Source organism: Sorex araneus, chromosome 8 (assembly GCF_027595985.1).
Source record: "Sorex araneus isolate mSorAra2 chromosome 8, mSorAra2.pri, whole genome shotgun sequence".
Classification (NCBI taxonomy): Eukaryota; Metazoa; Chordata; class Mammalia; order Eulipotyphla; family Soricidae; genus Sorex; species Sorex araneus.
Genome location: NC_073309.1, coordinates 46135815 through 46687615, shown reverse-complemented (window position 1 = coordinate 46687615; position 551801 = coordinate 46135815). Strand labels below are relative to the sequence as shown.

The 551801-nt window shown below is 50.8% G+C and overlaps 16 protein-coding genes, 2 long non-coding RNA genes and 2 pseudogenes across 35 annotated transcripts; 11 read left to right on the top strand and 9 right to left on the bottom strand.

Annotated features, from left to right (window-relative positions):
* Positions 1 to 5217: 5217 nt before the first annotated feature.
* LYPD3 (LY6/PLAUR domain containing 3) lies at positions 5218 to 10054 on the top strand. Its single transcript, XM_004621411.2, has 5 exons — positions 5218 to 5345; positions 5877 to 6008; positions 7422 to 7592; positions 7823 to 7984; positions 9052 to 10054. Exons 1-5 carry the CDS (start codon positions 5258 to 5260, stop codon positions 9558 to 9560), a joined length of 1062 nt encoding a protein of 353 aa, XP_004621468.2. The 5' UTR covers positions 5218 to 5257; the 3' UTR covers positions 9561 to 10054.
* Positions 10055 to 38354: 28300 nt separating this feature from the next.
* Positions 38355 to 57815, bottom strand: LOC101553836 (CD177 antigen). Its single transcript, XM_055146443.1, has 10 exons — positions 57698 to 57815; positions 52321 to 52464; positions 52055 to 52237; positions 50540 to 50659; positions 50192 to 50308; positions 45300 to 45428; positions 44024 to 44212; positions 43796 to 43930; positions 43423 to 43568; positions 38355 to 38456 (listed from the first exon to the last, which is right to left on the bottom strand). The coding sequence occupies exons 1-10, from the start codon at positions 57813 to 57815 to the stop codon at positions 38355 to 38357; spliced, it is 1383 nt and encodes a 460-aa protein (XP_055002418.1).
* A 6389-nt stretch (positions 57816 to 64204) lies between these two features.
* LOC101553571 (carcinoembryonic antigen-related cell adhesion molecule 8-like) lies at positions 64205 to 77136 on the top strand. Its single transcript, XM_055146442.1, has 10 exons — positions 64205 to 64268; positions 65386 to 65739; positions 67253 to 67531; positions 67918 to 68172; positions 69842 to 70120; positions 71401 to 71524; positions 71653 to 71720; positions 72393 to 72445; positions 73106 to 73147; positions 76927 to 77136. Exons 1-10 carry the CDS (start codon positions 64205 to 64207, stop codon positions 77134 to 77136), a joined length of 1728 nt encoding a protein of 575 aa, XP_055002417.1.
* A 32808-nt stretch (positions 77137 to 109944) lies between these two features.
* LOC101539735 (carcinoembryonic antigen-related cell adhesion molecule 8-like) lies at positions 109945 to 118415 on the top strand. Its single transcript, XM_055146441.1, has 9 exons — positions 109945 to 110008; positions 111122 to 111475; positions 112988 to 113266; positions 113653 to 113907; positions 115716 to 115994; positions 116138 to 116248; positions 117278 to 117401; positions 118261 to 118313; positions 118390 to 118415. Exons 1-9 carry the CDS (start codon positions 109945 to 109947, stop codon positions 118413 to 118415), a joined length of 1545 nt encoding a protein of 514 aa, XP_055002416.1.
* An 18929-nt stretch (positions 118416 to 137344) lies between these two features.
* Positions 137345 to 140555, top strand: LOC101540975 (serine/threonine-protein kinase Sgk1-like; annotated as a pseudogene).
* A 57965-nt stretch (positions 140556 to 198520) lies between these two features.
* Positions 198521 to 199247, bottom strand: LOC129406770 (peptidyl-prolyl cis-trans isomerase FKBP14-like; annotated as a pseudogene).
* A 28071-nt stretch (positions 199248 to 227318) lies between these two features.
* Positions 227319 to 359249, bottom strand: LOC129406772 (uncharacterized). Of its 2 annotated transcripts, XR_008631245.1 has the most exons (5): positions 359215 to 359249; positions 284397 to 284525; positions 282140 to 282208; positions 280944 to 281069; positions 279147 to 279415 (listed from the first exon to the last, which is right to left on the bottom strand). It is a non-coding gene; the product is annotated as an uncharacterized LOC129406772 (long non-coding RNA). The 2 variants fall into 2 exon arrangements; XR_008631244.1 differs by lacking the exons at positions 279147 to 279415; positions 280944 to 281069; positions 282140 to 282208 and adding exons at positions 227319 to 229047; positions 256410 to 256627.
* Positions 242584 to 259838, top strand: CEACAM1 (CEA cell adhesion molecule 1). The gene is made up of 9 exons (XM_055145459.1): positions 242584 to 242711; positions 243769 to 244122; positions 247728 to 248006; positions 248419 to 248673; positions 250328 to 250606; positions 256536 to 256650; positions 257539 to 257591; positions 258148 to 258179; positions 259485 to 259838. The coding sequence occupies exons 1-9, from the start codon at positions 242648 to 242650 to the stop codon at positions 259602 to 259604; spliced, it is 1551 nt and encodes a 516-aa protein (XP_055001434.1). The 5' UTR covers positions 242584 to 242647; the 3' UTR covers positions 259605 to 259838.
* LIPE (lipase E, hormone sensitive type) lies at positions 338562 to 356859 on the top strand. Of its 4 annotated transcripts, none has more exons than XM_055145458.1 (10): positions 338562 to 339452; positions 348324 to 348859; positions 350978 to 351068; positions 351154 to 351299; positions 351490 to 351675; positions 351872 to 352166; positions 352503 to 352730; positions 352905 to 353078; positions 355143 to 355558; positions 355664 to 356859. In XM_055145458.1, exons 1-10 carry the CDS (start codon positions 338576 to 338578, stop codon positions 355898 to 355900), a joined length of 3186 nt encoding a protein of 1061 aa, XP_055001433.1. In that variant the 5' UTR covers positions 338562 to 338575; the 3' UTR covers positions 355901 to 356859. The 4 variants fall into 4 exon arrangements, with proteins under 4 accessions (XP_055001433.1, XP_055001430.1, XP_055001429.1 ...); XM_055145455.1 differs by lacking the exon at positions 338562 to 339452 and adding an exon at positions 340464 to 340775 and having other exon boundaries at positions 355664 to 356854; XM_055145454.1 differs by lacking the exon at positions 338562 to 339452 and adding an exon at positions 341095 to 341263 and having other exon boundaries at positions 355664 to 356853.
* On the bottom strand, positions 351156 to 358721 carry LOC129406771 (uncharacterized). The gene is made up of 4 exons (XR_008631243.1): positions 358405 to 358721; positions 353471 to 353513; positions 352875 to 353060; positions 351156 to 351206 (listed from the first exon to the last, which is right to left on the bottom strand). It is a non-coding gene; the product is annotated as an uncharacterized LOC129406771 (long non-coding RNA).
* Positions 359250 to 366488: 7239 nt separating the features above from the next.
* CNFN (cornifelin) lies at positions 366489 to 368202 on the top strand. Of its 3 annotated transcripts, none has more exons than XM_004620693.2 (5): positions 366489 to 366539; positions 366981 to 367082; positions 367372 to 367482; positions 367773 to 367909; positions 368003 to 368202. In XM_004620693.2, the coding sequence occupies exons 2-5, from the start codon at positions 367043 to 367045 to the stop codon at positions 368090 to 368092; spliced, it is 378 nt and encodes a 125-aa protein (XP_004620750.1). In that variant the 5' UTR covers positions 366489 to 366539; positions 366981 to 367042; the 3' UTR covers positions 368093 to 368202. The 3 variants fall into 3 exon arrangements, with proteins under 3 accessions (XP_004620750.1, XP_055002275.1, XP_055002276.1); XM_055146300.1 differs by having other exon boundaries at positions 366490 to 366539; positions 366927 to 367082; XM_055146301.1 differs by lacking the exon at positions 366981 to 367082 and having other exon boundaries at positions 366491 to 366539.
* A 2471-nt stretch (positions 368203 to 370673) lies between these two features.
* MEGF8 (multiple EGF like domains 8) lies at positions 370674 to 408125 on the bottom strand. 2 transcript variants are annotated; one of them, XM_055146523.1, is made up of 41 exons: positions 407177 to 408125; positions 402752 to 402915; positions 402172 to 402378; positions 401219 to 401399; positions 401064 to 401152; positions 399507 to 399922; positions 398807 to 398952; positions 398600 to 398722; positions 396318 to 396472; positions 395974 to 396093; positions 395512 to 395656; positions 395270 to 395433; positions 393793 to 393993; positions 393282 to 393482; positions 392278 to 392517; positions 391090 to 391208; positions 390879 to 391010; positions 390675 to 390788; positions 390013 to 390261; positions 389457 to 389656; positions 389017 to 389227; positions 388689 to 388938; positions 388090 to 388222; positions 385460 to 385707; positions 385272 to 385382; positions 385048 to 385193; positions 384238 to 384445; positions 383646 to 383826; positions 383140 to 383303; positions 382416 to 382560; positions 380376 to 380607; positions 379365 to 379488; positions 379062 to 379275; positions 378765 to 378979; positions 376424 to 376631; positions 376156 to 376315; positions 375641 to 375833; positions 375230 to 375400; positions 374675 to 374805; positions 374249 to 374381; positions 370674 to 373078 (listed from the first exon to the last, which is right to left on the bottom strand). In XM_055146523.1, exons 1-41 carry the CDS (start codon positions 407361 to 407363, stop codon positions 371810 to 371812), a joined length of 8400 nt encoding a protein of 2799 aa, XP_055002498.1. In that variant the 5' UTR covers positions 407364 to 408125; the 3' UTR covers positions 370674 to 371809. The 2 variants fall into 2 exon arrangements, with proteins under 2 accessions (XP_055002498.1, XP_055002499.1); XM_055146524.1 differs by having other exon boundaries at positions 385048 to 385166.
* Positions 408126 to 408511: 386 nt separating this feature from the next.
* On the bottom strand, positions 408512 to 417006 carry TMEM145 (transmembrane protein 145). 3 transcript variants are annotated; one of them, XM_055146522.1, is made up of 15 exons: positions 416783 to 417000; positions 416106 to 416180; positions 415943 to 416020; positions 415778 to 415864; positions 415543 to 415644; positions 415366 to 415450; positions 415193 to 415264; positions 415010 to 415078; positions 414602 to 414682; positions 414435 to 414513; positions 414242 to 414335; positions 413025 to 413197; positions 412051 to 412171; positions 409869 to 410072; positions 408512 to 408864 (listed from the first exon to the last, which is right to left on the bottom strand). In XM_055146522.1, the coding sequence occupies exons 1-15, from the start codon at positions 416900 to 416902 to the stop codon at positions 408784 to 408786; spliced, it is 1521 nt and encodes a 506-aa protein (XP_055002497.1). In that variant the 5' UTR covers positions 416903 to 417000; the 3' UTR covers positions 408512 to 408783. The 3 variants fall into 3 exon arrangements, with proteins under 3 accessions (XP_055002497.1, XP_055002496.1, XP_055002495.1); XM_055146521.1 differs by having other exon boundaries at positions 408512 to 409338; positions 416783 to 416995; XM_055146520.1 differs by lacking the exon at positions 408512 to 408864 and having other exon boundaries at positions 409345 to 410072; positions 416783 to 417006.
* Positions 417007 to 419326: 2320 nt separating this feature from the next.
* On the bottom strand, positions 419327 to 421125 carry PRR19 (proline rich 19). The gene is made up of 3 exons (XM_004620694.2): positions 421011 to 421125; positions 419878 to 420502; positions 419327 to 419796 (listed from the first exon to the last, which is right to left on the bottom strand). The coding sequence occupies exons 2-3, from the start codon at positions 420494 to 420496 to the stop codon at positions 419327 to 419329; spliced, it is 1089 nt and encodes a 362-aa protein (XP_004620751.2). The 5' UTR covers positions 420497 to 420502; positions 421011 to 421125.
* A 3571-nt stretch (positions 421126 to 424696) lies between these two features.
* Positions 424697 to 427972, top strand: PAFAH1B3 (platelet activating factor acetylhydrolase 1b catalytic subunit 3). 4 transcript variants are annotated; one of them, XM_055145726.1, is made up of 6 exons: positions 424697 to 424811; positions 425066 to 425167; positions 425362 to 425451; positions 426201 to 426317; positions 426392 to 426514; positions 427656 to 427972. In XM_055145726.1, exons 2-6 carry the CDS (start codon positions 425090 to 425092, stop codon positions 427935 to 427937), a joined length of 690 nt encoding a protein of 229 aa, XP_055001701.1. In that variant the 5' UTR covers positions 424697 to 424811; positions 425066 to 425089; the 3' UTR covers positions 427938 to 427972. The 4 variants fall into 4 exon arrangements, with proteins under 4 accessions (XP_055001701.1, XP_055001699.1, XP_055001702.1 ...); XM_055145724.1 differs by having other exon boundaries at positions 424717 to 424875; XM_055145727.1 differs by having other exon boundaries at positions 424727 to 424875; positions 425074 to 425167.
* A 777-nt stretch (positions 427973 to 428749) lies between these two features.
* CIC (capicua transcriptional repressor) lies at positions 428750 to 454706 on the bottom strand. Of its 5 annotated transcripts, none has more exons than XM_012935526.2 (21): positions 454606 to 454706; positions 449410 to 452217; positions 436644 to 436793; positions 436333 to 436561; positions 436114 to 436243; positions 435827 to 436009; positions 435581 to 435746; positions 434749 to 434951; positions 434427 to 434652; positions 434045 to 434148; positions 432613 to 433831; positions 432370 to 432533; positions 432023 to 432144; positions 431759 to 431925; positions 431367 to 431657; positions 430959 to 431284; positions 430544 to 430806; positions 430291 to 430445; positions 430082 to 430213; positions 429826 to 429957; positions 428750 to 429742 (listed from the first exon to the last, which is right to left on the bottom strand). In XM_012935526.2, the coding sequence occupies exons 2-21, from the start codon at positions 452204 to 452206 to the stop codon at positions 429375 to 429377; spliced, it is 7527 nt and encodes a 2508-aa protein (XP_012790980.2). In that variant the 5' UTR covers positions 452207 to 452217; positions 454606 to 454706; the 3' UTR covers positions 428750 to 429374. The 5 variants fall into 5 exon arrangements, with proteins under 5 accessions (XP_012790980.2, XP_055001217.1, XP_055001218.1 ...); XM_055145242.1 differs by having other exon boundaries at positions 430291 to 430442; XM_055145243.1 differs by having other exon boundaries at positions 430959 to 431281.
* Positions 454707 to 473989: 19283 nt separating this feature from the next.
* ERF (ETS2 repressor factor) lies at positions 473990 to 480946 on the top strand. The gene is made up of 4 exons (XM_004620697.3): positions 473990 to 474156; positions 478412 to 478646; positions 479005 to 479120; positions 479223 to 480946. The coding sequence occupies exons 1-4, from the start codon at positions 474135 to 474137 to the stop codon at positions 480497 to 480499; spliced, it is 1650 nt and encodes a 549-aa protein (XP_004620754.1). The 5' UTR covers positions 473990 to 474134; the 3' UTR covers positions 480500 to 480946.
* Positions 480947 to 485364: 4418 nt separating this feature from the next.
* Positions 485365 to 494094, top strand: GSK3A (glycogen synthase kinase 3 alpha). Its single transcript, XM_055146152.1, has 11 exons — positions 485365 to 485822; positions 487185 to 487372; positions 488559 to 488642; positions 488764 to 488874; positions 490384 to 490514; positions 490600 to 490706; positions 491382 to 491479; positions 491549 to 491644; positions 491896 to 492082; positions 492409 to 492501; positions 493409 to 494094. Exons 1-11 carry the CDS (start codon positions 485516 to 485518, stop codon positions 493480 to 493482), a joined length of 1476 nt encoding a protein of 491 aa, XP_055002127.1. The 5' UTR covers positions 485365 to 485515; the 3' UTR covers positions 493483 to 494094.
* Positions 494095 to 495882: 1788 nt separating this feature from the next.
* ZNF526 (zinc finger protein 526) lies at positions 495883 to 499800 on the bottom strand. 2 transcript variants are annotated; one of them, XM_055145617.1, is made up of 2 exons: positions 499718 to 499800; positions 495883 to 497941 (listed from the first exon to the last, which is right to left on the bottom strand). In XM_055145617.1, exon 2 carries the CDS (start codon positions 497919 to 497921, stop codon positions 495924 to 495926), a length of 1998 nt encoding a protein of 665 aa, XP_055001592.1. In that variant the 5' UTR covers positions 497922 to 497941; positions 499718 to 499800; the 3' UTR covers positions 495883 to 495923. The 2 variants fall into 2 exon arrangements, with proteins under 2 accessions (XP_055001592.1, XP_004620819.1); XM_004620762.2 differs by having other exon boundaries at positions 499394 to 499781.
* A 2111-nt stretch (positions 499801 to 501911) lies between these two features.
* Positions 501912 to 518125, top strand: DEDD2 (death effector domain containing 2). The gene is made up of 5 exons (XM_004620698.2): positions 501912 to 502048; positions 502665 to 503030; positions 504451 to 504573; positions 508525 to 508665; positions 516689 to 518125. Exons 2-5 carry the CDS (start codon positions 502703 to 502705, stop codon positions 517078 to 517080), a joined length of 984 nt encoding a protein of 327 aa, XP_004620755.2. The 5' UTR covers positions 501912 to 502048; positions 502665 to 502702; the 3' UTR covers positions 517081 to 518125.
* Positions 518126 to 551801: the final 33676 nt, after the last annotated feature.

The following is a 551801-nucleotide window of genomic DNA, read 5'->3' as shown; positions in this document are numbered from 1 at the left end:
GGGTGTGGCTTTGGCCTATGATGCTTTTGCCCGCCTTTGGTCTGTGGGCTAACAGGACCCTTTTTGACGCGGCTGAGCTCCTGGCACAAGGCTTGGTCCTCCAGGCCTTGGTGGCCGATGTTTCCTCTGCCCTGCCTTCACCAGCTGCTCCCCGCACCAACCCCCCCTCCACACTGCACCTCCAGTCTTCAGATCTGGGTTGGGATGGCGCCTCTTGCAGGAAGTCCTGACTCCCTGCTGCTGTTGAACATGTCCCCATGTACATGTCCCCATGTACGGTACCTAACCTGAATTAGCCTTATGCAAGGCAAGCCTTTTTGCCCCTGTACTCTCTCTGGCCCTGAGCACCCTTTGTGGAGCATCTCTTTTCAATCTCTGCAACTTCCTGTGTCACTGCTGGCGACGGCTGTGCCATGATGAACTGGGAGCTTCATGTGGGCAGAGCCAGAACTGGACAGGCCACCAAAGGCTGCTTTTCACTCCAAGAAAGTTAGAGTGGAGAGAGAAGTCTTTCCTTCTCTTCATCTTTGTACATACTGTTCCCTTTGCTAAGGCACCTTTCCCCATTCCACCTAACTCCTACTCAGCATTTAGGTCATAGCGCAGACACTTCCTTCTCCAAGAAGCCCTCACTGATTTCTAGCAGAGGCTGATTTTTCTGCAGTGCCTCCCAACCACTCTGCTCCTTCCTGCTGCAGGCTTGTAGATCGGTAGCCCCTGGGTCACCTGCATTTCCACCTTGATGCTTTGGGTCAGTCTCACTGCTGACTGTTATCTCCAGTGCTGGATGTAAACTCCAGGGGGTGGGGACCTTGCCATCTCTGCTGAGTCCTTGGTATATAGCAAAACCCTGGGGACTCGGTGTATAAGGACTGTCAGTTACAGAGAAGGTGGTGCTGCAGGGTAGCGACGATGGTGATGGAGGAAGAGGGGACTCAGGGATTGTTCTGTGGGGCACAGCCAGAGCATCCCCTCTGAGCAACAAACTGTGGCCCCTGGGTGGCCCCCAGGGCCCGGCCCACTTGGCAGTCACTATCTACAGACAGATGCCACCTGCCTTCCCTCAACTCTGGAGCTAGGTGTTTAGTTCCTCTGGGTCCCAGAGTGTCCGAGAGTTCCTTTATCTTAGGGTTCAGCTAGGGTGCTGGGAATACAACCTCCAGGGTCATGGGAACCCCAGGGGTCCCCTTGACTTTACCTCCAGGTGCAAGACCTCAGGATTCTTTTGTTTTGGGGCTACAGTCCACGGTGCTCAGGATTTACTCCTGGCTCAAAGCTCTAAATTGCTCCTGGCGGTGCTAGGGGATCATCTGTGATGCTGGGGGCTCAAACCATGGTCCGGGGGCGCCACATGCAAGGCAAGGGCGTTAATCCCCAGCTACCTCTCTGGTTCCTAGACCCCTGGAGTCTTAGATCAGTTCATTTCCAGACCTTCTGCAAACTGGACCCTTTGGCCTGGCCAGCTTCCAGTCACATGACCAGTGTAATTGATGAGTGTAATTGACACGCCTCATCCGCATTGGTGTGGTGCCTCTGGGAACCACATGAAATGCTTCATTTTGTCCTTGAGTCTATTTTGAAGGGAAGAGACAGGGAGCATGTGCTGGCGGGAGCATAGCAGGCTTGCACTTCCGCCACCCACCAGGTCAAAATCAGTCTGTCTGCCCCTCCCTGACCTGGTCTGGTCCCCTCCAGCTTGGGAGGACAGGGGGTCACACAGAAGATCTCAGTCAGGGACCGTGCCTCTTGGCATCCTGGGCAGGGGTGTGAATTGGGCTTGTGGAGGGGAGCCCCGCAATTAGGTTGCTTTAGTTGACTGGGGTAGGGATGTCAGCGAAGTCTGGGCTCCACCTGGCAGTGCTCAGGAATCACTCCTGGCAGGGATGGGTGGGCGGGGGGTGGTGTGGCAGTGGATGGGGAGACACACCCAGCAATGCTCAGGGACTACTCCTGGCTCTGCACTCAGGAATCACTTCTGGCGATGCTCAGGGGACCATGCGGGATGTTGGGGATCAAACCTGGATAGGCTGCGCGCAAGGCAAGTGCCCTCCCTGCTGTATCATCTCTCACGCTAGGGATTTGAACCTGGATCATCTGCATGCGAGGCAAGTGCCTTGACGCTCCCCATATTTTAATTTTGCACTGATCCCTGCACATCCCATCACTGCCCCTGCTCCCACCTCACCCTCTGACACGTCTCCGTGAGAACTTTTGGGAGGCAGTGGGCCTGAGACAGGCAGGGGACCTTCCTGGCCTCAGAGCCTGCCCTGAGTGAAGACGGCCCCGGCGTGACCTCTGGCTAAAGCTCCACACTGACCGCTCTGTTTCTCTCTCTGGGGGAACTGGCTTCACGATCCACACAGGGAGGAGGCGGGAAGAACCGTGAGAGGGTGGAAGCAGAAGCCTGCATCAGACCTTCCTCTGGTCCCGGGCCAGGCAGGGGTCAGCCCCCAGAATCCGGGCAGGCCCCAGCAGGTGGAGGCGCCCCACCTGGTCCTACTCCCTCCCAAGACGCTAGTTCTTCCTGTTGAGCCAGTTGGGGTGCCTCCCTGAAACTCTCCCACGCGGCTGGGGCCAGAGGGGCCTCCTGCTCCCGAACACACAATAATAATAGTATCATCCCTGGGCCTGTGCACCCAAGGCCCTCCCTGCACCCCTCGGGAGATGGGCGGTTTCAGATCCTTTCAGCCCAGGAAGCTGCAGCCCATCCAGAGGGAGACCATGAGGCCAGAGATGGCGTCCTTGTGAGAGGATAGTGGAAACAGGATCACGGTTTCAGTCCTGTGCCACGACCTCCCTCTGCCCTGAGACAGACAGATACACCTGTCATAAAACAGATGCTTCACCAGAGAGGCGAAGACACATGCCCAGGGTCACACAGCAAGTGGGGCTGCGATTCTGAAGCTGGGAGGGAGGAGGGAGGCAGAGCCAGGGCTGAGTGATCTCAGAAGTAGTCACTCACTTTCTCTCCCTGAACATCAGCACGATGATGATGAGTGACCCCACCTAGGTGACGGGCATGCCCGTCATTGTTGTTGGCTATGGGGGTGTCCAACGGGGTCCGGGGAAGAGATATGATCTGATGAACTCAAGCCGTTATTTTCCTGCCAGAGATGAACCTTATCTCTGAGCCAGGAGAAATAAAGGCAGATGAAAGCTGTCAATTAATATCCTCTCCTCTCTTAGGCATAACAGTGTAATATAATTAATCTAGCATATATTAAAGAATATGAAAGCAGGCATTTATATGAGCTGGGATATAGGGGAGCTTAGTCATTTTGTGGTTTTTCTGGGGCTCCTGTTTCTGCGAGAGACATGGGCATGCAGGGGTCTTAATTAGGCCCCGTCACCATTGCTGTGGTTCTGATTGTATGTGGCAGCGTCTGCCTCTCTGTGACAGTCCAGCCAGCTCTCCCCTGGTAGTCAAGGACCCACACTCAGCAACTGTCCAGTGTCGTGTTTTTTTCTTCTTCTTTTTAAAATCTAAAACAAAATAACTGGGGCCAGAGAGACAGCACATCAGGGAGGGCAGTTGCCTTGAATGCAGCCACCAGCCTGAGTTCAATCCTTGGCACCACAGAGGAGCACCCAGTCCCTGCCAGGAGTGATCCCTGAGTGTAGAGCCAGGAGGAAGCCCTGAGCACCACCAGGTGTGTGGCCCCAAACAAAGAAACAAACAAGCAAGATAATTTTATTTTGAAAATACAGAGAGAGAGAGAGAGAGAGAGAGAGAGAGGTTCCTGTAAACTGAAAGGTTTCATACTGCACACTCTAAGTTGGGATACAGACAATCCTTGCATATAATGCACCTAAAGAATAGAGAAGAGGGGCCGGAGCGATAGTACAGCAGACAGGGTACTAGGGTGTTTGCCTTGTATGCCGCCGACCCAGGTTCAATCCCCAGCATCCTATATGGTTCCCCCCAGCACCACCAAGAGTAATTCCTGAGTGCAGATCCAGGAGTAACCCCTACATATCTCTGGGTGTGACCCCAAAAGCAAAATAAAATAAAATAAAAGAATAGAGAAGATGCATCGTGGTAGAGAGGTATGGGGGACTCCAAAGATATGGAGTGCTGAAACATGCTTATTTATTTTATTATGTCTAGCTATCAGTACCATCAGGCCACACCTGATGGTACTGAAGGCTTACTCCTCGTTCTGTGCTCAGGAATCACTCCTGGCAGTCTTGGGGGGCCATATGAAATGCCAGGGATAGAACCCAGGTCAGTCACACGCAAGGTAAATGCTCCACCCGCTGTGCTATCTCTCTGGCCCTGAAGTATGGTTCATTATAGATTTGTACAGACAAGAAGCCACCACCCCAATAAAGAGCACAGGGCACCTCTTTCTTGCCCTTTGGGGCAGCCTCGTGCCTCTGTTCTGATTTCCATCACTTCAGGTGAGTTTTGTGTGTTTCTGGATCACGCCCGAGGACTCCCACTGTACACTGTGTTGCTGAAGCTCATTTAGCCAGACATGGGGTTTTCAAGATTGGTCCCTGTTCCTCGCCTTTTTGTCACAGTTGGTCTAGTATCCCCGAGGGATTGCTGAATCTCTGAAATATTGCTTGTTGCTGTTTTGGGGCCACACCTAGCTGTGCTCAAGGGAGGAGGGGACCGTGCGATGCTGGGGACGGAACCCAGGTCTCCTGCTCGCTGAGCACATGCTTAGCCTGTTGGACCATCTCGCCGGCTCTGAATCACTTGCGTTTTCCTTCCCTTTCCACGGGTAAGTGCTTTCTTTCCCAGATCAATCATGTTACAGAGCCCATCTGAGGTGCCCGCCCCGCAGCTTTCCTAAGTCCCCCTTCTCTCAGAACTGACTCAGCTCTCCCCCATGGCCCATGGCCCGCACCCACCCCTCCTTGGAGCTCCCTACCCGGCTTCCTCCACTGTCCTGCTGGAGACCCGGAGGCTGCGTCTCCTCCATCTCCCCCGACAGACCGAGCTCTGCACGTCGGGGCACAGCTGGCTCTCGGGAGGAACTCAAGAAATCCTCCCCACCCCGTCCCCCAAACACGTAGACTTTCCCCTGGGAACTGTTGGGGATCCTGGCCTCCCGCCCTCTCCCTCCTTGGCAGCTGCGGTGACGCACCCAGGGGCGGGTGGCCCGCCCCGCAGCGGACGCTGATTTGACCCGGTTGGGCAAGGCCAGGGTCGCCTGGGGGGAGGTTACTCATCCTGGGCTAAGTAAGAAGGCCCGGGCCAGTCGGAGGCGGCACTCCCAGGGGGACACCAAGCGAGCAGGTCGGAGCTATGGACTCCGCCAGGACGGCGGGTGCCCCGGAGAGAACGTGGAGGCTGGGCTGGCGGCTGCTCCTGCTGTGTTTGCTGCTTCGAGAAGGTGGGTTTGGGAGCTCTGAGGGACCCTTCAGAGAGTCTGTGGGTAGGGCCCCCAGTCTGGGCAGAAAAATAATGGAGCGGGTCCCCCAGACTAGATAGAAGGGCTGCGGGAAGGGTTTCCCCAGACAGGATAGAGGGGCTGTGGGACAGACCCCCCTAGAATAGACAGAGTGCTGTGAGAAGGGCCCCCTAAGACTAGACAGAGGGGCTGTGTGAAGGGCCCCCTAAAACTAGACAGAGGGCTGTGAGAAGGGACCCCAGTTTGAGAAAAAGAGCTGTGGGAAGAGTCATCACAGTCTGGACAGAGTACTGTGACGTGCCCCCCACTATTTATGGTAGGAACCCCCTACCTGGGCAGAGAAGATCCACAGGAGGGTCCCACACCATAGGGTTCTATGCCCAGGCTCCAAGTTGGGGGCGGGATTCCTGCTCCTGCCGTGGATAAAGCTGTATCCCGGGGAGGCTGGTGGTGCTGGCTGGAGAAGGCTGTCTGGGTGGGGGTGACTCAGTGCCCGCCTTCCTGCGCCCCCAGGAGCACAGGCCCTGGAGTGCTACAGCTGCGTGCAGAAGGCAGATGATGGCTGTGCACGGCACAGGATGAAGGTGGTGAAGTGTGCACCCGGCGTGGATGTCTGCACGGAGGCTGTGGGGGCCGTGGAGACGAGTAAGTGGGGCCCCTGGGGTGGTCCCCTTTCAGGCTCCTGACCCTCTCTCCCTACTCACTTCTACACATCCTTTCCATCTGCACTGGGTCCTTTAAGCTCTCCATTTTGGCTTAGAAGGGTGAGGGGTGAGGATCAGAAAATGGATGGTGTGAAGTGGGTGCGCCCCGATCTGGAACTTGGTCACCCCTTCGTCATTTTTTTTTTCTTGTGTGCCACACCTGGTGATGGCTCTGGGGATATAAAGCATGTGCTTGGCCCCTTGAGATATCTCTCCAACCCCACTGTTTACACTTTTCTTTCTAAAACCACAACCTGAGGTGCTTAGGGGATCATGTGGTGTTTGGGGATTGAACTTGGGTCCCCCACAGGCAAACATGGAATCCAGCCCTTTGAGCTGCTATCCCTGGCCCTCACTGAGACTTCCCTGTCCCTCAGTCCCTGTTGGAAACCTGTCTCCCCCTTACAAAGGGGACCTAGTGAGGAAGTGCCCCCTCTGGGCTTCTCCCAGCCTGGGGTCCGACCCTCCTAATCACTCTCAGTGGGTGCCACCCCTGAGGGCATAGGTCCTAGAAGGAACCATCCTCATGTATTGTGTCCATTTTTTGTTTGTTTGTTTCTGTTTTTTTTTTTTCTTTTTGGGTCACACCCAGCGATGCTCAGGGGTAACTCCTGGCTTTGCACTCAGGAATTACTCCTGGCGGTGCTTGGAGGACCATATGGGATGCCGGGGATCGAACCCGGGTCAGCCGCGTGCAAGGCTAATGCCCTACCCGCTGTGCTATCTTCCGGCCCCTGTTTGTTTCTGTTTTTGAGCCACATCCAGCTGTGCTCGCTGTGCCTTCTGGCTCTGCATTCAGGAATCACTCCTACAGGTGCTTGGGGGACCCTATGGGGTGCCAGGGATCAAACCTGGGTACACATCCTCTCTGCTGGACTATTGCTCCGGTCCTCCAAATTCTTGTTTTCTTTTTCTTGGGTCACATCCCGGCGATGCACAGGGGTTACTCCTGGCTCTTGCACTCAGGAATTACTCCTGGTGGTACTCAGAGGATCATAAGAGATGCTGGGAATTGAACCCGGGTCGGCTGCGTGCAAGGCAAACGCCCTACCCACTGTGCTATTGCTCCAGCCCCTCCCCCCCAATTCTTTTTGATGGGTCTCAGTTCCCAGTGATGATGCTCTCCCGTGTTGCGCCCCTCTGACTCCTAACTGCGTTCAGCCCTTTCCACTCTGTCCATCCTCTGGTCTGTACCTTCCGGCCCATCTACTGGAGGCTCCGCCTCTGTCATGTTTTCTCCTGGAAGGTCCGCGGTGAAGCCCAGGACCCAGGGAGTCTGTCCTCAACCAGTCCAAGTGTGTTGGGGTTCAATTGGAGGCTCCTTCTCTGACGGGGTCCTCTCCCCTGTCCGCAGTCCATGGGCAATTCTCGGTGGCAGTACGGGGCTGCGGCTCAGGACTTGCTGGCAAGAATGACCGCGGGCTGGACCTCCACGGGATTCTGGCCTTCATCCAGCTGCAGCAATGCACCCAGGACCGCTGCAACACCAAGCTCAACCTCACCTCGCGGGCGCTCACACCAGCAGGTCGGTGGGGGCGGGGCCTAGGGCGGGGGGCGGAGTCACGCGGGACCATTAACTGTGCTCATATTACATAGGCAGAGGGGCAGGGCCTCTGTGGGCGGGGCCTCTGTGGGCGGGGCTTCTTGTTGGTTCAGGATGTTAGGTTCTTGAGGGTTTAGAGGCCCACCAGGGTGAAGGTTGGACTTTAAGATCCTGGGGTCCCGAGCCCTCTGACTGCTTTCTTCCCCGTGCAGGCAATGAGAGTGCTCCTCACCCCAACGGTACCGAGTGCTACAGCTGCGTGGGGCTAAGCCGGGAGGCTTGCAAAGGTACTGCGCCTCCTGTCGTGAGTTGCTACAATGCCAGCGACCGTGTCTACAAGGGCTGTTTCGATGGCAACGTCACTCTGACTGCAGGTGAGCGGGCCTGAGCACCCTGGACCTCCTGCGGTTGAGATAGCTTCTTTGAGACCTTGTGATCAGCAGGTGCTTCTTTACCTTCAGGGTTCTCCCACCTTCAGCGGATTCTGGGAACATCAAGAACTAGGTTCTTGGCATCATGATTAAAACATGACTATGCCCAAGTACACCACGAGGATAGAGATGCTTATTTTTGCTAGAGTTCTTCCTTTCTTTCTTCCTTTCCTTTCCTTCCTTCCTTTCCTTTCCTTCCTTCCTTTCCTTTCCTTCCTTCCTTTTCCTTCCTTCCTTCCTTCCTTCCTTCCTTCCTTCCTTCCTTCCTTCCTTCCTTCCTTCCTTCCTTCCTTCCTTCCTTCTTTCCTTCCTTCCTTCCTTCTTTCTTTCTTTCTTTCTTTCTTTCTTTCTTTCTTTCTTTCTTTCTTTCTTTCTTTCTTTCTTTCTTTCTTTCTTTCTTTCTTTCTTTCTTTCTTTCTTCCTATGAGGGGGTGGGCAAACCAGAGATGCTCAGGGTTTATTCCTGGCTCTGAGCAGTAATCAGTCCTGGAGGAGTCGTGGGAAACAATATGTGATGCCAGAGATCCGATACGGTTTGTCACGTGCAACGCAAACTCTTGGATCCAGGCGCAGAATTTTAGTAGAGATGCTCAGGTTCGCAGCCTCCTGCCTCGATGAACCATGGGAGGGAATGTTCTTTAAACCCCGTGGTCCACCGGGCATGTTCTGATTGAGACTAAACATTAGCAGCCAGGTTTGCCCTGTACGTTGTTGGTTCTGTGAGCCACCGGAGTCCTAGCCCTGGCCAAATCTTTATTCAAAGGCATCGTGGGACTTGTAGTTCAGGTGCCACACCTCTCCTCTCAAAGTATTATGGGAAATGTGGTTCACCGTGTGTCCAGTACTGTAACACTCGATTATCGACATGGAGTCTGAACCGAGTTTTGGATTAACGATGCAAAGCCCTTTCTCGGGCTTCTTGTTTTGGGGTTTCTCGCCCCTGAATTTTACTTGATCTGCCCTGCCCTGCTTCCTCCAACCTCACTCTTGTTCGTGTCTCCCTCCTGCAGCTAATGTGACCGTGTCTTTACCTGTCCGGGGCTGCGTCCAGGATGACCTTTGCACTCGGGATGCCGTGACCGGCCCCGGGTTCACGCTCAGCGGCTCCTGCTGCTATGGGTCCCGCTGTAACTCGGACCTGCGCAACAAGACCTACTTCTCCCCCAGAATCCCACCTCTGGTCCTGCTGCCGCCTCCTCAGACCACCACGGAGGCCCCCACCACGCCGGCCCCCACCACCCCGGCCCCCACTTCCACCCCCGCCCCCACCACCCTGCCTCCCACCTCGTCGTCCCAACCCACCCCAGCTCCTACCAGGCAGACGCCTCCGCAGGAAGTGGAGCCCGAGGTCTCCAGGAGAGAGGAATCGAGCTTGGCAGGCGGGGCTGCTGGCCACCAGGAGCGGAGTAACACGGCCCAGCACCCCGCAAGTGGGGGGGCCCCCAATAAGGGCTCGGCAACTCGCTCTGCCCAGCTGGCGGCTCTTGTGTTGGCCGTGGCTGTGGGTGCCCTGTTATGAGAGTGAAATATCCCCCAGGTCCTGCTTCCCTGGCCCTGGGCAGCCTCTCCTTCCTTCCCACCAGTGGACTGGGCTGGCCTGGCCCCTCTTCTCCCGAGCTTTCCCAGGACCCCTGCTCCTGCTGCACTGGTTTGCAGCTTTGGGAAATAAAGTGACTCTTGTATATATCCTGCGGGGGTGTGCTAGGTTTTTGAGGGCAGGGAGAGCTTCTCCCTGGCCTTGTGGCCCTTGGGACAGAAGTCAGGCCACAGGGAAGATGGGACAGGCCCCTGGGAAGCCAGCCTGGAGGGTGGGGCTGTGGCCGAATGAGGTTTCCTGCTGGGAAGGTGACCGGCCCCTGCCCCATCCTGGGTGGCATCTTTCTGCCGCCTCCCACTGCACTGTGAGTGAGCTCCAGCCAGGACGGGGCTCTGACACTCAAACAAGGTTGAATTGCTTTGTCAAGTGCTAGAAAAGACTGTGCAAGCTCATTTCCACACACAGAGAAGCTGAGTGCTGAGCTCAGGCCCCGGGAAGCTCGGAGTGGAACTTCTTTCCTCTCGCTAGGGGTGTAGGGGGCGTGGAGGGGAGCCGGATGAAACTGCTAAGCAGTGTCCTGGGGTGAGTGAGGTTCTAGAGATTCTAGGGAGCAAGGGGATCTTTGCTTGATGATGGTGGGTGCAGGTGTTCAGGCCCCACGCCCCTTGATCACTACCTGGGTTGCTTGAGAGTCATTTCCTGGAGCAGGAGAGGTAGCTCTGCCACTCAGGCCCAGGTTCAAATCTCAAGCTCTGAACACCTCCAGGAGTGATCCCCGAGCACAGGGCCAGGAGGAGGCCCTGAGCTCGTTCCCAAATATGAAAAGTTCATTTATGTAGATTTAGACTCCAGATTGCAAGGACTATTGAAGGAAAAGATTTTGACATTGTTGAAAAGAAGAATATCCTCCCATTTTTCCAGGCAAATGTGATTTTCTTCTCACCCTTCAACCAATAATACAAAATAAATAGATTGAAGGCCGTTGTTTAGAAGTCTTCTAGTAAGCTAGATAGGAAAGAGATTTGCAAAAATGTAAACTATCGCTGCCCTTCTCAAAATGTTTTTTCGGGGAAAATACACTTTTTCGTTTGTAATACACTTGCTATCATGTACACATGTAATGGGTTTCTATTGTTAATAAAAGATACTTCAAGGGACTAAATGGCATGTATTATTGTTAATAAATGGTATTTTAATTGAAAAGCTGTTTTCTATTAGCACTGTAGCACTGTCGTCCTGTTGTTCATCAATTTGCTTGAGCGGGTACCAGTAATGTCTCCATTGTGAGACTTATTACTGTTTTTGGCATATCAAATACGCCACGGGTAGCTTGCCAGGCTCTGCTGTGCGGGCGGGATACTCTCGGTAGCTTGCCGGGCTCTCTGAGAGGGATGGAGGAATAGAACCTGGGTTGGCTGCATGCAAGGCAAATGCCCTACCCACTGTTCGATCGCTCCAGTCCGTTTTCTAATAAAAAAGTCATTTAGTGCATTGATCCCCACATCCTCTCATCCAAAACATTTGAGAGCTGCTACCATTTTCCCTTTGAGTTGAGGATTTGGGGCCCAAAATCCTGCCTCATCTTGTCGTCCAGGTCACAGCCTAGAAGCCTGGACAAGCCTGTCTGGTGAATGATGGGGAGCAGAGGTCGAGATGTGGGCACCTAATTGGGCTGAAAAGATAATATCGGAGGTCAGGTGCTTGCCAGGGGTCAACCCCAGTACAAACTCTGCCCTTCCATGGATCCCCAAGGGCCAGGGATCACTCGAGCACAGAGCCAGGAATGGCATCTGAGCACCAATGGGTGTGGCCCCCAAACATAAAGAAATAAAAGAACATTGCTGACATCACCATTACTAATAGGAAGTAGTTGGAGGTAATAATAAAATAGCAGCAAATGCAATTTTATTTATTTATTTATTTTTATTTTTTTGCTTTTTGGGTCACACCCGGCGATGCACAGGGGTCACTCCTGGCTCATGCACTCAGGAATCACCCCTGGCGGTGCTCAGGGGACCATATGGGATGCTGGGATTCGAACCCGGGTTGGCCGCGTGCAAGGCAAACGCCCTACCCGCTGTGCTATCACTCCAGCCCCAAATGCAATTTTAATAACAAAGGCCACCAGACAAGTGGCGAATCAATAGCGGTAATTCCAAGGTATGGGGAATGATAGTTAATTAATTAATTAATCAATTTTATTTTTGTACCACACCTGGTAATGCTCAGGGGTTACTTCTGGCTCTGCACTCAGGAATCACTGCTGTCAGTGCTCAGGGGATCACATGGGGTGCTGGGGATTGAACCTGAATCTGCTGCATGCAAGATGTGCCTTATGTGCTGTGCTATCACTCAGATCTCTGTTAGTTATTTGTAAAGTGCTTGAGCTGAGGATGTTTGCACCCATCATCTCGTTTAATTTTTTATTTTCTTTTTGGGTCATACCTGGTGATGCTCAGGGGTTATTACTCCTGGCTTTGCACTCAGGAATTACTCCTGGCGGTGCTCGGGGGACCATATGGGATGCTGGGAATTGAACCCAGGTTGGCCGCATGCAAGACAAACGTCTACCCACTGTACTATCATTCCAGCACCTTTCTTTCTTTTATGCTTACTTTTGGCCATACTTGACTGTGCTTAGGGGTTACTCCTGGCTCTGAACTCATAGGTCACTCCCAGAGGGAGTGAAGGAACTTGGGTTAGCTGCGCCCAAAACAAATGCCCTGCCCACTGTACTATCGCTCTGACTCCATCTTGTTTCATATTTTATATAAATTTTCACTTGGGATGACTGGAGAAACTGAGGTTCAGAACCAAAATTACAGTTTAGAATATATTTATGGTGTGCCAAGGGCTATTTTAAGTGCATTGCTTGGATTAGCACATTTCATGCATTAGCAACCATCCTATGAGGCAAGTACGAAGCATCTGCATGTTACAAGAACAGGAAGCCAAGCCCAGAGAGGTTGAGCAACTTGACCCAAGTCATCCAGCAAACAAGTGGCAGAGACAGGCTTCAAACTTTTGATGTTTCCTGTAGCCTTGCTAGACTTTAGACAACATTTCTCTGGCCTTTAGACCCCACGCACCCTCTCATTCTGTCTCTTGCAGGGTCTCAAACAAAGTCTCCTGAGCTGGGCTTGGCAGCTGTTTTTCAGCTGCATCCTGCAGTTCAACTTTTAGGGGGGTGCGGAGCTACTTTGTGGGGGACCGATCCTGCCTCTCCTGCAGACCAAACATGTTCTACAGCCCTTTGAGCCCATTTTCCAGACCCTAAACTGTCTCTTAGGGCTTTTCCTTTTAAAACTGTATTAATTATTCTTTTTTATTTAAGGGGCCTCACTTGGGAGGCAGTGCTAGAAGGCCCAAAGGCCCCCACCCGTGATTTGGCTAACTGGGTTGGTGGTTCGATGCCAGGATCTGGGGCTATGGTGTTGCTCTGGCCCTGTGGTGCCAGGGATACCCAGGATCGCCCTGGTGGTACAGGGGCCCTCCAGGGCTGCATCTTGTGATGCTCCAGACCCAGGAGTTGAACCTGTATCTAACCACTATTCTACCCCCCATCCCAGCCCCAGCACCTTAACTTTATTTTTTTTAAAATTTATTTATTTTTAATTAGAGAATCACCGTGAGGGTACAGTTACAGATTTATACACTTTTGTGCTTATACTTCCCTCATACAAAGTTTGGAACCCATCCCTTCACCAGTGCCCATTCTCCACCACCCGTAAACCCAGTGTCCCTCCCACCCTCCCCAATCCCATCTCCCCCCCACCCCACCCTGCCACTGTGGCAAGGCATTCCCTTCTGTTCTCTCTCTCTAATTAGCTGTTGTGGTTTGCAATAAAGGTGTTGAGTGGCCGCTGTGCTCAGTCTCTAGCCCTCATTCAGCCCGCAACTCCCTTCCCCCACATGGCCTTCGACTACAATGTAGTTGGTGATCGCTTCTCTGAGTTGACCTTTCCCCGGAACGTGAGGCCAGCCTCGAAGCCATGGAGTCAACCTCCTGGTACTTATTTCTACAGTTCTTGGGTGTTAGTCTCCCACTCTGTTATTCTATATACCATAGATGAGTGCAATCTTTCTATGTCTGTCTCTCTCTTTCTGACTCATTTCACTCAGCATGAAACTTTTCATGCCCATCCACTTGACTACAAAATTCTTGACCTCCTTTTTTCTAACAGCTGCATAGTATTCCATTGTATAGATGTACCAAAGTTTCCTCAACCAGTCATCCGTTCTGGGGCAGTCGGGTTTTTTCCAGATTCTGGCTATTGTAAACAGTGCTGCGATGAACATACATGCAGCACCTTAACTTTAGAAGTAACCAGTTTTCTTCCACTTTTTCCCACCTGCAGACTGGAGTAAACAGGAGAAATGGTTCACAGGCTAGCTGGTTCTGGCCAAGACAGAAACAAACACCAATGCCGGCAGTATCTTCCTTATTAAATCCAAAGTCATAAGTGGGCATATTTTAGCAAAGGCAACATCTTGTGTTGTTTAGAGGTTAGAGCTTTTGGGTGATTGCCTGGAAATCCCCACAAACCAGCACCAATCCATGGATCGCCAGTTAGAGAACAGGGCTTTGGATAACTGGCTAGTCTAAATCCACCCTTTGTTTGCTTTTTGCTTTTGGGCCGCACTGGGCGATGCTGAGGGGTTACTCCTGGCTCAGCACTCAGGAATTACTCCTGGCAGAACTCAGGGGGCTGAATGGAACATGGGAATTTGAACCCGGGTTGGCTGCATGCAAGGCAAGTCTCTACTTGCTGACTTGCTGTACTACCTTTCTAGCCCCTTTCCACCCTTTATATATATATGCTTACTTATATATATATCTTATATATATATATATATATCTTACTTATATATATATCTCCAGAGGCTGGAAAGATTGTACACAGACAAGGCGCTGGACTCCAGGAATGATTCCTGAGTACAGACCCAGGAGTCAGCCCTGAGCAGCACTGTCATATATGACCCCAAATCCAAAACCAACCAAACAAAATTTTCAAACTTGAAAAACCCTCTAGCCAGGTCATTCAGGATGATCTTTCTTAAGGACCTGCAAGCAATTCTTTGAAAAATTAAAAAAAAAAAGTGGAACCTGGATCTGCTGATGCATGCAAGGCAAGTGCTTTACCCACTGTGCTTTTTGGCCCTGTGTCTGGGCTTAGCCTTGACAAGCTGCTAACCCCGTCTCAGTCTCAGTCTGAGAGTTTGGTCACTCAGACTGTCTTTGTCATCTTGGTTTCAGAAGACGCCCAGGTTCTTGAGTGTGTTGAGGTCAGAAGCGTTCCTTTCATTCTCTGGACTCTATGAGGTGCCTTTTTGGTTCTTTTTGTTGCTGTTTGTTTGTTTTTTAGCCACACCTGCTCAGGGCTGACTCCTGACTCTGTGCTCAGGGACCACCCCTGATGGGGCTCAGGGAATCGAACCCCAGACTGGTTGCATGCAAGGCAAATACCCTACCCACTGTACGATCACTCTGGCCCCCTTTTCTGTTCTTTGAAGGAAATCCCAGGTGGGGAAGAGACTGAAGAAATCTCCCCCTGGGGTTTCTGAGCTGGAAGTCCCTGATCTCTCCCTCTTCGTGTCCTGACTCGTTCCCCGAGTCCTGCTGGGATCTGCCCTGGGCGGATGCTACTTTCAGCCTCAGAGCCACTGCAGATGGTGAAGGATTATTATTATGAAGTCACGGCTTTCACCCGACAGGCCGTGCTCTCATGGCAAAGCTTCTGTTGAACTCATTCGTGAATGTGGGAACAAGTACAATGACCACGGGCAGTTCAAAGGAGACTGCTGAGAGTATTTGCACCTGGGCAATGCCAAGATACCTTGATAAATGGACAGCAGTGGGTCAGCACCCAGGAGGAAATCATCAACCAGTGTTGCTGTCACAGGTTTATTGCGAGGCGAGGTGGCCATAACCCAGCAGGGTCTACTCCCAGCCCCAGACACTGTCCAGATACTGTGTCATGAGAGATGCGGCAGGGCCAGAAGGAAGCCCTGTGGCTTAGAATATCAGATGCTGCAAGGCAACAAGTTCAAGTCCCAGTGCTGTTCCGTGTGCCGGGAGCCATCCTGGCAGCTTGGCTGTCCATGGCAAGCAGTTTCCAGCCGCAACTCAAGGGGTGTGAATCCCCGCCCCAGCCCAGCTCATTTTCTTTTCTTTCTTTCTTTTTTCTTTTTGAGATACACCTAGTGATGGTCTGGGTTACTCCTGGTGGTGCTCGGCCGACCTTCTGGGATGGTCCCATATGGCCCGAGGATTGAACCTGGCTCAGCCACGTGCAAGGCAAACGCCCTACCTGCTGTTCTATCGCCTTGGCCCCATGAATCATTTCCTAATTAGATTCAATTTATAGGAAATTAGGAAATTACAAGCACCACAAAAAAAGATATGGCCCCTATGAACACAGCCACATCACAAGGAGAGAGAGAGAGAGAGAAAGAGAGAAAGAAAGACAGAGAAGAGAGAGAGAGAGAAAGTGTGTGTGTATGCCACACCATTGCTCAGCATGCCACCCTATGAGCCTGTGTGCAAAGAAGGACAGTGAAAGAGAGTGTGGACATGGCTAGCCCCTACATAAGGGTATGGCACGGCCACCCCACAGGCACCACTAGACAACCGCCAGCCTGGGCCACAACTACTACTGTAACAACCAAGGGCAGGAATTGGAACACCAAATCCTGTGGCTGGAGTGATAGTACAGTGGGTTGGGTTTCTACCTTGCATATGTTCAACCCAGGTTCAATCCCTGACATCCCAGGTTACTCCTGGCACCCAATCTTCCAAGTCTGCCAAGAGTAACCCTTGAGCACAGAACCAGAAGTAAGCCCTGAGCATCTCTGGGTGTGCCCCTCCCCCCCGCCGCCAAAAAAATAAAAACACACAGAAAAGAGAGGAAAAAAGTTGGAGTTAGGCCTTTTGCAAAGACAGGAGGGAGAGAGCAGGGTGCGTTTCTTGTGGCATGATTCCCACATCGATGAGCTGTGGCTGTCACATACACGGCTACAGCTGTTGTCCCAGGGAATGTGACTGTTCCGAACCTCATGTCATGGAGTCGGAGTTGGACTCACACAGGTCCTTCAGCAATCCACTGGCCCTCACATGCCTCACGCTGTAGGAAGGGGTGTGTTTCCCCTTCCTGCAGACCCCTGGGCCGGGAATGAGCCCTGCGAGTCATGCATTGAGTGGATGTGGACCTTGCTCTGTTCAGTGGGGTCTCTTCCAAACTCTGAACTGGACTCACCCGCGTGGTTGTTTTTATTCTTTCTAGGACTTAGTGACTTAGTCTTGCAGTCCGCTGGAACAAAGTGTCACACTGGAGGAGCTCAGAGCAGGAAAAAGCACCCTTTCCCTGGTGCACCCATATGTCTAGGTTTGTGATGCAGGTCATCCCCTGCCAGCTCTCTAGGGGGCGCTGATCCTGCGCTCCCTCCAGGTTCTGGCTGGCCTCAGCATTCCTGGGCTTGTGGACACATCACTCTAATCTCTCTCCCTCCTCATTCACATGGAACTCTTCCTTCCTACGTTCAACTTTCCCTCTTCATATAAGGACACCAGGGACCTCCTTTGTTTTTCTTATTTATTTGTGGCGAGGGGAGATTTGGGCCACAATCAGTGGTGCTCAGGGGCTACTCCTGGCTATGTGCTCAGGAGTGACCCCAGATGAGCTCCAGGGACCTTAGTCAGTGCCAAGGATTGAACTGGGACACTTGTAAGGTCAGTGCTTTCCCCCCACTATTGTCTCTCATCCTCAAGGCCTTATCTTAAGTCACTTTGCTCTGTAATGAATTATTTTCTTTTCTTTATTTTTTCTTTTTGGTTCACACCTAGCGATGCTCAAGGATTACTCCTGGTGGTGCTCAGTGGACCTCATGGGATGATACCTTATGGTTCGAGGATTGAACCTGACTCAGTCATGTGCAAGGCAAACGCCCTACCTGTTGTATTGTTGCCCCAGCCCCATGAATCATTTCCTAATTAGATTCAATTTATAGGTTCCTGGAGGTTTGGAAATCAATTTTTTTTTTTTTTGCTTTTTGGGTCACACCCGGCAATGCACAAGGGTTACTCTTGGCTCTGCACGCAGGAATTACTCCTGACAGTGCTCAGGGGACCATATGGGATGCTGGGAATAGAATCTGGGTCGGCCGCGTGCAAGGCAAACACCCTACCCTCTGTGCTATTGCTCCAGCCCTGGGGGTTTGGACTTAACAAACTTTTGGTCTCTTTTGGGGGGAGGGTTGGGTCACATCCAGCATCATTCAGGCTCTGTGCTCAGGGATCACTTCTGGTGGTGCTTGGGGGACACTGTTGGGTTCTGGGGATTGAAACCAGGTCAGCCACATGCAGACAAGTACCTTAGCTGCTGTACCATCTCTCTAGCCCCTCAACTGTGTTTCTTTCTTTCTTTTTCGGTTTTTGGGTCACACCTGGAAGGTTTCTTCATAGCTCAACACTCAGGAATCACTCCTGGTGGGGCTGGGGGGACCACATGTGGTACCCAGAATAAAACCTGGGTTGGCCACATGCAAGGCCAACGCCCTTCCCACTGTACTATTGCTTCAGCCCTTGACTGTTGTTTTAATATGTTTTGTGTCACTGCAGACTAATGCACTGACCTGCTTTTCACTTGTGTGTGGTCCAAAGGCACTGAGGGAAGAGCACTGGAGAGAGATGAGAAGGCCCGATAGGAGAGTCGCTAGTGATTCTCCTATCCATGCGGGCTAATTTCTGGGCAGAATTGAGCCCCTGAGGTAATGTAGCAGGAACATCAGAGTGGTCTGATTTTTGTAGCTGGTTGCACACCGTTTCCCCTGTCCTTGGTTGCTCCTATGAATCCGGGCAGTGTAGCGGGTGAAGATTTGGGTTTGGAACTGTTGGGAACCACAGGGCAGCTTTATTGAGTGTGGGAAATTTAAATTATTTGGGGGCTGGAGCCATAGAACAGCAGGTAGGACACTTGCCTTGCATATGACTGACCCGGGTTCGATAGCAGGTAGGATACTTGCCATGCACACGACTGACTCAGGGTCAATTCCTGGCATCCCATATGGTCCCCTGAGCACTGCCTTGAGTAATTCCTGACTGCAGAGCCAGAAATAACTCCTGGGCATAGCTGGGTATGATCCAAAAACTAAAAAGGGAAAAAAAAGACACTTAAGTTATTTTTATTATTTATCTCTTATGTGTCTCCCGAGCTCATTTTTTTAATTGACACATATTTTTATTATTGACCTAATAAAAGTTAAGAACTTTTATGTTTTTATTTGCTTGTTAATCCTAGCTGTGCTCAGGATTTAGCCCTGGTTCTATGCTTAGAAATCCCTGGTGGAACTCCCGGGACCCTCTGGGGTGCCAGGGATTGACCCGTGAACAGTGACTCCGGGTGCAAGATCTGACATCACATCTCTGTGACCACGTGCACGAATGTTCTGGTCTCTGCTGGTCAGTCTCAGCCGGCCATTAGTCGGCCACCAAGTGCTGGGGTAGCTGGGTTTCCTGAGTGTCCGATGAGGGCACAGCACATTCTGTGCACAGTTCTTGCAGCCAAGCAAAGCTTCGAGGCCAGCTCCATCTATTCCTTGCATCTCTGGGCAAGTTACTTAACCATTTTTGGCCTCGGTTTCATCTATCAAAGATGGGAAATAATTACCATCCTCAGAAGAGTGTTGTGAAGATTATACAATGCCTGCCAGTACTGCAAAAGGCACCTGGGACTGGACACAACCTACATACTTATTTGCGCTTCTGGTGCTGGCGGGAAGATCGTGGGCGGTGCAATCAGACAAGTCAGCCTCCACGTGTGTTGAGGGTTTTTAAGAATGAGAATTTTAGGGGTTGGAGAGATAGACCAGCAGATAAGGGGGTTTGCCTTACATGTGGTTGACCCAGGTTTGATCCCTGGTATCGCATATGATCCTCTGAGTTCTGACAGGAGTGATTCCTGAGCACAGAGCCAGGAGTGATCCCTGAGCACTGAGCCAAGAGTAATCCCAGAGTATCGCTGAATGTGGCCCAATAGATTTCCCCGCCCTTCCACCCCCACAACCATTAAATTAAAAAAATGTTTGGGTCATAACCTAAAGTGCTCAGGGACTACTTCCAGCTCTGTTTTCAGGGGTCACTCATGCTGGTTCTTGGGGGAAACAAAACCGCCGGGTTCAAACCCAGGCCTCCTGCATGCAACGTCTATTCTCAGCCCTCCTAGTTCCCTCTCCAATCCCTGGGGTTCACTTTTTGACTCTTTCTCTTGGGATTTATTTTTCTATGGCATATTAACAATTTAAAATATTGCAGTTTTTTAAAATGTGGCTCAGTGGTGGAACCACTCAAGGTGTGAGGTCCTGGGCCCAATTCCAGCACTGCAAAACAGAAAACCACAAAACTGTATTTTTGGCTTTTGGGGCTGTACCCAGCAGTGCTCAGAGCTTACTCCCAGCTATGGCTCAGGAGTTATTCCTGGTACTCCTTGGGGACTCTCTGTGATGTTGGTCACATGTGAAACATCTTAGCCCCTGCCCAAGGAAGATGGATTTAAAATAGAACAAAAGAGGGGTGGAGAGATGGCTCGAGGGCTGGACACACTCGCAGAGTCCTGGGCTTGGGCCCAGCCCTGTCTGGTCCCCAGAACACTACTACTTGTTGCCCTAAAAACCTCTGAGCATTACTGGGGAAGCACCTCAATACCAAAATCCACAAATTCTTTTTTTTTTTTTTTTTTGCTTTTTGGGTCACACCTGGCGATGCACAGGGGTTACTCCTGGCTCTGCACTCAGGAATTACCCCTGGCCGTGCTCAGGGGACCATATGGGATGCTGGGATTTGAACCCGGGTCGGCCGCGTGCAAGGCAAACGCCCTACCCGCTGTGCTATCTCTCCAGCCCCAAAATCCACAAATTCTTTTCCCCCTTTTCCAGTTTTGATTTTTTGGGCCACAGCTGGCAGTGTTCAAGGGTTACCCTTGGCTCTGCATTCAGGAATGACTCCTGACTGGGCATGAGAGATCCTGTGGGATGCCAGGGATGGAACCTAGGCTGGCCATATGCAAGGCAAGCCCCTTAGCGCTGTACCATCGCTCCGGCCCTCCCTCTCCCAGTTTCTATTACTAACTCCTAACTCTGCTTTCTTTTCCTTCTGTCCATCAAAAAACACCAGGTTCTGCCAAATTTGTCTTCTTTTCTTGACCTGCACAGAAGTTCTGAAAGGTTTTCAGGGGCAGAGATGGCGCTCAGAGTTGGAGCTCGTGCGTCAGCCCCCTGTGAGGCCTGAAGTTCGATCCCTGGTACCCACAGGTCAAACCTCAAACGGAAGTGGGACGAGGAGAAGGACCAAAAGCCGTCACTGGATATTCTGGCAGCTTCACTGCTGGCGGCGCCTGTTTGTGCTGGAGAAGCAGATTTCCACATCAGCCTGGAGATTCGGGGACCGTGTGGCGAGCCCCGCCTCAGCTGGCCTTGCCGGTTCCTCCTCTTCCTGAGTTTGTGTTTTTCACCAAGGGAGTTATTTAATTTTAATGACATAAGGAAGACACGAGAGCTGCCTCGCCAGAACACGCGCAGCCCCGTGAGCGCAGAAGCCTGGAGGGAAACAGTGGGAGAACCGTCTGGGTTTCAGAATGACATGTGACATCCCTTCCAACTCGGGTGTCTGTCTCTGGGAATTTCTCTCAAAGACCTGCACTATTTATTTTTTTAGTTAATTAATTTTTGGGGGGGAGGGTGGTACACCCTGCAGTACTCAGGACTCACTCCTGGCTCTGAACTCAGGAATCACTCCTCTCAGTGCTCAGGGAACCCTACGGGGATGCCAGAGATTGAACCCAGGTCAGTCACGTGCAAGGCAAGTGCCTTTCCCACTGTACTATTTTGCTCTGGCCCTGGCCTGCGTTTTTTTTTCCTTTTTGGATGCACAGGGGTTACTTCTGGCTCATGTACTCAGGAGTTACTCCTGGCAGTGCTCGGGGGACCATATGGGATGCTGGGAATTGAACCCGGGTCGGCCATGTGCAAGGTAAATGCCCTACCTGCTGTGCTATCGCTCCAGCCCCGGACTGCATTTTTTAAAAAATAATTTGTTTTTGGTTTTGCATCATGCATGGTGGTGCTCAGGGATCACTCCTGGTTGGACGCAGGGAGACTATGGTGCCAAGGATGTTATCTGTTGGCTGCATGCAAGGCAGGTGCCTTTCCCATGGTTCTCTCTGTTTTGTTTTAATTTTGCATTTGGGCCACACCCGGCAGTGCTCAGAGCTTACTCCTGGCTCTGTGATCAGGAATCACTTCTGGCTGTGCTCGTGGAGTTATATGGGAACCCGGATTGGCTCTGTACAAGGCCAGTGCACTCTGTGCTGTACTATTGCTCTGGTGTTGGCCTGTGCTTTTAAAAAACAAATTATTTAGTTTTGGTTCTGAGTCATACCTGGTGGTGCTCAGGGCTTACTCCTGGCTCAGTGCTCAGGGATCACTCCTGGTGGGACTTACGAGGTCCATTTGTGGTGCTGAGGATTATATCTGAGTTGGCTGTGTGCAAGGCCATGGACTTTTTTTTTTTTTTGCTTTTTGGGTCACACCCAGCGGTGCTCAGGGGTCACTCCTGGCTCTGCACTCAGGAAATACCCCTGGCCGTGCTCAGGGGACCATATGGGAATCGAACCCGGGTCGACTGCATGCAAGGCAAATGCCCTACCCGCTGTGCTATCACTCCAGTCCCAAGGCCATGGATCTTGAACCTGTCCAATGGGGCCCGTGGAGAAGCCCAGGACCCTTCTGCTGGCCAGAAGCTCCCCTGATGGCTCCCGGTCATCCTCACTGTCTCCACATTCATGTGCCATGTCCATGTGCTGTACTGAGCTCACGTGTTTTATTCATGTGTTGAGCTCATGTGTCATGCTTACACACTGTGCTCACCTGTCATGCTCACGTGCCGAGCTCATGTGCTGTATTCACATGCTGTGCTCACGTGCTATGTGGGGCGTCCCTCCTGGTCCCCCCCAGTGAGTCCCTCACTGTCTGGACCTGTGAGAGGGTCAGATCTTCCCCCACCTCAGGAAACACAGACTGACAGTGAACGCCCACCTGAGGGCCTGGAGTATGGCCCTGCCATGGGGAGGCCTGAGTTCAATTTCTAGCACCGTTTGGTCCCTGAGCACTGACTGTGGCTATGGTGGCTTGGTGGCTCCTGGCACTTCGAGGCCCCAGCAGCAGTTTTGGTGAGAGGGGTCCCTGGGGTCCTCCAAGCACTTGATTCCCAGAAAACAAACTGTGAAGCGAACAAACCAAAAACACTGGGGGCTGGAGCAATAGGACAGTGAGGAGGGCATTTGTTTTGGCTGCAGTCAGCCTGGGTTCTATCCCCAGTACCCTATATGGTCTGCTGAGCACTACCAGGAGTGATTCCTGAGTGCAGAGCCAGGAGGAGCCCCTGAGCATCCTTGGGTGTAGCCCAATAGTCAAAACAAAGAAACAAGCAAACCCGCACACCCCCAAACTCACACAACTGTCCTTTCAGACAGGAGGAGTGGAGCTTCCGGCCTGGATACTAACCTGTGGGAGTCCCCATCTTCTCTGTCTTGGTGGCCCCAACCTTCCAAAGGGCAGCACTTTGAGATCAGCGTCCTTCAAGATCTGGGACAAAGGTCTCAGGAGCAGGGAGTAAACTTGGCTTGTCCATGCCGTGTGAATGCTTGTCCCTGCAGGAAACCTCCATCTGCCTTTCATGCCCTTCACCTGCCCCCAGCCCAGTCCTCCCTGTGGCTCCAGCCCTCTGGCCATGCCCCAGCACTGTCAGCGGGGGTGCACGGGCTGTGTGGGAGCGTAGGAGGCTGGGATGTCCAGGTGACTGTTCTTCTCTGCAGCCTCTCCTGTTTTCTTCACCCACCTCATCCAGCTGTGCAGAACCTGAAGTGTACCCCACAAAGCTCCCTTCCGGAGAGCTGTGGCATATGGTGCCTGAAATGCTTTTCCCTTCCTTGTCCTTCCCTCTCTCGCCACCTGGCTGACACCCGCTCCTTCAAGGCTCAGTTCAGATGTCCCCTCCACCAGAAAGTCCTCCCTGATTGCCAGCTGGGCCAGGTGCCTCCTGGAGGGTGCCCATAGTCCTTGGATCTTCCACCTCTACCCCTTCCCCACACTTGTATCCTGAATCACTCTGAAATTCCTCTATCTGGGGGGATGAGTTGGGCCAGGCAGTTGAACTTTGAGCCCCCCCCCCCGCCCCACAGGCAGTACAGGGCTGTGTAGGCTACATCACCCTGCTCACGGTCAGGCACACAAGTGGGTTTCAATCAACATCTACTGAATGACTAACAGGTGAGTTCAGTTGTTAAACTGCAGGGTGTTAAGATGTCACGCACTCTAGCTCAGAGCTGGAGTACGTGCCTGGCATGGGTGAGACCCTGGTTTTATCCCTGGTACCCAAAAACAAACAAACAAAAAAACAAAACAAGCCAAGGGCATATGTCCAACAGATCCTTTCCCCCAGATTTCCGAGATGTGGAGGCGTCTCTCTCTGTTCCACCCCACTGACAGGCCTGCTCCGGGCTGGGACCCGGCTGCTGGAATGTTCAACACAGCCCCTTACAGCTGCAGGGAAGAGCCTGTGGTTTCCATGGGAAAGTCCCGGAGAAATTAAAAAAAGTTTTTTTCTTGGCTCCCACAAACAAATCAGATCAGATTTCTTGGCTGACTCAATAGTTTCACCAACTTTTTTTTTTTTTGTGGTGAGAGAGGGAAAGTTGGGAAGGTGGGGCACTGGGGGTCCAACCCAAAAGCTCACAAGGCGAGGCAGGTGTCCTACCTCCCTCCCTGTTTCCAAACACGCTGAAAGAAGAAATTCAGATCTCTTGAAAAAAGTTGAACTCACAACTCGTTTTACAGTGAGCACCATGCAGTCACAGCACAGATTCTCCAATGGGTGTTTACTGATGTAGCCTGCACGTCACCTGCCCACTCCCCCGCCCCCACCCTGTCCCCTGTCCGTTGTTCTCCCCTTCCCAGGCGCATCTTGCATCTCTCATCTCACATCTCCATCTTGGAGGGGGACGTCGCCAGCCCTTTCAAGCTCCTTGTGTGTGCAAAGCGAAGCAGAGTGCCCGAGAGCCTTCTCGTTTTGCTTTTGCCTTTCAGCTGGATCTCACACATCCCAAACAGTAGGGAATCTTAAATGGTTGTCAGAGGTGTCTAGGCAAATGGGTGGGCCACAGCCCTCACCCCAGAACCATTCCAGAAGGTTCTCTCCCAGCTCTTGGCAGTGAGTCTGGGGTTCAGAGGGAAATCTTGCAGGTAGCAGAGATGGGATGGGAACGGGGCGGGGGGTGAGGTGGAGGGTGGGGGGGATTTCTCAGACCTGGCAGGACCAGCCAGCCCGAAGAGACAGCAACAATGTTAATCACGATAGGGAACATCCCTGACCTATTAGTGCCCTGATGGATTTGGCTAGCTCTGGTTTGTTTCCTGGGATCCACTTCTGCCACCATATCCTTGGGCACAGCTCTAGGAGCTGAACACGGTGGGTGACAATGAAATCCCACCCCCACCCCCCACCTCCAATCCCTCTGCTTCTCTCTGTTGATGCGGTTTGGGTGCTGGGGTGGGCCTCCCACGCTTCGGTGCTCACTAGCTGGTATGGTTAGGTGAGGTCACGGTCTGCAGCCAGGGTGCTCACACACCTATCTAAGGTGCGGCCGGGAAGTTACGTGTGTCTCGGGCATCTCAGGGAGCAGCGCTGCCTGGTCCAAACAAGGGGGCTGCCGGAATCGTGCTCAGTGCATGCCGGCAGCAGTGGGGGCCGAACTTGGGATCTCGCATTGGCAAGGAGGGCCTTAGCCACTGAATACCCCTGACCTCTGACTTCCTGTTGGGTTTGGCTGGAGGAGATTACTGAGTTCCCAGCTCCCTTTCTGATGTGGGGGCTGCCTTGGGTAGGCTGGGTGAGTGAGTGGGTCCTCACACCCCCTCCCACCCCATCAGTTTCTTTCCAGATTTGCAGGGATGGGGGTCAAGGCACCCTCTTCCCAGCCATAGGGTGGGCGTGGGGTAGGGGGCTGCTCACATCTGCCCGTTCACTGCCTGTGCTCTTAACTAAATCCTTCCCAATCACTTAAGTTCAACCTGTTCTCTAAAGAGAGTCTGAGTGGTGTAAACATAGCTCACGTGTTTCCAGAACCTTCGAGGTGTCTATTTCAGAAGTGAGCGGGAGAAACAGTATGGCCAGGGAGGTGCTTGCCTTGCATGCAGCTGACCAGGATTCAATCCCACATGCCACATTCGGTTTCCTGAGCCTGGCCAGGAATGATTCCAGAAAGCCCTGAGCAAGCTAAGTGTTACCCCCACCTCAAAAAAAAAAAAAAAAAAAAGAAAGGTAAAGAAGAAATAAAGAAAGGAACAGAGGTCTTAGCCCACACGACTTCACTATTCACCCCAAGAATATTTGAAGGCCAGGAGTCTGTGGGAGGGAGGTTTGTGTCTTGAAAGCGCCTCCTAGTGCCCGGGAGGAGCACTGTCAGCTCCTGGGTCTGCCCAGTGTGTTCAATGAGGTTACTGCAAAGAGTCGGCTAGCAGTTTTTTTTTTTTTTTAATTTTTAAAAAAATTTTTTATTAGTGAATCACCGTGGGGGTACAGTTACAGATTTATAAATTTTTGTGCTCATGTTTCCCCCAAGCATTCTATTTTTATACCACAATTATTACCCATCCTTAAGATATTAGTAGGAAAATATTTGGGGGAGGAATAGAAGAGGGGGAACACTGGGGCATGGTGAAGGGAAGCTGAGTCTTTGGTGGAGGGGGTGGTGTTGGAATGTTTTATTTTATTTTATTTTTTTTAATTTAATAGTTTATTTTTAATTAGTGAGTCAACGTGAGGGTACAGTTACAGATTTATACATTTTTGTGCTCATGTTTCTCCCTTATAAAGTTTGATAACCCATCCCTTCACCAGTGCCCATTCTCTACCAAAAGTAAACCCAACATCCCTCTCCCCCCTCCCCAGTCTTGTCTCCCCCCACCCCACACTGCCACTATGGCAGGGTATTCCCTTTTGTTCTCTCTTTCTGATTAGGTGTTGTGGTTTGCAATAAAGGTGTTGAGTGGCCATTGTGTTCAGTCTCTAGTCTATATTGGGCCCGCATCATCTTTCCCCCACATGACTTCCAATCACATTTTACTTGGTGTTCCCTTCTCTGAGTTGCCCAGAATGAGAGACCAGCCTCCAAGCCATGGAGACAACCTCCTGGTACTTATTTCTACTATTCTTGGGTGTTAGTCTTATAGTCTGTTATTCTATAGTCCACAGATGAGTGCAATCTTCCTATGTCTGTCTCTCTCTTTCTGACTCATTTCACTTAGCATAATACTTTCCATGCTGATCCACTTATATGCAAACGTCATGACCTCATTCTTTCTAACAGCTGCATAGTATTCCATTGTATAGATGTGCCAGAGTTTCTTCAACCAGTCATCTGTTCTAGGGCACTCGGGTTTTTTCCAGATTCTGGCTATTATAAACAGTGCTGCGATGAATGTATAAGTGCAGATGTCATTTCGACTATACTTTTTGGCTTTTCTGGGATATATTCCCAGCAGTGGTATTGCTGGGTCAAATGGGAGCTCAACCTCTAGTCGGCTAGCAGTTTTAGCCAAGGCTGGAGAGAGCCCGCCTGGCTCTGGGAAAAGGCTACCGCCTGGTGTGAAATGTTTGGGAAAGAACCTGGACCTTGAGACTGTCCTGGAACCCGTTTTGAACTCGCAAACCAACCAGGAAATTGCCAAGACAAATGGCAGTGTCAGACTTAGTTTTGACTTTTTACCCTGCTCCTATGGATTTTAGTCACCCTCAGAGCTTGTGCTGTAGACCTACTGTGTTAGGGAATGTTCTTTATGCGGGCCTGAGTGTTTTTTTTTTTTTTGAGGGGGCACATCCAGCAATACTCAGGGGTTACTCCTGGCTCTGCACACAGCAATCATTCCTGGCGGTGCGCAGGATACCATATGGGATGCCGGGGCTCAAACCCTGGTCTGCTGCATGCAAGGAAGCACCCTACCTACTGTACTATTTTTCTGGCCCCTGGGCCTGAGCGTTTTGTCCTCTCTTGCACCCCAAGTCCGGGATTCGTGCAAAGTTCCTGGTAGAAGAACCAAATAAGAGGGCAGCTAATTGCCAGGGAAGCAGCAAGGCAGGAGTTAGCTCCTGGGGCTGGGGTTCTTCTCTTTATCATTAGTACAAACAATGTCTCCTGCCCCTGCACCTGGCCGTCTTCATCGGGACCCCTCGGAGGGGGTGGGTTGAGTTTTCCTCCGCACTCCGAGCAGAGCCCAGGTAGCCGAAGACCTCCAGAGCCCAGCCACAGCCATGCTCAAGGCCCCTCTCCACACACTCGGACGAGCCTTACGCATGAAGGAACCGGCAGAGGAACCCAGGTATGCGGGACCGGGACTGAGATCTCCAAGCCTGCTCAGATTGGGTCTGGGCCTCCTCTGCCCAGACCCCCCATTTTCCAGTACCTAAGCAGTCACACCCACAAACTGCCCCCGGCATCGTGTAATCCCATCAGTGGCCAAAATCCACAGACAAAGCTCCCGCACCTTTTATTGTCTCATTCTCCCTCTCAGAGAACCCAGCAAGCTTCTGAGAGCATCCTGCCCACACAGCAGAGCCTGGCAAGCTCCCTGTGGTGTATTTGATATGCCAAAAACAGTAACAATGATGGGTCTCATTCCCCTGACCCTGAAAGAGCCTCCAGTGTGGCACCATTGGGAAGAACAAGTAAAGAGAGGCTGCTAAAATCTCAGGACTAGGATGAATGGAGACGTTACTGGCGTCCGCTCGAGCAAATCGATGAACAACGGGATGACAGTGATACAGTGATACATGATAAACAACAGTTCTCTGCAGGCTTGAGACAGAGCCCAGTGGACTGGGTGTTTGCCTTGCAGGCAGAGGCTTGGTTTCAGTCCCTGGCACTGCTGGGAACCAGAGCACTGGGAAAAAACCCTGAGCATAGAGCCAGAACTAGATCCTGAGCACTGTCAGATGTAGTCTAAAGCTAGCAAAACTCCAAAACAACAAGAGAAAAATGGTCCTCCAGGGCCAGGCACACAAACCCCACAAGAAATGCAAACTAGTGCTAGTACAGCGGGTAGGGCATTTGCCTTGCACAAAGCTGACCCAGGTTTGATCTCTGGCATTCCATATGGTCCCCCAGGCACTGCCAGGAATATTCCTGAATGCAGAGCTAGGAGTAACCCCTGAGCATCACTAGGTATGACCCAAAAAGTAAAAAAAAAAAAAAAGAAAAAGAAAAAGAAAAAAATTCTCCTTTCTTGTCCCCTCACACTCACCTTCTGCCTCTCTTGTCCCTTCTATCCTCACGATTGTGCACTCTGCTATTTCAGCTTTTCTCCATGTACAGGTCTTCCTGCCCACCCCTGGGCTTTTGCACTGGCTGAGCACCCCTGGCAGGAAGCACCCCCCTTTCTTCCATTTTTTTTTTTAATGCCACACGTGGTGATGATCAGGGGTTACTCCTGGCTCTGCTTTCAGGAATCACTCTGACATTATCCTCCAGGGACCCTATGGGGTGCTGGAGATTGAACATAAGTGGGTCACACGCAAGGCAAATACCCTCCCTGTTGTGAGATCTCTCCAGGCCTGAGCACTCTCTTTCTATCTTTGAGGGTATCTGCAGGATGGCCACCTCCTCCAGGGAGCCTTCCTGACCCCTCTATACAGGAAGGCCGTGGGCCTTACCCTTCCCTGATCTCTTTGGTTCCCTCCAGCCGATGTTCCACCTCTCACTCTCTGCTTTCATGTCTGTGAAAGCCTTCATCTCACTCTAGTTTCTTCCTCATGTGGAGCAGGGAAGCCCCCAAAACACCCGCTCCTTGACCCCAGACAGGAAGTTAGGTCCAGGGAGGTGCAGCCTCTCAGTTAAAGTGAAGATGGAGATCTGATGGGGGCAGTAGGCACCCTGTCTCAGCATTTATTTGCTGGTTTTTGTTGGCTGTGGGGGCCATACTCAGTAGTGCCCCTGGAGGGTGCCCTGTGGTGCCAAGGGCCAAACTTACACTTACCACGTCTCCCACCTGGGCCAACCCCTGGTCTCTGAGCATGTGGCTTTTGCCATAGAACCATCTGTTGTCCCAAAGCAAACTAGGCCAACGCAGTAGCACTGACCTGGTTCACACATTTGTGGGGGCGCAAACTGGCTGGGCTGTGTGATTCTGGGCTCCCCTGGGTTTGCTCGCTCATCTGGGCTCAGCTGTTGTCTGATTTCGCTGGGTCTTGCTTAGGAGACGTGGCTGCTGCGCTGGCCTGGATCTCTCCCTCCCTCTGGGCTAGCCCAGGCTCGCTCCTCTCCCTGAGGTGCGAAGGCGGAAACACACCTCTAGAAGCAGTGACCTCAGCCCTAAGATGCATCTGAGAGCGCCCCCTCCTTCTGTGGGAGAAAGACAGGGAGGTGGTCCTGGCAGGGCCAGAGATGGGTGGGCAGCCAGGGCCAACATGACCATCTGGCAGAGTTCCTTCCCATCAGCGCTGAGTTCGTGGGCTCTGTGGGGTGGAGAGGTCAGAGGTCATTGGAGAGGACTAAAGGGAGCTGCTATAGAACTTCCTCTTTTGTTGGGGGTGCGGATGCAGGGGGGCAGGGGACCTGTAGTTTGTAGTTTGGGTTACCCAGGAGTGACCTCTGGCGGTGCTCAGGCGACAATATTCAATATCAGGGATTCCTTTGGCTAGGGGTGCTCCTAAGCAGTGCTCAGGAAGGCCCTAGGTCCCACTGGTGATGCTCAACTAATTAGGCCGTTAGTTCATCACAAAGGTCTGAGGAATCAGTGCTGCTTGGGCTCTGCAGGGCCGGGAGATCTTCGCCTCCCAGGAATGTTGGGGATCTCCAGGGCTGTAGCTGGTAGGGAGCATGCAAGGTCTGCAGGGTACCCCCATACTTAATCTGTGCCACTCAACCCCTCCTGGGCGTCTTCGAGGGAAACTCTTGGGCTGGAGGTCGGGCGGAGGGAGCAAAGCTGAGAGCGGAAGGGACTGTGTTTCTGGTTTGGGTGTGGCTGTCCAGGGAGTGGCGGCCATGTGTGCAGTGACATTACGTGATGGGAATCACAGCGTTGCCTGTCTGGGCATTGTACACCGAGAGAGATTAACTTACATCTGGTCTTCTGTCCACCATGGATGCACGAAGGCTGTCAAGTTTGCACTGAGTTTTCTTTAAGTGAAGTTTTGAATTGATAGTGACGATTTAGAATGTCATGGACTTTTAGGGTATTAGTGTCACACCTTCCTGTGTCTAATTCTCCCCACAAGAACCAAAAGTTCCAGTCACCCCCCATCCCACTGAAAGAGACCCCTCTATCCATTGTGTTTCTCAATTTGTTCCCTTTTGCCCGATTAGGTAATCAAGGGTGCAGATGTATCCCAAGATCTTTTGAGTTCATTCAGATTCCTTCTCATAGGTTTTGAAATTTATTTTTGCCACACTTGGTGATGCTCCTGGCTCTGTGCTACTGGGGGCAGGGGCAGGGTGGGTCCTTCCTGGTGGAGCTTGGGAGCCTGGGGACTAGGTGGTGTCAGGGGTTGAACCTGAGCCTCCTACACACAAAGTGTGCACCCAGCCCACCACACTCTCCAGCCCCTGCTTCTCATACTTCTACAAGCTTCTCGCAGTTTTGGGACTTCCAAGCCCAGCTGGTTCCATGCCCAAGACGTATAGAGCTTCCCCCCAGCACCCCCTGAACCACAGCTCCATAGAGCCAGAGCTATGATCAGCTCACTGTACAAGGGAGAGGAATTTTGTGGTCTGCACAAACCAACTTCCCAAGACTCATAGCTTGACAAAGGAGTCGGACCCAGATGACTCTAGAACTTTCCTCAATAGAGTAGGATGGGCTGGGCAGTCACCAGCAAGTAAGACACTGACTTGGCTCAGGGGCCTGTGGCAGGGACACAGGGACACTCCCACCCATCTAGCATCAGGACAGAGGGACAAATCTCATGTCAGACTCTTACTGTAACTGCGGGTGTGGCCCTTCCTGTCTGGGCAGTGGCCTCCCTCTCCTGGGGCTCACAGGCTCTGGAGGCACCTGTGTAATGTGACGGAGGCTTTCATGGCTCACCAGGCTAGCCCAAAGTGAGCCCTTCAAAACTCCCTGTGAGCCGTCGCGTGGAGCTGTGACTGCCGCCCCCCCCCCACCGTGTTCCTCGTGGGACATTTCGGGTATTATCCGACTTGCCTGTGTTTTGCCAACCAGAAGCTCCCCTCTGTGAATAGCTATTTTATTTGTATTATTCATTTATTTACTTATTGGTGCATGTACTTATTTAGGGGCCACACCCAGCAGCACTCGGGGTTATTCCTGGCTCTGTTCTCAGCAGGAACCCTGCTGGTGCTCGGGGGAACCATAGGAGGTACTGGATCAAACTCTGGTCAGCCACATGCAATGTCTTACCTCCTGTACTGTCTCTTAGGCCCCCAATAGCTATTTTATTTTTATTTTGGGGGACACACCTGGTGATGCTTAGGGCTTACTCCTGACTTTGTTCTCAAGGGCCACTCCTGGCAGTGTTTGGTGGTCCATGTGTGACGCGAAGATCAAACAGGGGCCTGCTGCGTGCAATGCAAGCAAGTGCCTTAAACCCTGTACTATCCTCCAACCCCTGTTTCATTTTTTTTTCTTTTTGGGTCACACCTGGCGATGCACAGGGGCCACTCCTGGCTCTGCACTCAGGAATTACTCCTGGCGGTGCTCAGGGGACCATATGGGATGCTAGGAATCGAACCCGGGTCGGCCGCGTGCAAGGCAAACGCCCCACCCGCTGAGCTATCACTCCAGCCCCTGTTTCATTTGTTTTTTGGCTTATTTTCTTTTAAGTGAAACAAGAGAGCTAAAATTTTTTGGTTTTGCTTTTGGATTGGTAGCGATATTCAGGGGTTACTCCAGGCTCTGCACTTAGGAATAACTCCTGGTGGGTTCTGGGGACTCTATGGGATGCCAGGGATTGAACCCAGTCAGCTATATGCAAGGTAAGTGCCCTCCCCGCTGTACTAGAACTCTGGCCCCCCCAGCAAGATAGTTGTCTATTTTTCCTTTTTTTCTTTTTGGGTCACACCTTGCAATGCACAGGGGTTAGTCTTGGCTCTGCACTCAGGAATCACCCCTGGCAGTGCTCAGGGGACCATATGGATACTGGAAATCAAACCTGGGTTGGCTGCATGCAAGGCAAATGCCTTACCCTCTGTGCTATTGCTCCAGCCCCAAGATAGTTAGTTTTTATTGAATAAAACTTATAAAGAAGTGAGGGAAGCGAGAGAAAATACATGTTGAAGTTAAACATGTTGAAGAGCAAGTCCCAGTTTTTTTTTTGGGGGGGGGGGCGCCACACCTGGCGGTGCTCAGGGCTTACTCTTGGGTCTGCATTCAGGAATCACTTCTGGTGGGCTCAGGGGACTAATGGGATGCTGGGGATCAAACCCAAGTCGGCCCTGTGCAAGGTAAGCACCCTATCCTCGGAACTATAGTCCCCGCACTGCCCCCAGTTTTATTTTTATCAAAACCTTTCTGCATGGAGGAGATACAAGTTTACGCAGCACAAGACTTTCAGGCATCATCTTTTCAATCAACCAGCCCTGTGTTCACCCCCAGATCTCTGGTTTCTGTTCACTCCCAGATCTCTGGGTTCTGTCCACCCCCACACAGTTGGCCTGTTACCATTTACCCACACTCTCCCCTTCCAGTAACCACTGTTTTGTTCTTAAAAGCTAAACTATTAATTTCGCTCATTCAGTGAACTTTCTCTTTACCCACCATGTATGTGCAAAAAAAAATCCTTTTGCTCTTTTCCCCAGTTTATTCTACTATGCACAATGACTTCTAGTTCGTCCTGTTGTTACAAATGGCAGGAGTTTTCTTTGTAGATATCATTCCATTGTCTTTTTCCCATATATGTATATGATATATACATATACATATTTTTTGGGGGGTGGGGGACCTCGCAAACAGTGCTCAGGAGGCCCAGAGGTCTCTCCCAGTGATTATTGGCCAACTTGGCTGGTGGTTCAGTGCGAGGACTGGAGGAAGTGGTGCTACCTGAGCCTTGAGTGCCGGGGATGCTCCAGGTGCTGGGGGGTCCATGTGGTGGCAGAGATCAAGCGGGGTCAGCTGCTTGCCAGGTGTGCTCTTTCAGCACTACTTTTTTTTTTTTTTTTTTTGCTTTTTGGGGGTCACACCTGGCGATGCACAGGGGTTACTCCTGGCTCTGCACTCAGGAATTACTCCTGGCGGTGCACTGGAGACCATATGGGATGCTGGGAATTGAACCCGGCTCAACCGCGTGCAAGGCAAAGGCCCTACCCACTGTGCTATCGCTCCAGCCCCAGCACTACCTTTTCTTCCTTAACCTTCACCACAACAACTTTATCCAATTATCTGTCCCTTAGGTTGTTTCTGGTGATTGATGAACACCGGCTACATTTGTCTTCTTGGATTAGCATTTTCAGGTTCTCCAGCTGAAGTGAACTCACTGGAGCATATAGTATTTATTATTCAGAACTGAGCTTTGGGGTAGTGGAGCACAATCAGTATGTCCAGTCTAGTCGGAGATACTAGACTGTTCCAGAGCAAAGAACGTGGATCAAGTACTGAACGAGGAACAAGTACTGAATGAGGATCAAATACTAACCCTCCTGGCTCCCCCATGCCGGTTTCCCTGGCCCTGATCACTAGAATAGGAACAGACTTTCTTTCTATCAGTCAACTGGTCTACCCCCTGCTCCCACCCCACCCCCTATCTTCCATCCCCCAAACTTGACTCTCCAACTTCCTGGGGAGGCTGTCCATATGCAGGATGGACAGATCCATGGATCCAAAAGCACTTCTAGGGACTTTCTTGTCAAGGTGTATGGTGAACTTAGATGTAGATTTGAATATACAAGCAGAACCGGAAGTACACGGCCTAGAGTATGTAGGTGTCCAACTATGTACTGACAATTTTCCAAAGTGTCGGGCTCTACTTCCTGAATATTGGGCCATGAGATAGTGTTTCCATTTCAAATCAATAAAGACAATTCAATTGGCAACTCCAGATACCACTGAGTTACCCAGACCTTGCTTGAAGTGGACTGTATTAGTTTCCATTCGATGTTGTGAGAAATTTCCACATACTTTGGGCAAGGGATTCTCTTTCAGGTCTGCTGCTCTTTCAGGTCAAGCTGCTGGGGACAGAACAATAGCACAGCGGCTAGGGCGTCTGCCTTACATGCGGCTGACCTGGGTTCCATGCCCTGCATCTCATATAGTCCCTTGAGCACCGCCAGGAGTAATTCCTGAGTGCAAAGCCAGGAGTGACCCCTGAGCATCACTAGGTGTGACCCCAAACCAAAAAAACAAATCTTCAAGATGCCTCATAGGCATGACACATGTGCCCGATTCCCGGCTCTGCAAAACGGAACTAAAAAACCAACCAACCAAAAAACCCAAAACAAACAGTTCTTTGCTTGAACATTACTTTGCTCACTGTCTTGAGCATGTGCTGGGCCAGCACAAAGTTGACCAGTGCTCAGCCATCTTGAGAGAAATAGGTCATTTCTACATACAAGTCACCAAAAATCCACAAAAGCAATCTTGAAGAGCTCTCAGAGGGCATTGATCCACAGGAGTGTTCATGGGGGAGGAAGGGATGGGCTCTTCCAGAGAGTTCCTTGGGCTTAGCCACGTTATTCCTATCTGCTTATTGACTCATCTGCTTTTTCTGTTTCTCCTTCTCCCTCTCACGCTCTCTCTCTTCTGGTTTCTGGTGCTGGTGGAAGGCACATGCAATGCTGGGGACAGACTTCAGGTCTTACACGTGCAGTCTGGGGCCCCCATCCATGACACCTTGCCTCCTTTTAATTTTGCTTTTTGGGGGCCATACCTGGCAGTGCTCGGGGCTCCTGGTTCTGTACTCAGGGCTCACTCCTGGCAGGGCTTGGGGGACCAACTGGCCTGCTGGGGAACGCAGGTCAGTTGCATGCAATACAGGAGCCCCCTGGCTAGCCCCTGGCTCTCAATGTTAACTGGGGCCGGTGGTGGATCAGCTCTTCTGTGCTCTAAGCGCCGCGTGAGGGCAGTACTTGTTTCAAGTGTTCAGTGGCAGCAACCCCATCCTCAGGGCTGTGCTGCCCTATTTCCACCCGACCAAGGAGAACACTGAACAAGGAAGGGCTGTACCCTACGCACATAGGGAAAGGCAGAACTGGGACCCAAGCCCTTGCTGGGAAAGGGAGACACAATTGGGCAGTGAGCTCGGAGTCATCACACAGCATTTCTCACCCTAGTTCTGTAAATCTTCTGCCTCCAGAGGCTGCTGGGACCAGGGATCTTGGGAGAGGGGAGAGTGCCACCTAGTGGCGAATGGTGCCGTGCATGCATTTCTATATACTGGTGCACCTTGAATGGCTTGGCGTGCTACTGAGGCTATAATTTTTTTTTTTTAATTATGCTTGGCTTTGAGCCACACGAAGCTATGCTCAGGGATTTATCTTGGCTCTGTTCTCAGAAATCATGCCTGGTAGTGCTCTAGGGACCTTATATGGTGCAAGCAGTCAAACCCAGGTTTGCAATGCACAAGGGAAGACAATCTACTTGCTTGACTATCTTTCTGGACCCTCTATAATGCCTTTCTTAGGACTAGAGAGATGGCTCAAAGGGCTGATCACATGTTCTGCCTGAAGAAAGCCTGGGTTTTTACATACATCCCAGGCAAATATTAATAAACCCACAATAGCCAACTTCAGTCTTGATATTGGGCTGGGAAATGTTCTGGAGTAGGAGAATGCTAGTTTCAATAATAGTAGTAGTAATAGTATATTACATAAACATATAATGGAATTACCCTTCCAGGTTTGAGTCAGGCACAAAGCACTACAGAAATATTATTAGAAACATCAAATATTGCCACAAGGAGCTGGAGCAATAGCACAGCAGGTAGGGCATTTGCCTTGCACGCGGCCGACCCGAGTTCAATTCCAGCATCCCATATGGTCCCCTGAGTACTGACAGGAGTAATTTCTGAGTGCAAAGCCAGAAGTAAACCCTGAGCATCGCTGGGTGTGACCCCAAAAAAGCAAGATATATATATATATGTGTGTGTGTGTGTATATATATATATATATATATATATATATATATGGTCTCATTTTCTGATTTCCAATTTCTACCTGCTGCCCAAACCACTGGCAACAAGCAGTGAGAAGGCCTCTGGTCAGAAGAGAACCAGTACTTAGGACCAGTCTTGCCTCATCTCAAACAAGCAACTGTAGGAAAAGCAACAACAGTAGCTCTAAACTCCAAACTGAAATGGGAAGACTGGTGGCCCCGTTTTCAACCTTTCTTTGTTAAAGACTTTGAGCTACAAAGCTCCTTCACCAATATGAATTCCGCTTCAGTATCCCCGCCATGAACCTACAGTCAATAATAACTGAAGAAGAGTCTTTGATCCCAATATGAGTCCACGTCTCCTCTGGGGCAAGAAGGGTGAGGAGACACAAGATGCTTTAGGGCACCAGAGGCAAGCCTCTTGCTTTCCTGGAAGTCCAAGTGTTAAAAGCACTTGGGATCCATTTATCTGCTGACTCCCCAGCCTCTGACACCATCAGAGGTCTTGCTTACCTCCAAGAATCTGAGCATCAACAGAACAGAGAAGAGAGAACGCTGAAGAGCCAATCCATCACCGGCTCCAGTTAACATTGAGAGCCAGGGTCCAGCCAGGGGGGCTCTTGTCTTGCACGCAGCTGATCTGTGCTCCCCAGCAGCCCATTTGGTCCCCCAAGCCCTGCCAGGAACGAGCCCCCAAGAACCAGGGCGAGCCTGAGAACTGCCAGGTATAGCCCCAAGGCCATGCAGGGTGGGCAACGCAAGCCTGATGACTTGTTGGAAACTGGATGGAGAAAGAGGAAGACAATGCCTGCCCTGCTCAGAAATATACACTAATATCTCCTCACTTAATAAGCACAGGACTGGAGAGATAATACAGTGGGGAGGGTGTTGGCATTTGCCTGCACAACATGGTCAACGTAGGTTCATATCCCTGGCATCCCATCTATTACTCTAAGCACTGGCAGGAGTAAATTCCTGAGCACAGAGTCAGGAATGACTCCTGAGAACCACCAGGTGTGAGCCCCAAACAAAACAAAACAAAACAAGCACAAAACCCAGTATCTAGCCCAGTTTTTAATGGTGGTCCCTCTGCTCTGAGTCCTGGTGGGCTCCTAAGGGTGCCATGTATGAAAACAAAAACCAAGGTCTGAGCTATTATACCGATGACCAACGTGGGACTATGCTAAGTGAGTATACAAAGAACAGTGAAAATTTCCAGGCATGACAGACTTCCCCTTGGCTTCCATCTCTCCCTTTCCAAGGTACCTGGCACTGCTGTCTAGATACTTTCATTCTTTATGAGAGTTTTCCTGGCTGTTGCAAAGGAACCCTTTACAGTATTTGCTGTAGGAGACTGTCCTGCCGCCAGGTGCTGGAGAGTGCTGGGTGAACAGCTACCTGCCACTCATCAGACAGAGCCATTAAAACCAAACACTGCAGCCTTGTTCGATATCAGGAGACAGCAGGGAAGGAAAGTGAAGTTGGCCCGAAAGCACAGCCTAAGCCAGAGTGAACAACATGGACACGTTAGCAGGGACCTAACCACCTTCCTCCCACCAAGCCCAGCACCCTGCTCTCAGTTGACCTGCTTGAACAATCAGACTTCCTGGCACACAGTTCCATTGTCACAAGTCACATTGTCACATTGTCAGCTTCTTCTGAGGTCCCATTATCGTTGCTGAGACGGTCTTTCAGGTTCAGATACAGGCTGTCCTGACCACTCCTTTGGTGGCCCTGGAGGGAAAACCAGATAAAGAGAAGCCATGCCCTTCTCTGTGGGACCAAAACCCACCCCAGGCTCTGGGACCAGCCGTCTCTCCATGACAGGCCAAGAAGGCATCTCCCAGGAGATGGGAACAGGGGACCCGCAAAGGTAGGGGATCCCAAAGATTCTTGGAAATCCTCCCTTGCCCCCCGCCCCACCTCCCGGAAGCTGGCAGTTGGGAGAGAGGAAAATTGGAAGCTCACAGCCCTGCACTCCACCCAGGGGGCAGTCAAGGGCTTTAGGGAAGAACTTAAGATTATCTCCATTTGACCTGTGAGTTTGAGCAAGTTAGGGAGCATATGGTGCCTCAGTTTCCACCAAGACCAGTGGCCACCAGAGTCATATACCTACGCTTGTCACAGTCATGGATGGTTCTCCAGCTGCAAGACCCAGACGTGCATCTCCTTCAAGACTCAGGGGTCCTGGTTCAACTTCAGGCACCCCCCGGCCCAACAGAAGTCTGAAATTCTGAGATACCAGAGTTTGGATTCAGTCACCTTTGTCTTCAGGAAGGGGGTCCCAATTGCACCCCTACTCCACCTTGGGATTCAGGAATCCTGCTCTGCTTACCACCACCCCACCCCCACGTGAAACTGGGCCCCCAATCCGTTTGTCTTTAAGGGTCTAATGTCCTAATACTCAGGAAGCCTCACCAAAGTCTCACAGAACCTAAACCCTGGGTGATGGGTCTGTTCTCGCCAGGACCCAACTCTGTGTGAAGAGCCTGCAACTGAAGGGCGGGTTAATCCCGCCTTACAGGTAACTCGAGGCCTCATTGGTCAATGCAGGAACATGAGCTGAGCTCATTGGACTAGCCTGGAGGGATGCCGTTGTCAGGCTAAGCCAATCTGGTGCTGATTTAGAGAGTGAGCCTGCGCAGAATGGTGAGGTGGGGGCGAGGCAGGCAACTCTGGCTACCCTGCGGAAGTTGAACGCGTGATCTTGCAGTGCCAGGTGGATAGTGGATGGAGCATATGTGTTGGTCACCCTTTACCGGCTTTAGGTGATGACTTTTTAATTCTCCTGCCAGACTGGGAAGTCAAGACTTGCAACCAGAACATCTGAGTCGGCTCTGCCCACATTACTGCTTGTGTTCCTACCCAGACCATCAGCTTAGCATCGGCCAGTGGGCTAGCATGGGATCAAACTTGATGTTCTTAGAACTCTCGCACTGTTTTCTACTCAGCCCTGGCTTCATCCCAAGTCTTAAGTCTTCTGGATGGCTGCATAGAGGCATGCTGACTTTGGCATTATTTTTGGCACTTCCGAATGTGCCAAAAATACGGGCAAAAGGTGTCAGTTCACCACTTACTGCCTTTTATAAGTGGATCACATGGCAGGAAAAGACTCTGAGGTCCAGGCCAGAGTCCCGTCATGCTGAGCCTCGGGCTACATTACTCGACAGCCCCAGTGTCACTGAAAGTTTCCGTGCCATCAAGAGTTTACAGAGTAACCGCAGAACAGAGTTACAGGGTTCAGGGGCAAAGGTGTGTCTCCTGCAGTTCTGTCTGTCTCCTTTGTTTGGAATGCAAGTCCTAGAAGACTGCTGGGTTACTGCAGTGCGAGTTCCTGATTCACAGGGGTGTGTGAGCTGAATGGCACATCATACAGGGGTGCTGTCTGAACCACCAAACTTTGACATTGGCGAGTACATCAGCATTCACATTCACGGAAATGGTGTTTATGGGATGAAACTCAAGCAGGACGGTAGAGCGAGGATGAATACTCTAGCTGGTGACTCAGATGTCCCTGGAACTTGTTCTTCCTGCTCCTCCTCCCCTCCCCATGCCAGGGGATTCTCTAGGGTCTGTTGAAAAAGGTGGGAAGCACAGACCAGATTCTGAATCACTCTTTTGAGTGGACAGACAACAGGCTGTTGTGGCGTTGTGGGTGGCCACTAAGATGTGGCCCCAAAGAGTGGTGGAGAGAAATCTCTTAGATGAAATACTCTAAGATTGGGGGTGTTGGGTGGTGGTGTCTTTCTCCTATTTCCTGGTCCATGCCCTATTCATGGAAAATCTCACAGGAACTCAAGACACATGTCTACCAGACATTATTGCTTTCCAATGGAAAGATTTTGGTTTACACAAATTTTCAGAAGTGGTGTAAGAGGCAAGAAAAGAAATGGAGTGGATTATGGGTGAAGGCAGCTCTGAATATTTGGGGGCCGGGTTCCACCAGCTTCTCATTCAGGACCATTTCATCTTTGATCCTGCTGCTTTCTCCTCTCCCCTTCCTCCTATGATGTCTGAAGAATTGTGCCTCATCCATATTACAGTAATTCAGTAATGCACAGGCATTGTTTGTCTTCTTCTTCTTCTTCTTCTTCTTCTTCTTCTTCTTCTTCTTCTTCTTCTTCTTCTTCTTCTTCTTCTTCTTCTTCTTCTTCTTCTTCTTCTTCTTCTTCTTCTTCTTCTCCTCCTCCTCCTCCTCCTCCTCCTCCTCCTCCTCCTCCTCCTCCTCCTCCTCCTCCTCCTCCTCCTCCTCCTCCTCCTCCTCCTCCTCCTCCTCCTCCTTCTTCTTCTTCTCCTCCTCCTCCTCCTCCTCCTTCTCCTTCTCCTCCTCCTCCTCCTCCTCCTCCTCCTCCTCCTCCTCCTCCTTCTTCTTCTTCTTCTTCTTCTTCTTCTTCTTCTTCTTCTTCTTCTTCTTCTTCTTCTTCTTCTTCTTCTTCTTCTTCTTCTTCTTCTTCTTCTTCTTCTTCTTCTTCTCCTTCTTCTTCTTCTCCTTCTCCTTCTCCTCCTCCTCCTCCTCCTCCTCTTCCTCCTATTCCTTCTCCTCCTCCTCCTCTTCATTCTCCTCCTCCACACCCAGTGATGCTTAGGGCTTAATCCTGGCTCTGCACTCAGAAATCACTTCTGGTAGTGTTTGGGAGACCATATGGGATGCCAGGGATCAAACCTGGGGCAGCTGCATGTAAGGCAAACATCCTACCTGTAGTACTATTACTCTGGCCCCTACACTGTCTTCTATATGCTCTGATTTTCATGTGGGCAAAGGAAGAAGTGGATGCTGGGATGGGGAGGATGCACTCTGCCGGTTGCTTCCTTTTCTTCCCCAGACTCACTCTCTCCCCCAGATCTTTGACTCATCTATTAACTTCTGACTACCAGTGGAGCACAGTGAATAGGACACCTCACAGGAGACCAGATGGGAACCCTGGGCGGGGGGGGGAAGTTCAGGAAATAAATCCCTGGCTCTCTTCTTCTATGCCGCTGTAAGTGTGGTGGGATTTTCAGTCTGAGAATAGAAAGTTTAGACAACTGTCTCTAGAGCTCTCCTTATGCAGTGTGTTATAATTAAATGCCTTTTCTCACTCTTTCAAGCCAGGTTTTTGACAGGCACCCAATGACTTAGGAAGTGGTGTGGAATGTCTCTACTCCACACACACCCTCCTGTCAAGTGTCTTGGCTGGGGTAAACCCCTCTCATTTATTAATTTATTTATCGTAATTTTTTATTACTGAATCACCAAGAGGTTCAGCTACAGACTTACAAACTTTCGTGCTTGCATTTCAGTCGTACAATGGTGGAGTATGCATCCCTCCACCAGTGCCCATTTTCCACCACCAATGGTCCCAGCATCCCTCCCACCACCCCCACCCCATCCCCTCCACCCCACCCCGCCTCTGTGACAGGGCATTCCTTTTTGTTCTCTCTCTCATTTTGGGTCTTGTGGTTTGCAATAGAGGTATTAAGTGGCCATCATGTTCAGTCTATAGTCTAGTTTCAGCCGCATCTCCCATCCCGAGCAGGCCCTCCTAGCACCATTTACTTGGTGGTCCCTTCTCTATCTGAGCTGCCTTTTCCCCCAGCATGCAAGACCGGCTTCTAAATTGTGGAATAATCCTCCTGGTACTTATCTCTACTATTCTTGGGTGTAAGTCTCCCATTCTGTTACTTTATATTCCACAGATAAGTGCAATCTTTCTATATCTGTCCCTCTCTTTCTGACTAATTTCACTTAACATGATACTTTCCATGTTGATCCACCTATATGCAAATTTTATGACTTCATCTTTTCTAACAGATACACAGTATTCCATTGTGTAGATCTACCAAAGTTTCTTTAATCAGTCATCTGTTCTGGGGCACTTGGATTTTTCCAGATTCTTGCTATATTAAACAGTGCTGCAATGAACATATAAGTGCAGATGTCATTTCTACTATACTTTTTTACATTTCCTGGATATATTCCCAGAAGTGGTTTTGCTGGGTCAAATAGGAGCTCAATTTCTAATTTTTTGAGAAGCATCCATACTGTTTTTCAACGTCCATACTGTTTTCCAGAAGGGCTGAACCAGTCGGTATTCCCACCAGTAGTGAAGGAGAGTCCCTTTCTCCCCAATTCAAACCAACACCGGTTACTTTTGTTCTTTTGGATGTGGGCCCGTCTCTGTGGTATGAGATGGTATCTCATTGTTGGGTAAAACACTTTTAGTGCTGGCTCCCAGTGACCATGAGAGAAGTCCCTTGGTTCACTCTGCCTCTCAGGTCCTAGAGAAGCCCAAATATCTTTGGCCACAACATCCTTGAGGTCAGCAACCCACACTATAACAGGCAAGTGAAGCAGATGAGGAAGGAGAATAGGACCTTCCCCGTGGATTCCCCCAAGCCCCCGCATCCATGCATCTCTGTGGGTGCCTTCCTTCCCTCCACATAGAACAACCCCAGCATTGGCAGCATTGTTAGCATCTTTATTGCCAGATTGTGGGGAGGGGGGCATTGTTGGGATGCCCTGTCTTTTTTAGGGTGAGCCTGGCTGCTCCAGGGGTGGTGCACCAACTTCTCTAGAGGAAGGAGTGTGAAGAGACAGGGAGGGGAAGTTGCAGAAAGGATGGAAAGCCATTTGGTGTTCCAGTATTGACAAGAATTGAGTGCCCTGGAGGGACAGTCACCAGGGAGAGGAAAGCACTACACAGATCACTAGCCCCATCACCCATGCCAGGGAGAGGATCGGGGCAGTTTTGTTTGGAATTTCATTCTCAATCACAAGTAAGTCCCCTATAAATTGAGATTGATTCAACAAGGTTGTAGAAAGCTTGTCCATGCAGCCCTGGACATAGATTTCGGAATCCAGCTCGCCTAGGGATGGAAGAGTCCGTTTGAGAGGGTTCCAAGTACAGGCCCTGAATTCTGAAGACCCCAGAATTCCTCTTCCTTTAGAGCAGAGTCAGGCCCCTGGCCCCTCCTCCCTCAGACTCAGACCTCTGCATCCCTAGCTGCCTACACATCACGAGCCCTTGCCCCTCAGGATGAGTGAAGGGAGCCCCCAGCCCTTTCATCCCTGACACCTGCTCTTCGCCTCTCACCTCCGATGATCTTGAGGAAGCCTTGGTAACAGTGGGAGAAGCTTTTGGGACAGCTGAGAACTTCCTGTTCCTCTGGGCACTGCCCAGTGAAGTTCACACAGGAAGGACATTTCACATTTCCAGGGGGCTGGGGGGCTAGGGAACAAAGGGAAGGTTGGAGTACACAGTTCAGCTTCTAGTTGCATTCCCCCCTGTGCCCCCAGCCCCTGGTTCCCCCAGGGCCCCCACCTGGTTCAGGAAGGCTGTCCAGGATGATTTCACTACTGTTTGCGTCGTTACAGCCACTGCTGTTGCAGAAATGTGAGTAAGAGGCGAACAGCACTCCGTGGGGCTTTGAATGGACCAAGATTTTCTTCTGGGAGAGCGGGTCCCTCGGTTGGGCACAGCCTTTGCTCCCCAGTATTAACGCGCTGGAGCCTGAAGGTGAGGAAGGCACAGGGTGGCTGGCGGAGGGGCAGGGTTGGAGGTGCCAGGGTGGCTGAGAGGAGGGAGGGGTCCTTGATTACAAGAGTGAGTGCAGGTCAAGGTGGGTGCAGCACCAAGACTGGGGCAGGATATGGGTGCCCCAGACCCAAATGTCTTGCCACCAGTGCTGCCTGTTCCTGCACCAAGGTTAACTCGGTGAGGTCTCCCCTAAGCCCTCCCCCCCCCATTTTCAAATCGCAGGTCTTGGCCAATACCCTCGAGGTCAGGAATCGCTGTCCACGGTACTATGTCCTTTTACATGTCTTGCAACTCAGGCAGCGAGTGGGTGTGTGGTAGCAACGTGCTTGTGGTTTGCGTGTGTCCAGTGTGTGTGCGACGTGCTTGTGGTATGCATGCATACAGCGTGCGTCTGACGTGATTGTAGTATGCAAGCGTGCAGCGTGCATGCGACGTGCCTGTGGTATGTATGCATGTAGCATGCATGTGACACGCTTGTGATATGCATGCGTGCATTGTCTGTGCCTGCGACGTGCTTGTGATATACCTGCTGCAGCATGCGTGCAACGTGCTTGTGTATGCGAGCATGCAGCGTGCATGCGATGTGCTTGTGGTATGCGTGTGTGCATGCGTGTGTGCGTGCAACGTGCTTGTGATATGAGTGCGTGCAGCGTGCGTGCGTGCGACGTGCTTGTGGTATGTGTGCTGAAGCGTGTGTGCAATGTGCTTGTGGTATGCGTGCATGCAGCATGTGTGCGAAGTGCGTGTGGTATGCGTGCCTTCAGGATGCAAGTGTTTATGGGCAATGCTGCTAGCAGGCAGACTATGGGACCCTCAACCTCCAACACCATGTCTAGCATCTGGCAGGTCCCCAGTAAACTTCCAATAAGTCTTTGAGGCTCATGTGTTTTCAGGCCCTCTCGCATGCACATTCCCATTCATGGTCACAACTGCCCAGAGAGGCAGATCCCATCCCCCCTCCCCTCATTCCCAGTTTCTGGAAGGGGGAGGCCAGGCACTGGCAGAAGCAACGTTGGCCTTGGATTTCCAGCGTGAGAGGGTAGGTTGGCTGCACACGCACCCGTGGTTATGAGCAGGAGGGTCTCCTGGCACACTCTCCCCCCATCGCACATCTCAATCTCGTCCGTCTTCCAGGCCACCAGAATTCTGTTGTGCTGTATCAGGACCCCCCGATGACAAGTCAGGAACTCTGCAGAGAAGGGGCCATGGGGGTTTGATTGGCCAGGGGACCTGGGGCACCCAACTGACCAGGTTGTCACAGGGTCTCCTGATGCCAGATTGAGGAGGGTCCTTGGACACCTCAGCCGTACCCCTGGGCCTGGCAGGGATGGACCCAGGGCCCCATGGCAGGACACGTGTGCTCACCATCACCCTAGCCCTGGTCTTGTCCCTGCCCCCATTTCTGCAGGAACCCCGCCAAAGATGTTTCTCTTTCTTTCTATTTTTGGGTCTCACCCTGGGGTGCTCCAGAGCTCCTGGATCTGGATCAGGGGACAGTCTTGGCAATGCTCAGGATATATGTGGGGCCAGGGACTGAACTGGTGCAGGCAACATGAAAAACCACCCCCTCAAGCCCTGTGACATGTCTCCAGCGCCAGGGACCCCTCTCAAGCCCCCGACAGCAGGCTGCTCTTCCTCTGGGCAGCAGATGAACAGCTTGAGTCAATCTCTAAGCCACATGGATGGGCCTTAACTTTCTCCTTGAAGAATGAGCGAGAAGGACTCTGGGTATCAGAGAAAATCTGGTTATCAGATAGACTTGGGTGGGGAGAGGAGGGTGGGCGGCAGGATACACACCCCACTGTTCAGATATACTCTCCCCCATGGGAGCCTAGCTAAGCCTCCCCAGGAACCCACCTCATCAAGACCATTTCACTTCTTCAAAGGGACCCCAGACATAGGTGGGGGTGTGCATCACCCTCCCTAGCTGCAAGATAGGACCTAGGTGTGTGTGTGTGTGTGTGTGTGTGTGTGTGTGTGTGTGTGTGTGTTGGGGGGAGGGAGGGCTCACATCCTCTCCTCGCTGGATGAGCTGGACTCAGATCTCAGGACCCAGTTTGGACAAGAGTGATGGGCTGTATGGGTTTTGAGGTCCATCTCTGGTTACCTGGGTCCCTGTGGCCTCTGAGAGTCCAGTGTAGAAACCAGATACTCCATCCTGTCTAACAGTACCGCGTGATCAGGTGGGACATGCCTCATGGTGCATGAGCACCCACAATCATATGAAATCTCCACATCAGCCCCCCCCACCTGAATGTTTCATTGCTGTGCTTCCCCAAGGACAAAACCACAGCCCTGCCTGCTCCAACCCCCACTGCCCGGCCTGAACTCTGTCCTTGCCATGGGCTTTCCTGTGTTGGCCAACACTGAATCTCGCTTACAGTTGCTCAAGGGAAAACATTGCTGCCTTTTTCGACAGTTTTGTCTTCACCCCAGGAAATGTCACCAGGAAATCCTGTTGGGCTTAAACTGCTCCACACCTGCAGAACCTGCCCATGGCTCCTGTTTCCACTGTGCCCTTCGGTTCCGGGGCCCCTTCCATTCCCTGGTGCCTCCACCTTGGTCTCCATGTGGCCTTTCTATTCCCATCCCCCCATTCTACAGCCTCACCCACAGATACAAGATCCCCACAAGAGGTAAGTTGAGAACCAGAGAGAGAGTCCAGGGGGTTAAGGCACTTGTCTTGCACACAGCCAACCCCAGTTTGATCCCCAGCACTGGAAATAGTCCCCCGAGCACTGCCTGAGCACAAAGTCAGGAGTAAGGACTGAGCACTGCTGGCTGTGGCTCCCCCCAAAACCAAACCATAAAACGTCAGTGGATTCATGTCCCATCTCTGCTCAGAAGACACCAGCAGATCTTATTCCCCTCAGGATAAAGTTCTAAGTTCTCCAATCACCCCAAGACCCTGGGTGACCTGCTCCATCTCGCTGTTCTCCCTCCATGCAAAGTGGACACATGCTCCCTCCAGAGCCTTTGCACTTGCTCCCATTGTCCCTTCCTCCTTACCTGTGGAGAAAGAGGCTAAGAAGGATGGTGGTGGTCCCCAACAGCAAGTTACGAGTCCACAAATGGACCCTCTAACTCTGATCCAGACATCCAACTCCTAACTGCTAGGTCCTCATGGCAGTGAAGATCCCACACTCACTGGACCACTGCCCACAGCAGCAGGGTTCCCAACACTGTGCCATGCTGACCTCTCCTCCCCAGAACCTGTTCCAGTCCCCAGAATCCAGCCCCCCATGCCCTCTTCGCTTCCTCCTGACATCTGTCCTACCCCAGCTCTGGTATCTAGTTGATGCTGGATGAAGATGCACTAACTTGCAAAACTGAACAGAGGACACTAAGGTGTCCTGACAGGCAGGGCTCCATGCTTGTGGCACAAACAGAACCCACATTAGCTGGGTTGGGCAGCATGTGGTGTGTGTGTATGTGTATGTGTGTGTGTGTGTGTGTGTGTGTGTGTGTGTGTTGGATGTGGTGTATATTGTTGTGTCAGTAGAGCCTGAAGAATCTTCTGTGCATGGCCTGTGCTGTGTAGTTGTGTAGTGTATGAGGTGAATGGTGTGTGAGTTATATGAGAGGTGGAAAGGCCATGCTGGGTGTGCAATGTGGTATATGCAGGAAACTGTGTGTGTTCCATGTATTATGTGATCATTGTATTCTGTGTTTGTTGTGGGTTGTTTGTGTGTATTGTGTGTCTGTGTGTGTTATATGTTTGGGGTGGTGTGTGTGGTATGTGGTCTGCTCTGCCACGTTGCCTCTATTTGTCTCTGCAATACCTCCTGGAATTAAAGGGTACCTCGTGCCAGAGAAGAGAGTCAGACTCTGAAACCAGCAGTTATGGAGAGGAAGACTCATCTCCCCTCCACCGTCCCACCTGGAGCGCCAGCATCCCCATTAGCACTTGGGTCTGCATCACGCATCTTTGTTTTATGTTTATATTTCTGCTCATCCTTTCTTTTTGTTGTCTTGTTTTGGTGAGGGCATGCCTGGCGGTGCTCAGGGTTCATTCCTGACTCTGTTCAGGGATCACTCCTGTGGTGCTTGGGGAGCCATGTGTGATGCCGAGAACCAAATCCAGGTCAGCCATGAACAAGACAAACACCTTACCCACTGGACTATATCTCAGGTCCCCATCTTTGCTGTTTAAACCAAATCACATGAATTCTAAGTGCCGATATTTGGGTAGTTATTCAGGCTGATGGCTTCCGCAATCAAAAAAAAATATGGAAAGATCAAAAAAGTGGTATATGACTTAACCCAATCATGGACAAATTTGTTACTGTGTAACTCCCTGATTCAATTAAAACCAAACCAAACCCCCACAAAACCAAAGGGGAAGACAGGCCATGGATTCCCGCCTGACACTCTTTCATTCTGCCCTCAGGAAAAAGAGCACCCCTGGGCTGACTCTTCCCATCTCCCACAGGCCGCGCCCCATCCCCACCCCATCCTGTGCCCACAGCTGCTCCCTTTCTTGTCCTGCTGCTTTGACCTTGTTATCTGTGTTGATCCTGCTTGGCATTGGCTTCACCCATTTTGTCTGCCTTGGAATCTTGTGATCACCCCCAGTGCCAGCTGCACCCCTACCTTCTTGAAAGCAGCAGCCTCCCCCAACCACAGGGTCTTGTCACACACTGTTTCCTCTGTTACTTAATGTTTCCAGTCAAGGCAGTTCATTGTTAAGTCCTGAGGCACACAGGTCACCACATCAGTGAAGGCGCCGAGGACCGCAGGACGGAACTGGGGCTCAGACAGGAAAGGCCCTTCTCTCAGCATCTCCGTTCCACCCCCTGATGGTTCTTCTCATGAGCATAGTCAATGCCCTCTCAATCCATCCAGGGGCCGAGGGTCAGGCTGGGTATGTGAGTGCCTGGGGGCCCGCCCCATGTCTCCGTTTGACCCTTGCTCTCTCAGTCACGCCTGGAGCCTCTTGCCTTTCCTTCTGCTCTTCTGGGTGAGCGTGAGGGTGGGGAAGTTGAGGGGTAGTGGGAGACTGGGGTTACCCCAAGCTGAGGGTGTGGGAAAACAAATCAGGAAGTAGCACAGCCCAGCAGCTGCTCCGTTCCCAATCCTGTACCCAGGCTGCAGAGCACCCCCTTAGCTCCTCTGCCCCACTCCTTGCTCCCAGCTCCCTTTGCACCAGGATCATGGTCAGTGGCCAGGCCCAAAATCAATAAAAAATGTTGACGCCGGGGCGTATCACTGGTGGTACACACTTGATGTGTTTTAATGAACCCAAATTGAAGCGCCAGCATCATGGTGTGGAAAGGCCCACCAGAGCCAGAGAAAGAGCTCCGAGGGCTAGAACGCAGGCATTGCATGCAAGAGTCCCGGGTTCGGCCTTTGTCACTGCATAGTGCCCTTAGCACAGCCAGGAATGCCCCCAAGCACTGATCCAGAAGTCACCCAGGAGCACTGTGGATGCAATCCAAACCCTGACCTCAAAATAACAAAACAGCTGGTCTCTGGTCTGATATCTTGATCTCCTGGACCATGCATGGCCTGTCCTTACTTTGGATGGACACCTCTTTTTTTTGGGGGGGACACACCTGATGATGCTCAGGGGTTATTCCTGGCTCTGCACTCAGGAATTACTCCTGGAAGTGCTTGGGAAACTATATGGGATAACGGGGATTGAACCCAGATTGGCCGCATGTGAGACAAGAGGCCTACCTGCTGTGCTATCTCTCCAGCCCCTGGACATCTCTTTTTACAGTAGGGCCCCGCCCAGCAGTGCTGGGGACAGTGCAGGGCTACACCCGCAGATGTCGGGGGGTAGGTGGAACTTAGGGCCTCGCATATGCTGGATACACTAGACTGAAGCCTTGAGGACACCACTGACAAGTCCCCCCGACTGCAAAGCACCTTCCAGGAGAGGAACAAACCTCCAAAGTGCTGCTGGCCCAAGTACCCAGATGTCACCAGGGACCCCTGAGCAGGACTCACCACTAGGCTGACAGGACTCCTGCAGGGATAGGGAGGTGATCTCCTCAGTGCCGTTGAGCAGGTTGCAGCCGGCTTGGGACTGACACCCCTGGATTCTCAGTTTGTGGGCGATGAATTCTGGGGACAAGGGAGAGAAGAGGGGAGGGGACATATCGGGGAGAGACACATTCCCGCCCACCCCATCCAATCCCAGGGGGAGGCGCAGCCCGGGCACCAGGGCTTGTCATCCGCAGGAGCTCAGGCCTCTGCACCCACCACTTTCCCTAGAGATTCAGAACTTTATTCTCAGGCCCCCTTCTCCCCTGTCCCCCCTACAGTGCCGGGCAAGGACCCTACATCCCGGCTTACCTCCACCCAAATGGAGAACCCCATCATAGCAATGCGAGGTCCCCACTGGGCAGGTCATCATCGGGGGGGACAGACAGCCTCTTGGAGATAAGCAGAATGGACACTGCACAGAGCCGGGAACTGGAGAGGGGGATAATGGGGAGGGTGTGAAGGCTGCTCTGTGCCCTCTCTGTATCCCTACACACCACCTTTTTTTGGGGGGGGGAGAATGGCATACTGGTGGTGCTTAGGGCTGACTCCTGGCTCTGAGCTTAGGCATCACTTCTGGTGGGTTCAGGAGGTCATATGGGGTGCTGGGGACTGAACTCGGGTCAGAACTACCCTACCCACTGTACTCTCTCTCCATACCCCTAAACTCCACCTCTTGTGCGGCCTAAGAATCAACCTCCCCAGGGCTGGAGCCTTAACACAGCGGGTAGGGCGTTTGCCTTGCATTTGGCCGACTTGGATTCGATTCGCAGCATCCCATATGGACCCCTGAATACCACTAGGAGTGATTCCCCAGTACAGAGCCAGGAGTAACCCCTGAGCATCGCTGGGTGTGACCCCCCTCAAAAAAAAAAAGCAAAAAAGAAAAAAAATCAACCTTCTCAATTTCTCATACAGACTAGGGGTGTGGAGACTCTGTGGGAGGGAACGAGGAGGGATCTGGGAGGTCCAGCAGGGCATGCAGGTGAGGGAGAGGTGCCCTGGGGGAAACTGACTTTAAGTTCCACTACATGGTCAAGAAGACAGGACACTTGGTCACCAGTGATTCTCATGGTAGAGAAGCACAAGCATAGCGCGGGAGACTTATGATACAGAATGGGAATGGGGCTGGAGCGATAGCACAGCCGGTAGGGCATTTGCCTTGCACGCAGTCAACGTGGGTTCAATTCCCAGCATCCCATATGGTCCCCTGAGCACCACCAGGCGTAATTCCTGAGTTGCACGAGCCAGGAGTAACCCCTGTGCATCGTCGGGTGTGACCCAAAAAGAAAAAAAAAAGAAAAAAGAAAAGATACGGGATGGGAATGATCTCACTCCAGAAAAGGAAAGGCCCTTCTCTACAACAGCAGCACGCATGGAATCCCATAGGGTAGTCAAAAGGCGCCCAGATCAGCTATAGATAAGAGGACTGGACCCCAGAAACTGCCCAGCCACTGCCCAGTGGCACGTGACGGGGAGCCAGGGAAGAGTGGACAGTGCTTCTAGAGGCACAGTGCTTCCCCAGACTCTCCTCTCTTGGACCCTGAGTCCTCCCTCAGCTCTGGAGCCCACCCACAGCCCTTTTTACCTCAAACTCAGGACCCATTCCTTAGCCTCCTCTGCGTCCCATTTCTCATGGTCAAGAAGACACAGTCCCTCCTCCCCCAGACCCATGGTCCTGCCCTCAACCTCATCCCTCACACCTGGAGCCCATCCCCAACCCTCTTCCCTCTGACCTCAAATCCATCCCTCTTCCTCTTCCCTCAGACCCGGAGCCCATCCAGAACCCTGCTCCCTCAGACCTGGCTCAACCCAGCCCTGGAGCACCTGTGGAGGGCACCCGGTTCCAGAGTGGGAGGGTGCTGGAGAGGTCATTGCAGAGGTCATCTCTGCACACACGACTGTAGGACAGGAAGGAGAGGCTGGGGTCTGCCCGGTGTGTGGTGACTCGAGCCTCCTGAGTTGGTGCCCACGTGCAGCCCTTGATGAGCACCATCTTCACCAGAGGTCCTGGGAATGGACAGGGGCAAGAAGCAAGGCTCAGCACGCGGGGCCAGGGGTGGAGGGCGGGCAGCAGCAGAGGGCCGGCTCACCGTTCTCGATGAACAGCAGCGTGTCCTGGCATGCGCCGCTGGACTCGGAGCAGTACGTCTTGCCCGCGGGCCACTCAATGAACTGGTCTGATCTATTCACCACTGACTCATAAGTCCCACTCTGGCAGACCAGGGCCTGCACCCCTAGAAGGGAAGCACCGGTTGCCTCAGCCCACTTGCAAGGAACCCCCCTCCCAGGCCGGGGTCCTCACTCACAGGGCCAAAGCTGGAGGGTGATGCCCAGGAGGGTCAGCAGCAGGGTGGGGATCATGGTCAGGACTCAGGCTACTTCTCTTCACCCCCAGGAAACAGTGCTTTTATAGGGAACTTCTCGAAAGGCACCGAGAAAGGGGGTGGGGAGGGGAGGGTCTAACTCCACAGAGCCTGTGCTGCCCTCAGAGTCACATTACTAAAGACCTCCTCCTCCTTCAGACCAGTGATCCTTCCCCAAACCCTTCTCCCTCAGACTCAGGAGTCCATCCTCTAGTCTCTTTCCTCAGACCAGTAGACTATCCACACCCCCACCCTTAAACCAGGAGTTCATCCCCCATGCCCTCCTCCCTCAGACTCCATATTCCTGGATGCAGAGCCATTGCTGGGTGTGACCTCAACAAACAAACAAACAAACAAACAAACAAAATTTCCCCTTCCTATTCCTTAGCTGTTAACATGATGACAGGCTCTCACACATGGTTTCAGTGTTCACACACTTCTTTTTGGGGGAATCCACACCCGGCTGTGCTCAAGGTGTACTCGTGATTCAGGGATCACTCCCAGAGGCTCAGGGGACCAGATGGGATGCAAGGATGGAACCTGGTAAACAACCTACCCACTTGACCATCAATCTGGCCTCTCCATTGCTTTTTTTTTTTTTGCCTTTTGGGTCACATTTGGCGATACCCAGGAGTTATTCCTGGCTCATGCACTCAGGAATTACTCCTGGTGGTGCTCGGGGGACCATATGGGATGCTGGGAATCGAACCCAAGTAAGCCGCATGCAAGGTGACCCTACCTGCTGTGCTATTGCTCCAGCCCCTCCATTGCTTCTTTGCACATCTCTATTTCTGCTTTTATTTCTATCTCCGTCTGTCTCTATTCTTATTTCTATCTCTATCTGTTTCTCTTTCTCTATCTCTATCTCTTGCATCTGCTTATGTGCTGAGCTCTGATGAACACAGGTCCAATTTCCATTCCTGACATCACATCCTCATGACACAACTACCTCCCTAAGGCCCACACTCCAAACACCATCTGACAGAGGTTAGTGTCTCAAATGCAATTCAGGGAGAGGGGCAGTGCACTCGAATGAATCTACTGCTCCAGGCATCCAATCTGCAACAGGACCAAACAGGTTTTAGATTTTCTCTAAATCCTGGGAAACTGCTCTATCATTGTCTTATTACCACTCGTAAGATGTTCTAGAAAACTCGGCTGGGTTTCAATCTCGATTAACAAAATGTAAACACAGAAGGCTTAACAACATCTTAACCTGTAACAACATTTTAGTAATCTCATGCAAGGACTAAATGGCTCCATGGTGAGATACAACAATCTTTCTTCTAAGGAATTTTTTTTATTATTCTGTTAACACATTATTGATAATAAGCAATATAAAATAAATTATTGAGGGTCTTCCATGAGGGCAGTCTTAAGGGCTGGTTGGGAAAATTGGAGACAATGGTGGAAAGAAGTTGTAATGGTGCTGGGATGGGATTGAAATATTGAATGCCTGTAACAAATCATCATGAACAACTTTGTAAACCACAGCGTTTATATAAACTCTAAGGAGAAAATAAAAAAACATAAATTAATAAACAAAAATTGAAACTCTGGAAGCATAAACATGCCTGCTGTTCTTAATTGCAAACAAAATATAGACATCCAGCAGTTACTAAGAAAAATATACTATTTTCAACAGAAAAATTTTGGAAAAAGATTTGAGATCTTTGCATTTATCAACATGTGATTTTTGCTTCTTCTGAACCCATGTGGGGATTAGTCCATTTGATTTCTGCTACAGGAACTGAGGTGTTTGCCCAACTGTATTTGTGAAACCAGGTTACAAATTTTTAAAACCTTGATTGCAAGGGACTGAGCCATTGCAAAAAATACCAGCCAGCTGCTACTCCTGAAGTAAAAAGCCTTGCAATTTAGATTTTTTTGATTTATTTTTAAATTTTCAATCTTGAACCAACTTCCATTCATTTGATTTCTACATCATCCACGTGGGGCCTAAATACAATTTCAGTTGGGCCAGAGAGATAGTACAGCAGATAAGGCATTGCTTTGCACCTGATTGACCCAAGTTCAATCCTTGACATCCCATATACTCCCCGAGTACCACCAGGAGTGGTACTCGGGAACTATATATGGTTTTTTCCCCCAAACAAAACAAATCAATATAAATTTTCAGTCAACAAAAACCAAACTCTTCTTTTTAAAAAAAGTTTTGGGGGGGCCGGAGAGATAGCACAGCGGGTAGGGCGTTTGCCTTGCACGCGGCCGACCCGGGTTCGATCCCCGGCATCCCATATGGTCCCCCAAGCACCGCCAGGAGTAATTCCTGAGTGCAAAGCCAGGAGTAACCCCTGAGCATCGCTGGGTGTGACCAAAAAAGCAAAAATAAATAAATAAAGCAATCATCTATATTAAAAAAAAAAAAAGAGTTTGTGCACACACAACTTAAAAAAAAAAAAGTTTTGGGGCCACACCTGGTTATGCTTAGGGTTACCCCGGGCTCTGAACTCAGGGATCACTCCTGGATCACTCCTGGAGGTGCTTGAGGGACCATATGGGGTGCCAGGGATTGAACCCATGTTAATTTTGCGCAAGGCAAATGCCCGACCTGCTGTATTATCACTCTGACTGCAAAGAACAAATGTTTAGAGTCCTTTGAGCTCTACTAGTATGAGTTACAGAGGTGGGGGGGAGGATAGGGAGAGAAAGGGATTAAGAGAGGAAGAAAGAGGATAAGTGGAGAAGAAAGAGAGAAATGGAGAATTTAACCAAAAAACACATAACCACAGAATGGAAAATGAGAAAAGGGGAGGAAAAAAGACTAAAATAGAGTTAGGATTTGAGGTAGCTGAGGCCGGAGCTACAGTATAGCAGGTAGGATATTTGCCTTGCACGCGGCCAACCCGGGTTTGACCCCAGATCCCCAATCCCCAGCATCCCATATGGTTCCCTGAGAACCTCTAGGAGTAATTTCTGAGTACAGAACTAGGAGTAACCGCTGAGCATCACCAGGTGTGACCCAAACAAACAGAAAGATTTGTAGAAGCTTAACATTAGCCTTTTCCTCCAGACATTTACCTCTAAATCGTCCAGATGGAAATCATAATGCAGTATGCTATAATTTCAATGCAAATAGCCCCTTACAATCAGCTCCTGCACAGATCCTAAGCCCTGACTCTGTTTTTTGCACAGCAGACTTGGACTTCAGAGAACTTGAAGTCATTGCTCCTCAAGCGTCCACTCCTCACCATCCACCACGGTGCTTCTCAGGTAGCAGTGCTGGTCAGAAAGGAGTAAGGGACAGCGCTGTGCCCTGTGTCCTTCAAATTCCCACCACACAGGCTTTCTCCTGCATCCCACTCATCCTCTAAAGACACATTCAGAACCTTCCATATGATAACTCGCCTCTTTCTTGTTTGGGCAAACATCTTCAATTCTCTAGATAGCGTTTCCCCCTTCTACTTTTTTTTTTGCCTTTTGGGTCACACCCGTTGATACACAGGGGTTACTCATGGCTCTGCACTCAGGAATTACTCCTGGCGGTGCTCAGGGGACCATATGGGATGCTGGGAATCGAACCCGGGTCGGCCGTGTGCGAGGCAAACACCCTATCCGCTATGCTATCACTCCAGCCCTGCCCCTTCTACTTTTAAAAATAACTTTATTACATCATTAGTTTAGTTACAGACATTCAACATTCCAGCACAATCCCTCCACCACTGCTCCTTCCCACTATCATTATTTCCAAATTTTCCCAACCACCCTTGAGTCTGCCTTTATAACAAGGACCTCAGTAACTTATTTTACATCGCCTGTTATAAATAATTTGCTAAAATGATGATAAAAAATGTTTCCTTACATAATAGTTAGTGAAGATTGTTGTATCTCACCATGAAGTCCTTAAGCCCTGTAGAAAAGATTACTAAAATATTGTCAGAGGTTAAGCCTTCTGTGTTTACATTTTGTTAAGCGAGATTACAAAATTACATTACATCCCACCCACTCTGGTGTACTACTCCTGATTCAGTGTTACAGTGTTACAGAGTTTGAGATGTTGCACGGCCAAAATCCTGGCCACACATTCTACAGTGTAAAAAATTTGTAACAGGGTGATACAGCTGGAGTTAATTTTTTTTTTTAAATTTTTAACTTAACTTGACTAGCAGGTATAGGGTGTGGGTGTTTGTTTTTTTATTTGCTTTTATGGGGAGAGGGGTCACACCCAGAAATGCTCAGGAGTTACTTTTTTTTTTTTTTTTTTTTGCTTTTTGGGTCACACCCAGCGATGCTCAGGGGTTACTCCTGGCTTTGCACTCAGGAATTACTCCTGGCAGTGCTTGGGGGACCATATGGGATGCCGGGGATCGAACCCGGGTCGGCCGCGTGCAAGGCAAACGCCCTACCCGCTGTGCTATCGCTCCGGCCCCTCAGGAGTTACTTTTGGCTCTGCGCTCAGGAATTATTCCTGGCGGTGCTTGGGGGCCATATGGGATGCCGGGGATTGAACTCAGATCGGCCGCGTGCAAGGCAAATGCCCTACCCTCTGTACTATCATCCGGCCAGGGGTGTGTGTGTGTGTGTGTGTGTGTGTGTGTGTGTGTGTGTGTGTGTGTGTGTGACTACTGGGCTTCCAGAAGTACAGGGAGATGTGAGGAGGTAGCCTACCCCTGACCCCATGGAAGCTGAAGATTTCAGTCACAAAACCCTCATACCTGATTTTTTCAACAAATTAATTTCTGGGTGAGGCTCGTCTGGGCAGTGGTGTTCAACCAGGAGAAATTGTGGAGTGTGGAGGTTTTTGGCTTCTGGGGCTCTGTTTGGGCAGGCAAGGGGGGGTCACTGACTCCCATCCAGGTTACCCCAGATGACTTAGCCTTGTGTGGGGATCCAGGAGAAATTCTGCCACTTACAGATTTATTCTGAGATTTATTTCTGAGTCTTGAATCATGGCTGGTGAAGGAGCTTAAACGACACCCAAGATACCCCGTTCATTCTTATGTTAAACACCCATCTTTAGAGGACTCACCAGAATCTTACATTTATTTTCACATTTTGTACTCCTTCATTTGTGTCTGTTTTAAAGACATGACATCATCACTGTATGACATCACTGTCATCCCCTTGCTCATCGTATTTTCACATTTTGAAAGAAAATCCGACTCAATAATTCCTGACAACTCCACGAGAAACAACTGCTCCTCCTCTTCTTCCTCATCCTCCTCATCCTTGCCACAGTCCAGCTCCCTCACTGATACCATCTTTTTCCTGACTCTTCCCCCTTCTATCTTTTCACCTTCTCATTGCTCTCTCTTTCTCTCTCTCTCTCCCTCATGCTTATTTTTCTCCAAATGTACCATCACCCAGGTAACCAACATCTTCTTTTATTGCTAAAGCTTCCAGGAGTATCTCAGGTTCGGTTTGCAGCATCTGAAATAATAGACTACTTCTTTTCAAGAATAAGCACAAACCGTTTTTTGGTTCCTTCTTCTTTGAGTTCCCATCCTCATGGCAGCCCTTTATCAGTGGTCTATCTGCAAGGGCCCTCAAAAGCCTGGGGTGCCAGATATTGACAAATTGGTTTAGACAAAAGGTAATAACTCATTTACATTCTGTCTAAGAGAAAGTTGTGCAGAAATATATGTATATACATGTATATGTATATACATATATATATATATTTGGGCCACACGCAGCAATGCTCAGGGGTTATTCCTGGTTCTGCACTCAGGAATTATTCCTGCTGGTGCTGGGAATGTGACCATATGGGATGTTGAGGATTGAACATGAGTCAGCTGTGTGCAATGCAAATGCTGTACCCACTGTACTATTGCCCCAGCCCCAAAGCAGTAAACATGTTACAACTGTTTTATAGGAAACAGTGAGAGACAGAAATTTACTGTCCCTTCTATTCCTGTTGCCTTTTATCTTTAAAACAATCCAAAGTGCTTAATATCTATGACAAGTTATGTTTTAGGAAGAAATGCACAGAAAATATGTTATCATCCAGGAAGCCAGTGGACCCGCAGACCTCAGGGCGTCTACCCCCCTATTCTGTTAATCCTAAGACTCTCCTTCTGCTTTTCAAGAAATAGACAAAATAGAAGTCCGAATCCCTCCTTCTGCCAGCATACACGTTCTCTGAGCCAAAAGGCCACGGAGGTAGATATGCGCATCACTCCTACTCCCCCTTGCACTCTGGATTGCAATAAAGCTTCTCCCTTTTGGAAAAAGCCAGTGTGAGAGTGCTTGACTTTCCCATGCACGGGACAATGAACCCACACCCAGCTTCACTCTAACACCGTGAATTCTCTGCTATCTTCATCATGCTACATGGGTTTGCACTGCTGCTACTCAATGACCTCTGGGAAAGGGTAGACTGAGTCAAACTGAGATCACACACTAAAGCTCTGCTATATGCCAAGTGTTCAAGAAACAGTTCATGGGACTGGAGAGATAGCACCGCAGGGAGGGTACGTGCCTTGTATCTAGGTCCCAGCTGGATACAGAAACCCCAAGAGGTGAAGTTTCTTGCCCAATATTTTACAGGTCCTGGGACAAACAGGCAGCAGAAGCCTAGGTTCCATCCATAGTCTCAGTTCAGTCCATAAGCCCAGATGCTGGGCTCTCCGTGAATGACAGGTTGCAGCTTGTATTGTGTGTGCCAAGCTGTGCTCTGAGTACACCGAAGAGACAGCCGCACGGTGACCACACGACCACATGTTTGAGTCTTCCGGGCTGCCTTCTTCACTCCCTAAGCCTGGTAGTTTTCCACATTGCTTTCCCATTGTGACACTTTTCAGTTGGAGTTATTTCTTGTGAGTTTTTGTGTGGCTCAGTGACTACTGCTAGGATGCTTTGTATGATCACAGTGAGTCATCATGGGCAGGGATAATCCTGAATATCAAGTGGCAATCCTGAGTACCAAGCTGGCCCCCGACACCAACTACTGCTGCTGGGTCGACCTCAGTCTATGACGCCACACGGGGGAGGTGTTTATCAGCTGTATCGGGTGAAGGAGGAAAAGGAAGCTTCAAGAGGTCAAATAAGTTGCGTCAGGTCCCCTGAAAAGGTTTCCTTTTCAGTCGGGAAAAGGCAGTGCTGGGTGCAAAGTTGGAAAACGTGGTTCCTGGGTCTTCGACACGGGCATTATATGACGTAGACTTGCCCGGGATGATCCCTGCCACCGCCTGGTACTGACCACTCACATGACCGTGTGCCAGGCCATGTCTACACACTTGGCAGATCTGATCCTTTGGTCATCACACGCTTTCTAGAACGGTGATTCTGGGAACACAGTGATGCTGGGGAACGGGGTAGAAGGAAGTGGCATGGGCACTGATAGAGCAGGGCTTCATGATTCTAGAAGGTTCAGTGATGGGGCAGGTTTCGGGGCGGGTCACCCGTGGCTCCCTTCCCTGTGCTGCCCCTTAGTGGACCCAGATATACACCATATCAATGTCGGGGTGACCCCTAGATGTCTTACTAGGCCCCAAAGATGTGCACTACTCTGCGTGCTGGGCAGCGGTGACCAGCTGGTCCAGCCCTGTCCTGTGCCTCAGGCCCAATTGTGCAGAGCTGGGTGAGCATCGGCCACAATCCTGGGGGCCCAGTCCCCATCAGGCCCCAAGGGGGGGGTCCCTCAGGAAGAGCCTCGGTTCCCAATTTGGGTCCTTGGAGACTCTGGGAAAATCTGGAAAACTGGACCCCGGAAGCCCTGTTTCCACTACAGCTCTGGGGTGTGGCAACCAAAAATCTGGCTCCTGAGGGCCGGCTGCTCCAGCTCTCCCCTTGGGGCCCTGGGGGTTCTGGGCTTCCTGTTAGGGGAGGGAAATCCAAAGGACCCTCAGTCCCTCTGAGATGGAAACCAACATGGATGTGGGGTTCCTGGTTCCATCCTGTCCTGGGCAGGCCCTCGCTCCTGGAATCCCCCAGCCCTCCACGCTCTGTCTCTTGATTCTCTCCCTAGATCTCCTTTGCTTGCCTCTCTGGTGTCACCAGCATCACCGTGTCCCTCCCCAGCATCATCACTGTGTCCCTAGCCTCACCATGTCCCCAGCATCGCCGTGTCCCCAACATCACTGGGATCCCCAGCATCACTGGGGTCCCAGCATCACTGTGTTTCCAACATCACCGTGTTCCCACCATCACTGTGTTCCCAACATCACTGTGTTCCCACCAACACTGTGTCCCCAACACCTCTGTGTTCCCAGCATCAGGGGATGCTCAGGGGACAGGCAGCAGCCAAGGGACAGTTAGCCATGGCACAAGCAAGTTTGAGTCCCAGCTCAGCCGCAGACATGAGGTGGGGGATATCCCCTGAACCCTGCAGAGCCAGGATCCAGGGCCCCTACCTCTATCCTCCCTTGTTCCCCCCTTTTACTGAATTACCATGAGATACACAGTTACAAAGGTATTCATACAATGTTCCAGCACCCAACCCTTCACCAGTGTACATTTCCCAGCACCAATGTCTCTAGTTTCCCTCCCGCCACCCCCCACAGCCTGCCTCTAGGGCAGACACTTTTTTCCCCCCCATGCCCCATTCTTTCGTTTGCCTTTTTGGCGTATGATTTGCAGTACAGGTGCTGAAAGGGTATCACGTTTATCCCTTTCCATCCTTTTAGCACCCAGTTCTTGTCCAGAGTGACCATTTCCAACTACCACTGTTATAATGGTTCCTTCTCTGTCCTAACTGGCCCCTCCTCTTCTTGTGGCAGCTTCTAACCATGGGCCAGTCCTCCTGGCCCAGCCCTCACTTCTACTGTCCTTGGATATTCTACTGTCCTGGAACTCATATCTGTTGTTGCCCTATCGGGCTGCCCCTCTGCTGCTGACTGTCCCTTGAATGGGAACGGGGCAGAGGAGAGCGGCATGAGCCTGATAGAGCTACTGTCCTGTACCATACTATGTTTTTATTAATACCCTGCAAATGAGTACGGTCACTCTGTCCCCCTCCCTTGGACTCATGTCACTCAGCATTGTTCTCTCTTCTTGGCACCCAAGGACCCTTTCCTTTCACTGCGGCCCTATGCCAGTCCTGTGTCTGGACCCACACAAGGGCCAGCTGAGACCTTGCAGATTGAGGGGGGCCTCCTCATGCTCACTCAACTTCCCTATGCACCCCAGGGCCAGCTCTGCCTGCTTCCTGTGGGAGGGGATCCACCTCCCAGAGCATGTGGGACCTGGGGAGGGTCTGGGGCCCCCACACTCGTGTTTCTGGGTCACACGGGGAAACCATCCCCTGATCCTGGGGTCCCATGGGTCTCTGTGTGGTGCTGAAGACCCCCAGGCTAAGAACAAACAGAGGCCAAGAAGAGGGTCACTCTTTGGAGACAGGATCCCCTCAGCCCTGTACTGAATATGAGCACTAAGATCAAGCTGACCAGCATCCGTGAGGGCTTGGAAGATGCACACTCTGGGGTCCCCCTGGTCATAAGTGACTTATGGATGGAGAAGAAGAGTGGTATCAGCCTTGAGAGGAGGTTCACTGCCTTTGTCTGTCCCCACCTTGGGTGCCTGGAAGGATAAGTCAGCTCAGAGCAACCCTCCTGCAGACACTTGAATCTCACCAGCTCCATTTGCCCCCTTCCAGCCCCACCTGCATACCTCTGGATTTCCTAGGCCTGGGAATTAATCCCACCACCAGATTTCTCAGAGACCGTGGTCTCAGGTCGAAATGAAGAAGTGGCTCTTTGCAGGAAAATAAAGTCAATCCTGGGAGACTAACACCCAAGAATAGTAGAGATAAGGACCAGGAGCATTGCTCCATGGCTTGGAAGCCAGCCTCACATGCTCGGAGAAAAGGCAGCTCAGATAGGGAAGGGACAACCAAGTAAAGGGTGTTTAGAAGGCCCGCTTGGGATGGGAGATGAGTGCTGAAAGTAGACTGTAGACTGAACATGATGCCTGCTTAATACCTGAATTGCAAACCACAACACCCTAAAGGAGAGAGAGAGAGTAAAAGGGAACGTTCCTGCTCTAGAGGCGAGGGCAGGGGGATGGGGTAGGGGTGGTGGGAGGGATATTGGGAACATTGGTGGTGGAGAATAGGCACTGGTGGAAGGATGGATACGCGATCATTGTATGACTGAAATGTAAGCATGAAAGTTTGTAAGTCTGTACCTCATAGCGATTCATTAAAAATAATAAATAAGTAAAATATATAAATAAGTAAGTAAATAAATAAATAATGTCAATTCTGCTCCTGCCCGGTTTTGGTCTATTTGTGTCCTTGCAGCCAAGAATTTCAGGGAAGAGAGTAATAGCGAAGCGGAAGACGGTCATTTGGGAAATAGGAGGGAAGGGATAGAAAGTGACATGCTCCAGAGAGAACCTGGGTTTCTCCAGAATGGAGGGAGCTACGTCCATGTCCCAAGCAGAGCAGGAGGACCCTCAGGTGGGGAATGAGCGCCATGAAGGAGAGAGCTTGCATCTTGGGCAGGGGTGTGGGCACAGCCCGGAGCAAGGGCACATGGAGAAAAGGGAGCTTTCCTCTGGAAAGTTCATTTTTATATAGTTTTCCCAAACTGTCCCCCAAAGTCTGTCTGTAGGATGGTTGGCAAAGAGAAGAGCTCGAAACAGCTGCTGGTGACCCGTGACTCTCATGGGTGTGGTCTTATTCCCGTAGTGGGGCTGCTCCTCCCGAGGGTCCACCAGGCTCTAGGCCTGCACTTCTGCATCTTGGAGACTTTCTGGCACCTCCTCTGAGTCCTGTGTCTCAAAGGCTTTGTTGTGCCTTTTGACGGGATTGGATTTAGACAGTCTCTTTTCAAATGCATGGGACTGGACACCCCGTTCCCTATCCTGCAACATCCAACATCTGCGGACTCAGAACCTGCATTTTCCCAGGCTCTCAGAGCCCACGACACAGCCCCGACCCCACACCCCTATTCCCTGCAGCTCCTGCAAACCCACTTCTAAGACTCATTCGGGCATGCGCCACTTTATAAAGCCACAGGTGGTTCAGTGTACTGAGGGGGACACCCCAGGGACACCCTGTGATATTAACTCTAAGGGTACGCCAGCTCCTGCTCTGGAGGGAAAAGTCAGAAAGGGGAGAACAGCAGTGAGGGGGGATGGCCCCACCTGGACTCTGCGGAAGCACCTAGGACTGAGCCCCATGAACAATGGCAAGAATGTGCATGTGCAAATCTGGCGTGTGCATATGTGTGTGCCTGAGAGTGCATGAGTGTACATGTATGTGTGTATTTGTACTTATGTGTATGCATGTATACATGTCTGTGTATGTGTGAAAGCACGTATGTACATATGGTACATGTGTATGTGCTCATGTGTCCATGAGTGCATATGCATGCGCATATATGTGTGTGTGTGCGTGCGTGTATGTGTGATCCCAACTGAAGGGGAAGTGGCCACAGTCCTTCCCAGTAAGCAAAGTGCAAATAGGACAGATAAGGATCAGGATGGGGAGGACAGGGAGGGGCAAAGTCCTGCCCCAGTACATGACTGGCCCTGCTTCCCCCCTTGCCCACGTCCAGAGCAGCTCAGCTCAGGAGGAGGAAGCTCAGAGGCTCACACATCTGTCTGCCTGTCTGCCTGACTGTCTGCTCGGCAGCAGTAGGGTCTGTGGGTCTTTCTGGGGTTCCAGCACTTCTCTCAGCCGGTGGGAGCCAGCAGCAGTGGACACATGGAGCCCCCCTCAGCCCCTACCCACAGAGGGCGCGTGCCCTGGAAGGGGCTCCTGCTTGCAGGTGAGGGGGACCTTCCTGGGGTGGGCAGGGGACACAGGCTGGGGTCTTCCGGGGACACAGAGCTCTGAGAGGGGACAGAGCATTCTCTTTGCACAGGGTGGGGGGCAGGGTGAAATTGGGACGGGGCCCTCGGGGGACAGGTCAAAGTGCTGAAGCCCATCTTTGCATGTGCTCAACCCCCAACCCTGCACGGTCCCCAACCCGTGCCAGGAGGCACCACTGGGCACACCGGGTATGGCCAGAACAACAGAGCAAAACTGTATCGGGGTGGGGGCTGGCACGGGAATTCTCATGCTGTGACGGGAGGGGCAGGAAAATTCCAGTTGCTCAGAGGGTGAGATGCGTCTCCGTCAGTCTCCGCAGATAAGATGGAAATCGGCCTTGAATCCTGTCCTCGGGCACCGTGTCAGGACTCAGGGAACCAGGTGGTGGACCTGGGAGCCCCGTCACTCAGCACAGGGCTGGAGCCGGTCCCACGGTCCCCGTCCTCACGGGCTCAAGTCCCGAGGCCAGGAAGACAGACCACAAGGAATCTAGAAGGTGCAGTTAGGGAAGGACAAGGTTCAGGGAGGGACAGCAGGGACGGGTCCACTGTGAAGTGGGGGTTCAGAGCAGGAGGAGGGGGCATCTCCCCAGGGCCATGAGTGAGCGGGGTCTGGGACAGGGAGGGAGGTGCGACATCTGGGGAGAAAGTGACAGAGAACAAAGTCAGGGACGCTGAAGTGAGGGTTTCCTGCCTCTGACCCTGAACCCATAGTGCACATGTGTGTGCGCACACAGACACACACACACACACATTGAAATATACAGGGCTGAAACCTTGCTCCATCCTCAGGACACATCTTTCCTTTCGTTTTAGTTAGTGTTTAAAGGCTGGATGTGGTCAAGGGGGTTGGGCCACAGCACAGGTGCTCAAGGATCACTCCTGGTTCTGTGCTCAGGGATAACTCCTGGCAGGGAGGGGGTCAAGCCCTGTCAGCCACATGCAAAGCAAGGGGCAAGGGGCAAGGCCACATGCAAGGCAATGCCTTGACCCTTGTACTATCTCTCAGCCCTCCAGGACACATTTTCCTCCCCCGTGTAACAGGCCTAATCCTCCGACTCTCTCTGATTCCAGCCGCACTCTTACCTTTCTGGAGCCTGCCCGCCAATGCTGTATCTGTGGAAATAATACCAGCCAATGCTGCGGTAGGGGACAATGTCACCATGTTTGTCCACGAGGTGCCAGAAAATATTGCACTCTTAGACTGGTACAAAGGGGTAATTGAATCAAAGAACATCATTATAACATTGAAAAAAAACCCAGGAAATATTACTAATGGGCCTTTATTCAGCCACCGAGAGACCCTGTTCAACAACGGAACCCTGCACATCCGGAACCTCACCCAGAGGGACAAGGACACCTACCTCATACAAATCTTTACAATGGGAGGTGACCTTTTAAAAGCAAGAGGAGTCCTCGGCGTGTACGGTGAGTGGGCTGGGGTGGGGTTAGAGCCGAACCTACTTACCACATGGAATTTGGTCCCTAATGGAGCTGCCCTCTCCCCTGCATGAAGCATGACAAAAAGTGACGTTCTATCAGTAAAAGGAGAGCTCGGCGTGTATGGTGAGTAATCCCTCTCCAAAATTGGGGACTGAGGGTGAATCCACAACAAACACAAGATTTGGTTCTGGACGGGGCAGCCTCCTCCCTTGCACGAAGCTTCCTTTTGGGATATTTGAGCATTTGCACAGGACAAACACTGAAGAGAAAGATCTGGTTCCTGATCCAAAGTCCTCCAGCCCTGGGGCCCGACTATGCCTCTGTGGAGCTGGACACCAAATGGTCATTAAGGTCCTTTCCTGTGGTGGGGAGAGCTCAGTGGGCTGGAGCACGTGCTTGCCTGAGGGAGCTCTGGGGTCAGGGCACAGACTCATGCCCCCTGAGCACTGTCGGTTACTACCCTTGAGCACTGAATCTGGTGTAACCACTGAACACCGCAGGGTGTGGCTCCACAACAAGCAGGAAAAGATCCTGTCTCCTTTGGGATCTCTCAGAGGGAGAAGTCCTGGCCCTGGCGTGAGTACAGTGGAGGATTAATCTAGAATGTGGTTCTAGAACTGAATGACCCACAACCACACTGATCGTCAGCAGGGCAGAGCCCAGGCCTCTACATAGGGGAGACTCACCTCCCTGCAAGGGGCTGGCAACCACCTACTGGGGTCCTGACGTGTGGGTCACCACCCCTGGAGAATTCAAGAAAGGACTTTTCCCCTCCCCTGCCTCTGCATAGGCCCACAGGGAGCCCTTGAGAGTGAGGGGACAGTGGGTGAAGTTCTGTAAACTGGGTCAGAGTCCTGGGAGGTTCTGACCACCCCAGGCCCCTGCTCCACCCTCTGACCACTGCCCCTAAGGCACCCCAGAAGCCAGGGGGCACGGTGGCTGTGGACTGGGAGCTGTAGGACGGTTTGGGGCACATGACCCCTGCTTCCCGTTCACAGGGGCTGACCTTTGGGTGTCAGAGGTCACTTGAATCAACACTCACAGGGATCCTTGTGCTCTCTGCTCCTTCCACATCCTCCCTCCTACTCCTCCTTCTCCTCGTCCTTCTCTTCTTCATCCCAGCCAGCGCTGCCCCTGCTTCCCACACTTCTTCTTTCCTAAGTTCCCCAGAAACTCCTGCTATTGCCACTGTTCTGCCCCATCTAAACCCGGAGACCAGGCCCAGCTCCTGGGCAGTGGGCAGAACACAGAACCATTGGGGCAGCAGCTGCACAACAAGTTCCCAGGTCCATACCAGAAGGTTCTTCTTCTGGGGCCCTCCAGGTTCTCTCCCTCCTGGTGCCGACAAGGAAAGCCCTTCCAGTCCCCAGCTCCACCCTCACGCCTTCCTCAGAGATGCGCACAGCTGCCTCACTGAGCAGAGAGACGCCAACTCTGACGACACGGCCCTGGAGGAATCCGGGCACTACAAGGGCCATGTTCTCTGTTCCCCATACAGTGCGGCTAACCAAACCCCAAATCAACGCTGACAACGAGCACCCCACTGAGAAAAAGGACACCGTGAAGCTGCAGTGTGATCCTGAGACTCCAGACACGACCTACCGGTGGTTCTTCAACTCTAAACCTGTCGCTCAGGCTGGTGGGCTGGAGCTGTCCAAGCAAAATCGGGTTCTGACTTTAAGCCCTGCCCTGAGGAATAACACTGGAGCCTATGTGTGTGAGAACTGGAACCCTGTGAGCTCCAAAACAAGCGACCAATTCAACCTGGATGTTTTGTGTGAGTAACTCCTGTCCCTACCCGGGGGGATGCTCCCCCAATCCATATCGACAGGTCACATCGAGCCACCTCCTTCATGTCCTTCACCCCCAACACTTAACATGCCCCATCCACACCCAGACGGGCCACAGCTCGGTTCCCCGCAGGCCCAGCAGCCCCAACCCTGGGCGGGATGAGGATGGCCAGGCTCACCGTGTCTGGGTGGCCCGAGTCAGTGACCCACCATCAGAACAGGGTAATGGCTCAGACTCAGACTCAGAGAGCACATGAGGGTCAGGGTTGGAACTTTACAACAAGGTGAGACCCGGCTCAGAGGGACACTGAGGCCTGGTACAGGCAGGGGCTCCCCTTCCCCTCAACATCCCAGATTTGGTTCTGTGTTGCAGATGGCCCAGACCCTCCCATCATCTCCCCCTCAAAAACCTTCTACCGTCGAGGGGCGAGCCTCAGCCTCTCCTGCTACACTGCCTCCCACCCGCCCGCAAAGTTTACCTGGTCTACCAGCAAGCAGGCCACAGTATCCGCACAGAACTTCTTCATACCCAGCCTCTCTCTGGATGACAGTGGTTCCTATACCTGCTTAGTCAGTAACAATGTGACACTACTCAAGGCGACCGTGATGATCAATATCACAGTCTTAGGTAAGTGCCTTCCTGGAATGTTGGTTCAAAACTTGGTTTGGAGGGTTTGGAGGTTTTTTTTTCCAAACGCAAGCCTAGGTCAGAGTTCCCACTTTACAAGCAGGGGTCCTTTTAAAGGTTCACAACCCCGTGCTGTCTGATGCCCGGAGTACCAGCCCCTGAGCACCAAATCTCACCCAAAATACAAAACAAACAAAAATGACTGAAAGAAGCTATTTCCCTGCTGTCCATGGACACAAGTAAATCTTAAATTCTTCCTCTGGCCTCCCTCTTACTAAATGTCCACAGATTTTTTCGCTCCATGTGCTTCAGATTTCTCTTGGCTCATTATAGCCGAGCCTGAGACATGCGGGGGCTTCCTCTGAGACCCAGAGGCCCTGCAGGTAGCAGACTAGAGGGAAGCACTAGGGTTTGGCTGCTTGTTGCCTCAAAAAGTACCTCTGTCCCCGTCTTCTTTTACCTGCTTTCTGTGCTACGCTCCAATGAGAGTAGATGATTTTGATCTGAGTGCCAGTCCTTTTCCCAAGGAGAGAATGAAACCTCTCAGTCACATGGGCAGGACAGAACTGGCTCTTTGCTCTGTCCTAGGCCTGCCCTTAACCTGCTTCGATGCCCTCTGGGGAGGGATGAGCACATGGAAAAGTGGCTCTGGCTACCTGTCTTGAGTCTCCAACGCTACCACCAACTGACCTGGAGCTTCCCCAGGCCAGGCTGCAGGGAGTGGGTGAAGGGAGGCTGGGAGGCTCCTCTGAACTTGCCCTGCTCTCAGCTGTCTGACACTGCAGCACCTGCCCAGGTGACAAACAGAACAGAGCCCACCCCCCAAAAAGGGATGTGTGTGTGTGTGTGTGTGTGTGTGTGTGTGTGTGTGTGGTATCAAAGCAGGTTGAGCACCTGGCTCACATGTAACTGCCCTGGGTTCAAACCCAGGACCACATCTGGTTCCCTGAGCACCTCCAGGAATGGTCCCTGAGCACAAGACCCGGATTAAGGCCTGAGCACTGCTGGGTGTGGCCCCAAAAGCAAGCAAGAAAATGACAAAGAACAGATGTGTGGTGTCCGTTCCTGAGAAGGATGAACAGGGCCACAGATACGGTTTAAGGAGAGGTGGACAGCACCAGCCTTTGATGCACTGTGATCACTTTCTTAAAAATTCCTTGTCTGAGAGATTCCAGATAAGCGTTGAGAATCTTCAGAGTGTGAGAAATCCCTGAGCCTAAGGTCTAAAGGACTGACTCAGCTATTCCACCTTGCTAAATAAAACATTTACCAAGGAAACATCTTTCCTTCTTCATGGGAAGCTACTGTCCATGACAGAAGGTTCAGGCCTTTATCCAGACACAGACTCTAAGAAGGGGCCACCGCAGGGCAGGACAGTGGGAGAAGCGTTCCATTACTGAGTCGTTGGGCTCACGTGCTGAGAAGAGGTTCCTGGAGCTGCTGACACAGAGATGGGGTGGGAGGACAGGCTGGGAGTCATCTTGAGGTAAATGAGGGTCACAGGTAGAGACACTGCCTTTTTCTTAAGGGTTGTGAGGAAACAAACACCTGTGTGGCCCAGCCTCTCTGGTGACCTCTGCACACTGTGGCCGAGGAGACTAAGATGTCTGAGAATAGCGCGAACCCAGGTCCCAACTCATTCTGTCACCCCAACTCCATTTCTCCACAGACCCAGTGACATCAGTCTCCATCCATGCCTCAAACACCACAGTGGCAGAAGGTAATAACAACGTGATCCTGTTCTGCATCACAAATGACACTGATATCTCCACCCAATGGGTCCACAATAATCAGCTTCTGCAGCCCTCAGAGACGAAGCTGCTGTCTCGAGACAACAAGACCCTCATCATCACGTCTATCTCAGTGTCCGATGCCGGCGACTATCACTGTGAGATCTCCAACCCCATCAGTTCCATAAAAAGTCCCCCTGTGAAGCTGCAAGTGACACGTAGGTGGCCTTCAGCACTCCCTCCCATCCTGCTGCATGTCATGGGTGGGGACTTCTGAGGAGTAGGACCCTCCGATGGTCTGGGAGCTATGAGGAGAACAGTGGGCGGGACCCAGCTTGCTGCCCTATCGCTTGGGTTTCAGCTCGTGGCCCTGGAAAGGATTTCCGCTTGGGGAACCAGCTGTTCGGAGGATGTTGTGTGGTTGACGATGCCAACCCCCGGAGTCGAAGCTCCCGGGAGGTTTCGACAATACCACCCTTTCCCTCTCCCCTTGAGGGGATGTTCCCTCAATATTTGGGGCTCACACATAGTTTGGGGCCAGTTGGGGATGACACTTGTGATGGTGCCAGGGATGACAATAGGAGTGGCAGGAGCCCTGTGGCTTTGTTGGTCCCTGAACTCTCCTTGTGGTTCCTGTGCTCATGCTGGGCGCTTAGTTCCCAGGCCCCGCCCAGCCTCTCTTACTATATCAATGATAACGGGGTGTTCTTCGTGGGAGTCAAGCAGAACCTGGTTGATAGCTCAAGTTCCACAATTCTGTGACCTCTGCAGCCTGCTTCTGGGTTTCACGTTCAGACTCACTTTCTGCAAAGTGGGCCACCCCCCTGCCCCACCCCTACCTCATAGGGATGGAAGGATTAGATGAGATGAATGTCAGTTTCCTTCAGAGCACCAGTGGTCCTGTCCCCGTGGTTGTCCTCTCATGCCTTAGCTCCTCTCTCCAGCTGGGGACCTGGTTGGGGGTGGGGGAGTATCTCATTTGTAATGAGCGTGGAGCTGAGCATGTAGGGCTCAGGTCGTCTCAGATCTTCAATAGTGACAGTAAAACGATGGTGGGAGGCAGCAGTGTGAGAAGAGGCGGGACAGGAATGTGGTGGAGGTGGAAGTTAGAGCAAGCCCGAGGTTTCAGTCTGAGAAAAGGAGAACTTTGGGGGATCCCACAGCTGGGTCGCGGGTGAAGAGGCAACTCCACGACATGCAGACTTGTGTCATTTCCTTCCTCCCAAGCAGCCTGACCCCTGCCAGCAACATGAGGCCCGCATAGCCATACCATCGGACTCCGCGCCAGGCAGCTTTACTCGGGGCACCCAGAGTGGGGCGGGTGAGAGTCCTCCACACCCTAAGGGACCCATCCCCAGCAGCAGAAAATCTCTAGGACCCAACCACCACCACACTCAAGGCTGCTCTTCACACTTTTGGGCCAAGTCTCATGGACAAGTGAACTTATTCCTGGGTTTCCCCTGGAATGGATTTTGGATGCCCCCCTGTCTCCCTCCAGCAGGAGGAATCTCCACAAACACCCAGGTGGGGACTATCATCGGTGGCTTCGTCATCGGGGTCCTGATTGGGATGGTCTTCGCAGCTGTCCTGGGCTACTTCCTGTTTCTCAGAAAGTCTGAAAGGTCTGAAGCCATTTTCCACCTGCTGGTCCTGTCTCCACGGCTCTTTTCTCATGACCCAACTCCTCCCCCCAGCTGTTTTTCTGCGTAGGGACACCTCAAAATCTCCCTGACCCATGTGCCTCATTCAGGTTGCCCCTCAGTGCCATCTGGGCCACTGAAGCCACTGTATACCCCAGTTTCAGCAGTGGCACCTCTGGTTCCAGAACCAGACCCGACCCTGCCACGGGCAGGCTAAGTGCAGCCTGGATGCGCGGGCCTGGCTCCCTTCTGCATCCCAGGGACTCTTGAGCATCCACGGTGTGGTCTGGTGAACCTCAGCCCCACTGGGTGCCCCCCCCCGCCCCAATTCTGCACAATCCACAAGGGACATGTGCCATCTCATGATCTGAGCCTACAGAGAGCAGAAAGGGACCAGGCTGGGCCGGGTGGGCTCAGATGCCCCCCACGTGGCAGATGCATGACCCACAGGCCCTGAGGTGTGTGCTGGGAGAAGGGGACCTCATGACAGGGCCTGGAGGGTGCTTAAAGCTTCTTGACAAGTTGTGTGAGTGGGGAGAGGCCCATCGCCATGAGCATGTCCTCTAGGAGGATCTGCATCTGGGATCCCTCAGGCACCGCCCCACAGTCCCCCTGAGCTCCACATCCCTGCTCATCAGAATCCAGGTCTTGGTCCCTGACTCCCAGAGCTTCATTCCCTGCCCCAGGGCTGTGCCTTCTTAAGGCTCTGCAGGGCGCCCCCTTCTGGGCGCTCCCCTCCGGCCAGCACTGGGGATTGGGAGCACAGGGCTGGGAAGTGGGACCCTCTCTGGCCCTTGCTGGGACACAGACAGGGAACCCTTCTGACTCTCACCTTGGATGACCTTCTTAGGAGCCCAAGACAGCGTGACCCCAGAGACCACCAGTTCCCCACAGACTCCCCAGGTAAGTGTCCCCTCCTTCCGGGAGTCGGGGTGGGGTGCCACCCTGACCCACCGTCCTCTTCTGCCACTCACCAGGCTCTGACCTGGTCTTGGAGCCCCGGAGGGCCCTAATGAACCCCTTAGCACAGGGGAACTCAAGTGGCACGTCAGCCCAACCTGTGGGTCTGGGTCAGACTTGTTCTTTCCCCCTCCCTGGCCCTACAGTGGCTAAAGGGTCTCTCCAAAGGAGACCCCATGTCCCCTGATGCTCTGGGACTGAACCCCAGTCTTCTGGGGTGCTCTCTCTGTCTGTGCTAACTCCTGTCTCTGCTTTCAGGCCCCAGTGCCCCAAGCAGCTCTGCCTCCCAGGTAAGCCCAAGGGTCTGCAAGGGGGTGCCCTGCAGCTAACCCCCATCCCCAAGAACAGGGAAGGGTCTCTCAGACCTGAGCCACACTCACTCAGGGGCGCCCACCTACCCCGATCCCCACCCCATCCCGGAACCCGGACACCAGCCAGGGACAGGCATCCTGGGGGTCACAGACAGGGTGGTGCTAGTGGGGGACAGAACTGGCATTCAGTTCAGGGCTTATCCTTGGATGGCTAAGCAGGAGGTATAGGGCCTCCCATGAGAGTGACCTTCACTTCCTGTGTCCTGACACCCACTCTCTGATCTATACCCAGGACACCCGACCCGACCCATCTCCTGCCAGCCCCATCTACCAGGTGAGTGTGTGAACGAGGCTTGCTTCCCCAGCCCAGGGTCCTAGATTATCCCACAGCCTGCCCTGGCAGTGCTTCAAGATTCAGGAACATCAAGGAAAGGGGTTCTGCCTGGGGGGATGGTTGGCAGGGACACCCCAGGATACATCCTGAGACACAGGGACAGGGCTCAGGCCTCCTTTCTCTCTTTTCAGGAGTTACTGACCTCAAATTCAAGTTTGTACGGCCGGATCACCACCAAGGCTGATGTGGCTCCTTAGCATCTCAGGGAACCACCCCGTCAGCTGGGGGGCGCCACTGAACCCCCAGAGTCTGGAGGATCCAGGACATGTAGCGTAAGGCCAAGGGCCAGTTCTGAGTCCTGTGACTATTTGGGGGTTCCACCTGAGAATCAGGATCCCTGGGACTTCTGGAGACCCCTCAGACTTTCCTGAGCCCTGAGTGGACCGGACAACGGCTCTATCCCCCACCCCCAGGATTTCGGGTGATTTCATAGAAATCAGTGGACGCCTACTCTTTTTTTTTCTTTTGTCATTGGCACATCAGACAGTGCTCAGGAGTAACTCCTGGCTCTTCACTCAGAAATCACTTCTTGCAGGCTCAGGGGACGATATGGGCAGCCAGGGATCGAACCTGGGTCAGCCACTCACCAGGCAAGCGCCCTACCCGCTGTGCTATGGCTTGGGCTCCACCCTCCTATGAAGTGATCCAGGCTGGACCAGCTGGGACCAGTCAAGAATAAGGAGGCGGCCACAGCCCTCATCTGGAGGCATCTTGGCTCTGCGGAGTGGATGCCATGAGATCTACTCCCCTTCCCGAGAACGTTCAGACCTGAAGCCTCGTTGACACGAAACAGTGGCCTGCCCTGAATCTGTGGGGTTACGAGCCCTACTGTCTGCTGTGGCTGAAGCTTGGCGGTGGTGGCTGCAGTGGGCGCAGAGCCTGTGGTGCCTGTCAGTGGCCTCACACTGAGGCCATACACAGTTTGGAGAACCCCAGTGCTTCCAGCCGTCCTTCCCTGCATCTTTGATAATTATGGGGTCCTGCTCATTTAGTTTGCGGGGAGCTGTCTGCTTATACAGTGTCCTTAAGTGGACATAGCCCTGGGAGCTGCCTCAAACGAGGGCCAAGAATACTTGGCATAGCTCTCTGTCCCACCACCCCTAGTATGTGGAGTGGCCATTGTGTCACCAAACTAAGCCTGTAGAGAAGTTAATAGTTCACCATTCATAATCTGCAAGAATATTAATGAGAAATAGATGTATTTTGATTCTGCGGAAATTACACCTCTTGCAATTATGGGAAAGTACAGGAATAATTAGATTGTTTTTCTATGTATTATTGATTCTATGTATTATTGACAAGTTGTTTTTCACTATACTATGTTCCTCACCTTTGTTCTGATAAAAAAAACGTGCTTTTTGTAATAATTATGAATAACTATGAATAATGATTTTACCTGTCAAGTTCCTGATAGAGATGTATAAAAGGCTGCCCAAAATAAATATTAGTGCTGCTGATCCATGAAAACTCAGCCCTCTCAACCACTTGTGTTGTCTCTTTAAGATCCAGAAAGAAAGAGACAGACATAGAAAGATTGCACTCATCTGTGGAATATAAAATAACAGAGTCGGAGACTAACACCCAAGAATAGTAGAAATAAGTACCAAGGGGGTTGGCTCCATGGCTTGGAACCTGGCCTCACATCCGGGGAAAAAGGCAGCTCAGATAGAGAAGGGAACACCAAGTAAAATGTGGTTGGAGATCCCGTGCGGGAAGGGAGATGCGTGCTGGAAGTAGACTAGAGACTGAACACGATGGCCACTCAATACCCCTATTGCAAATCACAACACCCAAAAGGAGAGAGAGAACAAAAGGGAGTACCCTGCCACAGAGGCAGAATGGGAGGGGGATGGAATTGGGGGTGGGAGGGATACTGGGTTCATTGGTGGTGGAGAATGGGCACTGGTGGAGGGATGGGTTCTTGAACATTGCATGAGGGAAACACAAGCACGAACATGTGTAAATCTGTAACTGTACCCTCACAGTGATTCACGAATTAAAAAATTTTTAAAAAAAGAAAGAAAAAAATCCTCACCTTTCCTCTCGACTCATTCAACTGTGGGCTGGCCCGGCAGGTGGCACCCGAATGGCTTGAGGTAGAGATGTGTGAGTCGCCTGGAGAAGACAAGGAAGCTGTGGATTAAGGTAAAGAAGTCCAGGGCAGGATGGTATTATTGAGAGTAAGGGGAAACTAAGGAGAAACTATGGGTCAACATTCAAGTAAGCAAATTTTTGTGCAGATGTTGAAAACTATCTTGAGAGATAGAGGGATTAAAATGAGTACTAAACAATTTCATATATTTTTTAAATTTTATTAATGAAACATATCCCGCCTTCTCTGCGGATGGAACTATTGATTATGAAACTCAGAAACAGGTAGGGAACAGGCTCCAGGAATATTTGGATAATCAGGGACCTAGAAAAATGCCTATTTTTGCTGTCTTACTTTGGTCAGTCATAAAGGACAGTCTGGGGCCGCCTCAAGAGGAACGTGGTAAGGAGTCACTGCCACTAAGACCAACTGCTTCAGAGAATCCCTAGCTCTCATTACATATAGAATTAGCAGCCATAAAGGAGGAAAGTGAGGAATCGGATAATGACGTATTAGATTCTTTAGATCAAGAAGAATTAGAACAGGAGGCTACATGATATCATGATCCTAATAACTCTGATGAGTGGAAAGTTCTCATGAATTTGGCAGTGAGAGAAAGTACTCAAAAGTCAGATGTTGATATGCAGGATATAAAAATGTTTGTAAAAGAGGGCTTAGCTAATTTAGAAAAAACATTTTTTTAAATTTATTTTATTTTATTTTTTTATTTTTTAAATTTTTAAAATACTGTTCACAGCCTGTTGCCTTAAAAACTAATTTTCCTCCTCCTTACGTAGAGGAACCTAGCAAAAATCTTTTGCCTCTGCCACTGCTGCCCTCAGTTGTAGCAGACTTAGATCCAATCATTGACCCCCTGGAACCAACACTAATTAATTTATCCCAGCCAGCTTCTGAACAACAATTGAGCCCTATGCAGAGAGGGATGTAAAAAGCAAAAGAACAAGGAGAGAATGTTCGGGAATTTTGCAATTTTCCCATATTCACTCAGCAGGCTACAGGTCAAAGATATCATGACATGATTCCTTTCAAGCAACTCAAAGAATTCAATCAGGCTTGTGCTCAATAGGGGCCCACTGCTCCGTTTACAGTCACAATGCTTGAAGGAATCGTGTCTCAAGGTCTAACACCAAATGACAGTAAGCAACTGGCTAAGGCATGTTTGTTTGGGGGAGATTATTTGTTATGGAAATCAGATTACATTGCGATTTGTCCAGGATATGCTCAGCAAACTACAGTTCAAAATATAGGTGTTTCTTATGATATGTTGACTGGTGAAGGACAATATATTGATCATCAAGCACAGTTAAATTATCCTCAGCTGCTTATTCTCAAATTGCGGAGGCAGCATGCAGAGCGTGGAAGAAATTGCCCTGCTCTAATGGGAAATCAGAAGAATTATCTAAAGTCAGACAGGGTCCTGATGAGCCATTTCAGGATTTTTTAGCATGTCTTCTCGAAGCGGCAAGTAGGGTTATTCCTGATGAGCATGCAGCTACAGTGTTAGTTAAACAATTGGATTATGAGAATGTTAATCGTGCGTGCCAAGCTACGTTGCATCCTTATAGGAAAAATGGAAATTTGGCTGATTATGTCCGCATATGTGCAGACATTGGACCTGCTTATGTCCAGAATCTGGCCATGGCTGCTGCTATGCAAGGAAAAACAGTTCAAGAAGTACTATTTCAACAGCATAGGGGACGTGGAAAGGATATGGGCCGCAGACGAGTGTCAGGTCCACCAGGTTTCTGCTTTGCTTGTGGGAAACCGGGTCACCGTGCTGCCCAATGTCCTCAACGATATCCTGACGACCTCCTGAAGCAAACAGATAAACAAGGGCCAGGACTTTGCCCTCGATGCCGTAATGGCCATCATTGGGCGAGAGACTGTAGGTCTTCTACAGATATCCGTAACAACCCGCTACCGCCTTCGGGAAACAGGAGGAGGGGCCAGACCCAGGCCCTGAAACAGTATTATGGGGCAATCCAGACAGAAATTCTAGACACCCTACCACCTCTGACCTCCAAAGAGCCACCCCAGGCAGTGCAGGCTTGGACCTCAGTGTCCGTTCCTACACAGTTTTAACTCCCGAAATGGGACTCCAAGCTCTGCCCACCGGAGTATATGGACCTTTGCCTCCTGGTACAGTAGGTCTTTTGATCGGACGTAGTGGCTCTGCTTTAAAAGGTCTTTCTATTATTCCTGGAATTATTGATTCAGATTACCAAGGGGAAATAAAAATTTTGACAAATTCTCCCTCATCTATAAATGTAATTAACACAGGCCAGAGAATTGCACAGTTAGTACTGTTACCCAGTTTCACAGGAGGAGGAGTCATATCTACTCAAGAAAGTGGGAGTGCTGGCTTTGGGTCTTCAGACGTATATTGGATTCAAAAAGTTCGAGAAGAGCGCCCCGAGCTCCATTTGAACATTCAAGGCAAAAGTGTTAAGGGACTCTTAGACACGGGTGCCGATATTTCAGTACTAGCCCTCGAGCCTTGGCCTGACTCATGGCCTAAACAAGTTGCCTTTTCAAGCTTACAGGGCATAGGCATGGCATCCTCCCCTGAACAGAGCTCTAGTCTTTTACATTGGGAAAATGATGAGGGATATAATGGCTATTTAAAAAAATTTTTTTTTTAATTGAATCACCATGTGAAAAGTTACAAAGCTTTCAGGTTTAAGTCTCAGTTATACAATGCTCGAACACCCATCCCTTCACCAGTGCACATATTCCACCACCAAGAATCACAGTACACCTCCCTCCCCAACCCCTCACCTCCCCAACCCCCCACCCCACCTGTGTAACTGATAAATTTCACTTTACTTTGATTTCATTCAATATTTCAACAAAAAACTCACTATTATTGTTTGGAGTTTCTCCCCCCAAAGTCAGACCTGCTGAATATTTTCAACCTTATGTTCTTCCCAACCTTCCAGTCAATCTATGGGGCTGAGACATTATGGAAGATATGGACTTGTTCTTATATGTTTCCCAAGCTCCCAGAGCTAAAGAATTGCCTTTTTAGGGGTGGGGGGGCCTTTGATCGTCCTGCAATCCATGATGATGCTATTAAATGGAAGTCTAATGTGCCGGTGTATGTTGCTCAGTGGCCCCTCTCACAAGAAAAGATTATTGCTGCCCAACAGCTGGTGCAGGAACAGCTGCAATTAGGACATGTTGAACCTTCTAAATCGCCTGGGAATTCGCCTATATATGTTATTAAGAAAAAATCAGGAAAATGGAGATTGTTAAAAGATTTGAGAAAAGTTAATGAAACTAGGGACCATATGGGAGCTTTACAGCCTGGTTTACCTCTGCCTTCTGCTATTCCAGCTAACACTTATAAAATTATTACAGATTTAAAAGATTGTTTCTATACTATTCCTTTGTTCCCAGAGGATTATCCCTGCAACAAATTTTAATTTTAAAGAGCCTATGAAAAGATATCATTGGAGGGGCTGGAACAATAGCACAGCGGGTAGGGCATTTGCCTTGCACGCGGCCAACCCGGGTTCGATTCCCAGCATCCCATATGGTCCCCTGAGCACCACCAGGAGTGATTCCTGAGTGCAGAGCCAGGAGTAACCCCTGTGCATCGCCAGGTGTGACCCAAAAAGCAAAAAAAAAAAAAAAGAAAGAAAAGAAAAGATATCATTGGAAAGTTTTGCCTCAAGGTATGACTAATCGCGTCCCACCTTGTGTCAAAAGTTTGTAGCACAAGCTATCCAGTCAGTTAGAAAGCAATATCCGGCTGGCTATATTATTCATTACATGGATTATAGGATGACATTACTTTGTCCTTTCCCTCCTTGCCACAAGTAGCTTGTCCCGGTTTTCCCCGGAGTTTAGGCTTACCCTAGTCACACCCATCAAGGTGTTCCCAAATCTCTCCTATCCCTTTGTTTAGCTATCTTTCTCCATGCTCTCTTCCCCAAAAGAGTTAATCCGCGGCTTTCCCTTAATCTGACTCTGCTAATTTGTAAGGTCAGACCTTCCTAGGATACTGAATTTATATTATATAAGTTAATATTACCTTTCTCCTCTTCTTGTGCCTTTTGAATAATTTACTTTAAAGCTATGTCTGTTTTGTATAGACACAAGAAGACAATATTATGTTTTTATAACTTGGGAATTAATTGGCCTCGAATATTATTCCCTCCTGGGTATCTGCTTTCTCCACTTAAGCCTCAGTTGCCCTCAGTTCCTGGCACCCCAAAAGCAGGGTCCCGACGAGGGACGGGAAGGTGAGTTATGTGCTACCCTGGCATCGAGATGGGCCTGGCCAAAGTGCTTAATTCTTAACTATAAGTTAAGAGCTTGATCATAGACAAATGCTGTCATGATCCAATAGTAATTATGAGACTAGGACCCTGCCAGGGATAGGAAAGACTGATCTGGCCTGAGCACTGTAGTCTGAGATTGAGATGGCCCCAGGAGAGCAATTCCATAAGCTTTAATGCATCTCTTATTGTGTCCATACAAAATGATTAATATTATGAATTCTTATATGTTTGCTGGCTGAGGAGAAGAGAAACACACTCATGGGACTTCGCCCTTGGGTGGGTCCTCCTGCTGAAAGAGAATTAAGTCCTAGGAGAAGCATCCCCTAAGGAAAAGGAACCTCAACCCTATTGATGGTGACCACACCTATGTGTACGCCCCAATCCCCTCATGCTGTGGAGATTTAACTAGGCTGTAAGAGTGGGTTGGGGGGCCAGATCCACGGGCCAGATCCAGAGATCCTGCTGAGAGAGACCGAGAACCGGGAGAGAAGCAGGAAGAGAGAATGAAATAAACTGATCGAGCAACCAGTTTGTCCTTCTTCCTTATGTCGCCTTCCCTTGACCAATGGCACACACAGCGGTTCCGGGGCACCGGACGCGGGCGGTGAGACAGAGCTGCCCAGAGAGCCCGAGAGTGCGCGCGCCCCTCGGCGAGCCTTAGTTTTTTACAATGGATGATATATTAATTGCTCATACTGATGAAGATCAATTATTAGCTATTTTTGGAGAATTAACAGTTGCTTTAACTCAAGCTGGACTTTCTATTGCTCCCAAAAAAGTACAATGCAAGGAGCCTTATTCTTACTTAGGTTACCAGCTCTTTATAGATAGGGTTAAAACGCAAAAATTAAGTCTTAGAAAAGATAATTTACATACTTTGAATGATTTTCAAAAACTTCTCAGAGATATTAACTGGACTAGGGCTTCTTTGCATTTAACTACTGGCATGCTTAAGTCACTGTTTGATATTCTTAAAGGAAATTCGGATCCTAATTCTTCTTGGATATTAACTCCTCAAGGCAGAGAGGCATTGAAATTAGTTGAGCAAGCAATTATGACTCAACCCATTGGGTATTGTGATTACACTCGTCCGTGGACTTTATATGTTCTTCCTACTTCCCATACTCCTACAGCAGTATTATATCAGGATAAGCTTTTTTTTGTGGATTCATTTATAAGCTTCTCCTCGGAAAGTTTCAACTCCTTACTATGAAATGGTGATTGCTTTCATTGCTATGGGTCGAAAACAATCTAATTTATATTTTGGAAAAGACCCAGGAACATTTGGAATTCCCTTTGATAAAGACAAGCAAAACTGGTTGAATTGGTTTTCAGATTCATGGGCCATTGCCTTAGCAAATTATTCAGGTATTATTTCTAATAATTTATCACAGGACAAAATATTGCCAGTTATAGGTACCCTAAGACAAATAAAAACAAATAATGGCCCTGGTTATACAGGAAAAAAAAATTTCAATCTTTTTGTGCACATGTGAGTATTGTGCATAAAAAGTGTATTCTGTACAATCCTCAAGGACAAGGTATTGTTTTTTTTTTTTTTTTTTATTTTTTTTAAATTTATTTATTTTTAATTAGAGAATCACCGTGAGGGTACAGTTACAGATTTATACACTTTTGTGCTTATACTTCCCTCATACAAAGTTTGGAACCCATCCCTTCACCAGTGCCCATTCTCCACCACCCGTAAACCCAGTGTCCCTCCCACCCTCCCCAATCCCATCTCCCCCCCACCCCACCCTGCCACTGTGGCAAGGCATTCCCTTCTGTTTTCTCTCTCTAATTAGCTGTTGTGGTTTGCAATAAAGGTGTTGAGTGGCCGCTGTGCTCAGTCTCTAGCCCTCATTCAGCCCGCAACTCCCTTCCCCCACATGGCCTTCGACTACAATGTAGTTGGTGATCGCTTCTCTGAGTTGACCTTTCCCCGGAACGTGAGGCCAGCCTCGAAGCCATGGAGTCAACCTCCTGGTACTTATTTCTACAGTTCTTGAGTGTTAGTCTCCCACTCTGTTATTCTATATACCATAGATGAGTGCAATCTTTCTATGAAGGACAAGGTATTGTTGAACGTGCACATCAAACTCTTAAAAATCAGTTGTAAAAAATAAAAAAAGGGGAGTTATATCCCAAACAACCTAGGAAGTTACTAAATTATGCACTTTTTATTTTAAATTTTTTGACTTTTGATAAAGATGGATATACCTAAGCACAGAAGCTGTGGGGAAAAAACACAAAAATAAAAAATCTCATCCTCCTGTAAAGTGGAAAGATCCATTGGGTGGAAAATGGCATGGGTCAGACCCGGTACTAATGTGGGGACAAGGGTATGTTTGTGTCCTTCCACAGGATGCTGAAGCACTGCGCTGGTTGCCGGAGAGGTTGGTACCCCAGATGGAAGAAGAACCTGATCAACAGGTTTGCACAGATGGCATTGATGGATCTGGGCATCTCTGCCGAGACTCCAGTGGCCACGGGGCAGATACAACAAGCATACTTCCAAGTTAAGAGAAGTCAATCACATGTGACCATGACTGCCCTCCTTTTACAGCTGATGTTTCTTTGTTCAGCAAGGGCAGACACATTTTGGACTTATATTCCAGATCCTTCAGTGTTGCAGTTAGCTACTTGGGGAAGAGAGAAGATTTAGTTTTATAATAATGCCACTCAATATGCTGGGAGAATGAGAGCTACACATATTGCTTGGTACCAGTCAAATATTTCTTTCTCCAGAATATCTCGAGGAACTCCTATTTGTTTAGAGAGGAATTCTTCCGCTAGTGGGACTTTGGGATGTTTAAGTTTACTGGATCATGTAAAATATTGGAAGAATTTAACTACTATTGTTACTCTCAGTGGAACAGGATTTTCTATATGGTCTCACTCTCAGGATGAACTTCCCTCCTCTTTAGATTTGGAAATCTGTTCCTCAACAGTTATACCATCTTTATCTGCTTTATAGTCCCCTTGCAAAAGTTTAAAGGGCAGTTATTGGACAATGCACAAACTTACATGGGTTTGTTGGCATCCCCGCGCACCAGATAACAATATTTATAGAGAATGGAAGATCACAGACGCGCCGTGGGGTTTGCTGAATGAAGGACATCAAATGGGAATCTGGAGAATGGCTTTAGTCATGTGGAAGAACAATGACGCTTTACCAGATAATGTGGAACAATTCAGGCCATCTGCTAGAGGCCAGGACAAACAAAATGTGGACTTTTCTTTAGGCTATGGTGCCACTCAAACGGAAGGATCCATTAAAGTATGCGTGTTACTTGCCCTGGGCATTTATGTTTGGGTACGCTAATATTAATTTACAGCAAGGAATTTGGAATGTGACTTGTGATAGTTGTATGATTACTAATTGTATTATGGGTCTTAGTGCTGGAAAACAGGTTTTTATTGTTAAACAACCTTCCTTTTTGTTGGTTCCCACTAATATTTACTGGTTATTGGACTGAAGAAGAATCCTTAGTTGTACTACAGGGTGTATATGAATTAATTCGCCTAAAAGGGTAGTGGGATTGCTGATAGCAGGATTATTGACTTTGATTAGTATAATTGTCACTGCAGCTACTGCAGGCATTGCTTTATGGCATTCTATTCTGACCGCTCATGTGGTTAATGCATTATCTCAAAATGTTAGTGTTGCCTTAAATTTGCAAGAATCTATAGATTAGAAAATGGATGAAAAATTAAATGCTTTGTGGGATGTGGTTAAAATCATTGGAAATTAAGTACAAAGCCTCAATCCATGGGGCCTCAATCCAAGTTGTGATGTCATTATAATTTTACCTGAATTTGTGTGACTACTATGAAATTTAATGAGACTAAATACCCATGGGAACGGGTGAAGAAACATGTTACAGGGCTTTGACATGATGTCAATGAAAGTTTTGATCTTTTGAACCTACATAGGAAATTGTTAATATACAACAGGCATCTAAGATTACTGACTTACGCATTGATCCTACTAAATTTTTGAAACGCCTTTCTTCCTATTATTATTATTGTAATATTATTGTTTTTTGTGATTTTACATCTGGAAATTTGTTTAAATTACTTTACGGTGTTATTGGATTTGTAATATTATTGTTTTTTGTGATTTTTCTTCTACTTTTATTATTGCCTTGCTTATTCAAAAAACTAATGAAGAGCATCTTGCAGATGAAGGATCTTTGGCGTCATAATGAGCTGTGTAAATTACCACCGCATTATTAAAATAAAAAAGGGGAGATGCGGGGAGCTGCCTGCTTATGCAAGGTCCTTAAGTGGACATAGCCCTGTGGGAGCTGCCTCAAACAAGGGCCAAAGAATACCTGGCATAGCTCTCTGTCCCACCACCCCTAGTATGTGGAGCGGCCATTGTGTCACCAAACTAAGCCTGTAGAGAAGTTAATAGTTCACCATTCATAGTTTGCAAGAATGTTAATAAAAAATAGATGTATTTTGATTCTGTGGAAATTACACCTCTTGCAATTATGGGAACGTACAGGAATAATTAGATTGTTTTCCTATGTATTATTGATTTAGGGACAAGTTGTTTTTCACTATACTATGTCCTCACCTTTGTTCTGATCAAAAACATGTGCTTTTTGTAATAATCATGAATAACTATCACTTGTATCACTTGTCATCCTATTGGTCTTTGATTTGCTCAAGCGGGTGCCAGTAACATCTCCATTCCTCCCTGTCTCATGCTAGTGTAGCCCAATGATATCTGCTCACACCAGGAACAGGAAGAGCCTCAAACCGTTCACTCAGGGTTTTTTTCTTTCCTTTTTGGTTCACACCCAGCGATGCACAGGGGTTACTCCTGACTCTGCACTCAGGAATTACTCCTGGCGGTGCTCAGAGGACCATATGGAATGCTGGGAATCAAACCCGGGTCAGCCGTGTGCAAGACAAATACCCTACCTGCTGTGCTATTGATCCAGCCCCCATTCAGCGTTTTGACGTAGAAGTCTGACCATCTCGTTGGTGGGCAGCCATGCGGTCTTTGATGTCTCATGGAATCCAGTCGATAACAGCTCTAGTCCAGTGGTGGTCTCTAAATTGCATTACGCGTCCGGCTCATCTGATATTTGACGCCTTGGCAAACGAGACAGCGTCCCTGATTCTTGATCATTGATGGAGGTTGGAGGTCGGAACTCCGAATTCCTTCTCTCACTTGAGTTAAACGTTATTTTATTCCCTTCTTGTATAACAGGACGGACCTGCTGGTTTTCCATTGGGATGGAACCTTGCATTCAGACAGGTAGCATTTGAAGAGCTGAACCTGTATATTGACGAGTACTGGTGGCAGATTCTTCAGGTATTCAGATCTGATCTTGTCTGGATGAGGTGCTGTACGCGTCTTTACTGACGAAATGGCATGTCAGATTTTGGAAGGGAGAACGCTGGGAATGACATATCCATCCTGCGGAATTTGGTATGTGGGCAGGTTGACATGGCTGTCAAAGAGATCTGAGTAGAAGCTGTGGATAACCTTTTCCATTGCCCTTCTGGAAGATGTGATAGATTCATCAGGACATCGGAGGGCAGTCATCTTGGTCTTATAGTTGGTGAAGGATAGGCGGGCATTGTGAATACTTTTCCCGGTTTCTGCCACATCAGCCAACATTGCTTCTCATCTCTCTTTGACGTTTTTATCGCTTCTCTGCACAGCTTTGCGAGCTTGGACATTAGCTTGTGATTGCCTGAGGCTCGCACTAAACCACGTTGGTGAATAAACTCGAGAGTTTCCGAACACAGGCATCTTTCTGTGGCTTTCTCTCTCTCGGCATTCCTCACACAATCATGGAGGTGCTGAACTAGTCAATCATATTCTTTGTCGGTGTCAACGATGGCATCTTCCCATATTGCTGTAATAGTGCCAAAGAGATCCCAGTTGGTGGTCATTTTGGGAGTTCTCTTCTTAAACTGTTCAGCCCTTTCTCCCCACTCCGTGAAATAGAATTTTGCATGTAGGGGATATTGGTCTGATGCTGTTTGGAATTTTGGGACAACAGCGACATCGGCCAGGCAAAACTGTTGATTGAATGTGATGTGATCAATTTTGTTGTGGACCTGTCCACCAGGAGACTCCCATGTCCAACGTTTAGATTCAGCCTTATGGAACTGCGAGTTACCATGGATGGTCTTGGTCAACATGATGAACTCAGACAGTCTCTCATCCTGTTCATTCCATTCTGGGCCGTGGATCCTGATGTGAAGTTCTTCGGGCGACCTTCTCAGTCCTATCTTGGCGTTAAAATCACTGACGATGACCTTGTAAAAGGTGTGGTCTTCTTTATAGAACTTCTCCAGTTCCATGTAGAATTTCTCAATTTCTTCTTCGTTGCAGTTGGATGTTGGTGCGTAGACAACAAAGATAGAAACTGCCGGCAGTGAGCCACATCTATTCAAACTTATGCATCCGATTCAGGTTGTTAGGCATTCAAACAAATCAATGCTCATGGCCAAGTTCGTGTTGACAAGGACACCAACAATACCGACACCTCTACTGTTGCATGTTCCAAGGAAGAGTTATTCTCCAGTGTCAAAAATGACATGATGTGATTGATCCCTTCTTGTCTCGGTCAATCCAATGGCATCGTACTTGGTCTTCTTCACTTGCACCATCGGGTCCTTGATGAATGCTTTCTATGAATGCTTTAATGCTTTCTAGCGTACGTGCGTTAGAAGTGCAGATAGTTATTTTAGTTCTTTGTTTTGACAGCCTAATTCGGCCCTGAGATTTTAGCAGCCTTTCCTTGTTTGTCCTTCTCAACACTGCTGTATTGGAGGCTCTTTCAGGGTCAGGGGAATGGAGGCCCATTTTTAAAAAATTTATTTTATTGAATCACCATGTGGAAAGTTACAAAGTTCTCAGGCTTATGTCTCAGTTATACAATACTCAAACACCAATCCCTTCACCAGTGCCCATATTCTACCACCAAAACCCCCAGTATACCTCCCACCCCCGCCCCCCACCCCTGCCTGTGTAAATGATAAATTTTACTTCATTTTCTCTTTACCTTGATTACATTCCATATTTCAACACAAAACTCACTATTCTTGTTGGAGTTTCTCCCCAAAAGACAGCCGTACTGCCAAGAAAGCAATTGATAATTAGTTTTCCATTGCTGAGAATGAAGAGATACGAAGTCCTTCTGTTCCAAGTAAATAACTCTTTCTTTTTTCCTCCTTCCCATGCCACCAAGTTCGTGCCTGCTTAATAGTTCTCATTATATGGCTGACGCCACGCCGCCTGACAAAGGAAAAAAAAAAACAAAAAAAAGGATATTTCCCGTCCTCGACCGGCATGGGGCTATGGCTTAGTTCACAGTCTAGAGACATGGCTGCAACCAGTTTTTGGAACCAAAAGTAGTCTAGTTGGCTTCCAGATTCTGGTAGATCAGCAGCAAAGCGGCCGCACAAAAGTGTGGCCACCTGGGGGGAATCTCGGCATAGCGTGTACTGGTATCGGCCCCGGCCCGAGACTGCCCAAGTGTCCCGCTCTTCCAATTAAATAATTTTTTTCCTTTTTTCCCCTTCCCGCGCCACCAATTTCATGCCTGCTTAATAGACCTCTTAATATGGCTGACAGCATGCCGCGTTTCTCCCCGAAAAGGGAAAAGAACAGAGAAAGGAGGATATTTTCTCTCCTTGGCCGGCGTGGGGCTATGGCTTAGTTCACAGTCTAGAAAAATGACTACTACTTTGATTACCTTCAATATTTCAACAAAAAACTCACAATTATTATTTGGAGTTTCCCCCCAAAGTCAGACCTGCTAAAAAGGAACCGTTTCACATTGGCGACAATTAAGAGATATTAGGTTTTGGATTTCTGTATAAAGTCTAGAAAAAATTCTGCCAGAAATTGTATCACTGCAAGCTTTTACTTCCTTTTTGTGGTGCTCATAAGATGGAAAAGCCTGGAGAGAGAAACCCTGCCCCACTGGCACCGCATGGGTCAGTGGCTCAGTTCACAGTCTGGAGGCATTTCTGGGAGCTGCTCGTGTCCAAAGTAGTTCAGTTGGCCTCCGGGATCGTGCTCGTGCAGCAGCAGCAGTGGAAAGGCTGCACACCTGTGGCCGCTGGGCTTAAATATAGGCAGAGGGCGGGGCCAGTACCCCCCGCCCCCTGGAATCTCCCGCGTGTCCCTCGGCAGCTGGGCTGGTACCTCCATTTTGTGCTCAAAAAGCAGCGATCGCCATGCTGTGCCCAGGAAGGAAGGGTTGAGAGAGAGAAACCCTGCCCAACTGGCTCCACATGGGGAAGTGGCTCAGTTCACAGCCTGGAGGCATTTCTGGAGGCCCATTTTTATTACTTTTTTAAAAAATATATTTTTATTGAAACACCGCGAGAGCAGTTACAAAGTTTTCAATTTAAGTCTAGGTCATACAGTGATGAAACACCCGACTCTTCTACTCTCTCTACTTTGATTACATTCAACATTTTGACACCAAACCCACCATTATTTTTTTATTTTTATTTTTAAATTAATTTATTCTTTTATTGAATCACCATGTGGAAAGTTACAAAGCTTTCAGGTTTAAGTCTCAGTTATACAATGATCGAACACCCATCCCTTCACCAGTGCACATATTCCACCACCAAGAATCATAGTATACCTCTCCCCTCCCCCCATCTCCCCAGCTCCCCACCCCGCCTGTGTAACTGATAAATTTCACTTTATTTTCACTTTACTTTGATTGCATTCAATATTTCAACAAAAACCTCACTATTATTGTTTGGAGTTTCTACCCCCTAAAGTTGGACCTGCTGAAAAGGAAGCATTTGATAATTTGTTTTCCATTGCTTAGAATGAAGAGATATGAGGTCGAGTGGCTGCACTAGCGGCCCCATGGTTTTGGATTTCTGTATTTTAGTATTTTAGTAACTAAGTCCAGAGAAATATCTGCCAGAAATTGCATCATTGCAAGCTTGTACCTCTCAGCTACTTTATATTCCACATATGAGTGCAATCTTTTTATGTCTGTCTCTTTCTTTCTGACTCATGTCACTCAGTATGATACTTTCCACGTCGATCCACTTATATGCAAATTTCATGACTTCATGTTTTCTGACAGCTACATAGTATTCCATTGTGTAGATGTACCAGAATTTCTTTAGCCAGTCATCTGTTTTTGGGCACTCTGTTTTTTTCCAGATTGTGGCTATTGTAAACAGTGCTGCAATGAACATAGAGATGCAGATGTCTTCTCTACAATATCTTTTTGCCTCTCCAGGATATATTTCCAGGATTGATATTGCTGGGTCAAATGGAAGCTCAATTTCTAATTTTTTGAGAATCGTCCATATTGTTTTCCAAAAGGGCTGAACCAGTCGGCATTCCCACCAGCAGTGAAGGAGAGTCCCTTTCTCCTCACATCCACGCCAACACCGGTTGCTTTTGTTTTTTGGGATGTGGGCCAGTCTCTGTGGTGTCAGATAATATCTCATTGTTGTTTTGATCTGCATCTCCCTGATGATTAGTGATGTTGAACATTTTTCATGTGCCTCTCAGCCATTCGGATTTCTTCTTTGGGAAAGTTTCTGTTCATTTCATCACCCCCTTTTTTGATTGAAACCCACCATTATTACTTGGGATTTTACCCCAACAGTCAGGTACGCCGAAAAGGCAACACTAGACGATTTGTTTTCTATTGCTGATTATGAATTGCATATGATGATGCGTGGCTGCTATCGCGGTCACGTGATTTTGGAATTCTGAAGTTTTAATAATTAAATCTGCAGGGATTTCTGCCAAAAGCCACTGTGTTCTGAGCTTTGTTTCTGAGTCTCTGGAATCATGTCTGATTAGCAGCTCGATCCAAAGCCAGAGGGCTCGTTTATGGGCAGCAACTTGGGGTCTCATAGGGGTGTGGGAGAAAAGGACCTGCTCTGCCCCTGTCCCATAAGGCCCCGTGTTACTCCCCACTGTGGGCCTCTCCCTGACTGTCCCTAGGCCTCTAGAAGATGGTGGTGGTGACCGAACCGCTAGGGGAAACAGGCCAAGGCACAAAACCCATTCCCACCTAAGGTGGTCCGGCGCCGGAAACCTAATGTGTATTCTGGACACATTTCTGCAAAAGCCGCATGTTTGATATTCAACAATACAATGATTGATCACTCATCCCTCCACCAGTGCAAACTTTCCACCACCAATATCCCCTCCTTTTCCATTTCAGTCCTTACCCTGCTTCTATGGCAGACAATTGTTCAGGTACCCTCTCTATAGTTTGGGGCATCATATTTTGCTTGGATATTCCCACCACCATTCAAGCCTGCCTTCTAGGGGCAGATGCTAGATCATCTATTTTCCATTGCTCACTTTGTATATCAGGAAAGGTTGCGCGGCCTGGTCCCCACATACCATGCTTGTAGAAGCTCATTGTAGCCAGGATTCCATCTGGAAAAGGCGGGGAGACTGCACCTGCTCCATCTGGGGCACCCCGGTGATATCGGCTTGATTTGTGGCCTGGAGCATTCTTCAGTGTTGTGGTGCCCACTGGCCAGGATTCTTCACTCTTGTTACTGTTTTTGGCATATCGAATACACCACAGGTACTCTTGTTACTGTTTTTTACATATCAAATACACCACAGGTAGCTTGCCAGGTTCTGCCATGCGGGTGGCATGTTGTAGCGATTTGGTGTTGGTTCACTCTTTTCCGGTTGGCACCATTGCTGCCCTCTTGCCACGATGAGGCAGTGAACCATCGAGGTTGTTGTCTACAGTAGCAGGCTCCTTCCATACTCCTACCTTGTCTATAGTAGCTGGCCCCCATCCTACACCTCCCTTTTCTATGATATACACAGTTACAAAGGCATTCATACTATGTTCCAGCACCTAAGCCTTCACCAGTGCATACTTCCCACCACCAATGTCCCCAGTTTCCCTCCCGCCACCCCCCACAGCCTGCCTCTAGGGTAGACATTTTTCTCTCCCCCGCCCCCCCTTCTTTCTTTTGCATTATGGTTTGCAGTACAGGTGCTAAAAGGGTATCACGTTTATCCCTTTCCCTCCGTTCAGCACCCAGTTCTTATCCAGAGTGATCATTTCCAACTACCACTGTCATAATGGTTCCTTCTCTGTCTTAACTGCCCCCTTCCCTTTTTGTGGCAGCTTCCAACCATGAGCCAGTCCTCCTGGCGCTCGTTTCTACTACCCTTGGATATTCTACTGTCTTGGGACTCAGATCTGTTGGTGCCCTGGCGGGCTGCCCCTCTGCCACTGCCTGTCCCCGGAGTGGGAACAGGGCAGAGGGGAGCGGCATGAGCCAGATGGAGCTACTGTCCTGTCCCATACTATGTTTTTATGTATACCCTGCAAATGAGTATGGTCACTCTGTCCTCCTCCCTCAGACTCATGTCACTCAGCATTGTTCTCTCTTCTTGGCACACAAGGATCCTCTCCTACTGTGGTCATACTTCCTGTGTCTGGACCCGCACAAGGGACAGCTGAGACCCTGCAGATCGAGGGGGGCCTCCTCATGCTTACTCAGCTCCCCTGTGCACCCCAGAGCCAGCTCTGCCTGCTTCCTGTGGGAGAGGATCCACCTCCCAGAGCATGTGGGGCCCCGGGGAGGGCCTGGGGTCCCCACCCCCATGTTTCTGAGTCACACAGTGCTGCGTCCTGCGCAGACAACTTGACCTTCAATCGGAGAGAGGGAATTAGAGCTGAAGACGGGGTAGGGAGGACTGTATGAAACAAACAGCGACTTTATTCCAAAGCTCATTTTCTTTTTATAGTATGTAGTGAATATTCCGTGGGAAAGTCATGAGTTACAATTTGAGTGAGCTACTGTTGTCTGTTATTCTGCTTTGCAGCTGTGCATGCGAGCAGTTCCTTGAACTCTCAGGAATGAGAATGTGGCTCCTGGCCTGGCCAAGGCGGATCAGGTGCATCCTTCCCTTTGGCCCTCCTTATCAGGGTCAGCCACCAGGGTATGGTGCTCCCACATGCCCAGTTTTCCCCTGATCATTCCATTCTCAGGAAAACAAGCAAGGGCTACTAAGGCCAGTCCCCAACATCTCCTTCTTTCTATTTTACCCAAGCTCAATATGCTGCCCAGTACGCACCTGCAAGTCATGCATATTGTAGCATAATTGTTTGATACTACCAGTCACTCTCTCAAGTAAGCAAGACACAATAATGAGAACAACCAAAGAAAAATAACAGCCCTTCCCAAGCCTATAAAAGAATGCACTATCCAGTGGCTGGAGCGATAGCACAGTGGGTAGGGCGTTTGCCTTGCACGTGGCCGACTCGGGTTCGATTCCTAGCATCCCATATGGTTCCCTGAGCACAGCCAGGAGCAATTCCTGAGTGCAGAGCCAGGAGTAACCCCTGTGCATCGCTAGGTGTGACCCAAAAGCAGAAAAAAAATAGAATGTACTATCCAGTTTGGAGAAACAAATTTTGCAAGAGCCTGCCATTAACTCAGTTACCAGATCTGTTTAATTCAACGGTGGAGAATTTTGTAGCACTGTAGCACTGTCGTCTCGTTGTTCATCAATTTGCTTGAGCGGGCACCAGTAACGTCTCCATTGTGAGACTTGTTACTGTTTTTGGCATATTGAATACGCCACTGGGAGCTTGCCAGGCTCTGCTGTGAGGACGGGATACTCTCAGTAGCTTGTTGGGCTCTCCAAGAGAGATGGAGGAATCGAACCCAGTTCGGCTGCATGCAAGGCAAGTGCCCTATCGCTGTGCTATCGCTCCAGATATCAAACTAAAAGGAGACACCAAGAGTGGGAAAATGTGACACACTCTTGGGCTAGAAAAAATAACAATGTGAAGATGCCCAGGGTCCCCACACCCCCTGCAGCCCAGGGGAACAAGCAGCGGAGGCAAAGAGCAGCTCTAAAGCCTTCACACACCATCACACTTCCTGGCAGCGCAATGAATGGGACAGCCAGAAGCAAGTGGGCTGAAGGGTCCTCTGGGGAAGCACGTGACACATGTCCAAGGTTCACTGGGCACCCAGAAAGCAGGGCCCCAGGCAGAACAGCAGATATTCTAGCTCGCACAGCCGGGGTACCCAGGGAAAGGCCTGGTCAGAAGCTCCCTGCGGGATCCCTGGGAGGCGGCATCAGGGACAGGGCTTGGGGCCTGGCCATACGCTCCCCGGCTGCTTCCTGAGGGCACAGAGCAACATGTGCTCAGGACTGGCCAGCCAGCGTGAGTGGCTTGCTAGAGGTGCCCACTGGCATCACTGGGGAAGGACAGCAATGCCGGGTCCTCACACTGCAAAGTCAGAAAGAAGGGGATCAAGACTCTGCAGGCAGCTGCCATCTCCTCTCGGACACCTAGTCACCGGGGACGCATGGAGCCCCCAACAACCACACAAGCAGAAAGCAGGCCAAAGCTTCCAGACAGCGGCAGCGACTACATGGGGGCCCAGAAGCTCTCTCAGGAGACAGGGTCCAAGAGGGCACAAAGGACAGCCAGAGAGTGGACAGCCAGCCCATCTCGGGGGTAACCTGCCTATCTCAGGAGTGGTGCTGCCTCTGGCTCGGGGATCCCCACCCATCTCAGATCCTCCCATCTGTCCTGGGCAGCCCCAGGAGATGGGGTCTCAGGGAACTGAAACGTGCGGATGACAGGACCTGGCATCTAATGTGGCTGACGAGTTTTCTATTTGATTATACAGAAGCACAAAACCCAGGTCCTACATGTGTGAAAATACACGATCCCTGAAAGAGGAGAAAGCAAGTGTCAGCAGTGTCCAGGTGTGAAGTCAGAGACTGGTCCAGGGGGACGGGCTCTACCCACAGCTGGGATGGGAGACAGGCCTCGGGCGCAGTGTGGGACGTGGCCACCAGGTGGCGCTCACATCCCAGACAGGACCGGCACTCAAGGGCACCACCGCATCCCGACTGGAACCCGCGGACACGCGTGTGCTGCTGAGACCACGGCCGCGGGGGAAGGCGTTCGCCAGGGATGCCCAGGGCTTTCCTCTGCGCCCTGCGAGGCTTCACCGGGATTCCCCGACAGTGGTTCGTAGCGACTTTCAATAAATGCCCAAATATCAGAGGCAGTTCCAGCGCTCTGAGCTTTGGGGTTACCACGGAGTGACTTCCAGCTTCTAGAAAATTCACTTGACTGAACAGCTGACCGGAAACGGTTAAGCCATTTAACAACTCGCTTGAAAGTATCTTCTGGGGTGTTCTGGGGTCTTCTCCAGAATGACGGTGTGATCACAGGAGATGGGCCTGCCTCACGGCCATGACACCATCTTCCTTTGCCCACTTGGTGCCAGCAGCCGGGGTAGCCTCCACTTAACCACAGAGGCCCCGCCCACAGGCCCTGCCGCCAGCTCTCCAACGCCCAGGAGTGGGGGCCGGGGGCTCTGTCTGAACCTCCCTCCCCCCTCGGCTCCCTCCCGGAGCACACACAGCCCAGCAGGGAGCCCTCACAAGACCCCAACGGCAACTGAGTGGCAGTCAAGGGGAGCCCGATCTGGCGGGCAGGGACAGGGATAGGGATAATGCAGAGGCAGGGGCAGGGGAAGGGGAGGACGCGCGTCCAGCGCTCCCTCCCACCTCTGCAGGCCAGGGGGCTGCTCACGCCCTGCCCTGTCTGTCTGTCTGTCACTTCTGGGTCTCAGCTCCCAGCTCCAGACGCTCATCTACAGGGGCTGGGCGCGGGAAGCTGCGGCCCGCATCACTGCTGTCTGCTTCCGGGAGCCCCCGTGGAGCAGGGCCCAGCGTCCACTAGCCCAGAAGTTCTGACTAGGCAGACCCTGGCCGTGTCGCTGTCCCACGTCTGGAAGGGGAGGGCCCGTGGTGCCTCTTCCCCACTGACTGGGCAGCCAAGTAGTTCACAGAACTCGCAATGCGCCTGAGGGATTAGAGATGGCTTAGTCAGACAGAACGGGTCTTCCTGGGGCAGCGGACACGGTCAGGGTGGGAGCAAAGGGACAGTGGGGAGGGCATCTGCCTTGGGGACTGACCTGGGTTCGATCCCTGGCAATATGGCTGCCCGAGCCAGCCAGGAGTGATCCCTGAGCACAGAGTCAGGAGTAACGCCTGAACACTGCTGGGTGTGGCAAAAAACAATTCACTCTTTCCCCTTTATTGCACACACCTCGGTCACACCAGCTGAGGCGGCAATTAAAATATTAAAAATATTAAAATAAAAATAAAAATTAAAGATTTAAATTTTAAAATATTAAAATAAAAATGAAACATAAATTAAAAAGCTATCAGCAGGCAATCCAGACTCACAATTCAGGAGAATTTTGTATATCAACAATTTTCTGATGTAATTGCAATAAGTCAAGGCTAGTATTTGCATGATTCCAAATACCCAAGACATGCCCCTTAATTTTTTCCCAAGGGTACTGAGTATCACTATATTTTTTGTGGGTGACACAAATCCATTGAAAACTCTTATGACACTTAAGACTAGTCCTAACTATCAATGCAAGTAACTTCATCTCCTATAACCCGTACAGTATCCCATGACATATTCAATCTTTTTTCAATCTTCCTACCTACGGTTTCTTGTATACCAAAAGCTTTACTAACATTTCTGCTAAGAGAATTGGCAACATGGGCAGTTTTTACTTCTCTGGCCAAAGCAACTCCGGCAGTAGCAGCTGAGGTGATAATTGTAATTAAGGCAAGTGTACCTGCAATTAACAAGCCAACAAATCTCTTCTCCCTACTAAATGCCTTAGTAATGTCCTTCCATAATTGCACTCCACTCTCATCTAATCCAATCCTCAGATGCATTAGTGGGGATAAACAGGAAAGCTGGTTGATGGACAAGCAGAACTTGAGTCTACGGCCCTTTGCCCATAATACAATTAGTCAAGATACAATTTTGACAGGCAACATTCCATCCACGATCTTCTGATATTTACCTTACCAATATTATTCCCCAAGGAAAAGGGACACCAGCCTTTAAAGATCCCCAAATCGATGGTGAATCCCATTTACAGACACCTGAACATTTACATGACCGTCCCCCTCTAGTTCAAAGTTCTCTTCATTGTCAGGCCACAAGTAGTTGTCCTTAGTCATGGCCAAGGCCAAATTCCAAATGTTCTTGTGTAGTCCCTCGTTAAGCACTCCCCAACGGGAGTCAGTCATCCAAAAATGGCCACACTTACAGTCTGTGCTCTGACTGTGCCAGGAAATCCATGTGATGTTCTCGGAGGTGTATAAGGTGGCATTCTGGGCTTGGCAACATAGCCAGGTGGGCATTTGTGCCTCCTGGGTAGGAATTTCACACTGGGGAAGCAAGGGTCTTGGCCAGAGATGGTGGCTGTCATTCTGGATGGAAGAATTCTGGAACATCACATGGGTATATGCATGGTATTGAAGGAAACTGTAGTCCCCAGCCAGGTCTCTTGTCATAGTCTCTAGTACATCAAAGTTCTCAGAGGCAGGTATCCTAAAATGGCATTTTGTGACCTGTTGTTATGCTAACATACAGGGGTCAAATAACTAATGCCAGAAAAAATTATGGATCCCTTTTCCCAAGATAAATAAGAGGCTGAATAGTCTCCTACAATTTTAGTAGCATCAGTATAAATCGGAACCTTGTCCCATCCCAGGTAGCCGCTTGAAGAACAGGAGGATCTGGAATGAAGGTCCAATACAATTCTCCATTTACTTTAACAATCCCCAGAGCCAAGAATGCTAAGAATAAGGAAAGAGGTGTAGGTCTAGTGCCTGTTTTATGAAGCAGCTCCATGGCCCCCTTCACCAGGGTGGCAACGGGCACTTCTGCAGTCAGCTGAGTTGACTTCAGGGCAGGATCATCCTGTTTATGCTCCTTGTCAGCCTTCTCAAGGGCCGTTTCCTCTTTCTTCTCCACCGTCCTGACAAATCTCTCCTGTATCCATCTTGCTTCATGTTGGGATCTGGAAAATCAAATATGTCCCCCGCCCCAGGTTAGCAAGGGATCAGGGCCATGCCATTGATTGGTTATAGGGTCCTTCCAAAGAACTTCAGATGTCTGGCACTGTACAGAAACATGTTTCCAATATTTGTCTAGTGGTGACAGGCCATCTTGATCCAAATTAAGAATATTTAAGGTTAGGAGGGTATGATTTAACAGATTATGTGGTGTGAGTCTATAATTCACTACCATCTCCCCTCCTTTTCTTTTAAAGTTTTGCAACATGACTTTCAGCAAGCGATTGGCTCGCTCTACTATTGCCTGCCCCTGGGGGCTGTAAGGAATGTCTGTAACATGCACAACATTAAAAGTTTCACAGGGGGCTGGAGTGATAGCACAGCGGGTAGGGCGTTTGCCTTGCACACAACCGACCCAGGTTCGATTCCCAGCATCCCATATGGCCCCCTGAGCACCGCCAGGGGTAATTCCTGAGTGCAGAGCCAGGAGTAACCCCTGTGCATCGCCGGGTGTGACCCAAAAAGCAAAATAAATAAATAAATAAAAATAAAAGTTTCACAGAACTTTTTAAATGCTTTGTTAGTGTATCCAGGACCATTATCTGTTTTAAATTGATATGGAATGCCATGTAACGCAAACTGGGCTAGGCAATGTCATGATACATCTTTAAAAGCTTCTCCAGTTTGCAAGGTGACAAATATTAATCCAGAATAAGTAGCAACTGAGACATAAAAGTATTGAAGATTTATTTCCAAAGGATGGTTCATGTGTTACATCCATCTGCCAAAATTCGTTAGGCAACAATCCTCGGGGATTAATCCCCAGGTGAGGGAAAAGAAGGTGAGGTGCACATACAGGATACATTTTAACAATTTATCTAGCTGTTTCACGAGTGATGCCAAATTGACGCTGTAATGTCTTCAAAATTTGATGATGTGGGGCTGGAGCAATTAAAAATGGCAGGGGAGAAAACTGATGGACCGAGAAAAGAAGAGGCAGTCCCCACAGCGGGTAAGGTGTTTGCCTTGCATGCGGCTGACCCGGGTTCGATTCCCAGCATCCCATATGGTCCTCTGAGCACCAGCATGGGTGATGCAGAGCCAGGAGTAACCCCTGTGCATTGCCAGGTGTGACCCCAAAAAAGCAAAAAAAATTTTTTTTGATGATGGATAGCATGAGAAGGCTCAGGGGTCAAAACTAGGTGGCATCTAATGGCTTGATTTGTTTTCTCATTGTCCTCGGTTAATGAGCCAGGCAAGAATGTATAAGACTTTAAATGACCAATAAAAATAGGATGTAAATGAGCCTAAAGATACAATTGCAATTTTTTAAACAGAGAGCAAATTAAAGGGGGGATTTTCAGGCAAAATGGCTATTTCCAAAGAACTTAAAGATTTTGCAACATATTGGCTATCAATATATATGTTCAGCCTCTGGTTAAAAATTTTAATAATAGCTAAAATGGCATGAAGTTCTGCAATCTGAGCTCTCTCTTTTTTTTTTTACTTTAGTTTCAGGTCCTAGTATGGCAGCTCTTTTCTAGATAATACACATTCTGAAGCTCAAAAGAATTTTAACTGTTAACAACCATTAATGTTTTTCCAATAAAAAATTTTAAATTGAAAATTTTAATTTCCCTGTAGGTTCAACATTCTGATGAGAAATCTTTGTTTAAACATGGTCTCACAAGTTCCAAAACACCTAGATCTTTTAAACTGCTGGGTTGCAGATCACTCTGACCTCTTGTGATGATGCTTGCCCAAGTTAAAGGATTTCTACTTCTGATTTTAACTTAACTCTAGCATTTGAGTACTCAACACAGACAGACAGACAATGAACATCACATGTACATGTGCACATATATATATTTGATCAATCGACCTGACCCTTTAAAAATGGCAGGGGAGAAAACTGATGGACCGAGAAAAGAAGAGGCAGTCCCCAGAGCAAAATTTGCTCTGTCAGTCAATTGGGTCCTTGCTCTCCATTTCCCAGCCTGACCAGCCTGTTTTCTGCTTGTTAAAAATAGGTCAAGACACACCACTGGCCAAGCAAGTGAAAACAGAGATAAACAAATGGGACTATCTTAAACTTCTGCACCTCAAAAGAAACAGTGAACAAAGTACAAAGACAGTCTATAGTATGGGAAAGGATATTCACCCAATACACATCTGGTCAGCTGTTGATATCAAGAATATATCAATATTGAACTGGTTGAACTCCACAAGAAGAAAACTGTCAACCCAATCAAAAAATGGGATGATGAAATAAACAGAAACTTTCTCAAAGAAGAAATCCAAATGGCTCAGAGGCATGGAAATCACGCCCTCAACCCGCCCTCGGCGCCATTTTGCCACAGCAGCCAGTGGTGAAGAATCCGGGTTGGTGGGCACTGCAAGCCGGAGAATGCTCCGGATCCCAGACTGGGCCAACAACACCGGGGTGCCAGACGGAGAAGGTGCAGCATCCCGCCTTCTCCAGATGGAGTCCCAGCGACACTGAGCTTCTACTAATATGGCTCTGGTATGTGGGACCGGGATATCTCTCCAAACTGCACAGCCACTTACACAGCCACGTGACCTTTCCTGATATACAAAAATATGCTCAGGAATGGCTCTGCCACCCCTGAGCATCCATTATCCCAGAGACACAAAAACCAATCTTGGAATGCATCGGCTGCTGGCAGATACGCTCCTGGACTGTGAACTAAGCTACGGCCCCATGCAGCCCCGGGAGGGGAAGGGTTTCCATCCCCCTTTCCCCCTTTGCGGCAGCATGGTGACCGCCACCATTCAAAACCAATTGGACAGAGGTTAGCAGCTTGAAGTGATGGGTCACATGGGGAATCTTGCGATGGGGGGAGGCAGAACAGGCCCTGCCTCTTGCCCAAATGAGACCCCAAGCGGTTGCCCATGAACAGCTCCTCCGCTCCTGAACAACCATGAACTCAGAGGCACACAAACAAATTTCGGAATGCAGTGGATGCTGGCAGAAATACCTCTGGACTTAATACCAGAATCCCAAAACTGGGCGGCTGCTATCGCGACCATGCAACATCATATGCTCTTTGTTATCGACAACAGAAAACATACGATCTAATGATGTCATTCTGACAGGTCTGACTGTTGGGGGAAAAACTCCAAATAATGATAGTGAGTTTTCTGTTGAAAATTGATGTGATCAAAGTAAGGAGAGAGTAAAGTGAAAATCATCTGCCACACAGGCAGAGGAGAGTGGGGGGAGGGCATGAGGAGTTCTTGGTGGTGGAACATGTGCACTGGTGAAGGAACGGGTGTTTGATCATAGCATGACTGAGACTTGATCCTAAAAGCCCTGTAACTGTTTTCATGGTGACTCAATTAAAAATAAAATAAACTATTTAAAAAAATTAGAAATTGAGCACCCATTTGACCCAGCAATAACACTCCTGGGAATATATCTCAAAGAGGCAAAAAGGTATAGTAGAAACGACATCTGCATTTGTATGTTCATTGCAGCACTGTTTACAATAGCCAAAATCTGGAAAAAAACGGAGTGCCCCAAAACAGATGGCTGGTTAAAGAAACTTTGGTATATCTACACAATGGAATACTATGCAGCTATTAGAAAAGATGAAGTCATGAAATTTGCATATAAGTGGATCAACATGGAAAGTATCATGTAAAGTGAAATGAGTCAGAAAGAAAGAGACAGACATAGAAGGATTGCACTCATCTGTGGAATATAAAGTAGCAGAATGGGAGATTAACACCCAAGAGTAGTAGAGATAAGAACCAGCAGGTCTGCCCCACAGCTTGGAAACTGGCCTCATATGCTGGGGGAAAGGCAGCTGAGATAGAGAAGGGAACACCTAGTAGAGAATGTCGGGGGGGGGGGACCCACTCGGGTTGAAAGCTGCATGCCGAAAGTAGACTATAGACTGAACATGATGGCCACTTAATACCTCTTTTGCAAACTACAACAACCAACAGGAGAGAGAACAAAAGGGAATTCCCTGCTGCAGAGGCAGGGTGGGGTGGTGGGGGTTGGGGTGGGGGTGGTGGGAAGGATACTGGGAACTTTGGTGGAGGAGAATGGGCACTGGTGGAGGGATGTAAACGAAATGCAAACATGAAAGTACGTAAGTTTGTAACTGTACCACATGGTGATTCACGAATAAAAATTAAAAAAAAACATGGGTTGTTGGATATCATTGGTTTGTCCTTTCCCCCTTGCCACTAGGAGCTTAGGTTTATCAGTCACACTCATCAAAGTGCTCCCGAGTCACTCCCATTCCTTTGTTTATCTGTAACCATTTCTACCAGTTTATCTGCTCTTCCCTTAATCAGACTCTGTTAATTGGTAAGGTCAGAACTTCCTAGGACACTGAATATTATAACATTGCCTTTCTCTCCTCTTTATGCCTTTTGAATAATTTACTTTAAAGCTATGTCTTTTTTGTATAGACACAAGAAGACAATATTATGTTTTTATAACTTGGGAATTAATTGGCCTCGAATATTATTCCCTCCCAGGCATCTGCTTTCTCCACTTAAGCCTCAGTTGCCCTCAGTTCCTAGCACCCCAAAGTAGGGTCCCTGACGTGGGACGGGAAGGATCCAGGGCAAGCGGTGAGTTATGTGCTACCCTGGCATCGAGATGGGCCTGGCCAAAGTGCCTAATTCTTAACTATAAGTTAAGAGCTTGATCATAGACAAATGCTGTCATGATCCAATAGTAATTATGAGACTGGGACCCTGCCAGGGCTAGGAAAGACTGATATGGCCTGAGCACTGTAGTCTGAGATTGAGATGGCCCCAGGAGAGCAATTCCATAAGCTTTAATGCATCTCTTATTGTGTCCATACAAAATAATTAATATTATGAATTCTTATATGTTTGCTGGCTGAGGAGAAGAGAAACACATTCATGGGACTCTGCCCTTGGGTGGATCCTCCTGCTGAAAGAGAATTAAGTCCTAGGAGAAGCATCCCCTGAGGGAAAAGAACCTTACCCTATTGCTGACCACACCTATGTGTATGCCTCAACCCCCTCATGCTGTGGAGATTTAACTTGGCTGTAAGAATGGGTTGGGGGGCCAGATCCATGGGGGCCAGATCCACAGATCGAGAGAGAGACCGAGAGCCGTGAGAGAGGCAGAGAGAGAGAGAATGAAGTAGGATGGGGGAGAAAGAAGCAGGGGGAGAGTTCCAGAGGAGAGTGTATAGAGGGAAGATTGGAATAAAGTGCAAGTGAGACCAACCATCTTGGCTCCGTCCGTTCCTTCACCTGCGTCGCCGCCCACGCACCTTTCTTTTTATTTTTGTGTTTTACACAATGGGTCAAGAAAGTGCTTCTGAAAAAAAAAAAAGAAAGTGCTTCTGATAATATAAAGCTGGCAAAATAAAATCAAAGGAGGGGACCCATCCCTATGGGTTTTGGGCTTCTTATAGAACTTCTCTGGCTTAATTTTAAAAGTTTAGTTATCTCAAATCATAAAATTTTTACACTAGACACTAACAATTTCACAATAAACATGCTGTCACACACACACAAAGCCATTTGTATGCACCAAACTTTTAAATAGTAGCATAAGAAAACACCTGAACTAAATTAATTTTTGCACTGTTTCACAAAGCTCTTGTTTTTAACTAGGCAGGGGCTCTAATTGCTCAACTAACTGGGGATTTAATTCCTTCATGGGAGGTGAAGAACAGCATTAATCTGAGAGCCTTGGCTCCTTTAATCCATCACTCAACAAATCCTTCTTTTGCTTCTTGTTCTCTGGTTTGTCCTGAAAAGCTCTACGTGCAAAGGCCATAGTTCTTTCTGCAGCAGGATCTGGAATCATTCTACCTACTGCTTTAAGCAGCCTATCAACAAATGTAGCAAATGGTTCATCAGGCCCCTGTTTAACACTGGTAAATTCATCGTTCGTGTTAGACTCTGCAGGCAGAGCCTCCCAAGCCTTTGGGCCACTCCCTTAGTTTGATTATAAACAACTGTTGTAAATCCCAATTGATTCTGGGTGTCCGTATAAATTCCTTCTTCTGTTAGTATCTCTTCAGTAACGTGCGCCCGATTCAATCTAGCCATTTCCAAGCATAACTCATAAAAATCAGCTTTCATAACAAATAATTTTCCCCCGGAAAGGACAGTGCGAGCTAATTGCTTCCAATCATTAGGGCACAAATTGTCTTCTGTTAAATTTTCCGTGACAGTTAAGGTATAAGGTGTGGTTGGACCATATTGAGAGAATGCCAATTTTAACTCTTTTATCTCCTTGAAAGGAAGAGGCTCATGTATTCGACCACCTTGCTGATTAAGATGAACAGGAAACAGAGAAATCAGTCACGTCCTCGCCCTGTTCTTCTGCAATGGCCTTTGGATAAGGGGAAATGTTGGCATGTTTGTCAGTAATTAAAGGCTGAGTAGTTTTCTCTTCATAACTTTGTATACGGTGAAGCCTGTAGACCAAGCTTTTTCAATTGTTCCCATAACTGGGGACTAATATCCCCAGAGTTGGCACTGGGATATCTCCTGGGAGCCTCTGATTCATGCAACTGCTCTCCTTCCTCCTCCCGCTGTTCTATCTCTTCTCGATTGTCATCGCACATAGGTTCAGCTTGTACTGACTTATAAGAAATTGCAGAGGGGGACATCACAGAGGTAGATGTTTGCTCAGAAAGAGAAGGAGCAGAAGATACGGAACTAGGGAATGTTATTTCCTGCGTCTTTAGCTCCTGGACAGAAGAAAGGCTAATATTATCCATTATAAATCTCCAAAGTGCAAAAGTATCTATAGCTGGGCCACAATTATTATAATATTGCTGAAGCTCAAGAAAGGCTTCTATTTGCTTCTCTTGCATTTTCAAGCCTTTTGCTCGAAAACGTCATCTGCAAGGTTTGCACAAACAGCTGCTGGTGGCTGTAAGCTTGCCCCATTTTTACTCCCTTTTATCAATGTACACAACACCCCAAAACTCTTTAAATTACTCTGTAAATTACTAACAATGCTTCTCTTTTGTTGGGGTTCTTCATTGACTCCCTCGTGTTCCAGTACCTGTTTGGGCACCACTTGCCGCGCCCCGCGCAGTCAACTTGAACTTCAGCCAGAGAGAGGGAATGAGAGCTGATGACAGGGTAAGGAGTGTTGCATGAACGTTCGTGCAATAGGAGGTGCTGAGATAGGAACGCGGAAGAAATGCATTGATTGGAGGACTAAGGCTCGCTCTGGCTCTTAGCAAAGGCAGAGGGCCTCGTGGACCTCCTTTTATTGATCATGGTACGTCTAAAGGGCGCAATATAGTGACATCACCAAAGGCATCAAAAAAATGTTACAGGGAGAACATTGAGATAATGGAAACATATTGTTTCCTTGGATAGGCCTATAGCCTCGGGAAAAGAATACAGAAGTGAGAAGGGAAAGATACAAAACGGAAACTGAAACCTTCTACAGGCACCTGGATACAAAACCAAAACTGAAACCTTCTTCAGGCACGTGGATTTACATCCCAAAGACAAAGCTGGGCCTGCACCTGAAATCTACAATTTACAATATCAAAGGTCAGGCCTGGCTAACACCATCTGCATGTCAAAGACCAGCCAGGCTTCTGTGAGAGAAGGAAAAACTGCTCTTTTCAGTATTCTGAAATTATTTTTCTGAAGGCAGCTTGAAGGGGGGAAATGTTCAGCTTCATCCAAACCAGTCAGGACACACGAGAAATCTCGCCCATTTTCATGGGTCCCTATGTTCCTGTCCGTAGTACGGTACAGAATACATGAGCTCGCCCTGATAGCTCAGTCCAGCCCCAACAAAGGAGGAAATGAAACTGTATGAAACATACAGCGACTTTATTCCAAAGATCATTTTCTTTTATGGTATGTAGTGAACACTCCGTGGGAAAGCCAAGGGTCACAAGTTGAGCAAGCTACATTATCTGTTATTGTCTTGCAGCTGCGCATGCAGGCAGTTCCTTGACCTATCTCAGGAATGAGAATGTGGCACCCAGCCCGGCCAAGGTGGATCAGGTGCAACCTTCACTTTGCCCCCACTTATCAGGGTCAATTGCCAGGGCATGGCGCTCCCACACGCCCAGTTTTTCTCTTGCTCATTCCCTTCTCAGAGAAAACAAGCAAGGGCTACAAAGGCCAGTTCCCCAAACACGGGGAAACCATCCCCTGGTCCTGGGGTCCCATGGGTCTCTGTGTGGTGCTGATGACCCTCTAGTTGAGAACCAACAGAAGCCAAGAAGAGGGTCACTCTCTGGGGACAGGGTCCCCTCAGCCCTGTACTGAATATGAGCGCCAAGGTCAAGCTGACCAGTATCCATGAGGGCTTAGAAGATGCACACTCTGGGGTCCCCCTGGTCATAAGTGACTTATGGATGGAGAAGAAGAGAGGTATCAGCCTTGAAAGGAGGTTTACTGCCTTTGTCTGTCCCCACCTTGAGTGCCTGGAAGGATAAGTCAGCTCAGAGCACCCCTGCTGCAGACACTTGAATCTCACCAGCTCCATTTGCCCCCTTCCAACCCCACCTGCGTATCCCTGAATTTCCTAGGCCCGGGAATTAATCCCACTACCTGATTTCTAAGAGACCGTGGCCTCAAGTCGAAATGAGGAATTGCTCTTTGCAGGAGAATAAAGTCAATCCTGCTCCTGCCCGCCTTGGTCTGTTCGTGTCCTCGCAGCCAAGAATTTCAGGGAAGAGAGTAATAGCGAAGCAGAAGACGGTCATTTGGGAAAGAGGAGGGGAGGGATAGAGAGTGACATGCTCCAGAGAGAACCTGGGTTTCTCCAGAGCGGAGGGAGCCATGTCCACGTCCCAAGCAGAGCAAGAGGACCCTCAGGTGGGGAATGAGTGCCATGAAGGTGAGATCTCGCATCTTGGGCGGGGGTGTGGGCACAGCCCAGAGCAAGGAAACTTGGAGCAAGGGGAACTATCCTCTGGAAAGTTTGTTTTTATACAGTTTTCTCAAACTGCCCCCCAAAGTCTGTCTCTAGGATGGTTGGCAAAGAGAAGAGCTCGGAGCAGCTGCTGGTGCCCACGGCTCTCATGGGTGTGGTCTTATTCCCGCAGTGGGGCTGCTCCTCCCGAGAGCCCACCAGGCTCTAGGCCTGCACTTCTGCATCTTGGAGACTTTCTGGCACCTCCCCTGGGTCCTGTGTCTCAAAGGCTTTGTTGTGCCTTTTGGCGGGATTGGATTTAGACAGTCTCTTTTCAAATGCATGGGACCGGACTCCCTGTTCCCTAGCCTGCAACACCCAACATCTGCTGACTCAGAACCTGCATTTTCCCAGGCTCTCAGAGCCCACGACACAGCCCCGACCCCAGACCCCTATTCACTGCAGCTCCTGCAAACCCACTTCTAAGACTCATCCAGGCATGCGCCACTTTATAAAGCCACAGGTGGTTCAGTGTACCGAGGGGGACACCCCAGGGACACCCTGTGATATTAACTCTGAAGGGTACGCCAGCTCCTGCTCTGGAGAGAAAAGTCAGAAAGGGGAGAAAAGCAGTGAGGGGGGATGGCCCCACCTGGACTCTGGGGAAGCCCTGGACACAAGCACCTAGAACTGAGCCCCATGAACAATGGCAAGAATGCTCATGTGCAAATATGGTGTGTGCATATGTGTGTGCCTGGGAGTGATGAGTGTACATGTATGTGTGTACTTGTACTTATGTGTATGCATGTGTACATGTCTGTGTATGTGTGAAAGCATGTATGTACATATGGTATGTTGGGGTCTTAGCAGCTAGCCTGAGACCCTGGCCAAATCCCCTGCCCTTAGAGACAGAAACAGCCTCTCTTCAAACAGGACCCTAAGGCCCTGTGCCAGCACTCCACCCAGAAGGGCACCCTGGTCGAGGAGATGGTGGGATGAAACTTGAAAGTCACCACTTGTCTGAGCTAAGCATACCCGGCCTTGAAAGGAGGGAATATAAATCATTAATTAACATCTGTAAAGGGCCTAGCAAAATGTTTACTTCAGAACTGATAACCAGGTGTCCATCCTGCCCACTCCTCCCTAAAATTTCTTGTTTAAATATTGGTATGTGAGCTTAATAAAATTGAGAGTTGTTTGACCTCCAACTCTCCCCTCTCTGCGTGGTTCTTTCTCAGTGTTGGCGGTGCGGGTTACCGCGGTGCACTGAGGGGCAGGGCAGAGGCTTCTCCCTCTCCCACTCCCTCTCTTATAGGGAGTAAGTCCGGTGGCTGGGGGATCTTACCCCAGTTTGTCAGGGTTGACTGGCCAGGACCCTGACATCTGGCACCACGAACAGGGACGGTGTGGACGTGGACAGCAAGAACATCGCTGGAATAAGGTATGATCCCCTGACCACCACGAATCCATGCAGTAAAATAGGCGACTGCATTGGAGATGCCAGGCTGGTAATTCAGGCAGAGGGAATGAACTGGAGCTAAAGCTCTGCCCCCTGATAGTAAGGTAGGCTATTAGAAGAGTCCTCATCGGGTCAGGACTGTTTCGGTCAATTCCTACTTTATTTTCGCTTCTTCCCCCGCCTATGGGGTGCCTAGCAACTGTTTCCTATATCTATATTGCACCACATGACGTTGTCATTCTTATCATCTTTTTTCTTGGCATATTTCCTGATCGCTGCTGTGTGTTTTTTTGAACGTTGCTTTCGTTAGGCCAACAGCAATCGCCTTTTGCCCCGCAGGCACGGGTCGAGCAACTTAAATGCCATCAGGGTGCTCGCTGCCAGAAAATACCCGTGAGAAGATAAGGGGGTCACAACCTCGGGTCCCAGATAAACTCGAGTCCTCGGCAGAAGAAAAACTGCAACGGGCAGGAACTCATTAATAAGCATTCTATCCGTCAACATTTATTGCGGGCGCTGCTGAGTCTCTCCTCTATATTTTTTCCTCTACCTCGGTGGTCTCCTAGTGGGACCATCATCTATCCTGACCTTCTTGACCCTACTAGATTCCCTAGCATCATGGGCAACTCCATCACCCGGCTCTGAAAGCTCTACGTTATCTGCTAAAGAGCTGGGGGCTGGAATTCTCTGAAGATAGGGCAGCTAAAATCTGGGGCGCTATCCTTGAGGTGGCTCCGTGGGTTCCCACTGGAGACCTCTTCTCCTGGGACACATGGGATCAGGTAGAAAAGCTTGCCAGAGAGCATACCGAAAAAACAGGCAAAAGTCCCCCACCAGGCTTGCATACAACAATAGCAGCTTTAAAAGCATGCTTCCAAGAGGAATGAGAATGGGTCTCTCCGGACACTAAACGAGCAGCTGCAGCAGAACTGTCCCTTACTGATAAGGATGTAGAAGATGAGATAGATGAAGAAATTTTGTGGGGAGAAAGACCTGAGCCTGCTCGCCCCACTGCTCCTCCTGCCCCTCCAGTAGGACCCTCTACTACCTTTTTCGATCCAAGTCTGGAGAGGGACTATTGGAGACCCCTCTGGGCCTTCCCCGTTAATCTCAATCCTGGGGGAACCCGGCGGCAGCTTGGTATCCATGGGAACCTGGGGACTCGAAAGAGCTAAAAAAGGCAGTGGCTGAGGATGAGCCCAACTCCCCGTGGGCTGACACCATCCTTCAGGGGCTAGCCCATCAGCTCTGCACTACTGCCTACTGGAGAGCTCTGTGTAGAGCAGTGCTCCCCAGTACCCAGTACATAAGATGGGGGGCTTTCTTTAAGGAAGAATGTTATGCACAGGCAGACGGCAATGCTAATGCCCAACCCCCCATCCCCATAACATATGGGCAGCTGTCAGGGACGGCAGATCAGTGGAGCACAGGCCCCGAGCAGGCAGCCATCCCAGATCCTTATCAAGATCAGGTTCGCACCTTGGCCTTATCAGCCTGGAGGCGGCTTGACAAAGGTCCCTCTGAGGCTCCTCCGGGTGGACTGCGGCAAAAGGTGGAGGAAGACCTCCCGACCTTTGTCGATAGAGTTCAAAAGAGCATTCAGTGCAAGTTTCCCCCTGGGCCACTGAGAGATCAATTTATCAAACTATTGGTATGGGATGGCATGACTGTGGAGCATAAGACTGCTTGTGCGGGTAAGAAAAACGGCTCCATAGATGATTGGATATGTGCTACCCAAGACCTAGGGTCCCTTACACAGCAGACCCAGGTGCTAGCCGCAGCCTTACAAGATCAGAATGAGGGCCTTGCAGAAACTCTGGCAGATGCGCTGCAGGCTCAAACTGACTCTATGACGCAGGCACTCTCAGGTTTTTATGTCACTAAACCAGGGACTCTCCCAAGTAGAGTGTTTTGCCTGTGGAGAAAAAGGGCACTTCCGCAGGGAATGCCCCAATAGAAGAGGATGTGGTCCCACTAGGCAGAGCTAGGCAGAGGTCCTCTAGACAGCAACCTGCCCCTGGAACACCATGCCTAAAATGCAAACGAGGATACCACTGGGCATCACACTGCAGGGCATTTAGAGGGGAACCTTTAAACTACCAAGGGGGCAGCCTCCAGCTCCGTCACAAAAGGGGGAAGATGAGCCCAGTATAAATTGGAGTGTGCCCATTGTCAGGGGGGTAAGACCAAAGAAAACGGTGCTGCTGGATGGTAAGGAGTTCAAAGGGCAGTTTGACACAGCCGCAGACAGGACTATTATTAGAATTGAAGAAACCCTCCCAGAATGGAATTTAAGAACAGGACCAGGGGTGAAAGGGATAGGAGGAGGACAGCTGACCCTCGAGACCACTGAAATGGTCCGGTGGGTAGACCCTGATGGAAACACGGGGTACATCCGCCCAAAAATTGCAAGGGGACTGGAGACTGATCTCATAGGTCTTGACATCTTGCCTGGTGCACGGGTTACCCGATCTCCAGAGCTGATAACCAGGTGTCCATCCTGCCCACTCCTCCCTAAAATTTCTTCTTTAAATATTGGTATGTGAGCTTAATAAAATTGAGAGTTGTTTGACCTCCAACTCTCCCCTCTCTGCGTGGTTCTTTCTCGGTGTTGGCGGTGCGGGTGACCGCGGTGCGCTGAGGGGCAGGGCAGAGGCTTCTCCCTCTCCCACTCCCTCTCCTATAGGGAGTAAGTCCGGTGGCTGGGGGATCTTACCCCAGTTTGTCAGGGTTGACTGGCCAGGACCCTGACAATGGTACATGTGTATGTGCTCATGTGTCCATGAGTGCATATGCATGCTCATACATGTGTTTGTGTGTGCGTGGGTGTATGTGTGATCACAACTGAAGGGGAAGTGGCCACAGTCCTTCCCAGGAAGCAAAGTGCAAATAGGACAGATAAGTTTCAGGATGGGGAGGACAGGGAGGGGCAAAGGCCCGCCCCAGTTCGTGACTGGCCCTGCCTCCCCCCTTGCCCACGTCCAGAGCAGCTCAGCTCAGGAGGAGGAAGCTCAGAGGCTCACACATCTGTCTGCCTGTCTGCCTGCCAGTCTGCCCGGCAGCAGTAGGGCTTGTGGGTCTTTCTGGGGTTCCAGCACTTCTCTCAGCTGGTGGGAGCCAGCAGCAGTGGACACATGGAGCCCCCATCAGCCCCTACCCACAGAGGGCGCGTGCCCTGGAAGGGGCTCCTGCTCACAGGTGAGGGGGACCTTCCTGGGGTGGGCAGGGGACACAGGCTGGGGTCTTCTGGGGTAACAGAGCTTTGAGAGGGGACAGAGCATTCTCTTTGCACGGGGTGGGCGGGGCAGGGTGAGATTGGGACGGGGGCCCCAGGGCGACAGGTCAAAGTGCTGAAGCCCATCTTTGCATGTGCTCGACCCGCAACCCTGCTCGGTCCCCAATCCTGTGTCAGGAGGCACCACTGGGCACACCGGGTATGGCCCGAACAACAGAGCAAAACTGTATCCGGGTGGGGGCTGGCACGGGAATTCTCATGCTGTGATGAGAATCCCAGTTGCACGGAGGATGAGACGCATCTCGTCAGTCTCCGCAGATAAGATGGACTGGGGCCTCGAATCCTGTCCTCAGGCACTGTGTCAGGACTCGGGGAACCAGGCGGTTGACCTGGGAGCCCCGTCACTCATCACAGGGCTGGAGCCGGTCCCACGGGCCTCGTCCTCACGGGCTCAAGTCTTGAGGCCAGGAAGACAGACCACAAGGAATCTAGAAGGTGCAGTTAGGGAAGGACAAGGTTCAGGGAGGGACAGCAGGGACGGGTCCACTGTGAAGTGGGGGTTCAGAGCAGGAGGAGGGTGCATCTCCCCAGGGCCATGAGTGAGCGGGGTCTGGGACAGGGAGGGAGGTGCGACATCTGGGGAGAAAGTGACAGAGAACAAAGTCAGGGACGCTGAAGTGAGGGTTTCCTGCCTCTGACCCTGAACCCATAGTGCACATGTGTGTGCACACAAACACAGACACACACACACACACAATGAAATCTACAGGGCTGAAGCCTTGCTCCATCCTCAGGACACATCTTTCCTTTCGTTTTAGTTAGTGTTTAAAGGCTGGATGTGGTCAAGGGGGTTGGGCCACAGCACAGGTGCTCAAGGATCACTCCTGGTTCTGTGCTCAGGGATAACTCCTGGCAGGGAGGGGGTCAAGCCCTGTCAGCCACATGCAAAGCAAGGGGCAAGGGGCAAGGCCACATGCAAGGCAATGCCTTGACCCTTGTACTATCTCTCAGCCCTCCAGGACACATTTTCCTCCCCCGTGTAACAGGCCTAATCCTCCGACTCTCTCTGATTCCAGCCACACTCTTACCTTTCTGGAGCCTGCCTGCCAATGCTGCATCTGTGGAAATAATACCATCCAATGCTGTGGTAGGGGACGATGTCACCATGTTTGTCCACAAGGTGCCAGAAAATACTGTACGCTTAGACTGGTATAAAGGGGTAATTGAATCAAAGAACATCATTATAACATTGAAAATAAACCCAGAAAATATTACTAATGGGCCTTTATTCAGCCACCGAGAGACCCTGTTCAACAACGGAACCCTGCACATCCAGAACCTCACCCAGAGGGACAAGAGCACCTACCTCATACAAATCTTTACAATGGGAGGTGACTCTATAACAGCAAGAGGAGTCCTCGGCGTGTACGGTGAGTGGGCTGGGGTGGGGTTAGAGCCGAACCTACCTACCACATGGAATTTGGTCCCTAATGGAGCTGCCCTCTCCCCTGCATGAAGCATGATAAAAAGTGACGTTCTATCAGTAAAAGGAGAGCTTGGCGTGTATGGTGAGTAATCCCTCTCCAACCTTGGGGACTGAGGGTGAATCCACAACAAACACAAGATTTGGTTCTGGACGGGGCAGCCTCCTCCCTTGCACGAAGCTTCCTTTTGGGATATTTGAGCATTTGTGCAGGACAAACACTGAAGAGAAAGATCTGGTTCCTGATCCAAAGTCCTCCAGCCCTGGGGCCCGACTATGCCTCTGTGGAGCTGGACACCAAATGGTCATTAAGGTCCTTTCCTGTGGTGGGGAGAGCTCAGTGGGCTGGAGCACGTGCTTGCCTGAGGGAGCTCTGGGGTCAGGGCACAGACTCATGCCCCCCCTGAGGACTGTCGATTACTACCCTTGAGCACTGAATCTGGAGTAACCACTGAACACCGCAGGGTGTGGCCCCACAACAAACAGGAAAAGATCCTGTCTCCTTCGGGATCTCTCAGAGGGAGAAGTCCTGGCCCTGGCATGAGCACAGTGGAGGATTAATCTAGAATGTGGTTCTAGAACTGAATGACCCACAGCCACACTGAGCGTCAGCGGGGCAGAGCCCAGGCCTCTCCACAGGGGAGACTCACCTCCCTGCAAGGGGCTGGCATACACGTATTGGGGTCCTGACATGTGGGTCACCACTGATGGAGAATTCAAGAAAGGACTTTTCCCCTCCCCTGCACCCGCATAGGGCCCATAGGGAGCCCTTGAGAGTGAGGGGACAGTGGGGAGGGTCTGAAACTGGGTCAGAGTCCTGGGAGGTTCTGACAACCCCAGACCCCTGCTCCACCCTCTGACCACTGCCCCTAAGGCACCCCAGAAGCCAGGGGGCACGGTGGCTGTGGACTGGGAGCCGTAGGACGGTTCGGGGCACATGACTCTGCTTCCCGTTCACAGGGGCTGACCTTTGGGTGTCAGAGGTCACTTGAATCAATACTCACAGGGATCCTTGTGCTCTCTGCTCCTTCCACATCCTTCCTCCTACTCCTCCTTCTCCTCGTCCTTCTCTTCTTCATCCCAGCCAGCGCTGCCCCTGCTCCCCACACTTCTTCTTTCCTGAGTTCCCCAGAAACTCCTGCTATTGCCACTGTTCTGCCCCATCTAACTCCGGAGACCAGGCCCAGCTCCTGGGCAGTGGGCAGAACACAGAACCACTGGGGCAGCAGCTGCACAACAAGTTCCCAGGTCCATACGGGAAGGTCTTCCTCTGGGGCCCTCCAGGTTCTCTCCCTCCTGGTGCCGGCAAGGAAAGCCCTTCCAGTCCCCAGCTCCACCTTCACGCCTTCCTCAGAGATGCACACAGCTGCCTCACTGAGGGGAGAGACACCAACTCTGACGACACGCCCCTGGAGGAATCCAGGCACCACAAGGGCCATGTTCTCTGTTCCCCGTACAGTGCGGCTAACCAAACCCCAAATCAACGCCGACAACGAGCACCCCACTGAGAAAAAGGACACCGTGACACTGCAGTGTGATCCTGAGACTCCAGACACGACCTATCGGTGGTTCTTCAACTCTAAACCTGTCGCTCAGGGTGGTGGGCTGGAGCTGTCCAAGCAAAATCGGGTTCTGACTTTAAGCCCTGCCCTGAGGAATAACACTGGAGCCTATGTGTGTGAGAACTGGAACCCTGTGAGCTCCAAAACCAGCGACCAATTCAACCTGGCTGTTTTGTGTGAGTAACTCTTGTCCCTACCCAGGGGGGATGCTCCCCCAGTCCATATTGACAGGTCACATCGAGCCACCTCCTTCATGTCCTTCACCCCCAACACTTAATATGTCCCATCCACACCCAGACAGGCCACAGCTCTCTTCCCCGCAGGCTCAGCAGTCCAACCCTGGGCGGGATGAGGACAGCCAGGCCCACCATATCTGGGAGGCCCGAGTCAATGACCCACCATCAGAACAGAGTAATGGCTCAGACTCAGACTCAGAGAGCACACGAGGGTCAGGGTCAGGACTTTACAGCAAGGTGAGACCCGGCTCAGAGGGACACTGAGGCCCAGGACAGGCAGGGGCTCCCCTTCCCCCCAACATCTCAGATTTGGTTCTGTGTTGCAGATGGCCCAGACCCTCCCATCATCTCCCCCTCAAAAAACTTCTACCGTCGAGGGGCGAGCCTCAGCCTCTCCTGCTACACTGCCTCCCACCCGCCTGCAAAGTTTACCTGGTCTACCAGCAAGCAGGCCACGGTAGTCGCACAGAACTTCTTCATACCCGCCCTCTCTCTGGATGACAGTGGTTCCTATACCTGCTTCGTCAGTAACAATGTGACACTACTCAAGGCGACCAATACGATCAATATCACAGTCTTAGGTAAGTGCCTTCCTGGAATGTTGGTTCAAAACTTGGGTTGGAGGGGCTGGAGCAATAGCACAGCGAGTAGGGCGTTTACCTTGCATGTAGCCGACCCGGTTTGATTCCCAGCATCCCATATGGTCCCCTGAGCACCTCCAGGAGTAATTCCTGAGTGCAGAGCCAGGTGTAGCCCCTCTGCATCGCCCGGTGTGATCCAATAAGCAAAACTTGTGTTGAAGTTTTTTTTTTCCCATTTGCAAGCTTGGGCCAGCGTTCCCACTTTAAAAGCAGGGGTCCTGGGTTCACAACCCCGTGCTGCGTAGTGCCTGGAGCATCAGCCCCTGAGCACCAAACCTCACCCAAAACACAGAACAAACAAAAATGACTGAAAGAAGCTATTTCTCTACTGTCCATGGACACAAGTGAATCTCAAATTATTCCCCTGGCCTCCCTCTTACTAAATGTCCACAGATTTTTCCACTCCGCATGTTTCAGATTTCTCTTGGCTCATATAGCAAAGCCTGAGACATGCTGGGGCTTCCTCTGAGACCCAGAGGCCCTGCAGGGTAGCAGACTAGAGGGAAGCACTAGGGTTTGGCTGCTTGTTGCCTCAATAATTCCCTTTGTCCCTGCTTTCTGTTACCTGCTTTCTGTGCTACGCTACAAGCAGAGTAGATAATTTTGATCTGAGTGCCAGTCCTTTTCCCTGGAGAGAATGAGACCTCTCAGTTGCTGTAGACAGGACAGAACTGGCTCCTTGCTCTGCCCTAGGCCTGCCCTCAACCTGCTCCGATGCCGTCAGGGGAGGGATGAGCACATGGAAAAGGAGCTCTGGCTACCCATTTGGAGTCTCCAATGCTGCCACCAACTGACACTGGAGCTTCCTCAGGCCAGGCTGCAGGGAGTGGAGGGAGGGAGCCTGGGAGGCTCCTCTGAGCTTGCCCTGCTCTCAGCTGTCTGACACTGCAGCACCTGCCCAGGTGACAAACAGAACAGAGCCCACCCCCAAAAAAGGGATGTGTGTGTGTTTGTATGTGCAAAGCAGGTAGAGCACCTGGCTCACATGTAACTGACCTAGGTTCAAACCCAGCACCACATCTGGTTCCCTGAGCACCTCTAGGAATGATCCCTGAGCACAAGACCAGAACTAAGGCCTGAGCACTGCTGGGTGTGGCCCCAAAAGCAAGCGAGCCAATGGTAAACAACAGACATGTGGTGTCTGTTCCTGAGAAGGAAGGAGCAGGGCCACAGACACGGTTTAAGGAGAGGTGGACAGCACCAGCCTTTGATGCACTGTGATCGCTTTCCTAGAGATTCCTTCTCTGAGAGATTCGAGATAAGCTTTGAGAATTTCAGAGTGAGAAATCCCTGAGCCTATGGTCTGAAGGGCTGACTCAGCTATTCCACCTTGCTAAATAAAACATTTACCAAGGAAACATCTTTTCTTCTTCATGGGAAGCTACTGTCCATGACAGAAGGTTCAGGCCTTTATCCAGACACAGACTCTAAGAAGGGGTCACCGCAGGGTGGGACAGTGGGAGAAGCGTTCCATACTGATTTGCTGGACTCACATGCTGAGAAGTTTCCTGGAGCTGCTGACACAGAGATGGAGTGGGGGGACAGGCTGGGAGTCATCTTGAGATAAATGAGGGTCACAGGTTGAGAAGCTGCTTTTTCCTAAGGGTTGTGAGGAAACAAACACCTTCTCTGTGGCCCGGCCTTTCTGGTGACCTCTGCACACTGTGGCCAAGGAGACTAAGATGCCTGAGGATGGCGTGAACCCAGGTCCCAGCTCGTCCTGACACCTCAACTCCATTTCTCTACAGACCCAGTGACATCAGCCTCCATCCATGCCTCCAACACCACAGTGGCAGAAGGTGATAACAACGTGATCCTGGTCTGCATCACGAATGACACTGATATCTCCACCCAATGGGTCCACAATAATCAGCCTCTGCAGCCCTCAGACACGAAGCTGCTGTCTCGAGACAACAAGACCCTCACCATCACGTCTATCTCGGTGTCCGATGCCGGCGACTATCACTGTGAGATCTCCAACCCCATCAGTTCCATAAAAAGTCCCCGCCTGGAGCTGCAAGTGACATGTAGGTGGCCTTCAGCACACCCTCCTTTCCTGCTGCATGTCATGGGTGGAGACTTCTGAGGAGTAGGACCCTCCGATGGTCTGGGAGCTATGAGGAGAACAGTGGGCGGGACCCAGCATGCTGCCCCATCGCTTGGGTTTCAGCTCGTGGCCCTGGAAAGGATTTCCGCTTGGGGAACCAGCTGTTCGGAGGATGTTGTGTGGTTGACGATGCCAACCCCTGCAGTCGAAGCAAGCACCCGGGAGGTTTCGGCAGTACCGCCCATTCCCTCTCCCTTTGAGGGGATGTTCCCTCAATATTTGGGGCTCACACATAGTTTGGAGCCAGCTGGGGGTGACACTTGTGATGGTGCCAGGAATGACAACAGGAGTGGTAGGAGCCCTGTGACTTTGTGGGTCCCTGAACTCTCCTTGTGGTTCCCGTGCTCATGCTGGGCGCTTAGCTCCCAGGCCCCGCCCCGCCCCTCTTACTATATCGATGATAACGGGGTGTTCTTGGTGGGGAGTCAAGCAGAATCTGGTTGATAGCTCAAGTTCCACAATTCTGTGACCTCTGCAGCCTGCTTCTGGGTTTTACCTTCAGACTCGCTTTCTGAAAAGTGGGCCGCCCCCCTCCCCACCCCTACCTCGGAGGGATGGAAGGATTAGATGAAATGAATGTCAGCTTCCTTCAGAGTGCCAGTGGTCCTGTCCCCGTGGTTGTCCTCTCATACCTTAGCTCCTCTCCCCAGCTGGGGACCTGGTTGGGGGTGGGGGGAATATCTCATTTTTAATGAGCGTGGAGCTGAGCATGTAAGGCTCAGGCCCTCTCAGACCTTCAATAGTGACAGAAAAATGATGGTGAGAGGCAGCAGTGTGAGAAGGGGCGGGACAGGGATGTGGTGAAGGTGGAAGTTAGAGCAAGCCCAAGATTTCAGTCGGAGAAAAAGAGAACTTTGGGGGAGCCCACAGCTGGGCCGGGGGTGCAGAGGCAGCTCCACGACATGCAGACTCGTGTCATTTCCTTCCTTCCAAGCAGACTGACCCCTGCCAGCAATATGAAGCCCGCATAGCCAGGCTGCCGGACTCCGCGCCAGGCAGCTTTACTTGGGGCGCCCCAGAGGGGGGCGGCTGAGAGCCCTCCCACCCCAAGGGACCCAGCCCCGGCAGCCGAAAACCTCCGGACCCAACCACCACCACACTCAAAGCTGCTTCCCATATGCTCAGGCCGAGCCTCACGTACAAGTGAACATATTCCTGGGTTTCCCCTGGAATGGACTTGGACGCCCCCCTGTCTCCCTCCAGCAGGAGGAATCTCCACAGACATCCTGGTGGGGATTGTCATCGGTTGCTTCATCATCGGGGTCCTGATTGGGACGGCGTTCGCAGCTGTCCTGGGCTACTTCCTGTTTCTCAGAAAGTCTGAAAGGTCTGAAGCCATTTCCAACCTGCTGGTCCTGTCTCCATGGCTCTCCTCTCATGCCCCAGTTCCTCTCCTCAGCTGTGGATCTAGGTGGGGGCACCTCAAAATCTCCCTGACCCACGTGCCTCATTCAGGCTGCCCCTCAGTGCCATCCAGGCCACTGAAGCCACTGTGCCCCCCAGTTTCAGCATTGGCACCTCTGGTTCCAGAACCAGACACTGCCACGGGCAGGCTAAGTGCAGCCTGGATGCACGGGCCCGGCTCCCTCTTGCATCTCAGGGACCCTTGAGCATCCATGGTATGGTCTGGTGAACCTCAGCCCCACTGGGTACCCCCGCAACTCTGCACAGTCCACAAGGGGCATGTGCATCTCATGATCTGAGCCCACTGAGAGCAGAAAGGGACCAGGCTGGGCCGGGTGGGCTCCGATGCCCCCCACGTGGCAGATGCATGATCCTCGGCCCTGAGGTGTGTGCTGGGAGAAGGGGACCTCGTGACAGAGCCTAGAGGGTGCTTGAAGCTTCTTGACCAAGTCTGTGAGTGGGGAGAGGCCCATCGCCATGAGCATGTCCTCTAGGAGGATCCGCATCTGGGATCCCTCAGGCACCGCCCCACCGTCCTCCTGAGCTCCACATCCCTGCTCATCAGAATCCAGGTCTCGGTCCAGTCCCAGACTCCCAGAGTTTCATTCCCTGCCCCAGGGCTGTGCCTTCTTAAGGCTCTGCAGGGCGCCCCCTGCTGGCGCTCCCCTCCCGCCAGCATTGGGGAAATGGGAGCACAGGGCTGGGAAGTGGGACCCTCTCTGGCCCTTGCTTGGACAGAGACTGGGAACCCTTCTGACTCTCACCTCGGATGACCTTCTTAGGAGCCCAAGACAGCTTGACCCCAGAGAACACCAGCCCCCCGCGGACTCCCCAGGTGAGTGTCCCCTCCTTCGGGATGAATGGGACGGGTTGCCGTCCTGACTCACCATCCTCTCCTGCCACCCTCCCAGGCTCTGACCTGGTCTTGAACCCCTAGAGGGCCCTAAGGAACCACTTAGCACAGGGGACCCCCAAGTGGCATGTCAGCCCAACCTGCGGGTCTGAGTCAGACTTGTCCCCCCCGCTCCCTGACCCTACAGTTGCTAAAGGTCTCCCCAAAGGAGACCCAGTGTCCCCTGATGCTCTGGGACTGAACCCCAGTCCTCTGGGGTGCTCCCTCTATCTGTGCTAACAACCTGTGTCTACTTCCAGGCCCCAGTGCCCCAAGCAGCTCTGCCTCCCAGGTAAGCCCAAAGGTCTGCAAGGCACCAGGGAGGGGGGCCTGCAGCTATCCCCCATCCCCAAGAACATGGAAGGGTCTCTCAGACCTGAGCCACACTCACTCAGGGGTGCCCCCTCTTCCTGCTGAGAACCTACCCGGGTCCCCATCCTCGTCCCAGGAATCTGGAGACCAGCCAGGGGCAGGCATCCTGGGGGTCACAAACAGGGTGGTGCTAGTGGGGGACAGAGCTGGCATTCAGTTCAGGGTTTATCCCTTGTTGGCTAAGCAGGCACAGGGTACCCCATAAGAGTGACCCTCACACCCTGTGTCCTGACACCCACTCTCTTACCTACCCAGGCACTCCGACCCAACCCATCTCGTGCCGTCCCTGTCTATGAAGTGAGTATGGGAACGTGGGTCACCCCCGCCAGCCCAGGGTCCTAGATTATTCCACAGCCCTTCCTGGCAGTGCTTCCAGTTTCAGGAACATCAGAGAAAGGGGTTCTAACTGGGGGGTTGGCAGGGACACCTCAGGACACATCCTGAGACACGGGGACAGGGCTCAGGCCTCTTTTCTCTCTTTTCAGGAGTTACTGACCCCAAACTCAAGTTTCTACTGCCGATCACCACCAAGCTGATGTGGCTCCTTAGCATCTCAGGGAACCACCCCATCAGCTGGGGGGCGCCACTGAGCCCTCAGAGTCTTGAGGATCCAGGACATGCAGCCTAAAGCCAAGGGACAGTTCTGAGTCCTGTGACTATTTGGGGTTTCCACCTGAGAATCAGGATCCCCCGGGACTTCTGGAGACCCCTCAGACTTTCCTGAGCCCTGAGTGGACCGGACAATGGCTCTATCCCCCACCCCAGGATTTCGGGTGCTTTCATAGAAATTGGTGGATGCCTACTCTTTTTTTTTTCCTTTTGTCATTGGCACATCAGGCAGTGCTCAGGAGTGACTCCTGACTCTTCACTCAGGGATCACTTCTTGCAGGCTCAGGAACGATATGGGCAGCCAGGGATCGAACCTGGGTCAGCCACTCACCAGGCAAGCACCCTACCAGCTGTTCTATGGCTTGGGCTCCACCTTCCTATGAAGTGATCCAGACTGGGACCAGCTGGGACCAGTCAAGAATAAGGAGGCGGCCACAGCCCTCATCTGGAGGCATCTTGGCTCTGCGGAGTGGATTCCATGAGCTCTACTCTTCTTCCCGAGAACATTCAGAACTGAAGCCTTGTTGACACGAAACAGTGGCCTGCCCTGACTCTGTGGGGTTATGAGCCCTACTGTCCGCTGTGGCTGAAGCTCGGCGGTGGTGGCTGTAGTGGGCGCAGAGCCTGTGGTGCCTGTCAGTGGCCTCACACTGAGGCCATACACAGTTTGGAGAACCCCAGTGCTTCCACCCGTCCTTCCCTACATCTTTCATAATTATGGGGTCCTGCTCATTTGGTTTTTGGGGAGCTGCCTGTCTATGCAGGGTCCTTAAATGGACATAGCCCTGGGAGCTGCCTCAAACGAGGGTCAAGAATTCTTGGCACAGCTCTCTGTCCCACCACCAGAGTATGTGGAGTGGCCACTGTGTTGTCAAACTAAGCCTGTAGAGAAGTTAATAGTTCACCATTCATAGTCTGCAAGAATGTTAATAAGAAATAGATGCATTTTGATTCTGCAGAAATTGAAAGTACAGAAATAATTAGATTGTTTTTCTATGTATTATTGGTTTAGGGGCAAGTTGTTTTACACTACACTATGTTCCTCACCTTTGTTATGATCAAAAACGTGTGCTTTTTGTAATAATTATGAATAACTATTACTTGTATCATTTGTCATCCCTTTGATCTTCGATTTGCTCGAGGGGGCGCCAGTAACGTCTCCATTCCTCCCTATCTCGTGCTAGTGTAGCCCAATAATATCTGCTCAAACCAAGAACAGGAAGTGCCTCAAACCATTCATTCTTTTTTTCTTTTTTTGCGATAGCACAGCGGTAGGGCGTTCGCCGTTGACGAGGCCGACCCGTGTTCGTATCCTCCACCCCTCTCGGAGAGCCCGGCAAGCTACCGAGAGTATTGCGCTCGCATGGCAGAGCCTGGCAAGCTACCCGTGGCGTATTGGATATGCCAAAAACAGTAACAATAAGTCTCTCAATGAGAGACATTACTGGTTCCCGCTCGAACAAATCGATGAGCAACGGGATGACAGTGACAGTAATTGAATCACCATGTGGAAAGTTACAAAGCATTCAGGATTAAGTCTCAGTTATACAATGATCGAACACCCATCCCTTCACCAGTGCACATATTCCACCCCCAAGAACCCCAGTATACCTCCCCTCCCACCCACCCCCGCCTGTGTAGCTGATAATTTTCACTTTACTTTCTCTTTACTTTGATTACATTCAATATTTCAACCAAAAAAAATCAATATTATTGTTTGGAGTTTTCCCCCCAAAATCAGACCTGCTGAAAAACATTCGATAATTTCTTTTCCATTGCTGAGAATGAAGAGATATGAGGTCTATGGCCGCCGTGTGGTTTTGGATTTCTTTATTTTAGTAACTAAGACCAGGGAAATTTCTGCCAGAAATTGCATCATTGTAACTCTTACCTCTCTTTAGTGGTCCTTATAAGATGGCGGTTGCCATGCCAGGCCTTCCCAACCAGAAAGGAAAAGCCGAGGGAGAAAAACCTTTCCCCTCCTGGGGCGGCATGGGGCCGTGACTTAATTCACAGTCTAGAGACATTTCTGAGAGAAACTGCTGGTAACAAAAGTAGTTTAGCTGGCCTCCGGGATCATGGTCATCCAGCAACGAAGAGGTCACACACGTACGGCCACTTGGGTCATATCTGGGCGGAGAGCGGCGCTGGTAACGCTTCCATCCCAAAATCTCATGCACATCCCCTCATTCGGGGTTTTGACAAAGAAGTCTGACCATCTCGTTGGTGGACAGCCATGCGGTCTTTTGACGTCCTGTGGAATCCAATCGGTAACAGCTCTAGTCCAGCGGTTGTCTCTAAATCACATTACATGTCCGGCCCATCTGAGTTTTGATGTCTTGACAAATGAGACAGCGTCCCTGACTCTTGACCATCAACGGAGGTAAGAACTCCGGATTCCTTCTCTCACTTGAGTGAAACATGATACTCCAAACATAGCTCTTTCGATTCCTCTTTGGGATACCCAAAAAGCGTTCTCATCCTGTTTTCGTAGGGCCCAGGTCGCTGAGGCGTATGTTAGTGCAGGAAGAATGGTGGAGGAAAAGATGTGCCCGGAGCCGGAAGTTCTTTGTCCTCTTAACCACTTCTTGGACACCCTGGAGGGCATTCCATGCTGCTCTCTTCCTCCTGTGCAGTTCTGGCGCCAAGTCGTTCCTCATGTTCAGTTCTAAACCCAGGTACACATGGCTGCTGCATTCGGAGATTTTCATTCCATTGAGAGCAAATGGAACATCAGGGACTAGTTTGTTTTTCATGAACATTGTTTTGCTGAGATTCAGCTGCAGTCGGACCTTTCCACACTCGCGGTTGAAGTCGCCCTGCATGTGTGCCACTTGGGTAATGTTTGGTGTTATGAGAACGATGTCATCAGGGAAGCGGAGGTGGTGTAGTTGCCGGCCATCTATCTTCACTCCCAGTCCTTCCCATTCCAGTCGTCGCATGACGTTCTCCAGGGCAGCACTGAAGAGTTTTGGTGAAATGGTATCACCCTGCCGAACACTTCTCTTTACATCAATGATCACTTCCTTGTAGAATGGTGAGATCCTGGTGGTGAATCATTCATACAGCTCATGGAGAATCTTGATGTACTGAGTTTGAACGCCTTATTTTGCTAGGGCTCCAATGACCGCTTCAGTATCAAAAGAATTCATTAGTTCATTCTGTCTAATGAACGTTAGACAGAATGGCATCTTGAACTCTTGCGAAACTTCGATGAGCTTGATCACTGTGTGGATATAATGATCGTGCTGAAATTTTTGGAAACTCCGCTTGCTCACATGGTTGTCCTTTGTCTATAGTCTGTTCTGCCTATTCTATTCAAGATGACTCGAGTGAACAACTTGTAGACGATGGACAACAGGCAGATTGGGTGATAGTTGTCAATGCCATGGATGTCTTCCTTCTTGTACAACAGAATGGTCCTGCTGGTTTTCCATGGGAGGGAACCTTGCATACGGACAGGTAGTGTGTGAAGAGCTGAGTAAATGTATTGATGAGTACTGATGGCAGATTCTTCAGGTGTTTGGTCTGACCTTGTCTGGACTGGGTGCTGCACACGTCTTTACCAATGAAATGGCATGTCGGATTTTGGAGGGAGGACGTTTGAGAACGACATATCCATCATGCGGAATTTGGTATGTGGACAGGTGGACATGGCTGTCAAAGAAATCTGAGTAGATGTCTTGAATAATCCTCTTCATTGCCCTTCTGGAAGATGTGATAGATCCATCAGTACATTGGAGGGCATTCATTTTGGTCTTGTAGTCGGCCAAGGACAGGCGAGTGTTGCGAATACTTTTCCCGGTGTCTGCCTCATCGGCCAACACTGCTGCTCTTCTCTCTTTGAGGTCTTCCTTTATCGCTTCTCTGCACAGCTTTGAGAGCTCGGATGTTAGATTGTGGTTGCCTGAGGCTCATGCCAAACCACGTTGGCAAATGAGCTCGAGAGTTTCCGAAGACAGGTGTTTGTGGCTTTCCCACTCTTGGCATTCTTCGAGCAGTCATGGAGGTGCTGAACCAGTCTATCATATTCCTCGTCAATGTTATCGACAACTGCATCTTCCCACTTTGCTGTAATAGTGCCAAAGAGCTCCCAGTTGGTGCTCATTCTGGGAGTTCTCTTCTTAAACTTAAACTTTGCAGTCCTTCCTCCCTGCTCTGTGAAGTAGAATTTTGCACGAAGGAGGCGGTGGTCCAATCCTGTTTGAAATTTTGGGGCAACAGCGACATTGGTCAGGCAAAACCTTCAATTGAATATGATGTGGTCAATTTCACTGTGGAACTGTTTACTGGGAGATGCCCATATACAATGTTTAGATTCGGCCTTCTAGAACTATGAGTTACCATGGATGGTCTTGGTCAACATGATGAACTCAGACAGTTTCTCACCCTGTTCATTCCATTCTAGACCATAGGTTCCAATGTGGAGTACTTCGGGCGACTTTCTCAGTCCTATCTTGCATTAAAATCACTGACAATGGTCTTGTAGAAGGTGTGGTCTTCTTTATAGAACTTCTCCAGCTCCATGTAGAACGTCTCAATTTCTTCTTCATCATAGTTGGATGTTGGTGTGTAGATGACGAAAATAGAAACTGCCAGCAGTGAGCCACATCTATTCAAACGTAATCGTTCAATTCGTGTTGTTAGGCATTTGAATGAATCAATGCTCATGGCCAAGTTCATGTTGACAAGGACACTGACGCCACCGATGCCTCTGTTGTCTCATGTTCTGAGGAACAGTTCTTCTCCAGTGTCAAATAACTATAAATAATGATTTTACCTGTCAAGTTCCCGGTAGAGATGTCTAAAAGACTGCCGGAAATAAAGATCAATGCTGCTCTTCCATGAGAACTCAGCTCTCTCAACCACTTGTATTGTCTCTTTAAAATCCTCACCTTCGCTCTCGACCGGTTAAACTGTCAGCTGGCCTGGCATTGGTTCAGTAAGTTTTGAAACTGATATTTTTAAATTTATTTTTAATCACTTATTTGTGCTTTTGGGGTCACACCTGTTCAATTCCTCCATCCCTCTCAGAGAGCCCGGCAAGCTACCGAGAGTATCTCGCCTGCACGGCAGAGCCTGGTAAGCTACCCGTGGTGTATTCGATATGCCAAAAACAGTAACAACAAATCTCACGATGGAGACATTACTTGTGCCCGCTCAAGCAAATCAATGAGCAACGGGATGACAGTGACAGTGACAGTGGGTCACACCTGGTGATGCACAGGGGTTACTCCTGGCTCTGCACTCAGAAAATACTTCTGGTGGTGCTTGGGAGACCCTATGGGATGCTGGGAATCGAACTTGGGTCTGCCGCGTGCAAGGCAAACGCCCTACCTGCTGTGTTATTGCTCCAGCACCTATTTAATTTTTAATTGAATCACTGTGATGCAGTCAGGCAGGCGGGCAAGAGACTCTCTGGTTGTCGTCGTCAGGTAGGAACTAATTTATAAAATTTAAAATTTTTTTAAAAAAGCAGTGTGGAGTTCATGCTCAATTCAATCAGCTTAATCAATGGCTGAATAAATAGCAGTGCTCCTACATTATAATAATAATAATAATAATAAAGAAAATAGTATTATTTTTTATGATTTCCCCCCAACTTTGGCTTTGGTGCCACATCCAACAGTGCTCAGGGATTACTCCTGGTTCTGAATTTAGGAATCACTCCTGGCAAGTTCAGGGTGCCATAGGGGTACTGGAGATCTCACCCTGGTCCACCATGCAAAAGGCAAGCACTATACTCATGTCCCACGTACAAAGTTTCCACCTCTTCACCACCACTGTAGGAAAACATCACTTTGTCCTTTCTCCCTTGCCACAAGGAGCTTAGGTTTTTTGGGTGATACCCATCACAGTGCTCCTGAAGTAGCTCAATTCCTCTGTGTTTATTGGCATGTAGCTCTAAAAATTTTAGGACAACATTGGTATGTCCTGTTTCCCTTGCCATAGAAATCTTAGGTTTATCACAGTTCTCCTGAGGCACTTCCATTCCACTGTGTTTATCTGTAAACTCTTCTCAATGCTCTCTTCCCCAACCGGTCTGTCACCTTTCCCCCCTCATCAGACTCTGTTAATTTGTAAGGTCAGATTCCTCAGAAGTCTATGATTTTTTACGTATGAGTGAAATACTGCCTTACTCCTCTCTATATGTCTTTTGAATAGTTTACTTTAAAGTAATGTCCTTTTTGTATAGACACAGGAAGACAGTTAATATTATGCTTTGTAACTTGGGATTTAGTTGGCTTTAAATATTATTCCCTCCCAAGCACCTGTTTCCTCGAATTGAGCCTTAATTGCCCTTAGTTCCTAACACCCCAAAAGCAGGGTCCTGAGAAGGGACTGAGAGGACCCAGGGCAAGCTGTGAGCTACCCAGGCATCAAAATGGGCCAGGCCAAAGTGCCACTATACTCACTACAAGTTGAGAGCTTGGTCATGGACAAATGCTGTCATGATCCAAAAGTAACAACGAGACTAGGACCCTTCTAGGTATAGGAAGACTAATCTGGCCTGAATACTGTAGTCTGAGGTCAAGATGGCCCCAGGAGAGCAATTCTATAAGCTTAATGTATCTCTTACTGTGTCCATACAAAATGATTCATATTATGAATGTTTATATGTTTGTTGGACTAAGAAGAGGAGAAACATACCCATATTTGCCTTTAGGCCAGTCGTCTTGCTGGATAAGAATCTGTCCTGGAAGTAGCTTCCCCTGAGGGAAGGACCTTACATCCACTGATTGTATGATGACACCTATGTGTAAGCCCCAACCCCTGATGCTTGGGGATTTATCTAGACTGTAAGAGGGGACTGGAGTGGGGGAGAAGCAGGGAGAGATACAGGAGTAAATGGACATGAGACTGGAATAAACTACAATTGAGACCAACCAGCCTGGCTCTCCTTCTTTCCTTCGCTTGCTCATTGCCATCTACCTCCCCGGGTTGGGGGAAGCGGCTGAGACTACTGAATGTGGGCGGCAGGAGAGATAGAGTGCCGCTGCCCTGTTGTGTTTACACAACCACTGAAGTGCCTAAGACTCCCACTCACTGTCCTGAGGTCTCCCCTAGTCCTCCTCTTTTTTCCTCCCTGATGTCATCCCCCACTGCTTTGGAATCTCAGAGTTCACAAAAGTCAAGTGTTTTTCCTCATTTGATATTGTCTCTAGCCTGCTTTGTTTCACCATAAACCCATTCGCGGAGGAGTTCAGTACTTGTTCCTCTTCCTTCTCTTAAAATGTCACCTTTCAGTTCCATCCTAGTCACAAAACATGACAAGACTCGAATGTTTTGTCAAATAAATATTTCAGTAGGAAGAAGGAGGAGAAATGGAAGAAGGAAGGAGAGGGAGAAAGAGAAGGAAGAAGAAGGATGAGAAGGAGAAGAAGGAGGAGGAAGAGGAGGTGAAGGAGGAGAAGAAAAATGAGGAGGAGGAAGAGGAGAGGGAGGAAGAAGAGAAGGAGGAGGAGGAGAAGGAGGAAGAGGAGAAGGAGAAGGAGGAGAAGAAGAAAAAGTGTGGGTGCCTGAGTGCCTGGCATGAGGAAATAGGCCTCCTAATTGATCCTGAAGGTTCCCAGAGCAGAGCTGAAGGCCTGAATTGAAAGGAGATAGGAGAGACAAGGATGGAAAGAATGAAGGTGCAGGAGCCCCAGAATGATGTGGGAGACCTTGTTCCTCAGTATACCCTGGTCCCGCAGAGTCAGCCTTGCTGCAGGGATATACACCAAACTCAGTTGCCTGCCCTGGGGATCAAACCTGGGCTGGTCATGTGCAAGGCAAATGCCCTAGCTGCTGTACTACTACTCCCACTCCCAAGTTTTAGTACCTGTCTTTTATTCCCCATAACTGCTTGTAACTAAAATCTTTTTTTTTTAATTTTATTGAATCACCGTGAGATAGTTACAAGCTTTCATGTTTGGGTTGCAATCTCACAATGATCAAACACCCATCCCTCCAGCAGTGCACACTCTCCACCAACAACATCCCAGGTATGCACCCCCCTTCCCACACTTACCCTGCCTTCATAGCAGACAATATTCCCCATACTCTCTCTCTACTTTTGGGCATTATGGCTTGTAGCACAGACAGTGAGAGGTCATCATGTTTGGCCCATTATCTACTTTTGACATGCATCTCCCATCCTAACTGGTCCCTTCAGTCATCATTTTCTTTCCTTTTTTTTTTTTTTATTGAATCACCATATGGAAAGTTACAAAGCTTTCAGGCTTATGTCTCAGTTATACAATGATCGATCACCCATCCCTTCACCAGTGCACACGTTCCACCAAGAACCCCCAAGAACCCCAGTATACCGCCTATCCCACTGCCCCCCTGCCCCGGCCTGTGTAGCTGATAATTTTTCACTTTACTTTCTCTTTACTTTTATTACATTCAATATTTCAACAAAAAAATCACTAGTATTGTTCTAGTATTGTTTGGAGTCTCCCCCATCTCCAATCAGACCTGCTGAAAAGGAAGCATTTGATAACTTATCTTCTATTGCTGAGAATGAAGAGATATGAGGTCACGTGGCTGCGATAGTGGCTGCGTGGTTTTGGATTTCTGTATTTTAGTATTTTAGTAACTAAGTCCAGGGAAATTTCTGCCAGAAATTGCATCATTGCAAGCTCTTACCTCTCTTTAGTGGTCCTTATAAGATGGTGGTCGCCACGCCGCCCCCTCCCCTGTTGGGGCTGGACTGAGCTACCAGGGCGAGCCCATGTATACTGTATTGTACTACGGACAGGAACATAGGGACCCATGAAAATGGGCGAGATTTCTCCTGTGTCCTGACTGGTTTGGATGAAGCTGAACATTTTTCCCCTTCAAGCTGCCTTCAGAAAAATAATTTCAGTATACTGAAAAGAGCAGTTTTCCTTCTCTCACAGAAGCCTGGCTGGTCTTTGACATGCAGATGGTGTTAGCCAGGCCTAACCTTTGATATTGTAAATTGTAGGCTCTGGCCCAGCCTAGTCTTTGGGATGTAGATTTCAGGTGCAGGGCCCAGTTTTGTCTTTGGGATGTAAATCCAAGTGCTTTTAGCCCAAGGAAGTTTTGGTTTTTGCATCTTCTTTCCAGAGGCCTAGATTACTGGCCTGCAGATACAAGGAAATAATGTTGCCTCAATGTTCTTCCTGTAACATCTTTTGATGACTTTGGTGACTTCACTATATTGCACCTTTTAAAGCTACCATTGTTAGGGGCGGCAGATCTCTGCCCGGGGGAGGCTCGGAGAGACAAAAGAACACAACCAAGACAACTCTTTCTGCAAAATTTTAAGCCAATATATTTATTTAAGCCAATATAGCTATATTGGGACCTTCAATTGTGCCTCAATAGCGTGGCATAATCGAAGGCCCCGAACTCAAAAAGCTAGCTGTTTTTATACCCTTTTGGGGGAGAAATGAAAATCTCACATATCAAAGGGAATTACATAGGTCACTTAATTTGCATATCTAAACATTTGTTGACAAATGAAAATCTCACATATCAAAGGGAATCACATCTATATGTCAAAGGGGATCACACATATTGGGGGAAAATTACATGTATTGGATCAAAGGAGAATCATACATATCAAAGAAAATCACAGGTATTGGATCAAAGGAAAACCATACAAAAGGGAAAACCACACCTATTTCACTTAATATGCTAATTTCAACATTTGTTGACCATTCCTAGCAGATGTTTGTTTACAGTTTTGTTGGCCCATTTGGTGACAGAGTCCTGCCCAGTGGTAGGTCCTGAAAACATCTTTCAAAGCAGTCAAGTAGTTACAAAGGGCAACTTCAGCAGTTAACCCTTAACCTGCCCTTCAGTTCTTGACTCTTAACCTGCCCTCCTCTTCACCATGATCAATAAAAGGAGGTCCCCGAGGCCCTCTGCCTTTGCTAAGAGCCAGAGAGAGCCTTAGTCCTCCAATCAAGACATTTCTTCCGTGTTCCTTATCTCAGGGCCTCCGACCACACGAATGTACACGCAACACTCCCCCCACCTTTGAAAAGGAAAAACCGAGAGAGAAAAACCTTTCCCCTCTGCGGTGGCACGAGGTCGTGGCTTAGTTCACAGTCCAGAGACATTTCTGCAAGAAGCTGCTGGTGCCAAAAGTAGATAGATGGCCTCTGGGATCATGGTCATTCAGCAATGGAGAGGCCACACACGTGCTGCCGCTCAGGTCACCTCTTGGCAGAGAGCTGTGCCAGTAATGCCCCCCCCATCCCGAGATCTCCCACGCATCCCGTTGCTGCAAGCTCATAACTCTCTTTAGTGGTCCTTATAAGATGGCGGTTGCCACGCTGCCTCCTTCCCCTCCCCCAAAAAGGAAAAGCCGAGAGAGAAAAACCTTTCCCCTCCTGGGGCGGCATGGGGCCATGGCGCCCTGTTCACAATAGCCTAGTTCACTGTCTAGAGACATTTCTGCAAGAAGCTGCTGGTGTCAAAAGTAGATAGGTGGCCTCTGGGATCATGGTCATTCAGCAACGAAGAGGCCGTGTGCGACCACTCGGGTCACATCTCAGCAGAGAGCAGCCAGTCAACATTTTCTTAGTGATCCCTTCTCTATTCCATCTGCCTTCTCCCCTCCGCTCATGAATCAGTCTTCCAGCTATTGGGCAATCTTCCTGGCCCTTGTATCTACTGTCCTTGGGTGTCAGCCTCATGTGATGTTATTCTATACTCCACACAAAAAAGTGCAGTCCTTCTATGTCTATCCCTCTCTTTCTGACTCATTTCACTTAGCATGATACTCTCCATGTCTATCCATTTACAAGCAAATTTATCATTTGACGCCACTCATCTTTCCTAACAGCTGCATAGTATTCTGTTGTGTAGATGTATCAAAGTTTCTTTAACCAGTCATCTGTTTTAGGGCACTCAGGTTGTTCCCATATTTTGGCTATTGTGAACAGTGCTGCAATGAATATATAGGTACAGATGTCATTTCTACTGTGCTCTTTTACATCCTCGGGATATATTCCCAGAAGTGGTATTGCGGGGTCATATGGAAGCTCAATTTCTAGTTTTTGAAGGACTGTCCATATTGTTTTCCAGAAAGGCTGGACCAGTCGGCATTTCCACCAACAGTGAAAGAGCGTCCCTTTTTGCCACATCCACGTCAGCACTGGTTGCTTTTGTTCTTTGGAATGTGTGCCAGTCTCTGTGGTGTGAGATGATATCTCATTGTTGTTTTGATTTGCAGGTCCCTGATGACCAGCGATGTGGGGCATTTTTTCATGTGCCTTTTGGCCATTTGTATTTCTTTTATGAGGAAACTTCTGTTCATTTCTTCTCCCAATTTTTTGATGGGGTTGGAGGTTTTTTTCTTATACAATTCTACAAGTGCCTTGTATGTCCTGGATATTAATCCCTTATCAGATGGGTATTGGGTAAATATTCTTTCCCATTCCGTGGGCTCTCTCTGTATTTTGGTCACTGTTTCTTTTGAAGTGCAGAAGCTTCTTAGTTTGACGTAGTCCCATTTGTTTATGTTTGCTTCCTCTTACATGGTCGGTGCTATTTCATCCTTAAAGATGTTTTTAGCTTCAATGTCATGGAGAGTTTTGCCTACATTTTCTTCTATGTACCTATGGATTCATGTCTGATATTGAGGTCTTTAATCCACTTTGATCTGACTTTTGTGCCTGGCATTAGACAGAGTTCAGAGTTCATTTTTTTGCAAGTAGCTACCCAGTTTTCCCAGCACTACTTGTTGAAGGGCTTTCCTTGTTCTACTTTGCATTTCTTGCTCCGTTGTCAAAGATTAAGTGGTCATATATTTGGGGGTCTGAGACAGGATATTCAATTCTGTTCCATTTGTCTGCAGGTCTGTTTTTATCCCAATACCATGCTGTTTTAATTACTACTGCTTTGTAGTAGAGTTTGAAGTTGGGGAAGGTGACGCCACTCATCTTTTTTTTTTTTCTAAGCATTGCTTTAGCTATTCCTGGGGGTTTATTGTTCAATATAAATTTCAAGAGTGTTTTGCCTATTTCTTTGAAAAATGTCACGGGTATCTTGATAGGGACCACATTAAATTTGTATAGTGCTTTGGGCAGTATTGCCATTTTGATAATGTTAATTATCCCTATTCATAAGTAGGGGATGTGTCTCCATTTCTTTGTGTTCTCTTTTATTTCTTGAAGTAGTGTTTTGTAATTTTCCTTGTATAAGTCCTTCACCTATTTGGTTAAGCTGATTCCAAGGTACTTGATTTTCTGAGGTACTACTGTGAACGGGATTTTTTTTAACGTCTCTTTCTTCTCTTTCATTATTTGTATATAAGAAAGCCATGGACTTTTGGGTGTTGATTTTGTAGACTGCCACTTTACTGTATCAACCTATTGTTTCTAGGAGCTTTTCTGTAGAGACTTTAGGGTTTTCCAAGTATAGTATCATATCGTCTGCAAATAGTGATAACTTGACCTCTTCCTTTCCTATCTGTATTCCCTTGATATCTTTTTCTTGTCTAACTGCTATGGCCAGGATTTCCAGTACTATATTGAATAGGAGTGGCGAAAGCGGGCAACCTTGCCTTGTGCCCGATCTTAGAGGAAGGCTTTTAGTTTTTCCCCATTGAGAATGATACTTGTCGTGGGCTTTTGGTGGATGGCTTTGACTATATTGAGGAAAGTTCCTTCAATGCCCATTCTGCTGAGAGTTTTCATCATAAATGGGTGATGAATCTTGTCAAATGCTTTCTCTGCATCTATTGATATGATCATATGGTTTTTATTATTTCTTTTATTGATATGATGAATTATGTTGATTGACTTGCGAATGTTAAGCCATCCTTGCATCCCTGGGATGAATCCTACTTGGTCATGGTATATGATTTTTTTTAATTTTAATTTTAATTTTATTCTTTAATTAGTGAATCACTATGAGGGTACAGATACAGATTCACACATTTAGAACTTGTTTTTCCCTCATACAATGTTCACAAACTCATCTCTCCACCAGTGCCCATTCTCCACCACCAATAAACCCAGTATCCCCCCCACCCCGAATCCCATCTCCATCCCACCTGACCCTACCTCTGTGGCAGGGTATTCCCTTTTGATCTCTCTCTCTCTCTCCAATTGGGTGTTGTGGTTTGCAATAGGGGTATTGAGTGGCCATTGTGTTCAGTCTCTAGTCTACTTTCAGCACGCATCTCCCTTCCCAAGTGGGATCTCCAACCACATTTTATTTGGTGTTCCCTTCTCTATCTGAGCTTCCTTTATCCTCAGCAAGGGGTCCAGCTTCCAAGACATGGAGCCATCCTACTGGTACTTATTTCTACTATTCTTGGATATTAGTCTCCTATTCTGTTATTTTATATTCCACAGATGAGTGCAATCTTTCTATGTTAATCTCTCTCTTTCTGACTCATTTCACTTAGCATGATACCTTTCATGTTGATCCACTTATATGCAAAGTTCATGACTTCATCTTTTCTAACAGCTGCATAGTATTCCATTGTATAGATGGACCAGTTTTTTTAACCAGTCATCTGTTCTCGGGCACTCGGGCTTTTTCCAGATTCTGGCTATTGTAAACAGTGCTTCGATGAACATACAAGTGCAGATGTCATTTCGACTATACTTTTTTGCTTCTTTGGGGTATATTCCCAGTAGTGGTATTGCTGGGTCAAATGGGAGCTCAATTTCTAATTTTTTGAGAAGCGTCCATATTGTTTTCCAGAAGGGCTGGACCAGTCAGCATTCCCACCAGCAGTGTAGGAGGGTCCCTTTATCACCACATCCTCTCCAACAGTGGTTGCTTTTGTTCTTTTGAATGTGTGCCAGTCTCTGCAGTGTGAGGTGGTATCTCATAGTTGTTTTGATCTGCATCTCCCTGATGATTAGTAATGTAGAGCACTTTTTCATGTGCCTTTTGGGCATTCATATCTCTTCCTTGGGAAAGTTTCTTTTCATTTCTTCGCCCCATTTTCTGATGGGGTTGGATGTTTTCTTCTTGTAGAGTTCAACCTCATGGTGTATGATCTTTTTGATGAGTCATTGGATTCTAGTTGCTAATATTTTGTTGAGGATCTTTGCATCTGTGTTCATCAGGGATAGCGGTCTGTAATTCTCTTTCTTTGTGGTATCTTTGTCTGATTTTGGTATCGGGGTGATATTTGCTTCATAGAAACTGTTTGGAAGTATTTTTGATACTTCAATTTCCTGGAAAAGCTTAAAGAGGATTGGGAGTAAGTCCTCTTTAAAGATTTGGAAAAATTCACTAGTAAATCCATCTGGTCCAGGACTTTTGTGCTTGGGGAAACTTTTTATTACCGTTTCTATTTCCTTGATGGTGATAGGTCTGTTCAGGTATTCCAGGTCTTCTTGGTTCAGCCTTAGGAGGCTATAGGAGTCTAGGAATTTACCCATTTCCTTGAGGTTTTTGTGTTTTGTGGCATAAAGATTCTCAAAGTTATCTCTGAGGACCCTTTGAATTTCTCTTGTCATGTCCCCTTTTTATTTATGATTCGGTTTATTAGGGTTTTTTCTCTCCTTTTTTTGGTGAGTCTTGCTAGAGGTTTATTGATCTTGTTTATTTTCTCGAAGAACCAGTTCTTGGTTTCATTGATCTTTCGGATTGTTTTTTGGGTTTCCATCTCGTTAATTTCTGCTCTGAGTTTTATTGTTTCCTTCCTCCTGTTCGGATTGGGCTCATTTTGTTGGTCATTTTCCAAGCTCTTAAGCTGTGAGGTTAGGTTACTTAAGTGGGCTCACTCATCCTTCCTGAGGAATGCTTGTAGGGCTATAAATTTCCTCTTGACACAGCTTTTGCTGTATCCCATAAGTTTTGGCAACTCATGTCCTCATTTTCATTCATTTCTAAGAATCTTTTTATTTCCTCTTTGATTTCCTTTCTAAGCCACTCATTGTCCATTAGTGAGCTATTTAATTTCCAGGTGTTTGATTTCATGTTTTGTTTGTGTGTGTGATTTATTTTTAATTTCAGCGCATTGTGGTCTGAGAAGATCGTTGATACAATCTCTATCTTCTTAATTTCATGGAGGTATGTTTTGTGGCTCAGCATGTGGTCTATCTTGGAGAATGTTCCATGCACACTTGAGAAGAATGTATATTCAGCTTTTTGAGAATGAAGTGTCCTGTATATATCTACTAAATCCCTTTCTTTCATTTCTTCCCTCAGATGCAGTATGTCCTTGCTAAGCTTGAGTTTGGTTGATCTATCAAGAGGTGATAAAGCGGTGTTGAAGTCTCCCACTAATATTGTGTTTCTATCAATGTCTTTCTTCAAGTCTATGAGTAGCTTTTTTTATTAATTTATTTTTTAATTAGTGAATCACCGTGAGGGTACAGTGACAGATTTATACATTTTTGTGCTCGTGTTTCCCTCATACAATGTTCGAGAACCCATCCCTTCACCAGTGCCCATTCTCCACCACCAATAAACCCAGTATCCCTCCCCCCCAATCCCATCTCCTCCCACCCCACCCTGCCTCTGTGGCAGGGTATTCCCTTTTGTTCTCTCTCTCCAATTGGGTCTTGTGGTTTGCAATAGGGGTGTTGAGTGGCCATCGTGTTAAGTCTCTAGTCTACTCTCAGCATGCATCACCCTTCCCCCGCGAGGCTCCAACCACATTTTACTTGGTGTTCCCTTCTCTATCTGAGCTGCCTTTTCCCCAGAATGTGAGGCCAGCTTCCAAGCCATGGAGTCAACCGCCTGGTATTTACTTCTACTATTCTGGGTGTTAGTCTCCTACCTATGCGTAGTTGTTTTCAGTACTTTGCTGGTCCCTCATTAGGTGGGGGATATATATTTTATATATTTTATAGTGTTAGTTCTTCCTGTTGTACAGATCCCTTTATCAATAAGAAATGACCTTCATTGTCTCTTGTGACCTTCTTCAGTCTGAAATCAATGTGATCTGATACTAGGATGGCTATATAGCTTTTTTATAGGAGTTACTTGCCTGTAGGATTGTTTTCCTTGGACTTTGAGCCTGTGTTTGCTCTGACTGTTGAGACGTGTTTCTGGCAGGCAGCTGAATGTTGGGTTCAATTTTCTAATCCGTCCTGCCACTCTGTGTCTTTTAATTGGTGCGTTTAGCCCATTGATGTTGAGAGAGATTATTGTTATGGGGATTTGTCCCATTTTCTGCTGAAATTTGGTGTATTTGAGGGTACTGTCTTGTCTTAAAGTAGCCCATTCAGTTGTTCCTGTAACCATGGTTTTGAGTCTATGAAGTTCCTGAGCTGTTGTTTATCTGTGAAACCGTGTGCTGTTCCTTCTGTTATGAATGAGAGTCTAGCCAGGTAAAGTATTTTTTGTGAGGCATTTATTTCATTGAGTTTTTTTTTTTTTTCACTATATCCCACCACTGTTTTCGGGCCGTGAGGGTTTCATCAGACAAGTCGACTATGGATCTTAAGGATGCTCATTTATAGGCAATTTCCTTCTTTGATCTTGCTGCTTTCAGGATTTTGTCTCTATCTAAAGTTTTGGTCATTTTGATCAGGGTGTGTCTTGGGGTATTTTTATTTGGATTTCTTCTAGCTGATACCCTTCAGGCCTCCTGAATGTAGTCGCATATTTTCTTCAGTTCTGGGAACATTGAAGCTATGATATCTTTGACAGTTTCTTCTTCATCAGGGTTTTCTTTCTGTCCCTCTGGGACTCCAATAATTCTTATATTACTCCTCTTAGCTTCATCATGATCTTCTCTTGCCATCTGTTCCCGGACTGTCAGTCTCTTTTCCATTTTTTGTTCTTTTCTAAAGAGTCTCTGGACTTCATCTTCGAGCTTACTGATTCTGTCCTCAGCAGCTGTTACTCTGCTGCTGAGGCTGTCCAGTGAGTTTTTTAATTTGCCTACCAGGTTTTTCAGGTCTGACATTTCCGTTTGTAATTTTGTTTGCATTTTGCGCATTTCTACTTTCAAATCCTCTTGTATTTTATTGGCATTGCTTTCCATTGTTTCTTTTAGCTCCCTAAACATCCTCAGTAGCTCCCTTCTAAATTCCTTGTCAGGGAGGTTGTATAGCACTTCATTGCTATTGGGGTCTTCTGAGCTAGCCTCTTCAATAAGTTAGCTTGGTGGTGATCTGCATTGCTTTACCATTGTGACCAATGTGGCTCAGCCCTTCACACTCACTGTTACTATTCTGCTTATGATGCAATATTAATTTAGGGGGGCCTAATGAGACATTGTCTAATGTGTTTCTGGTGGTTAAGCTAACCTGGTGAAAGTTCCAGCTAAGAGGGTAACTTATGGTTCTTGTGGGATATGGAGGGGTGAGAATAACTCCACGGAACATTTCAGTTTGGGGTGCCCACACGGTGTACCTCAATTCCCGTCTCTTGCAGACCAAGAGGTCTGCAAGACCAAGGCTGGAAACCAGCTTTCCTGGGGACTGGTTAAAAACGCAGCTCTGGGAAGGAGCCCTGACCCGGGCTGGGACCTGGATGGGATGGCAGAGGATGCACGGAATGTTTCAGCTTGGGGTACGAGCACGGTGTCCCTCAATTCCTGTCCCCCGAAGACCAAGGCTGGAAACTGGCTTTCCTGGGGACTGGTTAAAAACGCAGTTCCGGGAAGGGGCCATGACCCGGGCTGGTACCTGGATGGGATGGCAGAGGATGCGTAGAACATCGCAACTAAAATCTTGACCCTCCTCCTACTTATTATTCTGCACCTTAGGGAGGTCAGGTAACTCCCACCTCGGAGTCTGCAGTTTGATTTCCTTACAGGGAGGTCAGGATGTATCTTGATGGCAAAGAGGGAAAATTATGCAGAGACCTCCCTGTCTCCTGACTGGTCTATCTCCCACTGTGGAAGATCATATAAGGTCAACTGCAACCTTCCCCCGCATTCCTGAGGATCAACCAGAAGGAGTCACAAAAGCAAATCCATGGCGTCCCCTCCACCTGAGGATGTCAGATGCCAGAGAGTTTCCAGCACTATCCAAGTCACATACTGGAAGCTGTCCTGCCAGCAATGCCAAAGCATGGAAAGTTCAGCAGCATGGACCACAAACCGTAGCATGGGGCCTTTCTATATCCTGCAGGGTACTGCCAGTACTCTGGCTGTCACATTAGCCCTGACGCTGGACATAGAACTGGTGGCCAATTGAGACTTCGCTACATTAATCCCAATTGATGTCGACGACATTAACAAAACCATTAGTTCTTTTGCCACTTGGCTTTCTGGTTTGACCCTTTCTGCGTCCCTCAGAGCCAATTTGAACCTTGGCCGGAGAGAGGAAATGGGAGGTGAAATGAGCTAGGGAGGGCTACATGCAATATATGGCATACAGCAAGTTTATTATAATCCAAGCTGGTTTATATAGTCCAATTTTACAAATGATCAGCAGGTTACATAAGCTGCATAAACAATATTAATCAAGCTGTGCAAGCAACTTAATTTTTGCCAACATTACCTATTTTTCAGTTCCTTATCTCAGTTCTGAGAAACAGAGAATGTAGATGTGGCCTTGGGGATGGCCAAGGCAGATATGAGCCAATCCTCCCTTCAGCCTCCTCTCAAGTCCAGCTGCCAGAGTATGGTGGCCCTTCGACCCCCTTTTCCAGGCTGACCGCCTGTCAAGGCCTGCTGTGAGGAGATGGCTCACTCTCACGCCAAGTTTCTCCACACCATCCCTGTTTACAGGGACAGAGGCAGGGGGTGCCTAGGCCTGTCCCCAACAGACCCTATGTCTTCTGTCAAATTAATGTTTATGTGCACTCATTATAGCCCTGTTTTGCTAAAAGACAACCATGAGGCATAAATGATTTGATAGGGCGGTGCACTCCAAGCCCCAGAGTGGGCTGAGTTAAGTCTCTCGAGCCTGTCTGCTCCCCACGTGTGTGCTCTGGCTATGACGGTGAAAACCAAGGCTGTTAGAGGCACCCTCGCTTACTGAAGAATGAGGGGAATGGTAGCAATCCTGATCGCTTTCACGAAACAGAGGAGGATGGGCCCGAAGGACTTTCTTCAGATGATTGTCAAGAACTCCTATGCTTGCAAACACCCTGAAGTTCAGTCCATTTTGAAAATCTCCCCACCGCAGAAGCTTCTGAATGCCAACCCTTCTCCTCCACCATGTCCTCCTCAACAAATCAACCTTGGTCCATCATCCAATCCTCATGCTAAACCATCTGATTTTCACTTTTTGAAAGTAATTGGGAAAGGAATTTTGGAAAGATTCTTCTGGCAAGACACAAATCAGAAGAAGCGTTCTATGCTGTCAAAGTTCAGCAGAAGAAAGCAATCCTAAAAAAGAAAGAGGAAAAGCATCTTATGTCAGAACAGAATGTTCTGCTGAAGAATGTGGGAACACCCTTTCCTGGTGGGTCTTTACTTTTCTTTCTAGACTGCTGACAAACTGTATTTTGTTCTTTTTTTAAAAATTTTTATTGAATCACCATATGAAAAGTTACAAAGCTTTCAGGCTTAAGTCTCAGTCATACGGGGGCTCCCAGGAACTCATGGGAAGGGGGCGTAACCGGCACGCCCTCGGCCCAGATAAATCCGGAGCCGCTGAGCGCGAATCGGACCCTCTGCGCCTAAAGACTTTGAATTCAGAGACTTCTTACAGCAATGCACTGGGACTGTGAGCTGGGCTATGTAATTTCTGGCAGAATTTTCCCTGGACTTTATACAGAAATCCAAATCCAAAATTTCCCTGGAATTTATACAGAAATTCAAAAATTATTTTGAAATTTAATCCAAAAATATTAAATCCAACTTAATATTTATAATTGTCAGCAATGTGAAACGGTTCCTTTTGAACAGGTCTGACTTAGGGGGGAAACTCCAAATAATAACAGTAAGTGTTTGTTGAAATATTGAAGGTTTTTAGTGTAGCAGCCACCTCTCTGGACTGTGAACTAAGCAAAAGCCCCACGCTGGCCGACGCGGCGTGGCGTACACCATACTATGAGGCGCTGGAAGGGGGATGAGGGGGAAAAAGAAAAAAAAAAGGGAAAAGGAAAAAGGAAAAAAAAAAGAGAGAGAGAGAGTTATGTACTTGTAGCAGTGGGGCTACATATCTCTTCATTTCCAGCAATGAAAAACTAATTATCAAATGTAGTAGGTCTGTCTCTCTTGGGTGGAAACTCCAACAACTATAGTGAGTTTTGTGTTGAATTATGGAATGTAATCAAGGTAAAGAAAAAAATGAAGTGAAATTCATTAGTTATACAGTAGGGGGTAGGGGGTGGGGGCGGGGGGTATACTGGGGTTTTTGGTGGTGGAATATGGGCACTGCTGAAGGGATGGGTGTTTGAATATTGTATAACTGACATATAAACCTGAGAACTTTGTAACTTTCCACATGGTGATTTAATAAAAAGTTAAAAAAAAAAGTCTCAGTCATACAATGATCAAACACCCATCCCCTCCCCCTGCCGTGTGGCTGATGATTTTCACTTTACTTTCTCTTTACTTTGATTACATTCTATATTTCAACAGAAAACTCACTATGATTATTTGGAATTTTCCCCCAGTAATGAGACCTGCCGAAAAGGCATCATTTGATAATTTGTTTTCCATTGCTGAGAGTTAAGAGCATATGAGGTCGAAGCTGCACGGTTTTGGATTTCTGGTATTTTAGTAATTAAGTCCAGAGAGATTTGTGCTAGAATTTGCATCATTGCAAGCTCGTGCCTCTGCTTAGTGGGCCTTATAAGATGGCAGTTGCCACGCTGCCGAGGAAAGGAAAGACCGAGAGAGAAAAACCTTTCCCCTCTTGCTGGATTCTCAGGGACACATTGTTCTTACTGACTTTGGACTCTGCAAAGTTCAGTCGAACACAACAGCACAACATCCACCTTCTGCGGCATCCCTGAGTACCTTGATTCCGACGTGCTTCATAAATAGCCTTGTGATAGGACCATGGACTGGTGGTGCCTGGGTGCTATTTTATATGAGATGCTACACAGCCTGCTTCTGCTTTATAGTTGAAATACTGCTGAGAGGTATGACAGCATTTTGAACAGCCTCTCTGATTGAAGCCAAATATTACAAACTCTGCAAGACAGCTCCTGGAGGGCCTCCTGCAGAAGGACAGGATATAGAGATGGGGTGCCAGGATGACTGTATGGAGATTGAGTCACGTCCTCTTTTCCTTAATTAACTGGGATGATCTCATTTATAAGAAGATTACTCTTCCTTTTAACCCAAATGTGGGTGGCCCCAGTGACCTGCATCACTTTGACCCCGAGTTTACCAAGGAACAGTCCCCAACTCATTGACCCACTGTAGTCCCCTGACAGCATCTTCCTCACAGCCAGTGTCAAGGAAGCCACAGAGGCCTTCCTGAGCTTCTCCTGCACCCCAACTATGAACTCTTTCTTCTGAACAGTCTGGGACATGGTTGCAAAAGATTGTGTGTGTGTGTGTGTGTGTGTGTGTGTGTGTTCAGATGTTTGAGTTAGCGTTTATGGCAGAGCTGCTAGCTGACAGGACATCTTATGAGAGAATTTACCCATCTCTCGAAGCTTGCACATTTTGGCAATCTTAATTGCATGCTGTTTGCTGGAAGCTTTTAGAAGAGCACATCTTCCCCTATCTAGTCCCTGTGTAGTTACAGAGCCAATGTGTTCCTTCATGTCTCTGATCTTGCTGGGGCCTCCAAATTTTGTAATGAGTTTGCTTAATCAAAACACCAAAACAAAGTCATGTTCAATGAACTGGGAGGTCTTTCTTTATACTCGGTGGATCTAGGTGAGGCGAAACCCACAACCTGGGCATTACTGCAAACTCATCATGAACATACATCTCATCGCAAAGAGGGGGTACCTTATATCAAAGTGTCTTGTCAGTGTGGCTACTGGGAGTATCCTAAAGTCAGTTTTATTCTTAGGTTGGAACAGGGGACTTCATCCCAAGTGCAGACAGCATGGGCATCTTCAAAATTTTCCACTCATAAGTAAAACCATCAATTCAAAGGGTACGTGTTATAGAGTTAATATAATCCGAATTACAAAGTTTAACTCTGTAACTACCACCAGCAATTCCCAACCTGGATTTGGCCAGCAAGCTCTGTCCACTAAGCTCTACCATCAGGAAGGAAACAAAATAAACTCTGTGGACCCAAACATCAAGCTCTGTCCATCAATGGGAAAGGGGCTCTACGGTGCAATGGGGTCCTAAAGATAGGATAGGGATCTTAGGTCTGGATATGATGTTTGGGATCTCTAAGCAGATCTACTAATCCCCGGGTAAATCAATATGAAATGCAACCTATTTGTTTCATGTAGGAAACTTCAATCCCTGACATCACAAACCACAACCAAAATCTCTCAAAATTCAGCCCCAAGTCTGCTAACTCCTACACTCTCCAACATTGCACAATATACTGTCATAAATCTAATCCAATTTATCATTTTGTTGTAAAGAATGGTGTTTAAAGTTATTAGCAAAGTACGTAATAAATGCGTGGCTTGTCATTCAATAAAAAACCATTTGTATATACTTAAAGAAAATTAAAAGCTTCCCAGAATCAGCAGGGTTACAGGGTTAGAGGAGCTAGAAGTTCTAAGGGGAAAACGGGAATTTCCCGAGGTCACACGGAGGGCAGGCGGGGGTGGGGGTGGGGGCTTATGAAGTTGAAAGCAGAAGTGTATGTCTGAATTTCTTTGCCAGTTTGTTAATTCTTTATCTGCATCCAGTCAGGCACTGAGACAACTCTGGTTGCTCCTGGAACATCTGGACATCTCACAGCTACCTGCTAATTCACATCTTTTTTTTTTTCTTTTTGGGTCACACCTGGCGATGCTCAGGTGTTCCTCCTGGGTCTGCACTCAGGAATTACTCCTGGCGGTGTTTGGGGGACCATATGGGATGCCAGGAATCAAACCCAGGTCGGCCGAGTGCAAATGCCCTCCCCACTGTACTATGGCTCCAGCCCCTACCTGCTAATTCATCTGGACTACGAGGCAACAAAAAGCCCAATATGAAGGCGAATGGGGTAGCTCACGTCCCAGTGTGCTTGGGAGGGGCTTCTCTGAGAAGAAGAAATCCGAGTGTGTGCTTCACAAACATTCTAGAAGACATACTAAAATAAGGGTTGGCTTGGGAACAGGGAGCCGAGAGGGAAGATCTGGAATATGGGGAATCCAGAAAATTTTAGAAAACAGGGAAAGGGCAAGGGAGGGGCTTGATAACAACCAGGGTGAGGGGCTGGAGCGATAGCACAGCGGGTAGGGTGTTTGCCTTGCACACGGCTGACTCAAGTTCTATTCCCAGCATCCCATATGGTCCCCTGAGCACCACCAGGAGGAATTCCTGAGTGCAAAGCCAGGAGTAACCCCTGTGCATCGCCAGGTGTGACCCAAAAAGAAAAAAAGAAAGAAAGAAAGAAAGAAAGAAAGAAAGAAAGAAAGAAAGAAAGAAAGAAAGAAAGAAAGAAAGAAAGAAAGAAAGAAAGAAAGAAAGAAAGAAAGAAAGAAAGAAAGAAAGAAAGAAAGAAAGAAAGAAAGAAAGAAAGAAAGAAAAGAGAACCAGGGTGAAACTTGAGTTTCTGGAGTGGAGTCAGAGAATGTAAAGATGGAGTTGGGGTGGGGTGAGGTGTAAGTGCAGAGGAGGGAAGGGGAGTGGGTTGTATCCTCGAGTAGGACTCGGGGGATCAGGAGAGAGAAATGTGTCCACAGTGGGAGGCTGCCCCACACGCTCCATCCCTCCCACACCCCAGAGAGGGGCCCTAACGGTTTTTGGACTCTGTTTCCACGCTGAGTCTCAGGGTTGACCTCAGAGGCTATTTCCCTCTCTCCTGTGTACATGGCCATGTCTCAGCTGCTTTGGTGCCAGAGAGTCCCGTTCCACCTTATGGTAAGTTTTTCATGATGTTTTTAAGCCACATCTGGCAGTGCTCAGGGCAGACTCCTGACTCTACACAAAGGGATCTCTCTTGGGGCTCAAGGAACCAATGTGGTGCCAAGGAACAAACTCCGGTCAGTTGAGGGCAAAGCTTGTGTGTAACCTGGGCCATACTGTTTCTCTAGTCCTTCTTTCTCCCCACGAGATTTGATGACTGTCCCAGCAAATCTTTCCTGCTCTTCCTTCCTTCCCTATACCTCGTGAATGTCTCGCTCACCCAGTCCCTTCATTTCCTCTAGCCCCACCCTTCCGGCCCCAGCCTTCCCTCCTGATCCTTCCCGCACTTTCCTCAGGCCTTCTCTTCCTTCCCTACCCCCAACAATACCTATTTTCATGCCAGATCCATTTGTTTCCTCCTTTTACCTCGCTTGTCAGGCCACCTCTCTCTGGCTTCATCTTGTCTCCGAGATGGAGTCTTGTCTTCATCTTGTCTCCATCTTGGCCTGACATATGCACCAAGGGGGTGCATCGTGGCCTCCTCATTGTTTCACGGTGGATTTTGGGGGGTCGATTGCCCAAGCAGTGACCAGGAGGTGGTGAGAAGGGGTTGTCCCAGTACGCTTCTTTGTGGGCTCAGCACTAGGGGGGGAGGATGCGAAGCTACTCGGCCTGTTCTGGCTGGGAGCCTCCTAGGCACCCAGAAGTGCCGGGGTCGCCAGGCTGCACCAGGGGGTGGTGGGTGCCGAGTGGTTTCGGAAAGGCACAGCAGGAATGTTCCCGAATGATGCCCTGTCTCTGGGGACTGTCTAATGGATTTTTGCCTTTCTTGTCCTTCTCCACACCCCTGCCCCCCACACCCCCGCCCCTGCACACATAGCCCCCTCTTGGCTGTTTTCCCTCGGGCTTCCTGTCCTGGACACAGCCTCCCCACCATCCCTGGGTTCATCCTGTCTTCAGCCCCCAGACTTGTTATACCCGTTTGGGGATTCACATTCACAGAGAGACCAGTTCCATAAATGAGAATGCAAATGCAAAGCAAAGCAACGTTTATTGCTGGCTCGAGCCAGGGTCCAAATCTCATCCAAGGCAGTGGAATCTTGATAATGAGCCAGCCTCCAAATCACAAGCGGTTTGTATATATTTTGCTTCCACAAGCATTACAACATCTGTTATATTACAGTTATTCCAGTAACTAACAGCATTTTCCAAACTTGGCTGAGTGCCAGGCACAGAGTCATTCTGTCCACCAGTTGAGTTCAGGAACTTTCTGCCTAGATCGCAATTAGGCGGCTTTCCTTCGGCGTCCGGGTTGTCATTTCTGGTAATACCGAGCCCCGCTCTCAGGAAATGGAAACTTTGGTCTAGTCGGTTATTCGGCTTGTCTGAAGCTTGTCATGGCCGCGTCCTTTCCCTCACAGACTTAACTCCCAACAGAAGCTATGGCACATGGGAGTGGTCCGTGCCGCTGCAGTGTGGTAGATTACTCTGTCTCACTTCTGCTGGTCAGGTAGGCATTGTGAGAAGAGGAGCCAGGAGTTTGTCAAAATCGTATCTTAAGGCTCGTACTAAAGGCGAGTGATATTATTTACTAAACCTAACCTCCTTACTTTAGTTAAGTAAGGAGGTTAGTTTAGTGATAATATAGTGATAATACCACTATATTATCTACTAAACCTAACCTCCTTACTTTAGTTAAGTAAGGAGGTTAGTTTAGTGATAATATAGTGATAATACCACTATATTATTTACTAAACCTAACCTCCTTACTTTAGTTAAGTAAGGAGGTTAGTTTAGTAAATAATATCACTGAGGAGGATATAGTGTATCTTAGGTGGTAGGAGAGGCTGTGAGGTTCCTTAGATACCTCCCAGCTTGTTGTATACATAATCCAGCACCTCTTTCACCATAAAGGACAGTCCTTTACAGATTAGATATTTAATTAGTGGACGGTTGGGCAGCCTTGTCCACTGGAAGATGCGTGGCATTACTAGATCGCTTATGAGCCAGGGTATCTGATACTTGAGCCAGGAATAAAGTATCTGAAAAATGATGAGAAAAAATATTCGTATGCCATGAAAATATGTGACGCTGTCGCTATCACTGTCCATGTTGAACAAGAGGAAGGCGGCCAGATCTGAGGGCTGCTGCCTGCGTGTGGTTTGGCTTCTGGGGCATCTCCCTTTTAAAGCAGCAGACTCGTCACTGTTCACGGCCAATCACTTGGCACTAGCCTTTTTCAGTATTTTATGATTGGATCTTCTTGCTGTGAGTCACAGGGTGACATCTAATGAAAGGGTGGGGAGATGACAGAGCGCTCCAGGAAGTTCTCTTTCCCGGGAGCTTTATTTCATAGTCTCTGGGTCACGGGCACTGATGAGATTATATGGCACCAGAGGCAGTTTGTGGGTGTGCTGCCAAGCTACTGGAAAACTGGGGAGCGGAGGCCTAGGTCCGTTCCAAGCAGACTTGGAGATCTTCGTCACGGGTCTCGCTGGTGTGTCTCTGGGCCAGGGCTGTTGGCGCTAAGATGGTGTCCGGAGGCAAGTTGTGGGTATGACAGCCAGTCTGCTGGGTGGGCGGGAACCTGATGAGGGACAGCCTGGGTTTTCTGCGGCCGTGTGGCCTGGAGATCTAGTCCTAGAACCCGCATACCAGGGCCTTGCTTGTGAAAGCTCTTAGTCACCAGGATTCCATCTGGAGCAGGCAGGAAGACTGCACCTCCTCCATCTGGGGTGCCCTGGTGAAATTGGCTCAGCATGGGGCTGGCAAGATCTCTGGGGCTGTAGTGCCTGTTGCAACAATGTTGCAGTTTTACTCAACAGTCCGAGGCATTTCACTGGCAGAAGAAATATACATTTTGGGGGAGGATCACATGACTGTCCCTGGAGGTTTTTGTGTTATGGCCTGCCGGAGAGCAGCCTGTTCAACCCCCTTTTATTTAGTAGGTTGATGTACTAACCAATGATATTCAGCCACATAGGCAGAATATGCAAGTTAACTTAGCCAATGGAAACAGTATCAAAGTCAGTTAAAGTAACAGTAACAGTAACAGAAAAAGAATTTTACATCCAGGCCTAGCTAGTCCTGAGATTATGGGATGTTGTATACCAATAAGTGCCTTCACAGACTTGCTGCTGTGTCTCTTGGCCAGGGCTGTTGGTATGCTAATATGGCAACTGGAGGTGTTGGGTCCAGAGCCACAAGAAGCAGAGACGGGCCAGTCTTGCAAGACAAAAGTTTATTCAAACCAACGTGCTGGGGCTGCACCTCTCGTAGATGCAGCGGTTTGTGCTAGCTAGGGCAGCCTTTTTATAGGGCTTGTGTCCTCCGGGCCAGTCACGTTAGTCACGTAGCCTCGTCCGGAGCCACTATCTTGGAATTCATGTGTCTGGAGACATTCTTTCATTCTTCTTGCCCTTCATCAGGAGTTACTTTCTGTAGAGCCGTGGGACCGGAGTCGCTATCTGGGCTCTGTGTCAGGGGCCGGAGTCACTATCTACTGGGCCGGAGTCACTATCTGCTGGGCCGTGGGACCGGAGTCACTATCTGGGCTCCTTGTTCTCAGCAACTCCTTCTGTGAGCGGGTCCCTATCTTTTAGGCACGTACGTGAATTCCAGCCCAACCGACAGGCAGATGTCAGGATGTATGTGACAGGACTCAGGCACAGTGCATTGTTATATACAGTTCGGGGGTATAAGCATGGTTACAGAAGCAGAACAAGGCGAGGTTACAAGTCAGGAGTGGGCTGCCAACCATTTAACCCAATATAATTTCTTTCAACTTAACATTCCCCCCTTTTCTTTGATACTATCTTTAATCTTAAAGATTGCATCACACTTTCATGGTCACTATTCAAGGGGAGGGGAGTGTACTGCTGACGTATCATCATCAATTTGACTTGCCCGATTCTTTCCTGAAAGAAGGCTATCAGCCTATTGATGACACATGGTCCTATAATCAGAAACAGAAGTAGGAGAGTTTGCGGTCCAGCCAGGGCGGACACAAGGGTGGTGAGCCAAGGGGATTGTGCAAACCAGGTTTCATACCACCCCTCCCCGCTTCCCTCTCTCGCTGTCTGGCTTCTAATCGTTTCCTAAGGGCCCCCATAGACTCTTCTACTAGTCCAGTGCGATCTGCGTAGAGGCAGCATTCCTCTCCCAGGGTCACGCATAGGCCTCCTTCCTTTAAGGAAGAGGAGGTCCAGACCTCTCCTATTTTGGAGAACAACTTCAGCTAAGGAATTAAGGGAGTCCTTGAGGGCAGTGATAGAGGTTTCCAGATCCCTGAGGTCTTGATCAACAGCCGCCTGCAGCTGTTGGTACTGAACAGCACTGTAACGGAGGGCCCCTATACCTGTACCGATCCCTGCCGCTACTCCGAGGCTTAGAATGACAGCCAAGGTTATCGAGACGGGTTCTCGTTTCTGCAAGCGGTGGGTCGTCACAAAGTGGGCCTCAAAATCCTCAGCACTATGGTAGAGAAGATGCGGGAGGATGCGCACGGCAACACAAGAGTGCGCTCCAGGGTTGAAGACAGCCAAAGATACACATGGAGTGAGTCCCGTGCTGCAAGCCCACCAGAGTCCCTCTCCTGGTGATAAATAGAGTCTGGTCCCATCAGTCCTATTTGGCAAGGTCCACGTCTGATTACAGAGCCCTGGATTTGATGCGGCATTTCCGATGCAGGTACCCTTACCCTGCACTGCTGCCAAAGTCAGACTTGGCTGGGCCGTCCAATCGAAGGCTTGGACAGTCCTGGGTTCTGTACTGACGTCTACCCCTTCATAATAGGGTGGCGAGGCTGTCAGACACAGCCAACAGGAGCTGCCAGGTTAGGCTGAGTGACATTCAGGATAGCATAGGCTCCTTTTACAAGAGAAAGCATGACCGGTAAGGAAGAGGGGTTTCTCTGTGAAGCCCAGGTCCGGGGTCCCAGGGTGGTAAAGGCTGAGGAGACAGAGGTGGGAAACGGAGCCGGTGTAGTGGAGGGCTTGCGGGGGTGGGGGGGTCAGACTCAGGATTCTCCTTCCCAGAGACTTTATTAATCTGTTTCATTTGCCAAGGGCCTTTCCCTATCTACCTGCCTACATCATATTCCCCCCTAGAGATTTCACCACCTTAGATCTTTAAGGGGGAAATGGTCGGCGATCCATCTTCTGAAGCTGCTTCATGCTGACAGAGGGGCGCAGACCCTGCCTGCACAAGGGATGAAACCTCATGCTGCCTTAGTTTAGTGGGCCCCAGGCAATGAACTGTTAGGGATCCTGAAGTTATCTGAAAGAAAAGATCAGATCAATTAGACTGAGGGATGGCACTTTGAAATGATCAGACTCTGGAGATGTGGAAAGTCCTTTCTGACCTAGTAAGGACAAAATAGTTTGCTGTCTTAGAACATAAGAGTTAAAGTAACAGAAACCAAAGCAACATGATGCCATACCCATTTCTGTCATAAAAACAATGGAAAAGAATAACTGCTTCACCCATAGTTGATAGAAAATGACTTCCTAAGTCCAGATTTTTCTAGTGACCTAGAAGCACTACGCCACTTCTCAGGTTGGAAAGGCTACCCATCCACTGAAGCTATCAGTTGGAACCACCTTGAATGAGTGTTTGATCATTTGCAAGTCAAGCTGCCAATCCTCTCCTTGGTGAGTTCCTTGATGCTGAACAAGTGTTAGGAAAGGAAGCCCAGAATTTCCACTAGGTTCGTTAATGAAACAGAAAGCACAGTTCTGAGTTCCTTCCCATGAAAGATGGCTTTCACTAGTGTTGGAAGCTTAGTGTAACCCTTTATCAATTTCCTTTTGAAAACCTTGTTCCAATGCCTATTGTTCCTCTTTTGCAGAGTATCTTAGATGAGCATTCTCTGGATGGAGTATTAATCCCATGATGGAACAAGAATTAAGAGCTGTTAAAATTCTAGTTCTCTCCACCTTCATTTTAAAATTTGCCTGATGGCTTAACAAATCTGACTTGTTCTTTTGCATAAATACAGCAAGATTGGAAAACTCTCCATTTGGGGTACCCCAGTTATTTACTGAGAAGTCCTGGGGGTTGGCCAAAGACAGGAAGCATACCGATAACGACATTAATCTTACAGCACGTCAGAATTACCCAGGCCTGGCCAAAAGTGTCCCACGATGAACTGGATGGCCTCACGCCTTCAGGTTGAACTGGAGGTGGCCTTTTCCGTAGATGCATCCTGACAGAAAGGAGTCCATCCCCTCCCTTCTTCAGGGCTGCGAGAGATCCTGGTTTCCAGGGTTTTTCTTGATGCTGAGTAGGCCCAGATTGTGTCAGTCACATAGATTCCCGGATTCCTCACTCTCCATCCATTCTTTCTTAGAGCCAGCTGGCCTCTAGGGTCTCCCTGAGGTTTGTAGGGTACTTGAAACAGTACCTGTTAAATACCTGCTCCTGTCTTTTAGACCAATCCCTTGACTGTTTCCCTGAAAGAGGGCTTTGGGGTCCCATAACTAATTTTCCTGTCTGCATGAGGGGTAGACCCCATTACAGAGAGGAAAGACTTTTATCTGGATTTATGCAGACCAACATAGTGCCATGAAGCATCAAAAACATACTGAAGGTATAAAGAAGAGAAAAACATTTCACTTTACTCACAGTGAGATGCAACACACCCATTTGTTGTGGGTCCTAGTCAAAGAAGCTAAAATCTGTAGAGAAAAAGTGTACAATTTAACATCATATTCAACCCATTCAACCCCATGTTGAAAACCTTGACTTCCCATTAATAAGACTGGGAGTCCAGACAATCCATCCAATATCATCTCCATAGGCCCTACCAAAAAGGTAACAGGATTCCTTTCCTTTTCCCAACTGATGATATCTGCATCCATTATCTTTCTGACTTTAGACATACATCTATATTCTTTATAGTTATCCCACGAGTTTAAACTCTTGTTTTACTTAACTCAGTACAACATAATCTCCCAAATTTGAACACTGGTTACCAATCATCTCGTTTAGGATGACAAAACTACTCTGAAGTACTATTTCAAAAAGCATTACGTCAGTTCTACAGATATTCAAAAGTTTTAAAGATGATTACAACTAAAGTTCTTACAACATATTCACTGGGCAAAAGTTCACTTTACATTAGAAATTAACCAGAGACATCTTTGGAACACTCATAGATCACCATGAAACAGTAAGGATTTCACACTTGTGCACAAAGTTCTCTGGGGATCAGGATTACATCGATACTGTAAGTCCCAGACTAAGTCCTCAGGCCAATTCAGCCTGTCCTTCCCCATAGGAGTCCTGTGTTGCTGACTCTTCCTCAGATTTCCTTATGACTTCCAGCTGAGGTCTGTTTGAGGTTGAAGTTTGGAGGGTTGTGGAGTCTGGATCAGTACCAGGAGGATGAAGTTTACTCCAGATGAAGCCATAGCAGGATCAGTGTACATTAGTAGGTGTTATCTGTTAAAATATAAGCATAGACTTTTCCTCCTACGAGGAGGTTTCCCACTATTTCCTTTTCGTGTGTTCCTCAGATTTTCCCAAGCCCTCTCTCATTTACAAAGTTGCAAGAACCAGATACCTGGAAGAGTTAAGAAACTGAATTAGCAAGTCTTACCTGCTGGGCAAAAGTGTGATTAAAATTCACTGTTGAGGTTAGGGAGGGTCTGGATATCCAGTCTGACTGAGGCAGGATCCAGGGAAAAACTCCCAAGCCGACATCTGAGATTAACCCCTTATAACCCTAAGCTAAGTAGCTTTAAAAAGTTTTGTTACCAGAAGTCTCAGAGATCAAATAAAACACAGGTACAATAAGTTATTCAACCAATTTTGCAACTCTAGAAAATAGTATTTTAAACCGAAGCATTACTCTTTGAACCTGTTTTCATATATCACAGTTATTTCAACTCACAAGATTCTCTAGGTCAAATAATTCTAATCCAGTGCAGATACAAATACATACTTTGGTATAATAGCATAAGACCTCTGGACCATCATTTTTTTGTGAAACAAGGTAAAACCTTCTTTGACTTAAGTTCATTAGTTCTCGTACCTTAGTTAGTTCAAATCATGAGCTTTCTAACTTTAAACAGTTCCACCATACAGACATGCGTTCAAATACAGAAAGAGCCTCCACCCTTGATTTTGTTTGCCCAGGTCTAAGAATTACTGACTTCAAACTAGCTCTAACACTCGAGTGTTCCACAGACAGACAGACAGACAGACAGACAGACAGTTCACTAAAAACACCACTCGTATTTGTGCACAGGTCTGCAGTTGATCGATCGATCTGACCCTTCAAAAACGGCAGGGAGAAAACTGATAGACAGAGAAAGGAAAGAGCAGTCCCCAGGGCAAGTTGAGCCCTGTCGGCCGATTGGAAACACTGCTCCCCCGTTTCTCTGTCTGACCAGCCAGTTTCCTGCTTGTTAAAAACAGGTCAAGAAAACGCTTTTGTTGATATACGCCGGCAAAACAAATTATGACAAAGTTGTTGAAACCTGAGGTTGTCAGATGTTACCATTTTAAGGTCAAGGCTACTTCTGAGGCAGAGAGCTACTCTCTCCCTATCAACCGTAGGGATAGACTGCCTTCCTTTAGAAGGGAGAGAGAAACAGTAATAAGATCAGTAAGGCAGGAAGGATCCTTGACGCACACAGAAAAATAAAATAATGGCCGATGTGTCGGCCGCCTAGGCAAAAGTGTGACTTCCACGGTGGATCAATACCAGAACCGGACACCGGACGCACACCAATAAAATGGGTCCTCCAGATCAGACGGACACCAATAAAATGGGTCCTCCAGAACACCCACGGGATGTTTCCCTGGGCAGTGACCGCGGTGGCCTCAGCCCGTCAGCCTCACCTCTGGTCACGACAGATGATCCACCAAGAGCTCTCAGACAAACCAGATCAGATATGACACGGGTCAAAAGACCCCAAACCGGGTCGCATAACAGAAATCAGAGTGGCCACTAAAAAAGAAAAGATACTAGGCGCGCTTTCACTTACCACCCCAGGGTGTCCGTCTCTGCGACGTCCGGGCCCTTCTAGGCAAATCTCGGTGGAACCTCCAAATGTTGGGTCCGGAGTGAAATTGGCTCGGTATGGGGCCTGGAGAGATCCCTGGCACTGTGGTGTCTTCTGGGTGTCTCTGGGCCAGAGCTGTTTGTGCTCTAGATGGCGCCTGGAGGCAAACTGTGGGCATGGCAGTCAGTGCCCTTACAAATTGAATTCTGGTATAAAAGGACCTATTCCACCAGGCACTGTGGGCCTACTCTTAGGAAGGAGCAGTTTGACTATTAAGGGAATTACTCTTCATACTGGGATCATTGATTCTGATTATACTGAGGAAATAGTGATTGTCTTTATGGTACCAACTGTTTGGATATTTAAAAAAGGAGAAGGCATTGCTCAGCTTCTCTTACTTCCTTTTGTTATGTCCGGTCAGTCCACTTGCCCTAAAACTGGGGGTTTTGGCAGCACTAACCCTTTGGTCGGCTATGTCACGTCTCTTAGGGAGGGCGTCCGCCCACTTACAACTCTTGAGAACCATGGGAAGAGGTTTAAGGGTATGCTTGACTCAGGATCTGATGTCTCTATCATCTCTACCCAATATTGGCCCCGTAACTGGGCTGTTCAAGAAGTACCCTATGACCTGCATGCAGTTGGCATATTGCCCTCTTCCTCTGCCCAGCAGAGTGCCAGGCGGTTAAAATGCATTGGCCCAGAAGGAGTTACAGCCACTTTCCAGTCCTATATAGTACCCATACCTCTGAACATTTGGAGACATTAACAAGAGCACTGGCGAGCGGAGTTTACGATCCCCCCCTTCACTTCCTCCTATAGCCCCTGATTCTGAAGCTACCCCTTCTTAATTGGGGCCACTGCACTTCAACGCCCACCACCCCTCTGCATTCAGTGGAAATCTCATGATCCTGTGTGATCCTTGCTGTGGCCCCTTAGTAATGAAAAGTTAAGGGCGTTAGAATCATTAGTAGAAGAACAACTGATTTGGGGCATATTGAAACTTCATTTTCAGAATGGAATTCCCCCGTCTTTGTTATCCAAAAGAAATCAGGCAAATGGTCTTTGTTACTTGACCTAAGGAATGTTAATTCCACAATGGTTCCCCTGGGGCCTCTTCAGCCTGGCCTTCCTTCCCCTGCTGATATTCCTAAAGATTGGCCTCTGATTGTTATTGACTTGAAAGACTGTTTTTACTATATTTCCATCCACCCAGATGACTATAAGCATTTTGCATTGTCTGTTCCCTCCCTTAATAATTGCACGTCAATGCGCAGGTATCAGTGGACTGTTCTACCCCAGAGGATGACCAACTCCCCTACCATGTGCCAATACTTTGTTGATTTGATTTTGCGCCCTTCTCGAACGATGTTTCCTCAGGCTTATGTTGTTTATTCTATGGACGATATTTTACTTGCATGTCCCAATGATAGAGAACTCCAAAGATTGTATGAGGATGTGATAACCTGTCTACCAGCAGCTGGATTGCAAATAACCACAGAGCAAGTCCAGATGTTGCCCCCACACGAATACTTAGGTGATATCCTTGAGCGAACCACGGTGAGACCGCAAAAGATTTCTATTTGCCATGATAATCTTAAAACTCTCAATGACTTTCAAAAACTGCTAGGGAACATTAACTGGCTCCGCCCTTCCCTCAGCATTCCCAACTCAGACCTCCATAATCTATTCCTGACCCTCGAAGGGGACCCTGTCCTCGACAGTTCGAAGCAGTTTACCCCTGAGGCTAAGAGAGAGTTAGAACTTTTCCTAGATCGGCTCCAGAAATCCCACCTTTCTCGGTTTGCTCCAGAAGAGAAATTGTGGCTTCTGCTTTTTGATACCCCTCAGTCACCCACTGCTTCTCTCCTGCAGCTTTCAGGCCCGATTGATTGAACGGCTCTATCTGAATAATAAGAAACCTCGTACTCTGCCTTATCTCGAATTAATGGCTAAACTTATAATTAAAGGAAGACTGCTAGCCCTTGTTATGCTGGGATTTGATCTTTATATCATTATCCTCCCTCCATCCTGCCCCTCAAGGATGTTTTGCAAAGGGCTTTAGCTGATTTTTCCAGAGAAGTTTCCTCCCGTTACCTAGCAGGAAAAAAATGGGATTTTTTCAAACGAACTCCATTTGTCATTTCCACCATCATTCGCTCTTCCCCTATTTATGATTCTCTGGTATACTACATTTATGGCTCTGCCTCAGGGAGATGCGGAATTTCTGGACCTTTCCTAACTACAACAGTAAACACTGACTATCCCTCTGCCCAGCAAGTGGAACTTGCCACTTTGGTTTACCCACCATGTGCCAGGGCCTGCAAACGTCGTCTCAGACTCAGCTTATGTGGTTGATTTCTTTCCTGATACTGTGACTGCGTCTATAAAAGCCCCAAATACTATAGTTCAACAATTGCTTCAGCAGCTACAAGCTATTTTACAAAAGTGCTCTGAACTTGTTATTATTACTCATATCAGATTTCATTCTGGTCCCTCCTGGACCTATGACTTGGGCGCAGTTAAAAAAAAAAAAAGGAGGTATACCTCTTTTGACTGCTTGACATTGTTTTCTTTAAAACTTTAAAATTTACAGTGCTCTCCGCCGAGATGTGACCCGAGATGTGCACAAACGTGTGGTCACTCTGATGCTGATCCACCACGATCCAGAGACTAGCTAGACTACTTTTGGTACCAGCAGCTGCTCAAAGAAATGTCTCTAGACTGTGAACTAAGCCATAGCCCCATGCTGCCACAGGAAGGGAAATGATGCAATCTCTTCATTCTCAGTAATGGAAAACTAATTATCAAATGCTTCCTTGTTAGCAGGGCTGTTTTTTTGGGGGGAAACTCCAACAATAGTGAGTTTGCTGTTGATGTTGAAATATGGAATGTAATCAAGGTAAAGAGAAAGTGAAGTGAAATTTATCAGCTATGTAAGTGGGGATAGGGGGTGGGGGTGGGAGACGGGAGGTATACTGGGGTTTTTGGTGGTGGAATATGTACACTGGTGAAGGAACGGGTGTTTGAGCATTGTATAAATGAGACATAAGCCTGAAAGTTTTGTAACTTTCCACATGCTGATTCAATAAAATAAATTAATTAAAAGAAAATTTTTAAATTTACCTCAAAGGGAGCCATATACTGCAGCTGAAAAGCATTTTCAGGAAGGTGCACAAGCTCAGGAAATTATTAATTCTCCTGTTTGGATTAAAATTGACAAAGAATGGGTAGCAGGGAGACTCCTCATTTGAGGAAAAAGCTATGTTTTTCTTTCAACAGATAACCCCACTAAGAAACTTTGGGTCCTTTTGCATTTTGTCAGGAGCCAAATTCATCCCTCTGCTTTAATTTTCAGAACTTTACAGTCTTACAACACTCCAAATTCCAGCCCCAAGCCATCACCAAGCTGATTTCAGCTGGAAGGCACAAGGAAATCAGAGAAGGAGCTAGCATCAGTGGGCCTGCAGCAAAAGCCTCTATCTACTTTCACATATCATGAGGTTACATTGGGAGCATTATACCCTTCTTTTACAGGTTGTGGAATGGAAAACGCCAGGACCCCGTATTTTGAATTAACAATTCCTTCCTTTTACCCTCTCCCTGGAATTCACAGATGCCTCAACTCTTAAAGGAGGAAGGAATGACTTTTAATAGAAACACCTCTACAAATATTTCTATTTTTAGAAAGGATTTTTATGGAACAATACCCTAGTTGTCAGTAAAAGTCTGGTGTTTTCATTGTTTAAAATGTCATCTGTAAGAGACAGAGAGAGAGGAAAAGAGAAGTATCTTACATAGAGGTAGACTGATTGGGGTTGGCAGGAGGCAACTGGAGTCATTGTTGTTGGAACTGGACACTGGTGGAGGAATGGAGTGTGATATTTTGTGACTGAAATCCAGTCATTAACCACTTTGTTATGTATAACATTTAATGTCATGTGGCCACAGGATCGTTCTCCTGGAATTCTAAAATTTTAGTCATTAGGGTCTGGAGAGATCTCTACAGTGAGCTGCTCAGTTCCGAGATTCTTCTGTGTGTCTCTGGATCATGGCCGTTTAGGAGCTTAATATGTAGCCAGAGGCAGCTTGTGGGTGTCATCTCAGAGTCCTATTGGGGTGGGGGAAGGAGAGGGACTGAACCAGGCAATCCTTAAGGCTTATTCCTGCCTGTGAATCAGAGTTCATTTCTGATGGGCTCATGCGACCACTTGGGATTCTGGGGATTGAACCTGCATCAGCTGCATGCTGCAGATGCTGATCTGTCCAGCCTCTAAAAAAAATGCGCTGTGTATAGAAATGAGGGTAAGGAGGACTTGTCCATGGAAAGAAGCTTATCACAAATGGGAGCAATTGGTGCAGCTAGGAGAAAGAAGGAACCACTATGACAAGGAGAGTTGGAAATAATCACGGTGGAAAAGAAAAGGGCGTTGAGAGGAGGTAAAGGGATATTCATGTTACCCTTCACAACAATATTGCATATAGTGCCTAAAAGTTAAAAAAAAGTGAGAGAGAAAGGGAAGGGAAGGAGAGACGGAGAGAGAGAGGGAGAGGGAGAGAAAGAGGGACAGGGAGGGAGAGAGAGGGAGAGGGAGAGAGAGAGGGAGGGACAGAAAGGGAGACATAGAGAGAGGGAGAGAGAGAGGGAGAAGAAGAGTGGGAGAGGGAGGGAAGGAGAGGGAGGGAGAGAGAGGAAGAGGGGGAGAGAGAGAGGGGAGAGAGAGGGAGAGAAGTCTCAGTCATAGAGGCAGACTGGGAGTGGGTGGCGGAAAGGAAACTGGGAACATAGTTGGTGGGAAATGTGCAATGGTGAAGGGACGAAAGTTGGAGCAGTGTAGTCTAAAACCCAACCATGAACAACTTTATCATTGTGTATCTTACAGTGATTCAATGAAAAAATTTGAAAAACGAAAAAAAAATGTCATCTGTAAATGGGCATTATTTATGTTTTTTTTGCATTCTTGATAATTATATGTATTATATAAAGGATATCTGTACACTGGATTATAAAACTAGTATATTTAAATTTATAGGCCTAATTTGTAATGTAAACCACCAATTCAATGTAGTGTAATTTTTTTCTTTGTATTTTTTTAATTTTATTGAATCACTGTGAGATAGTTACAAAGCTTTCATGTTTGGGTTACAATCACACAATGATCAAAGATCCATCCCTCCACCAGTGCACATTCCCCACAATCAGTATCCCAGGTATACCTCCCCCCTTTCCCACCTCCCCTGCCTCCATGGCAGACAATATACACCATACTCTCCCTCTACTTCTGGGCATTATGACTTGCAATACAGATATTGAGAGGTTATTATGTTTGGTCTATTATATATTCTCAATACATAATGTACTGTAATTAACATAGATATATTATGTATAACCCCCCTTCCTACCACACAACTTTTTTCTGTGCACGATAAACCAATTTTGGTTTGCAATAAAACCCTGAAAGATAAATAAATAAATAACTTGATATTTGCCTGAAGGGGGGGGAAATGTTAGGATTAAAATTTGTGTTATGTATCTGTATATTTGATTTATATTAAATGCATAATTCCCTTATTGTTGCATATAAGCTTATTGTCAAACCTAGTTTTTTGGGGGGGTGTGTATTTGTGTGTGTGTGAGGCAAAATATGTTTCACTGAAATTTAGATGTGAGAGGAGAAAGAAGTACGTGTTTGAGAACAGGCTCCTCTAGAATGAAAATAAGCAAAGAAGCATTGAGACAAGCAAGTAAGATGTGTGTTCAAGGGAGAACATGGGCTTGAAAAATAAGCCTCAAACCTAGTTCTTATTTATAGATAGGGTGTATATCTCTTACTTTCCTCAGTGTCTGGAAGACTTTAGAATTTGATTATTTTTATCCTCCGTGCCTCTCGGAGAGCCCGGCAAGCTACCGAGAGCTGGCAAGCTCCCTGTGGCATATTCAGTATGCCAAAAATAGTAACCACAAGTCTCACAATGGAGACATTACTGGTGCCCGCTCAAGCAAATCAATGAGCAATGGGATGACAGTGATACAGTGATACAAAGATTAATTCTATAACATGTCATCTTTAAACCAATGATTTTGTGTGTGGGTGGAAATATTGGAAGATTCCTAGCTTGTCTGCATTTGGAATGAACTTTCCTGTCTCAAGACAAGAAAGGAGAGGTCTTATTGCTTTTAAATTGAAAACACTGTGATTTATAAAGCTATTTATTATACAGTGTTTCAAGCAGTTAGTGTTCCAATATCCCCAATAAGACATTCCTTCCCAGGGGTATGGTGCTGCCAGCAGGTCACCTATACCTGTGGGGTGAGTACTTCAGCAGCCTGATGGTGACTTCAGGCTTTCTGATACCCCAGAATTGCTGCTGTGCCTTGGCAAGACCCAACAACTTGGGACCAAGTTTACCAAGAAATTAAACTACCAAAAATTAGGTATGTGGGAATCACACTCACAAATCACCTCTGACTCAGCTATACAAGCTCATTTTTTGGCCTTATTTCAGAGACCCATAAATCTCGAAGAGATCGAAAGCTGCAGTTAATCTCGAACCCGCACATGGCTGAACAGACTGGGGTAAATGAGAGAGGGGTGAGTTGGCCAGGCTACCCCTGTAGCCGCTTGCTTCCACAATCCAAAATTGCTGCCATACCTCCAGCCTGACTCCACTGTCTCAGGACAGATTTCACTAAGATATAATCTGCTGAAAATTCGGGTATACGGGTTTTGTGACTGAAATCTCCAGGTTTTCTCAGAGCTGTGATGGGCTACCTCCCCCCACCTCCCAATACTCCCGGAATCCCCATGAACCAACTCCAGCACCACTATGTAAGCTCTACTACCAGCCTGGCTTCAGAGATCTATAAACAAGTCTCAAAAGAGATCAAAAGCCACAGTTTACCCTGGACTTGCACATGGCTCAAAGTCTGAGGTAGATATAATCTGCTGAAAATTCGAGTATGTGGATTTTGTGAGTGTAATCTCCAGACTTTCTAAGAGGCAGGATGAGCTACCTCCCCCCACCTTCCTGTACTTCTGGAAGACTTGGCAGTTACATCCACATCCCAAATCAGCCCAACTGAAAAGCTACTCCAGCCTTCTCCTCCCGATAAAAATACCAAATGCCCTGAAAAACACCTTGACCTCTGAGCACCTGTATTGCAAACCATAATGCACAAAAGGAAAAGGAGGGAGGGAGAGAGAGAGAGAGAGAGAGAGAGAGAGCAAAAAGGAAAGTGCCTCCCTCTATGAGGTTGGGGGGTGGGGTGTTGGGAGATGGCAGTAGGGAAACAGGATATTGATGTACCCTGGTGGAAGGATGGGTGCTGAAACATTGTATGACTGAAACCCAATTATGAATATCGTTGTAATGGTCTATCTCACGGATATTCAATTAAAATTTTTTTTAAATGTTTACAGTAATGTGGAGTTTATACCCATTCAATCAGCTTAATTCAATCAGCTTAATTAATGGCTGAATAAACAGCAGTGCTCCTATATTAAAAAAAAAACAAAGACATTTCTTCCAATAATGTCTCATTGTATATTTTGGAGTTTGCATCTGTAAAATTTCCCCTACACTTTATACAAACACTGTGGTTTACAAAGTTTTTCATGATGATTTGTTACTTCCCAGGAATTCATTGCCATGGGGGGCCCTTCCCTGTCCACCTGCCTGCCTGCTTCATATTCCCCCCTAGGGATTTCACCACCTTAAATCTTTAAGGGGAAAATGAAGGAACGTTCATCTTCTGTAACTTCTTCATGCTGAGCAAGGACTGTAGACCCTGCTTGCATAAGGGGTGAAACCTCATGTTAACTTAGCTTGAATGGGACCCATGCAATGACTCTTTGGGTTTCAGAGTTGTCAATCTGAAAGTCTGAAAAGAGAGAACATGATTAGGACGGCAGGAGCTTAAAACCATTTTTCTTTTTCTTTTCTCCATCCTTGGGCTGCTAATGGGGACAATGGTGGAAGGACGGTCACGCTGGTGGTAGGATTGGTGTTAGGACATTGAATGCCCGTACTTCCTTTATTTACATAGGTTAAAATCATATAGCGATCACAAATTGGCTCTTACTGATTATTTTCTGATCAATGTCTTTGTCGTTTCTTAAATTTTGTTGAAACAGTAATATAAAGTAGTTTTCTTTTATGTGCCTAAGGAAGTAGATTGGGGTTGGGAGGGAAACTGGAGGGAAACTATATTATAAGCAACCTTGTAAATTATAGTGTTCAGATCAAGAAAAATAAAATATCCAGGAGTGTTTCTCAAGGGTTCCCTTTAGCTAGGAGATTTAGAACATTAACGTCTATGGCATAGTGAGAAAAGGATAGTCATCAAGAGATGGAATGCAAGTCCTGGAAACAAAAAGTTAAGCACAGAACAGACACAGTCCCTTCCTATACTCCTGTCTGAGTGCTCACAACCCATGTCATGCATCCACGTGGTATTTTTGATGGGCATCTGTAAAGAATTCCCCCGCTGAAGGAGGTATGTTCACAGGCTCTCTGGGCAGCCCTCTCTCACCACCTTTGTTCGGTGCTCTCAAGCCGTTGTTTATGGACAGGATCGAGACGGCTATAGGTGATGGGCAGGCGAAGGAAGAACGAGGACCAGGCTGAATAAACTATTTAAAGGACTTACAGAGAAGAGAAAAACAATATTTACAAGTCAAAAGAGCAAAAAGAAAGAAGTTACAAGTAAACAGAGAGGAAAGGAAGTACTGTGATGGGAACAACCTAATAAACCTAAACTACCTGAGGCTATGTTATCTTATAGGCATCATCACATCTGAGAGACTTAGGTTCTAGGAATACCATCTAGGATGGGATCACTAAACAAGTACCATTGGGGACGACTGAGGCAAAACTCCTCCTGAATAGAATACCATCAGGGAAGGAACGAATTGAGGGAAATCACTTCTTGTAATTCAATCTCGTTTTTCTGCCAGTTAGTGGAGCCAGGTTCCCTGCAGGAGAACCTGCTTCCCCTATCTAGTCCCTGTGTAGTTACAGAGCCAATGGGTTCCTCCATGTCTCTGATCTTGCTGGGGCCTCCAAATATTGTAATGAGTTTGCTTAATCAAAACACCAAAACAAAGTCATGTTCACCAAAACTGGGAGGTCTTTCTTTATATCAGGTGGATCTAGGCTAGGTAAAACCCACAACCTGGGTATTACTGCAAACTCATCATGAGCATACACCTCATAGTGAAGAGGGGGTAACTTATATCATGGTGTCTTGTCAGTATGGCTACCAGGAGTATCTTAAAATCAGTTTTATTCTTAGGTTGGAACAGGGAACTTTATCCCAAGTGAAAACAGCGTGGGCATCTTCAAAGTTTTCCACTCATAAGTAAAACCAAAGTGTGTGCCCAAGTTTTAGATCCCAAATTGTGGAGAGACCCAGTTCCACACATGATAATGCAAAAACAAAGGAACTTTATTAGTAGCTCGAGTCAGCGCTAGATCGAGCTAGGGTCCAAGTCTCATCCAACACAGTGTAGTCTTGACAAGGACCTCAACTCAAAATCACAAGCAATTTATGTAAGGTTCAGTCAAGAGGCGGTTTATACACTACTTCAGGAAATAAAAGAGGACACGAGGAAATGGAAAGATATCCCTTGCTCATGACTGGGAAAACTAACATTGTCAAAATGGCAATACTCCCCAAAGCATTGTACAAATTCAATGTGATCCCTATAAGGACATTCTTCAAAGAAATGGAGCAGATACTCCTGAAATTCATATGGAACAATAAGCCCCCACGAATAGCTAAAGCAATTCTTTGGAAAAAGCAAATGGAAGTAATCAACCTCCCCAACTTCAAACAAAGCGGTAATAATTAAAACGCATGGTATTGGAATAAAGGCAGAGTCGCAGAAAAATGGAACAGGGTATTCTGACCCCCCCCCCAAATATATGATCATCTAATCTTTGATAACGGAGCAAGAAATGTGAAGTGGAGCAAGGAAAGCCTTTTTAACAAATTGTGCTGGCAAAACTGGACAGCTACATGCAAAAAAAAAACGGGCCCAGATCTCTACCTATAACCATGTACAAAACTCAGACCAAAATGGATTGAAGACCTCAACATCAGACCAGAATCCCTAAGGTACATTGAAGACAAGGTCAGCAAAACCCTCCACGACGTTGAAGCTAATTTTATCTTCAAAGATGACACACCATTGCCAAGCAAGTGAAAACAGAGATAAACAAATGGGACTATCTTAAATTAAGAAGCTTCTGCATCTTGAAAGAAACAGTGACCAAAATACGAAGACAGTCTACAGAATGGGAAAGGATATTTACCCAATACCCATCCAATAAGGAGTTGATATCATGAATATACAAGGCACTGGTTGAACTCCACAAGAAGAAAACATCCAACCCCATCAAAAAATGGGGTGATGAAATGAACAGAAACTTTCTCAAAGAAGAAATCCGAATGGCTAAGAAGCACATGAGAAAATGCTCTACATCACTAATCATCAGAGAGATGTAGATCAAAACAACAATGAGATATCATTTCACACCACAGAGACTGGCCCACATCCGAAAGAACAAAAGCAACCAGTGTTGGAGCAGATGTGGGGAGATAGGGATTCTCTTTCACTGCTGGTGGGAATGCCGACTGGTTCAACCCTTTTGAAAAACAGTATGGACATTGGAAAACAGTATGGACGATTTTTAAAAAATTAGAAATTGAGCTCCCATTTGACCCAGCAATACCACTCCTAGGAATATATCCCAGAGAGGCAAAAAGGTATAGTAGAAATGACATCTGCACTTGTATGTTCATTGATGCACTGTTTACAATAGGAAAATCTGGGAAAAACCCGAATGCCCGAGAACAGATGACTTATTAAAGAAATTTTGGTACATCTACACAATGGAATACTATGCAGCTGCTAGAAGAGATGAAATTATGAAGTTTGCATATAAGTGGATCAACATGGAAAGTATCATATTAAGTGAAATGAGTCAGAAGAGTGGGACAGGCATAGAAAGATTGCACTCATCTGTGGAATATAAAGTAGCAGAATGGTAGACTAACACACAAGAGTAATAGAGATAAGGACCAGGAGGTCTTCTCCATGGCTTGGAAACCGGCCTCACATGCTGGAGGAAAAGGCAGCTCACATAGAGAAGGGAACACCAAGTAAAGGATGTTGGGAGGCCTCACTCTGGTTGAAAAATGTGTGCCATGGAGAGGAGCGGCGCCAGCCCAGCCTCCAAGTGGTCCCGGCCGCCGGAAGTCATGCCCTCGACCCACCCTTGGCGCCATCTTGCCTCATTCAACAGAGAAGCGGCCAGGCATTCTGGTGAGCAACGTGGCCCAGAAAATGCTCCGGACACGAATTGGGGCCAGCAACACCGGGGAGCCGGACGGAGAATGTGCAGCCAGCACACCTTCTCCAGATGGAGCCCTAGTGACACTGAGCAGCAACTAACACGGCTCCGGGATTCGGGACTGGGACACATCCGAGCCGCGCGGCCGCTAACTCGGCCACTCGACCTTTTCTAAAACCTGAAAACATACAATCTTTTAATGGAAAACTAATTATCAAATGCTTCCTCAGTAGGGCTATCTTATTTGGGGGTATAACTCCCACAACAATAGTGAGTTTTGTGGTGAAATATGGAACATAATCAAGGTAAAGAGAAAATGAAGTGAAATTCATCAGTTATACAGTTGGGGTGGGGGGCGGGGTGGGGGGTATACTGGGGATTTTGGTGGTGGAATATGGGCACTGGTGAAGGGATGGTGTTTGAATACGGTATAACTGAGACATAAACCTGAGAACTTTGTAACTTTCCACATGGTGTTAAAATAAAAAAATAAAAAATAATAATAATAAAAAGAAAAATGTGTGCCAAAAGTAGATTATAAACCAAACATGTTGGACGCTCAACACCTCTACTGCAAACCACAACACCCAAAAGGAGAGAGGGAGCAAAAGGGAATGCCCTGCCACAGAGGTGGGGCGGGGTGGAGGGGGAGGGATTGGGGTGGTGGGAATGATGCTGGGACTATTGGTGCTGGAAAATGGGTATTGGTGGAGGGATGGGAACTCAATCATTGTATGACTGAAATGCAAGCACAAAAGTTTCTAAGCCTGTAACTGTACCTCACGGTGATTCACTGATTTAAAATAATTTTTAAAAACCTTTACAGAAAGTTCATGAGGTCAGATATATATTTCTAATAAAACCAAAAATGTTATATATAAAAAAATAGAAACGGTTTATATACCGATTTTTTTCTTTTTTTTCTTTTTTTTTTTTTTGCTATTTGGGTCACACCGGGCGATGCACGGCAGGAGTTACTTCTGGCTCTGCACTCAGAAATTACTTCTGGAAGTGCCCAGGGGACCATATGGGATGCTAGGAATCGAACCTGGGTTGGCTGCATGCAAGGCAAATGCCCTACCCGCTGTGCTATCGCTCCAGCCCCATACCGATCTATTTTTAGCATTGCTCTATTACAACAGTGGTCAGCAATTAGACAGCAGGTACTAGTAATGGTTTGGGGTTCTTTCCAAGAAGGGTGCGGCGAACCCTCACGATTGGCCAGATCCAGCTGCCCAGTTTCTTATCTAGGTGAATGACTGAATTGGGAGTTTACCAGAAACTGCAAACCCTGCTCTGGGGAAACAGAAACTGAGGCCTAGTTGAGACTTAATGTTAGCGGCAGCTTGTCATGGCTGCCGAGGAGCCTGCTTTTGGGCCTCACAAAATAGTACGTGTTATAGAGTTAATGTCATCCGAATTACAAAGTTTAACTCTGTAATTACCACCAGCAATTCCCAACTAGGACTTGGCTAGCAAGCTCTGTCCACCAAGCTCTATCAGCAGGAAGAGAACAAAGTAAACTCTATGGACCCAAACATCAAGCTCTGTCCATCAATGGGAAAGGGGCTCTACAGTGCAATGGGGTACTAAAGATAAGATAGGGATAGTTCTGGATATCTGTATATGATGTTTGGGATCTCTAAGCAGATCTAGTAATCCCTGGGTAAATCAATATGAAATGCAACCTATTTATTTTGTTAAGGTCTGGGGTCAAAAATTACCCCCCCTCCAAATCTGCACAGAGTTCAGCCAGTAATGCAACACGCAAGCAGAGTTTATTCAAGCCAGCTAGCTGGGGTCAAACTCTCAGGCACGCAGACCGAAGCAAGACCCCGAACAAGGGAAAATCTGCAAGTTTTATAGTCAATGTGTGCATCATAGTCCACACTTACAGGCTCAAAGAGAAACATAAGTAAAAATGCAAATTTCAGCATGATTTCATACAACACAATGAACAGTTACAGATAGTTCATCTTATCCTGTTTCCCAGGCCATTCTGGCGGTTGTTACACCCTCCCCTGCTCCTGTCCGGGTGGTTCCCCAGCAGAAGGTGGTGATGGGGGGGGGGCGGGCATGGGAAGGAGAATTCTGAGAACCAAGGCCGAGTTATCAGTCCAGATGTTCTTCCTTCCCGGATGACCAAGGGGGAAAGGAGCAGGGTTTAAAGAAAAACAAGATGTTCTAAAAAGAAAAACAAGATGTGGAGCAGGAGCAGGCAAGATGGAGTTGCTCCTGCCCCGCTCCGTGTCCAACACTCCCCCCTTTTCTGTTTCAAACTGAAGAATCTTCCTCAGCCACAGGGTCTGTAGGTTATCATTGGTTTGTCCTTTCTCCCTTGCCACAGAGTTTGGGCTTATCTGGTAATAATCTCCAAACAATTCTAGACTTCATTGGTATGTCCTGCTCCCCTTGCCACTAGGAGCTTAGTTATATCAGTCACGCCCATCAAGGTGCTCCCGAGTCACTCCCACTCCTTTGTCTATATGTAATCACTTCTATGTTCCCTTCCCCAATTAGTTAATCAGGTCTTCCCATAATCAGACTCTGTTAATTTGTAAGGTCAGACCTTGCTAGGACAGTGAACTTGTATTGTAAGTTAATATTGCTTTTTCTCCTCTTTTTATGTCTTTTGAATAGTTTACTTTAGAGCAATGTCCTTTTTGTATGGACAAAGAAAGACAGTTGTTAGTATGCTTTGGTTACATGGGATTTAATTGACTTCGAATATTATTCACTCCTGGGCATCTGCTTTCTCGACTTAAGCCTCAGCTGCCCTTACTTCCTAGCACCCCCAAAAGCAGGGTCCTGACGAGGGACGGGACGAACCCAGGGCAAGCGGTGAGTTATATGCTACCCTGGCATCGAGATGGGCCTGGCCAAAGTGCCTAATGCTTAACTATATGTTAAGAGCTTGGTCATGGACATGTCATGTCATGATCCAAAAGCAACGATGAGACTAGGACCCTGCTAGGGATAGGAAAGACTAATCTGACCTGAGCACTGTAGTCTGAGATAGAGATGACCCAAGGAGAGCAATTCTATAAGCTTAATGCATCTCTTGCTGTGTCCATAACAAAATGATTAATATTATGAATGCTTATATGTTAGTTGGACAGTTGGACAAGAAGAGGAGAAACACACCCATGGGATTCCGCCCTTGGGTGGGTGTCCTGCTAAAAGAGAATCTGTCCTAGAAGAAGCATCCCCTGAGGGAAAGAACTTTACCCCTATTAATGGTGACCACACCTATGTGTAAGCCCCAACCCCTTATTCTTAGGGATTTAACTAGGCTGTGAGAGTGGGCTGGGGGCGAGTGCCGGCAAGTTCCAGTGCCTGATGTGGAGAAGCTAGATTCACATCCAGAGGAGAAAGAGAATGAAGTAGGATGGGAGGAAGAAGCAGGAGGAGAATCAGAGGAGAATGGAGATGGGAATGGAATAAACTGCAATTGAGACCAACCAGCTTGGCTCCGTTCCTTCCTTTGCCTGCCTCATCATCGCCATCAACCTCCCTGGGGTGGGGAAAGCGGCTGGAGACTACCGAACGCTGGCAGCGGAAGAGACAGTGCCCTGTGCACGGTGAGATGCTCTCCTCACCCCTTTCCTTTTATTTTTTGTGTTTTTACACAGGGTCATTAGTATTATTGTCTGAAAACCATAAGCTTACTGTATTTATTCCACCCTTAACAAAGACCACTAGCTTGTTCAGGGTGCAAGCGTCCTTGGTCAAGAGCAAACGCAGGAGCACTAGGGGTTCCAGGTGGGATGGTATCAGTTGACTTTACCAGTTCTTTTTCTATTACAAGATACCTGTAGCACAATTTTTACCATTAAACACAGTGCAGGAGTACCGGAATCGGCAATGTAGGAAGGGAAAAAGCAAGGGGTTACGTGCAAGCAAGTCAAGTATTGTTGGGTCCCCGGTATAGGGGCTCTTCCAGAAGACCTGTGGGATAGTTGCTGGGAGGCCACTCTATAGTTTTGGTTACAATAATCTCGGTAGGTGCCTGAACAAACACCTGTTCCAGCGTGGGTCATAACTGGCAAAAATCAAGGTTAATTTTACCTGTTTCGATATCAGAATGTACCCAGTGCCCAACTGGGCAGGTAAGAAGCTCACTCTACAGTTTTCACTACAAGCATACAGAAACAGAGAATAACCCATGCACTCCCCATGGTTCCCTTACACTTCTTTCATCAGTCTTATCTTGAGGGGGTCATCTCCCGTGGTCTGGACATGCCACTGGTCGATGTCGCTCTGTCTCCAAAGAGGGAAAGGCAGCTTTTTTATTCTGTCCTCCTTCAGAGAAGTTGGTATGGTCAGGATCATGATACAAGGACCTCTCCACCAAGGTTCTCAGGTGGCAGTCTTATGTTGTCTGGTTTAGATCAGATCTCTCAACGCATACAGATGAGGAGTTCACTCTAGTAGTGTGCTCCAAACCCCGCATGGAGCTGGGTCTTGATACCTGTAGGGCCAGTAATGCTTGGAGAAGAGAGAGATCATACATTCTGGCCTACACTTCCTCTTTCAAGACTAACTTGGGATAGTGGCTGCCAATCCAAAAGAATTTCAAAGGGAGCGGTGTTTCTCCATAAAGGGAGTTCATTCTCACAACAGGGCAACTGGAAGGGATTCCCCCAGAGATTTCACCACCTTAAATCTTTATTTTTTTAATTTTTTTTATTGAATCACCATGTGGAAAGTTACAAAGCATTCAGGTTTAAGTCTCAGTCATACAATAGTTGAATACCCATCCCTCCACCAGTGCACATATCCCACCACCAAGAACCCCAGTATACCTCCCCTCCTACCTCCACCCCCCAACCTGTGTAGCTGATAACTTTCACTTTACTTTAATTACATTCAATATTTCCACAAAACACTCACTATTATTGTTCGGAGTTTCCACCTCCCCCCAAATCAGACCCGCTGAAAAGGAAGCATTTGATAATTTGTTTTTTATTGCTGAGAATGAAGAGATACGAGGACATCGCGGCCACATGGGTTTGGATTTCTGTATTTTAGTTCTTTAGTAACAAAGTCCAGGGAAATTTCTGCTAGAAATTGAATCATTGCAAGCTCATACCGCTCTTTAGTGGTCCTTATAAGATGGCGGTCGCCACATTTCACCCCCACATCCCCCCGCCCCCGAAAGGAAAAGCTGAGAGAGTAAAACCTTTCCCCTCCTGGGGCGGCATGGGGCCGCGGCTTAGTTCACAGTCTAGAGATATTTTTGCAAGAAGCTGCTGGTACCAAAAGCAGTTTAGCTGGCCTCTGGGATCATGGTCATCCAGCAACGGAAAGGCTGCACAAGTGCGGCCACTTGGGTCACATCTCGGAGGAGAGTGGCGCCCACCACCTTAAATCTTTAAAGGGAAAATTGTCGAAGTTCCATCTTCTAGAGCTTCTTTTTGCTGACACAGGGACGCTGACCCTGCCTGAACCATGGGTGAAGTCTCAATCTACCTTTCTTCCTTCTTATTGCCCTGTTCAATCCTTTCAATATTTTACTGTATTAATCCAGTCTAGGGTTCAGTAATTTTCAACCTCCCTTTGGAAACCTCGCTCCAATGCCTGTTCTTCCTCTTCTGCAGAGTGTTCTGGCTTAGAGGAAATATTCTCTAAATGAGGTATTAACCCCATGATGGAACAAGAATTGAGAGCTGTTATGTATCCATAGGACTAAGAGAGTCAGTTTAGATGTCCGCTCTCAGTACTTTAGTCAGTTGACAGGTTGGGGAAAGCAATTGATCCTGCACTTTAAGCTGAAGTTCCCCCACTTCGGTCAAACTCTGGCTTCTGCTTTTCTTTCCAGACTGGTGACAGGTTGTACAACATTGAGTATTTTTATAGACTAGACCGCTAACTTACTGAATTACCCAATTATTCAATCACCTTTGTATAACTAGATTCTGATTCTCACAAAAGAGGCAAATTACAGAAACATAGTTTTCTCTCCTCCTCCATTTTAAATTGCCAGACAACTTAACAAATCTGATTTGTTCTTTTGCACAAACACAGGAAGATTGGAGAACTCTCCACTTGGGGTACCCTGTTATTTACTGAGAAGTCCTAGGGACTGGTCAAAGAGCAGGAGACACACCAATAACGGCATTTAATGTTTGAACTCACGTCAGGGATACCCCAGGTTCGGCCACAAGATGTGAAGATCAGGTCCCGCGATGAACTAAAGGTAGAGCCTTCAGGTTGAACTGGATGTGGCTTCAGGCCTCTCCTCCTTCACAGGAGTGTCCTGGCAGTCAGGAGTCCATCCCATCCCTTCTTCAGGGCTGGGAGAGATCCTGGCCTCCTATTTTTGACACTGAGGGCAAGGCCCAGGCAAGTCAGTCATTGCAGATTTCCAGTTACCTAATTTTCCATGGCACAGACAATGTCCATTTCTTCCGAGAGCCGGCCTGCCTTTAGGGTCTCCCTGAGGTTTGTAGGGGACTTGAAACAGCAGCTGTTAAATACCCGCTCCTGTCATTTAAACCAATCCTCTGACTCCTTCCCTGGAAGAGGGCTTTTGGGGTCCCATAGCGGGTTTTCCTGTCTGCACCAGCGGTAGACCCTATTGCAGGGAGGAAAGACTTTTGTCTAGGTTTATGCAAATAAACATAGTGCCTTAATGCTTCGTGGCCTGGAGGAGAGAAAAGCAAACATTTACCTTATTCACAGTGAGATCTACCCATTTACTATGGGTCAAAAGAAGCATTATGTTCTGTAGAGAGAGAATATACAGTTTAACAACATCATATCTAACTTATTTAGTTCCAAACTGAAAGTCTTAATTTTCACTTATCTAAGAGCACTGTAACAGGAGTCTGTATACTAGAACAATTCTGCAGATAATTTAGTTTCTTATAACAATATAGTTTGATTACAGTTTCTTTCCTTAAACCTCAAACCTATATATTTCTTTATATACTCAAGCTTTCTACACATTCCTTTACATTCATTTTGTCCTATAACCTTTCTTCAAAACCAGTTTCACTTTAACAGATTCCTTTCCTTTTTCCCACTAATGATATCTCCATTATCCTTTCTACTTAAAATGAACATTTATGTTCCTTTCTTATAGTCATATCTCACAGGTTTTAATCTTATTTTTATTGAACTTAATATAGTTTGATCTAACAAGAAATTTGGAAACAAGTTGCTAATCATTATCTCAATTACCTTGACTAAAGCTGTACTAAAAAAAAAGCAGTACTCTTTTAAAAGCATTACATAAATCCCATAGATATTCAAAAAGGTTCATAATTAAAGATCTTATAACATAGGATTCCGAATTCTAGTTAAAATAATCACAAGATTCATATACTTCATTTACCTACATATTCCCTCGACCTCCACTACCCAGCCAACGCAACGCTCCAGGCTGCTTTTCGGACACTCGGGGCGAACCTCACGCATTAGTGAAGCTCCACAGAACCAAGTAAAGCAGAACCTTGCAACCTTGGACTCCAGGCTCAATGAGACCCGAAACAAGATCCTCTGTCTGCCTCCTCCAATCTCCAGTACCCCGCCCCAGGGATCAAACCCAGACGACCCACCCTACTGGAGTCAAATAAATACCTCACTGGCAGACCTCCATTACCTCCACTACCCAGCCAACGCAACGCTCCAGGTTGCTTTCCGGACACTCGGGGCGAACCTCACGCATGAGTGAAGCCCCACAGAACCAAGTAAAACAGAACCTTGCAACCTTGGACTCCAGGCTCAACGAGACCTGGAAACAAGATCCTCTGTCTGCCTCCTCCAATCTCGGCACCCCACCCCAGGGATCAAACCCAGACGACCCACCCTACTGGAGCCAGATAAATACCTCACTGGCAGACCTCCACTACCTCCACTACTCAGCCAACGCCATACTCCAGGCTGCTTTCTGGACTTTCGGGGCGAACCTCACGCATGAGTGAAGCCCCACAGAACCAAGTAAAGCAGAACCTTGCAACCTTGGACTCCAGGCTCAACAAGACCCAGAAACAAGATCCTTTGTCTGCCTCCTCCATTCTCCAGTACTCCATCCCAGGAATCAAACCCAGACGACCCACCCTACTGGACCCAGATAAATACCTCACTGGCAGACCTCCACTACCTCCACTACCCAGCCAACGCAACACTCCAGGCTGCTTTTCTGACACTCGGGCAGAATCTCCACACATGAGTGAAGCCCCATCGAACCAGGTAAAGCAGAACCTTGCGACCTTGGACTCCAGACTCAACGAGACCTGAAACAAGATCCTCTGTCTGCCTCCTCCAATCTCGGCACCCCACTCCAGGGATCAAACCCAGACGACCCACCCTACAGGAGACAGATAAATACCTCACTGGTAGACCTCCACTACCTCCACTGCTCAGCCACCGCCAAGCTGCAGGCCACTTTCCGGACACAGCATAAACACTTCATACCCATTTTCCATAATTTTGCACCATATTTGATGGGCTTCAAATATGGCGTGAACCATGGAAACACCTGTAAGGGCAATTGGAGGCCGCCCTAAAAGCCTCCATTCCTCTCAGAGAGCCCGGCAAGCTACCGGGAGTACCCCGCCCGCACGGCAGAGCCTGAAAAGCTACCCGTGCCGTATTCCATATGCCAAAAAACAGTAATAACAATGGGCCTCATTTGCCTGACACCAAAAGAGCCCCCAATACAACAGCGTTAAGAAGGATGAGCAAGGAGAGGCTGATAAAAATCTCAGGAACGAACTAGACTGCCAAAACAAAGAAAGACTAAAATGACTATCTGTACTTTTAATGCACATATGCTGGCATTGGAAGCATCCATCGAGGACCTGATGGTGCAAGCACAGAAGATCAAGTACGACATCATTGGTCTGACCAAAACGAGAAGGCATTAATCACATCACGCCATTTTCAACACTGGAGAAGAACTCTTCCTCGGAACATTTGACAACAGAGGCGTCAATGGCGTCAGTGTCCTTGTCAACACAAACTTGACCATGAGCATTGATTCATTTGAATGCCTAACAACCCAAATCAGACGATTACGCTTGAATAGATGTGGCTCACTGCTGACAATTTCTATTTTCGTTGTCCAACATCCAACTACGATGAAGAAGAAATTGAGAAGTTCTACATGGAGCTGGAGAAGCTCTATAAAGAAGACCACACCTTCTACAAAATCATTGTTGGTGATTTTAATGCCAAAATAGGACCAAGAAGGTCGCCTGAAGAACTCCACATTTGGTCCAATGGCCTAGAATGGAACGAACAGGGTGAGAGACTGAGTTCATCATGTCGATGAAGACCATGCATGGTAACTCACAGTTCCAGGAGGATGAATCAAAACGTTGGACATGGGCGTCTTCCGGTGGACAGTTCCACAAAGAAATTGACCACGTCATATTCAATTAAAGGTTTTGCCTGACCGATGTCGCTGTTGTCCCAAAATTCCAAATGGGATTGGACCACCGTCTCCTTCATGCAAAATTCTACTTCACAGAGCAGGAAGAAAGGTCTTCAAAGTTTAAGTTTAAGAAGAGAATTCCCAGAATGACCACCAACTGGGAACTCTTTAGCACTATTGTGGCAACGTGGGAAGATGTCATTGTTGAAAACATCGATGAAATTTACGATGGACTGGTTCAGCACCTCCATGACTGCACTCAGAATGCCAAGAGTGGGAAAGCCACAAATAGACGCCTGTCTTTGGACAAGCTCATTTGCCAACGTGGTTTGGCACGAGCCTCAGGCAACCATAAGTTAATGTCCAAGCTCATAAAGCTGTACAGAGAAGCAATAAAGGAAGACCTCAAAGAGAGAAGAGCAGCAGTGTTAGCTGATGCGGCAGAAGCCAGGAAAAGTATTCGCGACACTTGCCTGTCCTTCGCCAACTACAAGACCAAGATGACTGCCCTCCGGTGTACTGATGGATCTATCACATCTTCCAGAAGGGCAATGGAGAGGATTATTCATGACTTCTACTCGGATCTCTTTGACAGCCATGTCCACCTGCTCACATACCAAATTCCGCAGGATGGATATGTCGTTCCCAACGCCCTCCCTTCCGAAATCCAACATGCCATTTTGTCGGTAAAGATGCATACAGCACCCAGTCCAGACAAGGTCAGATCACCTGAAGAATCTGCCACCAGTACTCGTCAATACACTGGCTCAGCTCTTCACACACTACCTGTCCATATGCAAGGTTCCATTCCAATGGAAAACCAGCAGAAGCATTCTGTTGTTCAAGAAGGGAGACATCCACGACATCGGCAACTATCGCCCAATCTGCCTGTTGTCCATCATGTCTAAGTTGTTCACATGAGTCATCCTGGATAGAATAGGCAGAACACTAAACGAAGGACAACCATGTGAGCAAGCCAGGTTCCGAAAAGGATTCAGCACGATTGACTATATCCACATAGTGACCAAACTCACTGAAGTTTCACTAGAGTTCAAGATGCCACTCTGTCTAACGTTTATCAATTTAAAGAAGGCCTTTGATTCTGCTGAGACTGAAGCAATCATTGAAGCCCTAGCGAAAGAGGGCATTCAAACTCAGTACATCAAGAATTTCCACGAGCTGTATGAATGATTCACCACCAGCATCTCACCATTCTACAAGGAAGTGATCATTGATGTAAAGAGAGGGGTCCGGCAGGGTGATACCATTCCACTGAAACTCTTCAGTGCCACCCTTGAGAACATCATGCGATGACTGGAATGGGAAGGAATGGGAGTGAAGATAGATGGCTGGCAACTACACTACCTCCGCTTCGCTGATGACATCGTTCTCATAACATCAAACATTAGCCAAGTGGCACACATGCTGGCTGACTTTGACCTTGAGTGTAGAAATGTCGGACTGTAGCTGAATCTCAGCAAAAAAATGGAAAACGAACTAGTCCCTGACGTCCCATTTGTTCTCAATGGAACAAACATCTCCGAATGCAGCAGCTATGTGTACCTGGGTTGAGAACTCAACATGAGGAATGACTTGGCGCCAGAACTGTGCAGGAGGAAGAGAGCAGCGTGGAACGCCTTCAAGAGCATCGAAGAAGTGGTTAAGAGGACAAAGAACCTCCGGCTCTGGGCACATCTTTTCGACTCCACCGTTCTTCCTGCACCAACATACGCCTCAGAGACCTGGGCCCTACGAAAATAGGATGAGGACGTTATTCGGTATCCCAAAGAGGAATCGAAAGAGCTATGCTTGGAGTATCACATTTCTCAAGTGAAAGAAGGAATCCAGAGTTCCAACCTCTGTCGACAGCCGAGAATCAGGGACGCTGTCTCCTTTGCAAGGTGTCAAAAATCAGATGGGCCTGCCTGACACGTAATGCGATTCAGAGATGACTGCGGGACTAGAGTTGTTACCGACTGGATTCCACGGGATGTCAAAAGACTGCATGGCTGCCCACCAATGAGATGATCAGACTTCTTCATCAAAACCCTGAATGAACGGTTTGAGGCTCTTCCTGTTCCTGGAGCTAGCAGATATCATTGGGCTACACTAGCTCGAGGCAGAGACAAATGGAGACGTTACTGGTGCCCACTCGAGCAAATTGAAGATCAACGGATAACAAGTGATACAAGTGATACATATTCCTTCAATCTTTCCCCACTTCGTCACTTCCAGTGGACTGCATTTTGTATTTTTTTCTTGACTCTAACCTCAATTTTTATTTTCTTTCCAGTACAAAACTCAAATAGTCACATATCCAATTTAAATTTGCATTTTTAAACAATCCTTGAAGATAAAAATATAGAGAAAGGGAACAAAGTTTTATGGAATCTGTATTTTTTCTTAGTACAAGGTCATAAAATTATAACTCTAGTAAGAAATAACTATTGTTGGCTCTCAGAATTTGAATTTTATATTCTATGTCAAATGCTTATTTTTTTGTCTTATAAACAAACAGACTTAATATCCACCTTTTCCCCTCATGTAACAAACTCAACCCTGCAAATAAATAAACAAACAGACAATGTACATAGACTTAACTGTACATTGACTATAGTTCATTTATATATTTCTTGGATGAACATGATCTGTTAAAATGAAAATGAAATATTCAGTATGCTCAAGTGAAGTTTCATTTGACTATGGGCCTGTTTGGGTGCTTATAAGAGGATTTCTGCTCTATCACATATAGTTGACATTGAATGTCCTCAATAAAATAGGGATGGAAGAAACCTTCCTTAAGATTGTAATGGTCATCTATAACAAGCCCAATGTCAGTATCATCCTGAATGGTGAAAACTGAACACATTTACACTGTAATCAAGGATATGGCAAGGATAACCACTGTCTCCACTTTATTCAATGTAGTATTAGTTGTCCTGGCTATAGTGCAATTGATCAGGCAAGAAAAATCAGAGGGATCCAAATTGGAAAAGAAGACAAATTAGCACTATTTGCAGATGACATAATAATATATCTAGAAGACCTTGAAGAATACATTAAAAAGCTCCTAGAAACAATAAACCAGTGCAGCAAAGTCGTGGCTATAAAGTGAATATACAAAGATGGTCGCATTCTTATATACGATGAATGAATAAGAGGAGAAAGCAATCAAGGAATCTATTCCACTTAATGCAGTATCCCAAAACATCAAGTATCTAGAAATCAGCTTAGCAAAAGATACAGAAGATTATACTATGGTAATTTTAAGTCACTCAAGATATATCACTTGTATCGCTTGTCATCCCGTTGATCTTCGACTTGCTCGAGCAGGCACCAGTAATGTCTCCATTCGTCCCTGCCTCGTGCTAGTGTAGCCCAATGATATCTACTTGCTCTAGGAACAGGAAGAGCCTCAAACCGTTCATTCAGGGTTTTGACGAAGAAGTCTGACCATCTCGTTGGTGGATGACCACGCAGACTTTTGACGCTCTATGGAATCAAGTCAGCTCTAGTCCAGCAGTCGTCTCTGAATTGCATTACGTGTCCAGCCCATCTGATTTCTGACACCTTGGCAAATGAGACAGCATCCCTGATTCTTGATATATCTATATCTCAAGATATATAGAAAATGGTAAGATATTCCATGCTTCATATTGAAGGAATCAATATTGTTAAAATAACTCATCTTACCTAAACCCTCTCCGTCCCAAGGGACCCAGCCCCAGCAGCTGACCTCCATTACCCAACTGCCGCCACACTCCAGGCCACTTCCCACACACTCGGGCTGAGCCTCACACATGAGTGAATGTATTTCTGGACACATCATCATGGAGGAAAATAAATATATATGCCTCTCGGAGAGCCCAGCAAGCTACCAAGAGTATCCCGCCCACACAGCAGAGCCTGGTGAGCTCCCCGCGGCGTATTCAATATGCCAAAAACAGTAACAATAATAGGTCTCATGCCCCTGACCCTGAAAGAGCCTCCAATCATTGGGAAAGACGAGTAAGGAGAGGCTGCTAAAATCTCAGGGCTGGAACGAATGGAGACGTTACGGGTCAAATATTCCTTATAGTTTTTCTGTTTTTTTTTCTTTTTTTGGGGGGGGTCACACCAGGCGATGCACAGGGGTTACTCCTGGCTCTGCACTCAGGAATTACTCCTGGCGGTGCTCATGGGACCATATGGGATGCTGGGACTCAAACCTGGGTCAACCGCATGCAAGGCAAACACCCTACCTGCTGTGCTATTGCTCTAGCCCTTAGTTTTTCTGTTTTATATCCTACTTTTTTTCATAATTCTGAGACAAAATTCTTCTGCCAGAATACTTTAAATTTTAAAATTCCTTTTTACCACAAATACATGTTTTGTTTCCTCGATATTCCCTATTCATAAAACATTCAAAACTTTAGCACTTAGATATTAACTTCCTAACTTCAAGATTCGAATTAGCACAATATTGTAATATGTCACAATTCTAAGCTCTTATTGGGGGGCAGCTGCCTGTCTTCAGCTGCAAGGTCACTAAAGCCAAAAGGGCAGTTTTTAGCCCCTTGGATTCACTTTTTTTTCTTAAATGACTCACATTTTTTCCTTCAACAAGAGACTGGAAGCTGATGGGATAAAAGTTTTGCAACCAGTTTCATAACTTTAGAAACTCGTGTTTTTAACCCATTACTCTTTAAATTTGTTTTCATGTACCACAAAAATTTATACTCACATTCTGATAATCCAGTACAAATACAAACAAATATATACATCAACACACTAGCGTAAGAAAACCCTTAAACCATCATTTTTATGGGGCATAGGAAAACCTCCTTTGGCTTAATTTTAAAAGTTCCTACTTATCTCGAATCATGAGATTTTTACATCAGATACTTTACAATTTCACAATTCAAACATGTTTTTAGACACAGAAGGAGACCATTGGTACTCATCAACCTTTAAATAGAAGCATAAGAGAACACTTGAAAACACGAGAAAACTTTGTTGTGATGGCCTCTATACCTCTGTTATTAAACTAAATATCCTATTTTTATCTCTGTACTGTTTCACAAGACTCTTGTTTTTAACCAGGCAGGGGTCTCTCAGCCAGTTCCTACCACACCAGGATGTAAGGGATCTGGGCCAGGTGTTCTCCCGGTCCTGGAGAGAAAACGTTAACTTTTTTATTTTTTAGAACGGTCCCCAGATCAAAAGCACCTTTTGCTAGCCGGCTAATGTTGAAGGCTGGCCATTCTGCGGAACAAAGAGTTATCAATTTACCTCTCTTCACTTCTACCCAGAGGCTGCTGCCCCTGGACCTGAAATCACTGAAATGGTCAGTCACAAGGGAAAGTGGGGTCCACTGATTCTGACCCATGCCTAGATGGTGAATTAGGGGGCCAGAGACAAAAAGACTCACAGGAAATAGGACTAACAACAAGACAAAAATAGACACTCAGACAACAGACACACAAAGACTTCCTGACAATGCGTGGTCCAGATTCAGATTCTGACACCCCAAACTTGGAGTGTCCCCGGAGTACAGGGGACGTCTCCCACACTACCAACCATCGACCCTCTGGTGCATCCGCCTAGATCCTCCGCCAGTCTTCCAGATTGGGCCCTTCTGTTAGTCCCCGTGACTAGCGTCCTGCCTTTTTTTTCTACGCAAGAAAGAGTCGTCACAGTCCAGTTTTCCGAAACTGGCAAAACTGGTTTTCTGAGACTGCAAAACTTGGGAAGAAACAAAGGATATCAAAACAGAAATCAAGGCAGCCCACAGACACAATCTCAGAGTAGAGACATTCTGGAGGTTGTTCCCCCCCCACACACACACACCCTTTCCTGCTCTTGTCTGGGTGGTTTCTATAGATATTGGCCAAGGTCAAGTTTTCAGCCCAGACTTTCTTCCCAAGCAGAGGGTGGCGGGAAGGGGTCGAGAAGCAGAATTCTGAGAACCAAGGCGAAGTTATCAGCCCAGATGTCCTTCTTTTGCAATGACCAAGGCGGGAAGGAGCAGGGTTTAAAGAAAAACAAGATGTTTTAAAAAGAAAAGCAAGATATGGAGTAGGAGCAGGCAAGAGGGAGTTGTTCCTGCCCCACTCCATGTCCAACAAAATCTAATCTCACTTATCATTTTGTTGTAACAATATAAAATCTATGATTTTGAGCCTACCAAGGGGGCAGACATAGGGAGTTGTGATCCTTCTCCCACTTTTCTCAAGTCCTCCCTCCTTCCCAACCCCCACCAATTCCTGTTCCCCTGCCTCCCCCATTTCCTCCCCTTTCTGTCCCCAGGGAACAGGAAAACTGGAGAGTGGGTGGGTAAATGTGAAAGGAAGGTCACACTGGAGGGGGATTGGTGTTGGAACATTGAATGCCTGAAACCACTATATCATGAACAACTTTGTAAAGATGGTGTTTAAAGTTATTAGAAAAGTACATAATAAATGCATGGTTTGTCATTCGATAAAAAAAAACATTTGTATATACTAAAAGAACATTAAAAGCTTCCCAGAAACACTAGGGTTACAGGATCAGGAAATAGGAGGTCTAGGTGAATAACAGGAAGTTCCTGAAATTATCCTGAGGGAGTGTGCTTGTGACATTAAAAGCAGAAGTGTATGTCTTGGTTTCTTTGCCAGTTTGTCAATTCTTTATTTGCGTCCAGTCAGGCACTGAGACAGCCCTGGTTGCTCCAGTAACATCTGGACAGCTCACAGCTCACAGCTATCTGCTAAGTTCAGCCGACTACCAGGGAACAAAAAGCCCAACTCGAAGGCGAATGGGGTAAGTCAGGCCCTAGTGTGCTTGGGAGTGTGCTTCTCAACCATTCTAGAAGATACTACGGAGCTGGAGTGATAGCACAGCAGGTAGGGCGTTTGCCTTGCATGCGGCTGATTCCCAGCATCCCATATGGTCCCCTGAGCACCTCCAGGAGTAATTCCTGAGTGCAGAGCCAGGATTAACCCCTGTGTATTGCCAGGTGTGACCCAAAAAGCAAAAAAAAAAAAAATACCAAAATAAGGGTTGGGAACAGGGAGCAGAGAGGGAAGAACCTAAAACGTGAGGAGCCCAGAAACTTTTAGAAAACAGTAAAAGGGCAAGGGAATGGATAAGAACCAGGGTGAAACTTGAGTTTGTGGAGCCAGAGAATGTAGAAGTGGAGTTGGGGTGGACTGAAGGAGGGTGTAATGTGCAGAGGAGGGAAGAGGAGTGGGTTGTATCTTCGAGTAGGACTCAGAGGGGATCAGAAGTGAGGAATGTGTTCACAGTGGGAGGCTGCCCCACACGCTCCATCCCTCCCACACCCCAGAGAGGGGCCCTAACGGTTTTCGGACTCTGTTTCCACGCTGAGTCTCAGGGTTGACCTCAGAGGCTGTCTCCCTCTCTCCTGTGTGCATGGCCATGTCTCAGCTGCTTTGGTGCCAGAGAGTCCCGTTCCACCTTCATGGTAAGTTTTTCATGATGTTTTTTAGCCACATCTGGCAGTGCTCAGGGCAGACTCCTGACTCTACACAAAGGGATCTCTCTTGGGGCTCAAGGCACCATCTGTGGTGCCAAGGATCGAACTCGGGTGAGTTGAGGGTAAAGCTTGTGTGTAACCTGGGCTATACTCTTTCTCCAATCCTTCTGCCCACGAGATTTGATGACTGTCCCAGCAAATCTTTCCTGCTCTTCCTTCCTTCCCCATACCTCGTGAATGCCTGTTTCCTCTCACCCAGTCCCCTCATTTCCTCTAGCCCCACCATTCCAGCCCCAACCTTCCCTCCTGATCCTTCTCCCACTTTTCTCAAGTCCTCCTTCCTTCCCAACTCCCACCAATGCCTTTTTTCCCTTTCCCTCATTTTCTCCTTTACCATGCCCTTCCGCCCCCAGCCTTCCCTAGGATCCTTCTTGCACTTTCCTCAGGCCCTTCCTCCTTCCCCATATCGGCCAATGCCTGTTTTACCTGTCCCGTCATTTTCTTCTTTAGCTCTGCCCTTCCAGCCACATCCTTCCCTCTTCAATCTTCTGTCATTTTCCTTTTGCCCTCCCTCCTTACTCATACCGGCCAATGCCTGTTTTACCCGTCCTCTCATTTCCTCCTTTAGGCCCACCCTTCTGGCCCCACCCTTCCCTCCTGATCCTTCCCGCGCTTTCCTCAGGCCCTCCCCCTCATTCCCCACATCTGCCAATGCCTGTTTTTTGTGTGTCCTCATTTCCTCCTCTAGCCCTGCCCTTCTGGTCCCAGCTTTCCCTCCTGATCCTTCCCGGGCTTTCCTCAGGCCTTCCCTCCTTCCTTACCCCCAACAGTACCTATTTCCATGCAGGATCCTTTCGTTTCCTCCTTTCACCTTGCTTGTCAGGCCACCTCTGTCCTCTGGCTTCATCTTGTCTCCTAGATGGAGTCTTGTCTTCATCTTGGCCCCACAGCTGCACCAAGGGGGCACATTGTGACCTTCTCAGAGTTTCACAGTGGATTTGTTTGGGGTTGGGGTTAAATGGCGGGGGGTGGGGGGAGTCGATTGCCCAAGCAGTGATCAGGAGGTGGTGGAAGGGAGTTGTCCCATCGTGCTTCTTTGTGGGCTCAGCACAAGGGTGGAAGAATGCGAAGCTGCTTGGCCTGTGCCGGTGGGGAGCCTCATATGCGCCCAGCAGTGCTGGGGCCTCCAGGCTGCACCAGCGGGTGGTGGGTGCCGAATGGTTTCCGAAAGGCACAGAAGGAATGATCCCAAATGCTGTCTCATCCAAGACAGTGGAGTCTGACAAGGACCCTGACTCCAAATCACAAGCGGTTTATATATTTTTTGGTTCCATAAGCATTAAAAAATCCGTTATACAACAGTTATTCCAGGAACTAACAGCATTTTCCCAAAATGGCTGAGTGCTAGGCACGGAGCCTCTGCTGTTCAGTTCTGGGCACCAGTCGAGTTTGGGGACTTTCCGCCAAGACCGTGATTAGGTGGCTTGACCTGCAGCTTCGGAATTGTCATTTCTGATAATACTGAGCCCCATTCTCAAGGAAATAATAATTTTGGTCTAGCCAGTCATTCAGCTTGTCGGAAGCCTGTTATGGCCACGTCCTTTCCCTCACAGACTTACCTCCCAACAGAAGCTATGGCACATGGGAGTGGTCCATGCCGTTGGGATGTGGTGGATTACTCAGTCTCACTTCGGCTGGTCAGTGAGGCGCTGTGAGGAAGAGGAGCCAGGAGTTCTGTCGAAATCAAATATTATATCACTGAAGGCGAGGCAGTTCTTTAGTTAAACAAGGAGGTGAGACTGAGGAGGTGATATTGTTTCTTAGATGGTAGGAGAGGCGGTGAGGTTCCTTAGATAGATCTCAGCTTGCTGTATGCACAGATCCAGCACCTTCTTCACTGCTGCGGACAATATTTCATTGATTAGAAATCTAATCAGTAGATGGTTGGGAAGCGGAGTCCACTGGAATATGCGTGGCGTTACCCGGCTTCTTATGAATCCGTCTGCCTCATTCTTGAGCCAGGAAACAAATAGCTGAAAAAAAAAGAAAAAATATGACCGTAAGCCATGAAAATATATGGAGCTGTCGCTATCGCTGTCCATGTTGAAGAGAAGGAAGGTGGCCAGGGGCATTAGCCAGTGATCTGAGGGCTCCTGACTGCTTCCGGTTCGACTTTCTTTTTACATGGACTGCCCAGTTTTCCCAGCACCGCTTCTTAAAGGGGCATATCCTTTTAAAAAGCAGTAGAGTCGCGTCACTGTCACGTCTAATTACATGACACTGGAGAGCACAGCGGTTGGGTGTTCTTCTTTCACGTGGCTGACCCGTGTTCGACTCCTCCGCCCCCCCGAGAGTATGGAGCCCACACGGCAGAGCCTGGTAAGCTACCCGTACGTATTGGATGTGCCAAAAACAGTAACAATAAGTCTCTCAATGAGAGACGTTACTGGTGCCCACTCGAACAAATCGATGAGCAACGGGATGACAGTGATGATTGACTCTTCCTTCTGTCGTCACTGGGTAACATCTAATGAAAGGGTGGGGAGGTGACAGAGTCGGTGATAAAGCACTCCGGGATATTCTGTGTTGCTCTCTTCCAGGAGCTTTATTTCATAGTTTCTGGGTCTTGGGTGTTTATGAAATTATATGGCACTAGTGGTAGTTTGTGGGTTTGGCTGCAAGCTAATAAAAAACTGGGGAGCCTGGGGGAGAAGGCCAAGTCCCGTTCCGAGTGGGCTTGGAGATCTCAGTCACGGGTTCTGCATACCTGGGTTTTTCTGCAGGTTCCCCCAAAAGTGATGCTCATCCCAGCTGGTGGAGAGCAGCCTTGAGCATGGCCGCTCAAGGGTTCTGGAGGTTTTTGGCTGCCAGGGTGTTGCTTGGCGGGAAGGACACTCAACCCGCCTCCTCCCAGGTGCCCTGGTGAAGACAGCCTGATGCAGGGTCAGGACGTTCTGTCGGTCATCGTTTCTTTGGAGGTGCAGAAGCTTCTTAGTTTAATGTAGTCCCACTTTGCTTCCCACTTGCTTGGTCGGTGGTGTTTCATCTTTGAAGATACCTTTAGCTTCAATATCATGGAGGGTTTTGCCTACGTTTTCCTCTGTATCTTAGGAATTCAGGTCTGATGCTTTAATCCATTTTGATTTGTCTTCTGTGCATGGCATTAGATAGCTTTCTGAGTTCGTTTGTTTTTTTTTTTACATGGAGCTGCCCAGTTTTCCCAGTACCACTTCTTAAAGAGGCTTTCCCCACTTCATAATTCTTGCTCCCTTATTAAAGATTAAGTGATAATATATTTGTGTTTCTGCATCAGGATACTCAACTCTATTCCATTGGTCTGCGGATCAGTCTTTATTCTGATGTCATGTTATTTTCGTTACTAGTGCTTTGTAGTACTGTTTGAAGTTGAGGAAGTTGACATCTTCCATCTTTTCCCCCAGAATTACTTTAGCTATTTCTTTCATCTGAATTTCAGAAATGTTTGTTCTATTTCTTTGAAAAAATGTTATGAATGGGCTGGAGTGATAGCACAGTAGGAAGGGCGTTTGTCTTGCATGCGGCTGGCCCAGGTTCGATTCCCAGAATTCCACATCGTCCCCTGAGCACCTCCAAAAATGATTCATGAGTGCAGAGCCAGGGGTAAACCCTGTGCATCGCCAGGTGTGACTGAAAAAGCAAAAAAAAAAAAAAATGTTATGGGTATCCTTATAGGGACTGCTTTGAATCTGTATAATGCTTTGGGGAGTATTGCCATTTTGATAATGTTAATTCTCTCAATACATGAGTAGGGGATGTGTCTCCTTATCCTTGTGGTTTGTTTTTTTTCATTTCTTGAAGTAGCCTTTTGTAGTTTCCTTTGTACAGGTCCTTTACCTCCTTAATTAAGCTAATTCCAAAATACTTGATTTTCTGAGGCACAGTTGTGAACGGGGTGTTTTTAAAATATCACTTTCTTTTCTTTCATTATTTGCGTATAGGAAAGCCATGGACTTTTGGGTATTGATTTTGTAACCTGTAACTCTACTATACTATACAAATCTATTGTTTCTAGGAGTTTTTTAGTATAGACTTTGGGGTTCACTAAGTATAGTATCATGTCATCTACAAATAGTGAGAGCCTGACTTTTTCTTTTCCTATCTGGATGTCCTTAACATCTTTTTTTCACGCTTTGGCAAGTTCTTCCAGTACTATTTTGAATGGAAGTGGTGAGTGTGGGTAATCTTGTTAGTGCCTGATCTTAGAGGGAAAGCTTTTAGTTTTCCCCCATTGTGGATAATGCTGTGGGCTTGTGATAGATGGCTCAACTATATTGAGGAAAGTTCCTTCAACTCCCATTTTGTTGAGAGTTTTTATCATGAACGGGTGCTGGATTTTGTCAAATGCCTTCTCTGCATCTGCTGATATGATATATGGTTTTTATTTTATCTCTTATTGATATGATGTATTATGTTGATAGACATGAGAATATTAAACCATCCTTGCATCTCCAGGGTCATGATGTGTGATCTTTTTGATGAGTTATTGGATTCTGTTTGCTAGTATTTTATTGAGGATCTTTGCATCTGTATTCATCAGGGATATCGGCCTGTAATTTTCTTTTTTGTATGTCCCTTGTTGTGTTCCAGCGATAGTACAGCAGGTAGGGAATTTGCCTTGCATGCAGCCAACCTGGGTTGGCCAACCCAGGTTCGATTCCTCTGTCCCTCTCGGAGAGCCCAGCAAGCTACCAAGAGTATCCTGCCTTCACGGCAGTGCCTGGCAAGCTACCTGTGACGTATTCCATATGCCAAAAACAGTGACAACAAGTCTCAAAATGGAGACATTACTGGTGCCACTTGAGCAAATCAATAAACAACAGGACAACAGTGCTACAATGACAGTATCATAACAGACACTAGATAATGTATTTTCTATTGTTCATACAGAAATCATCTGTGTGGCACTAATCCATTTTGGGATTCACTTGGAAGTCTCTGGGGCAGGGCTGTTGGTGGGCTAAGATGACACCCGGAGGCAAACTGTGGGCATGACAGCCAGTCTGTTCCATCTGGGGTGCCCCAGTGAAATTGGCTTGGTACGGGGCCCAGAAATATCTCTGGCATGGTGGTGTCTTTTGGGCCAGGGCTGTTGGTGTGCTAAGATGGCGCCCAGAGGCAAATTGTGGGCGTGACAGCCTGGGTCCTCTGCCGCCATGTGGGCTGGAGATTTAGTCATGTGTTGGAATATTTCCCCTTTTCCAGCTGCCTTCTGGAGTTTTGTCACAGAAACCTTTTGTCACAGAAACCTAGCTGATCTTTGACCCACAGATCTAAGGCTTGACTTGACATTGTAGATTCCAGGCTTTGGCCCAGCCTAGTCTTTGGGATGTAAATTTCAGGTGCTGTCTAGTTTGTAATTGACATGTAGATTTCTTGCTGCAGCCCAGCCTGGTCTTTGGGATGTAAATCCGAGTGCTTTCAGCCCAAAGAAGGCTTCGGTTTTGGTTTTGTATCTTCTTTCCAGGGGCCTAGATTAAGGGCCTGCAGATACAAGAGAATTATGTTGCCTCAATGTTCTGCCTGTAAGAGCTTTTGGTGCTTTTGGTGACGTCAATGTATTGCGCCCTTTGGAAGGGCCATGATTAATAAAAGGGGTTCGGAGAGAAGGTGAAAGGGGGGAAAGGTGTAGAGAGGACGGAGAGTGTATAGAGGGAAGACTGGAATAAACTGCAAGTGAGACCAACCATCATGGCTCCGTTCCTTCCTTCGCCTGCCACATCTTCGCCATCAACCTCCCCGGGGTGGGGGAAGTGGCCGGAGGCTCCCGAACTCTGGTGGCGGGAGAGACAGCTGCTGCCTTAGGCCCTGTGCCTGGCACGGTGCGGTGAGGCGTCCCTTCCCTCGCCCGCGCCATTTCTTTTTATTTTTATACAGTCATGGAACCTGCATACCAGGGGTCTTGCTTGTGGAAGTTCTTGGTCACTGGGATTCCATCTGGAGCAGGCGGGAAGACTGCACATGCTCCATCTGGGGTGCCCCAGTGAAATTGGCTCAGTATGGGGCCTGGAGAGATGGCCAGCGTTGTGGTGTCTTCCGGGACTTGCTGCTGTGTCTCTGGGCCAGGACTGTTGGTGCGCTAAGATGGTAGGCACATTGTGGGAGTGATAGCCAGTCTGCTGGACGGGCGGGAACCTGGGGAGGGACAGTCCTGGTCCTCTGCCACCATACAGCCTGGAGATTCAGTCCTGGAGCCCGCATACCTGGGCCTTGCTTGCAGAAGCTCTTGGTCTCCGGGATTCCATCTGAAGCAGACAGGGAGACTGCACCTGCTTCATCTGGGGTGCACTGGAGAAATTGGCTCTGTATGGGGCTCGGAGAGACTTCCGGTGCTGTGGTGTCTTCTGGGGTTCGCTGCTGTATCTCTGGCTTTTAATCTCTTTCGAAATTTATTTATGGTTCTCTAAAGCAAGGCCAGTAATAGAGTTTACAGGGGGCTCTGGAGTTGGTTTGTGGGGGTGACTGTCAGTGCTTCTATGTATAATTGAAAGTGGGGAAAGGTAGCCCACCCCCAACTTCGTGAAAGCCTGGAGATTTCAGTCAAAAAACCTGCATACCCGGATTCTCAGTAGATTGTATCTTGGTGAGGTCCGGCCTGAGATGGTGGAGTCAGGCCTGGGGTATGGAGGCAATTTTGGATTATGTAAGCAAACAGCAGCCTGGGGCTCTGCTTGGGCAGGCACAAGTCAACCTGCCCTCTTCCGATTTACCCCAGTCTGTTTATCCATGTGCGGGTGTAAGATTTATCTGTGGGTCTCTCAGATAAGGCCAATAAATGAGCTTGTATAGCTGATCCAGAAGTGGTCTATGAGTGTGGCTCCCACATACCTAGATTTTGACTGTTTAATTTCTTGGTAAACTTGGTCCCAAACTATTGGGGTCTGGTCAAAGACACAGAGACAATTTTAGGGTATCAGGAAACCTGAAGGCACCATCAGAATGCTGATGCACTCGCCCCACAGGTACAGGTTGACCTGTTGGTGGCACCATACCCCCAATATCCCTTGATTATTAAGAAATGCCTTCACTGTCCCTTCTGAACGTTTTCAGTCTGAAATCTATATTATTGAATACTAGTATGGCCACCTTGGGCTTTTTGAAGGAGTTGTTTGCTTGAAGAATTGTTTTCTGGCCTTTTATTTGAGTCTGTGCTCTCACTATTCAAATGTGTTTCTTGTAGGCAGCAGAATGTTGGATTTAGCTTTTAAATCCATTTTGCCATTCTGTGTCTCTTATGTGTTTAGACCATTGACATTGAGAGAGATTATTGTTGTGGATTTTCTGCCATATTGCTGTAGAAGATTTTTGTGTTTGTGGGGTTTGTCTTGCCTTACAATAGCCTCTTCAGTTCTTCTTTTAAAGTGATTTTTGAGTCCATGAAGTTCCTGAGCTGTTGTTTATCCATGAAGTTGTGCATTGTTCCTTCAACTCTGAAGGAGAGTCTGGCATTCTTGATGAGGTGTTCATTGCAATGAGATTTTTTACTATATCTAATCACTGCCTTTGGCCTAGAGGATTTCACTTGATAAGTAAATCTAAGGGGCACTCCTTTGTATGTAATTTCCTTCTTTGATCTTGCTGCTTGCAATATTGTGTCGCTATCTATAGTATTCCTTGCTCTGATTAGTGTATGACTTGGAGTCTTTTTATTGGGGTCTCTTTTAGCTGGTACCCTTAGAGTGGTTTGGATCTGGACACCTGCATTCTCCAGCTCTGGAAACTTTTCAGCAGTGATGTCTTTAACTGTTAGTACCTCATTGGGATTGCTTCCCTGTCTCTCTTCGACTCCAGTGATTCTTATGTTGTTCCTCTTGAATTCATCTCATAGTTCTCTTGACTGTCCTTGAGATACTTTTAGGTCTTTTCCCATCTTCTGTGTTGCTTTTTTTGCAGCTTAACTTCAAGCTCACTGATTCTGTCTTCAGCTGTTGTTACTCTACTGTTGAAGGTACCCATTGAGTTTTTCATTTCATCTACCAAATTTTTTAATAATAACACATGTTTGTAGTTTTGTTATTATGCTCCCATTTCCTCCTGTATTTTGTATCCCGTATTCACTGTTTCTTTGAGCTCATTAAACATCCTCACCATTTCCTCTCTGAACTCTTTGTCAGAGATTACATTAGGGGTATCCCTTGTTGAGACTTCAGGACTCTTATCTTCATTTGTACTATTTCCCTATGATGCCCCATTGTAGTCTGGAGGCGAATCCTTCAATACACTATCAGTGTTCCCTCTCACAGCCAGGGAGGACTCTGGAGGAGCTTGGTGGATGGTGGTCTCTTCTTTCCTCTTTGGTACTCCATGTGACTTATGTGAGGCATCTTGCAAGATTCAGAGAAGTGTTCTTTGGCCAGAACTTACTGTTACTTTTAGATGGGGGTTGTATTGATTCTTATGTTCACCATTATTTTTGTGAGTTTTGGGGCTCACCATCTCACCTTAGACAACACACGGCTCAGCACGCCAGGCATGGGACTCTATGTGTGATCCTTGCTGGAACTCTATTCATGATTCCTGATGGACAACGCCGGCTGTTTTGCAAGTTTGAACAAAATGGCGTCGGCAGGGCATGGAGAAACTACGGTGGTGGCTGCAGCATTGCCGCCTGCCCTGGCCAGGCCAAGTTGCAGCGCCAACGGATATAGAACTGTGGCAGCTGTGCGCACAGTGTCTCATCCACTGTGGGGTGTTGTCAGCCAAACACTGGGTGACCTGGGACTTGTGCAGGTGTTTGACCTGACATAGACCCTCTCCGATAGGGTCCAGCTCTTCCAGCTGCTAATCAACCTCCGGGCACACTCTATCAACCTCAAGGAGATCAACCTGAGGCCGCAGATGTCCCAGGTGCTGCCCAGAGAGGCAATCAGGTGCATGTTTGTCAGTGTGCAGATCATTACAACATGCCAGTCGACAAAAAGCTTACATTCAGTAGACTGGGAATACCTGTAAAGGTGATTAGAGGCCGCCACCAAAGCGGAGAGCCCAGCAAGCTACCGAGAGTATCCTGCCCACACGGCAGAGACTGGCATGCTACCCATGGTGTACTCGATATGCCCAAAACAGTAACAATGATGGTCCTCATTACCCTGACCCTGAAAGAGCCCCCAATATGCCATTGGGCTACACAAACATGCGACAGAGACGAATGTAGATGTTACTGGCGCCTGCTCGAGCAAATCGGTGAACAGGATGACAGTGATACAGTGAATATTTCATTACATTTGTCCAGGGGTCAGTAATTTTCAATTTCCCTTTAAACACCTTGTTCCAATGCCCATTCTTCTTCTTCTGCAGAGTGTCCTGGCTTAGAGGAAATATTCTCTAAATGGGGAATGAACCCCATGACAGAACAAGAATTAAAAGCTGTTGTGTATTAACTAAGAATGAATACTTAGAACCAGTTTATATTTTTTTATTGAATCACCATGTGGAAAGTTACAAAGCATTCAGGCTTAAGTCTCAGTTATACAATGATTGAACACCCATCCCTTCACCAGTGCACATATTCCACCACCAAGAACCCCAGTATACCTCCCCTCCCGCCCCCACCCCCTAGCTCATAACTTTCTCTTTACTTTATCTTTACTTTGATTACATTCAATATTTCCACAAAAAAACTCACTATTATTGTTTGGAGTTTTCCCCCCAAAATCAGACCTGCTGAAAAGGAAACATTTGATAATTTGTTTCCATTGCTGAGAATGAAGAGATATGAGGTTTTGGATTTCTGTATTTTAGTATTTTAATAACTAAGTCCAGGGAAATTTCTGCCAGAAATTGAATCATTGCAAGCTCGTACCTCTCTTTAGTGGTCCTTATAAGATGGCGGTCGCCATGCCTTCCCCCCACCCCCACTCCTGGAAAGAAAAAGCTGAGAGAGAAAAGCCTTTCCCCTCCTGGGGCAGCATGGGGCTGTGGTTTAGTTCACAGTCTAGAGACATTTCTGCAAGAAGCTGCTGATACCAAAAGTAGTTTAGCTGGCCTCAGGGATCATGGTCATCCAGCAACGGAGAGGCCACACACATGCAGCCACTCAGGTCACATCTTGGCGGAAAGCCCTTAGAACCAGGTTAGATGTATACTTTCAGTACTTTAGTCAGTTGACAGGCTGAGGGAAAGCAATTTATCCTGCACTTTGCGCTGAGATCCCCCCTGTAAAGAGTGCTTTTCTGGCCAGACTGGTAACAGCATGTTCAACATTAAGTTTCTTTTTAAACTAGGCAGCTTATTGAATTACCCAATTATTCAATCACCTTTGTAAAATGAATCTGATTCTTGTAAACAACAAGAGAAACATGGTTTTCTCTCCTCCTCTATTTTAAATTTGCCAGATGGCCTAACAAACCTGGCTTGTTCCTTTGCATAAAGCAAGATTGGAGAACTCTACATTGGGATACTCCGTTACTCACTGAGAAGTCCTGGGAGTTGGTCAAAGACAGATCAAAGAACACACCAATAATGGCATTTAATGTTTTATCTCACGTCAGGGCTACCCCAGTCTCGGCCATAGGATATGAATACCAGGTTCCACGATAAGCTAGAGGTAGAGCATCAGGTTGAACTGGATGTAACCTCTGGCCTCTCACCCTCCATAAGAGTGCCCTGGCAATCAGGAGTCCACCCGTTCCCTTCTTTGGGGCTGGGAGAGATCTCAACTTTCAGTTTTTGGACACTGAGGGCAGGACCCAGGCTGAATTAGTCATTGCAGATTTCCAGCTTCCTCATTTTCCATGGCATAGACAATGTCCAGCCCTTCCTTGAACCAACCTGCCTTTAGGGTCTCCCTAAGGTTTGTTACTTGAAACAGCAACTGTCAAATACCTGCTCCTGTTATTTAAATAAATAAATAAATATTACTAGCCCGAGCCATCACTAGCTCGATCTAGGGTAAGTCTCATCCAACACAGTGGAGTCTTGACAAGGACCCCGGCTCCAAATCACAAGCAGTTTATATAGGGTTCAGAGTTTAGAAGCAATTTATATACTGGTCTGTTTTTAGCATTGGCCCTATTACAACAGTGGCCAGCAATTAGACAACAATTAGTTTCTAAGGAGAGTACGGTGACCCCTCATGACTGGCCAGACCCAACTGCCCAATTCCTTCTCTAGGCACATTTCTCAGGGCTGGAGCTATAGCACAATGGGTAGGGTGTTTGCCTTGCACTCGGCCGACCTGGGTTCGATTCCTCCGTCCCTCTTGGAGAGCCCAGAAAACTACCGAGGGTATCTCGCCTGCACAACAGAGCCTGGCAAGCTACCCGTGGCGTATTCTATATGCCAAAAATAGTAACAAGTCTCACAGTGGAGACGTTACTGGTGCCCACTCAAGCAAATCCATGAGCAACGGGATGACAGTGACAGTGACAGGCACATTACTCAACTGGGAATTTACCAGAAACTGTAAGTCCTGCTCTGGGGAAACAGAAACTTAGGCCTAGCTGAGATTTAATGTTAGCTGCAGCTTGTCATGGCATCAGTTTTGCCCTCACAGAGCAGCTTCCTGCACCCCAATCTCTCAGGAGGCCCCATGGGAGTCTTGTCTTGGAAGCCCTGACCCTTGGCAAAGGAGACCCTCATTGGCCCCTCAATGGGGACAAGCTCATGGATGAATTTTGCTCTCTCGTGTCTTTACTCTCAAATCTCAATGGCTCATTGCTGGTACCTGGGGAAATGATGCCTTCGCATATTTGCTTGTATTGTACACCTCCTGATCATCCCTTACCAGTTCCAGGAGGACACCCCCATCCTTCTGGAATTTCTACATAGATTTTTCACCTCTTTTGGGCAAGTAATCTTATGTCCTCCGTTTTTTTATTTTTTTGTCTTGTCTTATTGCAGGAGCAGGACCGCGAGTCGTGTGGGTAAGAATGAGGACAGTGAAGAGATACCTTTCCTGGGTGAGATCTTCTGATGCAGCATCTACTTTCTCACCCTTATGCTTGGTGTCACTGGTAGGTACAAGGCTCTTTAAGCTGCATTTGATGCGCAATTTACACAGAGGTGATGCATTCCTGAGGCCCCACAGGGCATCTCCGGCTTCAGTCTGCATCCGTGCATTTAGATGGGCAGAAGGGTTTATATAAGCTCTGCTTTCCACAGTCACACGTTTGTTCTTAATGACTTGTGTCTGTCGGGGGCGGGGGCTGGAGGCTTGAGGCCACACTCCCCTGTGCTTGGGGATCATACCTGGCAGTGCTGGCAAACCATATGTGGTACCAGGTTTATGTGCAAGGCCTTAGCCCTTATACCTCTTGCGCCTCAGACTTCTCAGGCTCCATCTGACCGAGATCTGATTAGTAGACCCCTGCTTTCAGTCCCCAGGGGTCCTCAAGCTAGAGCTGATTTAGGCCTTAGGAAGGGCCCTGGGCAGATGAGCTCCTTTGGGAAGTCAACATTGGACGCTCGAGGAGCGGCAATGTGCACTGTGGCCACGAGAGGGCAGCACCACCCTGTGATACCTGGAGATCCGCTGATGGAGGGACTTGACTTTTTCTTTCTTGACTCTGTCACTCAGAGTCTCTAACTGCCATTCTCAGTTCCGCAATCAGGGAGAAGGGTTTTCCACCACTCGATACTTTTGTCTGGTTACGATACTTTTGTCTGGTTATTTTCTATACTACAGATGAGGAGATCATCCTGTACCTGTCCTCTCCCTGCCCCTGGCCCCCCTCCTCCATTACAGAACTGAGAATCCCAAGATAGTGGGGTGTGGGCAGGGGGAGAGGTGCGAGGGGAAGGAGACTAACACAGCAAACTGGAGCAAACATAAAGACATTCATAGAGGAAATTGGAAATTTTCATGGTGGAGAGGTGAGGGACTGCATCAAAACTGTGAGTCAGCTCTATTGGGGGCCAGAGAGATAGCACAGCGGGTAGCACCCTTGGTTGACTGCTTGCACACAGTCAACCCTAGTTTAATAACCAGCACCTGGAACTCTGCCAGGAGTGATGCCTGAGCACAGAGCCAGGAGGAAAGCCTGCCAGGTGTGGCCCAAACTCCTCCCCACCCCCTATATAGAGTCAACAAGTTATTTTCAGCATGTGACCCAGACTATCATCATTATAAACTAAAAGTGAATATGCTAAGGGGACAAGGTGTAGTGGAAGCAACCTTGGGACATTGGGGGGTAAGGAATGCTAACACAGCTGATGTTGCAACCTTGTAAGCCTGAAAGCCTATTATCAACAGTATTATAAATCATGCAGCCAAAATAAAATTTCGAAAACCAAAAAGCAAGTCTCTAAGTCCATGCTTATGGTAGCTGCCAGAAAGATGATTCTTCACCCCAGTGTGCTAAGGGCAAATAAAAAAAACTGTGGTTCCATGTTTGGGCACCTAAAAAACTAGGGGGTTCCATATTCCAAGCAGGAAGAAGCAGAGAAATTGTAATTACTTTGCTTCAGTATGAAGGCATAACATGGACAACAAAGCCACAGTAAAGGTGGCCTCAGAAGCCCTCAGCAGGGTGGAGGGAGTGATGTCAGAGTGACAGGGCCGGAAGCTGCCGAGACCTCGCTTACCGAGGAGACATCTGTCCTGCCTGAAAATGAGTCCCTCTTGTGGCCAGAGACCTCCCTTAAGTGGATGCCCCAGTGTTGGCTTAAGTAAGAATTGTGAGAGTTTTGCAGGCTGAGCACCTGCCTCGCATGTGGGGGACCGTGGGTGGAATCTTCAGGCACCGCCTAGGTGTCCTGAGCATCACCATGGGTCACCCCTGAGTACCGCTGCACGTGTCCCCTAATTCCCCATCCCACCCCCAAGCATTGTACAGGGTGTCTTCGAAAAACTACCAGGAAAAGTTGGGGTGCATCATTCTCTGCAAGGAGGCCACGAGACCTGCCGGCTGAGAGAGGAAACTCCGACAACCGCAGCTGGCGCCCCGCTGGCCTCTCTGCTCCCCACGGGCCCCTCACGGTCCAGACTTGGGGAGCTCAGGGTTCCCTTCCAACCCAGGTGGGCTCTGGAGACCCCACAGAGGCCACCACGTTTCCTGTTCGTTGGACTACTGGGTAGTTCGTCCCACTAAATGCCTCTGAGCCCGACAAACCGCTTCGGATGCCCTCGGGCTCTGCGCGCAGCTCCCCGGGGTGGTATCTTCACGCCCGCCGTGCAGGACGAGGTCAGCACGGCCAGGCTCGAAGCCCCTCTGGCCGCTACTCCCCGTGTGGACCAAGAACACGCAGGAGCCTGTGACCCTCATGTGGACGCTGGCGCCCTCTGCCGGCGTTGGAAATGTGAACCGGGAGCCTGGAGGCGGAGGGGCAGGAACCTCCTACAACCCATGGCGCGAGGAGGGGGCGTCCTGCCGCACAGCCTCCAAACCAAGGCTGCACTGCTCACTATCCTTGTAATACAGTGTGTATCTTATTTTCCTTTATCACTATATTTATTAATTTTTATTAAAACATCGTATTTACAAAGTTTTTTTTTTACATAATACAGTTTACATTTACATAATACAGTTGTTTCAGGCATTTAATGTTCCAACACCACTATCATTATTTGGGGGGGTGGCTGTACCACACCCAGCGGTGCTCAGGCTTTACTCCTAGTTCTGCACTCAGAGATCACTTTGATGATGCTCCAGGGACCGTATGGGTTCGGGAATCAAACCAGGATCAGTCTTGTGTGAGGCAAGAGCCCTCCCCACTGTACTATCGCTCCAACCATGCATCTTTCTCTTTAAATAAAACTTTATCCTCCCCCCACAATTGCTTCTTGTGGTACCATTGGGGGATCACACTGTCCTGACTTCCGTGCTTGCATACTTGGCCGCCAGGGGTGCCTTGTCCGACAGAGAGGCGCTGCCCCCTGAGTGCTGCAAGATGGGCAGAGCGGCTCACACGCGCTGTTGGGGCGCCAGGGATTGGAATGGCACAGCTCCTACATTGGGGGTGTGGCGGGGGGTGGGACGACCTCTGCACTCAGGAATAACTCCCAGTGGTGCTCAAGGGACCATATGGGGCGACAGAGCTTAGACCCAGCCTGCTGGATCCTGTGACGTTTCCTCTCTGGGCCGGCCATCTGTCGGAACGTTCCTCATGCCATGAGCACTCTCCTGGATGCATTAAAGTCTTCCTCGGTCCACACTGCAAGGCAGCGAGTCCACCTAGCTGAGTGCTAATCTAGATGCATCCCTGAGTCTGTATCCTAAGAGGGCTCTCAGAAGGACACGTGAGGACTTCCCAGGACAGTGAGGTCCGCTCAGAAGCCAGGACCGAAGTTTACCCCACCGGGAGCAGAACTGTGTGAATGTTCTAGAAAGTGGCGGGATTGACCAGAGAAGGGGAAGTAGGGGAAGGACCTTGGCAAGTGTGAGGTTCTCCTATACCATCGTGATTCCGAACTGGGTGCCGGGAATAGAGCCTGGATCAGCCACTGTATATAATTATTGTTCTGTTTTTGCTACACCCATTAGTGCTCAGGGCACTTACTCCTAGCTCTGCACTCAGGGATCTCTCCTGGCAGAGCTCAGGGAGCAAATGTGGTGTTGGGGATCAAACCCGGGTTGACCATTTTCAAGGCAAAGAGTACCTGATGTACTATTGCTCTGGTCTGACAACCTAATTTAAATGGACCAAAGATTTAAGCAGACATGAATTTAAGAAGCACATGAATAGATCATGAATTCATAGGAAAAAGAAATGAAAAATCTATGAGCATACCATTAAACCACTTGCTAATGATTTATTAACATGGTTTAATTAGTTTGTATATGGCTTATTGGTGAATAAACTAAAATTAATAAGACTGACAATCCCAAGTTGTATTGGATCAACTAGAACTATATTTCCTAAGTGTAAAATGGCTCAACAGGGGCTGGAGCAATAGCACAGCGGGTAGGGTATTTGCCTTGCACACGGCTGTCCCGGGTTTGATTCCCAGCATCCCATATGGTCCCCTGAGCACCGCCAGGAGTAATTCCTGAGTGCATGAGCCAGGAGTAACCCCTATGCATCGCCGGCTGTGACCCAAAAAGCAAAATATATATATATATATATATATATATATATATATAACATACATCGCTTTACACGAAGGGAATGTTTATGTATAGTCTTACACAAGGCTAGTAGCAAATGTTCATAGCAGTATTGTTTATGATAACATCATATTGAAAATAACCAAAATATTTAATAGGAGATAAAGTGAATTCTGTGCTATTACTGTACAACAGAATATGACCCAGCAATTAAAAAAATAGCAAACTGTTAGGTGTGATGCCCTAGGTGTTTCTCAGAAGCATACGTGAGTTGAAAGAAATCAGAGTAAGTACTCCGTTTCCCCCATTATATGATTTATTAATATAATTATATTATATAGGATATATACTCCACAGCAAAGCCTGGCAAAGTACCTGTGACAGATTCGATATGCCAAAAACAGTAACGACCAGTCTCAAAGTGGGGACGTTACTGGTGCCCGCTCCAGCAAATCAATGAACAATGGGAGGACAGTGCTACAGTGCTACAGGACATATACTCATTATATTTTATAAATATGTATATTTGTAAATGTAAATATATATCTATATACATATATCCATGTATATCACTGTATCACTGTATAACTGTATCACTGTCATCCCATTGCTCATCTATTTGCTCAAGTGGGCACCAGTAATGTCTCCATTGTGAGACTTGTTGTTACTGTATTTGGCATATAGATTACGCCATGGGGAGCTTGCCAGGCTCTGCAGTGCGGGCGGGATACTCTTGGTAGCTTGCCGGGATCTCTGAGAGAGATGGAGGAATTGAACCCAGGTCAGCCGCATGCAAGGCAAACACCCTACCCACTGTGCTATCGCTCCAGTAAATAATATATAATTATATATTCTAATTCATTAATTATATATTATAATATAATATTTTATATGGTATACATCTAAATATATAATTTATTGCATGTTATATACAAAATGATATGTATATAATTATACAATATATCATAATATAATTAGTGGATTATAATATAATTATATATTGTGTATATAATTATGATATATTATAATATAATTAGTGGATTATAATATATAGTTATATATCATTTATATATAAATAATTATACTAAATATATACAGCCAGGCCAGAATGTGACCATGTAGAAGGAAGGTTTATATATAATATCACTGTATCACTGTATCACTGTCATCCCGTTGTTCATCGATTTACTCAAGCAGGCACCAGTAACGTCTCCATTACACCCAGCCCTGACATTTTAGCAGTCTCTCCTCGCTCGTCTTTCCCAAAAATTGGAGGCTCGGGGCTGGAGAGATAGCACAGCGGGTAGGGCATTTGCCTTGCACGCGGTCGACCCGGGTTCAAATCCCAGCATCCCATATGGTCCCCTGAGCACGGCCAGGGGTAATTCCTGAGTGCAGAGCCAGGAGTAACCCCTGTGCATCGCCAGGTGTGACCCAAAAAGCAAAAATAAATAAATAAATAAAAAATAAAAATCTTGTAGGTCTAAAATATATCAACGGCAGACCTCCACAAATATTTTAAAAAATATATTATGATATATCATAATATAATTAGTGGATTATAATATAATTATATGTTATGTATATAATTATATGATATAATATAATTAGTGGATTATAATATAATTATATATTATGTATATAATTATATGATATATTATAATTAGTGGATTGTAATATAATTATATATTGTGTATATAATTATATGATATATTATAATATAATTAGTGGGTTATAATATATAATTATATATTATTTATATATAAATAATTATACTAAATATATACAGCCAGGCCAGAATGTGACCATGTAGAAGGAAGGTTTATATATAATATCACTGTATCACTGTCATCCCGTTGTTCATCGATTTACTCAAGCAGGCACCAGTAACATCTCCATTACACCCAGCCCTGAGATTTTAGCAGCCTCTCCTCGCTCGTCTTTCCCAACAATTGGAGGCTCTTTCAGGGTCGGGGAATGAGACCTATCGTTACTGTTTTTGGCATATCGAATACACCACGGGTAGCTTGCCAGGCTCTGCTCTTCAAGTAATATTCAGAAAAAAATATAAAAATGACTAAAACAAAGAAATAATGGAACACTTTTTCTTAAAAATTGATAATCCTTAAAGATAATCTTTAAGGATAGGTAATATGTAAAAAAGGCAGATATATCTCTATAACTCATCGTGTTCCTATGTAAACTCTCTTGCAGATATATATCCGTCTTTGTCTTCATCTTCTTTATCAAAAAATATCTTCCACCAAAACATCATGATGATTGTCATTTACCACTGTTCCATGCTTCTCAAACTCCTTCTTTACATACACTTTAACCTCTTCTTTAGAGTTTCCAGTCATCATTAAGATCCATTTCTTGGAATGATTCATGGGATCTTGGTCCATTTCGAATCTCCAGGAGATCTATGTTGAATATCAGTGTACTCTCTGGGGGAATTTTACCTTGCAGTGGTTGGCCTTGGCTCGACCCCAGCTCTGTGTGTCCTTGAGCACCTCCAGAAGTGATCCCTGAGCAACAGTCAGGGTACCTCCCCCTTTTCCTTCTTTTCCATAGCCTAGGGCAGGAGGAATGATGAGTTTTTTCTTCTCTCCTACACACATTCCCTTCAAGCCCTGGTCCCATCCTTTAAGGCCCTCCAGGATGCCCAAGGTAAACCAAATGGGCTGCCCATTATTATGTTTGTGAGTGGAGCAGAAGAGAGAGCCGTCCCTTTCTAAGTAGCCTTCGTAGTGAACCAGCATCAAATCTCCTCCCTTGGTCCTGCGATGGCAGATGAAGGGCTTCTGGAGAACTTCGATCTTCACATCGGGCTCAGGGATCAGAGCCCCACTCAGCACTGGGACCAGCAGCGCCAGAACCATGCTCCACAAGAAAAGCCTCATGTTGCTGACGCAGAAATGCAGCTCCGATGAAGATTGGGGGCCCCCGACCTCATAAAGTTATTAACGGAGTTGAAAGATTAAGGATAACGGCCCTTGGTGAGCCCATGACTACTCCATGACTATAATATAAATATATATAAATAATAATGCATGTTACCATTACATTACCACATATATTACATATTACCAAGGATATTACCAAGGATATACCAAGGATATACAAAGGATATAACAAGTATATTACCAAGAATAGTGCCAAGTATATACCAAGGATATACCGAAATATTACTAAGGATATTACCAGTAGACACTAATTACATATTATATTGCATATAATGTTATGTTATAATATATAAAATATATTACATGATATATTATATTTTATATATTACCAAGTGTATTGCCAAGGATATTATATATTACCAAGGATAACGGCCCTTGGTGAGTCCATGACTATTCCATGACTATAAATATATATAAATAATAATGTATATTACCATTATATTACCAAGTATATTGTATATTGCCGAGGATATTACCAAGGATATACCAATGTTATACCAAGTATATTGCCAAGGATATACCAAGATATTACCAAGGATATTACCAATATATATTATATTATATTATATACTATAATGTATTATATTATATATTATATATTACATTATATATAACCAAGTATATTACGAAGGATATTATATATTACTAAGGCTATTACCAAGGATATACCAAGCATATTACCAAGCATATACCAAGAATATTACCAAGCATATACCAAGGATATCACCATGGATATAACAAGGATATACCAAGTATATTACCAAATATATTATCAACATATAATATATGACATATTATATCATATTGTGATATAATATTATATGTTATATATCATATATTATCAAGTATATTACCAAGGATATTGTATATTATCAAGGATAACGGTCCTTGGTGAGTCCATGGTGAGTCCACTCACTCACTTGGTGAGTCTATTCCATGACTATTCCATGACAATATGTAAATATATATAAATGATAATGTGCATTGCCATTATATTATCAAGTATATTACCAAAGATATTACCAAGAATATACCAATGATAAACCAAGGATATACCAAGTACATTACCAAGGATATTACCAAGTATATTACCAATATATTTTATATTATATTATATATAATACTATGTTATATATTATATATCTTACCAAGGATATTGTATATTACTAAGGATAACAGCCCTTGGCGATTCCAGGACTATTCCATGACTATTCAATGACTGTAATATAAATATATAAATAATAATGTATATTACCATTATATTACCAAGGATATTGTATATTGCCAAAGATATTACCAAGTATGTTACCAATATATTATACTATGTACTATATATTATGTCATTATATATCACATATCATATATCATACATATGATATATGATATATTACATCATATATATTACCGAGGATATTACAAAGGATATTGTATATTACCAAGGATAACGGCCCTTGACAAGTTCATGAGTATTCCATGACTATTCCAACTATTCCATGACTATAATATAAATATATATAAATAATAATGTATATTACCATTACATTACCAAGGATATTATTTATTACCAAGGATATTACCAAGTATATATGCCAAGGATATACCAAGGATATACCAAGTACATTATGAAGGATATCACCAATATATTATGTTATATATCATATATCACATCATATATTTCATATATTACTTAGTATATTACCAAGAATATTTTATATTACCAAGCATAATGGCCCTGGGTGAGTCCATGACTATTTCATGACTATTCCATACTATAATATAAATAAATATATATAAATAATAATGTATATTACCATTGTATTACCAAGGATATTGTATATTATTAAGGATATCACCAAGTATATTACCAACATATATCATATCATATATAATATATAATATAAATATAAAATATATAATAATCACATATTATATCATATATATTACCAAGTGTATTACCAAGGATATTGTATATTACCAAGGATAACGGCCCTTGGTGAGTCCAGGACTATCCCATGACTATTCCATGACTGTAATATGAATATATATACAAATAATGATGTATATTACCATTATATTACCAGGGATATTGTATGTTACCAGGTATATTACCAAGGATATTACCAATACATATTATATTATATATTATGTATTCTATTATGATATATCATATAACATGATATATTGTATTATATATTATATATTTTATCATATATTTATACATTACCTATATACATTACCAAGTATATCACCAAGGATATTGTATATTATCAAGGATAACGGCCCTTGGCGAGTCCATGAGTATTCCATAACTATTCCAGACTATTCCATGAATATAATATAAATATATATAAATAATAATGTATATTACCATTATGTTACCAAGGATATTGTTTATTACCAAGAATATTACCAAGGATATTACCAAGCATATACCAAGGATATTACCAAGTACATTACCAATATATATAATATATTATATATCATATAATATACTATATATTATATATTACCAAGTATACTACCAAAGATAATGTTCCTTGGAGAGTCCATGACTATTCCATGACTATTCTATGACTATAATATAGATATTTATAAATAATAATGTATATTACCATTATATTACCAAGGATATTGTATATTATCATGGATATTACCAAGAATGTTACCTATATATTATATATTATGTATTATTATATATAACATTTTATATTATATTATATATTATACATTATATACATTACCAAGTATATTACAAAGGATATTGTATACTACCAAGGATAACGGCACTTGGTGAGTCCATGACTATTCCATGACTATTGCATGACTATTCCTTGACTATAATATAAATATATAAATAATAATGGATATTACCATTATATTACCAAAGATATTTTATATTACCAAGGATATATATACCATGTATATAACAAGGATATACCAAGTATATTACCAAGGATATTACCAAGAATGTATATATTAAGTATATACCAATGATATTATCAAAGATATTACCACGGACATTACCTATATATAATATACAATACACAATATTATATATTATATAATATACAATATTATATTACATATTATATTTATTACCTATATATTACCAAGTATATTACCAAGGATATTGTATATCACCAAGGATAACGGTCCTTGGCGAGTCCATGACTATTCCATGACTATAATATAAATATATATAAATAATAATTTATATTACCATTATAATTGTGTTATAAAAACTCTGGTTTTCTGCCTCTCCCCTCCCACTTCCAGTATATATGGAGATAGTATGTCACTGTCACTGTCACTGTCATTCCATTGCTCATCGGTTTGCTCAAGTGGGCACTAGTAATGTCTCCATCATGAGACAAGAGGGGCAGAGGAATGGAACCCGGGCCAGCTGCGTGATAGGCAAACGCCCTATTGCTGTGCTATGGCTCCAGCCCAGAGACAGTATGTATAATTTCTTACATATATAATATGTATGTTATATTATAAAATCTATAACATGTGATTATAATATATATTATTATATATAATATATTATATTATTTACATAATTTGTTTATTATATATTTAATATATTGAATCCAGGTTGGCTTGCACAAATATATATAATCACAAATCACCAAATCCCATTAATCACCAATTTCTCGGGTGGGCTCAGTAGTATCTCATTTTGTCCTTTCCCTGAGATCTTAGAAGTCTATCTCAACTCGGCCCTCCTAATGATGTTGCACTGGGGGCTCTTCAGGGTCAGGGAATGAGATCCAGCTTGTTACTGGATTTTGCATAGGAACACACCATGGGAAGCTTACAAGGTTGTCCCACGTGGGCAGGAAACTCTCAGAAGATTGCCAGTTTCTCCCAGAAGGAGAAGTAGGCTAAAGATATTGCGTGGCCGGGCGCTTCTGAGAGCTTCCTTTTAAGTCTCTCTCTGGATGTTGGCCATTGATGGGATTACACACACCTGGGTTCCTCTGCTGGTACCTTCATGCATGAGGCCTGTCCGAACTTGTGGAGAGGGGCCTCCAGCATGGCTGTAGCTAGGTTCTGGTGGTCTTCGGCCGCCGGGAGCTCTGCTCAGGGTGGAGAGGGAAGCTGGAGCCCATTCCCTCTGAGGGGCCCCAGGGAAGACAGCCAGGCATGTGGGCAAGAGACTCTCTTAGTACATAATAATACTAAATTATTAGAAATAGGTAAATCATATATTTTATTTATAATATATTTAATAATATTTTATTATATTAATATTATAAATTTATATATTGTAAAATTAATTAACATAAATTTATTATCATTATATTATATGGATATTTCAAATATATAAGTATATTAAATATATATACATATGTACATACACCAAGAATGTATATTATTAATAATATATAATGTATAAGTATATAATGTATAATATCTATTATATAATATATGATATTATATATTTTATAATATATTACATAATTCTATGTAATATAGCAATATAAAATGTGTATAATATAAAACTCTATTATACTATAATAGATAATATATCTATTATATAATATATTATATATCAGAATCCAGAGTTCCGACCTCCATCAATGATCAAGAATCAGGGACGCTGTCTTGTTTGTCAAGGCATCAAAAATCAGATGGGCCGCAGAGCGGCTTCTTACAGAAATGCATCTAGACTGGGAGCTGTACTACGACTATGTGGCACCTGGGGAGGGATTTTCCCTCTCCACCCTGCTTTTCTGCGCAGAAAATGGCGGTGGCGGCATAATTCACTCGGCAAGAGCCACCCCCTAGACTTCCACCCAGCAGTAGGAAATTTGCAATGTTGTGGCTCATAAGCTATCATGGGAAGGAGGCGGTACCTGCACGCCCTCGGCCCAAATAAGATCCGGAGCTGCTGCTCTCGAAACAGACCCTCTGCTCCTAAAGACTATGATCCAAGAAGTCTTCTAATCCATTTTGGCACCCAGAGCGGCTTCGTACAGAAATACATCTAGACTGTGAACTAAACTAAAACATCAGAAATCCAAAACCGCACAGCCAAACAACGGCCGCATGAGCTCACAGAATTTTCAGTCTCAGCAATGAAAAGAAATTATTAAATGATGCCTTTTCAGCAGGCCTGATTGTTGGGGGAAGTTCCAAACAATAATAGTGAGTTCCCTATTGAAATATTGAATGTATTCAAAGTGTAGAGAATAAAATGAAGATCATTAGCTACTTAGGTGGGGGCTGGGTGGGAGGGGGGTACATTGGGGTTCTTGGTGGTGGAACATGTGCACTGGTGAAGGGATGGGGTTTCAATCATTATATGACTGAGACTTATACCTGAAAGCTTTGTATTTTTTTTTTTGGCTTTTTGGGTCACACCTGGCGATGCACAGGGGTTACTCCTGGCTCTGCACTCAGGAATTACCCCTGGCCGTGCTCAGGGGACCATATGGGATGCTGGGATTTGAACCCGGGTCGGCCACGTGCAAGGTAAAAGCCCTACCCGCTGTGCTATCTCTCCAGCCCCAAGCTTTGTATTTTTTCATGGTGATTCAATATAATAAAATGAAATTAAAAAAACAAATCAGATGGGCCGGACACATAATGCAATTCAGAGACAACCGCTGGACTAGAGCTGTTACCGACTAAATTCCACAGGATGTCAAAAGACCGAATAGCTGCCCACCAACGAGATGGTCAGACTTAAACCCTGAATGAACGGTTTGAGGCCATTCCTGTTCCTGGAGCAAAGAGATACCATTGGGCTGCACTAGCACGCAACAGGGATGAATGGAGACGTTACGGGTGCCTGCTCGAGCAAATCAAAGATCAACGGGATGACAAGTGATACAAGAGATGCAAGTGAAATTTATATTTTTTAATTTCACAATATATAAATTTATAATATTTATATAATATAAATATATTATATGATTTATATATTTACAATAATTTAATATTATTGTATATATTTGTACACAGCCGACCTGGATTCAATATATTAAATATATAATATATAAATTATATAAATAATATAATATTATATTTAATAATATGTTATAATTATGTATTATAAATTTTATAATATAATATACATATAGGGATCACTCCTAGTGGGCTCAGGGGACCATATGGGATGCCGGGGATTGAACCCTGGTTGGCTGCATGCAGGAAAAACACTTTATCCTCTCTACTATCACTCCAGCATAAAATAATCGTTTTTGTGTTTGTTTTAATTGCAGTGCTGGGAATTGAACTCTGAGCCTCATATGTACCTAGCAAGTGCTCTACCTCTGTGCTAGTATCTTGTTTCCACTTTTATAATGAATTCTGGAGACACTTGAGGCAAAATTGTTAAGGTTTGTTAAGGTGGTTCTGCATTGGTCTTTGTGCTAGGGTTAGTTTAGCTTTCATCTTAGACTTGTGATCTTTTGGGGTATGTATTGGATGACTTGGTGTTCGGTAAACTCTCTCCACTCTACATATTAGAAATCTAATCTCTCCCAGCTCTGTGTGAGCTCTGAGAAGTGTTTCACTTTTGATCTGGAGAAAGGGGGTCTTAAAATGGTGCTCAGAAGGCCCAGAGGCCCCTACTAGCAATTCTCAGCCAACCATACCAGCCAGTCAATGTAAGGACCCGAAGTGTTCCGCTCTGCAGTGCTGGAGTGCTCAGGGGCACTCCAGGCAGTGCTCGGGGGCCTCCAGGTCATGTATAGAAATCACTTATATAAATTTATATACACTAGAACTGCCTGGTGCCTGAAGAGTGCCAGGTGTGGGCCAAAAATCAAAAAACAACCAGGACGAAATCCACATGTTAAGGCCTGTCAATCTGATGTCATCTGATGTTTCCTCATGGTATGGGACTCTTGGGAAAATTAAATCTGATTTCCAGAAAGGATGCCTCAGCATCCCAAGAGCAGGGCCTCGGGGTCTTGATTGTGTGTGCCCCCCACTCAAAGGGGCTCCTGTTATTTTGCTTCTGCTCCTCACAGCACATGAGGCGTGTATCTCCCAGACAAAGCAACTTCTGCTGCATTCAAGTTCATGATCATAAACTACAAATCAGCAGCCTCAGAACATGCTGCCCCACGCATGGGAGAATGGGCTTTCCTAGAGACAAGAGAACCAACTGAAAGAGATTCTCAAATAAGTAGTTCCAAAATATTTAGAGATTATTGAGTATAAACCACTTTACTTTTCTGTATGTTTGAAGTCCGTTATAATTTACAAAAAATCAAAAAGGGGAAACCAACAGTTTAAGTGAAAGGGCAATCTAAATTTGAATGAGAAATTAAAACCCACCACCAGTTAGCTCATTCCTCCTTTCTTCCTGGTAACCCAGGCTGCCCACACCCCAGCCCGGCAGCCAGTCATCTGTCAGAGCCTTTGTGTGAAATTCCTTAAGTCATATGGCATTTGCCTTGTCAAACAAAAATCCAAGGATTTCTTTCTCATTCCCAGAGCAAGTAGGAATGTTTCATTTGCTCAGAGTCCAGCAGAAGCTGGGCTTGATTTATATAATTTAATATTATATAAGTATGATTTATATTATAGTTATATAAAAATCATTATACATAATATATGTAGTATTATATATAATGTGAGATGCAGATCAAAACAACCTTGAGATACCACCTCACACCACAGAGGCTAGCACACATCCAAAAGAACAAAAGCAACCGCTGTTGGAGAGGATGTGGGGAGAAAGGGACCCTTCTACACTGCTGGTGGGAATGCCGGCTAGTTCAGCCCTTTTGGAAAACAGTATGGACGATTCTCAAAAAACTTGAGGTTGAGCTCCCACTTGACCCAGCAATACCACTGCTGGGAATATATCCCAGAAAAGCCAAAAAGTATAGTCGAAGTGACATATGCACTTATATGTTCACCGCAGCACTGTTTACAATAGCCAGAATCTGGAAAAAACCCGAGTGCCCTAGAACAGATGACTGGTTGAAGAAACTCTGGTACATCTATACAATGGAATACTATGCAGCTGTTAGAAAAAATGAGGTCATGACGTTTGCATATAAGTGGATCAACATGGAAAGTATCATGCTAAGTGAAATGAGTCAGAAAGAGAGAGACAGATATAGAAAGATTGCACTCATCTGTGGAATATAGAATAATAGACTATAAGACGAACACCCAAGAATAGTAGAAATAAGTACCAGGAGGTTGTCACCATGGCTTGGAGGCTGTTCTCTCATTCAGGGCAACTCAGAGAAGGGAACAGCAAGTAAAATGTGGTTGTTGGTCATGTGGGGGAAAGATGATGCGGGCCAAATATAGACTAGAGACTGAACACAATGGCCACTCAACACCTTTATTGCAAACCACAACACCTAATCAGAGAGAGAGAACAAAAGGGAATACCCTGCCATAGTGGCAGTGTGGGGTGGGGAGAGACGGGACTGGGGAGGGTGGGAGGGATGTTGGGTTTACTGGTGGTGGAGAATGGGCACTGGTGAAGGGATGGGTTTTCAAACTTTGTAAGGGAGAAACATGAGCACAAAAATGTATAAATCTGTAACTGTACCCTCACATTGACTCACTAATTAAAAATAAACTATTAATTAAAATATATATATATTAATATATTAACATATACAATATCACTATATCACTGTCATCCCATTGATCAATGATTTTTTCATTCAGGCCCAGTAATGTCTCCATGTCTCCATTCATCATAGAGGGAAATATATATATGCACATATACATCACTATCACTATCATCTCGTTGATCGTTGATTTGCTCGAGTGGGCCCAGTAACGTCTCCATTACTCCTAGCCCTGAGATTTTAGCAGTCTCTCTTTACTCATCCTCCCCAACGGTGCTGCATTGGAGGCTCTTTCAGGGTCAGGGGAATAAGACCCATCATTGTTATTGTCTTTGGCATATGAATACACCACAGGGGGCTTGCCAGACTCTCCCATGCAGGCTGTAAACTCTCAGTAGCTTGCCAGGTTCTCCAAGGGGGGAACTAGGCTATCAGATGTCTTCCAGGAGCTTGGTTTTATAGTCTCTGGATGTTGGCTATTGATGGGGTTACACAGCACCGGGGGCAGTTTCTGGGTGTGACTGCCAGGCTACTGGAATATGGGGAATCTGGGTGGAAGAGGCCCAGTCCCGATCCGAGCAGCCTTGGAGATCTCGGCCCCATGTGCAAGGCAAGTGCCCAACTACTGAGCCATTTCCCCGGCCCTTCATTCATCAGATAGTTATGTCCTAGGTACTGGGCACTGCTCTGGGTGTTGCAGACTCAGCTTGAACAAAATAATGTGATCCCTGCCTGTGCCAATTCCACTTTTACTTTTATTTGACCATCAACCAAATCATTTCTTCACACGAAGGAACCAGCAGAGGAACCCAGGTGTGTGGGACCTGGGGCCGAGATATATAATATATTGAAATACATACTTATATTATGTATAATTATATTTAATTATAAATATTATATAAATTTATATAAATAACATTTATATTATTATAGTATTTATAATTGTGCAATAAAGGTATTATATTATGTGTTTATTTAATAAATATTTTGAACATCAAATATTTATATATTGTATAATAAATTAAATATTAATTTAATATACATGCAGCCAACCCAGGTTCGATTCCTCCATCCCTCTTAGAGAGCCTGGCAAGCTACCGAGAGTATCCCACCCACATGGCAGAGCCTGGCAAGCTACCCGCAGTACATTCAATATGCCAAAAACAGTATAAGTCTCACAAGGGAGCCATTACTGGTGCCTGCTCAAGCAAATCGATGAGCAACGGGATGACAGTGATACAGTGACAGTGAATATACAGGCTCAGCTTCAAGTTGTTCCTCCTCTGCAGAGATTCTAACTAGAGAGAGAGCAGCATCTTGGACATGTTTTAAAAATGACTTGAGGGGCTGGAGCAATAGCACAGCGGGTAGGGTGTTTGCCTTGCACGCGGCCAACCCGGGTTCTATTCCCAGCATCCCATATGGTCCCCTGAGCACCGCCAGGGGTAATTCCTGAGTGCAGAGCCAGGAGTAACCCCTGTGCATCGCTGGGTGTGATTTTAAAAAAAGCAATAAATAAATAAAAATAAAAATTACTTGAGTGACCAAATGGTATGTGGGTGGAAGTTTCTCTTTTCTAAAGTAGTTTTGTCCAACAAATGAAGGAAAAAGGGACAGATCACCATTTTGTGTCCTTAATGGGTTTGTGGATAGAGGCAGGATGAGCTCCCTGGAAAGAAAGAACCTGATTTGATGTAGCTCCTAATGAAAAAACTCGGCACCAGCTGTTAGGAAATAGGGAATGCTCAGAACACCATCCAGTTCCCTTCCCTCAGCCCCCACTCTGATCCTCATTAAGCTTCATCCAGATCAAATACCAGTTTATAGGAAAGAGAAAGCACAAAGGAATGTCTTAAATAATGCGACAGGAACATAATAAAATATATCCAGACCTGGTGAAATAACAGAGCAAACAATTCTTCTGTAACTAATTGTAAGGAAAAGAACCCCCTTTAAAATCCAAAGCAGGGCTGGAGCGACAGTATAGCGGGTAGGGCTTGCTCACAGCAGAACTGGGTTTGATCCCTGGCATCCCATATGGTTCCCCCAGCACCCCCTGGAGTAATTTCTGATTGCAGAGCCAGGAGTAACCCCTGAGCATTGCTGGGTGTGACCCAAAAAGAAAAAAAAAAACTCCTAACCAGAATGACAGAGTCATACCTTTATGGCGTAGTATGGGGCCACACCCGATAATGTTCAGGACTTACTCCTGGCTTTGCACTCAGGCACTGCCCTTGGCAGTGGTCAGGGGGCCATGGGATGCTGGAGATGGACCTCCTGTCGGCTCAGGGCAAGCCAAGCGCCCTCCTGCTATACTGTCGCTCCGGCCCCAGAGTCGTAGCCTTTAAACCAGTTCAGCACAAAGACCCTCTTGGACCACGGAGCAACTGGAAGGCCAACCCGCAGTGCTCCCTCTTTCCTCAGATCTGAGAGGCAGATCTGGAAGAAAACCGGAAGGAGAGTCCCGCAGCGCCCTCAATTCATTAGAGTTCTGATGAATCTAGCCTGCGGGAAGCCGGGTGTGTGGGCGCGCATCCTCCGGGACGCGGCCCTCCCCACTTGCCTGCCCCCGCACCCTGCAGCGTCAGGCGCGGGCCACCAGAGGGCGCCAGAGGCCCATCTCCGCGACACCCGCCGCCACCGCGGGTATTTCTCGGGTCTCTGCAAAAACTCCTTTAGCAGGTCGGAAAGCACCCAGGCGTCACAGGAGCAGACCTCACCCGGACGCCGCTGCCAGCCTCGCCCTTTGGCCCCGCGCCTGGGCACTGCATTCACGGAAGCCTGCTCTCACCCCTGCACCCGCCAACCTGCCTTCACCCCTGCGACCCCCCATTCTGTCCGGAGCAGAATCCACATCCGGACCCCGCGGGGGCTTTCTCCAGAACTGAGAGGAATGGTCTGAGCACAGGGCTGGGTAGTGGTGATTGTGCTCCCCGCAGGTGGGGAATAGAGAGCAGGGGTAGGTTACCAGGGGTGCAGGCGGCTTGGGGTTCCGGACAGTGGGGGGGCGGGGAAAGGGTGCTCAGCGTGGGGGAGAGAGACGATGGGATGGGTGTTGGGATGAGTGGTCAGGTTTAGGGAAAGAGAATGGCGAAGTGGTTCTGCCACGGGTCCTCAGGGAGACAGGCTGGGCACTGAGATGAAATGAGGGGTGAGGGCAGGGGTCAGGGTGGTGGGGGGGGGCTAGAGGGGGCGTGGTTGGGGACCCGCAGCTCTCGATGAAGGAAAGATCCTGAAACCAGAAGAAGAATATGTTCCCTGCAGGGAAGGCCCAAGGGGTGCAGGGTAAGGATGGGGTTGGGCTGGGGTAGAGACCCTGAAATCTGGGGGAGCTCCGAGGAAGGGGGAGCTTAACCCAGGAGGCACCTGAATGTGGGGAGGAGGTGGGGAAGTGGAGGTGAGCTGGGTGGGAACTAAGGGGGAGGGAAATGAGAGTTGTAATGGTGGGCCAGATGTAATGGTGACAGTGTCTCAGACTGGGAGAACCTCCTGCAGGTTGGGGGCGCGGGGGTGAGGGCAGACTGGCGGGTCAGGGGTGAGAGCAGGCTGGGGGGTCGCAGGGGTGAAGGCAGGCTGGCGGGTGCAGGGGTGAGAGCAGGCTTCCCTGAATGCAGTGCCCAGGCGCGGGGCCAAAGGGCGAGGCTGGCAGCGGCGTCCGGGTGAGGTCTGGATGTCACATCTGCCCTCAGTGCCATCCTTAGAAGGAAGGGCAGGAGTCTCCCCATTCCCCGGCCCCTCGTCCTCACAGCGTACCTGGGTTGGTTTAAATTGGACTCCGGGTGGACCCAAATGTGGCTGGCCATCTAAGAGATGCTCAAAGATTGCTGGTCAAGAGGGCGTCAGGGCTCCGGACCCGGAGAAGGAAGCCCACGGTCTGCTGCAGGATGAGCGCGCTGAGGGTCCCCGCGGAAAGCGAGCTTGTGTGCGGGTTGGGGTGGGGGGCTCTTCAGGGCGCATTGCCCGCACGTTTCTCGCTTCCTCCCCTAAGGAGCTTCTCTGCAGCCGCAGCAGCTGTAACTGTCGGCGCTCCAGCACGGCAGTGCCTGATGTGTCCAGCAGAGGGCGAGACAGGGCCGCGCTAGGTCTCTCTGTGTCCAAACCCCCTTCCAGGACCCCTGGCCTGTCCTCTCCTCGGAAGGAGGGGCGACCTAGCCCCGGGTGGGCGGGGCGCGGGCAGGAATTGTGATTGGTTTGGGGGGCTACCCTGACTTCCATGCAGTACAAATTGTAGGGCTGTGGAGACTACACCTTGTTTTTTTGTTGCTGTGGGTTTTTTGTTTCATGGAGGTTTTGTTTGTTTGTTTGTTTTTAGTTTTTTTGTTCGTTTGTTTTAGGGCTTCACCCAGCAATGCTCAGGGGTTACTCCAGGCTCCGTGCTCAGGAATCGCTCCTGGCTGGCTCAGAGGACCATATGGTGTGCCAGGTAGCCAACTGCATGAAAGGCCAGTGCCCTCCCCGCTGTACCATCGCTTGGGCATTGGAGACTGCACCTTCCATTTGCCCCCTTCCCCCCCCTTACACTTTATATAAACACTATGGTTTACAAGGTTGTGCATGATGATTTGTTACAGACATTCAATATTCCAATACCAATCCCATCACCCTTATACCTTCCCCCCACCATTGTCTCCAATTTTCCCAACCACCCATTAAGTCTTATCCCATAGCAGGCCCTCAATAATCTATTTAAATTGCTTTTCATCAATAATTTGTTAACAGAATAGTCAAAAAATGTTTCCTTAGAAGAAAGTTAAGGGCCCAGAGCGATAGCACAGCAGGTAGGGCATTTGCCTTGGACGCAGCTGACCTGGGTTCAATCCCTGGCATCCATCTGGTCCCCCAAGCACCTCCAGGAGTAATTCCTGAGTGCAGAACCAGGAGTTACCCCTGAGCATCTCTGGGTGTGACACACAAAGCTAAAATGAATAAATGCTTTTTTTAAAAAAAAAAAGGAGAAAGTTAGTGGAAATTGTTGTATCTCACCATAAGCCACTAAGTTCTGTATAAGAGATTATTAACATGTTGTTACAGGTTAAATCTTCTGTGTTTATATTTTGTTAGTGGAGATTGGTTGCCTTCTACATTACATCCCATCCAATCTGTTGTGCTACTCTTGGTTTATCAGTGTTGCAGAGTTTGAGATGTTTTTCCAGGAAATCCAGAATTTATAACAGAAATCCAGAAATTATAAACTTTAAGCTGAGGTTTAAATCTTTGATGGAGTGGCGGGTTGGATGTGTGCGTGACTTCCACGGCTTCAGGAAATACAGGGAGATGGGGAGAGGTAGTCCATCCTGACTCCATGAAAGCCAAATCCAAGATTCTTGATTGTACCCACACCTCAGTGTCACACCCGCCACCAGATCCTCCCCCCCCCAACTGCCTCACCCCTAAATGGATCTCTGAAATCTACTCATCTCATCCTCATTCTCTCACCACCAAGCTGCTCTCTGCACCTGGTCCTTTCTGGGGATCCCCCAGTAGAGGTACGCACACCCTGTCTCCTCCCTCTCTCTGGTACATCTCCCTTAAAGTCCACCTGTGCATGCAGCAGCTCTAGAAGCCTTCTGGGACTCCATTCCAGCAGGAAACACACAGAGTGATCCCCACTCCTGTCAACCCCCAACATCTTACAACCCCTTGGAACCCCCCTCCCCTGTCAAGAGGCACACCACAGCCTCCAAGCTCCCCAGAACTAGACAGGACAGGCTACATTCTGCTGATACGGATGTTTGTTTTGTACACTCGACCCCAGCCAGGAAGATGGGGTGATTCGATGCTGCACGGAAATGGATGAGGTGGTGCTGATGGGGGGGACGCAGGCTGGGAGAGCAGGACGGGGACGTCTGCCCACATCACACCCAGCACGGACACTAGGGGCCTCCCAGACACACCAAGGCAGCTGTCTAGCTTTGCACCCGAGACCACTGGATCGTCACGGCCCCGGAGCTGGGTCCCAGCACCTGAGTATCCTGGGCGTCGCGGCTGCCCGGCTAAGGCAAGGTCATACTCTCTGTGGAGATAGGAGTCATCTTCATCCTCACTGGTGCCCAGCTGTGTCTTTGTGTGTAAGAATCTACAGAGAAGACAGGCAGTGACATAGCTTTCTTTAGGAAATATGAAGGAAGAAATTAAAGGAACTGTAAAGGGAAGAAATGAAGCGTGCGAAGCTGGGATGTGGGCCAAGCCCAGGACAGAGAGTCCCTGAGGCAGGAGTACTGTGAGGTTGCAATCGATCAACCACCGGAGCCGAATTAAGAATTTGGAGGAGTCTTTATTGACACCAGCTGGCAGGCCATCCTGCCAAGAGCAGCGGCCTCCCAGTGGAAGCAATGTCTTTTATTAGGAAAAAAACACATCCTGGTGCCCCAGTCACTTTCTTAACACCTGAAAAATTCTCTCCAGGGCACCATCCTAGAGCCCCGTAAGTCCAAAGCAAGAGTTGTTACAGAAGCGACAAAAGGAGCGATTCCATGGAGCAGATGATCTGTCCTTTTTAGCCACCTGGGTTAGGACTACCCCAGTTAGCCTATTGTTCCTATCTGCCATGCGTGATGGGCTTTCGGGCAGGAAGTTCAATGTACTTACGGAATGACACCTTTAAATCAGCTAAAAACATTAACTTCTTTTTTTCTTTAAATTTTTATTTTTTTAAATTTTATTGAATCACCATGAAACAGTTACAAGCTTTAATGTTTGAGTTACAATCATACAATGTTCAAATACCCATCCCTCCGCCAGTGCACATTCCCCACCACCAATCATCCCAGTACACCTCCCTTTCCCACTCACCTCCTGCCTCCATGGCAGACAATTTCCCCCATACTCACTATTTACTTTTGGGCACTATGGTTTGCTATATGGAAAACATTAACTTCTAAAAACGATCTAGGAGCTGGAGCGATAGCACAGTGGGTAGGGCATTTGCCTTGCACTCGGCCAACCCGGGTTCAATTCCCAGCATCCCATATGGTCCCCCAAGCACCGCCAGGAGTAATTCCCCAGTGCAAAGCCAGGAGTAACCCCTGAGCATCGCCAGGTGTGACCCAAAAAGAAGAGGAAAACAAAACAAACTAAAAAAGATCTAGGGGCTGGAGTGATAGCACAGCGGGTAGGGCATTTGCCTTGCACGCGGCTGACCCAGGTTAGATTCCAAGCATCCCATATGGTTCCCCGAGCACTGCCAGGAATAATTCCTGAGTAACCCCATACTCCTGGCATGAGTATGAGCAATAAACTTCTTATTGGTCCCTTTCAGTCTCCCCTTTACAGAAGGAATATTGGGGGTAAGTTTCAGGGAGAGACAGAAGGTTGTGACACAACCAGAAATCTTTGGAGAGTTGAGATATAGACTGGAAAAGGATGAGCTGGCCACCAACAAGAGACCTGTCCTGATGCCCAGCAAAGCGTCTTGCTTAGACTGAGGGGGGCAACCCCCCACAAAGCTCCAGGCCCCCAGCTGGGCAGAGAAGGGACCACTATGACAAAAATAACTGAAAATGATCACTCTGGATAAGAACTGCGCCCGGAAAATAGGTAAAGGAAAAAAACCAGATAACCTCTCAGTGCCTGTACTGCCTAAAAGGAGATGGGGGGGTGGGGACTAGGAGGCTCACGTCCTAGGAAAGGCACGTCCACCAGAACAAAGGAGGCAGCAAGATCTTCCCTCCTCTGGGGATACCCACACACGTATCCCCACTTGGGGATGTCCCACACCTTTCAGAAACTCCTCCCGTCCCATGCGTGACACTTGCCCTTCTCACTCCACTCTGGGATCTGGGGATGCCCTGGTGCTTGGGCACCATGGGAATCCCGAAGGGGGGGTTTCTGCCCCCCACTTGCCAGACACATTATGGCAGATCAGGGAAGCGAATCTTAGGACTTTCATTCCAAGCTGCCTCTGCTTGAGCTGAGGGTCAGTGCTCAAGAATTGCTGACAAAAGGACTCTTAGAGGGCCGGAGCCATACGACAGTGGGGAGAGCACTTGCCTTATGGCTGCCCCAGGTTCTATCCCCAGGACCCCATAAGGTCCCCTGAGCCAGCCAGGAATGATACCTGAGTGCTGAGCCGGGATTCCTGAGGATCACCAGGTGTGGCTTCCCCCTGCCTGGACAAAAAGGAGAGTCATCCAGGGGTGGGGGAATATTCATTGACCCTCACTCTCACCAGCGCCTCACCCCTGCCATCAGTGGTCTCTGGATGGGGTTGGTTTGGGTCCTGAGCTGGCATCATGGAACTCCTTTCCGAATGCATCTCGCCTCTCCAAACGTTTCTTGTGTTCGATGAAAGTTACTTCCCAGGGCCCCCTGACCCGAAGCCCACCCCAGTGGGAAGAGACGCTCCTAGTCACAGCCGGTCTGTCAGGAAAGTGGCCAGCACCACTGGGGTGGGATCTTCTTGGGTCCAGCGGTGACCCCGAGTCACCGTGATTGCACTGTGATGGCAGCTTTGGAGAGTCTGGGGGAGCTTTTTTTGCAGCACAGAGGGAAAGTGTGGGATGCAGTGGCCACCAAGCGTGAGTGGCACCCCTGGAAAATTCCTGCCTTGTGTCCATCTGAGACTCTTCTGCCACCCCCATATCCGTGTGTATTTGAGGCACCAATCAGTCAGGGAAATGATTCAAACACACAAACACTCTTTGGGGCCGTATCTGTCCAGCCACTGAGACTTTGTACTTAATGTTTGCTGATGAAAGATGAAAGGGAGGAGTTAAGAGGAATTAATGCAAAGAAGGCTAAAAGAAAGTAGGAGGAGGGGGCTGGAGCAATAGCACAGTGGGTAGGGCGTTTGCCTTGCATTCGGCTGACCCGGGTTCGAATCCCAGCATCCCATATGGTCCCCTAGCACCGCCAGGGGTAATTCCTGAGTTCAAAGCCAGGAGTAACCCCTGTGCATCGCCAGGCGTGACCCAAAAAGCAAAAAAAAAAAAAAAGTAGAAGGAAAGTTTTGTCTTTAATTCATTTTTTATTAAGGCACCAAGATTTACAAAGGTATTCATAGTTGAGTTTCAGACACTCGATGAAATACACCAATATTGCATGGACCACAACTCTAGTGAGAGAGGACATACCATCCAAAGAGGAAGAGATGTAATGTTTTAACAGAAGCACATTCAGTGAGCTTGGGTGGGGCTGGAGAGACAGTCCAGCAGGTAAGGCGTTGGCCTTGCAGGCAGCTGATCCAGGTTCAATCCCCAGCATCACCAGAAGTGCTCCCTGAGCACAGAACCAGGAGTGAGCCCTAAGCACTGCTGGGTACAGCCCCAAAACCAAAAAAAAAAGGTGGGGGAAGACATGACTGCAGGCAGAGAAAGAAGCGCTGTGACCATGGACGATGACACAGAGAGCATCTGAGACCGCACAGTCTATTTGGCTACGGGAAACTAACTGTGCTCCCCCGTCCTGTTCTGCTCCTCCTTCCCTGCTGCCCTCATGCCCCCAAACCCCTAAGGAGATCGCCTCCCGGTGCCACCTGACTCGGGGACCCTGGGAACGGGAGGCAGGCTGCAGCAGGGGTGCCACCCAGAAGCAGCCAAGAGGCCAGGCTAGGGAAAGGCTGGTAAGGGGCCGTGTGGGAGCAATGGGCAGGGGTTGAGGGGTGGGGGCGCAGAGGCAGAGGATTAATACATTGGATTAATACCCAAAAACAGTACATGTGAAATGTGGTGTTTCAGGAGTATAGTTAAATGCCAAAAAAAATTTCAGAATGCTTAGCATTAATAAAGGAAAACCACATGAACTTTAAAAAAAAAGTACACTTTTTTTAAAGGCCCAAGTTATAATTCAACCCCAGTTAATATTTCAAACTACAAATCAGAAATATACTCTGAGAACAGCTGTGTGTCACCCAAATGCAAGGCAGTCAGTAAGTATTTTGTGTGTGTGTCCTTTTATTTTTTATTTTGTTTATTTGTATTTGGGGGCCACACCTGGCAGTGTTCAGGGCTTACTCCTGGTCCTGTGCTCAGGAATTATACCTGGAAGTGACTGGGGGACCATAAGGGATGCTGGTGATCGGACCCAGGTCAGCCACGTGCAAAGTAAATGCCTTCCCTAATGCATTTGGCAGAGATCAGTATCACCTAAGGAGAATAAGGCCATGAGGAAGAAAAGATGTGGTTAATATCCAGATGTGACAGTATCAAATGTGGGCAGGAGAAATGCAAACGGAGGCTAAAGAGAGCCCAGGACCCCGGTGAACCTCATCTACACCTGCAGAAGGAAATGAAAAAAATCTTCTGACCTCTCAAGAGTCTAGAAGGTGACCGACTGATGAAAAGGAGACAGACAGAAGACAGAAATTTTTTAAAAAATGTAACAGAAAAAATCATCATTGTTGAAGAACTTGGAGGTAGCTGCTGAACTAGAAGATACAATTGAGATATCAGCCATAATGAAACCCTCCAAACATTTTTTTTCAGTTGGATTCAGAATAAAGGCTAATAACCTCTTCTGGCTTTGGGCTGGTAAGAATATAAAGAATATCTCCTCTGATCTGTCCCCAGGCCCTCAACAAATCCATACAAGAAACATGACATAGATTCTGAGCCCTTATGCTTTGGTGGCCAGTCTACAGGGACTTTACTGACCACTGTCCAGTCTGCATTCCACAATTCCTAGAAACAGACCCCCTGGCTCTTTCCCTGTAGAAGCATCTTCCTATGATGGACGATGGTTCCCAGGAATGTGAATCTGCTGTCTTCCAGCTTCCGTGGTTTCTAATAAAACTCCTCTACCCATCACTTTACCTCTTGATTAGTGGAACAGACCTTCCTGGACCCAATAACATAAGAGAACACATCAACAGAGTGGAGAGTGGCATGAGGACATGGGAACATTTTTTTTATTTTATTTAATCACCGTGAGGTAGTTGCAAGCTTTCATGCTTGGGTTACAATCTCACAATGATCAAATACCCATCCCTCCACAGTGCACATTCCCCACCACCAATATACCGGGTATACCCCCACTTTCCCCTCCCCCTGTCTCTATGGCAGACAATATCCCCCATATTCCCCATCTCTACTTTTGGGCATTATGGCTTGCAACACTGAGACTGAGAGGTCATCATGTTTGGTCCAACTGGTTCCTCCAGCCATCATTTTCTTAGTGATCCCTTCTCTATTCCACCTGCCTTCTCTCCTCCGCTCATGAAGCAGTCTTCGAGCTATGGGGCAATCCCCCTGGCCCTTGTATCTACCATCCTTGGGTGTCAGCCTCATGTGATGTTATTCTACACTCCACAAATGAGTGCAGTCCTTCTATGTCTGTCCCTCTCTTTCTAATTTCACTTAGCATGATACTCTCCATGTTTATCCATTTATAAGCAAATTTCATGACTTCATCTCTCCTAACAGCTGCATAGTATTCCATTGTGTAGATGTACCAAAGTTTCTTAAACCAGTCATCTGTTTTAGGGCACTCAGGTTGTTTCCATATTTTGGCTATTGTGAAGAGTGCTGCAATGAATATATAGGAACAGATGTCATTTCTACTGTGCTTTTTTTGCATCCTCGGGATATATTCCCAGAAGTGGTATTGCGGGGTCATATGGAAGCTCAATTTCTAGTTTTTGAAGGACTGTCCATATTGTTTTCCAGAAAGGCTGGACCAGTCGGAATTCCCACCAACAGTGAAGGAGCATCCCTTTTCCCCTACATCCACGCCAGGGAACATTTTTTTTAGTGTTCAATGATGCCAGATTCTGTCCCACAGCAGGAGCTGAGGTGAAGAGTGCTAGGTCACTTTAAATATCCGTCCACGGAACAGGTAGCAAATCAAAATGTAGAATGGGATGGCTGGGACTGGGATTTAGCAGCAGATAAAAGGAGGCCCCCAGCAGGGACACCTCCCTCTCCCTCTCCCTCGCTCTCCTCCTCTCCTTGTCCCTGTCCCTGTCCTTCTACCTCTCTTTCTCTTCTCTCTCTCTCTCTCTCTCTCTCTCTCTCTCTCCTTCCATGGCATTTCTATCGCTCTCTCCTCTCTCTCTCTCTCTTTCTCTCCCTACTTTTGGGCATCATGGTTTGTAATACAGGTACTGAAAGGTACTGTTTGTCCCTCTACCTACTTTCAGCGCTCAGTTCTTGTCCAGAGGTTTCACTTATTGAGCCAATAGCCTAAATTTTTGGCAGGTTCATTTCTTTTTTTTTTTATTAGAGAATCACTGTGATGTACAGTTACAGACTTATGAACTTTGTGTTCGCATTTAACTCATACAGTGATCGTTTACCCATCCCTCCACCAGTGCCCATTCTCCTCCACCAATGATCCCAGCATCCCTCTTACCACCCCCACCCCATCCCCCACCACCCCTCCCTGCCTCTGAGGCAGGGCATTCCCTTTTGTTCTCTCTCCTTTTGGGTGCTGTAGCCTGCAGAGGTATTGAGTGGCCTTCATGTTCAGTCTTTAGTCTACTTTCAGTTCGCATCTTCCAACCCAAATGGGTCTTCCCAACATCCTCTACTTGGTGTTCCCTTCTCTATCTGAGCTGCCTTTTCCCCCAGCATGTGAGGCCAGTTTCCAAGACCTCCTGGCAGATTCATTTCTTGGTGAGCATGGTCCTGAGCTGACGGAGTCCGACCGGAGTGTGTGTGTGGGGGTGGAGGGGGCGTCATGATTGTGAGTCTGGAGTGGGTGAGTGAGCAAGCAGCTGTAGGGAGCCACTTTACAAGCCTGGCTCTTCTCTCCTAGTAAAACAGAGACTGGCTCTTATCTTCTGATCAAACAGAGGCTTGCTTAAAGTCCCTGTAACAAGGTTGCCACTACTGATCTTTTTGTTTCTCACTAGCCATGCCCATAACAAAAGAACATGTCACAATCTGCATTTGTATGGGGGTCCAGGCACACATACCATACCATCTCCTCCCAGCAGAGAGGTATAAGTACTGCAACTGCCAATAGAATAAACTCTCTTTTCCTCCTTCTTGCTGCTTTCTGGCTCTGCATCTGTTCATTCGACTGTGTCCCCTCCTCAGCCCCAGGAAGGGTCCTCCCTGCTGGACAGGACAGGACCCCCACAAGCAGATGCCGGGACTCTGTTTGGCAGGCACTGGGCTGCCTGTCCCCGCTCCTACGTATCCTGGAAGATTCAGCCATCAGCAGGTATCCGAACACTTTTCTGGTTGATCTCTTTTGAGATTAATTTCTGAGTCTCTGGAGCAGTGGGTGTATGAGCAGATGTGGCGCCGGAGGTGGTTTGTGGGCATGACTGCGGGGGCTTCTAGAGGTACAGGGAAGTGCGGGGAGGTAGCCCATCCTAACTTCAGGAACTTGGTAGTTTCAGTCTCAAAGACCCACATACTTAAATTGATGGCAGAGTATTTTCTCGGTGAACTAGGTTCTGAGCTGTTGACACACAGCAACTTTGGTGTGTCAGGAAGCCTGAGGGTGCTATCAGGTGGCTGGTGCTCTCCGAGCGAGTCCAGCCTGACCTGCCAAGGTGCTGTGCCCTTGGGGGCAGGCAGTGCAGAGGCAGGGCCAGCACACAGGGTGGGGCTGGGGCTGGGGTGCTCTGGGCAGGCTGCTGCTGGTGTTCCACTAAAGCCTGGCCAGGGGGCACTCGCCCTGGGTCCTGGATCTGGTCTCCAGGTAGTCAGAGCCCAGGGATCCAAAGGATTCGGAGGGGATCTTCCTCTAAGCCATGTCCAGGCGCTGCAGAGGCAGCTGGGTCAGTCTCGGAGGCTATGGCTGTACCTGCGGCCAGGTCTTGGGGTGCAGTGGGGGTGGGAGTGAAGGATGGGGGGCCATCCCACCACAAGCTGGCTGCTCATGGGGAGGTGGGGGCATTAGGGGCAACAGGGCCACCCCATGGCCTGTGCTCTGAGCCATGGGAGTAGCAGCAGAACCCTTCGTCTTGGCAGGGATTACGAAGGGGCAGGGTGCCCAGCCACCCCAGCCGGCTGCTCAGGGCTCAGGGCTGGGAGCGCCTCACCAGGTGAGCGCCTCACCAGGTCCAGGATGCACACGAGAAGCACTTTCTTCTTTTCATAAGAAAGAATATTTAGGGGCTGGAGCAATAGCACAGCGGGAAAGGCATTTGCCTTGCACACGGCCGACCTGGGTTCGATTCCTAGCATCCCATATGGTCCCCTGAGCACCGCCAGAAGTAATCCTCAGTGCATGAGCCAAGAGTAACCCCTGAGCATCGCTGAGTGTGACCAAAAAAAAAGCCCAAAAAAACAAAAAGAAAGAATATTTAACTGATATCTTGGATCCTGTGAAATTATGTCAAGTTTCTGTGCCCCTAAGCCCTGCAGCTCAGAGCTGGAGAGCTGCTGCCAGAAATTCTTTCTTTCTTTCTTTCTTTCTTTCTTTCTTTCTTTCTTTCTTTCTTTCTTTCTTTCTTTCTTTCTTTCTTTCTTTCTTTCTTTCTTTCTTTCTCTCTTTCTTTCTTTCTTTCCTTCTTTCTTTCTCCCTTCCTTCCTTCCTTCCTTTCTTTCTTTTTCTTTCTTTCTTTCTTTCTTTCTTTCTTTCTTTCTTTCTTTCTTTCTTTCTTTCTTTCTCTTTTCCTCCCTTCCTCCCTTCCTTCCTCCCTTCCTTCCTCCCTTCCTTCCTCCCTTCCTTCCTTCCTTCTTTCCTTCCTTCCTTCCTTCCTTTCTTTCTTTCTTTCTTTCTTTCTTTCTTTCTTTCTTTCTTTCTTTCTTTCTTTCTTTCTTTCTTTCTTCCTTCCTTTCTTTCTTTTTCTTTCTTTCTTTCCTTCTTTCTTCTATTTGCTTTTTTGGGGGTCACACCCAGCAATGCTCAGAGGTTACTCCTGGCTCTGCACTCAGGAATTACTCCTGGTGATGCTCAGGGGACCATATGGGATGCTGGGAATCAAACCCAGGTCAGCTGTGTGCAAAGCAAACGCCTACCCACTGTGCTATCACTCCAGCCCCACCAAAAATACTTTAAATGAATCTCTGAGTCCAGATAATAATTACAAATGTCAGACCAGAGAGACAGTACAGCGGGTAAGAACTTGCCTTGTACTCCAGGAGTAATCTCTGAGCCCAGAGCCAGAAGTAAGCATTGGGCACTGCTGGGAATGCCACCAAAACATAAGTAAATAAAAAATAAAATCTGTAAACACAATACTATGATCACACCTTAAAAAATGAACAGTAATTCTTTAACATACAGTTCAGTCCAAACTCTCCCCATTTTCTCCAAAACAAAGTTTCAGTAATTGATTAGTTTAAATTAACCTCCAATTAGATTTATACAATGTATATCATATGGGATTTTTTAAATTAATTTTAAAATTGAGCTACAACTCACAGCCTAAATTTAAATCCTATTAAAAAAAAAACCACCCTGGTAGAAGCAATAGTACATCGGGTTGGGTATTTGATTTGCATATGGCCAACCCGGATTCCACCCCTGGCATCCCATACAGTCCCCCAAACACCGTCAGGGGTAATTTCTGAGTGCTGAGTCAGGAATTATCCCTGAGCACCGTGTGTGTGATCCAAAAAGCAAAAGTAAAATAAAATAAAACCCTAAACCAAAAAAAAAAAAAAAAGGTTTCCAAAGACAACCGGTCTCCACCCGCCTAGTCAAGGGTGAAGTATCAATCTATACTATTCTCTGGGGAGCACGCAGACCCCTGGCATTGGTCCATCTCAGTCCAGGTGGCTCTGGAGCTGCGCCCGCATGGACTCAAACATCGCCACCCCCCAATTTTGTTTTTTAAACAAAGCAGGCTGAAATAGGTTTGTGAGGGGGAATCCTCTGCAAGGACTGTAGGCCACTGTAAGAGGCAAATATCTTGAGAATATCAACATAAATCCAATGACTGATGCCACTCCGGCACTCCTGAGCATGAGTTATGCTCTGCCCCCAACAGCGGGGACCCAGGCCTAGCAAGGCCTCGCCTCACCCTTCCACCAGGCCCTCATATTCTACTCCCATAGGGTAGAAACAAACCCATTTGTTTGTTTAGGAAGTTTGTTTCCTAAAAACTACCAATTTCTTTTGGAGGGCTTTGGCACCAAGAGAGAAGGTCCCTGGGGGCTAGAACAATAGCACAGCAGGTAGGGCATTTACCTTGCACTTGACCAACCGGGGTTGATTCCCAGCATCCCATAGGGTCCCCCGAACACCGCCAGGAGTAATTCCTGAGTGTAAAGCCAGGAGTAACCCCTGTGTATTGCCGGGTGTGACCCAAAGAGAGAGAGAGAGAGAGAGAGAGAGAGAGAGAGAGAGAGAGAGAGAGAGAGAGGGTCCTTTAGGGTTTTGTAAATGATATTTGATCTTATCCCATTCATGGGAGGATTCATTATAATGCTCGGGGTAACATAGATTGAGGGACTATTCCAGTCACAAAGGAGACCGGTTTATTGTTCCAACAACTCAATCTGTCCCTGGACCCAAAGTAATGCTTGTTGCAAAGTGTCCAGTCATTGTTCCACATCTTGGTTAAGGATAGATCGAAGAATCCAGAGGCAGTGGGAGTCATTAGCCTGGACGGATGTCTGTAGGGCAACTCCGGCAGTCACTGTTGTAGCTGTTACAGCAATAAGGGCCAGGAGGGCAGCAATCAGAAGTCCAGCGAGTGTGCGAGAACGTTTTAAAAGTTTGGTGACAACATCTGGTAAGAATCCCGCTGCAGGGGATTGTGACTATTCTGTTTGAATTTATAGGCAACTGGACTAGCATTTGCCTTGCACACGGCAGACCGGGGTTCAGTTCCCGTTCAGTTCAGTTCCCACTTCAGTTCAGTTCCCAGTGTCCCTGCATGGTCCCCTGAGCGCTGCCAGGAGTGATTCCTGAGTGCAGAGTCTGGAATAACCCCTGAGCATTGCCGGGTGTGACCCAACAACAGATAGATAAATAGCACTGTAGCACTGTCGTCCCATTGTTCATCAATTTGCTCAGGTGGGCACCAGTAACGTCTCCATTGTGAGACTTGTTGTTACTGTTTTTGGCATATCGAACACGCCATTATTAGCTTGCCAGGCTCTGCTGTGTGGGCGGGATACTCTCGGTAGCTTGCTGGGCTCTCCAAGAGGTACAGAGGAATCAAACCCGGCTCAGCCGTGTGCAAGGTAAATGCCTTACTAGCTGTGCTATCACTCCAGTCCAGATAGATAAATATATAAATAAGTAAATTTACAGACAACCAAACATGGGGTCCTGCTCACAGCAATATAATGTGAGTGACAAGAATCCTTTATAGTTGGAGGCATTTAAACAGGTGAATAAAGTACAACTAGTACAATTGATAATCTTTGGCTTTTCATCAGAAACAATAGTTCCACAAGCAAAAGCATAAGGAGGTTTTATACAAGCTCAGATCCAATAATTAAGAGGACGTTCACAGAGGGAATGGCTGTATTTGTTTCGGGGAAGGCTTCTTACCCAGAGGAAGCATCGTCCACTGATCTGTATGCCCAGTTGCTCCGTCCTGGTGGCTCCAGAGCTGCGCCAGCAGGAACTCCAGCACGCAAACAGCTCATGAAATAAGTATGGAAGTGTTTTCCTTGAAGTGTTTGAGAATTCTCTGGAAGAACATGTCACGCTACTGCCAAGTAATCAGCCATTGTCCTAGCTTTACAGATTCACGACTAAATCTCGAATGAGATGAAAGTCAGGCACTCAAACTCATGGGTACACTGGTCTTCTGACTGAAAACTCTGGTACACCCTAGGCAGAGACCCCTTCCTGCTGAAGCGCTGGCAGCTGCCGCCACGCCAACGGTGTAACCCCACTGTTTTTTTTTTGTTGTTTTTTTTGTTTTTGTTTTTGTTTTGCTTTTTGGGTCATACCCAGCGATGCTCAGGGGTTACTCCTGGCTCTGCACTCAGGAATTGCTCCTGGCGGTGCTTGGGGGACCATATGGGAGGCCGGGGATCGAACCCGGGTTGGCCGCATGCAAGGCAAACGCCCTACCCGCTGTGCTATCGCTCCGGCCCCCACTGTTGTTTTTTTTTTAACTTTTTATTAAATCACCATGTGGAAAGTTACAAAGCTCCCAGGTTTATGTCTCAGTTATACAATATTCAAACACCCATCCCTTCACCAGTGCCCATATTCCACCACCAAAAACCCCAGTATACCCCCCGCCCCCACCCCTACCCCCTACTGTATAACTAATGAATTTCACTTCATTTTCTCTTTACCTTGATTACATTCCATAATTCAACACAAAACTCACTATAGTTGTTGGCGTTTACACCCAAGAGAGACAGACCTACTACCAAGGAAGCATTTGATAATTAGTTTTCCATTGCTGGAAATGAAGAGATATGTAGCCCCACTGCTACAAGTACATAACTTTTTTTTCCCTTTTTCCTTTTTTTTCCCCCCCTCATCCCCCTTCCCGCACCTCATAGTATGGTGTATGCCACGTGGGGCTTTTGCTTAGTTCACAGTCCAGAGAGGTGGCTGCTACATTAATAACCTTCAATATTTCAACAAAAACTTACTGTTATTATTTGGAGTTCCCCCCCAAGTCAGACCTGTTCAAAAGGAACCGTTTCACATTGCTGACAATTATAAATGTTAAGTTGCAGGGATGTGGCAGCATCTGCGCGGTTTTGGATTTCTGTATAAAGACCAGGGAAAATTCTGCCAGAAATTGCATAGCCCAGCTCACAGTCCCAGTGCACTGCTGTAAGAAGTCTCTGGAATCAAAGTCTTTAGGCGCAGAGGGTCCGCTTCACGCTCAGCGGCTCCGGATTTATCTGGGCCGAGGGCGTGCCGGTTACGCCCCCTTCCCATGAGTTCATGGGAGCCCCAAGAGTAAAAACCAAATACCTCTGGGTTAGGAGTCTTAGAAGATGGCGCCTGCCACGTGGGTGCCGCCAACCCGCCGTTTTCCGTGCAGGAAGACAGGGTGAGGAGGAAAAAATCTACCCCCTGGCAGCACAGAGTTGTAGCCCAGTTCGCAGTCCCAGTGCATTGCTATTAGATGCTGCGCTGGATGCCTGAATGTGTTAGATCTCTGGAATCAAAGTCTTTAGGCGCAGAGGGTCCGCTTCACGCTAACCCCACTGTTTCTTGATTAATCTTTGTAGAAATGCCAAGCCAATGAAAATTCCAGGTACACTGGTTTTCGGGCTGAAAACTCTTAGGGTTTTCTCAGAAATGGTGGAGGGCAGCCTCCCTGTACTTCTGGAAGCCCCAACAGCCACACACACACACACACACACACACACACACACACACACATCCCACAGCTGTACCACGTAAACTCATCCATCTCAGCCGGATTCTACACATCCTAGAATGTCTGAAGCACATGGCCATGTACCCCCCCCAAACTGTGTGACACCCACCCAAATTCCACAAAACCAATATACCAGTCGGAGCACACCAAAATAGATGGAAAAGTAGCACAGAAACCAACTAAGCTCAATAAACAAAAACAATCACACAAAAGACTCAACTAGCAACAAACAGACTAAATGACACCTTGGTGAGTATAACAATTTTCAAAACTTTTATTATACTGAAGAGTTGTTTTTTTTTTAATCATTCCATTGGCCATTTAGCTGTAATAAGCAATAAATATAAAATAAATTATTTTGTGATTACTAACTTAAGACAGGCTTCTGGTGGTTGGGAAAATGGGAACAATGGTGAAGGGAAGGTCACACTACTTTAGTGTTGGAATACTGAATGCCTGTACAACTGTATTATGAACCTTGCAAACTACAGTGTTCAAATAAAATAAAAAAATTATCCAGGAGAATTTGTTGTTGAGGATTACCTTTAATGTAGAGATTTGTTAAAACCCACCATCTCCAGAGGCAGGGCGTGTGTTTGGCATGTAGGTCCCCCAGATTTGATCCCAAGCACCAAAGGGTTCCCCAAGCACCACAGGAAATAATTCACAGGCACAGATCTGGGAGGAGACCCTAAATTCTACGACCATAAATACTAATACCCCACTCCTGTCCCCCAAAAGTTTTGACACATGGTTTTGTTAAAAAAGGAAATTACTAGCACCCATGTTTGTTTGGTTTTTTTGGGGTTTTTTTTTTCTGGTTGTGTGTGGGGCATACCTAGAGGTGCTCAGGGCTTAATGCTGGCTATGTGCTCAGGGATTACTACAAATATAGGAGATCTTTAAATTTAGGATAATTGGTCAGTTTTGGGATCAGTAAACGTCAGATTTAGTATGGGCGCAGGTTCAGATTAGGATTAGAGCTAGCATTAGGTTAGGGATTGTGTAGGGTTTGGGTGTTAAGTATTGCTGCATACAAATTAAATAAAGCAAGTGAAGTATTGTGTGATTGTTAAATTTGGATTAATTGTTAGATTTATGCCTATTCTTGGGTCAGGGTTAGTATAATATCAGGATTAGCTTTAGGATTAGCCTAGGGCTGGGGTTACCATTAGATTTGTGGAGTTTTGGGGTGTTAGCTTTTCCTCTGTTAGCACAGAGGGTAGGACGTTTGATTCCAAGCATCCCATATGGTTCATACTTTAAAATGAAATTTAAGTACAGGGAGATCTTTCAATTTAGGAATATTGTTATTTTTTGGCATTAAGGTCAGGCTTAGTGTGGGTGAGGGTTAGGGTTAGGATTAGGTCTAGTAAGGTTAGGGGTAGGAATTTAGATGTTAATTTTTGATTTTTTAGCTGTTAATTTTTGCTGTGTTCAGAGTTCAGAAGGCAAGTGAAGTATTGAATGTTGTTAAATTTGGACTAATTTGTAGATTTTTGCTCATGCTTTGGTGAGGGTAACTAGCCTAGGGCTAGGGTTAAGGTTAGGTTTGTGGAGGTTTCAGGTGTTAGCTTTTTCTGTGTTCATGTTTTAAAAGGAATTTTAAGATTAGGGAAATCTTTAAATTAAATATAACTGCTCATTTTTGGCATTCAGTAATGGTCAAGCTTAGTATGGGTTAGGGATATTAGCAGTAGGATTAGGAATTGTATAGGGTTTAGGTATTAAGTATTACTGTGCTTAAATTTTAAAAAGGAAAGTTAAGTACTGGCTGATTTTTAAACTTGAGCTCATTGGTAGGTTTACGCCTATAGGTCATGGTTAGTATAATGATAGGTTAGCAAATGTACATGCCCATATAATTGGAAGTTTGTGCATTTCTGGCATAGTACAGTCAGCAGGACACTTGCCTTGCATGTAGCTGATGCTGAGTTTGATTCTCAGCATCCCATAGGATCCCAAGCACTCCAGGAGTGATCCCAAGCACAGAACCACAGGAGTCAACTCTGAGCACAGCTGGTATGGCCTAAAAACAAACAAAAGAGAGAGAGAGAACTATAAAATACTTCATTATAAAATTGCATCAATTGCTTGTTTAAAAAACATTTTATTAATAAAATATAGCTATATCCATCCTTTTCTTACTTTTATAAACTATTTTCTAGAAGCCACAGCCTCAATGCTTGAGGACCATGTGATGCTGGGAATGGAACTCAGGGCTTCATGTATCAGTGGTTTACGCCCTATCCTTCAACCACATCCCCAGTGCTATTTTTTTACTTTGAAAATGTAGGATTTTTTTTACTTTGGATGTCATTACAAAGGCCTACAAAGACGTGTCTTAGAATGACAGAAATCTATTGTCCATAGTGCTAGAGGTCAAAGTATTTGTTCAAGCGGGCACCAGTAACGTCTCTCATTGAGAGACTTATTGTTACTGTTTTTGGCATATCCAATACACACGGGTAGCTTGCCAGGCTCTGCCGTGCAGGCAAGATACTCTCGGTAGCTTGCTGGGCTCTCCGAGAGGGGCGGAGGAATTGAACACTGGTTGGCTTCGTGAAAGGAGAATGCCCAACTGCTGTGCTATCGCTCCAGCCCAGAGATCAAAGTATAAAGATCAAAATATAAATAGGGTTGGTTCCTTCTTGTGTAATCACACACAAAAAAAGGGGCACACCGCACTGGGCACAGGGCAGCGGTGCTCTATCTCTCCCGAGTTCGGTAGTCTCCAGCCGTTTCTCCCACCCCAGGAGGTTGCTGGCGATGACAAGGCAGGTGAAAGAAGGAATGAGTGCCAGGCTGGTCAGTATCAGTTGCAGTTTATTCCAATCTCCGTTCCCGTTCTGCTTCTCTCTCTCTCTCTCTTTCTCTCTCTCTCTCTCTCTCTCTCTCTCTCTCTCTCTCTCTCTCTCCTCTCTCTCTCTCTTGCCCCTCACTCTCACTTCTTTTGCCTTGTGCTCTGCTTCAGTGTCTCCCCCGTGCTTCTGTGTCTTCTCCGTTTTTCCCTCGTGTCTTTCTCGTGTGTCTCCTCTGTCTCTTCTGTCTTCTTCCTCTGTCTCTTCTGTCTTCTTCCTCTGTCTCTTCTGTCTTCTCTGTCTCCTCTGTCTTCTTCCTCTGTCTCCTGTCCCCCCTCAGCCCCCACGGTCTTAGTTTATATAGCAAATTACATAGGGTGGTGACACAAAGGTGGGTTGAACATTAACAAATCAACAAAGAAGGGTAAGACCATTTCTCGAGGAGATTAACAAAATCTCATCTAAGGAGATCCGCTCAAGGGTGGGGGGTCCAAACAAGAGTGTGTCAGGATGTGAGCTAGTAATCTGCTTAAATAGTTATAGTAAATCTACTTCTAATATTTCTAGCAATGTCATTTTGTATGAGCACAGTAAGAGATATAAACTTAAAGTTTGGTTCTTCCTGAGGACATCTCACTATACATTCCAGACCACAGTCCTTAGGCCAGGTTAATCTTCCTAACCCAAGCAGGGTCCTAGTCTCATCGTTACCTTTGGATCATGACAGCATTTGTCTATGACCATGCTCTCAACTTATAGTTGAGTATTGTGGCGCTTTGGCCTGGCCCATTTCGATGCCAATATAGCTCACAGCTTGCCCTGGGTCCATTCCGTCCCTTGTCGGGACCCTGCTTTTGGGGTGTTAGGAACTAAGGATGACTGAGTGGAGAAAGCAGATGCCCAGGAATAAATATTATTGGAGTCAATCAACTCCCAAGTTACAAAGCATAATATTAACTGTCTTCCTGTGTCCATGCAGGAAGGACATTGCCCTAAGGTAAACTATGCAAAAGACACTAACTTGCAATAAAAATTCAGAGTCCTTAGAAGAATCTGACCTTACAAGATAACAGAATCTGATTAGGGAAAAGGTGATTAACTGGTTGGGAAGGAGGATGCAGAGAAGAGTTTACAGATAAACAAAGGAATGGGAGTGTCTCCAGAGCACTTAAACTTAAACTCCTTGTGGCGAGGAAGGACAAACCAATGTTATCCTACACTTCTGAGAATGGTATTGTGCCTGGGGAGTACTGTCCTTCTTAACCTTGAAGTTTCAAATACCATAAAACATGTACCTCATGGGCTTTCTCTCAGAATTGCCTTCAACCATCTCAGGAGTGACTGAGGCCTTAGCATCCCTGTTCTCAAGACATCAAGAAGATAGGAGTGGCCATGAAATCAAAGAGGACATGAGGAAATGGAAACATATACCCTGCTCGTGGATAGGGAGAATCAATGTTGTCAAAATGGCAATACTCCCTAAAGCATTATACAGATTCAATGCGATCCCTATAAATATACCCATGACATTCTTCAAAGAAATGGATCAAGCAATCCTAAAATTCATATGGAATAACCAACGTCCAAGGATAGCTAAAACAATTCTTGGGAAAAAGATGATGGGAGGCATCACCATCCCCAACCTCAAACTTTACTACAAAGCAGTAACAATTAAAACAGCATGGTACTGGAACAAAGGCAGAGCCGTAGACCAATGGAACAGGGTGGAATATCCCTACACACAACCCCAAATGTATGACCATCTAATCTTTGATAAGGGAGCAAGAGAAGTGAAGTGGAGCAAGGAAAGCCTCTTTAACAAATGGTGCTGGCACAACTGGACAACCACATGCAAAAAAATGGGTTTAGACCTTGACCTGACACCATGCACAAAAGTCAGATCAAAATGGATTAAAGACCTCAACATTAGACCACAAACCATAAGGTACATTGAAGACAAGGTCGGCGAAACCCTCCACGATATTGAAGATAAAGGTATCTTCAAAGGTGACACGGAACTAAGCAATCTAGTAAAAACAGAGATCAACAAATGGGACTACATTAAACTAAAAAGCTTCTGCACCGCAAGAGATACAGTGACCAGAATACAAAGACTATCCACAGAATGGGAAAGGATATTTACACAATACCCATCAGATAAGGGGTTGATATCAATGGTATATAAAGCACTGGTTGAGCTCTACAAGAAGAAAACATCCAACCCCATCAAAAAATGGGGCAAAGAAATGAACAGAAACTTTACCAAGGAAGAAATACGAATGGCCAAAAGGCACATGAAAAAGTGCTCTACATCACTAATCATCAGAGAGATGCAGATCAAAACAACCATGAGATACCACCTCACACCACAGAGACTAGCACACATCCAAAAGAACAAAAGCAACCGCTGTTGGAGAGGATGTGGGGAGAAAGGGACCCTTCTTCACTGCTGGTGGGAATGCCGACTGGTTCAGCCCTTCTGGAAAACAATTTGGACGACTCTCAAAAAATTAGATATTGAATTCCCATTTGACCCAGCAATACCACTGCTGGGAATATATCCCAGAGAATCAAAAAAGTACAATCGAAACAACATCTGCACATGTATGTTCATCGCAGCACTGTTTACAATAGCCAGAATCTGGAAAAAACCCGAATGCCCCAGAATGGATGACTGGTTGAGGAAACTTTGGTACATCTATACAATGGAATACTATGCAGCTGTTAGAAAAAAGGAGGTCAAGAATTTTGTAGTTAAGTGGATGGGCATGAAAAGTTTCATGCTGAGTGAAATGAGTCAGAAAGAGAGAGACAGACATAGAAAGATTGCACTCATCTATGGTATATAGAATAACAGAGTGGGAGACTAACACCCAAGAACTGTAGAAATAAGTACCAGGAGGTTGACTCCATGGCTTCGAGGCTGGCCTCACGTTCCGGGGAAAGGTCAACTCAGAGAAGCGATCACCAACTACATTGCAGTCGAAGGCCATGTGGGGGAAGGGAGTTGCGGGCTGAATGAGGGCTAGAGACTGAGCACAGCGGCCACTCAACACCTTTGTTGCAAACCACAACAGCTAATTAGAGAGAGAAAGCAGAAGGGAATGCCTTGCCACAGTGGCAGGGTGGGGTGGGGGGGAGATGGGATTGGGGAGGGTGGGAGGGACACTGGGTTTACGGGTGGTGGAGAATGGGCACTGGTGAAGGGATGGGTTCCCAAACTTTGTATGAGGGAAGTGTGAGCACAGAAGTGTATAAATCTGTAACTGTACCCTCACGGTGATTCTCTAATTAAAAATAAATAAATTATAAAAAAAAATAAAAAAAAAAATAAAAAAAATAAAAAAAAAATTAGATATTGAATTCCCATTTGACCCAGCAATACCACTGCTGGGAATATATCCCAGAGAGGCAAAAAAGTACAATCGAAACAACATCTGCACATGTATGTTCATCGCAGCACTGTTTACAATAGCCAGAATCTGGAAAAAACCCGAATGCCCCAGAACGGATGACTGGTTGAGGAAACTTTGGTACATCTATACAATGGAATACTATGCAGCTGTTAGAAAAAAGGAGGTCAAGAATTTTGTAGTTAAGTGGATGGGCATGAAAAGTTTCATGCTGAGTGAAATGAGTCAGAAAGAGAGAGACAGACATAGAAAGATTGCACTCATCTATGGTATATAGAATAACAGAGTGGGAGACTAACACCCAAGAACTGTAGAAATAAGTACCAGGAGGTTGACTCCATGGCTTCGAGGCTGGCCTCACGTTCCGGGGAAAGGTCAACTCAGAGAAGCGATCACCAACTACATTGCAGTCGAAGGCCATGTGGGGGAAGGGAGTTGCGGGCTGAATGAGGGCTAGAGACTGAGCACAGCGGCCACTCAACACCTTTATTGCAAACCACAACAGCGAATTAGAGAGAGAAAACAGAAAGGAATGCCTTGCCACAGTGGCAGGGTGGGGTGGGGGGGAGATGGGATTGGGGAGGGTGGGAGGGACACTGGGTTTACGGGTGGTGGAGAATGGGCACTGGTGAAGGGATGGGTTCCCAAACTTTGTATGAGGGAAGTATAAGCACAAAAGTGTATAAATCTGTAACTGTACCCTCACGGTGATTCTCTAATTAAAAATAAATAAATTTAAAAAAAAAGGTTTAAAAAAATAAATAAATAAATAAATACAAAAAAAAAAAAAAAAGAAGATAGGAGTGGGGCAACACACTTGACCAGGCACTGCTGTGCCCGACCAGCCAGGGGCCAGTGTTGGGCCAGGTTCCTGAGGGAGAGTTCAGGGCGCCATCTTACAGCTGAAATGCCCCACTGGCCCTGCAAGCCTCACCATGTAGTATCCAAGAAAACGAGGGGGCTGGAAAGATAGCACAGAGGGTAGGACGTTTGCCTTGCACGTGGTTGACCCGGGTTTGATTCCTAGCATCCCATATGGTCCCCCGAGCACTGCCAGGATAATTCCTGAGTGCAGAGCCAGGAGAGCCCCTGTGCATCACCAGGTGTGACCCAAAAAGAAAAAAAAAACCACTGAGAACTTTTCAGGTACCGGGAGGCACGGACTCCTTGGCCAGCCTCTCTAGAGAGCAGCAGACAGGCACCTAAGCATGCCTGTGCAGGGGCAGCCCGTGCATGGAGGGGGTTCACAGAAGAGTCCAGTGAGTACATTAGGAGCAATGGTCCCATCTGAACCCTCGGGTCACTTGGCAGGTAGAACTGCAGGAGTCCCACCACTTCCCACAGTCATCCAAGGAACTTCACCTTGAAGGGCCTTTCTCTCCTAAACGTAAGCAAGTATGAAAACGGCTGGGTCGCTCTTGGTATTCCACACCATGCCTGAGTCCCGGGCTTCAACCACCAGCTGGGCTGTCGAGTATTGCTGGAAGTGACCCCCAGGCCTGCTGAGCACCTCCAGGAGCCCCAACCCCCAACCAAAATGGGCTAAATCTTTACAATCTTTGATTAGGCCTCCCTAGCCATGAAATTAAGCATGTAAGCATTTTTTTAATCAACATGAACTGTTGAAATGAAGAATATTTATGCTTCGAGAAAGGCAAGCGTGTCAAAGACAGGCTACGAAAGGGAGAAAACTTTGCAAATTATTTATCAGACAGGGATTTATAATTAGATCTACAAAGTATTTAGTTATATAAAATGAACAAGCCAATTATAAAATAAAGAACACGAATCGGTAGCTCTCTCCAAAGGTGTTCAATGGCCAATAAACTCCTGGGAGGGGGGCAATGATAGCATCATTAGCCGCCAGGGAAATGCAAATCCAGACCACGAGAGACAGCCCTCTGCACTCACCGGGCTGGCGATCCCCAAATGGTGGCAGGTGCTGAAGAGAACGTGGAGAAATTGGAACCTTCCACACTGCTGGAAGGTAAAGTGATAAAACTGCCTGTGGGAGATGCCAGCAGTTCCCCGACAGATAAACAGATTGAGCATGTGAGCCAGAGAGACATCTCTCCTGCACAAACACTCTTACAGCCAAATAACAGAAACAGCTCAGACACACCTGGGCTGATGAAAAGAATAAAGTGTGCCAATATGCACATTGAATATTCCTGACAATAAAATTTAAAATTCTGGGGCGAGAGCAATAGGACAGCGGGGCTGGTTCTATCCCCAGCATCTTATGTCCCCCACCCCCAGCACTGCCAGGAGGAATTCCTGAGTGCAGAGCCAGGAGTAGTCCCTGAACATCAGCGGGTGTGGCCCCAAACAAACAACACGAAAGTTCTGATATGTGGTACAGCCCTCATCTTCTAGATCCTTCCTTGGACTTTGCTTTGCTCTTTCTGGGGAGCTGTCTGGGCACCTGGACAAGCTGTCTGTCCTGAGCCTGCAGCCTGAATGCTGGACAGACCTCCAGGCCTGCTCCTGGTTTCCACATGTCATTTCTACTCAGACAAATCTCACAGGCCAGTTCCAGGCCTGCAGCCTAGGCTTCTTGGGGGTGAAGGACTGTGGGCAGCCGCCTCCCCGCACCACCTCTAGGAACCCTTAAGACCTGAAGGATTTACTGAAACCTCAGTAAAAGAACATCTAAGTAGGGGCCGGAGTGATACAACAGTGGGGAGGGCTTTTGCCTTGCACGCAGCTGACCTGGGTTGAACCCAGGTATCTCATACAGTCCCCTGAGGACCGCCAGGAGTGAGTGCAGAGCCAGAGTAACCCCTGAGCATTGCCAGGTGAGACCCCAGAAGCCAATCTCCAAAAAAAATATCAAGTATACAAGTATACAGTGTGTGTGTGTGTGTGTGTGTGTGTGTGTGTATATATATATATATATATATATATATATATATATATATATATCAGTGCAGATAGAGGGATGCAGCACCGCTGCCAGAAACTCTAGTGTAGAAATTCAACGTTCGAGTGAGAGATGAAACAAGAAAACCCAAACAAATTCTGTCTGTACACATAGATCCAGCTCCTTGGGGGAGTGGTTATGGGCAACCCTGGGCCCTGGGACCAGCCAGAGATTCAGATCCTTTCTAGGCTATCTCCAGCCCAGAAGGAACGAGAACAAGTGCAGAGTTAATCTAGAGTTTGACTCGAGAACTGAATTACTTACATCAACACAGAGCATCAGCACGGCAGTGGCCAGGCCTTCCCGCCAGGGCCACCCACCTCCCTGTGCGGGGCTGGGAACTACCTACTGGGGTCCTAACATGTGGGTCACCATCCTGGAGAATCAGGGGAAGGAATTTACCCTCCAGCCCCTGGGTGCAAGTCTCAACTGAAATTTGACAGAGAAACAAATGAACAAATGGCCACAGAGTGGAGGAAAGGAAGGAAGGGGTCACGGCTGAAAGGCTATGGACAACACTGACCCCCAACTTTCTAGGCTCTGAGACCACTGGTTCCATCCACTGGCCTGACAGTGCTTCTGGGAGCTGTGAATCATGATAGGAGATTCCCAGTGTTTAGTCTACATTTGCCCTTCTCAGATGAAAAAAGTCCTGGGACTCCCCTCACCTGGGACTCTAAGTGAACAAACAAGCACCCCACTAATTGCACCTAAGGCTACTGGCCTGAGGCTACTCAGGTCATATCACTCTGCAGCCCCCAGGGGGCGTAAAGTCCACTCTGGGAAACAACGGTTATGACACGCTGGGCCAACAGGCCACAGGAGGGTAGGATGGTGCACAACCCAGGCCCTGGACAGTGGGCTCTTGGTACCTGGAAGTCTTTGAAGTCGTTTGTGCCCACCACTCGATACTGGTGGGGCCCTGGGGTGACTTTTACGAGGTGGGGAAGAAAGAGGCGGCCACAAGAAGAGAATTTGCCATTTTCTGTCTGTCCACCTCTGTCACCCGGGAATGGCCAGAGCCATCTAGGACTATGAGCCTGGCTCTCTGCACGAAGGCAAGTCTGTGCAAGTCAGTCTGAGATCTACCCAGTCCTTTCGGGTTCTCGTTTTCTCTAAGAAATGAATTTGAGAGGAGGAAGCAAGCAGTGAAGTAGGACAGACTTTATATGGAAGTGTGAGGCCGAGAAAGAACCTCACATGCACCATGACAGGCTGCATTTCAGCAAGACAAGCAGTAGGCATAAGTTCTTGTCCCCGCCAAAGAATTCCCTGAGACTGTCCTTGGCCGAAGCTGGAAATCCCCTAGATGCCTCTAGTCCTATGATAAGTAGGATATCTCTGGGTACAGCAGGTGGGCATGACCAATTAGCTCACAGATTGTGACAGCTTCAGCGCAATTCTTGGGGAAACTGCCAACTGTAATCAATAACTGTGCCAACTTTGCTTATGCAACCATATGCTATATAATGTTCCCTAGAACTTGGGTTGAGGTCCTTGTCAAGATTCCACTGCGTTGGATGAGGCTTGCACCCTAGTTTGAGCTGGCAATAAAAGTTCCTTTGCTTTTGCATTCTCACTTGTGGAACTGGTCTCTCTGCAAACAGGAAACCCAGAACCCAGGTATAACAGAAGTAGTTTAGAGGAATGGGGCATAAAGAAAGAAAGAGACAAAGAGAGGAGGAGAGAGAGAGAGAGAAAAAGGGAGAGATAGAGACAGAGAGAGAGAATATGCACTCAAGAGAGAACATGGCTTCTCCAGAGTGGAGCGGGAACCCCAGGATAGTCTCAGCATTAGCTAAGAAAGCACGGAAGTCCCCATCTCAAGAGGGGAGTTGAGGGTGACACCTGTGCTCGGGCACCACACAGGCTCGGCAGCAACACATGAGTATGGGCAGCATGTGGGTCCAGGCGGCATATGCACACAGTCTGTGCAAATTGTCTTTCATAGGGCTTCTCCCAACCTGTGCCTCGTGGGGCTTCTACCGAGGCAACAGTCCATTGCTAGGGCGGTTGCCAAGCAGGTAAGAGTGGGGAATAGTTGATGTCCTTCCTTGAAATGCCTTTCCTGGCCTCTGTTCCTGCTGGATCTTCTCTTGGAGGAGGGTCCAGCCTTCTCTGGGTCTGCTGGTGCCAGGTAAACGCCTTATCAGGCCTTAGCTCCTGTGTCCACAAGGTGGGTTTTCTCGGCCTTGGGACTACTGGTTTTATTGCTTCCAGGAATTCATTGCCACGGGGAGCTCTTCCCTCTCTCCCTGCCTGTCTCTCACCTCTTCACATTCTTGGACATTTCTGGTTCTTTCTGGTCCTCCAGGTCCCTCCTCATCCCCTTCTGTTCCAGCTGGTACTGTCCTGCCCTGCACAGCCTCCTCCACCCTGAAGCCTCCCCAGATACTCCCTCTGGGGCTGACTGCCCTGTCTCCTACCACTAATATATGTGGCCAGGTAATAGGCCACAGAGAGGTCAGTGAGCGGTCAAAGGGCGGAAGTGCATCATTATGTCTGGAGACCTTGAGTTCAATCCCTGGCACTGTATGGTCCCCCAAGCAACACTTGGTAGGGCCCACCCTGTGGGACTAGAGCGCCAAACTACCCTCCCTACAGAGTAGGGCCAAATATTCCCAGAAGTGGCCACACCCCTAGAATGCTTAGAAGCCCCCAAACAGAAAAGGACCGAGAAACCAGTGAGGCCAGCAGCCCCTTGAGGCTCCATCACAGGCCACTTTCCCGGGGACCAGGAGAGGCCTCTGATCCCCCCACTCTGCTCGGGTGGGAGAACGAGACTCGTGGGGTGTCCTGGGAACTCAGGCTCTGAGAGGGGGCCTGGGGCTCCTGTGTGGGTGAGGGGAAAGGAGAGGGGAGCAGGAAGGGTGGGGAGAGGGGCTCGGTCAGCAGAGGACGCAGCTCACGGGAGAGGAAGGGGAATCTCAGGTCACCTTTGCTACCCAGGTCACTCATCCCCGAGCCCCAGAGCAGGCTGGAAGGGCTGCGGTGCGTGGCATGTACGAAATTCCCTTTCAACTCCCGTCAGGGCATGGCCCCGAGAACAGTGACATATGTGGTGTCTGTGGCTGCAGGGTGTGAGCCTGGTGGCTCCCAAACTCTGGCAGGGTAGCAGGGTCTTAGTGGACTTGAGCACCACTGGGGTGGCCCTGGTGGCCCCCAGTACCACTGGCCTTGAGCAGTTCACTAGGCCTGAGCACTGAGAAATCAGGCCTCTACACATACACACACACACACACACACACACACACACACACACACAAGAGAGAGAGAGAGAGAAAGAGACAGACAGACAGAGACAGAGAGACAGAGACAGAGAGATGAAGGGCTTCAGCCTCTAAGATTCATCGTTCCATCCCTATCCATGTCAAATATTATTGTCCACTTTCTCTTTCTTCTTGGTCTTAATCCTAACTTCTGAGTCCCACCAACCACTTTCCAGTTCACTTTTGATCTGCTATCAAATGCTGCAAACTTTCTTCTAATCATCAATAATTTCCCAGAGACTCTTCTAGGATCTAGGTGGTATCTGGGGATACGGAAGGAAAGAGACTGACCATTGCAGTGGGAAAACAAGAGTGTACCCAGGGCCAACATCCCTCTGTGGACTGCCCCCGGCTGTAACCCAGGACAGCATAAACCCCACATGTCACAAAGACAGATTTGACAATGGCAGAGGAGCTGGGCAGCTCTCTGCTCACCATCAGTCACTGCGCCCTGACCTCTGGACACCTGTGGGTGAATTCTGCTCTCCCCACCCCCACCCAGGTCAGACCATCCCCCTGCGTTCCGACCCAACACCAGGTTTAACACACTGAGGACACGCAGAGAAGACAGGAGGCCAATTTTTCCAGGCTCTGAGCTCACATCTTCATGCATTATTTTGAAACACGCAGACCTGCTTATACGTTTAAGGATGGGCATCGGGAGACGCAGCGGGAGCTCGAGTCTCTGGCCATAGGCACCTGCGACCCAGGACAGAAGCTCCGGTGGTTTGTCAACACTCGGCATTCATCAGCACTACAAGGGCCAGAGCCAGGCGTCGGCTGTCCCCGGCCAGCAGGACTCGACCTTGACTCGGCACAAGGAAGGACACAGGAGCCTGTAAGTGGGAGACCCGGCACCCAGAGAGTGCCAGCCTCAGTGACCTGTTCACTTGACTCCTGCCCCCATCTGAGGGGCTGCCCCCCGAATCCACAATGCCAGGGGCCAGTCACATCTGACCTGCTCAGGTCATGTACATAGAGCTGCCCCAGGTACCCCTACACGGGCCACGACTCCATCCTGCGCAGGCCCAGCAGCCCCAACCCTGGGTAGGACAAGGGCGGCCGGGGCTGCCAGTGATCCACCATCGGAATGGGGTCACGGCTCAGACTCAGGATGAGAGAACACGAGGGTCAAGGTGAGACCCGGCTCGGAGGGACACTGAGGCCCAGGACAGGCAGGGGCTCCCCTTCCGCCCAACATCCCAGACTTGGTTCTGTGCAGCAGATGGCCCAGATGACCCCGGCAGCTCCCGCTCACACCCCTACTGCGACCCTCAGCCTCCCCTGCCACCCCGCCTCCCACCTGCCCGCACAGTTATCCAGGTTTACCGGCGAAAAGCCCCAGCACCGCACACAGAACCTTCACCTCAAACTCGCTGTGGACGGGCAGCGGGCCCCTTGATGGCTCCTCAGGTGCTGGGAGATGTGATGGCCACATGCACAGATGCAGTCTCACGACATCCTCTTATCCTAACTGACCCCTCCCCTAAGAAGTCCCTCATGACTGGCCCCAGGTGGAGTTGGGCCTTTGCGCTTCCAGTTTGGCAGAAAATACCACAGGGTGGGGCTGGGGGGTGGGCAGGAAGGGGGTGGGCATTGCTGGCATCATGACTGGGCACCTCATTAATCTGGCGCTGGCTCTAGGGCAGAGCAGGGCAGCAGGGACCACCCCCCCAGGGACCAGGACCCACGCTGCCGATCCTCCAGCCAGAAGCCAGAGGACACCCATCCAGCAGCCAGTGTCAGCGCCTGCCTGGGCTTGGTCAGCAGCTCTGCGACTACGCAGCAACTATGACACTGGCCTGAGGTCTGCTCACGCCTCCAGGGGGCGACATCAGCACATTAACACCCGCCCTTGGCTCTTCCCTCCCGTATCTATAGAACTCCTGGGGCTCCTACCCCAGCCCCGCTTCCCTTCCCCCATGCCCAACCTCTCAGTCCATTCCTTTTGGAACCTCAGAACCACGAGGACAATCTCCCCTGCAGGGCCCCTGCGCAGCCCCCTTGCCCCCGCCCGGCACCTCCGGTGGGCAAGCTGGGGTCACAGGGGGAGTCAGCAGGCAGAGGACAGGGGACCCCGGGACGGTAAGTGAGCAATAGGATGGGCTCAGAGTCACGGGCGAGCGAGGGTCGGTTGCTCTGGAATCTTCCATCGAGAAGTGGAGAGCACTGTGACTGCCCGCGCAGCAGAGTCTGGGTCTAGACCTGCACAGGGGCCAGGGGCCAGTTGGGACCCTGCGGATCAAGGGGGTCCTCCCCATGTTCACTCAGCTCCCCTGCACACCTCAGAGCCTGGAGCCCCCACACCTGGGATTGCTGACAAGCAAGACCCAACAGGCCAAGAAGGGGGTCGCCCCCCCAGGGCAGGGTCCCTTCAGCCCTGCGCTGAGAGTGGGCACCATGGCCAGGCTGACCAGCACCCCCTAAGAGCCTGGTAGCAGCACACTGGGATCCCCACACCTGCCAGCCAGAACCCTCATTTCTCAGAATCTCAGAACCCACTAACACAGGCAGCTCCCCAACTCCCTCCCGCTCCCCTCCCCCTCCCCCGCACACACACACACACACACACACACACACACACACACACACACACACACAGACACCATGATCTCACCTGATGTTCCCTGCAGCTCCTGTAGCATTTAAGGGCTCCCCTGCGTATGCATCACCTTTATAAAGTGCCACAGATGGTTCCTGGGGCACCAAGAGGAACATTAAATTCCAAAAGACCCCAGGTTCTGCTCTGGAGGAAAAATCCAGAAGGGGAAGAGAGCAGTAAGGGGGGGGGGACACCAGTGCCCCCCACCTGGAGCTCTGTAGAAGCCCTGGACATAAGCACCACAGGACTGAGCTTATCCGAAACAGGGCGTGTGTCCATGTGTGTGACTTTGCATACATGCATGTGTGTGTGCGCGCATGCATGTGCTGTGTGTAGCACCGGTTGAAGAAGTGGCCACAGCCCTTTCCAGGAAGCAAAGTACAGACAGGAGAGAGAAAGGCCAGGAGTGGGGGAGGGACAGAGGCCCGCCCCAGCACGTGACTGGCCCAGCCTCCTGCCCCTACCCCCAGCAGCTCAGCTCAGGAGGAAGAAGTTCAGGGGCTCACACATCTGTCTGTCTGTCTGCCTGCCTGTCTGTCTTTCTGGCAGCAGCAGAGCCTGTGGGCCTTCCTGAGGTTCCAGCGCTTCTCTCAGCCGGTGGGAGCCAGCAGCAGTGGACACATGGAGCCCCCCTCAGCCCCTGCCCACATAGGGTGCGTGCCCTGGAAGGGGCTCCTGCTCGCAGGTGAGGGGGACCTTCCTGGGGTGGGCAGGGACACAGGCTGGGGTCTTCCGGGGACACAGAGCTCTGAGAGGGGACAGAGCATTCTCTTTGCACAGGGTGTGTGGGGGGGGCAGGGTGAGATTGGGAACGGGGCTCTCGGGGAACAGGTCAAAATGCTGAAGCCCATCTTTGCATGTGCTCAACCCCCAACCCTGCACGGTCCCCAACCCTGTGCCAGGAGGCACCTCTGGGCACACCGGGTATGGCCCGAACAACAGAGCAAAACTGTATCGGGGTGGGGGCTGGCACAGGAATTCTCATGCTGTGACGGGAGGGGCAGGAAAATCCCAGCTGCACGGAGGATGAGACGTGTCTCCGTCAGTCTCCTCAGATAAGACGGAACTGGGGCCTCAAATCCTGTCCTCAGGCACTGTGTCAGGACTTGGGGAACCAGGTGGTGGACCTGGAGCCCCGTCACTCAGCACAGGGCTAGAGCTATCCCACGGGCCCCATCCTCAAGGGCTCAAGTCCCGAGGCCAGAAAGACAGACCACAAGGAATCTAGAAGGTGCAGTTAGGGACGGACAAGGTTCAGGGAGGGACAGCAGGGACGGGTCCACTGTGAAGTGGGGGTTCAGAGCAGGAGGAGGGGGCATCGCCCCAGGGCCCTGAGTGAGCAGGGTCTGGGACAGGGAGGGAGGGAGGACATCTGGGGAGAAGGTGACAGTGAACAAGGTCAGGGGCACTGAAGTGAGGGTGTTCCTGCCTCTGACCCTGAACCCATAATGCATGTATGCGCACACACACACACACACACACACACACACACACACACACCCCAAAATCTACAGAACTGAAGACTCGTGGTTGAGGGGCTGGACGTGGTTAAGGGGGTTGGGCCACAGCACAGGTGCTCAGGGATCACTCCTGGCTCTGTGCTCAGGGTCACTCCTGGGGGTCAAGCCTGGTTGGCCACATGCAAGGCAATGCCTTAACCCTTGTACTATCTCTCAGCCCTCCAGGACACATTTTCCTCCCCCGTGTAACAGGCCTAATCCTCCGACTCTCTCTGATTCCAGCCGCACTCTTACCTTTCTGGAGCCTGCCCGCCAATGCTGTATCTGTGGAAATAATACCAGCTAATGCTGTGGTAGGGGACAATGTCACCATGTTTGTCCACGAGGTGCCAGAAAATATTGTACGCTTAGACTGGTGCAAAGGGGTAATTGAATCAAAGAACGTCATTATAACATTGAAAAAAACCCCAGAAAATATTACTAATGGGCCTTTATTCAGCCACCGAGAGACCCTGTTCAACAACGGAACCCTGCACATCCAGAACCTCACCGAGAGGGACAAGAACACCTACCTCGTACAAATCTTTACAATGGGAGGTGACTCTATAACAGCAAAAGTAGAGCTCGGCGTGTACGGTGAGTGGGCTGGGGTGGGGTTAGGGCCGAACCTACTTACCACATGGAGTTTGGTCCCTAATGGAGCTGCCCTCTCCCCTGCATGAAGCTCCCCCACTGAGGTATTTAAGCATGTGTGCAAGACAAACACAGAAGGGAAAGATCCAGTTCCTGACCCAGAGTCTGGCCCTGCTAGGGGAGGTCAGGTTCGGTCTAGTTACTGCACCCCAAGAGCAGGACCCTGAGAGATCCGCGGTGTGGTTCCCGGGGAGCAAAGGTTCCTGAGCACCCTGAGCTGCCCTCAGCCAGGGCTCAGCCCAGGGCCACATGTGTCCAGGGACAGATCTGTCCCTCCCCTGAGACTCAGCACCAAGCCACAAGGGGCAGGTCCCCAGGCCACTAGCCACCAGAAGAAGGCCAGTGGTCCCAGGAGGGAGCATGAGGAAATATGCTCCTGGAAGACCCCCCCCTCAGATTCTGCTGGAACTTCATGGGGAACAGTGACCACTGAGACTGGTCTCGGGGGTTGCTTTGCTCTCCCCGACTCCCCATCAGTAACTGTGATCCAGGAAGGTTCCCTCTCAGACACCTGTGCGGCAGAAGACACTGCCTGGTTCCACTGAGGGAAACTGAGGCGCAGGGGAATAGTCACTGGGTCTGTCACCCAGAACAAAACCAGTGAGCCAGAACAGTCCCTACCTGATCCTACAGCTCAGGGGCCCAACTATGCCTCTGTGGACCCGGACACCAAATGATCATTAAGTCCTTCTCCGGGGTGGGGAGCGCTCAGCGGGCTGGAGCACGAGCTCTATGTGTGGGAGCTCTGGGGTCAGGGCACAGACTCATGGTCCCCCAGTACTTTCAGGAGTCATCCCTGAGCACTGAGTCTGGAGTAACCACTGAACACCGCAGGGTGTGGCCCCACAACAAACAGGAAAAGATTCTTCTTCGGGATCTCTCAGAGGGAGAAGTCCTGGCCCTGGCATGAGCACAGTGGAGGATTAATCTAGAATGTGGCTCTAGACCTGAATGACCCACAGCCACACTGAGCGTCAGCGGGGCAGAGCCCAGGCCTCTCCACAGGGGAGACTCACCTCCCTGCAAGGGGCCGGCAACCACCTACTGGGGTCCTGACGTGTGGGTCACCACCCCTGGAGAATTTAAGAAAGGACTTTTTCCCTCCCCTGCACCCGCACATGGCCCACGGGGAGCCCTTGAGAGTGAGGGGACAGTGGGGAGGGTCTGTAAACTGGGTCAGAGTCCTGGGTGGTTCTGACCACCGGAGGCCCCTGCTCCACCCTCTGACCACTGCCCCTCAGGCACCCCAGAAGCCATGGGGATGATGGCTGTGGACTGGGAGCCATAGGATTGGGGCACACGACCCCTGCTTCTGGTTCACAGGGGCTCTCTGACCTTTAGGTGTCAGAGGTCACTTGAATCAGCACTCACATGGATCCTTGTGCTCTCTGCTCCTTCCCCATCCTCTCTCCTCCTCCTTCTCCTCCTCCTCCTCCTCCTCCTCCTCCTGCTCGTCCTTCTCTTCTTCAACCCATCCAGCGCTGCCCCTGCTCCCCACACTTCCTCTTCCCTGAGTTCCCCAGAAACTTCTGCTATTGCCACTGTCCTGCCCCATCTAACCCCGGAGACCAGGCCCAGGTCCTAGGCAGTGGGCAGAACACAGAACCATTGGGGCAGCAGCTGCACAATAAGTTCCCAGGTCCATACCGGAAGGTTCTTCCTCTGGGTCTCTCCAGGTTCTCTCTCTCCCAGTGCCAACAAGGAGAACCACCAGGAAGCGAGACCCTGAAATATCCTTCCTGCCCTGACTCCGAGGGCCAAGCAGGACAGTCTTGAGTTCTAAATGTACCAGTCATTGGGGCCAGAGAGATAGCACAGAGGGTCGGGTGTTTGCTGTCCACACAGCAGGCCCAAGTTTGATTCCCAGCACCTTAGAAGGTTCCTTTAGTCCCTCTAGGAGTGAACCCTGAGTGCAGAGCCAAGAGTAAGCTCTGAGCACCATGAGGCATGGCCCCCAAACAAAACGAACAAACGTCCTCGCCATATGTGACCCCAGGACTGCTGACCCCCATCCTGCTCCTTGATGTGGGAGGGGTGAGTCTTCCAAGTCCTTCCTGGGCTGGCTGGACCCTGAGCCCTCTGAATGGCTCCCAGTCTATGGCACATAAGTGTATTGTCATGGCGACACCTTATCCATAGGGTGGAGATGGGGCCGGAGCGGGCAGTGTGCAGATGCTGAGACCTGATTTGATCACTGAATCCATCTCAGTGTTTTCTGAGATGAAGGGAGGGGAAGCCACACGCCGTGTCCCCGTTGCTTCATTGTCTACAGGATGGGTGGCAGCTCCGGCTTTTCTAAACTTGACGTGTCACTCATACTCATTTGGAAACTCTCTCCTCATAGTCGACAGCCCCCCTCCATTCTGTCCCCTAACAGGACCCATGCTGGGGCTGGAGCGATAGCACAGTGGGTAGGGCGTTTGCCTTGCACGCAGCCGACCCAAGTTCGATTCCCAGCATCCCATATGGTCCCCTGAGCACTGCCAAGAGTAATTCCTGAGTGCATGAGCCAGGAGTAACCCCTTTGCATCACTGGGTGTGACCCAAATAGAAAAAAAAGTAATAGGACCCACCCTTCTCTCACCCAGGGAGCCGCCAGTTTCAAGCCCACAGTAGTGTCTCCTGAGGAACGTCCTGTGGTCCTGGTAGGCAACAGAACTTGGACTAGGGCTCAGAGTGTGCACCCGGGACATGCCTTGGAAACTGTCTCTGTCTGGGGCATGAATAAGCATCTTCACACTCTCACACTTCAACTTCTCTGGCCCCTACCTCAGAATTGCCCAACAGAAACAGTCCAGGAGAACAGCTTCCAGCAAGTTCTGCTCTCCTCTGGGAGAGAACACCAACACTTCCCACAGCCACCCTCTGCAGCTGCTGTGGTCTCGGGTTCAGGACACACCAAGACCAAAGGCAGGGAACATGGTTCTGACGAACCAGCCAGCTCTGACCTGTCCCCCTTCCCCCTAGGGACTTCCTGGGACTTTTCTGCCCTTTACGGGGTCAGTCACACTGGAAAAGCTGCCTCTCCTGAGCCTACAGCCTGAGTGCTGGACAGCCCCCACCCCCGGCCTGCTTCTTGACCCCACATGTCATTTCTGCTCAGACACCTGAGTTGCAGGCCTGCGGCCCCAGCATCCCAGGAGTGAAGGGTTTTGGCAGGCTCCCACCGCCACCTCTAGGAAAGTGTCAGTGGGAGCCCGCCAAAACTAATCACCTCAGTAGTACAGGTATCTGCAGGTGAAGGGCAGACTCCAGGGGAGCACTCTGAGGCTGATTTAGTCTCACTGGAGAGAGAAGAGCAGGAGAGGTGCAGGGCCTGTTGACGCCCATTCCGTGTCCTTCACACTCCAACGCTGAGACTTTATTGACTCTGAGATGCTGAGCTTCCCCCAGACACAGCAGGGCCCTTCCAGTCCCCAGCTCCACCCTCACGCCTTCCTCAGAGATGCGCACAGCTGCCTCACTGAGCAGAGAGACACCAACTCTGACGACACGGCCCTGGAGGAATCCGGGCACCACAAGGGCCATGTTCTCTGTTCCCCGTACAGTGCGGCTAACCAAACCCCAAATCAACGCCGACAACGAGCACCCCACTGAGAAAAAGGACACCGTGACACTGCAGTGTGATCCTGAGACTCCAGACACGACCTATCGGTGGTTCTTCAACTCTAAACCTGTCGCTCAGGGTGGTGGGCTGGAGCTGTCCAAGCAAAATCGGGTTCTGACTTTAAGCCCTGCCCTGAGGAATAACACTGGAGCCTATGTGTGTGAGAACTGGAATCCTGTGAGCTCCAAAACCAGCGACCAATTCAACCTGGATGTTTTGTGTGAGTAACTCCTGTCCCTACCCGGGGGGATGCTCCCCCAATCCATATTGACAGGTCACATCGGACCAGCTTCTGTCTTAAGTACCCAGAACTGCTTCCCTCATGTCCCTCCACCCCCAACACTTAACATGCCCCATCCACCCCCAGCCGGGCCACAACTGGATTCCCCGCAGGCTCAGCAGCCCAACCCTGGGCGGGATGAGGACGGCCGGGCTCACCGTGTCTGGGAGGCCCGAGTTAGTGACCCACCATCAGAACAGGGTAATGGCTCAGACTCAGACTCAGAGAGCACACGAGGGTCAGGGTTGGAACTTTACAGCAAGGTGAGACCCGGCTCAGAGGGACACTGAGGCCCAGGACAGGCAGGGGCTCCCCTTCCCCTCAACATCCCAGATTTGGTTCTGTGTTACAGATGGCCCAGACCCTCCCATCATCTCCCCCTCAAAAACCTTCTACCGTCGAGGGGCGAGCCTCAGTCTCTCCTGCTACACTGCCTCCCACCCGCCCGCAAAGTTTACCTGGTCTACCAGCAAGCAGGCCACAGTATCCGCACAGAACTTCTTCATACCCACCCTCTCTCTGGATGACAGTGGTTCCTATACCTGCTTCGTCAGTAACAATGTGACACAACTCAATGCGACCGTGATGATCAATATCACAGTCTTAGGTAAGTGCCTTCCTGGAATGTTGGTTCAAAACTTGGGTTGGAGGTTGTTTGTTGTTGTTGTTGTTGTTGTTTTCCAAACGCAAGCCTAGCCAGAGTTCCCATTTTAAAAGCAGGGGTCCATTTAAAGGTTCACAACCCTGTGCTGCCTGATAGCCAGAGCACCAGGCCCTGAGCACCAAATCTCACCCAAAACACAAAACAAACAAAAATGACTGAAAGAAGCTATTTCCCTACTGTTCGTGGACACAAGTGAATCTCAAATTCTTCCCCTGGCCTCCCTCTTACTAAATGTCCACAGATTTTTCAGCTCCGCAAGTTTCAGATTTCTCTTGGCTAATAGCCGAGCCTGAGACATGCTGGGGCTTCCTCTGAGACCCAGAGGCCCTGCAGAGTAGCAGACTAGAGGGAAGCACTAGGGTTCAGCTGCTTGTTGCCTCAATAAGTACCTCTATCCCCGTTTTCTGTTACCTGCTTTCTGTGCTACGCTCCAAGGGGAGTAGATGATTTTGATCTGAATGTCAGTCCTTTTCCCTGGAGAGAATGAAACCTCTCAATCGCTGTGGGCAGGACAGAACCAGCTCCTTGCTCTGCCCTAGGCCTGCCCTCAACCTGCTCCGATGCCGTCAGGGGAGGGATGAGCACATGGAAAAGGGGCTCCGGCTACCTGTCTTGAGTCTCCAATGCTACCACCAACGGACACTGGAGCTTCCCCAGGACAGGCTGCAGGGAGTGGGGGAAGGGAGCCTGGGAGGCTCCTCTGAACTTGCCCTGCTCTCAGCTGTCTGACACTGCAGCACCTGCCCAGGTGACAAACAGAACAGAGCCCACTTCCAAAAAAGGGATGTGTGTGTGTTTGTATGTGCAAAGCAGGTAGAGCACCTGGCTCACATGTAACTGACCTAGGTTCAAACCCAGCACCACATCTGGTTCCCTGAGCACCTCCAGGAATGGTCCCTGAGCACAAGACCCGGACTAAGGCCTGAGCACTGCTGGGTGTGGCCTCAAAAGCAAGCAAGCAAAAGAAAAAGAACAGACGTGTGGTGTCTGTTCCTGAGAAGGAAGGAGCAGGGCCACAGACATGGTTTAAGGAGAGGTGGACAGCACCAGCCTTTGATGCACTGTGATCGCTTTCCTAGAGATTCCTTCTCTGAGAGATTCGAGATAAGCGTTGGGAATCTTCAGAGTGAGAAATCCCTGAGCCTAAGGTCTGGAAGACTGGCTGAGCTATTCTACCTTGCTAAATAAAACATTTACTAGGGAAACATCTTTCCTTCTTCATGGGAAGCTACTGTCCATGACAGAAGGTTCAGGCCTTTATCTAGACACAGACTGTAAGAAGGGGCCACTGCAGGGTGGGACAGTGGGAGAAGCGTTCCATTACTGAGGCGCTGGACACACATGCTGAAAAGAGGTTCCTGGAGCTGCTGACACAGAGATGGAGTGGGGGGGCAGGCTAGGAGTCATTTTGAGGTAAATGAGGGTCACAGGTAGAGAAGCTGCTTTTTCTAAGGGTTGTGAGGAAACAAACACCTTCTCTGTGGCCCGGCCTTTCTGGTGACCTCTGCACACTGTGGCCAAGGAGACTAAGATGCCTGAGATTGGCGTGAACCCAGGTCCCAGCTCGTCCTGACACCCCAACTCCATTTCTTTACAGACCCAGTGACATCAGCCTCCATCCATGCCTCCAACACCACAGTGGCAGAAGGTGATAACAACGTGATCCTGGTCTGCATCACGAATGACACTGATATCTCCACCCAATGGGTCCACAATAACAAGCCTCTGCAGCCCTCAGACACGAAGCTGCTGTCTCGAGACAACAAGACCCTCACCATCACATCTATCTCGGTGTCCGATGCCGGCGACTATCACTGTGAGATCTCCAACCCCATCAGTTCCCTAAAAAGTCCCCCTGTGAAGCTGGAGGTGACTTGTAAGTGACCAATTAATTATCCTGTATCTTCCTGGGGAGATAGTCTAAGTGGAGTGTGAAATGGATGGAAATCAAGGGGCAGAATATCAACTAACAGACCATGACAGTTACCAGAGGGCAAAACGATAAGAGCTCAGCCTTCAAATCAAAATATTTAATTTTTTATGCTGAGTCTCACATTTACTCTGTGGCCTTGTCAAAGATGTGTTGTTGGGTTTTTTTCCGTTACCATTTTATGTGGTAAGATTTTACCATTTTAACCATTTTAGATATACAGTTCAGTAGCATTAGTGATTTATATTTTTGTGCAACCATTGCCACTATATTTCCAGAGCTTCTTTATCCCACCCTACTAAAACTCTGTACCCATTTCATAGTAATGCCCTCTGCCATTTAACTTCCTGGTAACCACCATTCTACTTTCTGTCTCTATGAAGATGACCATACTAAAGTTCTCATCATCTGTTTTGTGTATGATGATTTCACTTAGCATGATGTCTTCAAAGTTTGACCATGTTGTAGTATATATAAAAATTTCATCCGTGTGGGGCTGGAGAGATAGCACAGCGGGTAGGGCGTTTGCCTTGCACTCGGTCGACCCGGGTTCAAATCCCAGCATCCCATATGGTCCCCTGAGCACCGCCAGGGGTAATTCCTGAGTGCAGAGCCAGGAGTAACCCCAGTAACCCCTGTGCATCGCCAGGTGTGACCCAAAAAAGCAAAAAAAAAAAAATTTCATCCGTGTGTGTGTGTGTGTGTGTGTGTGTGTGTGTGTGTCCTGGTGTCTGTAGCTACTGTTGCTATGGGGCTTAACCAATATTCTACTTCCCTTCACTCCCAGGAATGTTTATTTAAGCTCCATGATTTACAAAGTTGTTCATATAAACAAACAAAGTTGTTCAAATAAAGTAGTTTTGGGCAATCTCATCACCAATGTCCCCTTTCCTCAATGGTCCCAAAAGTCTAAGTATGTAGTGAGCTATGCGATCTAGGTCTATGGTTTTGTTTTTGTTTTTGTTTTGCTTTTTGGTCATTCCCGGCAATGCATAGGGGTTACTCCTGGCTCTGCACTCAGGAATTACTCCTGGCGGTGCTCAGGGGACTATATGGGATGCTGGGAATCAAACCCAGGTTGGCTGTGTGCAAGGCAAATGCCCTACCCACTGTGCTATTGCTCCATCTCCATCTAGATCTATGGAAGGGCACTATGACCTTTGTACAACAGCGAATATCACATAATGACACATTTATCCAAGAGGCAATGCATGAATGTACTATCATATTTTCTTATCATTCACTTATCCATAATGCTTTAGGCTGGTTGTAATGTTGTTTTTATGATTAATATTTCTTCAAACTCAACTATATACACATCTTAATACATATCCCCAGAGGCTGGGAATGTGGCTCAGCAATATGGCACAGTACTCAAATATGTAAGGCCCTGGGTTTAATGGCCAGCACTGAAAAAAATCTGTTCTAATTCTTGCTTTCAATAATTGGGGCTATATATGCAGAAATGTAATTATCAGTAATTCCTTACTCATTTTTTTTATAGAGGTCACATCTGGCAGTGCTTGGGGGACCACCAGGGTTATACCCAGAAGTGCTGGGGGTTCACGTGGTACCAGAGATTGAACTCAAGCTCTACCCTTTGAGCCACATCCCCAGCCTCTGCTCATTTATTTTTTATGAACTGCCATGTCTTCTTCTTTTTTTTTTCTTTTTGGGTCACACCTGGCGATGCACAGGGGCTACTCCTGGCTTTGCACTCAGGAATTACTCCTGGCAGTGTTCAGGGAACCATATGGGATGCTGGAAATCGAACCCAGGTTGGCCGAGTGCAAGGCAGACGCCCTACCCGCTGTGCTATTGCTCCAATACCCCCCCTTTTTTTTTGGCTTGAACTGCCATGTCTTCTTTATTGACTGTGCCTTTTCACTTTCTCATCAGCAACTCACAGATACTCTCCACATCTTTGCTAACACTTGTTTTGAGTTTGTTTTTGTAGGTATGTTTGTTTTTGTATAGTAGTCTTCCTGATGAGTATTCAGTGATTTCTCATTGTGGGTTTGAGCTACATTTCCCTCCTGGTTAGTACTGTTATTTTTTTTAATGTGCTTACTTTGCATTTATGTATTGGAGAAATGTCTGTTCAAGTTCATTGTGTTTTCCAATTGTTTTGATATTGTTGAACTGTAGTTCAACTCTATTCCATCAGTCTATCTTAAAGCTCTTAACCCACTTTTTAATTTCAAAATTGTATATACAAATACCTTAGTTCCTCACTTGTATATTTCTTTTTATCATGAAATGAAGTTGAATTTTTATCAAGTGCTTTTACTGATTCAGTCTACTTACTGGTATGGGTCTACATATATTTTATATTCATAATTCTATCTTGATAGGTTTTTCTAGGAATTAACTTATTTTATCTGGCAAATTTGTTGACATACAAATAGCACAGCGGTAGAGCTTTCGCCTTACGCGTGGCCGACCAGGGTTCATTCCTCCGCCCCTCTCGGAGAGCCCGGCATGTGTGATGCTGGGGATCAGAGTATCGCGCCCGCACAGCAGAGCGTGGCAAACTACCCGTGGCGTATTTAATATGCCAAATATAGTAACAACAAGTCTCAAAATGGAGACGTTACTAGTGCCCGCTTAAGCAAGTCAATGAGCAACAAGATGACAATGACAATTATTCATAATATTATAATTATTATCTCTGTGGAACTGGTAGTAATTGTCTCCTCTTTCATCTCTTTAGTCATTCAAACCTTCTCTCTTCTTATAGTCTACTTGAAAGCTTGTTGATTTTGTTCATCTTTTTGTTTTGTTTTGTTTCTGTTTGGGGGCTATACCTAGCTATGCTCAGGGCTTACTTCTGGCTCTGTGCTCCTGTTGGGCTTGGGGGGGACCATATGGGGTGCCCGAGACAGAACCCAGTTTGGTCACATGCAAGGCAAGAGCCCTACCCTCTGGACTACCTCACCAGTCCCTAAAGAAAGAAACAAAAGTCAATTTTTGTTTCAGAAGCAAAAATCAATCATTGGGTTTTCTCTTGTTTTTCTGTCTGCTATTATACTTATTTTCACCTCATCTTTATTATAATTTCCTTCCTTCCACTAGTTTTTTTAGTTTATTCTTTTCTCCTAATTTCTTTGCTTTTTATTTTTCAATTTAGTCACTGAATTACAAAATTATTCATGATTGACTTTCAGGCATGCAATGTTCCAATACCAATTCCATCACTAGGTCCCCATTTCCCTCTCACCCACCAGCCTGCCTCGCTGACAGACATTTTTAAAATAAACATGGGCACTGGTTTACAAGACTGTTACTGATATAGTTTCCTGCATAACACTTTACCACCTTTCAACATTCCCTCCTCCCGAGAGACCACTTCTCTCTACCATTGCTTTGTGCTCTCTCCCCGATGGTAAGCTTCCTACTGAAGGCCAGTTCTCATGCTCTTTGCTTCTCTAGCCTTTGGGCATCTGTTATTCCTTTATGTTTCTTTATAGCCCACATATGAGAGAGAGCATGGTCTCTCTCCCTCTAACCTCACTCAGTATGATACTCTCCATATCCATCCAGGTAGCAGCAAATTGTATGATTGCTGCTTACTTTTTTCCAAGTTCTTTCTTGGTTGGTAAAAGACACTTATTTTGCATTTTTTAATACAGAACAACCTGAATTCTTCACTGTGACTTGACAAATATCTAGAGGTTTATAATGTGTTCATCCCAACAGCGTGGTCCTGGGCTGGAGTTATGAGGGAGAAAGGGGCACAGCAGGAGTTATTTCAATCCTTTTTTTAAAAGAAAAGGCAGTAGAGCAGTCTGAGTCAGCCTGTGAGCAACCTGGGAGTGGCAGCTAGTTTTTTTTTTTTTTTTTGGTGGGGCTGGTGGGGTGGGGAGTGGGGTAAGGGGGGAATGGGTCACACTTGGGAATGCTCAGGGGTTCGTCCTGGCTCTACACTCAGAAATTACTCCTGGTTGTGCTTGAGGGACCATATGTGATGCTGGAGATCAAACTGGTTGGGCTGTGTGCAAGGCAGATACCCTACTTGCTATACTATTGCTCCAACCCCTTTTCCTCAGTTCTTAGAGTTGTCAAGTTAGGCTGTTGATTTAAGATCTTTCTTTGTTTAATTTGAGTATTAAATTTTCCCTAAGCCTCATATTCCTGAACTAAAAATTACAGTGAAGTATGTTTCATGATCCTTTCTAATGCTGACTTTAGCATAATATTGCACAAGCACATAGAGGAAATATATGTATATATGTATATAATATTATATACATACACACATATATAATAACATATCTATATTAGGGGGTGGAGTGACCACACCCAGCTATCACTCCTGGCAGGCCTGGAGGACTATGTGTGATACCGAGGACCCAACCTGGGTTGGCTTCATACAAGGCAAGCACCTTACTCGCTATACTATTGCACTGACCCCATTCTGTATATGTTATCTGATATTCTATTATCACTGTTATCATTAGCTTTTATGAAGTCCAGGTGCTCCAAGATTCAAATCTGAAATTTACCTCTTACTAGTCACATGACTGGGTAATTTTTTCACCACTTTTAACATGTAAAATGGAAACAAAGTTTAACAGGTTCATGTGAATAAATTATATGTACTATACACACATAATTTAGCATGGAAGCTTAAAACGTTAGCACCCCATAACAGTAACTAACATTAATATTAACCGTCCACCTTGAGTTGACTGGTGGAAGCAACAGGAACAAAACTGAAGAAAGAGACACATGCAGAATACATGGTGAGGGACATACATAAAAACAAAAAACAAGTAACATCAGGACACGGTTACTGATTAAACATAGGAAAATGTGAGATAGGAAAAGAGTGCAAAATTTGATGACTGGTATGATGGGTTTTCATACCCTAAAATGCAATCAAACTGTGATGAAGCATTAAGATATTGGGGGAAATTGTGTGAGAGAAAGTGAAGCAGGAGTGGAAGCAGCTAGGAAGAGTCCCCAGCCATAATGCATGATTGCCATGGAAGGGAATGGAGGAGGATTTTACCGCAGCTCAGTTCCAAGTGTCTGCAAGTCACTTGTGATAGGAAAACTGTTTCCCCTACTGGAATTCTTTTCACACCCCTGCTCAGAAGCTGTGGTATTTATTTGTGGTCACTGTGCAGAAGAGGCGGTGAGTATACAGTGTGTTAGCCAAGACCTCCCTCCTTCCACAAGAGGCCTGAGAGGCTCAGATTCCCAGCTGGTACGCCCGGGACCCTGAAAAAAAATGCAACCAGGAAAAGGAGGGAAAAGATACCCTACAAAATTAGTCATTTCCAAAACCTTCAAAATGATCTGAATGCAGAAAGGCAAATTTGATCAATCTAAAATAAATCAGGGGGCTGGAGCGATAGCACAGCAGGTAGGGCGTTTGCCTTGCACGCGGCCAACCCAGGTTCAATTCCCAGCATCCCATATGGTCCCCTGAGCACCGCCAGGAGTAATTCCTGAGTACAAAGCCAGGAGTAACCCCTGTGCATCGCCAGGTATGACCCAGAAAGAATAAATAAATAAATAAATAAATGAATCAGGGTGGGGCTGGAGCAATAGCACAGCGGGTAGGGCATTTGCCTTGTATGCGGCCAACCTGGGTTTGATTCCCAGCATCCCATATGGTACCTTGAGCACCACCAGGAGTGATTCCTGAGTGCAGAGCCAGGAGTAACCCCTGAGCATCTCCGGGTGTGACCCAAAAAGCAATAAATAAATAAATTAAATAAACCAGAGAAAAGTTACTCACCTGGGAGTGAACTTCCCACAGAAAATGAATTCTTCAAAGGAACAATTAAGGACAGTTTCAAATTGAGAGTTGTTTCCAGGGAAATAATGTCACCTTTGTTCATTCTTCCCTTTCTTCCCATGACAGCTAAGCCTCAGGGCCTGTCTTCTGCAGCCACTGCCGGCATTGTGATTGGAATCCTGGTTGGGTTGGTTCTGATAGGGGTGGTGCTGTACTTCCTGTATCACAAAAAGACCGGAAGGTATGATGGCCTGTCCTCAAGCTGTGCTTTCCCCTGCTCTAACCACCTGCTTGGCATAAGGAGGGAGTCTGGCCCGCTGGTCCTGGGGCCGCTGTTCCTTGCTAAAACCCTGCTTCTCAGCATGAACTGTTGTGGGCTCTTCTTCCCTGCCCCCACACTTTCCATACCCCATGCTCTCTAGTTCAGTTATTCCCATCCCCATATAGCTTAAAGGGGCAGATCCAATTGTGTTCCTCTGTCCCCTACTCTGGGAAACTAAGGCCCAAGAAAGAAACAAGGAAACAAAAAGAGAGCAAGAGAAAGCAAGTTATGTCCCCTGTTGACCATAATAGCAGGAAAAAGAGGGGAAAGTATGGAAAGATAACTGGAGAAAAAGTGGAAATACTTTGGTTTTATTAGTTTTATTATTTATAATTTATTTATTATTTTCTTAAACTCAGTATTAGGTGATGTTATTTTATTGTTTTAATTATTTATTTATTTTCATTTTAAATTACTTTTTATTATTAGCTTGATTTTATTTGGCTTTATTGATTTTTATTTTATTGGTAAAGTGAGGGAAGCGGAAAAGCCTTTATCTTTAGAGAAGGCAGAGGTATAGCCTTGGAATAAACCTAATGAGCTTCATAAAGAATAAGTAGCGTCCCAGGAGGGACACTCCAGACAGGAAGGCCTGAGTAACACGGCCACCTTTCCAACAAGCAGAAAGTCAACAACTAGAAGGGCTGGTGGACAGGTTAGAGGAGGTCCCTCAAAGTCAGTATCAATTATAATTAGATGAACATGGAGGAGCTCCAGGGAAATACCTGATGACAGTGTCCTTTCTAATTCAAGGAGCAAAGGTCTTATGCTTGGGAATTAGAGTCACGGTGTCTGATATTTATTTAGGGCAAACGACCAGCGCCATCACACAGAAAACAAACTCCCATCTTCCAACAACAGTAAGTATAGCATTCACACCTCCACCCCCCCCTCAAGATCGGGTGTAGCCCCACCTGCCCTATCCTGGCAGGGAACCCTAGGCTCCAACCACTTCCTTTAGAAGTGTAGCCAGAGAACTGAGTCCCCTGAGACAGCACCCTGGGAGAGAAGCTCTAGCCCAGGCAGGCATGAGTAACACGGCCATGCTTTGTGCTTGTAGGAGTCATTTTCTCATCCTGCCTCTCTCCTCCTGCCTCTCTCACTAATTCTCCTTGGGTGAGACCCTCCCTGTCCTGTAGTGCTCTGGGTGCTGTGGCCTCGGTGGCCCTCTTTGACATGAGCTTGTTGCTGAGAAACACACTTGGGCAAAAATCAAGACCTTGGAACTGGGAGAAATCAGATAGGGAGTGAGGCTTTCGGTGGCTCTTTCCCTGATACTAACACCTGGGGCTGAGGGAAAGACTGAAGGAAAAGCAATGTGCTTTAAAGGATTTTGAGCCACCACCTCCTTCCGCTAGAAAAGCCACAGGCAGCTTAACATTCCACGAATTGGTGACTCTTCCTTTGCCCCTCCAGGTCAGGACCGCTCTGACAACCCAGTGAACAAGGTAAGCACAGCCCTTTTCAATGACTCAATTCTCTCTTTTTTTTTCTTTTTGGGTCACACCAGCGATGCACAGGGGTTACTCCTGGCGGTGCTCGGGCGATCATATAGGATCCTGGGAATCGAACCCGGGTTGGCTGCAGGCGAGGCAAATGCCCTACCAACTGTGCTATCGCTCTCGCCCCCACTAATGATTCAATTCTCAAGAAAATATCTATGTCGAATGGCAGTAATGTGGGATCAAGTCTGGGTCAAAGTTCCTCACAGCAGCAAGAGAGTTTGGGCTGGTAATTCCCATGAGTGTACCTCAGAGCAAGAATGTGAATTTTGGAATTATCATCCTGCGCTGGAATCCTGGCTGTGACTCTTAGTAACACTCCAGCTGGGAAATAACCTCTTTAGTCCTCAGCTGTATCATCTGTTAAGTTATACATACTGCTGAAGTCAGACAGATTTCAAACATACGTAAAGTGCCCAGCATAAGGAAAACACTAGGTCTTTCTCCTTCTAATTTAATCTGACCTGCTCTTATTGTCAAAGAATCACTTTCTCTCTAAGGGGTCTGAGATCTTCAGTTACTTTACAACCATTTTACAGAGTGTTTCTTATTTTAACCTTGCAACAACAGAGTGAACATATTTACTTGAAGTGATTAAATTGTAAGTTTATCATAATTATATTGTAACAATTAATAATTTCACAGATTGAGAATACCCATGTGAAAATCAACCAAGAAACAAAAGCAACCAAGAAACAAAATATATGATCCTCCCATCCAAATCAGACTCCAGTCATTATTCCTTACCCATTATCACCACTATCCTGATATCCATTTTGCCTGTTTCAGTTCTTAAACAAAGGAAAAATGCAGAGTATCTTTATATATGGCTGATGTTTTTTTGGGGATAGTCACTGGGCCACATGCTCAGGGAACCATATGGGATGCCGGGGATCAAACCCCGGTCTGCAGCAAGCAAGGCAAGTGCCCTTCCTGCTGTACTAGTGCTCCAGTCCCATGTGTGTCTGATTTCAATCAAAAATTTGGTGAGATTCATTCTGTGTTTTATGCACCTGTATGCTTTTTTTTTTCATTCTCACAGCTGAAATCTTCAAACCCCATTATACAAAAAAAGAAAAAGTCTACTAATGATCACTAATTCATCAGATGTTACAAGCAGAGATCATGGGTCATAGAAACCCCAGTTTGATGTGAAAAGTTTCAATGGGGCAAGCGTGTGGTACTGAATCACACTTGACTGAGGGCCTGACCTAAACAGTGATTTAGATGTCTGTTATTCGTGCCTTTCAGGTTGACGAAGTTGCATATTCTTCCCTGGAATTCAATACCCAGAAACATGAGAAACAACGTTCTGCCACCCCACCGTCAACAGCTACTCAAACAATATATGCGGAAGTGAAAAAGACCTAGTGCAGTTCAATGTGCTGGTGCCTCAAGACCCTTAGCCCCATCCCTAGGAGATGGTTTCAACTCGGGGGTAAGAGGAAGAAACCTCTTCCCACTCACCAGAGGAAGAAACCTTTTCCCACCCACCAGTCCCCACTCTCTCCGTGGTACCTCCAAGCTGCCTGGCGGCAGCCCCCCGCCCCCTCACCACCCTGACCCTTCAGTGTCAAAAGATGAAAAGATATATCCTGGAGTCTGCAGGAAAACCAACCTTCCTATCATTGAAATTTGGCAAAGCAAACTTTGCCAGATCCCACCCCCTTTCCAGACATAGATTCTTTGTGTGTGTGTGTGTGTGTGTGTGTGTGTGTGTGTGTGTGCGCGCGCGCGCGCTCTCTCTCTCACTGGCCATACCCAGTGGTGCTCAGGTATAATTCAGTGCTGGAATCAAACCCAGAGCACCCACATACAAATCAAATTCTCCTTTTTATTTTTTTCCAGCTATCTCCTTTGCCTTCCCCCACATTAGTTTTACATTTTCCTTCTCAGGGCATCTTAATTCCTTTAACTAAGGTCCTGTTCTCTTTAAGGATAATTTTAATTTACCATAATCTTGAGATTTATGGGGCTGGAGCAATAGCACAGTGGGTAGGGCGTTTGCCTTGTACACAGCCGACCCGGGTTCAATTTCCAGCATCCCATATGGTCCCCTGAGCACTGCCAGGAGTAATTCCTGAGTGTATGAGTCAGGAGTAACCCCTGTGCATCGCAAGATGTGACCCAAAAAGCCTCCCCCCAAAACAATCTTGAGATTTATATATCCACTGAAATGAAGTGCCAAAAATGAAAAGGGAGAAAAGTAAAAGCTTCTTTCTCTCCAAAGTCCAATAGGAACCCCACTCCCACCCCACCCCCACCTTAACAAGACACATGAAACCAAATACAAAGCCAGATATGGACTGGAAAATTCAATGTCTTGGTCACTGTTAGGGTTATCGACCTGGCAGGCCAGGGCTTAAAATCATGCTGCTTAGCTAGAATACCACCTGGGCCCTCTTGGCAAGTGTGTTCAGAGAATCTGAGCAGCAACTAACAGAGCTATTTGGCCAGGTTCATGAGAAGTACCCACATAGAGGAGTTATAGCCTTCGGAGGCATTCAGCTCTTAATAGAAACAATGAGCTGTTACTTTGGGTCAGGAATCAAGAGCTACTATTCAGAGGTGATTTAAAATCAAAAGATTGGTGCTGGAGAAATAGTTAAGGGATAATGCGCTTGGCTTGCATGCGCTGACTCAGCACCCATTCCTGGTACTACATATGGTACTGCCAGGAGTGACCCATAAACCGAGCCCTCAATACTGCTGGTGTTACCCCAAAGAAAAAATAAATCGTTTTAGATCTGCAGTCCACTGGTGCAGACCAGCACCAGTCCAAAAAGTCCATTTGCCTTTTTCATTTTCTATGATACCTTCTATTTAAATACTTGTAACTGCCAATTTTTATGAGAGGATTTTTTTGTTTGTTTATTTAGCCTATCTGTGATTTTATTTGCAATCTGTGTAAATCTGAGTGCCTTATATCATCCCCTTGGCCAGAAGCTCCTCAATTTTTTTTTGTCCAGAGGTTTCAAGAGAAAATTTGGAAGTAATTTTCCCCATTCATGGCTAGAAGTAGATCTAACTCAATCTCTAGGACTCTGGTACAATCATTAAGGACCATTCTATTACAGATTTTGACCTGTGTATGTTCAGTCCACCTGCCACATCCATTCACTTTCTCAGAAATCCCTGGTCTCTATTAAGGTATGTCTGGTCCTTGAGGGGAGCACTTTTCTGAACCAGAAAGCCACAACAAAGTTGATGCTCCTCTCCTTCAGACGTGAGGGCAATTGAGAGGGTAATGGGCACAGGAGAAGAACTCTAACGGGCCAAACTTCTGGGACAGCCTCTGAATGTGCTTTCTCCCGTGGCATCAGAGTAAACAGGGAGGGAAGAGTAGTAAATATGCTTCCCGCTCAGTCTTCTCCTTGACGCTGTCAAGTAAGGTTCCGTACAATACTGATTGCTTCATGTCCTGCTGTGTCAAAGAGGCTCCCAAAGAGATGGTTAGTTGAGAGTTAGTTGAGTGTTATCTACTCGAGTCCCTCTACCAGGAAGGTTTCTGTCCTGACACAGACTATATCTGCACTCCTGCACTTATGCTCTTCTATTATTTAACTTTGCCTGGCCACTTCTTAATTATTTGTAAAATTTGCATTGCTTACAATAAAAATTATGTATCAACCTCCTGCCTCAGTTAATACCAATGTTTTCTTTTTAAATTTATTTTTATTAACATGGACTGGAGTAATAGCACAACGTGTAGGGCATTTGCCTTGCACGTGGCCGACCCAGGTTCTATTCCTCCGTCCTTCTCAGAGAGCTTGGCAAGCTGCCGAGAGTATCCCGCCCGCACGGCAGAGCCTGGCAAGCTACCCGTGGCGTATTCAATATGCCAAAAACAGTAATAAGTCTCACAATGGAGACGTTACTGGTGCCCGCTCAAGCAAATCGATGAACAACGGGACGATAGTGCCACAATGCTTTATTAACACTGTAATTTAGACCCTCTGCTCCTTAAGACTATGATCCAAGAGGTCTTCTAATGCATTTTGGCACCAAAGCAGCTTCTTACAGACATGCATCTGGACTGTGAGCTGTACTACGACTACGTGCTGGAAGGATTTTTCCTCTCCACCCTGTTTTTCTGCGTGGAAAATGGCGGCGGCATCATCCATGTGGCGAGAGCCACCCCCTAAGACTTGCGCCCAGAGTAGGAACTTTGCAATGCTGTGGCTCATAGGCGATCATGGGAAGGGGGCGGTACCAGCACGCCCTTGGCCCAGATAAGATCCAGAGCTGTTGCTCGAGAAACAGACCCTCTGATCCTTAAGACTATGATCCAAGGGGCTAGAGCGATAGCACAGCCGGAAGGGCGTTTGCCTTGCACGCGGCCGACCCGGGTTCGATTCCCAGCATCCCATATGGTCCCCTGAGCACTGCCAGAGTAATTCCTGAGTGCAGAGCCAGGAGTAACCCCTGTGCATTACCAGGTGTAACCCAAAAAGCAAAAAAAAAAAAAGACTATGATCCAAGAGGTCTTCTAACCCATTTTGACATCCAGAGTGGCTTTTTACAGACATGCATCTGGACTGAACTGAATTAAAACATCAAAAATCCAAAACCGCGTGAGAAATTATTAAATGATGCCTTTACAGCAGGCCTGATTGTTGGGGGAAAATTCCAAACAATAATAGTGAGTTATCTATTGAAATATTGAATGTATTCAAAGTATAGAGAGGGCCTGGAGAGATAGCACAGCGGGTAGGGCGTTTGCCTTGCACGCGGCCGACCCGGGTTCAAATCCCAGCATCCCATATGGTCCCCTGAGCACGGCCAGGGGTGATTCCTGAGTGCAGAGCCAGGAGTAACCCCTGTGCATCGCCAGGTGTGACCCAAAAAGCCAAAAAAAAAAAGTATAGAGAATAAAATGAAGATCATTAGCTGCTCAGGTGGGGGCTGGGTGGGAGGGGGGTATATGGGGGTTATTGGTGGTGGAACATGTGCACTGGTGAAGGGATGGGGTTTCAATCATTATATGACTGAGATTTATACCTGAAAGCTTTGTATTTTTTTTCTTCACAGTGATTCAATATAATAAAATACTGCTGGGAATATATCCCAGAGAAGCAAAAAAGTATAGTCGAAATGACATCTGCACTTATATGTTCATCGCAGCACTGTTTACAATAGCCAGAATCTGGAAAAAACCCAAGTGCCCTAGAACAGATGACTGGTTGAAGAAACTTTGGTACATCTATACAATGGAATACTATGCAGCTGTTAGAAAAAAGGAGGTCATGAATTTTGCATATAAGTGGATCGGCATGGAAAGTGAAATGAGTCAGAAAGAGAGAGACAGACATAGAAAGATTGCATTCATCTGTGAAATATAGAATAACAGAGTAGGAGACTAACACCCAAGAATAGAAAAATAGTAGAAATAAGACCAGGAGGTTGACTCCATGGTTTGGAGGCTGGCCTCACACTCTGGAGAGAGGGCAACTCAGAGAAGGGATCACCAAGTATAATGCGGTCGGAGGCCATGCGGGGGGGGGGGGGGGGGAGGGGGGCGAGGGGGGGAGGGTGATGCGGGCTGAATGTAGACTAGAGACTGAACACAGTGGCCACTCAACACCTCTATTGCAAACCACAACACCTAATTAGAGAGAGAGAACAAAGGGGAATACCCTGCCACAGTGGCAGGGTGGGGTGGAGGGAGATGGGATTGGGGAGGGTAGGAGGGATGCTGGGTTTACCGGTGGTGGAGAATGGCCACTGGTGAAGGGATGAGTTCTCGAACTTTGTATGAGGGAAACATGAGCACAAAAATGTATAAATCTGTAACTGTAGCCTCATGGTGATTCACTAATTAAAAATAAATAAATTTTAAAAAAAATAAAATTAAGGGGAAAAAGACACTGTAATTTACAAAGTTGCTCATAATGCAGCTGTTTCAGGCATTTAGTGTTCCAACACTACCAGTGTGACGTTCCCCTCCACCAATATCCTGTTTTGCTCCCAGCCTGCCCCCTTAGGCACATAACAAATCTATATTGCTTGCTCCAACCAATAAAAGCCCATTTGTGATCACTATGTAATTTTAACCTCTGTAAATGAGGAAGTTAAAACCTTAACTAAAAATAAAAGATAATGAAATGCCTATTCTCACTTACCTACGTAAGATTTCAACTCTGGAATCTAAAATATATTGCATTAAATTTTATTTTGGGGGCCGGAGCAAATAGCGGATAGGGCATTTGCCTTGCACACGGCTAACCCGGGTTCAATCCCCAGCATCCCATATGGTCTCCCCAGCACCACCAGGAGTAATTCCTGAGCACAGAGCCAGAAGTAACCACTGAGCATCACTGGGTGTGACCCAAAAAGCAAAAAAAAAAAAAAATTATTTTGTACTAGACTCATTATGGTAATAAATCATGTCTTACCTGACATAAAACATTTTTTAAAATATGTGCTGATATATTTTGGAGTTTACATATACCTATTTCATACAGGTAAGGTCTGCATATGTAATTTCTCCCTCCACACTTTATTTAAACACTGGTTTACAAAGTTGTTCATGATGATTTGTTTCATGACTTGATCATGAAATTTTGAATATTCCAACACCAATCTCATCACCAGTTCACCTTGTCTCCACCATTGCCTCCAATTTTCTCAACTACCCCCATAGTAAAAAATTTATTTCATATTGCTTGTTACCAATAAATTGCTAACAGAATGGTCAATATTTTTCTTAGAATAAAATTAGTGTAAATTGTCATAGTCTCACTATGGAGGCTTTAAATTCTTGTATGAGGGATTACTAAAATGTTACAAGTTAAGCCTTCTGTGTTCATGTTTTTGTTAGTCGAGATTGGTTGGCTTCTATGTTACATACCATCCTCCGATCTAGCGTGTTACTACAGGATTATCAGTGTTGCAGAGTTTGACACAACCATGTGCTCCAGGAAATCCAGGATTTTTAACTGGGCAGAATAGCTGGAGTTAATTTTTCAACTGGGCAACGGCTTTGGGTATGGACGTGACTTCCAGGACTTCTGGAAGTGGGAGGAGGTAACCTGTCCCAACTGAGAAAGTCTGGAGATTTCAGCCACAGGGACCCTGTCCCTGAGTTTTCAGCAGGTTATTAATTTCTCTGTGAGGCTCAGTCCTGAGGCGATGGAATCTGGTGGGAAGCACAGCAGTGACTTTGGGGTATGGAAGCAAGCAACTGCTGGGGTTTTATTTGGGTGGGCATTGGCCCACACCGCCCCAGAGTGCCCCAGATGTCTCAGCAGGAACAAGTGTCCAAGAAATGTGGGCAGTTAGTTTATCTCTTTTGAGATTGATGAGTCTCTGGAGCAAAGTCAATAGATGAGTTTACATGGCAGCAGAAGTGGTTTGAGGGTATTACTACCGATGCTTCAGTTGTACAGGTAGGTGGGTAAACAATGTTTTTATGGGTCAAAGTAATTTAACTAGAAGTTAGGCATTTTTGTAATTTTTGTTTTGTTTTGGGACCATCCCCAGTGGTGCTCAGGGCTTACTCCTGGCATGCTCAGAGGATCATATGGATGCTAGGGATTGAACCTGGGATGGCTGCATGCAAGGCAAATGCCCTCCCTGCTGTACTATAGCTCTGGCCCCAGGAGTTAGCTTATTTCTGATGTAGAAATCAGAGAATTTGTCAAATTCATTTGCACACCTACCACCAAACTGTCTGGATGCCACAGGCCACATAAACTTTTCCCAACCTCTCTAAGCCTCCTCAGTGACAGGTAACAGTGATCCAGATACAAGAGCTCAGTCATACAGACATCTCTCTGGCACTTTCTCCTTTCCTGGTCCCAGTCCCTTTTGTCGCCTTAGAGGATCAGATCTTTTCTGCTCTCAATAACCTTCATTTATTTATGTCACCCAATATTAACATGATCTCATTTCCTCCATTTCCAAATAATTAAAATGGTTGTGCTGTGTTTCCCCTTCTCCCTCACCCCCTAACTTCTCCTTCCCTCTACAATGGTACTTCCATGCCCAAACCCACCAGAAGCACCATAAAATTAGATCTATTTCTTGCATACAAATTCAGAGATATTTTCACAATAATCCTACTGTTGACTTTTACATCTAAGACCACATATCTCCTTGATCTTTGTAACCCACTTTACCCCCATGTATGCACTGCACCCACCAAGATGAGGATTCAGACTTTGCTTGTCTTCACGACTGCACCTTCTTCCCTACATGTACATGGGCCCTTCATTTGTATCTCTAGCTCCCACTACTCCCCCTAACAACACTTACACCCAAATATCTACTGGACTTGCTCATTTAAACTGGCCTCCCCCACAGAAGACTCATTTACCTCACTGACAATACTGTTTTGTCAGCTCTAGCTCTGTTTCCAGATCACCAAAGACTAATGAATTTTTTTTGTTTTTGTGCTTATGTTTCGGGGGCCATACCTGGCGCATTAGCACAGTGGGTAGGGCGTTTGCCTTGCACACAGCTGACCCGGGTTCAGTTCCTTCATCCCTTTCGGAGAGCCCAGCAAGCTACTGAGAATATTCCACCTGCACGGCAGACCCTGGCAAGCTACCCGTGGTGTATTTGATATGCCAAAAAATAGAAACAACAAGTCTCACAATGGAGACGTTTATTGGTGCCCGCTCAAGCAAATCGATGAAAAATGGGACAACAGTGCTATAGTGCTACCCTGGCAGTGCTAAGGGCTTTCTCCTGGCTCTGTGCTCAGGGGATCATATGAGATGCCAAAGATCAAATCTGGGTAGGCACATGCAAGGCAAGTGCCCTACTCGCTGTACTCTCTCTCTATCTCTCTCTGGCCCCATTGAATCTCTTTTAATATCTCTATTTTCTCTCCATTCTTATAAACCTAAATAAACCTAGACACTCACCACCCCACCAACTGCTGAAAGTTTAAAACCTGACTTCACGTGCCTGGTCTCTCTACTGAAAGGTTCCTGTGGGAACCTTATAAAACGATAGTGCCCCCAGGGTAAGACAGAGGACCCAGGTGAGAGACCGAGAAGCAGCCCACATGCAGGCAGAAATAAAGCAGCAGAGCTCCCCGCTGGTCTGGACGACTCTGGCTGGGCAGGTCAGGAAACTGAATAGCACATGTCCTGGAGCCGGGCCTACCCCTGGAATTCCTACTCCTGAGTCCCGACTGTGAGACTGCAGGCAGGCAACTTCAATGTCTCTGGGCCTCAGATTCCTTACCTACAAAGGGACTTTGTCATAACACATCCTCCACAGGGCTGTTGGCGGAACCCAATGAGTTAATCCATGTGTGAAATGCTTAGAAGATAAATAACTGGTAAACAATAAATATTCCGTGTTTGTCATGACCACAGTCTCCCAGCCCCCTAATATCACATTTTAATTCATGATTTCTTTAGTTGCCTTCTGTCTGACTGTACACTTGTTAAAATAGATGCTATCTTACAGTTTTCATTCTCAGAACCCAGACCAAGGCCACATGTATCAGAGGCACTGATCAGAGGCCCCAAATTAGCTTGTTTTCTCCCCACCTCATTCCTTTAGGAATTACAACTTCAATTCCTTCGATTCTTTGGCCTCTGTCAGCTTCCTGTCTAGTCTCTGCCTCTTCCTTGCCTCTGCCTCGGAGATGTTCACTCACTCATGGACCCTCCAGCTCTTCCCTGGCAGCTGTCCTAGTGTTCTCTCTCCGAGACAGCTTTATTTCTAAACAGTCTCTGCCTCGCCTGTTCTGCAATTGAAATGGATGAAAGGAGGCTGAATTTCTATACTGTTGGGCTTCTACCTATTCTAAGAAGTAGAGTCCTTTAGAAAAAAGAAAAGCAAGTAAGTTGGTAGCCAAAACACAGAGCTAGCTTCAAACCTCATGACATCTTTCTGGAAATCCTTCACTTGTGGTGTAAAGTGCACAGATGCTGCTAGGGAGAAACCAGTCAATGCAGGAAAGCCAGCTTTATTTTCATTTCTCTTTGCAAAGTGTATGGTTTTTATTACCTCTCCCTTTGTTACCAACACACACACACACACACACACACACACAAACATACATAAAGAGAGAGAGAGATCATCATTCCACTCTATCTAAAGTGAGAATTGAAGCAAAAGGGAGTATGAAGATCCAGAGCCTGAGAACTAAAAAGAGATATGACTCCAGTCAGCTACAGGCTTAGAGATGAGAAAGAAAGGTCAGAGGTAGATCTCACTAGATTCATAGCTCTCTGGACAAAGTGCCCTTTGCCCTGAGCAGCAATGTGGAGCTTAAACATGATCCTGGTCTTCTAGAAGTGGGAGTTGCTGGTAGAATATTAACTAACTGCCCAGGAGTTATGGAAATGGAATCCTGCAGTACCTCTCCCTACCCAGATTCTCCAAATTTCCTGTAAGATGCGGACAATCATAGTACCTGGAATTTGATGGTTCTTCTCTGTTAAAAGGGTAGTGGAAAGCATGGATAATAGACACAAACAGGACACTTCAGTGAACACATGAGAAACAGGAAATCAAACATACTTTGTTAAAAGGTCAAAGACTTATGCAACATGCCAATATCTTTCAAAGTCTGAAATCCGTGACAGTGAGGACTGCCCTATATTTGCAGACCTATCTGAACCCAGAACTCTTTATTTTATTTTTTGCATAAAATTATAACAATGAAGATGAACAACCATATAAAGGAAGAGTTAGGATTAGAAATACCACGCTGGGGTTAAAGCAATAGCTCAAGGGCTGGAGCACATAGTTTGTGCGGGAGAGCCCAGGTTCCATCCCTGACACTACATGGTCCACTAAGCACTGCTAGGAGTAGCCCCCCAAAAAGTAAATATCAGGAAAACATACTGAGGGTGTGGCTCAAATAGTAAAGCAGATGCCGTGCATGTGTGAGGCCCTAGGTTCAATTCCTGGCACTGTGTGGCCCCTAAGTACCACTCGATATATCCCTGACCACCCCCTCCCCAACACCAACAGGTGCAGCTTCCACAATAATGATAACAACAAATAGCATAATAAAAAGCGATAGTACAGCAGGTAGGGCATTTGCCTTTCATGCAACCGACCCGGGTTCGATTCCTCCATCCCTGGCAAGCTATTGAGACCAGGGTTCGATTCCTCCGAGCCTGGCAAGCTATTGAGAGTATCCTGCCCGCACGGCAGAGCCTGGCAAGCTACCTGTAGTGTACTCAACATGCCAAAAATATATATCTTAAAGGAGAGCTAATTGAAATGTTTATGGAAGGCCAGTGTGGTTGGACAATTATGAGAAAATGGAGAATGCAACAAGGTTTGTGAAATGAAAGGCAGTATATTTTAATAGTCTTCCTATATTACTATAAAGAATTTGTATTTCAGGAGAGTGTCAGTTACATGGCAAACTAAGTTCATGTTGCATTAGCACTCTTACGGAACTATTGTAAATGGTACAAAGAGCAATAAAAACTATAACTGAATCGCTGGTTTGACTGCCAGAAATGCAGATCTGGAAGGAAATCAAGACTTAGAAACTGATCCAGGCTTTTTGGAAGATGATATAGACATTCCTCAAAAACCTGGGAATTGAATTTTCATGCAACCTAGCAATTACACTCCTAGGAATATATTTCAAGGGTCTAAAAGCACAAAAGACATCTTCAGAAAAGACATCTTCACTTCTGTGTTCATTGCAGCACTATTAACAATAGACAAATAGTCAAACAACTGAAGTGTCCAAGAACAGAAGAGTGAATAAAGAAACTATGGTACGTATATAAAACAGAGTACTGGGATCCTCTGCGCCTAAAGATTTTGATTCCAGAGACCTAACACATTCGGGCATCCAGCGCAGCTTCTTATAGCAATGCACTGGGACTGTGAACTGGGCTACAACTCCATGCTGCCTGGGGGTGGATCTTTCCTCCCCACCTGTCTTCCTGCACGGAAAATGGTGGCGGCAGCAACATCCACATGGCAGGAGCCATCTTCTAAGACTCCTAACCCAGAGGTATACAATTTTTACAGTTGGGGCTCCTAGGGAATCATGGGAAGTGGGTGTAACCGGCACGCCCTCGGCCCAGATAAATTCGGAGCTGCTGAGAGTGAAACGGACCCTCTGCCCCTAAAGACTTTGATTCCAGAGACTTCTTACAGCAATGCGCTGGGACTGTGAACTGGGCTATGCAATTTCTGGCAGAATTTTCCCTGGACTTTATACAGAAATCCAAAACTGACTTAACATCTATAATTGTCAGCAATGTGAAACGGTTCCTTTTTAACAGGTCTGACTTGGGGGGAAACTCCAAATAATAACAGTGAGTTTTTGTTGAAATATTGAATGTTATTAAAGTAGCAGCCATTTCTCTGGACTGTGAACTAAGCAACAGCCCCACGTCAGCCGAGAAGAGGAAATATCCCTCTTTCCCAGTTGTTTCCCATTTTCAGGGAGATACGCGGCGTGGCGTCCACCATACTATGAGACGCGGGAAGGGGGATGAGGGGGGGGAAATAAAGGAAAAGGAAAAAGGAAAAAAAAAAGAGTTATGTACTTGGAGCAGTGGGGCTACATATCTCTTCATTCTCAGCAATGGAAAACTAATTATCAAACGCTTCCTTGGTAGTAGGGCTGTCTTTCTTGGGGGAAAACTCCAACAATAATAGTGAATTTTGTGTTGAAATATGGAACGTATCAAGGTAAAGAGAAAATGAAGTGAAATTCATCAGTTATACAGTTGGGGGTGGGGGGTGGGGGCAGGGGGCATACTGGGGTTTTTGGTGGTGGAATATGGGCACTGGTGAAGGGATGGGTGTTTGAATATTGTATAACTGAGACATAAACCTGAGAACTTTGTAACTTTCCACATGGTGACTCAATAAAAAATTTAAAAAAAAACAGAGTACTACTCAGCCATAATAAAAGATGAAGTCATGCCATTTGCTGCTATGTAGATGGAAATGGAGAGTATCATGTTGAGTGAAGTTAGAAGGAGAGTAACAGATTCAGAATGATCTCTCATATGTGGGATATAAAGAAATTTTTATAAGGGAATATCAAATGCCCAAAGGCAATAGAATGACAAGCAGAAGAACTAGTCTTCAGTAGGAAGCATGCCGCTGAGGTGGGGGAGTGGGGCATAAGTCAGGGAAGGGAGAGTAGGACAATGGTGGAGGGGGGTGGGTGAGAGGAAAATTGGGGACATTGGTGAAGAGTAGGGGACGCTGGTGAAGGTACTGGTGTTGGAATATTGTATACCTAAAACTCAATCATGAGTATCTTTGTAAGTTTGCAACTCACAGTGACTCAATTTAAAAACTTAATTTTAAAAACAGACTACCCTATGACAAAGTCATACATATAGTCATATATATGTATATATATAATGCAGTTAATTTTTGGTAAGGGTACTGAGTACTTTAACTGGAATTAAAATAGCCTCTTTAACAAATGGTCCTGAAAAATTGGATACCTACATGTATGAAATTGAAGATGGATCCATATCTTACACCTCACACAAAGTGGATCAAAGACTTTGAGATCTGAGCAGAAGCTATAAAATATACTGAGAATAATATAGGCAGAACACTTCAAGATTTAGACCTCAATGTTGTCTTCAATGATCTGATGCCACTGGCAAAGGCAACATAATCAGAAACAAATGGCACTAAAATAAAATTAAAGAGTTTCTGCAAGGCAAAAGAAAAAGGCTAAAACTAAAATACAGCTAAATGAATAGGAAAAAATAGTTGCATTTAATACATCATAGAAACAAACAAAAAGGGGGGGCTTTCCATTTTCTAGATTCTGGCCTGGGGGCAGGGCACATTCATCACACAGAATAGGTAAAAGTACAATTAAAAACTTGGCATCTTTCTAGGCTTGAAAATCAGAAGAAATTGAGACAAGAGCAACTCAATTTTTTTTTTTTGCTTTTTGGGTCACACCCAGCAATGCTCAGGGGTCACTCCTGGCTATGCACTCAGGAATTACCCCTGGCCATGCTCAGGGGACCATATGGGATGCTGGGAATCGAACCCGGGTCGGCCACGTGCAAGGCAAACGCCCTACCCGCTGTGCTATCACTCCAGCCCCAAGAGCAACTCAATTTTTAAGGCCATATTTCAGTAATTCAGATTAGGAAGCAAGGATGGTGGGAAGGTTATACCAAATTTCACATAAAAACAATGCCTAAATATCTTTTTGATCCCTAAATCTCACATGCACAGGTCAGAGTAAAGCACTGCAATGAGGGGGTAAAAGGATTGAACAGAAATTTAAGCTACTACCCCAGGCACAAACACAGAAAATAAGTGTAAATTATTTAAATCTGAAAATAATGAAGCAAAAATCAACATTTTTCAGGGCAATAAAAATATATTCAGAGACAAAATAGAATATATAAAATATCTGGGATATGATCCAAAATTATTCAACAAAGTATGATTAGGTCAACATGATCCATTCTCTAAATAAAAAAATCAATATAGAGCATCCCTGATTTGAGCAAAATATTAAATAAGGAAATAAATCAAACATCTTTAACCATTGGATAACACCAGGTTGTCTTTGCTCCTCCCCCACGGAGCTTAAGGTTTATTGAGCCACTCCTACAACAGAGCAACTGAGGCACAACTAATGATTCTATATTTCTTTTCTCTTTCCTTTATTGTCATTTGTATGGTTTATTTAGCAATGTCCTTTTTGTATAGACACAGGAAGACAATTGATGCTATGTTATGCAACATGGGAGCTAATTGACTCCAAAATAATATTTACTCCTGGGCATCCGTATTTACTTGACTTAAGTCTCAGTTGCCCTTAGTTCCTAGCACTCCAAGAGCAGGGTCCCGATGAAGGACTGATGGATCCAGGGCAAGCTGTGAACTACCCTGGCATCAAAATGAGCCAGGCCATGTGCCATAATACCTAACTATAAATTAAGAGCATAGTCATGGACAAACTTTGTCATGACCCAAAAGAGGTAACTGAATAACGACCCTGCTGGGGTTAGAAAGACTAACCTGGCCTGAGGACTGTGGTCTGTAATACATAGTGAGATGTCCTCAGGAAGAACCAAACTTTGATTGATATTGATATCAAAGTTTGATATTTCTTTTTTTTTTCTTTTTGGGTCACACCTGGCAATGCACAGGGATTACTCCTGGCTCTGCACTCAGGAATCACTCCTGGCGGTGTTCAGGGGACCATATGGGATGCTGGGAATTGAACCCGGGTCGGCCGCATGCAAGGCAAACGCCCTACCTGCTGTGCTATTGCTCCAGCCCCCAAAGTTTGATATTTCTTACTGTACTCATACAAAATGACATTGCTAGAATTATAAGAAGTAAATTTACTACAACTATTTAAGTGGATTACTCACTGAGAAAAGAAGAAAACAACACACCCTGAATAGAATCCTGTCTTTAAGTGGATCTCCTAGTAATCTGGAGTAATCTCCTTAGATGAGATTTTTGTACTTGAATTGGAGTTGTCTTGCCTCTCTTTGTTGATTTGTTAATATTCAATCCCACCTTTGTATCCCCACCTACATGATTTCTATATAAACTATGCTGTAAGGGGCTAGGGAAGTTAGATAGTTAGGTGAGATCAGATGGTCAGGTCAGGTCAGGTCAAATGGTTAGAAGGTTGGAAGAAGAAAGGAGATGCAACGGCAGCAGACTAAGACCACAAGACAGAGAGAGAGAGTAAGAGAGTGAGAGAGAGAGAGATTGAAGGAGAAGACAGCAGCATAGATGGGAGACCGGAGATTTAAGAGACAGAGCACAATGGTACAAACAGAAGGCAGAGAACTTAAGAGAAGAGCACATAGAAGCAGAGCACAAAGGAGAGCACGGCAACAAAGAGAAGACAACAAGAAGACGAGGAGGAAAACTGGAACTTTGGAGACTGAGGTCCACAAGGAGACTTGTTGGAATATTTCCCCTTTTTCAGCTGCCTTCTGGAGATAATTTCAGAGGCAGCTTCCCTTTTCTCACTAGAAGCCTGGCTGGTCTTTGACATGCAGATTTTAGGTGCTAGCCAGGCCTGACTTGACATTGTAGATTCCAGGCTCTGGCCTAGCCTAGTCTTTGGGATGTAAATCCGAGTGCTTTCAGCCCAAGGAAGGCTTCGGATTTGGTTTTGTATCTTCTTGGGGGGGGGGGGGGGCGGCTTAGATTAATGGCCTGCAGATACAAGAGAATTATGTTGCCTCAATGTTCTTCCTGTAAGATCTTTTGGTGCCTTTGGTGCCATCAATGTATTGCACCCTTTGGAAGTGCCATGATGAGTAAAAGTGGTTGGGGGGGAGGGAGAGAGAGAGAGAGAGAGAGAAGAAAAGAGGAGATACTAGAGAAGGAGGCAGCGGTAGATTCAGAGAGAGGCCGGAGCTGGGAGTGCGGGAGATGGAAGATTAAAGATTGAATAAACAGTAACTAATCAGCAACCAGCATGGTCCTCGTTCTTCCTTCGCCTTTCCTTGACCACTGGCCGTCCCGATCCAGTTCACACACTGCGGTTCCAGGGCACCGAACGTGGGCGGTGAGACAAAGCTGCCCGGAGAGCCCGCGAGTGCACTCGCCCCTCGGTGAGCCTTAGTTTTATACAGAGACTAGGATGATGGAACTCTGATGACAGACTACAGCTGTAATGACAACTATGACTGTGCCATAAAGGGAGAGATCAGACGACACTGGAGAGTCCGCCCGTCGGAGTCTGCCCGTCGCCCAACCTTTGCCCGTTGTTCTGGTTCCTGGGAAGGCCACTCCCAGTCCACCAAAGCCCCCCCCACCCCACGCACAATGTCATTTAACAACATTTAACTACATGGACTGGAAAATACCTTAATAGTAAATATTGATACATGAAATCTCAGTAGAAACATAAGATCTATTGAATTAAAACTAAATATACATTTTAGTTCTGATAAATAAATACAATATCTGAAACACAGAGTTATCTAAACTTAACAGAGTGGAGATAACAAGGAAGGAATCACTAAACTTGAAAATAAATAATCCCCATGATTATTATTTTCTCCCACATTTATGCTTTTTAGGTATCTTGCTATTTCTATGTAGAATTTCTTTCCCTTCTGTAGATGTCCAGCTGGTTTAGTGGAAATGAGTTCTTTTAGCGATTGTCTGAAAAGCCCTTTGCTGCACCTTCAAATCTAAGTGATGGGGCCAGAGTTGTTGCTCAATGGTTAAGTCCATGCCTTGTATACATGAGAACTGATCCAAGCGCCAGCACTGAAAAATCAATCTGAGCGATAAATGTAGCTGTGAAGAATATTCTCGATTGGAGATCTTTTCCATTCAGAACTTTGTATATATCATAACATTCCCTTCTAGCCTGTAGAGTTCCCCACCCCTGCACTGTGATTTACAAGGTTGTTCATAAGTCATTTTTTTCATTTTTTTTATTTTTTGGTTTTTGGGTCACACCCAGCGATGCACAGGGGTTACTCCTGGCTCTGCACTCAGGAGTCACCCCTGGCGGTGCTCAGGGGACCATATGGGATGCTGGGAATTGAACCCGGGTCGGCCTCGTGCAAGGCAAATGCCCTACCCGCTGTGCTATTGCTCCAGCCCCTCATAATAGTCATTTAAGTATCCAATATTCCAACACCAATCCCACTACCAGTGTGACATCTTTATCAAGTTACCCACACACACCCCAGCCTGCTCCCTTAGCAAGAACAAAATGATTTATTTTATGTTGCTTGTTACAGCATATATCTATTTCAAATGGTTTTACTAAAGTTATGGTCCAAGGATTCGCTGAGCCGTTAAGTGTTAGCTGAGTTTTCTGGTGCTATTATTTTCGCTGAGCTTAGTAGGTTTCTACAAAACTGTCCCATCTCATTTTGTGTTCCTACTTGGCTCAGTACTGTAAATTTTCAAGATATCATGGCCACATGCCCCAGGAGTTATTTCAGCACCATGACAACTTGGGCCTATTAGTTTCCTCGTGGCAGCGGCTTCTCTTTCAGATCAGTACAACTACCAGGGCAGAAGCAGGAGCAAGTGGTAGGTGGGTGGGGCACTGGGCCCTCTACCAGAGCAGATACAGCTTGCACCATTCCAAGAATGGCCTGTAGAGATTTTATTGAGAAAACTGTTGATGGTCATACGAGGTTTCCTTACCTCTTGCTGCTTTTAGGATTCTCTCTTTATCTTTGATTTTTGCCCATTTTAATTATGTTTTGGTATGTGTCTGTTTGGGTTCACTTTGCTTGGAACTCTTTGAGCTTCCTAGATCTAGTTACCTAACTACTTTCTCAGCTTAGGAAAATTCTTGGTGCTTGTTTCTTCAAACAAGAATTTTGAGGGGCCAGGGAGATAGCACAGTGAGGAAGGTACAGCCAATACAATGCAACCAACCCACGTTTGATCCCCAGTATTCCATATCACCCCCCCCCCTGCCCACCCACCCCCACCAAAACACTGCCAAGAGTGATTCCTGAGTGCAGAGCCAGGAGTAAGCCAGGAGCAAGCCAGGAGCAAACTCCCCCCACCCCCCAAAAAAACAAACAAACAAAAAGGAATTCCAGGGAACAGGGAGATAGCTCAACCGGCTGGAGCACATGCATTGCATGTGAGACCCTGAGTTTGACTCCTGGAACAACTTGGCTCTCTGAGTACTGCCAGGTATAACCCTGGCAGCCCCCGGCACATCACCAGGATTGAGCATCAAACTGTGGGGCACTTACTACTGAGCCACGTGTCACTAGGAGTGACCTCAAGACCCCTGAGCACTGTTGTCTTCCTCCCAACCCTCCAAAAAAAATTCTACTCTCGGTGGGGGTTCAGGAGGAGAGTGCATTCCTTGACACAGACAGCCTAGGGTTTGGTCTCTAGTACTAGACACATAGAAAAATTATTCTGCCCCTTTTTTAATTCTCTTGGAATACCTCTAATGGTGTCCCATATAATCCATGCTATCTTTATTGTTTCTCATTCTTTTTGAATGAAAAAGATGGTCTTACGGGTCTCTTTGAATGGCTTTCGTTGCTCTATCTTCATGCTCCTGGATTCCATTTTTAGTTTTCTCTATTTGACTATTTACTGCCTCCATTTTTCTATGGGGTGGTTGTGGGAAAGCCTCCCAGGCAAGCAGTGCTAGGGACTAGGAGGTCACTCCTGCAGATACGTGGCACAGTTATATAAGCCTGGATGGTTCAATGCTCAGACCCAGGCTGCTGAGAGCCACAAATGGAAGTGCTCAAGGGCCACTTGGACTATATTCAGTAGTGCCTGGGAGGCCATGTGTGCTGGGGATAGAACTCAGGGCCTGGTACATGATTTTCATGCACAACAGTCCTTTGAACTAATTTCCTACTATATTAAGTTCAACTATTGTCTTTTGTTTGGACTCGTGCTTTTTTGTTTTAAGTCTTCCATTGAGTCCATTTCACTAAATATCATTATGACAGAGGGCAGGGCACTTGTTCTTGCACGCAGCAGACCTGAGTTCCATCCCCAGTGCCACAGATAGTCCCTGGAGCGCAGAGTCAGGAATAAGCCTTAAGCACTGCTGGGTGTGATCCAAAAACAAACTCCCTGCAAAGGACTATTGTTTGAAGTCTCATTCAGGTAATCTGAGTATCTCTTTTGTAATAGTTATTCTCAGACTGTTGTCTTGATCCACATGTGCATGTAGGTTTCCTTCATCATCCCATTACATCAGGAAATCCCAATATAGGTCTGAGTCTGGGAGGGGGCTGGGGAACCTTAAGTCATAGGGATATGGGCCCATCTTTTCCAGTGAATTATAAAATTCCTAGGTAAGATGTGAACGGCTGAGGGACACCTGTGCACCACGTCTGAGCAGACTTGGGAGACTGTGGCCTTACTTTCCTGGGTAGTGGTTGGAGAAACCACACCAGGATATGATGCCTGAGTTCAACCAGGTGTGGTCCCAAAACTAAACAAAATGTTATATTTACACTATAATGTCTCTATTCTTTAAATAGCATTATGTGCTTAAAAAATAAAAGTATGCGCTTTCATTTAAAAGTAATTTATTAACTGAAACATAAGCATGAGAATATGTAAGTCTGTATCTGTATCCTCACAGTGATTCATTAATAATAATAATAATAATTTAAAAAAATAAATGAAAAGTAATTTATTGTTGGGGCCGGAGAGATAGCACAGTGGAGAAGGCACTTGCCCTGCATTCAGCCAATCTGAGTTCCATTCCCGGCATCCCATATGTGCCCCGAGCCCCGCCAGGAGTAATTCCTGAGTACAGAACCAGGCGCAAGCCCTGAGCACTGTCAGGTGTGGCCCAGAATGAAACAAAACCAAAATAAGTAATTTATTGTTAAAAAGTTCTGACAATCATCTGAGCCTTCAGACAGTTGTAGTCCTTTTGTGACAAACCTTCAATGTGTGAATAAACAAAAGGCATATCTGCAATCTCAGCAAAGAGAAGAGCAATATATCAGGTATATTTACCTGTCTTATTATCTCTCCCCAGCCCAAAGGTAGCCTCCAGAAAGTCAAGGGATCATATTTCATATTTCCCGGCATTCCCCGCTGCACCTACCCATGACTGAGAACATTTACCAAGCACCTCTGTAGTTACTTCACTCTTGCAGTTCTTCTATGAGAATTATTTTGTGTCATCCTCACAGTTTTCTCAACAATGAAAGTACCGAGGGTCAGAGATGACTACATGGCTGAGGTCACACCACTAAACAGTACAGAGCTGTGATGATAATCCAGTCATCCAGTCACTCCGTCTTCAAAAAAGTCACTAGCGGTGAACTTGGTGCCTATAATCAGCCCAAGACACAAAGTGGGACAGGTGTGCCAGAACTGCTCCTTGATCAACTGAGCCATTCCCAGGGCCAGACTGAGTGCCAGGGTGAAAAGCCAAGATACACATAATAAGGAAGTCAAAAGACTTATCCTCCCCACCCCCACTCCTGAGGCCCACATTTGCATTTCTCCAGGTCCTTACAGTCTCCTTAGCAGCCTGGCATTATCCCATCCTGTGCCAATTTAGGCATCAGCCCCACAGGCAGTTTATCTAAGAACCCTGAGAAAATGGGTACATGAGGAAACTCAAAGCTGATTCCTCTTGACGCAGAGTCCACTTGAGCTGATTCTTGATCACCAGCTACCTGGGAGAGAGCCCCTCCTTCTGGCCTCCGGGTTTCAGTGCTGTGTTTTCCTTTCGGGGCCTGTCAGGCAACTTTGGGATATAGGAGCAAGACTCCTGCCAGCAAGCCCTGTGTGACAGAATTGCAACAGAAGCCTGTCACCAGCAAACCCCAGGCTAACGACAACCTTCATCTCTCCACATCATTCTGACCCATTCTTCCACCATCACCACTTTGTGCCTCCTATGACCCAAGAACTCTACTTGGTGTCTTTAGTGTTTATCACTTAATCCTTGTAAATATGCTGTGAGACTCACAAAATAGTGTCCAAGTTCAGAATCCTCACCTTGCTGGGGCCGGAGAGATAATACAGCAAGTAAGATGCTCACTTGCCTTGCATGTGGCTGACCCGGGTTTGATCCCCAGCATTCTATATAGTCCCCCTGAGTATCGCCAGAAGTAATTCATGAACAAAGAGCCAGGAGTAACCCTTGAGCATCGCTGAGTATGACTCAAAAAACAACAAAACAAAACAAAAAAATGAAAAGAAAGTAGAAATGTGCAGGGGCCAAAGCCACTCCTAAGAACGTGGGTGTGAAAATTTTCCACCTACCCAAATCCCCCACCCCCAGTGACAAGTTACAACAAACATCAAAAACTGACTTGATGCCCAGGTACTGGGAAGGGAATTAGGTGTGGGAATGGGGTAACCAGCTCTGTACAGGAACCTCAGAAATAATTTTGTTACCTGTTGCCCTGAACTTTTTCATGCATCTTTCTCTCTACCTCGCCTTTTAGCCATAGCCCAATCTCCTGGTCTAAATGACTTGAGGTAACTGTGTTCCCTTTTAGGGAACCACAAGGCCTCAACTTGTTCTGTTTTCTCACTACTAACCTTCCCTTTGGTTTGCTTCTTTTCGAGGGGGGGTGTCTTTTTGGCATTTTTGGGCCACGACCAGTGGTCACAGGACTTATCCTAGCTCTCTGCTCAGGATTCAATTCTGGTGGTGCTCAGGGTAATGGGGATGGAACCAGAGTCAGCTGTATGCAAGGCAAGCACCCTACCCACCCACTTGCTCTGGCCCCTCTTTTAGTTTGCTTTTGGGTTTTTGTTTTATTTTGCTTTTGGGTCACACTGGTGATGCTCAGGGGTTACTCCTGGCTCTGCACTCAGAAATCACTCCTGGTGGTGCTCCAGGGACCATATGGGATGCTAGGGATTGAACCCGGGTCGGCTGCGTGCAAGGCAAATGCCCTATCCACTGTACTATCCCTCCAGCCCCTGTTTTTTTGGCTTGGGGGTCACACCAATTTTCTTAGGGGATACCCCCCAGCTTAGTACTAGGTATTATTCCTGGAGGTCCTCAAGGGACCACAAGATACAGAAGATCCAACCCAGCCCTCCTGCATACAAGCACATGTTCAAAATGCTCTTTGAGCCACCTCTCCAACCCTATAAAGGGGTCATACCTGACAATGTTTAGGAAACCACATGCTTCCAGGATCAAATTCAGGGCCTTGCATATGCTAAACATATGTTAGTCTATTATTTGGGACATCTCCCTGACCCCTCACTGTTAATGAGAATAAAGTAGCTACATGGAGCTGGAACAATAGTCCAGTGGGTATAGCAATAGTCCAGGAGGTAGGGTGTTACCTTGCATGCAGCCAACCAGGGTTCGATCCCTGGCATCCCATATGGTTCTGAGTACCACCAGGAGTGATCCCTGAGCACAGAGCCAGGAGCAACACCTGAGCATTGTTGGATGTGTCCCCCCCACACCTGCAAAAAAAAAAAAAAAAGAATAGCTAGTAAAACCTGTTTCTAGTCTCCCAGAAAATATATGCTCACTCTCAGAGACCAAAGAAATAGTACAGAGGGATAGCTAGCAAACCCTGTTCCTGGTCTCCTGGGCTACTTATGCTCACTTTCTACCTCTCTAGGGATTCTTGGGGGGGCGGGGGGTGTTCTCAGCTCTTGAAAGACAAAGTGGTGAATAATACCCACCAAATGATCGCAGCATTTCCTGAGAAGCCCAGGTTCTTGCCTCTCCATGATCACTGTGCTCCTGTAAAGGAGAGCCTGAGAGTACAGGGACTGGGCTCCAGCCCACTCACCCCCTCGCTGTTCAGGCATCTGGCCGGCCTTCTCACTCTAAGGATTCTCAACGGCTCCCTCCCTAGGCAGGAAGTTCCCAAACTCCCACAGAAGGAACAGAACAGAACAAAACCAGTTCAAAAGAAAATAATTAGATCTTGAGGACAGGGCTGGAATTTTGAGTTATCTCTGGACATTCAGGGTCTGGCACTTAAGTTGGTAAGGAGGTGATAGTATCGGTGAAATCAAAAATGTTTTTTAAGACTGGAATGCCTCTGTGTTGGCCTAGAGCAAGCCACAAATTTAACCAGTTTCCTGCTTGTCAACTTGTCTCTAATCTTCCCAGGACAGAGAATACCTGTCATCGAAAGTTTTAAAGCCTCCAGGTCTTACTCGTAAATCATAGCTAAATAATTAACATCTAATTTCTGAGAAGTGACTTCACACTGTTCAGGAAGGTCTGTTTCATCCTCCACCTCCCCACTTCACACCAGATTAAGGAAATTTCTAAACAGCCCCATGATGACACAAGTTACCAGTTCCTTGTGTAAAAAGTTGAAACCTAAAGAAAGCAAACCCCACTATTTAATCACTTCCTCTCAGCATCAACTGCTGTTGCCCCCACACTCTGCCCAGAGGCACACAACCAGGCACACCCACCACCACACACTGGTGCCCACTCTAAACTCGTGACAGCAGCATGAAAACAAACACCACCTTGGTTCACATATGTATTATGCAGGATTTAATCCCACCTGTCCTGTACTGTACATGAGTCCTCAGAGTTTTCATGTGTGTCTCTGTCGTGTGTCTTCTCTGAGGTTCTATTGAGAAAGAGAAAAACATGAAGCAGAGGCTCTGATGGCTCTGAAAATAATTTCCTGTTTGTTTTAGGCAGGAAACGAGTGAGAACAGCTACCAAAACAGTCCTAACCCACTCTGGAAACTGAATGTGATGCTCAGGGCTAGGAGATAGAGGCACTGGGTGAACCAGAAGGAAAGTCATGTCACCAGGACATGAGAAGACTGTGCAATGACAAGGTATTTGCCATTGCGGAGAGCCGTTGAGGCTCTCCTGTCTGAGGGCCAAGGAGGCTCCCTTTCTAGAAATTCTCACCACACCAACTTTGGACATCCTTATGCCACTAAGACACAGAGCTGAGCAAAAACAGGCACAAAAAGAACTTACAACCAGCTCATTCAGGGAGAAGTCATGTACGTTAAACCAACAAAGGAAAAAGAAATAATTGGGCCAGAAAAATTGCTCAGAGGGTTGTAGTGTATGCTTTGCCTACTCAAAGGGCAAGTTTGAGCTCTGACACATGACTGTCCCCCACTCCACAGCATCAGCAGGGGTAGCCCTGGTGACCCCTACCACGGCCATTGAACCATCTAGTTCAGTGGCTAAATATCACTAAGAGTGGCCCCTGGGCATCCTGAGCACTTCTTGGGAGTACCCCAACTCCCAATAGCATTTGGAGCTCTGCCCCTGCCTCCATGCCACTAATTGCAGCACTGGCAAGTAATTTTCTCACAATAACAAATGAAATTGTAGCTTAACTGACACAGAATCAATCTCGTAGGTTCCAATGTAAGGTTATCCAATCTCCCAACTATGAAACCTCCAAGGCCACATATATAAATATCCCTGAAAGTGACCTGAACAGGGCTGGGTATGAGGCTCAGCAGTGAGCCACATACCTTGCAAGCATGTCATCTGGATTTTATCCCCATGTCTTAAAAAAAAAAAAAGCAACTGAATAAAACTCTCCATTGTCCTCACTCCACATAGGGGTGTAACTAAACCAGCCCTCCAAGCTTGTGAGGGGATGAGAAAAATATTCCTATTTCCTCCTGTTTATCTGCACTGCCTGGCTCAGAGCCCTTAGGGATATTAACTCTCCATTTCAGAAAAGAGGCAGTCCTGTGCCCAACACTGCTGAGGGCAGCAAGACTTCCACATCATGTCCCAGGCTGCCACCATCTTGGCTCTATTTTTCCCTCTGTTGCCTTGCCCTTGAACAGACCCAGAAGGGGTCACTAAGCCATGGAAAGTTCCACCTCTACGTAAGAGTGAGGCTGAGCCTAAGAGGAGCCTCAAGGCAACTGCTCCTTTCCCAGCCTGCATCTGCGCATCCCCCACTGAGCACTAACTCACCCTGATCGTCACCTTCCCTCAGTCTCTGACCCTCTAGGTGATAAGCAACCCCAGAGGACAGGCAGAGAAGTGAAACCCAGCCTTAGGGGGAAGTATGAGTGGTGATATTTTCAGAGGGGAGAGAAGTAAATGCAGGGTGAAAGGAAAATCTGATTAGAAGACAGGGCCTTTAAAGACAAGAAAAGCTGATTTAAAGACACGGCTTCCTCTAGCACAAATGTCAGAATGATTTCATCTGTTCTTGAAATGGAATGCACCCCTCCGAAAGGCAGAGAAAGCAAGCAAGCACTGACTATACTGTTGATTTCAGAGAGAGGTGAGACTCAAACTGTGGATGACTGGAAATGCCACGATACCATTGCCTTCCGGAACCCAGACATCCGGGTGCAACTCAATAAGTCTCAAATAATGTTGAGAAACTGCTTCCAGCTGGTCCAAGATAAAACCTATAGGATTTAGGCTTTTTGATTGTTTGGGTTTTGTTTTTTCTTAAAGGGGGGAGGGTATTCCAAGTGGTGTTCTGGAGACTGGTCACTGCAGGCAAATCTCAGCCAAACAGCATCACTTCACTGTGAAGGCCTGAGGACGCAGTTCTGCTCAGGACCTGCAGTGCTGATGACATCCCAGACCACCCTGGCAGTGCTGGGAGTTGAACTCAATTTCTAGCTGAAATTATAGATAATTCTATTATTGATAACTGAAGAACCATTTTCCACCACACAGCTAAGCAATGAAGAGCACATCAGGATTCAACTTCTGCCTCCAGCATGCCAGCTGTCAGGCCCTGGGCAAATGACTGCCCCACCGCCCCTAGCCTGTTTTCTGTACTGTTAGAAAGTTCAGTGAACCCTTACCAGGCAGGGAAAGATACTACAATCATGAAGGTGATTTTCCAGGGTGAGGCTTATCCAGCGCACTACAGATGTGCTGACCACTGCGATTTTCCCAAATGTGGGGAACTTGACTGAATAATTTGCTCTCCCCTGAAAAAAAAAAAAGAAAGAAAGAAAGAACAAAGTTCAGTGAGGTCACTCAGTGAAAGCAGAAAGCTCACTGCCCAACATGTACTAATTGCACCATTAGTATATGATTACTTGTCCCAATTGTACCCATTGTACTATAATTATAAAACATCCTATTTGTGGCTATTAGTATTTTATATTGCAATGTGTACATACAAATCTAGTGCAAGAACCATGCACATAGCCACCCTGGGTTTCATCCCTGGCATTCCAAATGCTCCATTAAACTCTGACAGAAGTGATTCCTTGAGCACAGAGACAGAAGTAAGCACTGAGCACCGCTGAATATTGCCAAAAAACAACAACAAAACTCAACATATTGCCAGGCCAAATAAATTTTAAGCTAAAGGGAGCCTTCCAAGGAGATTTGTAGACAAACCTGGTAAGCTAGTTACTAAAATCATCCTTCTAGACTATTTTTCCTCCTATGCCCTCCAAGTCTCAACCTTCCTCCTTCTGCCCAAGGATGTGACAACCTCAACAAGACCTTACACTGTGCTGTTGTGTTTTATAATGAGTCTGGAACTGCTTGTAGAATGAGTTTTGGTTGTGTGCTCCTCTCTAGTCTTTCAACAGAAATCCTTCCTTCTTTTTATCCCTTTTAACCTTTCCCCTCCTCCATTCATAGCCCCCATTTAAAAAAAAAGTTAGAATCCTTTTAAAGTATATGTTTACTCATTTGGGGTACAAAGTAACTACCATGATGCAAAAAGATAACTTTGTTTTCAAAGAGAATCTAAATTCATTCAACACCAGGAGGATTACTCCACAGCTTAGAAGCTGGCCTCACATGTTGGGGGAAAAGGAAGCTCAGATAGAGAAGGGATCACCAAGTAAAGGTGCTAGGAGGGCCTGTTCGGGATGGGAGATTCAGGCTGAAAGTAGACTATAGACCGAACATGATGGCCACTCAATACCTCTATTGCAAACCACAACACCCAAAAGGAGAGAGAGAGAGAGAGAGAGAAAGAGAGAGAGAGAGAGAGAGAGAGAGAGAGAGAGAGAGCAAAAGGGAATGCCTGCCACAGAGGCAGGGTGGAGTGGAGGGGACAGGGTGGGGGTGGTAGGAGGGATGCTGGGACCATTGGTGGTGGAAAATGAGCACTGGTGGAGGGATGGGTACTCGACCATTATATGACTGAAATGCAAGCACGAAAGTTTGTAAGTAGGTAACTGTACCTCACGGTGATCCACTAAGAAAAAAAAAAGAGAGTGAGAGAGAGAGAGAGAGAGAGAGAGAGAGAATCTAAATTCACAGCTCCCATTTCCTTGGGGCTGGAGAGATGTACTATTGTACATTGACTAGGGAGCTTGTCTTGCACATGGCCAACCCATCCCATATGCTCCCTGAAGCATCACCAGGAGTAATTCCTGAGCACAGAACCAGGATTAACCCCTGAACACCACTGGGTATGGTCAACAAAATAATATATATTTTTAATAAAATAAATTCATAGCTCCCATTTTCTAAAAGATTGAGAGTTCGTTAATTTGTGACACCCACACTAAGAATATCTACCTGGCCCAAACCCTGAAATGTCAATGAGGAAGAGTAGAACGAAGTTGTGCAGGGTGAGGAGGAGGCCCAACCTCGTGAGCAGCAGCCTCCCTGTGCAACTACCATCTCTGGGCTTACGCCCTCAATGCAAGAATCCAGCCCCAGTCGCCTTTGCCTTCCAGAGCTGTTTGCCTCTGCCCACACTCTTCCCATCCAGCTATGTCCAAGGCTGAGTTTAGATCACAGTCCTTATCCAACCTACCTTCCTCTATCTCTAGATTAATGTCATCAGATCCACCCAAATGCTAAATGAAGCACAGGTTCTGGTCATCATCAGGCCTCCTCACACCCTTCCCTCCTCCAGTGACCCCCCAAGACCTCTCAGTTCTTGGATGTGGCTCATGCAGCCAGAGCAGGTATCCCCAAACACAGATCTCATTGGCTCTTTTCCCACTTACAGCCGCTAGTGGTTCTAAACTCACAAGAGCCAAAGCGTTCAGCCTGGTAGTTAGGACTCTCAAAATTTCAGATTCCTACTCTTCCTGCTGCCTAAAAATCTCCCAAATAAGGGACTAGAGAGATAGTACAGCGGGTAGGAAGTTTCCTTGCATGCGTCCGACTCTGATTTGATCTCCAGCATCCCACATGGTCCTCCAAGCACCATCAGGAGTAATTCCTGTGTGCAGAACCAGGAGTAACCCCTGAGCATCACTGGGTGTGATCCAAAAAAAGTCAAAAACAAACCAAAACAAACTCCCAAATATGACAGGCCAAAAAAACCACCTGCTTCTCCATGCACTAAAGGTCAGCCGACCAAGTACATAACTGACGACCCATCCCCTCTCCTACAGACACCAGCTAAATTAAATCTGTCAGTAGATCCTTGGATGATCCCAAATAGATGATCCCAAAGATAGGTTACTGATTTCAGTGAGAAAGGAGGAAATAAAGTGCCTGAAAGGTGCCCGAAATAGTAGTACAGCAGGTAGGGGCACTTGCCTTTCATTTGGCAGACCTGGGTTTGATCCCTGGCACCCCAAATGGTCCCTGGAACACCTCCAGGAATGATTCCTGAGTGAGTCAGAAGTAACCCTGAGCATTGCTGGGCTGGCCCCCAAACAAAACAAAACAAAACAAAAAAGCCTCAACAGCGCACTCAAGCTGTAGGACACGATTTCATGTAGTCAAATGTTGCAGCAGGCAAAAATAAAGCTGAAAGAAATCTAACTCAAGGTTCCAGCTTAGACATTGGCACGAGGACCCACAAATGGCTTCTTTTGGCAACAGGCCTAGGAGGCTGTCCCAGAAGCAACTGTCCTGGATTCCCACCACTTTCCCACTTCCCTGCAGGGACCCCCTAACTCTACCCCACATGTCTGCCGATTCCAAGATGGCCTAGAAAGAACAGAATCAGAAAGCGTAAACTTTGGCACCAGTTCAGGGTGAACTCCTGGAGCCAAATACAAGGGCCTTTGACAACAGGGAAAATAGGCCCATTGTCTTAGTGGGTGGGACCACATCATAGCAGGAGCAAGGAAACCAGTTTTGTGCACAGAGATCAGCACTTGCCATAAAATACCAACGTGGAAAGGCGGAAGGGAGAAAGGAATACACACTTTAAGAAAACAGAAGCGATTACAACAGTTCTTATTCACTCCTGGTTTTTGTTTTCGGGTTTATCTTTTTTTTTTCCTTCAAGAGTACTCTGAGTCCCCCAGGATTTAGCTAGGTCAACAAAAGGTGTGGCTCCCTAAAGGATAAAATAATCAGGCTGGAATGAACACGTATCTTGCACATGGCTGACCAGCTTTGATTCCCAGTACCCTATATGGTCTCCTGAGCCCAACAGGAATGATCCCTAAGCACAGAGACAGGAGTTAGCCCTAAGTACCACTGGGTATGGCCCAAAATCAAGAGAACAATAACCCCCCAAAAAGGATAAAATAATCAAAAAGATGAGACTTAAGTATCTCTATTATGAGGGGCCAGAGCAATAGCACAGCGAGTAGGGTGTTTGCCTTACAACCGGCCCACCCGGGTTCGATCTCCGGCATCCCATATGGTCCCCCAAGCACTGCCAGGAGCAATTCTTGAGTGCAGAGCCAGGAGTAACCCCTGAGCATCACTGGGTGTGACCCAAAAAGAAAAAAAAAAATCTCTATTATGAGACTGCTAGTAGAAAAAGGAGCTACTCTATCCTTTCTCTAATTGCTTATTTTAAAATCAAAACAAAAAAATCTGAGTTTAACTATGGATTAGAGTTATAGTTCAAGTAGCAGAGCACATTCCTGAATGTACAAGGCTAAGTTTAATAGCTGGCACCACATGCCTCTCAACCCTATACTGCTTGGTATGGCCCTGGTAGACCACCAGTACCAGTGTGGTGACCCCAATTTAAAAAACTAAAACAGGATCAGAGAGATAGTACAGGAAATAAGGCTCTTGTGTCATATATGACCAACCCTGGTTCATCTCAGGCACTGCATATGATTCCCTGAGCCCTGCCAAGCAAAATACAGCATTCTGCCCACCTTGATACCACAAGAAAAGCAGGAGGGCGAAGCAAAAAAGGCTGAAACTCAAACAAGGAACCTTTCGTGAACACATTCTCCCCAGTGACCAAGCCTAAAGTCATTTAATATGATTCCAAGTTCCCAGAATATCTCAGTTCATCCACCCCATCAAAGGGCTTGGACATTATTCCTTGATTATTCATCCATTGAAGTGATGAATGATTTAAGTTCACAAAGTCTCATGCTTATACTCAAAGTTCATCCTAGCTGTCCTTGCTTTAGCAAATTCGAATGGCATGCTCTTATATCTCAGGGGCTCCCACAGACAAATGAGGGTCTTTCTCTTGAGTGCTACTACCACACATTGAGCAAGCCTCAACTCATGATGCTTTAATACAATGATATTTAATTGTCTCATTTTTGAAAGTCAAGATAAAATCTGAGGACCAAAAGACAGCCTGCAGGAAGTCCAGGTTCAATCCCTGGTACAGCATGATTCCCTGAGGCAGTACCATGAGTGGACCCCCCCCACACACACACACACCCAAGCATAACACACCAACTACCGAATATGTGTGTACATATCTAGACAGATTGAAAAACGAAAAAAATATTGAGCCAAAGAGAAAGTACAGACACTTACCTCGCATCCTACTGACCCAATATCTCAAATGGCCCCTTTGTGTACCATCAGGGATTATTCCTGAGCACAGTCAGAAATCGCCCTTGAGAACCTCTGGATAAAGCCTAAAAACTCAAAAGAAAAAGCATCACCCACATTCCATTTTCACCCATAATCTAGATGTAATCTTGAGCCCGGAGAGAGAATACAGATAGTGTGTGGGTTTTTTCAAAAGGAAAGAGAGAGAGAGAGAGAGAGAGAGAGAGAGAGAGAGAGAGAGAGAAGAAAAGTGCCATAAAGTCAGATTGAGGGTGGGGATGGAAGGAAGGAAACTGGGGACATTGATGATAGAAAATATAAATTGGTGAAAGAAAGGATGCTGGAATATTGTATGACCAGTCATAAATAATTTTGTGGGGGGCTGGAGCAACAACACAGATGGTAGGGCATTTGCCTTGCACATGGCCGACCCGGGTTCAATTCCCAGCATCCCATATGGTACCCCGAGCACCGCCAGGAGTAATTCCTGAGTGCAAAGCCAGGAGTAACTCCCTGAGCACCGCTGGGTGTGACCCAAAAAGAAAAAAATAATTGTGACTGTGTGTCTCGATGATTTAATTTTTTTTTTTGCTTTTTGGGTCACACCCAAAATCATAGAAAAAAATTTTAGATGCAATTATTGTTTACTTTTGGCATTTTTTTAATTTTTCAATTTTATTTTCATAAAGTTGTTCACAATAATAGATTCATTAAATATTTCAACACCAATCCCACCACCATTACACCTTCCACCACCATTATTTCAAATTTTCCCACCACCACTCAAGCCTGTCCCACAGGCAGATGCTAAATAATTTATTTTGTATTGCTTATTATGAATAGTATGAGATGTTGCGTAGTCATGCACTCCTGGAATTCTAAAATTTTAAATAATTGGGTCCGAGACATCTCTGTGGCATGCTGCTCTCTATCGAGATTCATTTGTGAGGCTCTGGACCATGGCCGCTAATGCGCTTAAATGGCGCCTGGAGGCAGCTCACGGGTGTGACAGCCAGGACAACGGAAGGGTGGGGAGATGGGGAAAGGCTCTGTGAGGCCTGGAGTTTTCAGTCACTGGTCCCACATATCTGGGTTTTTCAGCAGATTCATTCTCATGCATGGGGGACTCAGGACGAGCCTGTGAAAATTGGCCATGAGCATAGTGGCAATTGGGTTCTGGAAGTTTGCAGCCACCAGGGTTCATTCGGAGCAGGCAGAGTTGGTGTTATCTTTTTCTGTCTCTTTCTTTTTGTTTCTGTTTTGGGAACACACCTGGAAGTGCTCAGGGATTACTCCTGGCTCTGGGGCAGAATTACTTTCAGGAATCATTCCTGGCAAGGCTCAGGGAACCATATGGGGTACCAGGTATCCAACCCTGGTTCAGTCATGTGCAAGGCGAGTGCTCTATCCACTGTACTATCCCTCTGATCCTTTTCTGTCTCTTTTCCTGGTTAGCAAGATTAGAAGTGGGGGTTGGAGCAACAGTACAGTGGGTAGGGTGTTTGCCTTGCACGCGGCCGACCGGGTTCGATTCCTAGCATCCCATACGGTCCCCCGAGCACCACCAGGAGTAATTCCTGGGTGTAAAGCAAGGGGTAATCCCTGTGCATCGCTGGGTGTGACCGAAAAGAAAAGAAAAAAAAAAGACCAGAAGTCCTAGAGTGCAAAGACCATATATTTTCCCCCTGTTTATTCCAGTTTTAGAGGTTAGACATCCAAAATGGGTCAACCAGATCAAAAATGAGGTTTAAGCAGGATAGGTGTTCCTTCTGCAAGTTTAAGGAAAAGTCCACATCCTTACTTGATTCAGCTTCTCAAAACCAACTATACTCCTTGGCTCATGGTCCCTTTCCCTCCTCTAAACCAATGGCATTTTCAAGCTGTATTTTTTAAATCCTGACTCCCTAATATTCCTCTGTAACCTATGGGACTCGTGGGTAATGTAGGATTACCATCTTGGATCTTTAACGTCATCATATCTGCAAAATCCCTTTTCCGTAGTTTCAGGGATAGGATGTGGGCTTTTGGGGGAGGCCACAGGTTCCTTTTCTAACGTTTACCCACACACACACAAAAAAAGACTATGCCTTCTATGTCTTCACTTTCTTCTTCTTCTTCTTCTTCTTTTTTTTTGTGTGTCACACCTGACGATGCACAGGGGTTACTCCTGGCTTTGCACTCAGGAATTACTCCTGGCAGTGCTCAGGGGACCATATGGGATGCTGGGATTCGAACCCGGGTTGGCCGTGTGCAAGGCAAATGCCCTACCCGCTATGCTATCGCTCCAGCCCCTTCACTTTTCTTCTTACCAGAGTGCAAGCTTTGAAGTGAAATGTACTAGTTGTCTGGTACATGTCCTGGGATCCTCACTCTGCCTCTCTTAGACTTTTTTTTTTTTGCTTTTTGGGTCACACCCAGCAATGAACAGGGGTCACTCCTGGCTCATGCACTCAGGAATCACCCCTGGCGATGCTCAGGGGACCATATGGGATACTGGGATTTGAACCCGGGTCGGCCGCGTGCAAGGCAAATGCCCTACCCGCTGTGCTATCACTCAAGCCCCCTCTCAGACTTTTTATCCTTAATCCATAGCACATAAATTTCAGTTCATTAGGAAAAGACAGTTAAGTAAGTTAAGATATGTATTAAAAAATACTGATATATTATGACCCCTCAGTAAACATTTCTTTCTTTCAATTCCATTTTTCCCTCACCTGTGCCCATTCTCAGCCTCACCTCCTTTCTCATCAGACTCAGGTTGACTTCAATCTAAACACTATTCAAAGAAGGCTGCAATACCCATCTCTTGTGATTCTACTTAATGTTTCTTGGGAGGAAGTCTATTATGTATGCAAGGCAGTGCGGTGTATTTCATTGCTGTTTTCTAAGCCTTTTTTATGTTCACATAAAACTTCCTTAATTCGGCACATATGCTGCCCAAGAGCTGAGCGCATGTGGTGCCCGAGCACATGTGTTGCCCACATCTCCCCTCTTGAGATGTGTACTTTCTTTTTTTTTTTTTTAATTTTTAAATTTATTTATTTTTAATTAGAGAATCACCGTGAGGGTACAGTTACAGATTTATACACTTTTGTGCTTATACTTCCCTCCTACAAAGTTCGGGAACCCATCCCTTCACCAGTGCCCATTCTCCACCACCCGTAAACCCAGCGTCCCTCCCACCCTCCCCAATCCCATCTCCCCCCCACCCCACCCTGCCACTGTGGCAGGGCATTCCCTTCTGTTCTCTCTCTCTAATTAGCTGTTGTGGTTTGCAATAAAGGTGTTGAGTGGCCGCTGTGCTCAGTCTCTAGCCCTCATTCAGCCCGCAACTCCCTTCCCCCACATGGCCTTCGACTACAATGTAGTTGGTGATCGCTTCTCTGAGTTGACCTTTCCCCGGAACGTGAGGCCAGCCTCGAAGCCATGGAGTCAACCTCCTGGTACTTATTTCTACAGTTCTTGGGTGTTAGTCTCCCACTCTGTTATACTATATACCATAGATGAGTGCAATCTTTCTATGTCTGTCTCTCTCTTTGAGATGTGTACTTTCATACCTTTATACTTTAATGCTGGGACATGTGCTGGGACTTTATCTACCATTGGAGAAGCCCACATTCTCTCTTGAGTGCATTACTCTCTTTCTTTCTCTCTCTCCCTCCCCTTCCTCAAAAACATCCAAAATGGTATTCACGAGTTGCTGCTTCCCAGTCCTTCCATGCCAGAAGCGAAGCTGCCCTTGTCATTTTCTTCAGTGGAACTGCCAGGAAGATGGCTCAATACTGCCTCCCCATCTGGGAGGGTGGCTGTCTCCTGGGCCTGTTCCCACCCATCACAGCAGCTCACCCTCACTCAGTGTGCCAGGGATTGTCCCACGGGCTTGATAGCAGCTACGGTCTTCACCAAACACAAACAAACAAAAATCCCATGAGTGTTATTTCCCCCATATTCACAGATTAAAAACTAAAATTAGACAAGGTTGGGGAGATAGTGCAAAATGGCAAAACACATGCCTGGCACATGCAAGCTCCCAGAATTCAATTTCCTGTGCTCCATACCACCCTCCTGAACTGGGTGTGGCCCAAGTGGCCCCCTAGTCCTTTCCCAGTACTGATAGGGAAGGCTTTTCTTTTTAGTTCAAAAACAGAGAAATTAAGCCATTTACCCTACATCACATAACTTCATCATTTAACCTCATCCCCCACCCAAGTAAATGTTAATAGTTTCACCTGGGCAGAGAAATCTCCAAGCTCACAGAGTTGGGAATGAGAAACCTTCCCCCATCTCCCTGTGCTTCTGGGAGCCTGGTAGTCATGACCATGAACTGCCTCTGGTGCCATACAAGCTCTTTAGTGGCCATGATCCAGAAACTCACAAATAAATCTCAAAGAGAGCCACAAGCTTCAGAGATGCCTCCAGATGCCACACTAGATTGTCTCATCTGGGGCAACCCGAAATGTGGTGGGTGAGGCACCCCTGCCCACTCCAACAGAACCCCAGCAGCCAAAAACCTCCAGAAGCCAATGGCCACCATGCTCATGACCAATCTCCAAAGACTAGGATGAGCTTCATCCATGAGTGAATCTGCTGAAAAACTCAGGTATGCGGGTTTTATGACCGAAATATCCAGGCTTGCATGGAGTCAGGTATGGGCAACCTCTCCCCACCATCTCCCTGTTCTTCCAGGAGCCTGGCAGTCACACTCATGACCTGCCTCTGGATATAAACTCATTAATGGTCATGATCCAGAGACTCATAAATAAATCTTGGACCCCAAAGTCACCATCCAGTTAAAAATTTAATTCCAGCTGTATCACACGATTTAAAATTTTAGAATTCCTGGAGCACAATATCTCATACTCTATGCCACTGATGTACCAAGAAGTAGCACACCACATCTGATGGGGTATAAAGAGAAGGCAACTGCTTTACACAATGGAATACTATGCAGCTGTTAGAAAAGATGAAACCATAAAATTTGCATATAAGTAGACCAACATGGAGAGTATCATGCTAAATGAAATGAGTCAGAAAGAGCACAAAGGGACAAACTCAGAATACTGCACCCATTTGTGGAATATAGAGTAATTTAATAAGAGAATAACACCTAAGGATAGTAGAAATAAAGGCCAGGAGGATGCCCAATGGCTTGGAAGCCAATCTCATGTGCTGGGGGAAAAGGCAGGCGGGAGGGAGAAGAGACCACTAAGCAAATGATGGTTGGAGGGATCACTCGGGATGGTAGATGCATGCTGAAAGTAGGCTATGGACCAAACACGATGGCTGCTTAGGGCCTATGCTGCAAACCATAATACATAAAAGGAGAGAGAGAGAGAGAATAAGAGGGAATGTGTCTGTCACAGAGGCAGGGAGTGGGAAGGGGTAGGGGTGGCAAGAGTGACACTGGGAACATTGGTGGTGGAGAATGGACACTGGTGGAGGGATGGATACTCGAACATTGCTTGACTGAAATGTAATCACAAAAATTTGTAAGACTGTAACTATATCTCATAAATGATTCATTAAAATTTTAAAAAAATTGGTCAATCCTTTCTCCTCCACACTAGAAGTTTAGGTTTACTGAGTAACACCCATTGCAATGCTTCTAAAGCAGTCCCATTTCCTTGGTATTCATCTTTAACTCCTTTGTGCTCTGCTTCCTGGATCTGCAACCCATTGTCCCTAATCATACCCTGTGACTTCTAAAGTCAGATTCTTCAGAGGATTCTATTTTGTATTTGTAAGTGAAATATTTCCTTTCTCTTTCCTTTATGTCCTTTGCAGTTTACTTTAGAGCAATGTCCTTTTTGCACAGACACAGGTAGACAGTTGATGCTATGATCTTGTTACTTAAGAGTTAACTGGCTCTCATCCCAGATAGAGAAGGGAACACCAAGTAATATGTGACAGGAGATCCTGCACAGGAAGGGAGATGCATGCTGAAAGTAGACTAGAGACTGAACAGGATGACCACTCAATACCCCTGTTTCAGGCCACAACACCCAAAAGGAAAGAGAGATATCAAATTGGAATGCCCTGCCACAGAGGCGGGGTAGAGTGGGGGGATAGGACTGGGGGTGGGAGGGATACTGGGTTCATTGGTGGTGGAGAATGGACACTGGTGGAGGGATGGGCTCTTAAACATTGCATGAGGGAAAAACAAGAACAAAAATGTGTGAATCTGTAACTGTACCCTCACTGTGACTCACTAATAAATAAATAAATAAATAGAAGAGTTAACTGACTCTGAATAATAGTTATTCCTGGGAATCTGTCATATTTACTTGAGTTAAGACTCAGTAGCCCTTAATTCCTAGCACCCCAAAAGAAGAGTCCCTACGGGGGAACTTGGATGGACCCAAGGCAAGCCCTGGCATCAAAAAGGCCAGGAGGATGGTTGGGCCAACCACCATAAAATTTATAATAAGTTAAGAGCACAGACATGGGCCATCTTAGCGCATCCATTGCCCTGATTCAGAGACACAGCAGCAAGTCCCGGAAGACACCACAGCACCAGAGACCTCTCCAGGCCCTGTACCAAGCCAATTTCAATGGGGCACCCCAGATGGAGCAGGTGCGCTCCCCCTGCCCGCTCTAGATGAAATCCAGGTGACCATGAGCTTCCACAAGAAAGGCCCAGGTATGCGGGTTTCAGGACTAAGCTGCATGGCAGTGGCAAAAGAGTCAGCTGTCCTTCCTCAGCTCCCCACTTGCCTCAGCACCTTGGCTGTCACTCCCACAATCTTGTCTCCAAGTGCCATCTCAGAGCAGCAACAGCCCTGGTCCAGAGACTCCCAATTGAATCCCAAAATGGATTAGCTCCCTACAGAGATGTCTCTGGAACCAAACCATTTACAATATTAGAATTCCAGAAGGGTGCAACCACTATTGCGGCCATACAACCTTTAATGATATTCAAAATGAGTGATGGAAAATAAATTATCTAGCATCTGCCCTTGGCAGATAGGCTTGAATAGTGGTGGGAAAATTTGAGCAAAATATAATGCCCAAAAGTAGAGAGTACTGGGGAAATTGTGTGCCACAGAGGCAGGGTGAGGACTGAGATGGGCGGGGGGTGGATAATGGGAACATTGATGGTGGAAAATATGCACTGCTGGAGGGATGAGTGTTCGATTATTGTATGGCTGAATCTCAAACATGAAAGCTTTGTAACTATATCTCACGGTGATTCAATCACTGTCACTGTCATCCCATTGCTCAATTTGCTCAAGTGGGCACCAGTAACGCCTCCATTGTGAGAGTTGTTACTTGTTTTTTGGTGTTTTTTTTTTTGGCATATTGAATATGCCATGGGTAGCTTGCCAGGCTCTGGCGTGCGGACAAGATACTCTCAGTAGCTTTCCAGACTCTCCGAGAGGGGCGGAGGAATCGAACCTGGGTCGGCTGCGTGCAAGGTAAATGCTCTACCCGCTGTGCTATCACTCCAGCCTGGTGATTCAATAAAAAATTTAAAAATAAATACATGAAAAAGGGCACAGTCATGGACAGACTCCGTCATGACCCAAAAAGAAGAATCTAGATAAGGACCCTGCTGGGGTTAGGAAGGACTAATCTGACATGAGGACGTAGTCTGAGATACATAGCGAGATGTCCCTAGGAGAGTCACCCTTTAAGCTTAATATAATCTTACTGTGTCCATACAAAATGACTGAAAATATTAAGAAGTAAATTTAAGATGACTGTTTAAATGGATTTGGACTAAGGAAAGGAGAAATATGCTCTTAGATGAAATTCTACCCTTGAGTGGATCTCTTAGCAGGATGAGATATTTGTCTTGGATAAAGCTTTTCTGGAAGGAAGGGCTTTTCATATATTGATTGTACTACCCACCAACCTTTGATGTTTTTCACTGAAATTATTCTGGGAAGGGGACAGTGAAGCTAGATGGAGAGAGTGAAACTGGATGCAGAGTGTGAGACTGGAATGAGAGACTGTGTGAGTATGGAATGGAGACAGAGATTGGAATAAACAGCGACTGACCACCAACCAGCTTGGCAGTCCTGTTCCCTTTTTTATGCATCCATCTGCAGTGGCAGCAGCAGGCCAGGGTGGGGAAGTGGCTTATGACCATTGAACACAAGTGTTGCGAGTGACCACACTTTTTTTTTTCTTGGTTTTTGGGTCACACCCGGCGATGCACAGGGGTTACTCCTGGCTCTGCACTCAGGAGTCACCCCTGGCGGTGCTCAGGGGACCATATGGGATGCTGGGAATTGAACCCAGGTGGGCCAGTTGTAAGGCAAATGCCCTAAACACTGTGCTATTGCTCCAGCCCCGAGTGACCACACTTTTTATTTATTTTTTTAAATAAAAATTTTATTTTATTAAATCAAAATGTGGAAGATTACAATGCTTTCAGGCTTAGGTCTCAGTTATACAATGCAGAAACAACCATCCCTTCACCAGCACCCATATACCACCACCAAAAAAAAAAGAAAAAACACAGTACACCTCCCATCCCGTCCCCCCACCCCCACCTTGTAACTGATAAGTTTCATTTTACTTTCTGTTTACTTTGGTTAAATTCAATATTTCAACACAAACAACACTATTGTTGTTAGGAGTACCCCACTAGATTCAGACCTACTGTGAAGACAAAAGAGAATTTCCGTACTTTAACAACTAAGTCCAGGGAGATTTCTTCCAGATATTGGATCATTGCAGGCTTGAAAATCCAATCTGTGGTCGTCATAATATGGCGGACACCGCGCCCTTCATCCCCGGAGAGAAAGAGGCGAGAGAGAGAAATACCTTTTCCACTCCTGGACGGGCACGGGGCCGAGGTTTAGTTCTCAGGCTGGAGACATTCTGCGAGGAGTTGCCCATGCCGAAAGAGGTTTTGCTGGGTCTGGATTCAGACTCATGCAGCTGCGGAGAGGCCGCACATGCGTGCGGCCCCCGGGATCACATCTCAGCAGTGGGAGGGACCGGTGCCTCCCACCTTCCCAAGAGCACCCTCGTGTCCTTTTGCTGCAGTTTTTGCCGTAAATCCCATCTGGACCACACTTTTTAAACACACAGTCCGGAACAAAACTGCACCTTCCAGAATGATCTCTGCCCACTCTGTTTTCAGGATACAATCAAAATAATGGCATTCTGTCTTGCCATTGGCTTAGGCAGCCATTCCCCATCACCACAATCACAGATGCATGTCCCTTCATAAAAGTTTGCTTTTATGCAAATAATGAATATTAAAATTAATATTTATGATGACCTTATAAAAGAGTCAGGTCTTTGATCATTATGAAAATAATTTCAAGGTCAGTTCATTGATCATCATGAAAAGAAATTTGTAGAAAAAAAGGGTCAAGACACTGGTCTTTATAAAAAGTAATTTTGATGAGATATTAACTATTTGCACAGTCACTCTCTGGCCATAAAAGAGATACCCTGGGAAAACAAAGGATAAACAGATAGAAGCCGGAGTTGGGAGAGTCCCTGAAACAGTCACGAAGGGAAAGAGACTGGAAATGCAGAAACAGTCATAAAACACACCCAGAGCTGATGGTCTTTGAACAGTGGCCTTTGAACTCTCTCTTTCCATGCCTTTCAGCCCGCCCCTCCTAGACTGTCTTCTCAGACCAATACTAGATGTCTGGTCTGGGGACAAACAAGAGCCCCTGGCAATGAGCTGTGAGGGTGGAGGGAGCAGGAAAAAAGCAAATGTTTAATTCACTGGGCCCCTGACTCACCTATATACATGTCACTTGGGCAGAAAATAAATTTGAGAAGAGTTGTTATGCAGGACTTGGGGCTTAAGTGGTCTTACCACAGCTGTACCTCCTCAGTGCTGCCTAAGAGCGAAGAGGTGTGCAAGAGAGTCATCACCGCTTTTCCCCACTCACAAACTCTCCCTTCTCCTGCTGTTGATTACATTTCTCTATCCATAGGTCACTTATTTACCTATTTGAGTTGGGGGGGAACTCTCAGTTGAATTCCTTAAAGCCCCCAAAACTCGATTCATTCAGGAGCACTGGCCAACTCAATGACGACCAGACATAAATATATTTTAAAGGTTAAGCAGGAAAATTTGATGAGTGCCTTAGCACCATCCACAAAGCCCTCTGGGACCAGGAGGAAGGAACCTCCTGGGTGCTGGGTATCTTCCTGTCTGTATCTCATCTCATGCTCACATGACTTTTGAAATAAGAGCTCTTATCCCCACTTCACAAATGATAAACAAAAATGTCAAGAAGTCAATTAACTTGTTCCTTTACCCAATATCTGGTGAAAGATGGAATCAGGATTTAGTCTCACATTTTTTTTAATCTAAAGAACATGTGTTCAGAAAAAAAAAAAGAACATGTGTTCAGGCTGGAGAGATGATACAAAGAGCAGGGCATTTGCATTGCACAAGGCTGACGTGGATTCAATGCCCAGCACCCCTTATGTTCCCCCTAGTCGCACCAGTTATGATCCTTGAGCACAGAGCTAGGAATAAATCCTAAGGGTTACTGGGTGTGTGACTCAAGAAACAAACAAGCCTCACAAATGAATCTTGGAACGGAGCAGCTGCAGGGATGGCTCCATACCATGCGTCGGGCTGATTTCACTGGGGCAGCTCAGATGGGAGCAAGCATCCTCTCTCTATGCCTGCACCAGATGAATCCCAGCAGCCCCAAACCTCCAGAAACCAATCGCCACCACCCTCACCTCCAATCTTCCAGGCTCATCCTGGGCACCCCATGCAAGAGACTAAATCGGCTGAAAAATCTAGGTATGCGGACCAGTAACTGAAAACACCAGGCCTCAAGGGGTCAGAAGAGAGCCATCCCTTCCCAACTCCCCGCCCTTCCAGGGTCCTGGCAGTCATGGCCAGGAACTGCCTCCGAGTGCCTTTTACACAGTAACAGCCATGATCCAGAGACTCACAAATGAATCTTGGAACCAAGCAGATGGCTCCGGACCCCAATTATTTCAATTTTTAGAATCCCAGGAGTGCAGCCAATATTTCATGCTATCATTTTTTGCTTTTTTGTTGAATCACTGTGAGATAGACCCCTACAGACATCTTGTAACAAGCAATAACAAACATAACAAGCATAATAAGCAATATAAAATAAATTATCTTGAGTCTGCCTGTGGAGCAGGCTTGAGTGGTGGTGGGAAACTTCGAAATAATGGTGGTAGGAAGGTGTAATGGTGGTGGGATAGGTGTTGAAATATTAAATGCAATCAATTATTGTGAACTTTATGAAAATAAAAAATTTTAATTATTAAACAAAAAGAACATGTGTTCATTATGCACCATCCTGCTTATCAGAACTCAAAGAGAATATGGGGCTGAAGAGATGGCTCAATGGGCTGTAGTACCTTCTTTGCAAGCAGAAAACCTGGATTCAACCCCCAGCATTATATTGTCCTCTGAGCACCACAGGAAGCTAACCCTGAGCACTGATCTGAGAGTAGCTTCTAAGCACAACTGATTGTGACCCAAAAAACACACAAACAAAAAGGAAATCTGTTTATATGCAAAATATTCTTAAAAGATTTCAGTGAAGAATAGGACATACAACAGATTTTAGCAGAGATAGTACAGTGAGTAGGGTGTTTTCCTTACACGTGGCCTACTCACAGGCTAAGCACCACCAGAATAAATTCCTGAGTATCACTCCTGAAATTTGCTGGGTGCAACCCAAAAACTAAAGAAGGAAAAAACAAAGAAAAAACAAAAAGAAAAAACAAAAAAAATGCTAATTCAGGAGACTGAGCAAAAAAAGCAAGGATATTATAAGGAGCAAGAAAAGAATTAGAAAAACTGAGGATATGATGCTGCCAATAGGTCAATCTGTACCAGTGGGGCAAGCGCATCAGCAGCCTGATGGTGCCTTCAGGCTTCCTGACACCACAAAATTGCCGCTGTGCCTTTGGCCGAACCCCAACAACTTGGGACCAAGTTTACCAAAAAATTAGATGGCCAAAAGCTAGGTATGTGGGAGCCATGCCCACAAACCACCTCCAGCTCAGCTATACAAGCTCATTTATTGGCCTTATCCAGAGACCCATAGATAAATCTCGAAAGAGACCAAAAACCACAGTTAATCTCAGACCTGCGCATGGCTGAACAGACAGGGGTAAATCAAAGAGGGGCAGGTTGGCCTGTTCCTGCCCAAGCAGAGCCCCCAGTAGCCATCTGCTTCCATAATCCAAAATTGCCACCATACCTCCAGCCTGATTCCACTTTCTCAGGACGGACCTCACCAAGATATAATCTACTGAAAATTCGGGTATGCGGGTTTTGTGACTGAAATCTCCAGGTTTTCACAGAGTTGGGGTGGGCTACCTCCCCTTACTTCCCAATATACATAGAAGCACTAGTAGTCAACCCCCACAAGCCAACTCCAGCGCCCCCTGTAAACTCCATTACTGGCCTTGCTTCAGAGAACCATAAATAAATCTCAACAGAGATCAAAAGCCAGAGACACAGCAGCAAGTCCCAGAAGACACCACAAAACCGGAGATCTCTCCAGGCCCCACACCAAGCCAATTTCACTGGGCACCCCAGATGGAGCAGGTACAGTCTCCCCGCCTACTCCAGATGGAATCCCAGCAACCAAGAGCTTCTACAAGTAAGCCCAGGTATGCGGTTTCCAGAACTAAATCTCCATGCCACATGATGGCAGAAGTGTCGGGATGTCCCTCCCTGGCTCCCCCGCCTGCTATCGGCCTGGCTGTCATCCCCACAATGTGCCTACGGGCACCATCTTAGCACACCAACAGCTCTGGTCCAGAGACGCCCAACTGAATCCCAAAATGGATTAGTGCCCTGCAGAAATGCCTCTGGAAACCAACCACTTACAATCTAGGACTCCAGAAGCACTCGGCTGCAGCACCCAAGATATTCAAAATGAGCCCAAAAGTAGAGAGAGAGTATGTAGAAAATTGTCTGCCGTTGAGGCAGGGGGAGGGTGGGAAAGGGGGATATACTGGGGAGATTGGTGGTGGGGAATGTGCACTGGTAGAGGGATGGGTATTTGAACATTGTATGATTGTAACTCAAACATGAAAGCTTGTAAGTGTATCTCACGGTGATTCAATAAAATATTTTTTAAATGAGCAACGGACAAAAAAATGATTTAGCATCTGCCCCTAGATGGAATGGTAGTGGGAAAATTTGAGCAAAACATAATGCCCAAAAGTAGAGAGAGAGAGTATTGGGGAAATTGCCTGCCATTGAGGCAGGGTGAGGACTGGGATGGGGGAATGGTTATTCTGGGGACCTAGTGATGGAAAGTGTGCACTGGTAGAAGGATGGGTGTTTGATCATTGTATGGCTGAATCTCGAACATGAAAGCTTTGTAACTGTATCTCATGGTGATTCAATTAAAATTTTAAAAAGTAATGTGAAGTTCATGTCTAATTCAAACAGTTTAATCAATGGCTGAATAAACAGCAGTACTCCTACATTAAAAAAGAAAAAAAGAATTAGGAAAACTTCAGAAGATGAGAAATGTGGGCTCAGGTAGATTACATCTTTTAAGCTAGAGGGGCTTTAAATCTGAATTCATCCTACAATGAAAGGAGTCATGGAAAGCGTTAAGATCAGAAATGTGATGAAACAGCATTTTGTGCATTACTCTGACAGTTTAGGTAACAGTTTTCAACTCTAGCAATTTATTCCCTACCTTGAAGCTGCTCTCTTTCCTTTAACTTTCCTTTTTTTTTTTGCTTTTTGGGTCACACCCAGCAACGCACAGGGGTTACTCCTGGCTCTGCACTCAGGAATTACCCTGGCGGTGCTCGGGGGACCATATGGGATGCTGGGAGTCGAACATGGGTTGACCGCATGCAAGGCAAATGCCCTACCTGCTGTGCTATCGCTCCAGCCCCTAACTCTCCATTTTAATGTAACTTCAGATATTCAGGAATAGTCAGTTTCCATATACTTCCTAACAGTAATGTAGATAACCACAGTGCAATTATAAAGATCAAAAAACTAGCACTACTCCAGCTGTACTTTCCAATAAAAATAATGAACTCCCTGAATAAACACAATGACCTCTTAGTACCTGTACTGCAAACTGTAATACACAAAAGGAGAGAGAAAGAAGAAAAGTGCCTGCCATAGAGGCAGGCAGGGGAAGCTGTGGGTGCTGGGGATGATGAGAGGGAAACTGGGGACACTGCTGATGGGAAATGTACACTGGTGGAGGAATGGGTGTTACAACATTATATAACTGAAACCCAATCATGAACAGCTTTGTAATGGTCTATTTCACAGTGATTCCATTTAAAAACAATATAAATAAATAAATTAGCACTGATATAAAAATACAATGAACGAATCTACAAGTCTTACTCAAATTCTGACAAATGACTTTTCTAGATTAAAATCCAATCTAGGTCGCTGCCGAGATGTGACCCCGGGAGCCGCAGCTGCACGAGCGTGAATCCAGACCCAGTTAAACCACTTTCGACATGGGCAGCTACTTGCAGAATGTCTCCAGCCTGAGAACTAAGCCGCGACCCCATGCCCGCCCAGGAGGGGAAAGGTATTTCTCTCTCTCTCTCTCGCCTCTCCCTTCCCAGGAATGAAGGGCGTGGGGACCGCCATATTATGACGACCACAGATGGGGTTTACAAGCTTGCAATGATCCAATATCCGGAAGAAATCTCCCTGGACTTAGTTGTTAAAGTACAGAAATCCAAAACCACGCGGCCGCATTTCTCTTCACAACAGGTCTGACTCTAGTGGGGTGCTCCTAACAATAATGGTGAGGTTTGTGTTGAAATATTGAATGTAACCAAAGTAAATAGAAAGTAAAGTGAAATTTATCAGTTACAAGGCGGGGTGGGGAGGTGCGGGGGTGGGTGGGATGGGAGGTGTACTGTGGGTTTTTTTTTTTTTGGTGGTGGGATATGGGCACTGGTGAAGGAATGGTTGTTTCAGCATTGTATGACTAAGACTTAAGCCTGAAAGCATTGTAATTTTCCACATGGTGATTCAATAAAATAAAATTCTTATTAAAAAATAAAAATAAATAAAATAAAATCCAATCTATAACCACACATTGCCTTTAGTTGTTTTGTCTTTTTTCAATCCGGGTCAATTTCTCAAAATATTTTTTCTTTTACCATCATAACCTTAATGTGTTTAAAGTTATCTTACAGAATGATCACTTATTTTTTGTAGAATACCCCTCAGTTTGGATTAAACTTTGTGGAAAAATACCACAGAACGGATACTGTGCTGAGCCCCAGTAGCCAAAAACCTCCAGAATCCAATCACTGCGATGCTCATAGCCAATCTCCACAGGCTCAGGATGAGCGTCATTCATGAGTGAATCTTTTGAAAACCTCAGGTATGCAGGTTTTGTGACCAAAATCCCCAGGCTCTCACTGAGTTGGGAATGGGCAACCTCCCCCACCATCTCCCTGTTCTTCCAGATCCTGGCAGTCACACCGATGAACTGTCTTTGGCTTCATATAAGCTCATTAATGGACATGATCCAGGGACTTTTACAAATAAATATTGGAAGAGATCAACAAACTGCAGAGATGCCTCTGAACCCTAAAGTCACTACCCAGTTAAAAATTTAACTCCAGCTATCCTACTCTATTTAAAATTTTAGAATTTCTGGTGCATTTAGCCACATTTGCAGCTGCACATCTCATACTCTATACCACTGATGTACCAGGAGTAATATACCACATTGGATGGGGTGTAAAGTAGAAGACAACCAATCTCGATCCAAAAAGATATTAGCACACAAGACTCAACCTGTAACAACATGTCAGTAATCTCTTATATAAGGGCTTAATGGCTCCAGGGTGAGATATAATTATCTGCACACACTTTCTTCCAAGGAAACTTTTTAAAATCACTTTAGCAGATTATTCATAACAAGCAATACAAAATAAATTATTTAGGGCCTACTATTGGGGCAGGCTTGGGTGGTGGTTGGGAAAATTTTAAATAATGGTGGTGGGAAGTTGTAATGGTGGTAGGATTTGGTGTTGGAATATTGAATGTAATAAATTACTGTGAACAATTATAAAAAATAAAATAAAATTGATCACACAATGTCCTGACCCCATGTCAGGTTGTCTTCACTGGGGCAACTCAGAGGGGGGCAGGTTGAGTTTCCCTCCCCACCCCAGCAGAACCCCAGCAACCTCCAAAACCCAACCACACAGCCATGCTCAAGACCACCCTCCACAGGCTCAAACAAGCCTCACCTACAGGGAAAACTGCAGAAAAAAATCAGGTTTGCGGGACCTGTGACTGAGATCTCCAAGCTCACTCAGAATGGGACTGGGCCTCCTCTCCAAAGCTCCCCAGTTTTCCCATAGCTTGGCAGTCACACCCACAAACTGCCTCCAGCTCCATATAATCTCATCAACAGCCAAGATCCAAAGACTATGAAGTAAAGCTCCCAGAAGAATGAGACACAGAACATCTTGTGTGTGCATTTGTAGCTGTACAACCTCTTATACTCTAGCCCACTGATGTACCAAAAGTAGCACACATTTGTTTGGGTTTAACATATATGTAATCTCTAATACAAGGGTTTAAATAACTCCAGGATGAAATACAACAATCTTAACACACTTTCCTCTTATGGTGGTGGGAAAGTGCATGGTGGTGGGATTGGCGTTTGAATATTATCTGTTAATGCAACTATTGTGAACAACTTTAGAAAAATTAAATTTTAAAAATAAAATTAAATATTTTAAAAGGAAAAATAAACAAAAATAGAGAGATACTGTGCCATTTCAGTCCAACATCAGGAAACCCAGAATTCTGACATCTTGTTACTGTTATAGGTGATACTGAATATTTGGCTAAGGTCTCTCCACTATAAAATGACTAAATTACTTTAAATCTCCTTTGAACAGCCATTCTTAGGCCACACTATAGATCTATTACTAAGAGGAATAAGACATATCCACTGGCAGATTCTGAATGCCCTGAAGATGAGTCTAGGTCAGCGTTCAATGTCAGAAACCAAAGTCATTCCTTGAGTCTCCCGCAGTTCCAGGCACAGATAAATATATCTGGACTTTGGCATGGGCCATGCTAGGGAAAGAAGAGAGCTAAAATCTCCTGAGTGGATTCTGGGTGAATAGTCTGCAACTCAATTAAAAAATGAAGATAGGCTGCAAGGTACTCAGACCTTATGGTCCATTTTCTCTCCACATCCCAAAGAAACCTCTGTCACAGTGAGAGTACACACTTCATAATTTTTTTCCTCAAAAAGGAGAGATGAGGTCCTAACTATCACCAGGGAAGGAAATTATGGTTCATTTAATGTAAATAAATGAGAACCCATGCAAAAATGAACACTTCTGCATATACTGAATTAATTCACATACTCTCGTCACCTACCTCTCCCACCTAGATCTTTTGTCTTCAATGTCTTCTGAAGAGAGTAAAAGCCTCTTGCAAATTTCATTAACTAGGAAATGTACACATTTCCTGTCACCAAGTTACTGAAGCAATGATAATCTGAATCTTTCCATAAAGAAATTTAATCAACCCTCCCATCTCCTAAAATGCAAAAGAAGTTTAACCAACACGAAGATGCGGGAAGGACCCTGATGAAACAGAGTACTAAGTCCTAAGGCAGTCACACAAGTAACACATCTGGTGCTGCAGGTGTGGTGGAGTTTCTGCTGAGCAGTAACCAAGAAGATAATCCTACCACTCAGGAAATACTAAAACGCTCACTCCGATGGAAGCCTGGCAACCAAGAGCTTCTACAAGCAGGGCCCAGGTATGCGGGTTCCAGGACTAAGTCTCCAGGATGCATGGGGGCATAAGAGTTGGGCTGTCCCTGCCCAGCACCCTGGCTGTCACGTCCACAATCTGCCTCCAAGTGCCATCTCAGCGCACCAACAGCCCTGGTCCAGAGACTCCCAGTTGAATCCCAAAATGAATTAGCTCCCTACAGAGATGTCTCTGGAACCCAACCATTTGCAATCTTAGAATTCCAGAAGGGTACAGCCACCATTGCGGCCACGTAACCTCTCATGATATTCAAAATGAGCAATGGAAAATAAATTATCTAGCATCTTCCTCTGGCAGGCACGCTTGAATAGTAGTGGGAAAATTCAAGCAAAATTTAATGCCCAAAAATAGAGAGAGTAATGGGGAAATTGTCTGCCAGAGAGACAGGGTGAGGATTGGGATGGGGGGGGGGGGTAGATAATGGGGACATCAATGGTGGAAAATATGCACTAGTGGAGGAATGAGTGTTCAATTATCGTATGGCTGAATATCAAACATGAAAGCTTTGGGTTTTTTGTTTGTTTGTTTGTTTGTTTTTGGTTTTTGGGTCACACCCAGCGATGCACAGGAGTTACTCCTGGCTCATGCACTCAGGAATTACTCCTGGCAGTGCTCGGGGGACCATATGGAATGCTGGGATTCAAACCCGGGTTGGCCTCGTGCAAGGCAAGCGCCCTACCCGCTGTGCTATTGCTCCAGCCCCCAAACATGAAAACTTTGTAACTGTATCTCATGGTGATTCAATTGAGAGAGAGAGAGAGAGAGAGAGAGAGAGAGAGAAAGGAAATACTAAAAATAATTAATACACCAATTTACCATGACTTCAAATGCATATTTGGAGGGAAGGGCTGAGGTCTACACCTAGCAGTGCTCAGGGGTTACTCCAAGCTCTGCACTCAGGAATTATTCCAAGTGGTACACGGGCAAGCATATGGGATGTCAGGGATTGAACCTGGGTTGGCCGCGTGCGAGGCAAGCACCTTGTCAGCTGTACTATCACTCTGGCCCCACCAAATTCATATTTTAAAGGCTTGTTCTGGATAGTTTGAACTTGTTATGAACATGTTCTTTTGATATTATCTTAAAGTGGGATATTAGAACTTTCTCAATATGAACATATATATAGAATAATCCCAGTAAAACTCTGTGCTTTTCAGTATGAATATATAGAAGATCCTTATGATGTTAATACCATAGTTAATAGCAGTGATGTCCATCATGTAATTAACATCTAAATTTATATTTTGGGGCTTGGGGAATTGTGGTTTGGGGCCACACCCATTGGTGCTCATCTTACTCCTGTAGGTGCTGGGGCATGAACTGCGTTCAAAGCAAGCACTTAACCCCTGTATTGTTTCTTCAGTACTAGACATCTAGACTTTATTTTTTTTTATGCTTTTTGGGTCACACCCAGCGATGCTCAGGGGTTACTCCTGGCTTTGCACTCAGGAATTACTCCTGGCAGTGTTTGGGAGACCATGTGGGATGCCAGGGATAGAACCCGGGTCAGCCGCGTGCAAGGCGAACGCCCTACCCGCTGTGCTATCGCTCCGGCCCCCAACATCTAGACTTTAAATACCAAAATATTTTAGTATTTAGAGAACTTATGGGGAGGCTGAGGTTCAGCCCGAGCATGTGGAAAGCAGCCTGGAGCGTGGCAGCAGTTGGGTAGTAGAGATCGGCTGCCAGAGCCTCACATGAGTGAACATATTCCTGGACCATGCAGCACATCATCATAGAGGGAAATAAATATATATGCCTCTCAGAGAACCCGGAAAGCTACCGAGAGTATCCTGCCCACATGGCAAAGCCTGGCAAGTTCCCCGTGGCATATTTGATATGCCAAAAATAGTAACAACAACAGGTCTCATTCACCTGACCCTGAAAAAGCCTCCAATCATTGGGATAGACGAGTAAGGAGAGGCTGCTAAAATCTAAGGGCTAGGACGAATGGAGACGTTACTGGAGCCCACTTGAGTAAATTGATGAACAACGGGATGACAGTGATACAATGATACAGTGATGGGGAGGCTGGATATGAGCATGGGACTCTGCTGATTTAAGGAGTTCTCTGACACCCTGAGAAACCTAATCCAGCTATAGCACAATAATTCCCTGCTGGCAGTTTGCTAAACTGCAGCAATCTCAAAAAGAGTTCAAGGCAGTTGACAAAACAAGAGAACCTAAAAGAAATGGATGAATTCCTTGATTCCTACAATCTCCCAAGTCTGAACAAAGAAGACTTGGAATACTTGAATAGACCCATTAATGTTAAGGAAATTGAAACTGTAATCAAAAATCTCCCCAAAAACAAAAGCCCAGGCCCAGATGGATTCACTGGCGAATTCTTTCAAACATTCAAAGAAGACCTGTTGCCAGTTTTCCTCAAGATTTTCCAGGAAATTGAAAAAACAGGAACTCTCCCAAACAGTTTCTATGAAGCACACATTGCCCTACTACCAAAAGCAAACAAGACAACACTAAGAAAGGAAACTATAGACCAATATCCCTGATGAACACCAATGCGAAGATCCTCAACAAAATACTAGCAAATAGGATCCAACAACTCATCAAGAAGATCATACACCATGACCAAGTGGGATTCATCCCGGGGATGCAGGGATGGTTTAACATCTGGAAATCAATCAACATAATCCACCATATCAACAAAAGTAAAGATAAAAACCATATGATCATATCAATAGATGCAGAGAAAGCATTTGACAAGATCCAACATCCGTTCATGATGAAAACTCTCACCAAAATGGGTTTTGGAGGAACTTTCCTCAAGATAGTCGAAGCCATCTACCACAAGCCTACGGCAAGCATTATCCACAATGGAGAAAAACTAAGGGCCTTTCCTCTAAGATCAGGCACAAGACAAGGATGCCCACTCTCACCATTTCTCTTCAATATAGTACTGGAAGTACTTGCGATAGCTGTTAGACAAGAAAAAGAGATTAAGGGCATCCAGATAGGGAAGGAAGAAATCAAACTCTCACTATTTGCAGATGATATGATACTATATGTAGAGAAGCCCAAAGCCTCTACTAAGAAACTCTTAGAAACAATAGACTTATACAGTAAAGTTGCAAGCTACAAAATCAATACCCAAAAATCCATGGCCTTCCTATATACAAACAATGAGGCAGAGAAAAGGGACATGAAAAAAGCAATCCCATTCACAATCGTGCCCCAGAAAATCAAGTACCTCGGAATCAGTCTAACCAAGGAAGTAAAAGACCTCTACAAAGAAAACTATAAAACGCTACTCCATAAAATAAAAGAAGACATAAGGAAATGGAAACATATACCTTGCTCATGGATAGGGAGAATCAATATTGTCAAAATGGCAATGCTCCCCAAAGCATTATACAGATTCAACGCAATCCCTATAAGGATACCCATGACATTCTTCAAAGAAATGGATCAAGCAATCCTAAAATTCATATGGAACAACAAACGTCCACGGATAGCTAAAACAATTCTTGGGAAAAAGATGATGGGAGGCATCACCCTCCCCAACCTTAAACTCTACTACAAAGCAGTAACAATTAAAACAGCATGGTACTGGAACAAAGGCAGACCCGCAGACCAATGGAACAGGGTAGAATATCCCTACACACAACCCCAAATATACAATCATCTAATCTTTGATAAGGGAGCAAGAGATGTGAAGTGGAGCAAGGAAAGCCTCTTTAACAAATGGTGCTGGCACAACAGGACAACCACATGCAAAAGAATGGGCATAGACCTCGACCTGACACCATGCACAAAAGTCAGATCAAAATGGATCAAAGACCTCAACATCAGACCACAAACCATAAGGTACATTGAAGACAAGGTCGGCAAAACCCTCCATGATATTGAAGATAAAGGTATCTTCAAAGATGACACTGAACTAAGCAATCTAGTAGAAACAGAGATCAACAAATGGGACTACATTAAACTAAAAAGCTTCTGCACCGCAAAAGATACAATGACCAAAATACAAAGACTATCTACAGAATGGGAAAGGATATTTACACAATACCCATCAGATAAGGGGTTGATATCAATGGTGTATAAAGCACTGGTTGAACTCTACAAGAAGAAAACATCCAACCCCATCAGAAAATGGGGCGAAGAAATGAACAGAAACTTTCCCAAGGAAGAGATATGAATGGCCAAAAGGCACATGAAAAAGTGCTCTACATCACTAATCATCAAGGAGATGCAGATCAAAACAAACATGAGATACCACCTCACACCACAGAGACTAACACACGTCCAAAAGAACAAAAGCAACCACTGTTGGAGAGGATGTGGGGAGAAAGGGACCCTTCTATACTGCTGGTGGGAATGCCGACTAGTTCAGCCCTTTTGGAAAACAATATGGACGATTCTCAAAAAACTAGAGGTTGAGCTTCCATTTGACCCAGCAATACCACTGCTGGGAATATATCCCAGAGGAGCAAAAAAGTATAGTCGAAATGACATCTGCACTTGTTCATCGCAGCACTGTTTACAATAGCCAGAATCTGGAAAAAAACTGAGTGCCCTAGATCAGATGACTGGCTGAAGAAACTTTGGTACATCTATACAATGGAATACTATGCAGCTGTTAGAAAAAATGAGGTCATGAAGTTTGCATATAAGTGGATCAGCATGGAAAGTATCATGCTAAGTGAAATGAGTCAGAAAGAGAGAGACAGACATAGAAAGATTGCGCTCATCTATAGAATATAGAATAATAGAATAGGAGTCTAACACCCAAGAATAGTAGAAATAAGTACCAGGAGGCTGTCTCCATGGCTTGGAGGCTGGTCTCTCATTCTGGGCAACTCAGAGAAGGGAACACCAAGTAAAATGTGGTCGGAGGTCATTCGGGGGAAGGGTGACGCGTGCCGAATGTAGACTAGAGACTGAACACAATGGCCACTCAACACGTTTATTTCAAACCACAACACCTAATCAGACAGAGAGAACAAAAGGGAATACCCTGCCATAGTGGCAGTGTGGGTTGGGGGGAGACGGGACTGGGAAGGGTGGGAGGGATGCTGGGTTTACTGGTGGTGGAGAATGGGCACTGGTGAAGGGATGGGTTCTCGAACTTTGTATGGGGGAAACATGAGCACAAAAATGTATAAATCTGTAACTGTACCCTCACAGTGATTCACTAATAAAAAAAATAAAATTAAATTAAAATAAAAAAGAGTTCAAGGCAGTTGATCATATCTCAGCAGGGGCATACTTGAAGATAATGATTTATACCAGGCTGAAGTCTCAAGAAGATAAGGATCTATTTCCTGTCCATTGTAGTTTCTCTTTCCAGGAACAAAGATGAGAAGTTCAAAGATGAGAAGTTCGAAGATGAGAAGGTCTAAGGTCTCTGAAAGTAATAACATTATCAGGTTCTAGAAACAAGGGACATTCCTTTTGTACCAGTAGTTGGAATTCAGATGGGAAAACTGAGTAGAAACCCACTAAGCTCAATGAATGAAAACAATGTCACAGAAGGCTCACCTCACACTTTACAACTCAGGAAATCCTTGGGTGATGACTTTAGCAATACCACTAGGAGATAATTTTGTGCTTGCTAAGGGAGCAGACTTGTGGGGGTTGGTGAGAAATTGGGAACATTGATGGAGAGAAAGGCAATTTGGTGGTGGACTGGTGTTGGAATATTGAATACCTGAAATAACTGTTTGTGAACAACTTTGTAAATTACAGTTTAAATAAAGTTTCATTCAAGATTAAATAAAAAGAAAGAGGGAAGTTAGGCAAGTTTGCTACAGTAGGACAATAGAGTATACATCCATGAAAACTAGACTGAAATATTTTAATTTAAGCTGGTAGATGCAGGAGAGCCACTGAATGTTTCCAGCTAGGAAAAATGAATCAAAGCGGCATCCTGAACTAAGAACAAAGGTCATGAACTCCTGTTAATCACCGATTTCTCGGGCGGGCTCAGTAACATCTCATTTCGTCCTTTCCCTGAGATCTTAGAAGTCTATCTCGACTTGGCCCTCCTAACGATGTTGCACTGGGGGCTCTTCAGGGTCAGGGGAATGAGATCCAGCTTGTTACTGGATTTTGCATATGAATACACCATGGAAAGCTTGCAAGGCTGTCCCCACGTGGGCAGGAAACTCTCAGAAGATTCCAATTTCTCCCAGAGGGAGAAGTAGGCTAAAGAACAAAGTTGACAGTGTTAAAAAAAAAAAAATACAACTTCTGGGTTCTTGGTTAGAGAGATTACACTATTGAGACCAGGGATGTGTCTCAAGTACAATCCCCTGAGTTTATTCACTGACAAGCATGGCTCCCTTTACCAACACTCCCAGGACCAATCCAGGTGTAGACCCATTTTTTAAAGTGAGAGAGGCGACTATCAACAATAAACAGAATTACACAATAAAGTGGAGAAACATACTGACATAGAAGTCTGGGTTTAAATGTAGAATTACATGCCAAAGTCAAGTCAGGCAAGTCACACGATTTCCTCTGGACTTGTCTTTCTCCAACCCTCAATCGAATAAAGTGAATTAATCTCTAAATGACTTTGCAATATTTGCTACTCAATTAAATCCATCAGCGAGGGTCATAGCACCATCTAAAAGATTGTTGGGAATGCATATTCTCAGGCCCTATCAGCAGAATCAGATCTATGTGGGGCTAGGGGAAGTAAGAGGACCTCCCTCCAGTGGCGGAGCCTGCACAACTAAGAAGGCCACTGCAGTGCTGGAGGTTACACTGGGGTCCCCTGCAAACCAGGCAAGTACTGGAGTCCTTTGAGCTATTTCCCTGGCCCTCAGATCTGTAAGTAAGATCTTCAGGTGATAAGCACATTGAAGATTGAGACGCGCTCTACTAACAATTCCTTCCAGTTCTAAAATGCTATGATTTCAGACCCACCACAATTCTTTCGCTTCATAGTGGGGGGGGGGGAATGAACAAAAATGTACCATTTTATTTTATTTTATTTTATTTCATTTCATTTCCTTAATCCTAACCTCTGCTCTGATTTATCATATCCAACAGTTCTTAGGAAACATAAGTGGGGCAGCACTGACACCTGGTGGTCATGATCGAGTAAATTTAATCTTCCTTTTCATCCTAGAGTTGAGAGAAGGCAAAGGGGCTGAAGTCCCCATTATGGATTAAATAAGAGAATCAAATAACCTACAGTGACTGAACTAAAGTAATTATCAAATTATCTGAGCCTGCAACCAAGTAATGTCATATTTCAAAGGGCATGGGGGGGTTCTCTTTCAATTATATATGACTATATAGGCTCCTTTAACTAATATCTGGATATACCGTGGTTTTCAATCTTTTGACCCCTTCCCACAGGCTCAGGCCCACAGTGGCATACATACTCACTACGAGGCCTTTGGTTTCTACTCATCCCATACACTTGACCCCTTTTACTCCACTCACCTCCCCACTTTCTCTTTCCCTCTAATAATCACTATTCTGTCTTTTTTTTTTAAGAATAAAACGTTTTCGCCTTACTTATCTAATTTGTTCAATTATATTTTCTTTATGTGTCCATGAGTGAAATCACATAGTATTTTCCATTATCTATTTTACTAAGCACAATACACAGGTTCAAACCATCTACTTGTTGCATATAGCTGGATTTCATCTTTTTTATACAATTGGCTAGTATTGCATATATACTATATACTATATATATACATATATACTATAGTATTGCATATACATACATATATGTAATTAAGGAAAGTTTTATAGTACTTAGTAAAATATAGCAATCGCGGGAAATGTTAGTTCCAAGTAAAGGTTTTCCTTTGTAACCTTAAAACAAATCAATGGTGGGGCTGGAGCGATAGCACAGCGGGTAGGGCGTTTGCCTTGCACACTGCTGACCTGGATTCGATCCCCGGCATCCCATATGGTCCCCCAAGCACTGCCAGGAGCAATTCCTGAGTGCAAAGCCAGGAGTAACCCCTGAGCATCGCTGGGTGTGACCCAAAAAGCAAAAAAAAAAAAAAAAATTAACGTGGGACTGAAGAGATAAACAGGGATTAAGACACTTGCTTTGCATACAGCCAATCCCAGGCATCATATAATCCTCTGTGCAGTAGCAAGAGTGATCCCTGAACAGAGTCAGAAATAAGCACTGAGCACCACTGAGTAGCCCAAAAACCAAAATCAACAAACCTGTGACAGACACCCAGGCCCCTGATCCCCAATCTGAATTTTGCCAATAAACTTCAAATTTTCCAAGGAAACCTTACTAATGTGACAACTCTTTCTCATCCCAAACCAGAAAGTGTCTGATACATATTCACCAGTCCCAGCCCGCCCACTATCTGCTGACATCTAACACCTGGTCCGACAATGGAGAGCAACATCCCATTTCCCTCGGAAACTTTCCCCATTTGGAACCCTTTCAACTTTTCTACCTTTCTCTGATGGGCGAGTGAAGAATACTGATCACAGAGGAAACTGAATCCTTAGAAGTGCCCTACTTAGAAGCGCCCTAACTAGAGGAGCAGAACCAAAGGAATATTCCTTTCTGAGCACTCCACCTCATGACGAAAGCCAAATGCCAGACCAGCTGTCTTGGGGACTCTTGGTTCCTCCTACCTGTCTGCTGTTCATCATTCCACCTGTGGAGATATATGCCTTTTATTTATTTATTTATTTATTTATTTATTTATTGCTTTTTGGGTCGCACCCAGTGATGCACAGGGGTTACTCCTGGCAGTGCTCAGGGGACCATATGGGATGCTGGGAATCAAACCTGGGTCAACCGCATGTAAGGCAACTGCCCTACCTGCTGTGCTATCACTCCAGCCCCTGTGGAGGTATATGCTTTGCCTTTAGTTTCATTTTTAAGACATGTATTGGTGCCCAAGAGAAGACAGAAGAGTGTGCTAACACAAACTATCAAGATGGCTGTGAAAAGGTATATTAATAAAAGAAAAAGTCTGTGTTGGGGTACCATGCATTCAGTCAATCTGGGTTCAAATCCTGATATACCCAAGCACCGCCAGAAGTGATTCCTGAGTGCAGAGCCAGGAGTAACCCCTAAGCATCACTGAGTGTGGCAAAAAAATCCAAAACAAAACAAAACAATTGCTTGGGGCAACAGGATAGTGGTATGCCTTAAACTTAATGACCTGAGTTTTGCAGCATCCCAAAGGGTCCCCTGAACACTGCCAGGTGTTATTCATGAGTGCAGAGCCAGGAGTAAGCCAGGTACATTATACCAGGTGTGGCCAAATAACAAAAAGCAAACAAACAAAAAAACCCTGTTTGCTCGGGCCTTGCTCTTTCCCTCTCTGAGGTGAGACAAAGCTACCCCCACTTTCCTCATTGGTGCTTGGAGAGTGCTTGGAGACTCTGTTAACTGTCCCTGTGACTCCCTAAATATCAACCAGAATACAGTCCAGCCTCTGCCCTTCCTTTAAACACATCTCTTAAAGTCTCTGAAATTAGTCCGGTAAGTTCTATAGCCCTCATTGTTTGTCTTTTCCTTTGGTTTGGGCTGGTTCCAAACAAGGTCTGGAGCCAAGAGTCCCAGCATCCTAGGTAAACACTTTCCTTCCTTCCTATTCTTAGGTTTCTCAAACCCTCTTGAACCTAACTAAAGCCCTGGGGATTTCCCACCAACTGCCTTATATCTTCTTAATAAACTCTGTAGTCAGATTAACAAGGCCACAGCCACTTTCCTGAGAAATAAGGAAGCTAGTTTGTTTGACCATAGGGGCAGTGTTTTGGGCAAAAGAGAATAGTTGCTCTTTCATTCTCTCTGCTTCCTAACTTATGGGGCCACAAAATTAGAGGAAACTGTTAATAGAGTGAGGACAGAGCAACTTCCCAAAGAACACTACTCTTCCGAGGAACACACTATCACAGCTGATATTGTGCCAAGGGGAAAGAGACCAGATAATCCCATTTCTGCCCACCCTTAGAACTCACTTTCCATCTAGACAGTAAGCCAGAAAGCATAACTGAAAAAGGAAGTCCAAACAAGAATGAAGCCCCCTGGGGGCCGGAGCGATAGCACAGCGGGTAGGGCATTTGCCTTGCACGCGGCCGACCCGGGTTCGATCCCCGGCATCCCATATGGTCCCCCAAGCACTGCCAGGAGTAATTCCTGAGTGCAAAGCCAGGAGTAACCCCTGAGCATCGCTGGGTGTGACCCAAAAAGCAAAAAAAAAAAAAAAAGAATGAAGCCCCCTGCCCGCGGTTTGGGGCTTGCTCTGAAGTCCCCAGCCCCACCTGGCACCTTTGAGCCACCTCGCCGACAGGCCCTGACCCCTCCCCGTTCTCCAGGTAATTGGGATTTCCCTTTGGAGACCCCGTCCAACGTGGAGAAGCCCTTCCCTTGCCCCCTGCCCTCGGTTTGGGGCTCGCTCTGAAGCCCCCAGCCCCGCCTGGCACCTTTGAGCCACCTCAATGACCGGCCCTGACCCCTCCCTTTTTTCCAGGTTAGGGGCGTGTCCTCACCTTAGGGGGCATGGTCTCAAACGTGGGCGTGGCCGCAGTTGTTTCTCCCATTCCATGCATTGTGCTTTGGCCACAATCCATATAATCTATTCCTCTGAAGAATACCCTGGTCATTTTAGTCACTATATGTTAATAGTCAACTAGCCTAGCCTATCCTAATTTCACAAAAACTGTCAGTGAACACATTAAGCTTCACATAAAGTTCTTTGTAAAAAGATCATAGCCCCACATCTTCAGTTGAGGTCCCTCTCAAGCTAAGGAGAGCGCCTGATAGTAAAGCCCATAACAACATGAAGAAACAGCAAAAATCCCCACCACCAGGAGAGATGGAAGAAAGGATCTCAGCAACCTCAGCAGCGACTTCCCAGAAATACAACCTCCTCTCGGATAAAGAATTCAGAGAGGAAATCGCGAAGATGGTTGACGAACTCAAAGCAACTATGGAACGAACATCCAATAAATTAAGGGAGGATATGGATGTAGCATTGGAACGGTCAAACAAGAATGAAAATGAAATTTTTTTATTTTTTTTTTTTTTGCTTTTTGGGTCACACCCGGCAATGCACAGGGATTACTCTCGGCTCTGCACTCAGGAATTACCCCTGGCGGTGCTCAGGGGATCATATGGGATGCTGGGAATCGAACCCAGGTCCTTTGCGTGCAAGGCAAACACCCTACCCGCTGTGCTATAGCTCCAGCCCCCAAGAATGAAAATTCTTAAGAAATCAAAACCCAGGGACTAGAGTGATAGTGCAGTGGGTGGAGTGCTTGCCTTGCACAGGGCAGACCCGGTTCAATCCCTGAGCCCCACAATGAGTGATCCCTGAGCACATAACCATAAGTAAGCCCTGAGTACCAGCAGATGTGGCCCAAAATCCAAGGGAAAAAATGAAATCAGAGGCCAGAGGGATAGTACAAGCAGATAGAGCATTTCTTGCATGTCGCCAATGTGAATTCAATCCCAGGCATCCCACATGGTCCCTTGAGCACCACCAGTAGTTATTCCTGAGTGCAGTCAGGAGTAACCCCTGAGCATCACTGGGTGTGGCAACAAGAGAGAGAGAGAGAGAGAGAGAGAGAGAGAGAGAGAGAGAGAGAGAGAAGAAAGAGAGAGAGAGAGAGAGAAGGAGGTAAGAGGGAGGGAGGGTGGGAGGGAAGAAGGAGAAGGGGAAGCAAAATACAAAAAGAAGGTAGAGAGGCAGAAAGGAAGGGAGGGCCCTAGTGCCTGAGAACAGACCACTGGATAAAGAAACTATGGTACACCTACACAATGGGAGGCCATGCAGCTGTTAGGAAAAAATGAAATTTGCATATAAATGGATGAACACGGAGAGTATCATAATGAGTGAAATGAGTCAGAAGGAGAGGGACAGATATAGAATAACTGCATTTATTTGTGGGATGTAAAAAAATAGTTTGAAACTAATATTCAAGACCAGAAAAAACAGGCCAGGAGGGGACTGGTCAATGGTTGGAAGAGTGCTGCAAGTGTAGGGGTAAAGGGCAGTTAGGATAGAGAAGGAATAAGTATAATAATAAGTGTTAGAAATGATCACTCTGGAGAAGAACTGAGGGTTGAAAGTAGGAAAAGGGATATACCTTTCAGAATCTGTAGTTCAAACCATAATGCCCAAAAGGAAAGAGAGAGAGGGAGAGAGGGAAACAGAGAGAGAGAGATAGAGAGAGAAGAGAAGTGCCTGCCACAGAGGCAGAAGCAGGAGGGAAACTGGGGACACTGGAAGTGGGGAAAGTACACTGGTGAAAGTATACTGGTTAGAACATTATACAACCGAAATTCAATAATGAACAACCTTGTAACTGTGTATCTCATTGTGATTAAATTAAAAAAATATATATGTTCTCATCCCAGGAAAAAAAAAAAAAGGAGGGGAGGAAACAAGTATTGCTGCCAAGTTGTCAGTCACCTTCTTAAGTTCTTAAGATTGCTTTTTTTCTTTTGTTTGGCCATATTTACCTCCCAGATTCCTGTAAAACACGTGGCCCAACCTGCTCCCTCACTAGGTCAGCGTCACTTAGCTTTTCTCACCCTCTAAGAGGAGCGCTTGCCTGGGACTAAAGCACAGCCCCCAAGCACCACTGCCAGTGCCATCTCCGGCAGGAGGGAGTCTCCACACAACCTTCAAGGGGCTGACAAGAGCATCACCAGTCACAATGAAAGTTCTCATCACTTCCCTTCTTCTGTTGCTGCCACTAATGCTGACATCCATAGTCTCCGGCCGCCCAAATTCAGGTAAAAATATATATACATTTATTTTCTATGAAGGGAAGAGGGAAGAAAATGTGGCCTCACAGAGCATTAAAGCATAGCCTCCTTTAACTACATGAATTTGGAGCATTGGCCATCTCAGTGCCCATTTCATAACTTATAAAAAGGAGGGTTAAATGAAAATATTCAAAACTATAGCTGGGGTAAAAGAAATTAAAAACTAACTCAGCCAAGATTTGCTGATGTATTTTCTCCCCAATCTCTTTTCCTGGATAGACTTTCCCCATCTTGGTGGCAGTGAAAGGAATTATTAGACAACTAGAGCTGAGTAGACAAGGAAGTATTGCTTCTTTATAATAATGCAACAATTTTAATGCTATTTAATAATGAATAAAACAGAAAATTATTATCATCAGATAGCATCCAAACTTGAAGCTATAGCCATACCAAGTCTTATTTTTAAAGTTCATCTTTTACAAGCTGTCCTTTTTTATTTCCTGTTTTTAATTTTTGGGCCACACCCAGAGGTGCTCAGAGTTTATTCCTGTCTCTGTGCTCAAGGATCAATTCTGGAGGGCTTGGGGGACCACACAGGGTGCCAGATATTGACCCCAGTCAGCAACATGCAAGGAAAGTGCCCTATCTACTATGTTATCACTCTGGCCCTAGAAAATAGATCTTTACTAGGGATTCTGAATCTGCTCGTTTCTTTTTTTTCTTTTTGGGTCACACCTGGCGATGCACAGAGGTTACTCCTGGCTTTGCCCTCAGGAATTACTCCTGGCAGTGCTCAGGGGACCATATGGGATGCTGGGAATCGAACCTGGGTTGGCCGCATGCAAGGCAAACGCCCTACCCAATGTGCTATCGCTCCAGCCCTTCCAGTTTTCTTTATAGCTGAAGTAACCTAGTCCTTACCAAAACCATGCAGGAAATATTCATCCCCACCTCTGTTTATACCCAGAAAATCAATCATCTCTCCATAAGGGCTGGTTTAAAGTATTGCCAGAGCGACAGTACAGTGGTTAGGGCATTTGCCTTGTACAAATGTTATTATTTATTGAGCCTGAGGAGGGAAGCATTATAGAATATTTAATTTATGCAAAAGTCCCATATTAATAAGTGGTATTTTATTTTTTTCTAAGACAATAAAGCAGTCTATAAAAGTCTACAACTTGTTTATTGTTGGAAAGTGGTGGTGGCTTCAGGATCTGAATCTAGGTTTCCCTGAATTCAAGACGGGGTCTAAAAGTTCAACTGAATCTAAATGTTGGTCCATAGAGATAGTACAATGGTAAGGCACTTGTTTTGCATGGCTGACCCAGGTTTGATCCCTGGCATCCCATATGGTCCCCCGAACACCAACAGGAGTAATTCCTGAGTGCAGAGCCAGGGGTAACCCCTGAGTATCACCAGGTGTGACACCGAAAGCAAAAAAAAAAAAAAAAGTAAAACAACTTTGTTATCTACTTGGTCCTAAAATCAACAGTTCACTCTACTCCACCCCAGTTCCAAACTTCCCCTCCTTGTACAAAGAACTCTCTGGAAGCTGCTGGGTCTCACAGCCCTAAGGCCTAGACTACCGTCCTACAGTGGAAGGCTTTTTCAGTTCTAGTCAGCCATCAAGACTAGAGTCTTCAGTTTGGATTCAAAGTTCTAGCCTCAACTTGTCTTTCTAGTCCAACCACCTCCACTCACTTCTACTTTAGACTATTGGCTGATCCCTAAATTGCTCTTATGCTTCCCCATCAGCTTAACTTTGCTCATACACCCAGTTTAAAACCCATCTCTTCTCCTCAGGATTCCTCAATTCCTACCAGCACCAGATCTGAGCACTCCCTCAAGGGAAATGCTGAGCCCCTGAAGCACTGTTCATAGCTGCTTTATGTGGAAGGTGTTGGTCTACTTCTCCTATTTCCACACATGCCCTTCTACACTGTAATCTCCTTGGCCATTGCTGTCATCACTGTAATCCTGTTGTTCATCGATTTGCTCAAGTGGGCACCAGTAACATCTCCATTCATCCTAGCTCTGAGATTTTGACAGCCTCTCTTTACTTGTCCTTCCCAACGGTGCCACACTGGAGGCTCTTCCAGGGTCAAGGGAATGAAACCCATCATTGTTACTACTGTTTTTAGCATATCGAATACGCCACGGGGAGCTTGCCAGGCTCTGCCATGTGGACAGGATATTTTTGGTAGCTTGCCGGGTTCTCCGAGAGGGAGAACTAGACAATAAGAGGTCACTCGGCTGCAAATGTGGCTGCGCGCTTATGGGAGCTTTGTTTTATAGTCTCTGGATCTTGGCCATTAAAGAGATCACATGGCACTGGGGGCAGTTTGTGGGTGTGACTGCCTAGCTACTGGAAAATGGGGGATCTGGGTAGGGGAGCCCAGTTCCAATCTAAGCAGGCTTGAAGATCTCAGCCCCGGGTCCCGCACCCCTCTGCTGGTTCCTTCATGCATGAGGCTCGTCTGAGTGTGTGGAGAGTGGCCTTGAGCATGGCTGTGGCTGGGTTCCTGAGGCCTTCGGCTGCTGGGGCTCTGCTCGGGGTGGGGAGGAAAATTCAATCCGCCCCCCTCCAAGGGACCCCAGTGAAGACAGCCAGGTGCGGGGGCTACCTCTTTGGTAGCATAAATTTATATAGTTTCCAAATCCCTTATACTTTCCAGCACAATCTTAAGAAAATATTTGGTGGGGCCAGAGCGAAAGCACAGTGGGTAGGGCGTTTGCCTTGCACGAGGCCGACCCGGGTTCGATCCCCGGCATCCCATATGGTCCCCCAAGCACCGCCAGGAGTAATTCCTGAGTGCAAAGCCAGGAGTAACCCCTGAGCATCGCTGGGTGTGACCCAAAAAGCAAAAAAAAAAAAAAAAATTTGGTGTGTGAAAGAATAATTCCTCAAGTTTCTAAGTTCAAACTGTTGCCCTTTGCAGACTCTACAGTGATACGGTTTGACAGCAGCCCTACTGGCTTTTCAGGGCTAGAATTAGCTACCTCTATTGTAGGGGAGCTACTCTGAATGTTTTTGGACCACAGCCATTGGTGCTCAGGGGCCTTATGTAGTGCCAGGGATGGAACCCAGGTCCAGCTACATACAAGGCAAGTGCCTTACCTGCTATACTATCTCTCTAGTCCCTGGTTGCACATTTTTGGTTGGGGGGAGAGGTAGGGCCACCACCCAGTGGTGCTTAGAACTTACTCCTGGCTCTGTGCTCAGGGATCACTCTGGCAGGGCTCTGGGGACCTTATGAGGTGCCAGGGATCAAACCCAGATCAGTCACATACAAAACAAGTGCCTTACCACCGTACTATCTCTACGGACCAATATTTAGATTCAGTTGAACTTTTAGACCTCGTCTTGAATTCAGGTAAAATTCAGATCCTGAAGCCACCACCACTTTCAACAATAAACAAGTTGTAGACTTCTATAGACTGTTTTATTGTCTTAGAAAAATAAAATACCACTTATCAAAATGGGAATTTTGGGAAGATTAAATATTCTATAATGTTTCCCTCCTAAGGCTCAATAAATAATAAAATTTCTGAAGTAGCTCTTAAAGCACAAAGATGATAAACTGGGGAAAGCGTACTGTGCCACCAGGTGGCGCTATAAAAAACCATCTCCATGGTGGTTGCCACTAATTTTAGCAGTCTATCATGGCCTTAACCACTCAGCCACCTCGTCAAAAATACCAACATGGCTGTCACTAGTTTTAATTTCCTGCCAGACTTAGTTTTGAAATCTTAGAGAAAATACACCACCAACGCTGCTCCCAATCCCAAAATTCTCTAAATAAAACATGATCTTACCTAATTCCTTAAAATAGCTCTTAAAAAAAATGCATTACCACATATTATGCTCAATGTTTCATGGAGGGGAAATAGATGAGAAAATCAGAAAATTATATATATATGATTAATTATAATATTACATATATAAAGGAACAGAAAAAAAAGATTACATATAATACTCATATGTATGTATAAAGTTCTCCTATGTGGAGTTCTAAGCAATACACATATTCTCCCTTATTCTTTTAGAAATCTATTTTTTTAATTTTTCAAACTTTCAAAAATGCTATAAAATTATCAGTGTAAAATTATCAGTGTTCCAATATTTTCTTCATTCAGATATTTTCAAACATCATCTTGTATACCCATAATATAATTATTAAAAACAGAAAATTAGGGGGCTTGGGTGGCTGGAGAGATAGCACAGCGGGTAGGGCGTTTGCCTTGCACGCGGCTGACCCGGGTTCAAATCCCAGCATCCCATATGGTCCCCTGAGCATGGCCAGGGGTAATTCCTGAGTGCAGAGCCAGGAGTAACCCCTGTGCATTGCCAGGTGTGACCCAAAAAGCAAAAAAAAAAAAAAAGAAAGAAAATTAGGGGGCTAGAGCAATAGGACAGCGGATAAGGCAGTTGCCTTGCATGGCTGATCCAGATTCTATCCCTGGAACCCCATGCGATCCCACAGGCACCATCAGGAGTGATCCCTGAGCATTATCATATGTGCCTCAAAATCCAAAGCAAAGATAGGCTCATTAAGCTACTAATCTATTTCTCCAGGTCTATTAGTTCTGCTTTACAAATTAAGTAACTAAGATGAAGAAAAAAAGTTAAGTAATTTGTCCTAAAAGTCAAAAGAAACATGTAGTGGAAAGGGGGAATCAAAATCATGATTCTAACAATGTTTGACAAATGGAAGTAACTTCTTTACACACACAAATCTGTAGAAAATAATAACCTTCAGATTGTAGTATGGGATTTTCTTTGGGAAACCAGTAGAAGTCTATAGTAGCAGCCTCAGTAGAGACTAGAATGTACTTAACACCGGTTTGGGCACCAAACACCCACACCAGATCATTTATTCCTAATGAGGCTGCAAAATGGATGTTATTTTCCTTATCTTATAAATCAATGAACCAAGAAGCAAAAAAGCCAACAGAATTTCCAATACTTCATATAAATAACAGAACAGGTAGTTTACTCCAGGACTAACTGCTCTGACCTAATTGGTTGCAATATGTTAGGAAAAAAGCACACATAGATGGAACCCATAATCTTAGAGATGACATTGCATAGGGTGAGGTGACTTTGAGAGTTAAATTTGTATTTTAAAAGGTTTAAAATAAGGGGCTGGTGCGATAGCACAGCAGGTAGGGTGTTTGCCTTGCACGCAGCCGACCCAGGTTCAATTCCCAGCATCCCATATGGTCCCCTAAATACCACCAGGAGTAATTCCTGAGTGCAAAGCCAAGAGTAACCCCTGCGGATCACCAGGTGTGACCCAAAAAGTCAAAAAAAAAAAGGTTTAAAGTAAATCATAGTACAAGCTATAACAAAAGTCAAAGGTGGTACTTTGATCTTTTTTGTGATGCGTCATAGGTAAATATACATATTTACATACATAGAGAACTGCCTCACTTTCAGTTTCAACACAAGTAAGGACATGGTGGACTGAAGAAAGAATAGACTAAGAATCCTGAACCTGGGGGCCAGAACAATAGTACAGTTGGTAGGACATTTGCCTTGCATACGGTCAACCCAGGTTCAATCCCCGGCATCTCATATGGTCTCCTGAGTACCACCAGAAGTAATTACTGAGTACAGAGTCAGGTGTAACCCTGAGCATTGCCTGGGAAGGAAGGAAGGAAGGAAGGAAGGAAGGAAGGAAGGAAGGAAGGAAGGAAGGAAGGAAGGAAGGAAGGAAGGAAGGAAGGAAGGAAGGAAGGAAGGAAGGAAGGAAGGAAGGAAGGAAGGAAGGAAGGAAGGAAGGAAGGAAGGAAGGAAGGAAGGAATCCTGAACCTGGAGTCTAGCTCTAGATGTGTCACCATTACCGTTGTGAATTTGGCCATTTCACTCACTCACGCTGGATCCTCACTCTGGATCTCAGTGTATCATCAGAAGAAAAAAATAGTGGTTAAGTTCATTAGTACAACCCTTTATAAAACAATTTGATAGGAACAGAGGAAACAGCTCAAAGGAGTAAAGGTATGCTCAGGGCCCCAAGTTCAAACCCTAGCACCTCATGGCCAGGTGTAGCCCTGCTAACCCTCAAAAGGGGCTGGAGATATATTATAGTGGATAAGGCACTTGTCTTGCACCCAGGTTCAACCCCTGGCACACTAAATGATTCCCCCAAGCCCACCAGGAGTGATCCCTGAACACAGAGCCAGCAGTGAGCCTTGAAAACATCTGGGTGAGGCTTAAAAACAAACGAAAAAAACCTGGTAACCTCCAGCACCACTGGGTGAAAGCATTAAACTGCCTGACTAAGATGGCCAAGTGTTACTGGGGAGTGACCCTGAACATTGTTTGGGAATCCCCCAAAAAACAATTTGGTAATAATATCAAAAAACATAAAAACTGTTCTTAACTTTTGACCCAGTATTTCCACTTTGAGAAATCTTGCCTAAGAATAGTTAAAATATTTTTTTTTTTTTTTTTTTTTTTTTTGCTTTTTGGGTCATACCCAGCGATGCTCAGGGGTTACTCCTGGCTTTGCACTCAGGAATTACTCCTGGCGGTGCTTGGGGGACCATATGGGATGCCGGGGATCGAACCCTGGTCGGCCGCATGCAAGGCAAACGCCCTACCCGCTGTGCTATCGCTCCGGCCCCTGAGAATAGTTAAAATATTTTTTAAAAAGTTGCAAGCACAAGGAAATTTGCCAATATCTGAAAATAAAACAATCTAAATATTCAAAGTTAAATAATTTTTTTCAAAATTAAATAATTTTGAGCTTACATGCTTTTTAAAAGTTATGCAATTATTAAAAATGTTTCACTTCAAAGATGACATAGCGATATGCTTATAAAGTGGAGAACATGTATTCATATATATGGTTAGCACGCTAAAGAAAATTATATGCAGAAAATACACCAAAATGTCAACAATTGGTAGTAGTAAATATTATTTCTATTTTCCAATTTTTCTATATCTCTTTTACATTTAGGAAAGGGGAAAATCCCCAATAAAGGGTTTTGACTAATAATCACCAAGAAGTATCCTGACTCTAACATTTTGTGGCTTTTCTTTAGAACTAGGAAAAGAGGTCAGATGAGAGTAAAACATTTAAAAAGTTCAGATGGCAGGGGATACGCCTTTTTAAATTATTTTAACAGCACCCAAAACAGCACATGAGAACATTTGGAAACCAGTTCTTGGGAAAATGATGCAACACCTTCCATCATGTGGCAGAAAGGGCAGGAATTGGGAAGAAGGAGATATGAACTAAATTATATGATTTGTAGAGGGTCTTAATAAATAATTTGCCCATCCACTTATTATTTCTGTGTGTGTGTAAGGAGCAAACTCAGAGCCTCTTAATTGTGAAGCATGTAGCTTATCACCGAGCCACAGCTCAAACTACTTATTGAACAAACATTTACCAAGTGCCTGACACACGTCAGTAACAATCTAGCTGAATGATCATTGAGCCACTGGTTCAGAGTCTAGTGAAGGAAAAAAGTGTTTTGTTTCCTAGGGCTACTATAAATAAATACTGCAAGACTCTGTGGCTTAAACATCAGGAATGTATTTTCTCCCAGTTCAAGAAGCTAGAAGTCCAAAATCAAGATGTCCTCAAATGTAGTTTCTTCTGAGGCCTCTCTCCCTAGCTGTAAATGGTCTCGTTCTCATTCAAACATCATGCCTCTGTGCATGCACATTCCTGGTATGTTCAAATTTCTTGTAAGTATTCCTGAGGGATTGGGTTAGAGCCATCATAATGACCCAATTTTATCTCGATTTTCTCTTTAGAGACCCTAACTTGGGGCCAGAGCAATAGTAGTACACTGGGTAGGATGCTTGCCTTGTATGTGGCCAACCCAGGTTCCATCCCCGGCACCCCATAAGGTCCCCAGAGCCCTGTCAGGAGTGATCCCTGAGTACAGAGCCAGGAGTAAGCCCTCAGCTCCACTGGGTGTGACCCCGAAACAAAACAGAAACAAAAAGACCCTATCTCCAAACACAGCCATTCTGAAGTACTGGAGGTTAGAACTTTAACATATATTTGTGAGAACACACAGATATATTACATGTTCACAACAGATATTAATCGGCTATGAATTTAACCGTGTGGTAACTGAGGTGCACTCAAACATAATGAGGGATCATGTGAAGGCATAATAATTCTGACAAGAAGCATCAGAGACATTCCTTCTCTGAAAACATTATTCTTCTCAAATAAAACTTCCTTTAGCAACTACAGTTAAAACTCTAGGCTCAGTAGGTTAGAGAGTATACCAGGTAGGGCATTTGCCTTGCATGCATCAATCTGGGTTTTGTTTTGTTTTGTTTTGTTTTAACCAATCTGGTTTTGATCCCCGATGCCACATATGGTCCCCTGAGCCCCACTAGGAATGATCTCTGAACACAGAACCCAAAGGAAGTCCTGAGCACCCCCAGCTATGATTATCAAAATAAAACAAAACTCTAAACTCAAGTCTGTTAACTACCATCCTTAATTGTTTTACAATATATTATCATAAAATGAGAATAAAATTATCATCAGAGGAGGAAACAGACTTATACAGAGGTGAAACAGTAATTAATTTTTCTCCAGGGTAAATATCCTCATAGTTGAACTGGGGTTACAGAATCAAACACAGCAAACTTGAAGGTCAAGTTAATATCCTGACTGCTTTATGGATAATCTGCTTCTGTCCCTCATTAAGTCAGGAGGATTTTAAAGTGTGTTGGGGGAGGGGGGATAAGGCCTTGATTAACATCCACATTGTAACCTCACTTCCATCCAAGAATCCATTTTTTTTCTCCACCTACTTCTAGCTAAGGACTTCCCACGGTCAGATTTTAATTCTCAATTCCTTATTCATCTAAATATTCCCCTCTTGAGGGGGAAATGATAAATAAATTAGCACTGCACTGCACAGTTGTAGCACTGTCGTCCCGTTGTTGATCAATTTGCTCGAGTGGGCACCAGTAACATCTCCATTGTGAGACATGTTGCTACTGTTTTTGGCATATCTAATATGCCACGGGTAGGTTGCCGGACTCTGCTGTATGGGCGAGATACTCTTGGTAGCTTGCCGGGCTCTCCGAGAGGGAAGGAGGACTCGAACCTGGGTCGGCCGCATGCAAGGTAAACACCCTACCCGCTGTGCTATCGATAGCTGTCCCTATCCCCGTGCAGACCAGGGTAATCCGACTAATAAATAAATTAATTAAATAAAATTTTCCTCTCTTAAAGCTCCCCTAGATCCCTAGATAAAAACAGAAGAGAAACAGAATTACACTGACCTATGTAGCACAATGCCAGGCACCATTTTTGTTGGCTCCTGGCATTTCCAGCAGTTGGAAGTAATGGAAGTAATGTTTCCTTCCAACAGGGGTCGCCAGAGGTTATAAGGACCAACGCCAGCGATCTGGGAGGTGGCTCCAGGAAAGTGGCCAAGAATGTGAGTGCAAAGGTCAGTAATTCCATATCAACAACAGTAATGTACCATCACAACCCCACTTCTCCCCCTAGAGTCCCTCTGAGACCAGTGCAGATGTTATCTGAGCTGACCTCACCCATTTCCCTTTCCACCAACACACCACATGAGCACCAACATTTGCTTGCTTTCGGGGATTCATCAAGCTCCAGAGGAGAACTGGCTAAATCTCCATCTGTTCCACACACACTGGCCTTTACTATCGATGCCCAAGAACCAAAGGATGCCTGCAAAACACTTCCTGAAGGGCCAGAGTGGTAGTTCAAATGGCTGGGTTACATAATATGCATGCAGGAGTCCCAAATTTGATCCCTGACACCCCATCCCGGATCCAATCTCCAAGCACCCAGCTGGAAATAAGCCTCCACCACCATTGGTTGTGGCCCTAAAACTAAAATATGCTAGGGGCTGGGGATATAACTCAGTAGTAAAGTGCATGTCTTGCATGCAGGAGACCTGGGTTCAATCCCTGACACCTATAAAAGGAAAAAAGAAAAAAGCTTCCTGACTCTTACACTCAATCTTAGTTTACTCTCAAGAAATATTTTTTTTTAAAAAAAAGGTAAACCAAAAAAAAAAAAAAGGTAAACTGACTTGCATGAGGTAAATCACACTAAAAGATAGACACTCAGGGTCTAGTCCTCATTTTTAGACTTCCTTAAGATATTCTGATGATCCTTCCATCAAAGACTTCCCTGTACACATGGGACAAAACTCAAAAGTCCAGGTGTTTGTATAACTAGATGCCCACCGTTCTATGTCAACCCTTTCCCCTCACTCTTGCTGAAGTATGAAAAAAGAACTGAGAGCCAGAAAGATGGTAAGTAAGCCCTGTTCTGCTCCCTACCTTCGAGTATATTGCATCTCAGAAGCAATACCATTTTCAGATTGGTTCGAGAGAGCCTCTAGAAGGAAACTCATGGCAATGACTGAGCTGCCAAAGAAGCAATGTCCCTGTGATCATTTCAAGAGCAACATGAAGAAAACCCGTAAGTTTCAAAAAATTGACCTTCCTTAAGCCAGAATCACTCTGTAGAATCAACTTGGTGCAATCAAAGGTCGAGAACAGATGAAAGATGTAAAATGAGGACCTGGATGAACACATATCTCAGCTCTTTCTAACCAAGTTCAACTTGTGGGGGAAAAGGAAAGAAGAATGTAGCTTCTTCTCTAGATACTAGAACGGTATAACCAAACTGTTAAATTTTAGAACCCCACTGCTTATCAAAGTGGAAGGAGATAGGGCTGCTGGGGGGACCTGATTATTGAACTGACACCAGTGTCAACTAGAGGCTGATTCCTGATTCCTAGTCCAGCAGTTTTCAAGTGTCACTGAAAAAGTAAACAGGCAAATGTGGAGCTAATATGTTTTCAAAAACTAGATAAAGGGGCCAGAGAGATAGTACAACAGGTAAGGCATGTGCCTTGTACACAGTCAACACAGGTTCAATCTTCAGCACCCCATGTGGTCCCCCAAGCAACGCCAGGAGTAACACCTAAGCACAGGACCAGGAGTAAGCCCTGAGCACTGTAGCATATGGCTTAAAAACAAAACAAAAAGAATGAGATAAAGCAAGGTTTTCATCCCTGTTGACAGACATAAAATATAATTTGCCAATAACTACCAAAAGTCTGAATGTGAGAAACTTTTAACTCAGTAATTTCATTTCAATAAATTTCTAAGTGGGTGAGGGGATGAACTCAGAGCTCTGGGTTTAGTCCCTGGTATAACAAGATCCCTCTAGAACCTCCTGGAGTGGTCCCTGAGCACCAGCAGGTATGAAACCCACACCAAAACAAGTGTCTAGATACTCAAAGATATACAAGAGTATCAATTATTTGTATTTGTATTGACAAAGTGGATATTTAAATGTTCATCATTAACTAGAGATTATTTTGTAACAAATACAGGTGGCAAATCATTATGGTCTAATTAATGTTATATGTCAATTATACCTCAGTTACAGACTGGAGCAATAGCACAGCCAGTAGGGTATTTGCCTTGCATGCGGCCAACCCAGGTTCAATTCCTCTGTCCCTCTCAGAGAACCCGGTAAGCTACCGAGAGTAACCCGACTGCACAACAGAGCCTGGCAAGCTACCCGTGGCGTATTTGATATGCCAAAAACGGTAACAAGCCTCACAATGGAAATGTTACTAGTGCCCGCTCGAGTAAATCAATAAAAAACGGGATGACAGTGCTACAGTGCTACATACCTCAGTTACACTACTTTATAAAAAAAAAAATTGGGCAGTTGTCAATGCTGCCTGGCAAGCAGACATCCTAGGATTGGTCTCTGGAGCTCTTTATGGGTCCCTGAACCCACAGGAAGCAATCCCTGAGTGCAGAGCCAGGAGTAAGCCCTGAGCACAGCAGCGCCCACCCACCCACCCCTCAAAAAAAGAAAGAAAAATAAATGTTTTCTATCTTTTCTACCTCAATCTCAGAAGTCTTTTAGGGGGGCAGAGCAATAGTACAACAGGTAGGGTGTTTGCCTTGCACACAGCTGACCCAAGTTCTATTCCTGGCATCCCAGATGGTCCCCCAAGCACCAGTGCAGAGACTTGAGTAACCCCTGAGAATTGCCAGGTGTGACTCAAAAAGAAAAAAAAAAGTCTGGTGTCATTTTTTTTTCTTTTTGGGTCACATCCGGGGATGCTCAGGGGGACCATATGGGATGCTAGAAATCAAATCTGGGTCGGCCACGTGCAAAACGCCCTACCCGCTGTACTGTCACTCCAGCCCCAAAAGAAGTCTGTTTTTAACTCAGTATTCTTGCTGCTATTCTGTCAGCTTATATTCCCTCACAGAACAGCATGTTGACTTTATATTAAAGTTATCTCAAATGTGAACTCCCTGTCTGCTGAACTCTTTTTCCTTGTGGGTTGCTTTTTTTGTTTGTTCAATGTAACTAAATCCTACATTTCATCCGAATATTTATCACCAATGAATTTTATTCAGTCCCTGAAGAGCTCTTTCCAAGCTGCTAAAATGATTAAGATGATGGGGCCAGAGTAATAGTACAGCAGGTAGGACACTTGATTTGCACACAGATGACCAGGGTTCCCTCCCTGTTCCCCCACGGGGTCCACTGAGCCTGCTAGGAGTAATTTCTGAGCACAGAGCCAGGAGTAAATTGTTGGGCATGGCCCCCAAACCAAAAAATAAATATTAAAATTATTTATGTTCATAACTTATTATATTTAGAGTGACTTAAAACTCTAATGCTATTTTTAAATTTTATTATAGCTTAGGTTGTGTATTTATTATAGTTCTTAGAGATAACTACTATTGTTTGCTATGTAATTGTCATACCTGTACATATATAAACACAATGATTATTTTTTTAATGAAATTATAGGGTTTTGGAGAGAGTACAGCAGGTAAGGCAAGGCACTTGCCATGCATCCAGGCAACCTGGGTTCAATTCCTGGCATCACATATGGTTCCCCCAAGCACTGCCAGGAGTAATTTCTGAGTGCAGAGCCAGGAGTGACCTCTGAGCATCACCAGGTATAATAAAAACTAAAAAAAAAAATTATACTGGATCTAAAATGATAGTGAAGCAAACAGGGTGCTTGCTTTGCATGTAGCTGACCCAGGTTTAATCTCTGGCACCCTAAATGGTCCCCTGAACACTGCCAGGAGTAAGCTCTGAGCACAGTCAAGAGTAAGTCTTGGGCACCACTAGATGTGCGCCCCCCAAAAAAAAGAAAAAGAGAAAAGAAAAATGTTATTATACTATATGTATTGCTTTTCTCTTTTCTCTTCTCTCCTTTTAACAAGTCTTGTATTAATGAAAAATATTACATATTTATAGATATTTGTTAAAATTTACATTAAAATTATAACAATAGTTATAATTCATATATATGTATGCATAACTACAACCAATACCTAGCAATACCATATTGTCAACAATCCCCCTTTCTGATTACCATCCCACTCCCCCAACCCCCAGAGATAAACTAACTTTCTTCTTTTGCTTTTTGTTGTTGATTTATTTTGGGGTCTCACCCAAATGTGCTCAGGGCTTTTTCTAGCTCTGTGCTCACACTCCTGGTGAGGCTTTGGGAGTGCTGATTGGTGCCAGGGATTGAACCCAAGTGAGCTTCATGCAAGCCAAGTGCTTTGCCCGCTGCAGTGTCTTTGAAACCCTAGCATTAAACTATGGCCCAGGGGCTGGCGAGATAGCACAGCGGGTAGGGCGTTTGCCTTGCACGCGGCCAACCCGGGTTCAAATCCCAGCATCCCATATGGTCCCCTGAGCATGGCCAGGGGTAATTCCTGAGTGCAGAGCCAGGAGTAACCCCTGTGCATTGCCAGGTGTGACCCAAAAAGAAAAAAAAAAAAAAAAAAAAAAACTATGGCCCAGATGGTTGAGTATTGCTAGAAGAGGTCTTAGACCTTTAGGAGACCCCTTCAAAAATTCCATTTTGACAGGCCAGAGAGATAATTCAAAAGGCTGGAGCACTGAAAGCCAGGATTCAATTCCTGGCCCTCCCAAGAACGGCCAGGAGTGAACTCCAAACACCAACATGAGAGTAGCCCCTAAGCACCACCAGATATGACCTAAAAACAAACAAAAATCAATTCTGAAATTATTTTTAACACTCATCTCTCTCCTTTATTTCCACTCTAGGACACCAAAGGTACCACAGGAAGTCAAACAAGCGCTCCAGGGACTGTCTGCAATTTCTCAAAAAATGTCAGCTAGCAAGCCTCTCTTTGCCTTTATAAGAGTTCTGAGACTTCACTCTCCCGATTTTATATTCTTATTCAAGAAGGCCATGGGGGCACCTAGCAAATGTTCTCCCATCTAAAGCTCCCGCTCCATCTCTACTCCTCAAATAATTTCAACCTGCTCAAAGCATTTTCCCACAAATCACTGCTCCTTTGATCGCCTCCTATGAGTCTTCTGCTCTCCCCCTTTTACCCAAGCTTAAGCTTAATGACCAGAAAATGTGGGGGACCGGGACCCTGGGAAAAGGAGAACTTAGCCATTTCCCCAGACAGGGAGTGCCCACCAAGATATTGTATTATGAAACAGACATCCTGTACCAAGGGCGAAACCCACAAAGATGACAGGCATATCATGTTCCAGTCTGCTGATCCCCCTTTACACAAATGCCCCGCGAATGCCCCGAGTGATCCACCCTGACCCCCTCGCAAAAGCCTTGCCCCTCAGCCTATATATTCTGTATACTTTCCTTCAATAAACGAGACCTTGACAACAGTTCCTTGCTTGGTCTCCCTCTTCTTTCTCGCCCTTGCTATTTCAGGTAGCGCCTCGTCAGACCCTGGAATAACTTAGTCCCGCGGGACGGGACAAGAAAATAGCGAGGAAATTCCACTTGACCTTACATATGAACCAAACAAGTAGCAAACAGAATAAATGTTTTCAAGTGTAGTAAGTAAAATCATTCTTTCAAGTGAGGTGTAGCAACTTACATTTGATCCAGATGATCCCCTTCACTTTATCCCCTCCAAACTCAAGCCAGACTTCACACACACATTTCTCACAGCCATCTCTCATGTGAACCCTTCTCCACAGCCCCTCACACCTTCTTTCTTCCGCTTTCTTTCTCCCATGACCAAATTTTTACTCTTTTTCTCATTCAACCAGCTGAAAGCAAGATGGGGGAAAAGAAAGCAGTTACAGGAATCAGGAAATGACTCAAAAAACTGGAGGTCAAGCTTTGTGCACAGGGGCCACAGGTTTTGTTGTTATTGTTTTGTCTTTGGGGGCCACATCTGGCTCAGGGCTTAACTTGCAGTGCTCAGGGGACCATTTACTTGCTGTACTATCTCTTCGGCCCCAGAAGTCACAGCTTTGGTTCTAGTACTGCATGTTTTCCCCAGGCACCATCAGGAGAGACCCCAAGCACTGCTGGGTGTGGTCCCTCACCTGCAAAAAAGCAATTGCAGGGGCTAAGGATATATTTCACAGGACTGAAGTGCATGTCTTGCATGCAGAAAATCCCAATAAGAGTCCTGTTACTTCATGCCCTTCCCCAAGTACCACTGGTTGTGGCCCTGGTGGGCACCCACACTACCAGGGCCCAGCACAGCACCAAAATTGGGGTGAGCACTATGGTATCAAATTCAGTTGACTAAGTGCCACAAGGAGTGACCCTGGGCCATTAAGCATTAGTTGGTAACTCCCCCAACCACGCCCCTTCAAAAAATAAAGAAGGTGGTGGCAGGAGCAATAATAAAGCAGGCAGGGCATTTGTCCTGCATGTGGCTGTCTGGGGCTCGATCCCCAGCACCCCATATAGTCCCCTGAGCCCTGCTAGGAGTAATCCCTGAGTGTAAAACCAGAAATAAACCCTGAGTACAGCCCAGTGTGGCAAAAAGAAAGAGAAAGAGAGAAAGAAAGAGAGAAAGAAAGAAAAGAAAAGAAAGAAAGAAAGAAAGAAAGAAAGAAAGAAAGAAAGAAAGAAAGAAAGAAAGAAAGAAAGAAAGAAAGAAAGAAAGAAAGAAAGAAAGAAAGAAAGAAAGAAAGGAGGGAGGAGGGAGGGAGGGAGGGAAGGAGGGAGGAAGGAAGGAAGGAAGGAAGGAAGGAAGGAAGGAAGGAAGGAAGGAAGGAAGGAAGGAAGGAAGGAAGGAAGGAAGGAAGGAGGGAGGGAGGAAGGAAGGAAGGAAGGGAGGGAGGGAGGGAGGAAGGAAGGAAGGGAGGAAGGAAGGGAGGAAGGGAGGGAGGGGAGGGAGGGAGGAAGGAAGGAAGGAAGGAAGGAAGGAAGGAAGGGAGGAAGGGAGGGAGGAAGGAGAAAGAAGAAAGAAAGAAAGAAAGAAAGAAAGAAAGAAAGAAAGAAAGAAAGAAAGAAAGAAAGAAAGAAAGAAAGAAAGAAAGAAAGAAAGAAAGAAAGAAAGAAAGGAAAAGGAGGGAGGGAGGGGGAGGGGAGGGAGGGAAGAGGAGGGAGGGAGGGAGGGAAAGAAAGAAGGCAGTTACAATAATTAATTAGCATGGTCTTATTAAAGACAACTTTTTTTTTAATCTGGTACCTGGGAGCCAAGGAGAAAACTCCAATAGTGGAGTAGATGCCTAGCATGTGTGAGGCCTGAGTTTGATCTCTGGTACTGCATGCCCCACCCCCATCCCACACCATGAGGATGGTGTCTCCTGAGCACCACTGACCTAAGTACCAAGCTGCCAAGCATGCACTACAAGACAAGTGATCACCCGGGTGGTTTCCTAAGTGGACACATACAAAAAAGAAAGAAAATCGGGCCATAAAATACTTTAAATATTTTATTGTTGTTATCATTTACAATCTACTCCAGAAGACATCTATGTAGAACCATAGTGAAGGGTTAGAAAGATGCCAAAGATATCAAAGGTCACTGAAAATTGCTTCCAGTAAAAATGGGAGGATATATTTTTCTTTAAAAATGGGCATGAGGGGCTAGAGCGATAGCACAGCGGGTAGGGTGTTTGCCTTGCACGAGGCCGACCCGGGTTCGATTCCCAGCATCCCATATGGTCCCCTGAGCACCGCCAGGAGTAATCCCTGAGTGCAGAGCCAGGAGTAACACCTGTGCATCGCCAGGTGTGACCCAAAAAGAAAAAAAAAAAAAAAAAGGGCATGAATTGGGGCTGGAGCGATAGCACAGCGATAGGGCGTTTGCCTTGCACATGGCCGACCCAGGTTTGATTCCCAGTATCTCATATGGTCCCCTGAGCACCGCCAGGAGTAATTCCTGAGTGCAGAGCCAGGAGTAACCCCTGTGCATTGCGAGGTGTGACCCAAAAAAAATGGGCATGAGAGAGATGCTTCCAGACCAGGTTAAGTCTCTGGGGGCCCCCGGGAGGGGGAGGGGGACCTACCATCCACCGAAATAGAGCCCTAAGCACAGGACCAAGAGTAAACCCTGAGCACTGTAGGGTATGGCTCAAAATAAAAAACAAAAAAGAGGGGCTGGAGCGATAGCACAGCGGGTGGGGCGTTTGCCTTGCACGCGGCAGACCCGGGTTCGATTCCCAGCATCCCACATGGTCCCCTGAGCACCGCCAGGAGTAATTCCTGAGTGCAGAGCCAGGTGCAACCTCTGTGCATCGCCAGGTATGACCCAAAAAGTAAAAAAAAAAAAAAGAATGAGATAAAGCTGTTGATAAACCACCACCACCACTGTCATCCCGTTGCTCATCGATTTGCTCAAGTGGGCACCAGTAATGTCTCCATTTTGAGACTTGTTGTTACTGTTTTTGGCATATTGAATACGCCATGGTAGCTTGCCAGGCTCTGCCGTGCAGGCAAGACACTCTCGGTAGCTTGCCGGGCTCTCCGAGAGGGGCGGAGGAATCGAACCCGGGTCAGCCGTGTGCAAGGCAAACGCCCTACCCACTGTGCTATCACTCCAGTCAATCACTGTTGATAGACATAAAATATAATTTGTCAATAACTATCAAAAGTCTAATTTAAGCTCCAGCTGTATTACCACATCAAAAATTTTTTCATTCCTGGAGCGAATGAAGCCATGCAATGTCTCAAACTCCACCACTGATGAACCAGGAGTAGTTCACCACGATGAATGGGATATAAAGTAGAATACAAACCAATCTCGATTAAGAAAATTTAAACACACAAGGCTTAACAGGTAACAGCATGTTAGTAATCTCTTCTAAAAGGACTTAATGGCTACATGGTGAGATACAACGATATTCACATACCTTCTTCTAAGGAACTATTTGATGATCATTTTTAGCGAATTATAACAAGCAATGTAAAATAAATGATGCGGGGCCTGCTATAAGGGTAGGCTTGAAGGGTGGTTGGTAAAATTGGAAATAATGGTGGTGGGAAGGTGTCCTGTAATGGTATTGGTGTTGGAATACTGAATGTCATGAATCGTGAACAACTTAATAAAAAAATAAACAAGTAAAATTTTTCAAAGTTTAAAATGAGCGTGAAATGATCTGAAAGATATAACAAAATTAAGCTGACAATCATTTGAAAGAATAAAGAGGAAACACATCTCCAAATCTAAAATACAGATCCTACCTGCCTCTCACACCCTTTCCTTAAACATGAGAAGGGGAGGAAAAAGAAACACTCCTCCAAAATCCAGTGTGTCCTTCCAGGTGATACAAGAATCTGGGATGCTTGATTGCTGAGAAGAAACAGTTAAACTGAATAGTGACTGGGTGGGACCTATTTATGACACAAAAGGCCAAGCCCCTCCCCTCAGAGAGCAGAGTGCTGGGCACTCAACTCCCCTCTGGCCCTAATCCTTTCTTCCACGGCAGGAAGCAGAGAAGTACATCCACGTGCACTGGAGTGGGGGCCAGCAGTGGAGGACCCACTTGTCAACTGCTGTTAAGGGGGGAAGACCAGGGATGCCAGGACCAAGGACTGAAACCAAAAGGAGGTGCCATCATGAGGGATCTGTGACAAAGGAGGCCTGGGGCAGGGTGAGCCCAGAAGAATGAAACCTGGGAGATCACCATCTCTTGGGAGGGAAAAAACAGAGGAGACAGAGACTAAGTCAGTACCTAGCGCAAACTGGGAACCTGAGTCGCATCAGACACCTAGAACGAAGCCTCAGCTGGAGCCAGAAAAGATACCTGAAGCCAGCCCAGCATGTGAGACTCAGCAGGGACCTAACATCACACAGGAGCCTGCATCTCTGCAAAGAGCCCTCCCTCGGCAGGAATATGAATCTCCACAGGAACCCAAAACCCAATCAAACTCAGCTGGACAGCAGAAGTGTCTTGCCCCAGAGGAGCCTGTGCGGCAGCAATCACCTTCCATGGAAAGGGTGGCCCCCGCCCAACAGGATGCTGCCTCCCAGCAGGTACCCAGGCCGGAAAAGGAATCTCAGAGTCAGCCGAAATCAGGATTAAGAGAAGACTGTGTCTCCCAGCCAGGATCCTTCGCAGGAGGGCCACCTGCAAATCAACAAGAACCTTCATCCACATCTCCAGCCTGGTCTGGCCCCCAAATAGCACCACCTGACTCAACCAACTCGACATCCCCAGAGATGCCAGGACCCTCAAACTCTCTGGCACAGGAAGCCCCAGCAAAGGAGGAATCTGAGCCCGGGGCGAGTTTTCTATCCACACAGCAGGAATTGCCCCTCCTTCAGCCAGCTCCGCAGTGGACTTTATTTGAGTGGGTCAAGACCTCTGAGTCAGAATCAGATTTGGAATCCCGGTTGGAAACCACTTTGCCAGGCAAGTGGCACTTGGGGGCTCAGGGGCAGAAGGGGAAACCTAGGTATGAAGTGAGGTCGGGATTTGGTGGGTCACCAGCCCTCAGGAAGAAATCCAGAGGCCTAAGTCACAGACTCTACCAGGATACAGGTGAGTGTGAACCTGGAGTGGTGCCTGAAAGGAACAGTCACTGATTTCCATCAAGGACAAGGAGGATGCCCTGAGCGACAGTACAGCAGGTAGGGCGCTTGCTGGCATGTGAACTATGGGGGCTCAATCCCAGCATCCTATACGGTCCACCCTAAGACCTGCTAAGAGTGATCTCTGAGTACAGAGCCAGTAATAATCCCTGAGCACAGACTGGTGTGACCCTAAAACAAACCCCAAAAGAGGACAAGGGGACTTAGAGCAGGGCAGAAAGAGCAGGGGATCTCTCCACAATCCCGCCAAAGCTCCCATCAGCCCCTATTACCGGGGAGGGAAACTGAGGCAAAGAGGGAAGGGAGGTGGCAGCTGCTGAGGTGGCCAGGTCCTGGCCTGGAGGACCAACAGTTTGGTTTTCTCGATTTGGAGAAAATCAAACAGAAGCGGGGCGAGGCGCGGGGAGAGAAGGGGGTTTGAGGGGTTTATGCCCAAGCCAGGGTCCACTCACCCAGCACCAGTCCCAACTCCTGGCAGTCACTGCCTATGCCCCGGCAACATAATACCTTACCCGCCAGCCGAGGGAGCAGCCCATGAGGCAGGCGACCCGGCCAGTGTCATTCTGGGGTTCTCCAGGCCCCCTGACAGGCATGAGGCGCGAGGCAAAGGGTCGTGGGTGCCTTGGTGCTGTGGGTGGTGGTATGTTGTGAGCAGGGCCAGGATGGAAAGAAGCACTTTGGGAAGAAGTGCAGGTTCTCAAAGTCTCCACGCCCTCTCAGGAACGCACTCCACTCACTCGGGCGGCCGACCGCGAAGCCTCAAGCACGAGGCCGCTGGCGGTGTGCGCGTGCGCGGGAGGCCCCGCGCCGAGGCGGTTGCCTATGTGCGCATGCGTGCGCCTCGCGCCGCTGCTGCGTTTCCCGCCTTTTCCCAAGCACGTGCCTGTGCCTCTGCCTCCGCAGCTGCTTCCCCCCCCCCCCCCCCCCAGGGCAACCCGGCGCGGGCGACTTAGTGCGCGGCGCTGAGCGTTCTCCTCCCGCCTCTTCGCAGGCGGGGGAGGGAGAAGGCAGAGAAACGAAATCCGAGAAGGAAAAACAAAACCTAGAACTAGGAGACAGATGATGGGGGCGAGCGGGGACGGGGCGGGAGCTGGGCCTGCTGGCAGAGCCACGCCCCCGGCGCCGGCGTCCCGCCCCTACCTTGAATTGCCCCTGAACCTAACCTGCCCCCTCTCCCCACGCCGCACCGGACGGAAGCCAGGCGGTTGGCTGGTTCTCCCCGTTTTGCAGCGGGCGGGACGGGTCGCGTTCTAGGGGATTCCTTCGTGGGAAGGTGAGTGGAAAGGCCTGACTGAGCGCCGGTGCTTGAAAAGTTCGCGGTTTCCTCGCTGAGGTGACCCATTCCTCCAACCCCCGGGCACTCGCTACTCGCCCAGCCCCAAGGACGCTTTCCGCTGCCTCTAGGGCTGCATTTTTTTTGTGGGTCACGGGCCCTTTAACGCGCGCAACGGGGCGGGGCCAGGCCTGGCCCGGGTGCTTAGGGGCGGAGTCCAGCCCTGAAGTCCGGCCCGGATTGCTCAGGGGCGGGACCCGGCCCGGAGCCGGCCCGTGATTGGACTGGATGGGGGCTCGGAGGCGGTGTGTAGGTTGGCCGTCCGCCTGTTGCCTGGAATTGGCTCCCGCCCCGGGACCGCGGAGAATTGATGGAGTTCCCTGGGGAAATGGGGCCCGACGAGGCCGCCCGGGCCCCAGCCGTGAAGAGGGCCAAAAAAGGCTCCAAGAGCCACAGCCCCCGGCAGTGGCGAAAAGGCAAGGTTAAAGGTGAGCTCGCGGGGTTCGGGGGTGCGGGTGGAGCATAGCAGCCCGAAGGGGGCTATGGGAACTGACCCACTGTCCCAACAAGTGGGGGAGCCTTGGAGCCCTGTGCCTCATTTGGGGAGAGGAGAGGGGGAATGAGGGGACGAGCCACTGTGAGCCGGGGGCGTGATGTAAGGGCGGAATATTCCCGGCCGGGCATAGACACTGCCGGAGGAGAGTCCAGAATGCGAGTCTCCTGGGCCAGGAGACTGGTCCGCTCGGGCTCAAATTCGGGCTCCTGTATGACCCAGGGCTCGGCACTTGCTGAGTGACCATGGTACTCTGCTGCCCTTGGTATGTCCCACGTGGGAACATGATTCAAGTGTCATTTTTCTTGACCTTCCCACAATCTTGGGAGGACAATGAAGAGCATTAGAACCTGTTGCCCAAAAAGAGGAATTGAAGGGTATGTCAGGGCAAGGTAGGAAGAGCGGAAGGGGATGCCCGATAGTGGGGGACGCACCAGGCTCATCACTACTCACAGCAGCCCCGACCGACCCCTCTTTGTTGCCTCGTTGAGTCCAACCACTTATTTCAGCCCAGCTTCACCAGGGTGGACCTTTAAGAGAGAGCCCGATGGTGGAAATGAAGCACCACACCCCCTCTCTGGAGAGGGTTGAGGGCGGGGTGCCTGTCAGTTAGGTTCCACAGGATGTCACGTTACTGATCTCTGCAGGCTGGGGACAAAGCCTGTGCTAGCTTTGCACGCCCAATTGCATTTGTCAGTTTACTAACAGCAAGAATGCCTGTGCAGGAAAGAAACTAACAGTTCCCCTCCCTGCAACAACCCAGGATAAAACTGGAGTTGTAAGTGGCTTCAGACCCACAGGCAGGTTTCGACAGCCTTGGAGCCCAGTCAGGGACCTAAGATTATTGTCACCAGACAGCTGCACTGCAGGGCTGACCAGGGTTTAGGAGGTGGGTGTGGAAGACCTGTCCCTCAGGCGATGGGCTGTGGGCACTGGGCAGCAGGCTCTCTCTCTTGCCGTCCTTGGCTGCACTGTAGCTCTCGAGGGTAATTGTGGGTGACCTGACTTTTTAGGGCTACTGTGAACCTGGAGTGAGTGCATTGTGTTTGGCACTGGCACACAGCAAGCCCTCAGAAAAGGTGGAGGTTATTATTACAGTGCTCCATAAGAGACAGTGGGTTCGGGGCCATGACTGTCTTGTTTACCCTGCATTTCCGGAGCCTGGCATGCCAGACATATTGGCACTCAAATATTTATTGGGTTAATTTGTCAAGGAATGTGTCAGCTGTCACACAGAGATGCTGCCCTTAGGGTTCTCTTGAGGAGTCCAGATCTCTTCCAACCCAGGGCTGAGCCAGGCCGACTCACAAGCCCCTGGGCCCACCTATTCACAAAGTCTCATTCCCCCAAGCTCCGAGATCTGCCTGGCATTTCCTGAGGTCCTGCCCTGCTGCCAGGCCTCAGCGGAGTGAATCAGCCACTGCCGTGCTGCCCCAAGGGCATCCAGGCTGTGTGGAGCAATCCACAGCATCAGTTTGATCTTGCCAGTAACCAGATGACGTTAGCCTCATTATGCTCACCCCATTTTCCAGATGACAACAAACTGAGCCTTTGAGGAAACAACGAGTCATCTCAGCCTCCCTAACCTCACCAGAGAGGGCAGAGACAGCCACATAGTCTCAACTGCTATTCCCCTCCTTGATTCTGGACCCCAAAGGCTCCAGTCTCACACATTCATTCCCGACACATCCTGTCTGGGGCCGGGCCTGCTCATAGTTGAGCTCAGGACACAGGCGTAACATAAGTAATCCCACAAATCAGATATGAGTATGTCATAGCACTGTTCATCGATTTGCTTGAGTGGCCACCAGTAACGTCACCATTGTGAGACTTGTTGTTACTGTTTTAGGCATATCGAATACGCCACAGGTAGCTTGCCAGGCTCTGCCGTGCGGGCGGGATAGTCTCGGTAGCTTGCCGGGCTCTCCAAGAGGGACGGAGGAATCGAACCCGGGTCAGCCGTGTGCAAGGCACACGCCCTACCTGCTGTGCTGTTGCTCCAAGAAATGCAAGAAGGGAATCCTGAGAAAGTGTCAGAGGGAGACTTCCCAACCAGGTGACAGTGGGTCCAAGGATGAGCATGTGTTGATGTCTAGACAAGGGGGAAGGGACAGATGGGAGACAGAATGAGCAGAGACCTCGACGCCCATGGGAGAAAATCACTGCAGGGCAGAGAGAGATCAACAGGGGACAGGATGAGGCGGCTGGGTGGCCAAGGGACCACTGCCAGAGTGTGGCTTTATCCTGGCAAGATGAGGGAGATGAGAATGTGGAAGGGTTAGGATTGTGTAACCAGATTTAAGTTTGCAGAAGACCCCCTGGAGGTCAGAGAGGTAGTACAGGGATTCAGGCACTTGCCTTGCATGTGACCGACCTGAGTGTAATCTCTGGCCCCACATAAAATCCACCAAGCCCCACAAGCACTGAGCCCTGAGCACCTCCAGTATGACCCAAACCACCTACCTCAAAAAAGAAAAAATGGGGCTGGAGCAATAGTGCAGTGGGTAGGGTGTTTGCCTTGCATGGGGCCAACCCAGGTTCCATCCCCGGCATCCTATATTGCCCCCCAAACACCACCAGGAGTAATTCCTGAGTGCAAAGCCAGGAGTAACCCCTGAGCATCGCTGGGTGTGACCCAAAAAGCAAAAAATAGAGAAAGAGACCCTAGGCTGCTCTGGAGTTAGGGAAGAAGCTGAGGGTACATAACCAGACACAGTGTTATAATCATCCCAGTGAAGCAGCGAAGGTGGTAAGGAGAACCCAAGTCCAGAGATTTCAAGAGGTTGGAGGAGACAGGACAGAAGATAGGTTGGAGGGGAGCAGGTGTCACCAGGATGGTGCTCTGGATCCTGGCAGATGGGAAAACACGCCACACATATACCCATGCAGACACACTGGGACCAGACACATACACACCCAGTCTCCCGGGCTGGACAGAACAGACACTCAGGCTCGGCAGACATATGGACATTGGCAGCGCCGCCAACCTGCAGACACACTAAGAGACAACCCCAAGGCATGGCCAGAGACAGTCCAGCAGTTAAAACACAAGCCAAAGCAGTTGATCCAGAGAGAGGCCGGAGCAGAGCTGGGAGTGCAGGAGATGAGAAAGATGGATGGAAGATTGAATAAACGGTAACTAATCAGCAAAAAAAAAAAAAAAAAACACAAGCCAAGCATGCGTCAGACACCAGATTCGATTCCCAGCACATGGTCCCTGGAGCAGACCTGGAGGCCCCTGACCCTGCTGGCTGTGGCCTTGGAAGTCCCCAGAACTACCTGGTGACACGTGTACCTCTGGCACCATATGGTATGTGCGTGAATCACTGGCCCAGTTGGCAAAGATTTACTGAAAGGGCCCCTGGGCCTCCTGAGAATTGTTTGGGAAGCCCCTCTTCCCCCCACCTCTGTGCGCATGTGCGTACTCACACACACACACACACACACACACAAAACCACAAATACATAAACGAAGAAAAGTTCTGAAACACCCACCCACAAAGAGGAAACAGCTGGCGTAATCCACCAGAGCCCTGTGGACACGGCCCCAGTGACCAGCCCACACTCACACAGGACAGGTAGACATGTAGCTACGCAGAGATGAGCAGCACCCCCTTTGCTTCCCAGTCATCCTAGGCTGTCCCTTCACCTCTCTGTCGCAGTTTTCTCATCTGCCAGAAGGGGCGAGAATGGTCCCCACGATGTGGGTGGATGAACCGAGTTATTTCACAAAAGGCACCTAAATAGAACAGTCCCCAGCCCTCAGCCAACCCCCGTTTCCTCCAGCCTCCCCCTGCTTCCTTCCTCATGGACTTTCTCACCCTGCCCCCTCTCCAGAGGCCTAAGTCCAGGCTGTGTCAGGCTGACCAGTGGCCCTGCTGCCCTACCTCTGCCCCAGTCCTTGCGTTGGCTGCAGCAGGCCTGCCCCTGCCCCAGTGCCCTCTGCAATAGGATTCCCGGGAGACTCCCGGCAGCCTCAACGCCCCTTCCTGGCTCTGCTCAGCATAGCCCCCGGGGAACTGCCCGGAACAGGGCAAAGGGCAATGCCCTAAAGTTCTGGAGCCTGGCAGGAGGCTCTGCCACATGGCTTTGGGCAAACACCATCCTGGACTTTCTCAAGCTCGCTAGCCCACAGGTGGGGGTGGATAAGAGTAGCTTGGGAAATAGGAAACCGCAGAATTGCGGTCCAACGTGCAGTGACTAGCAGACACTGGCCATGTGCCAGACAGTGTGCCAGGGCTGGGATATCGCAGGTCATAAAGCAACGTTCTGACCCTCGGGGAGCTGCAGTCTAGTGCGGGAACAGAGGAAACAGCACACGTGGTCACCTGGACCGGATGCTAGTTAAGTGCCACGGAGAAAAGGGCTCCCACGCCATTGGCAGTAGGGCCATCTGTGGATGTGGCCCCAAACCGCAGCAGGCACCTTTTGCTTGGGCACATGTGCTCAGCAAGTGCCCAGGCGCCAACTCACAGCTGCCCCAGCCTCTGAATGTCCATCACTCTGTCTGCTGAGGTTCATTCTTTCTCAGGCCATGTCTGCCCCTTCTGCAAGCATTTGCTAAGAATGTTACCCCAAGCTGTCTCTGGAGCAGACAGACAGACAGACCAGACAGCAGACTAGACAGCTGCCCCTGAGGCCTCGTACCTAACCTGTATTTGTGATTCTCTGTTCTGGTGCCTCCACACCAGGAAGCAAGGCAGCTCCAGGAAGCCTGGGTCTGCTCCTGGGCAGCAAGAAGCGATTCTGTAGTAGCACCCGGGGACATTTCTAGAAAGGACAGTTCCGTCTGACAGCAGAGAGCCTGAGGGGCTAGCTCTCCACTGAGAAGCCCCTCAGGGAGAAAGTAACAGAAGAGCAGGCCAGCAGCCTGTGGAGAAGCAGGTGCACTTGAAGCCTCAGTTTCCCCTATGTGCAGGGCACCTGCCCTGCACGGGAGCACCACACAGTAGGGCCTCTGGCTCGAGGCCCTGCTGATCCTGGCCCCTTCTTAATTGACTTTTGTTCTCCCAGAAGAGATAAGCGGAGCTGGCTCCTGTTTTCCACCCAACAGCTGGGGCTGACGGTGCCAGGGCTGCCAGCTGGTAGAGGCTGAGGAAAAGGAGGGCAGCCTGAGTGGGGAAGCACAGCTTGTTCAGGATGGGTGGGGGCAGGACTCAGGAGTCTGAGGGAGGAGGCTGGGGCCAAGACTCTCAAGTGAAAGAGGAGGGTTTGGGGGCTTCACATTCTGGATGTCTGAGGGAGCTGGGCCTGGGGGCTTACACTCCTGGGTCTGAGGGGGAAGGGGGCTGGGGGCTTATACTCCTGGGTCTGAGGGAGGAGGAGCCACGGGCCGAGATTCCTGGTTTCCAGGAACCAGGACTGGGATCTGCCAGTGAGCCAGGCTGAGTGGGGGCAGGGAGCTGGACTCCGAGCTGTTTACAGCACGTGGTGCTCAGTGTCCTTTCTGGGTGGGAGGTGGAGCGTGGCCACACCCTGGGCAGGCCTGGCCCTTCCCCTGGTTTATCGCCCCAGGCAGCTGCTGACACTAGCCATAGTCCAGCTGTCCAGCCTTCCAGGCAGACCCGGCCGGGAGCTCAGAAGAGGCCTGGAAGGGGTGAGTGCCCGGCCCACCACACGCTGGGACAGGAATGGCCACTGCTGGACCCCAGGGCATGTCAGGGACCGGAAACTTCTAAGGATCAGGGGCCATGTCCCCCCCCCCCCATATCCCTTCCTCCCTCCCAGAGCCAGGCAAGGGCTGAGTGATTGTCAGGAGTCACGATCTGTGCAGCAGAGGGCTGCGACCCCGTCAAGTGGGACTAGCTGGGTGACAGGCCGAGGATGCAGGAGTGGTATCGCCAGGCACCTAAAATGCAGGAGGTCAGGCACGGTCCCAGGCAGGGGAGGAGGCCCCAACTCCAGAGCCCTGAGACTGGGATTTGGGTTCTGCAGTGCCAGTTGCAGTGCTGCATTTGACTCCCAAGTTACACCTCTGAGCCTCAGTCTTCTCGACTGTAAAACAGGGATGATGCTGTTATAATAGCCGAAACTTGAACCAAGACAGTCAAGGTCTCGAGGTTACCCAGAGCCACATGAGCAAACACAGAAGGCTCCTAACACAGGTCCTGGTGCTGAGTAAGCGCTTGGTCACGGGCAGCAGTGAGGACTGCGGTTCAGACAGAGGACAGGGCAACATAGGCTGCTAGAAGACCAGGACCCTGAGTGAAGCTAGTTTTGGGGTCCCATAGTGGAACCTGGAGCTGGAATTTGCAGGGAGTTCACAGGCACCTTAGAGGGGCTGGAAGGGGCAGGGGGCACAGGCAGGAGAGCCTCGTCCAGTTTCAGACTTAGAACTAGGATTTCCTACTTCAGCACCAGGCAGGTGGGAAGAGGGTGGCCAGGGTTGAGCTCTCCCAAATCCTGGCGGCACCTGCAGCCTGCGGGCCAGGATCATCTCAGACTCCTGGAGCCTCAGAGGGAGCCTAGGTTCTGGGAGACTCAGTGGGGAGAGACGCCTAAACTCTCAGGGTCTCGGCAGGATGAAGGGGCGGGGTTAGAAGTGCTGGAGCTACAGAACCACATGATTGACCAAGATCTTAGGCTCCTGGATCCAAAAAGGGGGAGAGAGTGGGGAGGTCTGGGGCGTCTGAGGAAGAGGGGTGTGAAGCCAGGACTCCTGAGTCCAAGGAAGGTAGTGGCTGAGGGTCGGAAGTCCAGCTCCTGAGAGAGACCTGCATCCCTGGACTCGTGGCTCCCTGGGAGCAGGGATGGGACCGTAGACTAGGAAACTGGAGATAAGGGGATTCCTGATTATAAGGGAGAAGCCCAAGGTCTTGAGCCTCCTAGGTCTGAGGGAGGAGGCTGGGTCCTGGACCATTGAGTCTGAGGGAGGAGGGGCTGGGGGCCTGAACTGCTGGGACAGAGGCAGGAATTGGGGGAAGCTGTGATTCCTGGTCCCGTTTGAGCAGGAAGCGCTCCAGCCCTGCCTAACAGATCTCCCTACCTGCCTGCAGCCTCGCGGGTCGCACGCAGCATGGACCTCCGCACCATGACACAGTCGCTGGTGACTCTGGCAGAGGACAACATGGCCTTCTTCGCGAGCCAGGGCCCTGGAGAGACAGCCCGGAGGCTATCAGCTGTGTTTGCGGGTATTCGGGAGCAGGCGCTGGGGCTGGAGACCCCACTGGCCAACCTGCTGGGCATAGCGCACCGCTTTGACCTGGATGCAGAGACCCCAGCCAACGGGTACCGCAGCCTGGTGCACACGGCCCGCTGCTGCCTGGCCCACCTGCTGCACAAGTCGCGCTATGTGGTTTCCAACCGCCGCAGCATCTTCTTCCGCACCCAACACAACCTGGCCGAGCTCGAGGCCTACCTGGCCGCTGCCACCCAGCTCCGCGCCCTGGCCTACTACGCGCAGCAGCTGCTGGCCACCAACCAGACCGGGGGGCTCTTCTTCGAGGGTGAAGAGGAGGTCCTGTCCGAGTTCCTGCGCGAGTATGTCAGGCTCCACAAGGGTTGCTTCTACGGCCGCTGCCTGGGCTTCCAGGTGAGCCCCTGGGGCTACGGGCCCACGCAACCACTGCCTGCCTGTGCTTTGGGATCAGGACAAAGACAGGTGTCCAGAGGAGAGGTTATCTGGCACCCAGGCAGGGTGGTCCCAAGGGCCTCAAACCCACACCTGGTGGCCCTTTGCATTGGAGCCGGAAGCGGGTCCTTAGTGTTGCACTCTAAGGCCACGTAGAAATGCTTACCCCGTGTAGTCAGGCCTCAGACAGGGCAGAGGTACCAGGGGAGGGCTGCAGCTGCTGCTGATGGAAGGTGTAGAGTCCAGGATGGGGGGCTTTGGACTGTGAGGTACCCACGCCCGGCAGGGCTACCCCTGGCTTTGTATTCAGGGGTCACTTCTGGCTTGGGGGACCATAGGTGGTGCTGAGAATCATACCAGGGTTGGCTGTGTGCAAGACAAGCACCTTGCCCTCTGTACTGTCCCTCCAGGCACAGAATCACAGGCTTATTTCGTTTTATTTTGGGGCCACAACCAGCAATACTCAGGGGGTACACCTGGCTCTGCACTCAGGAATCAAGGATCATATGGGGTGTGAGGGATCGAACCCAGGTTGGCAGATGCCTTGCCCACCATATTGTCTGTTTTGCCCCAGAATCGCAAGCTCTGAGCCCTCAGAGGTGCCCTCGTCCCTGACCTAGCAGCAGGCCTGGCCCTCTCTGTCCATCCCAAACCACCCACTACCATGACTCGGCCCTAAGGTCCTTGGAGTCTAAGAAAAAGTAGTTTGGGAGGCCAGAGAGATACTGCAGGGGTTAAGGTACTTGCTTTGTATGCTACTCACCCCACTTCCACCCCTGGTACCCCGTATATTCCCATGAACACCAGGAGTGAGCCCTGAGCACCAGTGAGTGTGAGCCTAATTCCCCACACCCAAAAAGAAGTTGGGGGACTCAGCAGACTGGCCGTCCTTGGGTCCCCAAGGTCATCCCTGGTCCCCCAGGCCCCAGCAGCATCGGGGAACCCCAGCAGCAGGCCTGTGTAGCTATTCAGGCTCTCTGAGCCTCCCCCAGCCCCAGAAATAGCTGGGCTTAGCAGTCCCAACCCCCGTGCTACCTGCCCTTTCCGTGCTGCCCTTCAGTCTAGCCCGTCCTCCTAGACCCAGCCCGGTGCCCTTCCTCTAACCTTTGAGGATCGATCAGCCCAGCTGGGCCCATGGCACCTCCTCCATGTCCATGTCGTGACCTTGGAGTGCGGTGAGAGACCCTGGGGCTGCCTGAGCTGTCTCCCGGCCACAATGGCCAGACACCCCTGCGATCTCTGGCCTTCTGGGCCTCCAGCCAGGGACAAGGCCGTGCCAGACAGCTGCAGCTCCAGCAGAACAGGCGGCTGCCGTGCCGGCCCCACTCAGACCCTGCTCTGCTCCCTGCCCCCCGCCCCCGCCAGCACTGAATGAACAGGAGCTGGCTGGCTCGTGGCCTTCCCATCCTGTAACCTGTGTCCCACCCGAACCCTCTGGCAGCTCTGGCCTCTCTAAGCCTCTGGCAGGCTCCCTGTGTGGCTGCATTGGGAGGGGTGTGGGAGGGGGCACTCCCAGAAGTGCTGGGGGACCACGTGGTGCCAGGGTCAGAACCGGAGGCTCCTGCATGCAGGGCCTGAGCAATCTCTGAAGTCTGGCCCATAACCAGGTCCCCTGTCTGCCTGTCGTTGTCAGTGTACTCATTGAATGTCAGGAAATCCCTGCCCACTCCTAGCCCACAGCCCTTCCCCCAGAGTCCGGACCCCGCCCCCAAATAAATATAGAGTAAACGCCAACACCTGGAGCCCTGTCCCCCACCTACCTTACAGCCCGACTTGCCTTTTCCAGGCAGGGCAGTCTGACTCTCCCCAGGCCGTCCCTCCCTCACCAGTCCTGACAACTGGGTAGCTGACCTCTCACATCACTCTCTCCCCTGCCTCATGCCTCAGTGCTCAGGCCTGCTGGGGTTCCAGTGTCTTTATTCGCTTCATTTCTTGGACCATGTAGGGGCCCAGGGCAGGGCCCGGCACATAGTAAGGCCTCACTAAATGTCTGTGGGCCACCCCGGTCCCATCCATGTCCCCTTTGTTCCTGCTGCCCTCATCCTGGGCAGCGGGTGACATGGCCACCTCTCTCGGCAGTTCACACCGGCCATCCGGCCCTTCCTGCAGACCATCTCCATCGGCCTGGTGTCCTTTGGGGAGCACTACAGACGCAATGATACGGGCCTTGGTGAGTCCCCGCAGCCCCTCGCGGGCCCCCTCTAGCCCTCCCAGCCCACCAGGCTAGGCTCCCTGACATGCCTCATGACCTCCAGGTGGGACAGCCAGCTCCCTTTTCACCAGCGGCCGCTTCGTCATTGACCCAGAGCTACGGGGTGAAGAATTCGAGCGGATCACACAGAACCTGGATGTGCACTTTTGGAAAGCGTTCTGGAATGTCACTGAAATTGAGGTGTTGTCGGTGAGCAGCCGCCTACAAGGGCCTCAGCCTCGGACCCGGGGCCATGGAGGCCCAAGACCATTCAGAGCCACATATGGCCTCTACGGATTTCTGGCCCAGGGAGGACACTGAAAGGAAAGGCTGGGGGCCGGAGGGGGGACTCCCAAATGTAACCTCTCCCCAGCACCCTTTCTCTCCTGCCACCCCCCAGTCTCTGGCAAACATGGCCTCAGTCGCCGTGAAGGTAAGCCGCCTCATCAGCCTGCCGCCCAAAGCCTTTGAAATGCCGATGACCGCTGACCCCAAGCGCATGGTGACCATCCCACCCCCCATGGCCCACACAGGCCCGGGGCCTGTTCTCATTAGGCTCATCTCCTACGAACTTCGAGAAGGACAGGTAGGGCCCTGTCTCAACACCAGGATGCCTGGGCAACCTCCCCTGCTCCCCGCCCCTCATGCTCCTCCCCCCATTGTTCACTCCCACCCTCTCCTGGATCCCTGAGCTTGTCCCCTTGGCAGGGTGAGGCCCAGGCCAGCCAGCCCAGCCTCCCTTCACCCCCACCACGGCCTCCCTTCCTCCCCCCCCACCCCAGGACAGCAAAGAGCTCAACGACCTGGTGAAGCCTGAGGGGCCCTGGATCCTGGACCGGTGGACCCGCCAAATGAAGGTGGCCCGCTCCAGGGCCCTGGTCGTGCACATCCACGGGGGCGGCTTCGTGGCGCAAACCTCCAAATCACACGAGCCCTATCTCAAGAGCTGGGCACAGGAGCTGGGCGCCCCCATCGTGTCCATCGACTACTCGCTGGCCCCCGAGGCACCCTTCCCCCGCGCGCTGGAGGAGTGCTTCTACGCCTACTGCTGGGCCGTGCAGCACTGCGCCCTCCTGGGTCAGCCCACCCCACGCAGCCCCCCAAAGTCTCCCATCTCCCCCGCTGGCTGCATACTCGGCCCTGCATGAACCCTGACCTCCAGTGGGGATAAGAGGTCCTGGGGCCGCCTTTCCCTGCCGTCTTCCGCCCTCAGCTTCCCTGGAGGGGCGTGCTCTCTGGGGGTCTCCATGCCCCAACTTGTGCCAGTCCCCTGACCACTGCCCTCCCCCACAGGAAACAAAGCCTGCCTCAGTCTCCTCATCTCTCCACTAGTTAACTAGAGCTTGGGGTGGGAGCCCCCTCAAGAGGCCAGAGCTCACATGCTTCTCCCTGACCGTCCTCTCTCCAAACCAGGCTCCACAGGTGAGCGGATATGCCTGGCAGGGGACAGCGCTGGCGGGAACCTCTGCCTCACCGTGTCCCTCCGGGCAGCATCCTACGGGGTGCGGGTACCCGATGGCATCATGGCTGCCTACCCGGCCACAATGCTACAGACCACCGCCTCTCCCTCCCGCCTGCTGAGCCTCATAGACCCGCTGCTGCCCATCAGCGTGCTCTCCAAGTGTGCCAGTGCCTACGCTGGTAAGGGCCACAGCCCCTCCCCCACCCCCGGGACAGGGGGCAGGGACTGCCAGGGAGACAGGGGAGCTGGTAGGGAAGAGAGACTCCCGGCATGGTGAGTCCTTAGAGGCACCCGGGCCTGGTGTTCCAGAGGGTGGAGCGGACCCCAGAGAGCACCCCGCGGTCGCTCGGCAGGTGGGGAGGCTGAGAAGTCATCCAGCTCCGAGGAGGCGCTGGGCATGATGGGGCTGATGCGCCGGGACACAGCCCGGTTCCTCCGCGACTTCCGCCTGGTCACCTCCTCATGGCTCAACTCCTTCCTGGAACTCAGTGAACAGATGGTCCGGAAGACTGAGGACAACAAAGCAGGCAAGTGGCACTCTCCCCACAGCGCCCGGAAGCCTAATCCCATCCTGGCCCCTACCACAAAGCCTGGAGTTTTCCACCGCTGGCCATATGCGAGAAATTTCCAGATTCCCAGCCCCTCAGCCTTCAGGGTCCGAGCAACGGTCTGCGCTCCCAAACAGCCCATCTCCGACAGGCAACCTTGGAGCTCGAATCTGCTTCGGTCCCCAAACACACAAACCCCTCTGGGTCCTTCTCAATTCTCCCCAGCAGCCACAAGGGGCTTTGGAGTGTGGTATGCGCCCCCTGTCCTTGCCCCCCACCCCGTTCCCCCTTGCAGGCCTTGGGAAGGAGAAGCCTGAGAGTCCCAGCCTTGGGTAATGGCAGGGCCTCAGGCAGAATTTTGGATCACTTACAGCTCAGGCAAATGAACAGGTTCTTCCAAGTAGTGGGAATTGTCTGTGGAAAGCAAATGCAATTCCTGTTTAGAAAAACTTTCCTGGGGGCTGGCGTGATAGTACAGCGGGTAGGCCGATTGCCTTGCACACAGCCAACCCAGGTTCAATCCCCGACATCCCATATGGTCCCCCAAGCACCACCAGGAGTTAATTCCTGTAGTGCAGAGCCAGGAGTAATCCCTGAGCATCGCTGGGTGTGACCCAAAAAGAGGAAAAAAAAAAAGCTTTCCTATTGAATGTGATTCACTTTGAGTTTTAAGCATAAGGATATTCTAATGGAAACAAACAGGCATAAAACCAGTTCAAAGGAAATTGAATTTTAGGCACATAAACCATTGGTATTAGGGTTTTTTTGCAGGATAAAAGTGAGAGGGGTCAGGCGAGAGTGATAGTACAGCAGGGAGACCCGCTTGCCTTCTACATAGCAACCTAAGGTTCGATCCCCAGCATTCCATAGGATCCCCTGACCACTGCCAGGAGTAGTTACTGAGTGCCGAGCCACACATCACTGGGTGTGGCCCAAAAACCCAAAAAAGGGACACACACCAACAGTCTACCTCCATACTGTACCTGGCCTTGGTTCTGGGCATTCCTGAGCCCCGGGCGTCTGGCTTGCCGCCTTGGTGAAATGACAGTTAACAGCACCTGCCTCAGGAGGTTGTGGCCAGGGCTACTCATTCCTGCTGGTGTCTGGGCCCTGGAGAGTTCTGGGAGGCGGCCCCCTGGGTCACAGAGCATTGTGCAGCCTTCCTTCCCACAGTGCAAGCAGCACCCTCGTCTCACCCCCAGGCTGGGCACCTAAGTGCCTGGAGAAGATCAGAACACAGACCTCTGGGGTTCTAATATGCCCCCAGGACTCTCAAGCTCCCCGAGAACAAGCCTCACATGCGTGGCGGTCATGAGCATGCTCGCTAGCCCCCTTTGCTTCATGCATCCAGGGGTGCAGTCCAGAGCCTCCCATGTGGGAAGCAGGCTGTGTCCCCCATCACAACCCCCGAGATGGGTGACCGCCGGCTGGGGCCAGGGGGCAGCTGGACAGGCTGCCAGACCCGAATAAAACCTCAGTGCCTCCCAGGCCACAGCACCCAATCCTCCTGAGCCCTTGCTGCCTCCCAGGAGGGCAGGGCTTGAGGGGAGAGGGTTCCCCCAGTCTGGTACTCAGGAGTCCTGGAGCCCCTCCTGGCAGTGGGTCCGCGTCAGAGCCTGCAGATGAGGTGCTGCTCCGGTGCTATGGTGCTGAGGGTAACTGGGCCGCCCAGTGGGGCTCAGGGGACCACTGGTGTGGGGGATCAGACTAGGGTGATCTGAATGCCTCACCCCTCTCTGAGTTCTCTGGCTCCAAGTCACAAATATCTAGCCCCATTGTACAGAGGAGGAAACTGAGGCACCCAGAGGCAAACCAGCCTGCCTTGGGGGGGCACCACCTCCAAGATGACATGACTCCCAACCTTTCCCTTGGCCATTAAAGCTTAGGGCTGTTTCCCCAACGAGGGTGTTGAGGGTGGGAGGGGACGCTATCATCCTAGGATACAGCTCCTTGAGAGGCACTGCCCTGCGGTGACCCCGCACCCAAAGGCGCGCAGGCTGTGGTGCAGATCGCTGACGGCTCGCATGTCCGTACGGTCCACAGAGCCCATGCGCCGCAGCGTGTCTGAAGCGGCGCTGGCGCAGCAGCACGACCCGCTGGGCACCGACTCCCTCAAGAACCTGACGCTGCACGACTTGAGCCACAAGGGCAGCTCCGAGACATCGGACACCTCGGAGCTGTCGCTGTCGGCAGAGACTCTCGGCCCCTCCAAGCCCTCAGAGGTCAACTTCCTGCTTGGCTCGGAGGATGCGTCCCTGGACGCCAAAGAGGGACCGCAGCTCGCGGACAGGGCCACGGGGGTGAACTCCGCCTTTCCCCCTGGGTTCCAGCCCAGGTTCTCCAGCCAGGGCGCCCCGCAGATGCCCCTCGACTCGTCCCCCATCGCCAAGAACCCCTTCATGTCCCCGCTGCTGGCGCCTGACAGCATGCTGCAGACGCTGCCTCCCGTGCACATCGTGGTGAGCAGCAGGGGGGGGAGGGGAGCGGGCGCCCGCCCAGAGAGGAGGGGGTTACTGGTGGAAGCACAGGGCGGGCGCTCACCGCCTGGCCCCCTCTTGCCGCAGGCGTGTGCGCTCGACCCCATCCTGGACGACTCGGTCATGCTGGCGCGGCGGCTGCGGGGCCTGAACCGGCCGGTGACGCTGCGCGTAGTGGAGGACCTGCCGCACGGCTTCCTGAGCCTGGGCGCGCTGTGCCAGGAGACGCGGAAGGCGGCGGCGCTGTGCGTGGAGCGCATCCGCCGCATTATCACGCTGCCCGCGTCCTCCACGACCCTCCGAAAGGCCAAGCCGGACGTCTGAGCCCGCCGGTGCGGGGCGGGGGGCTCGGCACTAAAGTCTCTGGCTCCCATCCGCGCCGGCCTCCATTGTGAATGCACTCCCCCGGAGGGGCTAGCGGCCCCCCACGAGGGGCTCACGGGTGAGGGTCCCACCCCACGACCCGCCCTCGGGCCGCATGGGAGGTGAGCAGTGCCTTAAGCTGGGGAGGGGAGGGAGGTGGCGCCCAAAAGCTCAGACCCTGGCCTTGGGGTGGGGGCACCCCAGGCTTGAGACCCCCCCCCCGGACCTGCACTCCGTCACTGTCTGCTGCTGCTGCTGCTGCTGCTGCTGCTGCTGCTGCGACCGCCCGCCTTAGCTTGGCGGTTCTTTTGTTTGTAAATAAAAGTATTTCATTAGTTTGGCCTCGCGACAGTTGTTTGAGGTGCGCCCGCCAGGGGGCAGCACCGCGCAGGTTACCGGAAACCTGGAACTGGAGGTCCCGAGGAAGGGACCAGCCCTGGATTCAGACCTAACCTGGGGAGGGAGCCCCTGGGCTATCCGCACCTCCCAGTTTAGCGCCCACCCCAGGGCCCTCTGGGGAAAGGGACCGCCTCAGGTCCCAGGGACTCAGCGATGGAAACTCCGTGAATAAGAGCAAAACGGACAAACCAGCAACAAAACTGGACACCTAGAAACGGTGAGCCAATTGAAGGCTCAGGTATGTGCTTTTCAGGCAAGAGGTCCAGAGACACTAATGGGGAAATTCACTCTTGAGCACTGCGGTCCTGGCCCCAGACTTCAAGCTTATCAGTTTAGAAACCAAAACTTTACCCTGAGGCCCGGAAGCCCGAGTTCTACCAACTGGGGCAGCCAGGTGCCTTAAAACAGGCCTGGCCTGGGGCCAATGGGTAGGGTGTTTCCTTTCACGCCCTGTATTGATCCTCAGCATCCTATAGCATCCTATAAGGTCCCGGGAGCATCGCCAGGAGTAATTTCCTGTGTGCAGAGCCAGGAGTAACCCCTGCAGGATGCAACAACACCCCCCCCCAAAAAAAAAAAAAATCAGGCAATCAGGCCTGTCCTTGAAATGCCCTGGGTTTGGGCAAAGCTGCTTTTTTTTTTTTTTTTTTTTTTGCTTTTTGGGTCACACCCAGCGATGCTCAGGGGTTACTCCTGGCTTTGCACTCAGGAACTACTCCTGGCGGTGCTTGGGGGACCATATGGGATGCCGGGGATCGAACCCGGGTCGGCCGCGTGCAAGGCAAACGCCCTACCCGCTGTGCTATCGCTCCGGCCCCAAAGCTGCTTTTTTTTTGCTTTTGGGACTGGAGCGATAGCACAGCAGGTAGGGCCTTTGTCTTGCACACAGCCAACCTGGGTTTGAATCCTCCATCCCTCTCAGAGAGCCTGGCACGCTACCAAGAGTATCCCACCCACACAGCAGAGCTTAACAAGCTCCCTGTGCGTATTCAATATGCCAAAAACAGTAACAAGTCGTCTCACAATGGAGACATCACTGGTGCCCGCTCAAGCAAATCAATGAACAAGGGAACGACAGTGCTACAGTGGTTTTTGGGCCACACCCAGCAATGCTCAGGGGTTACTCCTGGCTCTGCACTCAGGAATTACTCCTGGCGGTGCTCAAGGGACCATATGGGATGCTGGGAATCAAACCTAGGTTGACCTTGTGCAAGGCAAATGCCCTACCCGCTGTGCTATCGCTCCAGCCCCCAGAGCTTACTTCTATGGCACATCATCTCCCTAAGGAGGGGGTCCTTATCCTGGACTCAGTGTGGGTGGGGGTGAAGCCCAGCCTCTCAGGTTTCATCAGGAAGGGCTTCATAGAGGTGGTGCTCTGAGCACAAAAGCAGATGATATGCCGGGTTTGGCATGTGCTCAGGTCCAGGTCTGTGCCACGCACAGCTGAGGACACTAAGTGGAGGCAGCAGGAGCATCTCAGGGCTGGGGAGCAGGAAGGGATACACTAGGGCCAGGCATGAACAAAGGGACAAGAATGACACCTGGCAGCTGAAAGAAGCTGGTGACAAAAGCTTCTGTCATGGGTGGGACAGAGGCCATGAGGGTAGGAAGCATGGAGGGAGGGGTAAAGGAGCCCAGAGATTTGCGGGGGAGGGGGCCCGGGGGGAGGCATAAGCATGGGGTTACAGTTACAACCCCATTCTCAGAAGGAAGAGTCTGGCCAGGAGAGGCAGACAATAAGACCTCTTGCTGGGGGAGGCTAAGGGTTGCACAAAGAACGGGGCGGGGCGGGGGGGGGGGAGAGGGGCTATTGGCACAAAGATCAAAAGGCTTGGGGAGACAAAAGAGTGGGGGACAAGTGAACTACAAACTTCGGGGGAGGAGGGGCTGGAGCGTTTGCCTTGTACACGGCCCATCCAGGTTCGATTCCCAGCATCCCATATGGTCCCCGAGCACCGCCAGGAGTCATTTTCTGAGTGCATGAGCCAGGAGTAACCCCTGAGCATCACTGGATGTAACCCAAAAAACAAATAAACAAACAAAAAGACTTAGGGAGGAACACTCACTCCTGGAGCTGAGGGAACTCAACGCTTCCTGAGAGTGGCTGCATGGCATGGGCGGCAGCTGGGACAGACGGTCCTGCACCCCTGATCCCCGTCACCAATGAACAAAGGGCCAGGAGGCTGAAAGAAGACCCTGCAGTGAAGAGCTGAGAGCAAAGGCTGTGAAGCTAAGGCAATGGCAGGCGTGGTCTCAAGCAGCCCCTGTTGGCTGGGGCTCAAACACACCCCACCTCCACTCTCTTCACCTTTGCTTGGTACCTCCAGCTCTTCCAATGTCCAGCTCTCATAATGCCCCTGCCCTGAAAACCCTTTACTGGTCATGACAGCCTCCTCCCTCCCCCCCCCTCAACCCGATAAACCCTGCCAATCACTGTAAGGGTCGTCCTCTCTCTGACCCCGCTCCAGGAGGGCAGGGCCCTGGACTGAGTCAGCGCGGTCAGCACCAGGGCCAGCGCAAAGCCTGGCGGACCGGAAACCTCCAGAAACCTTCAGGTTCCGGGTGGGTGAGTGTGTGTGAGCCAGGGGGAGAGCCTGGGCGAGGAAGTCGGTGGGTGAGGTAATTCATGAGTCAGGAAGGACGGCACGGACGGGTGTGCGGGACAGGTCGGAGCAGAGAGGAGTCAGGGCTGGGGCGGGAGGAATGGATGCAGGGATGAGTCTCGCAAGACGGGGCATCCCGGACTGTTTCTCTAATCAAATGAACGGACGCCCGAGCTATGCTCCCACATCCTCCCTCCAGCCTCACCAGGCTTCCTCCTCGTTCCCGTCGGGGCTACGTCCTTTTGAGCTAGACCGGGCACGGAAAGGGCTTACCGTCCACACCCGCAGAACCTGTTCCCGCACCGGCGGCTCCAGCCTCTGAAGTGTAGGTGCCCAGCTTATTGGTCAACTGGTGGGACTTCCAGAAACTGGCGTCTCTGAGGACCTATCGCCGCCCGACTTGGACCGTGAGTCCCGCCTACTCGGGAACTGCGCCCCGAATGGCCCAAAGGGAAGAAACCCAAATGCCTATTGGCTGAAGTATAGTGATTGACGTCCTGGGAGCTTATCACGAACCAGATAAACTCCAAGGGGCGGGCTGAGAGCCAAGTGGCCAGCCGGCCCTTGAATGGGGAGTTCTAGCGCCTGGCAACCGCTCTTCGCCTGTCTGAACCTGGTCTGAAGGTCCTTGGTCCTGAGAAAGGATGGAGCTGGGGGACCAGGGGACAGTAGAGCTTAGAGAAGAGGACCTGGGGTCTTGACTTAAGGGTCTGAAGGAGGAGGCCGAGGTCCTGGTTGCGTGATCCTGAGGGCTGGGGTTCAGGATCTTATATGACTTAGGGGTGGGAGTCAGGGCTTGGTCCCAGACTCGCCTGAGTGGGGCTTGGTCACCAACAGCACATTAGAATATTGAAAAGTAAGCCAGAGAAGGCTTGCTGGGCTGGGGGAGTAAGCTTTGCACATAGGAGACCCGAGTTCCCCCAGAACTCATAGTCCCCCTCAAAAATGAAAGGAGTAGCCCCTAAGCACTGCCAGGTATGACCCATAAAAAAAATTTTTTTAATTAGGGCCAAAGCAAAAATACAGCAGGTAGGGCACTTGCCTTACCTGTGTCTGATCTGGGTTCAATCCCTGGCACCCCATATGGTCCCCCAAGCCCGCCAGGAGTGATCCTTGAGTGCAGAGCCAGGAGTAACCCCTGAGCATTGCTGGTTGTGGCCCAAAAACCAAATAAAATTAACTAAGCTATTGAGGAGCCCTAAGTATAGTACAGGGGGTAAGGTGCTTGCATTGCCTGTGGCAGACCCAAGCTTAATAATTCGCCACCACATATGAACCATGTCGCCTCACCTAAGCAGAGCCAAAAATAGGCCCTGAGCATCACTGGGTATGGCCCAAACACACACCCCAAAATAAAATATTTAAATCAGTATAATAAAAACAGTTTTCTTGTGTGGATCTAACTGTGACCAGCTACTGTGCGAAGAATTTTGCATGTGTAACAATCTCTGGTTTACTTATAGCACCTCTAAGAGATCATATTATTAGTATTATCATCCCCATTTTATAAGTGAGATGATGGAGGTCCAGCAGGGAGGCTGGAGTTCCCAACAGGAGGGATATGACCCAGAGATGGAGACAAGATAAGGGAGGCAGGCCAGAGAGATGAAATTTTTTAAATGAAGCAAAAGAGGATGGGGGGACCAAAGACAACGAGGTTTTGGGGGGTTAGGTGTTTGCCCACAAGCAATTGTCCCTGAACTGTACCCTCAGGAGTGATCCCTGAGCACAGAGCCAGGAGTAAGTCCTGGGTGTGACTCTAAAAGCCAAATAAGAGAGAGAAAGAGAGGCTAAGAGGGAAGGAGCTATCATACAGTGGCAGGGCATTTGCCTTGCATGTGGTCAGCCGGGTTCAATCTCGGGCATCCTATAGGGTCCCCCGAGCACAGCCAGGAGTGCAGAGTCAGGAATAACCCCTGAGCATTGCCAGGTGTGTGTGATCCAAAGAGGGGGGGCTAAGAATGGGGGCTCCTGCAGGTGGGAGTGTGAGGTGCTGGCCCAGGACTCCTGCCCCCTGGGGGAGGTGCCTCTCCAGTATTTCCAGCCCTGACCTCCAGGCTTCTTCAACCCTCTCTGCTGTGGGCCTGGGGCCTGCCTGCTTAAAACAAAAAACAGTGATTAAAAGGGGACAGATATGTCATTATCTGATGTAGAGAAGACAAGACGTGATTCATGGGGTGCCTGTGGCCTAGGAGGGCCTTGCCCCACTGCCCATCAGTTCTGTCCCTCCCCTGCTCAGCCTCTCCGACCCTGGGCACTGTCCCTGAGGTCCTGTGCAGTGATGCAGGCCTTTCCCACTCTGGGTCGGTCTCCTGTGTCCACCAAATACCCTGGCACAGTTCTGGGGCTCGGGCAGTGGCGGCACCACATCCTCCCCCCACACCCAACCCGGCCCATCTTCCTTTCACCCTCAACTGCTCCCAATGCCCCTAAGCCCATCAGGGAGAAACAGATTCATTGGGACCGGAGCAATGAGTACAGCAGGTAGGGCATTTGCCCTGCATGCAGTTGACCTGGGTTCGATCCCCGGCCTCCCTGCATGGTCCCCTGAGCACTGCCAGGAATGATTCCTGAGTGCAGAGCCAGGAGTAACCCCTGAGCATCACTGGGTGTGACCCAGATGGCAAAAAAGAAAAGAAAAGAAACTGAGGATCATTTGGGTAGAGTCACCTCCCAGGGACACCTGTGGGATATGGAAAGGGGGAGCTGAAGAAGGGGGTCCCAAGACAACCCCGCACACACATATCAGATGCTCCCCTGGGACCCCAGGCCTATCCTTCCTCCACCCTAGCGTGATTGCACCCACACAAGCAGAGAATCCCACGCACGGCACTGTCACCCACGAGCCCAAACAGAAGCAGAAGCAGAGTCATAGGATGGCCCGAGATGACCAGGCACAGAAAGGACCCGCCACACCCTCCAAACCCACTCAACAGTGATGCGGGTTCCCGAGCAAGACCGTGAGCAAGACCTAATCATGCCCACGGCTACATGCCCACATCCACTGTACCTGTCCCCCAGCCAGGCACCGTCTAGATCCTTCATCCCATCAACTCCAGTCAGCTCCGAGATGCCCCTTCACGAATCTACTCACAATGCCCCATTCTGCTGATGCAAAAATGGAGGTTCAGCGTCAGAGCCATAGTACAGCGGGTACTGTACTTGCTTGCCTTGCACACAGCAGACCTAGCTTCGATCCCTGGCATCCCATATGGTCCCCCAAGCACTACCAGGAGTAACTCCTGAGTACAGAGCCAGGAGTAAACCCTGAGTATCACTGGGTGTGACCCCAAAAGAACAACAACAACAAAAAGTGGAAGTCAATCAATAGGGAGGGGGTGTGTCCCAGGTTTCACAGCCCAGGAGAAGCTTCCAGGACTTCCTGGCTCACAGCCCTTGTTCCTACTTTATTTCATTTTCTTTTATGAGTGGGGAGGAATATGAAGCAATAGAACTGACAGTGGGTAGTGCTTTGCAGGCAGCAGACCTCTGTTCGATCTTCTTGCATGCCAAATGGTCCCCTGAGCACTGCCAGGGGTAATTCCTGAGTGTAGAGTCAAGACTAACCTAAAAATTTGTTTTTGGTTGGGGGGCACACCAAGCAGTGCTTAGGGCTTAGTCATGGCTCTGGGCTCAGGGAATCTCTCCTGGTGGCACTTAGGGAACCATGTGCTGTGCAGGGTCAGTTGCATGCCAGGCCAATGCCACACCCCCTGTGCTGTGTCTCCAGCCCCACTGTGTTCCTACTTAAACCTCCGGGAACCCCCCCAGAAAGGTCACTGAAGACATACACACGTGAAAAAGGCCCTGCCCGTGTCACACCCACCACCCAGGAGCACGCAGAGCCGTGCATGGTGACAGCCCCACACATGACACACAAGACACTCGATGACGACGACGCCCAAACCGGGCTTGGAGAGTCCTCCGCGGCTGGCTCCCAGCCCCATAGGGCTGGCCCTGGCGGAAGCAGCAGTCTAGGATGGGAAGGGGGTGCCGCTTCACTGGTCCACTTAGCCCAACCAGTTCCACCAGGGCCGTGGACGGCACCACCCGCCTTATGAATGTCACGTTGTGCAACTGGACCCAAACCCGCCCGGCTGCCAGCCTGGAGGAATGGGCCGGCCAGTCACCTGACTTCTCCCCTTGTTAGTTTTTGTTGATGTTCTTTGTTTTGGGTTTGGGGGCCACACCCAGGGGTGCTCCTGGCTCTGTGCTCAGGGATCACTCCTGGAGATGTTGGGGGGAGGGGCCCTATGGGATCCTGGGGATTGGTATGGGCCAGTCCATAAGCACCTTCCCCTCTATACTCTCTCTCCTGCCTTATCCTTCCTTAACAGGGGGCTCCCAGAGGTGTCCTGGGCGCAGGGGCCATTGCTGTAGAGGGGGTCTTCCAGACCAGTGCTTGGACCCCAAGGGGCTCAGGGACCCCCAGGACTACCTTCAGCAGTTCCTGGATTGTGCGGTGCCAGCAGTCAAATGCACCCGCAGAGGGTTCACTGCACTCCTGACACTGGAGCATAAGTTTTGGGGACAGGAGTGATAGTAGAGCCGTCAGGGCACTTGGCCCGCACCCGGCTGACCCAGGTCCAATCCCCAGCACCCTATAGTACCCTGTGCACCTCCAGGAATGATCCTGGAGCACAGAGCCAGGAGTAACCCAATAATAATAATAATAAATGAATACATAAATAAAAATATGTTTTAGGCTGGGAGGTTAGCACAAAGCACTGAGTGCAGGGTTTGTATGCAGGGGCCCCAGAATTCCATCCCTGGCTCCCTGAGACCTCCAGCAGAGACCTCTGAGTACTGAGCTGGGTGTAGTTCCTGAGCACCACTAAATTTGACCCCAAAGTCATCATCATCATCATCATCATCACCATCATCATCATCACTGTATCACTGTCATCCCGTTGCTCGTTGATTTGCTCGAGCGGGCACCAGTAATGTCTCAGTATTGGTGATTTTGTACATCAGGAATAATCACTATCATCCCGTTGCTCATCGATTCTTTCGAGCAGGCACCAGTAACGTCTCTCATTGAGAGACTTATTGTTACTGTTTTTGGCATATTCAATATGCACAGGTAGCTTGCCAGGCTCTGCCGAGTGGGCTCGATACTCTTGATAGCTTGCCGGGCTCTCCGAGAGGGGCAGAGGAATCAAACTCGGGTCGGCCGCGTGAAAGGCAAATGCCCAACCGCTATGCTATCTATCGCTCCAGCCCAGGAATAATAATAATAATAATAGGGGCCGGAGCAATAGCACAGCGGGTAGGGCGTTTGCCTTGCAAGTGGCCGACCCGGGTTCGATCCCCGGCATCCCATATGGTCCCCCAAGCACCGCCAGGAGTAATTCCTGAGTGCAGAGCCAGGAGTAACCCCTGAGCATCGCTGGGTGTGACCCAAAAAGCAAAAAAAAAAAAAATAATAATAATAATAATAATAATAGAGGCAGGAAGGATAGTATAGTGGGTAGGGCATTTATCTTATACATGGCTGACCCAGGCTTCATTCCTGGCATCCCATATGGTCCCCTGAGCACTGCCAGTAGTAATTCCTGAGTGCAGAGCCAGAAGTAAAGAGATCATATCATTATATTTTCATCCAATCTTACAAGCAAGATGATCGAGGTCCAGCAAGGGAGGCTGGAGTGCCCAACAGAAAAACTACAGCTCAGAGAGCACCACTTTTGGAGGTGAGCCAAAAACAAAAACAAATAATTAATTTGAAACTAAATAAAATTTTAAATAATAATATTTAATGAATAATGCTATTATTTATCATATTTAAATAACAACACTTCCCAGGGTTATCTGTATGTATAATTTAAGCAGATGACTTGTATTTTAGCTGACACTCCGTTTGAGGGGGAGAGCTGCCAGATGCATGGAGGCAGGTGGTCACCCCTCACCCCCTGACTTTTCTCTTCCTGCGGGTCACCTCCCCTCCCCACAGCTGGCCACCTCATAGCATCCACAGTCCCGATTTCCTCATCTCCCTGAGACTCGCTGTATCTAATTGGGGGCCCCAGGATGTGTCAGTGAGGGGAGCAGAAACTCAGGGCAGAGCTGACGAGCACCTGGAAATTCTCCTCCTCCTCCTCCTCCTCCTCCTCCTCCTCCTCCTCCTCCTCCTCCTCCTCCTCCTCCTCCTCCTCCTCCTCCTCCTCCTCCTCCTCCTCCTCCTCCTCCTCCTCCTCTTCCTCCTCTTCCTCCTCCTCATCCTAGGCCATGACTGGCCCTGACTCCCTGCAGCATGGGGTCGGGAAACATGGGGGGTGGGGACAGAGGCAGAGACCCCCAGGACAAGTAGGAGAGATGCAGAGTTTGGGAAGAGGGAAGAGGTGGGGAGATAGAGTGTGGGGGGGATTTTGGAGAGATTTGCAGAGTGAGGAAGAGGCAGGGCTGGGGGGACAGGGGTCCCAGGACAGAAATGGAAAGGGGTACCCCAGATATTCAGACTCCTCCAGCCAGCCATGGCCCCAACAGGGATAGACGTTGATGCCGCCTGATGACGGGGGGGGGGGGGGGGACAGGGACAGGGAGCCATGGGGTGGTGCAGAGAGGCCAAGAGGTGAAGAACAGGTCTTGGGGTTGGGAGGCAAAAGGTGTGGAGGTGGGGGGGCCTGGGATCCCAGGCCAGCAGGGTAAACCACCTGCCTCCGCCATGCCCATACTCACCCCACTCAGTGAAGTGACGGCACCACCTTCTCTGCAGGTGACACCCCAATTTTCCGGTGCCTCCTACATTTTTGGGGGTGACACCCATGCCAGGATCCCCACCCGGCTCTAACGCTGCTTCCCTCACTGAGTCACTTCCAAGCCTGCCAGGCCTGTTGGGGGGAAACTCGGTGACTCAGGCCCCCAACTCTCTCCCTCAGGAATCCTGGACCCCCAGCCCCTTCCTTCCTCCCAGCAACCAGTGGGCCAGGCCACCCTGTTCCTGCAGCACTTGGAGCCCCCTCCCACTGTGTCAGATCCCAGGAGTCCGGGGGGGGGGGTCTGCCCTCCCCCGCCCTCAGCCTCCTTCTCCTCAATCTGGTGGTGGTTTCCTGCCCTCGGTCCCAATATGAGTGCCCCAAACACAGTGCCCTCACCCCTCCCTGACTGGAAGCACAGAGCCTCTCCCCCAGGGATGTGGGGGTCCCGTAGACGCAGATGGGAGAAGACACCAGCACTCACTGCTGCCTTTCTCCACCACAGACCTGAGCCCCACTTTCCATGGCTTCTGGACCCCTCTTTCCCTTTCTTACTTCTCCCCAGATCTCTGGCTTCCGCGGGCTCTCCCCATCTCTCTCCACCTCTGGTCTCTGCCCACTCAGCTCTCCTCCATCCCTGGACCCCTGCCCCCTCCCATTGTGCCCCAGACAAGTCAGGAAGCAACTGTGGGGGGCTGGGGAAGGAGGGAGAGGGGGAGGCCCATTAGAGCCAGAGGGTCAGCCAGACCTGCTTGACTCCCCAAGCTCCGTCAGAGCCCCGCCCAAGCCCGTGGGGTGGCCCCAATATAAGCTGCTCCTGGCTGGAGCCTGAGAACTCAGAGTGCCCTGTCGCCTGTGCGTCTGCCCCGCCACCTCCGTGGTTGTCATCATCTAAACCCACAGGTAGGAGCCTCACTCCTGCTCCCTGCTCCCCTGCATGGCTGACCCCAGCTCTGGGCACCCCCCCACAGCTGCCTCCTCCACCCACACAGAACTGGGTAGTGGAGTTTGGAAGCTCTGGGGTCCAGCATCTCTTGCCTGGGCTTTGGGGCCTCAATGATCTGTCTGGGAAATGGGCTGGCAGTGCAATCCCAGTGCCGGGAAGTGGGGGGCACCTGCTCTTCTGGCCTCACTCTCTTGCCTCCGCCTCGGGTCTGAGGGGGTCCTCTGGGGTCTGTGGGGCAGCTGGACAGAGATCGGCGAGTTTCTTCCCTGCACCCCTCCACCTCTCCTAGCTGGCAGGCTCACCTGGCCTCTTTCTCCTCCCCCCCAACCTGTCCCCCGCCCCAGTCCCGCCCCCGGTGCCCCTTGCCCACACCACCATCTCCAGCGCCCCTGGCACAGATCCAGCCGGCTGTCACTGTCACCGCTGCGGTCCCCCGCGCCGCCTCCACAGGGCCAGCAAGATGCAGTTCGAGATGCAGGAGTGCCGCGTGAAAGGCAAAGGTGGGCCTGCGGGCGCCCTCAGATGACAGCCGGCTCCTGCTGGCACCCCAGACCCCCGACATCCCCGGCCCAGACGTGGAGGCGGCAGCGACGCTTCGATGCTTCGCCCTCGTCCCGCCCACTATCCCCCCCACCCCCGCCCCAGTACAGGACCCCGTCCCCCCTCCCCCAGCCCACCCGAGGAGCATGAGGCGGCAGGGAAGGGGGAGGCATAGTGGGGTCCGGCAGAGGGGGAGGCAGCCGGAGGGAAGGTGTGAGGCTGCCCCATGACCCGTGTCCCCCTCCACAGCCATGTCCTACCCAGTGACCAGCCAGCCCCAGTGTGCCAGCACCTGCTACCAGACACAGGCCAGCGACTGGCACACGGGGCTCACGGACTGCTGCAACGACATGCCCGTCTGTGAGTGCAACCCCACTGCCAGCGCCCCCTCCCTGGACCCTGAACCCCTTTCGCCTTCACCCCATCTTTGGACTCCCCACCCTCCCGGATCTCAGCCCTTCCCATCCGTACCCCCACCACCACGCCCCGCCCAGCGCATCCTTCACTTTCCTCCGGATGGCCCCAACTCCCGCTTCAAACGCTGGTTCCCCACCTCTGAGCACCACCTCCAGGACCACCAGCTCCCCCCGCCCCCGCCCGCCCCGGGGAGCTTGGGTCTCGGCCGCTGACCACGCCCCCACCCGCCCCAGGTCTTTGTGGCACGTTTGCGCCCATGTGCCTGGCCTGTCGCATCTCTGACGACTTCGGCGAGTGCTGCTGCGCGCCCTACCTGCCCGGCGGCCTGCACTCGCTCCGCACCGGCATGCGCGAGCGCTACTGCATCCAGGTGCGCGCTGGCCCGGGGGCGCGTGGGGGGGGGGGGGGCGAGGGCGCGCGGGGCGTCCCCCACGCGCTCTGACCTCTCTCTCCCACCCACCAGGGCTCCATCGGGCACGACTGGGCGGCGCTCACGTTTTGTCTTCCCTGCGCATTGTGTCAGATGGCGCGGGAACTGAAGATCCGACAATAAAGGGGTTCCCCCTCCCCAGCTTTTCTTCTGGTCCTCTGGCCTCCGTTGCGCCCTCCCAGCGGGAGGGCGCCCTTCCAACTCTCTCCCAGTTGTTCCATGTACACCCACAATTAAAAAAAAAAAAAACCTGAAAACCAACCCCGCCCACATGTTTTTGTCTCTTGGGAGGAATCTGGGCGGGCAAGGGCCAGTCGGATGGTGGGGACTCACTCGGGGATGGGCCTGCCGGGGTGCAGAGGGGAATTGCCGCATTGCGAGATCTTCCCGTTTCTATTCTGGTGGGTGTTTTGTTTTGGGGGAACCACACTGGCGGTGCTCGATGACCGTGGGGCACCCGGCTGGAGTTGGAGCCTCCCGCATGCACTCCTTGAACTATCTCCCTGACCAGATCTTTTGGGAGTGTGTGTGTGTGTGTGTGTGTGTGTGTGTGTGTGTGTGTGTGCGTGCGCGCGCGCGCGCGCGCGGCGCAGGGGGTAGGGTGGGGGTGGGAAACAGCAGGTGGCACTCAGGACCCCCAAAATCCCCAGGTCTCAGCAAGATGTTTGTGACATTGGTGAGTGCTCCTCACTCTCCCCTCTCCCCCCCCCAGGGTCCCCTCTAACGAAGACCCCCTCCTAAGGCTCTGCCCAGATCCTGAAAAGCAGAAAATCTTGGTAGAGAAGCCAAATTACACAAATTCTTATATTGCAGGGGTGGGGGGTGGTGCACCACCTGTAATGCTCAGGGGCTACTTCTGGCTCTGTGCTCTTCCAGCAGTGCTCAGGGGATCATGTGGTGCTGGAGATTGAACCCAGGTGGGCTGCATGCCAGACAAGAGCCTTAACTCCAGCTGCCTCGAGTTCTAAGGACAAACTAGTGGGCGCCACATGGCTCACCGGAAACTGAGCCTTGAACACCGTTCACAGGCCAAGCACTGCTCCCTGAAGCCAAAGCAGCCGTTAAGGAGCCCGAATTCAATCCACTTTCTTTGTGACAAAAATGACCCATCCGGTTCCCAGATGTAACAGGCTTGGGATCCGCCTTGACTTTTGCTGAATTCAGAGCTTCCTGCCCTGAGGCTAATCCCGAGCAGATCCCATGGCTGACGTGGGAGGCTCAGCTGGGATTCGAAGACCCAAAAGTGAATCCATCCAATCAGCAGTCACTGATGCTAATGGCATAATTAATATATAATTAAGTAATTTTACCATCACGGCTCCTCTAATCGGTGCTTTTCTCTTCTCCACTCTCTGATCCATACACTAAACCATCAGTGACACCTTCACTTGCAATAGCAAACTGGAATCCCAAATTTCACCTGCAACGCCAGAAGCCCCCAGATCTGCTCTTCACCTTCTTTCCCACCCCCCTCCATCTGTCATCAAAGCCTCATTCCGCCCCAGCTCCTGCATCTCCTACTCTGCAGAGTGGAGTTAGATCCTTATGAAACCCAACGCCAAACCCAGTGCCTTCCCTTCTTTGAACTTGTCTCCTATTCCTCTTCCAATCACACTTAAAAATCCCCTCCTTTCAGGGCCGGAGCAATAGCACAGTGGGTAGGGCATTTGCCTTGCATATGGCCGACCCGGGTTCAATTCCCAGCATCCCATATGGTCCCCTGAGCACCGCCAGGGGTGATTCCTGAGTGCAGAGCCGGGAGTAATCCCTGTGTATTGCCAGGTGTGACCCAAAAAGCAAAAAAAAAAAAAAAAAAACCCTCCTTTCATCTTCCCTTTCAATGCTGTTTTGGGGTTCGGGGTCATGTCTGGTGGTGCTCCAGGAAACATGCCATGCTGGGTTCAAACCTGGGGCTCCCACATACCAAGAATGGCTTCCAGCCCTTGTAATTGTCACTGACACTGGGGAAACCAGTGATTGCTCACGTCGGCCAGTGGCCAGGGATATGGCATATGGGTGGAGCTGCCCTGGGTTCTATCCCCAGCTGGCACCAGATACAAAATCCCAAACAACTCCCCAGTACAGTGCCAGGCGCCCAAAGCCCTTGGTGGCATCTATCCCCACTTAAGATTCTGGGGTCTCAGGGCCACACAAGGGCAGGGCAGCTGCCTGCAAGGAAGTCAATGGAACTGCAGCAATGACATGCAGGCAAAACGCCCACACGTGGCTCCAAGGTCAGCCAGCCATGGGCGCTGGGAGGCCATGGTGCCAATGGCAAACACACACGTGATGGGCTGACCCCTAGGAAGCCCTTCAACCACCCAGGGTGTGGAAAGGCTGAGATTTGCAGACCATGGCAGAGGCCACCCTGCACACCTCAAGCCTACTTACTGCTGTGTCCTCAGCAAAACAACGTATGCGGGGCCTGGGCTGCATAATGCCTGGAGAGGCATTTTCCACCCCTCCCACAGATGCCCACGTGAGTGAGGCCCACTGAGGCCCATCCCATGCCCTGGGTGTGCTGGTGTCAGCCTGGGCCATGCCAGAGCCTGTGAGCACAGCCCGGCCATCTCCCCTCCTGAGAAGCAGGGTTCCCCGACATGGGACCAGGGGTCAAAGGCCCCGCTGCCCTCTTCTCCCTTGGGATACCACCAGGACACCATCTAGCGAGCCACCCCACCTCCCACACAGACAGCTCCAGACATAGAGTCTCCCACACTCTTTATTGTTCACCCAAGTACCCCCCTGTCCAGACACCCCTGGACCCACATTCAAGACGGAGGCCCCCTGCCAAGTGTAAGGTGCAGGTAGGACCAGCTCCCCGGGGGTCCCAAAAGGCAACTGGGGTTCAAGTCTTGGGAAAGGAGAACACCAAGTTCAAAAGGGGAGAGAAGTCCAAGGTGAGACTGGCTGGGGACAGCCCCTGCAGGGACCCCGATTTCACCTCCCGGTGAGCTGAAGGCTGAGGGCTTCACCCTTCTCCTGACCTCTTCTGCCCGGGCCGGTGGTTCTGCCACCTCCAGCAGCAGGGTCCTGTCCTGGCCCCTCGGTTCTGTGGGCCAGCCTCTGCTCAGGCACCCCACAGCACCCCCAGAGCACACGCAGCGTGGCTCCTGAGGAACCTCGTCTCTGGGGGTACCCCAGGGCCGAGACTGGGCTCACCTTCCACCCGGGCCCCTGTCTCCATCTCAACCAACCAGCCGCCACTACCCGCAGAGGTGTGGGGCGACGCTGGACTCCTCTGCCCTGCCACCCGGTCACCCATCCCTGCCTTGCTCTCGGGCCCACTCATCTCCCGAGTCCCCGGGGGTGCCCCCACCCCAGTTCACAGACCCCATCCACCGCTCCCTCAAGTCCCGTTCTTCTCCCTCCAGAAACTGCCCAGTGGCTTCCCACTGCCCTGAGAATAAGACCCCAAACCCACCTGGGGCCCACCGGCCTCTCTGGCCGCTGATGCTTCCTACAAAACCAGCCTGGGGCTTTGCCTGAAGGCCTCAACCTTGACCTTGAGTGACTTCTAGCGCCCTATGCCTGGAACCCCCTCTGGCTGCGCTTCCTTCTCCCAGCCCAGGCAAGACGCTGCCCCGAATGCCTGGTCCCGCCAGCGTGTGCGGGATCAGTGTCCACACTGACTGTCCCCCTTCACTAGAACAAAGTCCCAGGCATGAGGGAGCGCCGTCTGGCTCGGTCGCCTGCCCGGGGCCTCAGCAGGGCCTGGCACACAGAAGGTTTCAATAAATAATGGTTGACAGTAGGGCAGAGACGGCCCTGCCAGGGGAGCCAGGGGACGGGGAAGGGACCAGAGGCCCCTGGAGACACTGGCGCTGGACATGCGGCGGGTCAGAGTGACATGCTGGTGAGGTTGTCCTGGCTCAGCAGTCCCTTGCGGCCAGCACCCGGCCCGTGCCCGCTGCCCCCCGCGCCCCCGCCACCCCCGCAGTAGTCGTGGAGCCTGTGTCGCAGTGTGACCAGGGCCGAGCCCAGGCAGGCACCATTGGGTGCGTGGGGCCCGCCGGGCAGCCGCAGCAGCAGTGTGGCCACCCCCGCCATGCCATCCTCGGTGGGCTCCAGCGTGATGGGCCCTGCGCGCAGGCCGGCCGGGCTGGCAGGGAGGGCGGGCGAGCAGCAGCCCCCTCCCCCGGGGCCCCAGGGCCCACCAGCCCCCGTCAGCAGCAGGGGGGCCAGGAAAGGCTCGGAGCGACGAAAGGCAGGCGGCGGGAGGCCCGTGGGCTTCCAGGTGGGCGCCGGGGCGGCCGGGTCAGGCGGGAAGCAGACGGTGACCTTGGCGAAGGGGCGACTGGCCATCTTGGTCATCTCCTGCAGGTGGCGGCGCTGCTCCTGCCGCTGGTCCAGGGCCTGCTTGGCCTTCCAGAGGAGCACGCAGAGCGAGAGGAAGAGGAAGAAGCAGGAGAAGAAGACCGAGAAGAAGACGAACAGGTCGATGTGGGCCTGGTCCTGCCGGAAGAAGAGCAGGCCCTGCGAGTCGGCCGAGCCGTTGGCGCCCGGCCCGCTCGGGTCCCCCACGCCCAGCAGCAGCAGGTACACGCGGCTGGACTTGAGGGCGTGGTGCTCGTGTGGGTACGTGATGACCAGCCGGTCCCGCACCCCTCGCACCACCAGCACCGTCGACGGCTCCGTCACCGTCACGTAGGTGATCAGGCCACGGGGCCACACCTCCCGCACCCTGGGCTCTGCCGGGGCCCCTGGCCCACTCCCGGCCCCGGCTCCCCCGGGATCCCCTGCTGCCCGGGGACCCCCCTCGGCCGGGGGCGGCGGGGGTGGCGGCGGTGGCGGCGGCTGGATGTGCACGGTGTGGACGCCCGTGTCGGGGGCCACGCGGACCACGAAGGTGTCGTAGGAGGTGGAGACATAGAGGTCTACGGCGCCAAAGGTGACGTCCAGGGTCAGGCGGATGTCCACGTTAGTGAACTTGGGCTGCACGCCGAAGAGGACGGTGCGGCCGGGGCCCAGGGCGCGGCGCTTGGGCTCGTGGAAGCAGTTGGTCTGAGAGAGCGGGTCGAGGCAGCACTCCTGCTCCACCGAGATGAGCCGGTAGCACTGCTGGCCCCCCAGCGGGCTCCCGTGGAATGACTCCCGGCACTTGGCGCACTGCGGGCAGAGTGGGGCAGCTTCTGGGGCTACGGCTCTCCTGGCATCCCCCACCTCCCTGCTGGCACAGACGCCCCCAGCTCACCCTCAACCATGGCAGGGGGGCACCCAGACTCAGAGCAAGCTGGTCCCCACATCTCGCCAGCCTTGGCGATGGCAACGGGGCTGCAGGAGCTGTGCCCACCAGGTGACCCCCACTCGCTGAGGCCCGGGCCCCGCTCGTCTCCCCCAGGTCAACCTCCTTTCATCCCAGGGGCAGCTTCACACGAGGCCCCCCAGGCCCCGCATCTCCCGCCCCCACGTCTCTGTCCTTCCAGCCAGGACCCACACTTGGGATGCCTCTCCGGTGCCTGCTCCTCTCGACCCTCCACCTCCTGGGGACAGTGCGTCTGGCCCGCCTGGTCCCCTCTGGCACCCCAGCACCCTAGCCAGACAGGTACTCTGCCCCCTGGTGCTCGTATGCACCACGCCGCTCAAGGCCGCAGCTGCCTGGTGCACCTGGAGGAACGAGGGGCTCGGAATCGGGCCAGCTGCATGGACGGGCTGTGGGAGACCACCCAGGCTCTGAGCACCACGCAGGTCAGATACTGGGACGACGCCACAGCCAGACAAGGCACCGGCAGCATGGCCCTGAGGGGTCTCCCAGTCTGCCCTGGCCCTGCTGTCCCCGCTACAGCACCACCCAAAGCAGGACGCCCCCTCCCTCTCACTCCAGACACTAGAGAAACTCAGTTCAGGCTTGAGCCCTCTCCGAACACAGGCCAGCCCCTCTGGATGGCGTCAGACATGCAAGCACGGGAGTGGGCCTGGAGCTCGAGGGGCAGTGCAGAATGGGGCGCTGGGTACCCCCTCAGCACCTCCAAGAGGGACCCCCTGACCACCACCAGGGGTAGACCAAAGCACTTCTCCTGAACTCCTGAAAAACTCCGGTCGGGGGCAGAGCATCAGGGAGACACGGAAGGCTCCACCCTGCACACCTCGACAGAGAGGAGGCTTCAGAGAGCAGGAGGGGAGACTGAGGCAAGCAAAGAGAGGGGTGACCCAAGCTGTCCTCCCAGCAGAGAGCCCTTGGCCCCAGACCCGTGTTGCCGAGTCCCCGCTGCCCTGTCCTATGAGCTGTGCGCCCTGCCCGCCTCCCTCCCTGGGCTGTGGCACCCCTGCCCGCCACACCTGGTACTTGTAGCAGTCTCGGCGGTCACTCGGGGAGCCACCCTGGCACGTGCCCGTCTCCGTGTTGTTCTGACACGGGCAGCCTGTCCCATCCTGCTCGTTGCACGTGTCTGCGTGGCCATTACACTGGCATCTGAGGGGCAGGAAGAAGACGGGGTCACAGAGGTCCTGAGCAGGTCCTGGCCCTGTGAGCCGAGCCCCAGCGGCAGCCAGAAGGAGACACCGGGCGGCTCCCCGAGGGAAGGGGACACCTGGCCTCTGGCCCATCTCCAGCACCGGGGCCCTGGTGGAACCCAGGTGTCCACACATCCCCAGCTCTCTCCCTGGGAGTCCATCCTCCCCGGGGTGAGGACAGAGGGTGGGGTGGGGGGTCCAGACTCAGGGGCCCTTCTTGGTACTCAGGGCTCCGCCGCCCCCACCGCTTACTTGGTGCATTTCCCATCCAGGAGGAAGTAGCCATGCAGGCAGCTTTCACATCTGTCCCCATAGCTGTTGTTCTGACAGTTCACACACACAGCCTCATCCTCACTAGGGCCTTCGGTAACCCAGTTCTCGATCTGGCCAAGGAAGAAGTGGGGATCACAGAAAGAAACGGGCCTGGCCCCCACCTCTGACTAGAAATCCCCATCCCTCCTCCCTCAGACCTGGGGTCCAGGCTCCCAAGCCTCCTCCCTCAGACCTGGGCTCCAGGCCCTTAACCTCTTCCCTCAGACCCAGGTTCCAGGCCCCCAACCTCTTCCCTCAGACCCTGGCTCCAGGCCCCCAAGCCTCCTCCCTCAGATCCAAGTTCCAGGCTCCCAGCCTCCTCCCTCAGACCCGGGCTCCAGGCCCTTAACCTCTTCCCTCAGACCCAGGTTCCAGGCCCCCAACCTCTTCCCTCAGACCCTGGCTCCAGGCCCCCAAGCCTCCTCCCTCAGATCCAGGTTCTAGGCTCCCAGCCTCCTCCTTCAGACCCGGGCTCCAGGCCTCAGCCTCTTTCACCTCCTCCGGGTCCAGGGAGTATTTCTCCGGCTCCCTCCTGGCCATCTCAAGCTCCTTCCTGGAGACGCAGACGTGGCTGTTGCCTCGACAGAAGGCATGGCAGGGCCGGCACGTGCCACCCCCCACGGCCGAGCCCACAAAGAGCGGGAGGCACTGCTCACAGTGGCTGCCCTGGGAATGGCGGTGACAGGACAGTGAGAGGAGCTGGAGAGTGATGGGGGTGGACACTCTCCCACCTGTGCCCCGAGGAGCCACAGCCTGCACTGGGCGGGCTTCCCCTCGGCCCAGCCGCCCACTCTCCAAGAGCCAGTGTCCACCCGCCCTCCGTGTCCTCCCGTCCTGTTCCGTGTCACCGCCCTGCTGCAGACTGGTCCTGCTCGCAGAAGGGCAGGGGGGCAGGAGGCGGCGCACCTTGGTGTGGTTGCGGCACAGCAGGCAGTGGTCGCGTGCCCCCACGCCGGCGCACTCGCTGTGGCGGTTGCAGCGACACTCCGTGGAGCAGTTGCGGCCGACAAAACCGAAGTGGCAGCGGCAGTAGTCGGGCTCCACGCAGGAGCCGTTGACGCAGCCCTGGGCACACACAGGGCGGCACAGCCCCGTCACGCTGCAGGGTGGGACGGGTGAGAGTCGGGCTAGGGGCTGCAGCCCACCACCCCTGCCCTGCCTGCCTCACCCCTGTGCTGTTCCCCCATCACTGCCAGGCGAGGGAGCAGGCCCCCTGACTGCCTCTCCAGGAACCACCCACAAACCCTCTCCTCTCCGGGTGCCCCTGCCACACTCGCCCACCAGAACCGCTCTGACACTTCTTAGAGGAACACCACCTGTGTACCTTTCAACCACGCCCCCACTGCTGCCCACCCCCACCCAGCCCCACAAGTCCGTGAGCTGCCCACTCCTGGACAGGCCGCTAGGGGGCGCAAACTCACTTGTCCATGGTATAGCCCGTTTTGCAGCTGCACTCATAGCCGTGGGGCCGGTCGTGGCAGTTTTGCGTCTCATTGCAGTCGTGGTGCCCGTTAGCACATTCATCCTCAGGGGGGCAGGACAGGAAGGCCCACGAAGCCCCGTCACGCTCACACGTCAGCCCTGGCACACAGATGGAGGGTTTCACCTGGGGGAGCTTCTGCAACACCCACAGACTCCGCCCCCCCCCCCGGGCACCACCCCTTCCACTCATCCCCAAATCCACCTCACCTTCGCGGGGGCCGCTGAGGCCACCCTCCAGGCAGCGGCCTCCCCCATCCTGGCCACCCCAGGCACACCAGCCGCAGTGCGGGCGCCGCAGGCATACAGCACACTGGGTTGCCTGGGCACAGCCCAGGGAGCAGCTCTCGGGGCCCCGGAGCAGCCGCCCGCAGCCCCCCGCCATGCAGCGGAGGGGCAGGTAGGACGGGCTCAGGCACTGTGGGTGACAGAGGAGCACGGGTCACGTGTGGGGCTCTTGCCACACCACACCCTCTTCTCAGGGAGCAGCAGACTCAGGGACTCTCCCTGCAGGCTCTGCAGAAGCATCCTGCCTCCCCTCCCGCACTCGTAACTTACACGGTAGGCCAGCCTGGGGCAACAGGAGGAAGGAATGACAGTAGGTGACAGAAAGGAGGGACAGGAAGGACAGGGAATACAGTGGGGAGGGTGTTGGCCTTGCATGGGGCTGACCAAGTCTTGATCCCCAGCATCCCATGTGGTCCCCAAGCACTGCCAGGAGTAATTCCTGAGTGCAGAGCCGGGAGTTAAGCCCTGAGCATCACAGGGTGTGACCCAAGAACCACAAAAAAGAGAAGGAAGAAGAAAGAAGGAAGAAGAAAGGTAGAAGGAGGAAGACACAGGCATAGAAAGGGGGGAGAGGGAGGGAGAGGAAGAGTAGGAGGAGGAGGAAGAGGAGGAGGAGGAGGAAGTAGAGGAAGAGGAGGAGGAGGAGGAAGAGGAGGAGGAGGAAGAGGAAGAAGAGGAGGAGGAAGAAGAGGAAGAGGAGGAGGAGGAAGAAGAAGAAGAGGAGGAGGAGGAGGAGGAGGAGGCTGGTCTTCCCCCCAATCACTGTAGTCCCAGAGTGAACCTTCTGCCCTGGGCCACACATGCCTGGTATTGGGGTAAGGAGTCCCCTCACACACTGGCATGGGGCACAGTGGCTGCAGCAGGGGCCCCTGGTGCAGAAACAAGAGGGACAGACTACAAGTCAGTCACTGAGCGAAAACAGAGTACCAGGATCTGCCCCATAGGCTGGGAAGCTGAGGGGCCGCTCAGGGGACCCAGAGACAGGGCACGACATGGTCTGAAGGCTCAGTTGCACTCCTTGGGCCACATCTCAGACACGTCTCAGAGGAACCAGCTGGGACCGGCTGTGCGGGGAGGGCAGGGCAAGCTGTGATCTGGATTAGAAGGGGCTGCCTGAGCCCCAATCCCACTCAATAGCCTGGCCAACCTGGGCGTGAATCAAAGCATAACGTCCCCCTGGGGGACCCTGGCACCACACTATCCCGTGTCCGAGCACTGCTGAGAGCGACCCCTGATCACAGAGTGAGTAGCCCCTGAGTACAACTGGGCATCCCCCTTCACCCCATAAAAAAGGGGGGGCTGGAGCGATAGCACAGCAGGTAGGGCATTTGCCTTGCACGTGGTCAACCCAGGTTTGATCCCCAGCATCCCACTTGGTCCCCTGAGCACTGCCGGGGGTAATTCCTGAGCGCAGAGCCAGGAGTAACCCTTGTGCATCACCAGTGTGACCCAAATAATAATAATAATAATAAAACAGGGGCTGGAGCAATAACACAGTGGGTAGGGCATTTGCCTTGCATGTGGCTGACCTGGGTTCGATTCCTATCATCTCACATGGTCCCCTGAGCACCACCAAGAGTGATTCCTGAGTGCAAAGTCCCCTGAGCATTGCCGGGTATGACCCAAAAAACTAAAAAAAATAAAACCAGAACCCAGGGAGGGACACAATGGGGCTCGGCCATATGCAAGGCCAGCCCACACCCCGTTCTCTCACAACTCTATGGTGCTGTTTGTTTTTTGGGGGGAGGGTGACTCCCAAGAGGTGCTCAGGAAGCCCAGGGGCTCCCCCAGTGACACTCAGCCCACCAGGCCTGGGTCTGGCAGTTCTAAGGGCCTCTTGGCAATCTCGGGGGACATACAGTGCCAGGACTTGAACCAGTTCAGGGGCACAGCTAGCTGTTCCGCCTCCAGGTTGTGTTTTATAGAAATCCAGGTATGGGGCTGGGCAGAGAGCTCCAGGTCTGTGGTGCAAGCAAGTCACGCACAGTGACCCACATATGATCCCCGGCACCTCACGACTGCCCACCCCACCCTGCGCTGCAAGGCTGGCCCCGGCCGCAGCACGCACGTGGATAAGTGTGTGTGCACAGGCGTGTGTGCGTCTGCTCGTGGGTGACGGAGCCAAACGATGCCAGAGGATGAAGTGGCGTGGGGAAGTGGCCAGGGAGCCTGAGAAAGAGCTGCAGGCTCGGGGATCCTGGGAAGAGGCGAGGGGGGTCAGAGGACTGAGGGGGAGGGGTGGGGTGGACGGGGGCGAGGGTACCTGCTGGAGGCTGCTGCTCCACACACAGTGCTGCCAGCCGCCGTCGGCGCCCTTGGAGTCCAGGCAGGCAGAGCAGTTGGGCAGCAGGTGGCAGGGGGTGGGGCAGGGCAGGGGGGGTGACGACTCCACCGGCATGGGGGACACGTTCAGCAGCGAGTGGCTGAAGCACGTCCAGTCGTAGGTGGGCTGCACCGAGAGGATGCGGCGAGTCTCCCCTGGTTGGGGGGCAGCAGGGTGAGCGAGGGTGTCGGGGGTGCTGCCCGCCCCCCCCCAGGGCAAGGCCCTCCCTGGGCGCACCTGTGCGCTTGAACTGCCGCGTCCACATGCACTTGCCCTCACGGGTGCAGTGGCCACAGTCGGCTGCGCCACATGCTGCCTCGGAGCAGTTCCCGGCCCAGAAGACCTCGCGCTGGTTGATGCGACAGTCGTTCTCCGACGTGCAGGAGCCATTGCGGCCGATGCAGGCGCCCTCGGGGCAGTTGGTGCACCACTTGCAACGGGGGGCAGACGCCTAGGGAGGGGCAATGCGTGGCGGGCTCAGTGGGTCCCAACCCGTCCCTGCCGGGACCCCGCCCCCCAGTCCAGGTCGCCCCCACTCACCTCTCCATCTCCTGGCTGCAGGGTCCGGGGGTGGCGGGCCAGGCACTCGCTGCAGGTCCGCAGGCGGCGGCACTCCTCCGGGGAGCGAGGCATCGGGGAGCAGGGGGGACCCCCGCAGCCCAGCCTGGAGAGGCGGGAGGTGCAGCTCACACACATGCCACCTTCTGCCATCTCGGAGGGGCTCCCCCTAGTGACCCCAAACTAGATTATGACAGGCCTCCCCAGCATGCTTCTCCCGCACCCACCTGTGCCCCCACACACCGTCCCCTGTGCCGGAGACACAGAATCCTGCCTCCGGCTACCCCTAGCCCCCAGGGCTTCTGAAGGTCCAGCCTGCCCCCCCTCAGCCGGCACTCTCCCTCCCCACACCCCTGGCACTTCCTACGCAGCAGCTCTGACCCGCTATTCCTGTCTGCTGAAACCTTGGGAGGTTCCCCATCACGGGGTGAGGGGGGAGGGTACCTGCCAATCCCGGCCCCCAATTCCCTGAAGTGCGTGCCTCAGGACTTCCCAGGGTCTACGAAAGCAGCTAGTGCCACTGCCGCTATAATATACTCCCCCCGGAACTGGGGGAGCACCCCCCAACAGACCCATTCGGGTGTCTGTGGACACTGGGGGACACTGATACACTGACTGAGGAAACAGTCTGCTTGCAGCACCCCAAGAGCCCCGTGCCGTGGTGCCAGGGGACAGTGCCCAGCCGGGAGAAGCTGGGGAGGGGCTGTGCAGTGGAGGCACCCCCACCGCAGGCCTTTCTGAGTTCGGGCCCCATTTCCCATCTCGACTCCCCACCCACATGGACTGGGGCAGCCCTAACATCTGTCCCCCCCAAACATCCTGTGATGAGGGCCCAGTGTTGAGCCCCCACATCACCCAGAGCACACAAGGACATGCCCCCAGTCCCAAGCAGGGGTGTATGCTTGGAGTTCCCTACCCCAGCCTAAGTTGATCCCTTATTTTCCCAGCACCGCCCCCTTTGGAGGACCCCGTGTGGTCAGTCACCAGGGTTACCTGTGGGCCTGGTCCCCGGACAGGCAGGCCCCGTGGCACCAGGTGCAGGCCCCAGACTGGTTACAAACCTCGGGGGAGGGCAGCAGACGGCAAGGGTCGGGGGGTAGGGTGAGGGCCAGCAAGCGGCCCAGGGCCACTCCCCCGAAGCCCCCCGAGATGTACAGACGGCCCCCCACTGCTGCCACAGCATGGGCCACGGACTCTTCCATCGGGGGCCCTACGGAGGCTGGGCCTGGGGAAAGATGGGGTGTTCAGAGAGTCAGAGAGACAGGGAGGGACAGACCAGGGCAGACCCAGACACTGGAGAGACAGAGCGGGGACAGAGGCCCAGGAGAGGCACTGTTCAACAACCAAAACAGACAACAGGTCGAGCAAGACCCCCCAGAGGATGCCAAGTGTAGGGCCAGAGCCATTGCACAGAGAGGACAAGGCATTTACCTTGCACACGGTCAACCTGGATTCCATCCCCGGCACCCCATATGGTACCCCAAGCCCCTCCAGGAGTGAGTGATCCCTGATCACAGAGCCAGTATCCAGCCCTGAGCACCACCAGGTGTGCCCAAACACACACACACACACACACACACACACACACACACACACACACACACACACACACACACACAGAGTTTAATTCCCACAGCTGCGCTCAGTTGCTCAGTTCCCAGGACTGGCCCCAGTTAGCTGCCCCGGGACAGGCTCGCTCATTCTACACAGAGGATGGAATCTGAGCATCTCACCCCATCTCCTGACTCGCTCTTAACACAGGAGTTCACTCCCATCCTGCCCCAGGATGGACCCCCCATCTTCTGCTCACCCACCTCCCAGAACCAGCCAGTCTCCAAGAGCAGAAACTTCCCAACACAACAGCCCAGAGACATACAAAGAACCCCAAGACTGTGCTAAGTGGGTCTCTGACCAGTGAACGTTCCTTTATAAACTCCTTTGCCCTGACCCAACCAATCCACTCCAGGTAAATTTTTTATTGTTATTTTGCTTTATGAGTCCTACCTGGCGATGCTCAGGGGTTACGGTAACTCCTGGCTCTATTCCTCCTGGCATTGCTTGGGGGACCATATGGGGTGCCAGGAATTGAACCCTTGTCAGATACGTGCAAAGCAAAAGCCTACCCACTGCACCATCATAATCCAGGGTAAATTATTTTACCATCCCACGGCTCAGACCCCGTGGGCCTGGTATATGTTCCTTCTTCAATACATCATGGCAGAAAAGGAGAAGGGACTGACAGAAACAGACAAGGCTGGGAATGGGGCTGGGTGGCTGGGCTCCAGTCTGCCACATGTGAGGCCCCAGGTCCTAATCCTGGCACCGACAAATAGGCACAGCAGACAGAGGGAGCATAAGGGAGAATCAAGGGGAAAAGAGAAGGCATAACAGATGCACAAGGCAACGCCCAGCCCTGCCCGTGCCGCTGACTGCAGAATGGGGAGGAAGCACCCTGACGAGTATTCACAGCTTTCCGAGGGTGAGTGACTTGGTTGCTTTGATTTTGCTTGTTTTTTTTTTTTTTTCAACTGCTGGTTCTACACTCAGGTATCACTCCTGGTGGGCTCAGGGGACCCTACAGGGTGCCAAGGATCGAACCCTGGTCTGCCACATGCAAGTCAAATGCTCTGCTCACTGTACTATATTGCTCAGGCTCAGTGATATTTTTTTGTTTTAAATTTTGAGCCATACCTTGTGGTGTTCAGGGATATCTGATTTTTGTTGTTGTTGTTGTTTGTTTGGGGGGCAATACCTGGCAATGCTCAGGGGTTACTCCTGACTCTGCACTCAGGAATCACTCCTGGTGATGTCCAGGGGATCTTATGGGATGCTGGGGAGTGAACCTGAGTGAGCCGGGCTAAATGTCCTCCCCACTGTACTATTGCTCTGGCCCACAATGGAAAATAAAATTTCCTAAAAGAAAGTCTCTTAGGAGATGGCTGAGATAATGAGGTGGGAATAGCTGTTGTGACTGAACCGCAGGGGTTCTGGGCAGGGGAGCCCAGGCACAGTAAGGGATAAGGAGAAACTCACGTGTGAGGTCAGGCAGGAGCCAGGAGTTGCAGTTGACCTGATAGAGGAGGACGTCACTGCTGAACTCATCCGGGTCCGAGCGCCCCCCAAGGACCACCATGGTATCCCCTAGCAGGGCTGCTGCATGGAAAAGCCGAGGCTGGGGCTGGGGGGACAGGGATGACCAGTAAGAGCTCAAAGACCCTGTGACTCATGCACAGTCCCAACCTGCCCTCCTGCCGCCCTCATTCCTCAAAGCTGCACGAGCCCTCGCTCGCTTCCAACTCCTAGACACCGCCACACCCCATAAGGTTGGAGAGGGACCCCCATTTCTCCCTGATCTTGTGTCCTAGGCAGAGGCTGGGCCCCAGGAGGGGCCAGGAAAGAGAGGAGGTGTCCCAAAGGGCAACTGTCTCAAGGTCTCTACCTGGCACACTCAGGGGTCACATCCCCATGTGCTGGCTCCTGGGGCCTTGGAGGATGCCAGAAGGGGTCTTCCAGGGCTGTATCCAGAGAGCACAGAACTGGGGCCGAACCAGCCTCTAAACTCCCAATCTAGGACCCTTTTCTCCAAGTTAAGGATTCAAAAAGGGGCTCCCTGGGGGAGTCGCAGGTCGGTTTAGGGGGTCTAGAAAGTGGAGGGAGCAGAAATCCTGAGGTGAATTCATCCCTGGGACAGGGGGAAAGGGGAGGGGGCCCACCATCCAGCCACTCCACCCATCTTGCCTGGGCCATTGGTCCTGACCTTTGCCCCCTGAGAAGGGGCCAGCAGGCTCCAGGTGCGGTCCGGGCAGTGCAGAGAGTAGAGCTCGGGGGATGGGGCCGCCAGCTCCACGTGGAAGCGGAAACCCCCAAACACATAGAGCGAGTCGGTAGCCTCGTGGTAGACTGCAGAATGGCCATAGAGACCTGGGGGAGGGGGGCAGGCAGGGCATAGTCAGGAACACTCCCCACTTTCCCAGGCTCCCCTTCTCAGGACTGCACCTCTGGTGGGCACTAAAGGACACACAAGAGACTGGGGTGTGGTGGGGTCGGGGAGAGGCGTGTCGCAAGAGAGCAACAGGCTCAGTGAAGGGGGTCTGGGGCAGGGAGACAGGACCCCCGACACTGACTGGGAGTGGGCAGCTTATCTGGAAGTCTGGGAAGGGGTGATGGAGATATGGTACCCTAAGAACTGGAAGGGGGTTGAGGAAAACAGACATAAGGATCCCCGAGGGTGGCAGCTGCCCGGAGGCCCGCCTCCAGCCCCACCTGTGGGCGGTGTCCCACTCTGGGCTCCCGACACCCAGGTGCCACTGGCCAGCTGGTACTCGAGCAGCTGCTGGTTGAAGCCATTTTCGGGAGAATAGCCCCCCACCAGGATCAGGGACAGGCCTCGACGGGCAGTCAGGGTGTGGCCGGCCACTGCGGGCAGCTCCACGGTCTGAGGGGCCTGCGGGATGAGGGGTGTTAACCGGCATGAGGTCGGGTCTGCCCAATAGGTAGGAAGGAGACTCGGTGCCCCCAACCCTCCCCTTACAACACAAGGGTCAGCCCTGGGCCTCCCGCTCTGCCAGGGTCCCCGTGTGGGCGACCTCGTGCTCCAGCTCTGTGTACGGAGTGGCAGGTACCAGAGATCGAACCTGAAGCCTCCTATAAACCAGGTGTGAACTACTTGGGCCTCAGCATCCTGTACCCTCCCTGGCTGTGGCCAAGGAATTGACTGTACCCACAGGGGGCGTGGCCCAGCTTGACCAACCAGAGTAGAGCGTCCACAGGGTCACGTGACACCAGTGGGCCAATGGGTGCCAGCCCAGGCTGGGTGGGGGCGGGGCCAGCAGGCCTGGTTCCCTGGGCCACTTACCTTCTCCTGCCGCCACTGCAGGGTGGTGAGGTTGAGGACCCAGAAGTCCCGGGCAACGCCCGCCGCTGTGAGCCCTCCCAGCAGGTACATGGCACCGCGGCCGGCGGGCACATAGGCAGCTGCGTGGAAGGAGCGGGGTGAGGGGCCTGGGCTCCCGTCCTCAGCGCCAGCCAGCATCTGTGTCCACCGCCGCTCGCTCACAGAGTACCTGGGGCCGACATGCACAGCGACTTCGCTGTCCAGTCCCCCAGGCATCCCCTGGGGTGATCCCCAGAGGTATTCCAGCATCACCTGGGGTCACACTGCCTGAGGAACCTCAGGACCCATTGGAGGAACTCCCATGATATCCCAGCCACCCCTGGAGTGACCCGCTATGATATCCCAGCGCCCGCCAGGGTGACTCATCTGTGACAGTCATTCTACCAACCCCATATAGTCCCACCCAAATAAGTGTCCCAGGCCCTGAGATAAGCCTCCGTGACAAGGGTCCACATCCTTTGGGGTATTCTTCACCGCTGGTAGAGGTATTGCTGCATAAATCCATAACAGTGAGAAAATACTTTTTTGTGCTTTTGTTTGTTTTCACTTTAGGGCCACAGCTGGGTGTGCTCAGGGGCTGACTCTGTACTCAGTGGTCACTCATGAAGGGGCTCTGGGGGTTGGTGCCGGGAAATCAAACCGAGGCCTGCTGCTTGCAAGCTAAGAGCCATACCCAGTGTACTATCTCCCTGGCCCAATAACGAACTGTACAACCAACACCTCAGCCCCCCTTGGGTCACCGGAGAGGGCCTTCCCTCTATGGCTCTGTACCTGTACAGGTTCCCCAGCAGTCCCTGGGGCAGGCCCAGGCCCCCGAACATCCACAGAGTGGCCTCAGGTCCCTCCACCATGGTGTGTCCCAGGCGGTGCAGGAAGCGGCTGGCCGTGTCCTGGGGCAGGGGGGGTGGCACGAGAAGCTGCGCTGAGGCTGTGACCCAGTGGACAGTGGGGTGTGGGGTGTGGAGGGGGTCCAGGAGGGGAGGGGTCCCACTCACGGCTGACAGGCGGCTGTCCATGAGGGTCTCCCAGACCAGCTGCCCGCCGTCCAACTTCGTGGCACAGTCAGGACCCCCGAAGCCCTCAGCGCAGATGCACACGCCCAGGCTCTGGGGGGGCAGGAGGCGGCTCAGGGAGGGGCTCGGGCCTCCCAAACCCCACCCCCTGGACGGCCCCGCCCTTATACCTGGTTACAAGTCCCTGCCCCATCGTGGGCGTGGCAGTTCTCGGGGCACAGAGGCATGCGGCAGTGGGGGCCGGCCCAGCCCTGGGGACAGCGGCACAGTCCAGCGCCCTCAGCCCCGTCCTGGGGCACGCACTCCTGCGGGACAGGGCAGCTCCCCGGGCCCCCGGAGCCGCAGCGAGCAGAGCCCACGGAGGCGTTGAAGCCCCAAGATGATGAGCCGTTGGCCTCCCAGTGCAGCACGAGGAGCCCTGCGGGGAGACGTGGGGCTCTAGGGATGCGATGCGGCGTCCAGGACAACACCAGGCTGCACCCCAGCCTTAAAGACGGTTGCACAGAAGTGGGCGTGCCCACCCGTCACCTCGCTTCCTCCTCCAGTCACCACATCCCACTGGCTGGATAGCTAACGCTCTCTCCTGTGCCCCACTGCTGGACAGCTCTGCAACCAGCTGGACACACCAGATCTGCTCTCCCCACTGATCTTCCTGGCAGCCCTACCTGCAGCCCCCAAACGAGCCTTTAAAAATGTACTTCCGGGGCTACAGAGACAGGACAGGGGTTAAGTCGCTTGCCATGCACACTGCTGACCCAGGTTCAATCACAGGAGACGCTCAGAGGACTAAGGCGCATGCTTTGCACATGGGAGGTCTGGGTTCCCCGCTGCCCTGAGGGTCACCTAAGCACCACTGAGACCTATTCCCGAGCAATGTGCTGGGCCTACCCTGAGTAAAAGCAAATAAAAATCAAAACATGGGCCGGAGCGATAGTACAGTGGGTAGGGAGCTGGCCTGACACATGGCCGACCTTGGCATCCCATATGGTCCAAGTAACCCCTGAGCACCACTAGGTGTGGCCCCAAAACTAAAACAACAAAAAAAATCACCAAAATGTGACTCCCAGGCCAGGGAGCAGGCTCGGGGGGAGTGGGGGGTAGAACACATGCCTTGCACGCACACAGTTCCAAGTCGCATCCCTGGGGATGCATGAGGCCCCAAGCATCCCAGGGCATAACCCGGGAGACTACTAGCCCCACCAGCCCCAAGTAGCACTGCATCAGTGAACCTGAGCATCTTGGCAAGGCCAGGCCAAAAATCACCTGAGTGGCTCCCCAGGAACCCCGCCCCCCAGCACTGAAAAAACAACAGACCTCAAATGAAATTCCACTTCTGCAAAGAAAGTGTCACACAGCTCTTCTTGGAAGTTAGGCTCCCTTTCAACTGCTCCTTGTCCCCAGAAGATGAGATGGTTTTATCTTGGTTTGGTGGGAGACGGGGTTGGGCACACTGGCAGTGCTCAGGGCTTACTCCTGGCTCTGTACTCAGGGACCATTCCTGACAGAGCTCAGGGAACCATGTGTGGTGCCAAGGATCAAACTTGGGTTCGCTGCCTGCAAGGCGAGTGCCATACTCACTGCGCTACCTCTCACTTTTTGTTTTCAGTGCTTTATTTTTGATTTGAGGCTTATGGGCCATACCCGGCAGTGCTCAGGGGTTGCTCCCGACAATGCTGGGAGACCATGAGGCACTGGGGGTGGAAGCCATGCTCTTGCATGCAGAAACCCATTGAGCTCTCTCCCTAGCCCTATTTTTTTTTTTTGTTTTGGTTTATTTGGGACTACATCTGGCAGTGCTCAGGGGTTACTCCAGGTGCTGTGCTGGGGACTGGAAGGCACGCCTGGGGCTCCCGCAGGCAAAGCTTTAGCTCTAGCCCTTTGGGCCAAACCCATGCCTCCAAAGGCAAGTTGGTTCTGGGTCTTGTGGCAATGCTGCACCCCAGCATCTATCTCAGACATGTGGCCAATTCCTGGGGTGAGGGACTCACCAGGAGTGTGGTGGCAAATGCACACTCTACCCTCTGGGGAGACCAAACACGTCTCCTCCTCCTCCACTTCCTCGTCCTCATCTTCCTCCTCCTTGTCTATCTCCTCTTAGTCTTCTTCCTCCCCCTCTTCCTCCTCCCCCTCTTCCTCCTCTCCCCCTTCCTCCTCGTTCTGATTTACAATACAGAAGCAGAGCCCAACACTGGCCCGCAAACAGTCATGGGCAGGGCTGGAGAGATAGCACAGTGGGTAGGGCATTTGCCTTGCACGCGGCCGACCCAGGTTCAATTCCCAGCATCCTATATGGTCCCCTGAACACCACCAGGGGTAATTCCTGAATGTAGAGCCAGGAGTGACCCCTGTGCGTTGCTGAGTGTGACCCCCCAAAAAAAAAAGTCATGGGTGACCATGACTTTCCCATCTGCATCGCACCACGGTGGGTTTCTCACTTCCCTCCCTGCTTACATGCGGTTCCACTGTCCTGTGCACTCAGGAATGCAGATTGGCCTGTATCACTCCATCAGGAAATGTGACTGCCACCCCCAACTGAAAGTGTCTCCTGGTATTTGTCATAACAACCCCCAACAGAGATGCTCGGGCAGGAGTTCCCAGCCCAGCTGCCAGGCCCCCAGGCCTTCTCTCCAGAAAGGCAGCCTGGCTCACAAGTGCATCTGTCCTTCGTGGTAGAAACTGAGGCCCAGAGATGGCACAGGCCACCGTTCCCCAGAGAGGCTGCAGCAGAGGTGCTGGAACCACGCAGGCAGCTAGGAATGGGCGCGGGGATACAGAGGTGCCCTTCCCCGGGCCCCCGTACCAGACAGGGCCTGCACAGTGAGTGGCCTGTCCCGCCGCTGGCCGCAGAAGGCAGCAATGAGGCTCCGATCCGACTGGACGACCCCCGTGTCCAGGAAGCGTGGGAATCCATCAAAGGCCAGCACGTAGCTCAGCTGCAGGGGTGCAGGATGGAGGGTGAGAATGAGGAAGGAGGCAACTGCAGTTCTGGGGGAGGAGGAGCTCGAGAAGACAGGCCAGCTGAGGCTGGGGAAGGGGCCACCGAGTACCCTAGAGGCCAAGGGGCCAAGGCCCAGAGGCCACACTTCCCTCCCGTGCTCACGGCAGGCACCCTTCATTAGGAGCCTCGTTCTCACACGTGGCTCCCAACCCGCCTTCAGAGCCCGCACCCGAGGTCTACATCCCACCCCTGGGCGGGGGAAAGGGTGTTTGACGAGGGCCTGGGGAAGAGGGAATCAGAGTGGAGGAAGCAAGAGGTGATCTCAGAAGTAGGGGGGTGGACCCTGTCACCTTAGGAACAAAGGGCTGGGAGTCTAAAGGACTGAAATACAAGACCAACGAGGGTCCGAGGTTCAGACTGGGTGGGGAGCCCTGGCCCGGCCTCTGGGTTCCCGCGCTCACCGTACAGGGGGTGCTGCTGTCTGGCGAGAAGGTGAGGGTGAGTGGGGGGCAGAGGGTCCCAGGGGTGCAAGGCTGCAGCTCCTCAGTGGCTGAGACGACCCACACACAGTAGGAAAGGCCTGGCCCGGCTCTGGCTGCCCCGCCCCCTGGGGGCAGCAGCCCCCCAACCCGGCGGGAGCCCAAGGCCACCGAGGACACGTTGGTGAGAAGGGCGCGACCCCCACACTCCCGGAAACAGGAGCCACCAGCCCTGGGAGAGAGAGGTATGTCAGAGCGGTCACCGAGTTGCTGTCCCCCACCTCACCCCACCTGCCAGCCCCCAGCTCACCGGGGGTCCCCATAGTAGCCAGGAGAGCAGAGCTGGCAGTGGGCGCCCTCGGTGTGGTCCTGGCAGAAGCAGCGCCCACTGAGGTTGTCGCAGTGGCCGAGTCTCGGGTCCCCGTGCCCGTTGCATTGGCAGGGCCGGCAGCCACCTGAGCCCGTGGCATTGCCAAAGCTGCCAGGCCGGCACCGCTCGCAGTGGTCCCCCCATGTCCAATCTGCGAAGGCCCCAGCAAACAGGACACAGGGTAAGGGTGCGAAGAGGCCCCCACACCCCCCAGCCTGCCACTCACTCACCCTGGCCCCTCCAGGCTGCCTCACAGGAGGCCCAGGTGTGTGTGTTGGGGGGGGGGTCCCCGAAGCCTGGGGTCAGGAGCAGGGAGACACCCAGCCAGGGCAAAGGAACCAGAGCCCCAACAGTGCCCTGAGGCCCCTGGGGGCGCTCACCCTGGCACTCGTCGCAGAAGCCAGGTCCTCGCTGGCGGCAGTGGCTGTGCAGGTTGCAGCCACAGTCCCGGGAGCAGCGGGGGGCCGGGGGCCCCGGTGCCGGTGTGGGCGGTGGCAGGTCTGATGTCCAGCCCAGGTCACACACACAGACGAAGTCAGGGGGGCCGCTGCACACCCCATGACCACAGTCGTCCAGGCATCTGGGGGAGAGTCAGGGTGGGGACGGGGTCAGCAACCTCTCCCCCAAAGCACCATCACCAGCTTGGGCCCATCTGGGGAGGGCTGAGGGGAGCTGGGCTCCTATCTCCATGGCAACCCCCATCCCACTGGTGACCCCTTCTCTGTGGAAACCCCCTTTCAGCTGTCTCAGGGCAACACCAGTGTTCATGGCTCAGTCCTGAAGCAGCCCATGCTGTGCAGGGACCCCATCCCGCCAGTCAGGCACAGCCTGTGGGGTCAAGCCCCCCGCCCACTAAGAAGGTCCCCCTGCCGAAAGACCCCCCAGTACAGGTTGGCCCACCCGGGGTGACCCTCAGGAAAGCAGGGCCGCGCTCACGTGCGATTGCAGTAGGTGACGCCATCGCCCTGGTACCCTCGCTGGCAGTGGCACTCGTAGCTCAGGGGCGTGTTGAGGCAGGTCGCCCGCGCATGGCACCGTGCCAGGCCCAGGCGACACTCATCCACGTCGGGACAACGGGCATATGCCCAGCGGGCAGGGAGGGCCACCGACAGCCCCAGGCCCTCCCCTACCCATAGCGAGCAGTTGCCCCCACCGAGGGGTCCTGAAAAGTCCCCCTGCAGGCACCTGGGGTGGGAAGACAGACACACGAGAGACGCGAGAGGAGCGGAGACAGAGAGGAAGACAGGAAAACCAAAGGAGATGAGAAAGGGTGACAGCAAAAAGAGTGGAAGGACATGAGAAGTGGAACACGGGAGTGGGACACGGGGACGGGGAGGCCATTGGAGCAGGACACAGGAGTGGAGGACACGGGGAGCAGATGTGGGCAGTGGGAGGCGGGAGCAGGAGGGAGCCAGACAGCAGAGGTGGGGAAGGGGAAGACGGGCAGAGAGGCTGTTAGTTGCGGCTGTGGGAGGCGACCCCTGAGCCCTCAGCACTTCTGCCCCTGCCCCCACCTGCCTCACTACCCCCCACCCCACCCCCGATCCCGACCCCCTCACAGGACCCCTCCCATCTCCCCCTCCTGTCCCCGCCCTCACCGGCCCAGAGTAGGGTTGTCCTCGTTGCCACACCAGCCGCACTCGTGGCTCTCCAGACATTCGTGGCAGGTGAGGAAACGCTCACAGTTGCGGCACCGGGGCTCTGAGTGCACGCTGCGGGGTGCCAGGCAGGGGGGCAAGTCAGTGCTAGGCAGGGTCGGGTCAGTGCCCCCCCTCCACACACACACCCCTACGGCCCCGCACCTATCATCCCAGCCTCGGCAGCCGCCGTGCGGGTAGCGTGCCAGGTAGGCGGCGAACAGGAAGCAGGTGTGCGTGGACTGGCACCAGGCGCACTGGCTGGAGTTGGCCAGGCAGTCATCACAGCTCCGGCGCCTGCGGGCGGGAAGGCAGGGTCACCCCCACCAGCCCCCCCGAAACCCCACCCTCAGCCCCCTGGGCCGGCCCGGCTCACTGGCTGCAAAGTGGGGGGCACTCTTCTGGGCTCTTCAGGGCCCCCGGGACCCGGCCACGCCGGCTGCATGCGGCATCCCCTTTGCGGCTGGTGCTCTGATGCCATTCGCAGAAGGGGTCCTGGCGGGGTGGAGGGGGGAGCACCCGGCACCGGGGTGAGCCCACCATGCACCCACCAACCCCACGGATCAGCCCTCCAAGCCCACCCTCTGCCCCTCTGGACTTCCTGCTTAGGTTCATGATAACCAGGGGCCCCACCTCCCCAGTGCCCACCCAATTCTCTGGGTAGGGGGCCCCTGGGTGGGGTCAGAAGCAGGTCCAAGTTACTCAAACCAGGAACCAGAGGTGGGAGGGGCCCTCCCCCAAACCTCATTGATTGGGCCTGGAGGGCGGGCACAGAAAGGGGTTCTGTCCCTGAGTGTGAAACTCTGGAGTCCCCCCCAAGGAATGAACTTCTGGGGGAAAGAAGGCGCCCAATGCCCGAGGGCAGAGCTGAGCACGCTGACCACAGCTGGAACGCTCTTCGAATGGGGTGACAGCTCAGAGGAGCACGGTGCTTGTTCTGCATGCCTGAACATACAAATGTCCTCTGGCTAAGTGCAGAGTGGGATTTTCTGGCCCGCAAACAGGGACAGTGCTGACTTCTGGGGACACACTGCCCAGCCCTGTCCCCTGTGCCCCACCGGGCTCTCTCCTGCAGCTCCAGGGCTGGGGGGGACGAAGTTCAGGGGCTGGTGTACACGCACTGCATGTGATGGCCCTGTGGCACTCCTGGTTTAATCCAGCCCCAGCCCAGACACCATTCTGGTACCCCAAGTATCGCCGGGAGCCACCCCAGAACCCCTGAGTACGGCCCCCAAACAAAACAATTCAAGAAAGGCCAACAGGGCTGGGGCGATAGCACTGCGGGTAGGGCGTTTGCCTTGCATGTGGCTGACCTGGGTTTGATTCCCAACATCCCATATGGTCCCCTGAGCACGGCCAGGGGTAATTCCTGAGTGCAGAGCCAGGAGTAACCCGTGTGCATCGCCAAGTGTGACCCAAAAAGCAAAAAGCAAAAAAAAAAAAAAAAAAGGCCAACAGACCCCGGCTTTCCCCCTTATCACCATGCTTCCGCTGGACCCCCACAGGTGAGCTCTAGGACCACTCTGCCCCCAGCCTCCCCACACCCCCAGTGTCTGGTGGTTACCTGGGTGCAGGCATGGCAGTCGCGATGCTCCTCGCAGAGCGGGCAGAGCGTGGGCACCAGCACCAGCAGAGCCCCACCGGCCCCGGCTGCGGCCCCGCAGTGTGCCCCGCTCTGGCGCAGGTGGCAGGTGGAGCTGCTCAGGCACCAGCCGCAGCCCTGGTCGGCCAGGCAGCCGAGGCAGGAGGAGTAGGAGGCGCAGGCTGACGAGCGGTAGGGCTCCAGGAAGAAGAAGGAGATCTCCTGGCGGTGGGCGAGGGGCAGAGGACAGGTAAGCCCTAGGCTTGGGAGCCGCCGTGGACACGGCAGGCACAGAACAAGCTGGGACTGAGAAACACGGGCAGTCAAAGGGGACTGGGGAAGATCCAGAAAAGCCGAGGTCAAAGGTGAGAGATGGTCTGGGAGGGACCGTGAACAACAGTGGAGGTGGGGGGCGCACAACACGCCAGTGGAGGATGTGGGGGCGTTGGGAGTGCTGTGTGCATGGAACCCGCCCTAAGCTATTTTATAAAGCACAGTGCCTCAAATACAATTTTTTTTTAAAAAAAAAAGCAAGAATGGCAGGGCCAGATAGATTGCTTGAAGGACTACTGTGCATGTCTCAGAACAAGAAACAAAATAAAACAAACAAAAAATCCAACTATGAAGAGCAGATGTTGAGGAAGGGCAGGGGCAGGAAGGGGTGAGAACGTGGGCTCAGAAGCCTGAGAGATGGTGCAGAAAGCGGGGAGGGAGGACTGGCAGGTGCAAAGCCTGGAGTTTGAACCAGGCACTGCATGATCCAACACCCTTGGGTACAGCACTGGGGTTCTTCCCCCAGCACCCCTGGCCTTGAACACCAAACCCTCAGGCCCTGCCAGGCCCGGAGCTGCCAGGAGCGGCCCCAGGTCCCCTAGGACAGAGCAGCAGGTCAGCCCTGGGGGTCACCGAGGCTTGAGTTCAGCTCCCCAGAGTGCAAGGGCACAAGGCTGGGGCAAGGGGGCCAAGCCGGGGGCCTGGGGACTTACGCTGCCACCTGGCACGCCAGTGCGGTCCCAGAGCAGGGTGAGCTCGCTGTGCCCAGGGCCTGCGGAGCCATTGAGCTGCCCCTGGATCTCCACTGCGTACTTGTGGCCACGGCCAGGCAGTGGGAAGAGGCGCGTGGAGCCGGGCCGCTGCAGCCTCCTCGTCTCCTTCTCCTGCTGCGCCACCCAGCGCCCCACCTCCTCCTGGGGCACAAAGGATGGGCAGGGCCTCAGCACAAAGCACCCAACGCACCCCTTGCGTCCCTGCTGAAGCCGCCAAGAAGCTCCAAGCCTCCAAGCACCCACCTCCGGGGTACGAGGCGGCCACAGGGCAGCTTAGACTCCAACTGCCCTCTGAAGTCCCCCAGGGGACTGTCATTCGACAGTGAGCACTTTTCTCAGGATCACTCCCAAATCTATCCACACTGGAAGACCCCAGGTCTTTCTCCATGAAGGAGGCATCCCTCCAGCACTCCCCCGACCTCCATGCTGATCACATGACAGACCCCCTCACCATGTTCTCTGTGTCGGGACCACGGGCCATGCGGGCCAGGACATGCAGGCGCTGGGCCCGGGCCCACACAGCCACGTCATCCGCCCCCGGCCCACCAGGGCCCCCTGGCAGCAGCGGGTGGATGAAGCCGCGGTACACCAGTGACACGTCCGTCTCGGGGCTGGGCGTAAGGGTGATGGTCGTACTGCGGACGATCGAGACCTGCACCAGTCAGGAAAAGGGGGCTTGTGGGAGGGCTTCTCTGCTCCATGGGCCGGAGACGGTGAGGCGGAGACTCAGTCGGGCCGAGAGGAGACGCATTCCCTCCTCCCTTTCAGACAAGACGGGGTCACCCCCAGATCCAGAATGTTCCTCAGCACCAGGACCGCCCCACTGGGCCCCATGCCTTCAACCTAACCCTTAGAGTCCAGATTCAACACGCGCACAGTCGGGGGCTATGGCTTTGTTGGCACGGGTCTTTGCTGGAGTTTGAACCATGGCACTGCATGACCCAGCACCCTTGGGTACAGCAATGGGGTTCTTCCACCAGAGACTGTAGGGAGCCATCTTACAGAGCTTGGCTCTTATCGTCTAGTCAAGCGGAGGCTGCTTGGGATTCCTGTGATCTTATCATTTCACATTTCACCACTTGTCTCACTAGCCAACGGCCATGCCTGATCAACATTTTACTATTGTTCCTGTGGGGGTCCAAGCATGCATACCACCCCCTCCCACCAAAAGGTATAAGTATTGTAACTGCTGTGAATAAACTCTCTCTCTCTCCTCCTCCTCCTTCTGGCTCTGTGTCTCTCCATTCGGTTGCGTCCCCTCCTTAGCCCCACGAAAGGTCCTCCCTGCGGGACAGGATGATGCCCGCAGGGGGGACCCCACAAGAGACAGACTAAAGTATTGTCCCATGGAGTTCAAACTCGAAAGGAATATTACACAGCTGTGAACAGAAAAGGAAGACCAGAAAGCTAGTGCAGTAGGTAAGATGCTTGCTTTATACACAGCTAACCTGAGTTTGAACCTCTGCAACCACATATGGTCCCCCAAGACCTGTAAGGAGTTATCCCTGAGCACAGAGCCAGGAGTAAGCCCTGGATACTACAGAGTGTAACCCAAAAAAGGAAGGGAGAAAGAAAGGGAGGAAGGGAAGGAAAAAGGGAGAAAAGAAATGAAGCAAATGAGGGGTCATTTGCTAGGATATGTTAAGAAAAAGACAGCGTGGGGCCAGAGTGAGAGTACAGCAGGTAGGGCATTTGTCCTGCACATGACTGACCCAGGTTCAAACAATCCCAGCACCCCATGAGGTCCCCCGAGCCCCACCAGGAGTGATCCCTGAGCTCAGAGCCAGGAGTAACCTCTGAGCATCGCCGGGTACGGTCCTCCCCCCACCACCACCCAAAAAAGAAGTCAACAGGGAAAACCTGACCCTGGAACATGATGATTCTCAAGGTCAACCCCCTCCCCGCTGTGGGCCTTTCCCGTGCCCCACCTTGTCGGGCTGTGAGGCATTGGGCGGCTGCTGGAAGGTGAGCAGGTGCAGGCCAGGCAGGAAGCTCTGGGTGACACAAGCCTCCAGAGCTGTGACGAAGACGGGCATGGGCCCCCACCAGCCCACGGTGCCAGAGATCTGCTCCCCGCGGCAGCGAGCTTGCTCTGCGAGGCCAGGGTAGGGTCAGAGGGGGTGCGGCCTGCCCACCCCTGCCCACACCACCACCGCCAGAAGCCACTCACCGGGCCGTGGGAGGCAGCTCTCATTGTGCACACACCAGCCCAGGGCACCAGGGCCCCGAGGAGGAGCAGCGGCACTGCTGAAGGCCAGGCAGGCCTGACAGTCCCCCAGCAGGCGGCCCAGGCCCAGACAGCTGGCTGCTGGACACTGTGGGGAGACGGGGGGGCGGGGGGGGGGACAAAGGCTAAAGGGATCATGGTAGGGCTGGGGGTGAGGAAGGCTCGGCCAAAGGAGTTTGGACATAGGAGTACTGAAAGCGGGTTTGGCCAAGGATGGTGACAAGGCTTGGGAGAACTGGAGGATCTTGGGATAGGGTGAGAATGTCACGGGGATCCCCAGGGTGCCCAAGGGGCAGGTTTGGTGTCAGGAGTGAGAACTACCTTCCCAGTGGGTCATGGCAGACAGAGATGCTGTGGGTGGTACCTCACCCTCACCCTCCACCCCGTGCCTGGATGGTCACTCACGGCGCCCGACGGGGTCCCAGGAGGTGGGGCGGCTTGGCAAGACCCTTCACACCAGCTGCACTCTGGGTCTCGGGAGCACACGCTGTGGTCCGTGTACATGGAGCAATAGTCCAAGTGGTACTGAGGGGAGACAGGGCGCACAGAGGCCCCTCAGACCTGGCGCCCGCTCCCACGCCCACATCTGCCAGTTATCTCAGGGGACCCCAATGCATCTTAACCAGCGGTTCTTCCTCCAGCCCCAGGGGTCTCCCCAACTCCTCCAGAAACCCGAGGCCCAGCCTGCTCTCACAGCCATAGGAACCACCTCCCGCCAGCCCCCCTCTCTTGGCTTTCCCCATGCTCACATCTGGGGCAGGTGCCTGGAACACGAAGGGGGGCACCTTGTAGGCCATCAAGTCCCCCCGGGGTCGGCCACTGTATCCGCCAGCCACCAACAGGACACTGCCGCCAAGCACAGCCGCTACGTGTGAGTACCGGCCACTGGGGGGCGCTGCTCGGCCTAGGAGAGTGCAGATGCCCCTCACCTCAGACTGCGGCACCTTGCCACCCAGCCCCCCACAAGGCTCCCCAGCTCAAAGACCTGCCAAGATTCCTGGGCCTCGGCTCCGCCTCCTGGTCCTCTCTTCAATCCACCCCCAGCCTGCTTGGTGCCAGCGCCCTCTCCAACTCTCACTTCTCAGTGCTCACACACCCCAAGCCCACTCATCTTGTGAAAGAGCAGATCTTTTCTTTTTTTTTTTATTTGCTTTTTGGGTCACACCCGGCGATGCACAGGGGTTACTCCTGGCTCTGCACTCAGGAATTACTCCTGGCGGTGCTCAGGGGACCATATGGGATGCTGGAATTCGAACCCGGGTCGGCCGCGTGCAAGGCAAACGCCTACCTACTGTGCTATCACTTCAGCCCCAGATCTTTTCTTTTTTGAAGGATCACCCCAGAAGTGCTCAGGGGTTATTCCTGGCTCTGTGCTCAGGGATCACACCTGGTAGGACCATATGGGATGCCAGGGATTGACCCCAGGTTGGCTGCGTGCAAGTCAAGTGCTCCAGCCCCAAAGCAGATCCTTGGGGTCAGATATATGAATCAAAATCCTGGGGCTACCACTCACCTGGTCCAATCACATACTAACTTGTGTAGCCCTGGGTTACAGCTTCTCTGAGTTTTAGTTTCCTCTTGCCCTGGATGAGTTCCAGGCAGGTTTCCTGGCTCTCCCCTTTGCTCACCTCCCAGCTAGTGACAGCCTCTCCTTTCCCAGACACCATCTTCTCCATGACCAGCCGCCCCTACAGTGCTGCACTGTCCCTTCAAGTGGCAGACTGGCTTCTCAGGGTTGGTGACTAGCTCAGGGATGGCACCCCAATTCCAGCAAATCATGGGGGATAGACGATCTTTTCTTTGGGAAATCTCAAACAATAAAAGACATGCTCCCTGGATTGCTGATGACCACCAAGAAACCCAACCCTGCAAGAGGTCAAAGAAGAGCCAGTTAAGCTGGAGAAAAAAAAAATGGCTGGTGCCATCCTGTGAAGCACCTGGATCCAGCCAGACCTGAAGTCCAAAATCATTCACTCAAGTGAGCCAAGAAATTTTCCTTTCCACTGCAGCTGGATGAGCTGGATTCCTACCTCACACAAACAAGAGATCTGGCTGGTCTATGGTCAGTGACTTGTGACTCCCACACCCTCTTTCTGATCATCTGCTCTGTCAGCAAAGGCCACCTGGCCTGGGGACTCAAACTGCAAAGGAGGCTCTGGTCTACCTAATGGAGGAAATTAAAGGAGGGAGAGGAGGAAGAGGGGGTCTCTGACGCCATGCGGGGGCTTCAATTCTGATGGCTGCAGATTTCCTGGGGGCCCTCTGCTCCTGCCCACCCTTAGATGCTGACCCTTCCTTCCTCATGTCCACTGTCCTCAATCTATCTGGCAAGGCAGGGAGCTGCCGAGAGGCTCCAGGCCCCTGTAATGAGATGCCCAGTTTGTGAATCTGAGTTTTGGGGTCCTTCTTTTTGAGGGGGGTGTCTCAAACAGTGCTTAGGAGGCCCAGGGGTCATGGTCAGTGACTTGGCTCAGGCGGTACTTGGGGAATGAAGTCCATTCTGCTGTCAGTCCATTCTGCTTTCTTTCTGCCCCCATGGGCCATTCCCCACGGCCCCTGCAGCCCAGCCACACTCAGGGGGCCGCGGAGGGGCCAGTGATGAGCCAACACTGGCATATGTTCAACCACTTCGGCCCAGTCCATAGTTCCCAATTACAGAGGAGAACACTGAGGCACAGAGAGATGAAATTATCATTTTTGACTGGGGAGTGGGGGTTAGGGGTGGAGGTGTGTTTTGTTTTGTTTTTTCTTTGTGGCACCAGGGACTGAATCCTGAGTCAGTGCTTGACCACGGGGCTACACCCCCAGCCCCTAAGTAATGGTTTCTCTGTGTGAAGGGTTATCTGGGGCCAGCCCTCTGGCCTGCCATTTTCCTACAGGTGACCTGGAGAAGGCTGTGTCTGGGCCAGGTCCCAAGGGGCCACTGTCCCCACCCTGCTCTTCCTTCAGGCAGAAAACCCCAAGGCCCCAACAGAGTCCAGGTTCCCCATGGCCCTCAGGAGCCCCTCCAGGAAGCAAAGGGGTCTCTCACCCTCAGGAGTCCCGGGGGGGGCCAGCTCGGCCCCCGACACCCACTGGTGGCAGCCAAGGTGGTAGAAGAAGATGCCGTCCTCGTAGCACTTCTCCTCCTGGTAATGGGTGTGCACGTTGCCGCCTGGGAAAGGAGAGGAGCACGGCTGGCAGGCTCAGGGGAGGCCCGAGCACGGGGCTGGCACGGGGGCACAGGCAGCCTCCTCACCGTACACCACCATGTAGTTGCCCAGCACGCTGGCCGTGTGGAAGGCGCGCTCCCGGGGGCCCTGCAGCCCCTCCCTGCCCTTCAGGGTGGTCCACACCCGCCGGTCGACGTGGAAGAGCTCGGTGGCGTTCACCCTCACGGAAAAGCTGTGGTGGGGGCAGGGGGGAGGCAGAGGAGGGGCTCAGGGCAGGAGGGGGAGGAGCTCTGGGTCCACTCAATGCCCCGGGCTGGTGGGGACTAGGTGTCTCTCCCCTTACAAGCAGAAGCACCCCAAGTCTGACTGAGCCCTGGAATCCCATGGGGTGGTGAACACAGGGAATGGGGTGCCTGCCCTTCCTGGGCACCAGAAAGCTGCCTCCTGGGCTCCCCCCACGTGTCTCTCTGAGGAAGGCTGGGAAGGCACTGGGCTAAGCAGCAGGCAGACTGTAGAAGAAGTGATGCCTAAGTGGCTGAACGCAGGGACGCTTGGACGAGGGCACAGGGACCCAGATTAAAGGCTGAAGTCCGGGCAGGGTGTCCCAGACTAAGCACAGGCTTTGTGTGCAAGAGCATCACATGGTCCCCCCCCCAAGGACCCCCAGGACTGACCCTGACACACAAAGCGGCGGGCAGTCCCCAGCACCTCTAGCTGTGGCCCCAAAAACAAAACAGAAAACAAAGACTAAATGTATGGGGCGGGGAGCGGGGGCAGGTCACTCACCGAGCAGTGGAGGGCCTGTGTCCTCCATGAACCAGCAGGGCCCGGGAGGGCGCATGGAACACCATGGAGTGGCCGGTGGCGGCGGGAGGCCGCCCACCCGCCGGAATCACCTGCTCCCAGTAGCCCCTGTGGGGACTGCCGAGGCGGAAACGGAAGAGGCCAGAGGAGAAGAGGTCGTGCTGGGTGCGGCCCCCAGACACGTAGAGCCAGACGTCATCCACCAGGGCCGCCGCGTGCCCTGCCAGGCCTGGCGGCCCAGAAGAGCCAGAAGTGGGGGGTGCCAGGAGTTCCCAGTGGCCCCCAGCCAGCGGGCTGAAGGCCCAGACGTCACTGGTGAGGGACCCGTCGGCCAGCTCACCCCCCATCAGCACCAGGGAGCCGTCCCAGGCCACAGCCACATGGGAGTGACGGGCAGCCTGTGGGGGAGAGACCAGGAGACAGGGGAAGAAAGAGAAGCGGATAGGGTGGAACAGAGGAAAAGGAAGGGGCGGTGGAGACCGTGACACCGAGAGAGGAGCCGAGAGACAGCCCAGAGCAGGGAAATGCAGGAAGAGGGAGGCAGACAGACCAGGGGGGGAGGGAGGGAGGGAGAGAGGGAGGGAAGGAGGAAGGGAGGAAGGGAGGAAGGGAGGAAGGGACAGGTGGAGGAGGAGAAAGAGAAATGGCAAGGGAGTGAGGGAGGGAGAGGGTTGCTCGGAGGTAGCGAGAACCCAGAGAGACAAACACCATGGAAGACACGCAGAGAGGGGGAGAGAGAAATAAAAACCATCAGTGCTGGGAAAACTGAACAGGTCTGGGGGTCACAGGGGTAGGGAGGCAGCTGGTGGGTGCTGGGGGTCTGCAGACCCAGGGTCACCCATGCAGACCCCACATCTAACAGAAAGTGAGGGGCTGGAGAGGAAGCTCAAAGGGCTGATGCAGTGTGATTGCGTGCATGGTGCCAAGCCTGGTTCCCCAGCACTTCGTGGTCCCGGGAACAGTGAGCTGGGAGTAGCCCCCAAGCACCACTGGGTGCCCCCCTCCCCAAAAAATTAAGAAAACAAAGTGACGGGGTGACAGTGATAGTCCAGCGGGAAGGATGTTTGCTTGCCCACAGCCAACCCAGTTTGATCTCCGGCTTCCCATAGGGTCCCCGGAGCACCACCAGGAGTGTTTCCTGAGTGCAGAGCCAGGAGTAAGCCCTGAGCATCGCTGGGTGTGGCCCCAAAATCAGAAAAGAAAAATATCAGGAAGACGAGTCAGGCAGAGAGCACAGAGGTGAAGACGCTTGTCCTGCATATGACTGACCTGGGTTCAGTCGCTGGCTCTCATAGTTTCCCCTGAGAACCACCAGGAGTGATCCCTGAGCACAGAGCCCGGTGTGGCCCCCAAGAAATCAAACAAAAAGAGAGGAAGAAAGTGCGAGTAGGAAAGAGTGTGTTCTGTGCCATACCGGCGGCGGGGGGGGGGGGGGGGGGGCGGGGGGCACGGGGCGGGACAGACAGAACACAGTGTGACAGTGTGTCAGACAGAGTCTGGGGCCTGCTGGGGGCGACGGGGGCAAAAATGGGTACATACCGGGGCGGGACTCAGGTGCCAGCGCTCCCAGGTGTTGGCAGAGAAGTTGTAAAGGACGAGGTCCCCCAGGGCACGGTTGAGGTCCTGACCTGCAGAAGGAGGACAGTCAGCCCTGGCACCACGGCCAGGCCCCCAGACCCTGGACATGCGCTCACCTCCAAAGATGGCCAGTAGCCCAGGCGGGGACAGGAAGGCACCAGCTGCCCCAACACGGGCTGAGAAGGCAGGGTCCCCGGCACTCACGTTGTGCCACCAGCCAGCCCCCTGGTTCTCCCGCAAGTGCAGATCACAGGCGCGTCCCAGGAAGCCAGGCTCACAGTGGCATGGCCCCAAGGGCTGGGGGCGGGACAAAGGTGACGGGAGCCAGAGTGAGACATCATGGCAGAAAGCAGGGAGGGGACAAAGCAAGAGGCAGAGGGAGGGGGCAACAGAGAGGGTGCTGGGCAGGAGATGGACACAGGGACCCAACCAGAGGAAGCAAGGAGAAAAGAAGAGAAAAAGAAAGACCTCGAACAGGAGAAGGCACCAGAGGCCTGGGTTTGATCCCCGGCACCGGAGGATCCCCTGAGCACCACCAGGATGACCCCAAACACACACACACACACACACACACACACACACACACACACACACACACACACACACACACACACACACACACACACAAAGATCTAGAGAGAAAAAAACAAGGAAAGGCAGCAAGAAGGCAGTGGGGAAGTGATGGGTAGCGGTCAGTGTCGGCCTGGGGGTGGGAAGGTCAAAGTCAGCAGGGACAAGGTGTGACCAAAACACCAAGCTAATGGACCTGGCTTAAACCAGGTGGCCCAGGGCTGGGCAGGAGATGGCCCTGGCAGTGGGACTGGCACGAGGAGAGGGGATGTGCCAAATCAGAGGTGGGGCACAGACCAAGGTGAAAGGGGAGAGGTCCCAAGAAAGGGGTGCAGAAGGAGCACCAGGTGGGGGTGTGATCAGCAAGGAGAGGGGTACAGTGAGTGGTGAGGGTGAGACAGGGTAGAGCAGGGCAGGGATAGTCAGGCCTGGCCAGTCAGACCAGGGAGGTCAGAGTAGGGGCTGAGGTCAGAGACGGGGTCCCAAGGAACCAGCTCACCGAGGCGCAGGTGCCGTGGCTGCCACAGTAGGCCTGGCACTCCTGCTGGTCACAGGCAGGGCCCCCCCAGCCTGGCTCGCATACACACATGCCCGTGGGCTGGCAGTGCCCGTGGCCGTGGCAGCCGCCGGGGCACAGGGAGAAGCGGAAGGAGGCGTTGAAGCCCAGCAGGTTGTAGTTGGCATCGCTGAAGAGGTGTAACAGCATCTGGGGACCAGAGTGTGAGGTGAAGCCATTTCTACCCATCTCTCAAGGGGGTCCCACCTCTTCCTCTGTCCCTGTACCCACCTGGTCTTTGTTTTGTTTGCTTTTTTGGGTCACACCCAGCGATGCTGAGGGGCTACTCCTAGCTCCGCACTCAGGAATTACTAGTGGCAGTGCTCAGGAGACCATATGGGTTGCTGGGGTTCGAACCGGAGTTGGCTGCTTGCAAGGCAAAAGCCCTCCCCACTGTGCTATCGTTCCAGCCCATGCCCGCCTGTCTGATGCTGGGTCCCTCTCACTGTCTCTCTCCTGTGCCCCCTGGCCGTCCACCCTGGTCCTCCCACCACAGCCCCAAACCCTAGCCTAAAGCACCGACCTTGCCTGAGGCAGCCTCGATGGGCGGCGGCCGTGTACTCCCACTCAGGCTGGCCAGCAGGGGCCCCCGGGGGGAGTCGCCATCATACACGAACAGGTAGTCATATGTGCACTCCGTGTCCAGGAAGAGGAACTCCAGCAGGATCCGGTGCTTCGAGCTGGGGGCTGGGTGTGAGGACGAGGGTGGGTGTGAGAGTCAGCTGGGGCCAGCTCGCCTCCTCCAGGCAGCCCTCTCACAGCCAGCACACCCCGCTTTTCAGCATGGGAGCAGCTGGGAGAGGGCAGGGCCAGGGCAGCCCTAGGGGAAGCCTGATATAAGGCTGAACACCCCGCACAGTTCAGAGACAGGAACCCAGCCCAGGGCTGACCTGGAGAAGCGCCTCTGAGGACGGTGGGGGGAAGGGGAGTCTCAGGCCGGCCCAAATCCCCAGGTCAGAGAGGGCATCAGTGATACCAGAGCCCCAAAGAAAGAGGCCCCATGACAAAGGCCAAACAAGGGGCTCCCCTCTTTGGGGCCAGAGGGACAGCACAATGGGGAGGGCGCTGGCTTTACACACGGCCACACACCCTATGGGCCCCCCACCCCGGGCCCACTGGGAGTGATCACAGCACCTGTAGTCAGTGCTAAGCACCACCAGGAATGACCCCCAAATAAACAAGGGGGCCCCCCTTCGGCCCCACCCAGGTTCCCCTCTCTGTTCACCACATGGCTGAACGCACAGCCCTGCAGTCACCCTGCATAAAAATGCCTCTTTCTAGCCCCTGGCTGTGTGACCACGGGCCCGCCGCCCGGCCTCTCTTGGTCTGTTGCTTCTGCCAAAGCCCAGAAAGAAACGGTCCCACTGGATCCAAACCTCGCCTACCCGGGGAGAGCCTCGGAAGTGCCGGCGCCCATGGTCAGACCCGAAGGCCCTAAACACAGCTGCCAGGCTGGGAAGGCCAGCGCCGCAGGCAGTCAGCACTAACTCGCAGCTTAGAGAAGGTGCCCCTGGGCCACGGGTCATGAGAAGTGCCAATGCGTGCAGAGCGTGTCTGGCAGCAACTGGTCCCCACATTCTTCTGCTGCCAAGTCCGGCCTGGCTCCAGCGGGGTCTCTCTCATGCTACGTCTCTGGGAGCTCAGGAGACCAGCCTGTGCCCCCGCCCTTAGGACACTCCGCCGGACACAACCACTTAAGGGCTGTGTGACACTGGTCTTGCCAAGCCTCAGTTTCCGGAATGTCAACCGGAGCTAATTCTTCCCATCCCTTCAGCTACCATTCCAGGAGACGATTCTGATTGGCCAGTCCAGCCTCACCCAGCCCCCTTCCAGGCTCCATCCCTGGCGGGGGGCGGGGGGGGAGGAAGGGAAGCAAGGGGAGTGTCCTCCAAATCAAGCCCTGCTCCTCTCCTGCTTAAGAACCTTCTGGATGGGGGCTGGAGTGATAGCACAGCGCAGTGGGTAGAGCATTTGCCTTGCACGCGGCTGATCTGGGTTCAATTCCCAGCATCCCATATGGTCCCCTGAGCACCACCAGGAGTAATTCCTGAGCACAGAGCCAGGAGTAGCCCCTGTGCATCGCTGGGTGTGACTGAAAAAAGTAAAAAAGAAACAAAGAACCTTCTGGAGCACCCCCTCTCCACCCCCGAACAAAGGCCAGTTCCCTACACTGGGCTTTGATGTCTGAGCAGCCTAGTGGATGGACAAACGTGGAGCCTCTGCTCAAGCTTCTGCTGTCAGGGGCAGTGTCCCTCCCCATCAGCACATCAGTGTTCTCTCCCGCAGACCAGCATGCCAGGCGCCAGCCTGCCCTGCCCTGCCCTGCCCTGCGTGGGAGTTGTGCCAGCTCCCACACTAGAGCCTTCCATCAACCGCACAGAAAAGCAGCTAAGGGGGCTGGAGCGATAGCACAGCGGGTAGGGCATTTGCCTTGCACGCAGCAGACCCGGGTTAGATTCCCAGCATCCCATATTGTCCCCTGAGCACCACCAGGAGTAATTCCTGAGTGCAGAGCCAGGAGTAGCCCCTGTGCATCACTGGGTGTGACCCAAAAAGCAAAAAAAAAAAAAAGCAGCTATGCTGGGGCTGGAGCACTAGTACAGGAGGGGGCACTTGCCTTTGCCTTACAACCTTCCTGGGTTCAATCTTTGGCATCCCATACGGGCCCCAGCACAGCCAGGAGCAGTTTCTGGAGTAACCCCTAGGCATTACCAGGTATGACCCAAAAGCAAAAAAAAAAAAAAGCAGCTAAACTAAACTGCATGGGGTGGCATTCGAGCGTGCCTACTCCAGCTCCCCTCCCAGCCAACATACCTGCCAGACCAAACAAACCTCAACAAAGCTCCTGAAACACAGTAGCCTCTCTTATGTTCACAGAGGCTGTTCCCTTGTCTCACCAAGCAAACTCCTATGTATACCTCAGAACCCTATTCCTGGGCCAAGAGCCATGGTACAGCAGGGAGGGCACTTGGTGTGCATGTGGCCAACTCAGATTCGATCGCCAGCACCCCATATGGTCCCCCGAGCAAACCGGGAGTGATCCCTGAGCCCACCAGGAGTAAGCCCTGAGCACAGCTGGGTGTGGCCCAAAAACAAACAAAACAGTAAAAAGAACCCTATTCCTATATATGCTGCAGAAGCCCACCCTTGTAGAGCCCTCTCACTCCCTCCTCAATCCTATCTACCCAACCCCTGAGGCCTCTTCCATCTCAGCACTAGGAAGGCTGAATGGGGCCTGGGCTTGTTTCCCCCTCTGGCCTCAAAGACCTTGAGGGCAGTTCCTTCTCCCAGGAACTCATTTCCTCTGTGGGCTGGCAGAGTCCTACTGTTCCTTTAAGCTGCAGCTCAAAGGTCCTCTTCCAGGAAGCCCTCCCTGATCTCTCCTACCATCCAGGTCACAAACCACCACTGGGTATGGAGATCCTCCATCACAATCCTGATGGAGGATTGTCCCCTCTGGATGTCACCATCTATAAATCCTTTGCCTCCCCCTCTGGATTCCAAGTCCCAAATCACTGGGAATGGCTGGGAATGGCTGGGTCTATACTAAGTCCCAGAGATAAATATATCTGGCACATGAAAGACTGGGGAAAACGGGGAACCAAAGCACTCTTACTGAAGTAATTAAAAAAAAAAAAAAAAAGGACCAGAACAATAGAACAGAGGGTGTGCTACCCCAGACAGGTAGGGCATTTGCACACCTTGCACGTGGCTGACCGGGTTTGAGCTCAGGCATCCCATACAGTCCCCCAAGCAATGCCAAGAGTATTCCTCAGTCTGAGCCAGGAATAACCCCTGAGCATCACCGAGTGTGACCAAAAAGAAAAATAAAAAAGAACAAGTAAAAAAAAAAATTTTTTTAACAAACAAAAAAGGGGACTGGAGAGACAGCACAGCAGGCTAAGTGCTGGTCTTGCCTATGGTCCACCCAGGTTCAATCTCTGGCCCCTGAACCCCACCAAGAGTGATCACAGAACTCAGAGTCAGGAGTAAATCTCTGAGCACCACTGGGTGTAGCTCCAAAACAGAACAAAACCAATAGTCGAAAGGCCAGAGAGATGTCTAGCAGGCAGGATGCTTGCCTTGCATGAGGCCAAACTGCATTGGATTCCTGGAACCTCATACAGTCCTTAGAACTCTGCCAGGAGTGATCCTGAGAGATGCTACAGGGGGTAAGGCACTTGCCTTGCATGTGGCAGATTCCCGGCACCCATAAAGTTCCCTGAGTGCAGCCAGGAGTGACATGTGAACACAGAGCAAGTAATAAGCCCTGAACACAGCCAAGTGCCTCCCCCTAAAAATAATAATAATAATAATAATAATAATAATAGTAATAACAGAATGGTGACAATACAGGTGGTACGGAACTTGCCTTGCACACAGCTGAACCTGGTTTCACTCTTGGGACCGCAAATGGACCCTGAACATAACCAGCAGTGATCCCTAAGACAGCACCAGGAGTAAGCCCTGAGCATCATCAAGTGTGGGCCTCCCCCCAAAAAGCAACAAAACTAACAGTAAAAATCCTAGTTTCTTTTATTGAGCAAGTACTATGGGGCAGGCAGGCTAAATACTTGTTCTCATTGAATCCCCCATCACCTACTAAGCTGGGTCCTGCCATTATGCTCTGCTGAGGGCAGGCAAGTCAAACCTCAGAGACAGGAAGGGAGCCACCTGTCCAAAGTCCCAACGTGGATAAGAAACAGCCAAATTCTGCACCGGGTCGGGCTTGGAGCCTCCAACAACTGCACAGCGCATCCCTCTTGCTCTCGGGGTCCAGGTGCCACTTCCCCATCAGGCTCTACGGCCTTCCAGGGCAGCACCCACACTGGCTGCATTTTAGAGCAAAAAGCGGGGACCAGAAGGGGCTCTGAGAACGCAGCGAGCGGGAAGAAGCGGGGCGCAAGAGAATGAATTAGCGGGCGCGCCCCCACACTGCCCCACTCACCCTCGATGAGCCACTCGCAATTGCCATTGACGCTGTAGTTGCCCGCGCCATCCGTCACGAAGCCCGGCGCCTCCCGCAGCACTTGCCGCTGTCCCTTGCAGTCCCCCGCCTGGACCCCCGGGGCCAGCGGCCCCAGCACGGCCCAAGAGAGAGTCAGGGCGGCGGCCAGAGCCCGGCGCAGGGCCATCTCGCCTCCTCCCGCACCGCCTCTCACTGACGGGACAGGCCTTCCAGGCGGGACGGCTGCAATGCGACCCCTACAGAAGCAACATGGCCTCGGAGACCCGGAGATCCAGGGATCACGGTGCCCACCCGGGGAAACGCCGCGGCGGATGGACTCAGGAAGGCGAGGGGTGGCCCTAGAGCTCCATGGAAGCTTCTGTAAATGGGGTCGCTGCGCACGGGCCGACCCTAGGGACCGTAGGAGGCCCCCAGAGACACGGGCCCCCCTAGGCTGGCCGGCCCTACAGGCGGCATGCAGCAGTTTCGAGGCGGGCGCTGCAGGCCGCAGCGGACCTTATAGACGGCTGGGTCACCAGGGGCGACGGCTCCACAGTCCCGCACCCGCCTCCACAGCGGTGCCGGCGGGGCCAGGCCAGCCCTGGTAGGTCCCGGGGAGACCCTTCCAGGCGGGGGCGGGGTGAGACCGGCTGCTGGGGGCGGAGCCCGTCGTCGGGAGCTCGGGCCTGAGCCCCATAGACGCGCTCCCAGGTTCCCCCACCCGCGCCTCCCTCCAGAGCCGGATGGGACAAGCAAGAGAGACGAGGGATGCTCTGGCCAGAGCGGCCCCGGGAAGACCCGCTGGGAGGGCAAAGTGGGCGGGGACCGAAAGGGCGCTGTGGGAGGAAAGGGGAGGAGGAGGAGGAGGCGAGAAGTCTCCGAGCCGCAGGTCAGAGCGGCCTTAGGAGGACCGCGGAGCCTCCAGGCCCACCCCTCCGCCACAGGAGACTTCCGGAAACCTCTCCGCCTATTCGTTTGCCAGCCGCATGCGCGGCAGTGACCGCCTTGGCCGAGAAGAGACAAATACGCACGCGCAGTGTTTAAAAAAGTAGTTTGGGAGCCCGTGGCTGGGCCCGACCAGTGCCACTGGAGGGCGCCTCTGCCTTTGAAAGGAAAAGAGAGGGAAAAGCAAAAGGATCGGTGCAAAAAGAGGCTGGGGCGGTCTAACTCCAGCCCTCAGGGCCCGCAGATTCTGGATCCATTAAAGGTAGGTTATGCAGGTCCCTCCTCAGATGCCATTTCACAGATGAACTGTGTCACACTGAGATCCGGTACCTGGGATGACCCTCGCTCAGACCCACTCTGAGCACCCCCAAGATGTACAAAAAGGCTGTCTTATAGTGAAAAACTCAACGAGTCCTCTTTATTTTGGCCAGAACGGGAATAAAAGTCTTTCTGCCGGGAACCCAAGGGCGGGCCCAGGCCTGGAGATAGGGGTGGACAGCACGGGTCCGAGATCACAGCAATCCCCGGGAAGTGAGGGTTCAGAGCAGAGACCAGCTTCCCGATACGTCAGTCCCAGGAGCAGTGGCTCGGGTTCGTGGCGTCCTGGAGGGTCGCGGGCAAGATCCGGACGATCGTCACTGGTGTTCCGGGGTCCCGCGGGGTCAGAGGTCTCGGAGGGGGCCAGGGGGCCGGAGGTCACGGAACAGCGGGAGACCAGATTCCGGCGCCGTTCGGGGCAGGGGCTGAGGGAGGGGACGGGGATAGCGGCTCCCGCTGGACCGTTTGGCACAGAGGCGGGGGTGGGGGAGGGGGAGGGGGACACTACGCACCCCGACCTGGGCGCACACGGGATGGGGTGGGTCGGGAGGGCCTGGGGTGGCCGAGCCCTGGGGCCGGGATAGAGCGGGGATCCGGAGCCCCGCCGGGGCCCGGCGCGCGGCCCTTGGGCCAGGGGTGGACAGGGGTGCTCAGACCGGGGGTGCGGTGCCCCCGGCCGTGTGCATGCTGAAGTATTCGGTGAAGCCGGTGTGCGGCGCCGCTGTCTGGGGTACGAGCGGCTGGTAGGGTGGCGTCGGGCCGTCCCAGCCCCGGTCGGCCGCCTTGGGGTGCCGAGCGGAAAGGGGCGGAGAGGCCGCGCCCGGCTCGGCCGTGGTCACCACGCGGCCCCTCGGGGCCACCGCCGCCGCCACCGCCGTCTCCTCCACCTGCTTCCCGGCCTGGGATGGGGGGTCAGGGTCAGAGGCCGTCCAGGACCCACGGGACGGGGGGGTGGGGGGAGCAGATGCGACCCCGAAAGCCCTTCCCCCTCCCCCCGGACACCCCCCAAAAAAAATCCACACCCGGACCGTGGGCACCCGCGGGGTCAGTCGGGGAAGGGGCGGGTGAGCGGGCGCCTGGGCAGCGGCGCCAGGTACTCTAGGGGCGGTGTTGGGTCGCGCCGGGCGAACTCGGGCGGCGGCGGCGGCGGCCGGGGAGGAGGGGGCGAGCCGCGAAAGGCTGGCGGCGGGGGCACCGCGCGGGGCGTCGGCGGGGGCGTGCGCAGCAGCGCCAGGACCCAGTCGGGCAGGGTGGGCGCGGGCGCCAGGGGACGGTCGGGGCGCGGCATGGGGATGCGGGGCGTGCGGAAGGCGGGGGGTGGGCTCGGGCGCCTGGGAGCGGTGGGGGGCGGCGGCGGGGCCGGGAGCGGGGTCAGGTACTCCAAGGGCGGCGCCAGCAGCTCCTCGGGCGCCGGGGGCGCGGGGCTTACGGAGGCGGGCGGGGGGATGGAGAAGAGCTCCGTGAAGTTGGGCACCGAGTCGCTGATGAACGTCACGTTCCCGTAGACGTGCTGCGGGAAGGCCTTGTCCGCCGACTGGCTCCCCCCCGGGCCCGGGGCCCCGGCCGAGGCGATCTGAGACGTGCGCACGTGGTACGGGAAGTTCTTGTTGGCCGCCGACGGACGCGTCATGATCTGGGGCGGAGGGGCGAGGGACCAGGTGCAGGTTGTCTCCACCTGAGGCTGAGGCGCGCCTTCACGTGACACCCCCATGCGTTCTTCAACTGGGTTGCACCCCTTCAATAGGGTTTGGCATCTACCCTGGGCTCTGCCCTTTGCCTCCACCGCTCCTGGTTCTGCCATGCACCCTCCTGGGATTTGCCCTGGCATCACTCGCTGTTTTAGGCTTCAGTGCCCGAGTTAGCGGGTCTGATAGCTGTAGGGCATATGAAGCCATCTAAATCATCATAAACTATATGTTTTGTGTCCTTAGTCCTGCTAGCCACCTTTAAGGGCTCACCAGCTCCATGTAGCTAGGGAGTGTCTAAACTGACCAGTGCACATTAAAGCATCTATTCATTAGCCCAGGATGCTCCATCGCACCGTGAGACTCTAGAATGTCAGCTCCTCCAGGCACTATTTGACTGGTGAGACAATAATTCTTCTTTCCCACACAGAAGTGTATCCCCTTATTTCTTCAGCAGAGTTTTCAGTTCCTCCTAGACCATAATACTGGAGGAAGATGGGAATCGCCCCCTAATTACTTGGTGAGTCATGAGGGCAGGGATGGAGTATGATTCTAGTAGGACACCCCACATGCCCATCTGATGAGGTGCTGAATAAATGAATAAGGACCACTGAGTGATGCCAGCGAGGGGGAGGTGTGCTGAGCTAAAGGGAGCACTTTTAGGACAGAAACTGATGGAGGGAAATGGAGTGGAAATGGCCCTTGCATCGGGCTTCTGGGAGCCAGCACCCTGAGAGTGGGAACTGGGGCTTGTTGATCCCCCCACCACCACCACCACCACTACAGAAGGCGGCTGTGGAACGTTGTGTGGAGAAGAGCGGGTAGAAATGAAAACAGCTGGTGCAGAGCCTGGCCCCCAGCTGGGCTCTGGGTGCCTCTCCCCTTCCCACTTCCTGGAGCTCTGGAACACACTGTCCTGAGAACAGGAGACTGTGCCTGAGTCAGACTCTCGGGTAGCAGAAGATGGGGACCTCCCCCTGATTTCCTGTACATGGTAGGTGTCTGAACTCAGGAGTGGGGCCTTCAGGGATCCCTTTTCCCATCGGGCAAGCCATGTGGTGTGCTGGAGGGCTGGCCTCAAAGGGCCTATCCTGCCACTGAAGACTATGAAATCCTGGCAAGTCCTCCTCTCTTGCGACCATTATCCACCCTGTCCCTAAACCAGAGGGCAGCAATAAATGTTCCTGGGCGCTGGCTCTGAGCATAAAATGGGTTCAAGATTACACCTGCCAAATGATGCATGTATGAGTGGATAAATGAGTGCATAGATGGAAACAGAAGAACTGTCATCTGGGGCAAGGGAGATGGCTCAGAGGAAAGGGCTGAAACATGCGTGGGAGACCACGTTCAATACCCAGCACCACATGGTCTGCCAAGTGCTTCTAGGTGTGACCCATCCCCAACCAAGAAAGAACTGTCACCCACAGGCCAAATAAAATCAAAAATAGGGAAAAGAACAGGTTTTGGTGCTGCTTCTCCACAGGCCACTCGTTTGTGGGTCCCCAGGAAGCCCAGCTTGTCCCACCCCTCTGCTTCTTCCCCAACAGTGGCCTGAGAGGGGCTGGCAGAGAAGAATTGGGGTGAGGGTGGAGTAGAAAGGACAAGGGACCTGGGGAAGGTAGAATGCAGAAGGGAAATGTGACATCTGGGACACAGGAATGGGAAAGGGGGTGGAAAAAAAGAGGGCCGGGTTGGGAAGAGGCTGGGACACAGGTGAGAGGGAGAAGAGAGCAGCCAAGTGGCGAATGGGGAGCCAGCAGGCTTACAAAGGTTTCCAGTGAGTGTCTGCTGAACCGATGACAGAAGGAATGGAATGAAGGATGGGGTCGGTGGCTCCAGACGAATGAGAGGCCCAGCAGATCAGGCTGGCAGCCTCAGCCTTCTCCACGCACCAGTATCCCACCCCTAGCCGATGCCCAGCCTCACCAGGAACACGCCGTGGGCATACAGGTGGATCCCCAGCTGGATACCGTTGACAATCTTCTCCCGGGCCCACTTGGGGATCCCAAAGTTCGCGATCAGGGCCATGATGGGAACTGCAAAGAACCTGAAGGGAGGGTCCTGGGTCAGCCGACTCACTGAGAGACATAACCCCCACCCCCACCCAGCATGGCCGGACATCTCTGCCAGGAGGGTGGCCAGTAGGAGGAAGCTGCTGTGACCTTCAGAAGCCAGCGTTTCAAGGCGGGGCAGGAGTCCCACTGGACTGGGAAGTTCTTGGGCCCAGAAACGAGGCTGAACTCAGTTCCACCCTACCCCAAATCTTGGCACCTGACTGCCAGGATGTCTGATGAGTGAATTAACGTGGGAATCACAGCTAAGGGCTTAGGTCAACCTAGCCCCATCTCTAGGCACTTTGCACTGGGGAACTCCTTTCTCTCAGAGACAGTGAGGCACGAACCACTTCCAGTCCCATTACACAGGGGAGCACACTGAAGCAGAGATGTTTCCTAACATAGTGAGGTCACCCAGTTTCCAAGCTTAGAAGTGGGATTTGCACCCACTATACAGCCTGGCTTAAATGCATGTGAGCAAAGTGGAGCTTTCCCTACGAGAAACAGTGGTCGCTGTTAACAGTCCTGTTTACTTAACAAGTACCAGGGCGAGACATGAACCTTCACCTGCTGCCCTCGGCAGGTTCCAGAGGACCCTCTGCAGGAAATACTCTTGCTAGCCGTATTTCTGGGAAAGCCACCCCACACACACGCTTTTATTTTGAATTTTTCCATCACTGTCAGAGTCTGGAGCCAGCTGTGTGACTGGAAAGCCCATCTGCCTCCTGAGGGTCTGCCTGCTACCCAGAGGCAGGGACAGGTGTGTGTGTGTGTCTGTGTGTGTGTGTGTCTGTATGTGTGTGTCTGTGTCTGTGTGTCTATGTGTGTGAACCCAGGACATCTCACCAGAGTGTGTAGGCAGCAAAGAAGGGCACGTAAAAGGGTTGCTTCTCCGGGAAGTGGCGCAGGGAGACAAGCACCGCATAGCAGAACCATACATATGCTGCCACCTGCAGCCCGATAAGCCCATAGCCTGCCGGTGACTCGTACGTGTACAGCACTTGGCCTGGGTCGAAGAACTGAACAGAGGGGAGACTGAATCAGGTGGAAGAAGAGCTGAAAGAGAATGTATCTCTTTCTCTTTCTCAGACCCACTGGCTTCCACCCCACCCAGGACCCCGCCTCCAGCCACAGGTACTTTGTCAGAACAGATGCAGGGATAGAGACAGAAGTAAACGGGAAGGAAGAGGGTGAGAGACAGGATGGGGACAGGCTGGAGCAACAGTACAGCTGTTAGGGTGCTTGCCTTGCACATGGCCGACCAAGTTTTGATCTCTGGCACCCCACATGGTTCCCAAGCCCACTAGGAGTGATCCCTGAGCTCAGAGCCAGGAGTCAGCCCTGAGGACCACAGGGTTGACCCAAAATATAACAAATAAAGTCAGGAGGGGTGGAGCAATAGCACAGCAGTTAGGGCGTTTGCCTTGCATACGGTCGACTCTGGTTCAATTCCCAGGATCCCATATGGTCCCCTGAGTACCGCCAAAATTCCTGAGTGCAGAGCCAGGAGTAACTCCAGTGCATTGCTCGGTGTGACCCAAAAAGCAAAAAAAAAAAAAAAAAAAAAAAAAAAGATAAAATGGGGACAGAGTGCTCCCATTACCCTCAGTCCTGAATAGATGGGGGGGCTCTAAATCCAGCCTTGGGTGTTTCCATCTGTATCAACAAAATGAGATGGGTTTTATCTCCCCACTTTCATGAGGGGAAACTGAGGCTGTGGTCAGCTTTCGGATGAAGTCACACCCACAGACTGAGACCTCAGGAAAAGTAAGCAAGACCCTCCTAAGGTCTCAGCAGAGACAGGCCCCGATGGAGGGCAGTCAGCTAGGAGCGCTGAGGGTGCAACTCTTGAACCTCCCCATCATAATGACAGGAGCACATATGTGACAGACAGTGAGAGACAGAGGAAGGAGATGGGGGAGAGAGGGGAGGAAGATACTTGGACAGATGGGGAGGCAGAAAGGTTGGGTGGGAGAGCCTGCAGGATCACTGGGTACGGGAGGCCCTCCAACATGAGAACTGGGGGATGGTGGGCAGGGCCCCCCAGCAGCACCCAGACTCACCTCAGCCTCATAGATGAGCAGGACCACATGGGTGAGGGTGTACAAGGTCATGTAGACGGAGAGCTTCACCGAGCCTGAGTGGCTTATGCGGCCCCTGGCACCGGCCATGGGGGGAGACAGCAGGGTTGGGGGCCATCAGGGGGGAGGGGAGCCACCACATACCCGCCCCCAGACTCCCTCCCAGCCCGGGCACCGTGTCACCGTGAATCCCTTCCCCAGAAGGATGAGCATCAGCAGGAAGATGAGGAAGCTGGAGGAGAAGAGCAGCTTGGCTGCGGGGTGGGGAGATGCCGCTCAGACCAGCTCGGCACCCCCCCCCCCGCTCAGTGTCCCCCACACCCACCCTGCACCCCTTCTCACCCAGGATCTGCAGGCTCTTGTTGCCAATGCCATCGGTGGCATACTGCCCCCAGTAGATGCAGAAAAACAGGAGGCTCAGAACTGAGGGCAAGGAAGAAAGGGAAGGGAAGAAGCCAGCTTTGGGCCATCTCTGTTCTTCAGCTAATATCCAGCAGCCAGTTCCCTCCTCTCGCTGTCAGGATCTACACCCCTCTTCTCCCCGCCCTGCTTCGTCAGGGTTCTGGGGTCCAACTTCATCCAGCCTCCCCTCTCAGACTCAGGGGTCCAGCTCCCAGCCTCCTCCTTCAGTCCCAGGAGTCCAGCCCCTAGCCTCTTCCCTCAGACCCAGGGTTCAGCCTCAGTCTCCTCTCACAGACCCAGAAGCCTAGGACCCTGGTCTCCTATGAGAATAACCGGAGCTCTCCTCACCTTCCACTCCAGCCGCGGCCATGAACATTTTGTAAGTGGTATGAAGCAGCTGCCGGCCTTTGAGCAAATCTAGACGGGAAGCAGGATGGGTGGCCAGGGACCAGGAAAAGCGGCTCCCCGTGCCCCACCTCCCACCCCTTCAGAGCACCTGTCATCCCCTACCCGACTGGGTGCTGGACTCACATCCAAAGTAGCAGGAGAGGATGAAGATGAGGATGAAGATGAGAAGGAAAGTTACATCAGTCTCCAGGATCCCTGCGAATTTGGGGGAAAGTGAATTCAGGCTGAGTGCCCCTCAGTGGGTCCGTGGCTCTTAGTACCTGCAAAAGCCCCGCCCCTGGCTCCCGCAGACTCACCAAACTCATCGGCCGAGAAGTGCCGCGTCCAGAAGGACTTGCCATTGGTGAGCACCATCTCATATTCCAGCTGCAGTCCATCGCCCTGTGGGCAGTGCGGAGACTTCAGGGTGGGGGGTGGGGCACAGGCAGGTAGGGAGTGGGGGAAAGCTGGGCCGAATAGGCCCAGCTCCTTACCCCACACTTGCTGAGTGCGATGTACCACCACCGCTCCCGCACTGAGCGGAAGCTGCGGCCACTGGAGCAGCTCAGGTAGCGGGTCCCCTCCTTTGACACCACCTGGAGGGAAGCAAGAAGGCTGAGCCTATGTACCCCTACAGGGCCCAGCCTACACCCTTCTGTGCTGCCTGCACTCCCCCCCCCCACCGACACACACACACACACACACACACACACACACACACGCCAATACCTGACAGCCGGACCATGCGTACTGGGTGGTGAGGTTGATGACCTGGTTGTTCTCGGGCCTGATGACGGACTCCTTGGCCAGGCAGTCCTGGGAAGGGCATGCCATGACACACATGCCACCCTGACCCGCGGCATGCCCACCACCCGCCCTGCTCACCGCCCTTACCTTGTCCCCTGCCTTGTACACAGCAGGCCACTGGGACGGGTCATCGAAATACAGGAGAATGTTCTGGCAACACTTGGCCTGCAGGCCCAGAGATTGTGGGATTTGGGGGAGTGCTGGGCACTGGGAAGGGCTGCCAGCCACAGCCTCAGGTGGGGGAGCTCACCTCAGGGTACTGGAAGCGGAAGTCCAGCCGGCCATAGTCCGAGAGGAAGCAGAACCTTGTCAGGAACACCCAGTCCTGGAAGTGGCCCAGGGCCCCCGCATCTAAGTCTTTCCTTGGAGGAAGCTCCCCATTCCAGCCCCCCCCCAACTTTTAGTCCTCGCCCAGGGGCACTCGGTTTCCCAAGAAGCTCAGGTGGCCCTAGTCACCTTCCCCATCCCTTCACCTTGGGGCCATGAATCCTGACAGGGAGCCCCCCCACCAACCCCCCCTCCGCCCCGTCCTCCCTTCACTGCCCAGGGGTCCTGACGAAGCCCCTGGGGCGGGGAAAGATTCCCACTCAGGCCCCCCTGGGTTCTGGGAACTCGGGCTTGCTGCAGAGGTGCTGTCCCTTCAGCACCACGTCGGCGTCCCCACCCCCACCGCAACTCCATTCTCCCCACCGGGCCCCCTCCGCCCCTCTGACCTCAACGTCCCCCCTCCCCCGCTCTCCCGCACCCCACCGCCCCCCTCACGCACGACCCACCCCCCAGATCCCATCGCCCCCGGCCCCATCCCTCGGGGCTCCTGGGGTCCGGCGGGGGAGGGGCGCCAGGGGGCGGGGCGGCACCCCCTGCCCCGCGCTCGCCCTCGTCCCACGGGGGCTCGACGGGCGGCTGCGGAGGGCCCGGCGCGCTCACCTCCTTGGAGCTGAGGTTGCCGCGCACGTACTTGGCCCGGGCGCTGGGGGGCAGTGGCAGCAGCAGGAGCAGCAAAGGCGGCAGCAGGCGGCGCAGAGCGGGCGCGCGCGGGGGCTCCATTGGGCCCGCTCCGGCCCCGGCTGCGCTCGGGCTCCCGCTCCGGCCCGGCGACGGCGGCGAGAGCGCGCGGGCCGGTCGGCGCGCGCCCCCGATTAAAGGGGCCGCCGGGCGCCGCACACCCCGCCCCTTCTGCAGGGAAGGCCCCCACCTGGCCCCTTCCCAGGCCCGCGGGCGGGGATGCCCGGCTCCGGTCCTCGCCGCCCCGCCCCAATCCTCCCCTCTGGGAGTCTCACCGATACCTCCCGCTCCCCGTGTCCTAAACTGAACTCCCCCAAGGCGGGCCTCGAGACAGCCCGGCTGCCCACAACTCTCGGACCCGCGGTCCTTCTGGGGCCCGGCTCGCTCGCAACAGATTCCCCACACTGATCTCTGTCCGTGCCCCACTCTCACCTCATACCCCGCCAGCTCCTGGGCCCTCTACCTGGGTTCAGAATATCTGCACTGCCACTCCCTGTAAGACCCCAGCCAAGGCTGCCCGCCCCCCACCCTCTAGATTCCAGCCATGGTGGTACAAACCTTACAGTTTTCCCATCTGGGCGATGGGAAACGCTTATCCCTTTTTTCTTTTGTTTTGGCTTAGTTTTGGGGGCACACCTAACTGTGCTCAGGGCTTACTCCTTGCTCCATACTCAGGGATCACTCCTGGCAATGCTCCAGGGATCATAGTAGTGCTGGGAATCAAACCTGGGCTGGCTGTGGGCAAGCCAATGTCCTATCCTCTGTCCTCTCGAGCCCTAAACTTGACCCAGTCCGGCACATCTGGTGCCCAGCCATTCCATGTACAGCTGGGAGCAACCAAGGCTTTACCCTCAAGTGCTCAGTGGTGGTTCAGGTCCCGTGGTGCCAGGCAGGAACTATGGGGCCTTCCACATGCAAGGCACAACATCCCACCTTCTTGAGCTCTCTCCCTCTCTGATTTCAACAAACATTTCTACCTTTATCATTCTTCCCCATCTGCTGCAAAGAACTTAGTACTCCTCAAAACAGAATTCTCGTTTTGTGTGGTTTTTTTTTTTTTTGGGGTGCTAGATGCTCAGGAGTTGGTTCCAGTGGCATTCTAGGGACCGAGCCCTGGGCTCCCATGCACAAAGCCCACCTTCAGCCCTTTGAGTTATCTCCTTCACCTTTCAGAATAGCTTTTTAAATAACTTTTAGGGCCCCACCCTATGGTACTCAGTGTCTACTCCTAACTCACTGCCTCAGGAGTCATCCCTGCAGGGCTGGGGGCCCAGGGCTCCTCAAAGCCAAATATAGGCTCCAGTCCTTTGAACTACCTCTCAGGCCTCAAAATAGATTAAAAAAAAAAAAACACAACTCTCTAAGCCAAGAGACCCAGCAGGAAAGATAAGTGGTTGAAACACTTTCAACAACGCATAGGCTCATGCATGCAAAGGGGGCTGCTACTGGGCGAGAGCCATTGTTGCCAGGAGCGATAGTAGGTCGGCTGCCAGATCCCTTTTTGTTATTTTTTTTTAAAGCAATGCCAGAGCAGCATTAAAAAAAAAAAAGGCAAAGTAATCTGTAACAGTAGGCAACTGATTCAAACATTTCAACTATCTAGTGGGTCAGAGGGGAAAAAAAGTCTTGGTGCCATATTTCAGCCTCATCTGCTGTCCTTGTTGTGTTTCTACATACACTCTGCCCGAGCGCCCTCCAGACCAGGAGGCCCCCAGACAAACAGACGTCACTCTAGGTCAAAGCAGAGCCTAAGAGTCAGGGCCAAATGCCCCACCTACTTATCCTTTTCCAGGCCTGGCCCATGCTGTCCCATGAAACGGCCCTTCCTAGCGTGACCCAAATGTTCCTTTTCATTCCTGGCAAATGTCTGGTAGCTCCTAGTGAATGCAGCCCCCACACTCTCCTCGGCCTTCCTGAGCCCTGCAACTCTCTCCTCATGACAACTTCTGCATCTGGGACTGCCTGTGCTGTCCCAGCACCGGGCGTCTCCTGGGGATGAAGACTCAGTCCCACTCACCAATGCCACCCCCCGCCCCGACACACACACACACCTCTCCCCCTACCCCAGGCAACAGCAGAGCTCAGTGTTGGTAGCTTCAATGAATCTGTCCTTGGAAATCCGAGGTTGCTGCTGGCAAGGTTGCTTGCCTCACTTTGGGCCAAGAGAAAGTTGCTCTGGTTTTCTTTTGATTTTTGGGTCACACCTGGCAATACTTAGAGTTTATACCTGGCTCTGCACTCAGGGATCACTCCTGGCAGGCCCAGGGGACCATATGGGGTGCAAGGGAATTAAACCCAGGTCAACCGTGTACAAGGAAAGCACCCTAGTCACTGTCCTAGCTCTCTGCCTAATAAAGCTATTCTGGCCCTGCTGGCCACGTGCTGAGTCAAGAAGACCATGAAAAAAGGTACTTTATTGAGGTGATGAGAACGTGAGATCCCTGCCTCCAGCCCAGCCTTGTCCCCTCAGTAGAGTCTCATAGGTGGAAAGGACCAGGCTTCTGGGCTGCTCTGGGACACCACCCAGGAGAGGCTGGGCAGCCTGGCTGGAGGGCTGGGGCTCCAGTCCAGAGCAGAGGTGCAGGGCAACAAGGGTGATGGCGGCTGAGGCAGGGACTGTGGACCGATTCCCCATGGGCGAGGAGCAGGTGGTGAGGTGACCAGCCAGATGCTTTTCAGCAGATCAAACGCTGTTGGGGGACCCCAGGCTGCTCCTGATGGTGAAGGCAAGGAGGTCAAGGGCTGTGACCAGGGACCTTTGGGCGGTGCCAGGGACACCCTCTGCGCCGGGGAAGTGCTGGAGGCATGAGGCATGGCAAAAGCGGGTTTCTTTGTCCCCTGTCTCCTCGGGTGCCTCCCCTCCCCTGTGAGGTGCTCCGGGCTGTTGATCCAGACGGGTGTCATCCTTCGTCTCTCCGGGGCCCCCGGCTTGGTCCCTGGCACAGAGGAAAGACACCTAGGAGATAGCTGGGGTAAAGCACCCAGGAAGCTGGAACAGGAAGCAGGAGGATGCTCACCTGGCGAGGGTGGCTGGCCGCTCCGAAGTACCAGGGTCAGGTCGGGCAGACTTCCATGGCACGCTTGCAATGTGCCCACAATGATATCCCTGGCCTCCTGTACCACGTTCCGCCGGGGAAAGGCTGGCGGCAGATTCAGCTGCCACCGCATCTCCTCCAGCAGCTGTCCCACGCTTGGGAGATTCGGGGGACTGGGCGGGCCTGGGCCTGAGCCCCCAGGTGCCTGATTCTCCTTGCCCCTCGAAAATGGGGTTGTTTCCTGGGCCCTGTCTGGGCTTGGAGAGGGCCTGGTGGGGGGTGTGGGGGTGCCTGGTTCCAGGGAGCCACTGCTAAGCAGCCGGGCCACGTCCAGGGATTTCACCTCATGGTTAAAGAGACCCCGGTGCTCCCGACTCAGCCGGCCCTGGGTGATAACCACGAGCCTGGAGGCAGCAGAGGCCCCTGGGTCCCAAAGGGCCCGAGGCAGATCCCGACTGGTCCCAGGAGGATCCTGACGGGCCAGTGACCGACGGCTCCCCACGAGGGCCTCATTCCGCTCTCGCCGGGTCTTCCGACGGCGAACACGACCAGGCTTTTCAGGTACCTGGAGGGGCTGGGGGGCTGGTCCCCGTGGGTCCATAGGGTCCTGGAAGATACAGACAGTAGGGTCATCAGTATGCAGAGAAATGAGAGTCCCTAAAAGTGAACAGATGGTTCCAGGTGAGGTGAAGCACAAGTCAAGAGAAATGGGAGTGTGCAGAGTCCAAGGCCTTCATGGTGAATGGGGAGATGTGCCAGAGGATAAAGAGTTCCAGAAAACAGACACTTAAGGAACAGTTGAAAGACTGATGGTTGTGGTGGTAGTGGTGGTGGTGGTGCGGTGCTGGGAAAGGCAGGGAAGGAATCACAAGCGCGAAGCTGATCCGGAGAACCAGATGGGCATTTTGCACAGAGGTAGAGCAGCTAGGGGTAAGAGCACGCGGAAAACAGGGTGAGGTGAGAGCAAGAAAGGCCAGGAGAGAGACGGAAATACCTGAGGTGGGTGTGAGGCCTGGTTATGGGGGAGGGGCCGAGAGGAAAGCAGGAGGGGGCGCGGTTGAGGTAGGGAATCGGGGTACGGTTGGTGGGGGCAGGGCGGGGGAAAGGCACCTCACCTTCTCTGGTCCCAACGAACCCCGTCTCACCACGTGGCTATGGGGCGCAGGGACTTCTCTGCGGTGACCCCAACTCACGACGCGCCAAAGGTACTTCTGGGTTTCTCAGGGCCGGCACCGCGCATGCGCGTGGTGCTGCCATGCGCGCTAGCCTCTCCCTTCCTAGAGGCACGAGGCTCGTTGTGCCGGTTATAGCCCCGCCCACTAATGACGCGCTTTCAGGAACTTCTCTCATTCGTCTGTAGGCACCTCCCAGCCACCAATTGGCTGGCTAGATCTCTAAGACCCACCTCCTTCCCGACTGCCCATTGGATTAGGTCTCTTTTGGCGCACTTTGTCTCGCCCTCGGATGAGGCGAGGCACCTGAGAGAGGCGTCTTCTGTCCAGGTCCCTAGGCAGTCAGAGATGCCATCTCTGGAGAATTTGTCCAATGTCATTCTGAGTGTTAGGCTCTGGAGTAAATGGTACTTTTGAGGGCTGGAGCGATAGCACAGCAGGTAGGGCATTTGCCTTGTACGCGGCCAACCCGGGTTCTTATCCCAGCATCCCATATGGTCCCCTGAGCACCGCCAGGGGTAATTCCTGCATGAAGAGCCAGGAGTAACCCCTGTGCATCGCCGGGTGTGACCCAAAAACCAATAAATAAATAAATAAATAAATAAATGGTACTTTTGAACTGTAAGTCATCCTGTTGCTCATCGATTTGTTCGAGCGGGCACCAGTAACGTCTCATTGTGAGACTTATTTGTTACTGTTTTTGGCATATCCAATACGCCACGGGTAGCTTGCCAGGCTCTGCCGTGCGGCACGATACTCTAGGTAGCTTGCCAGGCTCTCCGAGGGGGGCAGAGGAATTGAACACAGGTCGGCCACGTGAAAGGCGAATGCCCTACCGCTGTGCTATTGCTCCAGCCCTTGAACTGTGTGATCTTGCAAAAAGGGTTACTGTTCAAGGCGTCAGTTTCTTAGCTGTAAAAAGGGTTTGGTTGGCTGGCGAGAAAGATAATACATCGAAGAAGGTGCTTGTCTTGCACATGGCTGACGTGCTGAGTGTGGCCTAAACACACACACATACACACACACACACACACACACATACACACACACATATGATAACGGTACTACCTTAACACACTTGCTCTCTGAGCCGGTGCGTCTAACTTGAAACAGCATCTGGTGAGAAAATAGCTCCAAGCTTTCTCACTAAATAATGCTTCAGGAATTGCTTCTCTACCTTTGTGTGTGTTTGTGTATCTGCAGGGTATTGACACCCAGAGCCAGAGTGTGGGTGTTTTGTTTTATTCTTTTTGCCACATCTGGCAGTGCTCAGGGCTTACTTCTGACTCTGCGTTCAGGGATTGAGCCCAGGTCATCTGTCTGCAAGGAAAGCGTCCTACACGCTGTACTACCTCTTTAGTCCTCAGAGCCAGTGTCTGATATTTTTGCTCTGGATCACTGAACTGCATTCCCAGCAATCCCTCAGACTTTAGAATCAAGCCCTGAAAGGATATTCCCTTTCAGGGAATATAGCTTTATTCCATATAGTTTATGTCCCAATAAGCTATATTATCTATGTAACAGTTCATTCCCAATCCTTATGATCCTTTCAAGTCTAGCTCAGCTACTCCATCTAGAAAACCCCTCAAAAGAGTTCTACTCCCTCACCCCAGCTACATCCCCAGCCCTTAAAATCCCTGAAATTTCTTCTGTCCTTCCTTCCCTCCCTTCCATCCTTCATTTCTTTCTTTCTCTCCTTTTTTTGGGGGGTGCACACCCAGCAGTGCTCAGGGTTTGCTCTTGGCTTCATGCTCACAGATCACTCCTGGCAGTCTTGAGGAGCCATATGGGGCACCAGTGATCAAACCCAGGTCAGGCACATGCAAATCAAACACCTTACCTGCTGTACTATCTCTCTGGCCCCTCTAATCACAACCTTGACCCCCCCACACCATCTGTCTGTATCAGTGTCCCCCAACACTCTGAGACAAGGCCAGAGTCTGACCCATCCATTTCACATTTGTTCAGCAAGTACTTATGAGATGCCAGAATACTTGATTCTGTGAGGCAGACCCTGTTCCAGACAAGCAGGTTGAGGCAGAACTTAAACATAAAAAAAAGACTCTTGGCTCCACAGGTTCCCCACTATCTGAAAATAGAATTCCAACGAAAACTTTCATAAGCCAGAGTGGTATAAAGCAAAGAAACAATTACCACTAATTCAGAAGGGCAAAAAACTTTTTTATAGGAGGTCACAGTTGGCAGTGGTGGGGGTGGGGGGTGGTGGTGGCATTTGGTACCAGGGATCAGACTCAACCTAACATATGCAAGGCATGTGCTCCACCACTTGTGTTATCTCCTGGGCTCCTGGAAAGATTTTGAGTGTGCCCAGACCCCCAAAAAATAACCTACTAAATCATGCCAAATAACACATAAAACCTAAAATAACGCTAGCATAAGGTAAAAGCAGACATGCTATGCTAAATGCACAGCCTGTGTAAAGCCATTCCCTGGGCAGGAACTTGGCAGTGCCATTCTTTTGCAGCTCAGAGTGCAGACTGCCTTTGTAAAAGCTCTTGCAAAAACAAAACCCAAATGCTATTTTTGCTTTCTTTTCCTCTTTGAATTTCCTTCCATCCCATCCCTCCTTTCTTCTGCGGGGACAGGAGAGCTACACCTAGTGATGCACAGAGTTACTTCAGGCTCTATGCTCCAGGGTCACTCCAGAGACCATTCTGTGCAGGGGACTGAACTGGGGTGGGGGTTTCCTGCATGCAAAGCACGCACTTGGCCTACTCAACTCTTCTTTTTGGCCCCTCTGGATTTCTTCTGGTTAGAGAAAACAGGCACCAATGTCGGTCTTTTGTCAAAGAGAAGAGGTGTAACCCAAACTTCCGGAAAACATTAGATACCTGCATCTCAGTATCAACCTTCCTAGAAGGAATGGGTAGTTAGGCTCGTCCTATCTGGAACTGGAACAAAGCTCTAGGAATAGATCAGGCCTTCGGTGGCTGCGGAAGTGGGACCTGGCCTCAAGAACAGAGATATCTGGGAAGACCTGAAGTCAGAAATTAATTTGTGTCGGGGAGAGGTGACCTTAAAAAGCCTTGGCTGTGGGTCTGGATTTCAGGGTCCAGACCCGCCCAACTGAAATTGCAGGTAGCCACCAGACGCCTCAGGGAGGGGAGCAGAGGCCACAAAGCTGCAAGATGAGCTGCCCTGGAGGGGCGCCAGGCAGGACCTGCACCTCACTTCGCAGCGTCTCTAATTTCCATTCTCTTTCTGCATTTCTCGACCTCCTCGCCGGCAGGGCCCTGGAGGTTTGAAAGGCAAAGCTAGGCGGTTTCCATTGTGTAGCATTACTTGCTGGCGAAGCCCGCGTGCACGTGGGCTCGCGACAATCCGGGGTGCGTCGGTGGGGGGGGCCCGCCTACCCGACCTGGCCCCCCTCTTTTTCTCCTCCCCGCCACGCGGGCGAAGGTGGGAACGTCCCCTTCTAACCAGGTGTGTACGAGTCACCCCCCTCCTCCGGGCTCCCGAAATGGACTCGTCCACTCTCCCCGCTCCCCCGCCACGTGAATGGGACGCCCCGTGGTGTGGGGCGCCCCGCGGCCAATGGTTTCTTTCCCCCTGGAAGAGCGCGCGACTGCCCTGCCCACTGCCCGCCGCGCAGGTAGCGCGCCCCGCCCCGTGACGCCGGTGGGCGGTTCCGCTCCCGCTCTCCCCCCCCCCACGGGTGCGGATGGTCTCGCCTCCCCGCACCCCACGGCCCCGGGTGCGTTCGCCGCCGCCCCCACACCCCGAGTGAGTGGTCCGGGAAGGACGCGCCGGACGAGGCCACATCGCGGCCAGCGTGGGGAAAGCCAAGGTTGCCCGTTCCACCTCCCGTCCCGAGGGGAGGGTTCGGTGTGTGTTGGGGGTGAGGTCGGAGCCCGCATCGGCCCGCGGCCCGGGCTGGAGTGCGGGCGCCGGGACGGTCCATTGTTGCCGGGAGGGGGAGGGGCGGGCGTGGCAGAGCTTCCCCTTGGGGGACAGTCGCGACGGAATTGCTCGCTCAGCCTTGCAGGAGCCGCGCCGCCGAGATGAGCGGGGACGAGAACCCGGCCAGCAAGCCCACGCCGGTGCAGGACGTGCAGGGCGATGGGCGCTGGATGTCCCTGGTGAGCGACCCTGCTCGCGGAGCCCGGGAACCGGGGGGTTGGGGCACAGGGACTCCGGAGAGCCGCTGGTTTGCACCGCTCTCAGGGACGAGCAACTAAGGGCCACTGGGGTGGTGGTGCTGGCTGAGGACACGGGGCGGGCGTGCCCTGGAACGGGTGTGGCCCCTGACGCCTTCTTCTCCACGTCTCCGAAGCACCATCGTTTTGTGGCCGACAGCAAAGATAAGGAACCTGAAGTCGTCTTCATTGGGGATTCCTTGGTCCAGCTAATGCATCAGTGCGAGGTGAGGTCAGGCCTCTCCCGGCCCCCCACCCAGGCGAGACTGGGTTTCCACTGACCACTGGACAGAGCTGAGGCAGGCAGGGCCTGTGGAGTCCTAAATAACCTCAAAAAGCCCCAGGCACTAAGATTTTCAGGGTAAAGGACTGGAAGGAAATGTGTGTGCTCTGATTCATCAGATTAGGGTTTTGTGTAGTGAGACTAAAAGAGGCTTTCCTGCGAGTTTTCCCAAGGTGAGGCTCAGTATTGTGTACTTAATGCAAACCCTGAGGGATTTCTACCAAGCTGCTGTAGCGGTTCCCACTAAGGTCAGCTGTAAGTGCTTTCCACCAAGGCCTGTAGGGTTTTTCTACTAAAGAGGGATTATTCCAGGGGTTGGAGTGAGAGTACAGCGGGGAGGGCATTTGCCTTGCAAGCAACCGACCCGAGTTTGATCCCCAGCATCCCAATAGGGTCCCCGAAGCACCACCAGAAGTAACCTCTGAGCATCACCAGGTGTGGCCTAAAAAGAAAGAAAAGAGTGGTAGCACCCTTCAAAGAGGTTTTGCCCAGTCAGGCCCGCATAGAACGGGGTTTCCGTAAGGGGAGTCTTGCTTCTGTGGGTTTTTGTGGGTTCTGTGGGATCAAAGTAAGATTTGATCATATTAGCATTTGCTAATAACGTCCCCAGTTTTCGGGAAGCTGGGTTCTTCCTGAGTGACATTTGGTCCATGCTTGTCATGACCCTGTTCCCATGCCACCTCTTGCCCACAGATCTGGCGGGAGCTCTTCTCTCCTCTGCACGCACTGAACTTTGGCATTGGCGGTGACAGCACGCAGCATGTGCTGTGGCGACTGGAGAATGGAGAGCTGGAACACATCCGGCCCAAGGTGAACAGGGCTTGGGGTCGGGGGTGGAGAACGGCCCCTTTAGCCTGTGCTCTAACTCCTGCCTCTCTCTGCAGATTGTGGTAGTCTGGGTAGGCACCAACAACCATGGACACACGGCAGAGCAAGTGACTGGCGGCATCAAAGCCATTGTGCACCTGGTGAATCAGCGGCAGCCCCAGGCCCGAGTCGTGGTGCTGGTGAGGCGGGGATGGAGGGCAGGAAAAATGGATTCCAGCAGGCGTTACTGCCGGGGTAGCCATAATTGCGCAACTTGGAACTGAGCTTCTTGTACCCATGCGAGTAGCTGTAGTTCAGGAGTGGCCCAAGTTAGTCCAAGGAACTGCTAAAGATTCTGGGGATGTTTAAAAACTCAAAGCACAGGGGGGAGAGGGGTGGAATGTGGAGATTGCGGTGAGGGTCTTGCTTGCATACAGCAGATTCTAGTTCCATCCCCAGCACCACATATAGTCCCCCAAATACTGATCCCTGAGTAGAGCCAGGCATAGCCCTTGAGCACCATTGGGTGCAATCCAACAACCAAAACCAACCAAACAAAATATCATAGGCCAGGGGCCAGGAGAGTACAGTAGGAGGGGGTTTGCCTTGTATGCGGCAAACCCTGATTCGGTCCATGACATCCTGTATGGTCCCCCCCACCAAGCCCACCACCAGGAGTGATTTCTAAGTACAGAGCCAGGAATAACCCGTGAGCATCATCAGGTGTGGCCCAAATTCAAACAGAAACGATAGGCCAGAGAGGAGGCTGAAAGGGCTGCAGAGCATGCCTGGCTGGCAGGAGATCCTACTTCAATATCCAATATCGCATGGCCCTTTGAGCATCCCCGGGAACAACTCCTAAGTACAGAGCCAGTAGTCATCCCTGAGTACTGCAGGGTGTGGCCACCTAACACAAAACACAAAATCACTCAAAACACGGGACTGAAGCAATAGTACAATGGGTAGTGCACTTGCCTTGCATGTGGCCAACCCAAGTTCAATCAGAGTCGAGAGGCGCACAGCCAGGAGTAAGCCCTAAGCATCACCAGCTGTGGCCTAAAAACAAAACAATCCTCAACACATTTTGCCAAAGTTCCCAGGGTAAACCTGGGCCCCATCACTTCTTTCTGGCTAAGGTCACTGACCCCTGCCTCCATGTTGATGTCTTCATTGTAATAGAGGCTAGTACCCAGGAGGTTCTTCTTGGATGGAACCTTAGACATGGCATTAGGAACCACTCTTCCTGTCCCTGATATATTTTGTAGTGGGCGTCCTTCAGGTGGGGACAGAGGTGGAGATGGAGAATGGGCCTTCACTCAACTGTTGTTTGCCCTTCCTCAGGGCCTGCTTCCACGGGGCCAGCACCCCAACCCGCTCAGGGAGAAAAACCAACGGGTGAACGAGCTGGTCCGGGCAGCACTGTCTGGCTACCCAAGGGCCCACTTCCTGGATGCTGACCCTGGCTTCGTGCACTCAGATGGCACCATCAGCCACCACGACATGTACGATTACCTACATCTGAGCCGCCTGGGTTACACACCTGTCTGCAGGACCCTCCACTCCTTGCTGCTGCGGCTACTGGCCCAGGACCAGGGGGCCCCCTTGGCGGGGCCTACACCCTAAGCATTACTCCATTAAATTCTCAATCTTTGGTCTCACTTCCTTTGTGACCCTCTGGAGATCCTGACCTCAGCCCCAGTCTCTGTGAGGCTGCAGCTGCGTGCCATCGGCATCCTGCAAGCACAGCAGCTCCAAGCCCAGAGCTCACCTTTTGCAGGATCAGGCAGATTTCTATCACTGTCACTGCAATGCCTTGGGTGAGCACTACCCCAAGGGATTGAGGTCAAGAATTCTGGGAATGGGGGCTGGAAATGACAGCCCAATGGGTATGAGGTGCTTGCCTTGCACATGGCCAAACCCAAATTAAACCTACAGTACCCCCGACTGTAACTTTGGGTGTGCTGTTCTTAGTTCCAGTGTCATCGTCTTTTATCTCTTCAGGGGGGCATAAAGGCACAAAAGGCCAAGTGAAGGCTTCATGCAGGTTGGCTCTAATGTACTGCTGGCTCCTGCCACACGGGGGCAGTAGGAGTCATGGGCTATATTGGTGCTCAGGAGACTTGGTCTTCCTGAACTGTGGGGTTCCCCTAAGCTTAGACCTCTCAGGTACAGCTGGAGCTTCAGGGGGTTGCCCTGCTGCACCAACCTCAGGCCTCCCTGACCCAGGCCCCCCTAGGGTCTTGCAAGTGCCACTGGAAGACACCCATGAGTGCAGAGCCAGGGCCAAGAGTAACCTGGGGTGTTGGGCTCCTGAGAAAGGGGGACAGGACAGGCCGGTGAGGTGGTTTGTGGCCACCTCTGGGCAGGGTCCCATCTTGGGAGGGGTAGGCCTGGAATTGCTCCCCACTCACCCTCTAGAGTGGATGCCACACAAGTTGTGTTAAACAGCTTTAATCTCGGTCATTGCGGCTTCTCGGCACAGTAAGAAATATTGCACATGATCAACATGTCTTGTTTGGGGGATGGGACGAGGGTAGGGAATCACCTTCTTAGAAAGTACAACCCAAGTCAGAAGGGCAGGGGCGGGGCGGGGAGTTGGCCCTCCCCATGCCTGTGGCAAAGTGCAGGAGCCCCCACCCCCCAAAACTAACCTGAGTCCAGCCCCTCTGGGGAAAAGGGGGTGCATGAACTCCCCCCTCCTCCACAGGTGCCTCCCTGTGGCTCACGGCCTGCACTGCCCTCCAGCTTGCAGCCCTCACACGAGCCATTTTGCATAAAGTACAAGTGAAAAGGTCTGAAGGTCACACACTCCAGGTTATGTAAGGGGCTCGGTATAGGGAGCCGGCACCCTGCTTCTCAGTGGGTCCCCCCGGCCCCCTTTCCCCATCACAGAGGGAGCCAGGGGAGAGAAAAGGAGCAGGGCTCATTCCGCCCCAAACAGGGAAGGACGAAATGGCTTTATCGGGAGGAGGGAACCATCCTGCCCCCCATTCCTGCCACCTTCATACTGTCCATGTCCTGAGGGGGGCTGCTGTGGGTCCTGGGGTCTTCAAAGGCCCCTCACCTGCCTGTGGCGGCTGTAGAGGAGCCAGGCGGTGGCGGGGATGCCTGGGAGGGGCCCTCCCAGCCGGGCTGCCCAGGTCCTGGCTCAGGGGGGGGAGGCAGCGGCGGGGCAGCTGGGGCTGTGCCAGAGTCCGAGCCAGGCGAGGTGGGATCAGGGCCCCCCGCGGGGCTGGGAGTGGGGCCAGGGGCAGCAGTGGCGCCCGCGGGGGGTGGTCCAGGCAGGGAGGCCTCAGCCCCGGGAGGCTGCTCCGTGGGCGTGGCAGCCTGCATGATCTTCTGGCGCACCTCCCGGATCTTCAGCTGCAGACACACCTTGGAGGGGAAGATGTCCGCGTAGCGGGCCTGGAAGGCGGCCGTGGCCTGGGCTGGGGACGACAGGTGGGCCAGTGAGAGGGGGCCACAAGACCCCTCTCTCCAAATGCCCCCCCGGACCTGCAGACATGCTCACCAGAGGGGAAGAAGCCGTGGTCCTGGAAGAGCTGCATGACCAGGGCGCGGCGCTGGTCCAGGGTGCGCCGCAGGGAGGAGTAGGGCACCTTCTCGTACTCCAGCTCCCCCAGGACGTCCTCGGCTTCTGTTCCTGAGGGGGTGGAGTTGGGGGGGCACCACAGTTAAGGAGTCCGCCCTGGCGGGGTGCCCAGAAGGAACCCACCAAAGATCATATGGCGACTCTGGGCTTATTTCCGAGCGCTCCCACCCCGCACCTGTGCGGTCAAAGGTGAAGATGTCCCCTTCGCACTTGGCGCTCTTGGGGGTGTTGGGCTCTGAGCTGCAGCTGGAGCGTCTCCTGATCTTGCGTTTGGGTGAGGTGGGGTCCTCGGGGGCTGAGTCCAGGTCTGGAAAACACAAGCTGGCTGAGCAGAGGCAGCTTCCAGCCGGCCCCCACTGCCCTCCGGCCAGCCCCCGTGCCCACCAGTGGAGTTCTTCCTCTTCTTGCGGTAGGAGCCCAGGATGGCACGCGGGGAGGTGGCCAGAGACTGGAGGGTGGGCGAGGGAAGCACCTCCTCAGGCCGAAACTCGGGCAGCTCGGCGAAGCGCTCTTCAAAGTCCACCTCGGACAGGACCCTGCTGGAGAGCCGACAGGATCACCTCCTCCGCACCCCTCTGCTGGCCGCGGCCCCTCCTGGCCAGCCCCCTGCTCCATTCTGCCCCCAGCCCATGCTCACTTGTCCACAGAGTCAAAGGTCTTCTTCAGGGGCGGGGGCCGCACCTTCACCTTCTTGCCGGGACCCGTTGCCTCCTTGCGCTCGGGGGTGTCCCCAGTTGCCCTCCCGCTGCTGCCCTCACTGTTGCCGCTGCCGCTGCTGCTGCTTCCTGCGGCCAGGGCCGGAGCCGGGGCGGGACTGGGAGGGGTGGGGGGCTCCCCACGGGTCTCGAGGCCCAGCCCAGGGACGCGCCAGTCGGCAGAGGAGCTGGGGAATTTGCTGGCCTGGGGGCGGACAGGAAGACAGAGCATAGATGCGCTACCTTCAGAGCAGCTAGAGTCCTAGGTGGGCGCACAGGGTCCGAGGAGGTCCCACATGGCAGGGTGGGAACGGGACAGCAGAGCCAGGAGCCGGCCAGCCAGCACTGGGCACTCACCATGCTCTCAGTGCCCTTGGCGCCGCCCCGCTCTTCGGCAGCTGGGGGAGGCGGGGGACTGCTCCGAGTCGCAGGTGGCCAGGCCTCTGGAGGGTGTGGTGGGCCTGGGGTTGTCGGCTGCCCCTCCAGCTCAGTCTCTGGGACCGGGGTGTCACGGGCAGGGCCGGGATCCAGGGCTTGCCGGGCTGCTGGGCCAGGCCGCCCGGGGGCACCTGCCTCGAAGGAGCCTACGGGAATGCTGGCGATGGCCGCCTTCACTTTCTGGGGAGCCTTGGGCACAGGTCGCTGGGCTTTGGGGGCCACTAAGCTGTACGTCATGGAGCCTGCTGTGGGGAAGAAGAGCACGTGGTGAGCCTGGCCTGACTGGAGCCCACCCGTGTTCCCCAAACCTGCCCACACTGCACCCACCTGTGGCACTTGGGAAAGGGCTGGTGGGGGCTGGGGTGGCAGTGGCAGGGGCCGGAGGGCCCTTGGGCAGGATGGCAGCGGCAGGTGGGGTGGTGCTGGTGGCCACAGTGTAGACTAGACCAGGGGCAGCCTGGGACGGCTGGGCCAGGGGTGCTGAGGAGGTGGGTGCAGGACTGCCAGGGTAAAACGCTGTGATGACAGGACCCCCGGAGGCCGTGCAAGTGGGAGGCAGCTGGGGGTTGGGCACAGGTGACACGCCCACCTGGCCAGGAGCCAGCAGCGGGGCTTGACCTGCAAGGAGAAAACAGGAGAGGGAGAGTCAGAGCCTGGGTCCCCCAGGTCTCACCCCACACCCACCCTCCCGCTGCGTGGCCCGCCAGGCAGCCCCTCACCTGAAAGCAGGGGCTGCACGAAGGCAGGGCCGCTGGGCCCCAGAGAGGTGAAACCGAGGGCAACGGAGCTCGTGGGCCCGTACGAGGTGACGGTGCCAGGCTGGCTGGATGCGGGGCTGGTGCCCAGGGGCAGCGTGTGCCCTCCCGCCGACTGCACATAGGTGATCCTGAGCCAGCGAGAGGCAACAGGGCGAGGAGGTGAGCCAGCCCTGTTGGCCCAGCTGACCCCAGGCCGACCTCCGGAGCCAGCCCGACGACTCTTACCTGGTGGAGGAGGGCAGCAGGACTTTCTGGGGCTGTGAGGTGGGTCCAGGGAGCGTGGCTGGGCTGAGGGGCGGCACCAGGCCGCTGGGGGTGCTCACGGGCACTGGAGTCAGTTGGATGATCTGTGGCAAGGACCCCCACGGAGCGGGGTGAGCTGAGGCCCCAGACATGGAAGGCAAGTCTCAGCAAAGACAGGGCTAGCAGGGAGACACAAAGGCACAAAGGGAAAGAGGACAGGCAGGGAGCAAGGAGACAGAAGGCCGGGGCAGCACCGCAGGAGGCGAGAGTGGCAGAGACAGAGAGGAGGCAGTAAGGCAGGCGCAGGCCGACGCTGCAGAGGGCCTCACCTTGCTGGGGGGCTGCGCGCCATTCTGCACAGGAACCGAGAAGGGTGGGCTCACCAGGGGCAGGGGTTGGCCAGCCCCGCTGCCCCGCACTGACACGCTGGGGGTGGCCAGGGGCACCAAGACCTTCCCAGGCAGCAACTGGGCAGAACCACCGGGGGACTGGGCTGTGGGTGGGGAGAAGAGCAAGTGAAGGACAGACACCAACAAGCCAGAGGCCCCTGGCCTCACACTGCCAAGCCTCACCTTTGGGGGGTGGAGCAGAAGGGACAGACTGTAGGATGGGGATGCCAGGCGTGGGTGCAGTGGCGGCCAGGACTTTGCCGTTGGTGGAGGTACCCGGTGGGAGGGTGAAACGGATGCTGGTGGTGGGCGCGGGGCCACCAGAAGCTGCTGCCTTGGTCCCAGGGGCTGGTGCAGGGGTGGGCGCCACCTGCAACTGCTGGGGCAGTGTGGGCAGGATGTACTGCACCTGGGTGATGCCCCCAGCTTTGCCCAGAGCACCTGGCTGCAGAATGCCCAAAGGCACTGGCCCATTGGGGCCACTCCCAGCAACTGCTCCTGAGCCAGTACTGGCCCCACTGCCAGGAGCTCCCTGGGCAATGAACTGGACAGCAGGGGGCGCTGGGGCCCCATAGCCTGGGGTGCCCACCAGTAAGTTGGTGACAGCGGCAGGTGCCTTCCCCACAGTGCCCAGCAGGGGTCCAGCCACCAAATGAGGGGCTGGTGAGGTGGCAGCCTCTGACTTCTTGTCTGAGTACACTAAGCTGACGCCCAGTGGGGAGCCTCCGGGAGCCCTGGCCCCACCAGTCTCAGTCCTAGCACCTGCCGAGTCACTTGGAGCTGCCTCTGCCCGGCCGGAGGGGGGAAAGGGCTTGGAGGCGATGGGTACAGGAGTGCTGCTGACGGGCCGCACCACATTGGTGACCATGGTGGCAGCCGGGCGGGACAGGGGGACTGCGGGAGCCCCATAGGCCAGCGATGGGGCTGGGGCTGAGGGCATGCGGGCACTACTGCTGTCCCGCTCCTCCTTGCTCGGGGGCAGGACCAGGCTCTGCAGGATGCTGCCACCCCCGCCGGGAGGCGCCGCAATGACTGAGGGGCCTGGTGGTTCCAAGGCCCCCACGCTCTCAGGTCTCTTGCGCCGGAAAGGGGCGGTATCAGCTGGGAGGAAGCGGGTGGCCTTGGAAGGTGCGGGTGGGCCTCCAGGCCCGGCGGGTGGTGGCCGGAGAGGGCCACCAGTGCTGCCCTGCCCGGACTCCTGGGTCTTGAAGGATCCTGAGCCCAGAGGGAAGGAAGAGGCAGCCGAGGCGGAGGCAGCGGCAGGCGAGGAGGACGATGGGGCGGAGCAGTAGCCTTTGCCAAAGGCTGGAGGGTCTGGGGGTCCTGGGGGCTCAGGGTCCATTGGAGGACGGCAGTGGGTAAAGGAGCGGATCACGGGTGAGAACACCTTCCGGCCAAAGCCCTGGGTGGAGAGAGGGCGACAGAGCCTGTCAGGTCCTGGCCCAGCGAGCCCACAGTTCTTCCACCTGAAGGCCCAGTCACCCTCCTGGGACCCACGTCAGCGGGGCCAGCTCTGGGCCCTCTCCAGGCCTGGATCTGCCCATTGCCTAGGATGGTGAGGAGTATCCCCCATACCCAGTGTACCCCACGGGCTGAGTCCTGAGCCCACACCCACCTTGTTGCCCTCTGGGTCCTCCCCAGAGCTGTCTCCACTCTCGCTGTCAGTCACCCGCTCCTTGCACTTGAGGTCAATGTCGGTGGCACTGAAGCCATCGTCAGCTGAGGGAGGGGAGCAGAGAGCATAAGCCAGGGGCATGGAGCTAGGCTCCCTGGAGACACCGACCCTGGCTGTGCACTGCTTGGCCAACCAAAAAGCTGTTCCTCAGCCCCAGATGTGGCCCCTGCCCAGGGGGAGTCGAGAGCCTTAACTTCTGTGCCTAGAGCTGCTGCCAGGCCCTCGTCCTGGGCTTCTACGTAACCAGCCGCGTTTACTTCAATGGTCAGGTCTGGATCCACCCTCGACCTGCAGCCCTCGGTCCCCAGGGAGATCTGCTCACCAATAACATCATCATCCCCTTCCTCCTCACAGATGACCATCCGTTCCTCATCACTGGTCATATCTTCACTGGCCGCACGCTGCGAACGAGAAGCTCGGGTGGGCAGCAGTGGGGGTCGCCCAGTGGCGGCCAGGGCCCCCCCCTCACCAGGAGCAGCGAAGGGGCCTGATGCCCCATATTGGGCAGAAGGCTTTGGGCCAGAGTAGGACGCAGGGCCAGACACCATCTGCAAGGCAGGGGCAGTGTGAGTTCAGCGGGGGCTGTCCCTGACACAGTCCTCCCGGCACGCCCCCACAGCCCTGTGGCCCTGCAAGCCCCAGACCTGAGTCAGCTCCTGGAGTGCTTGGCTGTCTACTTCCCCACCGTCCAGGCTGTGCACCCCACTGTGGGAGAAGGCCCGAGGCCGGGCTGAGCCGGGCCCCCCAACTGCGTGCAGACGGTCAGTCCCGCAGGAGCCGCTCCCTGGGGTCTTGGTGTCTGAGCTCAAGAGCGTCTGGGCGGCAACGGACAGGAGCTCAGAGGACACTGCAGGGTAGAAGGGGGCACGCTGGTGTCCGGAAGCCACTTACTAGCACCCAAACACACGGGCCCTCCTGGGACTCTCAGTACTGGTGGAGTGCCTGGGCCACCTGTCAGCCACCAGGCCCAGCGGGCAGCCCACAGCCCCCCATAGCCCCTTCCCACGGTGCCTGTGTTCCAGGCAGGAGGCAAGCCCTGGAGACAATAAGAGTCTGGAGGGAGACTGGGATAAGGCCTGGCAGTCCATGACCACTGGCCTGTCTGAGCACCTGAGAGACGAAACAGCCTGACCTCAGGGTTTAGGGCCCAAAGGACTCTCAGAGTCCCTCGGAATGCTGGACACCCCCAGGCCAGAACACCAGCCCACCTGAGGATCTTGGTTCTCGTTTTGCCACTGACTCGTCTCCAGTACCCGAACCCACCCAGTGACCCCTGCCTCTGTGCCGCGTCCTCATCTGCAATAGGGAGTCTCTGAGCGCTGGGGACCGTGCCCACAGCAGAGGACCAGGGTGTCGCTGGGAAGCTATACCAGGGCCTACCAGTTCCTTTCTGGGGAAAGGTCTGAAAATCAAAGTCACGGGACAGAGGGGCGTTTCCTGGGTGTCAACGAGCAAGTAAGGGAGGGGTCAACTCACTTCCAGGGGCAGCAGCAGTGCCCGTCTCCGACATGCTCCGCTCTCTCGCCTCCTTGTGCCCTCCTGCCAGCCCCAGGCTCGGGGGCTTGGCCTCCGAGCTGGACTTCTTCCGATCCTTGTTGCACCACTTCCAGTCTGGGTGGGCCTTAAAGTGGGCCTCCTTGACCTATGGGCGAGGCAGGCGGGCACTGCTCAGGCACCCGCCCAGCCCTCTGCCGCCGGAGGATGGGGGGTGGTGGGCCCTACCTGAAAGGCCAGATCATGGTACTTCTGCTTCTCCTTGGGCCCCAGGGCGTACCACCACTCGCCCAGGATCTTGCTGACAGTCCGGTTGTCCTGGTTGGGGTGACGCTGGTGCACCAGGGCCCGGTGCCGCTTGCTAAAGATCATGAAGGCGTTCATGGGCCTCCGGATGTGATCCTTCTCGCGCTGCGACACAGGCCCCCAGGGCACAGTTAGGGCAGAGAGGACAGGGAAGAAGGCCACAGGGAGAGCTGGGGGAGGCAGCAGTGGGGGCGGGGGGAGACGGGCACCTTGTTGGGGCTGCGTCCATCCTTTTCAGAGGAGGAGTCCCTCTCCTTGGGCAGGGCACTGAGGGACTGCGTCCGCCGCTTCCCTGGAGGCAGAGGCAGCTGGATCTCCGGAGACATGATGGAGAGGAATCTGCAGGAGAGGCAGGGACAGTGGGGGCCCAGTCTCAGACCCTGACCCCCATACCCACCGCCCCCCAGCCCAAGCCTCAGGGCACTCACGCATCGTCATGGTCACTCTCCGTCTCACTGTCCAGCCTCGACTCTCCCGGGGGCCCAGGGGTCTCTTCCTCTGTGGTAGGAGGAGGGCCCTTTCCAGGGTCCACCCCTCCCAAAGTGTGCGGGGGCCCTGGGCTCTCAGGGCAAGTGGCTCCGGGAGGCCGCCCGGGGTCAGCATTGCCGGGCCCACCTGGGGGCTGCTCGTGAGCAACGGCCGCAGACTCAGCAGGTTCTGGGGGCAGAGAGGCAGGTCAGAGGATTCTGGGGACCCCAGAACCCATCCCCAGGCCCTCCTCAGTGTACCCACCCCTCACCTTTGCTCTGGTTGGAGGCCACTGGGTGGCTGGCAGGTTGCTGGGCCTCACTGGGCTGCACGGAGGGGTCGGGCTGGCTGGGGGCCAGGAAGGGGACAAGGGAGTGCCAGGGGAACACGGCCACAGAGCGAGGCTCCACGTTCGTCCACACTGTAGGAAAGAGCCAACTGAGTTGTGCAGCAAGAACTTGGCCTGCACCCCAAAGGCCAGCTCTTTTTCACCCCAGCTGAAGTCACTCCACCCTGCCGTCCACCCCCTTCCCCCATCTCGGGGCCTCTGGACCCGTCCACAGAATCCCCACTCCCGAGAAGATTTCTAGGTTTGCGCGAGGAAGATGCAGCACTCACAGCCCGCTCCCTCCCCCGGCTGGCCTGCCACCAGGGAGCAGGCCAGGGAACTGACTGGCTCCTGTCACAAACCAGGCCATGTCCTGTTGTCATCCTGTTCCCCCAAGGCCCCACAACCTCCGCAAGGCTGGAGACACCCCCCTGCCCCCCACATCACCTTCCCAGCTGCCATCTCTCACAGCCCCTCACCTGGGGTCTCACACTCCCACTTTCCTGAGGCAGATGCCTATCCCCTCACCCCCCAGGCAGGGGAGCGGGAGCCTCAGGTCATGGGGCTCACTGTCCCTTCCCATGGGCCCCAGGGAGCCACATCTGCACTCCTGGGCCCCTGGCACAGAAGGCCCAGCACATCTCCCCATGCCCTATAAGGAGAACCTAGCGCCCCTCAAGGGGCCTGCCCCTCCACCCCCACCCCCACCCCCCGCCCTCCTTCTCCACCCCAGCTTGTCAACCCTGAGTCCGGCCTTCTGCCCAAAGAGAGAATGGGCGGTGGGGAACTCCTTGGAAAAGGCACAGACAATGGGGCAGCCAGTCGCGGTGCGCGTCCACGAGGGCATCTGTGCCAGGTGTTTCCCTGAGGAGCTGCAAGGGGTGGCTCTGCCCTGGCCAGGGTCCTCCAGGACTCCTGGAGTAGGCTGCCCAGTCTGCTGGCTCCCTGGGGGAAGTGGAAGCCCTTGATGGGGAAGACGGAGGAGGCAGAAGGGAACCGCCCAATGCTGGTCGCCATCCTTCCAGGAGGCCCGACCCAGACCCATCTGACAAGGGGTAACACCCCCACCCCCGCCCAGGGGGCGGGGTGGAGGAATAGCTCTGGGAAGCACTAGCCCGGAGGCCTGACTTGGGGTGGAGGGGGAATGAGTGAAAGAAGAAAAGTAGCTGTCAAGTGGAGGGAGAGAGTGAGGGGGCGCTCCACCCCGAAGCAGCCCCCAGGGATCCCCAAAAGTCCCTCTCTCCACTAAGGTCCTCCTCACCAGGGCGGCCCCATGGAGGCGGCCAGGGAAAGGGGGCCGGCAAACAATGGAGAACAGCCCTTCGGTTCTGCCCCTCCCGAGCTCCTCCCCAGTGCACTCCCCTCGCGCGGGTCTCCCCGATGTTCCGCTCATCACTCTCCAGCACGTAGGGACAGCGCTGCCGCTGCACCCACGGGTCGGGCTGCTCCCATCCCACTCCGTGTCCCGGGGCCAGTTGCGCGCACTCCGTAGCTGGATGCCATCGGACCCGTCCCAGCCCATCACCCAGGCCCCGCGGCTGTCCCCAGGTGCTCCCCACTAGCGTCACTCCCGCACTCCCACCTGCCGCTAAGCACTCGGCCGGCCGGGCGCCGCTCAGGAACTTTCCCCGTCATCGCTGCACTCTGCCTCTGTGCGGCTTACTAGACGCCCCCCGCCCCCACGTCACGGCTACTCCGCTCTCGGCACCCCCGACACCGTGACCCCTGCAGTCCCGGGGCCCAGGCGCTACTGACCGAACATGCCGAGGCCACGGGAGGCCGCGCCGGACGCGGGAACCAGGGGCCTGTGGGCTGAGTACATGGTCCGGCGCGGGGGTGCTCGGCCGGGGCTCGCGCCTCCTCAGCACCCGCTGCTCCGCCCGCCGCCGGCTCCTCGGCCGCCGCCGCTCGGGCCCGGGGGGAGCTGGAGGCCGCCGCCGCATGCCCCCCCCCCGCCGCCGCCCCCTCCGGCTGCCCCACGCGGGGGTCTCGGCCGGGCGCGCCTGCGCACAGCGCCGCCCGCCTCCCGCCGCCCAGGGGGCGGGGGAGGTCAGAGCGCGCCGGCCCCGCCCCGCCCCCCGGCGCGCGCGGGGGCCGTCACGGGGCGCGCGGCGCGGGGGCCATCGGCGCCGCCCCCTCCTTCTCCCTCCTCCCGCGCGGGGCCCGGCGGGCGGGGCGGGGCGCGGCGCGCGTGCGCGGGGGCGGCCCCCTCCTTCCCGGCCCCGCTCGCGGGCTCGCTCGCTCCCTCCCTCGCAGCGGCTCCGGCGGGTAACGGCTCTGGCCCCGCGCACCCCGGCTGCCGGCGCCGCCGCCCCGCCTTTCCGGGCCCCGGGCCCGCGCGGCTCGGCTCCGGGTCGACCTCGGGCCCCGGGTGGGCAGGCGGACCAGCGTGCGTGCGTCCGTGCGCTCCGAGCGAGCCCCGCGCCGAACCACCGCCGCGTCCCCGCCCCGCCACTACTACGCGCTCCCCTCCCCCCGCGGCGCCTCCCCCCGCCCCTTCCCCGCTTCCCCCGCGGCCTTCCGCGCAAGCCCGGCCCCCCGCGCGCCAGCCCATTGGCTAAGGCCGCCGCGCGCGGGTCAGGCCCCGCCGCGCCCGCCTCCATTGGCCGCCCCGGGGGAACGTCAGTCATATGCAAATCAGGGCGGGGCGGGGCGGGCTCCGGTTGGCCCCCGGCCGGACGGGGGCGGGACCGCAGTGGGAGGATGGCAGGGAGGGCGCACTGCAGCAAAGGCAGCGCGCCAGGGGGGCGGTTCGGGGTGCCGCGCTGCAGAGGCCCCTGGGTGGTTGGTTGTGCGATACCGTGGGTCCAGTCGGCGCGACGAACATGCTCGCGCGAGGCTCGACCCTCCTTAGCGCCAAGGCAGACGTGGAGGGTTTGGTCAGCCTCACCAACTTGGAACACCAGCAGAGGCAGAGGCAGACACACACACACACACACACACACGCACACGCACACGCACACGCACACGCGCACGCGCACACAGGCACGCGCGTGCCTACCAACCCTCCCAGACTTTCCTGCCACACCCATTATCTCGTCCACACCCCTCATCTCACCTTGAGCACCTGCTCACATAGGTGCTGCCTCCCACAGGTCAGGCCATCATTCTCACCCACCCTCCACATCTTGTACATGCCCTGTCATACATGCTTCACCAACGCCCATCCTCACAGATCCTCCAGCCCACATGAACCATCATACTAACACAAAATATCAAACAATTATCTCCTACGGCTCATGACAGCCACTGCGCATCTGTGGCACCCCTACACACATCTCTCCCACATAAGCGCACTTGAATTTTTACACATCTGGCCTTCCTGCAACCCCTGGGCCTCACACTGGCTAGCTTGGGTAGTAGCCACTATAGTGACACCCCACTCCCCCCGCCCACACACATACACACCACACAGATTCTCTGGGGAGCCTAACTACTTCAATACCCTGGCCCTTTAGACATAAGGAAGAGACCAGGGAGATAGCTCAAAAGGGCATGCTGGGAGGACTGCAATAGGCCCCCAAGTACTACCAGAAGCGACACCCCCACCCCAGTACCCAGTCAGTAATCATCCCTGAATATGCCACACGCAGCCCTCAAACAAAAAAGTAAAATGATGTAAGGAAGACCAGGGCTATTGGCCCCAAAACAAAAAGCAAAATGATGTAAGGAATAGCAGGGCCACTTGACCTCATTCAGCTACCCTGCCTGACACTTGGTTGTCACCCTGGTCTTACAGTCCCACTACTCTAAAGAGAAGAAATTAATATAGGAACTGCTTGATGTCAGCGCTTGCACGCATTACCCTGTTCATTGGACCTTTCCAGTCACTAGAAAGGTATGCTTTGATTTGGGGGTCACTAGAAAGGTATGCTTTGATTTCAGGGGTGGGGGCAGAGGCACTCCTGACAGTGCTTGGGGATCATTCCTGGCATTGCTTGGGGGACCATATATGATACCCGGGATGAACCATAAGGGTTGCTTAGGTCAGCACAAGCACCTACCCACTGTATTATCTCTCTGGCCCCAAGGTTACACTTTTTTATGGCCATGTCTCAGGAGAGAAAATGAGGCCCAGAGAAATTTAATTGTGCAAGATCATGAATGGCACAGCCCAATGCTCCAATGCTGGAACTTGTCCCACTCTTCAAAATCTCACTCTGGAGGAGCTGGAACGATAATACAGTAGGATGGGTTGCTTGTCTTGCATGAAGCTGACCCAGATTCGATCCCTGGCATCCCATAGGGTCCCCCAAGTACAGCCAGTAATTCCTGAGTGCAAAGCCAGGAGTAACCCCTGGGCATCTCAAAACAAAAAATTTCACTCTTGGGGCTGGAGCGATAGCACAGCAGGAGGGCGTTTGCCTTGCACGCAGCCGACCTGGGTTCGATTCCCAGCATCCCATATGGTCCCCTGAGCACCGACCACCAGGAGTGATTCTTTTTTTTTTTTTCTAGTATATCTCCCCCCTCCCCCCCCTCCCCAGCCCCCCACCCTAAGAAGTGATTCTTGAGTACAGAGCCAGGAGTAACCCCTGTGCAACGCCGGGTCTGACCCAAAAAAGGCAAAAAAAGTTTTTTTTTCACTCTGGAGCCACAGAGATATTACAGGAGATAAGGCGCTTGCCATGCATGAGGTCAATCCCAGTTCGATCCCTGGCACTTTATTTGGTCCCCTAAGCGCGGCCATGAGTGATCCCTGAGCACTTCGGGGTGTAGTCCCAAAGAGAAAAAAAAAATGTATGTTCACCTCTGAGTGGACCTGGGCAGAGACTGAGAGGGTCGTCAGGAACACAGAGAAACAATAGGTACACACAAGTCTGCAGGCGCAACGGAGACATGACTGGCATCTGGGTCTGCCCTGCAGAGATGTGAGGCTGAGGATGACCCAGGAGAAGGGGGGACAAGAGGCACACTCAGTAGATCCCGCTTGGTGAGGCGGTAGAAGTGCCATGGGTTCAGGTGGCCCCCAGGCTGTGCTCCCACCTAGGTGAGGCGGGCGACAGGACCATCTCCAGACTGTCCCCTTCCACAGGGCGAAGTGAAGGCAGACACGGGGGCAGAAAGCCAGTAACCTGAGCTCAGAGGGGAAGGGGAGGTCTGCGGCCCTCTGACCTCCAGACTTGAAGGGTCAGACACTTGGCGGCGAGCCTGGAGGGGCCGCCAGAGGGACTATTAGGTGACGGCCCCCTCCTCCAGATGCAGCCCCAGACACAGCCCCTCCATTACCTCACTGCCCCAGGGACTGCAATGTGAGGCAGAAATCAAGGCTGAAATCAATGTGGCCGCTATCGCCCCCACCACTGCCCCTCTCCCCACCGGTGAGTCACCTACTGGCAAGTTAACCCCTTCTCCACTGCAGTGCAGTCCAGGGACAGAGTGAAGAACTGGGCCTCACACGGCAGGGAGAAGGGGCCCCACACAGCTGGGACGGGGCTGCACATCTGGAAAAAGTGCCTGAAGCACAGAGGCTAGAGAGACAGGAGAGTCGGCAGAGCCGCGAACCTTGCACACCGCTGAACTGGGTTGGATTCCCAGCACCCCAAACAGTCCCCAGAGACCTGAGGAGACCTGAGCTGTGCCAGGAGTGATCCTTGAGTACCCGCTGGGTGTGGCCCAAAAAGGAAAAAAAGGGGGGGGGGGAATGTGAGCATAGGAGGGGAGGGATGGGAAGAGGCCCTTTTCAGGGTAGGGTACATGCAGCCAAGTGGGGCCCCAGCCTGGTAGGGAGAGGCCGGAATCCGGGCAGGCGGGAAGGGCCCCCCTGCCCTGGGCACTGGGCCAGCCCTATACTTAGCTTCCATTGTTCCAATGGAAGAACCCAGGGTGGGGGTAACTGCAGTGGAGAAGAGGGTGCAGGTCCTAGCTTCGGTCAGCTCCCTCATTCGGGCAGTCCTCAACCCGAAAGGGGGCCTCCCAAGTTGGGAAGGCTGGAGGAGGTTCCCCAAAGCCAGGCTCCCTCAGAAGAGGGAGGGTGCAAAGCCACTCTTCAATTGCCTGGGGCAGGTCCTGCCCCAGCTGGTAAACCAACTCCACAAGAGGTTTGATCCTGACAGGGGCTCTACAGCACCACCCCGACCCAGCCTGGGGACACGGAGCCCAGACGAGACACCAGCAGCCACCCCAGGCGGCAGACACAGGCAGGGGCCTGCCCGGAGGCCTGGGGCAATGCGCCAGGGATGCCTGACAGACCGCGAACAGGCAGACACGCTCTGAACTCGCTGAGCCCTCAGGCACTGCACCCCACCACCACCCCGGTGGGTGCTTCCCACCCTGCCCTGCAGGTCCCGGTCCCCGCCTGGGCTCACCACCCGGGTGTCCCCAGCTCCCCTCACCCGCTCTCCACATACATACATACCCACCCACCCACCCACCCTGGGCGGCGCGGCGTCGGCCACCGCCAGGGTTGCCTGGGGAACGAGCCCGGGATTGGGCTGAGGAGGATCGGGAGGGATGGGGGCCTAAAAATAGCGCCGGGGTGAGTCAGTGTGAGTGGGGCTGGGGGAGGCAGAGGGACCAGGAGGGGGAGAGAGGCAGGCGAGAGGTGGGGGGAGGGTCCCCCGGGATTGGGAGAAGAGCGGGATGCGGACGGAGGGCAGGATGCTGACGGAGGCCGGGATGTGGGTTGGGGGTGGGAGGGGACGTGGGAGGGAACGGGGTGGGGGGCAAGTGTAGAGGCGCCGGGGCTGGGAGGGCTGGTCGGCGCGGGTTGAGGGAGGCGCCTCGGCCCGGGCCGAGAAGGGGGCGCCGCCCTGCGTTTCCCTCCCCTCCCCTAGCTCACGAGATTTTCCACTCGCTGCCTGGCCCCCCGCCAGCCCCCGGCGGGCCCCACAAAGCCGCTTTGTGCCGGGAGGGCGGGCGAGCGCACGGCCAGCCTGACACCCACGCGGGCCGCGGCGGGGCGCGGGCCAGCTGGCACCCGAGCTGTCTGCTGGTGTATTGGTGGTGGCGGAGGGTGTCCCCCCCACACCCAGGCCCAGGGCGCGGCCGCGCAGGGGTTAATGGCTCGGGCGCATGCTGCGGCCAATCAGCGCGGGCGGCGGTGCAGGCGGCCAATGGGAAGCACGGGGGCCCGCCGCGGGGCCTACCCCCCGGGGCGCGGGAACCCGCACCCTCGGCGCGGGCGGGGGCTGGGCGCGGCCCTCGCGGGGTGTGCGTCCGAGTCTACAAGCCCCCGTCGACTTCCCCCGCCCCCGCCGGCTGCATCGCAAGAAACAAGCTTTGGAGCTAGGGGTAGGGGTGGTAGGTAGGACCTGGCAGTCGAGAGGCGGCCCCGCCGGGGCTTGAACCCAGGTCACGGTTTTTCGGCCCCAAGTGGGGAGCTCGGGCCTCCTCCGTGGGGAACGGAAACTGGGGGACCGGGCGCGAGCAAAGGAGGCGGCGCGGCGGGCTACGGTCCAGCCGCCTGTGGTCCAGCCGCTGCCGCCGGCGGTAATGGGAGCCAGACGCCGTCGCCGCCGCTAATGCGCCTCCCTCCCGGCCACTAATGGAGCCATTAATGCCCGGGCGCCGGGGGCTCGGGCAGCGCAGGCGCGCGCGCATAGGGGCGCCCGGAGCCGCTGCGCAGGCGCGCAACCGCCGCCCCGCCGCCACCAGGAGGCACCCTGAGCCCTCTCAGCGCCCGTTCCTGGGGGCCGCCAAGCTTAGGGGAGCTGGGGACTCTTCCAGGAAGTGTCTAGGACTTCACCTTTGATTCTCTCACATTTCACACATGCATCTTTTGCTTCCCCAGCCCGTTTTCTTTCGCAGTCTACACTCACCAGACTCCTGGAAATCTAACACCCAATTTCAACATTTTCTCTTCCCTACTCTAAACCCTTCACTCTGGCTGGTTGGTATTGCAGCCTCCCCTGGCTGTACCTGTCCACCCCAGCGCCTGGAGGCCAGGCCCCAGTGTCACTTCCAGTCTCAACCAGCCACTCAGCTGGTCATGCACTTCCACCCGTCCTGGCCTTTGCTCCATGGTCAGGCCTTGGCCTGGCTCACCCCTCCCCTTTCTGTCACTACCTCCAAATCTACTCATTCCTCATGCTTTAGCTCAGATGTCCTTCTGGTGCTGGAAAAGAGGTTCACAGTTTGAGATAGAACAGAAATCCTGGTGGGCAGAACTGGGATCCTGATGTGGGGGGTCAGCGACCCTCAGTCACTTTGTGGATCTCATTTACCCACCTGCCCGAGCAGAGGCCCTACCCATTGGGGTAAAGTGGCCGACATGTGGGTCTCAGTAAACCAGAGCTGGCACTAAGTAGGTCTGCTGAAAAGGCAGTGTGGCCAGAAACGTGGGTTGATCTGGGTCGTGTCCTCCAGCACGTGGGTAGGGAAAACAGGCTGCTTTCCTGCTGGCCCCCACAGCCGGATCTCCTGGCCTGGCCTACAGCCCCCGCCTTCCTCCTTATCTGGAAACAGGTGCTTGGATGGAGACGGGGCTGCAGGATTGCTCCAGGGACAATAGTAGGCAGTTTGTCAGACAGCAAGAAGGGGGCTCCCAGGCCTGGACTGCCTCCCAACTTTCCCCAGGAAGGGAGGAGAGGACTTGGTGCTTTGCAGCCATCCACAATCCTAAAGGGAAAGAGCAACTGGGTGGCTCAGTAGCAAAGTAGTTGCCTTGCAGGTGTGAGGCCCTTGGTCCATTCCTGACAGGTGCAAAAATGGGGAGAGGAAGAGGCAGAAAGGGATAGCTCAAAGGGCAGGCAGAAGAATGTGCCTGGTGTACACAGTGCACCAGGTTTGACTCCTGGCATCATATGCCCCACTGCACCCCTTGCAGTACCACTGAGAACAACAAGCACTGCCAAGCGTGACCCCCAAATAAACACATGGGCAAGAGCACCTAATATGCACAGAATGACAGCAAGGACCTAGGATAAGGGTACCGAGTCTCTATTGAAGAGTGGGAGAGGGTGGGTCAAAGGCAAGGCCAGGATGCCTAGATGAGGGGCCCCAAAAGAAAAAATGGTGGGAAGCAAGCTCAGACAAGAACTGATGTGTAGGGAGAGACAAACTGAAAAAAGATACACTCGGAGGCCACAGCAATAGGACAGAGGTCTAGGGAGCTTGATTTGCAAGCAGCTGACCCTGGTTCGACCCCCAGCATGGCATATGGTCCCCCAAGTACTGCCAGGAATGATTCCTGAGCACAGATCCAGAACTAAGCCCTGAGCATCACTGGGTGTGTCTCCCTGTGCAGCCCCCCCCCCCAATAAAAATTTTCAGAAACCAGACTCAGAGAGTCAGGGAGCCAGAGGTCCAACGACAAGTCTCAGAGCCAGAAGTAAACCTCACATGGACTGGAGTGATGGTACAGCAGGGAGGGTGTTTGCCTTGCACCTGGTCAACCCAGGTTCAATCCTGGTATCCCATGTGGTCTCCCAAGCAACGCCAGGAGGAATTCTTGAGTGCAGAGCCAGGAGTAAGCCCTGCACATCGCCGGATGTGACCCAGAAAGAAAGAAAAAAAAAGAAAGAAACCTCACAGGGTCAGACATGGGAACTGGGGAGAGACCAAAGGGCACACAAAAGTTCAGAGCTGTGTAGACAGGCCCAGGAGCAGTGGCCGTTAGGCCAGGGACGCCAGAGCTGCAGAGTGGCCGTGCCAGGAGCAGCGCTGAGACATCTGGCCGCCTAGGCTGAGGCCGCAGGCCCCGGGGCAGCTTCCTCTCCCAGGGAAGCAGCGGGCGGGTGGGAAGAGTCAGGGAGGCGGCAGTGGCAGCTGGCTGGCCTGGCCATGCGCAGAATGTGGAGAATGCCGGCTGCCTGCCCCGGCATGTCCCCCAGCGGAAGCAAATGCTTGGTGGGGGGCAGGACAGGCAGGCTGCCCTGGGCCACCCCCTCACACCTGCTGCCCTCTGAGCAGGGGTCAGACCCTGGCATGGGCCTGCACAAAGGGCTGGGACCATAGCACTTCACTGTACCCCTAGGTACTGACTACCTACTGGGGGCCTCAGCGGGAGACCCCCAAGGTGCCCACCTCCAAGGGACTTGGGGAGGCCACTGGGAGAACAAAAGAGCCTGCAGGCTGCTACATGGAGGGCAGCAGGGAGAGCTCAGCCCGGGAGCTGTCAGGAGGCGCTGCTCAGAACTGCCGGGACAAGCACCGGACAAGTTCTGACAACCTGACAGCCTCCAGCCTGGGGCATCCCTTTCCTGAATCTCAGCAAAGCACGGACACAAACACAGACACACAGACACACACACAGTTGGCAATCCCTATTCTTCCCAGCATCAGTGCCTTGCAAGGTTTGGGGCCTGATACCTGGGAAAGGCTCAGTGAAAGGGGCTACCATGATGATGATCGTCATCGTTACTGGGTGGCCTGAAGGGCTGGGTTCAAATCCCAGCTGCCCCACTTCCTGGCTGGGTGCCCTCTGGGCCTACGCAGAGAACACGGGCAGCATACTGGGCAGGGTGTGCGGCTATGCAGGAAGGGGCTCGGTAGTTGGTCTCCTGCCCCTTCAGGGAGTGAGGGTCGTGGCTCCCTGGCTGGGGGCACCTTCACTCGGACCTCATTCTTCTTCTCCTGAAAAATGGCCACAAGCCCTGCAGCAGAGACGGTTGCAGGAGACCCAGCTTGGGGGCAGTGGGGTGGGGGGCCTGGGGAAGGGACAAAGGTTCTGGAGTGCCACATGGGGGCTGCAGGCCTTAGGGGACAGTAACAAGTTCCTCTGCGTCTGTTTCTTCATCTACCTAAGTACAAAAATCCCTGCAGTGCGATTACTGTGGCGTTTGCTCATATCAACAAGGAAGAAAAAAAAAAAGTACAAATTGTTGGGGGTGGGGAATGGGCCAAGGAGATGGCAGAAGGAGCAGCAGCTTTGCATTGCAGAGGCTCTGGGTTCCATCCTCAGCGCCACACGCTCCCGGAGCAAGCCCCAAGTTGGGGTCGCCCAAGAGCAATGCAGGGCTTGCCCCTGGCCCCAACAACAACAAAATGCTGAGAGTAGGGAAAGGAAAGCAGGGCCAGGATTTGCATACAAGGAGCAAGCCTGGCCGGGATGCTGGTGGGCTCCTTATGAGTTGGGACCCCAGGTAGACCAGCTCCCTCCCTTCCCAGGCTCCTGCCTCTCATATAGGGAAGGGTCCTCGCTCCACCTTTGCTGTGTGGCCTTCCTAGGTGCCCTTCTTGCCCTCAGGTCAAAGTTCATGTGTCTCCTAAGGGCATCTCTAATCTGACACTCGTCTGCCTGGGGAGAGAGCCAGGCAGAAAGCCACATAGCCCCACGCCTGCCCACTTCCTAGTGCCCTTGGCTTCGAGGACAACTTCCTTCACGCACTGGTTTGCTTTCAAGGCCTGGAAACAAACACTTCCCTCTGCCTCCAGGCCCTACCAGCTGCCTTGCCAGGCTCACTCCTGAACACCCCGCCCGGCTCCCTCTCGAGGCCCCTGGCCTCTTCTACCCTCTCTGACTCTCCATGGCCACCATCTCCTGCCCCAGAGGTGACAGCTCTGGACAATCACTGCCTGGGGACAGCTCCAGCCAGTCCAGGCAGTGAGCGCCGTGACTGGCAGGAGCGCTACCTTCTTGGCACCCACCAGCACAGGGCCAGGCTCTGACAGGGCTGAGGTCAGCAGTGAAAAAGAAAGAAAAAGCTGCCGGGAGAGGACTGGTGGCAGGCCTGTCACCCTCCCTGATAAGCCCCAGCCTGGCCTGGCCCCAGGCTGCCCCCAGCATCTACTCAGAAACAGCCACTGGATCTGTTCCTGCCTCACCCCCAACCACATCGGCCTGCCTCCTCTGCTCCTGGGCTCCTGTGGACCTGTAGGAGGCCAGCCATCTGCACTGGGCTTCTAACGCCCTGTCCAGGGTGTTGACACCAGTGCCCCCCCCAGCACCCCCCGCACCTCCCGGCCTTGTGTGCATACACCCAGCTCGGCCCAGCTCCCCTCTGTGGCATTACGAGAATACAGAACTCGATTCTGTGGCCCTGCCACCTCCAAACAGAAGGCCCTGATGGCCACACCAGCATGGGGATGAGCAGTCACGAGCCAGCCTGCCTGGGTTTGAATGTGGGTCCCAGCCCTGACTGACTGGCCACATGTCCCTGGGCGAGGGAGCAGCCTGGGCTTACTGCACCCACCTCTTAGGGTGGGTGGTGAAGACAAAACGAGCTAATGTTTGAAGAAGGGCTCAGAGCAAGGCTGGGTATGTTGGGGGTGCTACATCATGGGCTGGGTATGCGGGTTCGGCGAGATAAGCCTCATGCAGTGCTTATCAGAGAGAGATTGCCCCCCCTCCCCAGCCAGTCCTCCAGACACAGGAGCCAGCATCATGATAATCATCTTTCTACCCCATCAGCGCCGCAGGGGCCTGGCTCCAAGCATGCACTCAGGAAAGCTTTGCCTGTGGTGGGCCCTCGAGAGCGCCCCTTATAGGAGGCCAGGGGAAATAAGGCCTTGAGTCTTGTATGTCCCAGGGCAGCAGCCAGCCTTCCCTGGAGCCCTTCCCAAGGGGCCGCTCACCTTTCCTGAAAGCACGATGGTTCAAAGGGAGCCCCCATATCATCAGGGAAGATGGCTCAAAGGACTGGAGCACAGCATCTGTATGCAGGAGCCCCTGGTTCCATCCCTGGGGCAACATGGTCCCCTGAGCACCACTGGCAGCGACCCCCAATGCCTTACCAGTAGCCCTCGAGCATGGCCAGGAGTGGCCCCCAAATTAAACAAACAAAAGACAAAGTCAGCCTTCACTCCACACACCCACCGCACCTCTTACCTGTCCCAGGTCGGCCCATGATCACCTCCTTCTTGGGTGCAGGATGGCTGGTATAGCTGCTAGGCACCAGGACGGGCAACAGGGCAGCAGGGGAGGGGTGGAAGGCCACCGGCTGAAAGGGCGAGGATGCCAGGCCAAAGGTGGGCATCGGCTGGGCCACAGCGGTTGGCGCGGCGGGAGGCACGGTGATGGGCACCGGGGCTGGCAGAGGTGGGGGCAGTCCAGGCTTCCCACTGGCCACTCCGGGGGGCGCTGGGGTCTCTCGACAGCCCCGTCCAGTGCCTCCAGCCCGTGACTCACTGGCAGCTCCCCCCTCTCCTGGGAACTTGGAGGGCAGTGGCACGTCGGGGTTGCGGACAATGACAGGCGAGTCCCGCTGTACAGCGGGCACCCTCCGCACAGAGGGGCCCGGGTCAGAGGTCAGGCCGGCAGGGGGTGGCAACAGCAGCAACGGTGAGGGCTGGCGGGATCGGGAGAAGGGCACTGCGGGCGACACAGACCGGAAGCCAGCTGGAGTGGAGGGCGTCGGCGTGTGGGACACGGCATCCGCGCCCGAGTCTAGGCTGTCACTCTTCGGGAAGTCAGGGGCAGCCCCTCCAGCTCCAGGGCCTGGAGCCCCCAAAGCCCCTGGGTGTGGCAGCAGCTCCGTCTTCCGCCGCCCGGGGCTGATGGGCACGGTGAACGTCAGATTGGTCTGGAAGGTGGGCAGGATGCCGGAGGAATGGCGCTCTCGGGGGGCAGGCGGTGGCGGGTGGGGGCCCAGGTCAGGTGGTGTCAGCACGCCGGCCTTCGGGGTGCTGGCACTCAGGTGGCGGCTGCGTACCGCCGTGCGCTGGATCACAGGCGAAGCATTGATGGGGCTGAAATTGGCGGGGCGAAAGCCGAAGAGCGGTGAGGGCGAGGGGGACGGGGCTGGCGAGAAGGGGGACTGCGTGGACACGGGGGAGAAGGATGGGGTGCCCGAGCGTGAGCTGCCCAACGACACGAGCATCACCGCCGCCTCGCACTCATCAAACTCGAAGCGGGACAGGTCGGCGGGGGCCACAAGGCGCGGCCGGGAATCCCCACGGGTGGCCACGCTGCTGGCCTCGCTGTCCCGCGATGTCTCGTCCCCCCAGTCGAACTCAGCGCTGCCCTCCCGGGCCGCCACGCCAGCAGGCCGCCCGGCTCCGCCTGGCCCGCTGTCCGCCAGGCCCTCCATCTCCTTCGTCCGCATGGACAGGTGCCGGGAACAGTAGCCACGCCGCTGCGATTCCTTCATGCAGCCATCTCGGGAGCACAGCCGGCGCCACTGTTTGCCATTGAACTTCTTGCGGATGCCGTTGGGTGTGCAGACCACGTCGCCCTTCTTGTACTTCTGCTGCGCGGCTGTCAGCGGGGTGCGGGCCCGGGCAGCTGGCGCCGCGCCCTTCTCTAGGGAGGCCACACTGCTGCTCCGGCTGCCACCCTGGCTGCCCTCCTGGCAGGGTGACGGCTGCTCACCAGGGCGCCCGGGGCCTGCGAAGGCTGGCGACTTGGGGGGCGGTGACAGGAGCTGGGGCGGGGGCAGAGGCAGCAGAGCTGGGGTGCCCAGCGCTGGTGGGTGCTTCTCCTCTCCCTCCTCACAGGTCCCCAGGTTGCCTCCAAAACTGATCTTGGAGACCTCGGCATCCTCGGGTTGCTTGGGCTCCAGGGCTGCAGGGCAGGAAGGCAGAGGGGCTCCGGGCTCAGCTTGCTCCTCCTCCGGGCCCGTGGTGGGCTTTCTCGGCAGGGTCTCTGGCTCCCAGGGAGGCCGCAGCAGGCGCAGGCTAGAGCGGGCCACCCACACGGTCTCCTCAGCCTCGCGGTGGGAGGGCTGGGGGGCCTGGGGCGGGCCGGCTGGGGGGCCAGCTTGGGAGCTGGGGCCTGGGCTGAGGCGGACCTTGTAGGCAGCCGGCTTGGTGGCCACCTCCACCACCACGCCGGCACGGTAGGCCGCCACACCGGGCTCCACGCAGGTACAGACGGCCGTGCCCACCGCCAGGGCGCCTGGAGGCGGCGTGGCATCTAAAACCACATCAACGCCGCCGCCACCTCTAGGCGCCCCCTCGTAGAAAGTTAGGGCCCGGTCGCCGGGGAACTGTACCCCCAGGTCCTGGCTGCGACGCACCTGGCGCACCACAGCGGGCAGGAAAAGGCCATCGCCACGGCGGGCCAGCACACGCTGGGACCGCAGCTGCCGCAGGTCACAGCCACCCCCAGAGCCACCCTGGGGCCAGGGGCCCGGCCCCCCAGCTTCGGCCGGCTCGTCCTCCAGGTCCGCCGAGTGCTCACTGGCCGTGTCAGTGGATGAGGAGCGGGTGGAGGTGGGAGGCCGGGGAGGCACCCCCAGGGCACCGGCCTCCTCAGGAGTCCGTGTCTGCTCTTCAGGGCCCCCCGCTGTCCCGCCGCCAGTCCCGTGCTCCTCGACATACTTCTTCTTGGGCGCGCGTGATTTGAACGTGGCTGTCTTTCGGCTGAGTGACGGCTCCCAGCGGCCTGTCTCTCCCTCTACTTTGGGGTCCTCTGCTGGGCCTGGGGTCTGGTCATCAGGATGCAACTCGGAGGGCGGCCCCTCTGCCCTGGGGCCCCGCTCGGCTTCCTCCTCACCTTCTTCGGCCTCTTCTGGCCCTGGAGGTGGTGGTGGCGGCGGCTGCTGCGTCTCATCCTCTTCTTCCTCTGGCTTCTCACTCTCCTCGGCCCCCCGCCTCCTCAGAGCCTTGGCTCGGGTGGCTGGGGGGGACCGGCCACCGCTGCTAGGACCTGCAAGGCCCGTGCATGTCTTCTTCATTGGCTTCATCTCTTTTCCACCTGAGGGGTGAAAATGGACAGGGATCATTGGGGGTCATTCATTAGGGATCAATGAACAGAACCCAGTGACCCCCACATATTGCTGGCTGAGACCACCACTTCAGCGCCAGAATTCCCCAGACCTCCTTTCTGGCTGTCCTAATTTATGAGGGCCTCAGGCCAGCACCCAAGCACAGTCAAAAACCAGGTCTCCACAAGTGTCCACTTCCTAGGGACACTCCCTGGCTTCCTGGGGATACTCACATCCATCAGGAGAGGACAGAGCACTCTATCCTACCCTGAGAGTAGTTCACACCTACAGAACACCCCCTCATGCCAAGCCCAGGGCTCAGTCCCCCAGGGAATCCTAGTCATCCCCCCCTACAGTCCACAGGCAGGTGCTACTATCAGCCTGGGTGGCACTTGAGAAAACTCAGGCACCCAGAGCACAAAAAGCTCTGCCATGTTCAGAGCTGGGGATGGCACAGCGAGGGTCAGACCCAGGCTCTCGGCTCCCCGGCTGGGCTCCCACCCATGGCACTGTGCCACCAGTCACATGATCCAAAAGGCATGCTTTCTTGCACTGCCACTGTCCAGAGAGCACACGGAATCTCTTTCTTGCTCTCTTGCTCTCACGCACACACACACATGCATGCACAGCAAGGGAGGTGACGGGGTGGTGGCAGGAGTCTCTGTCCAGCGCCCCCAACCACCCCCCACTGGGGCAGCCTGGCATGGCCAGCACTGTGCGAGTCCAGAGAGACAGCTGCCCACTGCACGCTGCACCCTGGGCCTGCCAGGTAGCGCCATCTCACCAGATCCCGGCAGGAAGCAGGCAGGGGCACGTCTGGGGCAAGAGCTCAAACCCTGTGTTGCCTCGGGGCCCTGCATGAGCACACGCATACACACAGAGACACACAGGCACACACTCTCACACACACAGACACAGACACAGACACACACACAGACACAGACACACACACACACACACACACACACACACACACACACACATACGTCATCCTATGGTGGGACTACACAACTATACCCCAGGGTTTTGCTGTCCCTCTGGATGGGAGCCTGCCCCTCCCCCAGAGCACCCAGCGTGATACCCGCAAGCCCAGCCCCGCTTCTGGCTTGCCAGCATCCCCGCCCTGGCTGGGCTGGCTCTGGCAGGATGGCTGAGCCACCGAGTGGGGGGGTGGGGGGAACTTCTTGGGCCCCAAATATGCCCTCCAACTCCAGGTGGGGGTAAGTGGGAGAAGGTCAAAGAAAGCAGGACGAGCCCAGCAGGCCAACCTCACCCACTTCCTGAACAGTCATTACTGCCCGCCCTCTTTCAAGCTGCCCTGAGAAAAGAAAAGGGAAAAACTTTACTCTGAAGTGCCGACCAGAGCCGAGAGGCCAGAAGGGGACCTCTGAGAGGGTTAGGGGTGCCCAGGCCCCTAAGTCAAACTGTCAGAGGCGCCACCAAGGATCCTGGGCCCAAAGCTCTCCCCGGGGAAACAACTCCCCAGGGCAACCCTAGGGTCGCAGGCCTGCCCTGCTCTGGCCAATCCTGGGATGTTCATAGGCAGTGCCTGCTCATGCCGGGCCAGGCCACCAAGTGCCCAGCAGCTGAGCAGCGGCCACCACCTCCCTACTGACCCGCTGGGCCCCAGTCCTGGGGGTTGAGAGCTGGCCTACTCCTGTCCAAACAAACCTTGGCACACCCCAACCCGGGTGCCTTGCACCCTGAGGCCGGGCCCAGTCTCTTCACCCCAGAAGCCAGGCCTGTTTTTCTCTTCCCCCACCCCCCCACCAGCCTCCCCGGGGCCTACTCCCTTCCTGTCCACCCGGCTCGCAATAATTCCCACCAGGCTCCGTGGGCCCTCACCTCCCTCCAAACCTGCCAGCAACTCCCGATGCCAAAGCTCCAGCTCTCCGGTGCTCTACCCCCACCAGCACAACTGGGACCAGCCGCTTTGCCACTCTCGTCCATCCTGTCACCACCTCTAGCTCTGCCTCTCCTAGGTCCCCTCTTCACTCACCCCTCCTTGTCACCCTCATCTGTCACCTCTTCCTGCCAGTTATTCCCCTGTCAGTCATCTCCGGACCTGTCACCTTCGCTTCCCATCACCTCTCTAAGTCCCCCTCCTCCAACTCTGTCCCCTCCTTCTCCCTGTCACCCTGATCTAATCCTGTCACCCCTCCATTCCTGTTACCCATTCCCTGGCCACCACCCCTCCCCGTTACCCCCTTTTCTGCTGCCCCTTCCTCTTCACCACTTCCTCCACTCTGTCTCCCCTTTCCACCATCCCACCCATACCTTTACCCCTGTACCCCCAAGCGTTCCTGCCACCTGTCCCTTCTCGACCCCCAGCACCCCAAATACCCCCAGCCCGTGTCAGCCCTGGCCCCGCCCCTCACCTCGGGCTCGGCGGGGTTTCGGGGCGGGGGGCTGTGGCCCCGGCTTGGTCCGGTCCGGTCCCTCCCCGCCCCCCCTCCGGCTCTCCCTCTCGATTCTCCCTTTTTTTTTACTCCAACACACAAAATGGTGAATGGACCTGCAACAGCTGGAGCAGTCAGCCAATCAACGGCCACAACCCCGCTGACCGGCGCCGTCCTAGACCAATAGATATTCGAAACCTGGTAAGCTCCGCCCCTTAAAGACGAGCGACATTCTACAAGACCAATCGGGCACACGCGGCAGCGCAAGTGGGAGGGGCCAAAGTCCAAGACCGGCCTCCCTCTGGGACCGACACTAACCTGAGCCTACGACCGCCTGATCTACCTAGAGCCCTGCCCTACAACAAGTGATGGACAACATAGTCTGCCAATTGCAGATTGCCTTAGTGCCAAATGACTAATACAGTATCCAGTCGCATTATACCCTATGCCGGAACCCAGCCTCTGTGGGGGACAGTAACCAACGAAATGCAAGAAGGAGGGACTAAGCTGCAGGCTCTCCAATGAACAGGCTTAAGAGGCGTGGCTTGTGCATTTGTTGACCAGCTGGTCGCAATGCCTGCTGGGAATGGTAGTCTTCTTGCGTCTCCCGCCCATAGTTAACAGCACAAGACAGACTACAACTCCCATGTAACAGGGTGCCTGGAGCACCAAAGAATCCGGGAGAGGAGAAAAAGTCGGGAAGGGCAGTTTCTTGTGAGTCTCACTGGACATGAGGAGCATCTGAGACCCGGGGCCCCGACTCACCCTGATTCCCAGCTCTGGCGTCCCCGGTAGCTCCTCTCAGTGGCGGCGGTAGCTGCACGAGGGGGAGGTGCGAGGAGCAGCCAACCGCCACCCGCGAGCCCAGCAGCCAATCAGCAATAGCCAGGGCGGCGCAATGACCTCACCGAGTTCTACTCTCTTACCCCTCCCCCACGTGGTTGTTGCTGCCGGTAGCCGGGAGTAGGGAAGTTTGGGGTGGGGGGGAGGGGAGGAGAACGAGTGATGTCACCTTCCCCCAGCTTGATTGGCTGTCGGGTGGCCCGGACAAGGACCAATCAACAGTGTCTGAAAGTCTGGCGCGGCCCCGCGGAAAGCCCTGTTGCCACCGGGAGGACGGAGAACGCGCGCTTGTGGGGTGGCGCGCGCTGCAATGTAGTTCACGCGCGCGACCTGGGGCTTTGGGGACCCTGGAGATAAGTCACCTCCTTTTTGACACATAGGATGGAGCACTTTTCCGACAGCGTCTCCCCCTTCTCCCTGGAATGGGATGGGGTGCACGAGATGGAGACGCGCAACGCTTCTTGGGCTCACAGCTGTTTTCCGCTCAGAGCTGCACTCGGTGGGACCCTGATTTTCTTTCAAGTTCTGCGAGTGCAGAGTAGGGGTATATGCCCTGCCAGTAATAAATGTCTGCTGCCCAAATGCGGGATTTACCTCCTCAACTCTGCACCTGTCCAGTGCATTCACACTCTCTGCCTTGCATTTGCCCTGGATAGAGAGTAGCAGGGAGTAATACACGGGATGAAGGGAAGACTGTTGCAGCGTTTGATGAGGTTCCAGTATCCACTAGGGATCACACAGTGAGGAAGAAAACGGTCCCGGTCTGTAACGGGTGGATACTGGCCAGGTGACATTTGTATTACTCATGAGAATCTGTGGCAATGCCATATGGGTGGTTCACCAGGGCTCTGAGCAAAGTATTAGTTTCTCAGTGGGGTTCACTGAATATGAGGGAGATTCACACTGCTCTTGGGAAAGTCCCACAGAAGACTGGCCTTGAGATTGGGGAAAAGGTCACTCTCTGCAAGGAATTTGCACTGGGAAAACCTATACCATTAGTTACACTTGCAGAGAGCAGACTGCGGCTGTCTTCATGCCTCCTGAGAGTTCACATGTCCCTGCTGAGTGGGCCCTGAGTGGAGGGCAGGTTACAGAGCAGCTTATGCTGCAGTACTGGGTAGACTGCTACATCTCTGTGGGGTTTACATTCCTCTAAGTCCTGCTGCCCAACTGAGACCCTTGGACAGGGGAATCCTGTGGCCAAAGGGATTCACAGCAGCTATAGACAGTGCCCCTGCATGAGATACACCCCTGCCTTTGTCAACTTGCTCACAGATCAAAAAAGGGATTGGACTATCCTTGGGGAGGCTCCTCCTGGGCAGAAGTTCACATGGCCCTTGAAAGTCTGCCCTGTGGCCCGTGGGAGATTCCCACTGATTACAATTGCTGGGAGATGTCCATTGATTAAAACTGCGTTGTTTCTGGGCCAGAGAGATAGTACACTGGGTAGGGCATTTGCCTTGCACGTGGACGACCCGAGTTCTATCCCTGGCATCCTATATGGTCCCCCCAAGCACCACCAGGAGTAATTCCTGAGTGCAGACACAGGAGTAACCCCTGAGCATCACTATGTGTGTCCCAAAAAACCAAAAACAAAAACACCCAAAAAACCACAAAACACTGTGGCACTTTTTGCTCCATGGTTAGTTCTCTGGTGTAAGGGAGAATTAGACTGTCTGTGGGGAAGAAGGTCTCTATGTGGACGAGAAGGGGGATCCCAGCTGTTTCTACAGGATCCCCTGACTGCAATCTATTGATGAGACCCACAGCAGGAGTGCACTGATTCTTCTGGATACCCCAGGCTGGAGGAGACCCCATGGGAGCTGGAGTCCACACAGTCCAGCGCCTGTATCTCTTGTTACAAAGGAATGGTGCACACAGGGAGTTGTACCTTGCCCTTGGGAGAATTACATAAAATGGAGTTAACTCAGTTACACAATTAATCGAAATGACACTGTCTATGGGTTTAGGGGTGATGTTGCAGGGAGCAGGAGTACACATGGGCTGCTCCCACTCAAACCCTGCAGCACTACCACCTAGCTGTGTGACCTTGGGCAAGTCACTTACCCTCTCTGTGCCTCAATGTCTGCCCCTTGGAAGGAGATCATTTGCCAGAATCCCTCTGGCAATGGGCTGTCTTTAAAAACAAACAAAACCCTAATGAATTAATATACAAAGTGTTTACCAAAGTGGCTCGAGGACAGTAAATTCTCAACTCTGAGCTGTTGCTGGGATGATTACTATTTGGGAGTGGATCAGGGCGTTGGTCAAGAGTGTCTGCTCTCACTGTCTTCCTAGACACCCTGTTAACCTTTGTATGTGTTGGAAGGGGTGGGAGATTTGTGAAAGGTTTCCAGGGCCCATCCTATCTATGGGGCATTGATGGAGGCATCATGGGCAAGTTCTTGGTGTCCCAGCTGTAACGATTTTCAGCTGTGACCTTGGTGCCTGGATCTCTCAGATCTCAATTTGCTCATCTGAAAAATGGGCGTCATGGAGTTGGAGAGATAGTACTGCAGATAGGTTGTTTGCCTTGAAAGAGACTGACCCAGGTTCGATCCCTGGCACCCCATATGGTCCCCCAAGCACTGCCAGGAGTAATTCCTAAGTGCTAAACCAGGAGTAACCCTGAGCACTGCCAGGTGTGGCCCCTTCCAAAACAAGGATGCCATCAGAGCATCAGCATAAAGTTGAGGTAAAGATGAAATGGGGGGAGGGGGGAATCCAGGGCCAAGTATACAGTGAGTGCTCAGTAAGTGGACAGAATGATTGTCATGTACTCCATCCTGCCCTGAACCCTGGAGTCAAGGAAATCCTGTCATCAAGGAAGCTGCCATTCCTTTATTCCCCTTTATTTGTGGTGCTGGGAGCCTCACAAATGCAAGGCAAATGTGGGTCTCCCATTGAGCCATCTGGAAGATGAAGAATCCCCTTATTTTTCATCTTTTTGTGGAAACTCATTGTTTTTGATGGATTAGAAGGTTATACTATCCCGGGCCGGAGCGATAGCTCATCGGGTAGGGTGTTTGCCTTGCACGCAGCCGACCTGGGTTCGATCCCCAGCATCCCATATGGTCCCCTGAGCACCGCCAGGGGTAATTCCTGAGTGCATGAGCCAGGAGTAACCCCTGTGCATTGTCGGGTGTGAATCAAAAAGAAAAAAGAAAAGAAGGTTATACTATCCCAGTACAGATATGCATTGAAGGGGAGTTAGGTAATCTCCCCCTATTTTTTGTTTTAGGGCTACACTTGGCAATGCTTAGAGATCACTCTTGGCAGTGTTTAGGGGGATAATATGTGGTGCTGGGGATCAAATCAGGGTGACCTGCGTGCAAGGCAAGCACCTTAATTCCTGTAGTATCTTTCTGGCCTAAGTAATATTTTCATGTTGTTATATTTGTTGTTGCTGTTTTGATTTTTTATGGAGGGTGACACCAGCCATATTCAGAGGTTACCCCTGGCTCTGCACTCAGCAATTATTCCTGGCGGTTCTTGGGGGACCATATGGGATGCTTGGGATTGAACTCCGGTCGGCCACATGCAAGGCAAAGGCCATCCCCTTTGTACTTGCTTTGGTCCCACGTTGTTATATTTTAAATATATAACATGTTATAGGTTAAATTTTTTTATTGTTTGGCTGGGGGTCACTCCTATAGAACTTAGGGGGCAACAATATGGAAGATGGCATCAGTACAATAGAAACTCAAGGCCTGTCACATATGGAATACACTCTACCACCTGAGTCAGGTCCCAGTCCTCTCTGGGAATTTTTGTTTTTGTTTGGGTTTAGGTTTTGGACCACATCCAGTACTCAGTGCTTACTCCTGGGTCTACACTCAGGAATGGCTGCTGGCAATATTCAGGAGACCAAACGAAATGCTGGGATCAAACCTGGGTTGGCTGCATGCAAAGCAAGTACCCTACCTACTATAATATCTCTCCATTTCTTTCTTTTTTTTTCCTTTTTGGGTCACACCCGGCAATGTACAGGGGTCACTCCTGGCTCATGTACTCAGGAATTACTCCTGGCAGTGCTCCGGGGACCATATGGAATGCTGGGATTCGAACCCGGGTTGGCTGTGTGCAAGGCAAACACCCTACCTGCTGTGCTATCATTCCAGCCCCAATATCTCTCCATTTCAATTTGAGAATTTTTTGTTTTCAGGGGACCATATGGGATGTCGGGGATGGAACTCAGGTCAGCCATGTGCAAGTAATGCCCTACGTACTCTTGTACTATAATCCAACCCGAGATTTTTTTTTTTGTCTCTTTGGGTTACATCCGGCGATAGCAGCTCAGGGGTTACTCCTGGCTCTGCACTCAGGAATTTCTCCTGGTGCTTGGGGGACCATATGAGATGCTAGGGATCAAACCTGGGTTGGCTGTGTGTTAGGCAAACTTCCTACCTACTGTACTATTGCTCCGACTCCTGGGAATTTTTTTTTTAATGGGAGAATTAAGACTTCTGGCAAGAGGCCCAGAGGTATAGTCATCTGGTCCCCGAGCCCCACCATGAATGATCCCTGAGCACAGAGCCAGAAGTCAGCCCTAAGTACTGCGAATTGTGGCCCCCCAAGAAAGATAAAGTAAAATAATAAATTAATGGAGCCAGAGAGATAGCACAACAGATAGTGGGTTACCTTAGACACAACTGACCAGCATTCAATCTCCGGCATGCCATATGGTCCCCAAGCCTACCAGGAGTGATCCTTGAGCACAGAGCCAGGAGTAAGCCCAGAGCATAGCCAGTGTGGCCCAAAACCAAAAAAAGAAAAATATATACTTCAGGCTACAGCAATAGTACAGTGGGTAGGGCATTTGCCTTGCAAGCGGCTGACCTGGGTTCCATCCTCAGCATCCCATATGGTTCCCTGAGCACCACCAGGGGTATTTCCTGAGCTTAGAGCCAGGAGTAACCCCTGCACATTGCCAGGTGTGCAACCCCCCCCTCAAAAAAGAAAGAAAATAAAGACTTTGAGGAAATGGCTGAGGAGGTAGCTTTGAGGCAGAGCACATGCATTTCATGTACAAGGCCCTAGGTTTGAACACTGACATCACATAAGCAAAATTTTATTTTGGAGAGGAAGGTACCAAGGTTCAGAATATAGGTTTTTTTTCCTGTTGTTTTGTTTTGGGGTCACACCCAGTGGCTGCTAAGGGGTGACTTCTGGCTCTGTGCTCAGGAATCATTCCTGGTGGTGCTCAGGGGATCATGTGGGATGCCAGGAATCCAACCCAGGTCAGCTGCATGAAAGGTAAGTTCCTTACCTACTGTACTATTGCTCCTGCCTCAATGCTTACTTGTTTCAGCTTGGAGTCAAGGGGGCTTGGGTCATATCCAGGAGTGCTCGGAAGCTACTCCCAGGGCTATGGGCAGGGGTCACTGCTCCCAGTGCTGGGGATCAAACTGGAATTGCAAAGCAACATTTTAATCTTTGTAGTATCACTCCAGTTCCAGGCACAAAGCACTTAAAAGGAGCTTCTCCCGGTTTCTGGGGCAGGGCAACATTATCTGTGACTTACTAATAATAATTTGCATCATGATATTGGGGTTTTGGAGTGGAGCAGTAAGGCTTTTGCCTTGCACATGCCCGACCCCAGTTCGATCCCTGGCACCCCATATGGTCCCTCAAGCACTACCGGCAGTGATTCCTGAGTGCAGAGCCAGATGTAAGCCCTGAGTACCACCAGGTGTGACCACCAAAAACTCAAACCAAAAAATGTTTTTCAAAATGACGTGGGGTTTAGCCGGCCCAAGGTTGAGACTACATTGCTCACTGTATGGTCCTCACAATAGGTGGCACTATGTAGGGTAACATCTGAGGTTTTATTGCATGAGGCTACCTTGCTGGCACTACGCTATTTGCGTGAGGTCAGGCTACTTCAGCAGATGTAAGCCCAGGCTACTTTGTCTGGTTTGGTTTGGTTTTGAGATATCCCTGGCAATGCTCAAACTTACTCCTGGCTCTGCACTCAAGAACTACTTCTGGCAGGGCTCGGGGAACCCTCTGTGGTTCTGGGGATTAAACCCAGTTGGCTGAATGCAAGGCAGGTGCCCTACCCACTTGCTCCAGTCTCTATAACCCCTCCCCACTTTTTTAGTTTTTGTTTTGGCCACACCTAGTGCTGTTCAGGGATTACTACTAGTTCTGTGCTCAGGGATCACTCCTGGTGGGCTTGGGAAATTGTATGTGGTGCCAGGGGTCCAGGAAAGAGTATAGCCATTAGGGTGCCTGCCTAGCTAGTGTCCAACCTGGGTTTGATCCCTGGCACACCTGGTCTCAGGGTGGTCCTGAGGGTTCCTAAGCACGGGCGGGTGTCCTGGTGTTCGCTGCTCGGGCAGACACTGAGCGGCCATGTATCCTAAGCCCAAGCACTGGACAGTGGCCCCAGCTGTCTGAGTGTCACTAGGAGTGTCTTCCAGGACTCCTATGCTCTGCTTGGGAGGCCCCCCAAAACACCACCTTAGATTCGTTATGTTTCATTTTTTATTTTATTTATGGGCCATACCCTGCTGTGCAGGACTCATTTTCTTTTTTTGGGGGGGTGTTGGTTTTGTGCTACAGCCATAGATGCTTCAGGATTACTCCTTGCTCTGCACTCAGGAATTACTCTCAACATGCTCAAGGGTTCATATGGGATGCTGAGGATTGAACCTGGGTCGGCTTCATGCAAGGTAAGCACTCTACCCATTGTACTATCTCTCTGGCCCCTCAGGACTCACTCTTTTTTTTTTTTTTTGGGTCACACCGGGCGATGCACAGGGGTTACTCCTGGCTCTGCACTCAGGAATTACCCCTGGGCGGTGCTTGGGGGACCATATGGAATGCTGGGAAACGAACCTGGGTCAGTCGAGTGCAAGGCAAACACCCTACCTGCTGTGCTATTGCTCCAGCCCCAGGATTCACTCTTGATGGGGCTTGGGAAGCCCAATGAGGTGCCAGAGGCAGCAAACCCAAGCTGGCTGCATGTAAGACAAGTGCTTCACCCCTATACTGTCTCTCCAGTCCAGGACATTTGATATTTTGGTTTAGTTTTGGTTTGGGATCATACCCAACAGTGCTCCAAGGGCCATGTGGTGCCAGGGATAGAATTTGGAGCTCCCCTGTGAAAAGCAACCCTTTGAATCATCTCCCCTGCCCAGTCTTTTTTTTTTTTTTTTTTTTTTGCTTTTTGGGTCTTACCCGACGATGCTCAGGGGTTACTCCTGGTTTTGCACTCAGGATTACTCTGGCAGTACTTGGGGGACCATATGGGATAATGGGGATCGAACCCGAGTCGGCCACATGCCAGGCAAATGCCCTACCAGCTGTACTATCACTCTAGCCCCCAGTCGTTTGGTTTTGAATCAGTTACTGATCCTGGCACAGTTGCATTTTGAAACCTTTACTGATGCCAGCTTTTTTGCTACCCCCACCCCCAGTTCAGTTATACCACCTCAGATGGAGTCACAACCCGTGGTTTCCCCTGAGCCTGAGTCTGCCCAGGTGGTGGGACTGACTCTGCTCCCACGGTTATCAGAGAAGTGGGGTTCCGGGCTAGGTGGCACTGCTGTGGGGATCCTCTGCTTCACCTTCGCCACTGCTTAAGTGTGTCACACTCTGGGGCCAGAGTGATAGCACGCCCTATAGCAGGTAAGGCATTTGCCTTGCATATGGCTGACCACGGTTGGATCCTCGGCCAAGAGTAATTCAGTAATTCCTGAGCACAGAGCCAGGAGTAACCCCTGAGCATCGCCAGTATGACCCAAAAAGGAACAACAAAAAAAAAAAGAGGGTCACATTCTGTCAATGGGGCCACATCATTGAGGTAGGGTACTCTGGCAGAACACATCCTCACAATTGATGAAGATTGCACTGTTAGACACGAAGGTCACCATTCTACATGAGTAATGGAACTGGAGCAATAACAGAGTGGATTGGGCAGGATTCTTGCTTTGCATGCGGCAGACCCAGGTTCGACACTTCGCACTCCATATGCTCCCCCAAGCCAGCCAGGAGTGATCCTGAGCGCAAAGCCAGAAGTAAGCTGTGAGCACTGCAGGTTATGGCCCAAACACCAAAAAAAAAATACCCATTAAAAAACCTTTTAGGGGCTGGAGCAATAGCACATCGGGTAGAGCGTTTGCCCTGCACGCGGCCGACCTGGGTTCGAATCCCAGCATCCCATATGGTCCCCTGAGCACCGCCAGTAGTAATTCCTGAGTGAAGAGCCAGGAGTAACCCCTGTGCATCGCTGGGTGTGACCCAAAAGGAAAAAAAAAACTTTTAGGGTTCATGCTGTTTAGGGGCATGGCACTATTTGGGGCGTATGCTGTCCATGTGAGAGAGCACTGTTCTACCGGGCTTTTCCCACTCTGAGAGCCTTCTTGTTTTTTCGTTTTTTTTTTTTTTTTTTGCTTTTTGTGTCACACCTGGCAATGCACAGGGGTTACTCCTGGCTCTGCACTCAGGAATTACCACTGGCCGTGCTCAGGGGACCATATGGGATGCTGGGATTTGAACCCGGGTCGGCCGCGTGCAAGGCAAACGCCCTACCCGCTGTGCTATCTCTCCAGCCCCTCTGAGAGCCTTCTTGGTTCACATGAGCACTTAAGCAAAACTACACTATTCTCTGACAGGTCCGCATCTTAGCTGGTGACAAAGTGGTGACAGAACCAGAGTAAATCCAGTTTCAGAGGTTCATATTGGGGTGCCTGGTCAAGAGGAGGATATGTTGACATACACGCCCCATAAAGATTCTTCTCAACACATGAAGCTACATTTACTGGGACTATGAGGGTTCACTGCCCAAAGATGAGCTTGTTCATTTACTACAGATGGTCAGAGACTGAGGCTGGAGCCATAGAACAATGGGTAGGCCATTTGCCTTGCACGCAGCCGACCTGGGTTCGATTCCCAGCATCCCATATGGTCCTCCGAGCACCGCCCAGGTTTAATTCCTGAATGCAGAGCCCGGAGTATCCCCTGTGCATCACTGAGTGTGACCCCCCCCCCAAAAAAAAACAGATGGTCAGAGACTGCACCAGATTCTGGGGCACAAAACCTGCCCCAAATCACCGCTCAGCATAGAAGAGGGATTCAGACAAGCAAATACATTACAGAAGTATACGGGAGATAAGATTCAGTGCCGGAGAGAAAAAACAATGCACAGAAAGGACTGCAAAAGGGTTACAACTTAGAATAGCTCCTCACAAAGAGCACAAAGAATTGCCACAATAGGTGGGCACAAAGGGCTGGAGCGCAGCTCTGCATGTGGGAACCCTGGATCTCATCCTAGCATCACATGGTCTCCCAAGCACTGCTGGCAATGACATTCAATTAACACTGGGTGTACACAGAAAATCATCCCAGGTGCTGGAGCAATAGTACAGTGGGCAGGGCATTTGTCTTGCACAGGCCAACTCGGGTTTGATCCCTGGCATCTCGTATGGTCCCTTGAACACTGGCAGGAGTAATTCCTGTGCGCCGAGTCAGGAGTATCTTCTGAGTATTGCCAGAGGTGGCCTCCAAAACAAATGAACAAACAAACAAAAATACCAAGTGGGGTGGAAAGATAGCACAAGGGAATGGCACATGCCTTATACTCCGCTGACCTGGTTTGGTCCCCAGCACCCCAGATGGTTCCCTGAGACTGCTAAGAGTGATCCCTGAGTTGGGGCTGGGGTGATAGCACAGTGGGTAGGGTGTTTGCCTTGCATGTGGTCAACCCAGGTTCGATTCCCAGCACATCCCATATGGTTCCCCAAGCACTGCTAGGAGTAATTCCTGAGTAATGAGACAGGAGTAACCCCCATGCATTGCTGGGTGTGACCTAAAAAGCAAAAAAAAAAAAGTGATTCCTGAGCACAGATCCAGGTGTAGGCCAAAACCAAACCAAACAAAAAGTGCTCAGGAAGGGTTTTGCTGGGAGGAGGTGGTTTTGGTTTTCAGTTCTGGAGGGCCACACCTGGTGGTGCTGGGGGGGCTCTTCCTGGCATGTCACTCAGAGATGGAACCCTGCAATCAAAACTCAGTCATTAAAGCTACCAGGGAGGTGGTTTTTGTGTAATAACCTAAAGGGGAAGAGAACTCAAAGGGCTGCAGCATAAGTTTTGTATGTGGGAACCTTGGGTTGTCACTGACACCACATGGTTCCCTGAGCACTGCTAGGAGTAGCCACTGAGCAACACCAGCTGTGACCCCAAACCAACACATAATATCAATCAATCAATAAATGAAACTGGGGTCAGAGAGATAGTACAGTGGATAAGGCACTTGTCTTGCAAGTGGCCGAACCATATTTGATCCTTAGTACTGCATGTGGTTCCCTGAGCATTGTCAGGAATAACCCCTGAGAACCACCAGGGCATGTTCAAAAGAATTTGAGGCTTATTAAAAAAATAGTAATAATAAATTATTAGTTATTTATATAATTATTAATAACCATTTATAGCACAGCAGGTATGGCGTTTGTCTTGCACGCGGCCGACCCAGGTTCGATTCCTCCGTTCCTCTTGGAAAGCCCCGGCAAGCTACTGAGAGTATCCTGCCCACATGGCAGAGCCTGGCAAGCTACCTGTGGCATATTCAATATGCCCAAAACAGTAACAACAAATCTCACAATGGAAACATTACTGGTGCCCAGTCAAGCAAATCGATGAACAACGGGACCATAGTGCTACAGTGCTATATAATTATTAAAATAGTAATACATAATAAAAACAAAATAATTGTAATAATACATGTATTATAATTATCACTGTCACTGTCACTGTCCTCCTGTTGTTCATGGATTTGCTTGAGCGGGCACCAGTAATGTCTCTATCGTAGTTTGCCGGGCTCTCCGAGAGGGGTGCAGGAATTGAACCCGGGTCGGCTGCATGTAAGGCAAATGCCTTACCCGCTGTGCTATCGCTCCAGCCCAATTATAATTATAGTAATAGCAATAATCATTTATTACTAAATCAATAAAGCTATAATTAATTAAGTGATGATAAAGTAATAATAGTAAAAATAATAGTAATAATAATAATAGCAGAGAGATAGTACAGTGCATAGGGTGCTTGCCTTGCACGCAGCCAACCTGGGTTCAATTCCTGGTCCCCCATGTGATCCTCTGAGCCCACCGTGAGCGATCCCTCAGTGCAGTCAGGAGTAGTCCCTGAGCACCATTGTGGCCGGCCAACCACCATCACTGTATCACTATCATCCGGTTGCTCATCAATTTGCTCGAACGGGCACCAGTAATGTCTCCATCGTGAGACTTGTTACTGTTTTTGGCATATCGAATATGCCATGGGTAGCTTGCCAGGTTCTACTGTGTGGGCGAGATACTCTCGGTAGCTTGCCGGGCTCTCCGAGAGGGGCAGAGGAATTGAACCCGGGTCGGCTGCATGCAAGGCAAACACCCTACCCGCTGTTCTATCGCTCCAGCCCAGGCCACTGTCACTGTCACTGTCACTGTCATCCTGTTGCTCATCGACTTGTTCGAGCGGGCACCAGTAATGTCTCCATTATGAGATCTGTTGTTACTGTGTTAGGCATATCGGATACGCCACGGGTAGCTTGCCAGGCTCTTCCATGTGGCGAGATACTCTCGGTAGCTTGCCGGGCTCTCCAAGAGGGGCAGAGGAATCGAACCTGGGTTGGCTGAGTGTAAGGCAAACTCCCTACCACTGTGCTATTGCTCCAGACCCAGCCCAGGCCAACCACCATAAAAAATAAATAAATAAATAAAACTAAAACAATCTGAAACTCAAGTCTGGAGAGATAGTCCAGGGTTTTTATATTTTTTTCTTTTTGGGTCACACCCAGCGATGCACAGGGGTTATTCCTGGCTCTGCACTAGGAATTATCCCTGGCGGTGCTCGGGGGACCATATGGGATGCTGGGAATCAAACCCAGGTTGGTCGCATGCAAGGCAAACACCCTACCCGCTGTGCTATCACTCCAGCCCCTCCAGGGGGTTAAGGGCTACAGTGATAGAACAGTGGGCAGGGCGTCAGCCTGGCATGTAGCCGACCTGGGTTTGATCCCCGGCATCCTATATGTTCCCCTGAGCACTGCCGGGAGTGATCTGTGTGTGCATAACCAGGAGTAAGCTCGGAGCATCTCCAGGTGCAGTCCAAAAACCAAAAAGAAAATAAGTGAACAAATAAAGCAAGGGGTAAAGACACTTCCCTTACATGCAACTGAGCCAGGGATTGAACATGGATTGGCTGTGTGCAGGGCAAGCATCTTGCCCCACTGTATTATCTCTCCAACCCTGCTTGTATTTCTTGGTTTTGTTTCATTTCTGTTCTAGGGACTACTCCTTGTTCAGTTTTCCACCTTGATGCTTGGGGACCCCACCAGACCTTCCACATGCAAAACATGAGTTCCAACCCTTTGAGCCATCATACACCATCACCAAAAAATATATTTGGGGGGCTGGAGCGATAGCACAGCGGGTAGGGTGTTTGCCTTGCACGCGGCCAACCCGGGTTCGAATCCCAGCATCCCATATGGTCCCCTGAGCACTGCCAGGGGTGATTCCTGAGTGCATGAGCCAGGAGTGACCCCTGTGCATTGCCGGGTGTGACCCAAAAAGCAAATATATATATATATATATATATATATATATATATATATTTGGGTGATGGTGTTGGTTTGGGGGTTACACCAGCCGTGATCAGGGTTTACTCTAGGCTCAGAGGTTGCTCCCTGGCAGTGGTCAGCGTGCCGGTCACTCAGCATCAGGAATCAAAGCTGTCTCCTGAAAAAAGCTCTTATACAAAATGTTTAAACTATCTCTCAATGCAGCCGTGGGACTGGAGCCATAGTACAGGAGTAGGGAGCTTGCCTTGCACGTGGCTGACTCGGGTTTGATTCCCAGCATCCCATATGGTCCCCAGCACCACCAGGAGTAATTCCTGTGTGCAGAGCCAGGAGTAACCCCTGTGTATCGCTGGGTGTGACCCGAAAAGCAAAAATAAATTAATTAATTAAATTAAAAAAATAAAAGGGAAAGCTTTAAAAAAAATCCAAAACTGTCTCCCTGAGCCTTACATCTGGAGTTAATGATTTGCCAAGTCAAATGGTCTTCCTAAGACCCCCCTAAATTTCTCCCTCCCTGTCCTGTCCACCTCAGGAAATGGCAACTTCTAGGGAGCTGGTGACTCAGGTTGGTCACCTTGGCCTGACTTGTCCTTGACTCTGCTCTTCCAATCTGGAAAAAGGGAACTTCCAGGGGGAAGAACTTTCCTTCCCCTTAGCCCTTCCTTCCGCCAAGGCTGAATCTACCCCTCAGCCCTGTTCATCCTTGGTCACTCCTGGGAGAGTTCCAACAGGCAGATGATTTTTCTTGCTTTCTCCACCCCTCCAGTTGCCCACCCCACTGTTCACAGGACTAGAATCCCACCTAGAGTGGTCTGCATGTCTGAATCTCACCTCCCACCCTATCTTTCATTTCCTCTCCAGCTTCACTCCAACCTTAACTCTTTCTTTTTTGTCATGCCAGGGACCGAACCCAGGGCTGCATACTTGCAAAGGAAGTGCTCTACTGCTGAGCCACATCCCAGTCCTGCTATTTCCTTTCATTTTTTGGGGGAGAGGGTGGAGGACAGGCCATACCTAGTGATGCTCAGGGACTACCCCTGGTTCAGTGCCCTAGGGGATTCTGGTGCCTGGAATCAAACCTGGGACTCCTGTAAGCAATGCATGCACTCCTGCCCTCTGCGTCTGTGGCCCCTCTGCTATTCCCTGAACCCACATGGTAACGTGTGGCTTCAGGGCTTGTGCCAGGCTGTTCCATTGGCCTGGAAGACGTTTCCCCTAGTAGTATACGTGGCTCCATCCCTCATCCTGTTCCAGAGATCCATGCAGTGCAGGGAATCAAACTGGAGTCAGTCACATACGGTCTCCAGGTTCCCAGAGTACCACCAGAAGTGACTCCTGAGCACAGAACCAGGAGTAAGCCATGAGCACTGCTGGCGGTGGCGCCCAAAGAAGAAAACAAACAACCAAAAATCCCAACACAGGCATATTTTTTTTCAGGGGGGACCCATACTTGGCGGTGCTTAGAAGTTATACCTGGCTCAGAGTTCAGGGATCACTCCTGGGGGACTTGGGCAAGTATACTGGGGTGCCAGAGATCAAACCTGGGTCAGCTGTGTGCAAGGCAAGTACCCTACTGTCATTCCAACCTCTACTGAGAGGTTTTTTTTTGGGGGGGGGCGGCTCATACCCATTGATACTTAAGGGTTACTCCTGGCTCTGCACTCAGGAGTTACTCCTGGTGGGCTTGGGAGACCATATGGGATGCCGGGGGTCGAACCTGGGTTGGCCACATGCAAGGCAAACATCCTCCTCGCTGTACTATTGCTCTCACTCTGTTGAGATTTGTGTGAGATTGGCTTCAGGGGAGTTCTGAGCAGGAGAGAAGGAGGTGGGAGTCTTGAACCAGCCTTAATCATGTCTCTTGGTGCAGAATTTGGGGGTTGGGCAGTAGAAAGGTCAGGGAGGTCAGGAGTCAGGACTGAGCCCTGGGTCCTTTGGCCTTCAGAGGTGGGGGAGACAAGGAGTTCCGTTTGGGTGTGGTCACCCTGTTTAGGGGGTAAAGTTACATGGGGGCGGGTCACTGTTTTTAGGGGGTCTACAATGCTTATTCAGTACTCCGTGGCTCTTTTTTTGTTCAAGGGGCAATGGGTGGGTCATGATGCTAATCTTTTTGTTTTGGCATTTGACGTGGTTCAGAGGGCCATATGGATGTCAGAGATCAAACCTGGGTTGGTCACCTGCAAAAAAAAACAGACTTACCTGATGTACTATTTCTTTGGTTATGTGTGTGTGTGTGTGTGTGTGTGTGTGTATACATACATATATATGTGTGTGTGTGTGTGTGTGTGTGTGTGTGTGTGTGTGTGTGTGTGTGTGTGTGTGTATAATGAGTGTGTATTTTGGGCCACACCTGGCAGTGTTCAGGTTTTACTTCTGGTTTTGTGCTCAGGAATCATTCTTGGTGGGCTTGCGGTGCATATAGGTTATAGGTTTCTGGGGACCAAACCTGCATTGGCTACATGCAAGGCAAGCATCCTACCCACTGTACTATCTCTCTGCCACCCCTCCACCCCCCCCCCCATTTTTGGGCAGCGTCAGAGCTTGAACTCAGGGCTGCATACTTGTTCCGACATCCCTCCCGACCACACAGTGGCCTTCCAGGAGTGACGTCTGTGAGGGGGGTGTGGCTCCTGGGGGATAGCTTTTGTCATGACTTAGCCAGATCACAACAGGGGCCACGTTATCTGTGGAGCACAGTAAACTGGATCAGGAATGGTGAGGTCCCCGGGAATGGCAGTGGGGGTACCCTCTCTGTCTGGAGCAAGTTTTCTGCACCTTGCAACTGTTCCCCTGTCCTTGACATGCTTAGGGGAGCCTGTACTTTTCACCTACCCCAAGGGGATTTGAGGAAGTTTTTTTCCCTCAGGGAACTGTGTGTGCAGCCCTGGGGTGTGTGAGGGGTGTCCTGGTTCCCGGGAGTGACTTGACTTTGGAAAGATGTTCTGATTTCAAGGAATAACCGGTGGTTTTATTTTTTTAATTATTATTATTATTATTATTATTATTATTATTATTATTATTTTTGCTTTTTGTGTCACAGCTGGCGATGCACAAAGGTCACTCCTGGCTCTGCATTCAGGAATTACTCAGGGACCATATGGGATGCTGGGAATCGAACCCCGGTTGGCTGTGTGCAAGGCAAATGCCCTACCCGCTGTGCTATCACTCCAGCCCCTAACCGGTGGTTTTAAACCAATGGGTTCAGTTATAGTTTCAAAGCCTCTGGGGGTCATGCAGCATGGTAGGTGGGGTTCACCTTGAGGAGAGGGGAGTGGCTCGCTGAACACCAGGCTAAGTGAACTACCTGAGAATGTCCACGTGGACTCCAGAGGGGCTGCAATCTCTGTGGACAGAGATAATTATTCTTTTTGGGCCGCTTGCAGCTATGCTGGGGATTACTCCTGGCTCTGTGCTCAGGAACGAGTCCTGGCGGGCTTGGGGACCATATGGGATGCCAGGGATTAAACCCAGTCAGTTGCATGCTAGGCAAGTGCCCTTCCATTTATACTATCTCTCCAGCCTTCGTGGGTGATTTCTTGGGTGCATTATTTCATGCCCCCTAGAGGGCATACTCTCCAGGGGCCAGTTCTGTGCTAGAGTCTCCTCTTCTCTGGAATGGTTCAGATTCTTCCAGGAGGCCTGCCCACCAGCCTCGATAGTTTCATAGGAAGAGTGGGAGGGAGTCATCCACCCAGGGTGGGGTTCACCCTGCGCTTCCAGTCATAGCTGGGGCGGGCAGGGTGACTGCAGATTCCACTCACGGGGAATGCAGTTGCCACAGCTCAGGACTATCAGGCCCTATGACATTCCTCCCATTCTCCCAGTGACCAGGTAAGGTAGAGGCTATTAAGTCTTCCCATTTCAGACAAGCAAACTGTGGCACTGAGAAGTTCTATTCCCTTGGCTGTCACAGATAGGAAGAAGTAGTCGGGTTAAGGTCTCTACCCAGGTCTCTATCTTACTGGGTAGAAGGTGGGGATGGCTGAGGTGGTAACAGACCTATTCACTTTGCAACTAACCATTGTCTTGCTCCCAGGGGGGAGCGGAACACTGTAAAGGAGGCTGTAGTGGAGGTCTGGAACCTGAGAGGTGGGGACTGGAATCCTCTGCTTCCTGACTACTATGGGATAGGTCAGCTGATTTCCTCTCACAGCCTCCCCACCTCCCCAGCCTGGGAACCAACCCAGGGCTTCACACATATGAAGGCACATGTTGTACCCCTGAACACATCCCTAGCACACGCCTCATTTTCTTGATCTGTAAATGGGGGACAATAGTGGAATTCCCCCAGTTGGGAATTTGGTGAGGATTAAAGGAGATGGCCCAGACAATGGTTGGCCCCGTGCCTGGCACATCCTGAGTGGCTGCGAGACTTCAGGAGTTGTTAGGATAACAATGATGATGATGATGATTGTCGGACGACGCTGCTCCCAAAGGATTGTGATATCCAAGGGGGAGCCGCGCTGCCCGCAGGCAAGGTTACATAATTCCCTGAGGGAGTGCCACTTCCCTAGGGCCTTGGTCTCCCCAAGGCACCCGTGTGAGGCAGGCCTATAGCATCTGGGTTCCCAGCAACAGAGGCAGGGTTTGAAGCCCTAGGAACCCAGAGTTTCTGCCCAGGGACTGGCAGTCTTCCCCTGCCCGTCTCTGAATCTCTGGGCCTCCTCACCCCCACTCCCTCTTTTGGTACATCTAAAGGTTTCCTGCTTGTTTATTTCACTTTTGAATCACACCCTCTGGTGCTCAGGGATTACTCCTGGCTCTGTGCTCAGGGATCACTCCTGGGGGTGCTGTGGGACCATACTAGGTTAGGTACCGGAACCAAGGTCAGCTGTATACTAGGCAAGCCCTCTTCTATCGTTCTGGGCCTTAGTCTTTTTGAGACTTTACTCCCAGACTCCACCAGTGAGCCCTGCTTCTCTGGGGCGGCTCTGCGCTCAGAATGTGGCTCCGCCAGGCCCTTGATCAGGGCTGATCTTATTTCCTGAAGCCTCAGGCTCTATCCATCTCTCTCCAGTTCCAGAGAACAGACTTAGCCTTGCCTCAGCCCTGCCTTCCTCTCCTGGCGACCCCCCAGCGCCCCTCGGGAACACATTTGTTCAGACTTTGGTCGCCCCCTCGCATCCTGACCCCACCTCCGGAACCCCCTGTCCCTTGGTGGTGGAGGTGGGGTACCTCCGGCGCCAGGCGCTCTCCCCAGGACAGCTGCAGCCTGGGGTGAGAGGGGGCGCTCCGAATGCATTCTCTCCGGTCACTTCCTCCCAGCTGGGCCTGGGGCTATCAGGAAGGCCAAGACCCCATCCGCGGAGGCAAGGAGGGCACCGCCACCTCCCCATATCCGATGCTGGGAAATGCTTCCCACCCGTTCCACCCACCCCCGGACAGCTGCCCCCATTCAGGCTCGGCGTTGGAGAGGCACGGTAGGGCAGGCAGGGAAAGGCGGTCATCGGCTCCCTGCACAGTTCAGCCTCCTTCCAAAAGGTTCAAGCCTTCCATCAGAAAGTTTCTGACGCCTGCACCCCGCCCCCGCCCACGCCCGGGATTCCCTAAACACCCCCCAACACCCCCCCCCCCGCCCCAATCCCTTTTGCCTCTTCCAGGCGCCCAAAAGAAATCCGGAATTCCGCAGTGGGGAGAAGAGGAGGGAAGGGGCGGCAGGTCGCGAGTGCAGGGGACTTAGGTTATCTGCAGACTTAGAGCCTCCAGAAGGGTCATGACCCTCAGGACCCCATCCCACCCCGCCCCCTCCTTCCTTCCTCCCCTGTCGCGCGGCCCCTTTAAGCTCAGAGCCGACCGGTCCTCAGTGGCTGCGAGCCGGCGACAGTGTGTGTGAGTGTGCGGGGAGGGGGCGGGCGCAGCGTCTCCATGGCGACGCGGCGGTGACGTCGCCGGCCGGGGGGCGTGGGCGTCCCGGCCCCGGAGTGCGATATTAACCCGGGAGGCGGCGGCGGGGAGGGGAGAGGCTCTGAGAGGCGAGGCCGGGTGAAGCGGCGAGGGCGGCCCGACGGGCGCGGGACGGGACGGGGCAGCGCGGGCGCCGGGAGCTGCGGCCCGGAGTCGGGGCGCCTCGCCCCGGGCCCCCCAGCATGAAGACCCCGGCGGACACAGGTGGGGGCGGGGGCAGCACGTGTGGGGGAGACTTGTTGCCCCGGGAAACCAGGCTGAGAAACTTTGGGGGGGGCTGAAGGTTGCCGGGAGAGCCTAAGTGATCCCCAGTTCCGGGGGACCCCCAGGCACTCGAGACCTGTTGCTTCTGGCGGCGCGAGCGAGGGGTGTTGCATGGGACCCCCAATTTCAGGCTCCGAGCGGAGTGGCGTGGGTGCTGCGAGTCCCGGTCCGCTCCCTGTTTGGATTCCCCCGAACTGGGCTCTCACCCACTCCCATGATCCACGGGGGGTGGCGGGGTCCCTCCCCGCCGCTCTGTCACGTTGCACTCGGGGGACCGGGACGTGTGCGGGGCGTGGGGGGGCCTGTCCACGGGGCCCGCTATCCCCGGTTTCGCGCTGCGCGGTCCGGCCGGTGACCTTCACCGCGGCGCGTGTCCCGCACTGCTTCAGAGGGGGATACGGGCTGGCCTCTCGGAGGACGGCGTGAGTGGGGAGCCCCGGACTCGGGGTCCGGGCTGCGCCGCCCCTCCCCCGCCCGGCTCCTCGCTCCCCCGCCCGCGCCGAGTCGCAAAGTTCCAAAGCGCAGCCCGAACGTTCGAAAAAGGAACTTTTTGTTTCCGACCTTAGAACGCGCGGCTTTAAGGTGGCTCCGGAGAGACCTGGATATCCTCCTCCCGCGCCGCCGGGGGGCCCGGGGTGGAGGAGGGTGGGGAAGATGGGGGGGGACGCGGAGGCTCCCCCCTCCCTCCCCAGCTCTTCTCTTTCAACGGGCCGTCTTTTTCCTCCGCCCCCTTCTTCCCCGCCAACTTGCTCCTCCTTAAGGGGCCAAGGTTCCCCTCCCCCCCACACGGGTCGGCGGGCGGGGGGCAGCGGGATTAACCCCCTCCCACTCGGACTTTCCCCCCTCCCCTCCCCCGCTGCCCCCGGGCTCGCGCGGGCTGGACTTTGCGCCGGAGCGCGCCGGGGGGAGGGGTCCCAGCCGCCCCCTGCCCGTCTACCCCGTCGGAATCCGGCCCGGGGCGGGGACGGGGGAGGGGAAGGGGGCCGGGCGCCGCTGTTCAAACTTGTTTCCTTCCCCCGGCGGCGGCCGCGGCTGGGGCTCCTGTGTGCGGGTGTGTGCCCCGACCGGCCCACCCACCCCGCCCCCCCGCTCGGCGGGTGGGGGCGGCTCTTAAAGGGCTCCGAGCCGGGCTCCAGCGGCGCCTGGGGATCGGGGCCGAGGAGGGGGGTTGGGGGGGTGGGGCCGGGGTGCGGAGTGCTGTAGGGTCAGTCACGTGCGTCCCGCAGACTCTCCAGCTCCCACCGGCTCCGGGGCCGCGGGGCTTGGCGGGGTGGGCTGCGGAAGCCTCCCCCTCGCCCGAGGAGGGGGCCCAGGCACCCAGACAACCCCGCCTCGTCTCCCCTCCCTCTACGGGTCTGTGCCTGGTGGGACCGGCTGGGCCGCTCCCCCAACCCTGTCTTGGGGCCGAGCCGGGTGTGGATTCTCCGAGTGGGGGAAGGGGCGGGGGGGTGCTTAGAATGGCCTCCGCGCCGGCCGTCTGTCTGTGTGTCCGTCGGCCTGACTGCTGGCCGGCCCCGCGCCCCTCCATCCGATTCTCCATCCCGGCCCGTCTCCTCGGCCGCGGCTGCTTCCCACTTCCTGTTTTCTTCCCGGCTCTGGCGCCACCGAGGGCTGCCTGGAGTGGGGGAGGTGGTGGGCCCCCCAGGAGGCCCGAGTGTTCATCCTCCCATCACTCCTCCCTTCCGACCCCCCGGAGTCCCTGACAAAAAGTTTGGACGGTCACGTGAATTTGGTGGGGTGCCCGGGAGTTCTGCCTCTGCCGTGTCCACCCCCCTGCCCCCCCCCCCCCACCCCGCCCCTAGGTTTCCGCAGTCTGGGAGAATCCTGTCCTGGCCCTGCTCCTGTGGGAGCCAGGTGTGCCTGCTGGGATCCCCTTACCCCCCCAAGCTAACCCTTCCTGTCTGCTGCGCCTCTCCACCCCTGCCCTATCAGCTGCTCTCCCTGCTTCTCAGGCCCGCACCCCCTCCAGGCCTGGTGACTCCTGGTTTAAACACGTGGACCCATGCACAGCGCGCACACACACATGGTCCCTTTGCCCGTGCCTGGCTCCTGGCTCCAGGGCCTGGGGAACAGAGCCCCATTGAGACACCCTGACGTCACTCCCTCCTTTTCCTTCTCCCCCCAAAGCCAGGAACAGGCCCTCGTGTATGCTGTGTCCGATGAGGGAAGCCTGCACTGGGGTGGCCCCGGGAGTGGGGAGGCTCCCTGCAGTGCTGGCCGTGGGGGGGACCTGGCCTCTGAGGGACGTGCTCTAGAAGGGGATGTCTGAGGCCTGGGACAGCCCCCGGAATGCAGCTCCAGGCCTTTGCGGAGCCCCCCACCTCCCTTCCAGTTCCCTTTGTGTTGCGCATAGTCGCTCTCACTCCTTCTCTTCTGCAAAGTTTATTTTTAGCCGCCTGCTCCCCCGCTCCCAGGACTGTCGCTGCACACACGTTGCCTGGTTACCGGGACAAGGAGGCTGGGGCGGGTGGGCTGGGAAGGCTGGCTTTAATTTGGGGGGGGAGGGTGGAAGTCAGTCCACCCCCCCAACCCCAAACTGATGTCTCAGGGACTGGGTCCCCCGCCCCTCCCGGACCTGAGAGGCAGATGGGGGCGTAGGTGGGAGGACCGCGGAGCTTACTGCTTTGAAGGGGACCGGGAGCTTTGGGAGGGGCCCTGAGGGTCCCTTGGCTTCCCAACCATCCCTGGACCCCAAAGCCCACCCTGAGCCTCAGTTTTCTTGACAGGAGTCTGAGGGGGTGAACCTGCATTCCCAGGAGTGGAATGGGCTACACGTGAGGTCCGTGGAAGGCTCTGGCCCCGGCTGTCACATCCAGGACGGTGCGGGGAGCGGCTGTCATGTGGGCACCTGGGCCTGTGTCCTGGAGCCCTTAGGCTGCTCTGAGCTGGGGAGTGCAGGAGGAGGCCACCAGGCAGGGGAGGCTGGCCCAGGCCGGGATGAGGGTGCCCTGTCCTCAGAGTGAGAGCCTGCTTTAGATTTAGAGGGCGCAGGTTCTCCCCATTGCCCTCAAGTCCCCAAGGGGACCGACCCAGTCCCTGAATGCCAGAAGACTGGGTTGCTTCTTGGGTGAGGCGCGGGGGTATCCTCGCTCCTCTGCCCGAGACTGGGACCCTCCTGGCTTGCTGACCACTTTGGTCTTCTCCCTCTAGCGGCACCGTGCCCCTGCCCCGCTCCCCCCTTCTCTTCCTCCCTCTCTCCTCCCACCCCTCCATTACCGGCTGCCTGGTGCTGAATTATTGATGGCCCCTGATTACCCGGGGGTTTGGGAAATGACAACAACCGCAGCCCCCTCATCCCCCCCCCACCACCCGGCTGCCCACCCCCTCCCGGGACCAGCCAGCCCACCACCAACCTCTACCCAAGGTTAATGCTGGGGCGGGCAGGCAGGTGGGTCTGGAGGAAGCTGAGCCTGAGAAGACAGCAGGGAGGGAGGCAGGGCGACAAGAGTCAGGGGGGGCCTGTTGAGTCTCACCTTGAGGTGGGGCCAGGGTGCCTGGGCCTGGGGAGCCCAAAGGGTCCAGAGCTGCAGGGGGGCGGAGGGGGGGCTCTCAGACAGTCTGGGTTTCACTCTCCAGGGAAGACAGAAGCTTCTGTGTGTGCAGGCGCTGACCTCATCCGCAACCAGCCACCCCACCCCTCCTGGTCCTTTTAAGAAAAAAAAAAAAGCTCCCGGGTCGGTCCTGGGGTGGGGGTGAAGGCTCCGTGAGCCTCTGGAGAGAGCGGGTTTCAGGCTCACGCTCTGAGGAGGGGGATCAGAGAAGCTGGAGGGGCGGGTGGCTGGCCCTGAGTGCTAGTGCGGGAGCCTGGGGGGGTCACCCCAACTGGCCACACGTGCCCCTTCCTGCCCCTCCCCCACTGGCAGCCCTGCCCGTCGGCCTGGCTTGGTGCCTGGCCCCCTGGCACTGGCCCCGGGACCCGCCGCCGACGGTTTCCTGTTTCTCCTGGTGTCGCTGGAGCTGGCTCCAGCTTCCCCTCCCCCCTGCTCCCGTCTAGCCCCCCTCACACACACAGACACCCACTGTCTTCCTCTCACCCAGGTCCTGACTTGGCAGAGGGGAGACGGATTTCCCTCTGGGGAAGGGTGGGGTAGGGAGTGGACCCTGTGATGGGGATCCAGGGACACCCCCCCCTGCCCTGCCAGCCAGTTTGGGCATCCTGACCCCGGCTGCTCCCTGGCCTTCTCTGCCCCCCCAGGCTTCGCCTTCCCGGACTGGGCCTACAAGCCCGAGTCCTCGCCGGGCTCCAGGCAGATCCAGCTGTGGCACTTTATCCTGGAGCTGCTGCGAAAGGAGGAGTACCAGGGGGTCATCGCCTGGCAGGGGGACTACGGGGAGTTTGTCATCAAGGACCCGGATGAGGTGGCTCGGCTCTGGGGCGTCCGCAAGTGCAAACCCCAGATGAACTACGACAAGCTGAGCCGGGCCCTGCGGTGAGCAGGGCAGAGAGACCCCCCTGGGCAGATGTGGGGGGCCCTGATTTGGGGGGCTGGGATACATGTGGACTCCCTGACCCCTGGGGTCCCTGGGTTCCGAGCTTGACTCCTAGTTCCGCTGTCGCCCCTCTATGAGTCCGTTAGCCACACGGCAGCCATGTCGCGAGGAAGGGAAGGGAGGAGAGAATTCGGTCCTGGGTGTGCCTCCAGCCTGATACCCCGTGTGCGGGGTCCCTGATACCTCATGCGGGCCCAGCACCTTGGGGAGCCATGCTACCTGTCAGTTTGGCCTGGAGGCGGGCTCACTCGCATCCCAGGTGACTGATCTTCTCTCCATGTCCCTTTGTGCCTTTAGCTATTACTATAACAAACGCATCCTGCACAAGACCAAGGGCAAACGGTTCACCTACAAGTTCAACTTCAACAAACTGGTGCTGGTCAATTACCCCTTCATCGACGTGGGGTTGGCTGGTGAGTGGCCAGGGGGTGGGCCCAGTGGTGGGGGATGAGGGGGGGACCTGAATGTCTGGCGGAAATGGAGGGTCTTGACCCAAGTCTCCCCTCTCCTACCAGGCGGGGCTGTGCCCCAGAGTGCCCCGCCTGTGCCCACGGGTGGCAGCCACTTCCGCTTCCCTCCCTCGACACCCTCCGAGGTGCTCTCCCCGACTGAGGACCCCCGATCACCCCCTGCCTGCTCATCGTCATCCTCGTCCCTCTTCTCGGCTGTGGTGGCGCGCCGCCTGGGCCGGGGCTCGGTCAGCGACTGCAGCGATGGCACTTCAGAGCTTGAGGAGCCCCTGGGAGAGGACCCCCGGGCCCGCCCCCCAGGCCCCCCGGAACTGGGTGCCTTCCGAGGGCCTCCGCTGGCCCGCTTGCCCCATGACCCTGGCATCTTCCGCGTCTACCCCCGGCCCCGGGGGGGTCCCGAGCCCCTCAGCCCCTTCCCTGTCTCGCCCCTGGCCGGGCCTGGCTCTTTGCTGCCCCCGCAGCTCTCCCCAGCTCTGCCCATGACGCCCACCCACCTGGCCTACACCCCCTCGCCCACGCTGAGCCCCATGTACCCCAGCGGTGGTGGTGGCCCCAGTGGCTCAGGGGGGGGCTCCCACTTCTCCTTCAGCCCTGAGGACATGAAGCGGTACCTGCAGGCCCACACCCAAAGCGTCTACAACTACCACCTCAGCCCCCGCGCCTTCCTACACTACCCGGGGCTGGTGGTGCCCCAGCCCCAGCGCCCCGACAAGTGCCCGCTGCCGCCCCTGGCCCCAGACACCCCGCCGGTCCCTTCCTCAGCCTCCTCCTCTTCCTCCTCCTCTTCTTCCCCCTTCAAGTTTAAGCTGCAGCCGCCCCCGCTGGGACGCCGGCAGCGGGCATCTGGGGAGAAGGCCCCGGTGGCGAGCGCCGACAAAAGTGGGGGCAGCGGCTCAGGCGGGCTGGCCGAGGGCGGGGGCACCCTGGCCCCACCGCCGCCTCCGCAGATCAAGGTGGAGCCTATCTCCGAAGGCGAGTCAGAGGAGGTGGAGGTGACTGACATCAGTGACGAGGATGAGGAGGACGGGGAGGTGTTCAAGACGCCCCGCGCACCGCCTGCACCCACAAAGCCGGAGCCCGGGGAGGCCCCTGGAGCTGCACAGTGCATGCCCCTCAAGCTGCGCTTCAAGCGGCGCTGGAGCGAAGACTGTCGCCTGGAGGGGGGCGGGGGCCCGGCCGGGGGCCTCGAGGATGAGGGTGAGGACAAGAAGGTGCGTGGGGAGGGGCCCGGGGAGACCGGGGGCCCCCTCACCCCAAGGAGAGTGAGCTCCGACCTCCAGCACGCTACAGCCCAGCTCTCTCTGGAGCATCGAGACTCCTGAGGGCTGTGGGCCAGGGGACCCCTGTTACACCCCTCCCCATGCTTCTTTTGCTGCCTTAACCCCCCCCAATATCCCTGAGGTGAGGGCAGCCCTCTAGCCTCCTCCCTGCCCCCTCCTTTCCCATCCTCCTCCCTTGTTTTGTATACAACTTTTCATTTTTTTTTTTTTTAAATGGTGTGGGTGGGTGGGTACCTGGGGACAGGGGGGCTGTCTCTGTCCCTGGGTTTCTAAGCTCGGGGCAAAGTGGTGGTGGGGGGGAGGGGGGAGGGGGGAGATAAAGGGGCCCCCTCCATTCTGGGGAATTTATATTGAACCGAGGCTCTGGCCTCAATGCCCAGGAACTTTTTTAATTACAATCTCTTAGGAAGTAAAGCCTTGTTCCCCTTCTTGGTCCTCTGCCTCCTGCCCCCACCCCCCCTTGCCCCTCCCCAGTTCTTCCCTGTCCATCATCACCCTACTGCCCTTAGCCCCCATCCTGCCTTCCCCTGCCCCTCCAGGGGCCATGAGTGCCTGGGTTTCTCATACCCCACAAGGTCACAGCAGGGGAGGGGGGACATTTTATGATGAACCAAAAATTCCGTGGGGGGGGTGGAGGAAGGGGAGGGGTGCCACCCGGAGGCCACAAGTCTACAAGTGCCTGCTATCCCTCCCCCACTCCCAGCCCAGTGCGACCCTATCACCCCCAGCTGCTCCTAGGACTTAGCCCATAGACAGGCAGGTGGGGCAGTGGGGAGGGGGTACCCTGAAACCAAACTGGAAGCCCCCTTTGCCTCCCAGCTGGGGCCCCTGGGGTGGGGGTCTGTGGTCAAGCCTTATTCTGTATGGGGATGGAGGGAGGGGTGGGAGTCGGGAGACTGCTGGAGAATGTATTCAAAACAATAAAAACTTTGGACCTTTGGGTGTTGGAGCCATTATCGGGGTTAGGGTGGACGAGGTCAGGGCTAGCCTGGACACCTCTGGCTTCATGGCCTGAAGGGCTAGCCTGGACACCACTGGCTTCGTGGCCTGAGGGCCCTGCCAAAAGGGTCAGATCTAGACCTGATCAGAGCCAGGAACACAACCCCCAGCGCCCCTGAATGTGGGCTCAGGCCTGCCCCGCCCCTCCTGGGGGATCTGCTGTCCTTGGAAGCACTCTCCTTGCCCAGCTCCACCATGCAGCCAAAGCCCTTGCTCTTCAGTTCCTCGAAATGCCTTTCCTCCCTGGCTGTGAATTCCCGTTTCTAAAAGTCACCCTCTATGGCTTGCTTTTTTTTTTTGGGGGGGGGTCACATCCGATGATGCTTAGGGGTTACTCCTGGCTCTGCACTCAGGAATTACCCCTGGCGGTGCTCAGGGGACCATATGGGATGCTGGGAATCGAACCCGGGTCGGCCGCGTGCAAGGCAAACGCTCTACCCACTGTGCTATAGCTCCAGCCCCTCCATGGCTCTCCTTAGGGTGCTTTGGAATTAACGGCCCTTTCTTTGTGTGTTGGCTGAACCTAGAGGCCACCGGTATGAGAAGGGACTGGCTCTGGGAGCTGGAGAGGAGGAGGGTTGCCTGGCATACAGCTGACTAGGGCTGTGGCCCCCAAACAAGAAGTTCACCTACTGGGTGCCAGGTACCCAGGACTTGGGTAGGTGCTGGCGTGCATTTGTTTCCATCCGTCCAGTGAGGGAGGAGCGGGCAGAGCATTGTTGAGGAGACAGGGCATGTGGTGCCAGGGATCCAACCCAGACAAAGCAGGTGTGTTTTCACTTGAGCTATTCTTTGGCCTGAGCCCTCCACATGAAGCCTCTCTCTGAAGCCCACGTTCTTTCAACGACTCTAAGAGTTTTCCTCCTCAAGCCAAGAGCATTGGCTGTAAACCAGGATCTTGAGATTGTAGTCTGAGAGAAGAGCTCCTAAAGTTAGCAGCAGAGCTTGGAGATCACAAATCAGGAGAGCAACAGGAGGAGTCCGCACCGCCTGTGGTGGTACAGATAGCCCAAACCCTCTCAGGCAGGTGAGATGCCTGAGACCTGGAGAGGAGTTTCACCAAGGGTACACAGCAGCTTGGGCAAAGGAGTGCGAATTTGGGGGCTCAGGGCATGTTGGATTGGCTTCCTGAAACCCGACCCTGCTCAACTGAAGTGGGGAAGGAACTGGCAACTGTTACCCAGTCTGGCTTCACCCTCAAGTGTGCCAGCCCAGGGTGGGTGGTCCCAGATGAGGCTGGTTGGCAGTGAAGAGGAGCCTGGGCTGGGGTACTGGCAGGAAACCCAGGCTCCCGTGGCAGCCTGTGGGCAACTGCTCCCTCTCCTGGGTGATGTAAGTCACTCCCTGGGGGTGGGGGCTGCTGGGCTATTTCTGGAAGTTGGGATGAGGCGCGTCTCCTGGCAACATGGATGCTGCTGAGTTGGTGGTGGTGTGATGGAGAAGGGAATGTCATCTTAGCTGGAGGAGGGGACCCTGACGCGTGTTCTCAGCCGCATCCTGGGCCTTTCATAGCATCACAAAGCAGGTTTCACGTGGATTTACAGGGGCTGGGGGCCAGGTCACGGGGAGGGGATTGGTGGCCCAGATTCTTGCAGAGTGGGATGTCACTGGCGGCATCTGGTCTTGCAAACCCCAGTATGCTCGTTCTATTTTAAGGGCTCCCCAAAATGCATGGGAGGTTCCTGCAAGACTTTTTCAGTCCCTGCTTTTCACAGCCTCTGATGCGGAGCAGACAAGTCTTTCTAGAGGTTTCAGGACACAAGTCAGTGATTCCATTAGGGACCCTCATCACCTCTAAACTCCCTAGCACTCCCAGACCATCAAAGCCCCTTCCCCATGCTTTTCAGCAATGGACTCAGTCACCAGTCTCATAGTCTCCAGACCTTTCAGTGACACCCCAGATCCCCTCTGATTCCTCTTGTCTTCAGTCATGGTTTTCGGGTATCCTTAGACCAGGAAAGACCCCTTTCACCTCTTCACGGTTCCCCCCAGACGCTTCACACAATCTACTTTGTGCTCCGTGGTAAACGTTCTCAGCCCCAACCAACAATTTAGGACTCCCTCAGGCTGCAGCCCAGATCCCCTGGATCCCTCAATACTCCCATGTCAGTTTGCCCACGCGCGACCCACTGCGCATGGCCCACGGATTTTGGCCGTTAACTAACCGCCGGTATGACACCCCGCTCCATTGTCCTGGTGGGCATCTTGATTCAGTCGGACACCCCAGATTTGAGGGCTTGACTCAGATTTTTGACTGAGTGGCCGTCAGAGGGCACCAGGCGCCACTAGGTTCGAAAACTACGATTCCCAGAAACACCCGCTCCGAACTGTGTGCCATGTGGCCACAATCGCCAGCAAGGAGCGGAAGTATGTTCGCGCTTTGCCTTCTGGATAATGTAGTCCGAGGAGACGCGTTCCAGTCGGTCTTACCCTAGGCCCTGCGTCTTTTGGGCCCATCAATCAGCCACTTTCCGTGACTTAATGGACCCCACTCTCAGACTTTAGGAAAAGCAGTACAGTAGGTCAAGTTAAAGTGAAGTCTAGAAACTCCATTCCCATCAGGCTGCGAGGCAGACGAGCGTGAAGGGGAGATTTCATTTTAATCCCAAGCACTTCCAGGTTTTCCACCCCAATTAATTGATAAATAGACGACATAATGCGTGCACAAATCCCGAGCCTACGCCTAGCGAACGCCACCCCATCTCTAATGCTCCAGGATCCCGTAATTTAGGAACTGGAGGACGCCGAAATTCGCATGTGGATTCAATACCGCGATTCTGTTTCCTTTTTGGACAATTTCGTTTCATTCATCTGGTGCAACCCACATTGCCTAGAAAAGAAGAAATTGTCTCCCGAGGCTGTAGAGTTGTGAGACGCCGCCGGGAAGTTTCCCAGATCATTCCCGGGGAGTGGGGACGGCATTTCCTTCCCGACCTGTGTCACTTGCAATTTGAATGTTTGGGTTTATTTTCCAGCGGTCCCCTGGGGCTCTTACATCTGAGGGCCATGAGGCCATGAGAAAGGGACTGAAAAATACTTCAATCTCCCCCAAGGGGACTTCTGTTTTTCACCTTGAGCGCACTCTCACCACAGGTACCCTTGCACTTCACTTTCTGGCAAAACTCCGCCGTCTCGATTCACAAAGGGCCACGATTCAGTCCAGGGTGTTCCCTAGTACGCGTCGGACGCCGAGTGGTAACAACGGGTCGGGTTCCTTGAACTCCATTTCCCAGAAGACACTAAGGCCATGCTGAGGAGCCGCTGCGCGGAAGCCCTTGGTGAAGACTACATTTCCCGGCGGGACTGCGGCCAGGCGTGCGGAGAAGGAGGCGCGCCAGCCTCGCTCCATTTCCTAGCCTGGCTCCAAAACTGCCGTAAAGGGGCCGGATGCTCACACGGGGACTCCATTTCCCGGCGTGCCTTGGGAGCCGTTTCACACCCGCAATGCGGTGAGGGCGTGGCGACGACTCCATTTCCCGGCTTGCCTCACGGCCCCACAATTGTCGTTCCACGGGCGCAGACTCAATTTCCCAGCGTGCAGCTGGCACCGGTGGCCGACAACAGCCAATAGGCTAAGCGAGCGCCCGAACTCCATTTCCCGGCGTGCCCTGGGCCCGGGGAGTCCGGGGACAAGTGGCTGCTACGCGGAAGCGCATCAGGGGGCCCGCGGTGGCCGCCGTGGAGTGAGCGGTCACCTCAGATTCGGCCTCCCCAAGCGTTTCAGGGTCCATCCCTTGCATTCAGGGTCCATTGACCAGGACTCCATCTCCCGACCTGCAGTGCGACTCGACACCCCGCCCCGCGAACGCGTCCGCGGCCGTCGCGGACTCCATTTCCCGGAGTGCCACGCGGCTCTCCGTGCGGGCTGCGGGCGGCGACGGCGGCGCGAAGGGCAGGCGGACTGCATCTCCCGGCGTGCCCCGCGGCGGGCGCTGGGCCGCAGCCGGAGCCCGAGCCCGAGCGGCGCGGCCTGGAAAGGGCCGGAGCCCGGGGGAGGCGGCGGCAGCAGCGGCGGCGGGGGCAGCCCGAGCCCCGCGGCCTGGGCCTACGCTCGGCGCCATGAGCGGCGGCGGGCCTTCGGCGGGCGGCCCTGGGGGCTCGGGACGGGCGCGAACGAGTTCGTTCGCAGAGCCTGGTGGCGGAGGCGGCGGTGGCGGCGGCGGCGGCGGCGGCGGTGGCGGCGGCCCCGGGGGTTCGTCCTCCGGCCCGGTCGGTAGCAGCAGCGGCGGGAAGGCGTCGGTCGGAGCCATGGGTGGGGGAGTGGTGACTGCGGTCTCCGGGGGTGGCCCCAGCGGCAGCGGCGGAGGAGGCAGCGGCGGCCCTGGCGCGGGGACCAGCTTCCCGCCGCCCGGAGTGAAGCTGGGCCGTGAGTATATAGCAGCGCCCGCGGTGGGGTGGGGATCGGGGTCTCGAAGCCCGCGGGCCATCGATGGATTTCTTTGGTTTGCCCAGGTAGGGGCGCGAGGTCGCTGTTCCTCCCCCAGGCTGAGACCTGACTTTTTCCCCTCTCAGAGATGAGATTGGGGCGGGGGGGGGGCGGTGAGGGGGCGGGGGGTGGCGGCGGCGGCGGGGTTACCATCGCTTGGAGTTTAGAATGACGGACCCTCAGACAAACAGGGCGCAGGGGGTCGTGTCTTTCCCGAGGTACTGGATTTTTGAACCTTAGAGGGAGGCATTTGCTGTTGCCATCCTTTGGAGTAGATGGTCAGGGCCGTCCCAGGTTCCAGGGGCCTTGAAGGGTTTCATTCACCCCACCCCCCGACAAAAAAGTGGGGGTCTGAATTTGCACCCCTTTAGAAGATGGGAACTTGAGGAAGCGATTTGGATAACTATTTCCTTAAAGAGCAAGACCAGAAAGAGGAAAGGATTTCCACCCGTCTGAACCCCAAGTGGGCGCTTTCTTCATCCATCCTGGGCAGCACTGGCCCGCCTGTCCCTGCCCCCCACCCTCCCCATGGGAACAGATGAGTCCTACTCTTAGGGACCAGGACAGATTAGCATCCCCTTTCAAACAGAGTCGCTGCACTTGAGGAAATGAGGTTTGCTGGATCTCTTCTTCCAAAAGTGTAACTGAGGGGGCGGTTGGAGCTTTCCTAGGCCTTGAGTCTGTGGATACCATCTCCCTCTCCTTCACCTGAAGTTTGGTGACAGTGACCTGGAAAATAGCTCCGTAAATCATCTCCTTGCTAGGGAAGAGACCACGAGCCCCTTGTAGTGGGTTTGGCCCCTCAGCGACCTCTTCGGGAATCCTCTCCTCAGCTCCCTTGAGAGAGAAGAGGTCTCTGTCTCCCATGGAGGGCTTCAAGCTTTGCTGCCCTTTGGGGACCGAGGAGTGAAAGCACCTCAGGGGTAACCCTCTCCCGAAGTGGAAGTGGTTAGGCCAGGTTTTCCCCAGCGAGAGCCGTCAGCCTAGGGATGGATCTGACCAGGTGACTTCTCAGACCAGGTGGGACTAGCAGTAGAAATTAGGGGTTACCAACCCATGAGCAGGAAAGAGGTTGTAAGTGCCAGTTTCCTTCCATATGGAGGAGGCAGGATTTAGAGTTCTGTAAAGGAAATGACGGGTGAAGACACGGGGAGAGGGACATCTAGCAGACACCTCCCAAAGACAGGCAAGGGACATACAGGCACCCTTGAACTTCTGGTCAGGGGTCCCTTCTCCCCCACAGTGCCAAGATATGATGGAGGCCAGAGGGGAAATGGCTGTTGTGTTCCATTTATTTCCCAGGTGACAGCGGGAAGGTGACCACGGTGGTAGCCACTGTAGGCCAAGGCCCAGAGCGCTCCCAGGAGGTGGCTTACACCGATATCAAAGTCATTGGCAATGGTTCCTTTGGGGTGGTGTACCAGGCCCGGCTGGCAGAAACCAGGGAGCTGGTGGCTATCAAGAAGGTCCTGCAGGACAAGAGGTTCAAGGTACTGTGGCGAAGGGTTTGGAAATAAGGAAGTTTGGGGATGGGCATAGCATTGGAGTTCAAGGGGAGAGCTGAACTTGGGGTTCCCCAGGTAATCTGTGTGTGGGCCCGAAGAAGGGGAGATGGCAGGGAAGGAGCTGTGGAAGGGGGAACTGTGAGTCCTCCGAGAGGCTGGTGGCATTTGCTCAGAGTAGACGCTTATAGGCAGGTCCTGGTTCAGGTGACTTAACCTGGGAAGCTGCAGTCCAGAGATGAGCTGGCTCGATCCAGGCTGGAAGCTGGTGCTTTGCACTCTGAAAATTCTGTTTCCTGCTGCCCATTGGAGAGACACGGTGACTGCTGGCGGCGGGTGACGAAGGTCGCCCTCTGCCCTGGGTGCTGAGCAAGTGTGGGCTGAAATCCAACCTGCCCTGTCCTCGCCCTGCCACGTGCCAGGGGCGGGAGGAAGGGGCGGCCTTTCCTCATCCTTGCTGTCCTGGGAGTTTGTGCCCCACTGTTTCAGCTGTGGGGGCCAAGAATCCCCAGGGGCTGCATAGCTGAATGTGGGGGTCCTGGAAACTTAGGTACCAGTCAATGCTTTCTGAGCACGCAGTGACCAAAACATTAATTCAGGCGTGTGACAAATCCAAGGTGATGCTGACAGTACCTGCTTATCTGTCTGTGTGCCTCTTCTTGGGGATCACGGTAGAAGAAGGTTCAGAAGCCCCCAGTTAGAGTTGGGTGCAAGAAGAGCTGTGAGGCCAGGCTGAGGGAGCCCGGGGTGGCAGTTAGACATGAGTCCCCGAAGTTAGGGATCTGAGGAGGGGACTAAGAACTGAGGAAGCAAGTTGGGAGGACAGGGATGCGAGTAAATGTGTCTGTCCCGTGTGCCCCTGGGGAGGTGGGCCTCAGGGGCCCCATTGCTTTTCAAAGAAGCCGGGGAAGGGGCTCTCCAAGCAGAATCATTGGGATGTTGACAGTCGATGGGAGATTTTAAAAAGCAGACAGAAGAAAGCCTCTTGACTTTAGCCCCTTCGGCTCCCAGCTGGTGTGTGAGGACAGTGGATTAGGGCTGAGGGGTTGGGGTCCTCCAGAGAGACTCGGGGAGAAGTAGCTGCCCGACTTTGTTAGCAGGAGTTAGGGATAGGGGCGCCAAGGAGCAGGGGCTGGGTAGTCTGTGTGGTGGAGCTCTGCCTTTGCCTCCCCAGAACCGGGAGCTGCAGATCATGCGCAAGCTGGACCACTGCAACATCGTCAGGCTGAGATACTTCTTCTACTCCAGTGGGGAGAAGGTGCGCTCGGGCTGGGGGGCCACCCCCGGGCCCTTCCTCCACACTTCCCCCACACCTCTCCTTCCCACCTGCTCCCTTTCTCTCACCACACCTCACACCTCTTCTTCGCTTTGCTCTGCAGAAAGATGAGCTTTACCTGAACCTAGTGCTGGAGTACGTGCCTGAGACTGTGTACCGCGTGGCCCGCCACTTCACCAAGGCCAAGCTCACCATCCCGATCATCTACGTTAAGGTGGGCCAGCAGGCAGGCCTGGGGCCTGGGCCCTGCTTGCTGAGGGGACCCTCATCCTCCTTGGTTGCTTGGGTCTTTCGCCCCTATTCACCCAGAGATAGAGTTTGCCACTCCCACAGGAGCCAAAACGGAGCCAGAAAGCAGGTTTCGTGGGGAGTGCAGAGTGCAATGGCCCCAGTCATGTGAGTGGGTCAACTCAGCCTCGAGGGGCTCAGTCTTAGCCTGGTGACTGCAGGGGGGCATTCTGAGATTGGCCTCCTGGCAGAGCGGGTTGGAGAGGCAGGGCAGGAGGCAGGCGAGAGTCCGCAGGGCATGGAGTACCTCTTCTTTGTCTGTGCAGGCTTGTTCCCCACTGCCTGATGCCATTGCCTGGGTGGTACAGACCCTCTGGAGGTGTTTGAACGAATGAGTGAATGAATGAATGATCCGTCCAGGCATGGTGGAGAATAGAGCAGCCTGCTGCCCTGGGAGGAGGTGGGTGGGCTCAAGTTTGTTGGAGGCAGTGTGGAGTCCAACTCTTCTCCTGCTGGCTTGAAGCGCTTGGTTTCTCGCCGGCCTGGGCTCCACCAGTGATTGGGTGTTGGGGAACCTGGTGGGAGGGCCTTCTTAGTTTGGGGAGTTCATTCTGTTGCAGCCTTAGGACTAGGCCCAGCACTGGGTAGTACCAGAGGTGGTGATTGAGACCTAGGCTTTTCACAAGAGCAATGTTTGTCAGGGGAGACACATTCGCTCAGAATATAATTCTAGCACCTGCCGTACCATGAGGAGTCAAAGCAGGAGGCCCCTAGCTAATCTGCTTTGGTGGGGCAAGAAGGTTCGTGGGCAACTGGAGTGATAATATGTGGGTAGGGCATTTGCCCTGTGCGCTGCCAACCCAGATTCGATCCCTGGCATCCCAAATGGTCCCCCGAGCACCGCCAGGAGTAATTCCTGAGTGCAGAGCCAGGAGTAACCCTTGAGCGTCATCGGTTGTGACCCAAAAAGGGAAAAAAAAGGGGTCAAGGAAGGCTTCCAAGAGAAGCTCTGGCACAGGGCGAGAAAGTAGCATCTCTGGCCAAGGATTAGGAGGGCATAGGCAGTAGCATCCCAGGAAGTGGAGCTCGTGAGTGGTGGAGAAATCTCGCACTTACCCGTGCCTGGCACCAGCCTCAGCCCTGGGATGCAACTGAGAGGAAAACCCGAAACTCCCTGTGAACTGGGCACTTGAGTTCTCCTCAGTGAGAGGGAGAGTAGTGGGGAGCCAGCCGGAGGGCCTGACACTGGTGGCAGGGGGTGGGGAAGGCTGTACCCTTCTGTGGCTGGTGACTTTGGTGGGGGCTGGGGGATGTGGCAGGTGACGGAAGTGAGTGAGCCACGGCAGGGCCGGGAGATGGCTTGACCCAGCCCTCTGAGTGGCCCCAGCTCGTGCTGAAATTGGAGATGTGAGGGTTCCACGGGAGAGGAGCTGGCACTGTGCTCTGAGGGCAGTGGGTGGTGCCCAGCTGTAGTTCTCTCCCCACCTACCCACAGGTGTACATGTACCAGCTCTTCCGGAGCCTGGCCTACATCCACTCCCAGGGCGTGTGTCACCGGGACATCAAGCCCCAGAACCTGCTGGTGGACCCTGACACGGCTGTCCTCAAGCTCTGCGATTTTGGCAGGTGGGCTGTCTCAGCCGTGCCGGGTGGTTCACGGGGTGCTCCTGGTCCCCGCCTGGTCTTTACTCCTGCTCCTCTCTGCCCACAGTGCAAAGCAGTTGGTCCGGGGGGAGCCCAATGTCTCCTACATCTGTTCCCGCTACTACCGGGCCCCGGAGCTGATCTTCGGAGCCACCGATTACACCTCCTCCATCGGTCAGGGTTGCGGGAGGTGGCAGGGCGGCCAGCGGGGCCCATGGTGTGAGCTGAGCCAGTCACCCACTCTGGTCAAAGTGGCACTCTGGCCTGGCTTGTTGGGTACCCGCTCGGGCTTCTGCCCTGCAGCTGCCCTGGGCCTGAGGCCTCTGCCCTCTGTACACTGCCAGGGAGGGGCTGGCAGTGACCTTGGAGGCCCAACTAGGGCGCTGCCACCACTGGGGTGTGAACAGCTCACAACACCTGGCCCTTGCTGTTGGTGGGAATGACAGCACCACCTCTATGACCTCAGGAGAGAGCGTGAACGGGTTGGGAGAGAACTTTTAGTGGCAGCCTGAAGCAAGTGTCAGTGCATGGTCTTGGGTGCGAGCTTGGGCTGGGAGAGTGCTGAGGGATGTCGCCCTGTCGACAGGATAGAGCACCCAGTCTCCCCTCCACCTGTTGGTCTTTCCTCTGAGGCAAGGTGGAGAAAGGATTATTGGGGTCACAGAGCTAAGAAGCTTGATCCCTGGAGCCAAGTCTGGGGCAAGGGAACAGTTAGGCTGCAGGCCCAGTGCTGTTTGTGACCTGGAGCAGGCCCAAGATTGGGACTCCAGTCCTCCTAGGGGCAGGGGAGGGGCCAGCATTCCGGAGGGGCTGGATGCCTTGGCCCTGACACCCCACCTTCCACTGCAGACGTGTGGTCGGCAGGTTGCGTCCTGGCCGAGCTGCTCTTGGGTCAGCCCATCTTCCCCGGGGACAGCGGGGTGGACCAGCTGGTGGAGATCATCAAGGTGAGGGCACGGCAGATCGGGGGTGGGGTGGGCACTGAGGGCTCCCTGCTGATAATCTCTTTCTCACAGGTGCTGGGAACGCCAACCCGGGAACAGATCCGAGAAATGAACCCCAACTACACGGAGTTCAAGTTCCCCCAGATTAAAGCTCACCCCTGGTCGAAGGTGGGGCTGGCCGCACAGCTTGGGCAGCTGGGCACAGTGGCACCAGGGCATTGTGGAGGGGCCTCAGCTTGCAGTTGATGGAATTTGTTTCCCGATCACTGTCCCCCTCACCTGTGACTTACCTGTGACTTCCCATTTGGAGTGGGGTTGGGGAGCCTTTGGTGCACTTTGGAAACTGGATTTGTTAGAAGCAGGGGGTGCTGCAGCTGTGAGGGAAGCCTCTCAGCCTTGTGGCCCCCCACTGCCCTCAGGTGTTCAAGTCCCGGACGCCACCCGAGGCCATCGCGCTCTGCTCCAGCCTGCTGGAGTACACACCATCGTCCAGGCTCTCCCCACTGGAAGCCTGTGCCCACAGCTTCTTCGATGAACTGCGAGGTCCCGGAACCCAGCTCCCCAACAACCGCCCGCTCCCCCCACTCTTCAATTTCAGTCCTGGTGGTGAGGGCCCCGCTTGGGAGCTGGGAGTTGGGAAGTGGGGCTTGGGTTGGGGAGGGAGGGAAGTGGGGAGCTGTGGGAGGACCAGGAAGTCAAGACCTTGGGAGATAGGCCCCCTGCTGGGTTCAGGGTAGCCCTAGTGGCTTCACGGACATGTCCCTGTCAGCCTGCACCAGGTGCACAGTGGTTTTTCACTCAGTGGCCAGGACCATCATTCACTCTCAAGCAGCCTTGCCAACATCTGGGGCCCATATAGTGTTGCTTTTTCCTTGCACTGGACTGCAGATGCCTTGCCTTGCACCCTTAGCCGTGTCCGTTCTTGTCCCTAGAACTTGCCATCCAGCCATCTCTCAATGCCATTCTCGTCCCTCCTCACTTGAGGACCCAGGGGAGTACTACTACCCTCACCTCATCTTCACAAGGTACGTCAAGGCCATCTGCTGTGGTTAGAACTGCATTTTTAGGGAGAGGGGGTGTAGCCCTGAGTCCCAGCAGGTGAGGAAAGTGGGAGGACACAGGAAGGGCCTGCAGGCCTGGGAGTGGCCCCTGAGTCAGCCTCACATGTGTGACTAAACACATCTGGAGAGGGTGCAGACATCAGGGCTAAGGTACATGCCTTGCACGCTGCCGACCTTGGTTCAGTTCAAGGCACTACATGATCCTGGAGCGTCCCCAGCACGGCCAGTATTCAGGAATAGCACTGCAAGGCCCGAGCGGCTCCATTTAACCTGAGCATTGGCCCGCTGGCCCTGTTGGCTGAGAAATCCTGGGAGGGGCTTCTGGTCTCTCCAAAACAAATGTTGGTCAGAAAAGCCAAGGATCTTGTTGGGCCCACACTGCCCATTGGTTTGTTGCCTGAATGAAAGGGGCCTTTGCCGGTAAAAATGCTGATTTCCTTGGGCTGGAGAGAGAGTACAGTGGGTAGGGCACTTCCCTTGTGCGCTGCTGACCTGGGTTCCATCCCTGGTATCCCATGTGCTCCCCTGAGCACGACCAGGAATGATTTCTGAGTGCAGAGCCAGGAGTAACCCCACAGCACTGCTGGGTGTGGTTCAACCTCCCCCAAAAGAAATGGGGGGAAACAGATTTTCTGTTTCTCTATGGTTTGTCTGGAAATCAGGACTATACTAGGCCTTCCCTTTCCTTGGCAGTGCTGGGGTTCCATCACCCTTCTTGGGTGGCAGATAGTATGTGATGCACCTGGTCCTCGGCATTTTGGGGTTTGCATCCTGCCTCACCCCTGACTTTAGTGACATCCTCCAGTTCCTGCTCTTGGTGGGAGGGAGGAGTCTGAAAGGCCAGGCTAACCCCTACCCCTTCTCATTCCAGCTTTAAGTGAGACTTCGCCCAGCTCCGACTGGCAGTCGCCGGATTCCACAGCATCCCTCTCTAACTCCTCCTGAGGGCCCTACTAGCCACCCTTCCATCCGGGAGCCCCTAGTGGGGCTGGGAAGGGGGGGCCATAGCCCATCAAGCTCCTGCCCTTGGCTGGGCCCCTAGACTAGAGGGCAGAGGTAAATGAGTCCCTGTCCCCACCTCCAGCCCCCCCTCCCCAGCCTCACCCCTGGGTGGGCTTTTAAAGAGGATTTTAACTGGTTATGGGGAGGGAAGTGAAGGAAGGAAGACAGGGGTGGGGGGCCGAGGATCTCCTCCCCCTGGCCCCTCGCCTCCCCCCAGGTCTCCACCTCCTCCTCCCTTCCCCTTCCCAACCCTCCCCTCCCCTGTCCCTTGTAAATAGAACCAGACCAGCCCCTCTTGCCTTCCCTTCCCCGGCCCCGGGTGTAAATAGATTGTTATAATTTTTTTCTTAAAGAAAACGTCGATTCGCACCTCCAACCTTTCCCCGTCCTACAGCTCTGCCCCCTTCTCCTGTCCTCTGCCCTTAGGGTCTCCTCTCTTCTCTCCCCACCCGGGAGGGCCGGGGGCGTGGGGGAAACTCCTGATGTCTTAGTTTCCACAGTAAGGTTTGCCTGTGTACAGACCTCCGTTCAATAAATTATTGGCATGAAAACCTGCTTCCCGGCTGGCTGCCTGTGTCTGTCGCTCAGGGAGGGGGCATTCCCTTGGGGCTGGGGGCTTCTGGGCACTGGCTTGTCTGTAGTGGAGTTAGCCCCCATGAACCTCGCATAAAGCAGCCACTGGCCTCCAGAGGGGGAGGCCCTGGCCTCCAGGGTTTGGGGAGCAGGGGCCACATCCACCACGCCAAGATGAGCTGCCTGCTGCTTCAGGGGCCCAGGGACCTCCCCTGGACTGTAGACTTAGGTCCAAACTTCATTTGGGCAGATTCTTAGTAGGTAGAGACGGGGGGGGGGGTGACCCAAGTCCTGGCAGACCCTCAAACTTCTATGTCCATGACTTCAGCCAGAGATTCACCTGGCCTGTCTCCGTTGCAGAAGGTTAGTGCCCAGAGCTTGGCCTAACTGCAAATACGCAGGCGCTGGGTGGAGGGACATACTGTTGCCTACACGTGGCATCTGCAAGGTCGGGAGTGAGCAGCCACCTTTGGGGTCTGTGGTACTCTTCGTTCCCACTGCTTCCATCTGGGCAGCACTCAGGCCAGGGTCCCTTTGGCCTGCCAGACTCCCAATTCTGGTCTGTTCCTGGCTCACACAGCCCTGAATTCCCAGATCGAGGCTCCCCCTCTGCCCACCTCCCAGCCCTGCTCCACCTCCTCCATAGATGGTGTGGCCTGCTACAGGGCCTACTGCTTCTCAGAGGGAAAGAATGTAGGATTTCTTCCTGTTACCCATACCTCCAACTCTTCCAAGGCCTGCCTGTCCCCATGTGCTATGACCCCAGCTCATGACCTACAGTTACAATCAGTTTACTGGGTTTCCACACCCTGGGAGTTGTGTGGCCTCTGCTAGCTCCCTGGGAAAGCTGTTCATTTCCTTTGGATAACGGTGCATCTCACAAGCCCAAGTGGAGTGTAATCCCTGCAGTGGATGCCATGCACGTCTCCAAGCAAACAATCACTTGCCCTTCCCTTAGCGAGTCTGCCTGGATCATCCTCCTCACCACTCACTGACTGCTGCTGCTTCAAGAAGTGTATTGGAGTCAGACCGAGAGTATAGTGGGTAGAGTGCTTGGTTTAACCCAAGTTTGATTCCTGGTATCCCATCTGGTCCCTAGCACCCCAGTAGAAGTAATTCCTGAGTGCAGAGCTAGGAGTAAGCCCTGAGCACCATTGGATATGGCCCCCAAACAGGTATGTCTTCTCTGGAGCCTCTGACCTCCCACCACAGGGTGGCCTGTGGTGGCTTCCTGCTCTCCCTTAGATCCTCTCATAGCCCTGAGGAGTCGGCTCTGCTCCTGAGGCTCAGCACCCACTGGCATGTGAGAGGAAGGTCTCAAGGAAGGAGTCTGAGGGATCCAGGATATCTATTCATCGCTAGGTTAGGTGTGTCCCCAAAACAAAGGGGGAAGTCCAGAACTTTCCACCAGTGGGCAGAGCCTAGTTCTAGATGCCCAGGGCACAGGGCACAGGGAAGGGTAGGAGCAGGAGGTTAAGATGAAAAGTTGCCGCTGATGGTGCCCAGCACCAACCTGGCACTTGCTCGGGGCTCAGAAAATGGCTGACCTTGCAGAACCCAGAGGTGCTGCGCACAGAGCATAAAGCAGGATGACCTGAAATGGACCATGTGACACCCCAGAGCTACAGGTCCCATCAGTTCCTCATCAGGGACTGGGGAAACCTCTGGGACAGAGCGCATGTGCCAGGGTCAGACCCTGTTACGCAGTGAGCACTACAGTGGGTTGTCGGGGTGGTTTGCCTTCTCCCCAGAGGTACCCACACTTGCAGCTGCAACCAAACGCTTTTATTGCTGCTCTCCTGCTCTCTGGCTCACTCGAAGGCTGTGTCCAACTGCAGCAGCCCGCCCGCCTCGCTGGCCCCCAGCGCTGCCTGGCACAGCTGTAGCGTGTCCTCCAGCGCCAGCGGCTGTGAGGTCTCGATGATGGCAATGGTCTCCCCAAGCTCTGTGCACATGATTGTCTGCTGGGGCTCAGGGGGCGGGGGCGGTGCCGGGGGTGGAGAGCGGGGGAGCGGGGGGAGCGGCAGAGTCCGGGTGCGAGCGTGGACACGCTGGTGCAGCCGCAGGCCGGCCAGGGCACGGAACCAGCGGCCACAGGTGCCACAGTAGTAGGGGCTCTTGTTGTAGAGGCCGGTGATGGGCAGGCGGGGCGCACGGGCAAAGGCCACAGGCCGCAGGTGCAGCCGGCGGTGCTGCTGCAGGTTGGAACTCTGTGTGAAGCGCTTGCCGCAGTCTAGGCACTGGTAGGGCCGCACGCCTGTGTGCGTCAGCTGGTGGCGGCTGAGGTTGGCCAGAGAGGCGAAGGTCTTGCCGCACGAGTGGCACTGGAAGGGCCGCTCGCCCGTGTGCGTGCGCAGGTGGTTGTGCACATGCACCAGCTTCTTGAAACCCCGGCCGCAGATGCCACAGCGGTGCCGCCGCTCAGGGGGCCCATGGACTGAGCGCCGGTGTCGGGAGAGCCGGGAGGCCGAGGCAAAAGACTTGGAGCACTGAGGGCAGGGCAGTTGCACAGGTGGGGCTGGGACTGGAGCCGGGGGTGGGGGTGCAGGCTCGGGGGGTGCTGGGGAGCCTGTCGTGGTGGTGGTGGGGGGCACCCCGCTCTTGCCAGAGTGAGTGCGCCGGTGGTAGAGGAACTTGGTCATGTTGCTGAAGGTCTTGCCACAGCGACAGCGGTGCAGCGGGTTGGCGGTGTGGGCCCGCCGATGTGCCACCAGCGTGAGCTCAGTACCAAAGCCGCGGCCGCAGTCCACACACAGGTAGCGAGCCTCACCACGGTGCAGCCGCACGTGCTGCTCCAGGGAAGCGGCTTTCTTGAACACCTTGGAGCAGGCGGGGCACTCATGTGTGCCCCCCACGTGGGCCCGCCCATGGGCCAGCAGCCGGTTGGCAGAGCTGAAGCTGCGCTGGCACTGGCCGCAATGGAAGGGGTGGGTGGCCGAGGCGGGGCCCCTAGATGCCCGCCGGTGTCTCCGGCGTACCCCACTGGAGGTCCTGTGTTGGAGACAATCCCCACAGCCCGGGGCCTGGCCTGCAGTGGCCTTGTTTCCTCCTAAAGCGTCATCGCCTACCTCTGTGGCTGCCTCCTCATCCCCTGTCTCTTCCTCCTCCTCCTCATCTTCCTCCTCTTCCTCCAGCCCATTGCGCTCTTCTTTCTCTAGGGAGTCAAAGTGGGTGCCTTGGTGCTCTAGAAACTCCTCTGGGGTAGCACACAGGGCTGAGCACTCAGGACATTCGTAGGGCTCCATCTTTAGTTCGGGAGGTGCAGGGGGTGTTGGCGGCGGCAGGGGAAGGGGCCCTGGAGGCTCTGCCACTGGCACTGCCGGCAGATGCTGGGTTTGGCGATGGGCCATCCACAGCTCTGGAGAAGGGAACAGCTCTTGGCAGTCCCCGCACTGGTACTGGATCTGGCTGGTGGACTCCCGGAGGTGGGCATCCTGGTGGGCCAGCAGCTCAGTGGGGGAGAGGATGAGCTGGCTGCACTCACAACACTGGAAAGGTCCCTCCTCAAGGCTGCCTGGCTCTAGGCTGGCCTCGTGCGTGGCCAGCGAAGCTGTGTCCAGCGTGGCAGGCACGTGCTGCTCCTGGTGGGAGAGGACGTCCTCCAGTGTGTTGTAGAGGCTCCCGCACTCAGAGCACATGAACTGGTGGTGCTGGAAGAAGAGGGAGGAGGCCAGGGCCTCCCCAGGGGTCATCTCGGTCACCCCTGCAGACATTTCCATCGTCTCCCCAAGGGCCAGAGTGGACACCTCCAGGGCTGCTGGAGACATCTGCATGGGCATCTCGGTGCCCTCGGTTGCCACTTCGGCCATTGTGGGGAGGGTGGCGGAGCCTGGGGAAAGAGAGAGGGGCTGGTGAGACAGCAGGAGCCCGAGGGATATCCCTTGTCCCTCCTGACTGCTGTCAGGTCTGAAGCCAGTGCTCCTGCTGCAGTTTTTAATGAGTTGATACAGGCCAGACATAGGCCTACAGGAGAGTCAGCACCCTTCAGCCTGCCTCCAAGCTGCCCCAGTTCCTCAGAGGGACCAGGTCTGACCCCACTCCTCCCCCCTCCAACACTTTCCTCCTACACAAACAGAGATAAGGTAAAGTGTTAAGAACCACCTGCCCTGGGCTCTGCAAGTCCCACTACTCACTTCCTCTCTCTGGGACTGTTTTTTCACCTCTGAATTAGGAGCAGGAGATGTCTCTAGCCTTGTCAAGGACCAGATGTCTCTGTGCTGCAGAGACATCTGGTCCTTGATCAAGGCTAGAGAGCCCAGGGATGTGAAGTTCTCTATCAAAGGCACTGCTGGACCCTAAGTCATTCTTCTGTTCTGCGCCATCTGCCACTTAAAAAAAAAAAAAAAAAAAAGAGGCTTCTCTTCTGGTCTCTAAACCATGTCCCCAGCATTTTCTGTTCTGGAGCCTTTCCTATCACTGACCTCCTCATAAGGGGATGGCTACATTCCCCTTGGGGCACCTGTGCCATCTCCATCACAGCAAAAAGTAAGCAAAGGGTGGGACAGGGAATTGAATTTTGGGCTTTCCCAGGACTGCCCCCAGTTATTAGTGTTGGGGCTCAATTCGTCCCAGCTCTCTTCATAAAGAGGCGCTCCACATTCCTGGAAGCTAAGTCCAGGACTGTACCCCCAGTGTTATGATGCCAGCAGGCAGCTGCAGTCCTGCACAAGCTCCACCACCACCAACACCCCCCTCCTAGGAACTGCAGTGACACACCCTCCAGGAAGTCTGGCCCTGCGTGTCACTGTCTCTGGGTGCTTTCAACTTCTCCCGCCAGATGGGCTCTGCAGGCTAAAGAGACTTCTCCCAAATAACACCGCCCAGGGCCCTGCTGTCAGCCAGTGCTCAGAAAAACAGAGCAAATGATTCACCCAAAGTCCTGGGTCTCCACCGGCCTTAACCACCGACTTCAAGCTTATTTTTGAGTGGCAAGGCCCTGTGCCTGGAACAACCATTACATAAAGGATCTTCCTGGAAAGAGTCAACACAGACTCGCAGGGTTCAACCCCTTCTCCAGATGCGTATGTGTGTGTGGGGGGGGGTGGGGGGTGGGTATCTTTACCATCTCACTCCAAACAGACACCTCCCCGCCAGGGTGAGCCTGGTGCAAGGCTCAAAGTAGGGACAGAAACAATGTTCAGATGTTCACACCACCTCTGGAAAGTGGTCCGGGAGAGCTGACTTCTCCGTCTGCGTTCCCTATCTTGGACTGTGGGAACTAGCAGGAGGTGAGTGCGGGGCTCTACATAAAGTCGATTAAGTCCTGCCGGAAGGAACCCACCTGAGGCCTGTTAGTTCAACTTCCCGGCTACGCATCCCTTCTCTCAGATGCCACTTAAGTCTGCAGCCTGAGAGCTCACTGCGAGGCGGGCGGCGGGGCAGCGAGCTCCGGAGAGACTGTCGTGCGCAGCGCCGGAGTTCGTTCAATCCGTGCTCCCGGGCACCGGACGGAGGAGCGCTCCCTTCGCTCTGGCCGGAGCGCGGGCCCCAAAGCTCCTCGACCCCGGGGAGTCCCTCCCTTTCTTTCTCACTCTTCTGCCCTCTCGGTACGCCCAGCGCTCTCTTCCCCCGCCCGCCCCGCGGCGCCCTCACCCGTCTCTCTCACCTCTCACAGCCCCCGCCGCTCTTGACACAGACCCTCTGCTCCAGGCGTGTGGGACCCCTCACTATCCTCACCTCCCATTGGGCGGCGCCTTTCAGCGAGCTGGCCAATGGGAGCCGGCAGCGAAGGGCACGCGCCCTTGCGCGTGCGCACTAGAAGCCGGGCGGGGCGCGGGGAGTTTCTCCACGCATACAACCGTGCCCCGTGGGCGGGGCTCCGGGCGGCGCCTGCGCACTTCTCCCGGGCCGCTCCTCGTTTCTCCCGTTCCGAAAGTTGGGGAGAAGTAGGTGTCATCGGGAAACGAGGACCTGTGGAGTGGTCTGGGCGGCGGGAGACCTTGACTGAGGTTTTATTTCATAGCTGAAGAGACGACGCATCTTCAGGAACACAGCTTGGGAGACTTAAACGTCTCTGAAGCTCACTTTTATTTTATTGGGGGCTGGGGAGTGTTGGGTCACACCCGGCCGTGTTCAGGGCTTCCTCCTGGCTCTATGCTCAAGGATCATCTCTGGCGCGGCCTGGGATCGAACCCTTCAAGCGCCTTACCAGTCGCCCTCTCACGGGCCCCTGGGCCTCACTTTTACTCCTGTATGAAATGGACTTGGATCCCTCACCTCTTCAAAGGCTGCGAGGGGCTGGGTTCAATCAAACACGTACAAATTCTTCAATATTCGAGAGATTCATACCACGTAGTGCCCACTGTAATTCATCTCACAAGGACATAGTTCTTTTTAGTTTGTCAGCTTGCTTTCTCTCTCATTTTCCACCGACTTAATGATATTATTCACTTACTGGGTTTTCACAGTGTTTCTCCCCCGGCACCAGGTTTCAGTTTGATAGCTGGTTGCTAAATTGCTTCCGCTCGTGACTCAGCCGCGTCCCTGTTGTCCCACGTCCTGACCTGCTGAAGCTATTCATCAGATGATTGTCATCTGTTTCACGGGTGGGGAAACAGGCCTAGAAAGAGGAAGGGACTCTTCTGAGGCTACTGCTGCACTAACATTGCTGCTGAGCTAGTTCCAAGCAGGACCCTGGCCTCTCCCTACCCCAGGGATATATAAATCCGGGGGCGGGAACCGGTCTGGGAAGGAGACTTGTCTCTGAACACGTGCAGATTCATTTAAGTAGGGGGCGGAGGCGGTGGGGACTACACCCAAGTCTTGCAAGGGAGGACTCTGGGACACCACAGCCTCAAATATTCTTTTTGTTGTTGCTTTATTTTTTGTTTTGGGGTCACACCTGACAATGCTCAGGCTTACTCTGGCTCTGCACTCACTAATTACTCCTGGTGATGATCAGGGGACCATATGGGATGCCACAGATAGAACCCAGGTTGGCTTTATGTAAAACAAGCGCCTTACATGCTACATAGTATCTCTCCAACGCTCAAAATTCTTTTGATAGAGAATCTACCACTTTCGTCAGTGAAATTCTCTGGTGCAGGTTCTAAGTGTGTTACCATGGAGGACAGGGGTTGAGAAGAATTATGGATTTTGGCGATATTAGAGACACTGGGTAGTGTTAACTGTAATGGGCTAGGGAACAAATTGAATGCTAGGAGCGCAGTTGAGATGAAAGAGCCTATTCTAATTAGGAAGGAGGTAGCAGTGCCCAACGTAGGTGAGGGTTCTTTGAGATGAGGAAGAAAGTAGGGGCAGAAGGATGGTCTGGATTATTGAGATGGTGGGGCTGGGATAGCTTCCTGGGTGCCATTAAAGGAAAGCGGGAGGGGAAGAGGGAGGCTATAGCGGATAAGGTGCTTTGTACCAGCGTAGGTTCAAGTTCAATCCCATTTTGTGGCTCAAAATGCAATAAAAAATAAAAGGAAGTGGGAGTCTAACGGAGTCACGATCATACCGGGTGCTACTTGGAGCCTTTGGTATGGTGACTGTTGTCCCGTGCATGGGCGGCCGAAGAGTATCGTGAGCATCTAAGTCGTGACGAGGAGGGTGCTGTAACTTATAAAATGAATAGTTCCAACAGGCCGTGACATTGGGCAACAAGGACGCGGTCGCACTTGAGTCACGGACAGGAAGCGGTAACCCGGCAGCGGAGGACCAGCTCCAGCACAGACGCTGCGTCGCACTCGTTCTGCGCAGACGCCGCACGGCCCAGCGAGACGCTACGGTTGGGGGCGGGTCCCCGGAGGCCCGAGGGGCGGGGCTTATAAGCCACTTCTGCGCGTGCGCGCAAGGGGCGTGGCGGTCGCACCTGCGCGAGTTGGGGGAAGGAGGAGGGGCGAGGTGACGCAGGCGTAATAATAGAGAAGGTGCCAGAAGATCCAAAACAAGTGGCTGCGGCCGTCGCCCAGGAGTCCTCGGACGCCGGGATCCGGTAAGGCTCCAGGGCGGCCTAAGGGTGACCGGTAGAGGGTCGCTGGGACCGCTTGACTGCGGGGGACCAGGCGGTACCGCCCGTACAGGGCGAGGAGGTCGGGTTCGGACAGTACCACCTGTGTAGAGCGAAGGGCTGTTTTGGTCTGTCCCACTTCTAGGGGGCAGAGGGTCACCCTCAGACGGTACCACTTGGGTGGAGCCGAGGGGCTGGTCGGACGGTACCACTGGACGGAGAGCCAAGGGGCACGTCGGTATGGTGCTGCCCGAGTCAAAGGGCAGTTGGCACGGTGCCCCGGGGTGGGCCCTAGGCTTGTTCGGGCAGAATCACATAGTCGGGTCGAGGGACTGGTATGTTCGGAACAGACCACCTGGGGAGGAGCGTTCGGGCTTCTCCGGCCCTTCGGGGGTCTGAGGACGAGCGGGGTTTGGCGTCCCGGCTGGTTACTAGGGGATCACGGGCGATACCATCCAGTTCCGGGGGCGGGGGGAGCGGAGGGCGCCGGTATGGGAGTGGGCGAGCGGGGCCGGCCAGTGCGGGGGCGCTCCGGCCGCTGGGAGGCCCGGGCGCCCGCGCCGCTGACCGCTGCCCCGGTCCCCGGCCGGGTGGGTTCCAGGTCCTGGTTCCGAGCTTGTTCCGCCCCCTCGCCTGGTCATGGCGCAGTCCGGGTCGACCCCGGCCCCGAGCTGGGAGGAGGACGAGTGCCTGGACTACTACGGGATGCTGTCGCTCCACCGTATGTTCGAGGTGGTGGGCGGACAGCTGACCGAGTGTGAACTGGAGCTGCTGGCCTTCCTGCTGGACGAGGCTCCCGGAGCCGCCGGCGGCCTGGCTCGCGCCCGAAGCGGCCTGGAACTGCTGCTGGAGCTGGAGCGCCGCGGGCAGTGCGACGAGAGCAACCCGCGGCTGCTCGGGCAGCTCCTGCGCGTGCTGGCCCGCCACGATCTGCTGCCGCACCTGGCGCGCAAGCGGCGCCGACCAGGTACGTGTGCTGGCTGGGGGACCGGCTTCCGGTGGGGGAGAGGGCTTACTGGTACCCAGTTGGCCCCAATCTGTGTCCTGATCATCACAGTGCCCCAGACAGCCAGGGCCCTATCCTGCCCGCCTTACCCCGCCTGGGAAATCAATGAGAAACGCCAGAGGGAGGAGGCCCGACTTGAAGGTGTCCCGGTGAACCCTGGGATTCAGCCACAGGCCTAAGATCTCAGCCGCTGTTCTTGGCAGGCGGAGAGCTAAGCCCCTCATGTGAACTGTCACCTTCTGTCCTCCCGGTAATCCCAGGCCCCACTGTGGGGGGAGAACCGTGGCTTCAGAGCAGCTAAGCAGCTTGTCACATGTCAGCACTGAATCCCCAGGGCTGGGCCCTGGGGATGCCGACATGATGAGACTGACGCCGCGTGTGTTCTGTGGAGCTTAGGTTGGCTGGGGAAACCCAAGAGTAAAGCAGCTAAACAGGTCATTTGAATTCTCGATAGGGTGCTAAAGAGTCAAAGTGATGGGCTAGATAGCAAGCTGGGGTGGGGGTGCTTCAGAGTGAAGGGCCTCTCTCACCAGTTGGTCTCAGCATTTGGGATCTTCCGGACAAGGGGTCACCTCTGAGCCTGCAAGGGCGCTATTGCAAGATCTTAGGGGAGAAAATTCCCGATTTAGGCAAAGTCTCTGGCCCAGCGGCAGGAATGAATTTGGCCTCTTCAGAGGCCAGTGTAGCTGGAGCAGAGGGGACTGAAGCTAGGGCAGAGTTAGGTGAGATGCCAGGTCCTAGCAGCTTGAAGCTAAACCAGCTATGAAGTATGGGAGCCAGGATTCAGACCCAGCTGGGTTGCCTCCAGCATCTTTGCTCTTAGCCCGCCCATGGCCCTAAACAGGTGAGGAGCTGTGAGGGCTGCAGGGCTGCAGGGCTGCAGGGCTGCAGGTCTGCAGGTCCACAGGTCCACAGGTCCACAGGTCCAGGAGCCAGTCGGGCATAGGCCGACTTTGGGCTGGTAGCTTTTAGCTTGGGGAGTGTGGAGACTCTATAGCTTCTGCCACCCACCCAGGGCAAGGCCATGAGAATTGGATAACCAGAAGGGCTAGAAAGAACAGGCAGAAGTTTGGGGTACCTGGGTCTGGAGGAGAGCCTGTGAAGAAGCCTATTTTCTCCGTGGGGCCTCAGAAGAGCCTGGATCCTTGGCTGGTGGCAACATGGCCAGGCTCATGACCACAATCCTTGTTAACAGTGATCCTGATGGAGCTGCTGCACACTGTTAGGTACCCTGGGGGACAAGGACCTCTAGCTGGGTAGGCTCTGGTCATATTCTGGGCTGGGAGCAGGTTTCTGGGCCCTCTGGCTCTGTGGAGCAGGTGCTGTTTTCTGGGTGGGGTGCAAAGCTGTCAACATGTTTTTTCCCTCTTCCACCCCACAGTTTCACCTGAACGCTACAGCTACGGCACCTCCAGCTCTTCTTCAAAGAGGACCGAGGGAAGCTGTCGGCGCCAGCGCCAGTCAGGCAGTCCCATGGATGCTCAGCAGGGCCAGTGGGAGACAGGTGGGCTCCTGGGGGTCTGAGGACCCTTTTCTCTCCCAGCTTGAGCCTGCACGATGGGGTGCCCAGGCACTCGGTCTAGGTCTTGCCATGTGTTTATGCTTGCAAACTAAGCTTGTGTCCAGAAGTACACAGCACGTTGTTTCTTGTGGTTTTCTGTTTCATCTCGATGGCATGGCCTGTGGGTGGCACGCTTCACTGGATGGCCCTTGTGGCTGGGTTTCTGGTGTTGTTCCTATGGAATAGCTCTCGCGGACTCCCTTCCAATGCTCTGCTCTTTCCCATGCTCAAATCTCATACCTACATACAGTCAGTTCCCTACATACAGTCAGTTCTCCATATGCAATCAGCCCCCTCCTTATTCACCTCCACACAGTCTCCTACAGTCAGTATACTCCATACAGTCACTCACTTCCATACAGCCACTCCCTTACATAGTCACCTCTCTACAGCCCCCTACATACAAGCACTACACTATAGTCACCCCCCTCCATACAGTCAGCATTCCATACAATCACCTCCATTGGGTCCTCTGCATAGTCAGTCCCCTACACACAGTCCCCTACATACAGCTTGTTCCCTATGGCCAGTCCTTTACATACAGTCAGTCATTTGAAGATTTTACCCCTTTTGCTTTGACCATCTCAAGCAATCCTGGGGTCTTGCGCCTCTCTCTGACATGACTTGCAGCCCCCAGTCTGCTTGGCTCTGTCTTGGTGGGCTGTGCCTGAGTGTGAGTCTTTGTTTCTCCTGAAGATCGTCCTCACGTCTTGGAAAGGAACTATAAGGCCAGCCTCTGCTTCCCTGCCTCCCTGCCAGGGCCTGCTCTGTGCCCAGCTGCTGCTCATGCCCGTTCCCCCTCCTTTTTTAGTCCTCAGCGTGGCTGTGCCAGTGCCACTGTGTTGCTGGGAGTTCTGCTGGGGGTTTCTGATTAGTTTTTCCTGGGGTGTTTTGGCCCCATTCTGTTTGAGGTGGGACTTGAGTTTGGAGAGGGCCGAGTTTCCAGGCCCAGAAGGCTCTGTGCTGATGGCCAGTCCTGGGAAGTGGCTCAAGGGGCTGGGAGTCAGGTTTTCCTTTTTTTTTTTTTTGCTTTTTGGGTCACACCTGGCAATGCACAGGGTTTACTCCTGGCTCTGCACTCAGAAGTTACTCCTGGCAGTGCTCAGGGGACCATATGGGATGCTGGGAATCGAACCCAGGTTGGCTGCGTGCAAGGCAGGCAAATACCCTACCAGCTGTGCTATCTCTCCAGCCCCAGGTTTTCCTCTTGATTCGCTTGATTAAGTGGGATCTGCTGTAGCTATTTTTCACTGAGGGAAACACACCTGCAGTCCTCAGGGCTCACTACTGGCTCTGGGGTGCTGGGGATTGAACCTCAGTTGGCCACATGTAAGGCAAGTACCCTCCCCACTGTATGATCGCACTGTCTGACATGTCAGTTGCAGGCAATATTGTTGGACTCAGTTTTTTTTGTTGTCACTTGGCAACCTTCTTGTTTTTTCTTTCTTTTTTCTACCTCTGATGGTAACTTCTTTCTGGAGGAGCTTTCTGTCTTTTTTTTGTGGGTGATTGTCACTCTAAATGTGTATTTATTTTTATTTTTGGGTCACACCCAGCAATGCTCAGGGACTACTACTGGCTCTGCGTTCAGATTTACTCCTGGCGGTGCTTGGAGCAACATGTGGAATGCTGGGGATCAGACCTAGTTTGGCCATGTGCAAGGCAAAAACCCTACCCACCATGCCATCATTCTGGCCCCGAATGTGTATTTTTGTTTCTTTACTGGTATCAGTTTGTATTCTTCTGAGCTTCCGACTGGCTAAATTACCCTGGGTCTCTTTGATATGTCTCTGCATTGTCACTACAGGGGTGCACCATGTTCTGTGGCACTGTGGGGTGCCTGGGCTCCTGTGTGCTTGCCCTGTCCCCTGCTCTGGTAGCAGCTGTTTGGGGGAGCCTGTTTTTTTGTTTTGTTTTGTTTTGGGGACACAACCAGTGATTCTGAGGGCTTACTCCTGGCTCTGCACTTAATACTCATTTCTGCCGGTGCTCAGGGGACCACATACGGGGTGGTGGGATTGAACCCTGGTCAGTTGTATGCAGGACAAGTGCCTGATCCCTTGTACTATTTATCCAGCCCCAGGGAGGCTGATTTCTTTCAAAGGCAAGGCTCTTTATTGTCCATTGTTGGGGTGCTGCATGGGCATAGTTCCTCGGCTCTTTCAATGAACTGAGAATTATAGCTGTGAAACCCTGCTTTTTAATAAGTTCATTTTTCAGGAGCTGGAGTGATAGTACAGAGGGTAGGGCATTTGCATTGCATACAGCCAACCCGGGTTCAATCCCTGGCACCCTGTATGATCCCTTGAGCCCACCAAGAGTGATCCCTGAGTGTAGAGCAAGGAGTAAGTCATGAATACCACTGGGTATAGCCCCCCCAAACCAAAAAAAGTTTATTTTCGGGCCAGAGTGATAGGAGTGCGGGTAGGTCTCTTGCCTGGCACATAGCTGACCCTGGCACCCCACATGGACCCCATCACCTCAGGAGTAATTCCTGAGTCAGGAGTAACCCATGAGCATTGCCAGGTGTAGCCAATGCCCCCCCCCCAAAAAAAAATACCAAAAAACTTAATTTAAAAAAGTTTATTTTGAGAGGCTGGAAATATGGCTTAAAAGATTTTAAAAGTACGTATTTGTATTTTTCAATTCAAAATGAAACTTATAAGGACTTGTTTTCTCTTCCATTAAAATCTTGGTTCTTAATTGAGATAGGGACGTATCTGTTTCCTTTTACAATAAAAGTAAAGAGCTTCCATAATGGAGTGCCAGGCCTCTGCTGGTCCTTTCTACTGAATGAAATGATTTATCTGTAGTTCTTCCTGTCCTCGGAATGCACCCTACTTGAGGATTTAGTTAGAATGTTCCTTTAAGTTACTTGAAGTAACTTTACTCCAATTGTTTTTGTCTAAAATTTTGTCCACAGTGAGATATTTTGTTTCTGTTCCTCTTTGATTTTATGACTTGTTTCTTTGTTTCTTTAATGTTTCGAAAGTTTTAAAAGAACAGCAGGCTTCAGAAGTTAAAGCTAGGGCAAGATAGCTAGGATAGAGGTTGAGACACTTGGATCAGTCCCCGGCACTAAACTTAGGGTTTCACTCATCCCCCTCACCAAATGTGGGGAGACCCCCTCCGTCTTTCCCAATAGTGAGTCCCCCACTTTCCCCACCTTTATATTCTATAAAACTAAAGGATATAAAGGAGTTTTCTTAAAGGTATTAATTATACTGTTGTTTTGCCCTCCACCTTCAAAAAAGCTAATCATTCCTAAATGTTCCTTCGCACCCAGCAAAACAGCAAATGGGTGTTGTTTCTCTTTTCCTGTTGTGTAGATATTGCTGCTGTGGACGTTGATCGTTTCCTGCTTTATTTCACTGAACAATCTTCCCTGGCTAATTACTGTATTCTCTTTGTCTGACCTATATTGTTTTCCAATCTGCGGGTTATGGACTATAAAAGTGGGGAGATAATAAGCTGTAAACAATGACTGTGGTTGTAAAACAGTGTCCCAGAGACTGTTGTCATGCCTGTCTCTGGGGACAGGGGTTTCTCTAGGGTCACTCTTGGCAGTGGGGCTGCAGCTGTGGATTGGCTGTGTTCACCGGCCCTTACAGGGGCACCCCCACCTGTGGACTGGCTTTGTGGGGCTCTGGCCTAAGACTAGACTCAGGGTCTTTCCTGGGGCTCTGCCTTGTTTCTCTCCCCTCTCTTTCCATTGTGGGTAGGGTGGGGTGAGGTGGGGTGAGCCATATCCTCAAGGGTTGCTTCTGTCTCAGTACTCAGGAGTCACTCCCAGGTCTCTAGGGACCAGCTGGTGCCAGGTCCTGGCCACTGGGCATCCGTGTGGGGCTTCGTCTGTCATCCTGGTTCTCATGCGCCCCATCTTTCTCCTCTCAGGCTCCCCGCCAACCAAGCGGCAGCGGCGGAGTCGGGGCCGGCCCAGTGGTGGTGCCAGGCGGCGGCGGCGAGGGAGCCCAGCTACCCCCCAGCAACAGCAGGAAACGACCAGGCCAGCCTCCGAAGGCAAAGTGACCTGTGGTAGGTGTCTGGGGCCCTGGGAGAGCTTGTTAGTGTGGTAACAGACTCTCTGCCCCAGGACCACTCAGCCCAGTACTGTCCTTACCCTTCCTCCTGCCATTTTGCTTATCTGTCTATTACCCATAACTGAAGGTCATGTCACGTGTTACCTCCTCCAGGAAGCCTTCCCTGACAACTTCCTGTTCCGAGCTGCAGTTCATTATTCAGTAAACATTGCAGGGGTTACTTACTCAGCAGTTTTTCCTTCTGCAGTGTGGAATAATACAGGGTTAAAACTAAGGATGTTGTGACAGCTGCCTGATTCACATCCTAGCTCTGGTACTTAGCTGTGGTGTCTGACCCTGGGCAGGTAACCAGTTGCCTCTGTGCCTCAGTTTTCACATTGTAAATTGAGACTAGAAATGGTGATTTTTTTTTTTTTTTGGCTTCTTGGGTCACACCCAGCGATGCAAAAGGGTCACTCCTGGCTCTGCACTCAGGAATTAACCCTGGCGGTGCTCAGGGAACCATATGGGATGCTGGGATTCGAACCTGGGTGGACCGCGTGCAAGGCAAACGCCCTAACTGCTGTGCTATTGCTCCAGCCCCTAGAAATGGTGATATCTGGCAGTATTGCTAGGAGAGAAAATGCTTTGACCCATAGAGTACACTTGAGCAGGCTCCCTCTCAGGATCCCAGCTCTTGAACCTGGTTAGTGTGCCTGGGACAGGAATATCGGTGTGGTAGCTGGCCTTGGGGGCTATGATAGAGAGAAGTGGCCTGAGGAGAGGATGGTGTGAGAGGCGGATCTGTGTGGGCATTTGATTTCATTCGGTCAAGTGTTGTCCCAGTGGTTAGCTGGGAAGTCAAGTGATCCAGTACTTTGTGTGTGTGTGTGTGTTGTGTGTTGTGTGTGTGTGTGTATTAACCCAGGGCTTTCTTTTTTGTAACACATTTTATTCATGAACCTCATTCCTGAGCCAAGTGATCCAGTACTCCGTGTGTGTGTATGTATTGAACCTGGGGCTTTCTTTTCGTAACACATTTTATTCATGAACCTCATTCCTGAGCCAAGTGATCCAGTACTCTGTGTGTGTGTGTGTGTGTGTGTGTGTGTGTGTGTTTGTGTGTATTGAACCCGGGGCTTTCTTTTCCTAACACATTTTATTCATGAACCTCATTTCTGACTCTTAATACCTGTTTTATTATTTTAGAGAGACCTGGCAGTCTGATACTCATTTTTCTTTGTTGGGGGTCACTCTTACTATTGCTGTGGGCTTGTGGGCTGTTCCCTGTTGTGGTACTTGAAGGAACATGGGCGCTGGGGATTAAACCTAGGTCCCTGTCATCAAACTCTGCAATTCACCTCTAGGTTTATTTGTATTTTTTTGGTCGGGGAGGGGCTTTTTAGGTCAAAAGGACGATGCTCAGGGGTTACTCCTGGCTCTGCACTCAGGAATTACTCCTGTCAGTGCTCAAGTACCGTAAGAGATGCTGGGAATTGAACCCGGGTTGTCCATGTACAAGGAAACTTCCTACCCGCTGTACTATCACTTTGGCTCCTGTATTCACCTCTTGAGCTGTCTTCTTACTCCATAGGAACTTAAGGTTTTGGGATCACACTCAAGTGACTGAATGTGGAGCAGTGCTCTGGGTTGCTCCCTGCGGTCCTGGGGGTGCCATGCAGTGCTGGGGATTGAACCTGGGCTTCAGCACACAGAGCATGTACTCCAGTACTTTGTTTTTTTTTTTTTTTTTTTTAAACAGTAGTTTTTAATTCTACAACATGATGGCATGCCACACACCCATGCATACATAGATGGACATAGTCTTTACTCTGTTTGCTATGCTCCAGTTCCGTCCATGTACACGCAGTTTCTTTCTTTCTTTCTTTTTTTTTTTTTTTGCTTTTTGGGTCACACCTAGCGATGCACAGGGGTTACTCCTGGCTCTGCACTCAGGAATCACCCCTGGCCGTGCTCAGGGGACCCATATGGGATGCTGGGATTTGAACCCGGGTCGGCCTCATGCAAGGCAAACGCCCTACCCGCTGTGCTATCTCTCCAGCCCCACTCCAGTACTTTGAATCTCCCCCCTCCAGGCCCGCACTGGTAACTGATTTTACTTATTTTGGATTTTGGGGTAATACCTGCCTATGTAGAGTCCGCCCTGCTCAGTACCTGGAGGCTGTTCTTGCCAGGCGCAGAAGATCACGTAGAGCCGGGGTCAGACCGGGAAGGTCTGAGCTTCGACCCGACCAGCTCGCTCTCTCTGACAGAGTAACTAATTTTTTTTTTTGGACCACACCCAGTTGTGTCAGGACTTACTCCTGCTCTGTGATCATGGATTACTCCTGGTGGCTCAGGGGTTTTATGGCTCTGGGATTGGACCTGGGTCAGCAGTATGCAGAGCAAGTCCCTTACTATACTACCTTTCCACTCCCATAACCCTCTTACTACTATTTTCAGGAGGGCTTAAAGGTACACCCGGCATTGTTTCAGGATCATTTCTGGCAATGGAGCTGGGGATGAACCCTGGGCCTCCAGCATCCAGAGCAGACTTTCCGACTTCTTGAGGACACTGGAGCTCCCAGTAACAGTTTCTTTTTACATTCCTTTTTTTTTAAAATTTAATTTTATTTTTTTGCTCTTTTGGGGTCATACTCAGCGATACTCAGGGGTTACTCCTGGCTCTGCACTCAGGAATTATTCCTAGAAGTGCTTGGGGGACCATATGGAATGCTGGGGATTGAATGAGGTTGGTCACGTGCAAGGCAAACGCTTGTACTATTGCTCTGGTGTCTTATTTTTTAAATTAATGTATTTTTTTATTTAGTCACCATAAGAGTACAAATTTTTCTGACTTGGGTGAGAGGCATATAATGAATATTTCAACCCCTATATCCTTAACAGTGTATACTTAACCTCCACCACCCTGTCCACTTACTTCCACCACCTGGTAGCAGGTCTTTTTTTCTTTTTTTTTCTTTTTTTTTTTTGCTCTTTGGGTCACACCTGGTGATGCACAGAGTTACTCCTGGCTTTGCACTCAGGAATTACTCCTGGTGGTGCTCAGGGGACCATATGGGATGCTGGGAATTGAACCCGGGTCAACTGCGTGCAAGGCAAACATCCTACCCGCTGTGCTATCACTCCAGCCTCCTGGTAGCGGTCTTTTAAAGGAAATCTGAGCCGATCTCAAAAATCACCTGATGAGTTGTGATTTCAAAGTGTGCCAAGGCCCTGGCCTCAAGTGCTCACTGTTGCGAGGCCCAGGGGACTGCTGGGGGTGCAGGGGCTGAGGAAGCAGGAACTCTCTGCACCTGCAGTCAGTAAGAGGCTCTGGCAGTGGGGTGCGTGCTCGGCGCTCGCTTTCAGGAGATTCCGTCTGTCCTGAGGGAGGAGCAGGCCCAGGTGGACTCCTCTCACACACCCACACTCTCAGGTGGCCCCTCCTCGGATTGAATGAACTGGAGGGGCATGTCCCCCAGGACTCTGCTGTGAGCTGCTCCCTGTCAGTGGCAGGCAGATAGGGGGGATTGCAGGTGGGAAGGAAATGGGGCAGCAGTTACTTCCCAGGGGCCCGGGCCTGGCATGCTCACTTGTCTACTGAGCTTGCCTGTCCCCTGGAGCTTGTCCCCTGTCTTTCTCATTGCCCAAGTGACCCTCCAGGCTGGTGCTGCTATAGGGACAGATGTCAGAACCCCATGGGCTCTTGGGGGCCGTACCTGTGATTGTTCTTATCACCTGGCTGGCAGGACAGCCTGCGAGTTCCCACATTCTGATCAGGGAGCCAGAGGAAGGCCTGCTGGCCCAGAGCCTTCAGGTCCCCTTCTGCAGGGCAGGGCCTGGCTGGGAGGTTGTTAAGCAAGTGTGGGTGTGACGTTAGGGGGCTGGAACAGGTCTGACTGCTGACTCACCAGGCTGGGTTGGGCTAGCTGGTTCTGAAAAGGGGAATGCCTCCCCACCCTGATTCCCAGGTGTGGCAGCCCCTCTCCCTCCCAGCCCATCTGGGGAGGTGTCACCCTGTAACAGCATTGGGGGGGTTGAACCTTGCACAGGGGAATGGGACTGTGCCTTCCTGTCTGAGAGCATGAGTGGGTGGGGTGCTGGTCCTGGGAGGAGTTGTGGGCGGGCACACCCTCAGGGCCACGCCTGAGAGGGTGCTACTCACAGGCCCGCCCTCCAGGTCCACAGACAGCTGTTGAGGAGATGAGGTGATAAACCCTTTGGGGAGGCGGAAACAGGCTGAGGGAAGGGAGGCTGTGAGTCCAGTGGCAGGCCCAACCTCACCAGGAGGTTCTAGGTGGTTCCTGTGTGCCCCAAAGGCCTCGGTCCTGCCCAATGGGCCTTGACTTCTGTTAGGCTGGGCTGCCAGAAACCAAGTCAGACTCTACTTGCAAGCTAGGAAAAGCTTTATTGAAAGGAAAATGCTACAGGGCAGACATTGTAGAGCAGAGGTGCGGCGCTGAGGGGACTGGGTGAACTCTTCACTCTGAAGTTGCAAGAGGAGGGAGCCCCAGGTTTGCATGAACCCTAGCACGCTTCCCCACCCCTACCCCCGCTGCTCCCCAGACCTTGGTCCTGAGTCCCCTCTATTTGGAACATTTTCCTAGTCGGCCTCACACTGGCCACCTCTTTAAACCCCACTTTCCATCGCTGTCTCAGCTCTTGCTTCCCCTCACAGCTGACTGAGGAAGTTCCTCTCGTTCTCCCCGCACTGGAAGCTGTAAGGTGGGTCCTGGCCACCACCTGTGATGGCAGAAAGATGTTGGTAGCAGGTTTTCTGAGAAAGAGGAACAGAGCAATGGTGAAACAGTTAAGCCCCTGAGAAAAAAAGAAATGAAACATTTCTGAAATTATTAAGCCCCTGCTAGATATGAACATCTGGGCTGCTGGTGGTCACCTGTGGGGGGTGTGGGTCAGACTTCTGCCAGGCCCCCCTCCACTAAGGCCGGCAGCTGGGCCCTCTCCCCCAGGAACAGCCCAGGCCCATTTGATGCCTGCCTTGGGAATGCCCATCTCCCTGGCTCCACCTACCTGTAATTTGCATGTCTCTGCCAGTGTCATTTCCTGCAGAGGCTTTCTGGTCACTGCCACTGCAATTACAGGCACACTCTGTCATTTTCCCTGGCCCTGGGGATGGCCTCTAATTAGGCCTTACACATCAGGCAGGCGGGCAGGCGGAAGTGGTGGCAAGCAGGTCAGGTGGCTCTGAGCGTGGGCTCTGAAGCTGGGCCCCTCAGTGGGAATTCCAGCTCTGCCACTTCTTAGCAAGGTGACTCAGCTTGGGGGCCTCAGTTTCCTCCCAAGGAAAAGGGGACAGTAGCTCAGGCCCCTAGTGTGGCCAGGCATGATCAGAGGCACATGCCAAGCAGTGCATGCCCATCTTGAGGAAACAGTGTGGAGACTGCATGTGAGACTAGGCCGGGACCTGCTGTGGGCTGGGCTGCTGCAGGCTTTCCCCGCCACCATGGGGTGATGGGAGACCGTGAGACCCTGTGGGCCAGCATGGGAAGTCTCCCCGATGCGGTACTGTCTCCCAGTGGCCCTCATGGTTGGAGGTTCATGTCACCATGGTGGGTGTTTTGGCCACCCGGTGTCTGTTGTCAGGGATATACCCTGTCTTCTTTCTTCCCCCATGTTGGTGGTATTCTGGGAGGATGTGGGGCCTCGTGAGCTGGTCTTGTGCATGACAGGGCATGGGAGCACAGGTGGTAGCTGGTCATTCCTGAGGAAGGCGGCAGCTAAGAGCACTCGCTGTGGACTGCAGGGTGGGGAGGGCAGGCTGGGATAAAGGGAGCCATTGAGGCGCTGCTCAATAGCCCAGGTGACAGGTCATGGGTTGGGCCCGGACCGTGAGGTAGAGGCAGGTATTAAAATCAGTCTTGGCTCTGGTGCCTTTCGCTCCTGATCATTGGATCAAGACCTATGTGAGTTTTGCCTCATTTAATCCTCATGATCCCACCATGTAGCAGGGACCCTCTTGTTTATGTTTTTCAGATGGGGAAACTGAGGCTCAGAGAGGTGAGGTCACATGCCTAAGGCCCCACAGCTAGAGAGTGGCAGAGCCGGGACTCACCTCAAGGTCTGTGGGATGCCCCGCCTGTCTGTGTAGGTGCCATTGGTGGCCTTGGATGGGCGCTGCTCTTCCCGGCCTGCTCCTGGCCTCCGCCGAGGGCACGCGCGCCGCACTCCAGAGCTATGGGGTCCTGGGGCTGAGTGGCTCACTATGCAGAGGGAGCTGTGCAGGGTTTACTGGCCTTTAAATAGTGAGACAGAAAGAGCAAGATTGGCAGTTAGGGTGGGGGATGGAGGAGGTGGAGCTGCTGAGGAATCACGTAATGAGCTAGAAACCCCTCTTAGTCTCGGTCTGTAAAAGGTGAAGAGTGTGAAGGGAGTCTGATCCCACCACTTCCTTCCTCTCTCAGAGCTCTGTGTCATCATGGGCCGCTTGTGGTCCCTGCCCATAGGCCTGGGGTAAAGCATCTGCCCTATCTGTGTGCAATTTTTTAATTTTTTTTTTCTTTTTGGGTCACACCTGGCGATGCACAGGGATTACTCCTGGCTCTGCACTCAGGAATTACCCCTGGCGGTGCTCAGGGGACCACATGGGGTGCTGGGAATCGAATCCGGGTCGGCTGCGTGCAAGGCAAACGCCCTACCCACTGTGCTATCGCTCTAGCCTCTGCCCTATCTGTGGAGTGGCTGCATTTCTGGAAATCCTAGGAGGCCTTGCGTGAGCACTGGCCTTTGCTCTTCTGAGCTCTCTTCATAGCCCTTTGCAGTGGGCAGTAGGGCCAGGCCACAAAGCACATGCAGAAGGCTCCTAGCTTGGAATTGGCTACAGTGGCCTGAGGCTGCCATGCACTGCCTGACTGTGACCTTGGCCACTCACTTCACACCTCTTTGCGTATTTCCTCATCTTATGTTGGAGGCTGGGGCTGTGACAGCAAGGCCTGCTCTAAGGAAGAGCAAGTCCAGTATCCAGCCCAGTGGTGCAGCAGTCCCGGCAGGTGTGGGTGTGGGGCGACTGCAGGTTTCCTGGTGGTGGTCAGTTAGCCCATGGGCTGGGGGATGGACAGACAGACAGCAGCCTAGGTCTTGCCTTCTGCACAGAGCTACTACCTCCTGTGGGCAGGACAACGACATTCAGCTCAGGCTGAGTGAAGAGTGAGTGCTGCTGGTGGCCGAGAGCCGGGAGAAGGCAGCTTAGTCTTCTCTTGTGTCCTGATCTGCTGTATTCTTGTGGTCTCAAAAACCAAGGTGCTGCACACTGCCTAGTGCCAGCCTTGTGCTTGCCTTGGAGTGGCGGTGCCCACGTGTGAATCTCTGACGTGGAGGAGAGCACTGGAGGCAGCATTCATTCTCATTGCCTGAGAATGAGCCCCTTGGTTCCTGCAGCGTTTCTTCATCAAGTGTATCTTGAGCGCCTCCTGAGCCACCGGCTCTTCAGATGCGTGGATGCACAGAGAGCCAGTGTGATTTCCCTGAGCACTGCAAGGAATGATCCCTGAGCACAGAGCAAGGAGTAAGCCCTGAGCTCTGCCAGGTGTGGCCCCAAAACAAATGAAATAAAAAACTGGCCTTCAGGGTGGAGATGCTGAGCCTGTGTGCAGTGGGGAGTGCCTGGATAGGGAGTGTGGGGTGGGGGCCGTTTAAAGGGTGAGGTGGCATTTTAACAGAGACCTGGAGGAAGAGAGGGTGTGGCTCCCTTGGGGCTGCCAGGGTGTCCCCAGCTGAGGCAGAGGCTGGGCCAGGTGGGGCCTCCCTGGGGCCAGCCAGGAGGAGGCGTGGTGGAGTGGGTCACGCAAAGGGAGGAGATAGCGGCTAGGTCAGGAGGTAACAGGCCAGATCAAGCTGAGGGCAGTTGGGTGAGTTGTTCCCTGCACTTGGGCGTGGTCAGCAGGAGGAAAAGGAAGTGGGACCTGCAGGCCAGTGGCTGGGACCTGTTGTGGGTGCCTGAGGTAGGGGGAGGCCAGTGAGACCTCCCAAGTTGCCTGTGAGAGTCGGCCCCTCGCTGACCCCTGCCTCCTTCTCCACAGACATCCGACTCCGGGTGCGAGCAGAGTACTGTGAGCATGGGCCTGCCTTGGAGCAGGGTGTGGCATCGCGGCGGCCCCAGGCGCTGGCTCGGCAGCTGGACGTGTTTGGGCAGGCCACGGCCGTGCTGCGCTCCAGAGACCTGGGCTCCGTGGTGTGCGACATCAAGTTCTCAGAGCTCTCCTACCTGGACGCCTTCTGGGGTGACTACCTGAGCGGCGCCCTGCTGCAGGCCCTGCGGGGCGTGTTCCTGACTGAGGCCCTGCGCGAGGCCGTGGGCCGGGAGGCGGTCCGCCTGCTGGTCAGTGTGGACGAGGCTGACTACGAGGCTGGCCGGCGCCGCTTGCTGCTGATGGAGGAGGAGGGGGGCCGGCGCCCCAGTGAAGCCTCCTGATCCTGGCACGGCAGACTGAACCCCCTCCTAGCCTCGGGGCCACGTTCTCCCCTGGACGAGGAAGACCATCTCTGCTCTGAGGACCCACTCCAGCAGCGCTGAGGACTGCCTGCCAGCCGGGCCTCTCAGCTGCCACTCCCACAGGATGTGGGTGCTGAGGTCTAAACCACTTCCATCAGAGTGTCTCCCCCCACGCCCACCCCCAGCTGTGTTCCCTCAGCTTTAGGAGGCCAGGGGCTCAGACCTGCAGATCCCCAAGGGGAAGAGCCCCCTCCTCATTCACCAAAGCCCCCACCCCAGTGTACACACACTGTCCCTGACCCCCCATCCCCGTGTATACACATTGTTCCTGAACTCCGCCCCTAGTGTTTCATACACTATCCCAGATCCCCCAATGTGCACATGCTGTCCCTGACCCCCAAGTGTGCACACCCTGTCCCTGACTCCCCAAGTGTGCAGACACTGTACTTGATCCCCCTTCAGTGTGCACACACTGTACTTGACCCCCCAGTGTGCACACACTGTCCCTGAGCCCCTACCCGGCCCAGTGTGCGAACACTGTCCCTGATATCCACCCTAGTTTGCACACACTGTCCCTGACATCCCTCCCTCCCGTGTGTACACATTGTCCCTGTACAACCCCCCTTTTCTTCCTGGGCCGCCCCACACACTTCATTGGCCTAAGGGCTTCTCACTCAGGATCTCTAATTTTACTGCCCCTAACCTGGGCTTCAGTTACACCTGGGGACACTGGAGCTGGAGTGCCCGCACACCTGCCCACACATCTCGACAGCCAGCCAGGCTTGCCCAGCATCCACACCCAGACCTCTCTCTGCACCATCCAGCTTCCTAGAGCCAGTCGCAGGCCTCACCGAGCCTGCATCCGGATACCTGACTCAGTGCAGTATCAGACCGAGGCTTGCTCTGCCAGGGGCCAGGAGTGGCCATCAAATACCTTCTCAGAAAGGGGAGTCAAAGGCTTGTGGGAAAGGCGTTTTACAAACGATATCAATAAAACTGCCCTGAAAGGGGCATCCAGTGGGCATTAATGTTCTCGACTCACTTTTATTCTGATACTGGGGATCGAACCCTGGGCTTAACATGCAGGGCACGTGCTGTACTACCGAGCAGCATCCCTGACCCTAGGACACTGAGCTGGAGCAAGAAGCTGAAGAGAGCCACCATGGTGCCAATCCCAGAATCAGGCTGGAGGGAGGACCGTTGCTCAGAGCTCACCCACCAGCTGCTGCCTCCACTTGCTCTCCTCTCTGGGCCTCAGTTTTCCCACCTGTCAAAGGAGCAGGTACTGCCCTGGAAACATGCTTTCCTGGCTCCATGGACATGTGCTTGGCCCTTGCGTGCTCTGGGGAGGAACTGAACCTTCAGGTAGTTTGGTGAGGTGAACCAGCTGTCTGCAAGGATGAGCCAGCCCAAAGGTTCCAGGGGTCCGCCTGGTGTCCTGTTCCAGGTTCCTATCCCTGTCTCTTCTGGATGCTTATCTTGGGTGTTGGGGGGGGGGGTGGGTGCATTCCCAGCAACATGCAGCATAGCAATGTGGACTGGACAGTTACTGTCTAAGCTCAGAGTCTGGGGCCTCAGACATGCATGGCATGCATTCCCATCCCTTTTGAGAGATTTCCCCTGGCCAACCCTTTCCCTTCTGTTGGTGCTCTTATTCTGACTGGTGCTGTTATTCTTCCAGAGGCTGCACATCCTGCTGCCCAGTGGCTCCAGCTGAGGTGGCCTGCCCTTTCTCCACCCCTTGTTCAGGAACTTAGGAACCCGCTTCTTACACAATAGCCGGGGTTTTCCTTCCTGAAGGGAAGGATGCCAAGGTTGGGGACATAGGGGCGGAGAAGGCAGGAATTTCCAGCAGCTGGCCACTACTGGGGGAAGGGATGCACCTGCCACATCAGGGTGCGCACCCGGACCCATGCACAACAGGGAGAAGGGTTGAGATAGAGGTGAGAAGCCTCCAGAATTCAAGCCCTGATCCAACTAATTGCTAAGGTGCTCAGACAAGGCTGCAAGACACCTAATCACGATGAGCTTAATGCTTAGCTACCCTGGTGAAGCAGAGCTTGCACTCCATTTCTTACAGGAAATGGGCACAGAGACGGGAAGTGACCGTCTGAGGGCGAGAACCCGTGAGGCAGATACAGCTCTTCCCTAAAGCTCACAGTTAGGTTAGGGAGGATCTCTCTTCCGTTCCTCCAGCTAGTTGGGGGAAGTCTGCCCTAGGTGGGCACAGGAATAGGCTTTCTTTCATGACCTTCAAGACTTGAGGCATCCTTTCCTTAGCCTCATCTGTTAGGCAGAATTTCAGCACCTCCCCTAGAGGCACTGGCCAGCCCCCAGCAACCTTGGCTACTGGGCAAGTTCCAGAGACCACATGCCACCAACATTTCCAGCGACTGGCCCCGCCTCTTCCTGAGCAGGCCACGCCCCTTTCTGGAAGCCCTCCCCACTCCCCGAGCCCACTGTCCTTGTTGGCTGGCACATGCATGTCAGAAGTCACAGGTCACGAGACCAGGATCTGCACAGGCACAGTGCATGTCCTGGGCCTGGTAGCGGGAACCTGGAGACAGAGGCGGCGCGCGGCAGACCCTTGCGGCCCAGAAGTGGGCCCTGAGGACAACCCAGCAACCTCGTAGTTGAGCACGTTTCGCTGGCGTGGGCATGGAGGGCGTCCGGCTGAGGGAAAATAGGACCCTGGTTTCACATTCCTAAAGGGGTGTAGATGTAGACAGATGGACAGAGACGAAGGTAAGTGGCAGTGCGGTCAGGTAGCCCTCCGGGGCCTGGCAGTCACCGCTCAGCTGAGCGTGCACAGACCCGGGTCCTGCCATTACTACGGGAGGCGGTGCCCTGAGGCCTCTCGCGGGGCACCCTGAGAGGAAGCTGCCCCGGATTGCTCCTGGGTTGGCATGTGAGCCAGACAGGGACAGTGTCGACTCCAGCCTCTCGTGGTCAGTGGTTGGGGCAGCCCAGTGGACATGGAGGAAGGAGCCCAGGAAAGCTTGAAGAGTAGACTCAGGGCCAGAGCGATAGGAGCAGGTAGCATGTTTGCTTTGCACACGGCTGACCCAGGTTCCATCCCTGGCACCACATAGGTCCTCTGAGCCTACCAGGAATGATTCCTGAGCATTTCCAGGTGTGCCCCTCCACCCCCCAAAAAAGAATGAACTCATTCTATTAAGTATTACCAGTCACAACATCACTCCCAAGCTGCACTTTAATAACATTCAGCAAAGTCCAGAAAACAAAGAGGTACTATTTATTTATTTATAATTTTATTGATTCACCATGAGATATAGTTACAAGCTTTCATGTCTGAGTTGCAATCACACAATGATCAAACACCCATCCCTCCACGAGTGCACAGTCCCCACCACCAATATCCCTGGTATGCCCCCACCTTTCCCACCCTCCCACTGCCTCCATGGCAGACAATATTCCCCATACTCTCTCTCTCCTTTTGGGCATTATGGTTTGCAATGCAGATACTGAGAGGTTATCATGTTTTGTAAAGGTACTACTTATAAGTTGTAAAATTACTGTGTGTAAAATAGCATGAAGAAATGCATTCCCGGGAATGGAGAGATGGTAAGCAGGCAGGGCAGAGCCAGGAGTAAGCTCTGAACTCCTCTGGTTGGGGTCCAAAAACAAAACATAAAACTGCATTACTGGGGCTGGAGACTATACAGTTGGTAAGGTGCTGCCTTGCACATGGCCAACCCAGGTTCAATCCCCAGCACCCTATAAGAATCTCTGAGTATCTGAATACAGAGATAGAGGTAAGCCCTGAGCACAGCCAGATTGCCCCCCTCACCCCCCCCGCCAAATAAAAGGGGAAAAAATCTTTCTTGGGGGCTTAAGAAGTAGCTCGAAGGGCTCAGATGCTTTGTATGTGGGACACCAGGTTCCATCAGTCCCCTCCCCACCTCACCCCATCCCTGTCCCAGCACTGCCTGGAGCACTACCACCCATGGCTGCAAAGCAACAGAAAACCATTTCCGGGAGCACATGTTTGGATGCTCTAAGCCCAGAGTTAAATACACTGCACTGCGCAGCCCCCCAACACTGCACCAACACCAACACAGCCCCCCAATGCCTCAAAACCACCACATCACTAGGCCTACCCCGGCTCCCGAGCAGAGACTTGCCAGGAATTGTCCTGGAATGCCACCACTTCTAGGGAGGCCCCCTTCAAAAAACAGAAAATATGTACATGCTGGAGGGACAGATCCCCAGCCCTGAATCACCCCTGAGCACTAAACAAATACGTAAGCACATGAACAAAGGGCGATGTATTCCCACTCTCCCAGTGAGCACCTCAGCTGTGTGCTGGAGCACGGAAATCACACGTGCAACTTCCCAATCAGGGCAACAACAATGGAAAGCAGGGAAAGACAGATTACCAGCACCCCAGAGTCTGTCTCCCTTTTGTTCTGTATTTCCTCCTTGTCACAACACTCCTCTTCCTTAGCTAGGAAACACCAGCCTGGCTTTTCTTTAACTTTCTAGTTTGCCATCACTTAACGCTGTAGTTCATTTGCTCTCTTCCTAGCCTAGTGATATAAACAGAATCATGCAACAGTGTTCCTTTGTGTCCCTGCTTGTGTCATTTTTTGTGATATTCTTCCTGGTCATGTCTCTTAGTAGCTACTCATTTTTCCACTATATTTGCATTATTAAAATCTCTATAATTAATATTTGCATGTTAGCACACTGAGTTCTTTATTATTATTATTATTATTCTTTTAAAGTTTTTAATGAATCACTATGAGGTACAGTTACAGACTTACAAACTTTCATGCTCACGTTTCAGTCATACAATGATCGAGTACCCATCACTCCACCAGTGCCCATTCTCCACCACCAATGTTTCCAGTATCCCTCCCACCCACACCCCCCACCTCTGTGGCAGTCATGTTCCCTTTTACTCTCTCTCTCCTTTAGGGTGTTGTGGTTTGCAATGCAGGTATATAGTGGCCATCATGTTCAGTCTATAGTCTACTTTCAGCCCGCATCTCCCATCCCGAGTGGGCCCTAAAGCATCCTTTACTTGGTGGTCCCTTCTCTATCTGAGCTGCCTTTTCCCTCAGCATGTGAGGCCCACTTCCAAGCCGTGGAACAATATTCCTGATCCTTATCTCTACTATCCTTGGGTGTTAGTTTTCCATTCTATTACTTCATATTCCACAAATGAGTGCAGTCCTTTGTCTGTCCCTCTCTTTCTGACTCATTTCACGTAGCATGATAGTCTCCATGTTGATCCACTTATATGCAAATTTCATGACTTCATCTTTTCTAAGAGCTGCATAGTATTCCATTGTGTAGATGTGCCATTTTTTTTTTAACCAGTCATCTGTTCTCGGGCACTTGTGTTTTTTCCAGATTTGGCTATTGTAAACAGTGCTGCAATGAATGTAAAAGTGCAGATGTCATTTCTACTATACTTTTTTTTTGCATCTCTGGGATATATTCCCGGAAATGATATTGCTGGGTGAAATGGGAGTTCAATTTCTAATATTTTGAGAAATGTCCATGCTGTTTTCCAAAAGGGCTGAACCAGTCGACATTCCCACCAGCAGTGAAGGAGGATTCCTTCTCCCCACATCCATGCCAACACCAGCTGCTTTTGTTTTTTTGGATGTGGGCCAAGTCTCTGTGGTGTGAGATGATATCTCATTGTTTTGATCTGCATCTCCCTGATGATTAGTGATGAAGAGCATTTTTTCATGTGCCTTTAGGCCATTCGGATTTCTTCTTTGAGAAAATTTCTATTCATTTTATCGCCCCATTTTCTAGATGGGATTGGATGTTCTCTTCTTGTGGAGTTCAACCAGTGCCTTGTATATCCTTGATATCAACCCCTTATCAGATGGGTATTGAATGAATATCCTTTCCCATTCTGTAGATTATCTTTGTATTCTGGTCACTGTTTCTTTTGAGGTACAGAAGTATCTACGCATTTTTATGACTATCTCACAGGTAATCTTGTGTTGTGCTATTGATGGATATTTGGATAGATTGTTTTTGCTTGGAGACTGTTAATGAATAACACTTGTGAGTTTGAACATTCTTGTGCTGTTTTTGGTTTTGCTATTATTTGGAGGCCACACATAGTGGTGCTCAGGGCTTACTTCTGGCTCCGTGCTCAGGGATCACTCCTGGCAGGGCTCAGGGGGCCATATGGGGTGCCAGGGATGGAACCGGGTCGGCTTAGCCACGTGGAAGGCAAACACCCTACCCACTGTACTATCTCTCCAGCCTCCTGTGCTGTATGGATGAACATTTACATTTCTATTGCACTGTGTGGAATTGCTGGATGTGGACATCAGAATGTTCAGGTTTGGTAGATCTTCCTTGTATTAGTTTCCTGTGACTGATGTGACCAACTATCACAAAGTTGATGGATTAACACAACAGAAATGTATTTTCTCACCATTCTGGCAGCCATAAGTATAAAATCAATTTTCCTGGACTGGAATCAGGATTGTCAGGGCTGTAATCTCTCTAGAGACTCAAGGGGTGATTTTCTTCTCTCTCCCAAACTCTTCCAACATCTTCCAGTGTAGGGACTGCCAACATTCTTGGCTTGTAGTCAGCTCTCTAATCTCTGCCTCTAGGATTATTTGCCTCCTCTTCTGTCAAATATACAATTGTCTCATCAGGAAGGGGTGATATTTAGTGCCACCTGAATAATCCAGGATAGTCTTAGAATCCTTACTTTTTATATCCTTGATTTTTTAAGTATGGCTGGATTAGCGTTGGAATACTTTTTTAAGTATGGCTGGATTAGCGTTGGAATACTTTTGAGTATGGCTGAATTTTTAAGTATGGCTGGATTAGCGTTGGAATACTTTTAATTTTGGTCACCTTTTGGAATACTTTTGAGTATGGCTGAATTTTTAAGTATGGCTGGATTAGCGTTGGAATACTTTTAATTTTGGTCACCTAAAATAACATTTACGGGGCTGGAGTGATAGCACAGCGGGTAGGGTGTTTGCCTTGCACGCGGCCGACCCAGGTTCGAATCCCAGCATCCCATATGGTCCCCTGAGCACCGCCAGGGGTAATTCCTGAGTGCATGAGCCAGGAGTAACCTCTGTGCATTGCCGGGTGTGACCCAAAAAGCAAAAAAAAAAATTTACATGGGGCTGGAGCCTAAAATAACATTTACATGGCACAGTGGGTAGGGCATTTGCCTTGCATGCAGCCAACCCGGGTTTGAATCCCAGCATCCCATATGATCCCCTGAGTACCACCAGAAGTAATTCCTGAGTGCAGAGCCAGGAGTAACCCCTGTGCATTGCCGGGTGTGATCCAAAATAAATAAATAACATTTATAGTCTGCAGAGATGTGAACATCTTTCAGCGTATATGGTGTCAAATTGTATTTCTGAAGGGTTCGTGTTCACAGCCTGCCTTGCAGTCCTGCAAGCCTGTTTGTTTGTCAGCATTAAGTTATTAAGAGTAAAGAGAATGCAGGGAGGGAAATGACACAAAATAAAAATCAAGTCCAATTTGAGATTCTGGCTGAACAGGGCAGGGAGAGAAGACAGGTGGACTTCGGTCAGTGGGCAGAAAGAATGTCCAGTGAGGGGCTCTCACAACTGGGCTCGGAGCATCAGATACTGTGTGAAAAGCACTAAAGACAGCAGAGGGTTGTGGTTAACACCAGGGTTTTAAAGTCCGGAAACTTTTGTCTCTGAAGTTTTACCAGATGCTTGACTCCCTTTTCTCCTACACTCACCTCCTCCCAAATTGATCAGCGTCCACTTTGCCATGTGCACCCGTATTGTAGTTGCTACATGGTGGGTCAGAGCAAACCCCTTTTACGATGATGATCATGGCTAAGTGGGGTACAGAATCATGGGTGAATTATTTTTAGAAAAGTTATTTTCCCCCAAATTTCCCCTTACACTTTATATAAGCACTATTGTTTATATAGTTGTTCATGATGATTTGTCTAAGTGTTCAGTTTTCCAACACCAATCCAACCATCATTACACCTTCCCTCCACCATTGTCTCTAATTTTCCCAACCACTTCTTAAGCCTGCCCAATGAGCAGGCCCTTAATAATTTATTTAATATTGCTCATTATCAATAATCTGCTAACAGAATGATCCAAAAATGTTTCCTTAGAAAAAACTTAGTGAAGATTGTTGTATCTCACCTTGAAGCCAGTATGTTCTTGTATAAGAGATTACTAAGATGTTGTTACATGTTAAGCTTTCTGTGTTACAACCCATTCAGATTACTTTGCTACTCCTTGTTTATCAGTGTTGTAGTTTGAGATGTCGCAAGGCCCCCTATGAGGTCTGCGCTCCAGGAAGTCCAAAATGTTAACGGGGTGACACAGCAGGAATTTAATTTTTAACTAGGTAGTGGCTTTGGGGTATGTGTGTGACTGCTGCAGCTTCTGGAAGTACAGGGAGATTGGGGGAGGTACCTATCCCGGCTCCATGAAAGCCTGGAGATTTTGGTCACAATGCACACATACCTGAGATTTCAGCACATTAATTTCTGGGTGGGGCTCATTCTGAGCAGGGGGTCTGACGGGGAGTGTGGCGGCGATTTTGGAGTATGGGAGCTTACAGCCGCTGGGACTCTGTTTAGGTGGGTCCTGGGCTGGACCCCCATGGGGGACTTCTTGAAGGGACATCGAGGGGCTGAATAAGCTCAGATAAGTGGATACCAACTGTATATATTGTTCAGGTTTGGGGGCCACACCCAGTGGTGTTCAGGGACAACTCCCAGCTCTGTGTTCAGTAGTCCCTCCTGACCATGCTCTGGGGATCCTGTGGTGCCGGGGATGGAACCTGGGGCTCCCACATGCCAAGCATCTCTCAGTGGTGTCTGTCAAGCCTGGAGTATGGGACTCAGTCTTCCTTGGGCAGTGCCTGTGGCTTCTGTCCTCCTTCACTCCCTCTCAAGACCAGTCTCTTGGTGATATCCGTCCTTCCAATAACCTCTCCTCTCAGCCTCTTTTCACCATGTCAGGGCCCTTCTTCCTGCTCAGCTGTCCCCTCCTATGACTGATTCTTGAACTTAGTCATCATCCAAGACTGTGACACCCAGAACATGTGGCACCCATCAGCTGAGTTTGGCTCTATGCTCACACCCCATGGATGGTGTTTCCCTCACGTGAAGCTGCTGTTGGGTGTCAGGCTCCTCACTCCAAGGTGAGGATGCATTCTCAGAAGGGGACATCACTCCCCAGGGGAACATACCTGCCGGGTGCCAGAGACAGGATTGTCCCATGGGACTTCCAACCTCACATTTATTTATTTTTTTATGCAGTGCAGCCAGCAGTGCTCAGGGATTACTCCTGGTTCTGTGTTCAGGGCTCACTCCTGAGGGTTCTCGGGGAACCATATGTTATGCTGGAGATTGAACTGGAGTTGCCTGTGTGGAAAGGCAGTTACCCCTGTACAATCTCTCTGGCCCTAAGCCGCCCAACATTATTATTATTTTTTATTTTTTTGTATTTTGTTTTAGTGTTACATCTGGTGGACTGGAGCAATAGCACAGTGGGTAGGGTGTTTGCCTTGCATGCGGCCGATCCAGGTTCAATTCCTTCATCCCTCTCGGAGAGCCCGGCAAGCTACCGAGAGCATCCTGCCCGTATGGCAGAGCCTAGCAAGCTCCCTGTAGCATATTCAATATGCCAAAAACAGTAACAACAAATCTCACAATGGAGATGTTACTGGTACCCGCTCAAGCAAATCGATGAAAAATAGAATGACAGTGCTATAGTGCTACACAGTTACATCTGGTGGTGCTCAGGACTAACTCCTGGCACTGTGCTTAGGGATCACTTCAGACTCTGCTCAGGGATCATTCCTGGTGGTTCTTAGGGGATGATATCGGGTGCCAGGGATCAAATTTAGATCTGATACAAGACAAATGCCCAACCTGCTGTGCTTTCTCTTGGGTCCCCTATCCAATCACAACCCACTGCTGTCTCCTGTGTTTGCCACCCAGTGTTCTGTGCTCTGAGCCCAGCACCTGCCACCCAACCTGGTGTGAGCACTCCTCTCCTCTGCCCGCCTGGCCGCCCTTGCTGCCCTCTGTCGCCTGCACCACAGGCCGGACCTTCTGATCTCTCTATGAGCGCCCCAATGGTGAGGGTCTTGGCAGGATATAGAAGGCACCGTACCAGGTTCCTGGGTACCAATTTGGAGAAGGGGCTGTTGGCAGAGCCATGGGCAAGGTAGAGGGAACTTCTCAGGGAGATGAAGACCATAGGAAGCCATGGGGTCCATGGCGATGAGGAAAGGAAATGGCATTGGCATGGCTCCTGCATGAGATACGCTGGAGGTGGCAGGGGCATAGCCATGCCACAACCATGATACTGCCCCAAAGATGAGAGCAGGAGAAGAAAGATCCAGAAGTGGCCAGAGAGAGAGAGAGTGAGTGAGAGAGAGAATAAGAGAGAGTGTATGTGTGTGCAGAGTTCAGGGTGTTTGCCTTACAGGCAATTCGTGGCATCATATATGGTCACCCACCCCTCTCTGGCACTCAGTAGTAAATTCTGAGCATGGTTGGTATGGAGAAAAGACAGAGTAAGAAGGAAGAAAAGAGGGAGGGATGGTGGGAAAGAAGGAAGGAAGGAAGGAAGGAATGAAGGAAGGAAGGAAGGAAGGAAGGAAGGAAGGAAGGAAGGAAGGAAGGAAGGAAGGAAGGAAGGAAGGAAGGAAGGAAGGAAGGAAGGAAGGAAGGTGGAAGGAGTAGAATTGTGGTTGAGACTGGGTGTCAGACAGACAGTACAGGAGTTAAGGTGCTTGCTTGCACATGGCTGACCACAGTTTGAATCCTAGCACCCATATGGTCTCCCGAGCCTTGTTAGGAGTGGGTGCAGAACATTCAAAAGAACAAAAGTAACTAATGCTGGCGTGGATGTGGGGAAAAAGGGACGCTCCTTCACTGTTGGTGGGAATGCCGACTGGTCCAGCCTTTCTGGAAAACAGTATGGACAGTCCTTCAAAAACTAGAAATTGAGCTTCCATTTGACCCCGCAATACCACTTCTGGGAATATATCCCGAGGATTCAAAAGAGCACAGTAGAAATGACATCTGTACCTATATATTCTTTGCAGCACTGTTCACAATAGCCAAAATATGGAAACAACCCTAGTGCCCTAAAACAGATGACTGGTTAAAGAAACTTTGGTACATCTACACAATGGAATACTATGCAGCTGTTAGGAGAGATGAAGTCATGAACTTTTCTTATAAATGGATAAACATGGAGAGTATCATGCTAAGTGAAATGAGTCAGAAAGAGAGGGACAGACATAGAGGGACTGCAGTAATTTGTGGAGTGTAGGGAAGCATCACATGAGGCTGACACCCAAGGACGGTAGATACAAGGGCCAGGGGGATTGCCCCATAGCTGGAAGACTGCTTCATGAGCGGAGGGGAGAAGGCAGATGGAATAGAGAAGGGATCACTAAGAAAATGATGGCTGGAGGAACCAGTTGGGGTGGGAGATGCATGCCGAAAGTAGATAATGGACCAAACATGATGACCTGTCAGTGTCTGTGTTGCAAGCTATAATACCCAAAAGTAGAGAGAGAGTATGGGGTATATTGTCTGCCTTAGAGGCAGGGGGAGGGTGGGAAAGGGGGAGTATACCCACAATATTGGTGGTGGGGAATGTGCACTGGTGGAGGGATGGGTGTTTGATCATTGTGAGATTGTAACCCAAACATAAAAGCTTCTAACTATCTCACGGTGATTCAATAAAATTAAAAAAATTTTTTTTAAAGAAAAGGAGTGGGTGCAGAACTAGGAGTGAGCCCTGAGCATCCAAAACCAAAGAAACAAGAACTGTGGCTGGGCTGTGCGGACACTGCATGGGCACTAGAGGGCGCACTCAGGAGAGGTTTGGGTGAGCTCCTCTGTAAGCTGGGAGATCTTTGTGTACATCTAGTGGCTAAAGAGGAGCTAGCAGAGGGGCTTTTGAGACTGAGGAGGGAAGAGATACGAGTAATATTCGGGAGGGTGATGGGGGAACCAGGCGTGGCGGAGACCAGAAAGAAGCTCAGGGAAATGGAGCAAACCTGGGCTTGGATCCACACGGGTTGCAAGAGGGTGATGGGAATCATGATCAAGGAACCTTCACTTCCTTTGCTGAAGGTTGGGGTGGGAGCACCCGTAGGTGAGCGGAGACAGACAGGTGCAGACTGAGCAGTTGGAGTGGCCCCACACATGCTGTGGAGCCCCACTCCGAGTCTAGCTCCCCCAGGGCAGAGTGAGTGCTGGTGGGTGACATAGAACTGGGTGTCAGGACTCAGCGGAGTGGACTGGTCACCTTCGGGTTTGCCCTCTGCCTTCTCCCCCAATGTGGACAACTTGGGCTGAGCTCCCTGGTTCCCTGACCTTTCACTGGGTTCTCCAGAAGGGAAGCACCTCGAGACATTGATGTGAGAGGAATCCCTCCCTCCCTCCCTCCCTCCCTCCCTCCCTCCCTCCCTCCCTTCCTTCCTTCCTTCCTTCCTTCCTTCCTTCCTTCCTTCCTTCCTTCCTTCCTTCCTTCCTTCCTTCCTTCCTTCCTTCCTTCTTCCCTCCTCCCTCCTTCCCTTCCTCCTTTATCCTTCCCTTCCTTCTTCCCTCCCTCCATATCCTTTTATTCTTTTTCTTTTAGTTTTGGGGCCACACCTGGCAATCTCAGTGTTTACTCCTGGCTCTGAACTCAGTAATTACTCCTGGTGGTGCTCAAGAGACCATACGTGGTGCTTGATTAAACCTGGGTTGACTGAGTGTAAATGTGTCTGACCCCTTGTACTCTCTCTCCAGCTCCGGGGAACCTGATTTCATTCAGAAGCAAGGCTGTTTCCCAGGTTGGGATGCTGTGTGGGCAATATTGCCAGCTCTTTCAGTGAACCAAGAGTTCCTAGTTTTTAAACAGTGATTTTTTAAAAAGTCCATTTTTGAGAGCAATAGGGCAGATGGTAGGGAGTTTGCCTTGCATTGGCTGTCCCAAATTCACTCCCTGCCATCCCATATAGTCCTCTGAGCCTGCCAGGCATGATCCCTGAGTGCAGGCAGGAGTAAGGCCTGAGCACCACTGGATATGTCCCCCCAAGAACAAAAGTTCATTTGGGGGCCACAGTGATAGTACAGGAGGTAGGGTGCATTCCTTGCACACAGCTGACCTGGGTTTGGTCCCTGGCACCCCGTTGGTCTACCAGCACCTCAAGAGTAATTCCAGAGTGCAGAGTTGGGAGTATTCCCTGAGCATCGGCAGGCTTAGCAAAAAAGAACCCAAACCACCCCAAACCCCAAAAATTTAATTAAAAAATTTTAATTTTGCGGGGTTGGCTATATGGCTTAGTGGTACTATCGCATGCCTGGTGTATGTGAGACTTTGGGTTTGATCCCAGTTCCAAAAATAATGGGGAAAACCCCCCAAGCAAAGATTTTAAAAGTTCGTATTTGTATTTTTCAACTCTAAAATTTGTAAGGATTTGTTTTCTCTTCTTTAAAATCTAGGTTCTGGGGTTGGAGCAATAGCACAGCGGGTAGGGCGTTTGCCTTGCACTTGGTCAATCCGGGTTTGATTCCCAGCAACACATATGGTCCTCTGAGCAACGCCAGGGGTAATTCCTGAGTGAAGAACCAGGACTAAACCCTGTGCATCGGCAGATGTGACCCCAAAAAGCAAAAATAAAATAAAATCTTGGTTCTCAGGGCCGGAGCTATAGCACAGCGGGTAGTGCGTTTGTCTTGCCTATGGCCGACCTGGGCTCAATCCCCGGCATCCCATATGGTCCCCCAAGCACTGCGAGGGATAATTCCTGAGTGCAGAGCCAGGAGTAACCCCTGAGCATTGCTGGGTGTAACCCGAAAAAGTAAAATAATAATAATAATAAAAATCTTGGTTCTTAATTGAGGTAGGGTCATATCTCCTTCCCTTTTCAATGAAAATAAAGGAGATTCCATAATACGGTGCCATGTCCCTGCTGATGCTTTCTGCTGAATGAAATGATTTTTCTGTGGTTCCTCCTGTCCTCAGAGAATGTCCTACATTCCTTTAAGTTACTTGAAATAACTTTACTCCTATTGTTTTTGTCCATAAGTGTATATGCACAGTTATGTATATTTGTTTCTGTTCCTGCTTGACTTTATGGCTTATTTATTTGTCTCTTTAAGTTTTGACTGTTTGAAAACAAGTGCAGACTTCAGAAATCAAAACTCAGGCCAGAAAGATAGGATAGAGGTTGAGGCACTTGCCTTGCACACAGCTGACCCAGGTTCAGTCCCAGGCACCAAACTTAGGGTAGCGTCCCTCTACCGGATGTGGTCCCCCCTGCCTTGCCCAAGAGTGGGCCCCCTACCATCCCCACCTTTTTCATATTCTATGAAGTAAAGAATATAAAGTTTTCTTAGAAGTGTCAGTTCTACTGTTGTTCTGCACCCCTCCCTTAAATGGTTATTATTATTTATTTTCTTTTTTGCATTTTGGGTCACAACTGGAGATACACAGGGGTTACTCCTGGCTCTGTACTCAGGAATTACTTCTAGTAGTGCTCGGGGTCCATATGGGATGCTGGGGATCGAACCCGGGTCGACCGCATGCAAGGCAAACGCCCTACCCACTGTGCTATTGCTCCAGCCCCTGGTTAATCATTCTTAAATGTTCCTTATCACCCAGCAAAATAGCAAATATACATGTGTTGTTTCTCTTTTCCAGTTTTGTGGATATTGCTGCTGTGGACATTGATCTTGTCCTGCTTTATTTCACTGAACAGTCTTCCCTGGCTAATTACTGAATCTCTTTGTCTGGCCTATATTGTTTTCCAATCTGCGGGTTATGGACTATAAAAGTGGGTAGATAATAAGCTGTAAACAATGCCTGTGGTTTTAAAACACACAGTGTCCCAGTGACTGTTGTCATGCCTGTCTCTGGGGACAGCGGTTTCTCTAGGGTCACTTTTGGCAGTTGGGCTGCAGCTGTGAACTGGGCTTTGTTCACCGGCCCTTACAGGGACACCCCCACCCTTGGATAGGCTTTGTGGGGCTCTGGCCTGAGACTAGCTGTAAGGTTTGATGAATCCAAAATTGCCCTGCCCCAGCACTCACAGAGGACAGGACTTATGACCCACCTGGTGCCAGGAAGCTACTAGTGGCATCCCATGCTTCTTCCCATTGACCCCTACAGATAACAGAAGGCCGGACCAAATGCACCTGTCCCGCTGGTCTTTTTTCCCTTTTCCCAGCCAAGGCAATTTGAAAGCCTGCGTAGTCTTTCCCAGGGCACGATTCAACACCAGCCCACAAAGGGCTGTAGGGTACTTCAGGGAGTGTACCCCAATAAACCGCCTATTTCTTCATTTTACAAGTCTCTGTCCCTCTGTCTGTGCCCGGGTGAGGTCTCTAACCTCTCATGACGCAGGGTGAGATCTCTAACCTCTTACTAGCCTCAGGCTCTTTCACAAACCTCTGCTTTCTTTAGCTCCCCTCTCTTTCCATTGGGGTCGGATGGAGTGGACCATAGCCCGAAAATCTTAGGGGTTGCTTCTTACTCGGTGCTCAGTAACATGTCTTTAGGGAACAGCTGGTGCCAGGGCTTGGGCCCAGGGTTCCGGCATGCGAAGTGTGTGTCCCTGTGCTTGGAGCCAGGTCCTGGCCTCGAAGTATCTGATTGGGGCTTCATCTGTCATCCTGGTTTTCATGCACCCCATCTTTCTCCTCTCAGACTCTCTGCTGATTAAGTAGCAGTGGTGTAGTTGGGGTTGGCCCAGTGGCGGTGCCAGGTGGCGTCAGCGAGGGAGCCCAGTTACCCCCCAGCAACAGCAGGAAATGACCAGGCCAGCCTTAGAAGGCAAAGTGACCTGTGGTAGGAGGCCCTGGGAGAGCTTGTTAGTGTGGTGACAGACTCTCTGCCCCGGGCTCATTCAGCCCTCCGCTCAGCACAGTGCTGTCCTTACCCTTCCTCCTGCCACATTGCTGATCTGTCTACTACCCGTAACTGAAGGGCATGTCACGTGTCACCTCCTTCAGGAAGCCTTCCCTGACAACTTCCTGTTCTGAGTTGCATCAGTAAACATCGCAGGGGTTACTTAGCAGTTTTTCCCTTTGCAGTGTAGAATAATACAGGGTTAAAGCAAAGGATGTTGTGACAGATGCCTGATTCACCTCCTTGCTCTGGTACTTAGCTGTGCTGTTTGATCCTGGGCAGCTGACTGATTGCCTCTGTGCCTCAATTTCCACATTGGAAATTGAGACTAGAAATGGTGATTTCTGGCAGCATTACTTGAAGAGAAAATGCTTTGACCCATAGAATATATGTGAGCAGGCTTTCTCTCAGGGTCCCAGCTCTCGAACCCATACGGTGTGCTGGGACGGGAGCAGCTATGAGGGAGCTGTGTTGGGGCCATAATCGAGAGAAGTGGCCTTGGGAGAGGACGGTGTGAGCAGGGGAATTGGGTGGGTGTTTGATTTCATTCGGTCAAGTGTTGTCCCAGTGGTTAGCTGGTAAGTCAAGTGATCCAATACTCTGTGTGTGTCTGTGAGTATGTCTGTCTTTGTGTGTGTGTGTGTATGTGTGTGTGTGTGTGTGTGTGTGTGTGTGTGTGTGTGTGTGTGTAGGGATTGAACCCAGAAACTCCTCCAAAGCACACATTTTACTCATGAACCTCATTCCTGACTTCTAATAACCTGTTTTATTATTTTTGGGAGACCTGGCAGTCCTGATACCTGTTTTTTGAGGGACACGTGGCAGTGCTTGGGGTGCTTCTTGTCATGATGCTTGCAGGATCATGGGTGCAGGGGATTGAACATATGCCCCATGTTTACACCTTGCACTCACCGTTTGAACTATCTCCATGACCCGATGAAAGTTTTGGTTTTGGAACCCATTCAAATGACTAAATGTGGGGCAGTGCTCTGGGTTGCTCCCTACAATCCTTAGGGTGTCAGGAATCGCTGGGGATTATACCTGGGCTTCAGCACGCAGAGCATGTACTCCAGTGCTTTGAGTATCCCCCCGCACAACCCCCCTCTGGTAAAGGATTTTACTTATCTCATTTTGGCACTTCGGGGTTACATCTGGTCGTGTGCAGCCTCCTCCCAGCTCAGAACCAGAGTTCCTGTCTGTGTGCAGATCACATGGTGCTGGTCAGATCTGGCAAGGCCTGAACTCCACCACGACTAACTCTCTCTCTGTCTGGCCCAGTAATTAACTTTCAGTTTTTTGTTTCTGTTTTTGGGCAACAATCAGTTGTGCTCAGGAATTACTCTTTTTTATTTATTTATTTATCTATTTATTTATTTATTTATTTATTTATTTAATTAATCAAGCTTTTTGGGTTACATCCGGCAATGCACAGGGGTTACTCCTGGCTCTGCACTCAGGAATCACCCCTGGCAGTGCTCAGGGGACCATATGGGATGCTGGGGATCGAACCCAGGTCGGCCGCGTGCAAGGCAAACACCCTACCCGCTATGCTATTGTTCCAGTCCTCTCAGGAACTACTCTTGCTCTGTGCTCAGGGATCACTCTTGGTGGGAATCAGGGGACATGTGGTGCTGGAGATTTTATTTTGTATTGCTTTAAAAAAAAGAAAGAAAAAAGAAAAAAATAGTATGAGATATTGCGTGGCCACTTTTGTGGCCACATGCTCCTGGGATTCCAAAAATTAAAATATTTTTTTTTATTTTGTTTTTGGGTCACACCCAACGATGCTTAGGGTTTACTCCTGACTCTGCACTCAGGAGTTATTCCTGGTGGTGCTTAGGGGAACATATAGGATGCTGGGGATCGAACCGATGTCTGCTGCATGCAAGGCAGACACCCTAACTACTGTACGATTGCTCTGGACCCTCAAATTAAAATAATTTCAGTCCAGAACCATCTCTGCAGTGAGCTTCTTGGTTCTGAGATTCATTTGTGAGTCTCTTATTTTTATTTTTAGAAGGGCTTGGGGACACTCCAGCAATGCTCCAGGATCATTCCTGGCCATGCAGTGCTGAGGACAGATTTTGGGCCTCCAGCATACAGAGCACTCCCTACCTCTTGCTGAGGACTCTGAAGCCCCCAATAACAATTTCATTTGCTTGTTTTTATTTAGTCACCATGAAATTACAGAAATTACAGAGTTTTCCAGGGATTAGGTGTCAGGCATATAATGAATATGTCAACCTCAATCTCCTCACCAGTGTCCACTTTCCTCCACTACCCAGTAACAGTTTTGAAAAGAACCCTGACCTCATGTCAAAAATTAGCTAACAGGTGAGTAGTGGTTTCACAGTGTGTACAAGGCTCTGGGTGCAAGTCCTTACCATTGGGAGGTCCAGGGGACTGCTGGTGGGGTGCAGGGGCTGAGGAAGCAGGAACTCTCTGCATCTGCAGTCAGTGAGAGGCTCTAACAGTGGAGTGTGTGCTCGGCGCTCGCCCTCGGGAGATTCTGCCTGTGCTGAGGAAGGAGAGGAGTGGGCACTGGTGGACTCCTCTCACACACCCACACTCTCGGGTGCCCCCTCCTCAGATTGAATGAACTGGAGGGGCATGCCCCCTAGGACTCTGCTGTGAGCTGCTCCTGTCAGTGGCAGAGTGGGGCTATTGTAGGTGGGAAGTTGGAAACAGGGCAGCAGTTAGTTCCCAGCGGCCCGAGTTGGCGTGCTACCTGCCATCTGCTGAGCTTTCGTGTCCCTGGAGCCTGTCCCCTGTCTTTCTCAGTGCCCGAGTGACCCTCCAGGCTGGTGTCACTACAGGGACAAATGTCAGAGCCCCACAGGCTGTGGCAGCCTGTGCCTGTGACTGTCCCTGACGGTCACCTGGCTGGCAGGATACCTGCCTGCTGATCAGAGAGCCTGAGAAAGGCCTGCTGGCCCAGAGCCCTCAGGTCCTCTTCTGCAGGGCAGGGCCTGGCTGGGAGGTTGTTAAGCAAGTGTGGGTGTGGCCGGGCCTATGTGAGGCGGAGCAAGAGAGACAGTCACTTTCTCCTGATCTGCCTCTGCCCCGCTGGACCATCTAGGAAAGCTATGACTGATAAAGTCTCTGGATGTGCACAGCATGGGCTAGAGCTGCACCAGTTCAATCAGGTGACCATCAAGTCATACTGGACATTTGCTTGGTCTTCTCGACATGGGACTTATCGAGTCCCCATCACTCAGTTTCTGTGGGAGCCAGAGATTCAGGCTGGAGCAAGGAACTGCTCTTTGCAGTAAATGAAAGCCATTCCGAGGCCTTATTCAGGGTTTCTAGGACTTTGTCCTATTTCACAAACAGGAATTTCAGGAGGAGAGGAGCAGTAAAGTAAAAACACATCTTATTTGGAGGTCTTTAGGAAGGCGAAGGAGGGAGAGCAAAGTAATGCGCTCAAAAGAGAATGCTGGGCTTCTCCAGAGAGGGAGAGAACCCCAGTACACATCTCATGAGAAGAGATGCAGGCAACATATGTGCTTAGGCATGGGGCACAAGTAGCAAACCTGGGACTTCTGCCTTGGTCAAAGTCCATTGTTAGAGTGGTTGCCTAGGGGGTAGAGTTGGGAGTGCTTGATGGTTTTCTTTGAAATTCCTTTCCTGGCAAGAAATGGGAAAACTGGATAGCTACCTGCAAAAAAATGAACTCTGACCTCTGTCTAATGCCAGGCACAAAAGTCATATCAAAGTGGATTAAAGACCTCAATATCAGACATGAATCCATAAGGTACCTGGAGGAAAATGTAGGCAGACCCTTCCATGACATTGAAGCAAAAAGCATCTTTAAGGATGAAACACCACTGACCAAGCAAGTAGACACAAACATTAGCAAACGGGACTAGATCAAACTAAGAAGTTTCTGCACCTCAAAAGAAACAATGACCAAAATACAGAGAGAGCCCACAGAATGGGTAAGAATATCTACCCAATACCCCTCTGATAAAGGATTAATATCCAACATATATAAGACACTAGTAGAATTGTACAAGAAAAAAACCTCTAACCCCTTCAACAAATGGGGAGAAGAAATGAACAGAAGCTTTCTCAAAAAAGAAATACAATTGTCCAAAAGCCACATGAAAAAAATTTCCACATCACTAATCATCAGGGAGATGCAAATCAAAACAATGAGATATCATCTCACATCACAAAGACTAGCACACATTGAAAAGAACAAAAGCAATCAGTGCTGGCGTGGATGTGTGGGAAAAGGGACATTCTTTCATTGTTGATGGGAATGCCGGCTGTTCCAGCCTTTTTGGAAAACAATATGGACATTCCTTCAAAAACTAGAAATTGAGCTTCCATATGACCCCGCAATACCACTCCTGGGAATATATCCCGAGGGTGCAAAAAAGTACAGTAGAAATGCACCTATATGCTCGTTGCAGCACTGTTCACAAAAGCCAGAATCTGGAAACAACCCAAGTGCCTGAGAACAGTCAACTGGTTAAAGAAACTTTGGTACATCTACACAATGGAATACTATGCAGCTAGCTATTAGGAGAGATGAAGTCATGAAATTTGCTTATAAGCAGATGGACATGGAGAGTATCATGCTAAGTGAAATGAGTCAGAAAGAAAGGGACAGACATAGTAGGACTGCACTCATTTGTGGAATATAAAATAACATAATATAAGACTTACACCCAAGGAGAGTAGACACAAGGGCCAGCCCCATAGTTGGAAGCCTATCTCATGAGCTGGGGGAGAAGGCAGCTGGAATAGAGAGGGGATCACTAAGAAAATGATGGTTGGAGGGATTGTTCGGGATTGGAGATGTGTGCTGAAAATAGATAAAGGGCCAAACGTGATATCTTCTCAGTATCTGTATTTCAAACCATAATGCCCAAAAGTAGAGAGAGAGTATAGGGGAAATTGTCTGCATTGGAGGCAGTGGGAGTGAAAGGGGGGTATACTGGGGACATTGGTGGTGGAGAATGTGCACTGGTGGAGGATGGGTGTTAGATATTGTATGATTGAAACTCAAACACGGGGCCGGAGCAATAGCACAGCAGGTAGGGCGTTTGCCTTGCATGCAGTCAACCTGTGTTTGATTCCCGGCATCCCATATGGTCCCCCCAAGCACCACCAGGAGTAATTCCTGAGTGCAAAGCCAGGAGTAACCCCTGAGCATCGCTGAGTATGACCCAAAAAGCAAAAAAAAAAAGAAGGAAACTCAAACATGAAAGATTATAACTGTATCTCATGGTGATTCAATAAAGAGAAAGAAAGAAAATAAAAGAAATTCCTTTCCTGGCCTCTGTTTGTGTAGGAGCTTATTTTGGAGAGGGGTCCAGCCTTCTCTGGGAGTCTAGGTGCCAGGTGAAGTCTTATCAGGCCTTAGTTCCTGTGTCCTCAAGGAGGGATTTGGGCAGCCTTAGGCTATTGGGTTTCTTACTTTCCTGGAATTCCATTGCCTACATCAGGGGGCCATAAATGGTTTGTCTGCTGCCTCAGGCAGGGTGGGGCTGGCTCACTTTGAGAAGGGGAAACCTCCCTACCCAGAATTCCCAGGTGTGGCAGCCCCCAAACTCCCCCCCACCCCCGTCTGGAGAGGTGTCAACCCCATAACAGCGATGGGGGACTGAGCCTGGCACAGGGAAATGGGGGTTGCTCAGGGCCACGCCTGAGAGGGGTACGACTCACTAGCCCACCCTCCAGGTACACAGGCAACTTTGAGATGGAGTGACAGCCCCTGTGGGGAGGCAAGTCAGCTGAGGGAAGGGAGGCTGTGAGTCCGGTGGTAGGCCCAGCATCACCAGGAGGTTCTGGAATGTTCGAGTGTGCCCTGAAGGCCTCGGGCCTGCCTGATGGGGCTCGGCTTCTGTTAGGCTGGGCTGCCAGAAACCAGGTTGGACTCCACTTGCAAATGAGAAAAAGCTTTATTGAAAGCTGCCAGGCCGATATTTGTAGAGCAAAGTGGCTGTGCTGAGGGGACTGGATGAACCCTTCAGTGTGAAGTTGCAAGAGGAGGGAAGGAAGGGGTGTCTCCCCTCAACTACCAACAGCCCAGGTGTTCACACCCAGCTGAGGTTGAATGATTTCAGCAATGTTCCATTTCTTTTTTTCTCACATCCGAGGCTTAATGGTTTGACCAATTCTCTGCTCCTCTTAGAAAACCTGTTAATATATTTCTGCCACCGCAGGTGGTGGTCGGGTCCTGTAACTTGTCTGTCTGATGGACCCACCAGCTTTAAGTGCGGGGAGAAAGAGAGGGACTTCCTCAGTCACCTGTGAGGGGAGGCAGGGGCTGAGGGGGTGATGGAAAGTGGGTTTGTGAGGCCGATTAGGAGAAAGTTTCAAATAGAGGACTCAGGCCGAGGCCAGGAGCACTGGGGGGACCAGGGATGACAAGGGGGTAGAGAGAGCTTGGGGCAGAGGTGAGGGTGGGAGACAGCAGTGCTCTGGAGCTGTGGGCAGGACTCCACAGCAGGGCTAGGAGTCCAGCAGGGCTTGGCCCAGCTGTGCAGCCTGACAGTTCTGTGGTCAGAACCAACAGACCTTCAAGACCATACCTGGTGGTCTGGGGGACCCTGCATTGCTGGGTACTGAGCCCCCACCAAGGCCTGACAGTGTCTGTGTTTGCCCACACCTGGTGGTTCTCAGGAACTGCTCCTGGCTCAGTGCTTGGGGGCCACTCCTGGAGGTGTGCCAGGGCCTGTGCTGGAGCCAACCTAGGGCTATTGCACGCAGCACCTCTGCCCTCTCCCCTCCCCCTCAGTCTCTCTTAACTGATTCTTTTTAAAAAATTTTTGTTTATTGAATCACCATATGAAAAGTTACAAAGCTATCAGGCTTAAGTCTCAGTCAAAGTGATCAAACACCCATCCCTTCACCAGTGCACATGTTCCACCACCAAGAACCCCAGTATACTTCCCATCCCACCCCCACTCCTGCCTGTGTGGCTGATGATTTTCACTTTACTTTGATTACATTCAATATTTCAACAAAAACTCACTATTATTATTTGGAATTTCCCCCCAACAATCAGACCTACCAAAAAGGCATAATTTGATAATTTGTTTTACTTTGCTGAGAGTGAAGAGCATATGAGATGTTGGATTTCTGGTATTTTAGCAATTAAGTACAGAGAAATTTCTGCCAGAAATCGCATCATTGCAAGCTCGTACTTCTGTTTAGTGGGCCTTATAAGATGGTGGGCGCCACACCGCTGCCAGGGAAAGGAAAGGCCGAGAGAGAAAAACCTTTCCCCTCCTGGGGTGGCATGGGGCCGTAGCTTAGTTCACAGTCTAGAGGCATTTCTGTAAGAAGCTGCTGGGTGCCGAAAGTAGTTAGTTGGCCTCCGGGATCATGGGCATTCAGGAGCGGAGAGGCCGCTCGTGTGCGGCCTCTCGGGATCACCTCTTAACTGATTCTTGTCCACATTTGGGGGGAGTTATTTGTCTTGGTTTTGGGTCACAGTCAGCAGCACTGAGGACTTCCTCCCAGCTCTGGGCTCAGGGTCAGCACTGGTGTAGCTCTGGGAACCTTGTGTGGTTCTAGGAATTGAACCTGATGCAGCTGCCTACAAGGCAAGTGCCCTACCTGCTGCCCCTTTCCGCCCCTTCGACCCCCATTTGTTGAAAGTCACCCGACGCCATATCCTAACAATTAGGTTTGAGACTTGCTTCTCAGGGTGAAGAGCTGCTTCTGTGTCATGGGAGCTGGATCTGTCATGTGAAAGCTGGGTCTGTGATGTAAGAGCTGGGTCTGTGTCGTGGAGAACTGGGTCTCAGTCATAGAGACCTGGGTCTGTGTTGCGAGAGTTGCATTTGCTGCCGTGGAGTGCTGCCTCTGTGTCATGGAGAGCTGAATCTGTGTCGTAGATTACTGGGTCTGTGTCGCAAGAGCTGCATTTGTTGCCGAGGAGCGCTGCTTCTGTGTCATGGAGAGCTGCATCTGTGTCTCGGAGAGCTGTGACTGTGTCGCGAAGAGCTGAGTATGCATCGTGGAGAGCTGCATCTGTGTCATAGAGAGCAGACTCAGTGTCTCGGGGAGGTTGGTCTTTGTCTTGGAGATGTGCCTTTGTGTCATGGAGAGGTTGGTCTGTGTCTTGGAGAGCTGCCTCTGTGTCATGGAGAGCTGGGTCTGTGTCTTAGAGACCTGCCTCTGTGTCATGGAGAGCTGGGTCTGTGTTGCAAGAGTTGGATCTGTCTGGTGGATATTTTGGTTGGCATTATGGAGACTGATGTCTGTGGAGTGGAGTTCTATGTTTGCCTGGCGCAGAGCTGTGTGTAGCTTGCGGAGAGCTGCATCAGTGCCGCGGAAAGCTGCGACAGCATCGTGGAGAGCTGGGTCTGCTTTGCAGAGAGCTGTGTGTGCATTGCCGAGAGCTGCATCTGCATCGCATAGAGCATCTTCTGCTTCTTTGAGAAATGTTTCTGCTTCATTGAGACCTGTGTCTGCATCTCTGAGATTTTTGTCTACGTTGTTGAGATCTTCACTTGCCTCGCTGACAGTAGTTGAGTTTACATCACTGAGAGATCCAGATACATCACTGGGAGCTGGGTCTGCATTGTGGGGAACTGCGCCTATGTCAAGGAGAACTGCATTTCTATTGTGGAGAGCTGCATCTATGTTGTGAAGAGCAGATGGTTGGTGTTTTTTTTTGTTGTTGTTTGTTTTGTTTTTTTTTTTTGCTTTTTGGGTCACACCCAGCGATGCTCAGGGGTCACTCCTGGCTCTGCACTCAAGAATTACCCCTGGCCATGCTCAAGGGACCATATGGGATGCTGGGAGTCAAACCCAGGTCGGCCGCGTGCAAGGCAAACGCCCTACAGCCCTACCCGCCGTGCTATCACTCCAGCCCTGAGAGCAGGTGGTTGGGACTGCAGTGGCCTGATCAGCTCTGTTGCAGGGGTCGGAGTTCAGGCTCCCTGAGAGGACTTTTCCCAGACTGGACATCTAGGGCTGCTTGAGCCCCAGTGTACTGACCCTGATACTAAGGAGGGCTCAAGCATCTAGTGAGAGACCTGCAGGTGGCAGCTGGGTCCAGCGGTCTTCCGTTGGGAACAAGCTGACCCCCTCACTCAGGGACCCTGGGAGCACTGGGCCTTGGTCATTAGCACATATTCTTGAGCCTCCCCAGAAAGGCTGAGTGGGACCCCTATCTAAGACCCTCAAGCATACGGACTTATCTGTCCACCAGGAAGCCCCTCCCATTTTGCTCTGGACTGGGGCAGGCAGGACGTCCCAGTAGTCCCAGTAACTCCTTTCTCTGGGAAGACAGAGCCCCGCCCCTGCCTCAAAGGACCCAGGATGCTGTTGTGTCTCTTCCTGCCCCACCCTTGACCATGACATCAAATGGGCTTGACTGTCCCCTTCTTGCTAGCCTTGATGGCAGTGGCTGGACCTGGTCTATACCTGCATCTGCTATGGGCCCCACCAGGGAGCAGTAAGGTCCTCCTTGGGGATAGGGGTCTAGCCTTCCTGCCCAGGCCCCCCTCCACTAATCCTGACAGCTGGACCCTCCTCCCTCTAGGGACAGCCTGGGCCCATTTGATGCCCGCCCTGGGAATGCCCATCTCCCTGACTCCACCTACCTGTAATTTGCACGTCTCGGCCAGTGTTGTTTCCTGGGGAGGCTTTCTGGTCGCTGCCACTGCAATTACAGGCACACTCTGTTATTTTCCCTGCCCTGGGAATGGCCTCTGATTAGGCCTAACACATCAGGAGGGTGGAAGTGGAGGCAAGCAGGTCAGGTGGCTCCAAGCTTGGGCTTTGAATCTGGGCCCCTCACTGGGACAAAGAAGTGTGTCACTAAGGCTCATTATCTCCATGTCTGGTAAGAAAATTTTAACTATTTGCCTCAGAACTAGTCTTGACCTTAAAATGGTAACATACCACCACCTTAGGTTTGCAACAACTTTGCCATGATTCAGTTAGCCATCTTGTATTAACAAAAGCGCTTTCTTGACTCATTTTTTTTTTTTGCTTTTTGGGTCACACCCAGTGATGCTCAGGGGTCACTCCTGGCTCTGCACTGAGGAATTACCCCTGGCCGTGCTCTGGGATGCTGGGAATCGAACCCGGGTCAGCCGCGTGCAAGGCAAACGCCCTACCCGCTGTGCTATCACTCCAGCTCCTCTTGACTCATTTTTAACAAGCAGAAAACAGGCTGGTCGGGCTGGGAAATGGGGGTGGGATGAGGGTGGGGTCAAGGTTCCCTATGGGCCGACAGGGCTAACTTTGCTCTGGGGACTGCCCCTTTGTTTCTCAGTCGATCAGTTTTCTCCCTGACTCCCATTTTTAAAGGGTCAGATGAATCGATCAACTGTAGTCAGTTCATTGTCTGTCTGTCAGTCGGTCAGTCGGTCTGTGTGAAACTCAAATGTTAGAGCCAGGTTGAAATCAGAAGTAGAAATCCTTAGATGTGGCAAGCTGCATCATCATGAGAGGTCAGAGTGAAATGCAACCCGACAATTTTTAAAGGGTTAGGTGTTTTTGGATCTTGTTAGACCAGGAACAAACAGAAAGGCCTCTAAACTGAGTGTTGTGAATGAGAGATTGAAATTCTCAATCTAGATCTTACTGGAAAAGGTTAAAGGGTTCCTGATCCATGAAGTTCTCTCAGTTCCAGAATCTATACTGTTTAGAAAGGGCGGGGAGCTAGAGCCGAAAGCAGCAGAGAGAAGAGCTTTGTGAGACAGTGCAGAGATAACTGTCTTAATGAAAAAGGCTGTTTTACAAACAGCAGAGGGACAGAAACCATCAAAATAAAGTTTTCTCATGTTTTCATGAACATTGGCATTTCAAGTGTTTTCTTATGCTAATATCAATGTTTGGTAAAAACCAAGGGCCTTTTCTGATCTGAAAGCTAGTTTGTATTCTTGTGGAATCGTCGAAGTATCTGGTGTAGAAAGCTGATTATTTGAAATAAATAAGGTACAAAAACTATTCAAATTAAGCCAAAAAAGTTTTCTTGTGTTTCATAAAATTGGTGGTTCAAAGGTCTTCTTATGCTGTTATGTCAATGTACATATTTGTATCTGCATTGGATTATTAGAATGTGAGTTGAATTAATTGTGGTATATAAAAACAGGGCGGAGAGTATCCCGCCCACACAGCAGAGCCTGGCAAGTTACCCGTGGCATATTCGATATGCCAAAAACAGTAACAATGGGTCTCATTCCCCTGACCCTGAAAGAGCCTCCAATCTTTGAGAAAGACAAGTAAGAAGAGGCTGCTAAAATCTCAGGGCTGGGGGGCTGGAGCGATAGCACTGCAGATAGGGAGTTTGCCTTGCATGCGGCCGACCTGGGTTCGATTCCCAGCATTCCATATGGTCCCCTGAGCATCACCAGGAGTGGTTCCTGAGTGCAGAGCCAGGAGTAACCCCTATGAATTACCGGGTGTGACCCAAAAAGAAAAAAAAAATCTCAGGGCTGAGTGTGATAGAGATGTTACTGGTGCCTGCTCAAGTAAATTGACGAGCAACGGGATGACAGTGATACAGTGATATAAAAACAGGTTCAAAGAGTAATGGTTTAGTATAAAACATGAGTTCCTAGAGTAATAAAATTGGTTGCAAAACTTATCTTACCAGTGTTTTATTTGATCTCTGAGACTTTTGGTAACCCAAATTTCTAGAGCTACTTTGAAAAGAGTTATAATAGGTAAATCTCAGATATCAGCCTGATAGTCTGAAGCCATAACATTGTGCCTTAGTAAAAGTTTTAAGGATATCAGGCTTTCCTGCTGGAATTCCAGACCAGCTTCAGAACTTCAAAAAAAAAAGTCAGTTTAAAATTCAAGTGGCTAATATAACCATGCCACCCTACAAACTTCAGGGGGACCCTAAAGGCAGGCCAGTTCAAGACTGGAAATCATCACTGTTATGGAAAAGGAGTGATGGCCAATGCGGCAGAAGCCATGAAAAGTATTTGCAACACCTGCCTGTCCTTCGCCAACTATAAGACCAAGATGACTGCCCTCCGACGTCCTGATGGATCTATCACATCTTCAGAAGGGCAATGAAAAAGGTTTCCATGACTTCTACTTGGATCTCTTTGATAGCCACATCCACCTGCCCACATATCAAATTCTGCAGGATGGATATGTCATTCCCAGCGCTCTCCCTTCCGAAATCCAACATGCCGTTTCATTGGCAAAGAAGCATACAGCACCCAGTCCAGACAAGGTCAGACCCTAACACTTGAAGAATATGCCGCCAGTACTTGTCAATACACTGGCTCAGCTCTTCACACGCTACCTGTCTGAATGCAAGGTTTCATCCCAATGGAAAGCCAGAAGGATCATCCTGTTGTACAAGAAGGGAGCATACATGACATTGGCAACTATCACCCGATCCATCGTCTATAAGTTATTCACTTGAGTCATCCTGAATAGGATAGCCAGAACACTAGACAAAGGACAACCATTCGAGCAAGCCGCGTTCTGAAAAGGATTCAGCATGATCAACCATATCCACATGGTGACCAAGCTCATTGAGGTTTCACGAGAGTTCAAGATGCTGCTCTGTCTAACGTTCATTGATTTAAAGAAGGCCTTTGATTCTGTTGAGACTGAGGCGGTCATCGAAGCCCTAGCCAAACAGGGTGTTCAAACTCAATACAGCAGGATCCTCTGTGAGCTGTATTATGGATTCACCACCAGGATCTCACCGTTCCACAAAGAAGTAATCATCAAAGTAAAGTGAGGGGTTCAGCAGGGTGACACCATTTCACCGAAACTCTTCAGTGCCACCCTCGAGAACATCATGCGATGGCTGGAATGGGAAGGAATGGGAGTGAAGCTAGACGATCGGCAACTATACCACCTCCGCTTCGCTGATGACATCGTTCTCATAACACCAAATATCAGTCAAGAGGCACGAATGCTGGCTGACTTCGGCCGTGAGTGTGGAAAGCTCGGACTGCAGCTGAATCTCACGAAGACAATGTTCATGATAAACGGACTAGTTCTTGATGTGCCATTTGCCCTCAAAAGAACGAACATCTTCGAGTGCAGCAATTATGTGTACCTAGGTTGAGAACTCAACATGACAAACGACCTGGCACCTGAACTGCGCAGGAGGAAGAGAGAGGCATGGAACGCCTTCAAGAGTGTCAAAGAAGTGGTTAAGAGGACAAAGAACCTCTGGCTCTGGGCACATCTTTTCGACTCCACCATTCTTCCCGCACTAACATACGCCTCAGAGACCTGGTCTCTATGAAAACAGGACTTGAATGCTATTCGTGTATCCCAAAAAGGAATCGAAAGAGCTATGCTTGGAGTATCATGTTTCACTCAAGTGAGAGAAGGAATCCGGAGTTTCGACCTCCATCGACGATCAAGAATCAGGGATGCTGTCTTGTTTGCCAAGGCATCGAAAATCAGATGGACTGAACACGTAATGTGATTTTGAGATGACTGCTGGACTAGGGCTGTTACCAACTGGATTCCACTGGACATTAAAAGATGGCGTGACTGCCCACCTATGGGATGGTCAGACTTCTTCATCAAGACCCTGAATGAACAGTTTGAGGCTCTTCGAGTTTCTGGAGCAAGCAGATGCCATTAGGCTGCACTGGCACGTGACAGGGACAAGTGGAGACATTACTGGCGCCCGCTCGAACAAATAGATGGACAACTGGATGACAAGTGATACAAGTGACAAGTGATGGAAAAGGAGGAATCTGGAAATTTGCAATGACTGACTCAGCCTGGGCCCTATTCTGAGTCTGGAAAAAACTGAAAACCAGGATCTCTCTCAGCCCTGAAGAAGGGATGGGATGGATTCCTTTCTGCCAGGGCACTTCTATGGAAAATGAGGCCCAAGGCCACATCCAGCTTAACCTGCAGGCTCGAGGACCCCTCCAGCTCATTGTGGGACCTGATCTTCACATTTTCCCAAATGCCGAGCCTGGGGTAGCCCTGACATGAGGTAAAATATTAAATACCATTATTGGTGTGTCTCCTGCTCTGTCTTTAGCCAATACCCAAGACTTCTCAGTAAATAATGGAGTACCCCAAATGGAGTGTTCTCCAATCTTGCTTGTTTGTGCAAAAGAACAAGCTAGGTCTGTTAAGCCATCTGGAAAATTCAGAATGAAGGTGGAGAGAAAACCATATATTCTATAACTTTTTTTTATATATAAGAATCAGATTCTGGGCTGGAGCGATAGCACAGCGGGTAGGGCATTTGCCTTGCATGCATCCGACCCAGGTTTGATTCCTCCACCCCTCTCAGAGAGCCTGGCAAGCTACTGAGAGTATTCATCCCACATGGCAGAGCCTGGCAAGCTACCTGTGGCATATTCGGTATGCCAAAAACAGTAACAACCAGTCTCACAATGGAGACTTACTGGTGCCCCCTCAAGCAAACTGATGAGCAACAGGATGACAGTGACAGTGACAGAATCAGATTCTAATTCTACAGAGGTGATTGAGGCATTCTAATTTGATTTAAAAGATTAGGGAATCTCTAGGTAGTCCAAAACATCCTGTCACTGGTCTAGCCAGGATAGTGGAAGCCAGAGTCTTACCAATGGGACCCTCAGCTTAAGCAGAATCAATTGCTCTCCCCCAGCCTGTCAGTTGGCTAAAGTGCTGAGAGTGGACACCTAAACTGATTCTAAGTAGTCAATCTTAATTCTATGAACTTTATAATCATTTGGAGAGAACAAGGATTTTTAACAGCTCTTAATTCTTGTCCTATCATGGGAGTAATACCCCATCCAGAAAATATTTTCTCTAAGCCAGAATACTCTGCAGAAGAGGAGGAATGGGCATTGGAACTAGGTTTCCAAAAGGAAGTTGATGAATAGTTTACCAAACAAGGAAAATTGCTAATCCCTGGACCAATGCAGTGGAATATTATTAAAGGGTTACATGAAGCTCCTCACATGGGGAGAGATGCTGTAATAATACCAGTGAAAACAATCTTCCATGGGAAGGGACTGAATAGGACAGTAAGAGAGAAGTAACCCAGAACTGTGCTTTCTGTGCCATTAATAAACCTAGTGGAAATCTTGGGTCTCGTCCTAACACCACCTGTTCAGCATCAAAGAATTTATCCAGGGGAGGATCAGCAGCTTGACTTCATGAAAATGCTCAAATGTTCACGATACAAATATCTATTGGTTCTTATTGATAGCTTCAGTGGGTGGGTAGTAGCTTGGTGTTTCTGTGTCCATTAAAAAAATCTGGACACATGGGCTGGAGCGATAGCACAGCGGGTAGGGTGTTTGCCTTGCATGCGGCCGACCCGGGTTCGAATCCCAGCATCCCATATGGTCCCCTGAGCACCGCCAGGAGTAATTCCTGAGTGTAGAACCAGGAGTAACCCCTGTGCATTGCCAGGTGTGACCCAAAAAGCAAAAAAAAAAAAAAAAAAAAAAACCTGGACACAGGAAGTAATTTTCTTTTTTTTTTTTGCTTTTCTTTTCTTTTTTTTTTTGCTTTTTGTGTCACACCCAGCGATGCTCAGGGGTTACTCCTGGTTCTGCACTCAGGAATTACTCCTGGCAGTGCTTGGGGGACCATATGGGATGCCGGGGATCGAACCCGGGTCGGCCGCGTGCAAGGCAAACGCCCTACCCGCTGTGCTATTGCTCCAGCCCCAAGTTGGGTGAAATTCTTTTAGCTGCAGAACCTATACTGTTCTGAAAGGGCAAGGAGGTAGAGCCAAAAGGAGAAGTGAGATGAGAGCTTTGTGAGACAGTGCAGAGCTTTACCTTAGTAGAGCTAAGTAAAGTAAAATAACCTTAGTCTATTTTAATGAGAAATTGGGCTTTTTTATTAACATCAGAGGTACAGAAACCATCAAAATAAAATAAAAAAAATGTTTTCTCATGTCTTCATAAACATTAGCAGTTCGTGTTTTCTTATGCTGATATCTAAAAGTTTCATAAGAACCAAGAACTTTTTTGTTTCTGAAAGCATGTGGGTTTTTCTTTTTTCTTTTTGGGTAACACCCAGCGATGCACAGAGGTTACTCCTGGCTTTGCACTCAGGAATTACTCCTGGCAGTGCTCAGGGGACCATATGGGATGCTGGGAATTGAACTTGGGTCAGCCGCGTGCAAGGCAAATGCCCTACCCACTGTGTTATCACTCCAGTCCCATGTGGGTTTTTTGTTGTGTTTGTGTGTGTGTATGTGTGTGTGTATGTGTGTAGTTTTTAACATACCTGTCTTAGATAATGAATAATTTGAAATAACTGAGGTAAGAAAATCACAAAATCACGAAATCCCGTTAATCACCGATTTCTCGGGTGGGCTCAGTAACATCTCATTTCGTCCTTTCCCTGAGATCTTAGAAGTCTATCTCGACTTGGCCCTCCTAACGATGTTGCACTGGGGGCTCTTTAGGGTCAGGGGAATGAGATACAGCTTGTTACTGGATTTTGCATATGAATACACCATGGGAAGCTTGCAAGGCTGTCCCATGTGGGCAGGAAAATCTCAGAAGATTGCCAGTTTCTCCCAGAGGGAGAAGTACGCTAAAGATACCGCTTTTGAGAGCTTGCTTTTAAGTCTCTCTCTGATGTTTGCCATTGATGGGATTACACACACCTGGGTTCCTCTGCTGGTACCTTCATGCACGAGGCCAGTCCGAATGTGTGGAGAGGGGCCTCCAGCATGGCTGTAGCTAGGTTCCAGTGGTCTTCGGCCACCAGGAGCTCTGCTCGGGGTGGGGAGCGGAGCCCATCCCCTCCGAGGGGCCCCAGGGAAGACAGCCAGGCGTGCGGGCAAGAGACTCTCTGCATATAGATTTTTAAAATTTTGTTTTTATTTAGTTTGCTTTTTGGGTCACACTCAGGTTACTCTGGCTGTGCACTCAGGAATTACTCCTGGTTGCTTGGGGGACTTATGAGATGCCAGGGCTTGAGCCTGGGTTGGCCACATGCAAGGCAAACTCCCTACCCACTATACTATCACTCCAGTCCCTAGATTCCTAAGTTTTAAAATTGGAAGAACCCAAAGATCCATTATCTCACCCCTCCCTTCCAGATGGGACCCAGGGAACAGCTACTAATAAGAGACTAAGAAAAAAAGGCAGTTTTAAAATTCAGCCAGCTGTTGCCAGAGAAACCACTTCTACTTTAGTTGTTTCTGAGAATGGAGAAATGTGTGGAAAACAACTAGACAGTTTTTTTCAGACTATTGTTAATTAGTTCACACAGTACATGAAAATGCATCCTATTATTAAGATAACTTTTTTTTCTTTGCTTTTTGGGTCACACCCGGCGATGCTCAGGGGTTACTCCTGGATCATGCACTGAGGAATTACCCCTGGCAGTGCTCAGGTGACCATATGGGATGCTGGGAATAGAGCCCGGGTCGGCCGTGTGCAAGGCAAATGCCCTACCCTCTGTGCTATCACTCCAGCCCCTATTAAGATAACTATCAAGTAAGATTTGTCACCAGGTATCAACCTAGTCTTGATCTTTTTTTTTTCCGCTTTTTGGGTCACACACGGCAATGCACAGGGGTTACTCCTGGCTCCGCACTCAGGAATTACTCCTGGCGGTGCTGGGGGACCATATGGGATGCTGGGAATCGAGCCCGGGTCAGCCGCATGCAAGGCAAACACCCTACCCACTGTGCTATTACTCCAGCCCCTAGTCTTGATCTTAAGAAAGCTTTATCCACAAATGTAAAACCATTTATGTTTCGGGGTAATCTGTGAGTGTTTTAGCCCTTTTATATGTTTTCCTAGAAATAAAAATTCTAAAGATACAACTTTTCAATATGCTTTCTGATTAATTCCTAACATGAAGTGAACTTTTGCCAAGAGTAATATGTTTTAAGATCTTTAATTGTGAGCACTGAGGAGAGAGAGAAAGAGGGAATGTGCCTGCCAAGGAGGCGGCTGGTGGTGAGGAAGGGGTGGGGGTGGTGGGAGGGAAACATTGGTGATGAAGAATGGGCATGGGTGGAGGGAACGTTGTATGACCGAAATGTAATCATCCAAGTTTGTAAGTCTGTAACTGTATCTCACGGTGATTCATTAAAAAAAAATTGTAAGCATCTTAAAGAAAGCGTTTTGAATATCTGTAGAACTGATTTAATGCTTTTGAAATAGTATTGCAGAGTAGAGTTTTGTCACGCTAAACGAGATAATGATTAGCAATTTGTGACCAAACTTGGAAGACCAGACTGTATTAAGTTCAGTAAAATAAGGAGGTTAAACCTGTGAGATGTGATTGTAAGGAGTGTAGATGTCTATGTTCGGTAGGAAAGATAATGGTTCTCATCAATGGGAAAAAGAAAGGAATCCTGTTGAAGCTGGTTTTCAAATGGAATGAAAAAAAGTTTACAGGTTTGAGGCTGTACAGGAATGTGTAGGTTTGAGGCCGAGTTTTTAAGACAGAAACTAACCAAAGTATTGTTACAACTATTGTTTCTTTTACTGTTACAAGAAACTCTTCAAATTATATCTGCATTGGGGCTGGAGCAATAGCACAGCAGGTAGGCATTTGTCTTGCACCCGGCTGACCCGGGGTTCGATTCCCAGCATCCCATATGGTTCCCTGAGCACCGCCAGGGGTTATTCCTGGCTATGCTCTCAGGAATAACTGAGTGCATAGCCAGGAATAACCCATATGCATCGGCCAGGTATGACCCAAAAAGAAAAAAAATGATATCTGCATAATTGCTCTAGTACCCTTTTGGCAAGATCTTGGGAAAAGATATTAGATGGTGATCCGGACTCCTGGTACAGCGCTCTTATATTGGAAAATAAGGTTTTCAACATGACATTGTTAAACTGTATGTTATATCTCTACAGATCACAGTGCTTCTTTTGACTAGAACCCACAGCAAATGGG

Coding starts and splice junctions, on each gene's coding strand:
- DEDD2 (XM_004620698.2), top strand. CDS start 502,703: ATGGCGCAGTCCGGGTCGACCCCGGCCCCGAGCTGGGAGGAGGACGAG. Junction 503,031..504,450: donor GCGCAAGCGGCGCCGACCAG/GTACGTGTGCTG, acceptor TCCACCCCACAG/TTTCACCTGAACGCTACAGC. Junction 508,666..516,688: donor CGAAGGCAAAGTGACCTGTG/GTAGGTGTCTGG, acceptor CCTTCTCCACAG/ACATCCGACTCCGGGTGCGA.
- PRR19 (XM_004620694.2), bottom strand. CDS start 420,496: ATGGACCCACGGGGACCAGCCCCCCAGCCCCTCCAGGTACCTGAAAAG. Junction 419,797..419,877: donor CGGCCAGCCACCCTCGCCAG/GTGAGCATCCTC, acceptor CCTCTGTGCCAG/GGACCAAGCCGGGGGCCCCG.
- LOC101553836 (XM_055146443.1), bottom strand. CDS start 57,815: ATGGTATCAGTGAGGGAGCTGGACTGTGGCAAGGATGAGGAGGATGAG. Junction 52,465..57,697: donor GTCGGATTTTCTTTCAAAAT/GTGAAAATACGA, acceptor CTTCCCTTCTAG/GGGTGCAGGCCCTGGTCTGC. Junction 43,569..43,795: donor CTTCCTCAAGATCATCGGAG/GTGAGAGGCGAA, acceptor TTCCATCCCTAG/GCGAGCTGGATTCCGAAATC.
- GSK3A (XM_055146152.1), top strand. CDS start 485,516: ATGAGCGGCGGCGGGCCTTCGGCGGGCGGCCCTGGGGGCTCGGGACGG. Junction 490,707..491,381: donor CGATTACACCTCCTCCATCG/GTCAGGGTTGCG, acceptor CTTCCACTGCAG/ACGTGTGGTCGGCAGGTTGC. Junction 491,645..491,895: donor AAGCTCACCCCTGGTCGAAG/GTGGGGCTGGCC, acceptor CACTGCCCTCAG/GTGTTCAAGTCCCGGACGCC.
- CIC (XM_012935526.2), bottom strand. CDS start 452,206: ATGAAGCCAATGAAGAAGACATGCACGGGCCTTGCAGGTCCTAGCAGC. Junction 434,653..434,748: donor CACTCCAGGAGCTGACTCAG/GTCTGGGGCTTG, acceptor CCTGCCTTGCAG/ATGGTGTCTGGCCCTGCGTC. Junction 434,149..434,426: donor AGGGGATGATGATGTTATTG/GTGAGCAGATCT, acceptor CCCCTCCCTCAG/CTGACGATGGCTTCAGTGCC.
- ZNF526 (XM_055145617.1), bottom strand. CDS start 497,921: ATGGCCGAAGTGGCAACCGAGGGCACCGAGATGCCCATGCAGATGTCT.
- TMEM145 (XM_055146520.1), bottom strand. CDS start 416,902: ATGGAGCCCCCGCGCGCGCCCGCTCTGCGCCGCCTGCTGCCGCCTTTG. Junction 416,181..416,782: donor GCAACCTCAGCTCCAAGGAG/GTGAGCGCGCCG, acceptor GGCCACTTCCAG/GACTGGGTGTTCCTGACAAG. Junction 410,073..412,050: donor ATGCCCACGGCGTGTTCCTG/GTGAGGCTGGGC, acceptor CCTCCGCCCCAG/ATCATGACGCGTCCGTCGGC.
- LIPE (XM_055145458.1), top strand. CDS start 338,576: ATGAAACCTGGGAGATCACCATCTCTTGGGAGGGAAAAAACAGAGGAG. Junction 351,069..351,153: donor ACGCAATGATACGGGCCTTG/GTGAGTCCCCGC, acceptor CATGACCTCCAG/GTGGGACAGCCAGCTCCCTT. Junction 351,300..351,489: donor CTGAAATTGAGGTGTTGTCG/GTGAGCAGCCGC, acceptor GCCACCCCCCAG/TCTCTGGCAAACATGGCCTC.
- CNFN (XM_004620693.2), top strand. CDS start 367,043: ATGCAGTTCGAGATGCAGGAGTGCCGCGTGAAAGGCAAAG. Junction 367,483..367,772: donor CTGCAACGACATGCCCGTCT/GTGAGTGCAACC, acceptor CACCCGCCCCAG/GTCTTTGTGGCACGTTTGCG. Junction 367,910..368,002: donor GCGAGCGCTACTGCATCCAG/GTGCGCGCTGGC, acceptor CCCACCCACCAG/GGCTCCATCGGGCACGACTG.
- LYPD3 (XM_004621411.2), top strand. CDS start 5,258: ATGGACTCCGCCAGGACGGCGGGTGCCCCGGAGAGAACGTGGAGGCTG. Junction 5,346..5,876: donor GTGTTTGCTGCTTCGAGAAG/GTGGGTTTGGGA, acceptor CTGCGCCCCCAG/GAGCACAGGCCCTGGAGTGC. Junction 6,009..7,421: donor TGTGGGGGCCGTGGAGACGA/GTAAGTGGGGCC, acceptor CCCTGTCCGCAG/TCCATGGGCAATTCTCGGTG.
- MEGF8 (XM_055146523.1), bottom strand. CDS start 407,363: ATGGCCCTGCGCCGGGCTCTGGCCGCCGCCCTGACTCTCTCTTGGGCC. Junction 389,657..390,012: donor GTCACCTACTGCAATCGCAC/GTGAGCGCGGCC, acceptor ACTCTCCCCCAG/ATGCCTGGACGACTGTGGTC. Junction 385,194..385,271: donor TGGACAGCCGCCTGTCAGCC/GTGAGTGGGACC, acceptor GCCTCAGCGCAG/CTTCTCGTGCCACCCCCCCT.
- LOC101553571 (XM_055146442.1), top strand. CDS start 64,205: ATGGAGCCCCCCTCAGCCCCTACCCACAGAGGGCGCGTGCCCTGGAAG. Junction 70,121..71,400: donor TGTGAAGCTGCAAGTGACAC/GTAGGTGGCCTT, acceptor GTCTCCCTCCAG/CAGGAGGAATCTCCACAAAC. Junction 73,148..76,926: donor CTGCCAGCCCCATCTACCAG/GTGAGTGTGTGA, acceptor GCATATGTGCAG/ACATTGGACCTGCTTATGTC.
- ERF (XM_004620697.3), top strand. CDS start 474,135: ATGAAGACCCCGGCGGACACAG. Junction 478,647..479,004: donor AAGCTGAGCCGGGCCCTGCG/GTGAGCAGGGCA, acceptor TTGTGCCTTTAG/CTATTACTATAACAAACGCA. Junction 479,121..479,222: donor CATCGACGTGGGGTTGGCTG/GTGAGTGGCCAG, acceptor CTCTCCTACCAG/GCGGGGCTGTGCCCCAGAGT.
- CEACAM1 (XM_055145459.1), top strand. CDS start 242,648: ATGGAGCCCCCCTCAGCCCCTGCCCACATAGGGTGCGTGCCCTGGAAG. Junction 244,123..247,727: donor AGTAGAGCTCGGCGTGTACG/GTGAGTGGGCTG, acceptor TTCCCCGTACAG/TGCGGCTAACCAAACCCCAA. Junction 258,180..259,484: donor CTGACAACCCAGTGAACAAG/GTAAGCACAGCC, acceptor CGTGCCTTTCAG/GTTGACGAAGTTGCATATTC.
- LOC101539735 (XM_055146441.1), top strand. CDS start 109,945: ATGGAGCCCCCATCAGCCCCTACCCACAGAGGGCGCGTGCCCTGGAAG. Junction 113,267..113,652: donor ATTCAACCTGGCTGTTTTGT/GTGAGTAACTCT, acceptor TCTGTGTTGCAG/ATGGCCCAGACCCTCCCATC. Junction 113,908..115,715: donor GATCAATATCACAGTCTTAG/GTAAGTGCCTTC, acceptor ATTTCTCTACAG/ACCCAGTGACATCAGCCTCC.
- PAFAH1B3 (XM_055145726.1), top strand. CDS start 425,090: ATGAGCGGGGACGAGAACCCGGCCAGCAAGCCCACGCCGGTGCAGGAC. Junction 425,452..426,200: donor AGCTAATGCATCAGTGCGAG/GTGAGGTCAGGC, acceptor TCTTGCCCACAG/ATCTGGCGGGAGCTCTTCTC. Junction 426,515..427,655: donor AGGCCCGAGTCGTGGTGCTG/GTGAGGCGGGGA, acceptor GCCCTTCCTCAG/GGCCTGCTTCCACGGGGCCA.